Source organism: Sus scrofa, chromosome 6 (assembly GCF_000003025.6).
Source record: "Sus scrofa isolate TJ Tabasco breed Duroc chromosome 6, Sscrofa11.1, whole genome shotgun sequence".
NCBI classification, from domain to species: Eukaryota; Metazoa; Chordata; class Mammalia; order Artiodactyla; family Suidae; genus Sus; species Sus scrofa.
The window spans coordinates 161,126,360-161,653,524 of NC_010448.4; the positions used below are offsets into that span (position 1 = coordinate 161,126,360).

Here is a 527,165-nt window from a genome sequence, read left to right on the forward strand (position 1 = left end):
CTTGTGACATGGGTGCGGCCTTAAAAAGCAAAAAAAAAAAAAAAAAAAAAAAGAGGAATTGCTAGATCATAAATACATCTGTATTTAAAAAATATAAAAAATGTATGTTTTGTACATCTTCATATATAAAGATACGTATTTTTTTTCTTGAGTCATTTGAGAGTGGGAATTGGCATAATGCCTCTAAATACTTTCTGTGTGTATTTCCTAAGAATAAGAAAATGTATGATTATATATCCACAATATAATTACAAAATTTTAGAAATTTTACATTGATACATTAGTATTATCTAACTACAGTCCATATTCAATTTTTGGCAGTTATCTCATCAAAGTCCTTATGGCATTTTCTATGATTCAGAAGCCATTTGAGGGCTACACATGGCATTTTGTTGCTATGTCCATTTAGTTTCCTTTAATCTAGAATGGTTTTCCAAATTTTCTTTGTCTTTTATGATAGTGATATTTTGAACAGTATAAGTCAGTTGTTCTGCAGAATATCCTTCGCCTTTTGTCTGAATTAAATTCAGGTTATGCATTTTAGTCAAATATTGCTTAATGATGATGTCAGTTTGCCCCATTACATTATATTTGTTATATTGTCAGTTACTTTGGTAATTGGCTCATTTTTCCTATGCTGATATTTTTTGGTAAAAATCAGAAGATGGATGTATATTCTCTTATTTCCCTTATGTCTTGCCTAAAAGATAGCATATTGTAGTTGCTCTATTTACAGTTTGTTGTTTTGGCTTTACAGTATATCCTGAAAATCTTTTCATTTCAGTTTATGCAGATCTTCCTCATTCTCCTCTACATCTGCATATTCTATTGTGTGGATCTACTGTAATTTATCCAACCAGTCTCCTTAAGTATGCACATTTAGGTTTTTTCAGTATTCTGTAATTACAAATAATGGAGCAATGAATAGCTTTGTGTATATGTGTTTTCAAATATTGTTGAAGATGTATTTTGAGGGTAAATTTTTAGACATGGGATTACTGGTCAAAATGTAAATATATATACGTATATATAACTAGTTAGATAGTGCATATTCACCTCTGTAGGGAATATACTACTTTTAATTCCCATTGGCAAGTTATGAAAGCACTTATCTTTTTTTTGTCTTTTTTTTTTTTTTTTTTTGGTCTTTCTTTTTGCCATTTTTTGGGCCGTTCCCTGGAGGTTCGCAGGCTAGGGGTCCAATTGGAGCTGTAGCCACCAGTCTCTGCCAGAGCCACAGCAACATGGGATCTGAGCTGCATCTGCAACCTACACCACAGCTCACGGCAACGCCGGATCCTTAACCCACTCAGCAAGGCCAGGGATCGAACCCGCAGCCTCATGGTTCCTAGTCGGATTCGTTCACCACTGAGCCACGACGGGAACTCCTGTCTTTTTTTTTTTTTTTTTTTTTTTTTTTTTGGTCTTTTTAGGCCACGCCCACGGCATATGGAAGTTCCCAGGCTAAGGCTCTAATCGGAGCTATTGCCACTGGCCCATGCCACAGCCACAGCAACGCAGGATCCCAGCCACATCTGTGACCTACACCACAGCTCACGGCAACACTGGATTCTTAACCCAGTGAGCAAGGCCAGGGATTGAACCCGCAACCTCATTGCTCCTAGTCAGATTCGTTTCCTCAACACCACTAGGGGAACTCCTGAAAGCGCTTCTTTCTTCAAAGCCTAACCAGTACAGTGTGTTAAAAAGCTTGAGAGAGATGGCAAGTCTGACAGGTGAGAAATGGTATCGCAGTGTAGTTTTTGGCCTGAAGGACTCATTTTACTGTTTCTTGAAGTACAGGTCAGCCAGTAATTAATTCTCTCAGTTTTTATCTGGGAGTATCGTATGCTCTCCTTCAATTTCGAAGAATATAGAACTTTTGTTTAACAGTCTTTTTTTTCAACTCTGAATATGTCACCTCATGACTTCTGGCCTCCATGATTTCTGCTTAGAAATTAGCCGTTAGCCTTATTTAGGATGTCTTTTACCTAATGAGTTACATCTCTTGCTCCCTTCAACAGTTCACTTATGAAGTGTCTGGGTGTAGAACTCTCGGAGTTTATTCTACTAGGAATCTATTCTGCTGCTTGAATGTGTATATACTAAAGTTTTTAATCAAATTTGGGAAGAGTTTAGGCATTATTTATTCAAATATTCCTTCTGCCCTTTCTCTCTTTGCTACTTGGGCTTAAGTTATGCATACATTGATACGCTTGATGATATCCCACACGTCTCAGAGACTGTTCATTTTTGTTCATTCTTTTTTCTTTCTTTTCTTCACACTGGATAATCTCAATGCATGCATTCTCATATGTATAATTGTATGTATGTATAATGCATAACGCATAAGGGTAGTCTAAGAAGGAGAGGAGAGGAAGAAAGGAGCAGGAAAAAAATAATTGAAGAAATTTTGGCCATGGATTTCCTAAATTTGATGAAAAACACTAATCTACACATCAGAAAAGTTAAACACATGCCAGTTAGGATAAACTCATATGTATTTAGCCATCAGCATCAAGGCAAGACCCTCCACCAGCAAAAAATTGCAACATGTGAAGATTACAACAGTTTTTAGCAATAATGTATTTTTTAGTTAAGGTAGGTACAATGTTGTCATAGACGTAATATTATTGCACACTCAGTCAACTACAGTATAGTGTAAGCATAACTTTTATGTGCAATGGGAAACCAAAAAAATGTGTATGATTCACTTTCTTGCAATATTTGCTTTAATGCGGGTATCTGGAACTGAACCCACAGTATCATTTAGGTGTGCCTGTGCTTAGTCAATCTTTTTTCTCTTGCTACTTTCAAGATTTTCTCTTAGCAGCTATAGTTTTTTGAGCTTCTTGAAAGTCTAAGTCAATATTTTCTTCTTTTAATCAACTTTGGGAAGGTTTCAGTTATAATTTTCCAAATAATTGTCCTGCCCATTTCTCCCTCTCCTATCCTTTTGAGACTACCACTACATGTATGTTGATATGCCTAATATTGTTCCACAAGTCTCTGAGGCTTTGTTAATATTGATTAGTATTTGACTTTGTGTTCTTAAAGTTGTATTATTTCTGGATCTAGCTCAAGTTCACTGATTTTTTTTTTTTTTTGTCTTTTGTCATTTTTAGGCCATACTTGCAGCACATGAAGGTTCCCAGTCTAGGGGTCTAATCGGAGCTATAGCTGCCAGTCTACGCCACAGCTACAGCAATGCCAGATCCAAGCCGAGTCTGCAACCTATACCACAGCTCACAGTAACACCAGATTCTTAACCCACTGAGCGAGGCCAGGGATCAAACCAGCAACCTCATGGTTCCTAATCAGAGTCATTTCCACTGCACCATGACGGGAAATCCAAGTTCACTGATTTTTTTTTGGCACTTAAATATACAGTTGAACAAAATGAATTTTTATTTTGATTGTGAATATATTAAGTGTACAAATTAATAAAAGGATAGTGTTTTCTATGCTTATGTAAAACATTTTTACATTGAATAAGTTTTCTTTATATCCATCAGGCTTATGATTTTCAGCACAATTCTTACATTTCTTATCAAGTTCATAATTAGACATTCTTTGGATTGATTATTTTAAGAAACTCTTTTTGTGGTGGTTGTCATTATAATGGTTTTATTATCATCTGTAATAAAACTTTGTAGTTTTCCATGTTTACTTTGTAACTAAATACCTTAATAAAGTTGCTCAGGTTTTTAAAAATCTTCATTTGATTATGAGATTCTTTAGATATTTGATCATAGTATGTGTAATTAAGAATGTATTTACCTCCTTTCAAAATCAGTATCATGTATTTTGTATGTTTGCCTTTTGTCTCTGTGCATTAGCTGGGCACAGAGGTATCACAAACTTTCATGTTCTTATATCAAAACTTACCAAGGTAGGAGTTCCTGCTGTAGCACAACAGAATCAGCAGCATCTCTACTGTGCCAGGATGTGGGATTGATCACTGGGCTAGCACAGTGGGTTAAAGAATCCTGAATTGCCACAGCTGTGCCTTAGGTTGCAACTGCAACTCAGATCTGATCCATGGCCCAGGAACTCCATATGTTGTGGGGTGGACAAAACAAAACAAAATGAACAAACAAAAACTTGCCAAGATATAAGATATCTATGTAGCATATATTTAAACAGGGAATAACACAACTGCAAAAATTATCTATGAGTATATGTTTTAGTCTGTTAGATACTGTAAGAAAGGCATGTTATGCCAACAATAGTTGTTTTCAGATTTTTTTTTGGAAGTATAGTTGATTTAAAATGTTGTGTAGTTTTAAGGTGTACAGCAAAGTGATTCTGTTATATATGTAACTTTTTCAGATTCTTATAGGTCATTACAAAATATAAGGTAGAGTTCCCAGTGCTACACAGTAATTCCTTGTTGGTTATCTATTTTATATACAGTAGTGTGTATATGTAGATAAGTCTTAATTTATCTCTCTCTCCCCTTTTCCCCTTGGATAACCATAGAAATCAAAGATATAGAAAACAAACTTCTAGGCATAGAAATGGTTCTGTTTCTGTTTTGTATATAAGTTTATTCGTAGCATTTTTTTTAGATTCCACATAAAGTGATATATATGATACTTATCTTTCTCTGTCTGGCTTTCTTCACTTAGTGTGATAATCTCTAAGTCCATCAGTGTTGCTGCAGACAGCATTATTTCATTCTTTTTGATGGCTGAGTAATACTCCATTGTGTGTGTGTCTGTCTGTATCTTATCACATAATATCTTCTTTATCCATTCCTTTATTGCAAAACATTTAGGTTGCTTATATGTCATGGCTATTATAAGTAGAGCTGCTATGAACATTGGGGCAGGGGGCATGTATCTTTTCAAATTATGGTTTTTTTTCCACTTAGACGCTCAGCAGTAGGATTGTAGGAACATATGGTAATTAATTTTTTTTTTTTTTTTTTTTTTTGCTTTTTAGGGCTGCACTTGCAGTATGTGGAAGTTCCCAGGCTAGGAGTCAAGTTGGAGCTGCAGCTGCCAGCCTCTGCCACAGCCATAGCAACACAGGATCTGAGCCTTGTCTGCGACCTACACCACAGCTTATGGCAATACTGGATCCTTAACCCACTGAGTGAGGCCAGGGATCAAACCCACATCCTCATGGATACTAGTCAGATATTTTTCTGCTAAGCCACAGTGGGAACTCCCAAAATTGTCTTTTTGTGAGAATACATTCATCCAGGTCCTTTGGATTGAATTGATTCAATGCCCCCAGAGATGATGTAACTCAGGTTTGACCAGACAAAGCCGCAGAGACTGGTATACCAGCTAATTAGAACCAGTGAGACTTGATGGAGAAAGTAAGAAATCATCAAATTCAGATTGGTAACATATTTTGATGATGAAATCAACAACATTTGCTAATAGTGTAGATGGTATAAAAGAAAGAGAAGGGTCAAGACTGATTAACCTGAGGAGTTCCCACTGTGGTATAGAAGGTTAGGGATCCAACATTGTCTCTGTTGTGGCAGGGATTCATCCCCTGCCCAGTTCTGTGGGATAAGGATCTGGATTGCTGCAGCTGTGGTGTAGGTCACAGCTGCAGCTCAGATGCGATCCCTGGCCTGGGAACTTGTATGTGCCATGGGAGCACGCCCCCCCCCCAAAAAGGCTGAATAACCTAAGCATTTGGGAGATGGTGGAAAAGTTAAGAGTTTAGTTTTGAGAAAAGTAAATTTGAGATACCTATTAGACACAAGAACAGATGTCAAGTAAAGAATTGTAAAGATGAATTTAGAATTCCTTAGGGTAGATTTAGGAGTAGATTTGTTGGATCAAAGGTTATGTGCATTTTTACAGAGTTGCGCTGGAGCCAGCTCCTGCTGGCTTATGAGAGTTGATTGTTAAATTTTAAAAAATTTTGTGAGTCAGTTGTTAGAAATATCCATTAAAAATTAAATTATATATATATGTATATATCTTATCATACAGCACAAGGAACTGTGTGTGATTGGGTCACTTTGTTGTATAATAGAACCTGACGAAATATTGTAACTCAACTATACTTTAATAATAATAAAGTTAAAAAATTAAATTATATGAACTTACAATTAAATACATTACTTTTAAAAAAAGATAATGAGGGCAGTGTCAGAAGAAGTCAGGATTTTCACCGCTACCCAGCAGGAATGAGGCTACTTTCCCCCCACCTCCCCAGGAAGTCACATAGGGAGTAGGAATCAGGCACACCTATCTTTCCCAGGCAGGGAAGTATCAGTTGGAGCACTAGAGCCAGAACTCCCATCCCTGCCCGGCAGTAATGAACAGCCCTTACTCTGAATGTCAACAGAGTCCAAATCAGAAACCTGGACTTCGACCCCTGCCTGGCAATGATGAGAAAATCTGCCCCTCTTCTCCCCTGCCATAGCAATGTCAAAGAAAGCTGGTTAAAACAGAAGGTTTTTGTTTTTGTTTTTGTTTTTCATTTTAGGGCTGCACCCTCGGCATATGGAGGTTCCCAGGCTAGGGGTCTAATCAGAGCTACAGCTGCCGGCCTAGGACACAGCAACAGCAATGCCAGATCCGATCCGCGTCTGCGACCTACACCACAGCTCAAGGCAACACCGGATCCTTAACCCACTGAGCGAGGCCAGGGATTGAACCTGCAACCTCATGGTTCCCACTCAGATTCATTTCTGCTGTGCCACGTTGGGAACTTCCAAAACAGAAGATTTAAATAAGATCCAGAGTCTCATAAAACAAAACTCAAGATATCTAAATTTCTGTCAAAAAGCACACCACCTATCCAGAACCAGGAAAGTCTCAAACTGAATAACAGAAGAAAAAAGAAAGATAATCAGTAGCTGCCAACTTGATGACAGAGGTGTTAGACCTATGTGACAAAGATTTTATGTTTTTTTTGTTGTTGTTGTCTTTTTGTCTTTTTAGGGCCACACCCACAGCATATGGAGGTTCCCAGGCTAGGGGTCTAATCGGAGCTATAGCTGCTGCCTACACCAGAGCCACAGCAAAACCAGATCCAAGCCAAGTCTGTGACCTACACCACAGCTCATGGCAATGCTGGATCCTTAACCCACTTAGCGAGGCCAGGGATCGAACCCACAACTTCATGGTTCCTAGTCGGATTCATTTCCGATGCACCAGGATGGGAACTCCTGACAAAGATTTAAAAATAGCCATCATGAAAACATGTCACTGGACACTTACAATATGCTTGAAACAAATGAAAAAAATAGAAATTTTTGGCAGAGAAATAGAAATGTAAAGATAAACCAAATGGAAATTTTATTTTATTTTTTGAATTTTATTAGAGTATAGTTGACTTACAGTGTTGTGTTAGTTTTGGGTGTACAGCAAAATGAAAAAGTTATACATAGGCATTTATCCATTCCTTTTCAGAGTATTTTCCCTTATAAGTTATTAGAAAATATTGAGTATATTTCCCTGTACTCTGCTGTAGATTCTTGTTACTTATCTATTTTATATAGATTTATCCCTCCTAATTTATCCCTCTCTCGGTTACCTTAAGTTTGGTTTTGAAATCTGGAGTCTGTTTCTATTTGTGAATAAGTTCTTTTGCATCATTTTTATTATATTCCACATATTAGTGATCTTCTATGATATTTCTCTCTCTGACTTATTTCATCTAGTACGGTAATTTCTGAGTGGAAATTTTAGAATTGAAATATATAATAACTCAATGGATGGGTTCAGTGGCACAATAGAAGCATCAGAGGAAAGAATGACTGAACTGCAAGAAAGAACGGTAGAAATTACTCATTCTGAACAATAAGGAGAAAATAGATTAAAAAAATGAACAGAGCCTCAGGAATCTGTGGGACTATAACAAAAGATCTAATATTTATATCATTAGAGAGTCTTTTTTGAAAAGAGAAAGAGGGCATGGCTGAAAAAATGCTTGAAATAATTGCTGAAAACTTATCAAATGTGGCCAAAAGAAACCCCATAAACCTATATATTTAAGTGTCTAAATAAACCTAAAGAAACCCAAACCAATATACATCACAGTCAAACTATTAAAAACTAAAGACACATTAAAAAATCTTTAAAGCAAAGAGTAAGAGAAGCAACACCTTACTTAGAGAAAAACAATTCAAATGACAGTGGATTTGTCATGAAAAGCCACAGAGACCAGAAAGAAGTAGCACCACACTTTTCAAATGCCAAGAGAAAAGAACTCTGAATCCAGAATCCTATATCCAGCAAAAATAACCTTAAGGAATGAGGGGGAAATAAAGACATTTTCAGATGAAGGAAAACCAAAAAATTATTACCAGCAGACCTACCCTAAAAAAATGGTTAAAAGAAGTGCTATAAACAGTTCTCTAAACCATACAAAGAGATGTACTCACAAATACTATAGATAAGTCAAAATAGAATTTTTCCTTTTTTTTTTTTTTTTTTTTTTTTTTGGTCTCACCTGTGGCCCAGGGAAATTCCTGGGCCAGGGGTCAAACCCAAGCCACAGCAGTGACAATGCTGAATCCTTAACTGCTAGGCCATTAAAGGACTTCTTAAAATAGAATTCTAAAAATATTCAAGTAACCCAAAGGAAGGCAGGAAAGGAAAATAGAAAGGTGCAAAAACAGAGACCATAAAGAAGATAAGAAATAAAATGGCAACTTAACAGATCAACAATAATCTTAAATGTAAATGGTCTAAATACCAATTAGTAGACAGAGATTGGCAGAGCGAATTTTAAAACAGGACCCTGCTATATACTTTCTTTTAAAAAAGTATAGGAGGAGTTCCAGGAGTTCCCATTGTGATTCAGTGGGTTAAGAACATACATAGTATCCATGAGAATTCAGGTTCAATCCCTAGCCTCACTCAGTGGGTTAAGGATCCAGCATTGCTGCAAACTGAAGTTTAGGTCACAGATGCAGCTCGGATCCCATGTTGCTCTGGCTGTGGCGTAGGCTGGGAGCTGTAGCTCTCATTCCACCCCTAGCCCAGGATCTTCCATATGGTGCTAGTGCAGCTGTAAAAAGAAAAAAATAAATAAAAGGAACTTCAAAAATAATGATCTAGACAGGTTGACAGTAAAACAATAGAGAGAGACATTACAGAAACAGTAAATAAAAGAGAGTAGTAATTGTTATATTAATATCAGATATAGTACAATTCAGAGCAAGAAAATTGCCAGAATGATAAATACATTATATGATGATCAAACCACCAGTAAGACACAGTAATCCTAAATATGTATGCACCAAACAACAGATCTGCAAAACAGGTGAGGTAAAAACTGATAGAACTGAAAGGACAAATGGACAAATGCACAATTAGAGCTGGAGACCTCAATACCCATCTGTCAACGACTGATAGATTGGAGAGCGGATTTAAATGTAAAAGCTAAAGCTGTTAGAAGTAAAAGAAGAGAGAGAATATCTTCATGATCATGAATTAGGCAGAATTTTTGCAGAGAGGACCTCAAAAACCATAACAGAAAAAAAAAATGACAAAAGGGCTTCATCAAAATTTAAAATTTCTGATTATTGTGTGGATATACCACATTTTGTTTATTCATCAGTTAATGGACATTTGAGTTGTGTCCATGTTTTTGGCTATTATGAATAATGCTACTATGAACATTTGTGTACATATGTTATTGTGAACATGTTTTCATTTTTCTTTGATATATATACACACTAGAAGTAGAATTTCTGGATCATATGGTAACTGTCTTTAACAATTTGGGGAATTGCCACACTGTTTTCTAAAGTGGCTCTAACATTCTTACCAGCAGTGAATGAGGATTTCAATTTCTCCACATCCTTGTCAACATTTATCTTTTAGATTGTAGCAATCCTACTGTACGTGAAGTGATATCTCCCTGTGGGTTTGAGTTGCTAATGATACTGATCACCTTTTCATGTGCTTCTTAACCATTAGTATATCTTCTTTAGAAAAATATCTATTAAAGTACTTAAGACCTGAATAGACATTTCTCCAAGGAAGATATACAGATGGCCAGCAAACACATGAAAAAATGCTCAACATCGCTGATCATAAGAGAAATGCAAATCAAAACTACCATGAGATACCACCTCACACCAGTCAGAATGGCCATCATTAAGAAGTCCACAAATAACAAGTGCTGGAGGGGCTGTGGAGAAAAGGGAACCCTCCTGCACTGCTGGTGGGAATGTAAACTGGTACAGCCACTATGGAGAACAGTTTGGAGATACCTTAGAAATCTATCCATAGAACTTCCATATGACCCCACAATCCCACTCTTGGGCATCTATCCGGACAAAACTCTACCTAAAAGAGACACATGCACCCGCATGTTCATTGCAGCACTATTCACAATTGCCAGGACATGGAAACCACCCAAATGTCCATCGACAGAGGACTGGATTCGGAAGAGGTGGTATATATACACAATGGAATACTACTCAGCCATAAAAAAGAACAAAATAATGCCATTTGCAGCAACGTGGATGGAACTAGAGACTCTCATACTGAGTGAATTGAGTCAGAAAGACAAAGACAAATACCATATGACATCACTTGTAACTGGAATCTAATATCCAGCACAAATGAACATCTCCTCAGAAAAGAAAATCATGGACTTGGAGAAAAGATGTGTGGCTGCCTGATGGGAGAGGGAGGGAGTGGGAGGGATCGGGAGCTTGGGCTTATCAGACACAATTTAGAATAGATTTACAAGGAGATCCTGCTGAGTAGCATTGAGAACTTTGTCTAGATACTCATGTTGCAACAGAACAAAGGGTGGGGGAAAAAATGTAATTGTAATGTATACATGTAAGGATAACTTGATCCCCTTGCTGTACAGTGGGAAAATAAAATAAAAAAAATAAAAAATAAAAAATAAAAAAAGTCATGTGGGGAGTTCCCGTCATGGCGCAGTGGTTAACGAATCTGACTAGGAACCATGAGGTTGCGGGTTCGGTCCCTGCCCTTGCTCAGTGGGTTGACGATCCGGCGTTGCCGTGAGCTGTGGTGTAGGTTGCAGACGCGGCTCGGATCCTGCGTTGCTGTGGCTCTGGCGTAGGCTGGTGGCTACAGCTCCGATTAGACCCCTAGCCTGGGAACCTCCACATGCCGCGGAAGCGGCCCAAAGAAATAGCAAAAAAAAATAATAAATTAAAAAAAAAAAAAAGTCATGTGGGCTAAAAAAAAAAAAAAAAGTATATAAGTTTCCAAGCCTACTTGCTTTGGGGGGAATTTTCTTTTTTCTGTGTAGCCTCCTTAGAAGTAAAAGTTTAAAACATCAGTTAAGTATTAAAAAAAAAAAAAGTATTTAAATCCATTTTTTGTTTTTTCGTTTTTTTGTCTTTTTGCTTTTTTTTTAGGGCACTCATGGCATATGGAGTTTCCCAGGCTAGGGATCCAATCGGAGCTACAGTGGCTGGCCTATACCACAGCCACAGCAACTCCAGATCCAGGCTGTGTCTGCAACCTACACCACAGCTCACGGCAATGCCAGATCCTTTACCCAATGAGGGAGGCCAGGGATCGAACCTGCATGCTCATGGATGCTAGTCAGATTCATTTCTGCCAAGCCACGACGGAAACTCCCCGCCAAGATCACCATTTTTTGATTAGTGGATTTTTACAGTTTTCTTTTCATTGTATAACATATACAGCAAAATTTACCATTTACACTATTTTATAAGTACAATTTAGTAGAATTAATTACATTCACAATGTTGTGTGACTATCACCACTATCCATGTCCAGAATTCTTCCATCATTCCAAACAGTAACTCTGTACCTATTAAACAGTCATTTCCCATTCCCCTGCTCCCCCCAGACCCAAGTAACCGCTATTACACTCTCTATCTCTATGAATTGCCTATTCTAGGTACATCATATAAGTGGATCACCCAATATTCATCTTTTTGTGTCTGGCTGACTTCACTTAGCATACTGTTTTTGAGGTTCAGTCATTTTATAATGTATTGGAGTCTTTCCTATTTAAGGCTAATATTCTATCGTATGTGTATACCACATTTTGTTTATCTATTTATTTGTTGATAGATAGGGGTTATTTCTACCTTCTGGCTATTGCGAAGAATGCTACTGTGAACATGGTACAAGTATCTGTTTGAATTATTTTGGGCACATACCTGGTAATAGAATTGTTAGGTCATATGGTAATCCTTTGTTTAACTTCCTGAGGAACCATGAAAACTGTGCTCTACAGCATCTGCATCATTTTTCATTCCCACCAACAATGCATGAAACTTCTAATTTGTCCATGTCCTCACCAACACTTGTCATTTTCCTTTTTTTTTTAATAGCCATCCTAATGGGTGTGAAGTGGCATCTCATCATGATTTTGGTTTGGATTCCCCTAATGATCAGTGATGTCAAGTGTCATTTGCTGTGCTTATTGGCCATTTGTATGTATTTTTTGGAGAAATGTCTATTTAAGTCTTGTGTGCATTTTTGTTTGTTTGTTTTTGGCTGCTCCCTCAGCGTATGGAAGTTCCCAGGCCAGAGATCAAATCTGAGCTGCAGTTGTGACCTATGCCACAGATGCAGCGACATCAGATCCTTGACCCACTGCACCAGGATGGGGATCAAACCCATGCCGCTGCAGAGATGCTGGATCCTTAACCCGCTGTATCACAGCAGGAACTCCTTGTGCTTTTTTTTGGCCACCACATGTGGAGTTCCTGGGCCAGGGATTAGATCCTAGCCGCAGTTGCTACCTAAGCTGGGCTGTGGCAACTCTAGATCCTTAACCCTCGGAGCCTGGCCAGGGAACCTGCATCCCAGTGCTCCCAAAACACCACTGATTCTGTTGCACCACAGCAGGAACTCCTGCATTTTTAAATTGGATTATTTTTGTTGTTGTTGAGTTGTAGGAGTTCTTTATACATTCTGGATATTAGTCCCTTGTATGATTTGCAAGTATTTTCTCCTATTCTATGGGTTGTGTTTTCATTCTCTTGATAGTGTCCTTTGGTGCAAAAGTTTTTAATTTTGTTGATGTTCAATTTACTTTTTCTTTTGTTGCCTGGGCTTTTGAGCTTGTATCTATAAAAAATAAAATAAAAATAAATAAAAATTTTAAAAAGAAGTTATCGTCATGGCTCAGTGGTTAATGAACCTGAGTAATATGCATGAGGATGCAGGTTCAATCCCTGGCCTCACTGAGGGGGTTAAGGATCCCACGTTGCCACGAGCTGTGGTATAGGTGTCAGATGCCGCTCAGATCTCACGTTGCTGTGGCTATAGCGTAGGTCAGCGGCTACAGCTCTGATTGGACCCCTAGCCTGGACCCATATGCAGTGGGTGTGGCCACAAAAAAAAATACTGTGTTCTGCAAGAAACAGATAGCAATATTATTGAGTTTAAGTAGTTTACAGTCTAGTGAAGAGGTCTGGCATGGATACTGTGGACCCTGTGATTTGAATTTTGGACTTAGACCTGGTTTGAGTGTCAGCCCTGCTACATATTGGATTGTGACTTAGACCAACTTCCCTAACTTCTCTGAAACATAGTACAACATGGAGATGGGTGGCACCAACCCCAAATTATTACCACTGGAATTCAATGAGTAAATGAAGACCACTTGTGAAAAGAAATGAGCCCAGTAATTGGAACATTGAAACTCAATCAATATAACTTCCTATCTTCATAGAACAAGAAGAATGTGACATTATCAAGGAGTTGCCAAAAAAATACAGAAGCACAGAATGAAGAGGGGTTAATTAAATTACAGAAACCTGGAAAGTTATAATTTGAACTAAAAAAATATTAAATGCAAATGTAGTGCTGCAAAGATGAGAGATGTATTTCTATGCAATTCGTGTCCAGTTTGGTTTGACCTCAATGAATATCTAATTCCTTTCAGTTTTATTCAAAAGTGCTACTATTATATTCTTAATAGAGCCCTAGTTTCAGACAAAAGAGAAGGACCTACTAAATTAATTAAATTTACATCCAGTAGGAATAAATACAATTGAGACAAAAAAAATTTTTTTATATGTAGAATAGAGTAATGGTCCAACTTCATTCTTTTGCATGTGGATGATACAGTTTGGCACCATTACTGAAATCATATGTCCATATATGTGAAAATATAGTTCTAGGCTGTTTGGGGGGAGGGGACTTTTTATTCCAGTCCATTGGTTTTTATATCTGTCTTTATGCCAGTACCACACCTTTTTGATTACTGCAGTTTTGCAGTAAGTTTTGAAAGCAGGAAGTGTAAGTCTTCCAACTTTGTTCCTATTCTTCAAAGTTGTTTAGGCTATTTAAAGTCCCCTAACTAGAAACTCTTGAGAGTCTGGTGACTTATCAGCTACTCTATCAGACCTAATAAGTCAATTATTATTCAACTACATCTGCAAATAGTTCTAACAGGTGATATCTTCAGGGGAAAATTAATATTTGCTATTGGATATCTAAAGCTCAGCTAATAATGAAATTTTCTGCTGGTCTATTTTTTTAAAAAGTTCAATCCCAAAGCACTCTACTTATGTATTCCTTTAATTCTATCACTCTTTTGCAGTCCAAATGGCTGGAATCAAAATTTAAATTTTGCTAAAACACTCAAGGACCAGTTAACCCTTCCTTTGTCTCTAAAGACTATGTCTACTCACCTATTCAGGAACTTACTAGCCCTTTAAAACATGTAAAAGCAGCATCGTGACTCAGTTGAACAACAGTAGCTCCAGATCTTGCAGTCATCTCAGAGAAGCAAACTGTTTCCAAGTTTTGCTGTTACTGAGAAATCTAGCTTAGTCTCTTAACTTTAAGTTATATTTTGGAGTTGTTTTCACTTTCCTGACATAATATTTTCAATTAAACAGAAACTGGTAGGTTAAGTGACCACTTGTTTGTTCTGAGTCATTTAAATATAAGAATGTACTGAACTAAGTCTCATTTCTGTCCAAAGGGACTCTCATTTCAGGATTTCAGTAGCTTTAATAAAATCCAAACAAATCTTTTTTTAAAAATTTTTTAAAAATCCCCTGAAATTCCATGTGGATTTTAGAATGAGTGTTTCTGTTTCTGAAAAAAAAAAAAAAGTAGTTGTGATTTTGATAGGGATTGCATTGAATTCATAGATTACTCTGGATAGTACTGTCATCTTAAAAATACTGAGTCTTCCAATCCATGAACATGGGATGTCTTTCCATTTATTTATGTGTTATTCAATTCCTTTTCTTTTTTTCTTTTTTTTTTCTTTTTTTTAGGGCCGAATCCCCGGTATATGGAAGTTCCCTAGGGATCCCATCAGAGCTACAGCTGCCAGCCTATGCCACAGCCACAGCAATACGGATCCAAGCTGTGTCTGCAACCTACACCACAGCTCACGGCAATGCTGGATCCTTAATCCCCTGAGCAGGGGCAGGGATCAAACCCACATCCTCATGGATAGTAATTGGATTTGTTTCTGCTGAGCCACAACAGGAACTCCCAATTCCTTTGCTTTTTAAGTTCCTTTCAGCAATGTTTTGTGGTTTAAGTGTATAAAACTGATTAAATTTATTCCTAAGCATTTTATTATTTTTTGATACTATTATAAATGGAATTATTTTAATTTCCTTTTTGAATTGTTCATTGATAGTGTATTAAAATTAAAACCAATACAAAACTGGTTTTTATGTATTGATTTTGTATCTGCAATTTTGCCATTTTGCTGAATTGATTTATTATCTCTAAAGGTTTTTTTTTGTGTGTGTGTGGTATATAGAACTTTTAGTATTTTCTGCGTATAAGATCATATCATCTGCAGACAGAGATCATTTTACTTCTTCCTTTCCAATTTGTATACCTTTTATTCGTTGTTTTATAGTACATCTTTAAATTAGGTAGGGTTATTCCTCCAACTTTTTCTCTTCAAAATTATTTTGACTCTTCTAGGAAGTTGGCATTTTTGTACAAATTATAGAATCAGCTTGTAAATTTCTAACAAAAAGTATCCTCTAGGCACTTAAATGTAATTCTGTTGAATTCATCAATCAATTTGAGAATATCTTAGTGGTATTGAGTTTTCCAATTCATGAAACTATTATATCTCTACATTTGTTTTTAAATTTTATTAACAATATTTGTGGTTTTAAATGTATAGATTATACACATATTTTATTACATTTATCAAAAACTGATTTATTAGTAAGTAACTTCCTTTCTAATATCTGTGTCTTTTATTTCTTTTTCTTGCCTATTTCACTGACCAGGATAGCAATACAACACTGAAGTGGTGAGAGTGTGCATCCTTGTCTTGTTCCTGATCTGATGGGGGAAAACTTTCAGTCTAATTCTTAAGTGTGAGGTTAGTTGTAATTTTTGCTTAGATATTCTGTTGAGGTTTAAGGAGTCCCGTTTTATTACTTTTTTTTTTTTTTACTTTTTGTAATGAGTGGATATTGAGTTCTATAAATGCTTTTTTTACACCTATTGAAATGGTTATATGAATTTTCTCCTGAATCCTGCTAACACAGTCACTTAAATTGAATGACTCTTGAATGGTAAACCAACCTTGTATTTCTGGTTTAAACTTTACTTCCTCATACTGTATTACATATTGCTGAATTCTGCTTGCTAATATTTTGTTTAAATGTGTTTTATCCATGTTTGTGAGAAATACTCTATAATTTTCTTTTCTTATGATATTCACTTTTGGTATCAGAGCAATGCTGGTGGCATAAAACGAATTGGAAAGTATTTCTACTTCCTCTATTTTCTTATAGAGTTTGTATAGGCTAGCATTGGTTCATCCTTAAAAATTTGATGGGTTCAGGAGTTCCCGTCGTGGCGCAGTGGTTAACGAATCTGACTAGGAACCATGAGGTTGCGGGTTCGGTCCCTGCCCTTGCTCAGTGGGTTAACGATCTGGTGTTGCCGTGAGCTGTGGTGTAGGTTGCAGACGCGGCTCAGATCCTGCGTTGCTGTGCCTCTGGCGTAGCTCCGATTCAACCCCTAGCCTGGGAACCTCCATATGCCGCGGGAGCGGCCCAAGAAATAGCAACAACAACAACAAAAAGACAAAAAAAAAAAAAAAAAAAGACAAAAGACAAAAATTTGATGGGTTCAAACCAGTGAGTACATTTGTGCCAGGAATTTGCTTTGCACAAGTATTTTAAACTAAGAATTCAGTTTCTTTAATAGCTATAAGTTTATTCGGCTCATCAAATTCTTATTTCTTCTTGATTCAATTTTATTAATTTATGTTTTCTTCAAGAAGAAAATGTCCTTTTCACTCAAGTTGTTGAATTATTAAGAAAAATTTGTTCATAACACTTTCTTTTATCCTTTAAAAATCTGTAGTGAATAGGGAGTTCCCGTCACGGCTCAGTGGTTAACGAATCCAACTAGGAACCATGAGGTTGAGAGTTTGATCCCTGGCCTTGTTCAGTAGGTTAAGGATCTGGCGTTGCCGTGAGCTGTGGTGTAGGTCGCAGATACGACTCGGATCTGGCATTGCTGTGGCTCTGGCGTAGGCCGGCAGCTACAGCTCCGATTAGACTCCTAGCTTGGGAACCCCCATATGCCGTGGGTGAGGCCCTGGAAGACCCAAAGGCAAAAAAAAAAAAAAAAAAAAAAACTGTAATGAATAATTTTTGTATTTGCTGTTTCTTGATCAACCTAGCCAAGAGATTTATAAATATTTTTAAACTGTTCAAAGACCCAGTTTTTGGTATCTTCTAAGAAGGATATTGTCCTAAATAATCACAATGTTATTATCTACCCAGGAAATTTAACATTGATACGTTAATCTTGTGTAATATACAGCACACATTAAAATTTCCCTGGATGGGAGTTCCCATTCTGGCTCAGCAGTAATGAACTCAACCAATTTGTATCCATGAGGATGCAAGTTCGATCCTTGGCCTCACTCAGTGGGTTAAAGGTCTGGTATCACCATGAGCTTGGCGTAGGTTGCATACTCAGCTTGGATCTCGCGGTGCTCTGGCTGTGGCTGGCAGCTTCAACTCTGATTCTAGCCTAGGAAATTCCATATGCCACATATGTGGCCCTAAAAAGCCAAATAATAATAATAAAATAAAATTTCTCTAGTTGTCCAAAGCTGTCTTTTATTCAGTCAAGGATCCAAGCTAAGACCATGCATTGTTGCTGCATGTATCATCTCTTTAGTCACTTACAATTTGTAACAGTCCTGTCTACTTTTTTCTTTGATAAACATTGATATTTTAAAAGGATCTAGCCAAATGTCTCATAGAATACCTCACAATTTGTTTTTGTCTGGATGCCTTTTCAAAATTAGACTCAGGTTAAAAGTTCTTGGCAAGAAATTTCATAAGTAATATTGTGTACTTCCCACTGTATCATATCAGGAGGTATTTAATGTCAGTTTATTGCATTATAGCTATGCTAAGTTTGATCACTTGACTGAAGTGGTGTCCATAAGAACTCTCCCCCTTTGTGATTAATAAGTAATCTTAGGGGTGATACTTTGAGGTCATGTAAATATCTTGGTACCCAGCGAATTTTCATACAATGATGTCTACTGTTATACTGGTGGGTACAAAATAGAATTTCTTAGTTCTATAATTCATTCTACTTTCCTTTTTCATTCAACATATATTTACTGTCTACAATGTTCTAGGCACCATGGTAGGAATTAGGGATAGTGAGGTGACCAAAAGAAACACATTTCCTCATTCTTATAGAGGGAAATAAGTAATGAAACAGCCTCTTCTCAGCACTCTAGGAAGGAGCTACCTAAAGAACATTATTTGTTTTGTTACTCTCTATATCAAAGTTTATTTCATTTGTCATTTCTTTCTTTCTTTTTTTTTTTTTTTTTTTTTGCACCTGCAGTAGGCAGAAGTTCCCAGGCCAGTGATCTACCCCACACCACAGCAGTGACTTGAGCCACTGAGGTGACAACTCTGGATCTTTAACCTGCTGTACCACCAGGGAACCCCTTTTGTCATTTCTTACCTTGCATGTGTGTGCTTTCTCCCACTCGATATAGTAAGCTAGTGGTTTTTCTGTATTTTATTGATTTTCTCGAAAGAAACAGAATTTTTTTAAAATTTTTGGTGCCACACCCGTGGTATATGGAAGTGCCCAGGCTAGGGGTTGAATCGGAGCTACAGCTGCCAGCCTACACTACAGCCACACCACCGGGGGATCCAAATCACATCTGTGACCTACATTACAGCTCACGGCAATGCTGGATCACTGACCCACTGAGCAAGGCCAGGGATCAAACCAGCATCCTTATGGATACTAGTTGGATTTGTTTCCACTGCACCATGACGGGAACTCCCTAGAAAGAGAAATTTTAATTTATTTATTATATAGTTTCTCAGTGATCTACCTCAAAAATATTTGCTTTTACATTTATTATGTCTGCCCTATGATATCATTTGATTTATTTTCTTTTTCTAGCTACTTGAGTTCAAAAATTAATTCATGTATTTTCATTCTTTCATTTTTATTGATAGAAATATTAAGAATATGTTCCTCTGACCACTACTTAATTGTATCACTGAGATTTGGACATCTAGACATTTATTGTTATTTTTTGAAAAATTCTGGGATTTTCATTTGTATTTTCATTTTCAGCCAAGAGTTGTTTGCTAGAAAGTTTTAAAATATGTAGTTGGGAGTGGGTTAGAGATCCGGCACTGCTGTGAGCTTTGGTGTAGGATGCAGATGCAGCTCAGATCCCACATTGCTATGGCTATGGTGTAGGCCGGCAGATGAAGCTCCAATTTGACCCCTAGCCTGGGAGCTTCCATATGCTGTGGGTGTGGCCCTAAGAAGTCAAAAAAAAAAAAAACTTGCTGGGTTATTTGGTTCCTATAATCGATAACTTTCATATGTTCATTGTGTATTGAAGTTTTTAGTAGCGCAACATTTCTTTCTTTGTCCCATTTAATGTTTTTCAGCATGAATTCTACCTGTCTGATATTAGGATCATAAACTTTACTATCTTATTGTTTGTCTTTACCTGGTACATCTTTGCCCATCCCTTTAGGCTTTCTGTTTCACTTAATTTTAGGTATATATTTTAAATAAAGCATAAATTAAATTTTGTCCTGAAATCTGAAAATCTTTTTCTTTTAATAGGTGAATCAAGCTCATTTACATTTGTTAATATGGCCTAAGTATTTGATCTCACCTGAAATAATACAAAGTATATTTTCTGGCAACAATGGAAATAGCTCATGGCTCAAAGAGAAAGTCACAGGAAAATCAGAAATATTTTTAATTAACTGAAAATGAAAATAGAACATATCAGAATTTGTTGGATGCAGGGAAATTTGAGAAACAGTTGTTTCTTTTAGAAAATAAAGAAATATCTCTAATCAATACTCTAAACTTCCATTTTAACAAAATAAGAGCAAATTATAAAACTGATGTGACCAACAAGGGGTTAATATCCAAAATATACAAATAGCTCTTAACAATTCCATATCAAAAAAGCCCCAAATAACCCAATCAAAAAATGGGCAGAAAACCAGAGTAGACATTTTTCCAAAGAAGACATACAGATGGCGAGCAGGAACATGAAAAGATGTTCAGCATTTTTATTTATTAGAGAAATGCAAATCAAAACCACAGTGAGGTATCACCTCACATTGGTCAGAATGGCTATCGTCAAAAAGTCTACAGGAGGAGTTCCCGCCATGAGGGGTTATAATACCAATTTTAGATAAATTATTTCATAAAACAGAAGAAGAGGGAGTGCTTCCCAACTCACTTTATAAGATCAGCATTACTGGAGTTCCCATTGTGGCTCAGCAGTAACAAACCCAACTAGTATCCATGAGGATGTGGGTTCAATACCTGACCTTGCTCAGTGGGTTAAAGATCTGGTGTTGCCATGAGCTGTGGCATAAGTCACAGACTCAGCTTAGATCCTCCATTGCTGTGGCTGTTGTATAGGCCGGCAGCTGCAGCTCTGATTAGACTACTAGCCTAGAAACTTCCATATGCCACAGGTGCAGCCCTAAAAAGGAAAAAAAAAAAAAAAAAAAAAAGACAATCAGAGCAAAGGGAAAGCAAGGGTAGGAGAAAATAAGAGAAAGGTGTGTCTTATCTGTTTGGGCTGCTATAACAAAATGCCATAGACTGGGTGATTTATAAACAACAGACGTTTATTTCTCAGAGTTCTGGAGGCTGGCAAGTCCCAGATCAAGGCTCTGGAATATTTAGTGTCTGCTGAAGGCCTGCTTTCTGGTTCATAGGTAGAAGGGACTAGGGAGATCTATAGGAGTCTCTTTTATAAGAGCATTAATCCCATTCATGAGGGGTCCACCCTCATAATCTAAGTAAGCACCATCCACAGGCCCCATCTCCTAAAATCATCACATTGAGCATTAGGTTTCAGCATATGAAGTTTTTCGGGGTGGGGGGAGACACAAATTTTCCATCTATAGCAAGATGTCAAAAGGAAACAAAACTCTAGACCAAAAACACTCCTGATCATACGCAGAAAAATATTTAACAAAATATTAGCACATCAAACCTAGAAATGTGTAAGTATAATACATCAACACCGATTGAGAGTTCTAAGAATGCAAAGTTGATTCAATATTTTAAAATCAATGTAATTCACCTTTAACAGGCTAAAAAATTATAATCACCTCAATAAAAACAAGAAAAAATTTGACAAATTCCACATTAATTTAGGTATTTTTTAAACTGTAAGCAAACTTGAAATAGAAGGAAACGTCCTTAAACTGATCAAAAGGCATCTTTGAAAAATCTAGAGCTAGCATGGTGAAATATTGAGTGTTTTCCCCTTCGAACAGGAATAAGGCAAGAATGTCCTTTTTCACCACTCCTATTCGGCATTGTACTGGAGGTCATAGTGAGGCAAGAAAAAGAAATAAACGGCATACAGATTAGAAAGGAAAAAAAACAAACCTATCTTTGTTTACAGACAACATGGTTATTATCTATGTTGAAAATCAAAAAGTATCTATAAGGAGTTCCCTGATGGCTCAGCAGGTTAAGGATCCAGTGTTGTCACTGCTGTGGCTGGGGTCACTGCCATGGTGCAGGTTTGATCCCTGACCCTGGAAGTTCTGCATGCTATGAGCATGGCCCCCAAAAAAGTATCTATTGAAAAAAAACTAGAATAATTAATGAGTTTAGCAAAATTTCAGAATATAGTTAGTATACAAAAGTCATTGTATTTCTATACACTAGCAATGAACAAATGTAAGTTGAAATCTAAACAGCATGAAAAAATGTGAAATACTTAGGAGTAAGTGTAGTGAAATGCAAGATCTGTATACCAAAAGTAGCAAAATATTAATGAAAGAAATGTTTAAACCTAAATAAGTAGAGGGATATTCATGGTCAAAAGTCTCAAAATTGTTCAAATTTTCCCCAAGTTGAGTTAGAGATTCAACATAACCCCAATAATTTTTTTGAGAATTTGACATGCTAAATCTAAAATTTGAAAGTGTATATAGAAATTAAAGGACTTGGAATATCAAAATTAAGTTTGAAAAAGAATAGAACTCACACTACTTGATTTCAACACATATAAAGCTATAGTAATCAAAACTATAATATTTATATAATGATAGACATGCAGATTAATGGTACAAAATAGAAAGTCAGAATTAGACCTACATATAGATGGTCAAATGATTTTTCCACAAAGATGTCGGATAACAGTGGATATGGTCAGTATTTTCCAAAAAGGATCTTGAAATAATTGGATATACACATGCTAGAAGAAAAACTAACCCTCACCTCACATCATATATAAAGATTTTACTTGAAATAGATCACAGATCTAAATATAAATTCTAAAATTATGAAACTGCTAGGAGAAAAACTTTATTTCCCTGGTTTAGGCAAAGATTTCTTGGATCACGCAAAGCATGAACAAGAAAAAAATGGATAAGTCATACTTAAACTTCTCTTCAAAAAACGTTTAGATGAAAAGACAAGCCACAGACCAAGAGACAATATTTACAAAACACATATCTGATAAGGGACTTGTATCCGGAATATACAAAGGACTCTCAAAACTCAATAATAAGAAAATAACCAAAAAAAAAAAACCTCTCAATAAAAATGGGCAGAATATTTTGACATTTAGTTTAACTTTTCCTTAAGTGTATTACCCTTTGTGGTTTCTAGCTTTATAAAGGGGCTTCTTTCAGACTTCTCACCTCACAATTGCCCTAAGCATTATCTTTTATCCTCTCCTTGAGTCTCTTTAAAACTAAAATTTTAGATAACCAGGTATCGCTGGTTGAATTGTGTCCCCCTAAAAGATGTTGAAGTCCTAACCCCCAGTACTTGTGAATATGATCTTGTTTGGAAATAGAGTCTTAGCAGATGATCAAGTTAAGATGAAATTATTAGGGTGGGCCCTAATTCATTATGACTGGTATTCTTAGAAACAAGGGCAGTCTGGACACAGAGGCAGACACACAGAGGGAAGACAGTGGGAAAACATAGGGAGAACACTATCAACAAGCCAAGTTATGCCAGAGGCTGTAAGAAACTAGAAGAAAGGAATGGAATCAATTTTCCCTTAGCCCTCAGAAGAAACTAACCTGATCTCAGACTTCTAGCCTTTAAAATGTGAGACAAATTTCTTTTGTTTGTGGTACTTTGTTATAACAGCCCCTGAAAAGTACTGCACTAGGGATCAGCGGATGCCCTCCAGAGCACCTGGCATCAGGACTCACTTTCCCTCATTTGGGGGCTCTATACAGTTCCCTTACTTACCAATGCAACTCTGAATTCCAAAATATGTTTTTGAAAATACTTTACCAGCAATATATTTGGAAAGATTTTTAAGGAAATCTAGGCTTCATTTTGTTGGAAATGAAAGTCTACTTGACTCTTCTAGAGTAACCTTCTGAAAATGGAGTTTGGTTTCTTAAAGGTTCTAATTACTTTCCAAATCTAATTTATTATTTATTTTGTTCCTTGCCTAATATCCTGGTATAATCTCTATAAGGCATTTTATTTCTCGCACTAAATTGCTAGTTCTTTGACGGTTGAGATGATTTAACTCACCTTCATATTCAGCATATAGAAAAATACCTCACATATGGGTTTTTAATAACTATGGATAACTGAATGTACTGTATATTAGTCATATGCTTAGGTCCTTGGAGTGATGACTGTAACTCTTAATTCAGAGTTTCTTTTTCTTAATACACAAATGTCTGTGTTACTCAATTTATGTCCACCTAAGAGGGATTTTTTTTTTTTCTTTTTAGGGCCACACCCACAGCATATAGTGGTTCCCAGGCTAGGGGTCGAATCAGAGCTACAGCTGCCAGCCTATGCCACAGCCACAGCAACGTGGGATCTGAACCACGTCTGTGACCTATACCACAGCTCATGGCAACTCCAGATCCTTAACCCAATGAGCAAGGCCAGGGATCGAACCCGGAACCTCATGCTTCCTAGTCAGATTCGTTTCTGCTGCACCATGATGGGAACTCTGGGGTTTTCTTTTCTTTCTGATTAATATAACTAAATCTAAATCTCAGGAAACCTGTTCATTTATAGCTTCCCAAGTTTCCTATATTAAAGTATTAAATGACTTATCAATAAATATTATTCCTATTACAACCCCATAAAGTAAATATAATTTTACCAATGAGGAAATGAGGATCAGAAGGGTTAAGTATCTGTTCCAAGGTGAGATACATAGTAAGGACCAGAGTTAGAACTAAAGTTTATTTGGCCCTTAAGCCATTCGCTCACTATCCTATACTGACAGCTTATTACAGATCCCATTATGTAATGATTAGGGAACTACTAGGTATTTTTCTATTCCCATTTGAATCAGAAGATCATAGTCCCTTATTCTAAAATAATGAAAGCTATCTTTCAAAGTACCTGCTTATGTATGTTTTTATAACATATTTTATGTCCATGGAGTCACTTTCCCTTGTTCACTTGACATGTTTGTTAGATATATACACCTTCAGAGAGTATATGCTGGAAAAAGACAATTATTTTGAAGTGACTTTTTCTTCTCGATAAAGGAAATTTTCCACTCTAGGGTATTTAAATTAAATATCATAAGCCTTTCAATAAGATTTTCAGTAATACGTCTGCTTTTTTGGTGCAGTCTATACCGCATACTACCACATACCTACTTATATGGTACTTCTACTTACTTTCATGTACTTACTTATACTTACTTTGTTTGCTTTCCAGTGGTTGTATGTATGCCATAGGTAAACTTCATGTACCCGAATAGTTAAGTCACTTTGTGTCAAGAATGGATTTTCTGTCACTTTGTATTCCCCGTATGAATAGTTTCCTATTTATTATAGGCTTGATGAGTACCAGGATATTTACATACATTTCATTTATTATTTATAATAACATGACAAATTAGGTATTATGACCCCCGTTTTGCAGATGTGGAATATGGGGCTATTAGTCCAAAGGTTGTAAACCTATTAAATGACTATAATGATGGGCTTTGTGATTGTTGAGCTGATTTGTGGTAATTTCCCTGAAAGATCCTTCCCTCTGGGTATAATGAAGTAAAAAAAAAGACATGGGTTTATATCCTTATGCTATAAATTACCAGCCTCTGACATGGACAAGTTAATTAACATCATTTGAGTTTCCTGATTTGTGAAAATGGGAGAATAAAGCCCAATCCATGAGGGGGTTATGAATATTAAATCAGGTAATATAGATACCTAATTAACATATATTGATTTATTAATTGCTTGATTTTGTTTCTTTCTCCTTTTACTGAAATGTAGGTTGAATTAATATATGTATAAATTAACAAGTACTAAAAAGAAAAGACAAAGTATCTTCTGTTTTCTTTGTGTACACATGATTTAACAGCCTACTAGCCGAAGACAAAATTCAACATAATTTAGTGCTTTTTATATGCTAACATGTCCTAACTATATTAAAATATCTTTAGAGAATCCTCTCAGATCATTTACTATCACACTTCCTAAACAGAGACTCACTTGCTTTTTAGAATGTTCATGGCCTTTTCCTAAATATTTAGGATTTTATTTCCAACAATCTTGGATAAGAAACTGGTAACTTTTTAATTTAATGGAAAAGTTTGATTCAAATATTTTTTCCTATCCCTCCTTTTCCCCAAATTAATGGAAGATTTTCAGATGAGACACTTTTTTCTGTTAGCTGATTTAACATCATTGTTGTTCTTTAACTTGAAACTTATACATGAATTTTATGTTTTGATCTGATTTTTCTTTAGTCTGTTCTATTGCTAAATAAGGAGAAACTTCACAATTTCTATAGAGAGTTCTATTGCTTAAATTCTGTATAGTTAAATTCAAAACGATGCAGAAATGTTAAGTAAATCTTACATTGATCCTAAATATAATCTATTTGTTCATAGAAGACAGAATGTGCTGCTAAAAATTCCTAGATCTTTATCCTGGTAATTCAAGACAGAGTATTTTCCTTAGAAAGCACTGATCTTTACAATTCTTTTATGTTGGTAAGCCATAAAGTTTATTTGCTGATTTTTAGGCATAGTGCATGATCTTTCAATAGGATCTGATGAACTAAAAGGAACTGTCGATTACTTTTTTGAGAAAAAATTTTAGAGTACTAATAAATTAGTGTGTATTGTGTATTTTATACATATTAGTCATATTTTGAAAAACTGTGCATTTAAAATATTTAAAACATAATAAATAAGCCTTTTTAAAGAAATGAAAGCAATCATTTATCTTCAGCTGATTTTATTATGTACAGTTTTCTTTTATATTGCTACATTAATATTTTCCCCATGATACTTGTGATGTCCCTCTGGATACCAAAAATATATGTACATATATTCCTTCTCTTAACTGTCTTTTTATAAAGTTATTTGCTTTTTGGCACACAGTATATTTAAAGAACTATAGGCAATTTATACTAGCTCAGAGCCATTTTGATTGCTCTAAAGCAAATTAGCCAGCATTGAGGCAGTTCGGTGCTCTCTCCCATGTAGCCCTACTCAGGCTGCACATTAAATAGTCCCTCAGTCTAGTGCAGATGTCCAGCTATATTCACTCAGAATATCCTTTCAGAATGGTGCTGAACTTGCTATTTTTGGACAGAATGTGTATATGTTGTATTTAAGTAAAACATATGATACATGTAATTTTAAAATATGACCGTATATAAGTGATGATTTTTTAGCTGTGTTTTAAAAGCATTACCCAAGTTAAATAGTAGAAAACTTCACTGGAAACCATAATATTCTCTGTACCAAGAACATTAATTTATTTATATTTCACATAGTGGTGTAATTTTTTGAAAAATATATTTTTTTGGTCTTGCTTGCACTGCTTTTGAATTATTGGGCAAATATTTTTTACTAGTCTTATTTTATCTTCACTTTTGGATTATTTAGCAAACTGTCCAGCATGTAACTGATATTAAATTAACCCACAGGCAAGGCTACCAAAAACACAAAATAGCCACTCTTCTTATAATTATCAAAATTCTGTTCCTGATATTTCAAATTTGAGTATATTAATTGTGGATGTTAAGTGGTTTTCATATATATTTGCATCATGAGAAGAATTTAAAATAATAACCTAGGTAGAACTAGGACCTGCATCAGTGTTTTCAGTTCTAAGATTTTAACTTACAGCCTTCCCTGGATCATTAGTGAAAATGATCTCACCTATATCTAAAAATTATCAGCTATATTTCTGTAGCAGATCATAATTTAACATCTTCAAAATAGCAGTATGAAGCGAATTGGTAATATTTGTTCAAAATATATATTTATTCAGTACTGTACTTTAGTAAGAAATATCTAAACTTATGTATATATACATAAAAATGCTCATATAGAACCACAGAGTATTATTTGGATTACCTGCATAACTAACTATATGCTTACAGCTAAACATAGAAAACTTTGACCCATGTGTCAAGTGCAAAATTTAATTATAAAATAATAATCACTACAATTAAAGTATATAATTTACCAATAGAGTAATTTAATTTAAAAAAATTTACTTTAGATTTGCTATCATAGTCCTCTCTTCATATTTTCCTACAAATATCAACATTTAAAATTGTTGTTAATTAAAATAATTAGCCTTATTACTACGGCAAATTAAAATATATTAAATTATTTTGCAAAGACCAAAAATTAAATTTAATATTTTCTGGATCTTGATTCTAAGCTGATAATCTTAGCATATGTCAAAATATTAGATGTAGTTTAAGATTTCAATTAATTTATATTGAAAACATAAATACACACTTGCTACAACCTAATGTCCACACTTTTTTCACTTAACTTTATTTTAAATAAAATACAGACAAAGCTTTTTCACTCATAGGCCTATGATAAATTTTAATTAATGGGAAAAATTACTTTTTAGCATCACAAGACATGGTTTTTAAAGTTGAAGTAATGTTTGTGAGTAGAGAAATAGCTGGCTGAGGCAGCAGAAATAAAGGAGAATTAGAAACCTTTTCCTACATGCTATTTTTGTTCATCACCTATAATGTGGAGACAAAAATGTTAAAAAAGTAAAAAAGAAAGAAAGAAAAAAGAAAGGAAGAGAAGGAAGGAAAGATAGGGACAACCAAAAATATGGGTGATAGTATAGGTAAGTTTAAAAAAAACCCACTGTGTTTTAATATTTTAATTATATTTTACTTAATATTGAAAAGGATACTCTGGAATGATCAATTACTTTTATATATCATGATTGCTATATAATGTTGTCTTTTACTATTAAAAATCATACCACAATGCACACTCTTGCTTATTTGAATATTGAGGTAGGGAATATTATACTATTAATCATCATCAAATGCTGCTTCATTTAATAATTTGATCCCATTTATTCTTCTGATATTTGAGGCTTTAAAATTTTCATCTTGAATCATCGCACTATAACTGATTTGCAAATTAATTACTCTAGGCCTTTCAAATGTTAACATTTTTTCACAGCTGTTCTGAACTTGGACAAAAGAAGAAATGCATGTTTCTTTTTAAATGGTGTGTATAAGTCTGGTCTGAAGTTCTTGAATTAGCAGAATGGGCATCAGAATGTTGCTGCATCACTGAAGACAGTTACTTCTTAGTAAAAATATCTAAAGGAGAAAATTTTGGAACAGGAACTATTTGGGCCCAAATGGCTTTTATAATAGTTCTAAAATGTAAATTGTTACATTAGCTATACACAGAATACACAAATTATTGAATAATTATTCCTAAAGAAGAGTGAGTTATTTTTCACTTTAGGAAATCATGTTCCCAAGGCATAAATTTTAAACTCAGGGCGGAGTTCTTTACCAGCAAGTTGTTCAAACTGTGCACTTAGAAACAAGGGAGTGGACTGTACTGTAATATGGTTATGATAATTTGGATGCACTTCTAAAATTAAATTTTAACATTAAAAGATGGAAGTTTTGCTTTATAGGTGAACTTTCACTATTCTTATAACTAATCTGAAAAACTAAGGCATATAACAAAAATAAAATTAGTCATCATGATACTGCTTTACAAGTTCAAGTTAAAATATCAATTTTTTTTTCCTATGTAACTACTCTACTGATGAAATATAAGAGCAGAAGCTTCCATCTCCAAACCTTTCTATGGGGATTTTTGAGCTTGTCACCTATAAATTCCAGAAGCTGTCCCTTATTTTAATGTTAAAAGATACTTATTATTACTTTAATTACACCAATTGAATGCATCTGAGGTCCAGGTAAATTATTTCTTCTTTCATAATATAGGTTAAATGTAGGATTTTGTCTTAATGCTTAAAAGAAAGGACGGGTAGTGTGGATAAGGATTGGTGGTTTTTTTCACTTCCTCCCCAAAAGAGCTGATGTTTTTGGCTGACTGGGTTTTTTTCGGGGGGGTGGGGGGGTAGGGAGGAGGGAAGAGAAAAAGGCTGAATGTAGAATTACAGATTAGGCCTCCACTAAAATTCTTCCTTGACCAATGGGAGACTGGGAGAGAGGAGAGGTGAGGTGGAACACTCAAAGTATAACAATATCTGTGTAGTTTTTGAAAATGTACAAACTCTCCTCCAGTACCCCGTCCCCTTCCTCGTATGTGCTGGTACCTCTGGACGGTCCAGAAGCCATTTTAGAATTCAGGAAGCAAAATATGTGAGTTCCACTGTGCTTTTGCAGGTGCTGTCGTGGCAAGGATAACCTCTGCTCGCTTGTCGGGTGTATGACCATGCCGTTATTTAATGTCTTTGAGGATTCAATTTTAAGAAAATCCCAAACCCACACCCTAACTCCTAAAGCTCGCACAGTGTTCTATAGCAGATGGCAAAACATTTCACTGGAACCTTAATTTACCAAGTCAATATCCAGATTTAGGGCGTTTTTATTCTTTTCAGGCTTCGCTAAAAGATCCATCCTCGATTTTCGGATCTATTCCAGGTTGAAGAAAAAAGGGACCACTTCTAGGTATTTTGCGCGCCCTAACCCCACCCAAAGTCCCGACGGGCCTGCAAATTCCCATTGTTCCAAGCTGAGGGTCTTTCTGAAAGAACGTGCATTTTCAGTACTGGATGTCTAGCAATTTGTGGGTGAAAAAGCAACACCGTAGCACAACTTCCCAGGCAGTCGAAGAGGGTGAGACGCCTGAGAGGCAGTTGCCTCCTCGCAGTTGGACGCGAGGCTCGGAGCCCGGCTGTCCTCAGCTGTCACGGGGGGGGAGGGGGGGCGGGAGAAGGAGAGGGAGTGCCGGCTTTGGCATTGGGCATGGAGTTGCTCCAGCCGCCGCGCCCGGTCCCGCCGCCAGCTCACCTCTGCAGAGAGCTAGGCACTCACCCGCCCCATTTGCCCCTGCTCCCACGTCGCCCTCGGGCCCCAGTCCTCAGGCACAGGTCGCCGGAACCATCCAGTGGGATGGCCGCTGACTCTTCGGGGACCGCTGCCTGAGGGCCAGGGCCGGGAGACCTCAGCGGTCCCGGTAGCCCGCAGCACCCGGGGCGCCGCGGCGGCGGCCGCGAGGCACCGGGGCCGCTCCCCCTCCCCGCCCCCAGCTCCCGCCTCCTGCCTGCGGCGCCGTGCGCCCGCTCGCCCCGGCCGGCTGGCGCAGCAGCGCTCACACTCACTCCGAGGGCGCCTCCAAGGTTACCCGCGGGGTGGGGGCTGGGGCAGGCTCCGCCACTGGCCTCCTCCGCTGCTCTCCTTGCGCCCCAGACCTTCCGCCGCTCCAGGGCGACCAGGATCCAAACCCCAAAGCAGAAGAAGAGACTCCAAAGTCCGGGGAGGGAAGTCGAGCTGGGAGCAGACAAGCGTCCGGGCGCGCACTGAGCCGCGTAGCCTGGGCCGGGGGCAGCGGCCAGGAGCCCGAGGCGCCCCTGGCCCGCTGGGGGGCAGAGACAAGCGGGCGGCCAAACCTGCTGAGGAAACTAACTAAATAAAAAGAGACTGTTATTTAAGGCGCGGAAATTTGAAATATTTGGACAGGAAGAGAAAAGAAAAGAAACCTTAGCGAGGGAGGGGAAAATAAAAAAAAAAAAAAACACAACGCGAGCTAACGGTTTTGAAACTCCCCCACCCCCACCCCGGCCTTTTCTGCGCGCCCTGAGGGAGCTCCGGGCTCGGGCTTCCTCGCCAGGGAGCCGGGAGCTGCGGTTGGAGTCTGGAGAATTTCTAAGGGACCGAAGGGGTGACTTCGCAGCCCCTCCACAGAGGGCTTGGTTGACTATGGGCAGAGCTTTTCTCTGGGTCTTAGGCTGGAAGATCGTCTCCTGCCTCTCATTAGGTCCCTGAGTGAATCTAATTTTTTGGCTTTTTTGTTTTTGTTTTTGTTTGGAATTGTGGTGTAAAATCAAAACAGTCTCGAGAGACCAAGATGCGGACTTTTCCCCCTCCACCACTCACCCCCGGCCCCGCCTTTTGATGAAGGTCGCCTGGGGCACCCAGGAAGGCTGCGAGTACGACCCTTTCTCGCTCCAGCACTGTGCTGGTCTAGTGCTCCCAGAGTATCACTACTACCCCCGGCAAAAGCCGAAAGCACCTTTTTGAGAACAGAGATTTCGAAACCAGTCCGGGCCACGGATTCCACAATGTTTGTTTGATCAACACAATCAGGGACATTTATAATATTACCAATTGAACTGCTTTCCTGGGACAGAATTATTATCTAGTTATTAGTAACCCAGGGTAGTGTGTGTGTGTGTAGGAGCTCATCACACCATTACGACATACATACATATTGGTTATCAGGAAACTACTGATTCACTACCGAAATATGGTAAGGTGCAGTTTGTTTAGTGGCCTGGAGACCAGCACGTGGACCGAAGTCCTGTTGGAGCTCCCCACCCCCATGCCAACCCCGGCCCTGCTTTCTCCCACGTGTAAGTTTACTCCGCTCAGGCAAAGCTTAGGTTTCCCGACGTGGATGCGTAGCGGGGAATAACTGAACCTGAGAGCGCCTCTCTGCTTCGTATCCTCCATTCTTTCTATGGTGTCGTCCCCTGCGCCTCAGGTCACTGTATTCATCAGCATGTGTCTCTCAACCCTGCATCTGAAAACGTTCAGATCCTTCTCCACCTCAGGTCGCTGCAAACTAGACCTCGGTTAAACTCGGCAGCATCGTTTCTTCCATCCTATACATTTCGGTATGTTTGTCTTACAGAATATTGTCGAGGTTTTTGAGAGATTGAATGATGGCTTTTCATACTTCCCAGAGGGGACCACACAACTCATTTCTAAAATACTTAGATTAGCAAAGCTATTTCCTGCAAAGGGCCCGAGAAATGTGGCGATGTTTTAATGCCTAGACAAGTTTAAGGTTGATGAAGCGAGACGGAGCTCCCTCTCCTCTCAGCCAGCTTCCACCACCTGAGAACAAAGCAACTGAAGAAGTACCTCATCTTTAGCGTTAATGAACGCCCTATATTTGAAATATCTAAATATCTAAAGACAATTTTAATGCTTATTCTTGGTGGATACCGAAAAGTTAATTAAACGCGACTTTAAATTAAGAAAAGTCCATCTTTACAGCTGCAACTTGTAAGAAGTGTTATTTTTATTTTTTTAGTAATAGTCTTTTGCTTAGAAAATATCCAGCGTACCCAAGCTGTGTATTTTGTATATTGATTCTAGTTTTTAAATCCAAAATGCACTTTTTCCTTGAAAACCATCTCAATTTCTACTTCCCCCCGAATTTTAACATGCGTTTTACATTTAATTTCATGTTGCTGTCAAAAAATAAATTTAATCAGTAACTTGTAGTTTGAGGTGACAAAAGTTAATTCTTTTTGCATTTGACATAGGGAGGGTGTACTTAAAATGCCAAATGAAAAGGATTTTTTTCCTATATTTTTACACTATTACGGAAAACAAATGATTGAAAACCACTTGCCTGCAGCCACTCCAGTCTTTGTTAGGGAAGGCATCAGAACCTTGTGCTTTGGTAAACCTTGAAGTAGTTTTTTTCTGTTTGTACTGAGAGCAGGGAGCTTATGAAGCAGAAGGAGGAAACTTTTACATAAAACACCTTTGTCCATGTGGGAGATGATGAATAGTGTTTATAAATTTATAAATGGTAACTGCATTGTAATCCTTTGGTGAAATCTTTATAATGACAGAGTGAGTAGTAGATGCTGCAAAATGCTCTTGAAAATTTTTCTATTTCTAATTCATATCGAAAATTTTAATTTTTAGTTAAACAAATTCTTAAGAGTTTATATGCCTTTAAAGTTTTGTGGCAGTCACTCCTATATGTAGGAGTGAGCTATTTATTCAGTGTAAAAGTTTCTATATATATTGTACTTTAAACCTCTAAATTAGTTATGACTCTTACCTGTAATATATATGTATGTTCTTGCTTTTTAATCTCCTAAATGTTGGTATTTGCAGTGTATTTTAGTACTTAAACATTCTGTAATTTTACACTTTTGATATTCAGGGAGGAAAAAAGCCAGTGTTCCACTTAGCATACTTATGGTATAATTTGGGGAAACATATTTAACCAATTGTTTCATTTTGTGGCTTAAAAAAATCAACTAATGGAAAGCACTTTTAAGATGGCATTTTATTTTTAATGCAACTTGTAGAGCTAACATATATTTGTTTTCAGATCACTACTTCTGAAACCTGTTTTTCAACTATTTAACTTTGAGCAAAAGGGAAGATCAAATATTAGGATAAATTCGCACTGAAATAATTTCAGGTTTAATCTCCAAAAAATGTTGTTCTTACTGTTTTAAAGCAGAAATATTAAGCACCAAGTAAAGTCTTTGGGGAGAGGCATAAGGAGAGAAAGAAAAGAATAACTGAATCATCAATAGAATATGCCTAGTTTTTTAATTGGTCTGCTTTTTCTAATGTTAAGACTTAAAATACCATGATATTTTAGTACGGTTCTCCTTAGCAAGAAGCAAATTATATGGGGATTATAAGAGGAGTAGAAATCACAGAAAAACATTGTCCTGTTTTGAAAAAGTGTTTTAATCAGGCAAAAGAAGCATCAGGACACCATTTTTAAAACAAAGTCTCCAAGTTGGGTACTGAGACTGGCGAAGGAAAAAGCAAGGAGAAAAGTCTGGGAAAGATAAAATATGCAGAAGAAAATCAAAGCTATTTGCGATTATATGTTAGAACTCAGGATTTTGCAGGTGAAAAAGATGTTGCTTAAATATATTCATAAACTTTTGGTAAGATTTCCACTTAGCAGTTTCAGAAGGTTTAACTAGCTGCTTAAAATATGACAAAACTGAATTTTAACAAATGATATTAAAATAGGGCAGCCAATCAGTTAGCTGACAAAATAGAAGGCAGTGTGGGAGAGCCCTCCCCACATTCATTGCAGATTCGGAGCTCCCTCCGCCTGGTTTCCCTCCATCAGGCTAACGACCTCGTTTCTGCGGTAGAGCCTGGCCAAGTCGCAGGCGGTGTCCCCCTGATGGTTCCGATGCCCCACTTTGCTGGCGGTATGCTTTACAAGGAACTCCACTACCGGAAGATGGCCTTCTTTGGCAGCCAAGTGCAAGGGCAGGTTCCCTTCATTATCCTCGATGTTCACATCAGCTTGAAACTCCAGCAAAGTCTGTAAAGTGTCCAGGAAACCTGCTCTGGCTGCATCGTGAATGACAGCGAAACCAGTTCGGTCTTTCAAATCGGGATTAGCACCTCTAAGTAGTAGTCTCCTGGCAATCTCTGGATTTCCAAGTTTCATAACCTAGAAAAGAAGAAACAACGGTAGAATCCCTTCAACTGCTCCTACTACAAAAGTATTTTAAAATATTCATCTCTTTTTCTATTTATGTAACTATTTTTGGTGAAGGAGTGCTTGGGGAAGTCCCATATGATGGAATTTGAAAGGCTCAGTTGCAGGAATTGAGTACTAGCAGATAAAAGTAAAAGGAAACTTCTAAAAATTGAACTTCTATGATGGAATATCTTAAACCGTCCCAAAAGTAGGAGAAATTGATTAACAAAATAGAATGAGCCTGACTTGTATTAAATTCACTGACAACTTAATTCTCTGTCTCCATGAAGAGTTGTGTAATATCATAAATTTATTAAAATAAAAGAAATGGAATTTGAGATTTAAATGTCTCCTTCTGTTTGCTAGTTCATACTCCTAAAATGTGCCTGAGGTATTAATTCTGTACAACAAAAAGCGGGTAAAATTTATTTTTTCAATAGGTGAAAGGAAATAAGGAGGTGAGTTTCTTTAAACCCTCAAAGAAATGTTTCCGCACATCAGACTCCATCTAGTCTGTTTTACTAGTGTAAAAGTGATCTCTTAAAAATTCAGACTTGGTATTTTCTTAAATTATTAAACATCACACGTTTTCTCCAAATAAAGATAGCCCCAAGAGTCCAAGTAGTTTTTTTTAAAATAGCTTTTTTCTTTGCAGTTATTTCCTATGGGTTACTAGGTGTATTTAGTGCATAGAATCCTCCACTTGAAATTTTAAAATGCTACTGATTATTAAAGTGTTAAAAAAGTAACAGTGTTCTACATTGCCAACTATACTGATTTATCTAAAACTAAGCTCATGATATGGTTTGTATTAGATAGGAAATGACTGTATGGCAACTGTTCTTGAAAAGAATGGAACAGTCATCCTATTATATTTGTTTCCTAAAGTTCTATCTAGCCTCCTAATTTTCAAGTGAGCAAACGAAGAGAAAATAAGGTATTTAATGTGGATTTTAGGACAGACAGCTTTGTTTTGTAGTTTCAGACCATTTATTAATCAACTGGTGATCCTATCTTATTTCTTTTTGCGATTATCATCAGGGATTTAGGAATAGCTATTTGTAAACTGGCAATATTTTTAAAGTCAGAATGTAGTATTAAAATCTGCTATCCACATACAGATAATTCACAAGACAAAGACGTCTACCGGTGTTTAAATATATTTCACTCTATTTAATGGTCTCTATTAGACTCTCATAATTATAAAATATCTTGAGCAGCATGCAGTTACACAATACATGTAATTTAGTTGTGAAAAATACAGTCTTGTTAATGTGTAAGAAAATTTCAGCATTTTAATATTTTAAATTTACATTTAGGTATATTCATAATAACCTAAATTTATGATAGATTGCATAGTAGAAACTCAAATGTTTTTGAAATTAAATATACATTGGAAAACACATACGAAGCTGACTTATCTCTTTAGAATGTTTGTTTTAAAAAATCACAAATTAAGTAATATAATAACATACATTTAAAAGGAATAATAGTCTATAAGTGCAAACTATATAGATGGCCAAGATGTCAAGCTTCCCTGGTGATAAAACCTTGCTGACCATTAGCCCTTCCTTTGGGGCAGTGGTTAAAAATGATACATAACTTATTTTTCAAGAATATCAATGACATATACTTTTTGGTTATTAAAAATTAACACAATTTAATTTTAACCACAACTACCTCTAAATATTAGTCATTTAAGGACCTGGACTGGGAAAAATGAGAGACAGACACTTTGGATCTTTGTAAAGCACATGTACGATCAAGGCCTTTGATATTATCCTGATTAAGAAACTTACACTAGGAAGGGGGGAAGATCCTTTGTAATTGAGTTAAACATAATTGCAGGAGGAAATCTGCCATATTTCACAGAAAAATAATAGTAATAGTAGAAATTGTTTTGAAAGAAAGTTCTTTCTTGAGTTATGACACAACTTCAGAGTTAGGATTATACATACTGAAAATAAGCCTTGAGACTCCTGTTTGTGTGCGTTTCATTTTATGTACTAGGGCTAAACCACAATAAGTGGGTGTTAGTATCTTGATAAGTATGTTTAATATAAACAGGACTGCAGAGTTGTATTAAAAATGTTTGTCAGAACTTTTTTTTTTCAGTATTAATCTCCCAGTCCTCGTGCTCATCAAAAGCCCTGTAAGATCTTATTCGTAGAGGGTTAAGTGGCTCATTCTTTGTAAGATATATATAATACTTTGAATTTTCAATAGGAAACTTTTCAATATATTTGTGGCATTGCTATCATCACCAAATTACTAGGTGGAAAAATGAATCTGCCTGAAATAACAAGATAAATAATTTAGTATCTATGTATAAGCTTCCTTAATACATTTGAAATTTTTTGCAAGGCCAGTGTATTCTGTTAAAATATACAGGCTGTATGGACTTCGTCTGTTAATAATACATCTCCTGCCACTTAAATTTCTAATATTTGCGATTAAAATAAGGCACTCTAAAAACCCACTTCCCATTGGATTTTCAAAACAGCTTTAAGTGTTGCATTTTGAAGAGCTCATAAGAATATCATCAGAACTCAGATCAACAATTTGAGACTACTTTACCATCTTTCTGTTTCTAAGTCTTTCAACTAAGTTACAAGATCAGTTCAGAGAAGGAAAAAAATTACCAGGTACACTATTTGGCAGCTGGATGTGTTTCATTTGTTGCTTGTAAATCTAATTACTAAAAATTAGAACATACCACGGTATGACCACAGAGACAAAAACACTATAAACTGAGCTCTGATTAGAAAATTCAACTTTCTATTCCTCCTCAATCCTGAATGGGTGGACGGTATTACATTAACTGTGAAATGTACATCCTGTGCCCGTGCCCAGGCCACCCATTCCAAACGAGGAAAGGTCGTTTGTCAAAACTTGAAGCTTTTGAAGAAAAACACCCTCGCCAGTAGTCAAGAAAATTAACATTAAAGTCAATTATTGGAGCAAAGTTCGGAAACCACTAATAGCAGTGTATTTACTTCAAATAATAATCATAATAATGTGTTTACAGAGCTGTCTAAAAAAAAAAAAAACCCAAAAATAAAAAACTCCGCGCTGCTACGAATGCTTTACAATCCCCACCATCACAAAAACATTCCAAAAATTAAGACCAAACCTGGAACCCAGTTGATATCGAGGATATTATTGGATTTGACGAGTTCGTTCAAAGTACGTCATTTTGGGTAGTTGGATCCACTTAAAGATATAAAATATGGCAACCAACTAGTTTTAAAAACAGTGAAATTTTGTACCCCTGAAGGCTTAAAAGCTATTATTCTAGAAACCCGGGTCACGTAGGCAACATTGTTGACCTGTTTTCCCCACCTCTCTGGATACCAACCTGCAGCGCAGTCCTTCCAAATCCATTTTGTGCATTGACGTTTACATTATTTTGCAACAAACTAGTAAGTTGCTCTAGGTCCCCCCTGGCAGCTGCGGACGCCAACTCGTTCCCCCAAGGCTCGGCCATTCTTTAGGGTCCTGACGATCGGGAAAAGATGAATTAGTTGTTTTTCTTTTTCCCCTTTCCTTTGCTCCTAACCAGGCTGCATGATGGCATCGGAGACTGACAGAAGGACTGGGATGGTTAATCTGGAGTAGAGCTTGGTAGTAAATACTAGTAAGATCTGCCTGCCAAAAGCCCGCCCCTCGATTCACACGTGATTATTCAGCAAAACTGAGCCATTGGAGAGGGGCTCCGCTCCTCGCTTTTTAGCTTAACCCCTATGAAGAAGTCTAGTGATTAACAGAGAGATATGCAGACACACATATATTCCTGGTAAATTACTCTGGACGTAAAATGTAGGCTGAGCTGTCACGTACGTACACTGCTAATCTCTGTGAGGAATGTGTGCGGAGATTTAAGGGACTAGATCAGGGAAGAAAATACTGCGGAAGAAGAGACATTTGGGGGAAGAAAAGGCATTCACCCACCCTTGTTCACGGTGGTGACCTGAGCCACGCGAGCCAGAACCGCAGGGCAGGTCCTCGGGGGGACTCGGTCTCCATCCGTCTCGCCGAAAGAGTAGTCGTGCGTCCTCCGCTGCAGGGAGAGCGCCGCGGTGGCTGGCTGCTGACGTGCTCTGGGGGTTAAAGATGATCGCCAAAAGCAAACCAGAGTAGCAGTTCCGTGGCCCTCAAGTTACAGATCGCAACAGCTCCTCAGTGGCCTTGGCTTCTCGGGAAGAGCCTTTATTTGCGTCCGGGCCGAGCTGCGGGCTAACGCCGCGCGGGAGGGCTCCGGAGCCCGCCCGCCCGGCTACCGCAGCCCCGCCGAGCCTCAGAGGCCGTGGGAGCCAGGCTCGGCGCGCGTCTCCGGAGACGGCCGGGCGCGCGGCGGGTCCCCGGCAAGCCGGTCATGCCGGCCCCACAGGGTCCCGGGGCTTCCAGAAGCGAGGACGGGGGAGAGCGATGCGGGAAGCGTCTACGGGTCCGGGTCCGCTGAGGCAGCGCGCTGCAGCATCGCGGTCGCACACGGCAGCCCACCGGGAACTTCCCGCCTACGACCAAGCCAGTTCAGACTTCCTACTGCAGAAGTTCATTCAGCCGCCGCCGCCTCTTTTCCTTCCTTTCCCGGTTTTCTGAGGTCCTCTGGAGATCGCGAGGGTCCCCGGAGGTCCCAGGCCAAGCTTTGAGTATGGGGTGCTGCCACAATTCCAAGGCACAGCCAGTCCCGCTGCCCTCTCGGGGAAAGCCCAACGGCTTCGGCGCCCGGTGCCACTTCGCCAACCTCTCGCGGTCCCCTGGCCTGTGCCCCCAGCCTGTGGCGCCGAAAGGGCAGAGGCCGCCAGCCAGCTGTGCCCGGAGCGGAGCCGGGTAGCACTGCTTCCTCCAGAGCCGCAGCGCTCCCAGTGACAGTTTCTTTTGTAGCTGGTCCCCCTCAAATCACCGGTCCCGGCTCCCTTCACCCCTACAGACACTTGTGCGTCGTGCCCCTTTCTGGTCTTTTCCTTCCCTCCCTCCCTTGCTTCTTTTTTCGCTCAAACAATTGCTGCTTCTGTTGCTGCTGCAGAGACGGTGCCGGTTTCTTCTCCCTTTTTCCGACTTCATCAGCTTTTTTTGAAAAGAAAAAAATTGAGCGCTTTTTGAGTTGAAAAACCCGCCCCCATTTTAACGGCAGTTTTAAGGAGGCTCTGCAGAGTTGCTGGCCGCGGGAGCGGGAACGCAGGGCGCCGCCCACGCCCCGCCCTCCGCGCTGGCGGCGCTCGAGCTCTCGGCCGGGCTCGCCCCGCCCCTTGCCCGGCGCCCTTTTTCTAGCCTGTTAGCAGCTTGCATTCCTCCCTCCGTCTCCTGCGCTGGCTCCCACCCGCCAGCTCGGAGGCCCGGCCCCAGCTCGAGCGGCTTTCGGCCCGGTGGAGCAGGGTTTGACCTCTTCCCACTGGCGGGCGGAATGGAGTCTGCGGAACCCCGGGCTGCCCGGGGCCGGGAGCGGGGGTGGGGCGGAGGTGGGGTGAAAGAGGCTTGTTAATTAAGGCTGTGGAGAGCAAAGCTCGGTGGGTCTGGCTGCTGGAAGGCGGAAAGCTGGCCCGAAGCGAGTGTTTCCCCGGGCTTGGCGGGGCAGGCCGGCCCGCCTCCGCGCTCCCGCGCTAGGCTCTCGAAGTTCGGGCAGCCAGGCCTACGGCTGCCGCCGCTTCTGGGGCGCGAGCCGTGTCAACTCGGCCTCCTTTTCTCAGTCCAGAGCTGCGGCCTCGCACCTGCCAGATCAACGACCAGGGCCACGATGGACAGAGGTAGCTGCAGGGGTTGAGGGAGAAACCCAAATGACAGCAAAAACAGTGCTCTGAAAAAGGAGAAGTCTTTTATAGCCTTCTTCCTCTTATTTTATTTATTTATTTATTTTTTGCGAAAACTGAAGGCACTGTATAGGTAAGAAATCATGACGAACTCTGAAGCCTTCATGTTACAGGGACTTGAAATATTCCCTTTCTTTGGGGAAAGGGAGAAAAGCAACTAACTTTAAAGCAAAATAAAAAATAAGTCCTGGGAAGGGTTTTCTAACAAGACTATTTCTTTACTGTCACAGTTCTTTAATTTCTTAGATGAGACTTGTTTTGGGGGATGTAAATGTAAAGGAATCGTATCTTCCCTGGTCAGTCATCAGGACACCAGTTCTCTGTACTTTTTACTTCCTCTTGTAGCTATTTAAGATTAATCAACTACTGCTTTCTATATTTTTTGCTCTTAAAAATATCCAGCACTGCTGCATGGTGCACCTAGTGGTCAAAATGAAACTAAGCAAAAAAAAAAAAAAAAGACAGGTGGTCTAACTATTACTGGCCTATAGCAGGCATAATATCCTCAAGCAACATCTATACCCAGCTCCTTGAAGTACACGGGGACTATTAGCAACAAAAAACACACCAACAATATCTGGATAATCATCTAGCAACAGATTGTAGAGGGAGAGTTGAAACTGGGAAGAATCTGGCAGTGTTCTCTTTAACCGAATTGGTGAGAAAAAAAAAAGTAAATAACCAGAGCTCTTTTTTTAGGTAACTAAGCTTGAAATGTGAATGAAAAATGAACTATAGCAAAAGAAATTAACTCCTCTTATTTTTACATGTATTTAGATATTTCAAATAGAAGATTTAGGATTCCATATATACCAGTAAATACCACAGATAATACAATTTACATAAATGGTTCTGGGAAATTACTATGTAATCTTTCAGTACAGCTGGGGTGTGTGATGATATAGTAGAACTGTTAGCTGATAAGAGATAACCGGTAATTTATGAAAGCTGCTTTCTAGCATTTATTATGGTTTCTGAAAAATATGAATGTTGCTTTCTAGCATTTATTATGGTTTCTTGCTAAAAGAAGAGATTATAGTAAGTCTTTTTTTTTTTTTTTGTCTTTTGTCTTTATAGGGCCACACCCACGGCATATGGAGGTTCCCAGGCTAGGGGGTCCAATCAGAGCTGTTGCTGCTGGCCTATGCCGGAGCCATAGGAACACCAGATCTGAGCCACGTCTGCAACCTACACCACAGCTCTTGGCAACGCTGGATCCTTAACCCACTGAGCGAGGCCAGGGATCGAACCCTCAACCTCATGGTTCCTAGTCGGGTTTGCTTCTGCTGCACCAGGACAGGAACTCCAGGAAGAATCTTAAATTGTACTCATTATGTAAAGTATAGGTATACATGTGTTATAATTGCCATGAAATAAAATACTTTTGCTGAATAACTGAATAAATAAAGCTTATAGTAATTTAAGATGCATACACGAGCTGGATTAAGATTTTCGGAGATCCTAATCACTGAAAAGATTTTGATGTCCCATGGTCTTACCTCATACATAAATCAAAATAACACAAAACTTAAAAAGTAAGTGTAAAGAAGTCCAACAAAGTTCTGATTTTTCCCATGATGACTACTTAGGTGCTTTTACTGCAGTATTAAATTCCTTAAGGAAGTTTCTGTTCATTTGCTTTCACTCTGGCTTTCCTTGTGTCTTAAAACATATGCTTTGTTTGCTTATTGTGTAACACAACTGGCAGCATAGAGGTTGCATTCTTAGTTCAGAAAGCATAAGTAAGCACTACAAAGGACCTCCAATGTAAATCTTATATTAATTGAGTGATAGTTCATAGATTCAAAGGTATCTCTGCCTTAAATAAGCTTCTATTATGACATAGTGTAGAAGAAACATTCATAATTATCTATTTTATTGATGTTTCATTCTCACAAACGCAGAAATAGAGCCTTTTAGTTCGATATAAAATATTAAGTTATGGAAGTCTTTTTCTTTGCAGCAGTTCATGCTCTTTAAAGGGTTCATAGAAATACTGTAATCAAATTATTTTGTGCTTTTCCTCTCATTAACTCAAATATGCATAGTTTCTGAATGATTAACTTATAGGTATGTGTATATGGTATTTACAATTTCTTTACATAGTTCCAAAGTCTTCTTTTTATTGTATTTATGGATCCAACAGAGGTAGGAAACAGATTAGTACCCTCAGGGGGCCTTCTTATCATTTCATAATTGTGGTTTTGGCATTTTATTTCTGAGACTCAGCAGACTTTTTCGTATGGGTACTCACACCACTTATGAAAGTCTTTTTGTAAAGTAAGAAAAAATATGCCCAGTAAGCATCTCAAAAGGTTAAACATAATAACAATTATCATTTGTATAGTGTTTCCTAGTTATAAAATATAATGCACACATTATTTAATTTTAACAACTCTATGAGGTAAATAAGATATTTCAGATGAAGAAATTGAAGCTTATAGATATTGTGACTTAAAGCCAAGTAGTGGATATAGGATGTGAACTCAGGTCTTGGGTCCCCAAATGTTATGCCTTTTCCATTAAAGAGTCCAGGACACTGAAGTTTTGTGTTTAGAACTCTCCCAGATTTGTCCCTATGTGCTTCTAACATTGGCTGGTTGTGGCCTGTATCTTTTCCCTGTAATAAATTGTAACCATGAGTTAAAAAGAGTCCAGGATCAGGCTAGTCTCCTAAGGAACATTTAATCATTAAACACTAAATCACTAAGTATATTTTTGATTATTTAAGTGTGGGTCTGATGCTGTAGCATCATTAATCTTCTCATAAATTACATTATAATTGAGTAGTAGTGTTAAAAATCTTGATTAACTTAATCAAAGGATCAAGGTTAACACTGCCAGTAGTAAGTCATGTTGATATTTTGTGTCCCTGATGTGATGTGATGAGGACACATCACATTTGTGGTATTCTTCCCCTGAATCCATAAACTCAGTATAATTCTGAGAAAACATGAGGCAAACCCAAACTGAGGGACATTCTATAAAATTCCTGACTACTACTCTTCAAAAGTGAAAACTGAGAAATGGTCACAGATTGGAAGAGGCTAAGGAAACTTGACTACTAAATGTAATATGGTACTCTGGTTTGGACCCTGGAACAGAAAAGGTACATTAATATAGAATCCAAAGAGAAGCTCTAGAGTGTAATTAATAGTATTATGCCAATGTTAGTTTTTTGGTTTTGATAGCAGTACCATGGTTATGTATGATGGTAACATGAGAGGAAGTTGGATAAAAAGTAAATAGGAACATTCTGTACTGTTTGCAAGTATCCTGTAAATCTAAAATTATTTCACATAGAATTTAGCAGGAGTTCCCATTGTGGCACAGTGGAAACAAATCTGACTAGGAACTGTAAGGTTGTGAGTTTGATCCCTGCCCTCGCTCAGTGGGTTAAGGATCCAGCATTGCCAAGAGCTGTGGTGTAGATCGCAGACGTGGCTCAGATCCCACGTTGCTGTGGCTCTGGTGTAGGCTGGCAGCTGTGGCTCTGATTTGACCCCTAGCCTGGCAATCTCCATATGCCATGGGTGTGGCCCTAAAAAGACAAAAGATCAAAAAAAAAAATCAGCAAAATAACTACAAGTAAACTTTATTATATGTGTTTGAAAAAATACAAAATAAAATTTCCTTTTAAAAGAGGAATGGTAAGATCAAAGAATGTGGAGATTTTAGAAAATAGATCTGTATTTTAGAAAATAGACTGAATTCCATGAGTTAAAGTAGAGAACAACTAAAATAATGAATATATTAAAATTATTTTTCTTTGCTAATGCTTATGTACAGAGAATCTCTATACATTTTTATTCTATCAGTTTGTGATACTAAAATGAAATTGTTTCTTTTAAGGAAAGAATTCTGGGGAAATGACTTATTTTTTCCCTCTTAATTCAGTATTTATTTTTCTTTCATTCCTTTCATTGTAGTGGAAAATTACTCTGGATTCTGGGTATCCAACCATGGGGTTAGGTCATAGGGAAGAAGTAGTCTCTTCAGGGACTGTACAGCATGGAGGGTAAAATGCAGGGAGACAACAGGGTAAGTGGAAAGAGCACTAGTCTTGACCTAGCCTTGAATACTAGTGCAGCACGACTTTGGGCACATTTTTAACCCCTCAGAGCAGTTTTTAATTCTGTAAAATGGTTGTAAGAATGAAATAAGATATGCGAAGTACCTGTACATACTAGCATCTGATAAAAATTCCTAAATTCAAAAGCATTTGTTGTTTATTAGGTGCCCAAGTCTTTGTTATGTATAAACTCTGGTGAATATAAAAATACATGGAATGAAATGGTTTATAATCGCAAGGAACTTTCAACCTTTGAGGAGAGATTTAAACATGCATGGATGGAAAAATAGAGAAAAAATTACAGAATTTATCAGAGTATTTAATTGTATTATAAAAATAGTAAAAGCAGTGATTAGAAAGGAGAAGAATCCTTGTTGGCTTAAATTTTACGAAAGATATGGTCTTAAGAAAAGCATTTAGGAACTGGTGTACAAAGTAATAGAAACTAGTATGTTTGGAGAGCTTTCAGGTTTGTGAAAAGTTTTCACAAGTATTATATAACTCATTCACAATCTATGAGATCAGTTTTATAAATCTTATTTTAGAGATAAAGAAATTGAGATTCAGAGAAGTTGTTATTTTTTTTGTCAAAAGGTAGAACTAGAACTCAAGCCTAGTAATTCTGAAATCTGTGCTTGTTTTGTAAAAATATTTTGTTCCCATGCATTATCACAGTTGTTTTCTCATCACCTGAAATAGTCACCTCAGCAACTGAAGTCAGAGAGTTTAAATGATGTGTCCAAGTTCCCCCAGCTAATTAGCTGGGAAAGCAGTACTAGAATTCATCTGGCTGAATGTCTAGGATATTCTCCCCTGACCCCCTTCTTTTAGAGGCACCCATGGCATGTGGAAGTTCCTGGGCCAGGGAACTGAACCTGAACCACAGAAGTGACAATGCTTAAATCCTTACCTCCTAGGCCACCAGGGACCTCCAAGAACCTTTTTTATATTTCCACATTCTTTTGATTCCCAGACGGAGAGAAGGGAGGGAGATGGGGAGCAGCACTGGCTTTTAATGGGCGCTGAGATATACATACACCCAGAGAAGAAAAGACCTCAACTTTGCTAGGCTGCATTAATCCTGGCTATGTGACTAGAGACAATTACTCACCTGCCTGGTGCTGAGAATGACATATATGAATGGGGCAACCGAATTGCCACACTTAAGCTGCTGGTACTATGTTTCACCTCATGTCACATTGGTGCTGTGTTTTGGAATTACTTCCTTAGGGATGCCAATTGACCAAGACCCTTAAATTCATGTGATTATAGAGGGTTCTATTCCTTATCTACCTAATTCTGGTCTAAATACAGATTATCACATGAGAGTGTATTTTCATATAAAGAAAAAAACCCGCATAAACCTATGTCTTTAAACATCATAGTGCTTTTGTGTTCAGGAAATACAAAGACCTAGGCCTTGATTCTCTATGGTGATTTCATTTGTATCTATTTTATCTCTACAGCACAACATCTGCAATCTTCTTCACACTCTGAGGATTTTACGAACTTTCCAAGACAAATACATGCTCTATTACAGTCCAGAAGATGATATTTTCTCAAGTCAAAGTGGACATATTCCATTGTCACTCTTCCTCCAGGCGGGATAATTACAAACCATCACACTTACTTGTACATAGTCTGGCTATTCTTTTTTTTTTATTATTACTCAGTGGATTTTATTACATTTATAGTTGTACAACGATCATCACAACCAAATTTTATAGCATTTCCATCCCAAACCCTCAGTGCATCCTCCCACCCTCCAACCTGTCTCATCTGGAAACCATAAGTTTTTCAAAGTCTTTGAGTCAGTATCTGTTCTATTCTTGACTCAAAGCCTGATTATATTTTTCTCGGGGTCCATGTTCTCACCTTTCTCGGCTTCCCTATCTGCCCCGTGACCACCGTGGGAGTCTGGTTACTTGTTACTCCTTGTTACTGAATGTCTGAGGATGCAAATCATCAGGGGACTTGGGTCGAATGCGCCAGTGTGTTAAGTGGGTTTTGATAGGTTGAGCGTAAAAGACTGTACAAGAAGTTGTATTTAGGTGAAACTTTGTTAGAGAAAATGTACATTTATGAAATGCTGTTTTTAGACGAGTTGTGACAGTGTGCAGAGTTGATTTGTATGTGAGAGAGGCTTGATGTTTGTGTGACTATATAACCACGTAAAGGCGCAGAATCTGATTCCCGCTCCAGCCAGTGGGAGGAGGTACCGAGGCCTTTACTTAATTCAAACCGGAATAACCTGTTGCGGGACTCCGAGCTCCCGCAGTTGCAGGTCAGCGTCCCAGCCCGCAGCGCGCGGATCCCCGCCCGGTAGTCGTGCGCCCAGCGCTTGACAGGAGGGCAGTCACGTGGCAGCCGCAAAGCGGCGCTTTGCGACCTCGATGACAGGCAAAATGTGCGACAGCCTTGGCGCTGGCCAACCAGGGGCGGAGGCGTGGGCCAGGGAGGAAGCGGAGGAGGCGGAGGCGGCCGTGGCGTTCGCCCGCCTGCTGGTTCGCTCGCTTTCCCCGCCCCCGCCGTTCTTGCCGCCGCTCAAGGGAGCCGGGTGCGCGCTGTCGCAGCCCTCATCCTGGCCGGCGACAGTAAGCCTGGACCCACATCCCTCCCAACCTCCCCGTCCCGGCGGCTGCTGCACGGGCTCCGCGGGCCGCAGGCGGGCGGCCCAGGCGCCTGAAGGTTACCGAGTGCATGAACGCCTAGCCTCCCGCGCTGCCCCGCCCGCCGGCCCGCCGGCCAGCCCGCCCGCTCGTCCGTCCGCTAGCCCGCCAGCCCCTCGGAGCCCGGCGGCGGCGGCGGCGGCGGCGACGGCCGCAGGAGGCGCCGTCTCCCTCCCAGGTGCGCGCTTCGTTCCCGGAGCCGCGGAACTCGGCGGCCGCCATGGCGTCCAACATGGACCGGGAGATGATCCTAGCGGATTTTCAGGTGAAATATCAGGCCCAGTTACCGTCCCACCTTCAACCTCGTGGGTTCCCAGTGCCCAAAGGGTGGTCTCTTCCCAGCATTTGTTTGAGCACTGCAGTGGTGTGTGTTGTGGGTTTTTATACGGTGCGTGGCTTGAGGTCTGTGTTTGTGTGTCTGTGTGTGTGTCTGGTGTGAACTATTGGGGAACGTGTAATTCATGTTATATTGGGGGCGTGTAAGATGTGTTATACATGACATGAATGAGATTTGTGGGGTGAGGGGGTGTTACGTTGGCTTATTTTGTGTGTAGATTGTGTGGTTTTTCCTGTATTATATGAGGAATGTGTAGAATTTGAGGGTATTAACTGTGGGGCTTATTATGAGGTGCTTTGGGTGAGGAGTTTTAGGTTGTTTATGAGAGTGTGCAGTATGGAGTGTGGGTGTGGTGTTGTGGGTGTGGTGTATTAAGGGGAAAGTAAAAGATGATGAGATGGTGAGGGTATGGGGCATTGTGGTGGTTTTAGGGAGAAGTAAACATTTGAAACTTTGGAATAAACATTGGAATCTTTTGGGGGGTAGGAGGATGAGGAGGAGACAAATAGACTGTATATCAAACTATCTTTGCAGTGAATTTACAAGTCCAATAAATTACCAGTTTGTATGTGTGGATTCCTTTCCTCTACAGATTTGAATTACTTGGTTGGTGTCCTTTCTCTAAGAATATAGATGATAAGCAAAGATAATTCCTTACCGAACCCAACTCTAGTGACACTGGTATATAAGTATTTTAGGGAGGCCCTTTGGAAGTAGAGCTATGTGCTTCATGAAAGACTTGGATTTAGAACTAATATCCTGTAAACACTACCTTTTCCTTTGGGTGAAGAAAACATTGTAATGAGATATTTTTAACCATTTGTTTTGGCATTAACTTAGAAGCCGCAGTTATGTATAGGCAGACATTTCCCTCCTTCTTTAACACCCTCAACATTGCACATGGTCAGACACTAGCATAGTGGGCGGTATTTTTCCTTACTAATATTTTGTTGGACTTTTCTTTTTTCTCTAATTTTTTAAGTTACTTATTTTTACAACTTACATTCTGATGGCTATTCCCAGAGTTTGCTCTTTTGATTATTCAAGTGATAGCTGATACATCAGGAATATGCATGTATCTGCATTTGACTTTACTTTAATTTCCAAACTCAGACTGAAAGAGGGTTCTTGAAAATAAGCGTTGACAAGATTTTGGTGCTTTGTAGGGTTAGGATTGGCCTCAGGTTTTCTGCCTGATTCTTTCACCTTTTTTTTTTTTTTTTCATTCTCCATTTAAGTTTTTTATCTAATGTGGAATGTGGTTGTGTGAAAAAGGTCTCTATATGTCTAGGAGTAATTTTATCTTTTTATATAAAACTGTTATGCTCTGGTAGGAGTGGTTTTAGATAATGACAAAATGGATAGTTTATCTCTTAAAGCTTTAAGATAACTATCACTTTGCTTTGATTTACCAAACTTTCAACTTTCTCTAATAACTTGTAACTGTTTGCTTTCTTATTATTTGTGACAGTTATTATGCTTAGTTGTATCTTCCAAGGTCAGTAAATTTAGGATTCTTGTACTCAGAGGCAAAGTAAGATTTTCTGACAAGTATTTGGGGTTTTGTTTTGATCATATGAATACATTCTAGTAAGTTTTTTTCTTCAAACCAGTGGCAATATTGTGAACAATTGTTTACAAAATGGAAAAAAGCTTATGGTACCTGCAGCAAATAGTTATTTGCCAACTGATGAGTTAATTTCATTTTGTCAAATAGGCAACATTATTGGTAGAATAAAAGTTATTTCGAAAACTATGCACAAGCGCATTAGCCATTTGTGAATTTAGGAATCTTGTATTGTCTTACAAATGGTAATTCCAGGAGTTCCTGTTGTGACTCAGTGGAAACAAATCTGAGTAGCATCCATGGGGACACAGGTCTGATCCCTGCCCTTGCTCAGTGGGTTAAGGATCTGGCATTGCCGTGAGCTGTAGTGTAGGTTGCAGACACGGCTTGGATCTGGCATTGCTGTGGCTGTGGCATAGGCTGGCGGCTACTGCTCCGATTGGACCCCAAGCCTGGAAACCTCCATATGCTGTGGATGCAGCCCTAAAAAGACAAAAAGACAAAAAAAAAAAAAAAAAAAAAAAGTGATTCCAGATCAGTTTGTTCTTGTGAATTTGGTTTTAAAATGGATTATTCTTCTTTTTTAAAACATTATATAGGAGTTCCCTTTGTGGCTCCAGTGGTAATGAATCTGACTAGTATCCATGAGAATGTGGGTTCAGTCCCTAGCCCTGCTCAGTGGGTTAGGGATCTGGTGTTGCCGTGAGCTGTGATGTAGGTCATAGACAAGGCTCAGATCCAGCGTTGCTGTGCGTGTGGTGTAGGCTGGCACTTCTAGTTCCAACTGGACTCCTAGCCTGGGAACTTCCATATGCTGTGGGTGTGGCCCTAAAAAGACAAAAAGACAAAAAAAAAAAAAAAAAAAAAAAAAGTGATTCCAGATCAGTTTGTTCTTGTGAATTTGGTTTTAAAATGGATTATTCTTCTTTTTTAAAACATTATATAGGAGTTCCCTTTGTGGCTCCAGTGGTAATGAATCTGACTAGTATCCATGAGAATGTGGGTTCAGTCCCTAGCCCTGCTCAGTGGGTTAGGGATCTGGTGTTGCCGTGAGCTGTGATGTAGGTCATAGACAAGGCTCAGATCCAGCGTTGCTGTGGGTGTGGTGTAGGCTGGCACTTCTAGTTCCAACTGGACTCCTAGCCTGGGAACTTCCATATGCTGTGGGTGTGGCCCTAAAAAGAAAAAAAAAATTATGTAAAATATTTATAGAGTTAACTTAAAAAATTAGTATTTGTTTATTTATCAGAAACAAGGTAATTTATAAATATTGTAACTCAAGACTTGGAATGTAGATACCTGGATGATACTGGCTTCTTCTATAGCCAGGCATAATCAGTTTCCTCAGCCAAAGTGAGTATAGTAAAATTACGTTGTACATACTTCGTTATGATTGTGAAAATTACAGTTTTGAGAGCTTGGTGCTTCCTTTGTAGAAAGCGACATGATTTTTAAATGTGATTAGATTTTTTTTTTTTTTTTTTTTTTTTTGCTTTTTAGAGCCGCACCCACAGCATGTGGAGGTTCCCAGGCTAGGGGTCTAATCTGAGCTACAGCTGCTGGCCTACACCACAACCACAGCAACGCCAGATCTGAGCCACATCTGCAACCTATACCACAACTCACAGCAACACTGGATCCTTAACCCACTGAGCAAGGCCCGGGCTCAAACCCGCAATCTCATGCATGGTTCTTAGTCAGATTCGTTTCCGCTGCGTCACAACAGACATTCCTAAATGTGACTAGATTTTTAAAATAAATAAGTTTAATATTTTGATTATTGCTGGGTAATAGGTTCTTATAAATACAATGTCTAACTGTGGAAAAAAAATATATTTTTGGTCTTTTTAGGGCTGCACCCATGGCATATGGAGATTCCCAGGCTAGGGGTAAAATCAGAGCTGCAGCCGCTGGCCTATGCCACAGCAATGCTGGATCTGAACTGCGTCTGTGACCTACACCACAGTGCATGGCAACTCTCGATCCTTAACCCATTGAGCAAGGCCAGGGATCAAATCTGCGTCCTCGTGGTTACTGATCAGATTCGTTTCCACTGAGCCACAATGGGAGCTCCTATGGAAAAGTTTTTGAGAAGGATTTTGTATTCTCTTTAACTATTTCAACTCGATAAAGAAATGATGTTCCCGGTGAGCTAGTGGTTAAGGATCCAGCATTGTCACTGCTGTGGTACAGGTTCCATCCCTGGCTCAGGAACTTTTGCGTGCCTTGGGCGTGGCCAGAAAAAAAAAAAAAGAAAGAAAGAGAGGACTTCTGCTGAAATCATTGGAGGAATAGATAAAAATCATATGAGGTAAATAGAACATAGTTTTATTTTACTGTGTTCATTTTGGGATAGGGAAATTGATTTGACCAGTTATGGAAGAAACCAGCATCATCCGTGTGTTCACTATTCTAAGTCTTGAGCTATAATTTTAAAAATAAATTGCCTGGTTTCTTCTTCTTCTTCTTTTTTTTTTTTTTTTTTTTTTTTTGTCTTTTTAGGGCCTCTCCTGTGGCATATGGAGGTTCCCAGGCGAGGGGTCGAATTGCAGCTGTAGTTTCTGGCCAGTGCCACAGCCACAGCAATGCAGGATCCAAGCCACATCTGTGGCCTACACCACAGCTCATGGCAATACTGGATCCTTAGCCCACTGAGTGAAGCCAGGGATTGAACCTGGATGCTCATGGATCCTAGTCAGGTTTGTTAACCCCTGAACCATGAAGGGAACTCCAGAATTTTCTTGATTTTTAAGGCTGAATCATATTCTGTTTGTATGTATGTACTGCATTTTGTTTATCCATTTATCTGTGGACACTTCCCCCCACATTTTGGCTATTGTTAATTATTACTGCTGCTACGAACATGGGTATACAAATATCTGTTTGAGTCCCTGTTTTTAATTCTTTTGGGTATATACCCATATACCCAGAAGTAGAATTGCTGGATCATATGGTGTTTCTATTTTTAACTTTTTAAAAACATTATTATTATTTTTTCCTTTTTAGAGCCACACTTGCAGCATATGGAAGTTCCCAGGCTAGGGGTTGAATTGGAGATTTAGCTGCCGGCCTACACCACAGCCACAGCACCAGACCCAAGCTGAGTCTGTGACCTACACCACAGCCCACAGCAATTCAGGATCCTTAACCCACTGAGAGAGGCCAGGGATTGAACCCAAGTCCTCATGGTTCCTAGTCAGGTTTATTATCGCTGAGCCACAACAGAGACTCCTAGTTTTAATGTTTTGAGAAACTGCCATATTATGGAATAGTGACTGCACCACCATAATTTTAATGGAGAGAATGACAGGATACTGTTTAATCAATTATTTGTAAATTTCACTCTGAAAAAGTGAGTTGAGAACTTGAAATAGTCCAACAAAAAGCAGCTCTAAAAGGTGGCTGCAGCTCCGATTTGACCCCTAGCCTGGGAACTTCCATGTGGGGCAGGCGAGGCCCTGAAAAGTAATTAAACAAAAGCAAAAAACTTTTTTTTTTTTTTTTTGTCTTTTGTCTTTTTTTGTCTTTTGTTGTTGTTGTTGTTGCTATTTCTTGGGCCGCTCCTGCGGCATATGGAGGTTCCCAGGCTAGGGGTCTAATCGGAGCTGTAGTCTCCGGCCTACGCCAGAGCCACAGCAACGCAGGATCCGAGCCGCGTCTGCAACCTACACCACAGCTCACGGCAACGCCGGATCCTTAACCCACTGAGCAAGGGCAGGGACCGAACCCGCAACCTCATGGTTCCTAGTCGGATTCGTTAACCACTGCGCCACGACGGGAACTCCCAAAAAACTTTTAAATGTAAATAGTGTTAGCATAGTGTGTTACTGGTAAAGGAATGACTAGACTATTAAAGCTACAGTTCCGGGGAGTTCCTGTCATGGCTCAGTGGTTAATGAATCCAACTCGGAACCGTGAGGTTTCGGGTTTGATCCCTGGCCTCGCTCAGTGGGTTAAGTATCTGGCATTGCCATGAGCTGTGGTGTAGGTTGCAGACGCAGCTCGGATCCTGTGTTGCTGTTGCTGTGGCTGCGGTGTAGGCCAGCGGCTGCAGCTCCAATTAGACCCCTAGACTGGGAACCTCCATATGCCGAGGGAGCAGCCCTAGAAAAGGCAAAAAAAAGAAAGACAAAAAAAAAAAGCTACAGTTCTGGCTGACCAGAGGCAAACTGGGAGGTGTGGGGTGGAGGTAGGGGGTGGAGGTGTGTAAAGGAATTTCGTGGGTTTAAAAAATAGGAAAGCATTGATGAATTGTGAGAGTTTTGTTTTTTTTTTTTAAGTTCTTGCTACCTTTCTATAGTAAAGAGATGCATTCATGTGGAAGTTCCAAATCTTTTTCTGTTTTAATTGTATAATTTCTAAACTTTTTTTTTTCTTTTCTTTTTTCTTTTAGGGCCCAAGCTGCGGCATACTGAAGTTTCCAGGCTAGGGGTTGAATTGGGGCTGCATCTGCAACCTAGACCACACACAGCTCATACCAACTTTGGATCCTTAACCCTCTGAGCTAGGCCAGGGATTGAATCCGCATCCTCGTGAATACTAGCCAGGTTCATTACTGGGGAGCCACAGTGGTGGTTCAGAACTCCCTAAACTTTTTTAAGATTGAGATGTAGAGCAAAAATCATTTGATCAAACTTTTGAGACTGTGTTTGATTTGTTTCAGACGTGAAAACAGTTATTCAAACAGAATTGCAGTTGCTATTAAATACTTCCAGTTATTAGATTACCTCTTTCTTTTTTTTCTTTTTTCTTTATTTTTGTCGTTTTGTGTTTTTAGGGCATAACCCACTGAGCCATGCCAGGGAGCGAACCCACATCCTCATGGATGCTAGTCGTTTTCACTCACCGCTGAGCCACAACACGAACTCCCTAGATTACCTCTTTCTTTGGGTTCAGATGAGCAAAACAAAAAAGCCTTCTCCCTCCCCCACCGCTTAAGCTTTCAATTAATGTCATGCTATTTTTTTCCCTCTAGATGTGTTTATTTTACTTATAATTTTTCTTTGAGAACAAAACGGGTGGCGTAGCCATTTAGATTAGTGTCATATGTAGGTCTCATATTTTTTTCTATTTCTTTGTTGCTGATAATATAGAGTCATAGATCATGGCTTTACTCAAGTGAAGAAAAAACAACTCTCAAAGTAGTAATACTTTATTTTAGGTCTTTTCCGAAGCAGAACTTATCTGTTTTGCTAAAAAAGTATTCTTTCTGGATCTAGTTCCAGTGGTCACAGATTAAGAGAACCTTTATTTCTTCTCTACTTTGGCATTGATTTTGATGTTACTTTGTGTCGTACATCTTGGGTAACAATTGTGCCTTTGTTTTCCACTCCTGGTCTTTCTAGCTAGTCATATTTTTGCTGCCTAAGTTGCTTTATACATTTTCATACATTGGACTGTCACTATGGTATTTAATAAACATTCATTTACCTATCAACTCCCCCCGTTTTTTTTTTTTTTGGTCTTTTCAGGGCCACACCCTCAGCATATGGAGGCTCCCAGGCTAGGGGTCAAATTGGAGCTGTAGCTGCTGGCCTGTACCACAGCCACAGCCACAGCCACACCAGATCTGAACCTCGTCTGTAACCTACACCACAGCTCACGGCAGTGCCGGATCCTTAATCCACTGAGGGAGGCCAAGGATCGAACCTCTGTTCTCATGGATGCTAGTCAGTTACATTTTCTGCTGAGCCACAGCGGGAATTCCGTAATCAACTCCTCTTTGAAGCATAAACTCTTTCATGACACTACTGGTAAGTCACTTTTTGGTAGTTTCTGACCTTTCATTACATTACGTTTTTTCTTTCTAAATGAAGCTGCGAATCTCTCTTCTTTTCTTAGTTTGACACAAAGAGATTATCTTCTTCAAAAGAGGCTGTCTGACTGTCAGCAGAAATGATATTGTTCCAAACACATAAGTGTCCTTTGTGATGTTGTGGATCACGGACCAAACTAAGTATTAATGGAACGTTATTTCCTGGGAGGTTACCTTGAGTAGGAGATTTGAGTACCATGGCAGAAAGTAGTCTGGTTACCATCCCTTCCTTCTTTTTCTTCACTCCTTCCCCTTTTGTTAGAGGGACAAATCATATTTTTTTGTGCTTGTATTGTTGGTCGTTGGAAAATAAGGTTTTGGCATGTAGATTAAAGTTTAGGGAGTTCTCGTCGTGGCGCAGTGGTTAACGAATCCGACTAGGAACCATGAGGTTACAGGTTCGGTCCCTGCCCTTGCTCAGTGGGTTAAGGATCCGGCGTTGCCATGAGCTGTGGTGTAGGTTGCAGACGCGGCTCGGATCCCGCATTGCTGTGGCTCTGGCGTAGGCCGGCGGCTACAGCTCCGATTCGACCCCTAACCCCTAGCTTGGGAACCTCCATATGCCAAGGGAGCGGCCCTAGAAATGGCAAAAAGACAAAAAAAAAAAAAATTTAGTATTTACTGGTTAAGATTTTATGGACTTTGATGTCTGATTACTTAGATTTAAATCACAGCTCTGCCACTTACTCATCTCGTGATTTTTTTTTTTTAACTAATCACTTTAATACCTCTTTGCCTCAGTTTCCCCTTATAAAAATCAGTTAATGCATGTAAAGTGGTTAGAACAGGTGTTTGACATATGAAGTGTTTAGTACATTTTAGCTCTTATTTTCATTTTTGACAGTTTTAAGGTACATACTTGTTATCTGCAAGGGGCTTCAAGAGATCATCTCTTTTTAGCTTCTCATTTTCCTTTTTGTGGAAATTGAGACCCAGAAAAAGGAAGTGACTTTAATAAGGTCATGGATTGGTTTGAAACAAAGATTTTATCCAGGTAGACCTAAGAATGTTTGTTTTTTTGCTTAATTTGTCTAGAAGCTTGGGCTTCTAGAGGAAAACAAGAGCCACTGTTTAGAAAGTTCTCCAAATGATAAAACTTAGATATGAAATAAATGAACAATGCCTGGCATATAGCAGACATGCCAGAAGGAAGGAAGGCAGAGAGGGAGGGATAGAAGGAGGGTCTGATCGTTCCTGGACTACCATTCATTCCAGTCCAGCGCTATGCTTCTGAGTTAACAGATGGTCAGAAGCTTGGAATGGAGAAACTTCAGATTTGTGGAGCATGATTGGGTTGTTACTTATTGTTTGCTTGACGGGTTTTATGGATTCTCTAGTTCAGGGGTCAAGAGACTGTAGCCTGTAAACTGGTTGCCTGTTCTTATATGTAAAGATTTGTTGGTACATAGCCACACCCATTTATTTACCTGTTGTGTGCGACTGTTCTCTTGCTGCAGTTACAGAGGTGAGTAATTGAGTCAGAGACTTCATTTAGCCCAGAAGCCTAAAATATTTATTATCTGGGCTTTTAAGGTAAAGTGATGTACATTTCCTCAACTCACCTCCTTAACTGCCATGAAATCAGTACTTTTCTTTCTAGGTTTTAGTAATTGGAAAGTGTTAGAACATTGAATGCCTCACAGGTAGCATATTACATGGCTGCTCCTCTGTAGGAGGCAGTTAGAACATTGCACTTAGGCAGACCAGAGCTCCATTTTTTTGCTTTTTTTATTGTTGTTTTGGCTGTGGTTCTCTGAGCAAGTCATTTATCCTTTCTGGGTTTCAGTTATTCAATCTGTAAAGTGGAAATCTGCATAGAGCCACATCTACTAGAAAACAAGGTTGGACTGGATCAGGTGTTCAAATAGAGTCTGGACAATCACCTGGCAGCAGTGGCATTGAGGACAATTAGTTTTTTGGTTTTTCTGGGGAGAGGGCTTTTTTTTGGTCTTTTTATGGCTACACCTGTGGCATGTAGAGGTTCCCAGGCTAGGGGTCGAATCAGAGCTGAAGCCACTGGCCTATGCCACAGCCACAGCAACTTGGCATCCGTGACCTACACTGAAGCGCCGTGACCTATCCAGCAGCGCCGGATCCTTAACCCACTAAGCAAGGCCAGGGATTGAACCTGCGTCCTCATGGATACCAGTCGTGTTCGGTAACTGCTGAGCGGATGGGAACTCCATTCAGTTTTAATTTAAGTAATTTATCTAGCATAGGGGTCAAAAAACTACATCCTGAGGGCCAAATCACCACCTGTTTTGTCAATAAAGTCTTACTGGAAGTCAGCCATGCATATTCATTTACATATTGTCTCTGGCCACTTTTGCCCTCAGTAGAAGAGTGAGTAGTGGATTGTATGGCTTGCAAAGCCTAATACATTTCCCCTACTCCTTACAGAAAATTTTACTGATCCCTGATCTAGATAAGTGTTTTTCAACTTTGGATGATTTCTCTTCCCCAGAGAACATTAGGCAATGTCTAGAGATATTTCTGGGTGTCACAACTTGGGGGTGCTACTGGCATTTAGTAGGTTGAAACCAGGTATTCTGCTAAATACTGTATAATACAGTAGACATCCCATGAAAGTGAAGAATTAACTACCTCAGAATTTTTTTTTTTTTTTTTTTTTTTTTGTCTTTTTGCTATTTCTTAGGCCGCTCCCACGGCATATGGAGATTCCCAGGCTAGGGGTTGAATCGGAGCTGTAGCTACCGGCCTATAGCCAGAGCCACAGCAACGCGGGATCCGAGCCGCGTCTGCAACCTACACCACAGCTCACGGCAATGCCGGATCCTTAACCCACTGAGCAAGGGCAGGGACCGAACCCACAACCTCATGGTTCCCAGTCGGATTCGTTAACCACTGCACCACAGTGGGAACTCTTTTTTTTTTTTTTTTTTTTGAGAATTTCTTCTTCTTCTTTTTTTTTTTTTTTTGGCCTCACCTGCAGCATGTGGAAGTTCCTGGGGCGGGGAATGGAACCCATGCCACTGCTGTAACTAGAGCCATAACAATGACAACATGGATCCTTAACCTGCTGAGCTATGAGGAAACTCCCTGCCCCAGAATTTCAGTAGTGCTGAGAACCCCTGGTGTAAATCAGTGATTCTCAAACCTTAATTTGCGTAAGAATAACCTGGAGGGCTTGTTAAATCACGGGTTGCTGGAGTTTTGATTCAGTGGATCTTGGGTGGGGCCTGCACATAAGCATTTCTACCAGGTTCCCAGGTTATGCTGATGTTGCTGGATCCTAAGACTACATTTGAGCACAATTAGTCTAGATGACTTCTGGGGTTACATTCATTCCTGTGATTCTTTGATTTTGTGATCTTAAGTACTGTTCCATTTTTTATGACTTAGGGAAATTTGAATATTTCAGTATATATATATATATATATATATATATATATAATGGTCACAATAAAATGTGCTGTTTCATGACTCCATATATTTGAGCCCTTATTTTTCATGTCCCTTTGGAAAACTTAGATTTATCTTTCAAAATCCATTGTTGCCTTTTTATAACATCAATACTGTGTGTGCCTAGTTAGTGTTAATCATTTCTTCTTATGTATCTTGTACATATTTCTCTTCTTTTGAGACTCATGTCAGATTGTCAGGAATCACTTAACATGTTTCTTTCCCCTCCTGTCAGCTCTTTGAACAACTGCCTGGGTCTTTACCATCTGTTCCTGCAGAATCTATTAAGAAGTGCTCAGTGAATATTTTTTGAAGGAATATTATGAATATTGGCTGTTATGGTACAAATAAATAGAGTAGAATTGTAAATTTTTATATATTTTGAAGCATTTACTATTTGTTGACATATGGTTTTGGATAAGAAAATCTGCTTACTGAGAGAATAAAGATGGACTGGTTTATTGAATTGAGGGTTGTAACTCACGGTGTCCCATTTATGGAGAAGTACAAAACACCTCCCCTCTGGTTTAGGTTTTATGGAGGGCTCAATATGGTAACGTGGCAAAATATAGGGCTTGAGGTCATGAACTTTTTAAAATTTGAATGCTGTTACTGAATTGCTATGTGTCAGCCACTCTTCCTGATTATGTGTTCACTCTCAAACTGTTTTTAAGGCACATATTCTAATTTCAAATCAAAATTGCTTACCACGTTAAATTATTAGTCATTGACTTTACGTTTGAGATAATTTCAAGAAGCAAAATTAACAGTATAATTGCACTTGTCTTTATACTTATTTATGGTTATAGAGGAGTAATTTAGATAAAAAGAATGAGATGTCACGTTGTGGTAAAGTAGAAAAGTTTACAGATTATGTGCACCTTAATGGAACTAGAATTAGATTCCAGTCGCCTGTTCTTTTTGTTTTTGTTTTTTTTCCTTCTGCAATTCACCCTAGTTTAATGACTGAGCTATAATGGAATAGTGTTAGTGAGAGGAAAGCTTTGTCTCTTGTGCCCTCCTGGCTCTGTCCACTTTCTTTCTCCCAAGGGAAAAGTAGTGGTTGAACTTTTTTTTTAAAGGCAATTTTAGTCGTATTTTTTGGTATCTAGTTAAAGTGAGATGGAGACACAATGGAACATTCTTATTTTAGGTTTAATGGGGAAGGAATAATAACATTAGCATCTAGCTTTTGATTGGTTTGTATGTGCCAGATACTGTGCTATGTTCTTTTTTTTTAATAGTTATTTCCCTAATACAGTTTTTTTTCCTACTGTGCAGTATGCTGACCCAGTTACATATACATGTACACATTCTATTTTCGCACATTATCATGCTTCATCATAAGTGACTGTGCTATGTTCTTAACATCTAAATTCAGCAGTGACCCTGCCTTGGAATCCAGAGATAAGAGTTCCCCATGGCTTCTAGACATGGTTTCTTATGAGCAGAGGCACTGACTTCTTTTGTTTCTGACTGTCTTTTCAAGGATATTTGTATAGTGAGCAGCCTTGGAAGATAGAGGGGCAAAGGGCAGGCATGCATAGTATCTATTTTAAAATGTTTGGGTTCTCTAGACTCTGGGTTCCTCTTCTGTAACACAGTCCATTGCAGGTGCAGGTACCATTTGGCCTACTTTGTGTCACTTTGTGGGAAATGGTTCTGGGGAACTGTTCAAGAAAATTCTGATATTTTGATTACAGATATTGCTATGAGTCATAAAGTTCGTTGTCTGCAATCCAGAAGTTTAGGTCTTCGGCCAGCATCCATGAAAGTGGCAGGCTAACTTAGTTTGCAAGTAGGGTAAAAATCTCAGATCCTTGGAGTTCCCAACAGGGTTGGTGGCGTTTTGGGAGTGCTGGAACGCAGGTTTGATCCCTGGCCTGGCACAATGGGTTAAGGATCTGGGCGTTGCTGCAGTTGCACCTGCAGCTGCAGCTTAGGTTGCAACTTTGGCTTGGATCGGATCCCTGGCCCAGGAACTCCATATGCCACAGGGCAGCCAAAAAAAGAAAAGTCTCAGATCCTTTTCTGCTCTTAACAGTTCTGGCAACAAGGTTGGCATGTTGACAGACACAAAACTTTTTAGAAGAGGAAGGGTGAGGGCACTAAGGGCTGGTTAAAAATTTGAGAGTGGTCCATGGAAATTGGTAGCGAACATGTTGATAAAACTGTTAAATGGTTCTCTACTTTCTTGCCTGTTAATGAGGAGGAATTAAGGAGATGGTTGCAGCCTTAATACCAGAAGTAGAGTCAAGGTCAGTGCCTAAACTCTCCTCTCTGGTTGCTGCTGATTGTCAGCAACCCTCAAATAACCTCTTTGCTAGAGGGAATTTTTTTTCACCAATCTGTCAGTCAGACTCAGATTCAGACGCCCCACAATATAACAACTAACACTAAGGTGTTCCTTGCTGTGGAGAAGGTTCTTCCTACTTTCAGACTTTTACAGATTGTGTGCACATACACTTGAGTGTGAAAGGAGTCAAATTTGCAACTACTGTGGGCAGAAAACAAAGTTGTTAGAACTTTCACTGCGTTGTCTGAGAGATAAGAGGATAGGGTGCATATTGTCTTGTGGCTCAGCCACTCCTTTGGAGGAAGCTTTATTCCCAACTTTCCTGTGTGAAGCAAAGCCACTGATTCAGTGAGGTCCTCAGTTTATTGATGTTTCCCTAAACCTGGGCCTGGTTCACCAGTGGTTCAGCCAAGCTGAAACTGATTGTGTCTACTCGTCTTTTGTGGCTGTTCAGCCTCTGTACCAGCTATGCACACTGATAATGACTGTAATTGCTGTGTTCAGTGGACAGAATCAAGGCTGTTCTTATAGGTTTGGCCTGTACTCTCCTTCATGAAATCTGTATTTCTACTGACCCTTGGCCTGTTGCCAATGGCATAGCTATTTGGTCTGCCACTTGGAAACTATAGACTGGCAGATTAAAGACAGCTTTCTTTGAAGCTGTGAACTATGGAAACAAATTATAGTTGCTGATCAAACTGTCTGGATCACTCATGTAGATGCCCACAGTACGGGCCTTTTCTCTGAGGAAGCCCTGGAATCAAGCTTCTGATTGGGCTTGTACTGCCCAGAGCCATCATTGATGGTAGGATCCATCATTGTATCAGATTTGACAGCATATCAACTATCATAAAGTGGGTATAAAGTAAAAGACTGTTTTTGATGCAGAAGGTACCACTGCATGCCAGACTTGTGACTCCTGCTAAAAGTTGGCCTGTTTATCATATAATGAGAGAAGCCACATTATATGGGACGTGGCCCCTGTCTGCTTTTGGCAGATTGAATGAATTGGACCTTTGAACTCCTCTGAGGTATCAGTGGTGCCCCACTGCTGTTGACATATTTTTCTAGTTGTGTTGTTCTCAGTCCAGTTAGCTAACTGGCTACACCATTTTGGCCCTTGAAACTAGTTGTGTTATGCTTGCTGGCTTTCTGGACCATTTGCAGTCTGACAGTGGTGCACTTTTTTATCACAAAAGTCACTCAATAGTGAACTGATAGTTATGATATTTGAGGGAACTTTCATGTCCTTTACCATTCACAGGCATCTGGTATTTGGATGAATATTGTACATTAGAACAAATTTCCTCTTTAGTAAGTCAGTTTGGTTACTAAATGCAGCTATCTCCAGAAAGGAATCATCTCATTTTGGTTACTTCCTAGGTAGTGTTCAGGATGGAAGGGGTGGGAGGTTATATAGCTCTATTTTGAAAATTCAGGATTATATTCTAACCATTTCTGGCCATGATGCTTCTTTATTTCTCCTGGCATCAGCTCAAGGCCAGCCTATTGGTATGCCTTCTATGTGGCAGCTTGCCAAAAGATGGCCTAGGGTATTCAAATTGAATTCTGGTTCCCCACATGGATTCTCTTGTTGGGTTGAATTGGTCTAGGATCAAAAGGATAATGACTACCTGGTTGAGTACATTGCTTGCTGAGTCTCCCTACAGTGACTCATGTGGATCATTAGGGACCATAAATAGATTTCTGTACATTTTGTAAATATTCCATTGACCCTCTTGCACCTGACATTCCCAGATAAAAGGCCTGAGTTTAAGTAGGAGATGATGGGAAAAAAGATGAAATTATAGCTGCTGGAATGAGACCTGATTTTATGGCAGTGGAGGGAAAGCAACAATCTTGACACCTGGGGAGGGAGTACCTTAGACCCCAGAAAGTTTGGGGAAAGGAAAGACATTAATGTTCTTTGTTTTTCCTGAACCAAACTTGAAGCCTTCTTTATGAAGGAAAATGCCCTGTTACAGCTCTTCCAAACTGTTGCAGGCACATTAAATTCAATTGATTGCTGGGTCTGCCAGACCTCAGTGGGCTCTGATAGTCATTTGGTTGGTTGTCATTCCTCTTAACCTTACTGAATGGTTTACAGGAAATACCAGGGGTTGTCCCCCCCCCCTTACTTCCCATGCAAAACACCTGTCCATACTTCCTGATGCCTACCCCACCCGTATACCATAGCCTTCGCTCAGAGATTCTGTGGGGCAGATTGCTATTGGCCTGGACAAATGGGACCATTTGGACTGGTTGCCCTCATTCATTTCTTTCAAAAACAAGGACTAGGCTGAATTGTTGGAATTGAACTGGGAACTTTAACGGCCACCACCTGACTGGGAGGCCATGCTGGGACACAAGTTGACAGTGCCTCCCAGAATCCAACAATTGTAAACAACCCACTCTTTCTAGGTGTCTTGTGTCTGGCCTTAGGACTGTCTTCCTTCCTTCCTTCCTTCCTTCCTTCCTTCCTTCCTTCCTTCCTCCCTTCCTCCCTCCCTCCCTCCCTCCCTCCCTCCCTCTCTCTCTTTCTTTCTTTCTTTCTTTCTTTCTTTCTGGTCTTTTTGTCTTTTCTAGGGTCACACCTGTGGCATATGGACGTTCCCAGGCTAGGGGTCTAATCGAGCTGCAGCTGCTGTCCTATGCCACAGCCGCAGCTATGTCAGATCTGAGCCGCATCTGCAACCTACACCACAGCTTACAGTAATGCCGGATCCTTAACCCACTGAGAAAGGCCAGGGATCAAACCCATGTCCTCATGGATGCTAGTCAGGTTCACTAACCGCTGAGCCCTGACGGGAACTCCAGGACTGTATTTCTTATGTGGAAACCAGGCATTAATTTGCTTCCTTCCTAAAAATAGAGACTCTAGCAATTTTTGAGTGTTTAGGCAAACACTACCATGGATCTTTTTCTTTTGGTTGCACCTATGGCATGTGGAAGTTCCCAGGCCAGGGATTGAACCCATGCTACAGCTGTAACCAGATCCACAGCAGTGACAATGCTGGATCCTTAATCCATTGTGCCACGAGGGAACTCCATCTGCCAGAGTAGATCTTTTAGCCTTCAGATGACTGTAGAGATATCTCCAAAATGAGTCTATCTTTGGCTTCCTAGGGAAGCTTCCCAGAATGGTTGCTGACTTGTAATTTATGTGCACCCTATGGACAGTTATCCCTAAGAGGGAAGTCATTCAATTAGAATAGGTGGTGCACAATTTGTTCCTGAGGTTTTAGCTCAAGTGACCAGTAGCACACCTTGGCCCTTCCCGCATTCAGATCAGCTTCAAGTCACTGATCAGAGTTATGGTTGATAAAATTGCCCTAGACTTCTTCCTTATGGGCCAAGGCAGAGCCTGTATAATTAACTAATGCTGTTGTTCCTGGATTAATGCCTTGGGCCAAGTGGAAAGGTTAACACAAAAACTTCAAGAGAAAGAAATCTGACTCTTTCCTGAGGTAGACCCTGATGGCTTGTGGGATTTCTTCCTGTTATTTGGGTGTGGAATCCCGAGGAACATGGATGAAATAAATTCTGAAGGTTGGCCTCATCCTGCTGGCTGTTGATAATTGCCTTAATTAAATGCTGTATGAGACAAATTAAATGGATTTAGTTCTAGCTTCTGTCAGATTAATCAGAGTGGCCTTTGGAGTGGTATGCTCATGAGAAACTTTGTTCAGTGGTGAAGATGGCTAGAAGTGAGGAGTGGATATTGTTGGGAGACAGTTCTCTGTGTGTCTCTTCTATTTCTGCACATTTTAGAAACAGAGACACTGATTGTTACAGATTATATTTTCAAGGGTGTTGGATTGTGACCAGCCTAGATAATGTCTCCTTTCAGACAAAAGGCAAGTTTGCTTACAGCCTGGAAGATAGATACTTTCATCTTCCAAAGCAAAGGGTATGCATGCTTACTGTCTTTTGTAAAATACTAATGTTCCTTAAGCTCGGGGTTCCTCTCCCGTAATGCAGATCCACTGCATGTGCAGGTGTCACCTGGTGTACTCTGTATCACCCTCTGAGAAATGGGACTCAGTAACCAGTATAAGAAAATGCTGATGCTCTTGCTGTGAGTAATAAAGTACTTTGACTTCCATGTCTTGAGTCTTCCTCCAGCATTCATGAAATTGTAATAAGCTGTTAGCTTGCAAGTAAGTAGACTGTAATATTTGACCCTTCACAGTTCTTACTACTATGAAAGGTCAGTAGTCCCTCACTTTACGGATTGATTTTGGAGACAGTAATTATAATAGCTACTAACTATAATAATATTTACTGAGCAGTACTTTCTGCTGGCCTCTGTGATTTATTTTATCTGTATTTATCTGCATTCAGCATGCAGAAGTTCCTGGGCGAGGGATCAAATCTTCACCACAGCAGTGAATGCCAGATCCTTAACGCACTGAGCCACTAAGGAACTCCTATTATTCCCATTTTAAAGATGAAAAAGTGGAGGTATATAGAGTTTAAGTAATTATCTAATGACAGGTAGTCATAACAAGACTGGGTTTGAAACTCAGGTCTGCTCTATTCCAAAGTCAAGTTTGTGGTCTTATATATCCATGTTTCTCAGATAAGTATGCTAGAGAGTGCTCAAAGCTACAGAATAAATATGCACATCTTCTTGTAGCACTAATTGACTAGAAAAACTTAAATGTGTTTCCCATTGTGGCTCAGTGTAGACGAATCTGACCAGCATCCATGAGGATGCAGGTTCGATTCCTGGCCTTGCTCAGTGTGTTAAGGATCCTGTGTTGCCATGAGCTATGGTGTAGGTCACAGACTCAGCTCGGATCCCGTGGTTGCTGTGGTTGTGGTGTAGGCCAGCAGCTGCAGCTCCAATTCAACCCCTCACCTGGGAACCTCCATATGCTGTGGGTGCGGCTCTAAGAAGACAAAAGAAAAAGACAAAAAAAAAAAAGAAAAAAGAAAAGAAATGTGTTTTTAAAAAATTAAAGACAATTGTAAATATAAAATTCATGAATTTTAAATAGAAAATGAAACTTCAAGAAAATTGTTAAGATCTGGCCTTCTTTTCTTTGGGTCGTCTCCTCTACTCCCATGGGAAAATATGTTTTTCTTCCTCTATCGTTATGACCATAGTAGTGGAAAAAATTAAAAATACTTTACAGTATTGCATTTTAAAAAACAAATCAAAGATGCATCAAGTTAGTTTTTGATACTCTCATCCTATTGTAGCTTTGTGAAACACAAAAAGAACAATAGAGTTTTTCTGGTTTCCCTGGATTTACCAAGGCTAATAGGGAGATCAGAAGAAGAAAAAATTGGAATTCATTGACTTCTTATTTCGAAGTTGTATTAGCAATGGTTGCTATTGCGATTACTTAGTACTTCAGCAAGAGCTTATCCTATTACTGGTATTATTTTACTTCATTTTTACATTTATCATCTGTAAAATATTATGTTAGTTTCAATTTATAGTTATGCTCAGTAAATTTGCCTTATTTTTGAGGAGTGCTATCAGTTTGAGTATATTTCTAAGGTCCTAGTAGTGGGACTTGAAACTAAAGTATAGTGGTCCCTTGGTATCCACAGGGGATTGGTTCCAGGAGCCCCTTAAGACACTAAAATCCAAGGATGCTCAAGTCCCTTATATAAAATGGCCTAGTACAGTGAATACAGCGGGCCTTCAGTATCTGGGGGTTTCACATCCATGGATACTATAATGATGCTGTGACAGAAGTAAGAGAATTGATTGCAGCTAAGGTAAGCTGGCCCCAGGCTGATACACATAAACTTTGTTTTACCCGCATTTTTTTTTTTTTTAAAGGGGCATGCCCCCAATATGTGAAATTTCCCAGCCTAAGTCTCAACTTCAGCTATGGGGGATCATTTAACCCACTGAATGGGGTAGGGGTGGAACCCATGCCTTTGTAGCCAGAGCTTCCGCAGTTGGATTCTTAATCCACTGCGCTATAGCAGGAACTCCTGCATTGTATTTTAGAAAAGGAAAACATTGCTTAGTGATTATTATGGGATAATATAATAAATATTTTGCCAGGGCTGACAGGGTATTTGATGAAATTAAATGCTTAGGGTTTTTAAACGTGATAAGGCATTTGGGTTGTGTTAAAAAAATTCTTGGAGTTCCTGCAGCTGCTCGGGTTGCTGCAGAGGTACAGGTTTTATGCCCACCCAAAGCAGTGGGTTAAAGGATCCCAGTTGCTGCAGCTGTGTCATAGGTCAGTTGCAGCTTGGATTCAGTCCCTGGCCCAGGAACTTCCATATGCTGCCTTCTATGGGTGCACCCATTTAAAAAAAAAAAAAAAAAAAGAAAAAGAATTCTTTTTTTTTCCTTTTGTCTTTGGTCTTTTCAGGGCTGCACCTGCAGCATATGGAGGTTCTCAGGCTAGGGGTTGCATTGGAGCTACAGCTGCCAGCCTACACCAGAGCCACAGCAACACCAGATCCGAGCCTCATCTGTGACCTTCACCACAGCTCATGGCAACGCTAGATCCTTAACCCACTGAGCGATGCCAGGAATCGAACCCGCAACCTCATGGTTCCTAGTCGGATTCATTTGCACTGTACCATGACGGGAACTCCGAAAAAGAGTTCTTATCCTTTAGAGATATGTGAGATATATATTGAAATATTTATTGGTGAGATGATATGATGCCTGGAATTTCAGAACTGTCTGGGAAGGCTTTGGGGGTGGGTTGATGGGAAGTGAAGTAAGACTGGCTATGACTTGGTAATTGTTGAAGAGGATATCGTATTCATGGCTGTTCATTGTTACTTCTACTCTGGTATATGCTTGAACTTTTACATAATAGGTAAAAAAGATGTTCTGCCAAATCAAAGTGACTTTGGGGGGATTTCAAGCTTTAGGATAATCATGTTGTAATGGACTGTAAGATTAGAAGAATGGGGATGAGACTATTACAAGGGAGTAATTACGTAGCAATCACAGTTATGTTATGTGATCCTAGCATTAAACCAAAATAGTTGATAAATTTTTGTCTCAACTATTTGTCGGTGTTATAAAACTTAATTAACTAGTTAAAATTTATTTGTTAAAAGCCTTAGCTATAGTTTTGGAATAAAGGTTTCCTAAAAAAAGTCAATTTTCTAAGATAAAAGATAGAAACTTGTAAGGAATTAACTTTGTATGCTGAGTTTGAATAATTGATGACAAGTGTAATTTTGGCAAAGAGGTGCTAACAGCTTTTTTCTTTTTTTTTTAAAAGCAGTACTTAAAATCAGAAACCTAAAGGTACAGAAGATATATTAAGCAAAAAGGGAGGGCCAGTTAGATGACGTGTCATTTTCTGTATACATTGATACAGTCTGTTTTTTCCAATGACTTTTTTTTTTTACTTTTTATTTTACCTTTATTGTCCCAATAGAACACATGTGATAGTAACTCTTAAATATGGCTTGCTTCATTTTTTAAAAAATTATGTAAGTTTCAGGTGTACAGCAGTGTAACCCAGCATCCTCATGCACTACGAAATGATCACCCCTCAGAGTCTCGTTATCATTAATCACCATACACATGACCTCCTTTGCCTCTTTCACCCAACCCCTGCTGCCTTCTCCTGGTAACCACTGATGTGTTCTCTGTATCTATGAGTTTGTTTTTGTTTGTTCATTTGTTTTGTTTTAGATTACACATGAGTGAAATCTTATGGTATTTGTCTTTTTCCTTCTGGGTTTACTTAGCGTAATACCCTTAAGTTCCATCCGTGTGGTTGCAAGTGGAAAGATTTCATTTTATGGCTGAGTAGTATTCTATTGTATTGTTTTACATATGTGTGTGTATAGCTATATCTATATATATCTATATCCATATCTGTACACACACATACTGCATCTTCTTTGTCCATTCATTCATTGATGGAAACTTAGTTTTTTCCGTATCTTGGCTATTGTAAATAATGCTGTAATGGACATGGAGGTGCATGCCTTTTCAAATTAGTGTTTTTGTGTTCTTTGGATAAATACCCAGAAGTGGGATAGCTGGATCATATGGTAGTTCTAGTCTTAATTTTTTGAGGAATCTACTTACTGTTTTCCGTAGTGGCTGCACCAGTTTACAATATTACCAACAGTGTATGAGGGTTCCCTTTTCTACGTGTCCTGTCCAACACTTCTTATTTCTTGTCTCCTTGATAATAGTCATTTTAACTGTTTTGGGATGATACCTCATTCTGGTTTTGATTTGTATTTCCCTAATAGTTGTAGATGTTGAGCATCTTTTCATGTGTGGGTTGGCTTTCTGTATGTCTTCTTAGGAAAAATATTCGGATCCTATGCTCAGTTTTTAACTGGGTTGTTTGAGGGTTTTTTGTTGTCAAATTATATGAGTTCTTTATATATTTTTGGATATTACCCTCTTATCAGATATGATTCTCAAATATCCTCTCCCATCAGTAGGTTGCCTATTCATTTTTTTTTTTCCTTTTTAGGGCCGCATCTGCAGCATATAGAAGTTCCCAGGCTAGGGGTTGAATTGGAGCTGCAACTGCAGGCCTATGCCACAGCCACAGAAACACCAGATCCGAGCCACACCTGCTACTTACGCCACAGCTTGTGGCTGTGCCAGATCCTTTATCCACTGAATGAGGCCAGGGATGATACCTGCATCCTCATGGGTACTAGCCTGGCTTTTAACCTGCTGAGTCCCAACGGGAACTCTTGCCTTTTCATTTTGATGATTGTTTCCTTTGCTGTGCAAATCTTTTTAGCTTGCTATAGTCCCATTTATTTTTGCTCTTGTTTCCCTTGACTTTGGACTCGAATCCACAAAGACATCTCTAAAGACTGATGTCAGTGAGGTTTTCATCTATATTTTATTATAGGAATTTAACAGTTTCAAGTTTTACATTCAAGTCTTTATTTTGAGTTAATTTTTATGCATGGTTTAAGATAGTGGCCTGTTTTCATTGTTTTGCATGTGGCTGTCCTATTTTCCTAACACCATTTATTGAAGAGGCTATCCATTTGACCATGTATGTGTAGGTTTATTTCTGGGCTCTCAGTTCTGTTCCATTGATCTCTGTATCTCTTGTGCCAATACTATACTGTTGAGTTTGTAATATAATTTGGACTTTTTTTTTTTTTTTTTGCTTTTTAGGGCTGCACTTGTGGCATATGGAGGTTCCCAGTCTAGGGATCTAATTGGAGCTACAGCTCCCGTCCTCTACCACAGCAATGAGGAATCCAAGCCATGTCTGCCACCTACACTACAGCTCATGGCAATGCTGGATCCTTAACCCACTGAGCAAGGCCAGGGACCAAACCTGCAACCTCCTGGTTCCTAGTCAGATTCGTTTCTGCTGTGCCACGACGGGAACTCCAGTTTGTGATAGAATTTGGAATTAAAGGACATGGTATCTCTAGCTTTGTTCTTTCTCAAAATTTTGGCTATTCAGGATCTTTTGTGTTCCATACAAATTATTTGTTCTAGTTCTGTGACTTGTGCCATTGGGATTTTGATAGGTATTGCATTGACTGTGTAGATGGCTTTGGATAATAAGGACATTTTAACAATATTCTTCTAACCCATGAGCATGTAATATCTTTTATTTGTGTCCTCTTTATTTTCTGTTGTTGGTATCTTGTGGTTTTCAATGTACATGTCTTTTATTTCCCTTCATTACATTTATTTCTAGACATTTCATTCTTTTTTTTTTTTCTTTCTTTCTTTCTTTTTTTTTTTTTTTGCCTTTTTGCCATTTCTTGGGCCGCTCCCTTGGCATATGGAGGTTCCCAGGCTAGGGGTTGAATCGGAGCTGTAGCTGCTGGCCTACACCGGAGCCACAGCCACTTGGGATCCGAGCCGCATTTGCAACCTACATCACAGCTCACAGCATTGCCGGATCCTTAACCCACTGAGCAAGGCCAGGGATCCAACCCACAACCTCATGGTTCCTAGTCAGATTCGTTATCCACTGAGCCACGATGGAAACTCCAGGACATTTTATTCTTTTTGATGCAATTGTAAATGGGATTGTTCTTAATTTCTCTTTGTGTTAGTTCATCGTTAGTGTATAGAAATGCAACAAATTTATATATATATTAATTTTGTATACCGTCACTACTTAATTCATTTGTTCTAGTAGTCTTTTGGTGGAGTCTTTGTGTTTCCTATCTATAGTATCATGTCATCTGCAAATAATGATAGTTTTACATCTTCCTTTCCAATTTGGATTCCTTTTATTTCTTTTTCTTCTAAATTGCTGTGGTTAGGACTTCTAATACTATGTTAAATAAAAGTGGCAATAGTGGGCATCTTTGTTCTCTTTGTTGAGTACGAGTATTAGTTGTGGGTTTGTCATATGTGGCTCCTAGTATGTTGAGGTACATTACCTCTATATGCATTTTGTTGAGAGTTTTTAATCATACATGGATGTTGAATTTAATCAGATGCTTTCCCTGCATGTGTTGATGTGATCATATGATTTTTCCCCTTTGTTGTATTAATGTGGTGTATATATTGATTAATATGTGGATGTTGAATTGCATCCTTGCATCCCTGGAATAAATCCCAAATGATTATAGTGTATGATTCTTTTTATATATTGCTAAATTTGGTTTGCTAATATTCTGTTAAGGATTTTTGCATCTATGTTCAGTGGTATTGGCTTGTAATTTTTTTGCATATGTGGTGTCCTTGTTTGATTTTGCTATCTGGGTAATGCTGTCCTCATAAAATATGTTTAATATGGCTTTGCTCTAAGAACAGAGAAATACTGCATAAGCTGTTAGTCTTCCCACTTACACATGCATGAAGAGTTATCATAAAGTTAAAAGGTAGATTATGCCAAAATGAAGTATGTCTTATTGTTAAGATTAAAGACTTCGTTGGATCATAAATCCCATCCATAATCCAGGAGTAATTTTTTTTTTTTTTTTTTTTGCTTTTTAGGGCCGCAGGTGTGGTCTATGGAATTTCCCAGGCTAGGGGTGGAGTTGGAGCTACAGCTGCCGGCCTGTGCCACAGCCACAGCCACAGCCACTCGGGTTCTGAGCCATGTTTGCGACCTACACCACAGCTCACAGCAATGCTGGACCCTTAACCCCCTGAGGAAGGCCAGCGATCAAACCTGCATCCTCATGTATACTAGTCAGGTTTGTTTCCACTGAGCCACAACGGGAACTCCAATCCAGGAGTAATTTGGCAAGATAAAAATATTCATATGTCAGGAAACAACCACATCCTTTCCTGGCTTGTCTACTAGAGGATTTTAATTTTTTTTTTTTTAAAGTCTATGCATTGTGTGTGTGTGTATGTGAGAAAGAGAGAGGGAGAGAGAGAGGAAAGGAGGGGGGGAGGGAGAGAGAGAGAGATCGAGGGAGATCGAGATATAATATTGATTATAGCAGAGTCTTGGCATTTCCAGGGGTGGATCCTGAAGGAGGTCTGTGTACTTAACGTAGATATAGAGTCATCCTTTGATGAAAGGGGAGTGGTAACATACGTAGTTGGCCCCAGAACGCAGATCCAAATACAGTCCTCCTGAATATTTAGGAGACCTTCATGAAGATAGCTGCAAGGAATTCTCTGCTGGCCAGGGCACATCTCACAGTTGCAGCTGTTATTTGTTACCCATGGGGAATGTATGAAACTGTAGAGTCATGTATCTAGGTTGTTTTTCTCTTTTATCTCAGCTGGGATGCTTTGAGGTTGTTCAACAAGGCATTTAAATGCCTCTCTTCTGGTTGTGATCAGATCAGTGAGTTAAAAGAGGTGGAAATATCATGGAGCTTTGGTGGTTTAGTAATTGTGTTTGATTAGTGAATAGCTTTTTTAATTCTTACTACACATCACATATTGTGATGGAAAGATAGAATGTGAGGATATGAGGAATACTGAGAAATATGTATTACCTGAAATTGTCTTTATTTGTATTTTTACTCACTTGACAAAATTGAATACCTTTTCTGTGCTGGGCACTATACTAGTTAATTGGGAGATCACTACTTCATAAGGCACCTAAGATAGCTAATAAAAGTTTCCCCATTTGTAACTTACTGATTTACTCTAGACCTATACAGAAGTTATTTTCTGCCATATGAAGGTAACTGTGTTACTGATAACTCTTGTTATCTGAGCCCTAATTTTCCAACTCTTTTCACCACTCTTAGCGCTTGGTTGCTTTCTTCTAGATGTGTTTACTTATTAATGGCACACTTCAAAGATGGAGCTTGGGAGTTACCACAATATTCCAGAAGAGATTTGGAGTACAGTAGAATGCCTCTCCCTCAGTTTTGCACATTATATTACTGTTAATGCAGTCTCCTTAAAATTTTGACTCGTTTGATGATGGTAACTTAAAATGCTATGTGAGTGGGTAAGGTATATTTCCTTCATTCTAAATTTAATCATTTAAATTTCTCAAACTAAATGGAGAACTTTGTTAACTTCCATCCCTCTACCTGCTCCTAATTGTCTATTTAGAAATCTGCTCCACATCCGTTTTTCCTTACATTTCCTTTGGTTTCTGCATCTCCCTTTCTACTGGCTCTTGTTTCTCAACCTATATCCAATTTGAAAACTTGCCAAGTTTCTCTTAGTTTCCAAATGCCCTTTATTGATCCTATGTCCTGTTTTGAATGCTTCCGTATTCTCTCTCCTTTCCTCCTATATTTCTCTTATGTACTAACGTATCTTCAGGGTCTGTCCTTGTTCCTTTTCCATTTCACTCTACCCTGTCATATATGGTCTCTTTGGATAATCATCTTTTCTTTGGTTTTAACTATCTGTTATATATGTGCTATTGACTTCCAAAGCAGCAGCCTCATTCCAAACTACTCTTGAGCCATATATTCAATTGCTTATACAGGATAAAAGGTTATTTGGCATGGTTAACAGAACCTGCTGTGATTTGGCCTAAAATAGCTTGTGCTTTTCCTGATATCTTGTTCTGTAGTGATACTTTTGATGCTTGTAATTTTCGTGAACTTAAAGTCATTCATGTCTCTTTGCCTTTGCCAGTTCTCTCATTGCTTGCCTCTCTGTATTCTGTTTATCTTTGAGACTTCTGCATAGACATTATCTCCTGTGAAGTGTTCCCTGATAGTTACTTACTGTCTCCTCTGTATTTCTCATTCTTATACATACATCTGCCATTGGAGCTATCACATTTCTTTGTAAATATCTGTTAGTCTTTCTTACTAATTTGTGAGTTCCTTACAACCAGGAACTAGATCTTATTCATTTTAATATTCATAGTGCTTAATACATTTTCTGGCACATAATGTATTCTCACTGAGTATTAAATTGAACTGAACTAATTTTGAGCTTGTTGAAATAACATGAAGTATGATAAAAGAAGGGTATGATTGGGGATTTGGATCCTGATTTTGTCATCAGAATATTAGCTGCGTTAGCTTTGTGTCATTTGCATATGTAAATGAACATCAGTCTAATTGTTAACACTTGAGTGTCCTGAGGTTTGGAATTGTGTCATAGTCACCTCTGTATTGAGTGTCTCAATAGTACCTAACACAGTGTCTGCCAAATGTCAGGCTACCAATGTTTAGTGAACTGAAGCAAGTCAAATTGAAATTAGATGAAGGCATTAATGCTGCAATGATAGTATATGACTAGTAATCTTCATCTTTATTTCTGTATTTTATCTTTAAGAGTAAGTCAGAGAAATTTTGTCAATTGCCTTACTGAAATGCAGATTTAGGAAATATGTTATATTCCTGACATGCGAGTCAGATCATCTGTTAAAAAATGGAATCATTTATTCACAATGATTGCAGTTTCCCTTCTAAGATCTGTAGGTCAACATCTCTTTTAAGAATTTGTTCTGGAGTTTCCACTGTGGTGCAGCAGAAATGAATCTGATGAGGAACCATGAGGTTGCGGATTCTATCCCTGGTCTCGCTCGGTTTAAGGATGGGATGGTGTTGCCATGAGCTATGGTGTAGGTCACAGACGCAGCTCTAATCTGGCATTGTTGTGGCTCTGACCTAGGCCGGCAGCTGTAGCTCTTGTTCAACCTCTAGCCTGGGAACTTCATATGCTGTGGATGCGGCCCTAAAAAGCAAAAAAACAAAATAATTTATTCTTAAATTTTGTCATGAATCGATGGCAAAGTAATAGTTGTCTTAATTTTTCTGTTTTTCTCTTCTTTTGAAGTGCTTCTAGGATTCCTCCTATTAAAAAAAAATCCGGAATCCCCGTCATGGCTCAGTGGTTAACAAATCCAACTAGGGGCCATAAGGTTGCATGTTTGATCCCTGGCCTTGCTCAGTGGGTTAAGGATCCGGTGTTTCCGTGAGCTGTGGTGTAGGTCGCAGACACGGCTTGACTCCCATGTTGCTGTGGCTCTGGTGTAGGCCGGCGGCTACGGCTCCGATTAGACCCCTAGTCTGGGAACCTCCATATGCTGTGCGAGAGGCCCTAGAAAAGGAAAAAAGGCAAAAAGGAAAAAAGGCAAAAAAAAAAAAAAAAAAAAAATCCTGTAGTACCTTTGATGGTTCTTGGTGCAAGACATAAATTTACAGACTCAGGAATCTTGATAAACAGAACACCAAGTAGGATTGATATAGAGAAGTTCACAATTAGACACATAATAGTCACACTCCTGAAAATCAAAGATAAAAGCATCCAGAGGAAAAGGCATTCTGTGAAGAGAACAATGACAAGAATGTTAATTAATTTTTCATCAAAACAATAGAATATAGGGGACAATGGAATGTTTTATGTAAGTGCTGAAAAAAATTATCACAGTAGAATTTTATATGTAGCAGAATTATCCTTCCAAAGTGAAAATGAGGACATTTTCAGAAAATAAAACCTGAGAGAATTTGTTGCCAATAGATAGAAATGCTGATGAAAGTTCTTTAGGCTGAAGAGAAACAGTACCAGATGGATGTGTATGGAAGAAAACTGAAAATGGCATATACAGGCATATCTCAGAGATATCGTGAGTTTGTTTCAGACCATCACAATAAAGTGAATGTTGCAATAAAGTAAGTTACAAATTTTTTTTTGTTTGCTGGTGCATATAAAAATTATGTTGATACCAGAGTTCCCATTGTGGCTTAGTGGGTTATGAACCCAATTAGTACCCATTAGGATGTGGGTTCAACCCCTGGCCTTGCTCATTGGGTTCAGAATCTGACTTTGCTGTGGCTGCAGTGTAGGCTGGCAGCTGCAGCTCTCATTTGACCTCTAGCCTGGGAACTTTCATATGCCACAGTTGTGGCCCTAAAAAAAAAAAATTATGTTGCTGCTATGTAGTGTAGTCTATTAAGTGCGAAATAGCATTCTGTCTACATAAGCAATGTACATACCTTAATTTAAAAATACTTTATTGCTGCATGTAGCACAGCAGGTTAAGGATCTGGCATTGCTGCAGCTGTGGCATGGGTTGCAACTGCTGCATGGGTTTGATCCCTGGCCTGGGAACTTCCATATGCCCTGGGTGCAGCCAAAAAAATACTTTATTGCTACAAAATGCTAATCATCAACTGAGCCTTCAGTGAGTTGTAATCTTTTTGCTGGTGGAGGGTTTGAAGTATTACAAGAATTAGCAAAATAAGAAACAGAGATACAAAATGAGCAAATACTGTTGGAAAATGGTACCAATAGATTTGCTTAATGTAGGGTTGCCAGAATCTTCAGGTTTTTTTTTTTTTTTTTTTTTTTTTTTAAACCAGTATTTGTGGGAGTTCCCGTCGTGGCGCAGTGGTTAACGAATCCGACTAGGAGCCATGAGGTTGCGGGTTCGGTCCCTGCCCTTGCTCAGTGAGTTAACAATCCAGTGTTGCCCTGAGCTGTGGTGTAGCTTGCAGATGCGGCTCGGATCCAGCGTTGCTGTGGCTCTGGCATAGGCCGGTGGCTGCAGCTCCGATTCAACCCCTAGCCTGGGAACCTCCATATGCCGCGGGAGCGGCCCAAGAAATAGCAAAAAGACAAAAAAAAAAAAAAAAAAAAAAAAAAAAAAAACACACACACACACACACAAAAACCCCCAGTATCTGTGAAGCACAGTGAAATGAAGTATGCCTCTATATGCCTGTATGTGGGTAAATTTAAAAAATTGTATTTCTCTTTGCATATTTTCTTTCTTTTAGTTTCTTTTCTTTCTTTTTTTTCTTTTTTTTTTTTTTTTTGGTCTTTTTGTCTTTTTAGGGCTGCACCCACAGCATATGAAGGTTCCCAGGCTAGGGGTCCAATTGGAGCTGTAGCCGCTGGCCTGCACCAGAGCCACAGCAATCCATAATCCAAGCTGAGTCTGCGACCTACACCACAGCTCAGTGTAACACCAGATCCTTAACCTACCGAGCAAGGCCAGGGATTGAACCCATGTCCTCATGGGTGCTAGTTGGGTTCACTAACTGCTGAGCCATGATGGGAACTCTTTGCATATTTTCTTTAAAAAACAATTGACTAGGAGTTACCTGGTAGTTCACGGAGTTAAGGATCTGGCATTGTCACTGCAGCAGCCTGGGTTGTTCGTCTGGCGGGTTCAGTCCCTGGCCCTGGGAATTTCCACATGCCACAGACGTTGCTGAAAAAAACAAAAACAATTGACTAATGCAAAGTAACAACATTACATTGCAGAGTTTTATATTTTATGTAGAACTTAAATACAGTTGACCTTAAACAACATGAGTTTGAACTTGTATGGGTTGACTTATATGTGGGTTTTTTTTTTCCAGTAAATTTGTGCCGTAATACTACGCGATCCATGGTTGGTTGAATCTACTATAAAGTTATACATGGATTTTCAACTGCATAGAGGGTTGGCACCCCTGACTGCTATGTTGTTAAAGGGTCAACTGTATGACAACCAGCCCAAAGAAAAGAAGTAATTGAACTCTCTTGTAAGGTTCTTATATTATATGGGATGTGGTAATGTATTAACTCAAAGTAGACTGATAAGTTATGGATGCACATCATAAACTGTAGAATAACCACTAATAAATAGAAAAACTATAATGAAAAAGCTTATTAGAGGAGATGAAATGGAATACTAAAAAGACTTAAAATCAGCCATATTAGTAATTACATTAAATATGAGTAGGCTAAACAGTTATCAAAAGGTAGAGACTGTCAGATTGGATGGAAAAGAAAAGCTGGGTCTATCTTGTTTATAAGAGGTGAATTTGAAATATAAAGAAATACAAAAGTAAACGGATGAAAGTAGCTATATTGTATGGATACTAATAATGCCAAAGCTGGTGTAATTAATATCAGTCCAAGTAAACTTTAAGGTAAGGAACGGTACTAGGAGTAAGGGAAGTTCTGGCCTACTATTTTTCTGCTTTCTGATCCTGGATAAATCATGTGGCCTTTTTTTTTCTTTCTTTTTTTTTTTTTTTGTCTTTTTAGGGCTGCCCCTGTGGCATATGGAATTTCCTAGAGTAAGGATCGAATCAGAGTTGCAGCTGCTGTCCTACGCCATAGCCACAGCAACACCGAACCTGAGCTGCATTTGTGACATGCTGCAGCTTGTGGCAACACCAGATCCTTAACCCACTGAGCAAGGCCAGGGATCAAACCCGCAACTTCATGGTTACTAGTCGGATTCATTTCCGCTGTCCCACACTGAATACTTATAAGCTTTAATTTACAGCAATGCTATAAAAAGCTAAAGAATTTATTTAGCTTTTGTTTGTGTTTATTAAAGAGTCTTGGGAGTTCCTCTTGTGTGGCTCAGTGGCTTAAGGACCTGATACTGTCTCTCTGAGGATGTGAGTTTGATCCCTGACCTGGCTATGTGGGTTTAAGGATCTGGTGTTGCAAATGCTACTTGGATCAGCTGTTGTAGTGGCTGTGGTGTAGACTGCAGCTGCAGCTCCAGTTCAACCCCTAGCTTGGGAACTTCCATATGCTGCAGGTGCAGCTGTAAAAAAAAAAAAAAAAAAAAAAAAAAAAAAATTAGAACTCTCTAGCTTACCTTGCTGCCTGAAATACTGTAAAGCCTGAAAGCAGGAGTTCTTTTACCCACTGTGTTTATATTTCCTCATACTACTGGCACATGATAGACACTCAATTAAATACTTTTTGGTAGTTTTATTATTATTTTTTTATGATTTTTGTTCCTAAAAGTCTTCTGTAAAAATTAGTATGTAATGCAATTCCCGTGAAGATGTATTAAATATTTGCCCCCTCTTGTGGACATAAAGGAGAATGTAAGCTCCTATAATAAGTCTGTTCTCTAGTTTTTTTATTAAAAGGTATACCATAAACAATATATTAAATTTACCAAGATTTTTTTTCTCTTTCTGGAAGGCTACTAGTCCATACAACTTTATCAACTCAGTAAATTTTTTAGTTCACATATACTCCTAAAACACACATAATTCATACTCAGGTAACATTGTGTAATGTCCAAGATAACGTTTGTATATTATTATTAGATTCAATCGAATCTGCATCTTGATGGATACTAATTAGGTTTATAACCTATGAGCCACAATGAGAACTCCTGCAGACTTAATGTATTTGATTTTTATTTATTATTCATTGATGATAATGTTCTAGAAAATTGACTCAAAATAATGGATTCGTAGGAGACTGATTTGTTAACCAGAATATTAATTTATGACAGGATATACACTTTTACATTGACCACAGTACTTATAATCATTATTCTGAACATCCTCTTCTTGGTATTAGGATGCCTGAGAAACCATTTTGGTCACTAGAACATGGATTGGTAATCATGGAAGCAGAACAAAATGCTTGGATTGTTTTGAGTGATGGTTTACCCAGGCTATGGTAAGTGTAGGGAATTATTTCTGTTCCATTTCAACTGTTTGGATATTCATACAGTAATTCCATGAATACCGTTTTTACTACCAGTAATGGACAACTTTTTACTTTCTGGTTCTTCTTTTCCTATATTACTGGTACTTTTCTGTTAGAAGCTTATTTTTATTTTTTATTTTTGTCTTTTTGTCCTTTTAGGGCCACTCCTGTGGCATATGGAGGTTCCCAGGCTAGGGGTCAATCAGAGCTATAGCCACTGGCCCATGCCAGAGCCATAGTAATGCGTAATCCAAGCTGCATCTGTGACCTTCACCACAGCTCACGGCAATGCTGGATCCTTAACCCACTGAGTGAGGCCAGGGATCAAGCCCGCGTCTTCTTGGATGCTAGTTGGGTTTGTTAACTGCTGAACCACGACGGGAACTCCTAGAAACTTTTTAAAGCATATACGAATATGATTAGCTTGGTGATTTATACGATTAGTCTCCTGTTACAGCTTGCTCTTGATAAAATTAGGGAACAACTTAATACTTTCTAATACTGTGCCAAAGTTACTCATCCTTTTTTGATGTTAATACCTTGATGAAATTTGTAGGGTTGTAGTGGAAAGATTTGAGTGCTTTGGGGTTCTGACTCTGGATTCAGATCCTAGTTCTGCCATCAAGTAAATGAGCAACTTGGACATGCTGCTTGATCTTTTTAAGCTTGAATTTTCTCATCAGTGATACTTTATCTTATAAGGATGATGAGAGGGTTATGAATTAATGTGTCTAAACACTTGAAAAGTGCATAAGAAATGTATGTGTATTAAATTCATCCATTTATTCATCAACAAGTATTAATGAGGGATCTACTTATGTTCCAGGCAGTTTACTATGCATAGAGTTACAATACTGACCATGATAGTCGGTGATCTCTGTACTTATGGCATTTACAGTCTAGTGGGGAAAGAGGCACATGAATAGTGCTAGAATAGGTGATGATAGAAGCACACTTAAAAGTGTTTTTAGAAATGTCTTAAAGAAGACAGTGTCAAAATCTTTAAAACTTTTCAAGGCTTCAGTCCCCCAACTTACTAACAGTGCCTTGTTCATGTCTGTGAATTGAATGCACGCACAACTCATATGAAGGAAGTGTTTGTATGAAAAATAGCTAATGGGAATTAAATTCTGGTATGGTTATTCAAGGTTGTTTTTTTTTTAAGAAAAAACTTTTAAGGAAAAATTATTTAAGAAACCAAAACTTGGGTCAATCACTGACATATTTTCTTTCTTTTTCTTTTCTTTTTTCTTTTTTTTTGTCTTTTTGCTTTTATAGGGCGGCTCCTGTGGCATATGGAGGTTCCCAGGCTAGGGGTCTAATCAGAGCTGTAGCCACCGGCCTGCGCCAGATCCAAATCGAGTATGTGACCTATACCACAGCTCACGGCAACGCAGGATCCTTGACCCACTGAGCGAGGCCGGGGATTGAACCCGCAGCCTCATGATTCCTAGTCAGATTCATTAACCACTGAGCCACGATGGGAACTCCTGATATATTTTCTGATATGAAACTTAAAGTGCTTTACTTAGGAATATCTAGCTGGGGGTTAGGCGGTGGACAAGGCTCTCTTCACACTATCCTGGTGGTTCTCAAACTTTAACCTCTGTAAGAATCACCTGGGATGCTTAATAAAATATATATTATAGAGCCCTGCTTCTGGGACATCTACCTCTGTAGTTTGAGATAGCACCTAAAACTTGGTATTTTTAATAAGCATCCCAGGTAAACCATATGTAGGAAGGACAAGGACTATTCCATAAATAACACTTGAGTCCATCATGCTCTCTTTTTTGCTGTCTGCGATAGTGACTTGTTTTGATGTTGCTCAGGTCCTTCTGTCTCTATCTTTCTGAAGTCGGCAGTACAGAATATATTCATAGATACAAGCCCCAAAGTTATCTTCCTAGTGTTGGTCCTCCCTGGCTAATCTATCAAAAATTTCAATCCCGTCCCAATGTTTCACATTCCCCCTTCCCTGCTTTATTTTATTTTATTTTCATTTAATTTTTTTGTCTTTTAAGGGCCGCACCTGCGGCATATGAAGGTTCCCAGGCTAGGGGTCCAGTTGGAGCTGTAACCACCAGCTGAGTTTTCTATGTTTTTATTCACTGTATCCACAGGCAGTTGATGCTTAATAAATATTTGTTGAATAAATGAAGGCATGGGGTGAAATAGGGTTGGGAGACATTCATTATTTTTTTCCCCCAATATCCTTCTTTTTGGGCTGTTTTTGAGGCATATATACCTTTAGTAAATAAGATACATAGACTTTTTTTTTTTTTTTTTTTGTCTTTTTGTCTTTTTCCAGGACCGCACCCGCGCCATTGGAGGTTCCCAGGCTAGGGGTCCATTCAGAGCTGTAGCCACCAGCCTATGCCACAGCCACAGCAACGTCAGATCTGAGCTGCATCTGTGACCTGAACCACAAACCACTGCAACAATGGATCCTTAACCCACTGAGCGAGGCCAGGGATTGAATCCGCAACCTCATGGTTCCTAGTCGGATTTGTTAACCACTGAGCCACAGTGGGAACTCCCAAAATACATAGACTTTTAAGAGCACAATTTGATTGGAGTTCTGGTCGTGGCTCAGCAGTTATCGAACCTGACTAGCATCCAGAAGATGTGGTTTCAATCCCTGGCCTCACTCAGTGGGTTAAGGATCTGGCATTGCCGTGGGCTGTGGTGCAGGTCACAGGTGCGGCTTGGATCTGATGTGGCTGTGGCTGTGGCATAGGCCAGCAGCTGCAGCTCCGATTGGACCCCTGGGAACCTCCATATGCTGCAGGAGCAGCCCTAGAAAGACCAAAGACCAAAAAAAAAAAAGGCACAATTTGATTAATTTCTTTCTTTTTTTTTTTTTTTTTTTTTTTTTTTTGCTTTTTAGGGCCGCATCTGTGGCATATGAAAGTTCCCAGGCCAGGGATCGAATCGGAGCTGCAGGTGCCGGCCTACACCACAGCCACAGCAACGTGGATCTGAGCCACGTCTGCGACCCACACCACAATTCACTGCAACACCGAATTCCTGACCCACTGAGTGAGGCCAGAGATGGACCCCGCGTCCTCATGGATACAAGTCCGTCCTCATGGATACAAGTCCGATTTGTTACCACTGAGCCACAACAGGAATTCCAGCCCTGTTTTTATTTATTTATTTATTATTATTATATATATATATATATATATATATATATATATTTTTTTTTTTTTTTTTTTTTGCCTTTTCTAGGGCTGCTTCCCGTGGCGTATGGAGGTTCCCAGGCTAGGGGTTGAATCGGAGCTGTAGCCACCAGCCTAGCCAGATCCACAGCAATGCGGGATCTGAGCCGAGTCTGCAACCTACACCACAGCTCACGGCAATGCCGGATCCTTAACCCACTGAGCAAGGCCAGAGATTGAACCTGCAACCTCATGGTTCCTAGTTGGATTCGTTAACCACTGCGCCACGATGGGAACTCTCTGTTTTGTTTTTAATACAGCTGTTTGCTCAGTGGAGGCCATATAAAAAAGGAAGACCATTTCATATTAGTCAGTTTGGTAAAAAAACAAAAATAATAAGTAGACCTCAAGGCATTTTAAGCAGGAAGCAAATTGGATGCTGATGAAACCTTCGCATGGGTTAGGGGAGAAAGGGCTTTGTTTTCTGGAAATAAGTGATTATAGGGATAGCTTGAAACTATTAGCGGTTAAGAAGTCAGTAATTTGTGAGAGCTCACTTGGAGGCCATGATAAATTTTGTCTTCAGTTTGTTCAAGGTTTGATCTTTTGCTCCAGAGAAGGCTTATTTTACTTTATTTTTTGGTCTTTGTGATTAAATTAATTGCGAATCTGGGTGATTTTCATATATATGACATCATGGAACTGTCTCTAAAAGTGTCCTGTTTTTATCATTTTTTTTTTCCCCCAGTGGCTGCACCTGTGGCATACGAAAGTTCCCGGGCCAAGGACTGAATCTGAGCCATAACTGTGACCTACACCTCAGCTGTGGCAACGCCAGATCTTTTAACCGACTGTGCTAGGCTGGGGATCAAATCCGCCCCTCTGCAGTGACCCAAGCCACTGCAGTTGGATTCTTAATCCACTGCACCACAGCATAAACTCCTATATTTATCATTCTTGTTTAAAGCTATGTTTAATGCTATTTTGGGATGGGTGTTCTTCCCATTTGGTTGAGTGGGAGATATGTAATGAACATACAGAAATACATGTGTGTGAGTGTGTGTTTGAAGGAAATTCTGTTTGTTTTTAGGGAAAGCCGTATATTGTCTTCACTTTGACATCTTGTTACACTTTGGTTTTTAGTTACTTCTAATAAATGTACATAATCCTGGTACTTGGGTTCTTGCCAAATAGTGCTTATTAAATATTGGTTTGATTTTTTTTAACCTTTTAGTATTTGCAACATTGATGTATCAGAGAGTTAAGGGTCTAGTTTTCACATTTTGAATTTCTCTGAAGATCCTCTACTACATTTTATTTGCATTTCCTTGTTAACTAAAGTTTTTGGGCTAGGAATTTTAATTTTGTGTTATCTCATATAGATAGCTCAGTCTTGCTTAGTATTTGTTTGTCCAGCTACGTACCTACTGTATTAGTTTCCTAATGCTGCTGTAACAAATTACCAGAAACTTAGTGGCTTACAACAATATAAATCTTTTCTCTCATGGTTGTAGATATCAGAGTCCAAAATTATCATGTTAACAGGGCCACACTCCCTCTAGAGGCATTAGGAGAACATTTCCTACCTTACTTCTGCTTCTCATAGCTGTTGGCATTTCTTGGTTTATGGACACAGAGCTCTAATCCTTGCTTTGATATTCACATTAACTTTTTCATCTGTGTGTGTGTGTTTATCTCAAAACTTCCTCTTCATCTCTCTTATAAGAGTCACAATTAGGGCCCATTCAGATGATCCAGGATAAACCCCTCATTTCAAGATCTTTAATTTAATCACATCTTCTGCCATATAAGGTAATATTTATAGGTTCTAGGTCACTTTTTTTCTGTTTGTCACACCTACAGTTGTCAGCATTCCTTTTTTTAGAGCAGCAGGTGCGGCATACAGAAGTTCCCAGGCTAGGGGTCAATTCGAATCAGAGCTGCAGCTGCCGGCCTGCATCACAGCCACAGCAATGTGGGATCCGAGGTGCGTGTGCAACCTACACCACAGCTCATGGCAATGACGGATCCTTAACCCACCAAGCAACGCCAGGGATCGAACCTCATGGATACTAGTCAGATTCATTACCACTGAGCCACCATGGGAACTCCCAAGTCAGCATTTTTTAGCTCCATGATAGAATGTACATCTGAAAGCTTGCATGTGGTGGGCACTCACTGCTTTGTAAAAAGTACCTGCAGGCTGCTCAAAGTCTGGAAGGTCTTGAAATGGCTGTCACCATTTGCTTTTGTCTGTTTTCGTGGCTGAGTTGGTGACTTTGTTAACACTAGAGGCTTTTTTCTCTAAGGCCCTGATGACTTCAGTGGCCGCATCTCATGTCACACACGACAAAGTGGTTAAAGGGAAGGTGCTCTGAGCTCCCCAGACACATGGGCTTTCTCGAGATCATAAGATTTTAGCCAAGTCCCTTAAGAGCTTTGAGTTTTCTCCAAGCTTCTTGTTTGAGCTGTAAGTAGTTGCCCCCCACAACTCAGCCAGCCTGCAGGTGATGTGGGCCATGTGGCAGTCCACTACTCCGTGGTGAGTAGTTGGTTATGATGTGACTGGAATGGTTGAGAATGACTACCTGAGGGACAAAGCTATGCATCCCTGAGGGCAGGTCATTCTTGCTGCTTGTCCTTCAACATATTCTTCGCATTGATACCCAAGATGCAATTAGGCAGACCTTGTGGTGTGTCTGTATAGACTTGACCTTCATGGTGCTGTTGCAGGGGACAAAAGTCAGTACCATGGTAGGCTTGGGAAGTCTGATTCCACCCATCATCCAGACATGATGCAGATGCCCCTGATCTTACAGATGACCTGCAAGGGCTTGTTGATGGAGCAGGCAGGGGGAGTGATGGAGGCCAGTGTGTCTAGCTGTGCCATGCCTGCCACGTTCTTTTCCCTCCTGGTGATCTTCTGAACCAGTGCATTTTGCTGTTGGTAACCAGCATGTTGTCACTGTGCTAGCCCAAGATGGTTGTGAAGGCCAAAGCTTCAGATTTGTAATTGATCTTCTTGATGTAAGGTTTTACCTCCTTGGTCAGCTCCTCAAAGCAATCTTAAAAGATAATTAAAACCATAATTTTAATATAAAATACATTAAAATGAGATAAAAATAGTATAGGGAGAGAGCTTGTTTCAGTATCTTAAACAGAGTAGCCTATTTCAATGTGTTGTGTTAGGAAGCTGTCTCTTTAGCTGGTTGCTAAGGAAACTTTTGACCTCTATTTGGCATTCTTGCTTTAGAAGAAAAACTAACCTTTGAGATTAAATAGAAATATATCTCAGTAATGTTTAAAGCCTTTCCATACCACTTGCCTTTTTTCTTTTTTTAATAGTTGACTTTGATTTTTTGAAAGCTTAGTGCTATATAAAATTTGAAGATTTCCTCTTACACAGTCACTTAGTGGCGAGAAAGGAAAGCAATTACAAGGCAATAAAGCAAGCACACTTTGAAAATTAGAATTTAAAAATTAAAAAGTATAAGCATTCCTGCTGTGGCTCAATGGGATCAACAGTGTCTTTGCAGCTGCAGGGACTTGGGTTTGATCCCTGGCCCAGTGCGGTGGGTTAAGTTTCCAGCATTGCTGCAGCTGTGGTGTAGGTTACAACTCTGCTTGGATTGGATCCCTGGCCCAGGAACTCCATGTGACAGGGGGTGGCCAAAAAAGAAGATTAAAAATTAAAAATTAAAATAAATTTAAATTTTAAATGGAAATATGCATACTTTATACATATATCTTCTTTTTTGAATTTTATGATTTTTTAAACCATTTCTAAAAATTGTTACAGTGCTCTGTTCTAGATGTACAATGAAGTTATGCAATTCTTTTTCACATTCTTTTCCATTATAGGTTAGTACAAGATACTGAATAGGAATTCCTGTTGTGGCTCAGTGGTAACTAACCCGACCAGCATCCATGAGGATAAGGGTTCAATCTCTGGCCTCGCTCAGTGGGTTAAATATCCGGTGTTGCCAAGAACTGTGGTGTAGGTTGCAGATGTGGCTCAGATCCTGCGTGGCTGTGGCCGTGGCATAGGTCGGTAGCTGCAGCTCTGATTGGCCCTTCAGCCTGGGAACTTCCATATGCTGCAGGTGTGGCCCTGGGGGAAAAAAAAAAGATACTGACTGTAGTTTCTTGTGCTACATGGTAAGTTCTTGTTGGTTATCTGTTTTATGTATAGTACTGTAGGTATGTTAATCCTGAACCGCTAATTTATCTTTTCCCTACCCCCTTTGACAACTTTAAGTTTATTTGCAGTCTGTGAGTTTGTTTCTGTTCTGTAAATAAGTTCATTTGCATCATTTTTTTAAAGATTCCACATGTAAGTGATATCACATGGTATTTGTTTTCTGTCTGACTTCACTTAATGTGATAATCTCTAGGTCCATCCATGTTGCTGCAAAGGCCATTATTTCATTATTTTTTAATGGCTGAGTAATACTTCATTGTATGTATATACCACATCGTCTTTATCTGTTTGTCTGTTGATGGACACTTAGGTTGCTGCCATGTCTTGGTTGATGCATATAGCACTGCAGTGAACATTGGGGTGCACATATCTTTTTGAATTATTGTTTTTCTACTAGTCTATGAATGTGGTATCGTGATTCGTCTTTGTTGAACCACTTTTGCAATCCTGTGATAAATCCCACTTGGTCAGGCTGTATATGCTTTTAATATGTAGCTGGTTCCAGATTGCTAGTATTCCCCTGGAAATGTTACAGAAGAATTATGTTATTTCTTCTCGATGATGGGTAGAATTCATCTGGTCCTTGGCTTTTCTTTGCTGAAGGCTTTTGATTGCTGATGCAATCTTTATGCTTGCTGTAAAGCAATTACATTTTCTTTTTCGTCTTGAGTCAATTTTGGTAGTTTGTTTCTAGGAATTTTTCCATTTCATCTAGGATATCTAATTTGTTGTCATATAATTGTTCTAGTTTTATTTTAATATTTTTATTTCTATAAGGCCAGTAGTAACATCCCTGCTTTCACTTCTAACTTTAGTAATTTGAGTCTTCTCTCTTTTTTTCGTGGTCAGTCTAGCTAAAGCTTTGTCAATCTGTTATCTTTTCGAAGAACCAGCTTTTGGTTTTGTTGATTTTATGTATTGTTTTTCTGTTTTCTATTGTATTAGTCTCTAATTTGATTATTTTTTTTCCTATTGCTGGCTTTAGGTTTACTTCTTTTTTTTTCCCTTAAGGTATAAAATTACATTATTGACTTAAGATGTTTGTCTCTTTGAATGAAGATGTTTATAGTGGTAAATTCCTTTTTGGCAATAAAAAGATATTTTATATGATTTCAGTATTTTATTTTATTTTATTTTTGCTTTTTAGGGCCATGGGTGTAGCATATGAAGGTTCTCAGGCTAGGAGCTACAGCTGCTGGCCTCCACCCCAGCCACAGCAATACCAGATCCAAGTCGCGTCTGCGACCTACACCACAGCTCATGGCAGTGCCAGGTCCTTAACACACTGAGAAGGCCAGGGATCTAACCTGCAACCTCAGGGTTCCTATCAGTTTCTGTTGCGCCACGATGGGAACTCCTGATTTCAGTCTTGTAAAATTCACTGAAACTTGTTTTGTGGCATTATGTAATGTACTATTCTAGAGAATGTTCTGCGTGCACCTAGGAAAAATTTGTATTTCTCTTGTTTGGGGGTGGAGTGTTGTGCAAATGTCTGTTATTTTTAGTTGGTTTATAATATTTTTCAAGTTTTTTATTTCATTATTGATCTTCTATCTAGTTCTGTACATTATTAAAGGTAAGTTGTTGACATCTCCAAATGTTTTGTAGAACTGTTTCTCCTTTCAAGTCTGTCAATTTTTTCTTCATAAATTTTAGAGGCTCTGTTATTAGGTGTGTACATTTATCTTTTTTATATCTTTTTGATGGATTGGCCCTTTTATCAACATAAAGTACCCATTTAATTCTCCTATAATTTTTTTAAGCTCAATGTCTGTTTTATCTGATATTGGTACAGCCACCCAACCTCTCATTTGGGTAGTAATTGTGTGCATATTTTTCTCTTCTTTTACTTTCCATTGTTTGTGTCTTTAGATCTGACATGAGTCTCTTGTAGATAGCATTTAGTTGAGTTGCATCTTTTTATGCCATCTGCTAATCTCTGCCTTTTCATTGCTGAGTTTAATCCATTTATGTTCCAAATAATGACTAATAAGGAAACATTTAGTTCTGCCATTTTGCTATTTGTTTTTCATGTGTCATATCCCCCCCACCCCATCAATTCCTTCATTATTGCCATTTGTGTTTGAATGTATTGTATTTTTTTTTTTTTTTTGTCCTTTTGCTATTTCTTGGGCCGCTCCCACGGCATATGGAGGTTCCCAGGCTAGGGGTCGAATTGGAGCTGTAGCTGCCGGCCTATGCCAGAGCCACAGCAACACTGGATCCGAGCCGCATCTGCGACCCACACCACAGCTCACGGCAACGCTGGATCGTTAACCTACTGAGCAAGGGCAGGGACCGAACCCGCAACCTCATGGTTCCTAGTCGGATTCGTTAACCACTGCGCCACGATGGGAGCTGCTGTATTGTATTGTTTTGATTCCTTTTTTAAATTTCTTTTTGTATATTTTACGGGTTTTTTTTTGGGGGGGGGGATCTTTTGTCTTTTTAGGGCCACACCCACAGCATATGGAGGTTCCCAGGCTAGGGGTCTAATCGGAGCTGTTGCTGCTGGCCTACGCCAGAGCCACAGCAATGCCAGATCCAAGCTGTGTCTGCAACCTACACCACAGATCACAGCAACGATGGATCCTGAACCCACTGAGTAAGGCCAGGGATCGAACCCACAACCTCATTGTTCCTAGTTGGATTGTTTCCACTGCGCTACCATGGGAACTCTGGTTTTTTAAAGTGGTTGTCTAAGGATTACAAATAACTCTTTCAGTTTGTAACAGTATATATATATATTGTCTTTTTAGGGCTGTACCTGCGGCATAGGCATATGGCAGTTCTCCATATAGGGGTCAAATTGGAGCTGCAGCTGCTGGCCATAGCAATGAGGGATCTGAGCTGCATCTGCAACCTACACCACAGCTCAGGGCAATGCTAGATCCTTAACCCTCTGAGCGAGGCCAGGGATCGAACCTGCATCCTCATGGGTACTAGGTGGGTTTGTTACCCCTGAACCACAACAGGAACTCCTGTAACAGTCTATTTTGAGTTAGCTTAGCTTCAACAGTATACAACTATGCTGCTATCTCTCTTCTTTTATGTTGTAATCACATCTTGGGACTGTACATTATGTGCCTATTAGCATTAATTTATAATTTTTGTTTTATGCAGTTGTCTGTTAAATCATACAGAAAAAAAGAGAAGTTATAAACCAAAAAGCACAGTCATACTGGCTTTTGTATTTACCTATGTACTTAGCTTTACCAGTGTTCTTTATTTCTTTGTATGACTTCGTGTGACTGCCTCGTGTCCTTTTAATTCCCATAATGGACTCCCTTTTGAATTTCTTGTAGTGTAGGTCTAATAGTGACAGCCTCCTTCAGCTTTTGTTTATCTAGAAATGTTTTATTTCTCCTTCAGTTTTTTTTTTTTTTCCTTTGCTTTTTAGGGCTGTACTTGGGGCATATGGAAGTTCCCAGGCTAGGGGTCAAATTGGAGCTACAGCTGCTGTCCTATACCATAGCCACAGCGACACAGGATCCAAGCTTTGTCTGTGACCTACATCAGAGAGCACAGCAACACTGGATCCTTAACCCACTGAGCAAGCCAGGGATTGAACCTGCATCCCCATGGATCCTAGTTGGGTTTGTTAACTGCTGAGCCAGAAGGGAACTCCTTTTTTTTTTAGTTGTTCAATTTTGAAGGAGTTTTTTTGTTTTTCAATTTTTTTAGTTTGTTTTTTCACTTTAAATATGTCATCTCACTGCCTTTTGACCTTTATAGTTTCTGATGAGAAATTAGCTTTTAATCTTACTGAGGGTTTTTCTCTTGTTATTTTCAAGATTCTTTTTGGCTTTTGATAGCTTGATAACGTATATTTTCATATGGATGTCTTTGCATTTATCCTTCTTGAAACCTTTTGAACTTCTTGAATATGTAGTTTCTTTATCAAATTTGTGAAGTTTTCAACTATTTTTTCTTCCAGTATTTTTTCTGCCCCCTTTTCCTTCTAAGGCTCCCTCTTATGCCTATGTTGGTATACTTGGTGGGGTCCCACATACCTCTTAGGCTCTGTTCATTTTTCTTTGATCTTCTGAGACTGGATATTCTAGTTGACCTATCCTCAAGTTCTCTGATATTTCTTCTGCCTGTGTAATGTTGCACTTGAAATCCTATAGGTAATTTTTCATTTCAGTTAGTGTATTATTCAGTTCTGGAATTTTTCTTTTTTTCTCGAAAATAACCTTTATCTCTTTTTTGCTATTCTGTATTTATTGTCACATCATCCTTCTGGTTTTCATTCTTTTTCCATGGTTTCTTTGAGCTCTGAGCATGTTTAAGATAGTGATTGAAAGTCTTTGTCTAGTAAGTCTTATGTCTGTTCTTTTTCACAGACAGTTTCTGTTAATTTCTTTTTGGAATGGAACATACTTTTTTGTTTCTCACATTCTTTACAATTTTTTTTTGAAAAGTGGGTATTTTATTTTATTTAATTTTTTTGTGTGTGTGTCTTTTCTAGGGCTGCACCTGCGGCATATGGAGGTTCCCAGGCTAGGGGTCTAATTGGAGCTGTAGCCACCGGCCTACGCCAGAGCCACAGCAACGAGGGATCTGACCTGCATCTGCGACGTACACCACATCTCACGGCAATGCCAGATCCTTAACCCACTGAGCAAGGCCAGGGTTCTAACCCGCAACCTCATGGTTCTTAGTCGGATTCGTTAACCACTGAGCCACAACGGGAACTCCAAAAAAGTGGGTATTTTAAATATAATGTGATAACTTTGGAAATCAGATTCTTCCCCATTCCTCATGGTTTGTTTTTGTTGCTTTCTGTGGGTCGTAGTTGTCTGTTTAGTGACTTTTCTAAACTATTTTTGTAATTGTTTTGGTCAATGAGTGGTTTCCATCTTGTCTGGGCTACCATAACAAAATATCAAAGAACAGAAATCTGTTTTTTCACAGTTCAGAAGTCTGGAAGTCTGAGATCAGGGTATAGATGAGAACTCTCTTCCTAACTTGCAAATGGCTGTCTGTTTTCACTTTGTTCTTACAGAGCCCTGAGAAAGAGATGAAAGAGCAAGAACAAGCTCTCTGTGCCTCTTATAAGGGGCTCTAGTTCCATCATGAGGACTTCCCCTTTATGACCTCATCTAAACCGAAGTACCTTATTACAAAGACCCATCTCCATGTATCATCATGTTGGAGCTCAAGCCTTCATCATATGAAATGGGGAGGGTACATAAACATTCAGTATATAACAGTATCTGACGTCTCTTTTTCTTTAAATGTGTTCTGCTGGTATTGTGAGAGAGGTTTCCTGAAACACCTAGAATTTAAAGATATTTTCTTATTTAGAAAGAGAGAAAAAGAAAATCATATCTTAGCCCTTTCGACTGGTTTTATGTTGGGGCACTCTAATCATCAGCTAGGCTGTTTAAAACCCTGTAATAGTCTTCACTTTCTGATTGTGCTGAGTCTAGAGATAAGAATAGTTTTCTCTGAGGAAGTGTCCTGCGTTGGACACGTGCATGCTCTTCTAAATTTCCCCAGTGTTTTTTTTTTTTTGTTGTTGTTGTTGTTGTTGTTGCTATTTCTTGGGCCGCTCCCGCGGCATATGGAGGTTCCCAGGCTAGGGGTTGAATCGGAGCTGTAGCCACCGGCCTATGCCAGAGCCACAGCAACGCGGGATCCGAGCCGCGTCTGCAAACTACACCACAGCTCACGGCAACGCCGGATCGTTAACCCACTGAGCAAGGCCAGGGATCGAACCCGAGACCTCATGGTTCCTAGTCGGATTCGTTAACCACTGCGCCACGACGGGAACTCCCCCAGTGTTTTTTAATGCTTTAATTTCTCAAAGAAACTCACTTTGCAGGTTTTCCTCCAGGTTTTTTGTTTTTTGTTTTTCCCTGCACCCATGGCTTATGGATCAAATCTGGCCAGGGATCAAATTTGAGCTGCAGCTGTGATCTATGCCACAGCCAGGTCACTGTGCTTATTAACCCACTGTTCTGGGCTCAGGATTGAACCTGCACTGCACAGAGACAATGCCAGATCCTTAAACTGCTTTACCACAGTAGGAACTCCCTTCTCCATGAATTTGACATGTCTGTTGTTTGACTCAACTGTTAATATTTTGTCCCAGGTGGCAGTAAATTTTCCTTTGCCTTTAAGTGTTTTCGAAAAGATACCCTCTGATAGTTACTTTTCTGTCTTAAAAGAGATCCAAATTGATGAAACAAAGGAGAGTGCCTTTGGTCAGTCCTTCAGGTAGCCCCATACAGGTCACCACAGACCACACAAATTCTTTGAGAGCAAAGTCTACTCTGCTACCTCAAGAACCCGGGTCCATGGTACAACCATTGGAATGTGGGCTGGTGCATTCTACACTGCTTTGAGCCAAGAGCTGGGCAGGAGAAATAAAAATGCTGTAAAGCTTTCTCACTGCTTTTCAGTCTTTTCTTTTCTCTTTTCTTTTTTAAGTCCCCCTTTTCTGGTTTCATCATTTGTTTAGTTGATGTAAAACTTTGACCATTTTCCAGAGTTTTGGCAAATTTGATTTTGATCGTTTTTACTCACTTTTTTTTGGTATTTCTCTGGAAGGATGGGCTCTGGAACTACCTCTACGTTTCTTTTTTTTTAAAAGGAAAAATGGTGATGTCATTGAAGAGGTGTGTTTTGCTTGTGCTTTCTGATATTTTCTGCTGCTGGACTTGCTCTGCCCTCCCTGCAGCTTTTCTTTCTGTTTCCTCCTGTGTAACTTCTGCCTGATCTTAACTGTAGTTAGTAGCTTTTTTTTGGATGATATTCGTTGCTTGTGGAAGTTCCTGGGCCAGGGATCAAACCCATGCCACCCCAGCAACCTGAGCTGCTGCAGTCACAGTGCTGGATCCTTAACCCACTGTGTGACAGGGACATGTTCTTAGTAGCTTTTATTAATATTAGGAGGCCTTGGATTATCCCTCACTTTCCATTTAGCTTAAAATGAAGATTGCATTTTTAAATGTTGTCTTCCTTGTTTGCCTTTGTTTTCTTTTTTTGTTATCCAGGATTCACACTGTTCCTTGACTGTCCAAAATTTTCACTCTTGGTGTTTGTAGTCAACCCTTGTGCCCACCCGATAACCCCAGTCATCATTAATATGTTTCCTGTTCTTATAACTTTGCCTGTTCAGAATGTCTTATAAATGAAATAATATGGTATATAGCATTTTGTGTCTGGCTTTTGCTTAACATAATTTATTTGGAATTTATCCACTTTTTTTTTGGTCAGCAATTTGTTCATTTTTGTTACGGAGCAGTTTTCTAATATATGAGTGTACAGTTGAAGGATATTTAGGGTGTCTTCTGTTTTCAGTGATTATGAATGAAAGCTGTTATAAACATTCATGCATAATTTTCATATGAACATAAATTTTTCTCTTTCTTTCTTTTTTTTTTTTTTTCCAGGGCTGCACTCATGACATATGGAGGTTCCCAGGCTAGGGGTCGAATCAGAGCTACAGCTGCTGGCCTGTCCCACAGCCACAGCTACATGGGATCCAAGCCATGTCTGCGACCTATACCACAGCTCATGGCAACGCTGGATCCTTAACCCACTGAGTGAGGCCAGGAATCAAACCCGAAACCTCGTGGTGCCCAGTCGGATTCGTTTCCACTGCACCACGACGGGAACTCTAAATTTTTATTTCTTTTGGATAAGTATCCAGGAGTAGGATTACTGTGTCATGACTTTCTAAGAAACTGCTAATCTGTTGGCACTGTTTTGCAAAGTCGCTATATCATTTTGCTTCCTCTCCAGCGGTGTGTGAGAGTTCCACTTCTGCATCCTTACCATCTCTTGATAATGTTAGTATTTTGGGTTTTTGTCACTCTAATGTGTGGAAAAGGTATCTGTCTGTGTTTGTTTTGTATTTCCTTAGTGACTAATGATGTTGAGAATTTTTTCATGTACTTGTTCCTGTATATGTATCTTCTCTGATGAACTTTCATTTTCTGTTTTTAATTTTTGGCTATGCCTGTGGCATTCGGAAGTTCCTGGGCCCAGGATTGAACCTGAGCCACAGCAGTGACAACAATGGATCCTTAACCCACTGAGATACCAGGGAACTCCTGTTGAAGTTTCTTCTAAAATCTTTTGCTACTTATAATTTATCTAAACTGAGTTTTGAGAATTTGAAATTCTTGGATTCTGGTTAGTAGTCCTCTGTGAAATGTTTTGCAGATATTTTCTCCCAGTGTGTGGCTTGCCTTTTCATTCTCTTAACATTGTCTTTCAAAGAGCAGTATCTCTTAATAAAGTCCATTTTATCGAATTTTGAATTGTGCTTTTGCTGTTGCTGTATCTAAATGTCACAAAGATGTCCTATGTTTTCATCTAGAATGGTGTTAGAAATAGAATGAGGAGTTCTGTCACGGCTCAGTGGTAACGAACCTGACTAGTATCCATGAGGATGAGGTTTCAGTGCCTAGCCTCACTCAGTGAGTTAAGGATCTGGCATTGCTGTGGCTGTGGGGAGGCCTGCAGCTACAGCTCCGATTTGACCCCTGGCTTGGGAACTTCCATATGCCTCAGGTGCAGCCCTAATAAGACCAAAAAAAAAAAAAAAAAAAAAAACAAAAACAGAATGAGTCATATACATAATTAACAGTTTTTTAGTATCCATATTAAAAGGTGGAAGAAGTAAAAGAAGCAGGTGAGCTTAGTTTAAATAATGTTTTATTTAAGCCAGTTTTTTTTTTTTTTGTCTTTTTAGGGCTGCACCCGCGGTGTATGGGGGTTTCCAGGCTAGGGGTTGTATCGGAGCTGTGACCCCTAGCCTATGCCACAGCTGCAGCCATACCAGATGGCCGAGCCCTGTCTGTAGCTTACACCACAGCTCTCAGCATCACCGGATCCTTAACCCACGGATTGAGGCCAGGGATCGAACCTGTGTCCTCATGGATATGAGTCAGATTCATTTTCTGCTGAGCCATGACGGGAACTCTAAACCTATATATTTTAAATGATCATTTTAGCATATGTTCAGTAGAAAAATTATTAATGAGATATTATGCATTTTTATTTTTGTACTAAGTCTACACTAGTGTTTATGTCTTTTTCTTTTCTTTTTCTTTCTTTCTTTCTATTTTTTTGCTTTTTAGGGCCGCACCCATGGCATATGGAAGTTCCCAGGCTATGGGTCGAATCTGAGCTACAGGTGCCAGCCTACGCACAGCCACGGTAACTCAGGATCCAAGCAGCATCGGCAGTCTCTACCACAGCTCATGGCAATGCCAAATCCCTGACTCACTGAGCGAGGCCAGGGATTGAACCCACATCCACATGGATGCTAGTTGTGCCACAACGGGAACTCCTGCTGGTGTTTAGTTAATGCAGCATATTTTAACTCAGTTGAGCCTCATTTCAAGGATTCACTAACCGTATGTGTCTAGCAGCTTTGATATCTGACAGCATAGATGCAGAGGCTTTATAGTTTGGGGTTTTATTTTAGATCTGTTTATTTACACAGTTAAGCATTTATTTAAGTATTTTTGTATGTATATATTCTCCACTGTGTTTATTATTATTCTTTTTTGTCTTTTTGCCTTTTCTGGGCCGCTCCTACGGCACATGGAGGTTCCCAGGCAAGTTAAGAAAAAAAATTGTTCTCAGTTCTCCAGTGGCTGTCATCCCTTCCTTTTGTCCACACAACTCCCAACCTGTTTCCTCAGGGCCAGTTAAAAAATGAACCAATTCACTACCATTTTTATAGAAAAGAACCAGTGCCAGGAATGTAGAGAAGAAAGTTGTACGGAGGCAACAGTACTGCCTAGGTTCTACTCAAAGGTAGGCCAGGTGGAGATGCACAGAATTTAAACAATGGCCTGGAGAGGAGATAGGGTAGGCCCACCTGAGGCTTTAGAGGACATCTCTTGGGTCTTTGTCAAAACCAGAGAAAGTGACATCAGGAGAAGCATGGGGAGACCAGGGAGGTAGTCTTTGGAAAGTTTCACAGTTCTCCCATGTTGGGAGGTGGGGAAAGTATAGAGGGTACCAATGGCCTCACTCATTTTGGCAGACAAACTTACTCTACTGTTGGGAAGTCACAAAAATGCCACAGACACTGCAAAAGGCTGTGAAGGGATGCACAGTTTCACAAAGCACAGTAATCACAGACTATAGCAGTGGAAATCATGCTAGTTGATGCAGAAACTACAAAATCCGAAAACAAGGAGAGTGGCATTTCAGGGAGCAACTCTGTTATCAGTCACCCAGACTTGACCCCCGGTCAGAAAATGTGTTTCACAGACCAGCTGACAACCTTGAAAGTAGGACTTATAAAGGACTTAAATCAACCAGCCAAAAGATGGGAATGATAGTAAGCTCTTCCAGGGCTCTCAGGAATCAAGGGCAACACTGGGGACTGGGTGGACTGATGGACAAGAAACAGTACCAAAGAGCTTTTCTGCTTACCAGTCATTTGGAGAGGGGAAGAGGATCCAGGAAGCAGTTGAACAGAGTAAAGATGGGGTTCCGAAAAGGAGTCTGTGGAGGCTGAATCAGAAAAAAGAATGCACACTGCACACCCATGATGCAATGCAACTCTGGACCCCAAATAGGGGAGGTGGCCATAGGGATGGGCATCATTGACTGAGGGTGGTGGGTAGGACAGCCTCACAGTAGCCATCACAGGGCCACAGGGACATATATGGCCTCAAGGTCACAGAGGGCCCCTAGCCTGGTTGGGAAGTCACTTTCTCACAGAGGTGGTCCATTGAGGTCTGGGTGGTAAAAAGCATGGAAGTCCTCATCAACAGCGGCCTTTTTTGGCAAAGTGTTGGCAGACAGAGCAATTGAATTTGTCTTACGTAACTTGGGGTCCATCCTTGAGTGGGCAGGTATTCTTGATAAGAGGCCAGCTTTTGAGTCTTTGAGAATTTCTCTTGCTCTTTGTGAAAGCCTCCCCTGGAAGAATCCCCATGGCCTGGTCCAGGAAAAGCAAGTTCAGCATTGACCCTCCACCAACTGTGACCTAGCTCCCCCCACATTGGTTCTCTGTCTCAGGAAGAAGGTGAGACACTCAGCAGTGGTGGAGTCATTGGTCCCCTTGATCTTGGATGACCTCTGTGAAGAGCTGATGAGGAGTTACCAGGCTTTCCATTGGCCATGGGGGAGGGCCCAGAAGACTTGGTGGTCTGATAAGACATTCATCTTTCTCATCTCCAGTCTCTTCCCGCTCTGGCAGTGGGGGTTGCTGCTGCTGATTCTGCTTCTCTCATTTCAGCACTGCAGTTATGACAATGGCTACAGAAGGATTTTCATCTGTTATTTGGGCTAATTTTTGTATAAAGTACAAAGTATGGATTGAAGTTCATTTTTAAACACATGATTGTCCATCAGAAGCTTTTTCATAAAAGTTGTTCTGGGAAGATACAGAGATCTTAGAGATGTAGAGATCATCCTGGGCTCCAAAGCTCAGCATTTAAACATATTTTATTACTTTATTGTCTTTTATTTCAGTGTAATTTAAACTTACGTTGTAATTAACAATTTTCAAACCACCTGTGTAAAATGCTTAGCAATGTTAGGCATTTTGTTTCTTGGCTTTATTTATATACCTAGTCAAACTTAAATTACACATTATGCTGTTTACTTTTTTAAGGCTAATTAACCTCCCAAAATTATATCTAAAATTCTTATTTACTTTGTTTTCAGGCATGTACTGGCATTGAAAACATTGATGAAGCTATTACACTGCTTGAACAAAATAACTGGGACTTAGTGGTAAGAAGTTTCTTTTTCTTTTTGTCAGCTTTATTGAGATATATTTGACATATAACATTGTGTAAATTTAAGATGTACAAAGTGATGATTTGATATTATACATGTGTATTGCAAATTGATTTCTGCAGTAAGGTTAGTTAATGCATTCATTACCCCATATAGTTTTTTTTTTTTTTGTGAGAGCTTTTAAGATTTACTCTTTCAGCAACATTCAAATATACAGTACAGTATTGTTAACTATAGTTACCATGTACATTGGATCACCAGAACTTTTCATCTTATAACTGGAACTTTGTGCCTTTTGACCACCTTCATTCATTCTCCCCCAACCTGTGGCAACTGCCAGTCTACGCTGTTCTTATGAGTTTTTGGTTTCCTTTCTAGATTCCACATATAAGTGAGATCATGAGGTCATACAGTATTTATCTTTCGTTATCTGACTTATTTCAAGTACTTTTTTTCTTTATTTGACAATTAATGAAATTTGATGAATTTTTTTTTTTTCCTTTTTTTTTCAGGGCAACACCCGAGGCATATGGAGATTCCCAGGCTAGGGGTGCAATTGGAGCCACAGCTGTTGGCCTACGCTACAGCCGCAGCAACATCAGATCCAGGCCACATCGGTGACCTACACCACAGCTGATGGCAATGCCAGATCCTTAACCCAGTGAGCAAGGCTAGGGATTGAACCCACAACCTCATGGTTCCTAGTGGGATTCGTTTCCTTTGCACCATGACGGGTACTCCTTGATGAATTCTTGAATGTCTTTAACATACCTTAGAGGGGGTTCAGCATACCACAGTCCATCTGTAATTCTAATCTGAATGAATAAAATCTATGTATCATATCTTTAATATGAAGTTCATATTTAGTCCAGTATTAACTTACTAAATTATTATGAATTCTTAGGTAATTTAAACTATTTTTATTTTTATTTATTTATTTATTTTTGTCTTTTTGCTTTTTCTTGGGCTGCTCCTGCGGCATATGGAGGTTCCCAGGCTAGGGGTCCAATCGGAGCTGTAGCCACCGGCCTACGCCAGAGCCACAGCAACTAGGATCCGAGACGTGTCTGCAACCTACACCACAGCTCGGGGCAACACTGGATCGTTAACCCACTGAGCAAGGGCAGGGACCGAACCCTCAACCTCATGGTTCCTAGTCGGATTCGTTAACCACTGCGCCACGATGGGAACTCCTAAATTATTTTTAAACTTCTCTTCTTTTACTGTACATTAAGGTTCATCTTCCCCTGTAGTATTGTGGTGGAGATGATTGGAAGGAGAGAAAAGTTAGACTTTGTCTGAATGTCTGAATAACTCTTTTGATGTTTTTCCTTCACTTCTTTCTATAAGAAGATATAGAAATTTACAAATTAATAATCACCTTTAATTCCATCCTCACTGATGACTACTCTGTTCTAAAGCTGTTAAAGAAGTGGCATTCTGGTGTGGCTTTCCTTATGAACTTCAGGCAGTTTATTATAGAAGTGGTTTAGTTTTTTGTGGGGGGGAGTAAAGGTGAGACCCAGCTCACTGACAAAATTGTACTCTATTTACAATTGCAGAGCAAACTGAAAATGAATTATGTAACAACATAGGAGCAGTATTGGTTGTTTCGGGTTGACACAGATGTCTCTCAGTGCCTTTGAAATCCTAAAATAGTCCAAACTAGAATTTCAAAGAAGTATTAATTTTCAAAAGTCTAAACTTGCGATGTGTAATTAAAGAGCTGAGAGTAGAAATGTAGGTATGTCTAAGTCTTAGGTAGCCAACTTTTAAATATCTGTGTGCTTTGTGTGGGTTTATGACTATTAATTTTTTTATTAAAAATATAAAAAGCCATTATTTACAGCTTCTGAAAATAGTAACTCATAATAAAATAAGATGTGGAAATTTACAAAGAACAAATTAATAATCACCTTTAATTCCATCACTTAGAGATAGTTATTATTTAACATTTTGGGGTATCTTATTCCAGGGTGTTTTCTTTTAATTATATGATTAAAGTGATTTTTAAATGATTTTTTAAATGCAAATTAAATTGTTCTATTTTTACTGTTTTATGATTTGGATTTTTCACTCAATAGCCTGTCATGAATGTGTTTCTATCCAAGTAAATGTGACTTGTTCATCATTCTTTTTAATGTTTGGATGGAATTTCATGGTGTGGTTATAGCATAGTAATTTTACCAATCCTATGCTGTTAAACATTTAGAATTTCATGATATTTTTGAATTATACACATTGCTATAGAGGACATTCTTGTAGTTCATCCTTATATACTTAGTCTGTTGTTTTCCTGGGAGATAATGGATAAATTCAATTCATAATTGAATTTCTGGGACAAATTATATACATACTTTTGGGCTTTTGGATGCTTAGAGTCATATTGCCCTCCAGAATGGGCACACTAATTCAAATTTCTACCCACTGTATAAATTTTTTTTTCCCCGTTTTAGGCCCACACCTGCGGCATATGGGAGTTCCCAAGCTAGCAGTTGAATCAGAGCTGTAGCTGCCGGCCTGTGCCATAGCCACAGCCACAGTAATGGATCCAATCTGCATCTGTGACCTACACTGCAGCTCATGGCAATGCCGGATCCTTAACCCACTGAATAAGGCCAGGGATTGAACCCATGTCTTCATGGATGCTAGTCGGGTTTGTAACCTGCTGAGCCACAATGGGAACTCTCCTATATAAATTTTTAAGATTGCCTATTTCATTAAACCAGTGCTACTTTATTTTTTCATGTTCTGGCACTTGTCAAAATTTACAAATATTTGTATGGCCTTATTTCAAATCCACGCTTTACCACTGCGCTATCTTCTTAACAAATTATAGCATAGATGACATATTCCTGATTTCTATGTGGAGGAAGGGTCAGTGACTTATTTGGAGTGGTATCACCAGGTTTCTTGTCTTGAAACTTCTTTTGCAATAGTGAGAATATTGCTTCATTTAGTTTGTATATTTTTAGTATGTCTTGGAGAGGCTGATGCAAATTATTGGTTGAAATAAAAAATCCCACCAAGCCACTCTTGCATGGTACTGATGAGAGGTAATATGCGCTGGGGTAAAGGGACATTATGGACTGAAAGTAATGGACTGTAAGTCTTTGAAGTGAGAATTATCATTTGGATATAAGTTCATTCCTTATCTGCTTCCTATTGATCCATGTTCATTAATTTTGGAGAGTAAACATCTACTCAATTTAGTAATCTGTCTAGAGTATTGTAGAAAGAGAATTTTTCCCAGATAGTGTTAAATAATTGAATGATACAGGTATTCTCCAACTATTTCTGAGTTGTTTGATTTTGGAAAATACTAAAATAGCACTTGGGCTAAAAATACTCATGCTGTATTTCTGCAAAAATACAATCTCATCTTGTGTTGGTCCTAAGCAAAGGCATCAGGCTGTCTTTCACAGTCTTCAGCTTTGGCTTTCTTTTGAAATTTATGCCCTAGTTGGCTTTTCTTGGCAAATAATCCATTTTTTTCCACAGTAAGGATTTACTGTGTTGTGTAACTATCTTGCTTTAAAATTTTTCTTATTTCCCTTGTTTTTCCACAGCACTCACTTTACATTGTTGTTTTTAAAAAACAAAGCAATAAAAAAAATAAAAATCATTATTTATATAAAAAAGAATCTATACATGTATGTATAGCTGGGTTACCATGCTGTACAGTAGAAAATTGACAGAACACTGTAAACCAGCTATAATGAAAAAAAAAATAATAAAAATCATTATATATAAAAAAAAAAATAAAAAAGGAAGCAAATGTTTTGAGTAAGCCATTACTAGTTCAGACTGCATTAGGATCATGGTATTTATATGGTGTTTTTTATATTTTGCTTGTGTGTTGTATTTTTGTGTTCGAAATTATGATTATCATTGCGTTATATTTTATGGGCCTTATGGAACAACTTACGTAAGTTCCATATCCTTATGGAACTTAGGGTGTGTCTGTATCTTACATTTGCTCTGTGTGCTGGTTAGCCTTTTCCAGTGTCTTTGTGAACATTTTGCTAGAGAAGTGTGGAGGAATGTGAGTTAGGCATCACAGTCTGGAATTGTGATGAATTTTAAAAAGACTAATAACAAAAAACTCATTCTGTTGATACTGAATGCTTACAGACTCTCTGGATTTATGCTAGATACAGTGGAAGCTGAAAAAAATGTTAATACTGTATCTCTGAGAAGTATACTGAAAAATTGAGAAGACAAATGGTCTTTTATACCTGTATATAATAATCAGAAATGGGAATAACTTCTTGAAAAAATGATTGCAAATATATTTTTGCCATTTTATAGATTTAGACACACAAATAAAATAGTATTCTATATGAAATTGTAGCCCAGTCCTAGGAACTTCAGTCATTAGTCACGTTCCCTGATCCTGAACATTAATTTTATTGTTTAGCTATCCATAGAGTGGTATTTCCAAGCCCTATGTTTTAAGTGCCCTACAATTGACCCTACTTATTTGGGGGCAATTGCAGTTTGGGTTATATATGCTAAAATTCTGAGGAAAAAAAAAAAAACGTGAGCTTTAATACCGTTGATAAGCATCTTGGGCTACTGTTTTATTTGACATGAATCCTCTAGTATTACTCCATCTACCTCAGACTTTAATTTTTCACACTGTCCTGCACTTTTAGTTAAGAGAAGATTAATGCCAGTATAGGTGATTCTTTCATTGCAGACAAGTATTTTCTATATAAATCCAGAAAGGTGAATACCCAAGGAAGAATTACTGGCAATGATGTAGAATCTTTTACCAAAGCATTGCCTTCTTACATAGATGCGTCTATTTGATCACTTTAAATTATAAATCTGGGCTCCATAATTGACCCCCTGCTCATTTTTTGTTTCTCGGTACAGAAGAATTTGAGTCAGTTGTGAATAGAAATCTATACGACTTGTGTTAATTTTGAGTAATCAGAATGTGAGACAGCTAATCGTAGTGGTGGATCCATTTCCTTCATCTTGAATTAGGAGACTTAGCTTTTTAAACCTCTTGTCATTACTTTATTGAGTATGGCCTAGGCCAAGTTACTCCTCTGTGAACTTAGTATAAGATAAGGGATTTGGGAGTTCCCTGGTGGCCTAGCGGTCAAAGATCTGGTGTTGTCACTGCTGTGGCATGGGTTTGATCCTTGGCCTAGGAACCTTTGCATGCTGTGGGTGTGGCCAAAAAGGGGGGTGTTTGGACTAGTTTATCAAGATCCTTTGTACATGAAATATTTACGAAGACTGTTTATGTTCTAATTTTTGTTGAGATTCTATAAAAAGCAGACAATTATAAATAGTAATATAAGTAAACATTTTAATAGAAATTAAAAATTTGAAACAGTTGTATGCATACTATTTTGTTTAATCCTTTTAACAACTTTATGACACAAATAATGGATGGACAAGATGCTGTGCTAATTGTTTCATGAAAAGTCTTTATATATGAAGCTCCTTCAGTAAGTTAAAATTTCCAATAAGCTATAGAACATGCAAGGGGGGCTTTTTGACATATACTTGATAACTCAGTGCTAAGTAAAATAAAGTACAAGTAAACATTAACTTAGCCATACTACATTTTAAGTACTCTATGCTCTTAGGAAATGATTTTTGAACTTTGTACTTACTTTCTGCTCTAATTTGTGCTGGGGGCTGACATAGCTACTTTGTTGAAGGAAGACTATTCTGAGTGTTTGTATTTATTTTTAACTACATGTCCCGACTTAAGGCAAAAATGAAACAAATAAGCCTACCTAACTTTTGGATCATTACTGAATTTCTAGTCTTTAAAGATAATTTTATATTAATAGGCACCTGGAGTTCCCATTGTGGCTCAGTGGATAACGAATCCGACTAGGAACCATGAGATTGCAGGTTCGATCCCTGGCCTTGCTCAGTGGGTTAAGGATTTGGCGTTGATGTGAGCTGTGATGTAGGTTGCAGACGCAGCTCGGATCCTGTGTTGCTGTGGCTGTGATGTAGGCAGCTCCGATTAGACCCTTAGCCTGGGAACCTCCATATGCCAGGGGAGAGGCCCTAGCAAAGACAAAAAGACAAAAAGACAAAAAGACAAAAAAAAAAAAAAAGAATATGAACTTTCGCTAAGTGAAGTCAGCCATACAATGAGACACCAACATCAAATGCTTTCACTGACATGTGGAATCTGAAAAAAGGACAGACCGAACTTCTTTGCAGAACAAATGCTGGCTCACAGACATTGAAAAACTTATGGTCTCTGGAGGAGACAGTTTGGGGGGTGGGGGGTTGTGCTTGGGCTGTGGGATGGAAATCCTGTGAAATTGGATTGTTAGGATCATTATACAACTACAGATGTGATAAATTTATTTGAGTAATAAAAAAAGATAATTTTGTATTAATAGGCACTTATCATAAGGTCACTAACTCTGAAGGGTCAAACCCAAGGAAGATTATGCTCATCATCTGTCTCCTTTTGAGATTCATTGAGGTGCTTTGAGACATTTCCGTTCCTCCATTTTACACTTTTGAAGAAATGTAGTTTCATAACTATCCTGAAATGCCTTAGAACAGTTTTTTCTACTACCCTACTCAGGATGTGGCTATTGAGTTCCTGGAATATACGCTGCTTTGCTACTTTATACACCTGCAGTTTTATGAATGAACTAGTCTACCCAGTGACGTAATGAATCGCTGTCATCATCAGAAAGCAGCCAGGCATTGAGTGCTGCCCCTCAGTGGCCATTAGACACTGGCTGATATTTGTAGAGATCTTTGCAATGACAAAAGAGATGTTACTCTGAAGGAATAGCTCATTATATCAATTTCTCCTCCTTTGCTGTAGCCTTTGTTTCCCTTGGTGGTTTGTTTGTTTGTTTGTTTGTTTTGCTGTACCCGCAGCATGAGGAAGGGATTGAACCTGTGCCACAGCAGTGACCTGAGCCCTTACAGTGACAATGCCAGGTCGTTAAACTGCTGAGCCACAAGAGAACTCCTTTGTTTTTAAAGGGCTATAAGCCCCTTAAAATTCTACAGAAGTTTTTAATTTCAAGTTTGTAATTTAATAGCCATCCACCTCTATCATCTGTCCTTTTATTGAGGGTCTACTTTATGTTAGGTATTATGTCAAATGATTTACCCTACATTATTTCATTTAATCTTCACAGCAGTCCCAAAAGGTGGCTAGGTAGGTATTACTTTTTTTTTCCCTTTTTTTTTTTTTTTCTTTCTTGGCCTTACCCACGACATATGAAAGTTCCAGGCCAGGGATCAAATCTGAGCTGCAGCTGTGACTTACGCCACAGCTGCAGCAAGTGGGATCCTTAACCCACTCATTGCACTGAGACTGGGATTGAACATGCACCTCTGTAGTTACCTGAGCCACTGCAGTTGGATCCTTAATCCACTGAATCACAGCAGGAACTCTGGTATTTTTTTTTTTTTTTCCTTTTTATGGCCAGCACTTGAGGCATATGGGAGTTCCTGGGCTAGGGGTAGAAATCAGAATCACAGCTGGGGCCTATGCCCCAGCACTGGCAATACTGGATCTGAGCTGCATCTGTGAGCTAAACCGGCAGCTTGTGGCAATGCCAGATTCTTAACCAACTGAGTGAGGTCAGGGATCAAACCCACATCCTCACAGAGAAAACCTCAGCTTCTTAACCTGCTGAGCCACAATGGGAACTCCTAGGTATTACATTTATTTTATATAGGAGAAACTGAGGCTCAGTGATTAAATAAATTGCTCAGGTTCACTCAGCTGACTAGGGGTAAAAAGTGAGAATTTGAACCCAGGTCTCTCTGTAAGAATTTTGATAGCTTTAGAATTGTATTTTAAGGTTATAAGATTTTCCATATCCCATGTATTATTCTTTTCTGAATTCCTGTACTTTTTATCACTCACAACTAATTTCATGTCAAGTGAAAGTACTTTTGCTGTAGTTACATAATGATATTTTAAATATGTTTATGATTTGTTTTCAAGTAGATTTTTAAAAGATTCTAGAGGAAAGGATTTATATTTCTTATTAATTTTGCCTTGGTACATGGTAGTTCCTTAATAAATGCTTATTTGACTGATTTTATTATAGCATACGTATTTTTTTAATGTTTTTATTTTATTTTTATTTTTTGAGGGTCACACCTGTGGTATGTGGAGGTTTCCAGGCTAGGGGTTGAATTGGAGCCAGAGCTACCAGCCTACACCCCAACAACAGCAACACCAGGTTTGAACTGCACCCATGACCTATGCCACAGCTTGCAGCAACACTGGATCCTTAACCGGTGAGTGAGGCCAGGGTCAAACCCATATCCTCATGGAAGTTGGGTTCTTAACCCACTGAGCCACAATGGGAACTCTAGCATATATATATATTCTTAATGATTTTTCTCCCCCATTATAGCTGATTTACAGTGTTCTATCAGTTTTCTACTGTATAGAAACGTGACCCAGTCACACATACATATATATATATATTCTTTTTTCTCACATTATCCTACTCCATCATAAGTGACTAGATACAGTTCCCAATGCTATACAGCAGGATCTCATTGCTTATCCATTCCAAAGGCAAGAGTTTGCATCTATTAACCCAAAATTCCCAGTCCATCCCACTCCCCCCCGTGTTGCTTAGCAACCACAAGTCTTTTCTCCAAGTCCATGAATTTCTTTTCTGTGGAAAGGTTTATTTGTTCCATATATTAGATTCCAGATATAAGTGATATCATATGATATTTGTCTTTTTCTCATTTACTTTACTCAGTATGAGAGTCTCTAGTTCCATCCATGTTGCTGCAAATGGCATTATGTCATTCTTTTTTATGGCTGAATAGTAGTCCATTGTGTATACATACCATATCTTCTTAATCCATTCATCTGTTGATGGACATTTAGGTTGTTTCCATGTCTTGGCTATTGTGAATAGTGCTGCAATGAACATAACGGGTGCATGTGTCTTTTTCAAGGAAAGTTTTTTCTGGATATATGCCCAAGAGTGGGATTGCTGGGTCATATGATAGTTCTATATTTAGTTTCCTGAGGTACTTCCATACTGTCTTCCATATTGGTTGTACCATTTCACACTCCCACCAACAGTGCAGGTGGGTTCCCTTTTCTCCACACTTCCTCCAGCATTCGTTATTTGTGGACTTATTAATAATGATGGCCATTCTGACTGGTGTGAGGTGGTACCTCAGAGTGGTTTTGATTTGCATTTCTCTAATAATCAGTGATATTGAGCATTTTTTCATGTGCTTATTGGCTATCTATATATCTTCTTTGGAGAAGTGTCTATTCAGGTCTTTTGCCCATTTTTCAATTGGGTTGTTGGCTTTTTTCCTGTTTAGTTGTATAAATTATATATTTTAGAGATTAAGCCCTTGTCAGTTGCATTGTTTGAAACTATTTTCTCCCATTCTGTAAGTTGTCTTTTTGTTTTTTTTCATGGTTTCCTTTGCTGTGCAAAAGCTGGTCAGTTTGATTAGGTACCATTGGTTTATTTTTGCTTTTATTTCTGTTGCCTTGGGAGACTGACCTGAGAAAACATTTGTAAGGTTGATATCAGAGAATGTTTTGCCTGTGTTCTCCTCTAGGAGTTTTTTGGTGTCTTGTCTTATATTTAAGTCTTTAAGCCATTTTGAGTTTATTTTTGTGCATGGTGTGAGGGTGTGTTCCAGTTTCATTGATTTACATGTAGCGTCCAGTTTTCCCAGCAGCACCTGCTGAAAAGATTGTCTTTTTCCCATTTTATATTCTTGCCTCCTTTGTTGAAGATTAATTGACCATAGGTGTCTGGGTTTATTTCTGGGTTCTCTGTTCTGTTCCATTGGTCTGTATATCTATTTTGGTACTAGGGCCACACTGTCTTGATGACTGTGGCTTTGTAGTATTGTCTGAAGTCTGGGAGAGTTCGGCCTCCTGCTTGGTTTTTGTTCCTCAGGATTTCTTTGGCAATTCTGGGTCTTTTGTAGTTCCATATAAATTTTTGGATTCTTTATTCTAGTTTCGTGAAAAATGTCATGGGTAATTTGATAGGGATTGCATTGAATCTGTAGACTGCTTGGGGTAGTATGGCCATTTTTGCAATATTAATTTTTCCAACCCAGGAGTGTGGAATATATTTTCATTTCTTTGAATTCTCTTTAATTTCCTTGATAAATGTTTTATAGTTCTCAGCATGTAAGTCTTTCACTTCCTTGGTCAGGTTTATTCCCAGGTATTTGATTTTTTGGGGTGTAATTTTAAAAGGTATTGTATTTTTGTATTCCTTTTCTAATATTTCATTGTTAGTATACAGAAATGTGACTGATTTCTGAATGTTAATCATATCCTGCTATTTTGCTGAATTTGTTGATCAGTTTGAGTAGTTTTTGGGTTGAGTCCTTAGGGTTTTCTATATATAGTATCGTCATCTGCATACAGTGACAGTTTTACCTCTTCTATTCCAATTTGGATATCCTTTATTTCTTTCATTGTCCGATTGCTGTGGCTAGTACTTCCAATACTATGCTAAATAACAGTGGTGCAAGTAGACATCCTTGTCTTGTTCCAGATTTTGGCAGGAAGGATTTCAGCTTTTCTTCCTTGAGCATTATGTTTGCTGTGGGTTTGTCATAAATGGCTTTTGTTATGTTAAGGTATGTTCCCTCTATACCCTCTTTGGTAAGAATTTTTATCATGAATGGATGTTGGACCTTGTCACATGCTTTTTCTGCATCTTTTGAGATGATCATGTGGTTTTTGACTCTTCTCTTGTTCATGTGGTGTACGACATTGTTTGATTTGCATATGTTGAACCATCCTTGTGAACCTGGGGATACATATTTTTAAGTCTGTTTTAAGTTTCCATTATTTGTGCATTTGAAAAGTCCTTGCCTTAATTCTTACTGTTATTTGTCTTCATTATCTGGCAAACATAAGGTTTGAGGAAGAGGGTGACCCAGATACATAGGGAGTAGGATTGGGCTGATTTCATTATCTCACCAATAAAATTTTGATGGTTTCTAATGGTTGTAGCTTTTTGGGAAATATTAGTCCCAAATCCTTTCCTCTGCAGTTTTTTTTCTCAGCATCTCAAAAAAATTTTTTTTCTCTCCTGCTTATTTCTGATTGTACCTACCATTCACTTTCCCGTAAAGAAAACTCATCGTATAACCCAACTTGAGATTTTTCATGAGTTCTGCCTTTCAAGAGAAAGCTTAATTGAAAAAAGACATTGCTACTTAGTGTATAATTAAGTGGGTATGAAAGAATTGTTTTCTACCTTTCAAAGGAAAACTCAAGTTTTTTCAGTTTTCATTTACTAAACTTACAGCCAGTGGTTTACATTGTCAAATCAAATCTGTTTGAGGTCCACATTTTTTCCCACGCTGCAACTTGATCTTCTGCTTATTTTTCATTGGTTTTTGCTTCAAGTATTGTTGCTTTTCCTTCAAATATAAACTATCTAGAATTAGTTTATTGCATGAACCAAACATTTCCTCTTTTATAAAACCTACTGTAGATAAAAGTTCAGAGGCCTTAAGACCTAGTAAGAATGTAGTGTGTTTGTCACCTTGCAGAAAATGATATTCCTGTTGTTAAATGAAATGTGGAAATGTGGCTAATATTTATTATTAGTACTATTTATCTAACCTGTGCTTCAGGGCACAAACTATTTAAATGAAATATATAGTAGGAGTCCCCTCATTGCTGTAAAACTAAGCCAAAGACTTTATGCTAATTCTGAAATTAGTAATAGTATATGCTACTTATGACTTGAACATTTAAAATAAAATAAAAATTTAAATGATTAGATTTTAAAATTCTTCAGTTCAATCAGATGCATTTTGATCCTGATATTTTATAAAGCTTCCTAACCTACAGGTTAGCTTGATTTAAAGAATGGGTTTATTTTCAACAGGTTGCCTTGATACGATATTCAACTTATTTCTATTGCTGGAAGTGGTTTAAACCAAATGTCATTGCAGCAAAATCAGTGGTTTAGTGGTTACACCTTTAAATGTGATGACGGCGTTCTTCCTGCTGGTTTCAGGGATCAGCTGACGTAAACCAGTGTGTACTTGAAAAGAAAAAATAATATGGCAATTAAAATTCCCATTTTTGCAAGTTCCCATCGTGGCACAGCGGAAATGAATCTGACTAGGAACCATGAGGTTTCGGGTTCGATCCCTGGCTTTGTTCAGTGAATTAAGGATCTGGCGTTGCCGTGAGCTGTGGTATAGGTCGCAGATACGACTCAGATTTGGCATTGCTGTGGCTGTGGTATAGACCGGCAGCTGCAATTCTGATTAGACCCCTAGCCTGGGATCCTCCATATGCTGTGGTTGCGGCCCTAAAAAGTCCAAAAAAAAAAAAAAAATCTTATTCTTGGAGTTCCCTGGTGGCTCAGTGGGTTAAGGACCTTGTATTGTCACTGCTGGGGCTCTGGCTACTGCTGTGGCATGGGTTCAGTCCCTGTCCTGGGAGCTTGTGCATGCTGTGTGTGGCCAAAAAAATTTTTTTCCCCATTTTTATTAGCCCTTTATATTTATGCTGACATTTTAAAAATAATTTCTTACTTAATGGTAATATAATTCTGTAAAAGGTTCAGTTGTATTTCTTTCTTTAAATAAAATCGTACTTAAAATGTTCACATACACAAATTTATATTTCTTCCTCTTGTATTCTGAGGTTCTCATTTTATCCCCCCCCCCTTTTTTGTCTCTTTAGAGCCGCACCTGCAGCATATGAAGTTCTCAGGCTAGGGGTCAAATCAGAGCTGCAACTGCAGGCCTAGCCACATCAACTCAGGATCCAAGCAGCAACTGTCACCTACACCACAGTTCACGGCAATGCTGGATACTGAACCCACTGAGTGAGGCCACAGGTTGAACCCGCATCCTTATGTATACTCGTTGGGTTCATTACCTCTAAGCTATGACAGGAACTCCTCATCCCCTTTTATTTGTTTTTCTAATTAAAAAAATTTTTTTTTTGAAGTGAGAATGCTTAAGATCTACTTTCAGCAACTTCATTCTCTTTTGATAATCTCTTTTTGGATTTTGTTTTATTATTTATATTTATTTATTTATTTATTTATTTCTGTCATTTTGCCTTTTCTAGGGCCACTCCCGCAACATATGGAGGTTCCCAGGCTAGGTGTCTAATCGGAGCTGTAGCCGCCAGCCTACACCACAGCCACAGCAATGCGGGATCTGAGCCGCATCTATGACCTACACCACAGCTCATGGCAATGCTGGATCCTTAACCCACTGAGCAAGGCCAGGGATCGAACCCGCAACCTCATGGTTCCTAGTCAGATTCATTAACCACTGAGCCATGATGGGAACTCCTATTTTTGGATTTTGTTGTTTGGTATAGATTTTGTTTAATTTGATGTTTTAGTAATTTTTAAATTATATTTTTGGAGTGCTCATTTAAAACTTCTTTCTTATGGATGGATTTATCTCAAACACAGGCTTGCTCTGTGTCTTAAAAAAATCATGGTCAGCTGCTTTATAGCACAGGGAACTATATCTAGTCACTTGTGATGGAATATGATGGAGAATAATGTGAGAAAAAAATGTATATATGTGTATGACTGGGTCATTTTTGCTGTACAGCAGAAGTTGGCAGAACATTGTAAATTATAATAAAATTTTTTTTTAAAAATCATAGGCAGAGTTCTTGTTGTGGCGCAGTAGAATGAATCTGACTAGGAACCATGAGGTTGTGGGTTCGATCCTTGAGGTCGCTCAGTGGGTTAAGGATCTGGCATTGCCGTGAGCTGTGGTGTAGGTTGCAGACTCGGCTTGGATTCAGCGTTGCTGTGGCTGTGGCGTAGGCCAGCAGCTGTAGCTCCGATTTGACCCCTAGCCTGGGAACCTCCATATGCCACGGGAGCAGCCCTAGAAAAGGCAAAAAGACCAAAAAAAAAAAAAAAAAAAAAACCATAGTCAAGATAAAAATCTCTCTCCATGGTAAACAGTGATTAATATACCTTCATAGGTCTTCAGATACCAAGGTACTCCAACCTTAACTGAGGTCAGTCTATATCTGTTTTAGTTACAGAAAACTGAACAGTGAAGTTCTTCTTTGAATACTTCTGTCACAGAATTTGGGCCATCTTTCTTAATGCTGAAATCCCTCTGCCATTTGACAGTGCCTCTTTATTATGAATGAATTTCCATAACTCTGGAGCACGCATGACTTTAAACAGCCAAATCATCCTGTAACATGCCATATGTATTCCTACCACCAAGCTTTTGTTCTTAGGTCTCCCATAGATGTTTTCCCCCCCTTCCTTTTGACCACCTAGATGTTATCTGTCCTTTCAGGCTCAACTGAGGTCCAGTCCCTTCTGGTCCCTAACAGCCTCTTCTCTCAGTGGGGACACCTGTCTCTGAAGCTTCATATCACACACACACACACACACACACACACAGTTAAAGAGGCTGTGTGGTAATTGCCGAAAGAATTAAAATGACTTCCAGCTATGGTGTGTAAGGAAAGCTTTTATGGATAAGCATAATTTGGTTTCTAGATGTAGCTGGGAGAATGCATTACCCGATACGTTTAATAAATCCATGGCCAGGAGCTATGTAGAACATGTTTTTGAAGATATTTGAGGAGTTCCTGCCGTGGCTCAGCAGTTAACGAATCTGACTAGCATCCATGAGGATGCAGGTTCGATCCCTGGCCTTGCTCAGTGGGTTAAGGATCCTGCATTGCTGTGGCTGTGGTGTGGGCCAGCAGTGGGTGAGACCCTAAAAAGACAAAAGACAAAAAAAAAAAAAAAAAAAAGATATCTGAATAGTCCTTATGTATTAACATGTTATTTATTACCTACATGTTGGCATCTTGACTTTTTTTTTTTTTTTTTTTTGATCTTTTTGCCTTTTCTAGGGCTGCTCCCGCGGCATATGGAGGTTCCCAGGCTAGGGGTCAAATCAGAGCTGTAGCCGCCAGCCTACGCCAGAGCCACAGCAACACTGGATCCGAGCCGAGTCTGCAACCTACGCCACAGCACATGGCAACGCCAGATCCTTAACCCACTGAGCAAGGGCAGGGATCAAACCCGCAACCTCACAGTTCCTAGTTGGGTTTGTTAACCACTGTGCCATGACAGGAACTCCCATTTTGACTTTTTTAACCGGAAAATTTAATGTCAAACTTGAGTTGTAGTCTGTATTTTATAGTCTGGCAAGTCTAATAATAGTACTCTCACAAATTCTTGGCTTGAATTTTGGGGTTTTTGTTTTCTTAGTAATTGATATACTGTGTAGAGAATGAATTTTTTAAAAAGTATAGTGACGTAATGTGTGTTTAGAACATGAGAATATCTAAAAAGGCTAGAAATTTATAGAAGAGTTGCAAAATAGTGCAGGGTTCTTGATAGCCTTCATTAAACTTCTGATGTTAACATCTTTCATAATTATATTACATTTGGTAACTGTTGGTACAATTTGTATAATACTGTTACAATACAATAATACTGTTGTACTGTACTGTTGGTACAATACTGTTAACTAAACAATAGACCTTATTTGGATATCACTAAATATTCTATTAATGTAGGTTTTATTTTATTTTTTTTTGGTTCAAGATCCACTATGCATTTAGGTTTTTAAATTATTATTATTATTATTATTTTTCTGCTGCACCCATGGCATATGGAAGTTCCTGGGCCAGGGTTGAATCTGAGCAGCAGCTGCAACCTATGCTACAACTGTGACAACGCTGGATTCTTAACCCACTGTGGCTGGGCCAGGAGTCAAACTTACAGTGTCTCACAGATGGTGCTGGATCCGTAACCCACTGTGCTACAGCAGGAACTGCCACATTGCATTTAGTTTTCATGTCTTCCCTAGCCTCCTCTAACCTGTGATTTTTTTCCCACAGTTGTTCTTTGTTTTATGACCACGGCACTTTTTGAAGATCATGATATTTCAGGTATTGTGTAGCATACCTGAATTTAAATTTCAATAATGTTTTCTCATGATAGGTTGAGCACATACCTTCTAGGCAAGAATACCACAGATGTAATTTTGCATCTTTCTCAATGTCACAGGAGGTACATGTGGTCAATATGTCGTATTATTCGTGATGTTAACTTTGATACTTGGTTAAAGTGATGTCTCAGATTTCTCTACCTCTGTAATCAGTAAATAGCTTATTGAAAGGTACATTGGGACTATACAAATACCTTCTTTTTCATTAAACCTTTGCCCATTAATTTTTTCTTTATCAATTTATCATTACACCTCTTGAATTTTTTTTTTTTTTAGTAGTGGTCTTAGGTTTTACTGTCTCATCTTTGAGTCATCAGAATCTACATTTAAATAATAGCATACTGCTCTATATGTGGTATGATGGTCCTACAGTGTTATAGTTCCAACTCTTCTAACCCATTTTTGTACTGTTGTTTTCATGTATTTTAATTTTGAGTATTCTGTAAAATATTCTGTGTTGCCATTATTTTTTCATCAGATAGGTGTCATGTAGAGCAATAAAATAGGAGAAAACAATTTTAATTTCATTAATTTCTTTCTGCAAGTTTAAGTTTTTGACTGATATCATATTCCTTCTGCCTGAACTACTTTCTTTAACATTTCTTGTAGAGTAGGTTTATAGGTGATAAAGTCTCAGTTTTTTTTGTTTGAGAAAATTTTTATTTTGTTCTAATTTTTTGAAAGATGCTTTCAATGGGTATGGAATTCTGGATTGACAGTTTTTTTCCATCCATCACTTTAAAGATGTCATGCTGTTATTTCTTAGCTTTTATGGTCTCTGGAGTCTATTGCTATTTTTATTTTCGTTCCTCTGGAACAATGTCTTTTTCCTCCCCTCTAGCTGCCTTCAAGATGTTCTCCTTGTGTTTGTTTTCAGCAGTTTGAATACGGTCCACCTAAGGGTGTGTGTGTGTAGCTTTTGTAACCCTGCTTGGTGTTCTTAGATCTGTGGCTTTGAATGTTCTTTTTTCTTTTTAACGTAACATACAGTTAACCATTTTAAAGTACACAATTCAGTGGTATTGAGTGAATGCACAGTGTGCAACCACCAGTTCTCTTTAGTTGGGTTTGAAAATTCTTGTTACCATTTTTTCCTGCTCTTTTCTTTCTCTCTTCTTCCATGTTTCTTATATAAATGCTTTGATTTTGTTCTGCAGCTCTTGAGTTCTCTGTTCTGTTTTTTTCTCCATCTTCCTACCCCCTACCCCCATGTGTTTCAATGTGAGTGATTTCTATAGACTTGTCTTCAAGTTCACTGATTCTTTCCTTGCGTCAGTTCTACTGTTAAGCTTGTTAAAGACATTCTTTGTCTCAGTTACTGTGTTTTTTATTTCTCGCATAGTCTCTCCCTCTGTTGGAATCACTCATCTGGTCTTACATGTTGTCTGTTTTTTCTGTTAGAGCCTTTAATATTTTAATCATAGTCATTTAAACTTCCATGTCAGCTTTAACATCTGTGTCCTGTTTGTTTCTGATGATTGCTTGTCACTTGCAAATCTGTTTTTCCTGACCTTTTGGTATGCTCTGCAATTTTTAGTGAAAGCTAGACATTTTATGTAGGATAGTAGAGACTAAAGTAAATTTTTTTTTTTTTTTTTGGATGCTTCCTGGGCCAGGGATTGAACCTTTGCCACAGCAGTGACCCCAGCCATTATGGTGACAAAGCTGGATCCTTAACCTGCTGCACCACTAGGGAATTCCTGGAAAATATATATATTTGTCTTTTTAGGACTGCATCTGTGGCATATGGAGGTTCCCAGGCTAGAAGTCCAATCAGAGCTGCAGCTGCTGGCCTATACCACAGCCACAGCAATGCCAGATTCTTAACCCACTGAGTGAGGCCAGGAGTTGAACCCGACTCCTCATGGGTACTAGTCGGGTTGGTTACTGCTGAGCCACAAGGGAAACTCCACTCCCAGTAAATATTTTTTATGTCTGGAAATTGGCATGCCTTTCTTTATGCTAAGATTTTATTGTAGATGTTTGATTTGATCTCATTTTGAGTTGGGTTGTACTTGAGACTTATTTCTTCTATGGCTTTTCTCACTATACCAAAGCCTTCAAATTCCTCTCATGATGCATTGTGTTTAGAGTGTTGACTAGTTTGATAGAGTTTTTTTTTTTTTTTTTTAGTGCTCATTCTACCCTCAGCTTTTGGTTTTCTCTCTGAGCTGTGCTTCACAGAGGGTGTGTATCTCTTACAAGTTGCTTATTACTCTGCTAGCTGTCCTGGATGTTGGGACTGGAGGACATGCTCTGTTTCTGATAATGCATCAGTCTTCTACAGTCTTTCTGATAGTACATTTAGTGCTATACAGCATTAAATCCCTGGGGCTTAGGTTTGTGGCTTTTGCAAAGCTCCTGTCCCTTACAGCTACACTTTCTAAACCCAGCATGTTTTCCGGCTCCTCTTCCTGAGGCAGAAGGTTCTCTTCCCCACCTTTTCTCTTCTTCTAGTCACCACAGATATCATAGGTGCCCTAAGGTGAGAATGTTTGTTGCCCTTCCCCCCTCAGATTAAGGCTTTTATTTTGTGAGGGAGATGCAAGAGTCCTGGAGGACTTTTGTGCCTCTCCTGCACTGTCTGCTGCTCCTTTCTCTTTGTTCTACACGTAAGTACTTTCATAGGACTTTGCCAGGTTTTTTTTTTTTTTCCCTTGAGAACTTTATGGTGTTCAAGGAGTAAAAGCCTGCAGGAACTTGCAGATGCCCTCCCTATAATTGCATTAACTTTCTCACCAGTGTATTGTTAGCCTCTATGAAGTTGTTGATCACGGATCACCCTAGTGTAATTATTATTTAGTAAGCCAGTGCTTACATTGTCTCTCTCTCTGCGTGTACCTGTCTTAGATTTTTGGGCCAGTTGTTTGCCCTGTGACCTTAGCATTCTAGTTGGTTCTAGAAAAGTTGTGTATTTGTGCTTTTGCTCTCCATTATAAGTTTGGAAGCAGTCTGTTTTCTTTAATAATTGGTTGTCATTATCTTGCTTCAATTTCAGTTTGTATTTCTTCTTTACATTTGAACAAAGGTTTAGTAGTTCATTTAAAAATTTCAGATGTATGGTCCTTCCTCTTTTCTTGTTTTGTTAGTAATTTCTAGTTCCATTGTGTTGCATTCAGAGAGTATTATTTATAATAATTCTATTTTGAGACAGTTATGTTTCTTTGGGACCTCACATATGATTGACTTTTGTGTATGTGTCTTTGGCTTTTGAGAGATTTGTTCTCTGTTAACAAATGTAGAATTTAATATATATTTATAAGATCTTCTACCTTATTATCTTTTGTCTATTTGTCATTATTGAGAGTAGTATATTTAATCTCATTATTTAGTATATTTCTGTGTCTTTAAAAGTCTCCTATTTTTTTTCTTCATGAAGGTGATTGCAGTGTATTTCATACATGTGTATGTGGAGTGAAGTGGGGTCACATTTAATGCTTTGGGCTTGAATTGTGTTTTATCTAATGTCTGATGGCTGCCCCTACTCTCTGCGTTTCCATTAGCCTGGTATTTTAATTGTAATTCTTTTTTTGTCTTTTGTCTTTTTGTCTTTTGTTGTTGTTGCTACTTCTTGGGCCGCTCCCGCGGCATATGGAGGTTCCCAGGCTAGGGGTTGAATCGGAGCTGTAGCCACCGGCCTACGCCAGAGCCACAGCAACGCAGGATCCGAGCCGCATCTGCAACCTACACCACAGCTCACGGCAACGCCGGATCGTTAACCCACTGAGCAAGGGCAGGGACCAAACCCGCAACCTCATGGTTCCTAGTCGGATTCATTAACCACTGCGCCACGACGGGAACTCCTTAATTGTAATTCTATTTTTAGTCATTTTGAATTACTTTTTTTTAGGTGTATTTCTTATATATAGTATATAATTGAGTTCATTTCATGAGTTGCACTGAAAATATTTTTTTAAAAGTTAAGACTATTTGTATTCACTAGTTTGATTGATATTTGGTTAGTGCTATACTATTTTGTAATTATACATGCTTTGTTGTATTTGCTGTGCTTTCTGTGAAATATGCTTGCTTTTATAAACAGTTACAATTTTTCTTGTATTTAAGGAGACCTATGTTTTTGTTCTTGAGGTCACTTTTATAGTTAAACTTTTATTTATTTTTTAAATGATTTTTTTCCGTTATAGTTGGTTTACAGTGTTCTGTCAATTTTCTGCTATACAGCAAAGTGACCCAGTCACACATACATACATTCTTTTTCTCACATTATCCTCCATCATCCTCCATCACAAATGACTAAATATGGTTTCCAGCACTATTCAGCAGGATCTCATTGCTTATCTATTCCAAAGGCAAGAGTTTGCATTTATTAACCCCAGACTCCCAGTCCGTCCTCCTCCCTCCCCCTCCCCCTCGGCAACCACAAGTCTGTGCTCCAAGTCCAAGAGTTGCTTTTTTGTGGAAAGGTTTATTTGTGCCTTATATTAGATTCCAGATATAAGTGATATCATATGGTACTTGTCTTTCACTTTCTGACTTGCTTCACTTAGTATGAGAGTTTCTCATTCCATCCATGTTGCTGCCAATGGCATTATTTTGTTCTTTTTTATGGCTGAGTAGTATTCTGTTGTGTATATATGCCACATCTTCTTAATCCATTCATCTGTTGATGGATATTTAGGTTGTTTCCATGTCTTGGCTATTGTAAATACTGTTACAGTGAACATGTGGGTTCATGTTTCTTTTTCAAAGAAAGTTTTTTCTGGATATATGCCCAAGAGTGGGATTGTTGGGTCATATGGTAGTTTTATATTTAGTTTTCTGAGATACTTCCAAAAATACGGAACACTTCGTGAATTTTCATGTCATCCTGTGCAGGGGCAATGCTCATCTTCTCTGTATTGTTGCAGTTTTAGTATATGTTCTGTTCAAGCGAGCGCTATAGTTAAATGTTTAAAAAAAATGCTCCTAGCCTCATATTTCTTTTCGTGATTCTACTACATGATTTATCAATTTTCAAGTATTCTCTAAGCCAGCATTTTGCTTTTTTTTAATTGTCTTTCTGTCTTTTTTAGGGCCGCACCCGAGACATGTGGAAGTTCCCAGGCTAGGGATCTAATTGGAGCTGTAGCTGCCAGCCTACACCACAGCCACACCAACTAATGCTGGATCCAGGCTGCATCTGCGACCTACACCACAGCTCACGGCAACGCCGGGTGCCGTATCCACTGAGCAAGGTCAGGGATCAAACCTGTGTCCTCATGGATACTAGTTAGATTTGTTTCAGCTGGGCCACGATGGGAACTAACTCCCTGTCCTTCATTTCTGAGAGAATTTTCTTTATTTTTCTCCTGGATAACATCAGCTTTCTTTCATTTTTCCCTGCCTTTTTTTTTTTTTTTTTGGTTGGTGTTATTTTTCAGTTTTTGAATTTTCTGATTCAAGGCGACTTTGTAAATCCTTAAATGCTTGTTTAAGTATATTTTGTAATATTGATTTACAGATTTTTTTCTGCTTTGTGGTGTTTTGTAGGAGGAAATTTTCTTTAATAGATACTTGTGAAATTTCATTTCTTGCATGCCTCATATATTTGTTAGTTTGTGTTGTGTGTGCATTTTTATGGTAATAGGTTGACTTACAAGATTTTATTTAATGGCGCCCTCTTCTGTCAGTTTAGCAAAGTTCAGATACTTTAGCCAGTTTTTTTTTTTTTTTTTTGGTTGGTTGGTTTTGATGTGTGTGGGGCTGGTGGGAGAGGTGGTGAGGAGTATGGTTTTGGTTTGGTTTTATGATTCTCTTTTGGCTTTTCCCCCTTTTTTCCACTTGATTGCCATCACTTTCTTTTTGCCTTTTTTTGCTCTTTGCAGAATCTGTGTGTTTCCTAGGCTGCCCTGTAGGTTACATCTCCCCTTTTAAATTGTGCTTTTTTTGGAAGTCCCTTTCTTGTGACCTTTGCTTTGATCTGTTTATATACTTTTTAGTGTTTTCAGACAGACTGTACTGAGGCTCTCAGGCATAAGTTTTAGAGCAATTTTAATCTCCTTCTCTAACTTCCTTCTTCTGTCTTCTCATTTTTCCTGTCTCTCTTTTTGGGTTGGGGTAGGACCAGGGGTATGAGAGATCATGCACTGGGATTTGTTAATTTTTCTCTTTTTATTCATAGTTATTTTGAAGTTTCAACATCCTCTTTGTTTAGCTTTATTTTCTCCCTGTTGTGTATCGTTACAGATGGTGTTAACAGTTTGGGTCCAGTCAAGATATAGAAAAGTCACTAAGTAGGTTAAATGGTGAAGTTCAGTATAGTGAATTATTACCTACCGTAAATGAGTAAGGATACAATCTGAGGAAACTTTGTATTGTACCATAGAGCTGAGGGAGAGTACTCAAGGAAGGACATACTTAGAAGGGGTTCAGACCTTGTTGGAGAAGTTGTTCAGCTCCCTCACTAGAAGAGAAGTTCACTGGCCAAGCCAGAAGTGGTTTATAATGATATCACTTATAACTGGAATCTAATATCCAGCACAAATGAACATCTCCTGAGAAAAGAAAATCATAGACTTGGAGAAAAGACTTGTGGCTGCCTGATGGGAGGGGGAGGGAGTGGGAGGGATCGGGAGCTTGGGCTTATCAGACACAACTTAGAATAGATTTGCAAGGAGATCCTGCTGAATAGCATTGAGAACCTTGTCTAGATACTCATGTTGCAACAGAACAAAGGGTGGGGGAAAAAATGTAATTGTAATGTATACATGTAAGGATAACTTGATCCCCTTGCTGTACAGTGGGAAAATATAAATAAATAAATAAATAAAGAAGTGGTTTATAGCTACTGGGCAAGGAATTGACACTCTGTGGTGTGCAGAGTGGGGAGCATATCAGCAGTCAGTAATGTGGGTTGTTCAGTGGGCTTGCATGGAGTTGGGAACCCTCTAGGCACAGGCAAGCTGTGTACACAGGCTTGTAGAGGGATTCAAGTTACTGCTGGCTGGGCAAGGCCCTTTGAACACTGGGTTCTTTGATGAAAGGGCCATGAAAAGATTATCACTAGGTCAAGACTGCAAGGTTGCAGAAAGGCCACACTCTGGGCCTATGTGCATGACTGGGGCAGAGTTCCATTGGGTAGCCTTACTCACCACCTGCTACCATGCTGTAGCGAGAAACTGCAGGAAAGCCTGTTCCCTCTGCTGTATCCTTCTAGTGCCCTCTACTGAGAAAGTTTAAGATTGTGCTCTTTAAAAGAAAAATATTTAAAGGAATTCTTCCTTTCCTTTTCCCTTTCCTTTTTGCTTTCCTTTCCTAGAACATAATTTAAGTGTGCATTCAAATGTGAGCCAGTAAATTGATAAATGACACAGAAAGAAAAATCACATGATTGATAGGCAGCCATTGTTAAGTTACCTGGAAGTCCTACCAAATTTTATAATCTGTACCTTTTTTCGTATTAAATTCTTTGTTTGCAGGACCATCCCTTGGCACTTAGAACCTTTTCTTCCTCCTAGCCTGTCAAACATTTATACTGCCTTAGGCACCTTTTTTTTATAATCTTTTTCTTAACCTTTTCATTACCAATTATTACCCCGTCCTTTGTAATCTTAATTTCAAATATTCCTTTTTCCCACTTCATCTCATACCCTTTAATAACCTGACGTGGAGAATCCATTAAGCACACTAGGATCTAGAATTCATTGATTCTGCCACCTTTTCTCTATCTTTCAGATTCTGTGTATCTACCTTTTCTGACTAAATTTTTTGCTTTCATCCTTATACTGACATTTGTTGGAGGGCCAACACTTGAAATACAGGTCTTCTGACTCTAGATTCAGATTCCACTATACTAGAGATGGCAAATAGTTTTAACATGTAAGCCAATTCTGTTGATTTTTCTTTTTTCTCACTGTGTTCAAAGGCAATAGATAGTGCCTGCCTGAAGAAGTGTGTTAAGTTTTATGGGGTCATGTCCAGATTTAGTAGGAAAAAGTGACATAATTACCTCTGAGTACCTACTGTGGACATATATTTTTCATTGTAACCACATTTGTTTCAGTGTCTTAAAAATAAGTTGAGTTTACTAGTATTGAAGGTCGAGTAGCAAATTTAGGTTTTGGTTTCAGACAAAGACAAGTGGCATTGGTAACATCTCGACTCCCACCTCTTGCCGTGATGTGTTCTATAAAGCTAATATATAAGCCAAAATGAATTTATCTCCTTCACTTATTGATTGATTAATTTAAATATATTGAATCCTTACTATATGCCAGCACTTTTCTGACCACTGGAAGTAGAGTCGTGAACAAGACCAACAAGATCCATATTCTTATTGGAACTTACAGTCTTGGGTGAGTGGGAGCCAGATTATCTGCAAATAAGTTTATAAACATACAGTATAACTTTAGAAAATAATACTGTGAAGAAAACCAAACAGGACTAAAGAAATAGAGAGGGTTATTTTATACTGTGGATTCAGGTAAGGTTATTTTATGGGGTAGCATTTTAGCTAACACCTGGGAACGAGGAGACAACCATGTAAAGATCTGAGAAGAGACAGAGAGAAGAGCAAACGTAAAGGCCTGGGTGAGAACCAATGATTGTTTGAGAAAGAGATGGAACTCTGATGAGGCCTGAGTATAGTGAACAAAGGAGAGAGAGTGCTAAGAGAAGTCAGACGAGAATTTTGTGTGTGTCAATATTTCAATTTGACAACTCATAATCCAAAAATTATTTTTTCATTAATACATGAAACATTTAAATACATACTTGAGAGAGATATAGACTGTAATATTGGTTTGGATTACAAATTAGTGTTCTTTTGCAATAGACCTCAAATGATGAGCTATATACTACCTATCAATGAAAAACAATACATTATTGTTCTGAAGAAACCGTTACTCAGACCCTTAGTTCTTTTGTACCTGTCTTTCACTTTTTGGATTCCGTTGACCTCAGAGCTCAAAATCCGCAAGAGACTGACTGGTTCTGGTCAGTCAATATAAAAGGACTAAATATTCTTAGTGTTAATGAGGCTCAGTACAATTAGTGTATCTGGACCCAGAAATCCTGTTTAGGGTAACAAAAAACTCAATATACTTAGAGTATAACGGAATCTTACATTTTTGGTCAATAAGTGAAGTGTATTCCTGAATTCCAAGTAAGTTAGAAAGTACAGTGAGGCCCTTGCATTCCTAGTCAGTCAGGAAATGTATTAGAGTCCAGATCTCTTACTTAGTCTGGAAATGTAATGGTCCAGCATTCCTAGTTAGGCAGGAAGTATAGTAGTCCAGCACTTAGTCAGATATTGCTTAGCAGCTGGTAGGAAGGTTTGATGGAAAGGAAACAGAAACACATGGTCAGAGTGAAGTTTTGGAATCATTAATTTATTCAAGTCATGCTTTTGATTGATCTCTTTAAAATTTTATGCCTTGTATCTGGGTTTTTCTTTTTACCTTAATAACTTAATAGAATTTTTTTTTTACTATCTTGCCTTTTATTCTTTCCATGTCTTTCATCTTGTCATATTAATTGATTCGTTAATTCACATTGTTGCTCCCAAATAACTTCATATCTTTTTTTTTTCTTTGTTAGTCAAAGGCCTAAGGGTCTTATTCTTATCTTTCTTCTTACTAAAACCTTACAGGCAGAAAAACAAATGAAAAACATAGCTAGGTTTAGTTTGTTTCTTTTGTGTTTACTTCTATTAAATGTGCTTGTGTGTGTGAAAGTATTTAATAGAAGTAAACCATATATATATATGTATATGTATATACATACACATATTTGGCCTTACCCATGGCATGCGGAAGTACCCGGGCCAGGGATCAAACCCATACCACGGCAGTTACCTGAGCCACAGCAATGACAGCACTGGGTCCTTAACCACCAGGCCACGATATATATACACCTCTTTTTTTTTTTTTGGCCACACCTGCAGCGTATGTAAGTTCCCAGGCTAGGGGTCGAACCTGAGCTACAGCTGCCAGCCTATGCCACAGCTACAGCAGTGACAGATCTGAGCTGTGTCTGCAACCTACACCACAGCTCGTGGCAGTGCCAGATCCTTAACCCATTGAGTGAGGCTAGGGATTGAACCTGCATCCTTATGGGTACTAGTTGGGTTCATTACCACTGAGCCACGATGGGAACTCCATATATTTTAAAAATATAAATATTTGTGTTTAAATACATGAACAGTATTATTGAAAATTTGGAAACTATGTAAAATGTAAAAGGATAAAGTCACTTGCACTCTTACACACAACTTTTGACATTTTGGTATATTTTTCTAGTCTTTTTTTTCCCCCTATGCTTATGTATAAGTTTGCACATTGGTGCATATATTGGTTTTTGTTAAACTCTTTTGGATCACAAATATGTTAAAATATTTTGAAACCTGTGGATGAAAAAAATGCGTAAAATACAGAATTTTACATAAATATTTTTGGGGGAATTCAGAATTCAGTGTGTCAGCACTAGTATCTTACATTTGCTGGCTTGTGTTGTTGCCGAACCTTATTCTTTTAGATCTGTTCTAAAAATAGGTACAGTAGAGCCATTACTGCTCAGATCTTTTGGCCATGGTAATACTGTAGTTGGGATATATCATCTCATATTTTATGTTTACTGTTAGCTGTTTTTGTCAAAGTATGACACCCTTGTACCAAGTGACTAGATCCTGAGACTTCCAGTTTCAGTAATATGTAGTGTCAGTACCAGGGTTACTTTAATAACCCACATTATAACTTTTTATCAGCTAACTAGTACTTCATTGCAGGGTGAACTGTAATTTATTTAATCCTCTATTGACATACATTTAGATTCATCTTAATTTTTCTTTACTATAAATAAAGCACTGGTACAGTAAATACCCTTTTATTTACTTGTCTGACAGTTTTCTTGTGATATATTTCTAGAGGTGAAATTGCTCAAACTTGTTAAGTGTTGCCTGGTTGTACTTGAGAAATATACCAATTTATAAATGAAAAAGTTTATATTTGCTAACACTAGGCATTATTGAATATTTTTATTATAATTTTTATAAGTGAAATGCATGGATCCTAAGTATGCAGTTAGATGAATTTTAACAATTCTATACACGTGTGTAACTAATACCTCCATCAATATATAGAACATTTCCATTATCACGGAAAGAGTCTACAAGGAAAAATTCCATTGTTTATAGACCATTTATATTCTTTGGTGATGTATCCATTCAGATCTTTTATGTATTATATTTGCACTGTTTTTCTTCTTGCTAATTATTAACTGTAGCAGTTTTTCATAAATATATGTATATACACACACATACATGAATACATACATATATACTAAACCTTTGTCATGTGTATGTGTTATGAATATTTTCTTCCAGTATATGGCTTACTATTTCATTTTCTTAATGGTGCCATTTGAAAAACAGGGTTTTAATTTTAATGAAGTTCAGTTTATGAATTTTTTTCTTTTTCACGCTTTTGTGTCCTATCTAGGAAATCCTTGGCCTTACACAAGGTCACAAAGATTTTCTTCTGTGTTTTTCCCTAGAAGTTTTATAGTTTTAGCTTTTATGTTAACATATAAGATTCATTCTGAGGTAATTTCTGTTTATAAAGTGAGTTTAAAGTTCTTTTTATTTTTCTCCTGAATGGATATCCAAGTTTTTTCGGCACCATTTTTGAAAAGATTATCCTCCTTATTAAATTAGCTCTCATCCTTATTGACAATAATTAAATTTATAGAAATGTGGAGTTCCCATCGTGGCGCAGTGGTTAACGAATCCGACTAGGAACCATGAGGTTGCGGGTTCGGTCCCTGCCCTTGCTCAGTGGGTTAACGATCCGGCGTTGCCGTGAGCTGTGGTGTAGGTTGCAGACGCGGCTCGGATCCTGCGTTGCTGTGGCTCTGGCGTAGGCCGGTGGCTACAGCTCTGATTCAACCCCTGGCCTGGGAACCTCCATATGCCGCGGGAGCGGCCCAAGAAATAGCAACAACAACAACAACAAAACAACAACAAAAAAGACAAAAATAAATAAATAAATAAATAAATAAATAAATTTATAGAAATGTTACGTAAATACAGAAGTGTTGAGGAATGGGTTTGTAGTGTTGAAGTATAGGGAATCAGGATCTAGGCATTTTGTTTGGAAGTTGATTAATTTTGATAGACCTTTATTTTCTGAAATTTCCTTCCCTCCCTCCGTCCTTGCCTTCCTTCCTTTTTTATGGCTGTACCTGTGGCCTGTGGAAGTTCCTGGGCCAGGAGTCAAATTGGAGCTGCAGCTGGGGCCTTTGCCACAGCCACAGCAACACTGGATCCGAGCTGCATCTGTGACTTAGAGCACAGCTTGTGGCACTGAATGAGGCCAGGGATTGAACCCTCATCCTCACAGAGACAATGTTAAATCCTTAACCCACTGAGCCACAGGGGGAACTCCTTTTCTTTTTTTAATTGAACCATAGTTAATTTACAATATTATGTTAGTTTCAGGTGTACAGCAAAGTGATTCAGTTATACATATATATTTTCAGGTTCTTTTCCATTATAGGTTATTATAAAATATTGAATCTGGTTCCCTGTGCTATACAGTAGGCCCTTGTTACCTATTTTATATATAGTAGTGTGTTTATGTTAATTCCAAACTCCTGATTTATCTCACTTCCCCTCCCCCCATGATCCCCTTTGAGAACCATAAGTTTTTTTCTGTCTGTGAGTCTGTTTTGTAAATAAATTCATTTATATCATTTTTTAAAAATTCCTTGTATAAGTGATATAATTGTCTTTCTCTCCTTGACTTACTTCACTTAATATGATAAACTCTGGGTTCATCCATGTTGCTACATGTGGCATTATTTCTTTTTTTGTAGCTAATATTCCATATATGTGTATTATTTATAATATTCCATACACACACACACACACACACACACACACACACACAAACAGACACATCTTTATCCATTCATCTGTCAGTGAACATTTAGGTTGTTTCTATGTCTTGGCTATTGTGAATAGTGCTGCAATGAACATTGGGGTACATGTATCTTTTTTTTTTTTTTTTTTTAATCTTTTTTTTAGGGTCGCACCCTCGGCATATGGAGGTTGCCAGGCTAGGAATCAGAGCTGTAGCAGCCGGCCTACACCACAGCCACAGCAACGCAGGATCTGAGCCATGTCTGTGACCTATACCACGGCTCATGGCAATGCCAGATCCTTAACCCACTGAGTAAGGCCAGGGGTCGAACCTACAACCTCATGGCTCCTAGTTGGATTTGTTTCCGCTGTGCCATGGCGGGAAGTCTACATGTATCTTTTTGAATTAAGAGTTTTGTCTGGATATATGCCCAGGTATGGGATTGCTGGATTATATGGTGATGCTATAAAAAACATATATAGAAGATTATATACATTCTATTACCATTTTGTGAAATAGGTAACATAGGTGGTGTTTTCTTCATTTTGCAAATGGATAATATAAAGTTTAGAGAAATACGCCTAAGGTAATCACCAGCTACTTCCCCAGACTTCTCTCTTTGGAGAGAGTTCTGCCTATGTTTTCTTCCAGAAGTGTTAGGATTTTCAGTCTTACATTTAGGCCTTTAGTTCAGTGAGAGTTTATTTTTCTGTATGATGTGGGAAAAAGTTCTAATTTCATTCTTTTATATGTAGCTCTGTAGTTTTCTAAGCACCACTTATTGAAAAGGCTATCTTTTCCCATTGTATGTTTTTACCTCCTTTGTCATAGACTTGACAGTATGTTTCTGGATTTATTTCTGAGCTCTCTATTCTAGTCCATTGTTCTTTGTTCATTTTTGTGCCAGTACCATATTTTGACAACTGTCATATAGCCTGAATTCAGGAGGCATAATATCTCCAGCTTTGTTCTTTTTTTTTTTTTTTTTTTTTTTTTTTTCATGATTGCTTTGACTATTCAGGGCTTTTGGTAGTTCTTTGTAAATATTAGGATGATTTATTCTGGTTGTGTGAAAAATGTCCTAGGTATTTTGATAGGAATTGCATTAAATTTGTAGATTGCTTTGGGTAATACGGACATTTTAACAATATTGATTTGTTTAATCCATGGACATGATTTCTTTGTGTCATCTTCAATTTCCATTTCTTTGTGTCTTCTTCAGTTTCCTTCATCAGTGTTTTATTGTTTTCAGAGTATGGTCTTTCAGCTCTTTGGTGACGTTTATTCCTAAGTATTTTATTCTTTTTGAAGGGATTTTAAATGGGATTGTATTCTTGTTTTTCCTTTTTGATAACTGTATAGATAAGCAAGAGATTTCTGCATAATAAACCTGTATCCTGCAGCTTTAATGAATTCACTTGTTAGTTCTAAACCTTTTTTTTTTTTTTTTGGTGGAGTCTTTAGAGTTTTATATATATATAGTATTGTATCCTCTGCAAATAGTGATACTTTTACTTTTTTCCTTCCAATTTGGATACCTTTTATTTCTTTATCTTATTTGATTGCTGTGGCTAGGATTTCCAGCTTTATTTTTTTGTTGTTCCTAACTACTTAATGATTTTTATTTTTTCCATTATAGCTGGTTTACAGTGTTCTGTCAGTTTTCTACTGTACAGCAAGGTGACTCATTCACACATAGATATATACATTTTTTTTTCTCACGTTATCATGTTCTGTCACAGGTGACTAGATATAGTTCCCAGTGCTATACGGCAGGATCTCATTGCTTATCCATTCCAAAGGCAATAGTTTGCATCTATTAACCCCAAATTCCCAGTCCATCCCACTCCATGCTCTTCTCTCTTGGCAACCACAAGTCTGTTCTCCATGTCCAGCTTTATGTAAGATGAAAGTGGCAAGAGTGGGCATCCTTATCTTGTTCTTGATCTCAGGGAAATGCTTTCAGCTTTTCACTGTTGAGTATAGTGTTAGCTCTGAGTTTGTCATATATGGCCTTTATTTTTTATTTATTTTCTTTTTATGGCCACACTTGCAGCATATGGACACTACAGGCCAGGGGTTGAATTGGAGCTGCAGCTGGGGCCTGTGCCACAGCCATGGCAGCACTGAATCTGAACCACACCTGTGACATACGCCTCAGCTTATGACAACACCAGTTCCTTAACCCACTGAGTGAGGCCACAGATCAAACCTTAATCCTCACAGAGACAACATTGGGTCCTTAACCCACTGAGCCACAATGGGAACTCCATATATGGCCTTTGTTATGTTGCGATATGTTCCCTCTGTACGAACTTTGATGAGAATTTTTTTGATCATAAATGGATGTTGAATTTTATCAAATGCCCTTTCTGCAGTTATTGAGATGATCATGTAATTTTTATCCTCCCTTTTGTTAGTGTGGTGTATCACATTGATTGATTTAGTGATATAGAACCATCGTTGAATCCCTAGAATAAATCCCACTCAATCACAGCATATGACTTTTTATGTATTGAGGAATTTGGTTCAATTTGTTGAGAATTTTTGCACTTATATCCATCAGAGATGTTGGCCTGTAATTTTTCTTTTTGTCTTTTTTTTTAGGGTTATACCTGCAGCATATCAAGTTCCCAGGCTAGAGGTTAAATTGGACCTGTAGTTGTAGGCCTACACCACAGCCACAACAATGCTGGATCTGAGTCATGTCTGTGATCTACACCACAGCTCACAACAACACCGGATCCTTAACCCACTGAGCAGGGCCAGGGATCAAACCCATATACTCATGGATACTAATTGAATTTGTTACCACTGAGCCACAATGGGAACTCCCTGTAATTTTTCTTTTTTTCTTTTTTTTTTGTAGTGTCTTTGTCTGATTTTGGAATTAGGGTGATGGTGGCCTCAGAGAATGAATTTGGGAGTGTTCTCTCTTCTTCAATTTTTTTGAATAGTTTGAGAAGATTAGATATTAGTTCTTTATACGGGAAAGTTTCTTTTTGTCTTTTTTTTGGTGGGGAGGGTGCACCAGCAGCCCATGGAGGTGCCAGGCTAGAGGTTGAATTTGAGTTGTAGCTGTTGGCCTATGCCACAGCCACAGTAATGCTGGATTCGAGTTGTGTCTGAGACCTACACCACAGCTCACGGCAATGCTGGATCCTTAACCCATTGAGCAAGGCCAAGGATAGAACCCATGTCCTCATGGATACTGGCAGGGTTTGTTAACTGCTGAGCCATGATGGGAACTCTTGGGAGAGTTTTTTGATTACTCATTCAATATACTACTAGTGATCAGTTTGTTCAGAATGTCTGTTTCTCCCTGAGTTAGTCTTGGAAAATTGTATGTTTCTAGAAATTTATCCATTTCTTTTATTTTTCTAAATTTATTTTTAAAAATTTTTATTATTATTTTTTTTTGTTTTTTTAGGACCACACCCATGGCATATTGAAGTTCCCAGGCTAGGGGTCTAATTGGAGCTACAGCTGCCAGCCTACACCACAGCCACAGCAATGAGAGATCTGTACCTCATCTGCGACCTACACCACAGCTTGTGGCAATGCCAGACCCTTCACCCATTGAGCAAGGCCAGGGATCTAACTTAGGTCCTCATGGATACCAGTTGGATTCATTTCTACTGTGCCACAATGGGGACTCCCTCCATTTCTTTTAGTTATCCAATTTGTTGGCATATAACTATTTTCTGTAGTCTCTTATGATGTTTTATATCCCTGTGATATTGATTGTAACTTCTCCTCTTTGATTCTTGTTTTATTTGAATCCTCTCTTGCACAGGGGTAAAATTGGAGCTATAGCTGGGGCTTATGCTACAGCCACAGCAACCCTGGATCAGAGTGGCATCTGTGACCTGTGCTGCAGGTTAGGGCAGTGCCAGATCCTGAACCCACTGAGTGAAGTCAGAGATTGAACCCGTATCCTCATGTAGACAGGGTTGGGTCCTTAACCTGCTAAGCTACAATGGGAACTCCTCTCTTTATTTCTGTTCAGCCTAAAACTTAAAAGGTTTTTTTTTTTGTTTTGTTTTGTTTTAATTTTTTTTTTATATTTTCAGAAAACTAGCTCTTGGTTTCATTGATTTTTTTTTTTTTTTGGACTCTTATTTTATTTAATTCTTCTTTGATCCTTATTGTTTCCTTCCGTCTTGACTTTGTTCTTTTTACAGTTTCTTTAAATGGTAAGTTAGGTCGTTTGTTTGAGTTTTTTTTTTTTTTTTTTCTTTTCTTCAGGTGGGCCTGGCTTGCTATAAACTTCTTTTTTAGAACTACTTTTTGTTGCACATCCCATACGTTTTGTAAAGTTTTGCTTTTCATTTGTCTCAAGGTATTTTCTGATTTCTTCATTGACCTGTTGGTTTCTTAGTAGCTTGTCATTTTTCCCCCACATGTTACTGTTCTTCCCCCCACCCCCCGAATCCATGTCTGGCTTCATACCATTGTGGTTGGAAAAAATGCTTGATTTATTTTCTGTCCTCTTAAATTTATTGAGACTTGTTTTGTAGCCTAGCATGTGATCTATCCTGGAAAGCATTTGATGTACATTTCAAAAGAATGTGTATTCTGCTGTCTTTGGATATTAAGTTCAACTGGTCTAATATGTCACTTAAGAGCACTGTTACTGATTTTCTGTCTGGATGATCCATGCAGTGATGTAAGTGAGTGTTAAAGTCCCCTACTACTGTTGTGTTAATTTGTTTTAATATTTGCTTTATATATTTAGGTACCCATTTCATAGGTGTATATATGTTAATGAATGTTATATCCTCTTCTTGTAGCGAGCCTTTTATTATTATTAATCCTTTTATCATTACATTATCCTTCTTTGTCTTTTGTTACAGACTTTCTTTTATAGTCTACTTTGTCTAATGTGAGTATTGCTACCCCAGCTTTCTTATTGTTTCCATTGCATGAAATGTCTTTTACCAAGCTGGGCCACCTGGTCAAAGACATGAAAATCAAATCCCTGGAAGAGCTCTATCTCTTTTTTCTGCCCATCAAGGAATCTTAGGTCATTGATTTTTCCTGGGTGCATCCCTCAAGAATGAGGTTTTGAAGATAATGCCTGTGCAAAAGTATACCTGTTCTGGCCAGTGGGCCAGGTTTAAGACATTTGTTTCCATTGTAGATTACAATGGACATGCTGTTTTGGGTGTCAGGTGCTTAAGATGTAGCCACTGCCATCCACAGGGCCATTATTCTGGCCAAGCTCTTCATCATCCCTGTACTGTGAGGCTGCTAGGAGAACAAGAGTGGCAAGCCCCATACCTGTCCCTTGCAAGGTGACTGGCTGCCGTGACTCTGTGCTGGTGTGCCTCATCCCCGCCCCCAGTGGCACTGATGTTGTCTCAACCACTGTGGCCAAGAAGCTACTGATTATGGTTGAAATTAATGACTGTCACACCTCTGCCAGGGGCTGCACTGCCACCCTGGGCAACTTTGCAATGGCTACTTTTTTTTTTTTTTTTTTTTTTTTTTTTGTCTTTGGTCTTTTTAGGGACTCACCCATGGCATAGGGAGATTCCCAAGCTAGGAGTCAAATCAGAGCTACAGCTGCCAATTTACACCACAACCACAGCAATGCTAGATCTGAGCTGCATCTGCAACCTATACCACAGCTCACGGCAACACTGGATGCTCAACCCACTGAGCGAGGCCAGAGATTGAACCTACAACCTCATCATTCCTAGTTGGATTCCTTTCTGCTGCACCATGACGGGAACTCTGCCATGGCTACTTTTGATGTCATTTCCAAGCTACAGCTATCTCACTCCCAGTCTCTGGAAAAAGATGGTGTTCGCCACATCTCTTTATCAGGAATTCACTATCCCCCCCCGCCCTGCATTTTTGGCTGCCCTCAGTGTATGGAGCTCCTGGGCCAGGGATCATATCTCAGCTGCAGTTGAGACCTAAGCTGTAGCTTCGGCAATGCTGGATCCTTAACCCACTGTACCGGGCAGGGGATTGAACCCATGTCCTAGCACTCCTAGGATGCTGCTGATCCTGTTGCACCACAGCAGGAGCTCCAGGAATTCACTCACCATCTTGTAAAGATCTACACCAGAGTTTCTGTACAGAGAACCTAAGCTCCAGCTGTTGCCACCACATAGTTTTATATGAGAAAAATAAAGTCAGTGAAGTCAGGGGTAAAATGTGTGTGTGTGTGTGTGTGTGTGTGTGTGTGTGTGTGTGTTTAGCTCTGAAGTGAGCCTTTTATAAGTAACATATAGCTGGTTCTTGTTTTTTAATATAATTATTCACCATGTGTCTCTTGATTGGAGCATTTAGTCCATTAACATTTAAAGTGGTTATTGGGGGAGTTCCTGTTGTGGCTCAGTGGGTTATGAACCTGACTAGTATCCATGAGGGTGTGGGTTCAATCCCTGGCCTTGTTCAGTGGGTTAAGGATCCGGCATTGCAGTGAGCTGTGGTGTAGGTTGCAGGTGCAGCTTGGATCCTCCATTGCTCTGGCTGTGGCGTAGGCTGGCAGCTGCAGCTCTGATTCAGCCCCTAGCCTGGGAACTTCCATATGCTGCAGATGTGTAAATCTTTTAGAATGAGTTTAAAGTGAAATGACTATCAGTTTAAAACAAGTAGATACAGTTACAAGTCAACATATATGAACCCCATGGTGACCTCAAATCAAAACCAAGAAGAGGTTCATAAAAACTAATAAAAAAGGAACATAAGCATACCACAGAAAATCATCAAATCACACAGGAAGAAAAAGAAGAAAGGAATAGAGAAGAACTACGAAAACAACCAGAAAACAAGTAACAAAATGGCATGAGTACATACCAAAAACCACTTTATTTTTTATTTTTTTACTTTTTAGGACTGCACCTGCAACGTATGGAAGTTCCCATATTTTTTTCCTTCTAGTGTGTTTTTCATTTCAGTATTATGTTCTTAAGCTCTGATTGTTTGTTTATTTATTTATTTTTATTTTCTAGTTCCTTGTTAAAATTCTGTGTTCACTTATTCTTTTCCCAAATTCAGTTAGCATTCTTATCCCCTATGCACTGAACTCTTTGGTAACTTATTTATCTCTGTTTCATTAAGGTTTTTTTTTTTTCTTCTTATTTTGTTGGAAATAAACTCATATACTCATTTTGTTTTATTTTCCCTGTCTGTATGAAATTAAGGGAGACGGTTTTTTATCCCAGTCCTAAAGGAATGTCCTGGTGTGGGAGTGTCCCTGTGCATTCTGCATGTGCCCAGTAGCTTGGCAGAACTGGATCTGAAGTGTGCATGGGTCTTGTCTCCTCTCAGGGTGTTCTTGCAGGCTACCACTTTGGTGGCAGGCTCTGCTTCCCCTAAGTGCACACACCTCTCCTAGCAGCAGCACCTTTGCTACAGTGGGAAGCAGTGGTAGAACAAAAGGGGACAGAGTGGGGATTCCCCTACCAACTGTGGCAAGCACTGTGATGGTACTATCATGCCAATCAGAACGCTAGGCTACCTCCAAACTGTTGCCTCTGTGTGCACTGGCAGTGGCTGTTTTCCCTCTGTTCAAATGCAGGGCCAGGTCCTAGCTTGCTCCATCCTTTCCACTTGTGAACTCTTCTTAGAAGTGTCAGCCTTTCCTCTAATGGAGAGCTTCACCTGAGCATGCTGGGCTGGAGCAGTTGCCTGGCATGGGCTAGGTTATGCCCTGGGGAAGTAATAGGAAATCAGTCAGAGTCCCAGGGAGTTTTCAGTTTGCTTCCTATTCCTTGTTTTCAGGATTAAGCAAGCACATGTGCACAGTCTTCAAGAGTGGAATCTCTGTTTGTTTTTTATAGCTCTCTGGTAAGTCTTGGTGGTTTTTAAATGAGCTGAAGGGACTCATCTTCCTGGTATTGGCCCTTAGGGGCAGGGCAACCAATATGTGGCTCAAACCTCTCACTCCCTGAGGGAGGATCTATAAGCCTGTGGTAACCCCCTTTTCTTCTGTGTTTCCGGCTAAGGTTGTGGGTCCCAACCTGATAGCATCTCCTCCCTTCCTTCCTGACTCTGTGGTTATTTATAGCCTGGATGTAGAAGAGTATTTTTGCCAGTCTCAAGTTTGTTTTCAGTGAGAGTTGTTCCATGTGTGGATGTATTTTTGATGTGTTTGTTGGGGGGGAGGTATGGTCAACATCTTCCAGCTTCCCCATTTTGAACTCCCTTCCAGTAAGCATTATTATTATTATTATTATTAATTGCTTTTAAGGGCTGCACCTGCCGCACATGGAGGTTCCCAGGCTAGGGGTCAAATCGGAGCTGTAGCTGCCATTTTAGTATGTTTAAAGCAGATTTCTTTGTGGTTTTCTTTTTAAAATTAACTTCATTGATGATAAAACAAACCTGGGAGTTCCCGTCGTGGCGCAGTGGTTAATGAATCCGACTAGGAACCATGAGGTTGCGGGTTCGATCCCTGCCCTTGCTCAGTGGGTTAACGATCCCGCGTTGCTGTGGCTCTGGCGTAGGCCGGTGGCTACAGCTCTGATTGGACCCCTAGCCTGGGAACATCCCATGTGCCGCGGCAGCGGCCCGAGAAATGGCAAAAAGACAAAAACAAACAAAAACAAAAAAACAAACAAACCCATTTTAAGTGTTCAATATGATGAGTTTTGACAGATATGTATACCTGTTAGTACCACCACAGTCATTATCTCTAAATTTCCTTATTGTACCTTCCCTATCATTCCCCACCCACCCTAAGCAACCCTTGATCTGCATTCTTTAGCTAGAAATTAGTTTTTTCTAGAGTTTCATATACACAGAAATACATAGTATTTTCTCTTATGTGTCTGAGTTCATTCATTTCGCATATTTTTGAGATGTACCCATGTAGGTGACTATATCAATATTATGTTCTTTTTTATTGCTGAGTAGTGTTCCGTTGTAGCCAAACAATGTGGTGTGCTCAAAACAGCATTTGCCTGTTGTTGGGCATTTAAGCTGCTTCTAGTTACTGAGTATTGTGATTAAAGCTTCTATGAATATTAGTGTACAAGTCTTTGGGGAATGTTTTCATTTCTTTTAGATAAATATTTACAAGTAAGATTGATAGGTTTTATGTTTACCTTTATATATAAAGGAGTTTTGAAAGTATGCGCTGTATATATGAACCTGTTGTTCAGCATTGTTAAACTGGTATCATCTGATTTAATTTTGCCATTTTAATAGCTATGTGGTGGTATTTTATCATGGTTTAATTTTTTTTTATGGCCAAACCTGCAGCATATGGAAGTCCCTGGGCTAGGGGTTAAATCAGAGCTGCAGCTGCAGGCCTGTGCCACAGCCATGGCAACACCAGATCTAAGCCACATCTATGACCTATGCTGCAGCTTGTGGCAATGCTGGATCCTTAACTCACTGAGTAAGGCCAGAGATCCAGCCCACATCGTCACAGAGACAGCATTGGGTTCTTAACCTGCTGAGCCACAGTGGGAACTCCTCCGATGGTTATTTTAATTGAACAGTATGTTTACTGGTTATTCATATATCTTTTTTTGAGAAGTTTCTGTTCAAATCTTTGCCCATTTTCTTACCGACCTGTAGTCTTACTGAGTTGTTTAAGAATTCTTCATATATTCCGAATATAAATCCCTTCTCAGACATATATCGTATATATATGTCAAATACTTTCTCCCTGTCTGTAGCTTACTTTTTCCATTTCTTAAGGCTGTCTTTCAAAGAGCAAAATTTAAAATTTAAAATTTTGAAATCCTTCTTTCTTTTATCTTTTGCCTATGTCTTCTTGGTGTCCTTATCTCTAAAATGAGGGGCTAATATGAGACTTAAATGATTTAATGTAAGTAAAGCACCTAGAGAATGCATAGCACCTAGAAGAACTATATAATGTTAGCTACCTTTATTGTTACTGTAACTCCTTTACTCAGAAGTTATCATTGAGGTTTTTGGATGCTGCCTGCACATCCCTGTTTCATCTCCCTCCCCTCTCAGGAAACCTCATTTGCATTTTCTCTAGGGGTCATTTGTTTAAAAAGTATAAGAAGACCAAAGCCAAGATTTGCTATGTGCGTAAGGAATGATTTGTATTAGATGCTGTAGTTTTATAATCCAATTTGCTAGTGGCTCATTTATCTTTCATATCTGACGTTGTAAGGATATCCAGAGGAATTTTTGCCATTTCCCTTTCCCTAAAGGTCTAAAGCCCGCCCTGTGTGTCATCATTTTCTCCTTCTGTTAAGGCTGAAGATAAGACTATTTTCACCTTCTATGGCTACCTCTGACCTTGGCTTCCAGTATAAACATACCTCGCATGTCTTCCAGGGGGCTCTGCGAAATGACATTTCAGAGGGTGTTGTTTTTACATAGAACATAGAGGCTAGATTCTGATTGTATTAAGTGAACCAATTAAAAGCATAGATCCTTAACATTTCATCATTAAGGATGAAAGCGTTAATAGTTAGTTATACCAAAATATATTTTCAGACTACTGTGAGCTAGGTCAAGGCATGATGCTGTTCTTAAAATATTTTGCAGTCTGAAGAATATGTAGTACATTTGAGTCAGTCTCAGAAATAAAACTATTGTCTTTTTTTTTTTTTTTTTTTTTTTGGTCTTTTTGTGTTTTCTAGGGTCGCACCTGTGGCATATGGAGATTCCCAGGCTATGGGTCCAATCAGGAGCTGTAGCTGCCGGCCTACATCACAGCCACAGCAACGCTGGATCCGAGCCACGTCTGTGACCTACACCACAGCTCATGGCAATGCCAGATCCTTAACCCAGTGAGCAAGGCCAGGGATCGAACCCACAACCTCATGGTTGCTGGTTGGATTCATTAACCACTGAGCCACAACGGGAACTCCTAAAACTATTGTCTTTATCCTGTTTCTTTGACCAAATATGTAGTTAGTCTCTATTACTATTTTCCTGGTGATAGAATGAGAAATATAATATCTTTCTAGCAAAAAAAAAAAAAAATTAGCAATGGGGTATTAGCGTTTAGCAAATGATGTGTGACTCTTATGTATTCAGTATGATTTCTAGTCTATAACCTAGGTTTTTCTAAATCTTAATCTTTTCTAAAGACAACTGCCTCTATCTGTGTTCTCCTGAGCCCTGGGTCAGGTACCATGCATCCCCGAAGCCTAACATAGTGCTTGGCAGTTAATAGGCATTTGGTGAGTCTGTTGAAACAAAATTTTAATTTTACCCTTTATTTCTTGAGTCTTTAATTCTTTCCCTTTCCAATCAATTCTATTTGAGCTCAAGAAATCACTATTAAAAAAAAAAAGCAAACAAAACCTTATCATAGCCATTCTTCTTTGTCTTCTTCTTCCTCCTCTTCTTCTTTTTTTAATTTAATTTTGCTTTTTAGGGCCTCATGTGTGGCATATGGAAGTTCCTGGGCTAAGGGTTGAGCTAGAGCTGCAACTGCCAGCTCATGCCACAGCCGCAGCGACTCTAGATCCTAAGCCACAGCTGGCGGCAATGCTGGATGCTTAACCCACTGAGAGAAGCCAAGTATTGACCCTGCATCCTCATGGATACTAGTCCCGTTCATTATTTCTGAGCTGCAGTAGGAACTTTCTCATTGATCTTATAGTTTCTATCTATACTTTTCGCGCCATTTAAAGAATCAGTTATATTTACTTTCTTATTTCCCATGTATTTTTTTTTTTTTTGGCTTTTATTATACAGTTCTTACTAAAATGGCTTTCAGATATATTTAGCAGTCTCTTCTCAGGCCTCATTATATTAGACTGTTTTCACATTTTTTATTTTTTGTCTACTCCCTTCTTATAGTACCTTCATTGCCCCCTCCATGACATAGTCCTGGTCTTTTTCTTCTATTTTTATTGCTTTGTTTTTAGCCTTTTCTTCTCTTTTTCGTACACATATGAATTCCCCAAGAGTCTATCTTTGTCTCACTTCTCTTCACCAAAGAAGAAAGAGAGGGAGGGAATTAAAATATTCCTAGGGCTTCTTTTGTTTGCCTTTAAATGGGTGTTTAACTTAACCTAGATCTAATTTTTTAAAATAAGTTTTTTTTTTTTTTTTTTTTTTTTTTTTGTCTTTTAGGGCCATACCCACAGCATGTGGAGGTTCCCAGGCTAGGGGTCCAATTGCACCTGTGGCCACCAGCCCTCACCAGAACCATGGTATCTCGGGATCCAAGCAACGTCTGGGACCTATACCACAGCTCATGGCGATGCCGGATCTCTAACCCACTGAGCGGGGCCAGGTATTGAACCTGCATCCTCTTGGATGCCAGTCGGGTTCACTAACTACTGAGCCACGACGGGAACTCACATTTTTTAAAATAACTTTTTGTCTCAATTTGAATATTACGTGAACTTCTCATAGTGAAATTAATTGTTGAATAGATTTTTCTTTGCATGCTAGAAGGCATGCCATGTTATGTTAGTATATCTCCATTGCCTAGCACAGAGATTGGTACATAGTTGGAAATTATAGTTGTTCCCCAGCATCTATGAGGGGTTGGTTCCAGGACTGCAGGTCTCATAGTGGTTCTGCATCTGCGGATTTAGCTAACTGTGGATTGTGTAATATTGTAGTATGTGTTTATTAGGAAACAAACCCCCACATATTAGTGGACCCATGCAGTTTAAACTTGTGTAGTTCAAGGGTCAACTGTAGTACATATTTGTTAAGTCAACAAATAATATCCTACTGTTACCTCAAAGTTAATATTATTTAAAATCGAATTCATCTGAAATTTTCCTTTCTTCTACATCTACCCATTGTTCAGTGTCCATATCAACTGCCACCCTTTTTCTGAAGCTTGCCTTCATCCTCACAGTTAAAAAGCTCTATTGGAGTTCCCGTCGTGGCTCAGTGGTTGACGAATCCAACTTGGAACCATGAGGTTGCGGGTTCGATCCCTGCCCTTGCTCAGCAGGTTGGGGATCCGGTGTTGCCGTGAGCTGTGGTGTAGGTTGCAGACACCGCTCGGATCCTGTGTTGCTGTGGCTCTGGCGTAGGCAAGTGGCTATTGCTCCGATTCAACCTTTAGCCTGGGAGCCTCCATGTGCTGCGGGAGCGGCCCAAGAAATGGCAAAAAAACAAACAAAAAAAAACCCCCAAAACAAACAAACAAACAAAAACCTCTATCTATCTGCGCTCTCCTGAGCCCTGGATCAAATACCAGGCATCCCCAAAGCTCTCTCCTCATTCTGTATTTGTTTGGCAGATAATACTTTTATTGTACCTTCATTCTGGATTACATCTTACTTATTTATGTACAACGTTTATTGCATACATAAGGTTGAGGTCAGGGACTAACATTCTATCCAAAAACAAATGCATTATTTGAAAGAGGAAAAGTTGAAAGCGGAGGTGTATCATGGTACCTTCTGCAGAGTATTTCCCCTTCCCCATCTTGCCACTTTGAACTTATCCTTCAGCCTAAGTCGAGACATTATGTTATCCAAAAAGATGAAAGATTTCTATGAGCTATCCCCATGTCTTGACTGTGTAGCTTCTCTTTGTACTTCTCTAGCATCATTCATATAACAAAAAATTATTGTGTGCCTTTTTAGTGCTTGCATTGTGGTAGGCAACAAGGATAAAGTGGTGAACAAAATTGATATTTCTTTCATCATGGAGCCTATGGTCTAGTGAGAAAGACAGACACAAAACAAATAATAAAATAAATATCAGCTGCAGAGCTCCAATTATGGCTCAGTGGGTTAAGACCTCGACATAGTATTTGTGAGACTGCAGGTTCGATCCCTGGCCTCACTCAGTGGGTTAATAAGTATCCAGCACTGCTGCAAGCTGCATTATAGGTTGCAGATGAGGCTCAGATCCCACATTGCCGTGGCTGTGGTGTAGGCCTGCAGCTGCAGCTCCCATTCTACCCCTAGTTTGGGAACTTCTATACGCCGCAGCTTTGGCCCTAAAAAGAAAAAAAAAAAAATTCTCAATTGCTATGAAAGGAAGAGTATGAGGTTCTATATGAGAGTAAGGATACAGGGGAGGAAAGGAAGGGTGATCAGAAAAGAATTTTTTTTTTTTTTTGCCTTTTGTCTTTTTCAGGCTGCACTCATGGCATATGTAGGTTCCCAGGCTAGGGGTCTAATCAGAGCTACGGCTGCTGGCCTACACCACAACCACAGCAACACGGATCTGAGCTATGTCTGCAACCTACTCCACAGCTCACAGCAACGCTGGATCCTTAACCCACTGGACGAGGCCAGGGATCAAACCTGCAACCTTGTGGTTCCTAATAGGATTTGTTTCTGCTGTGCCACAACGGAAACTCCCAGATAAGAATTTTTGAAAAAAGTATATCTAACAAAAAGATGAATTATAATGATTAAGATTCATCCAGACAAAGAATGGGGAAAAGGGCATTCCAAGTAGATGTAATATCTTAAAAGGCTCTGAGACGTAAAAGAACTTGATGCCTTTAATGAACAAAAAGTGCATTTTTCCTGAAGACATAGTATTCACTCATTATACAGAGAGGAAACTGAGTCTCAAGGACGTTCAGTGAGTATAGAATATATTCTAAGGCCATCAAAGTAATAAATGGGAGAATCTGGATTTAAACTTTGGATTTTGTAAATACTTAGTGTTCTTTCCATTGTACCTTGCCATTCCCAGTGAAAATTTGAAGAAAATCTTTCCAAATTCTGTATTTTGTTCTTTCCAACATCATAGATCATTCTCTTACCATTTTCTATTTTTTAACAAAGGAGATATTTGTATGTAGAACCATTGCTGTCAATAGAAAGGGGATAATTGACCTGGCACCAGGTAGAGATGCTTCTATTGAATTTGTGGCTTTGAAAACTGATTTTAGCATTTGCTTGTCCCAGAGGATTTATGAGTCTCCAGAGTTGTCAGGGTTCTTTGGTACCTACTGTCTATATTAATATGTAGATTTTGGAGTTCTTATCTTGGCACAGAGGAAACGACTCTGACTAGGAACCATGAGGTTGCAGGTTCAATCCCTGGCCTTGCTCGGTGGGTTAAGAATCTGGCATTGCCGTGAGCTGTGGTGTAGATTGCAGATGCGGCTCAGATCTGGTGTTGCTGTGGCTGTGATGTAGGCTGGCAGCTATGGCTCCTATTGGAACTCTAGCCTGGGAACCTCCATATGCCACAGGTGCAGCCCTAAAAGAAAAGAAAAGAAAAAAAAATCTGTAGATTTCTTTGATTTTTTTTACCAGTGGAGCGTTACAACTTGGAAAATTTGTAGCAAGTGTCTTACACTCTACTTTGTTTCCTTTTGACAGTATAACTTTGTAAACTTGATCTATCTCTAGCAAATATGTAAGTTAATGTTTCACAAAATACACAAGCTCCTTTTTGCAGTTGATTTCCAGGCAGCTGATAAGATATCGAAGTGTTAGCTTTTTTCCTCCTCCCATTTTGATGTGGATGTGGATGGGAAAGAGGAGGGAAGTTGTTCTGATGCAAAGGCAAAGTTGAAAGAGTCACTTTTTTTCCTCCAGAGAATCTTCTTTATTGCCCAGCAATGATCAACCTGTCCATAATCCAGGATGTAACAGCTTGTTTGCTTAGTAGCCTTCAAAAATGTCTATATTATGTCACATTTGTGCTACGTTCTGAGTAATGTGTCTTGTTAGCTTAGAGACAAATTTCAGGTATGTTTTGTGTGAGCAGACTTCCCCAGTGTTACTTCTTTTGTAACCTGATAGAATTGTGGTGTTCTTTTTAATCAAAGAATTTTTGACCTTACGTTTTTTCCTTTTTTTTTTTTTTTTTTTTTTTTTTGTGTGTGTGTGTGTGTGTGTGTCTTTTTGCCATTTCTTGGGCCGCTCCCACAGCACATGGAGGCTCCCAGGCTAGGGGTCCAATTGGAGCTGGAGCCACCGGCCTACACCAGAGCCACAGCAACATGGGATCCTAGCTGTGTCTGCAACCTACACCACAGCTCACGGCAACACCCGATCATTAACCCACTGAGCAAGGGCAGGGATCGAACCCGCAACCTCATGGTTCCTAGTCGGATTCGTTAACCACTGCGCCACTACGGGAACTCCAAGAGAAACATTTAATAGAGAATTTTTTATCACTAAGGAAACACTTAGTATTTTGTTTACGTTTTTATAATATACTTATTTTCCTTTACAGTGTTTTCCACCCTGTCCTACCCCACCTCTGAGCATTTTTCTGTTTCTTTAAAATGATGTTTTCTGTTTTTGTTTGTTTGTTTTCAGGCAGCTATCAATGGTGTGATACCCCAGGAAAATGGCATTCTACAAAGGTATGTTATCAAGTGCTTAATGATAGGATGAGAATTTAGCAAAGCAAACAAAAGATAGTTGTTAATTTTTTTGGTTTCACTTTTTGAAAGTGCATTTGATTTGTGATGTATAAGTTCATTAATACAATTATTCTTCTTTCAGACATTTTTATTAGTTATATTTCCTAAAGTCTCCAACTTATAACTGTATAATATTATTTTAGATTAGGTGATACCATTTTTAAAGGTGATTTTATTTTAAGAAAACTTTTCAAAGTTATCTTCTAATTCATAAGGTGGAAGGAACTGAATCCTTTAAACTGTTAGTAGTGAGAAAATGAGGAGGCATGGTTTAGTAACTCCAGAGCATGGTTATCATTTAACTATACAGGCTTTATCTCCAACCTTACTAATTCTTTTTTCCCCCCTCCCTTTGGTTTCTAAATTAAGTATATGGTAACTTGCAGTGGTTTGAGTAAGACCTTAATAATAAAACTTCCCAGAGCACTGAGCTGTTTTACCTGAAGTATCCAATGTTAACATGTAGAATAGTCTTCGTGGTTTTGTGTAATTGCCAGAAGGTAAAATTGGAAAATTATGCCAAGGAAACTATAGCAGTTACAAAATAATTCCTTAAATTAAAATTTTTAACTCTTCTTAAAATTGAAGACTCTGGTTCTGCATTAATGAGCACACTACAAAGCTATAAAGTCATAGGAGGTAAAACCATTCGCCCTTCCAAGTGTAGTTTAATTACTTGATTACCACCCCCCCCAACTTCAATTCAAACTTTGGCATGAATTTTGGGGGCTGGTGTTTCTAAGTCACTGAAGCATGATCTGCTAAGTGCAGATGAGGCAAACAGAAACAGCAGTCTAGGAATGAGATTGTTCTGGAGAGGAAGAAAACTGCTATTGCAGAAACATTCAGAAATTCACCATGAACTGTAAAATGTGCTGTACTTTATAGGACACTGTGTATATTTACGAAAGAAGAAAAATTCTGTTTGGTCCTGTACCACCCTTAGTGATTACTGTTTTTTTAGGTGAAAGCAGTAACAAACAGACCTGTTCTCCCGCCACTCCTCCCCACCATCCTCCTTTTGAAAAATCAGAGTTCCTTCCATTCAGAGTACATTTTGCTGATTTCCAGAGTCTGTACTAAATTTATGTTTTATTTGTTTTATTGTTGTTTGGTTGGTTGGTTCAGAAGCATTCAGTTCTATTTGAAACCCTTGTCTAGAAAGCAAAACAAATGATTAGAGGAACTTCCTTTAAGATGAATTCTTTTCATGGTTTAGAAAGTTTTAGACTACTAAATGTAGCTCCAGTTTTATTCTTGAGTAAATGTTATTCCATTTTTTGTGCCAGAATTTTTGCTTGCTAAAACCCTTGTGGATTCCGCTGCTAGGTTCTGAGTACATATTGGATATATCTTACAATTAATAGTATTTGCTATGGGTGAACTGTAGAAATTCCCTCTTCCTTGGAAACATTCCCACCTCTCCTGTCACAGGAGATACTTTTTTGCTTAATATATTTATATAGCTAGAGATTCAGTACTGAATTGATTCCTAATAAGGTTACTGTAATAGTTGGAGTTTAACTTTCATCAGAGTGGTTTTTTGTTTTGTTTGCTTGTTAAAGGAATGAATTGTATGTCCACAGAAGAACATAATAATTTTCAACTATTTTCCTTCATAACTATGTTCTTTAGTTTTGAAATCACGGTGGGTTTGACATCGCTGAAGAAATGAAAGAGGGCTCTTTGTACTTTCTCATGTATTTCACACCGAAAGTGGAAGACACGGTGCTTGGAATGTTACATGTAGGCGGTTTGAAGGATATTCATTTTGTGTGTTTGATTTTTGTAGTTAGTTGAATGTAATCTAAAAACAGCTCTTACTTTGTCATTTACACCTTAACAGAGAAAAGAGCTATCAAAGTTTTTTTTTTTTAATATTTTATAATTATTTTTGAAGGGAGAAGAACCCAGACTCTGTTCTTTTTTTTTTTCTTTTGTCTTTTTGCCTTTTCTTGAGCCGCTCCCACGGCATATGGAGGTTCCCAGGCTAGGGGTCGAATCGGAGCTGTGGCCACTGGCCTATACCACAGCAGACTTAAAGTCTGAGAGCAGACTTAAAGCTGTGGCACCCTCTGAAAAGGGTGGCCACAGCTGGTACTCTATGGGGCAGGTCCATGGCACCCACTCTAGGAAGTCTGCTCTAGGACAGGCTTGCCCAGACGGGCCTCCTAATGACCACTGAAGGATGCAGGGTCATTCTTAGTATTGGAGAAAAAAAGGAAAGAGCTTGAGAGGGGTTGAAGTTAGCAGAACTTTGAAGCTCAGCAGAGGAGCACTACCAGCTTGGCCCCAGACGTATAAGAAATCCTGCTCACCTAGTACTTGTACCTCTGACAGGATGCAGGGTCTTGTTTTGAAGTATTGAAAGAAACTAGAAGCTAACTCTAATGTGTGGTTGATGCTGAAACAAAGTCAGTGCCACTGTTATCGTGCCGTCACTGCTGGAGTGATGTTGATAGGAGCGGTGTGCAGACTGTAAGAGGAGAGTTTTGTGTGTGTATACGTGTGTTGCTGTTGTTCATGTTTCTGTTACTGGTCATAAACCCATGGTTGGTATTTACTAGTTTCTTTTTTCACTGTTTATTCTATATTCTTTCTGCAAGTACCTCACATAATCAAGGCTTTTTACTTGGTGGGACATCTCAAACATTCATTCTTGAAGAGTCAGAATCCTCAGTGGACCTTTCTTTAAAATATTGGTTGTAGTTTCCCAATAACTTTAAAAAAAAAATTGAAGTATAATTGATTTACATTGGTGTGTTATTTTCAGGTGTATATTTCACAGTGATTCAGTTATATATACACAAATATTTTATATATATGTATGTATACACACACACACACATCTTTTTTAGATTCTTTCCCCTTAGAGATTATTACAAAATGTTGAGTATAATTCCCTGTGCTTTGTAGTTGGCCTTTTTTTTTTTTTCCTTGCATTTTTGCCATTTCTTGGGCTTCTCCTTTGGCATATGGAGGTTCCCAGGCTAGGGGTCGAATCAGAGCTGTAGCTGCCGGCCCGCACCAGAGCCAAAGCAACGCGGGATCTGAGCCGTGTCTGCAACCTACACCACAGCTCATGGCAACGCCGGATCCTTAATCCACTGAGCAAGGCCAGGGATCGAACCTGCAACCTCATGGTTCCTAGTCGGATTTGTTAACCACTGAGCCATGTTGGGAACTCCTGTAGTTGGTCTTTGTTAATTATCTATTTTATATTTAGTAGTATGTATATGTTAATCCCTTCCTCCTAATATATCCCTCCCCACCCCCCTTTGGTAACCATAAGTTTGCTTTCCATATCTTTGGATCTCTTGCTTTTTCTTTCTTTCTTTCTTTTTTTTTTTTTTTTTTTTTTAGTTTTTTAGGGCCGCATCTGAAACATATGGAAGTTCCCAGACTAGGGATCGAATTGGAGCTGCAGCTTTCAGCCTACTCCACAGCCACAGAAATGCAGGATTCAAGCCATATCTGCAGTCTCCACCACAGCTCATGGCGATGCTAGATCCTTAACCCAGTGAGTGAGGCTAGGGATCAAACCTGCATCCTCATGGATACTAGTTGGATTAGTTTCTGCTGTGCCACAATGGGAGCTCCCTGTGGTTCTGTTTTGTAATTAGTAAGTTCATTTGTATGTGGTGTATATATATTTTAAGATTCCACATTTAAGCAATATCATAGGATATATATCTTTTTCTGTATGGCTTACTTCACTTGGTATGATAATCTCTAGATTCATCCATGTTGTCGCAAATGGCATGATTTCATTCTTTTTCATGGCAAATATTCCATCTCCTCCTCCCCCCTCCCCCCATATCTTTATTCATTCATCTGTTGATGCCATTTAGATTGCTTCCATGTCTTGGCTATTCTAAATAGTGCTGCAGTAAACACTGGGGTATACATATCTTTTTGAATTATAGTTTTCTCCAGATATATGTCCAAGGGTGGGGTTGCAGGATCATATGGTGACTATTTTTAGTTTTTAAAGGAGCCTCAGCCTCCATAGTGTTCTCCATAGTGGCTATACCAGTTTACATTCCCCCCAACAGTGTAGGATGGTTCTCCCATTAACTTAATTTTGGACATGCCCATTGCGTAGCAGCAACCTCATTTTTTTCCTTGGTAATAAGGACCAGCTAGTACCCCCTCCTTTGCTAACTGATTGAATAATGTGAAGAGTACAGAATGACCAAGTGGCATTCTTAAATTCTAATACAATGGAAGTATTGTGAAAACTTTATATCCTATGATCTGTGAACCACCAGAACTCAAAGTTGTAGGAAGCAAAACTTTGGTAAGTTACTAGGCATATTAAGTGCAAGCACAGCCACCAGTTAATTCCCATATCCATTTTTTTCTGACAGCATGAGAAATATCATTGTGTTTTGGTCATTGATATAAAGCATATATCATATCCTTTAAGTTGGAGCCCAGTCTTTGAGGATATTTTCTCTGCATCTACGCCTTGCCTATGTACACCGTTCCACTATTCCATCAAGCTGGCTGCTTCTGGATAACAGTATACATGAATGATACCAGTGCTGTACTTCTTTTGCTGTGAAATGAATTTCTTGGTTAGAACCAGTGTCGTGTGGGAAACCATAGATCAATAAGGCATGAATGGTGATGCTGGCAGAAACACTGCTGTCAGGGAAGTCAATTTCATATCCAGAAAAGTATGTTTTTATGTGAGAACAGAATGCCTCCCTCCTCCGTGATAGAAATGATCTAATACCAGATTCCTGAGAAATGGTGCCATATTAGGGACTCCGTATTGGTCTCTGTTGTTTCAGTTTAGGCACTCAGTAGTCTGCCTAGCCATGTTCAGATTTGGTGAGGGCAAGTTGATGTTGTTGTGCCTATGCCTAACCTCCATCCCTATTGTCATGGCCACCTTGTGCATTAATACACTGAGCAGTCCTGGGGTAGCAAGGGGAGAAAGCTGACTGACATCAACAGGACAATGTCATTTTATCCATATTGAGAGACTTTTTTTTTAAGCAAATAGCTTATAGACAACCTTCACACTGTAACATATTCACATTTTGTGTCCATTCTAAATGTTCCATTTCTCTTCCCCAGACTTCCATGTCAGCCAGTTTTCTTTTTATTCTTTCCATGTCCTGATCAGCTGGCCACCCATTAACTATTGCCCATGATTCAATGTAGATTTGTATCTCAGGCTATTTCTCCTTCTAGATTAAGTTATCAACCTGTGGTACAACCTTAAGTTCTCTCCCACTGGGGATAACTATTTCTTTCACTATCTTTCAGGGATATCTTTGATTGGAGTTGTAATGTTTCAGCAGGCTATTTTTGGTTGGTATCAGCATATTATGCATAACCATTTTTTCCTTTCCTGTCCAAGGTTTTTCTTCTCAGTTAACTTAGCGCTTATGCATTGATGGGTAGTACAAGATTCAACAAGCAGCCTTTTGCCGTGATATGCTTCTTTTCCCTGGCCCCCAGAAACTTCACCAAGGAGAAGACCTCTGCTTTTTTGTGGTCTGTATCTCCTAATCAATAGCATGTATGTATCTTACCAAAGAATTCAAGTACTTGCTACTTTTGCTCTTCAAGACCAATCTATATTGTCATCAGTATGATGTTGTTTTGTGGAATACCTGGGTGAACAAGATCTGTCCAGGTTAGGAGTCCCTATTGTGGCTCAGTGGGTTAAAATCCCGATGTAGTCTCTGTAAGGATGTGGGTTTGATCCCTGGTTTCGCTCAGTGGGTTAAGAATCTGATGTTGCTGCGGGCTACACCTTGGATCTGGCGTTGCCTTGTCTGTGGCATGGGCCTCAACTACATACAGCTCAATTCTACCCCTAGCATGGGAACTTCCATATGCCACAGGTGCGTCCATGAAAAGAAAAAAAAAATCTATCCAGGATAGATTATTATGACAAAGAGCAAGAGAGTTGGCATAATCTTGAGGAAAAGACAGTGAAGGTATATTGTTTACCTTACTGAGAGGAAGTGAAATGTTTGTCATGGTGATTGCAAATTAATACAGGGAAAAAAAAGTGTGTGCAAGATTAGTTCTTTTCTTACATAATAATCCTAATTCCATGGGTCAGGAAGTCAATATGAGATACCTGTTGGGATCTGGGGAAAAAAGTGCAGGGTAGGTTGAACAGGTTCAATGAAGCTGTGATTGGATTTAGGCCAAAACTTCCTTTACCATCATTATCTTCCACTTTTACATCCCCAAGAATATAAAGCATTTAGTAATTCCCTAAAGACCTGGATATTTTCCTTTTATCAGTTTATAAACCCCTAGTAAATGGCTACAGATCTCTTAGGAGAAGGCTTAGAGGAAAATTTACCATATGTGTGGCTCTGTTGCACTTTTTTCTGTGAATCAACTCATATTTGGAAATGGAGTGACTGTGGCTCTCCATTATAGTTACGGAAGTTAGGATTTAGGCTGTCAGATCTAGGTTTCTGCTGTTTAGAGATCAGGTAATATTTTTCAACTGCCTTTTAAGTTTGTTCTTAGAAGTATTATGTTCAATTAAACAGTACTAAAGATCTCTGCATATTAAAGTCTTCTGATTGCCACATTTTGTCTATTCTGTCCAGCAACATCATTGCTCCCCCCTTTTTCTTACTAAACTCTGCAGTTTGACCTTTGCACTTTGGGTCTCATCATGCCTATTAGGGAGTCTTTTTTTCAGTGGTATCATCTCCCTGTGTCATTTCCAACCAACAGAAGACAGCCACTACAGAGTTTTTCAAGAATGTAGATTCCCTTATTCTGACATATTTTTTTTTAATGCTATAGTGCAGAGTTCTTTGGGACCTCATGGATGATATAGTGAGAGAATGTGTATATATTCAGGTTGTACATGATAAATCCACTCTAGCGTTTGTATTTTCCTGAGCATCTGGATTTCTTCTATATTTTGTCAGGGAAGTTTGAGCATTTCATCTCCATTAAATGTAGATTCCTTTGGGACTTAAGTTTCATTCAGTCAACAAGGAAACTTAGAGGTACTTAGAGCTGCTTAAGCAAATATATTATATTTGGCCCTATCCAAACTTTTTTGGTCAAACTCATTTCCGATGCATTTTCACAACTATTCCCTAGGTTTTTGCTGATATAATTTATCAAAATCTTATAATTACTTTTGGATATAAACTCTCTTCTCTCAGTTAAGACTTGTGCTTGTTTTCTTGGAGCTTTCCTACATCTGATTTTAGAGTAGTAGGGAATGGTGGAGGTAGGTTTTGACAATAGGCATCCCCTTTTAAGGCAACTGTCTCAGGTAAGAGTATTAATAGTTTTTAAGCAAGAGGAGGCTAACCTTAAATCATGGGAGGAGAAGCTGTTTTTGCTTACAAAAGAGGCTCAGAGAAACTCCAGGAGGTCAAGATTCTAGCCTTCATCTGAACCTACTCAGGTATCCCCCTTCTACATCTTAGGGTCTCACTCCTTCCAAAACTGGCCCTTAACTTTCATAACAGAGACTTAGAAAGTATGTATATTCAACTTCTACTATAAGTAAGCAAGCTGCAAAATTAAATTTTGAGTCTGATTCTTAGGAGGATGATACCTTGGTTATAAGAATTAAGAATTTGGAGTTCCTGTTGTGGCACAGCAGAAACAAATCCAACTAGGAGCCGTGAAGTTGCAGGTTCGATCCCTGGCCTTGCTCAGTGAGTTAAGGATCCAGCATTGCCGTGAGCTGAGGTGTAGGTTGCAGACGCAGCTTTGCTGCGGCTGTGACGTAGGCTGGCAGCTACAGCTCCAATTAGACCCCTAACCTGGGAACCTCCACATGCCACGGGTATGGCCCTAAGAAGACAAATAAGAAAAAAAATTAAGAAACTATTTTTTAAAGTGCCGCTTAAGGAACTCTGACTTTATTACCATTAATTGAATTGGAAGTTAAAAACCCCAAGTGTGTCATTTTCTTCTGTAAGCTCTCCTTTAGAGTCACCAGCAGCCTGCTCTTAGTCCTTGTTGTCATTATATTACCACCATAATGGTCAGTCAGATAATCACTGGTTACTTGAGGTACTTATTTCAATAGTGATAATTAATCATTCTGCCAGCGCATGTCTTGGATCATAGTAACCCATTTTCCATTGGCAGTACATTGAAGGCTAAGGCCGTAATCAAGCCAATTCCTGAATCCTGTGTTTCCTGGGACACCTCCATTATCAAGAAAATTAAACCACACTAGGGTATTTTAACAGAGGGAATTTAATGTAGACACACAGTTGTGAAAGAATTAAAGAGCAAAAAAGTAAACTGAAGTAACCTAGACACAATAAACTGCTTCAGGAAGTTACCATGCAAAGGTCTAGGGAACAAAGGGATTAACAGCATTTTGAAGCTCAAGAGGAGCTCTTTGGAGCTGAGGATCAGACCTCTGTGGAATGTGTACTGTTTAGCTGCTACTGGTATCTCAGAAACAATGTCAAGAAGTTGGTTATAAGAGTGCTGAGAAAAGCGGGAGACTGAAAGTACAGTGTGATGCTGATGGAAATCTGTGCAAAGAGAAAGAAGGAAGTTTTTTCTCTCTCCTAACTACTAATCTCTGCCTAGTATCCTCTACTTGACAGAGCCTATCAGGAAACCAATATGCCAAAGGAAAAAGAAAAATTTTCAGAACCGTAGCCCTTGCATTACAGAATAAATTACACAAGGGTGCATTTGGAGTTAAGAAAACTGTAAGTCAGTGACCTAACTATTAACTTTAGCTGTTTTCCCTAGGTTCTGAGAAGTGTCAAAATTGAGATATGTGAAGTATCATTGCCCAGATTCTGTTTATGAATTCTTAGAAGCTCACTTTGGATTCCAACAGTGACATTCTTCCTGCTTTAAACATGTTCTGTTTTCTTATATCTTCCTTCTCACATTACAGTCCTTGAATTTAACAAATGGGAGAAAGGATAGGTTTTTGTCTTTGGATCAGTGATTACTAGAGTGAACTCTGGTGAGATCTAAGCAAGTCACTTTCAGACTTTTTGATGATGACCTACAATGAGAAATACTTGGGATCCCAAACACACATATTACACATATATTCCAGAATCAGAAGTTTTATGAAACAATGTTTGGTCCTATCCTTTCAAGTGAAACATACTGATAATTTCTATTCTTTCTATTGTATTCTATTGTATTCTATTCTATTCTATTCTCTCCCCTCCCCTCCCCTCCCTTCCCCTCTCCTTTCCTCTCCTAAATGTAATTCTTACTCTAGTTTTTAAAAAAACTTATCAGAACTAAATCAATTATGTAATCTATAACTTGATAATGATCAAAGCAAATGTATGAATTAAGTGTAAATATTTTCTGTTTCTTAATTGTATAAACAATGCATAACTTGGCATGTTTTTGGTCATTCTTGATGTTTCTATTCAGGCCCCCAACTCATTATTTTTTCCTTAAATTCAGGGTGAGAAGAAATATATTTTAAAACTGAGCTTGTTGTTCTGGTGGTGGAGGAAATTATACAATAATGATATTTAATAGGAGCATTCCTACTGAGGAGGAAAAAAACCAGTGAATATGTGTGTGTGTGTGTGTGTGTGTGTGTGTGTATATATATATATATATATCTCCATATATTCATAAATTATGTCAGAAAAAAAACCAAATTCTTTATAATTTTTCCTCTATTCATTAGCTTGTTATATATATGTGTACCTTTTATGTATAAAATCTTGAGCTCAGCAGATGGACCAGCCATTACTGTTCCATCGTAATTACTGATAGTGGTGGGGAGTTAGAACTAGTCTTAAATAGTATAGCATGCTCTGGGTTGAAATTCAATATGTGATATGAAGGCTAAATGTAATTAGCTCAGAGAAATATTCTTTGGGGATGGGATGGGAAGGAAAATTTTTTCTTAGAAGGAATAGTTTATGTTCCCCCATGAAATGGGAAGAATCAAGTTAAGATAAGAAAGGAAAGGCTGTCTGGCTGTTAACACAGAGAGATGGCGAGAGATCCCTGGGACCCTAGTGGGTTAAGAATCTGGAGTAGTTACTGCTATGGCACAGGATCAATCCCTGGCCCTGGAACTTCCACATGCCTCGGGCATGGCCAAAAAATAAACTGTGATTTCTTTGGAGTTCCCTGTAGATTCAGTGGGTTAAGGATTCGGTGTTGTCACTACTGTGACTCTGGTTTCTAGCTTGGGTAGCTGACAGGAGTAAATGGGAGAATTAGGCTTGGGGAAGCATAAGTGGCTTAAACTGACTATACTCAGTTTGAGGTTTGAGATCTTACTAAGTATGTACGGGCATTGTGTTAAGCTTTGCATACACATTATATGATTTACTCCTTACAAATATAATTAATTTTCCCATTTTTCAAATGAGGTACCTATTAAGTGGACAGAGTCAGAATTTGGTTTTTATTTCTTAAGAAGGGAGAGATTCAAACATGTTTAAATGTTTTTGAGAAGACTCCAGAAGAGTAGGAGATGTTGAAGATCCTGGAAAGGAAAGGGATAACCATGATGTAAAGCTAATGAGAAGATGATTCTAGATTTTGCGTAGGTAGCATGATGTCTTCTCTACATAAGAGAAGGAGAGTGCATATGTGGGTTAATTTGTGGATTTGATGTCAGAAAGGTAAGGGAATTTCTTCTTGGTGGCATCTATTTTCTCTGCCAAGTAGAAAAATGTATTTTAAGATTGAGTGAGAGGGAGAGAGGAGGTTTAAGGATGGTTAAGTTTCAAAATAGTTTTGGTTGAAAGTAGAGTTAATCAATTAATGTCAGTGAGTGGGTTAAGAAGACACTGTTTGTAATTCACAGAGTTTAAAATGATGTTTTTACCAACATTGTAACTACGTAAGGCAAAAATCGAGTTAAATGACGTCCTGATAACTGCTAACAGACATAGAAAGGCAAGGATGGGAGGGAGAGTAATGTTGCTTTCAGTTGTCGGGAGAGATTTTGTGGAAGAATTAGAACTTAAGTTAGTCCTTGATGCACAGGTAGGTAAATTTGATATGGAAAACAACACGAACTGAATATAGAGAGGGTCCTAGTGGTAATCTGTGGTGATTTAGTTGATGATAATACTTCTTTTATGTCAATATTTCAGTGACTATGGAGGTGAGACCATACCAGGACCTGCATTTGACCCAGCAAGTCACCCAGCTCCAGCTCCTTCTCCCTCTTCTTCTTCGGTATTTCCACCTGTAATGCCGTCTAGGCAAATTGTAGAAAGACAACCTCGGATGCTGGACTTCAGGGTTGAGTACAGAGACAGAAATGTTGATGTGGTACTTGAAGACAGCTGTACTGTTGGTAAGGTTTTTCCTACCATATGGCCTTCACAGATAAACAATTTATTAGGTAAACATTATATTATTTTCATTTAAGTTCACTGGTAACAAACAAGAAGAGAAAAAAAGCAAATTGGAAGTGTTATTTTTATGTACAGATTATTGCATTCTAATTTTAAATACCATTTTGAGATTGAGGTAAGTTTAAGAATAATTTTTTCTTGTTCACATATGCAGAATGGGATGTGGTACTATTTTAGGACAGATACAAATCAAACATCTTGTAACTTAAAAAAATACCAAAATTATTAAATATGCTGATAACAGACTTTGTAGCTAAAGCTCTCTCATTTTTCATACTGTGGTTAATGAGAGATCAGAAATAAGACACGTTTCCATCACCACTTCTCCCTACCAGCTGAATAAATGTTTCACTGCTGTCCTCTCAAAGGAAACTCAAAGTGTATGCTTGCCATTTTCAGACAGACTTTACCAAAATTCTATAGAGAAAAACTATGTTGAACGCATTTGATTCAGATTATTTGATACGTGTTTGTTGTAGAACGAAAAGTTGTGTTAGTTTCTATTTCAGTATAGTTTTGCCTTAAATCTATATCCTGGATATTTCTAAAATGTTGCCTTTTTCCTTTTTGGGAGATCTTTTACTAGTTTTATTTAATTTTACTAATTGAGGTACATTACGAGAAAAGCAAGGCTGTTAAAAGAGTGATTGTTTCCAAACAATAATCAGATTGTTATTCCCTTACTTAAAACCATTTAGAAACTTTCTATTGTTTCTAGGATAAAATTCAAATCTTTTAGCATGACCTGTAAGTCTCTGCTTTATCAGACCATGCCGCAACTCTAGTTTTCATCTGTTACCACTCTCTTTTACTCACCTTGTCTAAGTTGTAATGGCCTCTTTCAGTTCTTTGAATAGGTTATTAGCACAGGGCCTTTGTACTTATTCTTTTTTTTGCCTGGATTCCTCTCCTAGTCCAGCTTTTCTCCCCATGCTCCTCCCCATGCCCCCAAATATTCTCCTATATATACCACATACCTTTTTTTTTTTTCTTTGAAGTAAAAAACACATGAATGAGATATGACAGTATAGGCTTATTAACTGTAGATACATTTTTGTTTGGCAAATCTCTAGAACTTTTTCATCTTGTATAACTGAAATTCTGTGTCCATTGACAGCAGCTCCCCATTTTCCACTCCTCTCGGCTCCTTGGCAGCCATCATTCTACTTTCTGCTTCTATGAGTTGAGTACTTTAAATACCTTATGTAAGTGGACTCAAGCAGCACTTGTCCTTCTGGCTTCTCTCAGTATCATATCCTCAAGTTTCATCCATGTCATAGCGTATTATGGTATAGGGTTTCCTTCCTTTTTTACAGCTGAGTAATATTCCATTGTATGTATATACCATATTTTCTTTATCTACTCATCTGTTAATAGACGTTTAGGTTGTTTCCACCTCTTGGCTATTGTGAATAATGCTGCAGTGAACATGGGATTGCAAATATCTTTTGATAAAAGAACTGTTCAGTTCTTTTGGATAAATACTCGGAAGTGGGATAGCTGAATCATATGTTAGTTCTATTTTTAATTTTTTGAGGCACTTCCATACTCTTTTTCATAGTGGCTGCACCATTTATATTTCTGGTAATAGTGCACAAGGGGGCCAAATTTTCCACATCCTTGCCAACGCTTGTTATTTTCTGATTTTTTTTTTGTTTTTTTATAATGGCCATCTGAACATGTATGAAGTGATAACTCATGGTGGTTTTGATTGGCTTTTATGATGATTAGTGATGTTGAGCATCTTTTCTTCTACCTGTATATCTTTGGAGAAAAGTCTATTCCAGTTCTTTGTCCATTTTTAAATTGGCTTATTTATTTTTTTGCTGTTGAATTGCAATATTTCTTTATTTATTTTGAATATAACCCCCTTCACAAATAGGAGGTTTGCAAATCTTTTCTCCCATTCTGTAGGCTGCCTTTTCACTGTGTCAATTGTTTCCTTTGCTGCACAGAAGCTTTTTAGTTTAATGTAGTTCCACTATTCTATTTTTACATTTGTCGGCAGTGCTTCTGGTGTCATGTCCAAGAAATCATTTCCAAGACAAATGCTATGGAGCTTTTTAAAAATGTTTCTTTTTTTTTTTTTTTTTTTTTTTTTTTTTTTTTTTGTCTTTTTGCCTTAGTTTCTAGGGCCGCTCCTGTGGCATATGGAGGTTCCCAGGCTAGGGATCTAATCAGAGCTATAGCTGCCGGCCTATGCCAAGCCACAGCAACATGGAATCCAAGCCGTGTCTGTGACCTACACCACAGCTCACCGCAACACCGGATCCTTAATCCACTTATCAATGCCAGGCATTGAACCCGCAACCTCATGGCTCCTAGTCAGATTCTTTAACCACTGAGCAATGATGGGAACTCCCAAAAATGTTTTCTTCTAGAATTTTTATAGTTTCAGTCTTTAATCCATTTTGAGTTAATTTTGGGGTATGGTATAAGATAAAGAAAGGTCTAGTATCATTTTTTTGAGTATGGATATCCAATTTTTCCTGCACCATTTGTTAAAGAGATTTTTTCCCTCTCATCATGTACATTTGGCACTCTTTTCAAAGATTATTTGAGCTATACCTAACCTATGGGTTTATTTCTGGGCTCTCTGTTTTGTTCCATTGGTATATATTTCCTTTTTGTTTTTTTAAATGTTGGGCTGCCCACCCAACGGCATGTGGAAGTTCCAGGGCCAGAACCTGAGCCCTTGCAGAGACAACTTGCAGTTGTGCTGTAGGCCACAGGGGAAGTCCTATATTTCCATCTTTATGCCAGTATTATACTGTTTTGACTACTTTTAAAATGTTTTGAAGTCATCATGAGACCATAAGCTTCATTCTTCTTTCTCAAAATCGTTTTGGCTATTCAAGGTCCTTTCTGTTTCCATATGAATTTTAGCATTGTTTTTTCTATTTCTACAAGAAATGTTACTGGGATTTTTATAAGGGTCACACTAAATCTGTGTGTCACTTTGGGTAGGATGAACATGTTAACAATATTAAATTTTTCAATCCATGAACACGTGTTGTCTTTCCATTTATTTGTGTCATCTTCAGTTTCTTTCAGCAGGGTTTTATAGTTTCCATTGCACCTCCTTGGTTAAGTTTATTCCTATACATTTTATTCTTCCGATGCTATTATAGATGGGCTTGTTTTCTTACATTTCCTTTTGGATTATTTGTTGCTGGTATATAGAAACATAATTATTTTCATATGTTGATTTTTGTATCCTGAAACTTTGCTGAATTCCTTTATAGTTTTGAAAGGTTGTGTATGTGTTGGTGTGTGTATGTAAAATCTACAGGGTTCTCTATATATAAATCATATTATCTGTAAAGAGAGATAATTTTTTTTCCCACTGTACAACATGGGGATCAAGTTATCCTTACATGTATACATTTTTTCCCCCACCCTTTGTTCTGTTGCAGTATGAGTATCTAGACATAGTTCTCAATGCTACTCAGCAGGATCTCCTTGTAAATCTATTCTAAGTTGTGTCTGATAAGCCCAAGCTCCAATCCCTCCCACTCCCTCCCCCTCCCATCAGGCAGCCACAAGTCTCTTCTCAAGTCCATGATTTTCTTTTCTGAGGAGATGTTCATTTGTGCTGGATATTAGATTCCAGTTATAAGTGATGTCATATGGTATTTGTCTTTGTCTTTCTGACTCATTTCAGTCAGTATGAGAGTCTCTAGTTCCATCCACGTTGCTGCAAATGGCATTATGTTGTTCTTTTTTATGGCTGAGTAGTATTCCATTGTGTATATATACCACCTCTTCCGAATCCAATCCTCTGTTGATGGACATTTGGGTTGTTTCCATGTCCTGGCTATTGTGAATAGTGCTGCAGTGAACATGCGGGTGCATGTGTCTCTTTTAAGTAGAGTTTTGTCCGGATAGATGCCCAAGAGTGGGATTTCAGGGTCATATGGAAGTTCTATGGATAGATTTCTAAGGTATCTCCAAACTGTTCTCCATAGTGGCTGTACCAGTTTATATTCCCACCAAGAGTGCAGGAGGGTTCCCTTTTCTCCACAGCCCCTCCAGCACTTGTTATTTGTGGACTTCTTAATGATGGCCATTCTGACTGGTGTGAGGTGGTATATCGCATGGTAGTTTTGATTTGCATTTCTCTTATGATCAGTGATGTTGAGCATTTTTTTCATGTGTTTGTTAGCCGTCTGTATATCTTCCTCGGAGAACAGTCTATTCGGGTCTTTTGCCCATTTTTCCATTGATTGATTGGCTTTTTTGCTGTTGAGTTGTATAAATTGCTTATATGTTCTAGAGATTAAGTAAGCCCTTGTCTGTTGCATGGTTTGAAACTATTTTCTCCCATTCTGTAAGTTGTCTTTTTGTTTTCTTTTGGGTTTCCTTTGCTGTGCAAAAGCTTTTCAGTTTGATGAGGTCCCATGGGTTTATTTCTGCTCTTATTTCTATTGCTTTGGGAGACTGACCTGAGAAAATATTCATGATGTTGATGTCAGAGAGTGTTTTGCCTATGTTCTCTCCCAGGAGTTTGGTGGTGTCCTGTCTTATCTTTAAGTCTTTCAGCCATTTGGAGTTTATTTTTGTGCATGGTGTGAGGGTGTGTTCTAATTTCATTGCTTTGCATGCAGCTGTCTGGGTTTCCCAGCAATGCTTGCTGAATAGACTTTCTTTTTCCCATTTTATGTTCTTGCCTCCCTTGTCAAAGATTAACTGACCATAGGTGTCAGGGTTTATTTCCGGGTTCTCTATTCTGTTCCATTGGTCTGTCTGTCTGTTTTGATACCAGTACCTCGCTGTTTTGATGACTGTGGCTTTGTAGTATTGCCTGAAGTCTGGGAGAGTTATGCCTCCTGCTTGGTTTTTGTTTCTCAGGATTGCTGTGGCGATTCTGGGTCTCTTGTTGTTCCATATAAATTTTTGGATTCTTTATTCTAGTTCTGTGAAAAATGTCATGGGTAATTTGATAGGGATTGCACAGAATCTGTAGACTGCTTGGGGTAGTATGGCCATTTTACAGTGTTGATTTTCCCAATCCAGGAACATGGAATATCTTTCCATTTCTTTACATCTTCTTTGATTTCTTTGATTAAAGTTTTCTAGTTCTCAGCATATAAGTCTTTTACCTCCTTGGTCAGGTGTATTCCGAGGTATTTGATTTTGTGAGGTGCAATTTTAAAAGGTATTGTGTTTTTGTATTTCTTTTCTAATATTTCATTGCTGATATACAGAAATGCGACTGACTTCTGAATGTTAATCTTATATCCTGCTACCTTGCTGAATTTATGAATCAGTTCAGGTAATTTTTGGGTTGAGTCATTAGGGTTTTCTATGTATAGTATCATGTCGTCTGTGTACAGTGACAGTTTTATCCTTCTCTTCCTATATGGATGCCTTTGATTTCTTTTGTTTGTCTAATTGCTGTGGCTAGGACTTCCAAAACTATGTTGAAGAGCAGTGGTGAGAGTGGGCATCCCTGTCTTGTTCCAGATTTGAGTGAGAAGGCTTTCAGTTTTTCTCCATTGAGTATTATATTTGCTGTGGGTTTATCATAAATGGCTTTATGTTCAGAAATGTTCCCTCTATACCCACTTTGGTGAGGGTCTTGATCATGAATGGATGTTGGACTTTGTCAAATGCTTTTTCTGTGTCTATTGAGATGATCATACGATTTTTGACTTTTCTTTTGTTAATGTGGTGTATGAGGTTGATTGATTTGCGCATGTTGAACCATCCTTGTGAACCTGGGATGAACCCTACCTGGTCATGGTGTATGATCTTTTTGATATGTTGTTGGATTCGGTTGGCTAAGATTTTGTTGAGAATTTTTGCATCTATATTCATCAAAGATATTGGCCGATAGTTTTCTTTTTTGGTGGTATCTTTGTCTGGTTTTGGAATTAGGGTGATGGTGGCATCATAGAATGTCTTTGGGAGTATTCCTTCTTCTTTGACCTTTTGAAAGAGTTTAAGGAGGATGGGCATCAGTTCCTCTCTATATGTTTGATAGAATTCGCCTGTGAAGCCATCTGGTCCTGGACTTTTATTTGTAGGGAGTGTTTTTATGACCTCTTCAATTTCATTTCTAGTGATCGGTCTGTTCAGTTGGTCTGTTTCTTCTTGATTCAGTTTTGGCAGGCTGTAAGATTCTAGAAAATTGTCCATTTCTTCCAGATTGTCAAATTTGTTGGCATATAGTTGTTCCTAGTATTCTCTTGTGGTTTTTTGTATTTCTGCAGTATCCGTTGTGATTTCTCCTTTTTCATTTATAATTTTGGTTATTTGAGTTCTTTCTCTCCTCTTTTTAGTGAGTCTGGCTAGGGGTTTGTCAATTTTGTTCACCTTTTCAAAGAACCAGCTCTTAGTTTTATTAATTTTCTCTATCTTTTTTGAATCTCTATTTTATTGATTTCTTCTTTGATCTTTATAATTTCCTTCTTTCTGCTGACTTTAGGTCTCTTTTGTTCTTCTTTTTCTAATTCGTTTAGGTGGAGGGTTAAGTTGTCAATTTGGGATCTTTCTTCTTTTTTGAGAAAGGCCTGTATCGCTATAAATTTCCCTCTGAGCACTGCTTTTGCAGCATCCCATAGATTTTGAGAGGTTGTGTCTTCATTATCATTTGTTTCAAGGTATTTTTTAATTTCCTTCTTGATTTCCTCATCGACCCATTGGTTTTTTAGTAGCATGTTGTTTAGTCTCCATGTAGTAGATTTTTTTCTCGTTTCTTTTCCCATGGTTAATTTCTAATTTCATGGCGTTGTGGTCAGAGAAGATACTTGAGATAATTTCTATGCTCCTAAATTTGTTGAGGTTAGCTTTGTGTCCCAATATGTGGTCGATTCTTGAGAATGTTCCATGTGCATTTGAGAAGAATGTGTATTCTGAAGAATGTAGTGTCCTGAAGATATCAATTAAGTCTAACTTTTCTATTGTTTCCTTTAGGATCTCTTTTGCTTTATTGGTTTTCTGTCTAGAGGATCTGTCCATTGGTGTGAGTTGGGCATTAAAGTCTCCTACTATGATTGTATTCCCATCAATTTCTCTCTTTATGTCTGTTAATATTTGTTGTATGTATCTGGGTGCTTCTGTATTTGGGGCATATATGTTGACGATAGTAACATCCTCTCCTTGGATGGATCCCTTAATCATTAAGTAGTGTCCTTCTTTGTCTTTCTTTATGTCTTTTGTTTTAAAGTCTTTTTTGTCTGATAGGAGTATTGCAACTCCTCCTTTCCTGTCATGTCTATTGGCATGAAATATTTTTTCCCACCCCTTCACTTTCTTTTTTTTTTCTTTTTTTTTTTTTTTTTTTTTGTCTTTTTGCTATTTATTGGGCCGCTCCCACGGCATATGGAGGTTCCCAGGCTAGGGGTCTAATCGGAGCTGTAGCCACAGGCCTACGCCAGAGCCACAGCAACGCAGGATCCAAGCCGCGTCTGCAACCTACACCACAGCTCACGGCAACGCCGGATCGTAACCCATTGAGCAAGGGCAGGGACCGAACCCGCGACCTCATGGTTCCTAGTCGGATTCGTTAACCACTGCGCCACGACGGGACCTCCCCCTTCACTTTCAATCTATATGTATCCTTTGTCCTAAGGTGAGTTTCTTGTAGGCAGCAGATTGAAGGTTTTTGCCTTTTTATCCAATCAGCCACTCTGTGTCTTTTGATCAGAGCATTCAGTCCATTGACATTTAAGGTGGTAATTGATAGATGATTATTTATTGCCATTTTGAACCTCGTGTTCCAGTTGATTCTGTGGTTCTCCATTCTTCCTTTCTTTTTTTGGTTGGATGGTCTCCGGTTATTATCTGCTTGAATGTTGTTTTTTTTTTTTTTTCATTTTTTGGGAATGCAGTGTTTGGTTTTGGCTTGTGGTTGCCCTGTTTTTTAAGTATGCTAACCCCTTCCTGTAATTGTGTGTTTTAGCCTGATGGTCCTGTAGGTTCAAACACTTCATTACTATATTAAAAATGAGAAGAGAAACAAACAAACACACAAAAACAGGGTCTATTTATTTCCTAACATCCCTTGCCCACATTTTATGATTTTGATGACTCTTTTTTTTTCTTTTTAATTTTATTTTGTTTGAAACATGTTCATGATTAAATCTGTATGCTGGCTTATTTGAGTGACTGCTCTCTCTGATTGTGGTTTCCTCTATCCTAGTTCTTCCTCTTCTTTTTTTTTTTTTTCCCTTTTTCCTCCCTTTCTTTCCTTCCTTTCTTTTTGGTTTAGAGAAGCCCTTTCAGTATTTCTTTTAGCCTTGGTTTTGTATTGCTGTATTCTTTTAGCTTTTGTTTGTTGGAAAAAATTTTTATTTGTCCTCTATTTTAAATGATATTCTTGCTGGATAGAGTATTCTAGGTTGCATATTTTTTCCTTTTAGCACTTTAAATATCTCTTGCCATTCCCTCCTGGCCTGTAGTGTTTCTGTAGAGAAATCAGCTGATAATCTTATTGGGGGTTCCTTTGTAGGTAACATCCTACTTTTCTCTTGCTGCCTTTAGGATCCTCTCTTTATCACTAACTTTTGCCATTTTTATTATAATGTGTCTTGGTGTGGGTCTATTTGGGTTCAACTTGTTTGGGCCCTCTGTGCTTCCTGTATCTTGAGCTCAGTATCCTTTAGATTTGGGAAGTTTCCAGGGATAATTTCTTCAAATATATTTTCCATTCCCTTATCTTTTTCTACTCCTTCTGGAATTCCTATTATGCTTAGATTGGCCCACTTTATATTATCCCATAGGTCTCTTATATTGCTTTCATGTTTTTTGATTTGGTTTTCTGTCTGCTGACCTGATTGGGTGATTTCCATTATTCTATCTTCGATATCACTGATTTGTTCTTCTGCATTATTCATTCTGGGTTTTACTGCCCTTAGTTCTGTTTGTATCTCTGCAAATGAATTTTCTAGTTTTTCTTGGCTCCTCCTTATATTTTCTAGTTCCTTTCCGAGGGTGTCTGCATTACTGTTCATATCTTCTCTTAATTCATTCAGTATTTTCACTATTAAGAGCGATAATTTTACTTTTTTTTTCTGATTTGGTTGCCTTTCATTTCTTTTTGTTGCTTGATTGCTCTGTCTAGGACCTCTGTTGCTATGGTGAACAGAAGTAGTAAGAGTGGGCGTCCTTGCATTGTTCATAGCTTTAGAGGAAAAGTTTAGTTTTCCCACTACATCAGATGTTAGCTGTGGACTTTCCATATATGGCCTTTATCATGTCGAGGTAATTCCTTCTACTCCTAGTTTGTTGAGTGTTTTTATCATGAAATGGTATTTTGTCAAATGTATTTTCTATATCTGTTGAGATGACCAAGTGTTATTTTTCCCTTCATTCTCTTAATATGACTTAATATGGTCTATCACATTGATCGATTTTCATATGTTGAACCATGCTTGTATCCTATGAATAAATTCCTCTTGGTTTTGGTGTATAATCCTTTTAACATGCTGTCAAATTCAGTTTTCTAGGATTTTGTTGAGGACTTTTGCATCTCTGTTCACTAGGTATGAACCTCTTTGGTTTTGTCTCTCCTCTTATAATGTCTTTGGATTTGGCAACAAGGTAATGCTGGCCTCATAAGATGAATTTGGAAGTATTCCTTCCTTTTCAAATTTAGAAAGAGTTTGAGAAAGGTTGATTTTAGTTTTTCTTTGAATGTTTGGTAGAATTTTCCAGTGAAGCCACCTGGTGCTAGACCTGTTTCTTTTCTAGCCGTTTTTTTTTTTTTTTGGTTGAGAGATTTTTGATTACTGATTCAGTCTCGTTACTTAGTTATAAATCTGTTCAGATTTTCTATTTCTTTTTGATTCGGTCTTGGCAAATTTTGTGTTTCTTGAAATTTACCCATTTCTTCTAAGTTATCTCATTTGTTTACATGTTATTGTACATAATAGTCTCTGTGATTATTTTTGAGGCACCAGTTGTAATACATCCTTTGTAATTTCTGATTTTATTTATTTGAGTCTTCTCTTTTTTTCCCCTTGGTTTAGGCTATTAACCAGTTTTGATGTTCTTCTCAAATATTAGCTCTTAGTTTCGTTAATTTTTTCTGTTGTTTTCCTATTCTCTATTTATTTCTTCTCTAATCTTTACTGATCCCTCCTTCTGTTAACTTTGGGCTAAGTTTGTTCCTCTTCTTCCAGTTGCTTAAGGTATAGTTAAGTTGCCATTTGAGATCTTTCTACTTTTTTAAAATCTATTTTTTTTTAATTATAGTTGATTTATAATGTGCCAGTTTATACAATAAAGCAAAGTGACCCAAACATATATACATTCCTTTTCTTATATTGTCTTCCATCATGGTCTAACCCAGGAAATTGGATTTAGTTCCCTCTGCTATACAGTAGGATCTTATTGTTCATCCATTCTAAATGTAATGGTTTACATCTATTAACCCCAAACTCCCAGTCCATCTCACTCCCTCCCTCCTCCCCATTGGCAAACACATGTCTGTTCTTTATGTCTGTATTTCTCTTTTATTCGGTTCATTTGTGCCATATTTTAGATTCCATATACGTGATGTATGATATTTGTCCTTCTCTTTCTGACTTACTTCACTTAGTATTAGAATCTCTAGTTGCATCCATGTTGCTGCAAATTAACTAATTTCATTTTTTTAATGGCTGAGTTTTATTCCATTATGTAAATGTACCACATTGTCTTAATCCAGTCATCTGTCAGTGGACATTTAAGTTGCTTCCTTGTCTTGGCTTTTATGAATAGTGCTGCTGTGAACACAGGGGTGTATATATCTTGCTGAATTGTAGTTTTGTCTGGATATATGCCCAGGAGTGGGATTGCTGGATCATTTGGTACTTCTATATTCAGTTTTCTGGGGAACCTCCATATGGTTCTCCATAGTGGTTGTATCAATTTACATTCCCACCAACAGCGTAGGAGGCTTCCCTTTTGTCCACACCCTCTGCACCATTTGTTATTTGTAGACTTAATGATGGCCATTCTGACTAGTGTGAGGTGGTACCTCATTGTAGTTTTGATTTGCATTTCTCTAATATCAGTGATGTTGAGCATCTTTTCATGTGCCCATGGGCCGTCTTGAAACGTTGTTTTTCAGAGTTAAAAAAAAAAAAAACTGAAGTATAGTTGATTTACAATATTGTATTAGTTTTATGTGTTCACCATAAAGATTTAGTATTTTTGCAAATTGTATTCCGTTATAAGTTATTTTAAGACATTGAGTTTAATTCCCTGTGCTATACAGTAAATCCTTGTTGTTTATTTAATGCATAGTAGTTTTTATCTCATATTTCTAATTTGCCCCCTCACCCCACCCTGCTCCCTCTCCTCTTTCGTAATTATAATTTTATTTTCTATGCCTCTGGTCTGTTTCTCTGGTCTGTTTCTCTTTTGTATGTATATTCATCTGTGTTATTTTTCTAAGATTCCACATATAATTTATATTATATAGTATTTGTCTTTCCTGACTTATTTCACCAAGCATAATATTCTCTAGGTCCATCCATATTTCTGCAAATGGCAACACTTCATACTTTTTTTTATGGCTGAGTAATATTCTATTCTCTGTGTGTATATCACACCTTTTTTTGTCCCCCCCCCCCCTTTTTTTAGGGCCATGCCCAAGGCATATGGAAGTTCCCAGGCTAGGGGTCAAATTGGAGGTGCAGCTGCCAGCCACAGCCACAGCAATGCCAGATCCAAGCCATGTCTGTGACCTACACCATAGCTCTTGGCAATGCTGGATCCATGACCCACTGAGCAAGGCCAGGGTGAACCCACATTTTTATAAATACTAGTTGGGTTCATTTCCATTGTACCACGATGGTAACTCCCTGTCCCTGTGGTGACATTTTTTGACTTAGTCTTTTTAGTCTGATTTAAGTGTGACCACTTTGTTTTCTTTTGGATAGTATTTACATGTATTATCTTTTCCCATTCTTTCACTTTCAGCCTACGCATGTCCATGAATCTAAAGTGTCTTGTAGACAGCATATGGTTGGGATCCTCTTTTGTTCTGATATCCGCACCTCTCTGGGTGCAGCAGTTTCATCTGAGATCTCAATTCCCAGAACACATATTGAACCTGGGCCACTGCAGTGAAATTGACAAAGTCCTGACCACTTACACCACCAGGGAACTCCCTCTCTTTTCCTTTCTTTGTATCTTCCTCTCTGTTTGTTTTTTTTTCTGTAGTGTCATGCTTTGATTCTTTTCACATTTTATTTTGTATATCTTCTATTGGTATTTTTTTTGTAGTTAAAATGGGGTTTACCTAAGCCGTCTTAACAGTTATTTTTTTTAACCTAACTTCAATTATATACAAAAACTGCTCTTTTACTCTCTCCCCCATTTTGTTACTGATGTCATGAAGTGCATGTTTACGTATTATGTATCCATTTATGTATTTTATAGTTATACTTACTTTTTTTTTATAGGCAAGATACAAATTTATTAAGATAAGGACGCTTGTGAGAGGTGCAAGTGGGCAGGCATGGAAGCTCTGCCTAGTTATACTTACTTTTTATACTTTTGTCTTTTAACTCCTATACCAGATTAAGTGATTTAAGCACCACTGTTAAATATTCTGTATTTTATTGCTGTCTATTGTCCTTTTATTGCAGCTCGAAGTACTCTGTTTAGGATTTCTTAAAAGATAGGCCTATTGTTGATGAACTCTGTCACTTTTGTTTACCTGAGAAAGTCTTTATTCCACCTTCATATTTGAAGGAATTTTGCTGGACATCATATTCTTATTTGGCAGTTCTGTTTTTTTCAGCACTCTGAATGTATCATCCTACTCTCTTTTGGCCTGAAAAGTTTCTGTTGAGAAATATTCGCTCATAGTCTTGTTGAGGGCTTCCTCTATAACAGATTCTTTTTTTTTTTTTAACTGCTTTCAAATTTCTCTTTATCCTTTAATTTGACAATTTGATTTTAATGTGGGTTTTTTTTGTTTTTGTTTGCTTTTGTTTTTGTCTTTTTAGGGCTGCACCTGCTGCATTTGGAGGTTGCCAGGCTAGAGGTCTAATCAGAGCTGTTGCTGCCGGCCTACACCAGAGCCACTGCAGTGCCAGATCTGAGCCACATCTGTGACCTACACCACAGCTCATGGCGACACCAGATCCTTAACCTGCTGAGCAAGGCCTGGGATCAAACCTGCAACCTCATGGTTCCTAGTCAGATTCGTTTCTGCTGTGCCACGGTGGGAATTCCTGATTTTAATGTTTTGATGTAGACTTCTTAGGATTAATCATTTTTGGTATCTTTTGTGCTTTGTGAATTTGTTTATCTTTTCTTTCCTAAGTTTAGGAGGTAGTCAACTTTTTTTTTTTTCCAAAATATGCTTTCTCTTTCCTTTCTTTTTTCCTCTGTAGCTCCCATTTGCATATATTGATTCTTTAATGGTGTTCACAATTTTCTATCCTTTCTTCTTTTCTCTCCTTTAGATAATTTCAAATGATGTGTCTTTAGGTTCACAGGTTCTTTCTTCTGGTTGATCAAGTCTGTTGTTGAGTGCCCTTAGTGAAATTTTCATTTCAGTTATTATATTCTTCAGGTCCAGAATTTGGTTCTTTTAAATATAATTTCTATCTCTTTGCTGATATTTAAAATGAATTTGTATTTTTAAAATCACCAAAACCCATATATTGATATTGGAAAAATAGTTTTATTTATCTTTATAGTAGTAATTAGACTTGACTGTATTTATTGCCTTTACTTCTTAGTGTAGTGATTAATAAGTATATTTATTATCATTAAAGAAAGAACTCAGTTCCCTGTTACACATTCTCTTTTAAATCATAAAATTCTCAGACTTTTTATCTTTTTTATGAAAACTAGAATTCAGTCCTATATTAAATAAAAATTAACTAATATTATGTAGTATGTGACTGAGATAGTTAACAGTATTTCTTTCAAATTGATGTGGTTCTTTTTGTTGATGGAATATTAGGTATATGGTGGAAGTTCATGGAATTTTAATCACTTTAACCACTTTCATTGGTTCACTCATTGGAGTAAAACCCCCTGCTCATTTCAGATACAGTGGGTGATCATAAATGCAGGTTTCTGGATTATATATCTTAATGTTAACTTTAATTCTTAGTTTGGAGACTCTGACTATAGGGACATTTTAATGATGTGTTATAGAAATATATGATAGAATTTCTAAGGATTACATTTTGTAAACTCTTGGCTTTTTAAATTCAGTATAAAAGCAGACTTGTGCCCATGTGTGGTAGAGGAGAAGCATTCAAGTCATTCTGTTTGAAAACAAGTACAATTAAAATAGTTACAAATACTTTATAAATAAAGTTTGATTCAAAATTAGTTGTAAACTAGATATTATTACTGTATGATATAAACCTTTTTCCTGCTTCTCTTAGATGTTCCAATTTTCTGTTTGTTCTGGATTATCATTATGCTCTTATTATGAATTACATGCCAGTCATGGAATCACATCATGCACCTTCTTTGTGTTCACTGTTGGTTTGTTGATATACATCACTATGGAAGGCATACTTGGGAATGCTTGACATTATAAAAAGTTTTTTTCTTATTTCATTGCTTCTGATTGATTAACTTCTGTTAGTTTTATCACAGTATAAGTTGAATCCCTCCTTTATTTCGATTCCTTCTGTTATAGTTCAAGAATTAATTTCTTTCATGAATTATTAAAATAATTCCTTTTTCTGTTTCCATTTTTTTTCAGTTTCTTTCTTCCTCTAGCCTATATTTTACAGTTTCCTTTTAGTGATCTTTCTAGAGTATCTCCTCACATCCTTCATTAGTTCCCTATTTTCTATATTCGGTTTGACTTTGCCCTTTCTTGTTTTATCTTTCTAGAAAGCTTATACTTGTCTTTCAATACCATAAGTAAATACCTCCCTTTTGTGATGCCTTTTCTAACCTCCACGGACATGCTTAATTTGATTCATTGCCTATGATCTCATAAAATGTTGTATGTAAAACATCTTACTCTTTGTGTTTCAGTATTCCCACACGAATGTTAATTTCTTTCTTTCTTTCTTTCTTTTTTTTTTTTTTTTTTGCTTTTTAGGGATCACCCTCAGCATATGGAAGTTCCCAGGTTAAGGGTCGAATTGGAGCTGTAGCCACTGGCTTACACCACAGCCACAGCAACATGGGATCCAAGCCGAGTCTGCAACCTACACCACAGCTCACAGCAATGCCAGATCCCTGACCCACTGAGCTAGGCCAGGGATTGAACCTGTATCTTCATGGATTCTAGTCGGATTCATTTCTCTTGCACCATGGAGGGAACTCAGACTAGGTCTTATTCTCTAAACTCTTCCTTCAGCATAATGTTTGGGATAGAGTAGTACTAGTTGAGAAAATGAATGACTTGGAGTTCCCTGGTGCCCTAGCAATTAAGGACTTGACATTGTTGCCGCTGTGGCTCAGTTTTATTGCTATGGCTCAGGTTCAGTCCCTGACCCGGAAACTTCTGCATGCCATGAGTGTGGCCAAAAAAGAAAGAAAGAAAGAAAATGACTGATTGAGTAAATGATCGTATGTATATATTTGTATGTATGTTATTTTATCTACTGTAGGAAACTTAAAATCATTAAATTTTACGTGACCTGCATTAAATAGTTTATAGATATTGAGCATCTTTCTGTTATTAAGGAATTAGATAAGAATTAATTTTTTTAGTGTTTGTGTGTGTGTTTGTGTAAACTCAAAGAGATGCTAAATAAGATAATGCTACTTTCCATGTTATTACCCGGAAGACTCAACAAAATATAAAAGTAAACCTAAAGGCAGTCAAGAACTTTATATCAGAGTGACACCTAGTGGTAATTGTATTGGTTTGTTAACGTTTTTAGTGTGCCATATATTACTGCAGTTTCATTTTATTACAGAATCCTTCTTGATTTTCTTATCTTGAATAAATTTAAAGAATTATTTTAAAGCATTGGTTCTTCTATAAAATACTGTCTAGGAAGTACTCCCATCTTGAGGGTGGAAATTATTATGGATTATTTTGTCTGTAAGTTCTCGCTATTCATTTAACCTAATAACATACAGGTATTTTGTTCAGTAAAGTTTGTTGACTCAGTGGTGTCAGCATACCTACCTTTGCTGGGCCTATTCAGCATAGCTTAGTTATATTTCTGGAATGTAGCAGAAAAAATAGTTCTGTTGTTAGTTCAACCATTTGCCTTTTTTTTTTTTCCTCTTCTGTTTTTTTATTTACTTTCTTAACATTACTTTTAAAAATATTGGCTACCATTTTGGTTTAAGAGAATAACATTGACTTTGGAAAGAGTTAAAACATTTAACAAGTGCATTTTGAGCCGGAAAAAGTAGTTTGGGATATTTTAAACCAGTTTTTGTCTTGAATATATAAATTTGGTTTCTAGACTCGACTCTAGAACTCAGATAAACTAATTTTTAGCACATTCCTCAACTCCTCTATGCCTTATCTACCCTTGATGAATAGTAAGTACTTTGTGTTTTATTGTTGTTATTATTAGTACACATGAAAAGAAGGAAAGAGTAGCTATCTTACTGAGCTCACATAGGTGGTGTTAGCAGTCTATGGTGACATGACAAGAGAACTGATCCTAGCTTGTACTTCAGGGGAGGAAAGGTAGCAAATGTTGTGCATTGGTAGCATGGTTCTTTTGCTACAAACTGATGTCCGTTGCCTCCACACCAACAGTTGTGTACTCCCCAACTTATTTATAAAGTGGTTTTTCCCAGTTTTATGGAGATATAATTGACGTAGAGCACTGTGTAAGTTTAAGGTGTGCACTATAATGACTCGACTTACATATATTGTATAAAATCATTTTAAAATCTAAGTAAGCAGCATCTCAAACTGTGGTCCTAATGTGCATAATTTATTTTTATTTATACATTCATTAGCAGTGTTTTTTAAGTTTAGCTTTACATTGCACTTTCAGTCAAATTTTTTTTTTTAAATGGAGACGTATATAAAAAACAAACTGACTATCTTCGTTTTCTCTAACTCTTAAATCCCTGCTTTTGTGTCTGGTTTAAGGTTGCCATTTTATAAAAAGTCTTTGTTTAAAAGTTTTGTTCATTTGGAGATTCCACTGTCTTTCAGTGGGTTAAGAATACAACTTCACTGGCCTGGGTTGCTGCGGAGGCAGTGGAGCTTGCAGCTGTGGCACAGATTGAGTCCTTGGCCGGGTAACTCCCATGTGCCACGCATGTTGTCATTTCAAAAAAAAAAAAAAGAAGAAGTATTGTTCACTTATTGTCATCCCTCCTGTCACTTCTGATTATCTTATCTTCAGACCTAGGCAGTGATAATCAGAAGCATAGACTTAATGTTTTCCAGTATCTTTATATTCTTGCATTTATCATTTGGTCTTCTTTTCCTCTGATGATTCCCCATCATCTTCCTTTGAAAAATTACAAAATAGCCTTTTTCCTTTTTAAAGGAATAAACACATACGGTAATGACTCAGATATACAAACACAGGCACACCTTAAAGATATTGTGGCCTTGGTTTCAAGGCCACAGTAATAAAGTAATTATCACAGTAAAGCAAGGGCATGATTTTTTTGGTTTCCCAGTGCATAAAAAAGTTGTTTATACTGTAGTCTGTTAAGTCTATAGTAGCATTATGTCTAAAAAAAATGCACATGCCTTAATTTAAAAAAATACTTTATTGCTAAAAAATACTAATCATCATCTGAGCCTTCAGCAAATCATAGTCTTTGCTGACTGAAGATCTTGCCTCAGTGTTCATGGCTGCTAACTGAAGACTGGGGCGCCTGTGGCAGCTTTTAAAATGAGACAACAGTGAGGTTTGCCACATCATTTGACTCTTCCTTACACAAACGAATTCATCTTGGGGAGTTCCTGTCGTGGCGCAGTGGTTAACAAACCACTACAGCTCCGGTTAGACCCCTAGCTTGGGAACCTCCATATGCCGCGGGAGCAGCCCTAGAAAAGGCAAAAGGACAAAAAAAAAAAAAAAAAAAAAACCCAAAAATCCATGAGTTCATCTTTGCAGTGTTGTTTGATGGCATTTTACCCACAGGGAGCTTCTTGCAAAATTGAAATCAGTCCTCTCGAATCTCTTGATAGCATTTAGAATGGTGAATCCTTTCCAGCAGCTTTTGAATTTACTTTGCCCAATCCATCAGAGGAATCACTATCTATGGCATCTGTGGCCTTATCAAGTATATTTCTTAAATAATAAGACCAGAAAGTTGAAATTGCTCCTTGATCTGTGGGCTGCAGAATAGATATTATGTTAGCAGGCATGAAAACAACACAAATCTCTTTGTACCTCTCTTTCAGAGCTCTTGCGTGACCACGTGCAGTGTCAGTGAGAAGTAGTATTTTGGAAGGAATCATTTTTTCTGAGTAGTACATCTCAAGAGTGAGCTTAAAATATTGAGTAAACTATGTTGTTAACAGATGTGCTGGCATCCAAGCTTTGTTGTTCCATTTGTAGAGCACAGGCAGAGTAGATTTAGCATAATTCTTAAGGGTCCTAGGATTTTCAGAATAGTAAATGAACACTGGCTTCAACTTAAAGTTACCAGCTGCATTAGCCTCCAAAGAAGAGAGCCAGCCTGTCCTTTGAAGCTTCGAAGCCAGGTATTGAATTCTCCTCTCTGTAAAAGTACTTACTAGATGGAATCTTCCTACAATATAAGACTGTTTCGTCTATTTGAGAATCTGTTGTTTAGTGTAGCCACCTTCATTAATTATCTTAACTAGGTTTTGTGACTGAGTTGCCTCATTTCTACTATCAGCATTTGCTGTTTCACTTTGCCTTTTTTCCTTTATCTTTTTTATTTTTTTTATTTTTATATTTATGGCCGCACCCATGGCACATGTAAGTTCTTGGGCCAGGTATTGAATCCAAGCTGCAGCAATGCCAGATCCTTTAACCCACTGCACCTGTTGGGGGATTGAACTCACACCTCCACAGTGATCTGAGCCACTGCATTTTATTCTTTACCCACCGTGCCACAGCAAGAGCTCCTCACTTTGTAGTCTTGTATTATGAAAGTGGCTTCTTTCCTTTGAACTTCATGAAGCAGTCTCTGCTAGCTACCTACTCTCCTTCTGCAGTTTCCTGACCTCTCTCAGGCTTCATAGAATTGAAGAGCGTTAGGACCTTCCTCTGAATTAGCCTTTGGCTTAAGGGAATGTTGTGGTTAGTTTCATCTATGCAGACCTCTAAAACTTTCTCCTTGTTACCAGTATAGCTTTCTTACCATTTGTGTGCTCACTGGAGTAGCCTTTTTGATTTTCTTCAAGAACTTTTCCTTTACATTTACAACTTGGATAATGTTTGGTGCAAGAGGCCTAGTAGCTTCTGGCCTGTCTTGGCTTGTGACATACTTTCCTCACTAAACTTAATTATTTCTAGCTTTTGATTTTAAAGTGAGAGATATAAGACTCTTCCATTCACTTGAATACCTAGAGGCCCTTGTAAGGTTACTAATTGGCCTAATTTTCATACTATTGTGTCTTAGAATTAAGGAGGCTTGAGTAAAGGGAGAGATAGGGGTTTAAGCAGATGATAGAGCAGTCAGAATACACACAGTATTTAGCAAGTTCCTTGTCTTGTATAGGTATGGTTTCTGGTGCCCCAAAACAATTAGAATAGTAATATCAGTGATTACTGATCACAGATCACCATAACAACTATAATAATAACAATAATAATGAAAAAGTTCGAAATTTTGTGGGACTTAACCAAAATGTGACACAGAGAAATGAAGTAAGCCAGTGCTTTTGGAAGAATGGTGCTAATAGACTTCTTGCTTGCCGCAAACCTTCAATTTGTAAAAAATACAATACTTTGCAAACTGCAATAAATTGAGGTAGGCCTGTAATAGTAAATAACACTGTTTTTCCCCATGGTCTCATATTTATCAATTACTGCTGAAAATTGGGAAGTAAATCCCAAAATACTTTTGTGTAATCAGTCAAAAGTATTCTTTGAATTCTATTCAAATAGAATAAGTCATTTTATTACAGATGTTTGTTGATTACTTTGGGTTTAATATTATACTAAATTCTTAAGGCTATACATAAACAAGGCATTCCTTATCCCAGAGGCCTCTACGGTCTGTATGTAAATAGAAGGAAGAAGAGGACATATAAATAAAGAACATTCATTTATTCTTGGGCTGTGTATAAACAAGGCATTCACTATCCCAGAGGCCTCTACGGTCTGTATGTAGATAGAAGGAAGAAGAGGACATATAAGTAACATTCATTCACTCACACAACACATACATATACACACATTACTGCTGCCCTCTATCTACTATGCTCTATACAATGCTTACAGCAACACTGTGAGGCAGAAATGATTGTCCCTGTTTCAAAGATGAATAAATTGAGGCTCAGAGAATTCCTAAACCACAAATTCAGTCTTAAATGAATCTAGAGTTCATGTTCTTTCTAATGAAATAATTTCTGTTATGAAAATATACACAGAGTGCTATGAGAATATTGAAAAGGAAGCACTTCAGTTTTAGTTGGTGTTATTGGAGTGTGGGAAGGGAATGAATAGGGTTGTGGGAGTGGTCAGGAGATTGAGAGAAAGACCTGTATTTGAAATGTGAGTTAAAATAGGTCATGTGGACAGAATGGTGGGAAGTTTATTCTAGGCAAAGAAAAGTACAGAGGCAGCAATGATAGTGGTATGTCTCAAGGAATAATGAGGAATATGCAACATTGAGCATAAAGTTGGAGTTGCAATCTTCAGTTAGCTGAAAAGTCCCCTTAACTAGAACCTTTCCTTTTTTTTTTTTTTTTTTTTTAACCATTGACAAATTCTTGCTATAGTTCCCTGTCCTAATCCTGCCTCAGTCCCTGCTTCTTCCCTTTTATGCTCATTGACTTATTATTTCATATACCTTGAGATAGTGAGAACTGCTTTCAGGTATTTGAGAAATTGTAGGTAGATGTATCTCCGTGTAATGAGAGTAAGCCACTTACTGTTTCATGGAGATTAATGATTTAGAGGGATCTGTAAAAACAAGTCTAGCTGACCACAAAGTTAAGAAGTCCTTTCCACATTTTTATCTTGGGGTTATCTAGTGTGTGCTTAAATATTTTTAACAATAGGATGCTGATTAATTTTAAGGCAGTAATTCCATTGGCCAGCAACTCTGACTAAAATTTTATGAGTAAAACACTGTACATCAGCCACATGCAGCACAGAGGTATCAGTTAAAAGTGTTAATTTTTCCTTGAGTTGCCCCCGTAAACTGCATTCCTTTGATCTCACTCCACTTTCAGAGACAGAATACACAGTGTAATATATTTTCTCTCTTGATAGTTCTGTAGCCGTTAAAAGACAGTACTGTTTTCTCCCATTTCTTCAAGCTGGACGTCTTTAGTTCAGCCATTGCACAGTGCTGTGTTGAAATTGAAATGTATACTTTATGAGAATATAATGTACAGCATGGTGGCTATAGTTAGCAATACTGTATAGTGTATTTTAAATTTGTAGAGCTTAAAAGTTCTCATGACAAGGAAAATATTTTAAGAAGATGATTGATGTTAATTTATTGTAATCATTTTGCGATATACACATATGCCAAATCATATGTGTTGTACACCTTGGAGCCAATACAATGTTACGTAATAATTATATCTAAATAAAGCTGGAAAAAGTGCATTTTATAGATGCTAGTTCTTGTTACAGTCATTTTATCTGAGGCACTGCTTTCAGGTATTTTCTACTTCAGAATCATTTTAGGATTCATTTCTTTTTTTTTTTTTTTTTTTTTGTCTTTTTGTCTTTTTGTTGTTGCTGTTATTTCTTGGGCCGCTCCCGCGGCATATGGAGGTTCCCAGGCTAGGGGTTGAATCGGAGCTGTAGCCACCAGCCTACGCCAGAGCCACAGCAACGCGGGATCCGAGCCGCGTCTGCAACCTACACCACAGCTCACGGCAACGCCGGATCGTTAACCCACTGAGCAAGGGCAGGGACTGAACCCGCAACCTCATGGTTCCTAGTCGGATTCGTTAACCACTGCGCCACGACAGGAACTCCAGGATTCATTTCTGATTCATTTTAGGATTCATTTGTGACTCATTTTAGGGTGCCAGTGCTGCATGTACAATGTGATACTCATATTAGTGCACACCTTGGGTTGAGAGAGAGAGCACAGTTGATTCAGAAATGTCGTTTCTGTTAGTGTAACCTAAATTAGCTTTTGGAATGACTTTTTCATGATGTTTCAGAGTCTCACTGTGAGATGGTGATTGGTTCTTCCCCTGTATTTTCTATCCTTTCTATATCTTGTATAGCAGTTGTTTTGTGGTTTCTTAAAAAGTTTATCTTTCTTTTATACTGAGTTCTTTAAAGATGGACATAATTTCATCTTTATATTACGCTTGGTAATAGTAGATTTTAGTTAAATATTAGTTGAGTGCATTTAGTGGATAATGGGATGAGCACTGATCTAATACTTAAACTTTTAGCATTAAGGAGTATCTTCTGTCCTCTTTCCTTTTAGTTTGTGATGTTTTCTTGCTTAGGACTTCTTTCCTACAGCCTCAATTCCTATACAGCTTGAATTTTTTTTATTAAAATATAGTTGGTTTATAATGTTGTGCCAATTTCTGCTGTAAAGCAAAATGACCCAGTCATGTATATATATATATATATATATTCCCTTATAATTAACTTTTTGTTTTTCTCTTGCTGCCTTTAGAATCCTCTTCTTATCTTTAACTTTTGCCATTTTTGTTATAGTATGTCTTGGTTTAGGTCTGTTTAGGTTCAACTTGTTTGGGGCCCTCTGTGCTTCCTGTATCTGGGTATCTGTTTTCTTCTTTAGATTTGAAAAGTTTTTCAGTTATAATTTCTTCAAATGTATTTTCATTCCCCTTTTCTTTTTTCTCTCTTTTGGAATCCCTGTTATGCGTAGATTAGCACGCTTTATATTATCCCATAGATCTTGTATCGCTTTCATGTTTTTTCATTGGACTTTCTGTTTGCTGTGCTAATTGGGTGATTTCCATTATTCTATCTTCCAAGTCACTTATTTGTTCCTCTGCATTATTCATTCTGCTGTTCAATGCCTTTAACTCAACTTTTGTCTCTACAAATGAATGATCTAATTTTTCTTGGCTCCTCCTAATAGTTTCTATTTCCTTTTAAAAGCAATCTGAGAAACTATTAATATCCGTTCTTAATTCCTTCAGTATTTTCATTACATCCTTTTTGAACTTGGTATCTATTAGACTGCAGACATCTGTTTCATTGTTTGCTCCTTCAGGGGAATTCTGCTCCTTTAACTGGAAATAGTTCCTCTGAATTTAGAGAAAATGCTGAATTTAGAGAAAACAATTATCTACTCTAATCTTAGAGGGCCATTTATGTGTGGGAGTATCTCTGGGTGGCTTGTGAGGGTTTACTTTTTTTTGTTGTTTGTGAGGGCTGCTTTTGTTTTGGATGCTTGCTCTTTCCTCAGTGTATACAGGTGGTTAGTGTGAAGGTGTATGGCTTGCCTGTGCTTCCCGGGAGGTGGGGGCAATGGGTGGCTCCTGTAGGTACCACTTGGTAGCTGGCCTTTGACAGTGGCAGTGATTTGCCAGGAGGTAGGGATGGCACCCAAAATGCTTGGCCCTGCTATGCGTGCCTGGGGGTGGGGGTGGGGGTAGAAGCGGGTGGTACTCAGTCGCTAGGTCCTCTGCTTCAGTGACCCATGAGATGACTGTGGCCGCAGGTGGTGCCTGGTCATGGGACCCTTAAGTGGTGGCACGCTGCACCCACTTCAAGAGTCTAAGACGGCTGTGGTGATTTGTACCCACCCCCGAAGCCTGCACAAGAGGCACCCTGCTGCTTGAAAGCCTGTGCTTGCTCAGAGAAAGAAGTTCTTATGATTGCCCTCTCCCCTCGCCCTCTCCCCTCGCCTCTCACACTCCCCAGCAACGGTGCCTTGCTTTTCTGGTGGGCCCAGGCCTCCTCCTGTGCTCCCTTGCCTGTGGCATACTGCTCCCTAGTCCCCTCAGGCTGTTTCCATACAGCTAACCCTAATCTTCTCCCTGGAACTAAACTTAAGAGCGGAAGTCTCAGTACCCAGCCCCTGCCCAAGTGGCTCATGTTTTGGTGTATGGGGCAGTGGTACAGTTGTCTCTGCAGCTCTCTCTCTGCTTTGTCCTCCTCAGAGGAGGCCTCTGTGCTTTATTCTGACACTTTGAAGCTCTCCCCCCATCCGTGTTGATCTCCTTGTCAGTTGCCTCCCAGGGTGGGATTCCTTTCCTCTTTCATAGCTCCCTCTCAGGAGTGCTGCTCCCATCCTGATTTCCTTTTTTTTTTTTAATTATTCAAATAAATTTATCACATCTGTAGTTGTATACTGATCATAACAATCTGATTTCACAGGATTTCCATCCCACAACCCAAGCACACACCCCCATCCCCCAAACTGTCTCCTCCAGAGACCATAAGTATTTCAGTGTCTGTGAGTCAGCATCTGTTCTGCAAAGAAGTTCCGTCTGTCCTTTTTTCAGATTCCACATGTCAGTGAAAGCATTTGATGTTGGTGTCTCATTGTATGGCTGACTTCACTTAGCATGATAGTTTCTAGGTCCATCCATGTTGCTAAAAATGCTGGTATTTCGTTATTTTGATGGCTGAGTAATATTCCATTGTGTATACGTACCACATCTTCTGGATCCACTCCTCTGTCGATGGACATTTCGGTTGTTTCCATGTCTTGACTATTGTAAATAGCGCTGCAATGAACATTGGAGTACATGTGTTTTTGCGAGTCGTGATTTTCTCTGGATAGATGCCCAGGAGTGGGACTTCTGGATCAAATGGTAGTTCTATGTTTAGTTTTCTGAGGCATCTCCATACTGCTTTCCACAGTGGTTGTACCAATTTACAATCCCACCAACAGTGTACTAGGGTTCCTTTTTCTCCACACCCTTTCCAGCACTTACTGTTTGCAGACTTTTGGATGATGGCCATTCTGGCTGGTGTAAGGTGGTACCTCATCGTGGTTTTGATTTGCATTTCTCTAATAATGAGTGACGCTGAACATCTTTTCATGTGTTTCTCGGCCATTCATATGTCTTTGGAGAACTGTCTGTTTAGATCTTCTGTCCATTTTTTGATGGAGTTGTTTGGTTTTTTTGGTATGGAGCTGCAGAAGGTGTTTATAAATTTTGGAGATGAATCCCTTGTCAGTTGATTCATTTGCAAAGATTTTCTCCCACTCTGTGTGTTGTCTTTTTGTGTTGTTCAGGGTTTCCTTTGCTGTGCAGAAACTTTTAAGTGTGATTAGTTCCCATTTGTTTATTTTTGTTTTTACTGTCATTACTCTAAGAGGTGGATCTGAGAAGATGTTGCTGTCGTTTAAGTCAGAGAGTGTTTGGCCTATGTTTTCCTCTAAGAGTTTTATAGTGTCTGGTCTTCTATCTAGGTCTTTAATCCATTTGGAGTTGATTTTTGTGTATGGTGTTAGGGAGTGTTCTAATTTCATTCTTTTCCATGTGGCTGTCCAGTTTTCCCAGCCCCACTTATTGAACAAGCTGTCCTTTCTCCATTGTATATTCTTGCCTCCTTTGTCATAGATTAGTTGGCTTAGGTGCATGGGTTTAATTCTGGGCTTTCTATCCTGTTCCACTGATCTATATCTCTGTCTTTGTGCCAGTACCATGAAGTTTTGATGACTCTTGCTTTGTAGTATAGTCTGAAGTCCAGGAGCCTGATTCCTCCAGCTCCATTTTTCTTTTTCAGGATGTCTTTGGCTATTCTGGGTCTTTTGTGCTTCCAAACAAATTTTAAAATATTTTGTTCAAGTTTTGTGAAAAATGTCCTTGGTAATTTGATAGGGATTGCATTGAATCTGTAGATTGCCTTAGGTAGTATGGTCATTTTCATAATATTAACTCTTCCAATCCACGAGCATGGTATATTTTTCCATCTATTTGTGTCGTCTTTCTTTCATCAGTGTCTTATAGTTTTCAGAGTACAGGTCTTTTGTCTCTTTAGGTAGGTTTACTCCTAGGTATCTTATTCTTTTGAATGTGATGGTAAATGGGATTGCTTCCCTAATTTCTCTTTCTGCTCTTTCATTGTTAGTGTATAGAAATGCCATTGATTTCTGTGTATTGATTTTGTATCCTGCTACGTTGCCAAATTCATGGATGAGCTCTAACAGTTTTCTGGTAGGGTTTTTAGGGTTCTCTAGGTATAGTATCATGTCATCTGCAAATAGTCATAGTTTTACTTCTTCCTTTCCAATTTAGATTCCTTTTATTTCTTTTACTTCTCTGATTGCTGTGGCTAGGACTTCCAGAACTATGTTGAAGAGTAGTGGTGAGAATGGACATCCTTGTCTTGTTCCTGATCTCAGCGGGAATTCTCTCAGCTTTTCACCATTGAGAATAATGTTTGCTGTGGGTTTTTCATATATGGCCTTTATTATGTTGAGGTAGGTTCCCGCTATGCCCACTTTCTGAAGTGTTTTAATCAGAAATGGGTGTTGGATTTTGTCAAAGGCTTTTTCTGCGTCTATCGAGAGGATCATATGGTTTTTATTCTTCAGTTTGTTAATGTGGTATAGTGATTTACTTTTTAAAAAATTTTTTTGTGTTTTTAAAATTATAGTGTTCTCTCAATTTCTACTGTACAGCAAAGTGACCCAGTCATACATATACATACATTCTTTTTCTCAATTTATCATCGATCATGTTCCATCACAGATGATTGAATACAGTTCTCTGTACTGTGGAGCAGGACCTCATTGCTTATTCACTAACCCCATTGCATCTACTAAACCCAAAGTCTCAGTCCAATCCCTCCCCCTCCCCCTTCCCCTTTGGCAACCACAGGTCTGTTCCTCATGTCCATTAGTTTGTTTCTTTTCTGTAGATAGGTTCATTTGTGGCATATATTAGATTCCAGACATAAGTGATTCTATGTGATATTTGTCTTTCTCTTTCTGACTTACTCCACTTAGTATGAGAGTCTTTAGTTGCATCCATGTTGTTACAAATGGCATTATATTGTTCTTTTTTCTGGCTGAATAGTATTCCATTGTGTATATGTACCCCATCTTCTGAATCCATTCACCTGTCTCTCTTATCTCTCTCTCTTTTTTCCTTTTTGTTCTGCCCCACTATGTGGAGGATTTTTTGCCCTTTTTGGAAGTCTGAGATTTTCTGCCAGCATTCAGTAGATGTTCTGTGTGAATCATTCTACATGTAGGTGGTTTTTTTGTCATTGTTGTATTTGTGGGAGAATGTGAGTGCCATGCCCTACTCCTCTGCCATCTTGATCAAAATCTCCTTGATTTTTTGGTTGGTTTAGATTATTCTGGTTGCTTTATAAGGCAAGCTTGTTTGCCCTCTTAGTGGGCTAGAATCTGGAGGAGAGAAGGCAATAGGAAGATACCACTTAAATGTATCACTTTGCTAGTTATTATTCTATCAACCCAACAATGTCTTATAAATACTTAGTGAATTTTGAATGGCTAAAGAAAATATGTTTTGTATACACAGTGGAATACCAATCAGCCTTTAAAAAGAATGAAATAACGCCATTTGCAGCAACATGGGTGCAACTAGAGATTCTCCTGCTAAGTGAAGTAAGTCAGAAAGACAAAGACAAATGACCATATGATATCACTTAAATGTGAATCTAAAATAGAACTCAAATGAACTTTTTTATGAAGCAGAAACAGATTCACAGACATAGAAGACAATCCTGTTGTTACCAAAGAGGAAAGAGAGTTAGGGAAGGATAAATGAGGAGTTTGGGATTAACAGATACAAACTGCTATATATAAAATAGGTAAATAACATGGACCTACTGTATAGCATAGGGAACTATATTCAGCATACTGTAATAAATCACAATGGAAAAGCATATGAAAAATTATACGCACACATATATGTATAACTGAGCCACTTTGCTATACATCAGAAACTAACACTACATGATAGATTATTATACATCAATTAAAAACAAAACAATACTTAGTGCATCTTAGTGCTTTAGGATTGTACTTTTGAGCTTATCCTTTCTTACTCCTTTCCTGTCTTCCCTTCTTTTAGTCATTTATGCTGTTATAGGATAATCGACTGTTCCAAAAACAGATTTGATTTGGAAACTCATTTATAAGCTTGGAGAATACATTCTAGTTTGGAGATGACCAAGGAACTTAAAAATATAAAGATTTAAGTTAACAGGAGTTCCTGTCATGGCTCAGTGGTTAAGAAATCCGACTAGGAACCATGAGGTTGCGGGTTTGATTCCTGGCCTTCCTCAGTGGGTTAAGGATCAGGCGTTGCCGTGAGCCATGGTCTGGGTTGCAGACGCAGCTCGGATCCCGCGTTGCTGTGGCTCTGGCGATTCGACCCCTAGCCTGGGAACCTCCATATGCTGCCAGAGCAGCCCAAGAAAATGGCAAAAGGACAAAAAAAAAAAAAAAAAAGATTTAAGTTAACAGTATGTGGGACTTCCCACTGTGGCATAGTGGTGGGTTAAAAATCTGGCGTTGCTGTAGCTGTCGTGCAGCTGTGGCTTGGATTTGATTCCTGGCCTGTGAACCCCCATATGGCAAGTGTAGTGCTCCTCCCCCACTCCCCGCAACAAAAACTGGGGTATGTAACAACCCAAGAGAAATAGAACAAATTGCCTGGCCTTGTCATAATAACTTAAACCATGATGTAGACTGCTGACATCAGCCTAAATCTCCCCAGATTTCTTAGACATGTAGAAACCTTGAAATTTTGTTGTTATTTTTTCCCCTAATCAGATTAGATCCTTTGCCCCTTAACTATTGTGCTGTGGAAAATCAACCCTCATTCAGATAGTCTCCTTATTACTGTCTCTACCTCTGGTCTTTTTCCATTCTATCTGATTTTTAATAGCAACTTCTGCTTTCCTTGCATTTGTTGGCACGTTTATTTATTCACTCAACGTATATTTTCTTTCTTTTTTTTTTTTTTTTTGTCTTTTTGCCATTTCTTGGGCTGCTCCAGTGGCATATGGAGGTTCCCAGGGTAGGGGTCGAATCGGAGCTGTAGCCGCCGGCCTACGCCAGAGCCACAGCAATGCAAGATCCGAGCTGCGTCTGCAACCTACACCACAGCTTACAGCAACGCCGGATCGTTAACCCACTGAGGAAGGCCAGGGATCGAACCCGCAACCTCATGTTCTTAGTCGGATTCATTAACCACTGCGCCACGACGGGAACTCCACAACATATATTCTGCTGTGATCTAGGTACAGTATTTGATTCTAGATATAAGATACAGAAGAAAACAGGTATGACATTTGTCTTCATAGAACTTAGTAAGGGATATAGATATAACCTATTCATAAAAAATAAATTGCAACCTTTAAGTAATCTCTTAAGAATACAAATAAAATCATGTCGCTCCTCTGACTGAAAAAAATTTCATGTAGATTATCAACAGACTAAAAAAGGAACCCTATACAATCATCTTAGCAGATATAGAAAAAGCATTTTACAAAATTCAATATTCATTTGAAAGAAACTCTTCAAAATTAGGATTAAAAGTAAGATTCGTCAACTTGATAAAGGGCATTTATGAAAATCCTATGCTTAGCATAATACTTAATGATAAAAGATTGAATGCTTTCACTCTAAGAATAAGGACAAGGCAAAGATGTTCACTCCTTCCACTTCTATTCAGTGTTCTACTGGAGGTCCTAGGTAGTGCAATAAGGCAGGTAAGAAAAAGAAATAGTAGTTCCCTGGTGGCTTATTGTGATGAGGATCTGGCCTTATCACTGCTGTGGCTTGGGTCGCTGCTATAGCACAGGTTCAGTGTCTGGAACTTCTGCATGCTCTTGGTGCAGCTAAAAAATAAGGAATGTGGTACCTCCCTAGGGAAAAAAGAAGGAAAGGAAAAAGAGATAAAGTACTGATTGAAAAGGAAGAATTAAGACTGTCTTTATTATGCAGGTTCGATCCCTGGCCTCACTCAGTGTGTTAAGGATCCGGTGTTGCTGTGAGCTGTGGTGTAGGTTACAGACCCAGCTCAAATTTGGCACTGCTGTGGCTGTGCCATAGGCTAGTGGCTACAGCTCTGATTCAACCCCTGGCCTGGGAACCTCCATATGCCGCAGGTGTGGCCCTAAAAAGACCAGAAAAAAAGAGACTGTCTTCATTAAAAGACGACTGTCCTTGTTTTAAAAAAATGAAAAGGAAGAATTAAGACTGTCTTTATTAAAAAAGACATAGTGGTCTATGTAGAAAACCCTAAATAAGCTACAAAATAGTTACTAGAATTAATAATTGAATTTAGCATGGTCACAAGATATGAAATCAGTATAAAAGATCACTTATATTTCTTCTATACTAGCAACAGACAATTGGAAATTTAAAGAAAAAATCCTGTTTGCAATATTATTTTTATTTTTTACAAGAAATTTTTAGGGCCATACCCAGCACATGGACGTTCCCAGGCTAGGGGTCAAATCAGAACTGCAGCTGCTGGCCTACACCACAGCCACAATAATGCAGGATTTGAGCCATGTCTGTGACCTACAGCACAGCTCACAGCTATGCCAGATCCTTAACCCACTGAGAAGGGCCAGGGATCAAACCCACAACCTCATGGATACTAGTCACGTTCATTACTGTTGAGCCACAAAGGTAACACCCTAGAAATATTCTTTATCTTGATTGTAGTGGTGGTTTCACAGGAGTATACATTTATTAGATATCATCTCATCAAAAATTACACTCTTAGGATAAGTTCAAGAGTGCAGTATATAGCACATATAGCTTGGCAGAAGTAATTGTTAAGACAAACTAGTATGAAGCAGCAGTTCTGTGGCAAAGCTATGGATCATGGAGAGTTCACAGCAACATGGAGCTGGGGTCAACATGCTTGGTAGCTAAGCCATTTCTTCTGTGCTCCATCCCTCTTAATCCTTAGGTTCTATCAGTGATTAAACTCCATAGGAATGTTTCTAATATTATTTGCATAAAAAATACCTAGGGAAGGGAATGGGGGGCTGATTAAATGTGTATGTCCCATAGATTTATATTCCAATTCTGTAGTGATGTAGAGCCCACAAATTTGCGTTTTAAGAAAACAGTACACAGTCTTTAAAGCCAGCGTCATGATTAATTGAGCCATTTTCCTTTTGCTGATGATACCGAGTTCCCCTCCATTCCTGGTATTTCACTGTAATATACTATAGTGAACTTCATTGAACCGTAGTAATTATATTTCTTCATGAAGATGCTTAGACATGCAATTCTGCATGAGATGGGATGCACATTATTGAAATTTTAGATATATACTACCAAATTACTCTTTAGAGAAGTCTTATTTTAAATTGCCATCAACCATATACTAATTTATACTCTTTGCAGCAGCTTGTGATGTAAAAAACCCAAAACCCTCAAAAACCTCAACCTATGAGCTAAGACCATAAAACTCTTAGAAGAAAATATTAGAAAAAGCTTCATGACATTGGTTTTGGTAATGATTTACTGTATATGACACCAAAGCACAGGAATAAATTGTATCTGTTCAAGTCCTTTGCCCATCTAAAAAAAAATTTTTATAGAATTGTAGGAGTTCTTTATATATTCTGGAATATTAATCTCTTAGCAGATTTACAAATATTTTCTACCATTCTATAGTATAGGTTGCCTTTTCACTCTGTAATGGTAGAAAATATTTGTAAATCTGATAAGAGATTAATATTCCAGAATATATTAAAAAATTCCTACAATTTGACAACAAAAAACCCAATTAAATTTGTTTCCACTTGGAATACCCATAGTGGCTCAGTGGTTGGCAAACCCAACTGGTGACCATGGGGTTATGGGTTTGATGCCTGGCCTTGCTTGGCAGGTCGGGGATCTGGCATTGTCTTGAGCTGTGGTGTGGGTTGCAGATATGGCTCAGATCCCACGTTGCTGTGCTGTGGTGTAGGCCAGCTGCTGCAGCCTGGGAACCTCCATATGCCGTGGGTGTGGCCCTTGAAGGAGAAAGACAAAAAGAAAAAAAAAAAAAGGTTTTCACTACAAAAAAACCATAATTATGTGATTAACAGAGGTGTTAATTAGCTAATGCACAGCGGTAATCATATTTTAGTATATAAATGTATCAAATCAAATGTATATAAACAATATTATGTGTTCTCAATAAAAAAGTTTTTTTTTAGATGGACAAAGGACTTGAATAGATATTTCTCCAAAGAAGGTATATAGGTGACCAGTAAACACATGGAAAGATGCTGAACATCATGAATCATCAGGGAAGTGCAAATCAAAACCAAAGTGAGATACCATTTCACACCCATTAGAATAACTATTATTAAAAAAAAAACCCAACCAAACAAAATGTAACAGGTATTGGTGAGGCTATGAAGAAATTGGATCCCTCGTACATTGCTGGCAGGAATGTAAAATGGTGCAGCAGCTGGGGAAACATTATGGCAGTTCTTTAAAAATTGAACATAGGATTCATATAATCCATCAATTCTGCTTTTGAGTATATACCCAAAATAATTGAAAGTAGGAACAGAAAAACAGAACAAAAAGTAGAATCAACCTCAGTGACCATTGACTGATGAATCGGAGCTGTAGCCGCTGACTTATACCACAGCCACAGCAACGCAGGATCCAAGCCACACCTATGACCTGCTCATGGCAATGCCAGATCCTCAACCTGCTGATTGAGGACAGGGATCAAACCTGCGTCCTCATGGATGCTAGTTAGATAGTTTCTGCTGAGCCATGACAGGAACCACATAAATCTTGAAAACATAATGTTAAATGAAATAAGCCTGGTGTAAAAGGATAAGTATGTATTTTTCCTCTTATAGGAGGTACCTGTTAATAGTTGAATTTCAGTAAGTGGCATAGTGGTTACCAAGGACTGGGAGGAGGTGGGAATGGGGAGTTATTGTTTAATGGATACAGAATTGTGTTGTGGAGTGATGAAAAGTTCTGTAGATGGATAGTAAAGGTGGTTGCACTGTGTGAATGTACATGATGCTACTAAACTATACACTTAAAAATGGTCAAAGAGATACCTTTTATGGTATGTATATTTTATCACAATGAAAAGGAAAAGGAAAAAAAAAGCTTTGCCAATTTGGAAATAAATGGTATCTTATGTTTTCAATTCTCTTTTCTTTTACTCCTAATTAGTTAATAACCAGGTTTAATGGCTCTTTGGTATGTATTTTTACATGTTTCTATTGTAACTTTGTTTTGAAAAAAATTTATTTTTTAAAACTTTTTAGTGGCTGTACATGTGACACATGGAAGTTCCTGGGCTAGGGGTTAAATCAGAGCTGCAGCTGCAGGTCTACACCACAGCCACCGCAATGCTGGATCTGAGCCATGCCTGTGACCTACACTGCAGCTTGACCCAGAGAGAGGCCAAGGGTCAAACCTGCATTCTCATGGACACTCTTAAACCTTCTGAGCCACAACAGGAACCCCTGTTTTGAAAAAATTTTAAATTTACAGGAACTTTTAATTTGTTAATGAGATTATTCTTTCATCTGTTACCTGTTTTCAAGTACTTCCTCTATTTTAAGTTTTAATTTTTTGTGTGCTTTTGGATATAAGGAAGTTTTTTAGTTTTACACTATTGGACATTTCTTCATAGATTTTCTTTTCTTTTCTTTTCTTTTTTTTGTCTTTTTTACCTTTTCTGGGGCTGTTCCCATGGCATATGGAGTTCCCAAGCTAGGGGTCTAACTAGAGCTGTAGCCACCAGTCTACACCAGAGCCACAGCATTGCAGGATCCAAGCTGCGTCTGCGACCTACACCACAGCTCACAGCAACCCCGGATCCTTAACCCACTGAGCAAGAGCAGGGATCAAACCCACAACCTCATGGTTCCTAGTCGGATTCATTAACCACTGAGTCACGACAGGAACTCCTAGATTTTCTTTTTGCGTTTGGGATTAGGAAGCTCTTTACATCCTGACGTATTGCTCAGTGTTTGTCTTTTTTCAAAGTGCTTAACTTAGTGCTGTACACACATTGGATGTAACATGAACATGATGTTTTAGGACTAGAAGAGCCCTTAGAGGACATTTATAAATGTCTAGCTGCTTTTTTTTTTTTTTTAAACAGGTGTGTAAACTTAAAACTCATGAAAACTGCCCTGCCATGGTAGTTAGTAGCAGACCCTAGAACAGCCAATCAGTCTTTTAACTTTCAGTCCAGTCTTCTCTCCACTAAACTTAAAACAACTTTGTCTTACGGATGGTGAGCACAGAACGTTTTCATTTGGGTAAAGACTCTACAATACAAGAAGCAAAGAGGTAATAGAAAACACAACTGCTAATGAAAATTATTTGATAATCTTTATTGATCATTATGCTTCATAAATGACTGAAACTTTTGCCCCCTGTAAAATTATTTAAATACTTTCTCTATCTGTTAATTATAATCATGAAGTTTCTTTCAGTGTTAATGGGAACATTAATTTTGGGGAAAAAAAATACTTCTGTCTTTTAATCTTACGACAAAATTAAACATCACACTTTAGAGCAGTCTGATAGTGTATTTTCTATGCATTGTTGGGTGTACTCTCAAATCCTATAGGACCCAGTGACACAATGTAAATAACCTTCTAAAAATGAGTAGCATTTTCTCGAATACTTTTGTCTCGGACCCCCTAAATACTCACATATTTAGGATTCTTTTGATAATTATAGGTGTTATGGAGATGACCTCTTTGTTTAAATTTATATGTTTCAGCAGCAAGATATGCAAGGGCTACATCTTTGAATCTCTGAGGTGGGAAAGTGTAGAGGGAAAAGCAATGGGGCATTTCCTTGTAGTCTTTGCCATTAACTTACTACTTGTTCTTGGGTAAGTCATATCCCAGAACGATTTTAAATAGCCACTGAGATGGGTTCTTTCTAGCCCTGAAAGTCTAATATGCTGCTTCTCCTACAGAATCTTAGTCTAATTTTTCTCAAAAGAATACTTTCATAGTTGAAACAAATGTTTATAGGGGTTGATGGCTTATAATGTTTAAAATAAGAGAACGAATGAAGGCAGTAGAAGATTTCTGATGATACAAAAACTGTGCGTTGACCAGGGAAGAAGAAATTCTCTTTGGAGAATTGTGCTTGAGAAAAATCCTCATGATATATTATCACTCCTTTTTTTTCTCCTTTTTTTTTTTTTTTTTTTTTTTTTAAATGGTTGACCTGCAGCATATTGAAAGTTCTCTGACTAGGAGATGACTCTGAGCTGCAGCTGAGACCTATGCCACAGCCACGGCACCACCAGATCCAAGCTGCATTTGTGACCTACACTGAAGCTTATAGCAACACTGGATCCTTATCCCGCTGAGCGAGGCCAGGGCTGGAAAGATGTTGGGTCCTTTTAACCTACTGAGTCACAATGGGAACTCTGCTCATTTTGTTTTTTCTAGATGACAGCTTAAATTTTCTTGTGTTTACTGGTAGACTGAGTCTTATTTTTCTTTGAGAGCAGTTTTTACTTTGGCTCCACCTTGTTTTGACATTTTTAATTAAAAAATGTTAACAGGTGGCATTAATACGAAATGTATTCTTAGCTTTTTCTTTTTTTTTTAGATTAATGTGGCATTTGAGTCCCAGAAAGAACCTTTAATTTGGCTCAGTAATTAATAGTCCCTTAGTGATAGAACTGGGATAATCTTTCAGCCTAGTGATCATTACTTCTGTATAGTCAGTCTCAAGGAATCCCCCAAATTTCTGAATTATACTTTTGAGAATCATTAGTTTAGATCGCCAAAATAATGTTATAAAGAAGTCTCAAAAGGATCAACATGGTATGCATGAAATTTAAGGACAAGTCCAGTTTCCCAAGGTAATAGAAATAAAAGCAAAAATAAACAAATAGAAATAAAAACAAACAAAAAAACAAATAAATAAGCTTTTGCATAACAAAGAAAACCATGAAAAAACCGAAAAGACAATCTACAGAATGGGAGAAAATAGTTGCAAACAATGCAACCAACAAGGCCTTAATCTCCAAAATACACAAACAATTAATTCAACTCAACAACAAAAAAATAAACAACCCAATTGAAAAATGGACAGAAGGACTTAAACAGACATTTTTCCAAAGAAGACATATAAATAGCCAGTAGGCACATGAAAAAGATGCTCAGCATCATTAGTTATTAGAGAAATGCAAATCAAAACTACCATGAGGTACCACCTCACACTGGTCAGAATGGTGTCTACAAATAACAAACACTGTAGAGGGTGTGGACAAAAGGGAACTTTCCTACACTATTGGTGAGAATGTAAATTGGTACAACTACTATGGAAAACTATAAGGAGGTTCCTCAGAAAACTGAGTATAGAACTACCACATGATCCAGCAGTTCCATCCACTTCTGGACATATATCCAGACAAAACTACAATTCAGAAAGATATATGCACCCCTATGTTCACAGCAGCACTATTCACAATAACCAAGACAAGGAAGCAACTTAAATGTCCACTGATGGATGAATGGATTAAGATGATGTGGTACATTTATAAAATGGAATACTACTCAGCCATAAAAAAGAATGAAATAAATTAATTTGCAGCAACATGGATGCAACTAGAGATTCTAATACTAAGTGAAGTAAGTCATAAAAAGGAGGACAGACTTCATATGATATCACTTATATGTGGAATCTAAAATGTGACACAAATGAACCTATCTAATGAAACAGAGGACAGACTTGTAGTTGCCAAGGGAGAGGGAAGAGGGAGCAGGATGGACTAGGAGTTTGGGATTAGTAGTTGCTAACTATTACATATAGAATGGATGAGCAATGAGGTCCTACTGTATAGCACAGGGAACTATATCCAATCTCTTGGGATATACCATGATGGAAGATAATATAAGAAAAGGAATATATGTATATGTTTGACTGAGCCACTTTGCTGTACAGCAGAATTTGGCATAACATTGTAAATCAACTATACTATAGTAAAAAATTTAAAAAATTGAGGACCTGTCAAAATAAACTTTTATACCCACTAGAGGCAAATGGAATTCACTCATTAAGGTAATTTTCACAGTACCTGGCATTCAGTCAAAAACTAGTAGACATGAGAAGTAGCAAAAAATGTAGGGAAATAATGGTGCAAAACTACCTTAATTCGATGAAAACTGTTAACTTACAGATCTAAAAAGCTTTGTAACTTCAAGCAGGAATAATTGAAAGGAAACCATGTCAAGGCACATCATGATAAAATTGCTAGAAATCAGTAGTAGAAAAAAATTTAAAGTAGAGGAGAGGCAACAAAGGCACATTCCTTATATACAGAGACAGATTAAAAAATAATGACTACAGGAGTTCCCGTCATGGCGCAGTGGTTAACGAATCCGACTAGGAACCATAAGGTTGCGGGTTTGATCCCTGCCCTTGCTCAGTGGGTTAAGGATCCAGCGTTGCCGCAAGCTGTGGTGTGGGTCGCAGACGTGGCTCAGATCCCACGTTGCTGTGGCTCTGTCGTAGGCCAGTGGCTACAGCTCCGATTAGACCCCTAGTCTGGGAATCTCCATATGCCACAGGAGCGGCCCAAGAAATGGCAAAAAGACAAAAAAAAATATATATATATATATATATGACTACAGACCTCTTTTCAGAAGCAGTTCAGGCCAGGAGATAATTTAGTGATATTTTTAAGGGCTGAAGGAATAAAATATCAACCTGCAATACTCTATCCAACAAAAATATCTTTCGGAAGTGAAAACTAAATATACTTTTTCACACAAACAGGAGCTATAGGAAATATTAAAGGAAGTTCCTCAGACTGAAAGAAAATAATACTGGATGGGAAATAGATTAACACAAATAAATGAAGAACCCCAGAAATTGTAAAAATTTGAGTATATTGAAATTTTTCCTTTCTAATTTTTAATTCCTTTAAAGGATAATTGACATTTTAAAGTAAAGGTAATAGTGTATTGTGGGGTTTATAAATTATGTAGAAATAAAGGTATGAAAACAATAACACAAAGAACAGGAAGGGGGAAATGGAAGTAAGACAAGCCCTGTGTTCTTTGAAGGTGGACTGTTTTAAATATGCATATTGTAAACCCTAGAGCAGTCACTGAAACAATGAACCACACATAATACTTATTAAGCCAAGGGGTGCAACGAAATGGAATACCTAAATCTATTCAATAAATGCAGATGAAGGTAGAAAAAGATTTTAAAAGAAGTAAACCAGAGAGGACAAATAGGAAACAAATTATAAGGCTATAGACAACTGCAGTAAATAGAAATGATCTCAAATCCTTATTAGAAGGTAGAGGAGTTCCTTGTGGAGCAGTGGGTTGGGAATCTGGTGTTGTCATTGCTTTGGCACAGGTTTGATCCCTAGCCTGGGGACTTTTGCATTGTGCTGGCACAGCATGCACGCGTGCACGCATGCGCACGCACACACACACACACACACACACACACACACACACACACACAGAAGAAGTTCCCATTTTGGCTCAGTGGAAACAAATTCAACAAGTATCCATGAAGACGCAGGTTCCATCTCTGGCCTTGTTCAGTGGGTTAAAGATCAGGCATTGCTGTGATCTGTGAGCTGTGGTGGCAGTCGCAGTTGTGGCTCAGATCTGGTGTGGCTGTGGCTGTGGTGTATGCTGCCACCTGCAGCTCTAATTTGGCTCCTAGCCTGGGAACCTCCATATGCCATGGGTGCAGCCCTAAAAAAGACAAAAAAAAAAAAAAAGAAAGAAAGAAAGGAAAAAGAAGATAGAGATTATGAGACTGGATAACAAAGGAAAACCCCATGCATGAGATTGAAATGTAAATATAGAAAATAGTAATTAAAATATATTAAAACATGTTATTAATGTTAATATTAAATAAATAAGACTTCTAGACAAAGAATATTTTTAAAATTTATTTTAGTAGAAGTTCCTGCTGTGTTGCAGTGGGTTAAGAATCCAACTACAGCAGCTTGGGTTGATATGGAGGCCAGCATAGTAGATTAAAGGATCCGATGTTACCACAGCTGCAGCTTGGATTCAGTTCTTGGCCTGGGATAGTCCATATGCTGTGGATGCGGCCATAAAATTAAATATATGTATATATTATATATATATATATAAAATAGTTTGCATCTGCTAATCCCAAACTCCCAGTCCATCCTTCTCTACCTCCTTCCTCCTTAGCAGCAACAAGTCTGTTTTCTATGTCAGTGTGACTGTTTTTGTTTCTTAGATAAGTTCATTTGTGTCATATTTTAGATTCCATATATAAGTGATATATGGTATTTGGACTAAGAATATTATAAGGGCTAAATGGAGACATTTCATAATGATGGAAATGTTAGCTCATCACAAAGATATAAATATTCTAAATGTGTATGTATATAACAACAAAAGACTGAAAGTAAATAAAGGAAAAAAACCAGTCCACAGCACTGCAATGAGCAAAGGACAAATCCACAATTGTAATTGGAGATAAAAACACTCCTTTGTCATAGTAATGTTCAGAACAAAGGACAGAAAATGTGAACAGCATATCAACCAGTTTGACCTACTGAATTGTATAAAATGCTCCTCATAACCATAGGAAAAGACATACTCTTTTCACATGCATTTGCTACGTTCATTAAGGTAGAAAATATGCTCAACCATAAAGCAAGTCGCAGAAAGTGACTTGAAATGACTTAAAAATCATGGGAAGTATGTTCTCTGACAATAGTGGAAATAAAATAGAAATCAAAAGAGGACCTCCCATGTGGCTCACAACGTAACTACTCAGTGTTGCTTCTACTGTGGCTGTGGCTCCACCCCGGCTCAGGAACTTCCATTTAAAAAAAAAAAAAGAAAATCAAAAGAATATGTAATAAAGTCCTGAAATATTTTGGAATTAAATAGTGTATTTCTAAATAAACCATAGGCCATAAACAAGTGGATGGATAAACAAATAGTTGTGTATCCACACAGTAGAATGAAAGTAATGGATTTTTGTTACATGTAACCATGTGGAAGAATCTTGGATAGTTTATTTTGAGTGAAAGAAGCCAGATTTTAAAAATACATTCTGAGGAGTTCCCTTGTTAGGGATCTGGTGTTGTCACTGCAGCAGCTTGAGTTGCTGCTGTGGCACAAGTTCGATCCCTGGCCTGGAACCTGCACAGGCCTTGGGCATGGCCAAAAATAAATTAAAAAATGCATTCTGAAATTCCATTCATCTAAAATTCTAGCTAACTCAAACTAATTCGTAATCATAGACATCACATCACCGGTTCCCTGGGGGTGCGGTAGGGGTAATGTAGAAGAATTACCAAGGGGCATAAGAAAACTTTTAGGGGGTGATGAATAAATTCATAATCGTAATTATGATGTTGGTTTCATTGTTTGGTATGTTTGTCAAAACTTATCAAATTGTGGACTGTAAATAGGTGCAGTTTATTTTATATCATAATATAGCTATAAAGAAATTTTTTTAAAAGCAAATCAAACGCTTACAGAAGGAAAAATTTATACACACATGCACACACACATAAATTAATAAGGCAGAAAATAATAAATAGAGAAAATGAATAAAACCTAAAGCTATTTTTTGAGATCAGTAAAATTGATAATTCTCTTGCTGTAGAATAAGAACAAGAGAGAAAACACAAATTCATCATATTGAAAATGAAAGGTACCTACAAACATTTAACGGATTCTACAGCAACATTAAGAACAAACTTATGCCGGTAAATTTAATAGTTACATGAAACATTAGAAAGCTAGAAAACTTATTTTAAAAGTGTAAGGTACCACAGCTGACAGAAGAAAAAATTTAAAATCTTAATAGCTCTACATCTAAGATATAATTACAATCAAAACCTTCCCATAAAGAAAATCCAAGCCCAGAGGGCTTCATTGGTAAAGTCTATCTAATATTTAAGGAAGAAATATTAACAATCATTCACAAATAGAGATGAAATATTCCCTAATTCATTCTGTGAAACCAGCATTAACCTTGATACCAAAACCAGACAAAAAGAAACTACTATAGAGTGATCTTTCTTTCTTTCTTTTTTTTTTTTTTTATTTTTTAAAGTCACATGTGTGGCATATGGAAGTTCTCGGGCTAGGGGCTGAATCACCGCTGCAGCTGCTGGCCTACAGCACAGCCACAGCAATGTGGGATCTGAGTCGCACCTGCAGCCTACACCACAGCTGACAGCAACACCAAATCCTCAACTCACTGAGCAAGGCCAGGGATCAAACCCGCATTCTCATGGTTACTAGTTGGAGTGTTTCTGCTGTGCCACAGTGGGAACTCCCCAGACTAATATTTCTTGCAATAATAGAGGCAGAAATCCTCTACAAAATATTTTAAAATTGAATTCATTAAGTATAATAAAATATATACATATATGTATAATGTACTTCATGGTTAGGTGGGCTTTATCCAAATACAAGGCTTGTTTAACAGCTTGTATATAATCCATTATTGTAATTCACCGTATTAGTATAATGAATACAATGGAATGAGAAGTTTCATCTGATCTTTTCAGTAGATGAAGGAAAAAGCATTAGACAGTATTTAACAACAATATTTACAATTTCATGGTTTTTTTTTATTATTAAACTTGCAGCAAAGTAAGAATAGCAGGAAATTTTGTCAACCTGTAAAGCACATTGCTGAAGGACATACAACTAATGTAGTACTTTGAGACTTAATATTTCCTTCCTAAAATCAAGTACAATGCAGGTTCACTTGTATCAATTCAGCACTTTATAGAAGACATGTAGGTAGCCAATAAGCACACAAAAATATACTCAGTGTAATTAGTTATAATTAATCATTGGGGAATACAAATTGAAACCACAGCGAGAAATCACACCTACTGGAATGACTAAAATTAAAAAGAAAAATTCTAATTGTTATGGTTGGGACCAGTTGGAATTTAAGTTGGAATGTAGGATGATACAATCACTTTGAAAAACAGTTTGGCACTTAAAATCTAGCAACTCCGTTCTTAGGTATTTACTCAAGAGAAATCAACACCTATGTTTACACCATGTTCATCTTTATTTGCAATGGGGAAAAAGAGAAACAACCCAGATGTTCACCACTGGTTAATGGATAAACAGATTATGCTCTATCTATGTGTATTAGTTATTGGATGCTGTGTAACAAATTACTCAAAAATTAGTGGTTTTAAAAAACAACATTTTGTTTTCTTACCGTTAATGAAGGTTAGGAATCCAGGCGTGGCTTAGCCTGTCTTGTATGGGCTGAAATATATCATCTCAAGGCTCAAGTAAGGTCCACTTCTATGGTTACTAATGTGGTTATTGGCAGGATTCATTTTCATGTGGGCTGTTAAATTAGGAGCCTCATTTTCTTATTCACTCTTGTTTGGAGGCCGCCTTTAGTTCCTTGCTTTGTTTGCCTCTCCATAGAGCAGTTCATAATAAGGCAGCTGGCTTCATCAAGATGATCAAGTCAGGAGCAAGAAAGGGTGTCCTAGCAAGACAGAAGTCACAGTCTTTTGTAACCTAACTCAGAAGTGAAATCCTGTCACCATTACTGCATTGTCTTCACTAGAAGTAATTTGGTATAGCCCACACTCGAGGGAGAAGATTATAAAATGCATGAATATTATGAGGTTGGCATTGGAAGCCACTTCAGAGGCTTTTTACTGTAGCATTTAATGGACCACTAAGCAATGACTACTAAGCAAATACCAACTGGTTATGGTACATGCAACAACATGGATGATTCTCAAAAACTTTATCACCTAGACATAAAGAGAACAGATAAAAGTAATCTTTAGGGTGAGAAGGAGGATCAGTGGTTGGGGTAAGATCAAGTTTTTGTTTCAAAGGGGTATGAGCAAACTTCTCTGATAAAGGAAATACCCTCTATCTTGATTGTGGTGGTGGTTACAATGGTATATATATGTTTGTTAAAATTCAGGAGTTAATTTTATTACATGTAAATCATAACCCAATTAATTTTTTAAAAGTATGTTGGATTCAATGGACTGTTCTTTTTTTTTTTTAAACTATTTTATTTTATTTTATTATTTATTTTTTGGTCTTTTCTAGGGCTGCACCCGCGGCATATGGAGGTTCCCAGGCTAGGGGTCCAGTTGGAGATATAGCTGCCAGCCTACACCACAGCCACAGCAACATGGGATCTGAGCCACATCTGCAACCTACACCACAGCTCACGGCAACGCCAGATCCTTAACCTACTGAGCGGGGCCAGGGATCGAACCTGAAACCTCATGGTTTCTAGTTGGATTCGTTAACCACTGCACCACAACGGGAACTCCGGTTTTTGTGTTTTTGGTTTTTTTTGTCCTTTTTTCCTCCAGTTTTATTGAGATGTAATTGATATATGACACTGTATTCAGTTTGTTTTACAGTGTAATTACTTGACTTATGTACACAGTGAAATGATTACCACAGTAAGTTTTGTTGATACAGATGCAGAAAAGAAAAAAAAAGGTTTTTTTCCCTTGTGAACTCTTAAGATTTACTCTCTTGACAACTCTCAAATATATCATACAGCAGGGTAAACATGTTATGCATTATATCCCAGTACCTTTTCTTATGATGGGAAGTTTGTACTTTTTGTCCTCCTTCAACCAATTCCCCTTCTCCTCATTCTCTGCTTCTGATTACCGCAAACAAGATCTTTTTCTATGAGCTTTTTTTTTTTTTTTTTTAAAGATTCCTCATTTAAGTGAGATCTACAGTATTTGTCCTCCTCTGGTTGACTTCTTATGCTTAGGATAATGCTCTCAATCAAGGTCCATTCATGTTGTTGCCAATGGTAGGATTTCTTTCTGTGTTATGGCTAAACAACATTCCATTGTATGTATACATACTATAACTTGTTTTATCCTTTCATCCGTCTATGGACATTTGAGTTATTTCCACATTTTAGCTATTGTGAATAATACTGCTAAGAACATGGAGAAACAGATATCTCTTTGACATAATGTTTTCATTTCCTTCAAATATATTCCCAGAAGTGGAATTATTAGATCACATGGTAGTTCTGTATTTAATTTTTTGAGGAACCCCCATACCGTTTTCAGTGGTAGCTATACCAATTTACAGTTCACAAGAGTTCTCTTTTCTCCATTTCCTTGCCATCATTTGTTATCTCTTGTCTTTTTGATGGTCACCATTCCAATAGGCGTCAGGTAATAATACCTCATTATGATTTTTGGTTTGCATTTCCCTAGTGATTAGTAATGTTGAGCATCTTTTCATGTACCTATTGGCCATTTTTATATCTTCTTTGGAAAGTCTAATCAAGTCCTTTGCCCATTTTTAATTGGATTATTTGTTTGGTTTTGGTTTTTTTACAATTATATAAATTCTTTATATATTTGGGATGTTAAACCCTTATCAGATATATGGTTTACAAAGTCAATGGACTATGCTTGATGATATCTGCATATCTTCACAATTTTTGAAATAACAACCAGGGGTACTGTAGTGGCAGTGCCATCTTGTGTTAAGATCTTTGGAACCAGAGAGACCCGGAGATGAAAACTGGCTCTGAAACGTGCTGCATTCTAGCACTTCACTGCCCTGAATTATTTTGAATATCCTTGAACAGCACTACTGTTTACTGAGTCCCTATGCTGGCCAGAGAGTATGCTAGACACTTTGGTGTGTATTACCTTAAATAATGCAACTTAAAATTACCGGCATTTTTTTGAGTCTCTTGAATATATTGGACACATACTAATACAAAGTATTTTCCATTCCATATGTCATTTAGTATAGCAGCCCAATGAAGTGTTAGTACTGTAGTTATCATTCCCACTTTACAGAAGAAGAAATTGAGATCAACAGAGAAAAATTTTTTTAAATATGAGGGATACAGGGTTGCTATCATGATGCTGAATTTGTTTTCTGTTCTTTTCTACCTGTGGAAAAAAAGACTTTTTGTTTTATGTGTTACCCAAGCTTGCTGCAAAAACTAACTGGGTTTTTTGTTTTTGTTTTTTTGTTTTTTTTGTCTTTTCTAGGGCTGCTCCTGCGGCATATGGAGGTTCCCAGGCTAGGGGTCTAATTGGAGCTGTAGCCACCGGCCTACACCAGAGCCACAGCAACTCGGGATCCGAGCCGTGACTGCGACCTAACTACAGCTCATGCCAACACCGGATCCTTAACCCACTGAGCAAGACCAGGGATCAAACCCGCAGCCTCACGGTTTCTAGTCAGATTCGTTACCCACTGAGCCACAACGGAAACTCCTAACTGGGGGTTTTTAAATCTTTTTGTTTTTCCTTTCCTTTAGGTAATGAATGCTAAGGGTATCCAAGAGTTTAAGCAGAAGGTGTCAGATGAAGAAGGTGAAGATGGGTTTCTAAGAGGAAAGCACTGGGCAGATTTCTAAGAGCATAGCCGATTTCCAGATAGGTACAGCTCTAGAAATAGCAACCTTAGCCACACATGAAAAGGCAGTGTTTATGTGTTTTTGGTGTAAGAAGTACGGTTCATCTTTTTATCCTTTCCCTAAACAGAATAATCCTTTGTCAACAGTGATATTTTTTAAGGCCAAAGTTGATAAAAGTCTGTGCTTCTAAAATATAATGTTGCGTCAGAGTCTTTTTATGATGTTTAATCACTATCCAAAGTGCCCAGGTAGGAATTTTCTTTAAGAAAATACATAGAACTTGTATAGCTTAAACTCTACCATTCTTTTCCTTTGTCATCATGAAGTGACTTTTCTTCTCTTAATATGTAGTATAGTCATTTTCTGCAGTGTTTAATCACTTATAAATGGAATTGAATTATGTGTTAATCTAAAATTACAGATTAAACCAGCTATAATGGAAAAAATTAAAATCATTATATATAAAAAATAATAAAATTATAGACTAATAAGCCTAATAAAAACAGATATTTGAAATATATTTTGCCTTCTGGAGTTCCCGTTGTGGCATAGCAAAAATGAATCCACTAGGAACCATGAGATTGCGGATTCAATCCATGGCCTCACTCAGTGGGTTAAAGATCTGGTGTTACCATGAGCTGTGGTGTAGGTCGAAGGCGCGGTTTGGATCTGGCATTGCTGTGGCTGTGGTGTAGGCCGGCAGCTGTAGCTCTGATTTGACCCCTAACCTGGGAACCTCCATATGCCATGGGTGTGGCCTTAAAAAGCAAAAAAAAAAAAAAAAAAGAAAATTTGTACCTTCTGATTTAATGATCTGTTTAATAATAGTCCCAGAAATTAGCTGAGTAATTTATTAGTGTACCTGATTCCTAAAAAGTAATTTGTGGAATTTGGGAAAATTGTGATTCCTGTTTTTCATTAGCATCATTTTCATTTTTGCCTTTTTACCTTTTGTCTTTTGTCTTCACTGAATAGAATATCCTTGCCTTTGAGTTGGCTCTCCTTCACAGCCCAGCTATACTTGATGCTTGGTTTAGGTCTAGCTATATTTTAAGCCTAATCTTTCTCACAAAGCCATTTCTATTTGATACAACATAATTTTTTTTTCTGTTCTGAAATCCTTTTGCATTTCTCTTTAACATAATTTAAATTCTTATAGATTATATACATTGGCTTTATTTTTTTTCCTAGCTACTTTCATGAATGTTATTTCCTTTCATCCTTGAACCCTAGAGGGGTAGGCATTAGTAGTCCCTGTTTTATGGATGCAAAAACTAAGAATAGAAGAGAGTTATTGACTTTTTCAAGATGAAATGTCAATCTAGATCTTCATTGCACAGTTTGCTTTCTTTATACTATAATGTCTCAAGTTTTTAAAGAAATTTTATTGAAATACAGTTGATTTACAGTTATTTTTAAAATCTTATACCTTTACTGACTACGCCTGCCATTTACTGAGCACATATGTAGGTATTTTCAGTTGGTTGATTTAAAATAGATTGTTTTTATTCAAACCCTCAATCACTGATAGCTGTTTCTTTTTAAAAAGTGACTTACTTAATTGTGGGGTCTTTTATCATAGTGTTGAATCCCGAGTTCCTCAAAGGGGCAACATGTTCTGTGATCAAATTTTGAAATTTGAACTATTGAAAATTTTCATTGTACATCAGCTATATTTATAAAAAATATGTAAAAAGGAAAATTTTCGTCTTCATTCATCAGGCAGATGTCATTGACTATGGACCATGTGCATAGTACTAATGTTAACTGTGGATATGAACAAATATTGATTGCATTATTTTTTAGTAATATCTGGTCTCTTCTTATTTGTACAGGAGAAATTAAGCAGATTCTAGAAAACGAACTTCAGATACCTATGTCTAAAATGCTGTTAAAAGGCTGGAAGACTGGAGATGTGGAAGACAGTGTGAGTTTCTTAATTACCTAGAAATAAAAAGAATGTTAAGCTGTGCTATTGACCAAATGATGTATAATGTTAGTTTTTTATTAATGTTACATATAACAGATGTAGATTTGATAATAGTAACCTAGTTTATATAGGGAATCAACAAACAATGTTTTTCAAGCTAAAGCATTTTCATAGTAAAAACTGTTTTAAGTGAGTTGGGAATGTAAGTGAAACCACTCTATGATAGGTTTTTCCTATTTCTATTTTATAGGAGTTAATTTGGCATTCTTTTTTGAAAGCTTTTACTTTTTTCTCAAACCTCACATGATGTCAGTAGGTACCTTGGAATAATAATTTACTGAACCATTACTTACTGGTCTGAAAAAAGTCATAGTATATACATTTATGTCATAAGTATTAATTATGGAACAAAGAAGGTAAAAGCATTTTTTTTTATCTTGGAAAATTTATTGATAAAGATTATTTATTCCTTTATTTGGATAGGGGCAGGTGCATGGAATGTATTACATTTTAAGAATTTGCACAAAGTGTTGCAATTTGAAGGTATTAATTGCTGTTCTCAAGGACCCAATATTAGCCTAAAGTATCTCACACACTTATTCTTTTTCTGACAGAGAGAATGGGAAGGAATGGAAAGAAATGAGTTAACTCTAAAGTTTTAGGTTTCTGAGAAAGAAATAATTATCAAATCTTTTCACACTACTGAGTTGATATTTCTTTCTTTCTTTCTTTCTTTTTTTTTTTTTTGTCTTTTTAGGTCTGCACCCATGGCAGATGGAGGTTCCCAGGCTAAGGGTCGAATTGGAGCTGTAGCCATTGGCCTACGCCACAGCCACAGTAGTGCCAGACCGAGCTACATCTGTGATCTACACCACAACTCACAGCAATGCTGGATCCTTAACCCACTGATCGAGGCCAGGGATCAAACCTGCATCCTCATGGATACTAGTCAGATACATTTTCACTGTGCCATGACGGGAACTCCTTGTATTTCAATATATAGGCATAAACTTAGAATCTTCACTTTAGGTTCAATTCTTCTTTGTCAGTGGCTTCTGGTAGACATTGTGCTTATAAATACTTAGATATGGGTTCATTTGATATATGGAAATGTTCTGAGCATTTTTATAAGTTATTTACAGGAATTTCAGCTTGGCAAGATAATTATAAATTTAGGTACAAATTATGATGTCCCAAATTAATGGTCAGTAAACTATATTTATACGGAGCTGGATAGTTAATATTGTAGGCTTTGTAGGCCATGTAGCCTGTTGCAACTAGTCAGTTCTGCTGTAATAGCTTGAAAACCGCCATTAGACCATATGTGAAAGAGTGAGCATGACTCTGTTCCAGTGCATCAATATTTATGGACATATAAATTTGCAATTTATATACTTTTACATATCATGAACTACTCTTCTTTGGATTTATTTTCAAACATTTAAAAATGTAAAAACCATACTCATCTCACAGACTATACAAAAACTGGCAGTAGGCTGGATCTATTATTGCACAGCCACAGCTGGCTGACCCCTGGTGCTATATGGCTGTTCCAATTGAAACATGCATTAAAAAATGAAAAGACGGAGTTCCCGTCATGGCGCAGTGGTTAACGAATCCGACTAGGAACCATGAGGTTGTGGGTTCGGTCCCTGCCCTTGCTCAGTGGGTTAAGGATCCGGCGTTGCCATGAGCTTTGGTGTAGGTTGCAGACGCGGCTCAGATCCGCGTTGCTGTGGCTCTGGCGTAGACTGGTGGCTACAGCTCCGATTCGACCCCTAGCCTGGGAATCTGGGAATCTCCATATGCCGCGGAAGCAGCCCAAGAAATAGCAAAAAAAAAAAAAAAAAAAAAAAAAAAAAAAAAAAAAAGAAAGAAAGAAAGAAAGAAGAAAAGAGACACTGAGTAAATCAACAACTTTGGCTGAAATAAAACACCATAATGCATTAGTTATGTAGCTATATCATTTATTCATTCGTTTATTGAGAAACCTATAGATATGAATCAGTCTTAACATGGCATTTTTGGCAGTTTGGGAAGAGAAAAACAATCATTTTGAAAATGTTCTTAAAGCTATGTATTCTAATACAGCTGTCTCTCAATATACATAGGAGATTGGTTCTAGGACTACTCTCCATACCAAAAATCCATGGATGCTAAGCCATTTATATAAAATGGCATAGTATTTGCATATGGCCTGTAATCCTCTGTATACTTTAAATCATCTCTAGATTACTTGTAATATCCAGTGCAATGTAAATGCTATGTAAACAGTTGCTGATGTGCAGCAAATTCAAGTTTTGCTTTTTGGAACTTTTCACATTTTTTCCTTTCCAAATCTTTTCCATCCTTGGTTGTGGAGCCTGTGGATATGGAGGGCTGACTACATTTGAACATGGTTTTTGTTACCAGTAATATTTTCAGTTACTTATTTCTGTGTTCTCTGCCTAGGTGGTTACTGCTATTTCTATGCCATTAACTTTCTGATTGCTCCCAAATTTATGTTCCTATGAATTCTACATATGCAAATTGGTAGTTCACATTTATACTTGCATACTTTCTTGGCATTTTTAAAAAATTTTATGGCCGCATCTGTGGCATATGGAAGTTTCTGAGCTAGGGATTGAATCTAAGTCACAGCTGTGACCTCTCATGAAGGGTTCAATGTTTGGGTAAGATTAGCCCTCCCCAGATGTCCCTGTTTCCATCTTCAGGGTTAAAAGGGTTTCTTAGACATCCGCTCTACCTTGTTTTCCAACACTTTCAGCCTTGTCATTATTTGATTCAACCAGGACCAATTTCATGATACCTTTTCCTTCTGTTTATGGCGTTCACTGCAAGGAGTCTCAGATTCTCACACCACCCCTCACTCAAATCTCTGTAGTCTGTGCACAGTCCATATCTGTCTCTATTCTTTTTACTCCACAGTACTTGAAACATTTGTGCTATTCCCTGTGGAACTAATTCATCATTAGCAAAATTCCTTCTGTTGTCAACCTCTTCCTACACATTCCCTTTACCATCTATCCGTGACTGAAATCTGCCTTGCTAAGGACATTGTTTCTCTGTAGGCTTCTCAATGTTAATTGCTTTTCTCTAGCTGCCGTCATACCAAGGGACTAACTGGTAAAAATATGTGTCCTCATTGTCCCTTTTGTGTGTGTGTGTATACGTACATACATACATACATACGTGTATATATAAATCACCAACTTCTTGACACCATCTTTCTTCATATTTCGATGATTTTTGGTTGTTAGTGTGTAATTTCTCTGTCCTAATTCTTAGTAATGTATCCATGTAAATGATTCTTCTAACATGTTGGCCTCTTATTTCCTTGAACTTCTTTTTACAGTGATCTTTTTTTTCCATCCTAGGTGGTCTTATTTCCTTTCTGTGGTATAATGTAATTATAGCAGTTCTTAAAACCCGATTTCAAGCATCTGCTTTCTGCTCATTTCTTCTTCTAGCTCACTTCCTTCAGTATCATAACTACAGCAGTCCTTCAGCCCTATCCAGACCTCCAGTCCATTGTTTCTACCATCTTTTCTTGATTATTACTTCTTTCGTGTCCTCTCTTTCTGCCATTTACAGTAGACTAAATCCCGTGATCAGTCACTGTAACCATTTTCTTGCATGTAGCCTCAATTCTTACTTCATGGTGCTTGCTTGACAAGAATCCTTACCTTGGATACGTCCAGCTCTTCTTATTCTGTGCCTCACAGATAAATGGGACTAGAGACAAACAAAATCTTTAAATTCATGACCATAATCTTCATAGAGCCCCATAAAGTTGCTGGGGATTATAGTCTGTTTACCAGGTTTATCCACATTCTCTTAAATGGCTGCTTTATGCTTATCCTTAGACCTTTAAAACACCTCTCTGCCATTCTCACTCTCAGATGCTAACTTCACTTCCTGTTTTGTTTCACTGATAGAATAAAGGCAGTCACAAGAGGACTTCCACAAGCTCCCAACTTGCTCTGTCTTTACTTGCCTGCATCTTATACACATACTCTGCTTTTTCCCCTGTTACTCTAGATGGCCCATCCAATCTCCTGTCTAAGACCAAAGCTCTGGATTGCATTGGATTGAGTTTTGTAATCCCTCTGGCCTAATCAAGGACTTCACTCTAATTCTTCCCTGTATCATCACTGTTTTCCTCTAGTAGAGCCTTACTGTTAACATTTAAACAATATGTAATTTCTTCCATTTTTCTCTTGATCCCACCTCCCTTCCAGCAATCACTCCGTTTCTCTAGTTCCCTTGATAACAAAACTTCTCCCAAAGAGTTGTCTATACTTGTTGTCTCTAATTCCTTTCCTTCCGTTTCTCTTGAGCCCAATCTAAGCAGGGACCTGCCAGTGCTCTTGTCATATTCTTCACCCTTCCTTTCCTGCTTTATGTTTAGTCAAGAAAACTATCACTTCCTAATCTTCAACTATATAGGTTACTTACTTCGTGTATTCCTACTAAAATGTAAGCGCCATAGATCAGGGGTTTTAGACTATCACTACTGTATCTTCAGTGGTTTTTGTTGTCATTGTTTTTGTCTTTTCAGGGCCACACCCATGACATATAGAAGTTCCCAGACTAGGGTTGAATTGGAGCTACAGCTGCCAGCCATAGCCACAGCCACAGCAATGCAGGATCTGAGCCGTGTCTGCGACCTACAGCACAGCTCATGGCAACGCTGGATTGCCGATCCATTGAGTGAGGCCAGGGATCAACCTAGTCCTCATGGATACTATTTGGATGTGTTACTGCTGAGCCATGACAGGACGTCCCAGTCTTCACTGTTTAGAGTAGTCCTTGCACAGAATTAATAAATATCTATTGAGTAAAAATATTTGTCCTAGGTTATGACGTAAAGATGTAAAATGTATTTCTTAATGTGTATTGCTGTCTGAAAAAAGTTCGAAGTATATTAGCAAGTATTTACCATCAAGTTGGGAGTATAAAAGCTATGTAGGAGTTCTATGGTAAAGAAATTTGGTGCAATTTTATATGGTTATCAAGGTAGTAGGTCAGAGGTAGTCCAAGAGTATTTACCGCAGACCGAGTGCTTTAACAACAACAGCAGCAAAAGGCTAGCTAGAGTCAGAATTAAGCGATCTAGGCAACGCTTGTTAGAGACCTCATCAAAGTCATTTCACCTCTTAGGCTGTAGCTTCTCATCTGTAAAGCCTTTGGATTGAGGTATTGTATATGATCTTTTCTTGGTCTAATGATCTCTGCAAACCTGTAGTGCTAATTTTTGCTATAATGATCCTGGAATGAAGTGGGTATTAGTTGCAAGGATATGCCTCTTCAATGAAGAGATTAATGAGTCTCAACTATATTATATGTTTGTATTTTCATGAGCTAAAGAGTTTGTGTTTTATTTTAACGTGCATAGTTAATACTCATTTGTATGGAAAACAAAGTTATTTGGATTCAACAGTTCTTCTGTATTACTCTAAGAAATTGTCAAAGATGAAAAGGCAAACTATAATATTGACAATTTTCCAAGAACAATAGTAAAAGATTAACACTGTATAGTCAATAGTTATTTTTTTGTTTGTTTTTATTTTTTCTTTTTCAGACGGTCTTAAAATCACTACACTTGCCAAAAAACAACAGTCTTTATGTCCTTACACCAGACTTGCCACCTCCTTCATCATCTAGTCATGCTGGGTAAGATGTTTACTTCTCCTGGGAATCTGAAATGAAAAGTTTGTTAAGTTGCTTTAAGCTGTATATAAGTATCAAAACCAAGTCAAATCAAAATCTTGTTGATGCTTTAACTAACCAACAGCTATTAACTATATAAACTTTCAAACTATTTGGGTAGTTTATTTGTTTGATTTCAGCGATAGAATTTAAAAAAATTTTTTTTAATTTTATTTTTTGTCTTTTTGGGGCCACACCTGTGGCATATGGAAGTTCCCCCTGGCTAGAGGTCAAATCGGAGCTATATTTGCCAGCCTACACCACAGCCACAGCAATGTCAGATCCGAGCTGTGTCTGCGACCTTTATCACAGCTCACGGAAACTCTGGATCCTTAACCCACAAAGTGAGGCCAGAGATCGAACCTACTAGTATCCTCATGCATACTAGTCAGGTTCATTACCGCTGAGCTACAACAGGAACTTTGAAATCTTTTTTATAAAGAAAAGCTTTAGCAAAACTCCATTATATAAAAAATAGTCAAAAATGTTACTTCTGTGTTCGAAGGAGAAGAATTTTGGAGGGAAAAGAATGAGTAACTGTAACTCCAGTTTCTCCCATAGCTTAAAAAACATGTATTTGAGGAAAATTCATTGGGCTCTGCAGCATACAGTTTGAAAACTACTGATATAACGTTTTTATTAATATTTTCTATTGGGAATAGAGATTCTCTTTCCTTTTTTCAGTTTTCATAGTGAAACTCAGTGGAATGATCAAATAATTTTACTGTTTGATTTTATACTATATTATTATTGCTTGGAAACAACCTGATCTAAAGTGAATGGTTAAGCTCATGATAGCGTAATAATTTTTGTGAGTACAGTATCCTTCTAGAAATATGTTTAAGTTGTTTTTTTAGATTTTTCACATTTTTTGCACATTTTCTTCTTTTTTTTAATACAACTTGGTGTCCCTAAGCTTCAAATATTGGCAAATGCTTTCCGAGCCACCTACCAAATATCTTTATTGTTATGTAATGGAAGAGAGAAGTCCTATTTTTTTTTTACTGCACGACCCACAGGACACCTCTGGCCACCAAATGTGTGGTTTTCTCTTGCCCAACACCAGGCAATTCTTCCACACCAGCTGGATATTCTTCAATTTAACTAAATTCTGCAACTACTTACCTGCAGATAGCATTAGATCCCACAAGGTCAGAGCTCAGTGTCATAAAACTGACTACAAGTCATACCCAATTGCAAGTCTATGTTGTCACCTGTGTTTCTGACCAACTGGCTATAAATTGGAAGTTCCCACCACTTCTTTTTGGGTTCAGTAATTTGCGAAAATGGCTCACAGAACTCAGAAAAGTGCTCTACTTACTACTACCGATTTCTTATACAGCGTATTTTAAAGAATATAAGTGAACAACCAGATGAAGAGATGCATAAGGTGAGATCTGGAAGGGTCTGAGCACATGAATGCCTATAATGTTTGGGATGTGCCACCCTCCCAGCACATGAATGCATTCTTGTTACACAACCTGCAAGCTCTCCAAAGCTCTTTAGCTAGGATTTTTTTATGGAGGCTCATCACATGGGCATAATTGGTTAAATCATTGGTGGTTAGTAATTTACTCAACTTTCAGCTCCTCTCCTTCTCAGAGGTCAGAGGGGAGGGGAGCATGGAAGAATCAAAAATTCCACCCCTCTGATCAGGAGGTTGGTTCCCCTGGCAGCAGCTCCTATCCAGAGAAATTTTCCAAAAGTCATCTCTTTAACAAATCTAGGTTTGGTTGAAAGGGGCTCATTATGAATAACAAAAGAGTCCTTTCTTCTTTCAACTTTTATCACTCTTATCACTTAGAAAATTCCAAGGATTTTAGGAGCTTTGGATGGAAAAGAAGACTAAATGTTTATTTCTTATAGATCATAACATTACAGGTGGATAGTAGCAAAAAGAAAGTTAAATTTGACTTTACCAAAGGAGAAATCATTGAACTGAAAAAAGTTTAATGTAACAAAATTGTATCTGACATTGAGGGAGTTCTCAGCCTTGCTCAGTGGCTAACAAATCCAACTAGGAACCATGAGGTTGCGGGTTCGATCCCTGGCCCCGCTTAGTGGGTTAAGGATCCAGCGTTGCTGTGAGCTATGGTGCAGGTTGCAGACACGGCTCAGATCTGGTGTTGCTATGGCTCTGGCCTAGGCCGGCGGTACAGCTCCGATTAGACCCCTAGCCTGGGAATCTCCATATGCCATGGTGCAGCCCTAGAAAAGACAAAAAGAAAAATGTATCTGATAGTCTGTTAATGGTTTGTTTTAGATTGGGAATTTAACTATTTCTTGGGTTGCTCTTTATCTTCTATGTCCAGATCATATATTAATGGTAATTTGTATTTGCACACTATTACAAACAGCCAAACAGAACCTGTAGTCCTTGTGTTCATACCGTTTCTTTCTGTATAGTATAGCAAGTGTAGGTTCTGTATTTAGCCAGGTAGAACATTATCTTGTAGGTTAGTGAACAAATTGTAATCACTGTCATCCAATATGTAACCTACATAATTACAAGTAGATTGGCGACATCTCATTATTTATTTTCCTGTGTTGGAACAAGACAGAAAAATCCAAAGCCAGTTAAAAGACATAAAACAGTGTATCTGGGAGGTGGGAGGAGGGTCATTAGAAGTTCTTGCTAACGAAAAAGTTATATTAAGACACATTTTATTAAAATCTAACTGAAAGGCCAAGCTGTATATCTTTAAGGTGTGTTAATCTAAGATATCTTTCTGTAAGACTAGAGATTTTTTCTTTTTTTTTGTGATATATATCTTAAATTCTGATTTCATGAGAGTCAATTTTTAAAAAACCCATACACAGCCCTAAAAGCTAATGGTAATAATTATTTTTAATTTGTGTTTTCATTTTGTGTTTTATCGAAAAAATAATTTTTGAAATATTAACTGTATAGTGGAATCCAAAAGTAATTTTCTATTTGTATAGCATATCATATTATGACGAATATGGTAGACAGATAAAATTGTCCCATGCTAAACTCCATAATGACTCAAATAGATTTGTTTTTGCAAAATTATTTTGTAATTGGTAGATCCATACAAATCTCACTTGTGATTTGTAACCTAATGTACAACCTAAAAAAGAGAAGATAAAAGGTAATTCTGATTCTTAGTGTTATATTTGAAAATTTGCAAATGAATGGAAGAGCTATGAAGTTGGTAGAGGACAATAGGAAAGTTTATATATATATATATTACCCTACCCCATCCATTTCGTCATCTCAGATTTGGAATTTTTTTTTTTTTTGTCTTTTGTCCTTTTAGGGCCATACCCACAGCATATGGAGATTCCCAGGCTAGGGGTCGAATTGGCGCTGAAGCCACTGGCCTACACCAGAGCTGCAGCAACTCGGGATCCGAGCTGCGTCTGCGACCTACACCACAGCTCATGGCAATGCCGGATCCTCGACCCACTGAGCAAGGCCGGGATCAAACCTGAAACCTCATGATTCCTAGTTGGATTTGTTTCTGCTGCACCATGACGGGAACTCCGATTTGGGATTTTTTTTTTAAAGGTATATTTTATTTCTGCGGTTGGTTTGATATGTAATTGGTTTTATTATTTTATTTCTCTGTCATGAGTCAATGGATGTTGGAAGATAGAGAACTGGATAATAAATTGCCTATTAATTGCAGTGCAGAACTGTGATGAGTTCTTGCTGCTGGATTCCATCATTCCAATTCCAATTCAATGGCAAACAGGTTCTTTCTTTATAGAGTGTCAGTCTTCTCTGAACGGACTAGATGTCATTGGTGTCACAATGTTACAGTGTCACTCCTAAACAAAATTTATTACAACCAAGTCAGGAAAGTAATGTGATTATAATCCATCTCTCCATACAAAAGATACCAAGATCTAGTCAGAAAAATCCTGAATTATAGTCCCATTTTGGATAGAGTGTTAGATTTTTCACTTATAAGATGGGAAGCGTTGATTTTTTAGTTGCCGGGTGGTTGTAAAAATTCAGCAAGCAGGAGTGGTACATTATATGCAAAAGCACAAATTACAAAGCATTGTAATTATAATTATTTATGCTAATAAATACCAATAGTAATCTTTTTCATTCAACTCTCACTTGATTCTTATAAGCAGCTGTATAAGAATACAGGCTGATTTTGATATCTTTGTTTTATAAAAGGGGAAACTGAGGTGTTTAGAAGAGTTCTGTGAATTGTTTAAGGTCAACAGTGAATACTTTTTGATAGTGGAATTTTCGTCTGACTCTCCATCTACTAAAGCTTCTAGATTTTTGTCAGAAATACACAAAGCTTTATTCCAAAGATGGCTTATTTTTTGAAAGCTGTTCTTTAGAATGAGGGTTTTTTTTAAGAGAAAAAATCTTGTAATTTGTCATTATATACTCTTCGAGGGGTACTTGTATACATCATTTCACTTACTGTATTTCTTCTCAAGAATATTAGTGAAATTTTGGTGTGTGGATGAACTTTTAGCTACAGTTCACAATTAATCATTTTGTAAAATTTAGATATAAAATAACATGCTCTTAAATTGTTTACTGACAGTTTTATTCTCAGGGGTTGATGCAAACTATGTCTTAAACCATGTCCTATAAAATTTTTTTGTCTTAACTTGATTTTACTACCACTAGGGGGTGCCTAGTAATTGAATCTTATTTTTTATTTGCAATTTTTTTAAAGCTAGGAGCACCAAAATTATGATGTGTGTCTATAACTGAATTATAGTTAGAATTATTTTAAAGTAAATTGTTATTCAGAAAACGTAATTTCAGAATTTTTGAGAATTTGAGAGCAAACTCTTTAACATATTCTTTATAACAGTTGAAAAGCATTTAAAAGCCTTTTAAAATAAATTAATTTCACTAATTAATTGAAATAATGATTCAGTATCCCTATGACACAAACTTCAGATTATACCGTAAATCATAGTATAATTAGAAACAGTAGAGGGATACTGTTAATTATACCTGTTTCATATTATTTTAGTAAAGATTCAATCCATCAAAGATGTATTGTTTGCCTACTAGATAAAAACAGGTTCTGTCCTCTAGGAGCTTATAACCTATTCATTAAGGTGTTAAACTTTTTCTTAATTTATCTCTTTACAAAAACTTTCCAGCACTCTCTTGTGGTATTCTGCCTGCCGCTCAGGTGGATTCATCTAGTAAGCTCTGCTTTTCTTCAGCTGCTCTAAAGATTGGTGTTCTCCAGAGTTGTTTTCAGCAGTCCTTCTTAATGTACCTTCTTCCTGACGTTTATTCTTAATCCTTCAGTTTCCAAATATGTATATGTATGTAAACAAATCTGTTTATAAACACCTATTTCCTAGTTGCCAGTGGAGCTTTTCACTGGTGTGTGTCCCATGTATAATTCAGTCATATGTCTAGAACTGAGGCAGTCCTGAGAAATCTGTACTGCTGCCTATATTTTTTGTCTCAAAAGTACAATGGTACAAAATATGCAAATTTTTCCAAGTAGGATGATTCTTTAAAAGGTCACTGAACTTGGATATAAGTAAATGATGAGTTTATTGAGATCATTTTTGGTGGAAAGATGAGAATGAGAACCAGATTATCATGTGTTTTAAGGAATAAGTGAGAAATGAGGAATTGGAGTTTCTGTTATTTTCAGAAAATTCAACTGTGAAGAGAAGGAGAAATTAAGGGAGGAGTAGGGTCAAGAGACTGAGAATTATTATAAGTATGAGGAAAGAGCTGGCATATATGAAAATTTCAAAAAGAGAAACCAGAAAGAACTGGTGACCAAAAAGGGTATAGGAGTGTCTTGGCTTGAGCGGCAATAACAAAATAAAATAGACTGGGTGGCCTCAACATTTTACATTTACTTCTCACAGTTCTGAGGCTGAAAACTACCAAGATCAAGGTTTCCATGAGGTTTGGTTTCCAGTGAGAGTTTTCTTCCTGCCTCGCAGAAAGCCACCTTCTCACTCTGTCCTCCAACAGGGAAAATGAGTCAGCGGGGAGAGAGGGAGCGGGAGAGAGCAGAGTGTGGGTTGGGAAGGAGAAGGGATGGGGCACAAGCAAGCTGGAGTGCTCTGGTCTCTTCCTTTTCTTATAAAGACATCAATCCCATCGAACGAGGGCTCCACCTTTATGACCTTATTTAATCTTTAGTCCATCCTAAAGATTGTTTACAAACGCAGTGGTACTGGGGATTAGGGCTTCAACGTAAGAATTCTAGCGGTCAGGGGATGCAGTTCAGTCCACAGCCAGGAGGCAGGGTGGAGTCCAGGGATTAAGTGTTGACTTGAAGCCAGCTGGCGTTTAGAGACAGTAGAAAAGGCAGAGGAATAGAAGATTGGAGCAAATGGAGAGCATTTCTGGGATCTGGATTTCAGAGCTATTAAGTAATAGCTGATGACAAAGTGCAAATTATAGATAATACTGAAGTAGAAGATAAGTAATAGTTGTAAGAATAAGGATATTAATTAATGTATTTGGTAAAATGACTTAAGAGTTATCATTTATGAAGGCAGGCTTTTCGCCCTTCATATATATTATCTGGTTAAATCCTCACAGTAAATCATAAATAGGTGTTATTACTCACATTTTGCAGGTGGGGAAACTGAGTTAGGGGTTAGGTTAGTTCTTTAAAAGTAAACATGAATAAGGGTGCTAGATACTAAAACTTTGACTGTAGAAAAAGTGGTACTTAGAGGGAAATTTATAATATTAAGACCACTGATTGGAAGACAAGATAGAAAACAATGAATTTTATGTTCAACCTAAGAAAATAGAGAAATAGAAATTCCCATTGTGGTTCAGTCATAACAAACACGACCAGTATCCAGAAGGATGCAGGTTTGATCCCAGGCCTCGCTCAGTGGGTTAAGGATTCAGCATTGCCATGAGCTATTGTGTGGATCAAATATGCGGCTCGGATCCCACATTACTTTGGCGTAGGCCAGCAGCTGCAGTTCCAATTCAACCCTAGCCTGGGAACTTCCATATGCTGCAGGTGTGCCCCCCCCCCAAATAAATAAAAATAAAAGAGGCATAACCATAAAGTAAGACTGAAGAATACAGAAGGAAAGGAAATTTTTTTTTTTTTTGTCTTTTGTCTTTTTTTGTTGTTTTTGTTGTTGTTGTTGTTGCTATTTCTTGGGCCGCTCCTGCGGCATATGGAGGTTCCCAGGCTAGGGGTTGAATCAGAGCTGTAGCCACCGGCCTACGCCAGAGGCACAGCAACGCAGGATCCGAGCCGCGTCTGCAACCTACACCACAGCTCACGGCAACGCCGGATCGTTAACCCACTGAGCAAGGGCAGGCACCGAACCCGCAACCTCATGGTTCCTAGTCGGATTCGTTAACCACTGCGCCACGACGGGAACTCCAGGAAAGGAAAATTTAAAAGCAGTAATAAATGATAGAAGTAATCAACAAGTAATACTGCTTGAAAAATCAACCCAAGAAAAGATGAGACTAAGCACAAATAAAAATAGTAGGTATGAAAAAGAGGACTTAACTCTAGATTCAGAAGAGATTTTAAAGTTAATAAAATACTTATTAAATAATACTAAAGGAAAATAAATTGTTTTAAAACAATAAATACAAAGGAATAGTAATAAAATAAGCATCTTTATGGCAATAAAATCTGAAATTTTGTTGAAATGGAGAATTTTGTGTAAACTAAAGTGGTAAAATGAATATAAGAAATGGAATACCTGAAAAAACTGATGACCATTAAAGAAATTGTATTTGTAGTCAGAAATTTCATATGCCACTTCTTACCCCTCCCCCACCCCAGAGGCTTTCCCTAAAGAAATCTTATTAAGTCTTTGTGGAATGGATTACCTCAGTCTTGTACAAGCTCTTTCCAGAGGGACTGCAACTTATTTTATTTGATAATATTCATGAAACCTTGTTACCAAAACTAGAAAAAGATAATACAAGGAAGAATTTTGTGTAAATCTCATTCATAGCCATAAATAATAAAAATGGCACTTCTTCTTGTATTCAAATGGTCTAAGATGTAATAAACCAAAAAGCATAACTTGATTATGTCTCTCCCCTGCTCCAAACCTCTCCATTAGCTTTCTGTCACACTTAGATAAAATTCAAGTTTTTTCCTATGATCTGTAAAGCACTTATATAACCTTGCCCCTGACTTTCTCTCTAACTTCATCTTTTATCATCCTCTCTCTGGCTTGTATCTTGCCGGCCACACAGGCCTTCCTGCTCTTCTTTAAACATTGTAAGTATGCTTCAACTTCAGGGCTTTTGCATCTTGTCATTCCCTTGCTTGGAATGATGTTCCACCAGTTATAACTTTGCTCACTCCTTTATTTTAATCAGGCCTCCCCTCAAATATTACATCTTCAGAGAGGTTTTTCTTGATTTCCCCTGGCTAAAAAAAAAAACCCTCTGTTATAATCTCTCCTTTTATCTTACATTATCATTACAATGCATTATATTAGTAATATAGTAATATATTCATATTCATATTTCTTGTCTATGCCTCTCATCACAGTGTAAAACTAAGAAATCGGGATCTTTTTTGTTATTCATTGTTGTATCCTCAGAAGCTAAAAAATGCCCGAGGGGTAAGTTCCCCTGTGGTGCAGCGGGTTAAGGATTCGGCATTGTACTCGCAGTGGCTCAGGTTGCTGCCGTGGTTTGGGTTTGATCCCTGGCCTGGGAACTTCCACATGCCACAGGTGTGGTTTAAAAAAAAAAAAATTCCTAAAATATAGTAGGTACTCAGAAATATTTGTGGAATGAATATGTGGACTGATAGATTCATAAGGATGTTTGCTTCCTTAGACCAAAGCTAAGGATTAAAGTTCTAACAGTGGGATATCAAGCATCATGCAGAACAAGCATTAGATATTTGGGGAGCTGAAGGTCTTACAAGTGTCCCATAAATGTAATGAACGAGGCCATCTCCACTCCGTAGCCTGAATTTAGTTAGCCTTTTTGTCCGGTGTTCCTTTTGATTTCTCTCATCAAAGTATGAAGTAATAGAAGGTGCTCTGGCTTTATAGTCAGTCACACTGTTTATCCTGTATCTACCCTATACTGGTTTTGTGGCCTCAGGTAACACCTTTCTTCTTTGAGTCTTAGTTTCCCTAGTATTTTTTCATGTATGGCTGCCCCTCTCTCCCCAACAAGATCCTGGGTTGTGAAGAGCAAGAATATTGTTTTTCTCTCTCTATTTTTAAATTTTTTTTATTGTTATCTTTTTTTATGCTGGCTCACAGCAAGTAAAAATTCCCAGGCCAGGGACAGAACCCACGCCACAGCTGTGACCTAAGCCCACTGCAGTGACAATGCCAGATTCTTAACCCACTGTGCTAACAAGGGAACTCCAAGAACATTCTTTTTTTTTTTTGTTTTTTTGTTTTTTTGTTTTTGCGGTTTTAGGGCTGCACTTGTGGTGTATGGAAGTTCTCAGGCTAGGGGTCAAATCGGAGCTACAACTGCCAGCCTACTCCACAGCCACAGTAACGCAGGGTCTGAGCTGCACCTGCCACCTACACCACAGCCCACAGCAACGCCAGATCCTTAATTTGCTGAGCGGGGCCAGGGATCAAACCCACAACCTCATGGTTACTAGTCAGATTCATTTCTGCTGCACCGTGTCAGAAACTCCAAGAATGCTCTTACTGAGCATCTCCCTCAGCTCATGAAGGTGTCATTTATGTCGAGGCCCTTAATAAACAAACATTTGTTGTATTGAATATGACAAGTTTCATGACAAATTGAGGAATTTTTCATCCATGCATATGTAGTCTCTCCACTGGCTGTTTCTCTAATTGTCAAACTCCTCATAAAATATTTTTCAGATAAATAGGAAGTCCATCTCTCATTTTATTCATGCAGAATGTTAGTTATTCACTCATTTGCTAGATACAGATCAAAAACCATTTTACATTTTGTTAGGTCCTTGTTTTAGGTGTTAGGGATACAGTGAGAAAACAACAAGGTACCTGCTTTCAGAGTTTACGGTATAATATATGTAAACATGGGGTAGGATGGGTGGAAGGCAACAAACTACAAATAAGATAAACAAGAAAAGTTATCAGATGAAAATAATGCTTTGCAGAAAACTGAAATAAAGTGACATAATGAGAAGTAATTGGGTGATTACTCTAAGCTGTAAGTGAGGTCAGGTGAGGTCAGGAAAGGCCTCCCAGAAGATATATCATTTTAGCTGAGACATGAATGATTGAGGAGCCCTTAAAGTGAAAGCCAGAATGAATAGTAGTATTCTAGGCAAGGGGACTAGCTAGTGCCAAAGCCCTCAGGCCATGTACAGATACATGGTTGGAGAAAGTTTTAGTATTTTGGGATTTGGTATTACAAGTGATCATCTTGCTAGAAAAGGGCTGAATGGGTATCTTGGTAATAAAAGACAATCTTTTCAGTTTGCTTTGGTCTTAGACTAATAACTGACTTAAAAAAAAAGCCCAGCTCTATTTTAATTATATAGATTATTTTTATGGAAGAATGACAGAAAATAAGGTATCCCTTATGTATAGTTGTCTCTTTTTTATAAGTAGTGATTTCATCTTACTATTGAACTTTGACCTCTTTGTACTGGGGGGATAGTTCATTGAGTTCTCTGAGGATGTTGTTGAGCTCCAGCATATGGTCCTCCTGTGTGGCCTCTGAGTTGTGACGTTACTTTTAACTCTTTTAAATTAGTTGCTGTTTATGCAAGTGGGAGTAAATTCAGGGTGCTGATTGGGATTCCTGTGATAGTTGAGCAAAACATTGGTGTTAAATATGTTAAAATATGTGGCTTTTTTTTTTTTTTTTGTCCTTGGAAAATCATTGGTGGGAAACCAGGTGACAGTAGACTTGAATTAGGCAAAAAGTAGGGAATTATATTTTCCAGTGGATACTGTGAAAGGAAATTGAGGAGTAGTGAGTCAAGGTATCTGAGTCCTAGCCCCCAGTCTCCCACAGAATCACTCTTTGACCTTGATCTGATCATTCCTCTGCTTTAGGCTTCACATGCTCCCAGAAAATAAATAGGATCCATGACTGGAAAACGAAACTGCTTTAGTAGCTAGACTAGCACCAAATGAAGCTTAGACTTGATTCCTAAGTGAGGTCTTTTAATGTTCACTCCAGATCTAAATCCTAGGACCCACATGCTCAGGTGACCTATAAAAAGTTATGACTAGGTCCTCAGAGCCTTGAGGACAGATGCGATAGGCCTGCCTCACCAACCTGGTCACAACAGGAAACAGCTTAGAGGGCTCATGGCAAGCCCTGTCCAGTAGTATTTATCATAGAAGGTAAAACATGGAACAGAGTTTAGTGCTCTAGGGCATAGGAAATGGAAGAGGAAGCTGCTGGTCTTGTCCCTGCCTTCTGTGAAACCTAGTACAAGGTGACCTTGTGAATAATTATAGTAGTCAGTTCTCTTCTCTGGAAGAAGCAAGTTTGAAATGAGGGACAAAGATGCTTCAAGTGTTTTACGGAAACTCTTCCTTTGTGAGGAAAAGCAACATGGGCAGAAATAGTATTCACTCTGTGAGCAGAGGCAGAAACTTGAAGAAAGGCAAATGTAACATTGTTCTCACTATCCTTGAGATCTCTTAACTGTTTTCATTGGTTATACACTTCACCACATCCATTAAGCATGGTATATAATAAGGGAAAAAACTGAAGTATTCCTGTTCTATCTCTGCTTCTTAAAACTATTCAGCAGCTGTGGCAATAGGTGCTCCTGGTTAAGAGGTGACACCTTGTGGGTAGTATGTGTATTGATACTCATACAATTGGAATTTACCTTTTTTTTTTTTTTTTTTTTTTAACATTTCTCTCACCCTATACTGAGGCCATTCTAGATACTCTTTCATCCACATTATCCCAACTAAGAAGTAACATAGAACTATTGTGGGATACACTTAGTATATGGACATCCTAAGGATGCTCTCACATAGCCCTCGTCCTACTTCTGTTTCCTCAGCACCTGCACAGATGTTAATTCTTGTAATGTTTTTCACTCTTATTGTCTATATCCTGCTATTTCAGTTTTTGGTGTTCTCCCTTAATGCAAGAGACTCTGACTTAGAATAAGAAGAAAGCTCTAGGATATCATCTTTAAAATAAGTTAAAGCAATCATCTTATCTAGTCCCATTTTTATGACTAGGGAAACAGAGGTACAGAAAGGGGAAGTTGGAGTTCCCGTCGTGGTGCAGTGGTTAACGAATCCGACTAGGAACCATGAGGTTGCGGGTTTGATCCCTGCCCTTGCTCAGTGGGTTAACGATCCGGCGTTGCCGTGAGCTGTGGTGTAGGTTGCAGACGCGGCTCGGATCCCGCGTTGCTGTGCCTCTGGCATAGGCTGGTGGCTACAGCTCCGATTCGACCCCTAGCCTGGGAACCTCCATATGCCGTGGGAGCGGCCCAAGAAATGCCCAAAAAAAAAAAAAAAAAAAAAAGAGAGAAAGGGGAAGTTAAATAGTCTCACAGGCTTTAGCTTCTTCAGCCAGAATGATCAGGATGGTAATTTTTGCCTCCCAGGGTTTGGGAGAGGGGCAGGGTGATAAGATAGCACCTATGAGCATCAGACCTGACACAGTACAGTTGCTGAGTACTTTCTCTTTCCCAGGTCACAGATTTAGTTAGTGAATAAGCCAAGAATTGGCTCTCATAGAGCTCTTAACTCCCAACCACTCATCAAAGTTCCTTTGAGCATTGCTCAAAAGGTCAGAGTCAATATGGTCCTCAACGTAATGTCTTATTTCAATCTAGTTCACTGTGTAAAGTAAACTAGGAGCAGTGCCTCCTGGCCCATGGTAGATTTTCAATAAATCCTTTAAATGGATGGACTAAGTGATGCAGCTCATTCAGAAAGAGATGATCAACTTCCAAGGGGGGATTCCTTTTGCTATGGATTTTTTATTTTCAAGCTAGAAAAAAGTAGGTTTTAATCTCTGAATAATTTGCTGAAATGTTATTTGAAGTGGTTGTTCTATGAGTATGTCTTCTTCATAGTAGCTTTTTATTGATCAGTATTTGTGTGAGATTTTAGTGCTGTGGCAGAAAGACATTAAATGGCCTTAAATGACAGTTTTCTGAAAACTTTATACATGCAAATAAATGTTCTGAATGGATTGGCTAAGATTTTCTTCCAAAATGCTTTACAAGGCAACTTTTTTTTGGTTGTTTTCACAAAGGATATTCATCTGTGAAAATGTTTCAGTAGTGTTGTAAGCAGTATGTTATTTGATATATCATTCTTGAAGTACCCATTACTGCTCAAGAATAAATTAGTCAATGTTTCATGTGTATTATTGTGATTACGCTTCACCTTAAATTTAATGCTCACAAGCATTATTATTAGATTTTGTGAATTGAAATTAGGACATATTGAATTGGATGTCTTCTAAAAATGAGTTCCTTACATAATATTCCTTACTTAATAGGTGCTACTGAAAAGTGGCTCATTTTAAGAGGACATTTCCCTAAAGTTATGCATTCTGGATGAAAGGAACTTGTCCCCAATTAAAGCATTGATAGAGATCACAGCACATCTAAGTGGATTCATGTACCAAACCCATTTATAGAGTTTACTGCCTGTTGATAGATAGGTCAGTGACTACTGAGATTAGTTTATTAACATCACACTTTGAAAAAGAAGTACTTGTGTTTTCCTTTGGTTGATTTAGTGGACAGTCAAAAAACGTGGTCACTAATTCATGAAACAAAAATCAGTGTACCTGTAAATGTATTTTTTTTCTTTCTTTATGGTTTGTCTAGATGGATAGCAGTATGTTTGACGATTTGCTATGAACTACTTGATGGATCACAGTATATCACTATCACCGCTAATTACCTTATATTAATTTTGATTAATCTTATATACTTTGGTTAGTATATTTTGTTGAATTCAACATATCACTATATTGATAAACAGTAATTATAGACATAAGGACACCTGAACTTTGAAATGCTCTTGAAAAATGTTATTAAGAATTACGTGAAACCAAATGTTTATTGTTTATTAAATATCTAGACATATTTAATTGATAGCAAAGAAAGCAATTAGAAGTAGCTGCAGAGTAAGAGGCCAGCCTTTGTTAAACGGGTTTTAAGATTGTTACAGAACTTGTAGTGATGATAACATGGTGTCTTGGAGGATGTTAACAACTGTAGCAGAGTGTTAATTAAGAATGATGTAATCTGCAGCTCAGAATTATTAGTATCATATGTTAGTTTAGCTGGACAGGAGCAAAAGCTAATTTCAGTTATGATGAGGGCTCAAGTTGTATTTGTAGTGGAAAGATTAACATTTTATTTTTGTCCTGTTCCTGAGACAATTTAAAAATCCTGAATGAAATACAGTCAAATGTAAACATCAAGTCCCTAGCTCATTTACATATGTGCCAGATTTTCAAACTGATTGCTATTTGAACCTAATCTGTCATTGCTGGCTGCATTAGCTACAACAAACATTACATTTACATATTGATTTCTTATTTTGTTTTAGTGTAAATAATCCATAATTATAGTAAATTTGGTCTTTTGTTGACAAGAGCTCATATGACTCTGTAAGTTTAGAATGGAAATTTAAATTACCATGTGTCATGCTTTTTAATTTAAAATCTTCGTATATCTGAAGGGATAAAAAGATCATTGTAGATCATAAAATATTCCCAAAGAGACAAAAGAGAAAATTTTGAAGGGCCTTTTGGAAAGAGATTGTAAAGTGAAAAATTCAGTAGCACTCTCTAAGATTATTATTTATATTTTTATAAGAAAAAGTCATAATAATTTGAAAAAATTAACTTTTTTGCTTCAATATCAGGTCATAATTAAAAAATAAAATTATTGGAAATGAACCTTCTAAACCTGTTATTACACATTGATTTTGTTTAAAACATCCAGTACAAGAAAAGAAATAGCATACACACAGCAGGAGAAGTTTCCATCTCTGTGTTGGTGTTATTATTTTACTCTTCTTAACTGCATATACAGCGTTGATTTGAGAAATTTAATTTCGCTGATTACAACCTGTATGTGTCAGTAGTCATATAGTATTATTAAGTAGCAGTGGCAAAAAATATCCATGGTTTTCATTTACGTTGATTAAAAGCGTGTTATACGGAGTTCCCATTGTGGCTCAGCCATAACGAATCCAACTGGGATCCATGAGGATGCGGTTCTGTCCCTGGCCTCGCTCAGTGGGTTAAGGATACAGCATTGCCGTGAGCTGTGGTGTGGGTCACAGACGCAGCTGGGATGTGGCATTGCTGTGGCTGTGGTATAGGCCAGCAGCTGCAGCTCTGATACAACCCCTAGCCTGGGAACTTCCATATGCCACAGGTGCAGCCCTAAAAAGAACAACAAAAAAAAGTGTGTTGTATTTTTGAGGTTAAAAGCACAGGGCCCATTAATTGCAAAAATAGTAGTTGTCAAATTGAGAACTTTTTATGGTTTACAATTTTTAATGGAGATACAATTTACATACAATAAATACATAATTTTTAAGTTTCCCCCAGTTGTATGAGTTTTGTCAAGTGTTTATTGTTTTTTAAGTGGATTTTAATGAGTGAGATTTTAATTTGGATCTGTATATACAGGTATTTAACAAACAAGTCACTAAGTAGAAGCCTGTGCTGAATTGATGGCAACTCTTTACTCTAGTACCGTGAATACAGAACCTCTGACAGCCCTTATGTTAGTCAGCTGAGGCTGCGATCATAAAATGTGGTAGACAACAGCTTTTTATTTCTCACAGTTCTTGAGGCTAGAAAGTCCCGAGATCAAGATCCTGACAGTTTTGATTCCTGATGAGAGCCCTCTTCCTAACTGCCTTCTCACAGTGTCCTCACTTGACAGAGAGAAAAACACAAGCTCTGTTCTCTCTTCTGTTCCCAACTCCATCATGGGAGCCCCATCATCATGACTTCACACATAATCATCTTCCAAAGGCCCTACCTCCAAATACCATTACAATGGGCTTCGGCTTTCAGCATGTCAGTTTGAGGGGGTACACAAACATCAGTCCATAACAGTCCTGAAGCCCAAGTCTAAATGTGTTGTTTTTCTTAGTCAAGTTGTTTCATCTTGATGGCTTTATACTTTATAACAGTGTTTCCCCTAGAAATGTTACTATTTTAATAGGAATGTTATGATTTAGCCTGGCCAAATAAATCTTCTGTCCACTGAAGATTTAAGAGGGAATTCTTTTTTCTTTTCTTTCTTTTCTTTTTTTTTTTTTTTTTGAAATTTTAAGAGGGAATTGATTCAAGGAATTGCTAAAGAAGAAATCCTTAAATTATTGTTATTATCCTTGATGTAAGATACCCTGCCTTCTACTGTGCTGCCTATGGGCCTGCTATTATTTCTCAAAAAGAAGCCATTCCTGGAGTTCCTGTTGTAGTGCAGTGGTAATGAATGCAACTGGTATTCATGAGGATGCGGGTTTGATCCCTAGCCTTGCTCAGTGGGTTAAGGATCCAGAACTGGCCGTGAGCTGCAGTGTAGGCTGCAGACGTGGCTCAGATCTGGCAGTTCTTGTGGGTGTGGCATAGGCCGGCTGCTGTAGTTCTGATTTGACCCCTAGCCTGGCAACTTCCATATGCTGAGGGTGTGGCCTAAAAAAAAAGATGCCATTCCTCTTCTTAATCAGGAATTATGACAGGTATATAGCTACATGTGATCAAATAATTGTTTCACTGCCATAATGTAACCTTAAGTTAACCTTGAAAAATCACTTTGTCATACATACTGAAATAGCTGTGTGCTTTCTGCATAAGTGGATCACTGAAGTACTCTCTTAATGTGAAATAAACAGTCAAGAAAGAAGGGACTGTTACATATATTTTCTTAATGTTGTTGCTTTTATCAGTACTTGACATAAGGAGGCCAGTAATTTGTGGCTTTTTATATTGACAAGTATAAAAATGTCTGTAGCTTCATATTTATTTATTTGGGCCTATATTAAAATTGGTATGCTATTTTCCCATGTCAACTCCCCACTCCCACTCCCCAAAAACCTAGAAGGGAATATAAAATGGATTAAACTAAGTCAGTGAATTAAAATGAAATTGGTGCTCACTAGAAGGTAGAAATTTTATTTTATTTTATTTTTTTTGTCTTTTGTCCTTTTTTAGGGCCGCACCCGTGATATATGGAGGTTCCCAGACTAGGGGTCTAATCCGAGCTGTTGCCCCGGCCTACACCAGAGCCACAGCAACACCAGATCTAAGCCATGTCTGTGACCTACACCACAGCTCACAGCAACGCTGGATCCTTAATGCACTGAGTGAAGCCAGGGATCAAACCCGCAACCTCATGATTCCTAGTCAGATTGTTTCCGCTGTACCACGATGGGAATCCAGAAGGTAGAAATTTTAGAGATGATTTCCCTGTTCCTAAAACATTCACAGTGAAATTAGAATGGGATCTTCTCAGGCAGAGGTGGACCTTCTGCTAATGAAAGGGCACTGGAAGGCCAAGACTTGTGGACAAAAAAGAAAGAAAATAGAGAAGGGATGCTCAACTGAAACTATTTCTAGAATTGTGTTGGTAGCTTAGATATTATTGCTTAGTTGTAATCCTGAAAATTTTCAGGAGGTGGATCTCTCTCTGTCCATTTGTCTATCTTTTTATAGTTCCCTCTTACATCGTTCCTCCCTTACTCTGCCCCCGCCACTTGAAACTTAAGACACTGGCTAGGAGAATTACGAGATGGTGTATGTAAAAGTGTCTAGCACTTAGCCATGAATTGCTTAAAATTTTTAACGTTGTGTTGTATTGTGTTTATTGCAAATAGCCACCAGTTCAAAACTTGGGGAAAATGTATATCATTTTCATTACATTTTAAACATTAATTTCAGTTTGTATTTGAGGGCAGAGCAATGGTACGTTTTAATGACTGTTGTCTCTTTTTAGAAACAACCATGTCCTTGTTGGTAAATGCAAATATTCAGACTGAAAGGAAATTCATAATAGAGAATGAAAAATTAAAAACCAGTGAGGAGAGAATAGACATTCTATTAAAACCATTTCTTGGAGTACTCTCGTGGTGAGACTGGTTATGGATCTGGTGTTGTCACTGCAGAGGCATGGGTTAGATCGCTAACCCAGGAATTTCCATATGTCGTAGGTATGCCCCCCCCAAAACAACCCCCATTTCTTGCATTTAATTAAAATTCAGCTGCTTTTTAAAAATTTCTACCCCTTTCTCCTCCTAATTGAAGAGAAAGTATGCCATTGAGAGGAAAAAACTGGTTCATATTAGTTCCCACATGCTTACTTCAGTTGGAAGTTACCCTCAGAGCTACTCTAAAGGATAAAGTTGAAGTAGCATGACTGAGTTTACATTTTGAAGGTAAAAGAGAGAATGCTTAAAGGTGGATTAACCATGGATAACTATCCTAGCCAATCCTCAGAAGACACTGAGAGAAAATTACTTCTAGATGTAGAAACCAGGACTGATCATATTCTGCTAAGCAGTTAAGAATCAATTGGTGTAGATAATATTTTAGCAATAAAGTCTTTGCAAATGATGCAAATCACCATAGTAAATTTCTTACAACCTTTGCCCCCCTCCTTGGTCAAATTTAGGTATTCGTCCTCTGTATTTCCATATCACCTTAGCAAAGGTGGTATTAGAGCTCTTAGCAAATGGCCTGTGTGAATTGTAGGTTTGCTTGTCTGGCCCATTTCTCAGTAAACTCGGTGAAGGAGAAATGTGATCTTACTGGATTCCCTTCCCCAGTATCTGGAGGACAAATCATAAGAGTTTGACTTTGTAAGAGTCACTGCTACTTATTTTGTGTGTATCACTAAATTGTTGCTGATGGGAGTTCCCATGATGGCTCAGTTGGTTAAAAACCCAACACAGTGTCCTCCAGGATGTGGGTTTGATCCTTGGCCTTGCTCAGTGCGTTAAGGATCCGGCGTTGCTGAAAGCTGTGGTGTAGGTCACAGATTTGGCTTAGATCCCACATTGCTGTGGCTATGGTGTAGGCTGGCAGCTGCAGCTCCAATTCAGCCCCAGCCCAGGAACCTCCATATGCCGCAGGTGTGGCCCTACAAAGAAAAAAAAGTTGCAAATGATGTTGCTGCAAATGGCATTATTTCATCCTTTTTTGGTGGCTGAGTAGGATTCCATTGTGCATATATACCACATCTTCTTAATCCACCTTTGGGTCAGTGGACATTTATGGATTGCTTCCATGTCTTGGTTATTGTGAATAGTGATGCTATGAACACAGGAGTGCATGTATCTTTTTGGATAATAGTTTTGTCTGGATATATGCTCTGGAATATACATGTCTGGATATATGCTGGATCATATGGTAGTTCTATATTCAGTTTTCTGAGGAACCTCCTTACCATTTTCCATAGTGGTTGTACCAATTTACATTCCAAGTGTAGGAGGGTTCCCTTTTGTCCACGTCCTCTCCACATTCGTTATTGGTAGACTTATTAATGTTGGCCATTTTGACCAGTGTGAGGTGGTACCTCATTGTGGTTTTGATTTGCATTTTTCTAATAGTGATGTTGAACATCTTTTCATGTGCCTACTGGTCATCTATCTGTATGTCTTTTTTGGAGAAATGTCTGTTTAGGTCCTGCTGCCCATTTTTTGATTGGGTTGTTTGTTTATTATTGTTGAGTTATATGAGTTGTTTGTATATTATGTAGATTAAGCCCTTCTTGATTGCATCATTTGCAACTATTTTCTCTGATTTTGTAGTTTGTCTTTTCATATTTTTTTATTTTTATTTTTTATTTTATTTTTGTCTTTTTGCTATTTCTTTGGGCAGCTCCCACGGCATATGGAGGTTCCCAGGCTAGGGGTCGAATCGGAGCTGTAGCCACCAGCCTACACCAGAGCCACAGTAACGCGGGATCCGAGCCGCGTCTGCAACCTACACCACAGCTCACGGCAACGCCGGATCATTAACCCACTGAGCAAGGGCAGGGACCGAACCCGCAACCTCATGGTTCCTAGTCGGATTCGTTAACCACTGCGCCACGACAGGAACTCCTCATGTTTTTTTTAATGGTTTCCTTTGCTGTGCAAAAACTTTTAGGTCCCATTTGTTTATTGTTTTTATTTCTGTTGCCTTAGGAGACTGTCCTAAAAAAAAATGTATGGTTTATGTCAGAAAATGTTCTATGTCCTCTTCTAGGACTTTTACGGTGTCATGTCTTATGTTTAAATCTTTAAGCCATTTTGAGTTTGTTTTTGTGCATGGTGGGTGTGAAGGTGTGTTCCAGTTTCATTTATTTCGGTGCAGTTGTCCAGTTTTCCCAGCACCACTTGGTTAAGAGACTTTTCTTCCCATTTTATATTCTTGCCTCTTTTGTCGAAAATTAATTGACCATGTGTGTCTGGGTTTATTTCTGGGCTCTCTATTCTGTTCCCTTAGTCTGTATGTCTGTTTTTGTACCAATACCACACTGTCTTGATTAGTGTGACTTTGTAATATTGTCTGAAGTCTGAGAGAATTATGCCTTCTGTGTAGTTTTTGTTCCTCAGGATTGCTTTGGCACTTCTGGGTATTTTATGGTTCTGTATCAATTTTTGGATTATTTGTTCTAGTTCTGTGATAAATGTCATGGGTAATCTAATAGAGATTGCATTAAATCTGTAGTTTTCTTTGGGTAGTATGGCCGTTTTATTTATTTATTTATTTTTGTCTTTTGTCTTTTCAGGACCGCACCTACGGCATATGGAGGTTCCCAGGCTAGGGATCCAGTTGGAGCTGTTGCTGCCAGCCTGTGCCAGAGCCACAGCAATGAGTATGGCTGTTTTAACAGTATTAATTCTTCCAAGATCATGGGCTATCCTTCCATTTCTTTGAATCCTCTTTAATTTCCATGATGAATGTTTTATAATTCTCAGCATTTAAGTCTTTCACCTCCTTGTTCAGATTTATTCCTAGGTATTTTATTTTTTGATGTGATTTTAAAATATTTTTTTTATATTCCGTTTCTTTTTTTTTTTTTTTTGGCATTTCTTGGGCCGCTCCCGCAGCATATGGAGGTTCCCAGGCTAGGGGTCGAATCGGAGCTGTAGCCACCAGCCTATGCCAGAGGCACAGCAACGCAGGATCCTAGCCGCGTCTGCAACCTGCATCACAGCTCACAGCAATGCCAGATCGTTAACCCACTGAGGAAGGGCAGGGATCGAACCCACAACCTCATGGTTCCTAGTCGGATTCGTTAACCACTGCGCCACGACGGGAACTCCTATATTCCGTTTCTAATACCAAAATGCAACCAGTCTGAATATTAATCTTGTATCCTGCTACTTTGCTTAATTCATAGGGTTTTTTATATGTAGTATTGTGTCATCTATATAGAGTGACAGTTTTACCTCTTCTCGTCCAATTTGGATACCTTTTATTTATTTTGTTTGTCCGATTGCTGTGGTTAGGACCTCCAATACCATGTTAGATAAAAGAGGTGAGAGAGGGTATACTTGTTTTGTTCCAGATTTTAGCAGGGAGGCTTTCAGCTTTTCTCCATTGAGTATTAATGTTGGCTGTGGGTTTTTTATAATGGCTTTTATTATGTTGAGGTATATTCCCGCTATACCCACTTTTGTAAGAGTGTTTATCATGAATGGATGTTGAATTCTATCAAATGTTTTTTCTGTATCCATTGAGATGATCATGTGGTTTCTGACTTTTGTTAATGTGGTGTATGTATTACATTGATTGGTTTCTATATATTGAACCATCTTTGTGAATTTGGGATGAAACCCACTTGGTTTTTGATGTGTTGTTGGATTCAGTTTGCTAATATTTTGTTGAGGATTTTTGCATCTGTGTTCATCAACGATATTGACCAGTACTTTTCTTTGTGATGTTTCTGTCTGGTTTTTGTATGAGGGTGATGGTGGCCTTATTGAATGTGCTTGGGAATATTCCTCTGCAGTTTTTGAGAAGGGTTTCAGAAGGATGGGTGTTAACTCTTCCCTGTTTGATAGAATTCACTTGTGAAGCCATCTGGTCCTGGACTTTTTTAATAGGGAGTTTTTCTAAATTACATATTCAATTTTGTTTCTAGTAATCTGTTCAATTATGTGTTTCTTCTTGCTTCATTTTTGGTGGGCTGTATGTTTCTAGAAAGTTGTCCATTTCTTCTAGGTTGTCAGATATGTTGGCATATAATTGTTCATAATAGTCCTTTATGGTTTTTCATATTTCTTCAGTGTCTGTTGGGTTTTCTCCTTTTTCATTTCTTGCTTTGTTTATATGGGTTCTCCCTTTTTCTTGGTGAGTGTGGCGAGAGGTTTTTTTTTTTTGTTTACCCTACTTCTATTTTTTTAAATCTCTATTTTATTGATTTCTTCTCTCATCTTTTTGATTTTCTTCCTTCTGCTGACTTTAGAGTTTTGTTTGTTCTTCCTTTTCTAATCTTTTTAGGTGGTAGGTGAGGTTGTTGATTTGAGATTTTTCTTGTATTTTGAGGAAGGCCTGTGTTGCTATGAACTTCCTTAAAGAACTGCTTTTTCAGCCTCCCATAGGTTGTGTTTTCATTATCATTTGTCTCAAGGTATTTTAATTTCCTTGTCAATCCTTTTTTTTTTTTTTTTTTTTTTTTTTAAGTAGCATGTTTTTTAGTCCCCATGTAGTTGAGTTTTTTTCTCATTTCTTTTCTTGTGGTTGATTTCTAGTATCATGCCTTTGTGGTCAGAGAAGATGCTTGAAATAATTTCTGTACTGTTAAGTTTGTGGAGGTTAGTTTTTTGCCCCAGTATGCATTCAGTCTTAGAAAATGTTCCATGTGCATTTGAAAAGAATTATATTCTGGACTAAATAAATAAAAAAATAAATAAGGGGTTCTCCCATCATGGCTCAGCAGAAACAAATCTGACTAGCATCCATGAGGATGCAGGTTCTATCCCTGGCCTTGCTCGGTGGGTTAAGGATCTGGCGTTGCTGTGAGCTGTGGTATAGGTCACAGATGTTGCTCAGATCCAACATTATTGTAGCTGTGTTGTAGACTGGGAGCTGCAGCTCTGATTCGACCCCTAGCCTGGGAGCCTCCATATGCCACAGGTGCAGCCCTAAAAAGACAAAAGACCAAAAATAAATAAATAAATAGATATTAAAAAAAGAATGTATATTCTGGGCTTTTGGAATACAATGTTCTTAAAATGCCAATTAAGTCTAACTCTTCTATTGTGTCATTTAGGATCCCTGTTATCTTATTGATTTTCTGGCTAGAAAATCTATCCATTGGTGTGAGTGGGGTAGTAAATTCTCCTACTGTTATGTATTCCCATCAATTTCTCCTTTTTTATCTATTGGTATTTGTTTTTATGTATTTGGGTGCTCCTACATTAGGGGCATGTATGTTGACAAGTATAATATTCTCTTCTTGATTTGATCCTTTTATCATTAAATACTGCCCTTCTTTATCTTTCTTTTTTTTTTTTTTTTTTTTTTTTTTTGCTTTTTAGGGCTCTGCTCATGGCATATGGAGGTTCCCAGGCTAGGGGTCAAATCAGAGCTGCAGCTGGCAGCCTACACCATAGCCACAGCAACCCCAGATCCGAGCCACTTCTGTGACTTACACCACAGCTTACAGCAACATCTGATCCTTAACCCACTGAGTGAGTCCAGGGATCAAACCTACAATCTTATAGTTCCTAGTTGGATCATTTTCCACTGTACCAAGACAGGAACTCCTCTTTATCTCTCTTTATGGCCTTTTAAAGTCTGTTTTTGTCTGATATGAGGATTGGGACTCCTGCTTTCTTGTCATGTCCATTTGCATGAAATATCTTTTTCCATCTCCTCACTTTAAATTTGTATGTGTCCTTTTCCTTAAGGTGGGTCTCTTGTAGGAAGAGTATTCTATTCTTAAAAAATAGGCCACCTTAAACTTATATGTAATAAAAATTCCCACTTGGCTTTCAAGAATTTAATATTCGTAATTTTGGTCAAGTAAAGATTATTATCATCTCTTAAAATTGTTTAAAATTTTTTGATTTATTTTTTTGGCCACATTTGAAACATGTGGAAGTTCTTGGGGCAGGGATCCAATCTGCGCCACAGTTGTGACCTGTGTCACAGCTGTGGCAATGTTGAATCCTTAACCTGCTGCGCCATGTAGGAACTTCCAGTATCCTTTTTTCTGAAGGAGAAATTGAGAATTTGCACATTAATTAGGTGGCTGAAATAAGAGCCTTGTGTTTGGTAGACATACAACAAATAGTATTGACAAAATATATTATTGTGGAGGTGGGAGACAAAGGTCAAACAAGTAACAAGTAGTGAAACAGGAATTCAAATCTGGCTCTTTGGCTTCTAAGCAGTTTAAAGCCATAAATATTTTTTCTTGCTAATTTACTCTCCCCCAGAGCTCCTATGAAATTGTAGAGCTAGACTAAATTGGTATTCTTCTAATGTAGTCTTCCAGTCAGTGCTGGTCCTGACAAACCTCAGTTTGCATGAGTCTGCCAGTGAAGATAAACATACTAAGGAATTGCATAATGGCAAGCACTAAAGGTATTAGACATATGTGTAGATTCATACATAAAGATAACGAAGGATCTATATAATAATCAAGACTTCCAGAATTCTGAACTCCTCATTAGCCTAGCATTTGAAGCCCTCGTAATGTTAGTCTTGAGTGTTTTTCAAGTTTCCTCTCCCAGCAACCCTTCTTCACATTGCCTTATACTTCTTTCTTGTTGCTTTCTACACTTTTCCCCCTATTCTCCAGTCTCCATCTTTACTGAGACTAGTCCATGTCGAGATCATCCTCCATTATCTGCTTGTCAAATCACTATCCATTCTTCTTCATAGTACTTCAGGTTGCTCTCTCCCTTTTCCACAAACCTCACGTCTGTCTTAACTCCTTAAGTAGTCTGTCTTGTGGTCAATAATTATGTCTTTGATTCCTATGTTATTACAAATAAGAATCAAATAATTATAGAAAGAATAAATGAGTTGGGAACTCCAAGCAGGCAGGAGTCTTATTTATTATTGTATCTGGGAGATGGAATGCTGATGTATAAAGAACATAGAATCAAATATAGTTTAGAAACTGGGTTCCATCATTTTATATAGCAACATAACCCTGGAAATTACTTAGACTTTCTGAACTGCAGTTTTTCAAATAAAATGGCACTTCACAATGAGAATTAGTAGTTCTTTATCTGTAGTTCTCATTGTTGTGGAGCTATTCCTTAACTGTTTATAGGATTGCATTGAGTCACCTTTTAGTATGCTGGTTGCCAAGGGAAACACAGATAAATAATAAGATATTTAGCCTCATAAGGCTTGTAGTCTTAAATATAGGGCTTTCATTCATGAAACAAAGCAAACCATACAAAATACACTATAATTAAGTATTAAATATGGTATATGATATAGGAATTTAGAGAAGAGGCAGTGTGTAATAATTATGATGATAAGTCATGAGGTAGTCTGAAAGCTGTGCAGTATTTGGGAGGAGAGGGATCTGTAGTAGTCCACCCTCATCCATGGAGGTATGCCTCAAGATCCCCAGTGGATGCCTGAACCCACAGAGTGTACCAAACCCTACATATACTATGTTTTTCCCTATACAGGCATACCCTGAAAGTATTATGTGTTCAATTCCAGACCACTGCCATAAAGCAAATACTATAGTACATGAATTTTTTTGGTTTCCTGGTGTGTGTAAAACTTATCTGTGTACTATTCCATAGCTTTTTAAGTGTGTAATAGCATTATGTCTTTTTAAAAAAATGTACATACCGTAATTAGAAAATAATACTGTTGGAAAAATGAAGCCAATAGTCTTGCTCAATTCAGGGTTGCCATAAACCTTCCATTTGTAAACAAACAAACAAACCATAAAAAAACCCAACATAGTAGCTGTGAAGCAAAATAAAGCAAAGTGCAATATAATGAGGTATGCTTGCACCTGTGACTAAGTTTAATTTATAAATTAGATACAGTAAGAGATTAACAACACTAACAATAGAAAAATTGTAATAATGTACTGTAGTTAAAGTTACGTGAATGTGGTCTTTCTCTCAAAATATCTTATTGAGCAAATTTGATGTCTTTTCTGTCTTAAGTACTGATAACTAGAATGTGGCTGTAACTTTTGCAAGATGAGTTTGTGACAGAAAAACTAGCATAGATTTCTTTTTCCTTCTTCACAATTTCGTGAATAGAAGATTCATTCTTGCTGTTTATCTTAGCAACTTCAGCATGCAGGTTTTTTTTAACTTTCCACCTTTTCACTCTTAGTTGTTTTCTTTGTTTGTTTTTAAGAGCCGCTCCTGTGGCATATGGACGTTCCCAGGCTAGGGATCTAATCAGAGCTACAGCTGCCGGCCTACACCACAGCCACAGCAACTCAGGATCCAAGCCACATCTGTGACCTACACCACAGCTCATGGCAACGCCAGATCCTTAACCCACTGAGCAAGGTCGGGGATTGAACCCACAAGCTCATGGTTCCTAGATGGATCTGTTTCTGCTGCACCACAACGGGAACTCCTCACCTTTCCACTCTTAGAGGAAGCACTTTATGGTTCTTCTTTGGCGTATGCAAATTGCCAGCATCACTGCTTTGGGACCTTTAATAACTAAAATAAGGGTTACTTGAACACAAGCACTGCGGTTCCACGATAATTGATCTAATAATAACCAAGATGAGTGCTAACGGGCAGGATATTCTGGACATAGGGATGATTCATGGTCCAGGTGGGATGGAGCAGGAGGGAGGGAGAATTCATTGCTCTACTCAGAACAGCCTGCAATTTAAATCTTATGAATTGTTTATTTCTGAAATTTTCCATTTGATACTTTTGGACCTTGATACATTTGATACATTTTGATACCTTGGTTAACTGCAGGTAACTGAAATTACAGAAATGGAAACTGTGCAGGGGACTGCTGTATGTGCTGTCTGCTCTCTTACTTGACCTTCAATTCTTACACATAATCGTACACGATATCTCTTTGGCTGTCTAATAGGCAACTTAAATTTGATATATACAAAACTTCACTCTCGATTTTTTTTTTTTTTACTCAACCTGCTCTTGCCCCAGTTTTCCTTTTTTTTTTTTTTTTGTCTTTTGAGGGCCGCACCCACAGCATATGGAGGTTCCCAGGCTAGGGGTCTAATTGGAGCCATAGCCGCTGGCCTACACCACAGCCACAGCAACATAGGATTTGAGCCGCGTCTGCGACCTACACCACAGCTCACAGCAACGCCGGATCCTTAACACACTGAGCGAGGCCAGGGATATAACCCGAAACCTCATGGTTCCTAGTCAGATTCGTTTTCACTGCGCCACAACAGGAACTTGTTAAATGCAGTTCCATTTTTACATTTGATCAGGCAACCTTGGGATTGCAGGTTTGTTTGGTTTTTCACATTCTATCAGTAAGTTTTCTGTCTCTCCCTCTAAATTCTGATCCTTCACTGTCGTTGCCACCACTACCTTAGTTAGAATAGCTACCATCACTTCTTGCTGGGACTAGCCCTGCTTCGACTCTTTCTCCACTATAGCCAGAGCAACAGTAATGTCTAGATCTAAATGTAAGTCAGATCTTAACCATTTCCCAATGTAAAACTTTCCAATGAGTTTCCTTTGTAGTTACTATAAATACTAAGTTCTTTATTGTGGCCTTCGAAGACCTACATACATGATCAGGCTCCTGCTGTCTCTTTTTGATACCAGCCTCAACTTAAATGTCACTTCCTCAGAGATGCCTTCCCCAGCAATTATGTTGAAAATAATTCCCTTTACCTGCCTTCTCTGCTACCTTTTATAATTCTGTTTATTTTCTTCATAGCACTTAGCATTCTCTAGTTAACTTACTCATTTACGTGAGTATAGTTTTCTTTACAAAATATAAGTTTCATAAAAGCAGGGACCATGTTTTTCTTGTTCATAACTATATCCCTAGCAACCAGAATAGTGACATAAATATAGGTAAGTGTGGAGTTCCCATTATGGCGCAGTGGTTGACGAATCCGACTAGGAACCATGAGGTTGCGGGTTCGGTCCTTGCCCTTGCTCAGTGGGTTAACGATCCGGCGTTGCCGTGAGCTGTGGTGGAGGTTGCAGACGCGGCTCAGATCCCACATTGCTGTGGCTCTGGCGTAGACCAGTGGCTGCAGCTCCGATTCAACCCTTAGCCTGGGAACCTCTATATGCCGCGGGAGCGACCCAAGAAATAGCAAAAAAAAGACCAAAAAAATAAAATAAAATAAATAAATAAATATAGGTAAGTGCTCAATAAATATGTGTTAACTGAGTGAACGTGCTGTGTTCTTCCACTTAGTATTTCCTCATCTAAAAAGTCCCACCCATTCTTCTTTCCCAAGCAAAAATTTCATCCCTTCCGATTAATAAACTTTAAGATCCCACGTATCCCTTATATTTCATTTTATGTATTTCTTCTCTGAAGCTTTCCCCTTCTCACTGAGGCAAAGTTAAGCATTTTCTTCTCAATTTTCATTGTACTTCTTTCACTTTCTCAGTTGTACCGTATATTATATTATACTATGTCTGTTTTGTGTATGTCTGCCCTTATTAGATTGTGAAGCTTTTTGTGGACAGAAACTGTGTATTATTTGGGTTTGTGTCCTTAGCATCTGGAATAAGGCAAGGCATTCAGTTGATGCTGATATATAAATGAATCAAAATCAAAATCTTATTTCCTATGGTAGTTTAAGGAAGACATCTTGGTTGTGTAAAATACAAAGATGAATAAGACTCTTGCCCCATCTGAAAATTTACAATTTAGTCATTAGTCAATAAATATTTATCTGCATTGTGCCAGGCATTATGCTTAAATGTAAGGATACAAAGACAAAGGTACCTGCTTAAAGAAACTCTGTCTTAGTTGGGTATCATTTCCTTTGATTTCGATCAGTAATACTTCATGCTAATACTGGTGTTTCCTAGGTATTTTCAATCTATAATTAACCTGTGAATTCTGTGGGAGACACTAGGTACACAGATTAATACTGTCATAAACAAATAGATCTGTGGCTTACCTTTTTTTAATTTATGTGCCTAAATTCATTTATCCTTCATAGTTTTTCTTTCTCTCTCTTTCTCTTTCTTTCTTCTTTTTTCTTTTTTTTTGCTTTTTTGAGGCTGCATCCACAGCATATGGACTTTCCCAGGCTAGGGGTCAAATGGGAGCTACAGCTGCCAGCCTATGCCAGATCCTAGCCGTGTCTTCCACCTACACCACAACTCATGGCAATGCCAGATCTTTAAACCACTGAGCAAGGCCATGGGTAGAACCCGCAACCTCATGGTTCCTAGTTGGATTCGTTTCTGCTGTGCCATGATGGAAACTCCTATCCTTTGTAGTTCTGACACATTTTAATATTTTAGAACTTTGGCACAGTTTAATGTTGCTCTGAATTCTCAAATTTCTGAATTCCAGGTGTTTCTGAGTCTCTGAATGAAAGCACAGTTATTTTGAAGGAATTTTAGTAAGGCAATTAAAGTTGTGTAGATTTCAGTATTTTCTGAATTTTTACTGAAACCGTATTTCTATTCTTATATGATATTTAGGAGTATAAGTAATATTTTCAGGAGTTCCTCTTGTGGCTCAGCAGTAACGAACCCAACTAGTATCGGTGAGGATGCGGGTTCAATCCCTGGCCTCGCTCAGTGGGTGAAGGATCTGGTATTGCTGTGAGCTGTGGTGTAGGTTGCAGACGCAGCTCAGATCCTGCATTGAAGTGGCTGTGGTGTAGGCCGGCAGCTGCAGCTCCGATTCCACCCCTAGCCTGGGAACTTCCATATGCTGCAGGTGCAGCCCTAAAAGGACAAATAATAAGAACAATAGTAGTAGTAGTAGTAGTGGTTGTGGTGGTGGTGGTGGTAGTAGTAGTAGTAGTTTCAAATTTCTGTTCTTCAAGAACTGATATTTCACTTGGAATTGAACAAGTCTTTGAGTATACATTTTAATAGCGTATTTGGAATTTAATATAATTGACAAATTTCGTTTTCTTGGAGAAAGTACACATGCAGTTAATAGCACATGAGTTGTAGAAATTCTCATGTATGCAAAGTATTTGTAATTGAAATTTAAAAACACCTTGGTGGAGAAGGAGTTAACAGGTTAGCTCCCCTTGGTTGTTCTCAGCATGTTCTCCTGCCTTTAGGAGCTGAAAAGATGATAACATTGGGCCCGGACATGCCTTTGTGGCGGTTATGGTACTCCTGGGGTTTTTGCAGCTAACTGTAAAGCAAGCTAGAACTTGTTCATCTCAGAGTTCCTTGTTTTTCTTTCAACCCTTTCAGTGCCCTGCAGGAGTCATTAAATCAAAACTTCATGCTGATCATCACCCACCGAGAAGTCCAGCGGGAGTACAACCTGAACTTCTCAGGAAGCAGTACCATTCAAGAGGTGAGTTATGTCTCACAGCTAAGGAATAAAGGTAGCTCATTATAGCTAATGTTGACCCTGTTAAAGAGGGCTTATCTATTCTGGTTGGAAACTCTATTTATGTTTCATTATTGGGTTCTTTATTTTAATTAACTGGAGCATCAATGATTACTGTAGATATATTAAATGACTTGACCTAGAAAGATAGATGTTGTAAATGAAAGCTCTTGATAATTCTTAAAATAGTCAAGTCTTAAAACCTTGCTTAAAACTTATTGTTATATATTTCACATTTTTATAGTAATTATTCAGAATATTAATTTAGAAATTATTGACAGCATGCATTTTCCAGCATGCTTATATTTTATTTGAAAGGTTGCTCTTGAATATATTATTTATAATGTGTATCCTGCCTGTTTCCAAAAGGAATTTGAGGAGGCTTTTCTTAAGCAGCTCAATTCCAGCCTTGGGCAGTATTCCTGACATACTGTTGGGAGACTCAGTCATTTTAGATCACAGTGTCTGAGAATAATCTATTTATAGTATCAATATTTTCTTCATCATGGCCAACCAGGGCCACTGTTTCAAAAAAGAACCTTCCCCAAGAGAGAAGAGGTATCTTGTAAGTGACCCCACCCACCTAAATTATCTCCTTAGGGGAAAAAATGTGTAAGGCTATGATAAAAACTTGTGCCTAGAAACAGTGAAATGATGATTATGTCACATTACCCCTTGTTAGGAAGGCAACAACTTGTCGACTCATGTTTTTTATAAAGAAAATTAATCATGCTTAATCTTGGATTATTTCATAATTTTTTTTCTTGGACTGCATTGCTTAAACTAATTATAATGCCATATTAAAAAGAACAAGTTGTTTTTACCATAATCATTTTTCAGAAGTATATGAATTGTTTCAGCAATGGTTGGACTGTTAGTGGTTTCCTTTTTTCGTGTTTTATCAATAAAGTTCAGCTTCTGAATTTAGCATAAATAACTCATTACTTAAAGTTTATTTTCTTTGTTTACCACTTGAATAGTTTGTTGACTAGTAACTAAGATCTTTAAAATTTTTCTTGGCCTCTAATTCGAATCATAGGTTTTAAGTTATTTGATTTTTTCCAGGATTTTAAATATATTAATTTCCCTTTCCCTATAATGATGTTACATTTTTAATTTAAAATTTTAATTCTTTGAAGAATCATTGTTGTTTTTTTACATTAAATATAATGTTTAACAACGGCCCCATCACAGAGTTATTGTAGGAACCTCATGATTGTGGAATTTAAATTACATATTGAACAAAAGTAAGAAATTTACTTTCAAAATAAATATCCCCAGTTTCATCAAGAAAAGCAAAGATAATAGGTAAATTTCATTCTGTTGTTGATTTATTTTTTTAATTGAAGACTAGTATAATTCATGAAGGTAAACCTAGAATATTTCTCTTTCTGAATGAAATTTTTGAATTTCTTTCCTAATGTAAAGCCAAAATTTTACCTTTTTTTTTTTTTTGGATTTTTGTTTTAACATTTTCCAGTTTCTATAGTTTGAGTGTGTTTCAACTTTCTCCCACAAGAGGGCGGAGAGGACTATTAAACTGATAGTCTAAAAATGCCATTCAGTGTTTTCAAATTAGCTTCTCTTATATTAACAAAAAGGAGCATAATGGCCAAGTTATTGTTTGATTTACAGATAATTGGCATATTGCAAGGAGGAGACTTAATTTCACCCTTTTAAATTAAACAGGGAGATTTAAAAAGACATAAAATATTCATTAATGTTCGGTGATTATAAAGTAGTGGCATATATTTATTTTGCCTTTATTACTGTTTCGATGGGAAAATACTGCAAATATTTCCGAAATCGAGTTGGCCATACTGACAAGTTGAAATGTTTAAGCAACGTTAATGCAATCTGCTCACACCTGATATCCTATTCAGAATGATTCAAAATGACTACATCAATTATTAAAAAAATTTTTTTAAATTCTGTAAGTGTGCCATTGTACGCCACAGTTGGCTGAAACTGTTCTCCGTGGCCTACTATTTAGATTATCAAATATATTCTAAGCTTCAAGGACTTGAAAACAGTAAATCTTTTTTATGCCATTTTCTAAGTGAAAAATATCCTGAAAATATTTTTGCAAAGATAGATATCCTTATGCATTTCTCAACAGCAGTTTTTGGTTTCTTCTTTTTTTCTTTTTTCTTTTTTTCCTTTTTTAAAAGTTGACTTAATATTTTGAGCAAGGGGAGGGAGTGAGATGGACTGGGAGTTTGGGGTTAATAGATACAAACTATTTATTACATTTAGAATGGATAGACAATAAGGTCCTACTGAATAGCACAGGGAACTATAAATAATCTCCTGGGATAAACCATGATGGAAAATAATATATTAAAAAGAATGTAAAATAATATTTTGAAATGCTAGTTGCCAGGAAAAAAATTAATGCAGTTTTTTCTAATATCTGTTGCTTTACTGTGAGCTGACAGGTACACATGGGTTATTTTATTCTGTACAGTTTAGAAAAGGAATGTGGTTTATACTCTCTAGGCCTGGAGTCACACTCCTTAGGCCTAAGCCTAAGACTTTTCTCCTTCAATTTGTGGAATACCTAGAAAGGGATTCAAGAGAACAAGATGCAACCCCTAGTGACTCTTAAGTATGTGCATTTTTTTGTTGTTCTTGCTGCATGATTAAAAGCCAGGTTGCAACACACAAAAAGTAAAATCTTGAAATGATTTTGCAGTGTTATTTCATAAATGCTAGCATTTTTGCTATTAATGTGGAAGCTTAAGGATGCGCATATAACCTACCTTATAAATTAATTTTTGTCACCAGTTTCAGAAATTTCTTTGCAGTGTTTAATAGGTCCAGGAATGAATTCCAACCAATATATGAGGGAAAGGAAAAAAATTTTAAAAACTGATTTTTTTTTTCCAATTAGTAGATTACTTTTGTTGTAGATAGAAAAAAGCACTACTTTTTGGCATTTTTAATTTTTGAAAGGCTTGCACTTTAAAAAAAAAAAAGCCTGTGTAGTATTTCTCCCCCAGAGTGAAAGGTCTATGAAGTGAAATAGGATTGAAAAAGGCACTAAAATTTCAACTTTTAATTAAACAAAATACATTTTAAAAAATACTGACTAAGAAAAATAGAATTAGATGCAGTTTGAATTTTAAATAACTCCTCGGTGACCATATGTTCATGCAAGTTAGTGGTAATAAACTGATAGTTGTACAAGTGTTTGTTCATTCTGGCTCTGTGGTCTCTTGCCTCATGCATGGCTTAGGTCCTTTGGGTGCTCTAGATTTTAATTTAAGCTAGTTAGATATTGAGGTTATTTTTTTTAAGCTCTTTACAAATCCTTCCACTTACATTATCCTCCTACTTGAGGACAAGGCAATGGTAGTTTAAAAAGGTCAGAATGAAGAGTTTCAAGTAGCCATAAGAATAAAAATCCTTTACCTTTTAACATTATGGGAAAATAATTTATAAAAATTATCAAATAATAATAACATTGTAACAATCTTTCTTTCCACATTTTTGAGTCCTAAGTCAGCTAGTTGGCACCTTTAAAATAGTGAATTTCCTTGAAAATTTAAACAAGCTTGCCTTATGTTAATGGATTTTCTACCTTGAGAATTTAGATTTTTAAACAGTTAATTGTACAGATTTTAGCAATTCTGTCTAATAATATTGAAGATCTGTGGTTACAAATGCCCTTGGGATTGGTTAAATTAAGGGGGAAAAAAGATTGATTTGCTTATTGCAAATCCTAAACTCAGGTGTGGAAAAGGATATAAAGTCCCTGAAATCAAGCCAACTTTTCTTGGAAACTAATATTTTGTTGTCCGTCTTACTATTGCAAAAGTTCCTATTAGACAAAATATCCACTTTTCTTTGTAGATGTCATACAAAAAACTTAAGGAATACGCAAATGACCTAGAGTAACAGTGATAAGAAACTGAAGTATTTTTAATACCGAATCAGAGAGCATTACTTATCTATTATAGCAAAAAGCAGGATGAATAGCTGTTGGAATTATTTGAATCCTTTTCTGAGTTTCACTTTACCATAGAATTCTCAGTGTTCTTATTAATGTTGATTTAGTTCTTAGTGGGAATTAAAGGGAAAAACTGACAACCTATAAAGATATATCTTGCATGGAATAGTAAAACACTTCACTACAAATACTAGCGATTGTTGAGTGGGAAGTCAATAGTTTGAATTAGTAACAAGAGGTGAACTAAATAAATCAAATAGGTCCTTAAAAATAATGTTGGCTAAGTAATTGTGAAGTCATGAGGCCAATACTGATTTTGCAAATTTGAAACTCCTGTCGGGTTTTTTGTGTCTATTTTTCTCTTGCTACTTTCTCAACTTCCTTGACTAATGTATATTTCAAACTACTCTCCTTTAAGGCTAGAGGTCATTAGCAGTAATTAAATACGTAATCTTTTACAGATTATACTAATGAGCAATTTTCTAGTAGTAGGTTGATTATAACTTCTTAGCTAACATGTCTTTTCTGCATATGTTTTAAGTATAGTTGGTTGGTTGGTTGGTTGGTTGGTTTTCTAGTATGGAGCGGGTGGGGGCTGCTGGCACAGAACTGTGAAGAGTAGGGAGTTGAGGATGTGCAAATGGAATAAGATAAATTAAATTGTGTGCTTATTTAATTAAAAGTTTAAGTGGTTTATTTTTACTGCAAGATAAATGGCATATATAAGCTCAATTAGAATGAACCCATTTTAATTAATGTGTATCATACTTCGATTTTTTAAAGTCACAAGTGACATTTTAGCAAGAATGAAAGATAATTTCTTAAGCAACTGGGCAGTGAATTCAAGCACTTATTTAGTTTTCAGAAAAGGTGATTATGAGTCTCTTTTAAATATACATGTATATTATCAGTTTCAAGTTGCATTTTATAACTGAACTCTGTAAAAGTTATACCACTTCAAATGAACAAACTAGGGATGATTCTTTTATAAGTATTGGTGTTTCTGTGATGCTTAATAAATTATCCCCTTAGGAAATGAATTTAAGTAATATTTACAATGCAGCTGTTTGAAACTGACACGTTTCTGTCCCTCTAAAAGTATTTTAGAATAATCTCAATTAGAAAATTTTTTTAGCCCAAGTAAGTATTTTTTCAGCTACATTTCAAGAAGGTAGAAACAGTGAAATTTTGTTGAGAGTCAAGGGACAGTGCTTTAGATTTTTGTTACTTAAGATATGTGTATCCTAACAACTTCTTGGCAGACCATATTTTGTAATCTGTGATTTGTGTGTTGGTAGTTTTAAAATGCCTGGGTTAAGAGATATTATGTTCAGTTATCAGAAACTAATAAACATAAGACATTTTTATATGCAAGAAAAGGCAGAGAGTAAATAATTGCACTGGTGACCAATACTGTAATAATCCTGTTTTACAATATGCACTTGACAGGTTGTAATAGTGCTAATTGAAGAGACTAATTCACACTTGCTTCATTCTATTCAAAGGCAAAATCAGCAGCTTGTTTTGCTTTTGACCAGATGGTCCTCATGAACACCTACTGTGCACTTTAAGTGCTTTACTAGAATTACAAAGGCTGGGGGCTGCGTTCGACTCCAAATGATTTGAGAAGAGAGAGAGAGGGAGAAGGAGAGAGAGAGAGAGAGAGAGAGAGGAGAAAAAAAACCCCTCTGTGCTCAATGGATTTGGTGCAAGTAAATTAATTCTAGTGGACCCATTACACACTGAGCCCCCTTTTCAAAGCTCTGAGCCTCCTCGCTTGCTCTGTAGCAATGAGAAAGAGAAAGAGAAAGGCAGATTACTGCAAACAGAAATAAAAAAAAGGGGGTATGAAAGGGAGAAAAGAGGCCTTGAAGCCTTTCATATCATTTGAGTTTTTCAAGTGCGTTATTTTTGGGGAGGGTGGATATATGAAAAGCCAATTGGAGTTTTTTTTGTTTTAAAGTGCGCTATTTAAGCACCCTGAATATAGGCGCAAGAGCAACAGTTGACTGAGTTTACTGTGGTGAAGCTTTGTGTTCCAGGATGAATCAAATTCATTATATTCAACTCTTTGTGTTTTAACATGAATGTAGGGTTAGTTTCACAAGACTGTGTCTGTTTAGGATAATTATAATTTAATATTTTCCTTTCATAAAGTTATCACTGTAGATGTCTAAAATTTTAATCAAAGCAGATTTTGTACATTGACTTTGAAGCACCCTGACAGTTTAAAATTCAAAGGAAAGCTTTTTTAGTTTTCAAAAGAAAAGAAAGGCTCATTCTAATGGCATTGAAGCAGAGATTATTATAACTAATTAGAAGTCACACATCTGTTAGCTTTTGGTTTGTGACTTACTTATGTATTTTTTGAGTAAAATATATACTTTAAAAATATATTGCTGTTATAGAGTGAACCCAAAGAGATAAAATGCACTTAAAAGAGAACCACTTATTTGAGCTACCCATTTTTCCAAATCTCCACATGGTCCCATAAAAATATGTAATGTATTAAAGTTCATTAAATGTGAATTTGAATTTTATAATTAATAACCTTAAGTTTACATGCACTTCCAAACATGTTTTTGCACAGTTCTTGCTAGCATAATTCTGAATATTAATCAAAGGTATTATAAAATAACGAAATACATGCAAACCCAGTTTGTGCAAATTTATAGGTATTCTGTATTCTTAAAGCTATTTGTGTACACTTGCGGTGGGAATACTGACTCTATAAAATGATTGTTATTCTAAGCTACGTGGGTTAAAAAACAAGGGATCACATCTAAGAATACATGTCAGTAATTTTGTATGTTTTTGTATTTGCAAATTTAATTCTCTTATGATATGTTTTTGTTCCGTGGTTTACTCTTGTTTGATGGCACGTATTACTGACACTGTAATTTAAGTTTATTTTAATTATAGCCATTAGGAAATACAACAAAATTATAACAATAATATATTACATAATGATAATTGTGAACATTTTACAAAAAAGGTAATTTCTAAGTTTAGCCATCTCTTTAAATGAATGTCTAGAATTTGTATTTTTGGCATAATGTACCAATATGCTTTATATGTCAATATGTTTCAGTTATGTTCTTAGAAAATAAAATATAGAAATACAAAAAGAACCACAAAAATATTTAAAATTTTCTCAAAGACTTTTAATGAAGCAGGTAACATGCCTTCTTTGATATTTAAATTTAATTTAATTAATTTCCTCTTAATGTGGTCATTACTTTGGGACTTGTTTCATTGAAATATAAGTTGTGGGATGGGGAGGAATATAACAGGAATGCCCAGCCCTTCAACTAACAAAATATCCAATGAAATTTATAAGCAGTGAGGTGTTAATGAATTGATATCCTTGGGGAGAAAAAGATTTCAAGAAAAAATCTGAATGATTAGGAAAAACTTACTGAAGAACATTTTTTGCAGTAGACTCTTTAAAATAAAAGTAAGACTATTAGATTCTCTTTCTAGTAGGTACCATAAAAAGCTGTCCTTAAAGCCAGAACCTCAATTAGCAGAAGTGGATTGATCATGACCATGCAGTCATTTATTTAGGTGGGGCTGATTCTTTGGTTTCACCCACACAGAAGTTGGAGCATTTCTCCTCCTGAAGAAGAGTTTATTTCAGTATTAAAGTATTAACCCCCTAGACTCCTGAGTGTCAGAAACATGGTTCTTTTCTATAGGGTAAAGTTTGGAAAAGAGGGCACTTCCTTTATAGACCTTGGTAAGTACCACATTACTTAAGCTGAAAAATGTTTTTAACATTTAACTATCCTCTAGCCGTAAAATAAGAATTCTAACCTTCCTATTTTCTCCCCTCCCACCATCCCTCACCAAAAACAAACAAAAACAAACAAGGAAGTAAATTGAAGGATGGGTAAACGAATATAAAGTGCTCATAAACATAAGCCAGACTAAGTATATATTAAGATAAGGCCTGTATATAGGAAATTATTTACATGTTTATCTTTATATACCAAGGATTATTTGTCTATAACCTCTTAAACCATCTGTATATGTAATTTTTCTTTTGTCTAATGTGTTTTTTGTATAGCCTAATTATTTAGTCAAGGAGTTATTCTTTTTCAAACATATTTATTTTGGCAAATATACTTAAAAATGTTATTGCTCAATTTAGAGCTGTATTGCTTTATTATTACCCTTAATATATTCCTATTATTATTTTATTAAACATTTTTTTAAAAAGAGAAAGACTTTAAAAGCTCATAGCAAACATTTTGTATAAATAACAAAATGTATGCCTTGCTTTGTGGTCATTGCGTGACCAGACAGTAGAGTACTGGATTGTTTTAAGGTTTTTACAGCTGCAAGGCAAAAGCATCTGCTCATTGCTAAGCCGGCATTGTTTAATTTTGACACTGACTTTTCCATGTGTCTTGTACCAAGGACTGGATTAGATGCCACTAAGATGAAATTTGTTTTAAGTTGCTTCCAAAGTGCAGCTGTCCCCATATAGCTTAACCAAAACAGACAGACATAGGATCAATCAGAATCTTTGTACAGGGTCACCTCAGTAGGCTAGAGAGGCTCAGAGGAAGAATGTTAATGGTATTACTTATCATGAATAACTGCAAAATTAGTTTCCAGGCTGACTTACTATATATAAAAGTAACACACACACACCCGTGCTTTTTTAGGGCAATAGAATAATTTTTAAATATTTAGCTTTTAAACTGGAATATAATGGTCAAATATGAAGGTGCTTATGTGTGCATTAGGCACTATTCTTCTGCAATCAATTGCAGGAAAAATGATCAGTTTATTGGTCACTAAAGTAGTAATTGGCTGAAAATAAAACCCAACCTAAAATCTTGAAAAGTGGACATTTTTATAGAATGATAATTTTTCTTTAATGTTTCAAGTGAATGAAAAATGAAAGAGCACCTCACTTCCCGGGTTTCCTGGGATTGTGTGAATTTCTACCCAGCTGGTCCAAATTGATTGATACAGGGCCAAATATTTGTCTGCCTACATTTCAAAGTCTATAATTTGCTAATGAATTGTGGTAATAATCTTTCATCATACATGAAAGATTTAGCCAAACAATTTGCTAAGTATGTATTTTGATCATAAAATTTTTGGACTTACACCAAGCTTTACATCTATTTTACAGCTAATGCATGGGGGTGGAGGGAGAGCAGGGGGAGAAATAATACTGAACGTGGACATGGTCACTTGATGGAAAGGGATGAAGGAAACAAGAGGGAAGAAGGTACTTTGGAAAAGGAGTAATGCTGGGAAAGTCCTGTGAGTGAAAGTGGAAAACAAATTAGATCTGCACATACAGTGTAAAATAGAATTTTAAAAATGCCAGCAGAGTTCTAGTGTGCAGTATCTAGAGGTATGCTATCCATGTGAATGAACGCAAGGAAGGAACCTTTTACTTTTTTGTCTACAGATATTTCACACATTGATTATAGAACAATTTGCTAGAAATTTATGCTAGAAAAGTCAGATACACGCAAATTAGAAGTAATTGAGGCATAAGGATAAAAGCCAGATGTCTGTTGGGATTGATTTAGAGACTTTAAAAGAACAGTGAAGAAATAAATGTGACTGGACCAATTTCAGAAGAAAGTGAGAGAGGAACCTCCTAGTTAAGTTTTTAACCAGGAATGACTAGAAGTGACTGTTGGCATCTAAGAGAGTATTTTCTTTCTCCAAAACAAAGACTTAACAAAGGATAACGAGGCTGATATTTGTTAGGGGATATTTGGGATTAAATAACCTTCATTTGAGAAAGTACAGACTTTATTTATTTATTTTGGAAGGGCAGTGTAATGTATACACCACAGGAAATCTTAAGACTAAACTGTGGAGTGAGAGGACAAGAAAATGCTCCAAATAAGACTCTATCTTGTACACGTAATTTCTCTTTCATTGTTAGAGATCAAGGCACCATGACTTCCTATTTGACTGTTATAATCTTAATTTCTTTCAAGTTGTCCATGAGAAAAATATTTAATAATACTGGCTGGAGTTCCTCTTGTGGCTCAGCAGTAACAAACCTGACTAGTATCCATGAGGATGCTGGTTCGATCTTTGGCCTTCCTCTGGGTTAAGCATCCACTGTTGCCATGAGCTGTGGTGTAGGTCACAGATGCGACTCAGATCCCGAGTTGCTGTAGCTGTGGCATAGGCTGGTGGCTGCAGCTCTGATTGACCTCTAGAATGGGAACTTCCATATGCTGTAGATGCAGCCCTAAAAAGCAAAATAATGGTAATAATATTGGCAAATTTTTCCTTGCCTTGTAAGCAGAGAATTAAAAAAAAAAGCAAGTAGCTAAAAGAAGAGAGAAAAACTGTATTATAGAAGAAACTGAACCTTCTGTTTTGTAGATTTTAAAGATTAAACAGCACTAGAATTTTTGCATACCTGCTGTACCTCTTGAATATGTCTCGTTTCCAGAGCATTAATCTGTATCCATTTATATAATTCTCTTTTTGTTCTCTGATAGCGATAAGCCTGTCATAAATGTTAGTTCAGTGAATATCTATCCAAGATGGCACTGTTGGAAACTCTTAAAGTATTTAGGAAAGTCAAAGTTCTTTATGTCAAGCCACAGCTTATTTCAGATAAACTGTTATCTTGTTTTACTCCTTTTCTCAGCCTCTTTTCCTCTATCTTGCCTTTTTTCTATCTTATCAATTTAATACTTGTCTATAATTTTTTATAGCTATATTGTTATCACCCTGTGATTGTTACTACAGTAAATATAGAAGAGGTCTAATAATCATTATGAAGGAAAAAATCATCAAAATTATATTTAAGTAAAATCAATTGTGAGGTGATTAGTGAGAGTCCTGATTCTCTTGTTAATAATTTTATAAAAATTCCATTTCCAAAACAAATATTAGAGTTATAGATTATGTATGTTAATAGATTAAGAAAATGTGGGTTGTCATTTATTTCTAGTCTTTTTACCTGCGCCTTTGCCTGAGGAAACTGTGAAATATTGTCTCCTAAAAGGTATATCTGTAGTATCTAATAATAGTAGAATATTGGTATAGTATCAGTTCATTTCTGTTTAATAAGGAGATGTTTCCCTTATCCTTCACATTGTCAACAAGAGAATTATAATGTGTTTTAAAAGGCTGCTATTTTCTTGCAGGTAAAAATTTTTGTTGGTGATAGTAAGTAACAGTAAAACGTCTTAAGAGTTCTTGGTCTCCAATGGTAATTGTCATTTCAAGTTTCTGTATATAATAAATGCGGCAATGTGTGAAGTATGACTCTAGAGTAAATGTGATTGATATATTGATATGCATACATGTCATAAATTTAAATGAATGTTGACTCCTTCAAATTAGTCGTTTTTGTTGTTGATATGCCTATCTGCTATTGCTCAAAAGTTATTCTAAATTTCCAGGAACTAGCTATAGAGACCATGATGCTTTTTTGGGAGGGAGGGGGTTGGCCTCACTTATGGCCTGTCTTTGTCCTATAAAGAGGGGAAATTGATTTGTTGAAATGGTCAAAAATAATTTGAAGACAAATGTTGTGAGCCAGGTGGTATTCAATCTGGGTGGTCAAATTGCGGTTATTCAGGTTAGGTGTCTCTTGTCATGTGTCACAGCATTTACCACACTGATTTGCAATTATCTGCGTACTTATTTATTTCCCCGTTAGACTAAGCACCTTAAGAACAGGAAAAGTAATAAAATTCTTCTCTTTATTTCTAGGACTTATACTGAATTTGTCACAGAGTAGGTGTGCTTAATGAATGACTGAATTAAAAAAGAGGAATCTAATAAATCAATGAGATTATTTGTAGCTAAAGGTATTTGTAAAAGTGAAGTTATCCAAGTATGTCTAAGTATTTCAAGTAATCCAAGTATTAATATCTCTCTGATTTGGCTCTATAAATTCTTATTTATTTGTTAAAAATGAGGCTGAGAGTAGGTAGTTTGCACAAAAGTACAGAATCAAACTCCTACTTTAACAGATTTTTGTCATCCTTAATTGGTAGTATCTGCCAGATAATTTCTTAGTAGTTTTCCTTCTAGGTGAGATTGTAGCTGATTTTTAAAAATGTTTTCTGAATCTGGGATGTGTTGTTACATATTTTTATCAAACTAACCTTACTTCTCAACTGGCAGTTAGTTTGTGATAGTGGAAAGATGATTGCAGTATAGTATAGGGAATCAGAGTTCTAATCTCCCTGCCCCTAACAAGTTACATAATCATCTAGCCCTGAATGTTCTGATAGTTCTTTTTCATTTGTTTGACTTTTTCATAGTGTAGAACTGCAGAGGCTCAGTTTTTGCTAGTGAAAATATAAAATATCTTAGATCCTTAAAATATGCATGAAGTCCCTGTGTCCCACTGAACCTGTTAGGCACTTCTTTTTCTTCTACTTTTTTTTTTTTTTTTTTTTTTTTTGTCTGTCTTTTTAGGGCCACACACGTGGCATTTGGAGGTTCTCAGGCTAGGGGTCCAATCAGAGCTATAGCTGCCAGCCTCTGCCACAGCAACGAGGAATCCAAGCCATGTTTGCAACCCACACCATAGCTCACAGCAAAGCCAGATTCTTAACCCACTGAGCAAGGCTAGGGATCAAACATGCGTCCTCATGGATGGCTAGTCAGATTAGTTTCCGCCTAGCCATGAAGGGAACTCCTTACTTTTTTTAAAAAAAGTTTTATTGAAGTATAGTTGATTTACAATGTTGTGATAATTTCTGCTGTACAACAAAGTGATTCAGTTATACATGTACACACATTTCAGATTCTTTTCCCACATTAGATTATCTTGGAATATTGGGTAGAGTTCTCTGCTATACAGTAGGTCCCCACTGGCCAATCATTCCGTATACCACAGTGTGCATATGCCAGTCCCAACCCCCCCCCCCCCCCCCCCGTCCATCCCTTCCATCCCCCACCTGTCCTCTTTGGTAACCATAACTGTTAGGCACTTCTGTTGAAGCGCTTCTGTCCTTTTATTTGTTTCGTGTTCATTTTCTTTTTTATGGTAGGCTCCTTGAGGGCAGGATTTCAGTCATTTAATCTTCATATTTACAGCACTAAGCCTAGTGCCCTGCACCTTTAAAATGATTATTGAACAAGCAAATATTTACATGAGTCAACATCTAGTGGTTGAAAAGAAATTTGGAAACCTGGATTATAATATCTGATCATTTGCTTTCTACTTACATTAATTTGGGCAATTTATTTAACTACTCTGGGTCTGGGTCATCTCTAAAAAATAAATGATTTCCAAGAATTTTTCTGGTTCTCAAATTTGGTGATTACATGTGAATTTAAAAATTTCCTATGTGCTTCATGTGAACTTTGTGTGTGGGAGAGGGAAGTTGAGGGGCAGAGAAAATGGAATGTAAATATATATATATTTGCCACTGTGGAATGTAAATATCCCTTTAATCATTAAGGTGTTTTTTAAGATATTCAAGGTTGAAATAGAGGCCTCTATTGCCATGCTGCTTAACGTTCTGTAATTGAGATTTTTTTCTGAATAGTTTTATTTTTACCTTAAGGTAGACTTTTACCTTAAATACATATGATATAATAGAACTTTAAAAGTGAATCACACAAACATAAAAAAGTCTTTCTAATATATAATATTTTTAAGAATACTGAGATGGCATAAAAGTAAATGGTGTCAATTTGATGTCATTAGCTTCACTTCTGGGTAAGTGAATTAAAATTCTGTGTGAATATCAAGGCTATGGTGCTGTCATAAGGTTAAACATATAGATCAGTGGAATAGTATTGGAAGTCCAGAAATAAACTCCTTATACTCAAGGTCAGTTGATTTTCAGCATAGTTGCCAAGACAACATAGAAAAACAGTCTTTTCTTTTTTTTCTTCCTTGCCCACCCTGTGGCATATGGAACTCCCAGGCCAGAGATCAGATCTGAGCCACCGTTGTGATTTATACCGTGGCTGCAGCAATGCCAGATCCTTAACCCGCTGTGCCAGGTAGGGGATAGAACCTGCATCCCAGCATTCCAGAGATGCTGCCAATAGTTGTGCCACAGTAGGAACTCCAGAATAGTCTTCAACATATGGTGCTGGAACAACTGGATATCTGTATGCAAAATGTGAAATTCGAGTATTCCTTCACATCATATATAAAAATTGACTCAATTAAATCAAAGACCTCAATGTAAAAGCTAAAACTATAAAACTTATGGAAGAAAATATAGGAATAAATTCTGTGACCTTGGGTTAGGCAATGGTTGCTTTGATAAAAGATTGCAAACAGGGGTTCCTATTGTGGCTCAGTGGTTAACGAATCCAACTAGGAACCATGAGGTTGCAGGTTTGATCCCTGGCCTTGCTCACTGGGTTAAGAATCTGGCATTGCCATGAGCTATGGTGTAGGTCACAGACTCGGCTTGGATCCCATGTTGCTGTGGCTCTGGCATAGGCCAGCAGCTACAGCTCTGATTAGACCCCTAGCCTGGGAACTTCCAGGCTAGGCAAAGGCAAAAAGACAAAAGACAAAAAAAAAAAAAAAAAAAAAAAGAGTGAAAACATAAATAACAAAAGGAAAAGTAGGTGAGTTGGACTTCATCCAAATTAAAAACTCTTCTGGAGTTTCCACTGTGGCACAGCAGGATTGGCAGCATGTCTGCCAGGATGCAGATTTGATCCCTGGCCCGGCACAATCAGTTATGGCATAGGTTGCAGCTGCAGCATAGGTTGCAACTATGGCTTGGATCTGGGCTCTGGTCTGGGAACTCCATATGCTGTGGGGCAGCCAGGAAAAAAATTAAAAACTTTTGTGTCTCAAAGAGCAACATAAATAAAATGAAAAAACAACTCATAGAATAGAAGAAAATATTTCCATATCATGTATCGATAAGAGACTTGTATCTGGAATACGTAAAGAACTCTTTAAAGTTCAGAAAGAAAAATAACCTAATTCTAAAATGAGCAAAAGATTTGAATGACATTTCTCAAGAAAAGATACACAGTGTATAAGCACATGAAAAGTTACTCAATATCTTTAGTCATTAGGGAATTGCAAACCCAGACCAGAATGATATACCACTTCATACCACTAGGATGGCTAAACTAAAAAAGATGACAGTAACAAGTGTTGACAAGGATGTTGAGAAACTGGACCCCTCAGAACATTGCTAGTATGTAAAACAGTTTGACAATTCCTGAAAAAGTTAAACATAGAGTGACTATATGACCCAGCAGTTCCATTCCTAGGTAGATAGTAAGAGGACTGAAAACATGTCTGCACAAAAATGTTTACATGAATATTTATAGCAGTATTATTCTTAATAGCCAAAATATGGTAATAATCCAAATGTCTATCAATTGATGAATGGATGCACAAAAAATGATATATCTGTATATGGAATGTTATTTGATCATAAAAAAGGAATGAAGTACCATTGTATGCTAAAAAAAATAGATGAAAGTTGAGCAAATTATGCTAAATGAAAGAGCCAGACGCAGAAAGACCCCATATTGTATGATTACATTTATATGCAGTTCTCAGAATAGGCAAATGTATAGAGACAAGAGGTAGTTTAGTAGGGTTGAAACTACTCGGTATAGGGAGTTCCTATTGTGGTGCAGCAGAAACGAATCCAGCTAGTATCCATGGCCTCGTACTGTGGGTTGGGGATACAGTGTTGCTGTGAGCTGTGGCGTAGGTCACAGACATGGTTCAGATCCCATATTGCTGTGCTATGGCGTAGGCTGGCAGCTACAGCTACTATTTGACCCCTAGCCTGGGAACTTCCAAATGCCTCGGGTGCAGCCCTAAGGAAAGCAAAAGGAAAAAAAAAAGCTACTCAGTATAACATGTAATGGTGGATACATGGATAAATTTATCCAAACCCATAGAATGTAGCATACCAAGAGAGAACCCTAACGTAAAATATGGACTTTGGGTGAAAATGGCATGTCAATGTCAGTTCATCTGTTGTGTGAAATATACTACTTTGATAGGGTATGTTGATAACGGGGGAGACTATGAATGTATGAGGGCAAGGGCTATATGGAAACTCTGTACCTTCTGCTCAGTTTTGTTGTGAACATAAAACTACTCAGAAAAATAAAGAACTATTAAAATTTTTTTTAGGTAGATTAGTGGTTGTCAGGCTAAGTAGGAAAGGAAAATGGGTCATGGCTGCTAATGGGTATAGGTTTTTTTTTTTTGTTTTCCTTTGTCTTTTTGTTATGTTTTTGATTTTTTTTTTTTACATTTCGTTAACAGTAAACCACCAGGTATGTAACAATTCATTATAAATATTACATATTTTAAAATAGTTGTGTGTTTATTTATATGCAGCAGTTTTTCATAATGAGAAATAAAATGTAATTTAAGTACAACACAGTGGTCTTCATATGAATACCCATAGAGTGTTTAATAAATTAGGAAGGTCAGTTTAAATCCTCATGTTTATTTGTGTACACATTTGTTTTTGTGTGCATCTCTCTCCCTACTTAGGCAGATTTTCAGTGTTCTAAAATAACGTAAAAAATAAACAGTTTTTTTGGCTTTCCAAAAAAAAAAATCTGAATTTTCCATATATAATTTTTTCCATGTTTTTATTATAGTGAAAATAAAAATCATAAAATTTATCATTTCAACCATTTTTGAATATATAATTCAGTGGAGTCAAGTATATTTACATTGTTGGGCAACCATCAACACTATCCATCTCTAGAAATTGTTTCATTTTCCCAAATTGAAATTCTGTATTCATTAAACAATAACTCCCCTTACCTCTCTCCCACACCTACCGTTTTACTTTCTGTTACCATGAATTTTCTACTCCAGACACTTTCATATAAATAGAATTATATAGTTTTTAGGGGTTTTTTTTGTTTTGTTTTGTTTTTTGTCTTTTGTCTTTTTAGGGCCACATGCACGGCATATGGAGGTTTCCACGCTAGGGGTCCAATTGGAGCTATAGCTGCTGGCTCATGCCACAGCCACAGCCATGGGGGATCTGAGCTGCGTCTGCGACCTACACCACAGCTCACTGCAGCGCCAGATCATTAATCCACTGAGTGAGGCCAGTGATTGAACCCGAATCCTCATGGATACTAGTCGGGTTTGTTAACCCCTGAGCCATGACAGGAACTCCAAATTATACAGTATTTACCCTTTTGTGATTGGCTTATTTCACTTAACATAATGTCCTCAAGGTTCAATCGTGTTATAACGTGTCAGAATTTTTTTAAGGTTGAATGATATTCCATTGTATTTTTACACTACATTTTGTTTATCCATTCATCCATTGATGAGACACTTGGGATGCTTAACCTTTCGGCCATAATGAATAATGCTGTTATGAACATGGGTGGATAAATATCTATTCAAACCCCTGCTTTCAATTCTTTTGGATATATACCCACAAGTGAAATTTTTGGATCATATGGAAATTCTATATTAAGTTTTTGAGAAGCTGTCTTACTGTTTTCCACAGTGGCTGCACCATTTTACATTTTAGCAAAAATGTACAAGATTCCAGTTTTTCCATATCCTCACCAACACTTGCTATTTTCTGATTTTAATAATAGCCGTTGTTGGAGTTCCTGTCATGGCTCAGCAGTTACAAACCTGACTAGTATCCACGAGGATGTGGGTTTGATCCCTGGCCTTGTTCAGTGGGTTAAGGATCCAGCATTATCATGAGCTGTGGTATAATATGCAGGTGTGGCTCGGATTCCTGTGTTGCTATGCCTATGGCATAGGCTGGCAGCTACAGCTCTTACTCGACCCCTAGACTGGGAACTTCCATATGGCGCAGCCCTAAAAAGACAAAAAAGAAAGAATAATAATAATAGCCTTTGTAGTAAATGTGAAATAATTGTGATTTTGCTTTGCATTTTTCTGATGACTAGGGGTCTTGAGCAAGCATCATTTTGCGTGCTTATTAGCCACTGTATGTCTTTGAAGAAATGTCCATTTAAATCCTTTGCCCATTTGGGGGAGTTTCCGTCGTGGCTCAGTGGTTAACGAATCTGACTAGGAACCATGAGGTTGCAGGTTCGACCCCTGGCTTTGTTCAGTGGGTTAAGGATCCGCTGTTGCCGTGAGCTGTGGTGTAGGTCGAAGACGCAACTTGGATCCCCGGTTGCTGTGGCTCTGGTGTAGGCCAGTGGCTACAGCTCCGATTGGACCCCTAGCCTGGGAACCTCCATATGCTGAGGGTGCGGCCCTAGAAAAGGCAAAAAGACAATAAATAAATAAATAAATAAATAAATAAATAAATAAATAAATAAATAAATAAATTCTTCGCCCATTTGGAAGAGTTTCTTTCTTTTTTTTCTTTTTCATCTGCACCCATGGCATACAGAAGTTCCTGGGCCAGGGATCGAATCTGAACCACACACCTGTGACCTATGCCACAGCTGCATCAATGCTGGATCCTTAACCTCTGGGTCTGGGATTGAACTGGTGCCTCCACAGAGACAAGCCTGATCACCCCATTGCACCACTCCAAGGGGAGTTTCTTTGTGGAGTGATTAAAATATTTAGGAATTCATTAGTGATGATGGTTGCACAAGTTTGTGAACACATTGAAAATCACTGAATTATACACTTAAAAATAGTAAAAAGTTAACAAACAAAAAAATGGACATGGAGAACTTAGAGCTTATGAGAGTGCTATACCTACAAATTGAAAAATTGTACCAAGAGAGTTAGGGATGATGCCACCAGGATAAAGTATATAAGAACACTAAGTTTCAATTCACAATGTTTGCCAAGAATTTAAAGAATTCTTTTTGAGAGAGTAGCTAGATATCCCCCTTTTCTACTGAAGTTAGGCCAAGAGAAAATGGACTTTTTAATGTTGGGGAGAATTTTTCTTGAGTTTGATATTATTAAGCATTGGCGTTATATGGAATCACATTTAAAGCATTTCTTTTAAATATTTTAAAGGGGACAGATTGTTGGTTTTACTTGATAGCAAGTCTATTGCTTAACTAGAATAATATCCCAAGTCGAGAAATACCAGTTTTTCCATGTGATGGTAACATGGACAGAAGTACTGTGAAAGGGTACTGATGACATCATCATACAGAATTTCTGTGACTAATTTTGCATAGTGCTTCTTCCATCAGTACTATTCTCTTACTTTGATAGAAGCATATCTGAGCATGGAATGAATACTTTGTGTGGAGAATAAAGATATTAATTATGTCTGTTAGAAAAACATATCTCTTTGAGCAACTATCATCTATCATCTATAATCTAGTAGAGGCCCATTAAAAACTGGAGTGGTTTCTATTTCACAATAATTGGAATAAATTTCTATGTAGACTCTTATAGTCAGTGATAAGTTATTGATAACTCCATTGAGGGGAAACAGGAGAAAGCTTCACATTGGGATAGTATTTTATGTCTTTCTACTCCCTTCCCTCTGCCTTAGTACATTTGATTCTTACGGTCTTTGCTAGTGTCAGGCCTGGCACATATGGCTATGCAGGTTGACAGTGGCACCCCTGAAGCTGTGGTCTTGATGAGAATATGAATGTAGGACTTGATGGTCACTTATTATATAAATAGAGGTACTGATACAGATTGTAGGTAAGTAGTCTCTGAAAAATCTCCAGTAAAATCATTGCTTTTTTCCCCATTGTATTGTTTGTAATGGCTTCCCTGATTTCATTTCCTAAGTCTTTAATCTGTTAACAAGGTCTTAACCTTCTCTACCATCCTTTTGTCTCTACACAGACTCTTTCCTCATCTATAAAATTAGCATGGGTTAACATTACTTGCCTGACAGGTATTATTTAATTGTGAGAATGAAAGACAATACAGGTGAATACAACTTTATTGACTCATTTTTATAGGAGTTATTCTTACTTCTTGCCACATACCTCAGATTTTACTAAATGATGTTACTTATTTGTCTCTGAACATGCCCCACCATTTTTAAAAAGTTTCCTTTTTAACTTTTCTCCTTCTGCATGACCTCTCCTCACACTGTTTAAAGACCCCTGTATGTTTTAGAAAGACCATACTTAGCTGATATATCCTCCAGGAAACCTATAATCTTTTGTTCTATTATAAACACAGCTTTTTTTTTTTTCCTTCTTTCTTTTTAGGGCTGCACTCATGGCATATGGAGGTTCCCAGGCTAGGGGTCATATCAGAGCTGTAGCTGCTGGCCTATGCCACAGCCACATCAATACAGGATCCAAGCCACATCTGCAACCTGCACCACAGCTCATGGCAACACTGGACCATTAATCTACTGAGCAAGGGCAGGGATTGAACCTGCGTCCTCGTGGATGCTAATCAGATTTGTTAACCACTGAGCCACAATGGGAACTCCAAATATAAATTCTTCTTACCCCTTGATTTTACCCTCACAGGCCACAAAGTGTTATTGTGCCTCATACACTCTAAGTGTAGTTGTCTATTCCATTGTCCAGCCTATATGTTCTCTGAGGAAAGAAGGGTTATACTGTGTCTTACTCATCTTTATATATTCTTCATAAAACCAAACAGAATGCTTTTAGAATAGTAAAAGAAAAAGTAGCATTTGTTGAAATTAAATATAAAGGAATTTTGTGAACCTGATAAACTGTTGGTAGCTTGAAATCAGGCACAGTGAGTATTTACAAAATGGAAATCGGCAAACTTTTCAAATCACAGCAGTTTGTTTGGAGAGCCAATTTACCAGCACACTACTTACTGATTGTGTGTCTCTAACCCTCGGTAGATTGTGAACTCCTTCACATTCATCTCTGCCTCAGTGCCTGGCCTATGATAGGAAGGCTCTTTGCTGAAGTAATGAATAAATAAATGATTGAATATATCAACTGCCTTATTACTCTATTGCCTGACCCTGGCAGAGACTAAATTTCAGAAATCTAGTGTATTTTTTGAGATCAAGATCTGAAAAGGCCCATTGTCATGGTCTGCTTCATAGTTTGAACCAAAAAAAGTGTTTATTGGAAATCAAAGCTATTAAACATACATGTTTCAATAGCACAGTACGGATGGCATTTCTGTCCATTATCACCTTGTTAAGCTACTCCTAATGTGACTTTGCTGCCTACTAAGTTTTTGGCATCTATTGCTTAACTGACTGACTTACCTTTTAATTTCCAAGTTGGAAGCCAGTAGTGTGAACCATCTCAAATTAGCTGAAAGATTTTCTTTCACATTATATGAGGTAACTAACTGATTAATTCTGTCTAGTCGTGGATGGTATAAATACCAATAAATGAAAATATAATGTCCTAGGGCCTTAAAATATACTTCAAAATTAGTATAAAATATAATATTTTTAATATATAAAAATTTTTACTGTTCCTTGTATTAATTTTCTTGTTGATTTTATCTAAAGTAACATTCAAATAAAATGAAATTTAAAGATAATGTTAACAGTCACCTGCCTTTTAATTTTTCCTGAAACATCCGCCATCATCATGATGCTTATAAGCTTTAAAAAAAAATAATTCAGGCATACTGACCATTCCATGTGCCATGTATTATTACCTAAACTCAAACCATTTTTAATTTATTTTAAATTTTGAAGATAAACCCTGTGATCAAATCTCAACACTAATTATTAAGAGAATAGAAGCACTGCAGCTTACTGTCTAAAGATCTCAGTAAGTTTTATGTTCTATACACCACATTTTATGACTCATAAAAGGGCTGAGAGTACCAGTAGGTATTAAATATATAGCACATTTACTCTTATAATTAACGAGATAAGTAAGCTAATCATTTACCAACATAATTTTTTATTTTTTGAGTTCTGCGCTCACTTTACACAATAGGTTAAATATTTTTTTGGTTAAAATCGAGACAGACAGAAAATGACATTAGACAACATGCATATTTGTTGGTTTTATTGAAAGTGCGAAAAATTTCAAACAGTTCTAATTAGGTGCAAGTGCACTCTATCTCTAGAGGTACATCTTTCAACATCAGCTACTCAGTTGCACATTGAAATTCAGTGCTGTATGGAAATAATGGACTATAGATACTAAAGATGTTTGATTCAAAGATAATAGTGGAATGATGACATTTTAATAAAACCTTACCTATTTTTATGAAGTAGTTAATAGATAGAACCTATTCAGAAAAATGGGGGATTCTTGTTGGGGTTAAAAATTTGTAATGTGTTAGTATTTTTTTTCAAGTGTGTGTATAGGAGAATATTATTGAAACATTTCCAGAGACTAATAAACATTTGAAATTTACAATAAAAACATTAAAAAATAAGTACCTTTTTCCGACAAAGTCAGGGTCATCATAGATTAAGCATGTAACTAAACTTACTTTTTTCAGGCATTTTATAAAAATAATTAGAATTATTAATGTATCTGTGATCTATAATATGTGGTCAATTTGTATGTGTAAAAGCAACCACTCAGGTTACAGAATAGCTTTCTGTAGATTGTATGTAATTAGTTTGCTTAAATTCTGTGCTTAGGTGTTATTCTAACTATAAGAGTTGGAAAATTAGAAGTACTTCAAATTAATATGAGCATTGTGGAGAGAGGTATAAATTCTCTCAAAACTCTGCTCACTTGTGAGAGAATTTTGTGTTGGAGACTCCTGTATTGAGTAATTATTTTGACTAGATGATTCCTGAAGCCTCTTTTGGCTTTAAAGTTCTTAGAATCTGTGTTGGATTTTTGAAGTGTTTTCTTAACAGTGTGATAGAGTATTATACCTTCTGTTTCAAAGGTATCCTTTTGATAAAATGTATCTTATCTAAATAATGTATAGCAGTAAACAAACTAAAATAATTATAATTAAAGTGATAAAACTAGTTATCACTAACACTTGAACATTAGTTTTATAAAACATTAATTAGGTAATCATGTTACCAGTCTGTCATACACTATCAGAGCTTAGCATTTCTTCAACTTGGAAAACATTTTATTTTAATCTTTTGAGATCCCCTAATTCTGTGTCATAATTATTTCACTATGGAATGAAACAAAACTGATTTATTGAGCACTAGATATATCACAGTGAAAATGATCTTCCTTTTCTAAGCTGGATTTTATCTCAAGGCAAAATATTACTTATTTTGAAGCAAAGGTGTAAATTCCAGGCTCTAGAGCTTATTTCTGTTATCAGAAATTGAATATATCATCAGTATATGTGATGTTATTAAACATATTAACTGCCAAGATGTATGGTTCAGACTCTACTTAAATGCATGTACAAAAGCTATTTTTAATATTTGCATTTAAACTATCTGTGACATACAAACAAACACTTATGGAAGGATATAGCAATTACTAATATTTTTATTTATTTTCCTACTGTGCTTTTTATACTTTATCACAGAGTTATGATCTTATTAATCAGTAAAAAATGTGTTTTCAGCAATACTAAATTGAAATACAATGAGAGAAATAAAATATAATTTAATGAGAAATTATTTACTGAGAATTATTACTTTGCCTCCTCTACTTAAACATATAACTCTTACCCTTCTGTCTGGAACATTTTTTGCATGATTGATTTTTTATTCTTTAGGTCTCAGTTTAAGTGTCATCTGCCATCATCCCCCCTAATCTAAGTAGGTCTCTGCTCCTTTGTTAGTTTTCATTATTAAACCTAGTTTATTTCCTTCATAGGATTGATCACAAGTTGTAATTATATATTTGTTTACTTGTCTTTCCTATTAGACTGGACTTCATGGGAGTAAAACCATGTTATCCATTCCCTGGTATAACCCGAGCATGTATTTGTTTTACTGCCTCTAAGAAATATTTCCAGTCAAGCTCACTCTCTTCCTCTTGTGGACTGACACAGCACTTTTTACTAGATCCTCCACTTACTAACTCTCAGAGCTTGGGAATTACTTTGCCTCTCCCAGCCTCAGGTGTCCTCCTCTCTGAGATGAGGACATATCTCAGGAGTTTGTTCTGAAGATTAGCTTTGTTAGTGTATTTAAAGCTCTTGACAATGCTTAAAACATAATAAGCACTCAGTACATGGTTTAATATTATTTTATATATATATAGATTGCCTGGATTGTGTGAAATTGTGTTGTCGTTGTGTCCATTGCCCTCTTTATTCTAAGCTTCAAGAGGATTGGTGTCTCTACTTATTTGTCTATACTGCTGGTTTCTAGTACAGTGTTCTGTTTCAAGTTAAGGTCTAATTCAACATCCATTTGATGCTTGATTCTATCCCTTATATATCTGCGGAGTAATAATACTCTCTTCATGTCTGAGTGTTGTTATGTGCTGAACAAACAGTTTCACCTTTATTTCGCTTTGGCCACCAGAAACTCCAACTGCTCAGGCTACTCTACATTCTTTAGACACACACTCCTGCAATTTCTTGTGCCTTTGCTTGTTTATTCTGTCTTCTGCTGTTACATTCCATGAGCATATCTAGAAAGTCTTTAAGGTCCATGCTCAAAGGTGTCACCTCCATAAAGCTTTCACTAGTCTTTCATAGAGATAGAATGACTCTTTGTTTATGAATTTCTCTTGATACTTAATTATATTAATATCTTAAATATAGGAAATTTGTATAAAGATCTGCCTACATAAAAGACACGTGTGTGTGTGTGTATGTGTACACTCTTATATTCAACGAATATTCCTGGTGCTCCTACCATGTGCTGAGCACCATTCTAGCAGCTTATAGCACAAGGATAAATTGCATGTGGACTTGCTAGTTAAGAAGATAAACTCACACTTATTAAAGATTATTTAGTAGGTGTTGTAACAAGTCTCTTACAAGATTGTAGAGACTGGGATTAGCTTTATCTGCAGGGTTGAAGGCCTTCTTGGGAGGTAATATTTGAGGTGGACTTCTAAAATGATTAAGAATTTTCCAGGGGACAAGAGGAAAAAGCATAGAGGCATGAACATAACTGTGTTTTAAGGAAACATTTTTCTGAATACATAAAAGTTTTCTTTTATCACCAGATCCTGTCAGGGTCTACCCAGCATAGTGCTTAACATGTAGTAAGTTGTTAACGTTTGAATAATAAATGCAGTTATATGAGTCGAGCACAAGCCAGCTTAAACTGTTCTCTGTATCCATCTCTTGCTTCTCCTTTATTCTGAAGTATCTTTACTCCCAGTCAGTAGCTTCCCAGGTAGCGATACAGTGGCTGCTGCATAAGCTCTTAGTTTATTCTGCCAGTTTGGTAGCCTTGATGAAATTTGCCTTTCTCATGGTTACAGCAGAATTCTTGCTGCTGATTTAACTGGCTCAACTTGGGTCACATACTCATCTTTAAACAAAAACTTGGTGGGTAAGAGGATAATAAATTGTTAATTTGTGTCAGTAGATGGGGGGGGCAAATCATTCTAAATGCAATGGGATGGTTTTAGAGTTTTTTAATAGAAAAATTATATAGCTTTTGTTTTTTAAAAATACTATTTTTGCTCAGGGTGTAGAGTGGATTGCAGAAGGTAGAAGTGAAAACACCTAGACTAGTGAAGTGGTTATTGTAATAGTCTTGCTGAGAGACCATGGTAGTCTTGATAGATTAAAAGAATGGATGGTGAGATTAAAAGGAAAATGAAAGATGATTCCTGAAAATTTTACTTGAGTAACTGGTACTGCCATTTATTGAAATAGGGAGTACTGAGTATGAGGATAGTTTAGTTTTGGCTATTACCTTTTTCATTGTCTGTTAAATGTCTGTGTGGAGAAGCAGGTACATCAGTTGAGCAAATCCTTAAGTGTCATTTTTCTCATCTTTGAAGTAGAAATAATGTACATTTAATGGGGATACCGAGGGATGTGGTAATATATAAAGCGTGTGGCATTTCATAGTTAGTTGAGTGAATAAATTAATGAAGTTCATATTTAAAACCTAAGAGTAAATCAACTATGTACTTCAATAAAATTTAAAAAACAGAGAAAAAAAAAAAGAAAAAAACCTAGTAACTGCACCTTTTAAAAAATGGAACTGCCTTACTTTCCCTCTCTAGTTTTGTTACCACATTTAATAGTTACAATGTGTCCTGTGTTGATTTATCGTATTTGGTAGATAAAGAATCTGACATAGGAACATTTATTTTTTTTAAAGCAACTAATTTTATTTTATCAGGATGTCTAGTTTTTGCCCTCTTCATTCTTTTTCACTCATAAAAGTGATGAGTCTTGTGAAAGTGTAGGCTAGAGTTAAAAAGGATTCCCTGTAAGTACCTAGTCAAGAACTAATAAATTTGCCTTCCAATATATGTTTGACATTACCTAACCCATGCGTTAAATAAAAATGACACTGTGGTTTCAATAGTGTACAATTGCCTGGTTACTAGGTCCCTTTACACTTGCTTGTGAGGCTAATGCTATTTGTATTTATGAATTCCTGATGCAGGTTTCAGATTTTGTATTTGGGGATATCTTAAAGATATCCCAGAGAGGCGGGGCCTTTAGATGTTGGTTAAAGCTGCTAAAGCAGGGGAAGGGCCTGATATCAGTGGTTAATTTTGAATGGGTAGCAGCTATCTCAAATCATCTTAAGTTATCTAAAAAATTATTTTACATTTGTAGTTTACATATATGGCCTAGATTTGCTTCCCAATTCATACTCCTTAAAGTTTAGTAACATGAAATAAAATGAAATTATTCCATACATTCAAGTTGATATTGAAAAGTTTAACAACAGTTTTTCTACCGTAGTCTTAGGGTTTTTTTTTTTTTTTAATATTACTCAAAAAGTGCGTGAATAATACTTTCATTATAATTGACTAAGGAGGAGTTCCTCCTGTGATGCAGTGGGTTAAGAATCCAACTGCAGTAGCTCAGGTAGCTATGGAAGTGCAGGTTCATTCCCCAGCCCAGCACAGTAGGTTAAAGGATCCAGCATTGCTGCAGCTGTGGTGTAGGTCACAGCTGTGGCCCAGATTCAATCCCTGGCTTGTGAACATCCATCCACTGCAGGTGCAGTCATAAAAATATAAATAAATAAATAAATAAATAAATAAATAAATAAATAAATAAGGACCTCAAGAGTCTAAAAAATAAGACATGACAGTCCTACTTTGTGAGTTGTATGAATTTCTCTGAGATTGCTACTTAGAAGTGAAATGGCTGGTTTAAGGGTTACATTCATTTTGTTTTGATAGCTCTTGCCAAGTGCCCCCCCCCACCAAAAAAAAAAACTTTACCCTACTTCTTTACTCACCAGCATATTAAGCTGCATGTTACATTGTGTTCTTACCAACAATGGGTCATATCACTATTTTTAGTTGTTTCCTAAATAAAAGGTATAAATGATATTTTGTTTTAATTTGCATTTCCTTAGTTACTAGTTAAATTAAACATTTTTTCTTTCTCTGTTAGTTTATCTTAATGATATTATAGTCGTTTCCAAACCTGGTTACTTTAGTATTTATCGAGCTAAAATGTGATCAGTTTACATGCATATAGTAATTGTTAAACTGTAACAACACTAAAAACACTTTTAATTCATGTTGTTAATTTTACTGTAGACCAACTATGTGTTATAGTCTGTAATTTATTGCCCTTTTCAGTATATAGTTGAAATAAAATGTAGAGAGGCAGAATAGCAGAGTGGTTAAAAGTATGCATCATTGAGCCATACTACCTGGGTCAGAATACGGCTTCCAGAACTTGTTATGTGACCTTGGTTAAGTTACACATCCTGGAGTTCCCGCTGTGGCGCAGTGGTTAACGAATCCGACTAGGTTGCGGGTTCGGTCCCTGCCCTTGCTCAGTGGGTTAAGGATCCAGCATTGCCTGAGCTGTGGTGTAGGTTGCAGATGCGGCTCGGATCCCGCGTTGCTGTGGCTCTGGCGTAGGCCGGGGGCTACAGCTCCGATTGGACCCTAGCCTGGGAACCTCCATATGCCACGGGAGCGGCCCAAAGAAATAGCAAAAAGACAAAAAAAAAAAAAAAAAAAAAAAAAGTTACACGTCCTTTCTGTGCCTCAGATACCTTATCTCCGGATGAATGGGAAAATATGATTTATTCATACAGTGGAATAATATTCATCCTTAAAAAAAGAAGGAAATCCTGCCATTTGCAGCAACATAGATGAATCTAGAAGACATTGTGCTAAGTGAAATAGGCGCAGAAGGACAAATACTCTATGATACTACTTATATGAGAAACCTAGAATAGTCAAATACATGGAAACGAAGGTAGAATGGTGGTTGCCTGATATTGGGGGAAGGAAGAAGGTATTAGTGAAACGGTGTAAAGTTTTAATTATAGAAAATGAATAAATCCTGGAGATCTACTGTAAAGCACATTGTCTATAGTTAACAAGACTGTGTATTTAAAAATTTGCTAAGAGGGTAGATCTTATGTTAAGTGTTCTTATAAAATAATAGCTATAATAATAAATGAAGAGGATGGGAGGAAGCTTTTGGAGGTGATGGATTTATGGCATAGAGTGTGGTGATAGTTTCACAGGTGTAATTCATCAAGCTGTATACATTATATAGGTACAACCTTTTGTATTTTAATCACACCTCAATAAAGTGGTTAAAAAAAAGAAAAATTATGAAAATAGGTGATATCTGTAAATTGCTTAGATTAGTGCCTGGTCATAATAAGCACTATTTTAATGTCTGCTTAAATAAATTAATTAAATTTGTAAACGTAAGTGCGCATTGAGTACATGAATTCCTTTAACCATTAGGATCACAGTATTTTCAATAAAACTTCATGATGCAACAATATGTTATAGCTCTAAATGTCTAAAAACATGTTAATGTCTAAAAACCATATCTTAAATAATATTTTATAAGTATCTTCCAGGGTGATTATGAAATTGAAAAGAATAAATGTTTCTCTTTTTTTCTGGAATGAGGTGTGGAATAAGTGAGAAAGTAGTTTCATTTCCAAGATACTCATATGGTTGATCTTTAGAAACTTAAGACTTTTGTTTAGAGCAGTGGCTACTACTGTGATAGGGTAGGAAAAATGCGCAGTTTTTTTGGGTTTATTTATTTATTTATTTTTTGGTCTTTTTGTCTTTTTAGGGCTGCACCCATGGCATATGGCGGTTCCTAGGCTAGGGGTCCAGTTGGAGCTCTAGCCGTTGGCCTATACCACAGCCATAGCAATATGGGTTCCAAGCCTCATCTGCGAGCTACACCACAGCTCACAGCAATGGTGGATCCTTAACCCACTGAGTGAGGCCAGGGATCTAACCTTCATCCTTATGGATGCTAGTTGGGTTCGCTAACCACCGAGCCACAACGGGAACTCTGCACAGATTTTTAAAGTTGGAAAGAATTGGATTCAAATCCTGGTCTGCCACTTTAATAAAGCCATTTCGGTATACACAAGGTTGATGTGAGCATGAAATATAGTAACATATGCAAAGTGTGTGCATCATTGCCCTGGCATTCAATAAGTAGTTACAGCTGTTATAATTGTTTCTTCTCTACCTTCCTAAAACTTTATTGATATCTTTATCGTAATAATTATCACATTATACCATGAATATTTGTTTCGGGATGTGACCCTCACTGGGCTGTGACTTAGCTGGAGGCAAGCATATTGTCTCTATCTTTTTATCTCTTCTGCAGAGGTTGCAAACTGACAACTACAAGACTGTTTTGTTTGGCTACCAGTTTTGGTTCTAGAGTGTTTTATATTTGACTGGTTGCCAACATTTAAAAGTTTAAAAGATTCACATTTAAAAACAAACAAAACCAGATTCCTGGCTTCTGGTTTTTCTCAGAGAATCAGGAAATCCTAGCAACACTAAACCCCAGATTTCCCATAACAGCAGTCAGCTGTTCTGGGGTAACAGCTCCCCCCTTGGGGAGCCATGCTGTCTAGTTTGCATAGTCCCCAGCATCCAGTATTGCTTCCTCAAAGGTAAGGTCATCACATTTCACTCATTTATGTTTCCTATCAGGCTACTGTAGACACTTGGCATTTGAGAAAGCTACTCTGGTGACAATAAGAGTTTGGAATTTAGGAAATGCTCAACAAATATTTGAATGAGTGAAGAACCATAAGCATACAAGTTTAGAAGGTTTACCTAAATCTGGTAAAATGTCCAAGGTGATAGGGGTCTAGCTATGCCTTTTTTTTTTTTTTTTTTGGTCCTTCTAGGGCTGCACCCACAGCATATGGAGGTTCCCAGGTTAGGGTTCGAATTGGAGCTGTAGCTGCAGGCCTTCAGCACAGCCACAGCCACAGCAATGCAGGATCTGAGCTGAGTCTATGACCTACGCCACAGCTCATGGCAATGCCAGATCTTTAACACACTGAGCAAGGCCAGGGATGGAACCTACATCTTCGTGGATACTAGTCAGATTCGTTTCCGCTGAGCCATGACAAGAACTCCTCTAGCCGTGCTTTAATAACAGCTCTTCCCATCATCTTTTTTCAGTATATTGCATGAGGAAGGAATGGTAGTGCGGGGTGGGGGGAGAATGATGTTCTGAAATAACTGGCTTTCATTGGATGTGATTACCAGGCTGCCACATTTTCAAGAAATAGACATCCTCAAATTTGTTCACTACTGGTGTAATGCAGTGAACATGACAAAAATAAAATATGATCAAATGCACTTGCCATTTATTTTGGAATGCATGACAATATCTATTCACTTGAGCAAAAACACAAACAACACCCAACTGTGTTTGAAGACAGCCTATCTTTGATCAGAACTCTGAAATATCCCTTTGAGTTAGCTATTAGTACAATAAACTTTATTAATTTGTACCTGACATTAATTTGGGATTTATGATTATTATGTCTAGTTGAACTAATGCATGTCCCAGATCTGTGAAGGAAGAGTTAGCCAAGTAAGTGAAAGATGTGGGTAATGTTTCTTTGGCAAGGAATCAGGGCTGGGTAATGATCTACTTTTTTTGAGTTTAAGTTTTTGGGGAAGTTTCATGATACAGTTAAAAAGAGAAAGTGCCTCAGAGTCCATAAATATCCTTTTGAATCCTGCTTTTGCTACTTACTTGAAGAGTTTGAACCCTCAGTTGCATTTTCTGTAAAGAAAGAATAAAAGTGGCATTGAAGTTTTGTTAAACTTTTTTTAGTATGGTTGATTTACAGTGTTCTGTCAGTTACTGCTATACAGCAAAGTGACCCAACTGCATTGAAGTTGGTTCTAAGAATTTGAGAGTGTACACGACAGAAGCTTTGCATTTCATGTTTTCTCTGCCTGGGACACTCTGGGATTTGTACCTTCTCATTTAGGATTCCACCCATCCAAAGTAGAGAATGACTGGGAAGAGTCTAATATCACCCTTCTTGGAACTTTGATCTAATTTTGAAATTATCTTGTTTACATATTCACATTTCTTTTCTGTCTTTCTTACCCCTCTCCCCACCATACACCTACTGTAGAATGAATGTAAGCTCCGTGAAAGCAGAGCTTTCGAATTGGACCTGCACCTCAGCCACAGCAATGAAGGATCCAAGCCATGTCTGAGACCTATATACCACAGCTCATGGCAATGCCAGATCCTTAAGCCACTGAGCGAGGCCAGGGATTGAACTTGCAGTTTCATGGTTCCTAGTCAGATTCGTTTCTGCTGCGCCATGATGGGAACTCCTAAATTTACATTTTTAACTTAAGAATATTTTACTATCTTGAATATTTAATTATTATAATATACTTCATTATTGCTCCTTTTTTCAAGTTAGATATCATTATATGTATTCTATTACTGTTTCTTCAATTTTGGGATACTAATGCATATAGTTCCTATTCATACTTATCAGACTACTTTAACATTAAAAACAGTAAAAGAGGGAGAGAGAGGGAGTGGAATGGACTGGGAGTTTGGGGTTAGTAGATACAAACTTACATTTAGAATGGATAAGCAATGAGGTCCTACCCTATAGCACAGGGAACTATATCCATTCTCTTGGGATAGACCATAATGGAAGATAATATAAGAAAAAGAATGTATATATATATATGTATGACTGTGTCACTTTACTGTATAGCAGAAATTGACACAGCATTGTAAATCAACTATACTTTATAATTTAAAAAATGAAATCTTTGGTATGAAAAATTAATTTAGCACAGTGTCTAAAGGACTTCTTTATGTCTCAAGGACTATAAAGAAATAAGAATGAGATGAAGCATGTTTAAGTATATAGTATGTATATATAGTATATATACATGTGTGTGTGCGTGTGTGTGTGTGCATAGTATAGTAAGTATTAATGGTATTTTTTTGTTGTTGCTCTACATTCTCTGCTTTCTTAATCCTAATCCACTAATAGAGTAGCTGCTAGCCACATATGGCAATTTAATTAAAATAACGTTTGAAATTATTTTTCTTAGTCACACTAGCTAAGTTTTAAGTGCTCAATAGCCACGTGTATCTAGTGGCCACCCTTTGGACAGCACAGATACGGAACAGTCTATCCTCACTGAAAGTTCTGTTAGCAGCTATTAGACCATCATGTACACAATTCCTTGTCCTTTATTTGCCACATTGTATATTAGATTTTTTGTTCGTAATTTGAAAATGAAGTTTACTATGTCCTAAAAATACTACCTGTCTTAACGTCTTGAAATCTCTTTTCCCAAAAATGGTTATTTTATCAACTGTGTATTTAAATCAACATGTTCCTTTTTTCCATTTATCAGGATAGTCAACACCTGACATTTTTAATCATTATTTAAAACTCTAAATCCTGTGACGAATACAGTTGAAGTAATGCCTTTACACATTACTCACTTTTAAGACAACGCAGTGTATGATAATGTCTCCATGTGCCTCTTTTACCATATACAATGAAAAAAATACTTATTAAATGGTGATTTTTTTCCCCCTTTATCTTATTAAGTAAATTATATGGTCCTTTTTTAGGAAGCCTTCATAGTTAGAGATGTAAAACAGCAATTTCTTGGTTCTATAGCATGACATAGTTCAGAGCTGAGATTAGAGAAACCCCGTAGAGTTGTTAATACTTGAGGGCATCCCCAACTAGAAAAGTATGTGAATTTAGGCATGGGAGGAAGGAAGGATCTGCTTTAAATTTAGTGTAGGGTCACTGAATCTTAATGATAGATTAAACAAGGGAGGTAGAATAATGAATAGGGGTATGCAGTGTGTAGCACTAATACCAGAAGTCCATGGTTTGTGGCGGTTTTTTAATGTCCTTTCCCATATGGTTTTGAATAGAGTAGGTTATGGCAGGGATGAGCTAAGGAATAGCTTTGTTAATGAATAAATAGGAGTAATTTTTCTTTAAACAGGAGACTTCAGGCTGTTTATTTAGAATGCCAGCTTATTTAATAAATAATGTGATTAAAATTTTTTTCTAATCATAATAATACATTAAGAGGGGATGCTAAAGTATACCTGTTATTTTCTTTATAAAATGGCTGTATTTATTTACATTTCAGAGCCAGTCCGAACAGTGAAATCCTTGGGGTGTGATTTTAACCGCCTTAATTGAACACTAGTTGTGTGGAGCTTCTGAGCACTGCCATCATCATTCCTTAGTTAAGGTTTATTGTACAATATTAGACTTTCGTTCATTGTGTCAATTCACTCTGGAAGCCTTAATTAAATTGTCATTTGGTACTAGTTTCCACCTCTCCTTCATTCACTAAAAGTTAACTAGGTATGTAATTTTCATGCCTATTCCCTTATTATAACCTTGCTCTTGGCCAAGGCAGTTAACTTTGCTTAAGATAACCTTCCTGCCCTCCCACCCACATCTCTCTTATATAGATTAACGCTAAAATTAAGCTGATTTTGGAAGTAGCAAGTTAGAATCAGAAAATCTGACCAGACATACTTTAGCATATCTCTCAGGGCTGTTCTTTGGAGATTACTTAATATTTCCAAAAGGAAAGGTTAAGTAGGTTGTCTTTGCTGTATTGGTTGAGCAGAGTGAAGAGAAATGTAACTCTCCTGACTCCAAGGCCCCCAGTGCAAACACTGGCCTAGTTGTTCCCAAACTTTCTCCTTGATGTGGGTGACTTGAATAGTTTATTTTCACTTGATGAGCCACACCCCCAGGCCACTTTAGTATTCATGGCAGACCCCAACACTAAGTCTCTTTGTTTTCTTTGTTTTTTGCATTTTTTTGTTAACAAGAAAAGATAAAATTATGAGAGAACTGATTATAGACTGAGATCCCATTGCTGATGGTTCCCACCATTTTTTTCAGCATTTCAAAGAAAGGCAAAAGTCCTGGATAGGCAACAGAAAGCAGCAAAGCAAACATAAACATCATGCCCGAACATCATTGTGGTACTACCAGAGTGGGAAAGCATACATACAGTCTTTATCAAATATAAAGATAGGTCTTTGCCCAAAACAGTAAGATTGCCAGCATCTGAAATATTTTGAAGTTTCTGTAGAAACTATGGTCTTTTTAAGGTGGAAAAAAAAAACGCTTAAGAAGAAAGAAGAAATGAGTTAAGATTTTTAGAAATCTACATTATCTTCTTGACTTAGGCATTAACTAAGTGACTGACATTTGCAAGTATCTTAATTTGTGTGCGTGTAAAATTTAGAATAAAATGCTGTTCTGTGGAAAACAAATTGGCAGAGTAGATTAATGGCATTGCCTTACATCATCTCCTTTATAGATGCAGTTTCATTTTAGAACTTAAAGAGGTTGCAGATAACACAAATATCTGATCAGTTTCACTTGCCAAATTAAAAGCACAAAAGAGGGATTGGGAAGAGTGCCCATCTGCCGAGAGAGGGGGAAACTGGAATAACAAGACAGGGCATAATTGATTTACTTTACCTTGACAAAGTAGAAGCAGCAGGCTCATAGTGTGAATGTCTTCATATATTTTTATTCCAGACAAAACTCTTACATTAGTGCTGGGTAGAGACTCAGTAGACATTGGACAAAGGTTTATACAAAGAAGAGTCTTTGCTAATTCTCACACAATAAAGTTTATTTACTGTTTTGACTGTTCTTCTCCTTTTACCTTGATTCATTTTCCTGAATTTTTTGTCTTGCTGTTCCTTTCCCAGCTGTGTGTGACACCAGGGACTGCCCTCTTACTGTGAAGGCAACATTCAGTCCTTGAAACAATAACTAGTTGCTATTTGATCTTGCAGCAGTCCTTCCTCTACAGCATTTAAAGTACAAAATTGACAGCCTGTAACTGCTCTTCATTGCCTGTTGCAGCACAACAGGTATGAAAAGGCTCACTTACTCTCTTGACAGGTTTCACCCATAGTTGGTTACTCTTACTTGTTACCACTTAATGCCCACCATTCAAAGTAAGTGTAAATGGTCTCAGGGAAAGTTATTACATGTTACAATTATAAAAGTGTCAGGTGGAAAAGAATTTTAAAGATAATTTATTGCAACCCTTTATTTTTAAAGAAGAGGAAATTCAAGCTCAAAGATATGTCATAGTCATGAAGCAATCTAGATTTCAGTGTTGTAGAACTAAATCAAATCCTAATCTCACTGTTTACTAACTGGAGTAACTTTAGGCAAATTACTTGTCTCTGAGACTGTTTCCTCACTTATAAAGTGAAGATATTAATACATATAAGAGATTATCGTGAGGATGTGTTAACATAAAACCTAGTTCCTGATTAATAGAAGATGCTCAATAAATGTTCAGTGGCTTTCTCTTTCTTCTTACCTTATTCAGGGTCACTCAGATGATTAGGGCTCAGCTGAAATGAAAACTGGGTTGTTCTGAATCTAAGTATTTATCTTTACTTTGAATAAAAACCAAAAAAAAATCAGGTTAGTAACAAATTTTTTTTTAATTTCTTACTGCAGAAGGAATAGACACTTAGAAAAGACATACACAAAAAATAAAACTGAGTCATAATCCCATGATACAGAACAAATTTTAATGTTTGTTCTGTATCTTTTGTCTGTGCACTATACATATATATCTGTAACCTACATATATATAACTGAAGCAGAAATGGACATAATTCTTTAACCTGGTTTTTCTTTACTATGTAACAACTTTTAATGTTATTAAATATTCTTCTCTGTCAGGATCAGCAAACTTTTTCTGCAAAGGTCTGGATAATAAATACTTTAGACTTTGAGAACATACGGTTTCTGTTGCATCTGCTCAAGTCTGCCATCATGGTGTTGAAAAACATCCACAGACAGTACATAAACAAGTGAAGGCAGTGATGTTGCAATACAATTTCATTTACAAAAACAGACAGCAGACTAGATTTGGCCTGTAGGCTGTACTTTGTTGACTCTGCCTCTACATCATCATTTTAATGGCTGCTTAGTTCATTTACTTATTTAACTGTCTTATTATTGAATATTAAATTTGTGTCAGTTGTGTGTGTGTGTGTGTGTGTGTGAGATAATAATCAAGGCTGCTGTGAATATCTTTGTTGCTAAATATTTGACTTGCATGTATGATTATGTCCTCAAGATTAACTTGTATGCTGCTTCTGACCTTATATCAAATGGTTTGTCTTCTAAAATTCAGACTTAAAAATCAAAGTATTTCTGGTATGTGAGTACTTCTTGGTTTATGTTACCAATTTTTAAAGCAGTTCATAAAATTGAACTTTATAAAATTCAAGGTTCAAGTTTAAAGTAAAGCTCCTAAAAATGTTCTTGTAATTATTCCAGTTATTTCTAGGGTTAATTTTGGACTTAATTGGTGTTTTCCTTTGTGGAAGGAAGTATACATTAATTTACTTGAATTTCAAAGGAGAAATTTTAAGAGCATTTAATGAGTTATATATTATTCATTATGGTCAATAAAAACCCATTGCTTCTATGGTATCTATTAGGCCATTTGTTGGAAAAGCTTTGCTCTTTCACTGTTTCCATAAAGTATAGAGAAGAACTGTTGCCCTCTAGGATAAGGTCTTAACTGATATGAGGTTTACCTCATACTGTTTTTCCTTTGGTTCTTGTTTCAGGTAGCTTATGAACGAGAACCAACCAACCAAACATACAAACCAAAAAAACCATGAAAACCTGTTTAGTCTTTCATTTCCTTCAAACAGTTCTCTGGTATTCAGGGACATTTCTTCAATTTAATTGATATGTACAGGTGTCTTCCAGGTTTATTTAGTGTGACCAACAGATCATTTATTGTGGATTTGCAATTTTACTGCAATGCCTGAATATATATTATAGCCAGAAAGCAATCACACTTAAGCTTAAGGCAGAAAAACGAAAGATTAGTTTTTCAATGATGAAGATTATTAGTTATCAATTATTTCAGTGCTAAGAAGTCTGTAGTAAAGTAGGACCATCTCTCACTTTCTTAGACTAAAAATGATCACTTTATCTTCCCCCTCAATTAAAGCATTTCTGGAATTTCTGTAACAAATCATTATTAATCATGTTCATTCTCAAAAAGGACTGGCCTTAGGCAAGAATTCAAAGAACTTTAGAGCCAGTAAATTAGAAAGGTATGGTTATCTGGGAGAGCCTCTAATTCACATACCCTAAAAAAGAATTTCTTAAACTTTGGCTTGGTAGTGGAGTTCCTGTTGTGGCGCAGTGGAAACGAATCCGACTAGGAACCATGAAGTTGCGGGTTCGATCCTTGGCCTCACTCAGTGGGTTGAGGATCGAGCTTTGCCATGAGCTGTGGTGTAGGTCGCAGATGTGGCTCAGATCTGGTGTGGCTGTGGTGTAGGCCGGAAGCCATAGTTCTGATTAGACCCCTAGTCTGGGAATCTCTATGTGCTGAGGGTGCAGCCCTAAAAAGCAAAAAGTTAAAATTAAAACAAACTTTGGCTTGGTAAGAATTATATAAAGGGCTTGTTAGAACACATATTGTGAAGTCCCAGAGTTTCCAGTGCACTAGGCCTGGGATGGGTCCCCCAGATTTTCATTTCTAGTAGTTTTCAGGCGATGCTAATACTATTTGTCCAGGCACCACACTTTGAGAGAACCACAGGTGAAGAAAAATAATTGTACCATTTTTTGTTGTTTATGATTTCAACTTCCGTAACTTTACAATTTCTCTAAACCTTCCCCCCCACCAAATCTCTTAAAACTTAGTATCTTTTCTATTCGTGAAATACACTCAACTTTGCTCATTTGTAAACATTTTCTTCACTCTTTAGGAAATCTTTTTTAAAATCCAGTCTTAGGGAGTTCCCGTCGTGGCGCAGTAGAAACGAATTTGATTAGGAACCATGAGGTTGCAGGTTCCATCCTTGGCCTCACTCAGTGGGTTGAGGATCCGGCGTTGCCGTGAGCTGTGGTGTAGGTCATAGACACAGCTCGGATCTGGCGTGGCTGTGGCTGTGGCATAGGCTTGCAGCTGTAGCTCCAATTAGACCCCTAGCCTGGGAACCTCCATATGTCACAGGTGTGGCCCTAAAAAGTTTAAATAAATAAATAAATAAATAAATAAATAAAATCCTGGCTTAACTTTTAACTAAAGAATGAATTAATTTTAATAAATTTATGATCATGAGTTCAGTCACTTTATGATCTAACATTCAAATTTTGTGTCACTTTCACCCACACCAAACTTGTAGCACAGGATTATGACTACAACCATGCTTTAATTATCTTATCCTTGGTAGTTTTTCAGGATGGCTAAAAATCTGTTTCCAACTATCTGCATTCAAACTAGTTTCCTTATTTGATCATCCTTATTATCATCATTCCCAGTAACTCTTAAGATTGCCAACTGTCAGATTTCTTTACAGACAAGTAAGAGGTGAAATAAATTTTTAAAGTGTGGTAAGCAAAACTTAGTTACAGTTGTTGGAATGAAGAATTCAGTTAGAGCCAAAAGATGTTTTAATAGAGCAGAATGCTGCCAGTTTAAAGCCTGACTGAAAGCAACTTTAATTTTAGTTTTCTTCAAAAACAACATCTTCATTGTCTTCTGGAGAGATGGTATTTGAAAAAAAGAAATGTCTCGAGTTACTGTTTTTAGAGGAAAGAATTGCTGAGTCTTTCAAATGGTTAATGAGAAGAAGTAATAGTTAAACACTTGGAGCATTGATTTCTGATTTGAATTCTCCAACACAGGCCAGCCCTGAGGGAAGGAGAAAAAAAAGCTTGCTAATTAACATTTGATTACTGATGCCACCTTCTCATTCCCCTTGCACCATCCGGTTTCAAGTGTTTTTGTTCATGAAGGATTTTTTGGTGCATTTTAACTTGATCTTAGTAAAACAAATCCATGTGCAACTACAACCAGTGTACAATCTGTTAAAGAAAAAGAAGAAAAAGACCTTAGGTATGGGAAGTAAGTGTTCAAAATCTAGTCTGGATAAGAAGTGATTGGTTTCTTAACTATTAAAAGCCTTCTTCAGAACATCAATGATTGCTGAGAAGCTGGAACTAAGCCTAGTCTGTATGTCTTGTTTTGTGTGTTGGTGTGCGTGTGTGTGTGCACACGCACAGCACACACACACACATTTCTTACTGTTATTTTTTAGCTGTTAACCCAGAGCATCATTTGTGTGAATTACCTGGAGTTCAGATTTTGATATATTTAAAATTTGGATAAGTTCAGGTTCTAAAATGACCAAAGGCCATTTTCTTCTAAGACTGATAAGAGAGTGAGATACATATATGTAGTTACAGGGTGTATTTCTGTAAGGGTTGTAATTTGCTATAGTTACTTCAGAAAATCTAGAAACTAGAGTGCCAACAAATTGATAGCTGTTTCAGCCCATGGCAATTAAATATTTTGTTACTAATTTTTGCCATATAAAATATTTGATATGTGAAAAATCATAGACCAGATTTAAAATTTGAAAGATGTTGAAATAAATTAGTAGAATTTGATAACTGTATCACTTAGCTTGTAGTATTTTGGCAAAACTATAGCCTCACTCGAAACATTTGGTTGATGAAATAGTAATCTTGGAAACCAGTATGCCAAGCTTTACTTTTAAATGAGATCTCTTGTGGGATAAGAGGGGCATTATTTTGTTTTTCTTTTTTTAAAAATCTAGACTTTTACTGTAATTAAAAGCAAAAACTAAGATTTTTCTTTATCCAAGAAAAAAATTTCACCTAAAATGCTTATGTCTGTATTTCTTAACTGAAATTATTTGCTATTCTCCTTTTTGATGTGTTGTGAAGATGTGTTATTAATTCTTTACTATTTTTTTCTTTCATTTTCTAGCCTTAATGGTTTTGAACTTTCTCTCTTTACTCGCTTGTCTTAAATATATTTCGCTCATCTTTCCTGCACCTGAGATTAACGCTAGTATTTTCAAGAAATCATAGAATTTTAGCACTTTGACATTCAGTAGTAATCTCATTTTATTCTCTACTAATATTGGGTAAACAAGGTTTCAGAGAGGTTCCACCAAACTTGCACCACAGTAGCAGCTGGGCAGAATCAGGACGCGAAATCCAGTTCTCTGCCTCTCTATGTCGTAGTACCTCAAGCTGACTTTTCTGTTATCAGAATCTGCTTTCACTTTGATAATACCTGAATGAATTTTAAAATTCCCTAAAATGTTTCTCAGTAGTAGGACCAGCATTTAGCTATAAAATGTAGCTAACAAATCTATCTACTAAGTTTTATATTTTTTCAGTTTGAATAGCTACAAACAGCTCCTTTAAAGCTTATCTGAGCCTCAAAATTTAGCCTTTAGCAGAGTAACTTCCTAAGAATTTTTTTCTAGGAAATTCTGATAAAATTTAATTGCAGTATAAAACTGAAAATCTGTGGAACTCAAAACTTTGCAGGAGATGCATATCATATAATTTTATATTGAGCAGGTCATAATAAAATGATTTGTTCTCTAGTGTTTATCACTGAAATTTCTACAGTGAGGAAATGAAGTTTGAAGTGGAGATCATTGCTTACATTAATTATTATGTATAAATAGATGTTTATTAATGAAAAGCAAATAATAAGGAAATAAATCTATCACATTAATTGTGTACTATTTCAAGTTAATCTGATTTAAATTTTTTTTCTTAATCACAAACAACTATCTTATATGAAGCAGTGGGGAAGAAATGAAACCTCTTTTAGAAAATCTGGAAAACAAGCTCTGGAAAATTTATTGTCAATTTAGAACACTTGGTCCAAATACATTATAGTTTGTAACATAATTTCAGTGTTCAACTGGTAATCAAAGCATTTATTAAGTTTCTTCAGAAGTGAAACATTTGCATAGTTTAGCAGCCTAAAATCTCACAGATTTAGAGCTAAATGCCTAACAAGAATTGAAAAGATGATGAAGATTCAGCATGATCTTGAGCCAGTACTGGTCAAAGAACGTGGGTAAGACAAAAAGGCCATTAGAATATGACGTGCCACTTGTCCTTAACTGGAATTTAACACAAATCTCTAAAGATGAAACCATCAGAAGTAGCGCAGTAATGATAGCTGGGCATGCCAGCTGCAGCAACCCAGCTGGCATGTGTGTGTTCTTTCTACCTCTCTCAACTCTCAAATCAGTCAAGCTCTCAACCTTCTCCCCTTCCCTTGAGTCCTCTTCTCTTCCTCCTCTGGTCCTCCATTCCTTCTGTTTTTGAGAAACTGTGTCCTCATTTGATTTATGATGACCTAAATCATGTGCATCATTTTGTACGCAGCTGTATTTTGTCATTCAGCTTTCCTAGAATACTAATTTTTCAGGGGAATCATTTTTAGTTTTGTGTACATTTTAGATTTTTACTTCCCTGCAGGATTGTCACCTAAAAGTTTAATTAAATAAAACCAACAGTAAAAACAATAGAATCTTTAAGTCCTCATTAATAAAATTATCACTTAATTTGTACTGTTGCTATCTTATCATCTGTCTTCCGTATATTGGTGAAATCTACCTATGGTTACAGAATTGATAAACATGGAATTATTTTTGAGAAACTGCTTTGTGTTCACTTAGATTGTTGTAACACAAGGTTCTTTTGGCTTAATTCCAGAAACACTGCAAATTTAGCTTTTCCTTTGGAACAGACATTACCCTAATATGCTTTATGTTGTACTGTCTCAGCCAAGTTCTTTCTGCATTAACCAGTTTATTCTATGACAAGTTGCTTAACAGATGTCATTCTGGGGAGAACAATGAAGCCAAATACTTGTGCAATGGCTAACATTACTCTAACTTTGATCACTTTTGTTCAGCACATCAGTCTGGCGTTGTGCTTTATACCAACATAACACTATAGCCAGAACATGCTTTTCAGGCTTAGAATAGCAAAGGAATGTTATTCAATTCAGCCAGTTACAGATGAGTTAATGAAAGAAGAAAAATACTGTTTATTTCATAATACCATATTGTTGTGTTTGGGAATTAAGGTGGAATTTAAAGAATCCAACTCCAAAGTTATTTGTTTATATACTCCACTCATAGTATTTGTGTATATTCTCCAATGCAGGGGTAGTCTTGCCACCTTTCCAACAGATGTAAATATTTGTCCTGCCTTCCCTCCCACCTTCAGAATAGCTGCTGACACGTGGGGCATGTAGAGAACATAATTGAAACTAACTTTAAGAAAGGAATCTTTTGCTCTGAGGCCTGAAGTTTCCTCATACTCCCTTCTTCTGGCCTCTCCCTTTTATTAATAAATAATAATAATCATGCTTGCAGTTTCTGGAACACCTTTCCTCTTAAAAGCACAAATGTTTAAGCATGACAGAATGGTATTAGCTAGTGGAAGTGGTAAGAGGTTAGCCCGGTTGCATTTGATTAAACTGTTGGGTTGATAATGACTAATGAAAATTTCCAAACTTGATGTGACTGACCATACACAAAAAACTGCATGGTAGACTGGCCATTGCTAAGAATCTCTTGGAAAAAAAAAAAAGGGCTGTTTGTTTGAATTGAGTGGGAATCAAGCCATGCCCCCAAGCTCCTCAGTTCTCATTTACTGAGTCTTTTTTCACAGGTGTACATTAGAGATAAAAATGGATTGAGTTCCCGGTTTTGTTTTGTTTCTTTCTCCAGAGAATATATATCCCTATTTTACTGGAAGGGTAACTTAGATGTGTTTATGTATAATAAACAGTAATGTGATACAAAATGCTATAATTGAACAACATGATACTTCAGGCTTCTGCATTTAAAAAACATGAATGAATGCTGCTTGTGTTCCGTATTGAAGTCTTATTTTAGAAGCTATTATATGCAACATTTGAACATCAGCATCATTTGTTAAAATAGGGTCATCCCAAAACTAACCTGAAGAATTAGCTAAGATGAATGATCTCTTCATTCTTATGATCTGATAATTTCTTTTATTTTTTTTTGTAAATATGGAATGAAACAATTTTTGTAATCTATTTAGAAAAAAAAACTGAAGAAACTTCTTAATTACTGGATAATAGTTTAAACTTCTGACACTTTATTCTGATAAATTATTTACCTCCTCTCCTTTTTAAGGTAAAAGATACAATGTTAATCTTGAGAAAAACAGCATTTTAACTTTTAACAATACTTAAAAACTATCATTACTATATTTTCTTTTTTGGGAAGGGACTAAGTAGTATATTAATGGCTCTCGGTTAATAAATATGCTGTTGAAATAGTTTCTATTTGGGGATGATTTCAAAGAATTAATCTATGTTGCTCTATTAATAAGTTGTCATATTATTAAAACTTACATAAAACAGTGAAAGAAACTTCAGATTCTTCCTTCTACCCCCTTCAACAAAAAAAATACTATCTTTCTCTGTCCTACATAGAAACTTAAAATATATCTTTTATTTGAGTCATTGCACATCTTAAGTCATTTAAAAAATTAAATAGATTATAAGAAGTTATAATTATAGTATGACCTAGGTGAATGGTGTACTTGAAGTTTTTTGACTGAAAAGAAACGTGAAGCCATCCAAAAAATTGGCTGAGGAGGGAGATGTTTCTTGAAGGTTATTTCATCTAACCTTCATTGAGAATCTGTTTTTAAATTTGATTTATATTTTTTTATAAAATTTTTATGATTTGTGTTTTCCTAGTTTCAAATTCTTATTTTGAATCTAGAAGAAAACAGAGCAAACATGTGTATCCCATAAATTGACTGGCAAATATCATAGGTCATGTGGAAACCCTATTTTTATTGTTCTCTTTCTTTTTATAGGTAAAGAGAAATGTTTATGACCTTACAAGTATCCCTGTTCGCCATCAGTTATGGGAGGGCTGGCCAACTTCTGCCACAGATGACTCCGTAAGTGACAGTTGAGTTGTCAGTTTTATATCCTCCTCTCTCTTTTGCCACTTCCAGTCTAATTGACGGTAATATTAAGCAGAATCAAATGTTTTGAATCCATCGAAAGAATTTATAAATCAAATAATGCGAAGACAAGATGAGTTCACTTGCAGAACAGATAACATAAATCAAGTATATCAGCATTCTCTTGGAGTTACAGTATCAGTTATCATGAACTTGATGCTGCTTGATTTGACTTCAGTTTTTGCTTGATGAAAAAAACACAGCTATTCAGATATTACTAATGAAATGTCCCAAACACAAAAATTCTTTTCCTAAGTTACTTCAAAATCAACCTAATTATTTTATTTAATTTTAAAATTGCATTTCCCATAATGGACCCATGCTTTAAAAAGTTAATTTTTGTGGTTAATATTAATAACTCTCTATTCTTAAACATGACCATAATTTTTACTACCATAAAAACTGGAAGACTTAGTCTGTAATTTTTAACTATCATCATATCTACTCATGATCATTTTCCTATTGTAAATTTTGAAACTTTTCCTTTTTCTGCTGTTTCCAGTGATAATTCTTTTCCAAGAGAATCATCTTTTTATCATCTAAGGGGTCCAACTGAAATTACATCTTGGCTGCTCTTATCCATAATCTTGATTGTTCTAACCAGATACTCTGTTTTTTTATTTTTAAGTGAAAAATTAGAGGAGTTCCTTGGTGGCTCAGTGGGTTAAGGATCCAGTGTTGTTACTACTATGGCTCAAGTCACTGCTGTGGTGCAGATTTGATCCCTAGACCAGGAACTTTGCATGTGGCTAAAAAAAAATTAGAATGTTTCAAGTATTTTGAAATAAGTCTTAGTTTTTAAATAAATAGGGTTAAAAGGGTATTGAGACTGGAGTTCCCGTCATGGCGCAGTGGTTAACGAATCCGACTAGGAACCATGAGGTTGCGGGTTCGGTCCCTGCCCTTGCTCAGTGGGTTAACAATCCAGCGTTGCTGTGAGCTGTGGTGTAGGTTGCAGACGCGGCTCAGATCCCGCGTTGCTGTGGCTCTGGCGTAGGCTGGTGGCTACAGCTCCGATTCGACCCCTAGCCTGGGAACCTCCATATGCCACGGGAGCAGCCCAAGAAATGGCAAAAAGACAAAAAAAAAAAAAAAAAGGGTATTGAGACTTTGTAAACATCTTGTAATAATAATTATCCAAATGATGATTATGGCTAAGAGTTTAATTACCTTTTCTTATTTTCTAGTGAGTATTATGTTGTTATCCAGGTAATAATTACAGCTCCTCTCTCAGCACCAACATCATAAACTTTAATACAAAGGAATTCTTTATGGAAAAATTTTAAAACTTTTTTATTTTATGTAGATGCCACTTGAGTCTATTCCACAGTCTAAACACTGTACATTTGGAAAATGCTGTGTGGGTTATGACATTTTAAAAATAATCAGAAAATAACAAAACTTGTTTTCATTTCTTAATTTTATTGCAGTATAGTTGATTTACAATGTGGTATTATTTTCAGGTATACCACAAAGTGAATCAGTTATATATACATATATATCCATTTTTTTTCCCATATGGATTATTACAGAATACTGAGTAGAGTTCCTTGTGATATACAGTAGGTCCTTGTTAATTATCTGTTCTAGCCTTGTTAGCCATCTGTCTTTGGAGAAATGTCTATTTAGATCCTCTGACTATTTTTTGGTTGGGTTACTTGGGTTTTTTTGAGGTAAAGCCTCATGAGATGTCTGTAGCAAATCTTGTTTTTTTAAGTGAAACCCTCCAGAAAAAAATTATTTATTTATAGGAATTTCGATATTTAACTGATTTTAACATTGCCATTTTAGTGTATTGTTAGAATTATTGATTGGTTGTCCATGGCTAAGGGGTAAGGGTGTGGATGTTGTTTCTGGTTTTTCTCCACCTGTTAGACTGAGAAATTTGATAGAAAATGTGCTACATTTATTTACAAAATTAAGAAAATAATGTACATAAATGATATCTTTCTGTTTACTTTAGAAGACATGAAAAAGTCAGAAGTGTTCTTAGCATCATCTAATAATCTGCTACAAGAAATCATGACACTAATAAAAGAAAAAAAGTACAATTGAGCTGATGTATCACTTAGATTCTCTGAGCTTCTGTTACCTCACTAATCAGAAGCATTGTAATGAGGATTAGTGATAATATGTATACAGTACCTGGGTCATAGTAGACAATAGATGAAGAGTCAATATTATAATTAATATTAACATAACCCTGAAAGACATCACAGGCAAGATTTGGCTGGTTTAAGTAAATGAAATGGTACCTAAGATTTGCTTTAAAATAACATCTGGGGTTGAGAGAGTGAGTGGGGATAGAGATAAATCCAAATTAGCTATCTCTGGATTATTGTTGAAACTGGGTGATGTGTATATTTGATTTTTTTACACTATTCTCTCAAGTTTATATATATTTGTAAATTTTTGTAATAAAAAGTTTAAGGCAAAAACAATTGTCTAGTTTAAGGTTAATAGAGTCTATAAATATGAGACTTCATAGGGTTGGAAAAGCCAATTGCTCTCAGACCCCAACTTGTAGAAACCAAACTGACATAGGTTTATCAGAAGCAAGTTCCGGAGTTCCCTGTCAGCCAGGACTCAGCGTTGTCACTGCTGTGGCTCGGGTTCCTGCTATAGCTTACGTTCCATCCTGGCCCAGGAACTTCCACATGCTATAAGTGCAGCCAAAAAAAAAAAAAAAAAAGAAAGAAAGAAAGAAAAAGAAAAACAAGAAGCAAGTTTCAAGAGTGAGTGATAGGCAAAATCAATGATAAATTCTTCTGTAACATAGTACCTTATACATTTTAGATGTTGAATTGTTGACTTGAGTTGACTGTTTTATGAGGCTCATGTCTTTTTATTCACTTTTAATTAGGAGCTCCTGTGGTTCAGAGGGTTAAGAACTCAACATAGTATCTGTGAGGATGCGGGTTCAATCCCTGGCCTTGCTCAGTGGGTTAAAGATCAGCGTTGCTGTAAGCTGTGGCACAGGTTGCAGATGTAGCTCGGATCCCATGTTGCTCTGGCTGTGGTATAGACCTGCAGCTGCAGCTCTGTTTTGACCCCCTAGCCCAGGAACATCCATATGCCACAGGTGTGATTGTAAAAAGAAAAAAAAAATTTTGGCAGCACTCATGGCATGTGGAAGTACCCGGCTAGGAATCAAACACTCGCCACATGAATGACAATTGCAGGTTCCCCACTGCATCACCAGGGAACTCCCAAGGCTTACATTTTAATGATTATTATTTAATTTTTTACCAGAGTTCTAATGCAATTTCATTACTGTCGAAAATATGGAAAGCAGCTAAAACTCACCATATGGAAGTCTTTGATCCTACCTGGTACCACATCTAAGTCATAGCAGACATAAGAGAGAATCTCTATTAAGAAGCTTGATTTTTTTTTGCCTCATTTTTCATATTTGCACTATGAAGTGAACCTGTGAAGTAACGCCTGCCTATACCTCCGTAGAGCAAATGTTGCCAGTTGGCAGAATGTTGCCTTGAGCTGCATGATTTGATACAACAAAGATGTTTAGGGCCAAGCTGCTTTTAATCAGTGCCATAGCAGATCCACTAGCTGTAGTGCTTGAGTTTTGGCAAAAATTGCTTATAATTGTAGTCTTTTAAGGAGATCCTAGCTAAAGAAATGTCATTAAACCTTTCTACCATTAGAACTATTAAAACTCATAAAGCTGGTGCTTGTATATATATTATTGCAGGCAATGGTATTTTTCACTTATTTAAATCACTCAAGTGGAGGCATCTGCTACAAAACAAGATTGTCCTCACAGCTTAGGGCATGAATTGTGTACAGCTGAGAGATGTCAGCTGTGTAAACAGCCTGAAATGTGTTACCAACAAAAATATAATTAATTTCTTTCCAGACAGTGTGCCTAACTTAATTCTTGGGATGGTTTAGCTTTCAGAGAGAGCACCTGAACATTTTCTTCCCAGTGCCAGAGTATAGGATTGGTTATAAGGTCATTAAAAGTGAGGTTAGTTTGTACTTTTCTTGTTCAGTTGCAGAAATTTGTGTGGCTTTTAATATGTAGTAACTTTGGATACCAGTGGCTTCCTTGAATTTATGGAAATATCTTAGATCAAGAAGCTGAGAGACATGGGATGATAGAAATGTTCTAAAATTAGATTTCAGTGATGGTGGCACAACTCTGTAAGTGTACTAAATTAAATTAAAAACACTTTAAGATGAATAAATTTTATGGCATGTAAATTATACCTCAATAAAGCTATTTGTAAAAAGAAGTTAGTGAAGAACTAGGTTAAAATACTTTTTTATTTACAGTTTTATGTTGCATAAGAAATACTTTCAGTAACACAGGAGATGTTTTCTTCAATGTACTTCTCATTAAACTTTGACTTAGCAAAGAAGACAAAGAAACAGACTCCTTGTAACTAGATTCTTATATAATCTTGAGTCTTTTACGAACCTGACAGACTAGTCTTTTGACGTTTTCAACACTACTCAGTGAAGTTAATCTTTAAGACATTGTTGCTCTGGTCTCCCTTCAGAGTTAAAATACATTATTTGCTTGTAGTTATATTTTAATGGGGTATGGGATCCTGTATGGATTGTCAATAACTCTTTCAGTTCCTTTTGCACTTTCACCAAGGAAATAGGTATCTAAAACTTCACCAGTAGGGGAATGTTTTCATGCTGTGACAGTTCAGCTGTGAGAACAAGGAGTTGCAAGTAGGCGAAATTTCATTTTTACACTTTAACAAGGACAGCCTTGGTTTCCAGAGAGTAGAAATAATTTTAACATTGTGAATTATGTCAAGGCACCTTATTATAATGAAGACAATTTGAATGTATGTAGTTTTTAAAACCCAAGATTTTAATAATACTTATACAAAGGAAGAACAATCCCTCAGTTTTAAATACTTTTTTGTTGTTACCACACCCCCCCTTTTTTTTTCTTTTGATATTACTGATGGCCTTCTCGGGTGCATCATTGGCTAAGGAATGTTAATGCAGAATTTGAGAAAGTAGGAATTTTAGGGCCAGAGGTCTTTAAGCATGTATTAGGAGTCAAAGATCTACTTACTAAATATTAAATATTTTCACATTGAAAATAAGACCGTTTATAAACAGAATCATTACACAGCAGTTTTTCTGTAAGATAAAAATAGAACAAAAATCACACATACCTTCTTCCTTTTTTAATGTTTTTTTAAAATTAACAAATAGTTGATTTACGATGTGCCAGTTTCTGCTCTACAGCAGTGACTCAGTCATACACACACACACACACACACACACGTATATAAACACATACATACATACATTCTTCTTTTAAAATACTGTTTTCATCATGGTCTATCCCAGGAGATTTGATATAGGTCTCTGTGTGATACAGTAGGACTTTTCTTTCTTTCTTTTTTTTTTTTTTTAATTAAAAAAAATGTGAATGAAGGACTGTCATCTACTTTGATCATTCTGGTATGGGCCAGTTTCTTTTGTAACTTCTCCCTGATGATTTGTCTTTGGCAGGTGTCAAATTATAAACATATCCCTGATATTAGATCCCTACCCTCTTTTATAGGCGTTGCCATCCCAGTACAGACTCTCCCTGTTACCACATAACTACCACACTGTAGTTACCTACCTACACTTATAGTTACCTACCTGTAAGTAAACTCACAACCTCCACTTTAGTGATTCCATCATCTCTTGCTGCAAGGTTAATATTTCTAAAGTGCAGAATGAATCACATTCAGCCTTGCTTCTTTATCTTCAATGGCAACCCAATATGTGCTGGTTTATGTACAGATTTTTAGGCTGTCTTTCAAAACCCTTCATTCTTTAGTCTGAAATTTCCCTTTCCAGTTTATTTTCCCATATAGGCCCAGAGTAAATGCTCACTAAATATTTCTTGAATGAATGCTTGGATACGATGCCGTATGTATCTCAGCTCTAGCTAAATATTCATTTTGCTGTTCTTCAGATATACTTGGTGCTATGCTCTGTTATTTAATCATTCTGTTCCTTCTACCTAGAATACCGATAGCAATTTCTTTCTTCTTTAAGACCTTTCCTTAAGAGACATTGCCTGTAGCCCTCTTCCCATGCCACCTTCTCCAACCATCTTAGAAATTAGTTTCTATCTGTTTTTCTATGTAAATTACTTTCATTTTTCCTTCCTTCATTCCTCCCACCTGGCTCCATCATTTAACTGAGTAACCACAAATAACTTGATTAACCTCTTGGGGTCTCAGTCTCTGTAACTGTAGAACACAGATAATATTCCTGAAGTTTTGTTAAAACTAAAAGTCAGTAGTAACAAATTTGGTTATGCCTACATTTATTTTGAAGATTGAAATAGGCAGTACTAGATAATGTCTAACATATGGTTGACCTTTGGCTATTACTATTTTTTTCATCCGTCTATTCATTTTACATTTGTGGAACAGCTCTTATAGGACAGTAACCACTCTGACCCTTATAGTTGCAATAATAAGGTCCTATTCCTCAGAATTTGCAAAGTATGCCGCGAGACTGATATATGAACAATGACAATCGAAGTTTGTGTAGATTCAATGGAGTCATAGAAGAGGGAACAACCACTTTTGCTAGCAGATGGGGGTGTGAAAAAATGACTTTCCAGAGAAAGGAACCAAATGTCCTGTAAGTAAAATATATGAAACAAGTTTAAATTACATTTTAATTTATATGCTTGTGTTTTTCTCTTTTTTTAATTCTAAAAATTGGTAATAAGAAGTCTTCATTTTTGTATGCTCTACAGGATCAAATGTAATGTGTTTTTTTAATAGAGGTGTTTTATACATTCACTCATTTGAATTGTTCAGAGCTCCGCTAAGTTGACATCTATGACAATAAACAACTAAATGATGAATTTGTATGATCATAGTGACTTGATACACTGTTTGAGAATCAGTTTTATTTTCTTTCTAATAAAAATAATCAAAACTCAGTATTTCTTTATTGATAGGTAGAATAACAAATTTAGAGGCTAGGAGAGCCACTACACTGAACAAGTTTGTACCAGTGTGTGTTTGTGTGATGTGTGAGAGAGAGAAGCAGGTAGGCAGACCAGTCTAAGTTCATCAAATCCCAGTTTTACTATCATTTGGAATTAAGTTATTTATTGTATGAATTTCAGTTTCCTCACCTGCAAAATGACAATGAGGTTAACACCTTTGAAATTCTGTTATGAAGATTAACTGGACTAACATAATAGTTTGAGGAGTTCCTGTCATGGCTCAGTGGTTAACGAATCCGACTAGGAACCATGAGGTTGCGGGTTCGATCTCTGGCCTTGCTCAGTGGGTTAAGGATCTGGCATTGCCATGGGCTGTGGTGTGGATCGCAGACGCGGCTCAGATCCCGTGTTGCTGTGGCTCTGGTGTAGGCAGGCAGGTATATCTCCGATTGGACCCCTAGCCTGGGAACCTCCATGTGCTACGGGAGCGGACCTAGAAAAGGCAAAAAGACAAATAGTAATAATAATAATAATAGTTTGAAACATATAAATTGCCATTCTTAAAAGGCAAATGGTTGAATATTGGCAATTTCCTATGTTTTATCTAGTATGTAAAGCACGTAATATAAAGCAGGATTTGGCAGTTCAGCCCAAATCCCACTCTCCATTTGTCTTTGTAAATATTTTTAATAGAAGTAAAATTGGCATATAACATTATATAAATTCAGGTGTACAATGTGGTGATTTGATGTTTGTATACACTACCAGGTGATCACCACAGTAATTCTATTTACCGCCCATTACCGTACAATTGATCCCATTCACCCATTTTGCCCAAACATGTTACCTCCAAATAACTACCAGTCTCTTCTTTATAAACGTGAGTTTTGTTTGTTCATTCGTCTTATTGTACAGTATTCATCTTTCTCTGATTATAGGTCCATTCATGTCACAAATGGCAAGGTTTCTTTCTTTTTTTATGGTGGAGCTGTATTACACATGCACACACGCACACACTTCACATCTTCTTTATCCATTTATCCATTGATGGACGTTTAGGTTGTTTCCACGTTTTGGCTATTGTAAATAATGCTGCAATGAATGTAGGTGTGCATAGTCTTTTTTTTCTCTCTCTCTTTGTATGGCCACATCTGTGGCATATGGAAGTTCCCAGGCTAGGGGTCGAATTGGAGTTGCAGCTGCTGGCTTACACCACAGCCACATCAGTGCTGGATCTAAACCACATCTGTGACCTACACTGCAACTTGCAGCAACACCAGATCTTTAACCCACTGAGCAAGGCCAGGGATAAACCCATATCTTCATGGGCACTATGTCAGCTTCTTAACCTGCTGAGCCACAATAGGAACTCCCATATGTCTTTTTTTAATACTGTTTTGTTTTCTTTGGATAAACACCCCCAAGTGGCATAGCTGGATCATATGGTAGATCTATTTTTAATTTTTTAAGGAACTTCCATTGTTTTCTATAATGGCTGTACCAATTTGCATTCCCACAACAGTGTAAGAGGGTTCCCTTTTTTCCACATCCTCACCAGCACTTATTTTTCTTGACTTTCTGATAATCACTGTTTTAACAGGATATGAGCTGGTATTCCTTGTGTTTTTGATTTGCATCCCTGATGATTAGTGATGCTGAACAGCTGGCCATCTGTATGTCTTATTTATTTATTTATTTTATTTTTTTCTTTTTGGGGCTGCATCTGTAGCATATGAAGGTTCCCAGGCTAGGGGTGGTATCAGAGCTGTAGCTGCCGGCCTAGCCCACAACCACAGCAACACTGGATTCGAGTTGTGTCTGCAACTTACGCCACAGCTTAGGGCAATGACAGATCCTTAACCCACTGAGTGAAGCCAGGGATCAAGCCTGCATCCTCATGGACACTAGTCGAGTTTGTTAACTGCTGAGCTGTGACAGGAACTCCCTGTCTTCTTTGGAAAAATGCCTATTTGGGTCCTCTGCCCATATTTTAGTCAGATTTTATTTTTATTTTTTGCTATTGAAGCAAGTTCTTGTATTTTTTGACATTAACTTTTTATGGGATATATGATTTGCGAATACTTCCTCATATTTAGTAATTTGCCTTTTTGTTTTGTAGATGATTTCCTTTGTTGTGCAGAAGTTTTTTAGTTTGATGTAGCCCCACTTGTTTATTTTTGCTTTTGGAGTCAGATCCTAAAATTCTGCACCAAGACCAATGTAAATAATGTTTTTTTGGAGCATAGTCATACCCATTTGCTTATGTATTGTATACAGCTGCTTTTACACTATAACTAATGGCAGGAATGGTGTAACAAAAGCATGTTCTTTTTGGCCCTTTACAGAAAAAGTTTGCCAACCCCTGGTGTAACATCTGGCATTTAGTAGGCATTCAACAAACATTAGCTCCTTTTCCCTTGAGCAAGCACCTTCTTTATACCACATACACATGCAGAATTGGAAGCATTCTTTGAAAAGCTCTAGGGTCATCTTATGCTATTTAAATTATTTTGTTAGCCTATCCTAGGTCAGATAGATTTAGACAATCTTTGGACATTTTCACTGGCTTTTTCTTTATTTGTCAAGGTCATGAATAATGTTGCTTCTGATGGTGGTGAGACTCAGTAGCTTCAGAGGGTTCATTGCCCTTGTCAACATATAGAGTCTTTTACAAATAACACAGGCAAAGACTAAACAGACAGAAAGAACGGCTTTGAAAGCAGTAGAAGAAAGTTTGAGTTTTAAAGAAATGGGAAGTTATGAAGTGGTCTATCCCCTGAACAGTGAGAGTGAGAAGTTCGGGAGGGTGGATGAAACACTCAAGGGACATATTTACTCAGTAAATATGAGGGAGAACACATGGAAGTGAGACAGCCCCTAACAGGAAATTGACAAGCACTAAAATCTGATGTTCTGAATCTTGATTTCACTTTATTAAAATCCCAAACTCATAGATTACTGCTTTTTGCCCATGAAGGGGTAACTGCCATGGGATTTTTCTTCCCTCTATAAACAGCTAGAAGACTGGATAAAATATGCGAAACAACTGTGTTCAAATATCAGACTCTGAAGAAGGAAACAGATGAGTCCTACCCGAGGCAATTTCTGGATCCCAGAGCTGGGAGAGGAAACCAAAACAGAATCTGCATTATTGTGTTTGAAAAGACAGAGAATGGGGTTTAGGGAGGTCAAGGCAGCTGGACTTTGCTGGGCAGAGTATTAGCAGAGAAAAAGCTCCAGAAATCTGCATAGGGTTCTGCTGGTCTTTAGGTGAATACTAGTCTGTGCATGCATAGGGTGAAGTGCCAGGAAATTGGGCAAAGAACTACTGCCAGGAAAAAAAAGCAATTAACTGGGAGCTCTAAGGCGAACGATTCTCAGAGCTCAGATAGAACTGGGAATAGTTTGAGTTCCCAACAGCCATAGTAGAGGCACCTCAGTGAATAATACATGGAGCATTCAGGAGATACCACAGGAGAGTCACACCTTAGTGGAATGAATAAACAAACCCTAGAGTGAAGGCTACTCTAGGACTGTCTTTTTACAAGCTTAAAAACAATTTTCAAAAGGATCACGCTGATTCATAGGTAAATGCCTCTAAGAACAGAGTCTAGCATCCAATTAAAAGTTACTGTACATACAACAAGCAGGAAAATCTAACCCATAACCAGGAGAGAAATCAGTCAAAAGAAATAGACATAGAAGTAATTTAGATAACTAAATTAACACATAGGGACTCTAGCTATTATAAATATTATGAATATGCTCAAGGATTTCAAGGAAAATGTGAACTTAATGAAAAGAGAATAGAATATGTAAAAGAGAGAAAGCAGTATAATATCTGAAATGATAATTTCACTGATGAGCTTAACAGCAGATTAAAACAGAAAAAAAAAACTAGTGAACTTGAAGACATAATAATAAAAACTATACAAATTGAAGCACAGAGAGGGGAAAAAAAAAACAAGAATAAATTAACAAAATGTCAGTGACCTCTGGAACAAAACCAAGCAGTCTAATATATGTGCAATTGGAATCCTAGGAGAGAAAAGATAGGAGGAAAGAGGTCAAGAACAGAAAAACTGAAAAAATAATTTCTGCAATTTTTTTCCATATCTGATGAAAACTAAAAGCCTGGTCCAGGAACCTCAGTGAATGCCATGAAGGCTAAACCAAAAGAATTCCACACCTAGGATTATTACTCAAATTGCTGAAAACAAGTGATAAAAAGAAAAATTTCATAGAAGAGAAAGTAAAAAAAAAAAAAAAAAAAAAAAACGAAAAAAACCACGTTACACAAAGGAGCTAACGTATACATTAGAAATAATGTAAGCAAAAAAAAAAAAAAAAAAAAAAAAAGAAGAAGAAGAAGCCACACAGTGGAATGACATTTTTAAACTATCAAAAGGTTTTTTAAAATGACAACTTGAAATTCTATATCAGGTGAAAATACTCTTTCAAAGCTGAAATCAAAATAAAGACTTTTTCAGACAAACAAAAACTGAGAGAGTTTGGGGCCAGCAAACATGAAGTACAAGAGATATTAAAGGAAGTTCTTTAGGCAAAAGGAAAATGGTATCATATGAATAAACTTGGGGCTCTATACAGAAGAATGAAGAGTGCTAGTAGTGATAAAAATGTTAAATGTAAAAAATATCTTACGTTTTTAATTTCTTCAAAAAAAAAAAAAAAAAGGGCTATTTGTTACTTCCCTGGTGGCTCAGCAAGTTAAGTATCCAGTGTTGTTAGTGCTGTGGCTCAGATTGCACCTCTGGCCTAGGAACTTCTACATGCTGTGGGAGTGAACCAGAAAAGAAAGGAAAAAAGATAGCTGTTTAAAGATAAAATAACAAGTAATCTGAAGTTTTAAACATATATAGAAGTAAAACATATGACAACAGTAGTACAAAAAAGACAGAATGGAATTATGCTGTTGCAAGGTTCTTACACTATACATAAAGTGGTTTAATATGAACTGAAGGTAGTCTATTAAAAATGCAAATTGTAAACCTTAGTGAAACCACTAAACACACACACACACAGTATAGCCAATAAGCCATCAAAAGAGATATAATGGAGTACTAAAAGATAAAAATTCAAAAATCGGGCAGGGAGAAATAAAAAAGGAACAATGAAAAGATGGAATGTGTACAAAACTAATAGCAAAATAAGTTTAAATCCAACCATTTTGATAATTACAGCAAATATAAATGGCCTATACATTAAGGGGCTTAGATTGTCAAAATTAATTTCAAACAGCAAGATTCAACTATATGCTTCCCAGAAGAGACATTCTTTTTTTTTTTTGTCTTTTTGTTGTTGTTGCTATTTCTTGGGCCGCTCCCGCGGCTTATGGAGGTTCCCAGGCTAGGGGTTGAATCAGAGCTGTAGCCACCGGCCTACGCCAGAGCCACAGCAATGCAGGATCCGAGCCGCAACCTACACCACAGCTCACGGCAACGCCGGATCGTTAACCCACTGAGCAAGGGCAGGGACCGAACCCGCAACCTCATGGTTCCTAGTCGGATTCGTTAACCACTGAACCACGACGGGAACTCCGAGAGACATTCTTTAAATACAATGACAATGATAAATTAAACATAAGTGAATGGGAAAAATTTACCAGGCAAACACTAATGTAGAAAGCTGTAATGACTATATTAACATCAGACAAAATACAGAACGAGGAGTATTAGCAGGACTAAAGCAAGACATTTACAATGATTAAAAGGACTAGGGTCAAGAAGACATAGTAGTCTTAAATGTGTACATATCAAATAATAGTTTCAAAATACGTGAACTGACAAATTTTGAGCAAAAAAAACCAAAAAACAAACAAACAAAAAAACAGTGAATTGACATTTTTAAACTACTGAAAGGTTTTTAAAAATCACAACTTGGAAATAAGAAGTAAGAAATCTAACAAAATATATGTAAAATCCTTATACTGAAAACTCCTAATTACTGATGAAAAAAATAAAGTCCTTAGAAATGGAGAGAGATCATGGTCATTGATTAGAACACAGTGTTTTTAATGTGGTAGTTCTTGTCACACTGCAATCCCAATAAAAAATCAATAACCCCCTTTTGGAGTAGAAATTAACAAGTTAATTTTAAAATTTATATGGAAATGTGAGGGACCTAGAATTTCCAAAACAATTTTGAAAAAGAACAAAGTCGGAAAACTTATACTGCCTGATTTCAAAAAATAATACACTATTTAAGACAAGTGGTATTTGTGTAAAGACGGACATATAGATCGAAGGATAGAGCATTCAGATATAGAGCTATATACATGTCAATTAATTTTATGCAAAGGTACCAAAGTAATGCAATGGAGAAAGGATGGTCTTTTTTTTTTTTTAACAAATAGTGGTGGAGTAACTGGATATCATTAAAGACAATTTTAGCCTTTACTTTATGCCTTACACAAAAAAATTATCTCAAAATGGATCACAGACCTAAATACAAAAGCTGCAACTATAAAACCAGTAGATGAAAATACAAGAGAAAAATTTCTGCAACGTTTGGGTAGGAAAAAGTTTCTTAGAACACTAGAAGCCCTCACCATAAAAGAAAAAAAAAAAAAAAACGGATAAATTGAACTTTATTACACTTTGCAACTTTTGTTCTTCACAACAGTCCATTTAGAGAAAAGGGAGAGGAATTCCCTTTGTGGCTCAGCCATTAACGAACCTGACTAGGATCCATGAGGATGTGGATTTGATATCTGGCCTCACTCAGTGGGTTAAGGATCTGGCATTGCCATGAGCTGTGGTGTAGGTCGCAGATGTGGCTCGGATCTGGCGTTGCTGTCACTGTGGCATAGGCTGGCAGCTGCAGCTCCGATTCAACCTCTAGCCTGGGAACTTCTGTATGCCACGAGTGTGGCCCTTTTTAAAAAGCAAAAGAAAGGGAAGGAATGGAACAGAACGGAAAGGAAAGGAAGAAAGAAAGAAAAAGAAAAAAGTGAGAGCAAACCATAGACCAGGGGAAAATATCTGCGAAACATCTACTTGGCATTTTTAGTGAAGGACCTCTATCCAGATTGTATAAAGTAGTCTTACAACTAAGTAATAATACCAGGGAATTGGGGGAAGTAATATAACCTTTTGAAATGTTGATTGTGTTGGTAGAACTTAGTGTGTGTGTGTGTGTGTGTGCGCGCGCGCGCGCACGCATGAGAGAGAGGGAGAGTGTGTGTGTGAGAGAGACAACTCCTTGAATTGTACGCTTCAGATGAGTGCATTTTATTATAGGTAACTGGATCTTAGTGAATTTCACTGGTGAATTTAAGATGAGTATGTTGATCTGAAACCATAACTGATAAATGAGGAGGTGAAATGTAGAACCAGTATTTAACTCTCAATCCGCCCCCTCCCTGTTGCCAATGTTATTTCTCTTGTACCGTGCAATTTCTTATGTGTTTTGTGTTATTCAAAATAGTTCCAATTTTGGCATTCCTGTTGTGTCTCAGTGGAAAACAAATCTGACTAGCATCCGTGAGGATGCAAATTTGATTCCTAGCCTTGCTCAGTGGGTTAAGGATGTGGCATTGCTGTGAGCTATGCTGTGGATTGCATAAGAGGCTGGGATCTGGGGTTGCTGTGGCTGTGGAGTAGGCCAGCTGCTACAGCTCCGATTTTACCCCCAGCCTGGGAACCTCCATATGCAGTGGGTGTGGCCCTAAAAAGACAAGAAAAAAGTCCAATTTTAAAATACCCACTCTAATTTTTTCCAGAATTGCATTCATACTGGTTCGAAGTTTTACAATTGTTCAGTAAAAGAAACAAAAACAATCTTTGCTGTTATTTTCCTTTATTCAGTTGGCAGTAAGGTGACTTTGTTTTTTTTGGGGGGGGGGTTTATTTAATTTTTTAAATTTTTTTTATTTTTTTGTCTTTTTGCCATTTCTTGGGCCGCTCCTGTGGCATATGGGGGTTCCCAGGCTAGGGGTCTAATCGGAGCTGTAGCTGCCAGCCTGCGCCAGAGCCACAGCAACGCAGGGTCCGAGCCGCGTCTGCGACCTACACCACAGGTCACGGCAACGCTGGATCGTCAACCTACTGAGCAAGGGCAGGGACTGAACCCGCAACCTCATGGTTCCTAGTCGGATTCGCTAACCACTGCGCCACGACGGGAACTCCTTGTTTTTTTTAAAACTATATTTATTACAGTTGATTTACAATGTTCTGTCAAATTCTGTTGTACAGCAAAGTGACCCAGTTATACATATATATGCATTCTTTTTTCACATATTCCATCATGCACCATTACACATGATTGGATATAGTTCCCTGTGCTGTACAGCAGGACTGCATAGTTTTGAATATAAGTGAATTTAAAATTTCCACTGTAGTGCTTTGGCTCGTATGCCTGTTTGCTCTTGAATAATAGCCATATTATTAATGCAGCCGGGAAGGAGTAGCAATTCTCCATTCTGGTACCCTTAGCTACTTAACATAGTGGTAAGTGAGTATATTAGGAGGCATGTATATAGTGAATTGTAGTTTACAAACGATAATTTGTACACATCATCTCATTTGAGCCAGTAGTAGATTATAAATAAATAATTTTTGATGGAAATAGTATATAGGAGAAGACAGTTGCTCATTTATTATTGTAAATTTTCCTTAGAGTTACTTCAAACCACCTTTTCCTAATAGCTAGCTAGCTCTTAGGAAGTGTACTTGTTATAACTTACTTGTTTATACTTCTGTCTATGAGACTGTGAACTCCTTGAGGGCAAGAAGCATGTCTTATTCTTTTTTGTGCCTCATGTGCCAATCATGTCCCTGGCACAAAAGAAACACTTGGTAAATGTTTCTTGCATTTATATTAAAGGTAACACTGAAAAGTCTAGTGACTGGCTCCAAGTCACAATATGTAACTGCTAGCCCAGTACTCTGAACATGTCATTGCTTTCTTCAGAAGCACTCCTGCTCTATTTCAAGAAACCAAGCCCTTTTCCTCTCCTGAGAAAGGTGTTATTAGAACTCTTGTACCTGATCCTATTCTGTAACTGAGAATTGGAAGTTTGTTTATAATACATATGGGCAGTGCTTAATCTCTGGCATTTGTTTTCAAGTTAACATGCTGTCTATTACATTTGAACAGCTGTAACATATGTGATAAGATTTCTTAATAAGTCATTTTCTTGAGCACTGGAAATATGAATCTGAAGAGCAGTGTTCCCAGCTTGTTAAGTTATGCTTTAGACCCTTGGGTTGTGATATAATCAATTGCCCATAATTCTCTATTTGCAAAAGATAATAAAGATAAAGATTCTATGACATTTTATAATGTGCACATAAAAGGGATTTTTGCAACTGTTTTGCTAAATTATTATAAATTTTCTAACCTAAAGAAAAGGCTTAAAATGAAAATTTATGCATGATGAGTAGCTTTTTGAACTCAGGGTGATTTAATCAATAGTCAAATCAATTGCTGCCCCCATAACATGTAGAATATATAAGAGTTTTTTGATAAACATCCACAAGAGATTGTTGGTACTGATTGTTCCCACAGCCAAAGAAAGTCTTTTTGTTCTTTTATTGTATGTTTGTTGACAGTTGTGATCAACACAGAATGAACTGCTTTACAGTTTATTACTTTCAGAGTACAAATTTGAATGCTGTGGATTCAGATGTATAAAAGAGATAAAATTACAGACAGCTTTGAGTGGCAGTTACATATCAAACCTCACGGGGGTTTGACAGGCAACGAATATCGTTATTAGACGCTTTTTCCATAATTGCTGACATTTATCCAGTGTTTCACAGTATTTGCTAATGTATTAATGCAGTCAATCTCTGAGAGGCTGCACATGCCTTTTTAGCCCTGGCTTTTATGGGATTCTGAAATTCATAGACCCACAGATACTTATTCCCTGCTGGTTGCCGTAGTGACAGAGCTCAGAGATAAGCCAAGACAGAGCCCTTTTGTGATTGCTTTTCAGGTGACATTCAGCGGCAGCTTGAGTAGAGTGTCCTTTTATAGTTCCTGTAATTCAGAAAATGATAACAGCTTTTTGCTGCTTAGAAGAGAAGTCTGTGGACTGCTCCCAGTGGGATTTCAGTTTGCTGTGCCACTTCATACCAACACCAGCCTGATAAAGTTCTTATTATTGTGGAGATTTCAGAGTGCAAGGGGACTGAATTAATTATGACAGGTTAGAAAATACAGTACTGATACTACAAATAAAACTTTGAAGAACCAATACTTGTTTCACAACCATATGTAACAAATTCATCTGGACATTTTAAGCTACTAGTGATGATATAGTTAGGCGCTTGCTTAGTAGATAAATGCACCTGACTTCTCAATTGCTTGGTGTTCCATCTCAGTGTTTAGAAGTTATCTTTCATTTGTGTGTATCATTTTCTCATATGAAACTTAAGCTTTAACATTTTGTTATTTAGAGGCAGGTAGCTTTATTAGGAAATGTTCTTAGGGTTATGGTAATTTCTTTTTAGTATTCTCAGCAGTGGAATGAAAAAAATAAACGTTTTATAAATAGCAGCCTACATAAAGTACTTCAAATTCAGAAGAAAACATAATGGTAGAGCATGATAGATGGAGGGGGCTACATTTCAAGAAATAACTGGGGAAAATGCAGTCTTACTTGGAGAAAACATAGATGCCTTAAAAAGTCACACGTTTTCCCTACACTCTTGAAGCTAAGACAGTTAATAGTTTTAATTCTGCAAGGAAGGAAAACTCCAGTAACGATGGCTAAATATAGGAAACCTTGAGAGATGGAAACCACTGTCTGTGTTGTTGATGTTATTGAAAAGAAACCCAAAAGAGAACACCAAAAAGAAGCTGGAACACTAACCCAAATTAAATCATGCAAATCTGAAAGCACTTAAATGTCTTACCCATAAAATGTAAGTGTAATTTGCAGTTAAACAGGAAGCAAGTAAGAACCAGCTGAATAGAGAAGTAATTTGATAATCAGAAGTGATGAAAAAGAATAGATGTGTTTACCAATTTCAGAATTGCTGGTGAACCATGCTAGATGAACAAGCATATGGATAGCACATGAATGAGGGCTCAGAAGAGAAATTTGGCCTGAAAAGTCTAATTGGTCATCTTGGATTAGGTGTGCAATTGAGGAGCTGGAGATCTGTTTTGTGTTACTTGTTTCTAACCTTTTAGGCTCATTTCAAGCAGATGTAAACTCTCATAAAATTCAGATATTTGTAATTCAGACAAAAAAAGGGTAACCTTCAGACTAGCGACAAACAAATATGACATTTTCAAATGATATTTAATAGACCTTTATTAACACTGTGTTATCCCATGATGTTCTTTGCATTCCTTACTTCCTAAGGTTTAACCTCATCATCTGTTATGTGCTTTGATGTATTAAGTAAGAAGAGAGAAGAAAGGCTTATAAGAGTTGTATTATTGTAACGTGTTTTTCTGCGCTGGGTTATCCACTTAGAAGTCTCTCTCAAAATTTAGGTATCCACTGAGAAGATCTTTAAGACCATATCATTCCCACAATGTTTTAGAACGGATAAATATCCGTTTGTAGTTGTTACTAAAACAAAACACAATACAAGCAAGCAAATAAATCAGCGTAATGAAACATAACATACACGATAGAGAAAAACAGCATGTAGTCTTTCAAAAAATATAGAGACTCCATGTTAAAAGAAAAAGTTATTGTATTCAGCGAATTGGTTCATTGCACTAACACAACCTATCTCTGATTCAGTAACTCAAAAATTTCATTATAATTTTTGCTTTTGATGTTTATCTATTTTCAGGTAATTAATTGTAAAGTCAAAAATAATTTAATGAAAATTAGCGTCTTGCAGTGTGAATCACAAAAATTGAAGTTTAGTTATTTCAGTGCAAAATATGTCTCAACTAATTATAAAATACTTTTGTGGCTTGCCTCTATGAAGTAAAAGAAGTCTAGGTGAAATTTAACCATTTCTTTCTACCTTTTAATTATTATTTTGGTTGTTATTAATAATAACAATAATAGGAATAATATCTATTTATCCTACTTTCTTATAGGAACTTTGCTAGACTTTTATTTTATTTACTTATATTTTTAAGGGCCACACTCATGGCATATGGAAGTTCCCAGGCTAGGGGTCCAATTGGAGCTATAGCTGCCGGCCTACACCACAGTCATAGCAATGTGGGATCCGAGCCATGTCTGCAACCCACACCGCAGTTCACAGCAATGCCAGATCCCTGACCCACTGAGCAAGGGCAGGAATCGAACCCGCATTTGGATTTGTTTCTGCTGCACCACAACGGGAACTCCTGGACTTTTATGTTTTGTCTTTAATCTTCCCATTAATTGATCCTGAAAGGTAGGTGTTATTATCCTTATATTTGCACATGAAGGAACTCAGGTTTAGAGTGGTTGAGTAACTTGCCCAACAAAACAGATAAGAAGTGGTGGAAAGGGGATCCCATCCTAAGTTTGACTCTAAAGGCTACTTCTTTGCACTATACCATAGGGATTTTTATGGACCTTAAGTCCCAAGTTCTTACTTTTTCTTCCCTAGCACAGTTTTTCAATTTTACCTATTATGAACATTCAGGTATTTCCCTTAATCTGTCTTAGCCCCATAAGATCAGTCCTTTTGCTCATCTTAGACCTGTCTTTCTGGGAATAATGATAACATTAGAGAGCACTTAAAAAATGCTTACTGTATACAAGGCACTAGTCTTAGCAATGTACATTTAATAATATAACTCACTTAATCTTCCTAACTACCCCATAAGGTAAAAGTTATGTTTGCCTCATTTTACCCATGACCAAACTGAGGCATATTCATATGACCTCATAATCAGTGGCAGTGGTAGTTGAACCCAAGTAGGATTCATAGCCTTATCTTATTCCTCTCATAATAACAGAGAAAGATCAATGATAGGACAACTGTGAAAGCCTATCAGTCATCTTTGTTCTTCACCAACTGTAATGTTCACTGTGGAGCAACTCAAGGATGAACATGCCACATTCATTGTGGCCATATTTCCACTTTCATGAAACGTGAAATGGAAACTGGATCTTTTTGTAATTCAGTATGAAGCATAACCTCAGTGTGTACTGTGTCTGCCAGTTCTCTTTATTTTTCTTTTCGTTTCCTTGGTCTAGAGACAGTTGTTACTCATAAGCTTTTAACACCCAAGAAGAAGGTGTCATCATTCTAGTCTTTTTCATCTCTAGAGCTTATTAGCTGGCTGTTTACAAATTGATCATAAAACTCTAGAAATCATATTAAATATTGTCCTCATTTTTAAAATGGAAGGTACTGTGGCTAGTCATTTTTAAACTAAACAGGATTAAAATTAGAGAGACAGGGTTAAAACTTGCAAACTCCTTTACACTGAACATTAGAGTATTGCCACTAGCCCAGATCCACACATTCACATCAGATAACTATGTGTAGGAAAAGAGCACTGGATTTGGGAGTCAGAAGACCTTGTTTCTAGTTCAGGCCGAGTAAGATCATCCCTTAACATGCTCTGCACCCCATCTACTTCTGTGTTCTCAGAACTATGTATTATCAGTAATCTCTTCTTTAGTATTTTTACTATACATTCTTTCTGCACTTAAACATAAAAAGCCTCTTACCTTAAAAGAAACATGCAATAAAAGCAAAGGCAGAAATCTTCTCTGATTTTAGCTGCTACTTTCTCTCTTACTTTTTGCAGCCAAATTTCAAAAAGAGTTGTCTGTAGCTACTATCTTTATTTTTTTCTCTTCCACTAATTCCTCAACTTGTTACCACTCTGGCCTTCAGCCCATTTCTCCACCAGAACAGCTTTTCTTCAGGTACCGATAACTGCTAAACTTCATTGTGCTTGGCCTCATTAAACAAAACCTTTTTATTGAAGTATATTTATTAAGAAAATTGTACATATTATAAATGTACAGCTTGATGAATTCTCATAAAGTAAATATCCCTATGTAACCAGCATCCAGATTAAGAAAGAACATTTCTAGCATCCAAAGACCCTCTCATTTCCCCTTCATTTAGGAGATCAGACCATAGATTAGTTTTGCCTTATTTTAAACATACATAAATGGAAGCTTCTCCTTCTCTACCCAGTCACCAAATATTGGAGTTCTTTACGGCTCAGCCCCATGTACTCATTCTGTCTTTCTTTGTAGGTTCTTCCTAGGCATTCGTATTAGATCTATAGTTTAAACTATCACCCATGTGGTGGTGATTAACAAATTTATATAGTTTTAGCCCAGTCATCCCATGTCAGCTCCAAAACAGTCTTCTCCACTTAGAGGTCCAAAAGGACCTTAAATTCAACATATCCAAAACTGAATTCATGTTCTCCCCTGGCCATACCTGGTTTTCGTTCTGAAGTTCCCTATTCTATGAATGGCATCACCACCCATCCAGCTCCATAAACCAGGTAGAAGCCACTCTTTTTTTTTTTTTTTTTTTTTTTTTTTGTCTTTTGTCTTTTGTTGTTGTTGCTATTTCTTGGGCCGCTCCCGCGGCATATGGAGGTTCCCAGGCTAGGGGTTGAATCGGAGCTGTAGCCACCGGCCTACGCCAGAGCCACAGCAACGCGGGATCCGAGCCGCGTCTGCAACCTACACCACAGCTCACGGCAACACCGGATCGTTAACCCACTGAGCAAGGGCAGGGATCGAACCCGCAACCTCATGGTTCCTAGTCGGATTCGTTAACCACTGCGCCACGACGGGAACTCCAGAAGCCACTCTTGATATCTCTCTCCCTTGGTGACCATATTCAAATAGTCAATCCCTGTCAAGTTTAGCTCTTCTGTATCTTTCATTCATTCACTTCTGCCCATTTCCACTACCACAACCCTGATGTAAGCTACCAACTTTTTGAATCTGGACTATTGCAAGAGCTCCAAACTGGGCTCCCTCTCATGTCCCTTAAATTCACCCTTCATACTATATCAGGATAATCCTTTTTTTAAAAATGTGTGCATTTACTCAAGTAATGTCTCTATTTAAGTCATTCCCAATAAGACCAAGATCCTTAACATTACCCACCAGACACGGTGTAGTCCGATTCCTGCTTACTACTACTTCTTCTTCTTCTTTTTTTTTTTTTTTTTTTTTTTCCCTCCTTTTTAGGGCCACACCTGCAGCATATGGAAGTTCTCAGGCTAGGAGTCAAATTGGAGCTCTGGCTACAGGCCTACACCACAGCCATGGCAACAGCAGATCTGAGTCTCATCTGCGACCTATGCCACAACAGCTTGCAAGCAGTGCCAGATCCTTAACCCACTGAGGGAGGCCAGGGATTGAACCTGCATCTTTTTTTTTTTTTTTTTTTTTTTTGGTCTTTTTGCCTTTTCTAGGGCCACTCCTGTGGCATATTGAGGTTCCCAGGCTAGGGGTCTAATCGGAGCTGTGGCCACCGGCCTGCAACACAGGATCCGAGCTGCGTCTGCAACCTATACCACAGCTCATGGCAGCACTGATCCTTAGCCCACTGAGCAAGGCCAGGAATCAAACCCGCAACCTCATGGCTCCTAGTCGGATTCTTTAACCACTGAGCCACGACGGGAACTCCTTGAGCATAGTATCTTCATGGACACTATGCCGGCCTCTTAAGCTGCTGAGCCACAGTGGGAACTCTCTCCTATATATTTTTTACTCATTCTTCCAATTCAGTCACTTCTTCATGAATCCGTTTTTTCACTATTTACCACAGTTATGATTATATATATATATATATATACATACACACACACACACACACACACACACACACAATCAAGCTGTGGCTTAATGTAGGATCTCAGTTCCAGACCAGGGATTGAACCCAGGCCACAGCAGTGAAAGCACTGAGTCCTAACCATTAGACCACTAGGAAACTCCCAGTTTTGTTTATGTGATTGTTTACCACATAATCTGTGAGTTCCATAAGGGCAGACATCTATTTTTCTTCACAATTGCATATCTAAAGCCTGATGATAGGTGTTCAGTAAATATTGGTTGAATAAATAAAACTTTCTGAGCCTCAGTTCCCAATTCTTAAAGCTCTTTAACATTGTTGTAGGGTTCAAATAAGAAATATATGGGGAAATAAACCTTAAAATAGAGCACACTAAAGAAATGTAAGAAACTGCTATTATTATACCAAAGCAGATAGATTCTTGCTACTAATGATTAAAATTAAATTTTGCTGTGATCCTCGGATTATGCAAACAAATGGCAGAATTAGTGTGGTTTCAGTTCTCAGTCATTTGATTTGTTGACCTGTGTCCCCAGTTGTTCCATCATTCCTGCCATAGTTCAGACTCTCATCATTTTCTCCTGGTTTCCCTATTTCAGGTCTTCCTCTCTTGCTTCCCTTAGTCCACCCCCCCTTCAGTATAATTATCTTTATTAAATGCATTTGCATCATATTACTCCCTTGCTTCAAATCTCTCTGGTTTTCTGGACCTGTTTTCTGCTTACAGGATAATGTCTAAGCTCCTTAATGGGATATATATGGCCCTTTATTTTTATTGTATTTATTTATTTATTTTTTAAGGCCACACCTGCAGCATATGGAAGTTCCCAGGCCAGGGATTGAATCTGAGCTGCAGCTGCAGTGGCAATGCCAGATCCTTTAACCCACTGCAGTGGGCCACCTTCGCAGCAACCCCAGCCCCTGAAGTCAGTTTCTTAACTCGCTGTGCCGCAGTGGAAACTCCTGTGTGACCCTTTGTGATCTGACTTATGCTTTCCCTTTTATTTGTGTCCCTCGCCATTTTCTACCTCACCTAGCTCCAACAGCTAACTAAACTAAACTACTTGTTCATTAGGTGTGTTACCTTCTTTCTGACCATTTTCTCTTTGCTTATATCATATTCCTTCTCTTCGAAGGTGCTTGCACCCCTCTTGGTCTAGTCCTTAGTCGTATTATCCTTTAAGATTCAGCTGGCACTCCTTTGTGACATTTTCTCTTACCGTCCTCAAAGTTAGACATTGCTAGGGAACTTACCACACTGGTAAAATTAATTATTTATACTTCTTATGTTCCAGTACATTTCACTACTTGCTGTGAACCCCTCAAAGGCAGGGATGCTATTCTTTATTCTCTCTCTATCCATAGACATCTACTTGATATTTATTGACAGCATAGAGGAGAAGAAAGACCAGGAAAAATACTGGTTATTATGCCTCAAGGCACCAACCCTGGTGAATGTCTCCTGAGTTAGCAAAGCAAGAGGATTCTTGTATTATCTTCCTTTCCTGACAGACTTCACCTCAACCGGCTATATAGTATAGCATGATGTTTTTTTTCTCCCAGGCCAGGTAAAGGTTTTGATGTTAGGAAATTGGAGAAGATCAGGCTTGGGTAATACTATTTTGGTCTTATCACGTAGCTTTAAATGTCATTTTAGCTATGGAAGAGTTTATATGATGTCATTTAGGAAGCTCTTGGATTAAGTGGTAGTGAAATGTGTATCTTTAACGACAAAGAGGGGAAAAAATGTGGTACATTGAAGCCTATAAACCCAACGTACAGTTTTCCCTCTGTAACTTGCCATCTTTTTGACCTTGGACAAGTCGTATAACTCCTGCATGTTGGTTTACTTTAGCAGACAGATGAGCTGTATTAGAAAATATGCAGAGTTCTCTTCTTGGCTCAGTGGTAACGGATCTGACTAGTATCCATGAGGATGCAGGTTTGATCCCTGACCTCGCTCAGTGGGTTAAGGATCTGGCATTGTCGTGAGCTGTGGTGTAGGTTGCAGACACAGCTTGGATCCTGCATTGCTGATATGGTGTAGGCTGCAGCTGTAGCTCCTACTAGACTCCTAGCCTAGGAGCTACCATATGCCACAGGTGCAGCCCTAACAAAGAAAAAAGAAAGAAAGAAAGAAAAGAAAAAGAATATGTGCCTATGACTATGTATAATAGAATATCTTAAAGATGCTTTACATATATTTACTAATTTTTCTAAGCCTGTGTTTCCTCATCTATCCTATGGGAATATTAGCAGTTTTAGGATTTAAAGAGTTCATGCATATGCATTGCTTGGCTGAATAAAAGTGAGTTTCTTTCATATGAGTGAACAGATAGAGATTCTAAAATCAGAACAGGGAGTTCCCTTCGTGGCTCAGCAGTTAACAAACCCGACTAGGATCCACGAGGTCCACGAGGATGCGGGATCGATCCCAGGCCTTGCTCAGTGGGTTAAGGATCTGGCGTTGCCATGAGCTGTGGTGTAAGTTGCAGATACAGCTTGGATCCCTTGTTGCTGTGACTGTGGTGTAGACCAGCAGCTACAGCTCCCATTTGACCCCTAACCTGGGAACTTCCATTTGCAGCATGTGGCCCTAAAAAGCAAAAAGAAAAAAAAAAAATCAGAACAACTTGAATTAGAATTAAATCTCAACCCCACCAGGAGCACATAGTCTCTCAGGACTTCTCTTTCCTGAAATGAGGGGAATAGAAGTGAAGAGCCACTTCATAGAGCTCTTGCATTAATAGGGAAGTGGGGGGGATGAATTTAAAGTGTCTAAGCATAGTGGATGCTCAGTAAATACTGGAATCTTCTCCCTTTCTTTCTATCATCTTTCCTACCCCAAACTCCAAGGTTTCCCCTAACTCTTAAATTCTCTAATTCTATACAATTCTAATACATAATGTTTTCAGAAAAATGAAATGGACCAACTAAAAGTAGGCAAATTTCAAATAATAATCGACTACTGAATGACAGCTGTACTAGCGTCCTTTAAAAAATAAAGTGTTCCTTAATCCTCACATCATCTTTTGCTTTCATCTTTTTTGTTTGTGATTTTTTTTGGAGTTTTATTTGTTGGCCATTTTTGGCCACCCCGCAGCATATGGAATTCCCGGGCCAGAGAACAGATTGAGCCACAGTTGTGAACTATGCCACAGCTGCAGCAATGCCAGATCCTTTAACCCATTGTGCTGGGCCAGGAATCGAACCTGCGTCCTGGCGCTGCAGAGATGTGGCCAATCCCGTTGTGCCACATTGGGAACGCCTCATTTTGCTGAGAGATCTCTAGAGATTTTGCTTTGTTTTTCAGGAATATTTCTGACATTATTTTTATACATTGATCAAAATAACCTCTGCAAAAAAAAAAAATTAGTTTTTAGTTTTGTTATATTCACGTTAAAGGTTCTTTTTTTTTTTTTAATGGTTGTGCTATTCAGTAAATTTATTTACCTCTAAGTTACAGACTGATTAGTTTTTTGAAAAATAGGACCTATAATTAGCACACAAAAAGATGATTACTGCCTGCTTTGGTAAGTTAACATTTTGGAATAGCTTTCATTTGACAGTAATATTTTTGACATTGGCATGAATAAGTGTTGCAGGTGTGACTCTGCCCGCAGAAAATATGCTTGACTCAGGAAAGGAGCATTATTCTATCATATGTCAAATATTTTAAAAGTATTACTGGATTTGAGAATTTTTCCTTTAAAAAAAAAACAGCAGATTATTCTTGGTGTGTGTCTATTTGTGCATGACTTTATATGTGTCCATACAAGAACACACATAAATGAGTAAGTAAACACATACACATGTATGTAGAGGGACTACTTACTGCTTCTTGTATTTATCTGAATTAGAGTCCTAAAAAATTCAGTAGTAAAGTAATGCTGATATAGTATTATTTTTATATGAGACATTATTAAGAATGTGTTAGAGTATCTTGATGTATAGTATACATTACTGGATAGTTTCTACACCAATCTGAAAACATTTTTATTAGCTACATTATGCATCCTCATAAATTAAAGGCCATCGTATCTTACAAAATAGAGTTTAAATGACATTTGAATGACTCTGATTTTTGTGTAGTCCACAGAGATGGAATATGTTAGAATGGAAAGGTAATTATACAGAAACATTGTATAGGGAAATAAAACTACTGTGCCTTTATCAAAAAAATGAAAATGTATAAGTTCAGATTATGTCCATGTCAAATTTGAGCAGTCTATATTCTACTTATTTTGACTAGCTGTTTCAAGACATCAGTGACTACTGAATGAAATTTAACCTATCTTTTATTTTTCTTGGGGGGGGGGGGTCTTTTTGCCATTTCTTGGGCTGCTCCCGCAGCATATGGAGGTTCCCAGGCTAGGGGTCGAATGGGAGCTGTAGCCGCCAGCCTATGCCAGAGCCACAGCAACGCTGGATCTGAGCCACGTCTGCAACCTACACCACAGTTCATGGCAATGCCGGATCCTTAACCCACTGAGCAAGGCCAGAGATTGAACCTGCAACCTCATGGTTCCTAGTTGGATTCATTAACCACTGAGCCACGACGGGAACTCCTAAATTTAACCTATCTTATGTCCAAATCCTTTTCACTCTAACCCAGAGGTCAGTCAGACAGTACTCTGGTGATAATTTTTAGCATTTCTCATCTCACTTTGGAATAGTTTCCGGTCACACAGCCCTCCCTAAATAGATTATGTGTTTCTCAAAAAAATTACAAGTATTTTTTCTATTTTGTTTTAGCTAAGAAAGTAGGCCCCTACTAAGCCTAATGGGGGCTTGAAATGAGAAGATGTAAGCTGTGTCCTCAAGGACTTTAGGGTCCACTACCTAAATACAGATACAAGCAAAGTTAGAAGGACCCCAAATCAATTCTAAACGTTCGCAATACTGGAGTTGAGCAGAGGGAGAAAAATCGCATGACTGGGATGGGCCAAACAAGGATTAACTGGCAAGGTGAAATTCTTTCTAGTTTCTAGATAGCACCCATTTATGTTGCTATTCCTAACTTTGTATGGTTAATTCAGAATCTGTTTTCCCAGGAGGAAAAGCTGAAACAGGATGCCCAGCAGCATTATGTCCGTGTGCCTAAGACCAAAGCTGTTAGCATAACTGCCTGAGTTTTGCCAAGGAATTAGATGCTGCTGGAAAAATATCCAGAGCTCCTATATTTGCTATCCAAAGAGTTCCACAGTGTTGTGGGGTAAATGGCATCCCACTATTGACTAGATATGTGCCAAGTGGCTGGTTGGTACTCTTTATGCATACAAAGCAGGCTTGAGATATATCCCTGCATATTTGAAGGTTCTGTGGTTATATAGAGCTGAAGTCACCACTGTTTAATATAGTAGCTCTCTAAAATAATGAGGTTTTACCACTAATAGAATCTTTTTTATCATACTTAAAATGAGGAGCTAGCTTGAGGTAAAAGCGCTTTTCTAATAACCAAAGGTTTTGTCTTGATTTTCTGTGGCTATGTTGCGATTATAGAATAAGGCTTATTTTGATAAGATCTTGGATTCTTATAATCAAAATTAATTAATAAATGACTTTAAATATTAGAAAAATGAAGAAAAATATTTTGAGTTTTTTTTCTTTTGAATAAGGTACCCCTTCTGTATTTTGGATTGAGAAACACTCTGTATTTCTAATGTATATGATTCATGTATATGATGTATATGATGGGTTTTGAATTTGTGGAACTGTTAAGGTACTGAAATTATGTTGCCATGCCAAAATTACCGTGGATTCACCAGTGGATGCGATTTCCTGTAAATTAGCAACTGATTTCTTCTGTTGAATTTCTGCTCACCCTCATTATTTTGTCCTTTGCTTTTCATGAGTGTTTAATACTTCTATATTCTTTTTCAAAGAAGTTTCCATGAGCTTTGGGTTGCATCCTACAGCTGGATTGTTGATGTGTCTGTGCATGTGTGTGTGTGAAAAACAACATTGAATTCCTTTTAACTCTGACCAGGTAATGGACACTGGGCATTTGTGAATCAAATCATGCAAGCTGTGGCAAGTACTGATCCATTTACTGCTATTTTGTTCGTGCACATTAGCATTGATTATGATGTGGACATATTTATATCACACACTTTCTCCATCTAAATAACAGCAGCAAATAATGAAGTATTCACAGCCTAGCCATCATCATTTGGTGTTTTCTTAAGTCCAAATTGAAGTAAAAATGGAGTAAAAGACCATTTTATTTATTTTTAAAATCCCCTATCAGAAGAGAGTAATTAACTCAAGATCTACAATTAGCCTCACAGCAGTCCGTATTAACCACCTCCAATCATCCCAGGTCTTTCAGAGGTGGCATAATTCGGAGGTTATTTTGCACTTGAAACAGAGAGACTTATAATAACTAGCTTGAAACACACTTAAGAAAGCGAGGTTTTTCCTTGTTCTTTTTTTCTTTTTGAGTTAATGTCTGCACTCTCTAATGATAATTTTCTGGTTTGCAAGTGGAAAAAAACAAATATTAGGAGAGAATACTTCCTTCCTACCAAGTTACAGAGTCTTGTCTTTCCTTAGGCAAACCTAGAAGTACTTGCTTTGCTTTAGCTGGAAATTTCATTATTGATTTAGTTACATGACACGAAAGAATTAGCAAAATAAAATATTCAAGCTTGGTAGAAAATCATGAAGAAACTTAAAGAGACCTACTCATTATCATTGCCTGATGGTGAAGTATAATTGCTGGCTCTTCCTTGTTTACCTTTTTGGTTTGGTTTTGTTTTAAAGGAAATGTTCAGTTGCAGAGCATTCCTGCATAATTCAGATATAACACAAAGCTCAACCCTGGGAACCTTTGCTGCTGCTCTCTGAATGTTCTTTATGCAACCTGCTTTTGCAGGTTTAAATTACATTCTGTGACACTGTTTTTGTGGTTGAATTAGAAACTTTTTTTTTTTTTTTTTTTTTTTTTAGTTAAACCTGTGATAAGTAATTGTCACAGTTAGCGCCCTGGTACAATGCTAATTTGAAGTGACATGTCCATACTGGCCCTCCGTAACATGAAGAAGCCTAACAGGTGTGAGGGGTGTGGCTTCCCATGGGCTCTGTTGAACTTCTAACCAGAGAAAAATAGCAGAAAAAGTGAAATGAACCTTGAATAAAGCTGTCAGCAGTAATTATCTCAGCAACACTTTGTGGGGAGATAAAATAAGCACTGGTGCTTTTATAACCTGAACACACTGGACCCAGGATAGATTTTTCACCCATTTAACATAAACTGCTGAATACCTTTCAAGAAGTATTTTCATGGAGCCTAATTAAAAAATATCAATAATTATTATCATGAAATATAAATTGCTGGAAGACATACATCAGTTTCCTAGGTTAACACATGGTTTCTTTTGGTGTTTTTTTTTTTTAAATAGTTGTGATAGCAGAGAAAAATCTTTTCATGCTCCTTCTTTTGTTAAGCCATTGTGTGAAATCTCAAGTATTATATAGAAAATTATATTATCTTCTGGGAAAAGATACTTTCACAATTAGAAGTGATAAGTAATAAAAATGCTTGAAAGTTTGGTTTTCAATTACTTTGAGAGATGGTCAGGGTTTTGGATTTGCCCACATAAAACGGAATAATATATATGAAATGTAGGTTATCATATCAACACTGCTGCATATGCTTCCTTGGAGAGGTACAACAGCATTATACTACTTGAGCTGAGAAGGACTCAGGGAAGATCTGATAAATCTTTTTAATCTGTTTTCTAAGCAGGGTCCATTGTCATTTTCTTTGACAGCAGTATTTTTAAAATAGACTCTAATTTACTTACAAAATATTCAAAATGACGTAATGACTATGGCTACCTGACCTGAAAAGTATAGAAAAGTTAGAGTCTAATTTTTGTTTATAAATTTCCAGGCTATAGAAGCTAACTAGCCAAGCAAAAAAGCAGATGAGATTTTGCAACATAAATTTCTCCCTTTATTTCTTTCATTGCCTTTCTAGAATTATGATTTTAGGTAATCTAATGGCATCTAGAGACTTTTACATTTTTTTCGTAATTCAACTTTACCATGTTCTTGCCCCCAATAAATATATCAGAGTATTAACAAGCTAGCCAGCTTGGCTCACATTTAAAGTGGAGGTGATGTCATTTAAAAAAAAAAAAAAAAAAGCTGGGATTCAACATATGTTGGTCCTGATTTTGCTGTGTTATTAGCTTGGAGACGTTGGTTGAAAGTATGAGCCTCATTTTTCTTTTCTGTGGAATAGGACTGTGACAAACTATGCCAAGTGCATTCCCATTAAGGGGATAACAAGGATTAGGTGTAGCAAAATAAAACAGAGCTGACATGATTTGTGATTCATTCACAAACCTGTAGCCTGGAAAACCATTAACTTCATTGGAGTAGAAGCTGTTCACTCTTGGCTGTAACCTTAGCACTCAGCTGAGTTCTTGGCACATAGTGGATGCTCAGAAACAGTTAAGTGAATGAATAATAATATTTTGCACTCTACTTAAAACAAGTTTAGTACTATCTGTTTCCTAAGAATTATAAAGCAAAATCCTTACTGTCAACCGTCTATATATATATATATATATATATATATCTCTCTTTACCTCTGTCTCTCTGTCTGTCTGCATATATACATAATTATGTATATAAACTCAACCCTCACAACAATCTTTTTGAAATTTTTTTTGAAATTTTTATGCAATTCTTAAAGGTTACTTACCATTTATAGTTATTAACAAAATATTGGCAGTATTCCCCATGTTATGCAATGCATTCTTAAACCTATCTTACACTTGATAGTTTATTCCTCCCACTCCCCTACCCTTCTACTGCTCCTCCAACTGGTAACCACCAGTTTGTTATCTATACCTATGAGTCAGCTTCTTTTTTGTTATATTTACTAGTTTGCCTCACAGCAGTCTTTACAGAGAAGGTAAATGAGGCACTGAGAAGATAGGATTTCAAACATTAGCAGTGTAGCTATGGAGTCAAGTTCATATTACTCTGCTTATATACCTCTCCAAGCAAGAATAGTGACACTTGATTACCGAAGAAATTGCCTTACAGTGACAAAATTTCTTTTTCCCAGAAATTTCCTTGTCACAGATACAAATGATTCAGCAGATGTAGGGGTACATTTTGAGAATTAGATTTTTTTTTTTCCCCTTATTCAGTAGGATATTCCCTCTCCCCCTCACTTTCTAGAACAGCAGGTTTCCTGATCTGTTACACCCCTTGAAGCAGTTTCCCGGCCTTTCTTGGAACTACCTCTTCCCCAGTGACAAAAATATCACACAGGGCTCTGCTCTGGGCAGAATTCCGCAAACTTAGGGTGGCAGAGTTTTGTTTCCTAGGTACTTGGCTTTCCAGTCGATTGGGTCCCGTCCCTGAACCAGGCTTGAGCCCCTTCAACCCAGGCCCTGACCTTCCCACGTAAGACCTCTCTCTCTCAAATCCCCACTGCCTCTTCTACCCAACTGCCACCTGTGATTCTGGTCCTCCTCTCAATTAAAATTAACTAGCTGACTGAAAGATGTTTATTTCTGGATGATTTGTCTAAGTGTCACTACATTTGACTTACTACCAAAAGATGTCAAGTGTTAGAAAGTATTTTGAGCTTAGGGAGTTTGTAGAAGGTTTTCAGGAGGAGATTGAGCTGAATTTCAAAGAATTGCTCTTACCTAATTTTCTCAGATGACCCTAATATACGAAGTGGACAGCTGGAAAAGAATGGGAAGAGAAATCCAACCGAGAGTAAATGGCGTGAGCAAAAGCCTACGAGTAGGCAAGTGCAAGGCATATTTTTGAATCGATGAGCAAACAACTGGTGGGGGTAATAGCTGGAACGGTGGGCCATGTTACAGCCTTAAAAATTGGTTCAGGGTGAGAGAAAAGCCCTTGGTAATCACTTAGTCCAGGTTTTTTGTTTTTTATTTTACAGATGATAAAACTGAGAGAAGCAAGTTGATCAAAGTTATACAATTAATAAGAGGCAGATTTAGGATTTTAACCAAGGACCTTTTATCTATGTACAATGCTCTCTCCATGTATTAACCATGACTATTTTTACACACACAGAATCATACCACAGGCTGCATTGATGGGAGAAAGTCATAAAAAGGCGCTATGCAACCATAAGACATAAAAAAACAATACTTACTTTGATCTAATGGTGGTGACAGAAGAGAAGTAGCTTACAGGGTGGTTAAATGTATTAAATCTGAAAGTTCTCAGTAGATTTAACTGGCCTCCTAGAGTCACCGCAACAGATAGGAACACTCCTTTTTTCTACCTTCCGTAGCGGTTTTCCTCTCTCTCAGTCTTAAGTTCATTGCATAGGAATTAAATGGCAGACCTGTAGCAAGTCCCACTTTGGGGCATCATTTATAAGATATACTTTAAAAAATTCTAGTCATAAGCAGGTAGTGAATGTTGGAGATGGACTCTCAGGCACACTGAGGGCCAAAATATATCTAAACAAACATATTCTCCACTGAGTGGCACTTATAAGAATGTCATATAAGCTCTTGAGAAGAGATGAGAAACCCCTAATAAACTTACGTTGTTCACCTAGGAAGAAGACATTTTACTAGATATTGATCAACATCTTCTGAGTATCTTTAGTGTAGAAAAGATTAATATATTTGGTTGCTCTGCTTATGTTTCAAGACGTCTACTTATTAAATTAAATATTAGTTGACGTAAGGTGTGATGAAAGGCTTGACTTACACCAACCAGTAAACCAGTGTACCAGTATACCAATACTGTCGTCCAGGCTTATATTCTTTTTTTAATTTTAATAATTTTATATAATTTTTAAAGGTTACTTTCCACTTACAGTTATTACAAAATATTGGCTCTATTGGATCTAAACTATTTTACACCCAATAGTTTGTACCTCCCACCCCTCCCCCCTCATATTGCCCTTCCCATCCTCCCTGTTGGTAACTACTGCTTTGTTCTCTATATCTGTGAGTAGGCTTAAATTCTTAAATACAGAAATAGTTGCACATTGTATCTGAAAACACCTAAATGAGAGTCCTTTCTTCTGTCAAAGAGCCAGAGATGAAGCTATGTGTGCGTGTGTTTCAAATTGCAAAATTAAGTTCACTGTGCTATGCACCTTTTCATTTATCATCTTTTTAATGTTGTCAACAAAGATAATCATTCCCATTTCTCATATGAGAACATTGAGATCTTATGACATCAAGTGACTAACCTGGGCAATGATGTTATTAATGATTACTGTTTGATATTTAATAATAGCAAAATCAGAGTCCTGGGCCTGGTTATCTGCATCCAAGTGCCTGGCATATAGTAAGAACTTAATAAATGTTTATTGAATGATGAAGTTATAGACTCTGAGTAACTATATGGTTAGTATAACTTATTCAGCAGCTAGCTCTAAATTATAATGTAATTATAGGGAAGAAGGTCAAGGGAAATCTACACATTTCAGATTACTTTTTTCCCCTCACCAGTCGTGTGGTTTAGAAGCAATGTACTTAATGTCCTCTCTTCTCTCTTCTGCCCTCCACCAGAGGGTGCTCATAAGCAATTAAATGATATAAAGCAGTAGAGACAGGAACTGAAAAACCAGTACCATTTTAATTCACAGTATGGATTATTGGCCTTTGTGCAGAATAGTTGACTTTAAAACGGAACTCTTGATTCAGTTGAAATAGCCTCTTTGGTTTAAAGTTGCCTTGAAAATAACAACTTGTCTGCCTTCCTATGCTATTATCTTTATACAGGTAAACCTGACCGTTCTTGCTGAATAGGAAGACCATGCCACGAGGCAGACTCAGGCTGGTCTAACAGGGCTTATATTGCTTGCCTAGCTTAATGCTTTTCTGTAGTATTCTACTACTCTGGGATATTTCAGAACCTCTTCTAATGTACAAGATTCAAGGATACTGTTATTACCTACATACTTAGCTTCTAAAAACACATCAGCTAATTCTGTTACAGTAGGCAACTTTTTATCTCCCTGTCCTGTAATTTGCTTTCAGGGGCTGGGATGCAATAGATTTAAAAAAAAAAACAAAAAAAACTTTTTTATTGAGTACACTTTTGTTGTCAGAGAGAACTCAAGATAATATTGGACTAGGGGAGGAAAGCATGAAGGTAGGCAGTTATAATGTGGAAAAGTAGCGTCAGGTGATTCTCCTTGTTTTCAGAAATCCCAGCAGATTAAAAGAAACATACAAAAAGCAAGTCAAAAGCATTTAATTAGTTTCATATACATCCTAAAATATTTGTAGAAATTTGAGGTAATTGAATCAAGAATTATCAGGGAGTTACCATTGTGGCTCAGCGGAAACAAACCCGACTGGTATCCATGAGGGCATGGGTTTGCTCCCTGGCCTGGCTCAGTGGGTTAAAGATCTGGCATTGCCAGGAGCTGTGGTGTGGGTCAGAAATGCGCCTTGGATCCCGCATTGCTGTGGCTCTGGCATAGGCTGGACTCCTGTATTTCGGATTGGACCTCTAGCCTGGGAACTTCCATGTGCCATAGGTGCAGCCCTAAAAATAAAAAAAAAAAAAGTTTTTTTTAAATTGTTATTATAATTTTAGAACTAACTAACATCTGAAGGATGCAGTTAACATTATTTAGTAGAAAAACTTAGGAGTCTAGAGAACATGTTTATGCTGTCATTAAGCAGATATGTGACTTTGGGCAAATGATTTTACCTCTCTGTATCTCAGTTTCTCTCCCTGTTAAATGGGAGGATTAGACTAGATCTTGTGAAAAGAAACTACCTTTCATTTAGAGTCTGTTGGGGATGGTGGGACTCCTGATAGAAGAAATTTGAGAATAGGGTGCTGATAAATTTCTCTCTCGAGATTCTCAATACTAGCTTGGAGTGGAGCAGAGGATGCTTGACAGGGAGGGTATGGCAGCAGTGCCTAACTCAGTTAAGGCTTCAAGATCTGTGGTCTCCTGTTTGGGATGTCAGCAGCTGATGAATTCTTCCAACTCTATTATCTTTTATGAGTCTAAAATGAAGGGATCTGTAGCAAGCCATCCTTGTTTCTTCCAGCTCTGCTTGCTTGTGTGATAGCATTTGTGTTTTTGTACATAACAAAAGCCTCAGAGTTTGTTAATTTCATTAACCCTTACCAACTGCCAAACCAACTGAGGACCATAACAGCACAAGGCCAGACAAAGAACACAGTTTTTTTTAATAGCTATTTACACAGGAGTTTTATAGATAATTGATCTTGACCTATACATCTCTTATGATATTCCATTGGTTCCAAATTATTACTAGTCACTTCCTTTTTAACACTGTGTTTTTTTTATGAGGTGACTAAACTGCTATTTAACCCTGCTATAAGAATGTGACAGTGGGCTAGTCCAGACAAGTGGAGGTGCAGTTGGTAACTAACATTCTTAATAAGCTTGCTTCAACCTGCCACAAATTAAAAGCTCTGTGACTTTTCTAGCACATAAGTGATTTTTAAAAAGAAAAAAAGCTTGGATTGTGAATAAATAAGCTTTTTTGATTTGCACTCTGGTTGGCAGTAAATGAAACTTCAGCCTCATGATTCAGTTTGGCTTAAAACTACCTTAATAATCTGTCTGGCTGAACAGTGAGCATCTGAAAATTTTGAAGCAGTCATCTCTGGGGCTTCTTACTCATAAAAATGCTTTGTGTTGGTCAGAAATGTGATGTAATTAAAAATTCCATGGCCTTTGGAGTAAAATCTGCTTTGCCTCCAAGCAGGATCCATTAGTCTGTCTTACACTTTGAGTACTTGATTGCACTTAGTAGTTGCTTGATTTTTGATAAGTTATTCTACTTCTCTCTCTCTCTCTCTCTTTTTTTTTTTTTTTTTTTTTTTTGTCTTTTTGCCTTTTCTAGGGCCGCTTCTGCGGCATATGGAGGCTCCCAAGCTAGGGGTCTAATCGGAGCTGTAGCCACCGGCCTGCACCAGAGCCACAGCAACGTGGGATCCGAGCTGCGTCTGCAACCTGCACCACAGCTCACGGCAACAACGGATCCTCAACCCACTGAGCAAGGCCAGGGTTCAAACCCGAAACCTCATGATTCCTAGTCGGATTCGCTAACCACTGAGCCATGATGGGAACCCCAAGTTATTCTACTTCTCTAAGGCTGTTTTTTGATTTATAAAATCATGATTGTCTTTAATTTGTGATATTGTTATGTAGGGTACCTTTTTTTTTTTTCTTTGTTTTTTTAGGGCCGTACCCATGGCATATGGAATTTCCCAGGCCAGGGATCGAATCAGAGCGGTAGCTGCTGGCCTATACCACAGCCACAGCTATACCGGATCCAGGCTGCATCTGTGACCTACGATGTAGCTTGCAGCAATGCCAAATCTTGTGTGAGACCAGGGCTTGAACCCACACCCTCCTAACACTAGTTGGGTTTTTAACCCACTTAGCCACAACAGAAGCTCCTGGGTAGACATATATTATGTTAAGTACTTAATATATAGTGGCTGGCAAATTGATAACATCTGGGAGCAGCTGTTTTAATTAAGCTGAAGATGGTTATTATTATTTATCAGACCATAAGGCAACATATAGTAGAGCCTTAATAGTTATTTGATTAAATTCTTTTTAAATGTCTCTGAGATTTTTTAAACTCAATCTGTTTTATTATAGTTTTTTTATTACTCGATGAATTTTATTACACTTATAGTTGTACAGCAGTCATCACAACCCATTTTACAGTATTTTCATCCCCAACTCCCAGCCCATCCTTCACCCCCAACATGCCTCCTTTGGTAACCATAAGTTTTTAAAGTCTGTGAGTCAGTTTCTGTTCTGCAAAGAAGTTCATTATAACCTTTTAAGATTCTACATATATGTAATAGCATATGATGTTTGTGTCTCACTGTCTAACTAACTTCACTTATCATGATAATTTCTAGGTCCATCCATGTTGCTGCAAATGCCATTATTTCTTTCCTTTTAATGGCTGAGTAGTATTCCTTGGTATATAGGAACCACATCTTCTTTATCCACTCCTCTGTGGATGGACATTTAGGTTGCTTCCACATCTTGGCTACTGTATATAGTGCTGCAGTGAACAGTGGAGTACATGTATCTTTTTAAATCATGGTTTTCTCTGGATTGATGCCCAGGAGAGGGATTGCTGGATCAAATGGTAATTCTATTTTTTGTATTTTAAGGAATCTCCATGCTGTTTTCCATAGTGGTTGCACCAGTTTGACATTCCCACCAATAGCATAAGAGGCTTCCCTTTTCTCCACACCCTCTCCAGCATTTATTGCTGGTAGATTTTTTGATGACTGCCATTCTGGCTGGTATAAGGTGGTACCTCATGGTAGTTTTGATTTGCATTTCTCTAATAATTAGTGATGTTGAACATCATGTGTTTTTTGGCCATCTGTATGTCTTCTTTGGAGAACTGTCTGCTTAGATCTTCTGCCCATTTTTTGACTGGGTTGTTTGTTTTTTTGGTATTGAGCTGCAGAAGGTGTTTATAGATTTTGGAGATTAAGCCCTTGTCAGTAGCTCCATTTGCAAATATTTTCTTCCATTCTGTGGATTGTCTTTTTGTTTTGTTTAGGGTTCCCTTTGCAGTGCAAAAACTTTTAAGTTTATTTATTTTTTTTTATTGTCATTCCTCTGTGAGGTAGATCTGAGAAGATGTTGCTGTGGTTTATGTCAGAGAGTGTTCTGCCTAGGTTTTCCTCTAAGAGTTTTATAGCATCCCATCTTATATTTAGGTCTTTAATCCATTTTGAGTTTATTTTTGTGTGTGGTGTTAGGAAGTGTTCTAATTTCATTCTTTTACATGTGGCTATCCAGTTTTCCCAGCACCACTTATTGAAGAGACTGTTTTTTCTCCATTGTATATTTTTGCCTCCTTTGTCACAGATTAGTTAACTGTAGGTGAATGGGTTTAATTATTTTCTTCTAGTTCTGTGAAAAATGCCATTGGTATAGTTTAATAAGAATTGCATTGAATGTGTAGATGCCTTGGGTAGTATAGTCATTTTGCAATTTTTTTTTCCTCTTTTTAGTGCTGTACCCGCAGCACATAGAAGTTCCCAGGCTAGGGGTCTAATCCAAGCTATAGCTGCTGGCCTACACCACAGCCATAGCAATGCTGGATCTGAGCCACGACTGTAAGCTCATGTCGATGCCAGATCCTTAACCCACTGTGCAAGGCCAGGGATAGAACCCACATCCTCATGAATACTAGTTGGATTCATTTCTGCTGAGCCACAATGGGAACTCTCATTTTGACAGTATCGATTCTTCCAGTCCAGAAGTATGGTATATCTTTGCATCCATTTGTGTCGTCTTTGGTTTCTTTCACCAGCATCTTACAGTTTTCAGAGTACAGGTCTTTTGTCTTTTTAGGTAATGTTATTCCTGGGTATTTTATTCTTTTGATATGATGGTAAATGGGATTGTTTCCCTAACTTCTCTTTCTCATCTTACATTGTTAGCATATAGCAATGTAGTTGATTTCTGTGTATTAATTTTGTATCCTGCAACTTTGCCAAATTCATTGGTGAGCTCTAACATTTTTCTGGTAGTGTCTTTGGGATTTTCTAGGTATAGTATCATGTCATCTGCAAACAGTGGTAATTTTACTTCTTCCTTTCCAATTTGGTTTCCTTTTATTTCTTTTTCTTCTCTGATTGCTATGGCTAAGACTTCCAAAACTATGTTGAATACTACTGGCAAGAGCAGACATCCTTGTCTTGTTCCTGATCTTAGCAGAAATTCTTTCAGCTTTTCACCATTGAGAATGATGTTAGCTGTGGGTTTGTCATTTATGGCCTTTATTATGTTGAAATAGGTTCCCTCTATGCCCACTTTCTGGAGGGTTTTTATCAGATATGAGTGTTGGATTTTGTCAAAAGCCTTTTCTGCATCTACTGAGAGGATCATATGGTTTTTATTCTTCAGTTTGTTCATGTGGTGTATCATACTGTTTGACTTGTGGATATTGAAAAATCCTTGCATCCCTGGGATAAATCCCACTTGATCATGATGTACAATCCTTTTAATGTATTGTTGTACAATCCTTTTAATGTACAATACTTTTAATGTATTGATGTACAGTCCTTTTAACGTATTGTTATAGCATCTGCAACCTACACCACAGCTCATGGCATCACCGGATCCTTAACCCACTGAGCAAGGCCAGAGATCGAACCCGCAACTTCATGGTTCCTAGTCGGATTCGTTAACTACTGAGCCACAACGGGAACTCCTAAAAAAACTTTGATTAATGTTCTTTTTAAAACACAAAGAAATTGTATTTTATAAACTGATTTTTAAACGATAACAGTAAGCTATAGTTTCAGAACTGTTAGGTTGTGTTACTAAGTGTATCACATGTAAGGTGAGGATCCTGCAGGTGACACAACTGAATTTTTCTAGTGAAAACTGGATTAAGATCATGGTCCATTTAGAATTGGAAGGGTTCTAAGAAGTCGTTCATGTGGGTTACTCCCATTTTCTGCATTAAGTCTCCTGATGACTGGCCCACCGTTCCATTATTTGGTTTCCTAAATTCTTGTTCTGTACTTTAGAAATATCTTAGTCTGTCGTTAACAGTGAGGAATAAAGACAGACTTACAAGTGTGTGTTTGTAAAAAGGCTAATACTTGACTACAAAAGCAAAAATACTTGGCGTTCCTGTTGTGGCGCAGTGGAAAATGAATCCATCTGCTATCCATGAGGATGCAGGTTCGACCCCTGGCCTCACTCAGTGGGTCAAGGATCTGGCATTGCTGTGAGCTGTGGTGCTCGTCGCAGATGCAGCTCGGATCCCACACTGATGTGGCTGTAGCTCTGTTTGGACTTCTAGCCTGGGAACTTCCATATGCCATGGGTATGGCCTCAAAAAAGCAAAAAATAAAATAAATAAAATAAATAAATAAATACTTTAAAGAAGTAACTCATAGGTTTTTTTTAAAGCATTATTAAAAATGACCTAATAAACACCCTGAGAGCCAAGCTTTAAATAATAATAATACTTGTCAGAGATAGCCAGTGACCAATTGTGATGGTTTTAGGGCTTGTCTTTTTGCAATTGCTTTGATATTTCTTTTTAATATGTTTATAAGGAAAATATATGAGGGGAAACATTAAGAATATTCTAAAACTTCACAGAAGAATGTGCTTTGAGGGCTTCTCAATTGTTTCAAATAATTGCCATTGTTATTTATGAAAATTGTTTTCATCTGTATGCATTGAATAGTCCAAAAGATCACAACAACCTTTTGGTCTCAGGATCCTTTTGCACTCTTAGAGTGTCATCAGAGACTTCAAAGAGCTTTTATTTATATGAATTATGTCTGTTGATATTTGTCATATTCAAAATTAATATTGAAAAAATTAAATGTTGAAGGTAATAATCCACTGCACGTTAATATAAATAGCATGTTTAAGTGAAAATTAGTTGTATTTTCCAAAAAATAAAATTAGTGAGAAGAGTGACATTTTGCACTTTCACATCTCCTCAACATCTGGCTTAATCCAGAAGACAACTGGACTCTCACATCTTCTGAATTAAACCTGTTCTGAGGGAATTCCCATCGTGGTGTAGTGGAAACGAATCCGACTAGGAACCATGAGGTTGCGGGTTCAATCCCAGCCTTGCTCAGTGGGTTAAGGATTTGGCGTTGCCTTGAGCTGTGGTGTAGGTCACAGATGTGGCTTGGTTCTGGCATTGCTGTGGCTGTGATGTAGGCCAACTGCTGTAGCTCTGATTAGACCCCAAGCCTGGGAACCTCCATATGCAGGGATGCAGTCCTAAAAAGCAAAACAAAACAAAACAAAAACAAAACCAAAAACCTATTCTGATATGTTGTTTTCAGTGGAGTGTATGAAGAAAATCTGGCCTCACACAGATCTGTAGTTTTAAAATGGAAGAGCATTTTAATAGTCTTTTCAGATAATTGTGGATATTCTTCTTTGATATTAAGTCAGAAGTCAGCAAGTGATAGTTTTATAAATGTTAGTTTCAATGTGGATTCTGGAGCTGCATCACTGTATTTTTTTTTTTTTGTACTTTGTTGCAGCAAGATCCATTGATCTATCTATCTTGCACTTTGAGTAGAACCTTTACTCATGCATTAGTTTTGCTGTTTGGAGAGTATTGGTCCTCTGAGTTGTGCATAGTTTCTAATGTTGAAGGATTTCATTATATGATATCAAAAAAAAATCACTCTGATGATATCACACTGACCTCATTAGAAAAGTGTTGAAGCATTGGGGAGCTGTTGAGCCCATGGTGGCTGATAGTTTTCCAAAATTTTAATTTTAAATCTTGAAAACTCACTTTTTGTCATTGACAGTTAATACTGTCATACTTGTTGCCTTGAAATAAAAGGTTTGCTTCATTCATTTTGGAGGAAAATCCTGTTAAATACCTAAATCTGGGAATAATCATAGTTCATCTCCTATTCATTTAAGTAATAATACAATTTTTCAATAATTCCTTGAAAAAAGTGGCTGATTCAGAACACTTCTCAAATGACTGCACACGTGTTTTTCCCTTAACACAGTCATAATTCTCTGCTATGCAGTGTGTTTTATGCAAACTTACCAATTGTTATTTAGAATATTAAAAACCATGTACTTAAGAGTCAAGTTTAATTAATTAATGAAATTAACATTTTTACAGCAAGTACATGGCACTGAAGACTTTAACACAATTTGTTGTCACTACCTTGATTCGTGCTAAGGTACCAACAGTTTTGCCTACTGATGGTGAAAAAGCACAGTGAAAAAGTCAAATATTATCTAAGTATTAGTATTAAAATTATTTTAACTTTATGGACCCCCTAAGGGATTCTCAGGAATCTTGTGTCTATAGACCATACTTTGAGAGTCATTGACAGTTACTATCTTCCTAAGAAAATACTCAATATTTTCTATAAGAGGAAAAGAAAAAAACTTCAAGTAGATTTTAAGACTATTCTCTAACTGATGGAATGTGTACTATGTGGCAAATGTATTCTTTAAGCCATCCTCATAGAAAGTCTGTGAGGAGAGGTAATATTATTGATTTTTTTATAGAAGAAACTAAGGCTTAAGATTTAAAATATTGATTGGCGTAAATCGTAGAACGGCGAATAGCAGAAGTGAATTTGAGCTTTGTCTTTACAAGTCCTTGCTGGAGTTTCTGCTGTGATGCAGTGGGTTAGTGATCCAACTTGTCTCTATGGAGGTGCAGGTTTGATCCCAGGGCCTGGTGCAGTGGGTTAAGGAGCCAGCATTGCTGAGATTACAGCTCTAGCTTGGATTTGATCCCTTGCTGGAGAACTTCCATATGCAACGGGTGGGGGCGTGGGGGAGGGGAAGGCAGGGGCGGTGGCAAAAAAAAAAAAAAAAAATTAATTATTTAAAAAATAAAAGATCTTGGAGTTCCTGTCGTGGCACAGTGGTTAACAAATCCGACTAGGAACCATGAGGTTGCAGGTTCGATCCCTGGCCTCGCTCAATGGGTTAAAGATCCGGCGTTGCTGTGAGCTGTGGTGTAGGTTGCAGACGCCGCTCGGATCCTGTGTTGCTGTGGCTCTGGCATAGGCTGGCGGCTACAGCTCCGATTCCACCCCTAGCCTGGGAACCTCCACATGCCGCAGCAGCGCCCCAAGAAATGGCAAAAAGAAAAAATTTAAAAATTTAAAAAATAAAAGACCTTGCTTTCAAGAGAATGAGAAGATAAGCTACAAACTGGGAGAAAATATCTACAAAAGGTACATTGATAAGAGACTATTATCCAAAATATACAAAGGACTTTTAAAACTCAACAAGAAAACAACGCAATTAAAAAATGGCCCCTGTCCTTAAGAGACATCTCACCAGAGAAGATATATAGATGGCAAATAAGCATGTGGAAAGATGTTCCACCATATATGTCATCAGGAAAATGCAAATTAAACCAACAGTGAGATACTACTACACACCTACTTGAATGGTCAAAATCCAGAACACTAACAATACCAAATGCTGGTGAGAATATGGAGCAGCAGGAACTCTGATTCACTGCAAAATGGAAGACAATTTGGCAGTTCCTACAAAAATAATAAGCATACTCTTACCATATGAACTACCAATTTGCTTCTTAGTTATTTACCTAAGGAAGTTGAAAACTTATGTCCATGTAAAACTCTAAACATAGACGTTTATGGAAGCTTTATTCATAATTGCTGTAACCTGGGAACGACCAAAATAGCCTCAGTAAGTGAATGCATAAGTTACAGTGTGGTACATCCAGACAATAGGATATTATTCCCCATTAAAAACAAATGAGCTCTCAAGGCATGAAAAGACATAGGTGAACTTGAAATGCGTATTACTAATTTTAAAAGTCCATGCTACATCCAACTGTCTCCTGTTAAGTAGAAAGGATTCCTTAGCAATCCGTAAGGATTTTTAAGTGCCTGCATTTTCCTCAGATCACTTTTTTTTTTTTTTTTTTTTGGCTACATCCATAGCATAGGGAAGTTACAGGGCCAGATAACAAATCTGAGCCATAGCTGCGACCTATACCAGAACTGTGGTAGCACAAGCCTGAGATCAGACCTGTACCACCACAGAGACACCAGATCCTTAACCCACTGTACCACAGCAGGAACTCCCCTCAGATCATTTTTTAACACAGCAGATTTACTGATTTTGGTCATTTTTTTCTTCAAGTCTAATTTAAAAATAGGTTTCTCATCCTTATGTTACTGAGTCCAAGCTTATGCTGCTCACTGCCTGGCAGTTCAGTAAATGGAGAGATGAGTTGTTAAGGCAAGGAATAGCAACTTTGTTTGGAAAGCCAGCCCTCTGAAAAGATGGTAGGCTAATGGCCCAAAGAACTATCCTACTATCTTCAGGCTTCTTTTATACTGGAAGAGAAAGGAGTGTAGTTGGTTGTTGCAAACTCCTTGGTGACTGAATCATTTGGTTTTGCACCTGTACATGCAGATAGATCCAGTTACAATGTTTCTATAAACCTCCAACAAGACAAACATTCCTCTCTGTTCTGCAAGTTTTTATCTCTATATGAATGGCAAAGTAGTATACCTTTAAAGGTCAAAGCCTTGAGAATGGGCTATCCTATACAGTTCTGGACACTTTAGCAACATGCCTAACTTGTAACAAAAGCAATAGAATATAAAGATTAAAGTAAAAGAGGAGTTCCCATTTTGGCTCAGCGAAAATGAACCCAACCAGTATACATAAGGATACAGGTTTGATCACTGCCCTCACTCAGTGGTTTAAGAATCTGGTGTGGCAGTGATGTGGTATAGGTTGCAGATGCAGCTCGGATCCCACATTGCTATGGCTCTAGCTCTGATTCAGCCCCTGGCCAGGAACTTCCATAGGCCATGGGTGTGGGCCTAAAAAGATCCCCTTCTCCCCCCCAAAAAATATATATATTAAAGTAAAAGAAGCAGATCCAATATAGGACCATATATTTGTTCTTCCCTATTGCACTTTAAGTCATCAGCTGACAAGAAGAATCAGCCTAAGTTCTTGCCTATTATGGCTATTATGCTTTAAAATGTGGCCTTATTTTTAAAGTATACTGTGAAATCCCTTATTTTTATAAAAAGGAGGGTTTGTTAAACAGTTTAAATATATGCTTTTGTGTTAATGTGGGAGAATATAGACTTGTCAAATTCATTAAAATAATGCTAATAATTTATAAAGTCATGTTAACTTAGAAATACTGCTTTTGTCCACCCTGAAATATTATCTTCATTTTTTATATATAAATATCATAACTACTATTAGAGTCTTGTTTTCCATAGTCCTTCACTCTTAAGTTTTTTGAGAATCAGCATCATTTTGAATCAGTGTTTTCATGCTGGGTCATTTTGTCCCAAGCCACAAATACTCATTCACAGAATAACAAAAAAAGTGTTTATTGAGTATTTGCGTGGGTTAGGCTTTGTTCTTAATGCTTTACACGTTAGCTCAGCCTTATCCGTACCCTTTGAGAAAGGTACTAGTCTACTACTATCTCTCTTTTCTATCATTAGGACAGCTGCATTTGTTTGTTTTCATCTGCCTTATGGGTATATTTTCATCATCTTTCCAAGATATTTTTCAAAATATCTTTTAAAGGCTTATTTACAAGGATTTTCAACACTTTCAATTATGAGATCATACCTCTAAGCATAATCATGAAACTGGTGTCGAATATTCTTGTCTCATTTATTATCCGGTTCTGACAGGTGAGCTCTGTAAGTACTTGAAGCATCATAGACAGGAGAGGGGACGGGTTATTTCAAGCTAATTTGTCTTTCCCAATCAGTCTATTATAGTTCAAAATAAAGTATTGAAGGAGTAACTTGTGCTATGAGAAACTAGAATTTCAGATAAAATCTAATCTTAATTGGTGTTTTAGGTATGTAAGTGTCTTATGGAGTTTCTCTGATTCTGTGTCATTCCTGCAATTTATATTTTTTTTAGGTTCCATAATACTCTTGTGTGATTTCCTTGTATATTAGAGACATTTATTTTAATCTCAGAGACATTTTTTTCTTTTTTCACTCAAGGGTTAACACTCTTCTTAGTGATAAGCTTAGGAGAAAAGTAAACAGGCCCAGCTCTTGCCCTCATAGACTTACAGGGCTAAGCTAGACTTACAGGTACAGGTTTGTTTGTCCTCTCCACTTTGCAGTTGCAGATATTATCTGTTTTCTTATTCATTACATAGTGTTTATTTCCAGCATAATTTCAGGCTTAAATTCTTGGTATTGGCTCAAATGAAGATCATCGTTCTTTATATAGAAAGACTTTATTGAATATTTCTGTTCCTAGAAGTTACCAGTTCACAAATTTTTCTACCCCACTGATGCGTTTAAGTATGCAAGTTCAGGTAGGTGGCGGAAGAGTGTAAATCAGTGTTACTTTCTGGGGGAAAACTGTATATATACCATGAGACCCTTTCCTGTAACACTGGTATACTACTGCTGTTTGAAACATTGTTTTTATTATGCTTTACTATTCTCTTTTGGATTTTCTTATCTTCAGATTTTTACCCTGAATAGTCTTTGATTTGTGATTATACTTTCTTCTGTTGATTCACAGAAGGATGCTTGTACTATATTAATGAGGAGGCTGAAAAAAAATTAATAATACTTTGTTATCACTAATTCATCTTAGATTTAGAGGAGACTTTTTCAGATGTGGTGTAGTACCATATGTTTGTCCAACTCTATCAGGTCAGGATTAAGCCACAGTAATTTCTTATACAAAAAAATTGGCAGATTATAATCTCAGGGTTAGAGATTCTGAGGTATTCCCCCTCTTCCAATCAGTAAACATTTATTATCATTTTAAACAAGGGACTGGGCTAGCTACTGGAAGCGATGGGAGGTGCAAAAGATCTAGTACCTAGCCTACACCCAAGAGATAAGAGGAAATAAAATAACTGTAACACAAATATTAAAAGAAAGGTGGAAATACGCTACTGTGAAAGCACAGAGGAAGGAGCTCTTTTAGCTGTTTCATTGCGTTGCCCCCAACTTCAGCACTCCTTTTAGGATTCAAAATATAGTGAATTGAATAACAAACTTGAAGGACTGACACTAGACTTCAAGACTTACTGTGAATCTACAGTAATGAAAAACATTGTCGTATTGGTAACAACAACAAAAAGAAGACAAATAGATCAACAGTTTAGAGAGCTCATAAACAGAACCCTGTTAATAGAGTCAGCTGGTTTTTGACAAAGGAAAAAAAGCGAAAACATAGATGAACTCAAAATGCATACAGCCTCCCATATCCATGGATTTCAGTCTGTAGCTGAAATCCATAGAGGTTGAGCCCACAGATACAGAGGGCTGGCCGTGTTATGCCATTTTATATAAGGGACTTGAGCAAATGCAGACTTTGGTATCTATCCTAAGATCAGGGCCTGGAACTAACTGCTTCTTGAGTAGGAAGGGATGACTATATTGCTAATTGATAGAGACCAATTTGAAAGGCTACACATTAAATGATTCTAACTATTTGACGTTCTGCAAAAAGCAAAACTGGCGACATAGTGGTGAGGAGTCAGGGGAAGATGAATAGAGCGAGCACAGAGGGGTTTTAGGGCAGTGAAAATACTCTGTATGTTATTATAGTAATGGATAAATGCCATTACACCTTTACCCAAACACATAAAATGTACATCACCAAGAATGAACATTAATGTAAACCATAGACTTGGGTAATTTTGACATGTCACTGTAGGTTCATCCCTCTTAAAAGAACCACACCATTCTGGTGAGTGATGGTGATAATGGGAAAGACTGCATGTGGGAGGGGGCAAGGGGTTTCAGAGAAATCTCTTTATTTCCCTCTCAATTTTAAGTTACTTAAAATTACTCTTTAAAAAAGTCTTAGTACATATATAACAAAATCCTGTGCTCTTCAACAAAGTAACCCATTTCAGCTAGTGAGATGAAGTCTACTTTTTCCCCAGCCTCTCCCAGTCCCTGAGTATCTGGAAGATCATACCCAGATGTGCAACAAGTGTGTAAAATTAAATAATAAAATAGAGGAATTTTGATTTTACCTTATATTGGATTTTTTTAACCCATTTTGAATCTCTGCATCTGCCATGATGGAAAGTCAAAGAATTAAAATCTAACAAAGCCAGAAAAAAAAAAAATCTGGATAAAGCCTTGAATAGATTTTGAATTGAGCCACAGTCCCCTTCATTATATTAGGTTAAAGCAATCTTGTAATTGAAAGATTACCATTATGTAGAGGTTAATTAACTAATATGATACATGTAAATCTAGATATAAATCTTCAACTATAAAATCAAACAATGTTCAGCCCTAATCTTTTTCTTTTTCCAATTTCTTACAAAGTAAATACTACAATGATAATATCGATCATTTATAATTATGAAACCATTTGGTTTCAGATACCTTATCGTAGAGGGTCTTCATACGAACTCTGTCAGGAAGATAGAACAGATTATAATACCTTTATTGGTAAACTAAGGACAGATCGTATAACACCATTTTCTAAGGAAGAAAACTGAAGTACAGAAATTCTAATTGATTATGCCCATTGTTATTGGGCAATTTGAGTGCTGTAGCCAGCCTGGAATCTCAGCCTTAAATAGGTTCCCTGAAAGTGGACACTATGCCTTATCTATAATTAGTCTTGGGCACATGGTAACTCAGAAATTCCTGACCCTTTAATTTCCTCAGTGCAGAGTGAATCAGCTCTAGATGAAGGAGAAAGTGCTGGCCACTCTCCTCTTATCTTCAGGAATTATTAGTAGCTCTGGGGAAGCTCAATGTTGATAACTGTGGAGACAAGCCCCATTACAGAGCCAGCCCATTTTTAGTACCACGTACTTTTTTTTAAATTTTAATTTTATTCGGGTATCGTTGTTAGCACAAGTCCATGTGCCTGATGCGCAGTAAGGTCAAACAAACCAAAATGTTGGGGTTTGGAGCAGAGAAAGGTTTATTGCAGGAGATGGGTGGCTCTTGTCCCCAAAATATCCCAAACTCGCTGAACCCAAAATTGTAAAGCCTTTTAAAAGCCAGATGAGAGAGGAGGGGGTTCCCGAGCTCAAGCTTAATTCTCCAACTGGTTGTTAGTGAAGTCCCAGGGGAGTATCACAAGGGTTCACATTATCAGTCCTTAGGACCCAGTAGGTCTGGGGGCTATGTGCTCATGATCATCAGGTATTTAATTTCTTCCATTTGGTGATGATTTTAGCATCTGCAAAGTAACTCAGGAAATGTACATCAGTTACTATTTATTATCTAGGTACTTCAGAGAGGAGCCTCCCCTTGGAAGGCCCATGGGGTCCTGCTTAGTTACTTAGTTGACTTATAGGGTTGTGTCAATTTTAGGTGTACAGTTTTAGGTGTACAGCATGTACATATATCCATTCCTTTCCATATTCTTTTCCCATTTGGGTCACTACAGAGTATTGAGTAGATTTCCCTGTGTGTAGTACTGTGCATGAGTGCTTTCTTCCAGGTCCTCCTCAAACATGCCCTCTTTTAACTTACACATGATTGGGCTGTATGCAGAGACAGATAGTTGAAGTTAATCGGCCATTTCTCTTCCCCAAGTCCTAATTCTAATGATCATTGGAATGATAATAGCTCTTCGGCCTATTTAAGTATAGTTTCAAAGCCAGCTTTTACTTACCTTATTGCATTTAACCCTTTTGAAAGTCCATTGAGGCAGTTAGGGCAGAGATTTCTCACCTCAATTAATAAAAGAGGAAACTCTAGCTTGAATAGAGAAATGACTTTTCCAAGATCGGGAGGCTAGGCAGTACTTAAATTGAGATTTTTCTGGCTCCTTCAGGTCTCTTTCCATTACACTACACTGCTTTTGATTGTCAGTGACATTTACCATCATTACTATTTCATTACCAGAGGATTTCAGGGTGGGGGAAGAGAACTTTTTCAAATGGAAAATATTGTGAAGGCATCAGGGCTTGAAATTTAGCCTGTGTTTCTTAACCAACTTCACTATGCCTTTATTTATACTGAAATGAAATAAATTTAGCTAATTGTGACATTGTATTGATGGATATGATTGAATAGAAATCAATCAATCAATACAGAATCAATACTTGAACATTTATGTATTTACTTATTCAAGCAGGTCTTCTAGCATTTGTACCTTACAGTGCCAAAATATCTAGATCCAAAAGCAAGCAAACAAAAACTTCTAATCAGGTGAAGGGAGAAATAACAATAATCAAACACATACGATTTTTATCAGTGTAATCTATATGACATACACACCTCACCTGCATATTTATTGAAATACACCTGCGTATTTATGTCATGTTTGCATTTTCCATTCCAGTATTCATCTTTAGATAATTAACCTAATTATAACACATTTGAATTGTAGTTATGACTAACCAACTATTGTAACTAGGTCCCTGTGAATTTACAGATACTTCTGTTTCCTCATATCAGTTTAATTCACACCTCCCCAAAGTTACAATGGATGTTTTCAGTGTGCGAGCGGATATTCTGTTTTGTTTCCAATAATAATAAAGGAAGTTTCACTTTATATTATCATTACATTAAATGTGTGTCATTTTACTAACACCAATGAGAAATACTGTCTCTGATTTGTTTGTTTTGGCTGCACCATGGGGCATGTGGAAGTTCCTGGGCCAGGGGTTGAACCTATGCCACAGTTGCAACGTGTGCCACAGCTGTGGCAGCACTGGTTCCCTAACCCACCGCACCACACAGAAATTTACAAAAATACTATCTTTGGGTTATTTAATATTGTTTTAATTCTTCTGTATAGACAAAAGTAACTGGTACTCATATTTCCCCTAATTTAATTTACATCTCAAAATAGTTGTTTAATATCTGATCCACTGTAAAATTCAATATTACTTTAATTGTTTTAGCTAAATGTGGGTGAGGTTTTCAATAATGGTAATAAAAAGAGTAAACGGAATGTCTGTGTGCCAGGTACTCTTCCTGGAGCTTTACATGTATGTATTACATGTATTCAGATCTATAATGATCTGAAATTGTAGATTAATATCGATGAAAGCATAAATGGCATTGTAACCATGTATAGAAACTTTTTAAAAAATGCCTTAAGCAAACACTTACAGGTATACCCTTCCAAAAAGATTTATAGAGTACTGTGCTGGGAATTGGGAAATGGAGGTGTCACTCTACTAATCAGAAAAGTAACAGACATGCTGGGGTGGGGAGGTATATATAATTAGCTTCATTTTAGGCTTGTTTCAGTTTCCTGGAGCCTCAGTCTATGTCTAATGAAAAATAGCCTTGGCTATAGTAACATCCATATCTGGAAAATTTTCAGATTTTCAAAACCTTCCTTTGAATGTAACATTCTAATCTAGCTCCAGAAATAATAAAAAAAAAAAATCTGAAAAGTAAAAATTTTTGTGAACTATGACCTCATCTTGTTTACAAGTGATGGATTCTACTTTTTGCAGATGTGTCTTGCTGAATCAGGGCTCTCTTATCCCTGCCATCGACTTACAGTGGGAAGAAGATCTTCACCTACACAGACCCGGGAGCTGTCCGAAGAGGTAAGCCTGTTTGCCAGCTTTTCATTGAACGTAAAGCCTGTGCTCCACTCACCTGCCCACTTCCTATTCTTTTTTAGCTGCCACAGCAATGAATAGATCAAGTTAATGTGGCGTGAAGAGTCTCAGTAAATTCTTGAAGGCAGAAACTTTCCTTATGAGATTATTGCTAATGTGCTCCTTCTTGTTCTCTAAGTTTCATGTTTCAAACAAACAGAATTTGGGTGAATTGGTTGAAGTGATTTTCACTTAGAACTGTCAGGTTAACAAAGGGATTTTCTTTGCTGCTGACTATATAGGTAAGTACATATTAGGCTTCATCCTGAAGGTCCTTTAACTCTGAGTTGCAGTACCTTCTGGAGCCAGGCATTCTGCTCCATACTAGGTAACAAAAATGAATAACAGTGTACCAATACCACAGTGCTCAGAGTCAAAGGTGGTAGATTAGCAAACCAATAATAATGGCATAATGTAGTAAACGCAGTGATAGCAGTGCATACAGGGTGCTGTAGAAACAAAAAAAGGCAGAGAAGACTGAACACGTTTATGTGTGTGGTATGCCTGAATGTGTCTTTGTGGGTGGGTCTGAACTGTATTAAAAGAAAATTGTCTTTTCCTTGGCTACAAATAACAGTATGTGTCCAGCTCTGACTTTGGTTATAAGGGCCTGGGTAAGAGAGCCTTGACATTACAGTTTATGTGTTTTACAAGTATTTGTTGAGCTGCTACTCTACTAGGAAAAGTCATTACCATGACTTAAAAAGTGCATGCAACAGAGGTCATAACTAAATAGTACAAAAAACTTTATTTATGCCAGTGTTTTTCAGGCTAGAGCAGTGATCCAAGTATTCAAAAGCTTGAGCTAGTTCGGTAAAAGCTTTTTCCGCTTGCATTCTATACAAAATGTGGTTGCAACTTTTTTATTTCAACTGATATATTTTGTATACTCATTACGGAAGCTGCCGCAGAACCTCTCCAGCCACCCTCTGAAAATGTAATTATATCACTTAAATACGTGAAAGAGAAAGGGGCCTGCATAAGTGAAGTTCTAGTCTGTGATCATCCTGTGAAAATGATAGTCTGCTACTCTGGGTTTTAGAAATCTGCAAAGAAGGGAGGTTTTCCCCCTTCTACAGATACTACTGTACTATTTTCTTGGACCTCTAAAAATCTTAATTTCCTTTAAAAAGCCCACACCATTTTTTTTTTCCAGCACTTTATCTCACTAGTTCCTTGTGAAAGAAAAAATAATTGAGTTTCACTGCTTGGCAGAAATTGCCAGAAATAATTTATTGAAATATTTCCTTCTAATGCTTGAGTATATTTTTAATCACTAAAGTAGGTTGTGCTTCAACTCTTTTAGTGGTTAAATTTACTAACAGTAAAGGGGAGCCAACTAGCTTCACCCAAAATTCTTAATTATTTTATGTTCTGAGAGGTGACAGTTACCTATTTCACTTCATTTTATTTCTTTCTCTTACCCTCCCCATTATATGTGTTTTTTGGACAGTCCCTTCAGTGGGAAGAAGTCAAGGCCATATAGTGATAAATAGTGTTTGTGAAGCTGGCATATACTTTTTAGGTTAATTACAGAAGAAGGTAAAGTAGAGTTAGGGGGTTTTGTAAAACTAAAACAGCCACGGCCTCAGGAATTTCTTTAAAATCTGATTATCAGGGTTGAGTCCATTATTTTTCCTTCCCTGGCTAGCTGTCAATACCACTTCCTCTAGGGGCTGATGAGAAGTGAGGAAGAAACTTTGACTTGGTTTTTATGTTGTCAGAGAATTGTAAAACGGGAAAGGATTTCTTATTTTACTTACACTCTCCCATCCATTCATCTCTCACTCATTTAAACAATTCTTTAATGTCTTCTACATGCCAAATGTTAGGACCATTAGTCTATGTGCTGCAAGAGCTCCCTTTTATCTCCATTGGCTGGGTTCTCACCTCAGGAGGCAACAAGTACCATTGCTGAGGATCTCTGTCTGTTAATATCTACCTTATATTAAACTGGAAGCTGTGACCTTGTAGCTTCCACTCAGTGGCTCTGCTGCTTTCTTCTGGTTTTAACCCTCCTCTTACATGACTTCATGTATTTCAGTACAGTTAACGTTTTGCTGTTGACTGTCTTTAAGCCTTGAGTTAGGAGGGAGATATTTGAAACCAGTAGTTAAATTCAAGTTTTCAGTTTTATATGCATTATAGTTATGTGTTCTCAAGCTGGTAGAATTTTGTTTCTTACATCCTCTTTCTAACTTTGCAAATACATTGTCCTTATGCTAATTGAACATTTTCTTGTTTCTTCCCATCTTCCCCTTGCTTCTGTACTCCCTTTCAAAGATCTTCCTATATTTCTGGATATTTAGCTAGATACCTGTTTTCTCTTTATCCCAGCTGCTTAGATAGGACAGTGTAGGGACCCCCTGGACCCAGGTTCCTTGGAAATTGTCCAATCCTCAGTTGTTAGTGGAGGAGCAGGGTAGGTACCCCAAGAATAACAAAAACAAATTTCAAGTGCAGTTAATGTTAAAACTATTTATTTATAAATTCAGTTAAGGAGATAGCTACTGAATACTTACCATATGCTAGTCAAATGAATGTAAACTGAAAATTTCATATTATATAATCAGTGAGAAAAGTGAGACAACGAGACATAAGACACTAGGGGAGCACATGTGATGGGGAGGTGCTGTAACCTTCAAGAATGTTTTCAGGAAAAGCCCTATCTGCTTTATCTTCCTCTGAGGCCTAACACCTAGTAAAGCGCCTGGCACATAGCAGCCACAGAATAAATATCTGTGAATTAATTTTTTTTTAAAGAAGAAAATAGAGAAGAGGAGCAGGGATTAGACAGGTTGACATCCAAATCAAATTATAAAGAATGAGTCACAGTCAGCCAAATAAAAAAAACAAACAAACATGGAAATAGTGTTGGAAGTAGTGTTCCATTCGGAGGAAACAGTGTGATATATTGTAGTATATGGGGAGAAATTAGTATATTTTGGTGTTGATGCACAGTAAAGTGGGAGGCAAAGATAGGAGATGAGGCAAACGTGAATAGGTCTTATACGTCAAGTTGGGCACTTGAACTGTGGGAAGCCATAGAAGACTTTAAAAGTGGGGAATGATTTTTTTTTTTTTTTTTAATTTTCCCAAGTAGAAAATTTAGAGAAAAGCACTTTGGCTGCTGTACAGAGGCTAGATGTAAGGGAAGCAAGACTGGAGACAGACAAATCAGATAGGAATCTATTGTACTAGTATAGGCAGAAGATAATGAGATCCTGAACTAGAACATCATTAGTGAAAAAGAGAGAAGGACATGGATTCAGAATATATTTTGTAAGGGAAAATCAGTAGGACTGGTGTCTAATAGGATCTGTGGGAGAAGGGAGGGAGGAAACAACAATACCTAGTTTTTGGCTGAAGTGACAGAAAAGATTCATTCAGTAGGCATTCAATAAATTCTCATCATACAGCCACTCTACACCTGACGCTGGCGTTAAGTGCTGGAAACATGGCTCTGAACAGAGCCCGGTCTTTCCATCAAGGAACACTACCTAACCACATGAATACAGATAGTTGCCAAAAGTCTATATTTCAGTCTTTAAAACTTGATGAGACAAGTATGTAGCTTGTCTACCAGTGGTGCCATGCCACATACTCACCAGAGGCAGACTAAATCATAATCCAGTTCCTTCTAAACATCTCCATCCAAATTCCTACTAAAGATTCACTCTGTTAAAACTGAACTTCTGTCTTTCTCAAAACCCATCTGCTCACCCATGTTAATGCTCATCGTCAGCCCAAGACAAGAACTGTTTACTGCAGTCACTGAGGGACCTGCTCTTCTTTGAAACTGTCCCACTTGATCTGATATAAGATCTTTATATCCTTTTCCTTTTTTACTGTTCAAATAAGAATATTTTTATATCAGCATCAAAGTTGTTACCCTAATTTGTTAGTTGAGGTGCTTGCTGTTAGTTTATATTCTGCCCATCAAATTGATCCTACCCCCACTAGCCCCTCTCACATCGGAGGGTTAAGAGGTCTCTCCTGCATTTTTATTCTCTCCATATCTATTGCTGAAGCTTCATGGGAGCTAAGTTTGAAGGAATATTTTTTTTTTTTTTTTAGGATGAGAAGATCTGAACATGTTGTTAGAATGAAGAAAAGGAAAAACTCGTTTTTATAAAATGCCATGCTATGCCATTTCTTTTCCTTTTCACAGCCACCTTTGTGGGTCAATATAAATTACCTTCTGTGGTCGATGCAGTGATGCTCACCCAAAGTCACACAGAAAATAATAAAGTATTCAACACCAGGTCTTTCGATTATAAATTCAGATTTCTTTGTTGTAGTTTTTGTGGTTGTTTTTTTTTTGGTTGTTTTTTTTTTTTTTTTGGTCACATTTTCATTTTTTTTGGTTTAGTTTTTTGGTCACAGTATCATAACTATCTCTTCCTTAATTCTCATCCTACCCAACCTAATATTTCTTGTCCCCATTAAAATTTTCTCAGACGTTGCTTCTCAGATTCTTTCTCTTAATTGCCCTTCTAATCTTTGATAGCTGTTTCTTTTACTGTTTCTCTTTCTCCATCAATTGAAATAAATATATATGTGTGTATATATATTCTGTAAACTTCTATCCTTATCACCATTCTTCCTTTATTTTTTAACTGATATTATTACTTTCTATAACCTCAGCTATTATTTATTTGCTGATCATTTGCAAATCTAAATCTTTTCTGGGCCCATTTCTTAGGCTCCCCAAAGGATTTTTTTCAGTTGCCTACTAGATGTGTTTACCTGGGTGTCCTGTAGTTTCCTCAAATGTGTTCTATCTGGGCACCGACCTCAGTAGTCTTCCTCACCAGACCTGACTTTCCGTACCCACTCAGACAGCCAAACTAGAAATTTTGGTTTCTTACTTGCTTCTTCCATTTTTTTTCATCCTCTAATCTAATTGGTCAACAATTGCAGTCAGTTCTAGTAAAGTATATTTTAAGTCTGTCCCCTTCATTGAATTCCCACTACTACTGCTCAAGTACAGGCTCTCAAGTCCTCTCACTTGAAACTTTGAAGTGAGCATTCCTTCTCATGTCTTCAGGTCTAATCTGCCATATGATAAACCACACACACACGCACGCACGCACGCACGCACACCCATCAGAGTTGTTCCCTTGAACAACCTTCTCCTTACTCTTTTAGTGATTTCCCTATTGACATCAGAGTAAAATCCACATACCTTAGTGTGCCATTTAAGGACTACTACAATATAGTCTCATTAAAATTTTCTTGCCTTAGAGCCAGTCCTCCTTCTTTCATACATGGAACTGATGATTCATGTAGTTTGTTTTTTGAATTTATTTATTGGTTTTTTAGATATCCAGTTTCTTGCTTGTGTTTTTTCATCTGCCTAGAGTAGAACACCCTCTCCACCAGTCTTTCATTATATACACTCCACAACATTGGTATATTTTTTAAAGATATGGGTTAAATATTAGCACTTGCATCAGGCCGTGGAGAGCCTTCTAATGTAACTAATCACTCTCTCCTTTATTATCCAATAGTCTTTGCTTATACTTTTTTTTTTTTTTCGTCTTTTGTCTTTTTGTTGTTGTTGTTGTTGTTGCTATTTCTTGGGCCGCTCCCGCGGCATATGGAGGTTCCCAGGCTAGGGGTTGAATCGGAGCTGTAGCCACCAGCCTACGCCAGAGCCACAGCAACGCGGGATCCGAGCCGCGTCTGCAACCTACACCACAGCTCACGGCAACGCCGGATCGTTAACCCACTGAGCAAGGGCAGGAACCGAACCCGCGACCTCATGGTTCCTAGTCGGATTCGTTAACCACTGCGCCACGACGGGAACTCCTATACTTTTTTTTTGTATCATTTAACACACTGAAAAGACGTATTTGCAACTAAATACATCTTCCTTTAAAACGAGAATTTCCTAAAGACTAGAACCATGTTTTTTCTTTGTATCCCTAGCTTTTAGCCTTGTTCTTTGACATAGTAATTAGTTGGTGAAAGGAATATCTGCTTCATTTATAAGCTTGCCTTATGTGTATGAATTTTAGATTTTGTCTCAAGTAATTTGGTTATCATCTTTTCTAAGAAGTTTGCCCCCCATTCCTCCCACTCCCAGTGTGTTAAGTGCTCTCCCCTGAAATTACCTGTCATAACACTTACTGTTAGGTACTCTGGTTATCTGTGTATATTATGTGGTATTCCTAGAGAGAACACGGGCTATATATCTTTCACCCGGGTCCAGGCAATGTAGCACTAAGTGAGGTTTATAAATGTTTGTTAAATGATAAAGGGAGTAGATGAATGCAATAAACAGCCAAAATAGAATCACTAATTTTTTTATCTTTTTAAAAAAATTTCTGAATAAATACCTTCTGTGGATTCAAAGAATTTTAGGGCAGTCATGACTGAACCAAGAGATTATCTATTCTCATCAGCAAACATTAATGAAAGAAGATTGTTTATCTCATTTTTTAGAAAAAGCTTTTCCTAACCTGTTAGATGGCTGATAAGAAAATATGAAGAGATTGGGAGTTCCTTATACATAATTAAGTAGCTCATTCTTGCAGATACTTCAATAATTCATATTTGAAATATACTTTTTTCAACAAAATCGGCTTTTTAGATACCTCCCTTTGAAGATGTTGTAGGATTTCACTTTCTGGACTCTTAAAAGAGTTGAGAATTCTGTAATTTGTGAGGACAAAATAATGTGTTACATAGACACAAAATTAAAATCACTGTCCTAGTATGAGATAAATTCCTATTGTTATGGAAAGGGGCTATTATTTGACTGAAAACTGGATTAGGAGAAAGAGGATAGATGTGAGGAATAAGGTAAAAGTGGTGAGGAAGAAAAGGTGGTATATAGAATGGTCCCTTTCTTTTTCATCCCTGTGTCCTCCAAACATCCTTAATCTGATGCCTCTTAAAGGGAGGGTGAGTACTCGCAAGACTAGGTGAAGGCTGAGATGATTGCTTAGCTGACGGGTATGAGGTTGATCATTCTGGACCTTTGTTTCTTTGCCCTTGACTGTGGAACCTGGCTAAGTACCCAAAGGAACGTGTAGCATACCTTTTAGATCCTGAGGCTTTACCTGTTTAAGGATGAGCCTCAAAATTCAAGGGAAGTTCATGCTCCAGATATTTGCCTACATGAAACACAGATGGAATTCAAGTCCTAGTAAATGTTATTTTGAAGAGGAGGCTCCCTCATACTGCTTTTGAAGGTTTTTTTTGGGGGGCGGGGGGCGAGTTGTCTTTTTAGGTTTGTACCAGCAGCATATGGAAGTTCCCAGGCTAGGGGTCAAATCAACGCCACAGCCACATCAACATGGAATCTGAACGACATCTGCTACCTACACCGCAGCTCCCAGCCGCGTTGGATCCTTAACCCACTGAGCGAGGCCAGGGATAAAACCCGTGTCCTCATGGATCCTATTCAGGTTCATTACTGCTGAGCCACGATGGGAACTCTGGTTTTGAATTTTTAAGCTGTTGCATTGCTGAAATCAGAGATCTTGGCTCTACAAAGCAAAACACTGAAGTTATCATTAGGCTTTCAAGCAGAACCAAGACTTCTGTGAGAAATAGTGGTATAGTCAGAAGAGCAGATAGATCCTTAGGGCAAGGACCATTCATTTTTATTCATCCAATAAGTATATGTACATTAATTCTCTTTTCAAACCATTGGGAAGACTAACTTTAAGAGGGAAAATGTTGCAATGTGGACGTTAATGCTTGGTTATGCCCATGGAGGAAATGCTAAGCCTGCTGAGTACCTTGGCCTCTTCATTTGGAGCTGTTAGACACCCTGGGTTAGTAGTTTTAAAAATTGTTCCATAGTGTCCTGAAAGCCTTCAGAGGTGCCCCAGCTGTCAAAAGGTCATGAGGAAGAAAAGGCCAGGCTCAGGAGCATTGTTGGCCTCTCCTTGCATCAACCGGAGTGGTCTTATTTTATCTATTTATGCACTGTAATTATACTAATATTTTGCTTGGTGCAGGGGGAAGGAGGTAACTCTGAAAAGAAATTTGAAAACCATTGATAAAAGATCTTTAAAATCCCTTCTAGGTTTAAAATCCATGATTCTGTGACTACCTGAACGCCGACATCCCCCCAGCCAAGTTTTATGAGTCTTTGATTCTGTTTCTTTGAATGCATTTTCATAATTTAGGTATACAGCACCGTATATTAAAAGAAACTTCACGTATTAAATGGTCTTTGTAGACTATTTATTGAACAGAGAACAGGTGGGCATTTAGCCAAATACCCTGCTGGGAACCGCATCTCATCCAGGACATGAATATTTGTCAGGATTCATAATTCAGTTTGAATGTTTGAAATCCCAGTATTGTTGAAATCCCCTTCTAACTTAGATATCAGGGGCTGAGTTCATATTTCGAAGCTGATGTTTTATATTGTAATGCCTTATATCTCAACTGATGTTGCTGAAAACAAAATAAATGGAGCATGTATATTAGTGCCCAGCATGTAGTAAATTCTCAGTAAATGTTTATTGAATTGAAGCATCATTATTATATCTCATATTTAATAGACTTCAGTTTACAAAGAGCTTTCATTTTTCATGTTATCATCCAATAATACTTTGAGGATAGTGTATTTAAGAACCTTTGCAGTAGGAAGTGGCAAATTTGGAAATACTACTGTAACTTCTACCTGACAAGTATAGATTCATATAAGCTTTTTGAAAGACTCATAGCTTATTTGTCTCTTACCTTTGCAAGTGTACCCATTTCCTCATTTATTGAGCACTTAATTGTGCACTGTAGGCTGGGAATAAAACAGACAAAAATCCCAGTCGTCATTGAGTTTGTAAGCATCCTTCATTTTCCCTCAGCCTCCAACCTTTAGTCTGGTGGTATCATAGCAAGTATAGAAATATATGTAAGCTTTAAAATGAAAAATATTAAGCTTTACTCCAGCAAATAGCTTTGTATCTAATGAAAATTTTATAATGCTTCTGTATTATTGTGATTGTATTTTGGAACTTGATTTCCTAAATTCAATATGAAACTAATCAGGACTTTTCTTAAATAGCAAAGCACCGATGTCCATATGGTTAGTGATAGTGATGGAGACGACTTTGAAGATGCTTCTGAATTTGGGGTGGATGATGGGGAAGTATTCGGCATGGCATCATCTGCCCTAAGGAAATCTCCAATGAGTGAGTATTAATAGCTCTTTGGGTCCAGCATTGTAATTCTCTCTCCTAGTGCAGAAACTTACAAAGAACAGTGAACTTAATCTCTTACTGACCTTCAGGTTTAGAAAGATAAAATACTGCAAGGAGATATCATTCATTAAAACCAGAGCTTCTTGAGTTCTAATCTCATGCCCAACCATCCCCAGTGCTTTGGTAAAATTCATTAAAAACTCAGTGGAATGTAACTTTTGTTTCACATGTATAATTACTTACGAGTTTGTCTCTTTAAAGCTAGACATTGATAAACAAATAGGTGTACTTTTTTGACTATACTTGTTTCTACATATCATATTGGAGATGAGTTTTAACGGTAGTTATATTACTTTTGCATTCAGTGGTATGCATCTTTGGAAGGAAAAAAAGTAAATTAAATGTGCCATCTCCCTCACTTGCACCTGAAAAGATACATAGGGTAGACTCTTAAGTGGTGCTATATACAAAATGACCATTGAAATGAGTGTAAATGACTCATTTATTCTATAAAATTAGGGATCGTTTATGAGCAGAAATAGATGTGATATTTATATAAAACTGACAATTTTCCTGATTAATATTGTTTTTAAAATAATTTGAGAACCTTTTTATATAATTTATTCACACATGTCATTTTAAGAAAATTTTGAAATCTTAATTGAAAACTGGCACATATTTTCAGTGCCTAGCAGGATTGTAATCAGTTGGTTTTCAAAACTTTATGAGCTTGAAAATTTTTTTTAAGGCTCTTTTTCTAGGTTTGATGAAATCTAATGTATGTCAAGTTAAAATGTCTCCTCAGATATATCACAGAAGCTAAAATTTAATTTTATTTCCTCTTTATTGATTAAATATATTTCTTATATGTGGGATTAGATGTTATGTGGTTTGTTTTTTGTGTCTATTTGTTTTGGTTTTTTGTTTTTGTTTTTTCTTTTGTTTGTTTTTTAGTGCCAGAAAACGCAGAAAATGAAGGAGATGCCTTATTACAATTTACAGCAGAGTTTTCTTCAAGGTAGGGTTAGGATATTAACTATATAAAATTGATGTTCTTTTAATGCTACTGTGATTTTTTTTGGAGCAATTTTAATCATAGATTGCTTTTAATTTCTCCTTAACATATTCAAAGAATAGGTTTATCAATTTATACAATCTTAATAGTGAATACATAGTATTCAAGTTAAGTAACTACTATTTATATCACTTCAGAGATGTAGTTACTTCTGTGTCTTTATTGAAGCATAATAAATGGATTACTAATTTAATATCTTAACTATATTCCCAAAAGGACTAGGTCATGGGATACTAGTATACTTAGTATATACTATGACAATCTTTTAAAAATAATATTGAATAACAAGATAATTTAAAAATTTTAGGTTTAAGTGAATTTTTTCTTTTAATTTTTGTGTTTGGAATCATTTAACATTTCTTTCAATAGACTAATGCAAAATTTTCTGTGTTTGAAATTTTCCTAAGGTGTTTAAAATATTTGAACATCTAAACCTAAATATTCTTGTAAATGATATTTCTCTTTAGTTCTATTTTCTTATGTAATTTGGAAACTTTGCAGGCTACTGTTTTTTCCCCCTCTCTGTTGAACTTCCGGAATAAATTAACTAAAATGGAAAGTTAAAACTATACTAACTAGGAAAATCTTGTGAAAGTGGGTAGCAGGAATTGCTGCTTATAAATGGCATGGCTTCATACTTATTAAATCTATTTGCTAGATGTACTTGAGAGTCCAGTGTTCTGATATACCAGCATAGGTCAATAAGAATTCTAAAAACTAATGAATCTCATTCCTAAGCCTTTAAAGAAATGTTTTAATGTTTGGTCTATACTTAAGAGACATTAGCCCCAACATTTATTAAAATTCATTGGTTAAACATGTGAAACTTGAAGTAAATTTGAAACATATTTGAATTAACAGATTCAAATTTTTTCATAGATACGGTGACTGCCACCCTGTATTTTTTATTGGCTCATTGGAAGCTGCTTTTCAAGAGGCCTTCTATGTGAAAGCCCGAGATGTAAGTGCAATCGTACTTTTTCTGATTAAAAAGTGCATCCTATAGGTTTACCACCAGGCGTAAGGCAGAGCTTACTGTCTTCTGTTTTTTTCAAATTGAAGACTTGATTTTGTTTACGGTTCATCTGTTAATCTAATTGTCACCAAGATGCCCATTTCAGAGGGGCAGTACTATGATAGGACTCTTGCAGAAGGGCTCATAAAGCTCTGAAACAGGGTTTTTTCGTAGGCGTAAAAAAGGGTAGACATGTTTAGAAGGGACCAAGCTGTGTGTTTGTATTGTTTTGTGTTACATGATTGACAGGTTCTTGCTAAAGGATTTGTCCTTCAATCTTTTCCCCAAATAATTATTCCACCTAATAGTTACATCTCATAACTGTAATACTTTTTTTCCTAAAAGTCATTTTAGACAACAAAAGGATTTTTCTTTAGATGTAAACTGGGTCACCTTGCTGTATAGTAGAAAATTGACAGAACACTGTAAACCAGCTATAACGGAAAAAATAGAAATCATTATAAATGAAAAAAAAAAAGAGCTCTGTGATTTTGAAATCAAGTAGATTGAAGCATATAACGAGAATTAGAAGTTATGTTTTGAACAAGAAGATTCTATGCAATTGCTCTATTTATATGTTAACACAGTGGTTGAGACCTGTTATCTGGCTTCTGCCTATCTATAGCCTCAGCTCTTCCATTCCCTGCCTTACACTTAATAAATGTAGCAATAGTGTACCATTTGTATTTCCCCATAATTTTACTCATTTCATCCTGCCCTGCCGTCAAAAATACCTTTCACCCTGCCCTTTACTTGGTCGACTCCTACTCTTCCACACACACCCCTTTAGTACTTTGCAATAATGCTTTGCTTTTAATTATCCATTCTGTCTCTTGATGGGTTTTCTCATATGCTGCAGATGTAGCCTTAAAAGAATGAGGGAAAAAAAAATCTATTTTTTATATATATTTTTCTATATTAAATGGATTTTATTTTTAAGAAAATATATATTTACTGTAATACAGGCTTATAGTTTCCATAAAAAACAGATATATGTTAAGATACTGAAAAGCAAAAAGAATATATTCTAACACATATTAACTTTATATGTTCTTTCCATATTTCTATTATATATTGCACTGAGTACATTTATGCATGTTTAATATAAAATTGGTCATGTTATAATCCTGTTAAAGCGCTTATTTTCAACTTTTAATACTATCTGATCGTTTACTTAATTATATTTTATAATATTAACTTTTATTAAAACAATTTTAATACAGAAAAATTAAAAGAATAGTAAACACCCATATCTCCTATATGTAGGTTTAATAATTACTAAAATTTTGCCATGTTTGCTTCTTCTGTATACAAGGCATCCCAAAGTTTTAATGGGATTTTTAAGCCTTATAACTTCAGAAGTTTAACTTCTGCACACTTATAAAAGAACAGTATTAGAAATTTAATTGTTTATATTATTTATACTTACTATAGATTTATGATTTTGATGAATAAATTTTTTTTTCTTTTTGCAGTCATACCTGTGGCATATGGAAATTCCTGGGGCTAGGGATCAAATTGGAGATGCAGCTGCAGGCCTACACCACAGCCACAGCAACACCGGATTGAAGCTACATCTGTGACCTGTGCCGCAGCTTGCAGCAATGCTGGATCCTTAACCCACTGAATGAGGCTAGGGATCAAACCCACAACCTCACAGACACTATGTTGGGCACTCCATGAATGAGTTTTTTAATGGTAAATTTTTGTTTCAGTTCCTTTCTTATTGAAAATGGCAAATATTGACCAGAATAGAATTTAAATTTATAATTAAAATTTCACAGAAAAATGTCATGACTCAGTGGTTGGCGAACCCAACTAGTACCCATGAGAACACGGGTTCATTCCCTGGCCTTGCTTAGTGGGTTAAGGATCTGACGTTGCCATGAGCTGTGGTGTAGGTTACAGACGTGGCTCGGATCCCTGGTTGCTGTGGTTATGGCTGGCAGCTGTAGCTCCGATTCGACCCCTAGCCTGGGAACTTCCATATGCTACAGGTGCAGCCCTAAAAAGAGCCAAAAAAAAAAAAAAAAAAAAAAAAAAAATCACAGAAACAAACAAATGTAAAAGAAATATAAAGTTGCAAATGATTTTTTTTTAAGTTTTAGCAATTAAACTTTTGAAATTAAAACTTAAACTGCATAAAACATTTAGGATACCCTTATTATTCATTATTTTTTGCTAAGCCATTTCAGATTGAATCATACACATATTTTACCCCTAAAAACATTTGCATGCACTTTCTAAAAATAATGATAACCTCTATGGTATCATAATACCATTATCACATATAACATAATTGACAATAATTTTCTAATGTATATCATCTGATATCCAGTGCATTTTCATTCTTCACCAGTTATCCTCCAGTGAAAATGTCTTTTTAACTTTTTTGGGGAAACTGTGATCCCTCAAGGATCATGAATTATATTTGCTTGTTAGAATTTTTTTAAGCTTTAATTTTTTTAATTTTTTTTTTTTTTTTTTGAGCAGACACCACCTCTCTTCTCCCCCTGCCCCTTTTTATGACATTTGCTTTGTGAGGAAATCATGATGGATAGTTTATCGATTGTTCCAGATTCTGGATTTGTGTGGTTGTCTCCTTATTATATTATTTAACTTGTTCCTCTATTTCCTGAGAAATGGATATTAGTCCTAAAAGCTTTTTTAGATTCAGGTTAAAATTTTTTTTTTTTTTTTTTTTGGCAAAAATGCTTTGTGAGTAATGCTGAATACGTTGTTGTAACAGGATTTTTAATGGCTGTAGAGTCTTAGTATGGCAATGTTATTATTTAAACATCTCTATTGTTGAATATAAAAATGTCTGAAGGAGTAATTATAGCTTTAAAATAATCTATTTTTCAATCTATTCCTGAATAAGAATGTATTTGGGATTAATCTGTCTCTGCTTTCCAGCAAGCCTGCTAAACAGTTGAAGTAGCTAGAAAATATGAGAGCCTTTTATAACCTAAATATAGCTCCCAAATAAGCATAGACATCTTTTAAATCCTATTTTAAAAGCTACTATAAGATAAACAATGAATACCTTAAACATATAACTTTAAGTGATGATATATTACTTAAATGTATAATATATAATAGATGAAAAAACTTTGTGCTAAGTATCTTTATACAGTAAATTGGCATTTGGATTTTTTTCATACTGATAACTCTTTCTTATTAACTTCTGGGTATTTCTAATGAAACAATTGTTTGCTTTTGGTTTGTGTATTAGTGTTTTAACAACTGAAAATCACTGGTTCATATAATTAAATGTTTTATTTCATATTAGGCTCATACCAAAATCCACTGACCCCATTGGACTCCTAAACTGTCTTTAGTTTTTTTTCCCCTTGTCCAGGGCTTTTTTCTTTCCTAATTTCACTTTTCCAAGTTAAAGATCAACAATGGTTTATGTATCATTTATTTATTTAATTTATTTATGTATTGCTTTTTAGGGCTGCATCCGTGGCATATGGAGGTTCCTAGGCTAGGGGTCGAATCGGAGCTATAGCTGTCAGCCTACACCACAGCCACAGCAACACAGGATCCGAGCTGCGTCTGCCACCTACACCACAGCTCATGACACTGCTGGATCCTTAAACCACTGAGCGAGGCCAGGGATCAAACCCGACACCTCATGGTTCCTATTTGGATTCATTTATGCTGCGCCATGATGGGAACTCCTATGTATCATTAATTACATTGCTCTAAACTTAAATAAAACTTATCATATGATGGATAAGTTATTTAAAACTAAGTCTAAGCAGGGACATTGATTACAGTCATCAACCAAAATATGTACATCTCCTTTTGAAATTAAAGAGGATTGTATAGAAAGTTTAGAAATAGTACTGCTACTTTAACTTTATATAGTGGTCTATGCTTTATGATACATTTTCCTTTCCGTATCTCATTGGAACCCCACAACAAACCAGTGAGATACAGATATATAATGTCACTATTCCCACTGTAGAGATGAGGAAACTCAGAAAAGCCACATGACTTAACCAAAGGCTAATCAAGAGGTAAGCAGTAGAGGCCAAATAAGAGCCCAGTTGTTCCAGCACAGATAAATATGGTTTATACATTACCATCATACTTCCAAAAGCTTTTCAATGCTAACTGCTATGCTGCAGGATTCCACTATCAAACTTCATCTCTCCTTTTCAGAGTTCACATTAGAGAATTAAAACACATCTTTTTCAATATTTTCTTAAACTTCTGAATTAATAATTTTTAAGAAAACAGTTTGCTGATGTTCAGATATTTTAAGGCAAGTATGACTGATACTGTGGCATTCTTACTGAGTTTCTTTCGTCTTAAACATCACATGTTTAATTTAAACTGTGGGAGGCACATTAATTTTACCAGGGCAGCAGATGAGCCTTGAGCACCAGCATTCTTCACTTGAAGTGAGAAATTGAGTTCCAAGAGTAAATAAAAACAAGATTGAAGGTTTAAATCCTCTGCTAGGCTTTTTGAACTTATATACTCATTAAATGTTTATTGGAGTGGTGGGATTACAAAGGATTTGGGGAGCTTCATCAACTGGTATATAGATAATCACTAAGTAAAACACTACATTTGATAAAGTGTTTCTCACGATGCCACATTCAATCCATCTTAATGAAAACTGCTTCAAACTGATTTCATTTGAGAGCACTTGGTGAGAGTACTCATAGTTCTTTCTGCCTTTTTCATGAGGCATTTACAATACTGTTCAAAGCAGAGCTCCAATTTCAGTAAAACAGGTATTCTAAGTTCTTGTGTTTAAGCATATTGTGACAAAGTTTTGACTTCTCACAACGAGTCAATCAGTTTTATGATCTCCTCCCTTGCCCGTAACTGTTGGAAATCTTCGTTGAGTTGAAGACCATAAATATTTATCACATGCCAGCTGAGGACCTAGAATATAGAGGTTTCCTGCCCTTGAGATGCTCACAGTCTAGTGGGGAAGATAAGACAATATAAAGAGATCCATTCAGTATAAAATGCTGTAGAAGCAAAGAAGGGTGGTACTTTATCGACCTTAGAAGCTCAGGGAGATTTCTAGAAGAGGTACCTCTGATCTGACTCTTATAAGATGAATAAAACTTAGGCAAATAAAATTCTAAACAGAAGGAAAGTCTAAAGCAAAGGCCAGAAGATTAAAATCGAGGGAATCACAACCAAAAAATTAAGACAGAGAGCAAAAAATGCAAGACAGTTGGATTTCAAGTCGTGATAGACTGGGAAGATCAACAGGGGCATGGAGGGGTCTGGTATTAGCTGGCATTTAAAAAATATTTGTTGAATGAAGCTTATATGTGGTTTAGATAAGTGAGAGACAGTAGTTAGCTTTCTTAATTCTGGTAGTAGAAGAGTTACTACTGGCCACACCATGATTTCCTTGGACTTTTCTTAAAGAAATTTCTGTTGCTCCATATAGCCTCCCTACCTCTCAGTCCTGCTGTCCCTGAATTCTCTTCACAACAAAAAGTACCTTAGAGAATGATTAGACATTTATAGTAACTAAAAATCAAAAGCAATAAAAATCCCACTGCCAAGGTTTATCTCCCATGTGAAGGATTGTTCCTTTCCCAGCAGCTCTTTGGGAGACTGAGCTTTGCTCTAGGTAATTCTGTTACACCTCCTTAGATCTTCACTTCAGACTTAGTGCTGTTTCCAAACATTCACATAAATTAAGGAAACCAGTGCTTTAGTTCTCGATTTCCCACTTAATAATTCTGTGGTCCCGAACAAGTAATGAGCCTGTTTCTCATCTGGGGGGCAGTGGGAAAATGATGATAATACGTATCGACTTTATGTGGTTGTTTTGAGGATTACGTTGAATCTATTCATAAATGCACCCAGCATCATAGCTAAGTGCTTTTAAACAGTTTTGAACAAAATTGAGAAATGTTTGCAAAATAAAATTGTTTTTCTTATGCAATTCATGACCTAGCTCTGAGAACAGTTCCAGAAAGGAATTTTGAAAACCCCTTTGATCATTTACAGTACTAAAATGAATGTTTTACTTCAACAGTGCTTGTTAATTATCAAGTTTTGTTACATTAATTTTAAAAAGTCAGCCCATTTTAAAGTTGTGCTATTTCTGTTTCCTCAAGTTAAAAGAAATCTAAATATATAACTGGTCAGTGTTTTTGCTTTTGTTTTTATTAAAGTATAGTTGATTTACAGTGTTGTGCCAATTTCTGCTGTACAGCAAAGTGACCCAGTCATACATATATATATGATAACATATATACATTGTTTTTCTTATATTATCATTCATCATGGTCTATCCAAAGAGATTGATCAGGATTTTTTACGCAAAATAAGTTTAACCCAAATCTGAAACCACAACTGTAGTTGGTGAGTTTCTAGCACTCCACCATCTAGAAAATCCCGGCAAACAAACTTATTTGTGCTTTGGAAAATATGCCCAGTCTGTTCATCTTGTCTTTGTTTTCTTTTCAATTTAAATTCCTTAAAGGCAGACAGTGTCTTTTGAGTAATTTTATATGACAGCTAAGCCAGTATCCTGCACGTGTGTGACATAAGAACTATAATGCTTATATAATTTTTTAAATATGTTTTCACTATAAAGTAAAATGTTTGTTAAAAAAAGAAAACATATGCATTTAAAGTAGAAAATGAATTACTTCGTAATCCCAAACCTGAAAATAACCACTATTAAATATTTTATATATTTAATGTTTACGTGATTTTTTTTAAAAGTCTCCAAACATGTATATCAGTAAAAATACTGATATATTTTGCATAAATGCAACCATACCAAGTACCCTATTCTGTATGTAATTAGATATTTCCACTAAACTGGATATTGTTAGTACCATATTTAGAATTTGCCTCTAGTTTTCCAAGTTATCAGATCTCTCTAATTAAAATTATAAAAATTTTTAGTGTCTATATGAAAATGATTTTTAAATGAAAAATTTATTAAATTAGTTTTAAGATATGCTGCTTGTGTAAAACATTCTTCTGAGTGTACTGCTGTTCACCATTTTTTGAGAACTATATAACCATATTTAAAAAGCAATATAGGTAAAATTTATTAAAATATCAAAAGCAAAGCTGAGTTTTTATTAGTAGACTTTATTTATATTTGTATCATTTCTCTCAAAGATTCTTCCCTGTCCTCAGAAAGTATTTGTTACTCACATTACCTATTTTAAAAGGATAAAATGCTAAATTGGATCTCTAAGTATTTCATCTATAAATTCAAGAAATCTTTTCCATGGAGTTCCCTGGTGGCCTAGCGGTTAAAGATCTGGCATTGTCACTGCAGTGGTATGAGTTTCATTCCTGGCCTGGGAACTTCTGCATGCCATGTGTGTGGCCAAGAAAAAAAAGAAATCTGTTCCATGTCTAATCTTAAATATTTTCACTTAAAAATGAAAGGTATGGTAGAACGAAAACTAAGTGAAATTTTTTTTTTTTTTTTTTTTTTTTTGGCTGTGCCTGTGACATGTGGAAGTTCCTGGGCAAGAGATTGAACTGGCGCCACAGCAGCAAACCAAGCCACTGCAGTGACAATGCCAGATCCTTAACCTGCTACACCACACAGAACACCCAAGTGGAATTCTTATATTTGAATTCTGGGTCCCCCTTTACTTGCTCTGTGCAATTAAAATTAGTTTCCTTAATCTCTCTGAGCATCAGTTTAAAATTTTGTATCATAATACATACCTCACAAGGTTAACCAAAAAAAATTAATATAAGTAAAATATCTTCAAAATACATGTGAAACATCCTTAAGATTATTTGCTTAGAGTAGGTGGATATTGAATAAATCAGGCAGATTTGGATTTGAAACTGGACCCTGATACTGACTAGTTATGTAAGCCTCTATTTTATTTTCTCTGAAATGGAAATAAAAATATCTTGGCAATTAACCCAGCTTGGAATAATGAATCCTTACCTTAACAGTAACTGAGTTACTCAGATGCGCATGTTAGAGAAGATGAATATAGGCCTGCATTAATTGGTATATGTGGTACATGTCAGGGAGCAGTAGAAAATAAGGCTAAAATAGAGAAGTAGATTTCGTCATGGAAATCTCTGAGTGCCAGCTAAAGACTTTCGTTATTGTTAGGTAGTGATTAGCTTTTGTAAATTTTTAAAGAAGAGGGTGACACCATCAGAGGAATAAGCAATATGGTGGCAATTTGTAGGATGGATGGGAAGGGAGGAATTGGCAGCAGAGACTGAGCAACAGTACGTTTGTACGCGTGTAGTTGTGGAGTGTCCGACAATGATTAGAAAGTCATAGTGCAGTAATAGTACAATGCGGTTTACAAACTTTCTGGTTACTACCTCTCACAGTCTGTTAGCTTTTGTATACCTTTTATATATGTGTGTCTTCTGGTATCCTGTTTCTCCTTGGAGTGCTTAACAAAACAGAGTAATACCACTTTTGTCATACACCTACTCTAACATGTTCTGACCTTTCTTTCCTCTGTGAAACATTTCAACAGAATATGTTGATTTATATTTGCCTTGTCATTTCCAGTCTTTCATAATTAACTATATTAAGAAAATTAAAGTATTTCTGATGTAAAATAGTTCATAGAACCTTTTTAGAGATATTGGAAGCTTAATTTCTCTAGTATATACACTTATGAAGAATTCTAAAAATCAGTAAAAAGAGGACGACAACCCAGTATGAACAAGCAATATAAGCAACTATTTCACAGGAAAGGAAGTAAAAAGTTTGCTGTAACAGCCAATCACTCGGGCTACCAATTTCCTTATTCATAAAAACTTTAGTCAGATTTCTCTTCCTCAAAGATATTTTATGACCTGAGTATTACAGTTTGAACAGTGAAAACTGATAAAGCTCTGTACCTAGTGAGCATTTGTCAGCTTATTTTATGAAGAGAGTTTGATTTTTCCTTAGGCTTTTTGATTTGTTTGTTTAACCTGTGACTTTCATATGAGAGTTCTCCCTGTGTGAGATTCAAACACATCTGTGTCTTCAAGTGTTCATTGTGCCATCCCAAAATCTGCTTCAGAAAGTGTGAGGAAAAAGACGCCATCCTGGCATCTCCTGATCTTCGAAAGCTGGTTCATTTTAGAACCTCTCTAGTTGATTACGGACTATTGGTCCCTGAACTCAGCTTTGGGAGCCAAAAAAGGCAAAGTGTCACAATTCTTTCCTTAAATCAGTCTACACTCTGGTTCTTCACTCTTCAAAAATTACTAGCTTGGAGTTCTTTCAACATATCAGGCCATTGATATCACAGGGCCTTTCCCAACTTTTTCTCTTTGTTTATCCTCTTTCTCTTTTTATTTATTTTTTTAATTTTTATTTATTTTTTAAATTTTTATTTATTTATTTATTTTTTTGCTTTTTAGGGCCACACCCATGGTACGTGGAAGTTCCCAGGCTAGGGGTTGAATTGGAGCTACAGCTCCCAGCCTACACCACAGCCACATCAACTCAGGATCCCAGCCATGTCTGCAGCCTATAGCACAGCTCACAGCAATGCCGGATCCTTAACCCACTGAGCGAGTTCAGGGCTCGAATCCACATCCTCACGGATACTAGTTGGATTCATTTCTGCTGAGCCACGATAGGAACTCCTTGCTTTTCTTCTTTTTCACTTTTCTTTTCCTGTTACCTAAATTTAAAATTTAACTCGTGTCACCATCATAAAGAAGCAGCCAATCTAGTGTTCATGCCTAGACCCAAGGACCACCTCTGTTATAGCATAGCACTCATATCGCCACTCCCATCTAGACAGAGTTAGACTTTTAGATCTCTATGTCACCCAAGGCACAGAAAAGAGAAGTGGCTTTCGCAAGGTCACACAGCGGGGAGGTGGCAAAGCAGGAATTTTAGTCCAAACAAGGTAGTGTCAAGCTGCTCTGCCTCCATTCTTGCTGTGTTTTGATCTTGAGTCATGGTCGAGTGCTGGACTGGAACTGTGAACATCCATATGCAGGGATAGGATTGTAGAAGTGGGCAGTATGCTGGGCGATGCCTAATTAGAGCCTGCTCTAAAACATTAGAATAGCTGCAAAGGACCTTTCGAGGTACTGGGAAAATTTGAATATGAACTCTACATTAGATGATGTCATTGTAGCAGCGTTAAATGTCTTAGGTGTCTTTAAAGAAATGCTGTTATGTAAGGGAATGTCCTTGTTTCTTAGGAGACAGGTACTAAAGTATTTAGAGTTGGAGGTGTCATGACATCTGCAACTTTAAATGTTTCCAGGAAAGAAGCATAAAAAGAATGATAGAGCAAATATGGCAAAATGTTAATAATTGATATATCTAGATGAAATATAAGTTTATTGTTGTATCAGGGTGTCAGTTGTTTGTATCAATAAACCATCCCCAAACTTGAAAAGAATGATAATGATTCTGATTATTGTAATGATAGTGGTGATAGAAAAGGAGACAGGAAAAGGAAGGGGGAGGAATAAAGTTAGGTCCCAGTTTATGCAAAGGAAATTATTTTTAATTTTAATTCTTATACTGAAACAACGGTGTAATACTATTTCTAGAAATTACTTGTTATATCAACTTCAAAATTATTGAACACATAGATTATGGATGTGCTGATACTTTAAAAAAACAGACAACTTCCGGAGTTCCCGTCATGGCTCAGTGGAAACAAATCCAGCTAACATCCATGAGGACGTGGGTTCAATCCCTGGCCTCCCTCATTGGGTTAAGGATCTGGCATTGCCAAGAGCTGTGGTGTAGGTTGCAGACTTGGCTCGGATCTAGCGTGGCTCTGGCTGTGGTATAGGCCAGCAGCTACAGCTCTGATTCAACCTCTAGTCTGGGAGTGCAGCCCTGAAAAAGAGAAGAAAATAAAATAAATTAAAAAAACAGACAACTTCCTTTTCATTCCATCAGCAAATATTTTCTGAGTGTCTGCTCTGTGTCTGGCTTAAGACATAGCCAGCTCATTTCTTCTATGGTTTCTGAGTGTCTGCTCTGTGTCTGGCTTAAGACATAGCCAGCTCTAATGTTCTATGGTTCTGTGATCCTAAGTGTCTAAATACAATAGCTACTGTAGCTCAAGGCCAAGTCTCATTGGTTGCTGTCAGCTTGGCATTTCCTAAGCATCAGCTTAGTACTTTAGCTCCTGGATTTGAATGTGTAGGTTAGTGAGGCCCTGAAGGCACAGACACAAATAGGCATCCCAAACACTATTGCCGGTCGGAGAAATGAAGGAGCTGCATGTAATCTTTAATACATTTTCATGTCAGTCATTTATCTGGAAATGGCTTTTAGGTCCTTTATTTTGCATGGATAGTTCCAGAATTTTGATCCTAACAGCTACATTTTATTCAGCAACTACTAGGTTATAAGTAGGTATTTTACCTGCTTTATCCACAATCCTTGCAACACGCATCTTGCCCCATAGTCACTGGTAAGTGGCGTAACGGTTTGTTTTAGCATAGAATTTTCTGTTACTTTAAAGCTTGGAGACTTTAACTGTGTTACCAAAACCTAGATCACTAAGAGGGAGTCTGAGGAGAGTATAGCTTGGCTGCTTGCCTTTGTCATCTGCCAGATGTACACCCTCTCTGCCAAATTAGAGAGGACAGATAAAATACAGGTTTCTTTTTTTTTCTTTTTTTTTTTTTTTTTGTCTTTTTGCTATTTCTTGGGCCGCTCCCGCGGCATATGGAGGTTCCCAGGCTAGGGGTCCAATCGGAGCTGTAGCCACCGGCCTACACCAGAGCCACAGCAACCCAGGATCCAAGCCTCGTCTGCAACCTACACCACAGATCACTGCAACGCCAGATCCTTAACCCCACTGAGCAAGGCCAGGGATCGAACCCGCAACCTCATGTTTCCTAGTCGGATTCGTTAACCACTGCGCCACGACGGGAACTCCCAGGTTTCTTTTTAATACCTCAGTCTTACCGCTTACTGCAGTTAAATCTCTGCTTCCCCATCTGCCACCCCTCTCCATCCCTAGCTCTTAGAGAGCAAGGGAACTTTGTTTTATTCATCTTGATATTCTCAATGCCTAACATACAAGCACTCCCTAAACGTTACTGAACGAAATTATTAATGGGGCTAAAGGGAAAAATGGGTTATAGTAATGGAAAACAAAATACTTTTTAAGCTTTTTTTCTGTGTAACTAGATGCCCTTTCTTCAGAAAAGCAGTTTTATGATATGTTGGAGCCACTTCTCACTGTTTTGACCTGTGTATATTTGAACTCAATAAAATAATCAGAGATCCAGGTCTGGGGTTCAGTTATGTGTGCCTATAATTTAATCAGAGGTTTATGTAGCCCAAATTTAGTAGCATTTGCATATTATTGAGTCTTTATATTTTGTTTATTTTTACCGTCATAATAGCAGAAGAAAAATTGTTGAAAGCTTGTTATGTTTACGAGAAAAGATTAAGATTATTCAGTTTTTCCTTTGAAAGCTACTATGGGAGTACCCCCAACCCGAAGATCCTCTTCTGATACTCTTTGTATCATCCCCTTTCTCACAGTTTAGAGCTTAAAGTGAGAATTTTTTTTTTAAAGTGTGTTTTCCTGGCATCTCATGTTTAACAGTGTCAGGGGTTTGTGTCCCTGGAACGAAAACTGTTTCTCCAGAGCCTTTTTTCTCTCAGCTTCCAGTGAAAAGAGGGGCGAGGCGAGCCAGGCGCTTACCACAAAGCAATGCCACCACAAAGGAAAGATTAAGGGTTTAGAGAGAGGTCAATGTGGGTTTTTCTCTAACTAAACACTTTCCTAAAGTTTCCTTGTGGAAAAATAATGAAGTCATCTCAGAGTTTTTAAAGAATTTTTATTTCTTTTTCACCGTCTGCATTCGCTTGTCTTCTCAGCATGGATGTTTAATCTTCCTAGGCTTTGTGAATTGGCCCAAATGAATAAGTGGTGAGCTGTCTCTCTAGGAGCTAGAGGCTTATTCTAAGGGCCTAATCACTGAGTAAACACATCTTTGCCCTCCCTCTCACAACTGCGATATAATAGTCGAGATTCTAGCACAGTAACCTGGATATTGCAGGGACCAATGCTTTGAAATGCAGAATGGTTGATCCTCCAAAACAGACAGTGCCTGATCTTCGCCTGCCTCTTTCTTCTTTTTTAAATTAAATATTGCCAAAGAGATGCTGTTTTATTGCTTGATATTGTGCATTAGTGCCCTGGATTTCCAAGTTTAGTTTCAGTCAACACTGTCGGCTGCACTTATAGGGAACTCTCCATGTTGGGTTTCTTAGTAGCCTCTTCAGCACATGTGTGTTTGGTTTGGAAGAGCATTTAAATTAAATCAGTGAAATAGCAATGTAAATCACTAATCTCTTTCCCAAAGTCTAAGTCTAAATGTTCCATTGCAGTGTTCTTGAGAGAAATAGGCATTTTAAAGATTTAGCCATTGCCATTGTTTGGTTAGAAATATGCTGATTCAAAAGTGGACAGCTCTCTTGTTCCCAGTGTCTCATTAAATGTAGTTGCTGTGATACGATCAAGCAGAATTAGAGGTTGACATCCCTCTGTCTATTCAGCTAGAGAGCTTCTAAGAAGAGGAGCTCTGAATTTGTTAGTGCTGCCAGATTCGTGTCCCTTTCCTTAAAACAGCAGATTTCTAGATTTGTTTACTAGGAGTGATTTGGCATTACTGCTGCCATTTGGTGATTTTTTGGTTTTTGTTTGTTTGTTTAGGCCAGAGGTCTGTGCTTGATATCAGCATTCATGTTTCCCTCATCAAACATACTGAGATCTATGCTAACTTAGGGATGCAAAAGAAACTGAAAGAGACCCAATCCTCACCCTTGGGAGATTTTGTCTAGGGGGAAAACTGGTAATAGAAGAGACAGAGGCCTAAAAAGGGAAGCTCTTAACGCTGCCTGAAGGAATTAGGGAAGGTCTCATAGAATCATTTGCTTTGAGCCTTAAAAGACAGTAGGAACTTTCCAGATGAGTATCTCTCCAACAATGTATCTGATTACAAACTTCCTAGATATCAGCTGCTGGTATCTGCAGATAGCAGCATAGATGAAGAAACCCTAAAGCTTTCTTGTTCACTGCTTCCTACTGGGCCTGACACAAAAAATATTTTAGCACATGCTGAATGAATGAATGAGTTGATACATGAAAGCAGCTACTGTTGGAGTAGCTGAGCTGTTTACACTCCAGGAATTTTATCCTTATTCCCATTACATGCTGTCTTTGAGGCCCCCAGAAGTACTGATGTATAAGCAGTAACCAGCCCGGTGCCTTAATATTCTATAAGCACTCCAAGCTTTGACTATAGTGAGGTTGGGTTCCCTGCTACTTCTATAGTATCGAAGAAAGAACATTAGGCTTGGAGTTAGTTAATCTGAGTTCCAGTCCCAAATGTACTACTTCCTTACTGGTTGTGGGATTGAGGCTAAATCAGCTTTATAAGTTCACTTTCCTCAGAGTTAAGAATATTATTTTACAAATTTATTCAGGAGATTAAAGTAGATAATGGATATGTAACTAACAAATCCATTTTGGAAGCATCTACCTCTGGCTAGCCCCATCCACTACAAAATTACCCTTTGAAATGTTTTAATGATTTAATGTTTTAATGATTACTAATATTACTATTAGACTTAGGATTAATTCTCAGGATAAGCATCTAACTTTTATCAACATGAGGTTTTTTTTCCCTAAAAAGTCCTTCTTTTGTTTAGAATCCCACACAGCAAGTTTTTCTTCATCACATCCTTACTTAATATGAAGGGAAGGGCCCTAATCTTCCTTGAAATTTTCCTTTGCCTGAATCTCACAGATCAGTTTGTATGTTATTGTCTTTAGCATGAAATTTTATCTTTCCTTTTCCTGGTAACTGATTGTTCTTAAACTCAGCTCTTCTTCAAGGTAGCAGCAAGATGTTAGTTAAGGACAGTTAAGGTGCTTTAATTGTTAACATCGTTGTGGTTAAAGTTCACATGTTGCAAGTGATGTTCCTCAATTTTGGTTTTTAGTTTCAGTTATTTTGTTGATTGTCCAGCTATGACAGAGGATACTTTTAACAGAGCAGATGTCATATCTTGAAAGCAAGTTTTATCAGGCAAAAGGAAAAGAATAATTTTCCATGTGAGAAACAACATTGGACATTTTCCGAAATATAAACTGGAAAGAATCATGTGAAGTGAACACTTTTCTATCATCCTTTTAAATGGCATTTAGATGTTACATGCTCTTAAATACAGACTTTGATATAGGAACACATTAAGGGCTTTGAAATTACCAATGGAACTAAAACAAAAGTTTCAGACTTTTTTATTTCAAGTAGAAGAGACTATTCAGTATTCAAATAAAAAATAAGAGAGATTTTGGCATTCAATCTTAATCAGTATTTTTTCTCTGTAGAGTTGATTAGTTCAAAATTAATTTTCACTTTACATATAAAGTATGTATTAAATACGAAGAATGGTAATATTTTGTTTAAAGAAAATGCAATTCTGTTGTAATTTCTGCTTGAGATAGGCTTGCACATGTTAATACAAATCTGACAGCAGTCTGTGAAACAGAATATAATCATCCTAGCCTTTTTAGAGTGTAAGGAAGCAAAATGTATTTGTATTAGTAGATGCTTTAGGAGCTCCAGGTGTCAGGTACTCTTTTAGGGAATAACATTTAATTTTTATCTTTGTTGTTTGTATTGACTGTGCCTTTGCAAAACTCTAGAAATCTTACATTAGTGGATATTTTAAATCATCCATTTTTTCTCTTCTTTTCAGAGAAAGCTTCTTGCTATCTACCTCCACCATGATGAAAGTGTATTAACCAACGTGTTCTGCTCACAAATGCTTTGTGCTGAATCTATTGTCTCTTATCTGAGTCAAAATTTTATAACCTGGGCTTGGGATCTGACAAAGGACGCCAACAGAGCAAGGTAATACTGTTGTTCCTAAGTGGTAAGCAAGGTAATACTGTTGTTCATATTTTTTTAAAAAACATCGTCATTGTATTTGGTTTCTTATCATCATAAACATTTTCATCCTCAGCATTAAATTCTCTATTACTACTCTTAATTAGATAAAAGCTATTTGTTGTAGTTAACATATGCATTTAGTTATAATTGTGAAAATATACCTTAACTTATAAAAGATTTCTTAAATTCAAGAATAACCCAAAAACCAAAACCAGTATACATTGTTCTCATCTTTTTGCAATAGGACGGCTATAGAACATTTCTATGTACTGCATGTTCTACTGTTCTAATATGTTTTTAAACATTAAAATCTGTTTCTAATAATGTTCAGAAAAGACAAGAGAAGTCTAAAATATAATCCTGCTAGTCAGTTTATTTTTTAATAATTCTAGTGATGAAGGCAGGACATTCTGGACCAGTCCAGTGGAGTTGGTAAAAGCTTAACTCTAGCATATGCTAATTGATGTAATCGCTTTATTGCACACATTCTTTTGCACACAGCCAGCAATACATCCATATTCTCAATAGGAAAAAAAAAATCCCTTTCTTAGCTGTCAGGATAAATTTACTTAGTTTGTTAATCATAATATTTGTCAGTGATGAATAATTCTTCATATTTTGCCTATTTAAGTTTCCCATCTGAAATATATTTCATCATGTTTAATTACACATGTGGCCGTAACATCCCATGATGCTACTTTGGGTGTGTTAACACAGTCATAATCACAGCCTGCTGGTTTATGAACAGGGAGATTAAATTAATTCATTTCAAGGCAATCTTATGGTAGTTACCTAATTTAAACGAATGTAGAACAATTAGAAATCATCTGATTTGTCTTTTTATTATTTTATGGCTCACTGAATTTTTACTCATTATTCAGACCTTGTTTTATGTAATCTGAATCTGAAAAGAAAGATGATTCTTCCCTTAAATGGGAAGCAAAAGAATGTTGAAGCAATTTCTTCATCTAATACTTCATTTCTTTAAGTAAATGGTTAGGAAATTTCATAGGATGACTTCGTTCTGCCTTGGAAATGTTCCCTGCTATACATAAATAAAGAACCTTTAGCACCTGTATTTGTTTAAATTAAATCAGGTTATTATTCACACTCAGTTAAAGGTGATGAAAAGCAGTGCCAAAAACAGATAAAAATGCAGCATCGAAGGTCTTTCATGAGGCAAAATACATAGACTGGAGACTTGGCTAAATCTTTTGCCATTCACTGGCAGTAAGGAATCTCCTCCTTTCCTTTTATCCACAACTTGATGGAGAAGGAAACACTATTTCTAAACCATCTGTAGTGGCTAAGTTCAGCAGGCTACCTGCTGTTATTTTGTTCTATCCTCCATTTAATTCCTTAGTTCCTTTTATTTTACAATGACAAAAAATTGCAGTGTAGTTTCTTTTGAAAAGCAGTGTTTGAGGGGTTTTTTTTATAACTGGCAATCAACAGCCATGTAATTGCTTTGTTATGTTTTACTAAAGAAGTCTGTTAAGTAGCACAACTTTGATACACTAGTAATAAGAGTTTGCAGGTTACAGAGACACCTGTGGTGACCAAAGCGACAGAAGCTGCTTATTAGAAAGAGCCAGTACAGCTGTGTCCTGTTAACTCCTTATGACACTTTTTTAAAACACAAAATAAAGGCCTTATTTAAGGCTTTAGAGCTATTTCTCAATGAATTGCAGGACCAACTATGAAGTATGATAGGACATTTCAATCTAAAAAATTTCTAATTTTTTTAAAATGTGGCATCCTATTAGTTACTGTTATGAAAATAAAAAGAAATGATATTAAAAACTAAATAGAAATATCTAGGAATTCAGTTGATAAACATTTATAGGAGTAAGAAACAGGGCATTGGAGAGAAAGAGAACATAATTTCTGGGATTTAAGATACTTGGCATCCTTATTCAAAGTCAGATTCTATCCACATTACAAATTAAAAGGTATTTTAAGTTAAAGTATTACATTTCTCTCTATAAAGTAATAAGTAAAAGTTATGTAGCTACTGTTCATACACAGCTCCTCATTATTATAGTTAAGGCCTATGGTGAAATTTAGACTTTATAAACAAGATTCACTGGAAAGGCATAAAAGAGAGTAGGTTTCTTTTTGATATATGAATTTATAAGAGAATTAATAAGATTGATTTATTGCCTCAAAAAAAAGGTTTAGCTTTAGCTGCAATTTTCTTGCCACTTATATAGTCATCTAAATAAAATTATCTGAGTTTCCATCTCTGTGATGTTTCTTGGCTCTTTATCACATTTATCCGAAGATCTTTGTCATGAAAACTGATGTTATCATCCATTTGATGCTATCAACACTAAGTAGCAAAACCTAAAACTTTCCCTCTCAATTCAGTGGAAGTATGCTGCACTAATGTTCACTGACCAGTGGACTATATATATCTATCAAAAGTTGTTGTGCCGTCATTTGCTAGTACCAGGTAGTTAAAATCAGACTGATTGATATATGAAACTATAGAAGAGATTTCTAGACATCACAGAGTTTTCCTTTCAAGTCTGATTTCTTTGTTAAAAACTTTGAAAATGAATTCCTGGTGGATTTCTTGTCTGACCCCATAGCTGGTTATCCTAGTTTAGGCCAGTCATAAATTTCAAGAGTCCTGAGGCGGTAAGGTCTTAGTCTGGATGCTTCCTTAGTGGTTTTCTGAGACTATGCTCTAATATGATAGCCGAAGACATTGATGCCCAAGATGAGAAGGGACTTGTGAAGAAAATTTATTTTTGCCTAAGAAATTCTCAGCTTAAGCCTACCAAAACATTAGTCTTCATAATTTAGTGTGAATCTCTCCTGTTTGTAGAAGGTAAGTGGAGAATATTGAACTAAGTGAATGCTTTGGTAAAGTTACCAGTTTGAGAATTGCTTTTATAAGGCAAATTTCCTGATTTTGCTAACAAATGAGAATAAAAAAAAAACATTTCTGTAGAATGTCACTGGTATACACCCCTGTGATGTTAATGATTTCAATTTCCTACTTCCACAATTACTCTAGTAACTTTCTAAGGTGAATACTTAGGTTAATCAACTTACGTCTGTATAAGGGATTAGAATAATTTTCTAGATTGATCTTACAACATTCCAAATATAAACTGAGACATCAAACTTTAGCAGCAGTGATTATTTACCTGTTTTCTCCCTCACTAAATCATGGTCTTCTGGAAGGATATTTTTGTTTTTTTGCTGTGCCCATGTCATGTGAAAGTTCCCTAGGCCAGGGATCAAACCCACGCCACAGCAGTAACCAGAACCACAGGAGTGACAACACTGGAACCTTAACCTACTGAACCACCAGGGAACTCCTGGAAAGACTTATTCTTTTTATTTGCCTCATTAAACAAGGCACTTTACAAAATTCTAGGAGAAAGAAACTCAATAAGCATTTAGCAAGTGAATGTATACATCTAATTCCAACTAAGGATGTTGCCTATAATTTCAGTATTGTATATCTAAGTGGAGGTTTCTTAGAAAACGCTATATAGTCTTGTTGGCTGCCATTCTTTCTTAAAGCAGTAGATAGAAAGCCCTTGTTAGTCTTCAGAGGTTTTAGAGGGTATAATTTCCCAAATATCCAATTAAACAATAATCCTGATAGAAACAGTAGGATATACCTGTAAATGAAAGAACTAAAAACAGACAGATAATAGTAAACAGAGATCCTGTGAATCACTCTGGAAGTGACTAAAATACCTTAAGAAATGTATATATTCCTTCATCTTTATTCATTGAGTAAACATTTACTGAATGTTTAATATGAACTAGGAATGGTGCTCTGCACTGAGGATGGAACGTTGAGAAAGACACGGTGCTGATGTTCAAAACACTCACAGTCCAGTAAGGAAAACAGACATCAGAGCCAATAAGTAATGTGAAATATGTTCAGTGTGCTTTGGGAGTATAGAGGAACTTCACACTGAGTTATTTTATCTGAGCAAGCCAGGGAAGGACTTGAAAGAGATGACACACAGAAGGTGATGATAGAATTTCACTCTTTCTACTCAGAAATTTTTATATTAACAACTTTCCTAGTTTATTAGGTTGCAGATATTTGCTATTCTTACAAAAGGATATTGGTATTTTAAACCTCGTAATTAGCTATCTGAGTTGTGGAGGAGATAAAAAAATAGATGGAGTTGGCCAACTAATATAATCCTGTATGATCCGAACCAAATTAAGGATTAAGGCCAAGCACTGGGATGGACAGACCCCAAGATGTTGTTTTGTTAGTGATTCACCCTGGTGTTGGCATGTACTGATAGGCAGACAGTGTTACAGAGATCAAGTACTCTTAGAGATGTGTAACATATAGAAAAACATCTTGGGAGTTCCCATTGTGGCTCAGTGGTTAACGAATCCAACTAGGAACCATGAGGTTGTGGGTTTGATCCCTGGCCTCGCTCAGTGGGTTAAGGATCCAATGCTGCCATGAGCTGTGGTATAGGTTGCCAACATAGCTCGGATCTGGCATTGCTGTGGCTCTGGCATAGGCCAGCAGCAACAGCTCCGATTAGACCCCTAGCCTGGGAACCTCCATATGCTGCGGGTGCAGCCCTAAAAAGACCAAAAAGAAGAAAAAGAAAAAAAAATCTTGGATTTATCTAATACAATAAAATTATTTTTAGCATAGTATATTCTTAGTGAATGAATGCTTGGTCTGTGAAAGAATGATTTCTTAAAATTTAGAACAGGTTTCACCTTTAGGAAGCCTTGCCTCCTTCTGTTCTTGTCTTGCCTCAATCTGGATAAAAATGCACATTCTCTATGCTCCTATAATATCATTATACTAACTAGTACTATTGGCTCTCATTATATTAAATGTTTATTGCCTGTCTTCCTGCTAGGTTATCAGCTTCTCAAGGGAGCTTTGTCTGTAATCTCAATGCATTAAAGTGCCTTTTAAAAAATAAGTGTTATTTTGATAAGTAAACAAGTAATCTCTAATAGGCTTACTGAAACATAATGGATAAGAGAGACTAGCTTGGGTAGTGGAAAGAGCATTGGAAATGCTGTTCTGTCCCTCTCCTTGTGTGATTTCCCCCACATCTATTATTAGGGCTAATAAAGTAAAATCCTTCAAAAGCCTTCTCCTTGCAGAATGAACTAAAAACGACTAAACCAGACTGAGTTTAGTCCTCATCTATTGCTGGCCCTGTAGCACCGGACTATCGTGGCCTATGCTCGTGTGCCATAGGCATCTGCTGTCCATCTGGAAAAAGTAATGAATTCCAACGAAGATGAGTTTAATTCCAAGGTTTCTTCCCCAGACTCTCCAGGTCTCTGTGATACCCCTAAAGCACATTGGGCCTCTCACATTGGACCCTCTCAGATGGTGCTCTGAGCCTTCTGCATTGGTGGCAGCATTGATTAAACATGTCATAGGACCAGAATGCTGCACCAGCTCCTTGGTGAACTATGCCAAGAAGCTAGGCATAGGTCCATTTGGGCACCATCAGAATTAAATATAGATAGAACTATATAAAACACTAGCACAATAAGTGTTATATTTACTTACCTCTATTACATCTATTTGAGACTGGGTGCATGGAAACATTGGCACACGAGTGCCATTGGTGCTAAGCTGCAGGTTCTTGACTGAAGTTGCTTCATCAAGGAAAGCCATATAATGTATATGGCGCCATAAACCACCAATATTAACCAGTAATAAGTGTGTTAATGGATATCACTTGTTTTGAACAGGAAGGCGCCCATGGCAAATGTCTTCATACATCCTGTATAGATATTGCTTTAAATTAGCTAATTCTAGAAAATTTAAACCTTTGACTCGGATAGTGCCAAGTAAGTAATCATCCAGCTATGGGTGCTGAAAAATTAGTTGCTTATATGTGAGTTAAGTTTCTGAGGTGAGAATGTTTCACACATCAGTGTACATGCTACAAAGTGTTAAATCAAACATTGCACACTATTTCTAAGCAATATTCAGAGTAGCTGCAGTAGTTCCCTGGGAATTGCTGACGGTGTCTGAGTTACACAGGTTGCATGTAATGTACATAGCATTGTGTTAAGTTTCCATACACAGTACTAGTGTTCACAGACAGAATTCTGTTGCCTGTCATTATTAGCTTTTGAACTTAATGCCCTTGGGTGCAGTATTTCAGGTCACTGTAGACTTACGTTGCTGTGCTGACAGGGACTTGTTAGCCTTAAAACTCAAGTGATAGTTTTCCATATTACTTAATCTTTGGCAGAGTTAATTGGCTTAAATCTCTTATTATCAATAGGCCGTCTTTGCCTGCACTTTCTATTTCAATAATTAGCCATATTCACAGTGGCTTACTCTGAATTCCAAACTACTAACTGGTTCATGCCTGGCTGAAGCCTAGCTGACCACATTACTCCAACCCTACACTTCCATTTGATCCAGCAAATATAGCCCAGGTGTGGGGTCCACATGGGAGACACAAGGAGTGTTAATTTCCAGCTGCTACCCTAGGAGCAGATATGGATTCTGCAGAAGTAGCTGATAAAACAGATGGACATGTTGTGGTCAGGGTACTAAGGCTTCCAGAGAGCCTTCATGGCAGATTTCCATATAATTTCCCCCAAACTTCTTATTTTCCTTTGTGACACATTTTCCTTCCAATACTTGTAAAGGAAATGTATTGCAATCCTAAACATCCCAGGTCAAGGCTTAATTAATGCTTTAAAATAAAGGTTCCAAAACACCAGGAGAGTTTGTCATTTTCTCCCTGGTTTGTTTTGTGAAGAGGGAGGAGAGAAGGTGAGGAGGAACCCCTCCTGTTCCATGATTACATCCTACCCACTCATTTTCTCCTTTTCTCCTCTGCTTTTGATTTTTAGTGGCGGTCTTAACAGAATGTCAAGATCAATTTGCAGCATGGTTTAACTCAAGGTTTGTGTTCTGCCAGCAGCAATTGTCCCTGCAAACAATGCCGTGTGTTCTTGTAACTTCAGAAGCTTTTAGAAGGATCATGGCAAGGGCAGCATCTAATGACTTTATTAGTGTAGGGTTTCAAAATGGGCTCAGTAATTGTTCATATCTCTTTGTCAACAAGTCATAATTACTGCTCAGCCTTGTCCAAGGGTGCACTTGTGAATAGTTTCCTAATGGTACCGAAAGGAAGGGAAAGAGGGAAAGGATAAAGGTGATGGCCTCTTATAATTGAGAAGAAGCCAGTCTGTATATAGATGATGGCTAAACGGTTTATGATACATCCTTTACTCTTGTAGTAATAGATAATTATCCTTTTAAAAGTGTTCTTTGAGATAATTTTAAATGATCAGTTTACAAGGTTTTTTTGTTTGTTGTTTTTTTTTTACTCTGACTGGATACTTCCCATACTGCTACATAGTACTATAATCATAACGACCTGGTGGTGCATGTATTATCTCTAAATCAAGCATTTGTGTAAAAAATTTTTTCCTTGGAGTTAACCTAATTAGTGCTAGTCAAGAAATATGTATTTAACTTTGATCCAGTTGTCTGTTTTCACAGTCCACACGGAAACTGTGGTTAGAAAAGAACAAAACAAGGTGATACTGTTGACAAGACAGTCCAGAAGAACAACACTGAGTGTTTTATCAAATCCAGTTTTCCTTATGCACTAGGCTTTTCTTGTTACTCTCAGTGTTTGTCCTAAACACTGCACTTTGCGTATTCTAGGGATCTTGATTTTCAGAATCAGAATTAAAAGAATCATGGCCTTTTCAAGACATACAAAGTTTGAGCTTCACACCAAGCCTTTGCCCCTTTGTACTGTGTTGCCACATCCTTACCTGTTCTGTGACTCCCTGCAATTCATGTATATATAGTTCTGTGCAAAAATTCATTCCCAACAGCTAATTGTCCTCGTATTTTAGGATATACAGATTCAAATAAACATGACTGCCAGAGGCACTTGATCCAGTGTTTATACAGAATATAAACTATGAGTTATCTAATGAAACAAATTCTAAAAGTAAAACATTTCCAAAATAAAATATTTTTAAAAGTAATATACCCCATCATATCTTTTGCTTTTCTTTTTTCCTGAAATTGGTAAGATCGCAAGAGATTTGTTTTCTTATCTGTTTTGTCAGTGTTGATAATTTTTGTATTCATGGTGGTTTGTGAAGCATTTTTGCTAATCTGTGCCATTTAAATTGGTAGCATTTTCTCTCTTTCATAAATAGTGGTAGTAAAACACTGAGAGAAATTGTAAAAGAAACGTGTTAGTTCAGTCATATAAGACCACCTATAGAAACTACTTCCTCTGGCATTTTTCCAGTATTTGCCTGTCAGTCTGTATAGATGCTCAAAGAAGTTTGTTTTAGTGCCCAATAATCCTAATGATCGAATTTGCCAAATATACCACCAAAAACTGACTGTTTTGGAGAGTGAAGCAGAGTCCTATTTCTCATGTGTTTAGATAATTTGTTAGGGAATAGACTTGGTATCCTTTCCTTCAGCATATGTTTGATCTTTGTACTTGATTGCATTATAGTAATAGAAGTGAGAGTATTGTAGTATTTGCAAATAAGAGATTTTTTTTTTAAAAGCCACATGTGAATTTACCTGCTGTTGGCTGACTCAGGCTGTAGCCACAGCAACAATTTTTAAAATCCTCCTAAATTGTATCCCCTGTGTCTTTCCTTTCCTCAACATGTGATTATTACCCAAAACATCCTTTTTAACATGCTTCTCTACAGATCTCAACTAAGGAAAGAATGAGGCAAGTTTATATGAACAATAAAGATGTCCTGTCTCAATCTGAGAAATTACGTTTCCAGTCCCAGTATCAAATAAGGTATTGGAGGTTCTCAGCTTCTCCCAAATAAGTTACTTAACTAACAGCCATAGAAACAAAAATTTATTATTTGGCTATTATGAAAGCTTTGTAAGTATTATTTATTTGTTCTTAAAGCAAAACCTATATTCACATTCAAATATGTCAGTTGCCATTCTTAAGACTGATTTTCAATATAACTGTTTCCTCACTGCTTATGCAAACAGTCATACATCAGTCGTAAAATTTAGGGCAATTAAGGGGTGAGACTTAGTCTGGGATTATGACAAAAAGGAGATTATTAGGCAAATTGTATAACATTTCTGGATTTTTTTTTTCTTCTATGAAAGCTGGGGGGTTACTGACGCTATTAGAATTTTTATCTCTAAAATTCTAGGACTTTTGATGACTTTAACACAATAGTTTTCAAAAGAAAAATGAGAGGTAAGCAAGATTTCATTTAAAAAATAAATGTTAGTAAAGTTTATAAGTAAATTATACCATATTTCCCTTGCCAGCTTGTGATCCAGCCAGAGTGACCCTAGTTGGGTGTAGCCAAGGAAGCCATGGTTATTTTCCACCTCTATGACCAGTAAAGGCATCTTCCTCCCCTTGGAACCATCCTTCAAGTTTTTGCCATTTGTGATGGGAGCTTCTGCTGACAGAGTATCAATAGCTAAGATCAAGACTAACACTACTTAGGAGTTCCCGTCATGGCTCAGTGGTTAACAAATCCGACTAGGAACCATGAGGTTGCGGGTTCGGTCCCTGGCCTTGCTCAGTGGGTTAAGGATCCGGCGTTGCCGTGAGCTGTGGTGTAGGTTGCAGATGCGACTCGGATCCCACGTTGCTGTGGCTGGTGTAGGCCGGCGGCTACAGCTCCGATTAGACCCCTAGCCTGGGAACCTCCACATGCCGCAGGCGCAGCCCAAGAAATGGCAAAAAGACCAAAAAAAAAAGACTAACGCTACTGCTTTTTTTTAAAAGGTGCATAACAGTAGCAATCATTAATTAAGCCCCACCTATGTATCAGACACTCTGTGTATGAACTCATTTAATCCTCACTCTGTATACATAATTACCCCTCATTTAACTGCTGTTCTGCAAGGTAAATGGTAAAGGTTCAGTTTCACCTGTGAGGAAACTATTTTTGGCTCAGAGAAATTCTATAACTTACCCAAAGTCACAGAAATGTTGTACCAGATATAAATCCTAAATCTACTTGTGCACTTCTGCTACAAAATACTTCTTCAGGCTGGCTTATTTAACAACAACAAAAAATTTTAAATAACTATGTGCAAAGCCTTAGGGGGGATATAAGACAAGGATCTTTCGCTCAGGGAACAAATAAACATGGAACTTATCAAATCAGAGTGGGGGGTTAGAAGCATTCTTAGTTAACATCCAATTTGAAACTATGCAGGCATTTTCCCCTATAATATGTCTAGTTGATGTTACTGCAATCTCTACCTCCATATTGCTAGGGACAGAGAAATGAAAGCTTCAAAAGGTAGTGTATTTTTGAGCGGCTCTAAAAGCTGGTAAAGGGTTTTTTTTTTTCTACAGAGCTTCTTCCCAGAGAGAGCTTCTGCAACTTTCTACCATTTGGTTCTAGTTTTGGCCTTGGAATTACCTGGAATAAGCCTGATTTCTCTTCTGCATTGCAGTCCTTTATCGATTTAACCACAGCTGTCTTGTCTGCCCTAATTTTCTGGTTTTTCTTACCAAGTATATGTATTTCTTCCATTATTCCTCATGCGATAGGGTGTCTAGACGTAGCCTATTCTAAAGGGACCCAGAATTGAGCATAATGCTTCAGAGGAAATTTCTCTGGTACTATGCTTAATTCTATTCCGTAATTTTACTATTGGCTCCTGTTGAACCGAGGGAGTCAACTAAAATCCCTTAGCAATTTTTCAGATATGGGGTGGCTCAGAATGGGCTGTGTCTGAGCTGTTATTAAATCAGATCTCTGCCATTCTCTGCTAATGCAGTTGATTGAAAGATCTTTGGAAGTTCGGATTCTGCCTATTAACTCTTCCAAATTTTATCACTCATAAATGGTACTTTAACTCCTTATCAACTGTACTCCTATTAACATTCTTGATAATTTTCTCAGACTACAGACATGTTCAGCTTTATTTACCACACTTAGATGTGGTCATCAATAGAAACTGTATCACCCCCATATATTTTGATTTCAAACATCTGCGTCTGACCAACACTTTGTATTCTACTCACTCACTCATGTATTGCTGGTGCTAAAATTTTATAATCTCATCATGCCCTTCAATCTGTTGACTTCACCAATTCACTCCATCCACCCTTTCCTGTGTCCAGTCTTCATTTCCCTCCTTGTCCTATTTAAATTTGAAGGTCTGTCATTATCACTTCCTTGTAATACTTTATAAACTCCCTTGTCTCTGTCTGCCTTCATTGCACTCATTGTTGAACCCAACTAGTTATCTTCTCTATATGCCAGTGCCTTGCAGTTGAACATTACTGGAGACAGTCTCACCACCTGATTTTTTAAAAATAAACTCAAGCTAAGTTTTGTACATAAACAATGAATTCAGCTTTGTAATTCTGGCAGCTAAAGGAGAAAAAGGAAATGTGATAGCATATCCTCATTCATTTATCCATCCACTGTATACTTAGTGAGTTTCTATTATGTGCCAGGTACTAGGCCGTAGAGTTTACAGTTTGCTGTTTAAAATTCTCATTGTCTATATACACAATGGAATATTACCCAGCCATTAAAAGGAAAAAAATAATGGCATTTGCAGCGACATGGATGGACCTAGAAATTATCATGCTAAGTGAAATCAGTCAGACAGTGAGACACCCACATCAAATTCTATCACTTACATGTGGAATCTAAAAAAGGACACAATGGAGTTCCCGTCGTGGTGCAGTGGTTAACGAATCTGACTAGGAACCATGAAGTTGCATGTTCGATCCCTGGCCTTGCTCGGTGGGTTAAGGTTCTGGCATTGCCGTGAGCCGTGGTGTAGGTCGCAGACACGGCTCGGATCCTGTATTGCTGTGGCTCTGGTGTAGGCCGGCGGCTACAGCTCCGATTTGACCCCTAGCCGAGGGAACCTCCATATGCCGAGGGAGTGGCCCTAGAAAAGGAAAAAAAAAGACAAAAATAAAAAAGGACACAATGAACTTCTTTGCAGAACAAATACTGACTCACAGACTTTGAAAAACTTACAGTTTCCAAATGAGACAGGTTGGGTGTGGGGGTGGGCTGGGGGTTTGGGATGGAAATGCTATGAAATCAGTTGTGATGATCATTGTACAACTATAATGTAATAAAATTCATTGAGTAAAAATAAATAAATAAATAAGCTTAAAATTCTCATTGTCTGATAAGAGGAAGCCTAATAGTTCAGCTCAGAATTTCCTGGCCCTAAATTTAAGGGAGAATTTTATTACGTAATATTCTAATTGAGAATCATTAAGAAATGTAAAACAATAACCAATTATTTTCTACTGTTGTTTTATATAAGATAGATTATTTTGAATAGATGTTTCTTATATAAATCCCCTGCAAAAATAGAGGATTTTTGTATTAAGTTTTTTTTCAGTAATGGTAGTTGTATGGGAATATGGTCCTTAAATATTCCTTTTTCATGATTTAACTCGTAACAGGTATAGAGCTTAGAGGAAAAGCCTACATAGTAAACCTATCCATTCAACTCTTTCTATCAAACATCAGCTGTCTCAAATGAGCCTTTGTCAAGTTATAATTGATTCTTGCTTGAAAGATTTGATGAGTGAATAAAGTGCTAATACTGTGTGCTGTTGGTCATTTATCTTTTAAAGACTTTCCTCCTGTGTATAAGATTTCTACTAATGCTCTCTCACTTGTAAAAAATCCATTAGAATAATAGTTCTTTTCAAATACATAAGGAAATTGTGTATAAATGTCAGGGTTTCAGGAGAAGCCAACCAACTCTGAAAATATTTTATATAATAATAACACCAATCAAATTTTATATAATAATAAAAACACAGTCTCCAGATTTTGCAGGTGGAAAAAAATCAGGGAACATAGTGCAAATATATATATATACACATCTTTACTTCAATCTCTACCTTAGAGTAGGGCATGATCTTAAGATGATTCTATAGAATTTACACAGCAGTATAATACAGTGCCAGGCATGCTATTAAGTATGACTTCTTATTGACCGATAAGAGTCTGAGATTTGCTGTTATAACTTATTTTAGGCAACATTTTACCCTATCCATAATTGGGGGGGGGGCAAGGGAAGAGGAATCAAACATCTATTTTGACTCTGAAACACATGGAGAAAAAAGAAATAATATTGATTAATCCACAGACCAATTCCAAAAGCAGGTATCATTACCTTCAACTTATATATGAGAAAACTAAGGCTGAGAAAGATTGTTATCCATAGAAAAAACTAGTAAGTGACAAAAATCAGATTTATTTGACTCTAGAGTCTTTGTTCTTCCCACAGTATTATGCTGCTTGCAATAATTTCTGCTTTCTCTAATATGTTAATATTTGGATGTTGTACATCTCTTCTAAGTCATATTTTCAGTCAGTGGGTGGTAACAGGATGAAATTATGTGAAAAACATCAGTATGCTTAAAATCAGGAGGGAAGCTTAGACTCATGAACCTGTGAACCAATACCTGCTATTTTGAGCAACCAAATGACCTATTAAAGCAGAAGCATACTGAAAGAGGCCCTAGCCTTGATAATTCACACCAACTGTCTTAATTAAACTGTTTCCAGCAAAGTATTTGGAAGAGGAAAAGGACGTTGTGTGGTCAACGTTGTCATGGTGGAGATAAAGGTTACTGAAGCATGAACTGCTTCATACAGCAAATATACTGTTTGGCAGTAGGTGCTAGGAATGCAGAGGTGAATAAGAGATGATTCTCCCAATAGCTGTCCAGGAGCACCATCTTGGAATAGAAAGCTCTCCTTGACTTCTAAGCTCCCATTCCTTTCTCTGATTTTTTTTCCCAGCACTTAATCTGAACCACTAAATCTATACATCCGATTATGTTTCCTATTTGGGGCTGTTGATTTATCAAACCCAAAATATTCTTTGTTATCTTAAGGACACAAACCATGTCTTATCTTTGTATACTTCATAGGCCCTCATAAACACCTATCAGTTAGTAAAAGGCACAGAAGAAAGAGTATCTGACATTTTACATAAATTTGCTCTTTTGTACAGCCCCTGGAAAATGAATCTTCTCTTTGCATTGCTAGAGAAGGAATTTCTCCTTTTGATAAGCTATTTGGTTAGATGTTCTCTATTACCTCTCTCAACTTAAAATAAAATGGAGTACTTAAATGTTTATGTTCTTACTAATGGTGAGAAAAAGACAGCCATTTAATTATCTATTTTTGATTATTGTCCCTCAAAAAAATTAGTACAAATTAGTCCCAGCACTGTCATTAAACTGTAAGTGCCTCAAAGCCTTTCGACATAAGTGATTATAGATGACAACAAGGAGATATTTCTATTTATTTTAAAATTCTCACTACTAATCTGTTGAGACAATTTACAGTTTACTGTTACTGAGTAGTCTTAAACCAGGTAGACAGGTGAAAGATGCTTTTCAGATTAAATCTTCCCAAAATCTCATCCCGTGTTTTCTTAAATTAGCCTTTAGTTTGACTGTGTTCTCTGACATGCATATAGTATTTGTATTTGCACAGAAAATTGGAAAATATGTACCACTAGCCACTAAATGATTCTATACCTTTTTTTAAACCTTTATCTAGTACTCTTTAGTAACTCTTTTTTAGTTTCTTTTTTTAAATTTCTTTTAAAGTATAGTTAATTTACAATGTTGTGTCAGTTACTGATGTACAGCATAGTGACCCAGTCATACATACATATACATTTATTTTTTCCCTCATAGACCATCATGTCATTCCCTGTGCACATTATTGTTTATCCATTCTAAATGTAATATTTTGTATCTAGTAACCCCAAATTCCCACTACATCCCACTCCCTCTCTCTCCCCCTTGGCAACCATATGTCTGTTTTCCATGTCTGTGAGTCTGTTTTGTAGATAGCTGCAATATTTTAGATTCCACGTGTAAGCGATAGTCATATGGTATCTGTCCTTCTCTTTCTGACTTACTTCACCTAGTATGAGAAACTCTAGTTGTATCCATGTTACCACAGATGGCATTATTTTGTTCCTTTTTATGGCTGAGTAGTATTCCATTAAGTATATATACCACATCTTCCTAATTCATTTATCTGTTGATTCTATGCCTTTTTACCCTGTAATTCCTCTTCACCAACAGTCTTTTTTTTCTAAGGAAATATTTCAGGAATTTATCCCGGAGTTCCTGTCGTGGTGCAGTGGTTAACGAATCCGACTAGGAACCATGAGGTTGTGGGTCTGATCCCTGGCCTCACTCAGGATAGTTATGAATATGGCAGCATATACATATACTCAATGGAGTATTATTCAACCATTTAGCATTCTGGCTCATTACTATTGTATAGAAGGCTAAAAATCTGTATCCAATTAGACAATGATTACCACAAAAAGGAAAAATTATATTTGAGCAGAAGACTGCTAAGAAATAAACAGATGAGATTAAGATTTGTTCAAAGTTTGGGGTTGCATGCAATATTTTTTATTTTTGTAAGAGATTTGGTATCCTACTTTCAAATTCATTGCTTATTTAATGATTAGATAATATAGTCACATTAATCAAAACTCAAAAGACATAGAAAGATATATAATGAAGTCTCCTACTTATCCTTGTCTTTAAGTTACCCTTCCCAGAGGCAATGTCATAAGTTCCTTGTTTATCCATCCAGAGATTATTTTGTATTTATAAAGCTAACATACAAACTTTCCTCAGTTTTACACAAATAGTAAACATTAACACCCTGCTTTTCATACTAACATTGTATCTTTTTTTTTTTTTTCTTTTTAGGGCCACACCCATTGCATATGGAGGTTCCCAGGCTAGGGCTCCAATCGGACCTGTAGCTGCTGGCCTACACCACAGCCACAGCAATGCGGGATCCAAGCCATGTCTTCAACCTACACCACAGCTCATGGCAATGCCGGATCCTTAACCCACTGAGCGAGGCCAGGGATGAAACCTGCATCCTCATGGATGCTAGTCGGGTTCGTTAACCACTGTGCCATGACAGGAACTCCTAATGTTGTATCATAAACGATATCTCGTATCAGTTTGTAAAGAACTCTTTCTGTTTTATGGATACTTAATATTCCTTGGAGTTCCATAAGATACTATAATTTATTTAACCAGATCCTATTTGTTGACATTTGGGTTATGTCCAATTTTCTGCTATTACAGTCTTTATAGTAAATAACTATGCATATATGTTTCCAACTGAAAATATGTTTTTAGACTAAATTCCCAATTGTAGGAGTGCTAGGGTAAACGTTTGTGTGCATATTTAATTTTAATGGACACTAGCAAATTGGCCACAGGGAGTTGCTACCAATTTCACTCCTACTAGCGGTGTACAAGTAGTTACTTTTTTCCTTATAGCCTTGCCAGTGCAGGGTATTACCAAAATTTTCTTGTCTTTACTAATCTGACAGATGAAAAATTGTTTCATACTGTAGCTGTAATTTGGAGTTAATTCATTATGACTTGTTTTGAATATCTTTTCACACGTTTATGAGCCTTTACTGTTTCCATTTCTGGAAGCTGTCTTTATGTATTGTTTATTGATCGTTTCCTTATTGTTTTGTAAGAGTTCTTTATATTTTGGGAAATATAGCCCTTTTTCTGTGGTTTGAAATTCAGAATTTTTTTCTCCTCTTCATCATTTATCTTTTGGCCTAGTTATGGTGTTTTTTACCATGTAAAAATAGTCAAAATTATCAATTTTATCTTTTATGCTTAATTCTGCTTCTGCTTTACTACCTTCTTGTCACCTTCCAAATATGCCCAATACTACTTTCCAACTTTAAGGTCTTTGTATTTGCCATGCTCTCTGCCTGGAATTCTCATCCCAGAGATATGTATTCCATTCCCTCCTTTACTTCTTTTGAGTCTTTGATCAAATATCAACTCTTCAGGAAGACTTGCCCTGACTACCCTGTTTAATTTTGCACCCTACCCTTCACTGTTTTGTTTTTCCTCTATCCCTGGAGCTCACGGACTTGAGTCTCACATTATGTTGCAGCTCCCTATACAAATGAAGCAAGTGGGAATTAACTTCTTCAAAGTGATCATCACCTCAGGACACTAGACACTTAGCCCAATGAAGCTACCATTGCCCAAAACACTTGGGGGACAACTTCTTTAAGAACTGCCTTCAGAGAGAGCTTAAAGCCTTTCAAGGAAAGCAGTCCCATTTCCGAAAAGCAGTGTTTCTCCAAGTGTGTTCCATTAACCACTTGCATCAGAATACCTGAGGTGGTGTTGGCACCTTATTAAAAAGGCAGTTTCCTGGGCTTTACCCCAGATCTTTTGGATCAGAATCTCAAGGGGATGGAGGGATGAACTTGCCTTTTGAATAAACTCCATAGGTAATTTCTAGGCCACTAAAGCTTTTGCACAGCAAAGGAAACCATAAACAAAATGAAAAAAACAAACAAACAAACACAGAATAGAAGAAAATATTTACAAATGAAGCAACTGACAAGGAATTAATTTCCAAAATATACAGATAGCTCATGCAGCTCTATATAAAAAAAGAATCAAAAAATGGTCAGAAGATCTAAATAGAAATTTCCCCAAAACAGACAGATGACCAAAAAATACATGAAAAGATGCTCAACATCCCTAATTATTAGAGAAATGCAAATCAAAATTACAATGAAGTATCACCTCACATTGGGCAGAATGGTCATCATCAAAAAGTCTACAAACTGTGAGTTCTTGGTGGTCTGGTTATTAGGATTCTTCCCTTTCACTGCAGCAGCCCATATGTAATCCCTAATCTGGGAACTGGAATCTCACATCAGGCCACTCCACGCTACAGCTCCCCACTCCCAGCCAAAAAAAAGTTTACAAGCAATAAATGCTGGAGAGGGTGTGGAGAAACGGGAACCCTTCTATACTGTTGGTGGGAATGTAAATTGGTATAACCACTGTGGAGGACAGTATGGAGGTTTATTAAAAAACTAAAACTGCCATGTGATCCAGCAACCCCACTCGTGGGCATATATCTGAAGAAAACCATAATTCAAAAAGATACACACACCCCAATGTTCATAACAGCATTATTTACAATAGCCAAGACTTGGAAGCAACCTAAATGTCCATTGACAGAGGTATGGTTAAAAAAGATATGGTACTGGGATTAGTAGATGAAAACTGTTGCTTTTGGAGTGGATGAGCAATGGGATCCTGCTGTACAGCACAGGGACCTATATATCTAATCACTTGGAATGGAACATGGTAGAGGATAATGTGAGCAAAAGAATGTGTGTTTGTATATATATGTGTGTGTGTGTGTATATGTGTATGACTAAGTCACTTTGCTGTACAGCAGAAATTGACAGAACATTGTAAATCGATCATAATAAAAACTTTTTTAAAAAATGGGTATGGTACATATATACAGTAGAATATTACTCGGCCATAAAAAAGAATGAAATAATGCCATTTGCAGTAAATGGATGGACCTAGTGATTATCATACTAAGTGAAGTAAGTCAGAAAGAGAGAGACAAATATCATGTGATATCTTATATGTGAAATCTAAAAGAAAATAGTAATACAGTGACCCAATGAGCCTATTTACAAAACAGGGAAACTCACAGGCATAGAAAACACACTTATGGTTACCAAAGGGGAGACATGAAAGGGCAGGATAAATTAGGAATATGGAATTAACATGTATACACTGCTATATATAAAACTGATAACCAACAAGGACCTACTGTATAACACAGGGAACTGTACTCAGTATTTTGTAATAACCTAGGTGGGAAAAGAATCTAAAAAAGAATGGATAGGTGTATAACTGAGTCACTTTGCTGTATACCTAAAACTAACATAACATTGTAAATCAACTGTATTCCAATAAAATTTTTTTAAAATCCATTACTCAAGGCTATGTGTGCAATACAAAAACTCATAGAGAATTTATATGTACATCTATTCAAAATTTGCTTTTACAATCAAATTTTTTTTTTTTTTTTTTTGTCTTTTTGCCTTTTTCCAGGGCTGCACCCGCAGCATATGGAGGTTCCCAGGCTAGGGATCTAATAAGATCTGTAGCCTCCAGCCTACACCACAGCCTCAGCAACTCGGGATCTGAGCTGCGTCTGCGGCCTACACCACAGCTCATGGCAATGCCGGATCCTTAACCCACTGAGCGAGGCCAGGGATCAAACCCACAATCTCGTTAACCACTGAGCCACTGAGCCACGACGGGAACTCCAACAATCAAATGTTATTCCACCTCAAGTAGGTCTATGACGAGTATGTTGCTTAACTTACTAAAATATTTTATAATAAAAAAAAAAAGCCGTTTCTTCTTGCCACAGAACTGTTGCCATTGCTTTCTTTGGTTTTGAGATTGTAGGAATCCAGTTGCCATGGAAATTATTTATCCCTTCATGACCCCTGACTCTGAAGACCATATGCAGTTAGATTGGCAAGTTGGATGCTGCCTCTAGGTGTACTGTGGCACACTTTTATGTCTTCAGAAGGAAGACAATACCACAATTATGAAAACCATGTTTTTTTTCCTCTTAAAACAACTTGTTTTTCCCCGTGTCTGATTTTGCTCTAATGTTTTGAGGTAGGTTTTTGCTGCTGGTAGTGTGCTGTGAATGGTAACTTTGTGATGAGAATGATCTTGAGAGAATGAAGCAAAGCCTCCTAGCCATGAAAAAATTTAATATTTGTGTTGTGAAGTTCTTATAAATTGTAGTGGAAGGAGTGACAAGAAGGAATTTTTAAATTTGGGGCTATCTGTTGGCCCTACAGGCTCTCAGGGATTGAAACTTGAAATCTCAAAGTAAACATGATTCAGATCTTAGGAAGATTAATCAGATTAATTAAAATTTTAACAAAGTCGCTCTTTGATTAGAATGAATTGTTAGTTAAGGCCACTAGATCAGCTGGCTCTATGTCCCTTTATATTTCTCGGCTGCTTCCAAAATGTTAGAATGATTTGCCAGTACCTAGGAGAAAACTGATCACGTTGTTTTTTATAGTAATTGAATAACTTAATGGATAATGTGACACTGAAGGCTATACCTCCCTTGAATATGTTTTGTGTGGTTTTGAAATTTATGTTATATATAACTTACGCCTAGTAAGATACTTACATTTTCATAATTATTTTCCTTTCTAGCTCACTTTCACAAAAAGAGTTTGGGATGTACACAGTTTCCAGTCAAAATTGTCTTGAAATCAGATTCTTAAAAGCACTAAGCCAACTTGCCTGTCTGCCTCCCTTCTTTTCTTCCTTCCTTCCTGGCTTCTTTCCTTCCTTCCCTTTTTGGGGGCCTCCTGTTTAGGTAGTATTTAATATCTCTTGTGAAGCTAGTGCTGTGATGGGCATCTACTGTGTGATATCCACTTAATCCACTGGTGTGAAAGCAACAAGGACTTATTTTCTCCCTTTTGTAGGAAATGGCATTCCAACTGTTTTTTGACATCTTTAATTTCAGAGGTTGCCAGTGGTCAGATCAGGGTCAAGACTGGCTTCAACTATTTTAGTAAGAAGCAGAAGGAAAAATGAGATCCTAACTTTCAGGTCCCCTGATCTACACATCTCCATGGACGAATTAAAGCTGTGTGTGTGTGAAATCTGGTATGGAGGCTTAGGCTACTTGAGCACCTTTTATCCCTTAATAGTTGTGGAATGTGAAGATCTGAATTTTCATGGGGGCACTGATATTTCATGGCCAACAATGGGTTTTTTAAGGCCTTGTCGTTTCAAATTGTCAAAGGGTCTAGTTAGAGCTACTCTAAATGTGTATATGGACCTACCTCCCAATGAACTTATTGCAGTGGTGCTAACCTGTCTTGACACTCTTGCCCACAGTTCTAGTGACCCTGCATTCAGTAGTCACAGCATAGGTTTTGTGGAGGACTCAACCTAAATTTCTGAGATGAATTTCTATAGACAAGAAATATATTGGCTTTAAAAATTAAGAGGTTTGATTCTGTTTTGAATTTGGTTATCAAATGAATCTGAGCACATGACATTTTAATGCCGTTTATCTTTTCAAATAGATTTACCTTCTAATGCATGTGACGACAGGACTTTGCTCATCAGCTAAGAACATACATTTCAGAGGAGTTGTTACCTGAAATATTATCATAAGGCATAAGAAAACACACGATTTAAGTTGCCTTTCATGAACATAATTAAGAATTAATAAGCCAGTACCAGTGGCTAGTCCCCAGAATTTCCACTGTTTTGCCTTTTGTGACCTGTGTTATTAAAAGTCCATTATTTTTACAGACTTTATTAAATTGGATCTTATTAAAGCATTCTATATTTGCATTTGGTCTTTCATAATTCATTATTATTATGACATTTACTTTTTACCATCAGATCTGAAAACATATCATAAGCTACCCTTTTCTCTTGAAAGAAATGCTAATTTCAAACAGTCCTCTAATAGAAGAGAAAAGCTTTATCAGTTTTTTCATTTATTCCAGACCGTGTTAAGAATACTAATGCTAGACTTCAGTATGCTAATATCTCTGAGCTTTTTTTGGTCAAAAGCTTAGAATTATTATTTTTATCCCATACTAAGTATGAAGCTAGAAGACCTGCTCCTACTGGAGAAAATGTAATTCCAAAGTACAATTCTTGATTCTAAGAACTTGTGAAAATGTTGCTAAATCCTGTTTAGACTGTGGTGATGATGCTGGTCATTGCAACTTTTACCACATGGTATTTGTCCTCTTTAAGAAATTCTTTCCTCTTAAAATTCATTTTGTTTGTTTTTTCTCATAGTTTAGGGTAGTATAGCCTGCATGTTAAGAATGATAAGAATCATCACATGATAAGAATCCTATGTTATTAGCCCCAGTCAGCACCTAGGGTGTACTGCCTGCTTTTCTGTAAAATAATCATTTCCATATCATTCATGATATAGTTGAAAACTTAATATAGAAGGATTTTTACATCATACAGACTGTCTAATTTTAATAAAACAATGAGTTTTTCTTGGGGTGCTGGTAAATTTATTAAACTCTGAAATGAAACTTTGGATTTTGTCTCATTTTAGATTTCTGACAATGTGCAATAGACACTTTGGCAGTGTTGTTGCTCAAACCATTCGGACTCAAAAAACAGATCAGTTTCCACTTTTTCTGATTATTATGGGAAAACGATCATCTAATGAAGTGTTAAATGTGATACAAGGTAAAGTACATGTCGCAAGAGGAGTAGAGTATCTCCTTGAATGTGTGATAATCTTTAATGTTTCTCACTGTTGCTGAAAATAATTCTCTGTACTGGTGAATATCTTTGTGTTTTAAAATATAGAGCATCCTGAAGAATATATTTAAAAAGTATAGGTGCTATGAAAAATAAAATATCCAACAGAAACATCTTAATAAAATTGCAGAGCCCTTGAGACATAGGATAATCATGTTAAATGTTCAGAATTGCTGAATTTTCTAAACTAGCAATTTAGTCGTCAAATATGACATCTATTGATTCCTTGCTATAATGTTGATTGGTTGAAGGAAATCCTTATCTTTAGTAATCAAAAAAAAAAAGAGTGACTAGATATTATGAATTGAATTGTTCACAGTGGCACTTGTTTCTCATTTGTGTGAATCCATGTCTAGAATATAACCCTAAGGCGTGAAGCTGTAGGATGCCTGTCAAATTAATCACAGTGCACTTTCTTTACCCAAAAAAATGAGTAATTTTTTTAACCTTACCAATGTACCTTAAGGATTAGTATAAAATATTACTTTATTCATGGCAAAGAAAGCTTAAATTTTAAACAGTGTATCTACCCTCCATCACAGGGAAAAGGATGTTTCAAGTGCTTCAAGCTAAATCTTGTGTCCAAGATACTTAATTTCTGCCCCTATTTAAGTCAAAAGTTCTATAGCAGATAATGTAACAGAGGAAGAAGTGTAAATTCTAGTGCTTTTAAAACTCAAATAAAACAAAACCTCAGGTATTTTATGTTTTCTCTATAACTAGAGCATTCAGTTTCATAAACAATGTTAAGACCTACAGGGGGAAAATACATAGGGTAGATGAATAATGAAGATAATATCTTATTCCTGTTTTCCCTGTCAGAGGCAATATTACGATAACTAGTGGTTCTCAAAGTGCAGTCCATGGACCCTGGAGGTCCCGGACCTAGGCCCTTTCAGGGGATCTAAGAGGTCAAAAATATTTTCGTAATAGCAATAGACTTCTTTTTTTTTTTTTTTTTTTTTTTTTGGCCTTTTTTACTGTGTTAACATTTACACTGGTGGCACAAAACCGGTGCTTTTTTTTTTTAATGGCACTTTAGCTCAAACCAAGGCCATGATACAAAACTGTACCAATAGTCATATTTTTTACCTCCATGTATGTGCATCTTAAAAATTTTTATTAAATTATAACCCTATTTATAATTCCTGTGACATAGTGGGCACACATTTCTCCAGAATGAACATAGCGAGTCTTACTTCAAGAAAAAGAACTGAAGTTCCCATCATGACCCAGTGGTAACGAACCCAACTAGTATCCATCAGGTTGTGGGTTCGATCCCTGGCCTTGCTCAATGAGTTAAAGGATCTGGCATTGCCATGAGCTATGGTGTAGGACACAGACATGGCTCGGATCTGGTGTTGCTGTGGCTGTGGCATAGGCTGCGGCCACAGCTCCAATTCAAACTCTAGCCTGGGAACTTGCGTATGCCGCGGGCGCGGCCCTAAAAAGACAAAAAGAAAAAAGAAAAGGAATTGACATTTGCTGCCAATAATAAAATTTGAGTTTTTAAGCAAAAAAGTTATATCCTTCACCATTTGAGATTGACAGCTTAAATTCTTCTCTGGTAACATCAATGGTGATGTTAACAAGTGTGATTTTTTAATATCATAAAATTAGCTGTATCAACATTCAGAATAAATGTGTAGCTCAGTGAGCCAGTATTTTCCAAGTGACCAATGTATGATATTATAAAATCATGCATGGGCAAAAGATCCATTCACTGGGCAAGGTAGACCAGTAGATTTTAGTATAACAAAGTACAGTAAGTTCATTAATATGGTTTCAAATTATTCACATACCTGAGAAAATTCCACTTGTCAGTTTGGGTGTATTAAAGAAAATTATCTATTGAAATATTCCTCATATTGCTTCATAAATTTCAACCAAGACAACACATTGTAACTGGTTTAATGTAGATATAAATATGAGAATTCAGTTGTGTCCTGTTAAGCCAGACATTAAAGAAATTTGCAAAGATATTACAATAATGTCATTCTTCTCACTAAACTTTTTCATTTGAACATAGAATTGTTTTTCATAAATTAGCAGATTATAGGTTTATTGTTACTTTTAAAAGAATTGATAAATAAGTTTTAGATATTTTCAGTTTTAATTTCTAACACAGTAAATGCTGATAACTATAACCCACATAAACAAAAATTCTTTGGTGATCTCATTAGTTTTAAGAGTATAAAGAGGTTCTGTTGCAACAGGCTAGAGAAAACAAATTTTCCCTGAACCGCATTAGCTGGTACCTTTCTCCATCTTGGATCAGTAAGGGATTAGGTGTAAAGTGCCTTCAAGTCCGTTGTAGCAGTGAGTCCTTATAGTTAAGGCTAAAGCACAGTTGATAAGTAGTTGCTTAAAGCCTGAAAATTAATGACCAGTGAGTGTGTGGTCACCTGTACAATTATAGTATTTTCCCATTGATGATTCTGGTACCCTCCATAAAGTATTCATGACTCTTAGTCCCTACAGCTTACAAATAAGAAATGAAAACCCAAATATTTGCCTAGCAATGACATCTATGTTGAAGGTACTCTTAAATTTTTTGCCTGCCATTTGGTATATCTATTAGTAATAACTACCAGTGACTCTGTAAGTGTGGACCAGGCACCTTACATTATCTCTAGTCCTTCTAAGAACCTTACAGAGGTAGTAATATCTTCATTTTGCAGATAAGGAAATTGATCCTTAGAGAGCTAGTTACTCCTCCTCCCCTCATTTGTTCGTTTACTAAGTGAATGTTTATTAAGCCTTTGTCATGTACTAGACAATTTCTAGGTACTAGATCAGACAGTTATAAGTAGCAGAACTAGGATTAGAATTCTTGACTACAAAACCAATTCTGCTTTCTCAGTAACGTGATACCACACCAAGATAATATTTTTTCTCTAGCTTATTTATTGAGAGAGTAGTGCTGACATGAACAGATTAGATCATTTCTTTGGCTAAGAACCACAGCTGCTCCCTAGCACCATGTTGCCAGTGGTCATGAGGAAAATTGTGAAAGGGCCACTGGAAGATCAGGTTAGTCATACCACTGTCCTCTGGGAGGATACCCACAAGGATGCTTGCTCTTTGTTGCCTCATTGGTGGCCATTGCATTAAGGGGACAAGGAGACACCTTCTCAGACCCTGGAGACAGACTCTTCTGCCTGTAGGCTAAAAAGAAGATAAAAAATTGCCACATCTTCATGTATTTTCATGAATTTCTCTCTTGTTGATGGATCCACTGCAAATAACAAGTATATATGTGCAATATATGTTTATTATGGACTTGGACAGGGGATAAAATAGCTTTCAGGAAAATCAAACACTTTACCCCCCCCCCCATAAAGATTTATAGCATAGTTATTTGAAAACAGCTGACAGGGAAATACCATTTGGGCAAAAAAAAGAAATCTTTTTTTTTTTTTTTTTTAAGAAATTGAATTACTGTTTTTCTTTTACAAAGAAGTTTTAGTGATTGGAGATAATTCTAGGTAAAGTGTATTGAGGTGGCAAAGACAGGCTCTTGCATCAGACTCATATGGTTTCAAATCCTGGCCCGATCACGTAACCAACTTGACCTTCATTAGTAGGTTACTTGAGCTCTCTAAGGCTCATTTTCCTTCTCTTTAAAAGCAAAATCATAATGACACCTTCAGAGAATTGTTGTACAGATTAAACATGATATCATTTAGCTTAATCATTGGCATCTAAAGAAATGGTAGTTGTTGCTAGTGTTATTAGGTGGATAGATTTTCCTAACTTGAAAGATATTTTGATCCTCTTGACTTAGATATTATTCTTATAGTGCTAAAAATCGTTCTTATTAAGAAACTCTTCCCTCAAACCTAAATATTCTGAACTTTCAACTGGCAGTATGCTGCTTTACTTTCTTATTGAAAATATGAAACTCTTCAGTGAAAACATGAAAGTATTAGAATGCTAGTCTGTAATTTTTTAGACTGTAGTTATTCCTTACTGATTAATTTTACAATGACTTTCCATTTTATACTAACTTTGATAATGTAAATTTTGACAATCTCTATATGTTGCTAGGTAACACAACAGTGGATGAGTTAATGATGAGACTCATGGCTGCAATGGAGATCTTCACAGCCCAACAACAAGAAGATATAAAGGATGAGGTAAGGTGAAAGGTTAAGTAGGCCTTTAATAGGATTTTGATGAGAAATTTGTCAGTGACACTTGCCTGTGTCATGATCGATGAATAAGGTTGATGAAGATGCATTTCCACATGAACCAAGGACTTTTATGTTACTGAATTTGCCTTAGAATCCATTCTCTTCATGAACCCAAGTCCCAACAATTTGTTTAACTTTATGGACATTTTTACTATGCTGGATTGAGAGTGGTGTCAGGAGGTCAGTTTACAGGAAATGAATTCTGAAGTGTGTTTACACAAGAAACTACAGTCCAGGAAATCCTGTATGTCTCGTATGGGTCTTTCACTCGCTCTTAAGGTCCTCTTGCTCTTTCTAAGTATTGAGATTGATTAGCAATGAATATATTTTACATTTGAAACAGGTTTTTGAAGCACTATGAAAATTAGTAAAAGCTCTCCAGAATTCTGAATGTCTTGGTCTCCCAAACACACCCAGATCGTGTAGATAACATGATATAGTAATAACAGCAGTATTGATAATGACAGTAGTAGTCAACACTTACTATTTGTAATGTACTAGGCAGTATGCCAAGTTCTTTACATTTGTCCTCTCATGAGGTCCCCACAACAGCCCCACGAGGTTGCATATGAGTCAGAGTTCTGTCAGGAAACAGATGACACTTTCAAACTGGCTTATTTGAGAAGAATGGTTTTTTTGGGGGGCGTTTTTTGTTTTTTGTTTTTTTTTAATGGAGGTTCCCAGGCTAGGGGTCTAATCGAAGCTACAGCTGCTGACCTACGTCATAGCCACAGCAACGCCAGATCCGAGCCGTGTCTACACCACAGCTCACGGCAACACTGGATCCTTAACCCACTGAGTGAGGCCAGGGACTGAACCCTCAACCTCATAGTTCTTATCCAGCTTCATTTCCACTGCACCACAATGGGAACTCTGCGAGGAATTTAATAAGGGAACTATTTATAAAGATATGGGTAGGGTTTATGGGAGTCAGCAATGGATATAGTACACTCTAGGGCTAAAGAGAGTCATTACCATCCCTAGGCCTAACGTTAGGCCTAGGAGAGGGTGGTATATGGAGAGAACTGCTTCTACGTTTTTAGGAACATAGCCAACCTTGGTGACATGGCTAGGAGGAAACCAAAGAACAGCTTCAGTTTCTTTTACACGCCTCCTCCTATTGACCTAACCCAATTAGAGACAGAAAGGCAGGCAAGAGAACCTCCCTGTGCAAAAACTAGATAGAGCTTGGGTACTGAGGGGCAAATAGAACATGACCCAAAACAAATTGGTGCTGTCATCTCACTTTTGAGATAAGAAAACTGAAGATCGGAAAGGTTAAGTTAATTTATCCAAGGTGACACAGCTAGTAGGATCTATAATAATCTCAGGTAATTATTAGTTCTTTATCAGTAAAGAAATTTCTGAATTAGAAAAATAGCCTTAAGAGAAAATATGAGACTCATATTATCATTTGTTAATTTAAAATGTTAAGTTCATTTATCTATCAAACTATTCTTTTAAATATTCTCTTTGTTTTAATCTTTAAAGAAAGATTTACATAGAACATATAAGGGAGAGTTTGATTTCTGAGCAATGATGTAAAGTCTCCAGGTATAGTGAGTATTTTCAATAGAATGCCCTTTAGCTATTGCAAATGAGAAACATGTAAGCAATTTTAATATAATCTTGTACTATTGCATTTTACTTCATCATCTCTGTCTTCTATTAGACTGTGAGTTTAAGAGCAAGGGTTGTATCATATTCATGTTTGTAACTCTGTCTTCTAACAGTGTACCTAGGACAAAGACATTCAATTAATGTTTGTTAAATGACTAAATAAATGAATACTAGAAATAATTCATATTAAATAAGTGACTTGTAAAATTAATATTTGATTACAATGGTATAAAATGTGATGTATCCATATTAACAATTATGAAAATTCAGAGTGCTATAACTAGTTTAGAGTTTTAATACTCAGTAGGTCACTTTTATTGCCGTAAACTGTAATTTTTCTTAATAGTCCATGTTTGATTTACTCTGAGGGAAAGGTAATGGGGTATATGTTGGAAAAATGTTTATCTGTTACTTTATAAATTGACAGTGACATTTTGAAATAATGAAGTACTGTGCTTAGTTAGGAATTTGTAATAATAGGTGTGTTGCCATTCAAGATTACTTTTATCCTGGAATAGAGGCATTGATTGACAATAATTCACTAAACACATTCTTCAGCCATTTAAATCTTGAGTCTCATTAGTACTAGATTTACAGATTATGCTTTATAATAATGTGAATGCACAATATTTGCATGCATATTCCCAGTTCGTTCTTTCATCTTAATTTGTGTTCTTCATAATTCATTGGTAAAGAAATTGGCTTTAATTCCTCTAATACTGAGCACAAAATTTAATATGAGGGTTATAGGAAAAAAATCTAAGACTCCATATAATTGAAATTTTTTATTGAAATTTAACTGCAAGAGATAACGATTTCTCTTTGTTTTTAGAGTGTCTTCATAAAAGTTATCATTCAGGTCAAACATAGAGTTCCTGAGAAAAGCTTTTCTGAGTTTAAAGACTTCTTTTGGACTATGCATAGATCATGATTTGTTATCTGCTGAATAAGTGATATGAAACACTGTCCTTTATAATTATGAATTTGGCTTTACTTTTTTAAAAATTTCAAATAAGACTTAAGCGTGCAATTAAAATCAAATTTGTGAACAGGTTGGAGGATAGCTTCCTAGGCCTGGATTTATTTAAACTTAACTTTGGTTCAGTTATGTCCATCACTTCAGTGATTCAATTGTATTAATGCCACCAGAGATGCCTGTATAAATAAAACCACTCTGAATCATTCTTCAATGGCCCAGAATGGACTAACCTTTATGTCACTAATTGTTCTGACTCTAACCAGGAGGTATAAATTATGTGAGCCTCTGTTTTGAAAGAAATACTTACATATAGCTTTATTCATAGACATTTCAATTAATGGTATTAGTTTGGTTTTGTAAGTGTATAGTGAGTATATATAAAGTATATAGAACTGGGCTAGGTTCTGGGGACAGAGAGGTGCTTTGCTCCAGTGAGGGGCTATTGGCAAAGAAGGGATGAGGAGGAAAGCAAATACCGCTATGTGACAATGGCCACATTTTAGAATCTATTTTTGATTACACCCTGGTTCCAAACAATAGATGCTTACTAACATGTAAATTATTCAGTTTTTTTAGCCCAAAGTAATCTTGAAATTTCTAATTATTAAGCATTTATTGTACTTAGTTCCTGATCTATTTGTTGTTTCATTCGTCTGTTTGTTCATCCATTCAACACAAATTTATTTCAAATCCTCTATTGTAGGTGCAGAAATTGCCCCCTTTCCAGCCTAACCACTCCGCTTAAGTTGTATCTGAGCTGATAGCTCTGTAATTTTCACAACCTAAATGTTGGAGATTAGGGCAGATTTCAAGGGCACTTTCATAATACTTATTTCTTTGGTAATTCTAAGAATACACGAGTGGAACATGGGCACAGTATGCCAGAGGGGCATTCTAGGCTTATCTTTTAAGGATTCTGATTTGGGGATTTGAAAACTATTGCCATGGCATAGGGAGAGTATTTTTATTGGCTCATGTCGTAAAAGGAAATTATTGGCTTTGTGTTTGCTCCATGAAGTGTATAACTTTTTTGTCCTAAGCTTTGTCTTTATCTTACTGCCTGAACCACCTTTCCCTTTCTTCTGTTTAAAAATCTCATAACTTCATACTCATTCTCTTTCCAAAACTAACATTGGTAAACAAGATACAGATTTTGGTTTCTGTTGATGTTTTCTTTAAAACAGGAATAAATCATCCCAAGGTAGACAATAAAAACAATATCTTTGTGTAAAAGCTAAAGCAGACCAACCTTTAAAAGGATCTTTCACTATTAGACTCCTTTTAAAATACATCTGGACGACTTCTGGAAGCTAGCAAGAATACTGTCAAGAGTTTTATTAGGAGAGTTTTCCCTGATATAGCTGCATATTAATTTATATATGAGATTAAAAACCAAAAAAACTCAGTATTTTTAAACATTAGTGTTGCCACAGCAACACAGGATCCTTAACCCACTGAGTGAGGCCAGGGATTCACTCATAGATACTAGTCGTGTTTGTAATCCACCAAACCACAATGCGAACTCCCAAAAGTCATAGAATATCTAATACCCAGAAGTAACTTTAAGGAGAAAGAGCTGATTGAGTTAACTGTAAGTTACTAGGGCACTAAATGAATAGCTGAGTATACCATAAATGCCTTTCTGTAGATAGTTGCTTTCTGCTCAAAAAAAAGGCTCATTTTTTTTTTGAGATATTACTGACATATAGCATTGTATTAGTTTCAGGTATACAACGTAACGATTTGATATTTGTATATGTTACAAAGTGATCACCACAATAAGTGTAGTTAACATCCATCACCACGCATAGTTACATTTTTTTTCTCGAGATGAGAATTTTTAAGATCTTCTCTTTCAGAAACTTTCAAATATACAAAGCAATATATTTAACTGTAGTTACCATGCTGTACATTACATCCTTATGACTTAATTATTTTGTAAGAGGAGCTTGTACCTTTCAACCACCTTCACCCATTTTACCCACCTCTCAACTAACCACCCCTTCACCCAACTCCAGTCTCTGCCAGCCATCAGTCTGTTCTCTGTATATCTATAAGCTCAATTTTTTTTTTAGATTCCACATGTAAGTAAGATTATATGGTATTTTTCTCTGTCTGACATTTCGCATAGCATAATGCTCTCAAGGTCCACCCATGTTGTCAGAAATGGCAAGATTTTCTTCTTTTCTATGAATGAAAAATGTTCTGTTTTATTTTATATATATACGCACATATACATACACACACACACATATATACATTCACATATATATACACATACAGACAACATTTTCTTCATTCATTGGTGGACACTTAGTTGCTTCCGTGTCTAAACTATTATAAATCGTGCTGCAGTGAACATCGAGGTGCATATATCTTTTCAAGTGTTTTTGTTTCCTTCAGATAAATACCCAAAAATGGAATTTTTGGATCATATGGTGGTTCTATTTTTAATTTTTCTGAGGAAGCTCTCTACTGTTTTCCATAATGGCTGCACCAATTTACATCCCACCAACAATGCAGAAGGTTCCCTTTTCTCCACATTGTCTTCAACACTTGTTACTGTTTGTCATCTTGGTAACAGCCATTCTAACAAGTGTGAGGTGATATCTTGTGGTTTTAATTTGTATTTCCCTGATAATTAGTAATGTTGAGCAAATTTTTCTTGTACATTTTGACCCTCTGTATGCATTCCTAATGTCTATTTAGAACCTCTGCTCATTTTTAATCATTTTGCTTGTTTTTTTCTATGGAGTTATATAAGTTCTTTATATTTTAGATATTAACCCCTTGTCAGATATATGATTTGCAAATATTTTCTTCCATTTGGTAGCTTGCCTTTTCTTTGGTGCAAAAGCATTTTAGTTTGATATGGTCTTACGTGTTCAGTTTTGCTTTTGCTTTGGTATCAGATCTAAAAAAAAATTGTCAAGGCTGATGTCAAGGAGCTTACCATCTCTGTTTTCTTTTAGGAGTTTTAGGCATTCAGGTCTTAATTCAAGTCTTTAATCCAATTTTAACTAATTTTTCTATATGGTTTAAGATAGTGGTCAAATTTTATTCTTTTGCATGTGGTTGTACAATTTTCCCAACAGTATTGATGTAAGAGACTGTTCTTTCCCTTGTATATTCTTGGCTCCTTTGTTGTAAATTAGTTTACCATACATACATGGGTTTATTTCTGGACTCTCTTCTGTTCCATTGATTTGTGTGTCTGATTTTATACCAATACCATACTGTTTTGACTAGTACAGCTTTGAACTACTACAGGAAGCAGGATGCCTCAGCTTTGTTCTTTTTTCTTAAGATTGCTTTGGCTATTCAGAGATTTTTGTGGTTTTGTACACATTTTAGAATTGTTTGTTCTATTTTTGTGGAAAATGTCCTTTGAATTTTGATAGAGACTGCACCAAATCTGTAAAATACTTTGAGTAGAATGAACATTTTAACAATATTGATTCTTCCAAGCCATGAGATGAAATAAATATTTTCATTTATGTGTGTTTTCTTTCATTTCTTTCATTAATGTCTTACAGTTTTCAGTATAAAGATCTTTCACCTCCATGATTAAATTTATTCCTATGTATTTTATTTTTTCAATACAATTACAATTGGGATTATTTTCTTAATTTCTCTTTTTGATAGTTTGTTAATAGTATATAGGAACATAACAGACTTTTATGTATCAATTTTGTATGCTGCAACTTTACTATTCATTTACTAGTACTAACAGTTTTTTGGTGGAGTCTTTAGGGTTTTCTATATATAATATCATGTCATCTGTAAATAGTGACAGTTTTACTTCTTCCTTTCCAGTTTAGATTCCTTTTATTTCTTTCTCTTGCCTGATTGCTCTGGCTAGGACTTCCAATACTATATTGAGTAAAAGTGAAAAGAAAGGAACATCCTTATCTTGTTCCTAATCTTAGAGGAAAAGCTTTTAGCTTTTTACAGTTGAGTATGATGTTAGCTGTGGGCTTGTCCTAAATGGCCTTTATTTTTAAGTACATTCCCTTTATAACAACTTTATTGAGAGTTTTAATCATAAATGGGTGTTGAATTTTGTCATATGCTTTTTATGCAGCTGTTGAGATGATTGTATGTTTTTGATCCTTCATTTTGTTAAGGTAGTGTATATCACGTTGACTAAGTTGCATATTTTAATCCATTCTTGCATCCCTGGAATAAGTCCCACTTGATCATTATATGTGGGATCCTTTTAATATATTGTTGAATACAGTTTGCTAATATTTTGTTAAAGATTTTTGCATCTGTGTTCACCAGGAATATTGGCCTATAATTTTCTTTTCCTGTGATGTACTTGTCCAGTTTTGCTATCAGGGTAATGCTGGCCTTGAAAAATGAGTTTGGAAGTGTTTACTTCTCTTCTACTTCTTGGAAGAGTTTGAGAAGGATTGATATTAATTATTCTTTAAATGTTGGTAGAATTCACTAGCAAAGCCATATGGTCCTACACTTTTGTTTGATGAGAGGTTTTTGATTCATGATTCATCCTCCTTAAATCCTGTTCAGATTTCCTATTTTTTCATGATTCAGTCTTTAACTTGTATGTGTCTAGATATTTATCCATTTCTTGTAGGTAATCTAATATGTTGGTATGTAATTGTTCATAGTAGTCTCTTATGATCCTTTGTATTTTAGTGGTATCAGTTGTAATGTCTCCTTTTTCATTTCTGATTTTATTTGTTTGACTTGTCTCTCTCTTTTTTTCTTGGTGAATCTAGCTATAGGTTCATTTGTCTCAAGGTATTTTATTTTATTTTATTTTATTTTTGTTGTTGTTGTTGTTGTCTTTTTGCCTTTTCTAGGGCCGCTCCCGCGGCATATGGAGGTTCCCAGGCTAGGGGTCTAATCAGAGCTGTAGCCACCTACCTACGCCAGAGCCACAGCAACGTGGGATCCAAGCCACCTCTGCAACCTACACCACAGCTCACTGCAACACTGGATCCTTAACCCACTGGGCAAGGCCAGGGATCGAACTCGCAACCTCATGGTTTCTAGTCGGATTCGTTAACCACTGTGCCGTGATGGGAATTCCATCAAGGTATTTTTTGATTCCCCTTTTTATTTCTTTTTTGACCCATTGGTTCATTAGAAAGTTGATTAATCTTCACGTAGTTGTGAATTTTTCAGTTTCCTTCTTGTAATTGATTTTCAGTTTCATACCATTTTGGTTGCAAAAGATAGTTGATATGATTTGAGTCTTCTTAAACATATTAAGGCTTATTTTGTGGCCTAACATATAATCTGTCCTAGAGCATGTTTTATGTGCACTTGGGAAGAATGTGTACCTTGTTGCCTTTAGGATAAATTGTTCTGTATGTCTGTTAACTCCATCTTTTCTAACATGTTGTTTAAGTCCAAAGTTTCTATACTGTTTTTTTGTTGTTGTTTTTGGTCTGGGTGATTTTATCTATTGTGAAAGTAGGGTGTTAAAGCCCTCACTGTTATTGTATTGGTATCTATTCCTTCCTTTAGTTCTGTTAATACTTATTTTATATATTTAGGTGCTCTTATGTTGACTGCATAAATATCTTAAAAGGGTTCTTCAGTGATTTTTCTCCATAATTAGGCCCAGATCACAAAAGATGATAATTTTTCTCATCTTGTCTTATGTATTTCTTTTATAAATATTTATTGGTCTTTTTCTATTTACCAGATGTAAGGCACCAGTAACATAACTATGAACAAGACAGACAGGGTCCTTTCACTTACAACCCAATAGTTCTAATAAATCTGTGAAGTGATCAGGTTGATGAAGCCCCAGGAGCACCTAGCCAGGGTAAGCTAGACATACTGTGTGGGCAACTTGACATGGAGCACACAGAAGGGCTCTTGCATCCTGCCAGTGCAAGCTGTGAGGCAGATGGAACAGATAAGAAATAAGATAATAATTATAGGCGTTTTTCAAGTTCCTGCTATTTGCCAGGTATAGCTCTGATCTCAAAGGCAGTGTTTTTCAGTGTGGACTACTGGAGTACACAGCTATCTGTCAAAGATTCCAGGCAGTAGGAATCGGTTCTTGGCATATTGTTTTGTGTGTATGTGTGCATGCACATATATACATGAGATAGAAGTGTTCATCACTCTTCATTCTGTTCATCAATGATAAATGTATATTGCCAAAGAAGTTTTTAACTTAATGATTATTTTATTTTGCAAGCTCTGAGGTAGATTTTAAAAGATAAGGTGGAATCACTATTGATGGCAAATTAACTCTACTTCAAATAAAACCATCCAAAAAGTGAAGACAACCCACAGATTGAGAGAAAATCTTTGCAAATCATATATTTGATAAGGGACTTGTATCTAGAATATATAAAAAGACCACTTACAACTCAATAAATAAAAAGACAACTTCCCCATTAAAAAACTTGGCAAAGGATCTGAATAGACATTTTTTTCCAAGGAAGATAAGAAAATGGCCTATAACTACATAAGATGTTCCACATCATTAGTCATCAGGCAAATGCAAATCAAAACCACAGTGAGATACCACTTCTCACCAACTATGGTGGCTAGAATTAAAAAGTCAGATAACAAGTGTTGGTGAGGATACGGAGAAATTTGAATGCTTGTAGACTGCTCGTGGGACTATAAGATAGATGTTAAAACTGCTTTGGAAAATAGTCTGGCAATTCCTCAAATGATTAAACATGGTTACCATATGATCCAGCAGTTTCACTTCTAGTTATTTACCTAAGAAAAGTGAAAAGATATGTCCATAGGAAAATTTGTACATGAGTATGTATAACATTACTCATAGTAGCCAAAAGATAGAAACAACCCAAATATTCATCGAGTATGAATAGGTTAGCAAAACGTGGTATATACATGCAATGGAATTATTATTTAGCCATGAAAAGGAATGAAATTCTGATACCTGCTACAATATCAGATAAATTTTTTAAATATTATGCTAGGAAGTTCCCATTGTGGTGCAGTGGAAATGAATCCGGCTAGTATCCATGAGGATGTAGGTTCAATCCCTGGCCTCACTCAGTGGGTCAAGGATCCGGCATTGGCGTGAGCTGTGGTGTAGGTCGCAGACACAGCTCAGGTCCCGTGTTGCTGTGGCTGTGGTGTAGGCTGGCAGCGTAGCTCTGACTCAACCTCTAGCCTGGCAACTTCCCTATGCCACTGGTGTGGCCCTAAAAAGCAAAATATAAAATATTATGCTAAGTGAATGAGCCAGTCACAAAACACCACGTATCATATGGTTCCATTCATATGAAAGTCCAGAATAGGAAACTATAGAAACATAAAATTGAGTTGTGCTTGCTTAGAATTGGGTCAGGGGTGTGAGCAAGTTTGGAAGGTAGGAGGGTGATAGCTAAAGTGTATATGGTTCCTTTTTGAGGTGATGAAATGTTCAAAATTTGACTGTGGTGATGCTTGCCTATATCTATGACTTGTACTCTTTAAACCATGAATTGACCTGTATACTTTAAATGTGTGAATTATATGGTATATATATTTTGTATCTTAAAGATGGTTGCGTATATCTCTGAATATGGCAACAACATTGACTTGTACACTTTAAACATGTGAATTATATGAATGATTTATGTCTCAATAAAGCTTTTTTTTTAAAAAAAAAAATCTATAGGTTCGGGTAGGAAGAATATGGATATTCAAATGAAAAAGATTGCACCTGAATGTCAATCTGTGCACTGCTTTACTGAGATGAATAGCTAATAATCAATAATATATCCCTGAAATCTTGATATAGTATTGAAGTAAATAATGAATATTGCTAACAAGCAGCTTCAAGTAGACATCTTTCTAGTAGACTATTTAAATAATGGAAAAGGAGTCTAAGGTGTTCCTTCTAAGTCATTGATCTCAGAGTAAGTGTCACCTGGGAACTTGTTAGAAATGCAGTTTCTCAGGCCCCCACCGCAGACCTGCTGAATCATAATTATTAGGGCGGGGCCCAGTTATCTGTTTTGACAAGCCCTTCAGTTGATTCTGCTGCTGCACAATAAAGTTTGTGATCCTCTAAAGGAAAGGTATAAGCATTTTTGTAATGTCATGTGTTAAAAAATTTTATAACACTAATAACAAAGGCCTTGTTCAAATTTTACATTTCAGCAATGTATTCTTGAGAATTCTAAACCTATTTTTTAGGGCTAAAAATACCGTAATTTTTAATTTTGAGGATAAAATTTTAAGATTTCTTAAGAAAAAATGAACTGTGGTGAACGTGGCTTTAGTCATCAAGAGTTTGAGTCTTTCCAGAAACTTGATAATTTTCTTCATCCTTCAGTGAAAGAAATTGATTATATGTAGTAGAGGCTATTTCAAATCCCTAATAAAGACTTCAACAGAACATGAGGAAATACTTTTTAGAGCAAGAGCAACCAAAGAATGAATTAGGAATCCACTTACCATTATCTTCCAAGGTTAAAAAGTGAACCTTTCAACTTTCGAGTATGATAAACTCATTGACTCAAGTCTGACAGAGATTAAAGTAGCCCTGTATGAGAAATGTCCTTATTTAATTTGAGTCCTGATTTGATCCAGATATTCAGATATAACTGAAAGAGCCAACAAGCGTTATGCTCTATTCTCAATAATCTATAATTGGAATTTTTCTAAGTTATTAGAAATAAAGGAAAGAGAGATATGAAAGCTGCCCTATAGCTGAAACTAGGAGTCATCAACCTGGATGTAAATAATTTTGATGAAATAATGCGAACAATATGAATTGTCTTTTAGCTGATAATAAACTGTTGCTAGTGTTAATTAAATATTATGGCTTATTTTTATTATCTAAAAATTAAATCTTAGAAATTTTCCTAAAATTGGTGATTACACATGGGCCAGTATCATATGCTCAGTGTTAAAGGAATTAAAGTCCACTTCTTTGCCAGTGAATTATGAGGTACACAAATGAATATGAAGAATGAACTGGAAACATACCCACAAATATTATGCATTCATACAATTACAGAATATAATCTATAAATCTGGTATTAATGAGATTCAATTGAAGAAGACAAAGTATTGGACAAAATTGATTACCCTTTCATGATAAAAACAAAGCTTTCCTCAACATAATAAAGGCCGTATTTGAGGAACCCACAAAGCAGTTCAGCAAGAAAAATAAATAACAGACATTCAAATTGCAAAGGGGTAAAATTATCTGTATTCACAGATGACATAACCTTATATGTAGAAAAACCTAAAGATTACACACACACAACTGTTAGAGCTAATAAATAGATTTGAGAAAGATGCAGGATATGAAATAAAAATCAGTTGTTTTTCTATATACTGGCAATGAAAAATCATAAAAGAAATTTTAGAAAACAATTCCACTTACAATAACATTAAGAATAATGAAATACTGAGAAGTAAATGTAGCCAAGGAAGCCAAGGCCTTGTACTCTGAAAACTAAAACTATTGCTGAAAGAAATTAAGAAGACCTGACTAAGTAAGTGGAAATACTTCCTCTGTTCTTGGAATTGGAAGACTTAATGGTATTTAGATGATTAAATTTTCCAAAATGATGTACAGATACAACACAGTCTTTGTCAAAATCCCAAAGGTGTTTTTTGCAGAAATAGGAAAACCCACTGTAAAATCCATACAGAATCTCAGGGAAACCCAAATCACTGAAAGAGTCTTGAAAGAGAACAAAGTTGGAGGACTCACATTTCTTGATTTCAAAACCTACTACAACCCTACAGTATCAAAACAGTGTGGCACGAACCTGAAGATGGGTATATGGACCAACGTAATAGAAAAGAAAACCCGGAAATATACCCTCATATGTATGGTCATATGATTTTCAACAAGGGCACCAAGACCATTCAATGCGAAGGAACAATCTCTTCAACAAATGGTGCATGGAAAACTCGATACCCAGATGCAAAAGAATGTCGTTGAACCCTTAGCTAACATCATATATAAAAATGAACTCAAAATTAATTAAAGACTTAAATTTAAGAGCTAAAACTATAAAAGTCTTAGAATAAAATATAGGGGAAAAATCATCATAACCTTGGATTTGGTAATGGCTTCTTGAATTTGACCTGAAAAGCACAGAAAACACTAGAAAAAACAGATAAGTTTGGTCCTCATAAAAATTAAAAAGTTTTGTTTATCAAAGACCACTATCAAGAGTGTGAAAAGACAACCCATGGAATGGAAGAAAATACTTACAAATTATATATGATGAGGGTTTAAAATTCAAAATAGAATATACAAAGAATTCCCACAGCTCAACAACTAAAAGCCGAACAGCACAATTCAAAATGGGCAAAGAGCTTGAATAGATATTTCTTCAAAGAAGATATACAGATGGTCAACAAGCACAGGAAATATGCTCAACATCATTTGTCATTAAGGAAATGCAAATCAAAACCACAATGAGATACCATCTCACCTCCACTGGGATGGCTGTAATCTAAAAGGATGGAAAACAGTACATGTTGAGAAGGAGATGATATTAGAACCCTTGTACTTTGCTGGTTAGAATGTAAAAAGGTACATGGAAAACAGTTTGGCAGTTCCTCTAAAAGTTAAGCAGAATTATCACATTACCCAACAATCCATTTCTAGGAATTGAAAACAGGGATTCATAACGTGTGCAGGAAATGCTCATTGCAGCATTACTTACAATAGCCTAAAGATGGAAACAGTCCAGATGTCCATCAGCAGACGAATGGATAAGCAAAATGTGTATGCAGGAGTTCCCGTCGTGGCGCAGTGGTTAACGAATCCGACTAGGACCCATGAGGTTGTGGATTCAATCCCTGCCCTTGCTCAGTGGGTTGACGATCCGGCGTTGCTGTGAGCTGTGGTGTAGGTTGCAGATGTGGCTCGGACCCTGCGTTGCTGTGGCTCTGGCATAGGCTGGAGGCTACAGCTCCAATTCGACCCCTAGCCTGGGAACCTCCATATGCCGTGGGAGCGGCCCAAGAAATAGCAAAAAGACAAAAAAAAAAAAAAAAAAGTGTATGCATAAAATGGATTATTTATTCAGTCATAATAAAAATTGAAGTGTTGGAGTTCTCTTGTGGCCCAGTGGTACAGGATCCAGCATTGTGACTGCAGGAGCTCACATTGTTGCTGTGGCACAGGATCAAGCCCTGGCCTGAGAACTTCACATGCTGTTGGCACAACAACAACAACAAAAAAAGGTTAAAGTGTTGATACATGCTGCAACATGGATGAAACTTGGAAGCATTGAAATGAAAAATGCCAGACTCAAAAGACCAAATTATGTATGATTCCACTTATACATCTTGAGTAGGCAAATTCCTAAGAACCGAGAAGATTAGAGCCCAGGGACTGGAGGTATGGGGAGAGGTGGATAGGTATTGCTTAATGGATATAGAGAGTTTCTATTTAGGGTGATGAAAAAGTTATGGAATTGTATTGGGGAAATAATTTAAAATAATAAAAAAAATTTTTATAAATTAAAAATAAATGAAATAAAAAAGTTATGGAAATAGTGGTTTGCACAACATTGTGAAGGTACTTTAATGCCACTAAATTGTATAGTTAAAAATGTAAATTGTGTATTATGTGTATCTTACTGTAATCTTAAAAAGAAAACAAAGCAGTATGCATGGATAATAGTACTTTTGAGTGCAGACAATTGAGAGATTGCTGTGGGCTGGCCATCTTGTTGATTCTTGGGCTCAGTACTTGCTGGACACCACTGGGGACTGACATAAAGTGGAAAAGGTTCCAACTCTGCTTTCATGAGCTTTAATCCTGAGCAGTGTATTACTCTGTATTAAATTCCAAATTTCTTCCTCTTAGGGAAGCAAGGATGTCAGTTCAAGTACCTTAAAGAAAAGAACAAGCATGTGTTGAGTGTCTGCTAGTGCCAAGCACCATGGCAGATACGTTGTGTAAATACTGTCCTTAGCTTTCATGATAATCTTATAAGGTAGTTAATGTCACCGTTTTATTGAGGAGGAAAAGTGAGACTTAAAGACATTAAATAATTTTTTGAAAGTCACACAGCTGTGTCAAAACCAGAATACATGCACACCTATGTGCTTTTCACACCTCGTCCCTTGTAAAGCTGAGTTACCTTTACATTAAAGGCTCATGGGATAAATTGAAGCAATGCTTTTACCCAGATTAGGTAGAATCAGAGTGGTGACCTGAAGAGTAGGTCAGACACTCACAGATTCCCAAATATCATATTCACTTGAGTAGAATAAAAAAAGTTTGTCATAACTGTCTACTTGTGAGCATAGAATAATGCTCACTGTTAAAAACTTATATCCACACCCTGTTTATTTACATTTGTTGCTCTTAAAGTGCCCGCTGATAGATCTGTTCATTCATGCTTGACACCTCAGAGTAGAAGTTAATAATTTGTCATATGTGAAACTAATGTAAAGAGATTTGTGACTCAACATTGGCATTACTCAACACACCTGTTCAGAGCCAACTCTTCACATTTTTTCTTCCTTTGCCTGAGGTGGAGACCTCTTCATGGATTACAGTAACACTTTTTGACAAGCTTAGACTGGGTGGAGCTGCCTTGTAATGACAGAGCAGGATTGATGATGTCTCAGTAATGCATTCTTTTTTGATTTGGGTTGTCAACCTTTATTACTGTAAAGGCACTCATTTCTAAACAGCTAGCCCAACCTGTCCACTTTTTGTTTTTAGTAGCAGTAGAGTCTAACAGGGTATGTTTATTTTTCTACTTATGCAATATTAGCTAGCTTTGGGGAAAATATATCTGGTTATTGTATTTTTTTTTATGTACCATTGTTTTTAAAGTAGCTGTCTTAGTGTTCTCCAAATAAGAATTAAAGCCTTCTATCACTTCTAAAATCTTCTTGAGTGGCTGTTGAGACTTTCTTAATGTCATCAACCTGACAGACACCTAAAGAAAATGTTAGCTCAAACCCTCCTAAGACAAATCCTTTAAAAAGATTCAGAAGAAACCGTTCATGTCTTAAATGCTTCCTAAATTCCTGTTTTTGAAGACAGTCACCTCCTTCATGAGTTTTTCTTTCTCACTAGGCGATATATGGCTGTGTTTGTGAGAAGGAATTTGGGAGCTAAAAGTACCTCTGCATTCTACTTTGCCTTGAATTTGCTACCAGATTGAGGCCCTTCCACTGGTTGTTTTTGGAGAGGCTTAAAAAAGAATAAAGTTGTGAGGGACAGTGCTTTTCTTAAGGAACTTACCATCTACAGTTTGAAAGCTAAAGCACATTTTTACGAAAAAATAGTGTGTTGCATGACGTAGAAGATTTCAGAAGGAGTGAACTGTATAGTCAGAAGAGACTTCTCTGAAGAGGTGAAATTTGACCTGGTACCAGAAAGGACAGGACAGTTTATACGGGCAGAGGTAAGAGGAGAGAGCGCATTGCAATGTGGAGAAAACATGAAAAGGAATAGTGTAAAGGAGTTGAAGTCACGTGGGTCCAGTTTAGATAAAGCAGAGGATTTGTATAGGAAGAATAGCAGGAGGCGGAATTAAATTGCCTGCCATTACGGTTTTTAATGTCACTTTTGCCTTTTGAAATTACGTTGCTCTGATTTTTACGCCTCAAATAGGGGATCCTGAGAATTCCTTGGCACCTTTCTTACAGTTACAAATTTACCTTAACTCCAGATACTATCATGCCAGCCAGCAGTAATTATGATATAGTATGGAAATACAGCAATGGCAATACGTACGAAGTACAGAGGTGACCTAAAGAAGACCTCTTGGAAGAGGAAACACTTGAGTCTTAAAATATGATGTGTAGGTGTTCACCAATAAACCACTAACATATATAATATAAATTCTTCAAGATAGGTGTTACTAGACCTATTTTACGGGAGAGGACAGGAGCATTAAATTACTTTCCCAAGTCAGATACTAATTGGAAAAAAAATATCATTTTATACACAGCAATTGGGATTGTACTAACTTTACCAAGATAGATTGTAACCATTTGCGTAGCAGTACTCAAAAGTGTGGTGCAGTGGCTACTAGCATCACACTCACCTGTGGAGCTTGTTTAAAATGCATGTTACTGGGCTTCTGATGTATTGAGTCAGTTTCCAGTTTCCTCTTGTATAAAATAGTAGTAATTACCCGATGTGCATGTTTTGAAAATTAAGTAAGATAATACATATAAAGCATGAGCTAGTGCCTACTATTCAGTAAGCAGTGTATAGATAAATGCTATCTATGTATTGTTGTTACTTTTAGTCTAGTCTGGACTGAAAGGAACTTTATAGATCATTTCATCTTTACGTCATTCTACAGTTGAGAAAATTGAGAGCTATGCAAGTTATTTGCCCAAGATTACTTATAGAGTCAGGCCTTTTGTTTTTGTTTGGTTTTTTTTTCTTTCCCTTTTAGTGTTATTTTTCTCTTTCTTGAAACTAACTATTTCTCTTGTAATGGGACATCCAGAAGGTATGTAGGAGATGGGAGGAAATATTTGCAAATGATTTTGAATTCTAGATTTTTTGGGGTTTGGTGGGGTGTGTTGTTTGTTTGTTCCTGTTTTTGCTTTTTAGGGCCACACATGCAGCATATGGAAGTTGCCAGGCTAGGTGTTGAATCAGAGCTGCAGCTGCCGGCCTATGCCACAGCCACAGCCATGCCAGATCCTAGCCATATCTGTGACCTACACCACAGCTCACTGCAACGCCAGATCCTTAACACACTGAGCAGGGCCAGGGATGAACCTGCATCCTCATGGATACTAGTTGGGTTCGTTACCACTGAGCCACAATAAGAATTCCCCCAGCTTTTTTTTCTTAAATAGCATTTTCGGGAGCTCCCATCATGTAGGTCACAGACATGGCTTGGATCTGGTGTTGATCGGGCTGTGGCGTTAGGCCAGCAGCTACAGCTCTGATTCGACCCCTAGCTTGGGAACTTTCATATATCTAGGGTGTGGCCCTTAAAAAAAAAAAAAAAGGCCAAAAAACCCATAACGTTTTCCTTGTTTTTTTTAATTAAAGTATAATTGACATAGAACATTTATTACTTTTAGGTATATAATACAATGATTCAATATTTGTATTACAAAATGATCACCACAATAAGTCTATTTAACATCCATCACTATAGTTACAGAATTTTTTTCTTGTGATGAGAATTTTAAAGATTTACTCTCTTAACAACTTTCAAATATGCAATATAATATTCCTTGTCATGCTGTGCATTATATCCCTATGACCTGTTTATTTCACAACTGGAAGTTTATACCTTTTGATTCCCCTTACCCATTTGGCCCACTCTCCACCCCCCACCTCTAGATACAGTGCATCATCTATAGGTTGGGGGGTGGTTATTTGTTTGTAGTTTGAGATTTACCTATAAGTGAAATCATACAATATTTTTCTTTCCCTTTCTAACATATTTCATTAGCATAATGCCTTCAGTGTCCGTTCATGTCACAAATGACATTATTTTCTCATTTTTATGGCTAAATAATATTCTTTTATGTATATATACACCATATCTTATTTATCCATTTCATCTATCAGTGAGATCAGGTTTTTTTCCATATCTTGGCTATTGTAAGTAATGCTGAAGTGAACATGGGGATGCATATATCTTTTCAAGTTAGCGTTTTTGTTTTCTCCAGGTAGATACCCAGAAGCGGAATTACTGGATCATATGGTAGTTTTTGTTTTTAATTTTTTAAGGTGCCTCCATACTGTTTTCTATAGTAGCTGCACCAATTTATACATTTTTTTTTTCCTCTTCCTGTTTAGGACCACACCTGCAGCATATGGAAGTTCCCAGGCTAGGGGTCAAATTGGAGCTGCAGCTGCTAGCCTATGCCACAGCCACAGCAACGAGGGATCCAAGCCGCATCTGTGACCTACACAGCAGCTCACAGCAATGCCAGATCCTTAACCCTTTGAGCAAGGCCAGGGATCAAACCCGTATCCTCATGAATACTAGCCAGATTCCTTTCCACTGAGCCATTAGAAAAGTGCTTCTCGAAGTTCTCTTTTTCATAAAGCTCTTATATCATGTGCATGTGTATATATTCGATTATACTACTGAAGTCGTAAAATGTTTACCTAGAGAAAAAGATGGACTAGAATAACTGTATGGAAAGTGAAAGAATACAACCTGTGGAATCTGTTCATAGCCTATATTGCAGGTGTAACTGAGACAAAGAATATACACTTTGTAGTCCTGAACTAGTTTATCCACACAAAGCAATAGAAAGATTCAGCTTTGCAACAACCCAAAGTGTGTGTAAACCTCTCTTAACGTGGGAAGGAAGTGATAGGTTCTGTAAGGCTTTCAAATCCAAATACCAGTTTAAATGCATAGCTGTAGCTATTTAATTACTATTTACTATGAGTAAGAACTCCAGAATTTCATTTTGAAAGTCAGGACCAGACAGCCACGAATAACAATCCTTCATATGCTTCAGAGCCCCTTCATGCTTGCTTTGCAAAATGGCAATCTTCTATTAAGAGAGGAACTAACAACTACCTGCCTGCTCACTCCCTCATTTCACCTCAGAGGAATTACCTATTTCCCATCTGTGTGCCAAGCTAAATCAGGTGACACAGTTTCTGCCCTCAGAGAGCTTGTCGCTTACTCTCTGCAGTGGAACCTCAGTACGTGAGGCAATTAAAGGACAATTAGGTTCAAACCAGGAAAATATAGTTCATACAAGTGCAATCAAGAAAGTTGGTTAAAAAGATGAAGAGATGAGAGTGGGCTGTAGAAACATGAAAAGAAGTATGGTTTGAGTTAGGCCTTGGTTATCTGGAAGAGATTCCTTTCTTGAGAATAGCTCACTGTCTCTATAAGTTAGTGGTTAAGAGCCCAGGATGCCGTATAGCCTGAATTCAAACCCTACCCCTACCATTGAAGAGCTGTATAACCTTGAGAAAAATCTTGGTCTCTTTGTGCCTCAATTTCCTCAATAAGTAGTTAACTTGATAGGATGAAATCAGTTGATATGTGTAAAGTGCTTAGATTAGTACCTGGCATCCAGGATGTACTCATGAAATATTTTCTGTAACAGTAGAATAAACTGAATTTGGAAGAATGAGTGGGAAATAATCATTTGGATCAAGGAGGAAGTACATTGAAAAATGTAAAAATGTGATAAAGCTTGGAGATGTGAAATGGCTTGGAACATGTGGGAAATGAGAAGTAATTTAGTGAGGCCAAAGGGACCTATTGGTAGAGGGAAGGGAAGAGAAAAGCTAAAAATGCACATTAAGGCCACACTGTGCTTCTGTGCTCTGCTGTAGAATTTGAACGTTATGCTGTGGACAATGAGTATTTATCACTTCTTTTAAGCAGGAAGTTGACAAAATTAGATTTGTAATTAAGGAAACGAATTCTGACGGCTATGCTACTTGCTTGTCACTTTGTTCATATCTTTATGATAGTACTTGCTTTGGTATTATAATTTATCTGTTATTTTTTTCTTTTGGAGGCTCACTGCTTTTTCAAAGTGTGGTCCATTGAGCATACATTCGTTAAAAGTATAGACTTTTGCAGTTACTGCTCTGGCACAGTGGGTTAAGGATCCAGTACTATTTCTGAGGTGGCGTGGGTTCAGTCCCCAGCTGAGCATAGTGGGTTAAGGATCTGGTGTTGCCACAGTTGTGGCATAGGTCACAGCTGCAGCTCAGATACAATCCCTGGCCTGGGGAATGTCCATATGCTGCAGGCATGGCAAAAAAGAAAAAGAAAAAATAATAACAATAGTAATAATATTAGACTAAATGGTTAGAATTTTGAGCTTCCATGCTAGACCTACTGAATCATAATCCCTGCGGTTGAGCCACCAATTTTCTAACAAGTGATTCCTATATATCTTAAAATTTGAACCACAATAGAAGATAAAAAAAGAATGCATATATGTTTAACTGAATCACTTTGCTGTACAATAGAAGTTAACACAACATTGAAAATCAACTAGGAGTTCCTGTTGTGGCTCAGTGGTTAATTAATCGGACGAGGAACCATGAGGTTGCGGGTTCGATCCTTGGCCTTGCTCAGTGGGTTAAGGATCCGGTGTTGCCATGAGCTGTGGTGTAGGTTGTAGACGCAGCTCAGATCCCGCGTTGCTGTGGCTCTGACGTAGGCTGGCAGCTACAGCTCCGATTGGACCCCTAGCCTGGGAACCTCCATATGCCGAGAGAGCGGCCCTAGAAATGGCAAAAAGACAAAAAATATATATATATATATGTCAATAAAAATAAGAAATAATTTAAAAATTTTTCAGAATTGGTTTAGTGGAAAGAACAAAGTTTTTTGTTTGGTTTTTTTTTTTTTTTTTTGTCTTTTTTTGCTATTTCTTTGGGCCACTCTCGCGGCATATGGAGGTTCCCAGGCTAGGGGTCGAATCGGAGCTGTAGCCACTGGCCTACGCCAGAGCCACAGCAACGCGGGATCCGAGCCGCGTCTGCAACCTACACCACAGCTCACAGCAACGCCGGATCGTTAACCCACTGAGCAAGGGCAGGCACCGAACCCGCAACCTCATGGTTCCTAGTCGGATTCGTTAACCACTGCGCCACGACGGGAACTCCAGGAAAGAACAAAGATTTTAAAAGCAGGGTTAGAAAACCTGATTCAGTCCCATGCAAGTTAGACACTATAGGCAAATTCGAATCTCAGTTTGCCCACAGTCGTGTGGATAATAACACTTAATCCAATTGTAGTATTGTGGGGATGAAAGAAACCGCATACTGTACAATAACTAACCCATAATGGGCCGTCATATATATTGCCTTCCTTTCCAGTCTTCTAGACCTATCTCCTACAATTGGTAAGAGAAGGAAACCTCATCTTACTTATCTTAGTTTCCATTACCTGACAAAGGTTAAAATATAGTAGCATAAATGTTTTATAAATATGTAGGGGGATGAATGAATGAATGAATGGATTTAATGGGAAGGGACTGGAAACTGGGAGACCTACTAAGAGGCTAATGCTATAGTCTAAGCAAGAGATGACCAGGGTCTGAACTGAGGCTTCATGCTTGAAAATGTACAGGTTTCATTGCTGGTTGCAAGACAAATAGATAGATTCTTTCTGGATTGGTTTAGCTTAACATAAACTCTCTCTCAGAAGCTGGCCCGCTTCCTCTAAAGCAGACACTGAGACGGCAGTTCGGCAGTTCGTTTGAAAACCTGCCACTAAAGAAATTAGCAAACCAGTCTTAAATCCAGCTTTTCAACTCACTCCCACATTCTATCCAGATGAAAAAGAATCTTTTCTAAACATCTCCACCGGAAATTCCAGAGACTTACATTCTAGCAAAGCAAGACAGTCCTAGTTAGGACTTGGAAGTTACTTGCTCCTTGTGAATTCATCTGTTTTCACAGTCCTACAATAGGAGTATGATACAAATATACAGGATACACATATCTTGAAATTTCTCTGTTTAAAACCCTTGATAACTGGAGTTTAAAAAATAATTTAAAAATAGTCTAACATTTAGGCTCTTGTCCTTGATATAGTAGAATCAAATCTATTCTTTCAGGCTTGTAAGCTGAAAGAATATCAAATGTCAGGTTTGCCATAATCCTTATTTCACTGTTTTTGAGCACTAGCAGGTTATTAATGATTTTACAGGCCAAGCAGTTTAACAAATATATGGAACGGATGGGCAGTGGGCCCCTACTGTATAGCATAGGGAACTCTGTGTGATTGGGTCACTTTGCTGTACAACAGAAATTGAAGAAGCATTGTAAATCAAATATACTTTAATAAAAGTAAGAACTGAACTACTTAAATATATATATATATATATTAAAACTTATAATACAGGTGTCTGTGGAGCCAAAACCCTCAATCATTGCTCAATTTTTAAGAATCTACAAGTACCAGGCTCTGCTTGGGATAGGAACTGGAAATACAGAGATAAACAAGGAAAAGTCTCTTCAATCTGATTAGGGTCTGAAAAGAGAAATGAACATGTAATAGATGATGACAACTCTACTGGATAAAACAAGTCTAGAAGTACATATCCATTCTATACATGTCCATTATGTGGAAATTCTGTAACTACTGCCTTCACTGATTCAAAGACAATGTTTTGAAGAAAATTTAAAGAGGGAGAAAGAAACACAATAAGCATGTAGGTTGAAGAAGAGTGGCAGGAAGAGTTCTAGATGAGGTACCACATGGCCTGCACTTTAACAGGTTGAGTGATGCTGAGAAAATTACTTAAACTTTTTAAGTCTCAGTTTCCTCATCTCTAAATGGAGATCAAAATCCCTTCCAGGCCAACCTAATTATTGTGAGTATCACATGTGAAAGTACTTAATAAACTTTGAAATATAAGACTTTAAAGAATTAAAAGTCTTGGATAAAGGTATAGGCAAGGGGATATTCATCAATACTTAATACATTATCCTTTGCAAATACTTAGTTAATGGTAGCTTTGATTAATAAGGAAATGAGAGCTTTTTAAAGAATGGAAGCCACACTGATAAATTAGGCCTAGGGCCAACAAATTCATTCTTACCATAAAATGAATAAGGCCTTCTAAGTCATTCCTGATTCTATTAACAAAATGATCATTCCCTCCAGTCTGGAACTTTAATCCATTTCAGAGCACGAATCCTCAGTTATAGTGTGGGTCACTTAAAAGTAGAGCAAACTTAGGGGTTTGTCCTAGGTCCTCATACAAAAAAATAAAAATAAAAAAAACTTCCTCCCTCTGCAACTTAGAGTACAACTTAAAGGCAGACTAGCCATTTACAGAATAAGCAAAGTAGGTTCACCAAACAAACAGAGAGACAGGAAAATTTTATCTACAGAGAGAGATACTTTTTTGAACTTTTTGGTATTTCAGAAAAATCAAAGTAATCTTAACAAAAATAATAATTTTGTCAGACTTCTGAATACAGTTTAAGTATTGTTTTTCTTCTAAATTACATATGATGCCTCATCTCTGCTTAGGACCTTTAATATTCTTTTCTTGGCCCTGAGACACCTATCAGAGCCCTGGTACATAAACAGTGACTTGGGTGGGGTACAGCAGTCAGCTGCAGAACAAGGGAAGATGTTTCAGAGACCTGGGGCTCATGGTCATATAATTATGCATGAACTTCACCCTCCTTACCCTCCTGTGCCATTCCCAGTTTACCTATTGAAAACTGATTCTCTTAATGAGGGGTAATTTGCGCCAGGTCCTCTCCAGGCAATTCTTAGAAGAAATTCAACTGTTTGGTCTGAGGTTACACATCTGTTTGTTACAAGGAAAAGAATTAATATTTTTAGGATGTTGATGAGGGCCAATGATTATTAGGATAACCTTTCTTAAATGGCCTCTGCAGTCCCATTTATCAGATGCCCACTATGCTAGGTGATATGTGCTCATCATTTCATTTATCCTTCCATGGATTCAACAAGGGGGTATTTTCCCCATTTTAGAGGTAAAATTGATCATTGTCAAAAAAGGAATTTGCCAAGGACACAGAAGTTAAGTGGCAGACCTGAAATTCAAACCAAGTCTAGACGTCTGTGTTTGGAGCTGCACTTTTTCCCTTTACTGTTCTGCCATCAGGATAGAACAAGGTGTAGAATCCAAGCTCTTTGGCTGGAAGATGCATGTCTGGCCACAGTACACCATGGAGTCAGTGCTACCAGGCAGTACTTCTTCTTTTTTTTTTTTTTTTTTTTTTTTCCATCTTTTTAAGGACACACCCACATCATATGGAGGTTCCCAGGCTAGGGGTTGAATCAGAGCCACAGCTGCTGGCCTACACCACAGCCGCAGCAATGCCAGATCTAAGCTGAGTCTGTGACCTACATCGCAGTTCACAGCAACACCAGATCCCAACCCACTGAGTGAAGCCAGGGATCGAGCCTGTGCCCTTATGGATACCAGTCAGATTGTCACTGCTGAGCCACAATGGGAACTCCAGGCAGTACTTCTTTAAATGTCAGTTTAACACGTTTTCAAGCAGTGCCCTCATCATTTATACTTCCAAGTGCAGAAAAATAAAAATATTCCTCTCCCTTTTCGCACCGTAGAGAACTTTGTTGCTACTTTGTTCTTGACTCTCTAATTTGCTACTTGAAGGGTTTTTGTGGTTTTTTTTTTTTTTTATAAAATTGAGATAACGTAAAATTAACCATTTTAAAGGATACAGTTCAGTGGCATTTTGTACATTCACCGTGTTGTGCAACTGTTACCTCTAGTTCCAAAATGTTTTTATCGCCCCCATACCCATTGAGCAGTCACTCCCAACCTCTTCTGCCCCACACCAGCCTCTAGCATCCACCATGCTACTTTCTGTCTGTATGGATTTGCCTACTCTTGATATTTTCATACAAATGCAGTCATACAACATGTGACTTTAGTGTCTGGCTTCTTTCACTTAGGTCCACCCATATTGGACCTAAGCAGCATATATCAGTATTTTGTTCTTTTTATGGCTGAATAATATTCCTTTGTATGGATATATCACATTTTGCTTATCCATTCATCTGTTAATGAGCATTTGGATTATTTCCATCTTTTGGCTGTTGTCAATAATGATGGAATTGGCATTTGTGTACAAGTATCTGTTTGCGTCCCTGTCATCATTTTTGGGGGGTATATGCCTAGAAGAGATCACTGGGTCATGTGGTAATTATGTTTAACTTTTTCAGGAACCGCCAGACTGTTTTCATAGCATCTGTACCATTTACATTCCAACCAGCAAGTTACAAGGATTCTCTACATCCTTGCTAATACTTTTATTTTCTCTCTCTTTTTAAAAATTATAGCTATCCTAAGTGGATATAAGGTGATATTTCCTTGTGGTCTCTTTTTTTTGGGGGGGGGGTTCCCAGGCCAGGGATCAAACCCACAGCACAGAAGCAACCCAAGCAAATGCAGTGGCACCACCAGACTCTTAAGCTGCTGCACCACAGAGAGCTCCTCCTTGTGGTTTTGATTTCCGTTTCCCTAATGACTGGTGACATTGGACATCTTTTCATGTGCTTATTGGCCATTGATATATCTTCTTTGGAGAAATGTCTAATTCTGATATTTTAAAATATGAGTTACTATTTAAATATCTTGTTTTGTAAACAAGACTATCAGAATATCCTGTGGCCTGAGAAATTTTCAAAAATAAGATCATCGATATCTGAACTCTAGTTCTGTCCCAGTTGGACCAGAAGGTGACGCTTTAAAAGCAAGAGCGGTGGGAGGTAGTTCCCGTTGTGGCGCAGCAGAAACAAATCCGACTAGGAACCATGAGGTGGCGGGTTCGATCCCTGGCCTCACTCAGTGGGTTAGGATCTGGCCTTGCCATGAGCTGTGGTGTGGGTCACAGACACAACTCGGATCTGGTGTTGCTGCGGCTGTGGCGTAGGCTGGTGGCTATAACTCTGATTTGAACCCTACCCTGGGAACCTCCAAATGCAAAGGGTGCAGCTGCAAAAAAAAGAAGAAGGTTGCCTGGCATATAGTAAGCATTCACTTAATGTTAACTATCATTATTATCTATCAAGTGCCAACTTGGCAATGTTAACTTATGCTGGAAATTCAGAGATTAATAAAACAGTATTCCTACCCTCCAAGTAAGTGCTCAGTCTAGTGGGAGAGACATATATGTAAATATATCATTATAATAATACAATGTGAATAGAACACAGAAGTGAAGCCATTCAGTCTAGGGTTGAGAGTGGAAAGAGTACCCGTGAGTGCCTAGACCCTTGAGTTGGGCCTGAAAGATGAGTGTAATTTTGCCAAAGGAGAAGTATTCCAGGCCAAGGGTAGAGCACATGCAAAGGCAGAGAGGCACGCAAAGCCTGGTCTGTTCAGGGAGCTGTGAAGAGGCTTGTATGGCTAGAGCATAGGGTATGGAAGAGGGGCAGTGGGTAATGAAGCTGATGAAGTAGCGTCTGTGCTAAGAAACTTAGACTTTATCCTAAAGGTATGGGATTATCATTGAAAGTTAGGAAAGAGGAGCGTTGTGATGTGATTTTCATTTAGAAAGGTAAGTCTGTGCTTTTAACAATGGAAATTTCATAACAGTGGTATATAACTACAACGTCTCCATAAAAATAACCCCCTCAAGATTGTTTGTATCTTTCTTTTAGATGAAGTTTAAAACACTTTTATAGTAGGACCAGTTTAACATCTTTCACTTTCCCACAATATCTGGCTCGGAATACTACTCATAGTAGATGCTGAACAGTCATTGCCTGAAACTAAGCCAATATACCAAGCAGTTCAAAACAAAAAGTTTTATATCTAAGCTTCTAAGACAGCTGCAGCAGTGCTGAATCCTTTTTTTTTTTTTTTTTGTCTTTTATCCTTTCAGGGCCACAACCACTGCACATGGAGGTTCCCAGGCTAGGGGTCTAATTGGAGCTACAGCTGCCGGCCTACACCACAGCAACGCTACTCACAGCAACACCAGATCCTTAACCCACTGAGCAAGGCCAGGGATCAAACCTGCAACCTCATAGTTCCTAGTCGGCTTCATTTCTGCTGTGCCACGACGGGAACGCCTTTCTTTCTTTTTTCTTTTTTCTTTTTTTTTTTTTTAGGACCGCACCTGTAGCATATGGAAATTCCCAGGCTAGGGGTAGAATCAGAGCTACACAGCCACAGCAACACCAGATCCCCCACCCACTGAGTAAGGCCAGGGATCAAACCCACATCCTCATGGATTCTAGTTGGATTCGTTTCTGTTGCACCACGAAGGGAACTCCCATTATTTCTTTTCTTTTCTTTTTTTTTTTTTTTTTTTTTTTCTTTGCTCAAAGCAATGTACTGTATTATTAGTTTTGCTGCTCCTGTTTGGTTTCCTTTTTTTTTTTTTTTTAATACATTATTTTTTTTCTACTGAACAGCATGGTGACGCAGTTACACATACATATATACATTCTTTTTTCTCACGTTATCCCATGCTCCATCATTAAATGACTAGACATAGTTCCCAGTACTACACAGCAGGATCTCATCCATTATTTCTTAAAATAATTTTTCTCCCCCTCTTCCCTGCATCTTATTTCTAGACTGAAATTAAACTTATATTAGATGGCCAAAAGTTATCCCACAGGTAGCCTTTCCAACTTCCTGCCTTCCTTGGGTCTAAAATAAAATTTGGTTCCATTTGGGCCTCTAGATTACCCAGACAGATAATCTGCTTGTCACTTTCCATATTACCTCATCATTGGCAGCATTGATTTTCAATTTCCCCTTCATTTCTGTTACCTAGGAATTTTTCTTTCTTTGTTCTTTCTCACATGCTGATTAGTACTTTTAAAATTTTTTGCTATATTTTATCTACTATCTCTAAGTATTTATGTTGAAGAATTTCATGTCATCTTGGTCCATATCTCCTTAGAGACAGGCCAGGACCATTTCCCTGTTTTTAGGATCCTACTTATTAGAGCAAAGAGCAATGTGTACATTCTAACCTGGGCATTCAGAGGAACAAATAAATACCATATGCACATGGGTGTTTATGTATGCAGTTGATTATTATTTGAAACAGGCCTAACCACTATAGCCTGCTTCAGTTTGGTAATTTGAAGTATTACATTAGTCCTTTGAGAATTAATGGATAACTACTAATTTTAAACACTACCGAGGAGAAACAAGTTACACTTAAATTCCATTTCTGGTTAAATTCCTCATTTAGGAACCAGTTGATAGCTTATAAAATGTTTTCATTCTTTTTAATGGACATTGTTTTTAATGGGTTGTAGGTGAAATCTAATTCAGTGGCCACTGTCTCAGAGATGTACAATGATATTGAGCCACCCTGTGTACCACAGTAGAGGAAAAGCATAGGCTTTCGGGAGAGGAAGACTAGGTTTGAATTATAATCCCAGCACTTCTTAACAAGTCATTAAACTACTCAGAATAGGAAAAAATACACTTGCATAAAAAATTATGAGTCTGAAAAATACTTTCCACAACTTTAGGTATATAACTGTTGAGCACTGGTAATTCCACTCATTCATCTGACAAATGTGTATTGAATGTTTGCCATGTGTAAGATGGTAGCCTAGATACTGTATGAAATACAGCATCCCTTCCTTCTGAGAGCTTACAGCTCAGGTAGGGACAGTGAGACACATATACAGATGAGTGTAGCACAAAGCAGTATGAGAGCAGTGACAGATGAAAGGCTCCAGTGGAGATGATCTCTTAGTTTTGAGCAATCCAGCTTCTCACTTTGCTGTAACAAGGAGTGTTTGCATACCAAGTAGCTCAAGCCATAGCCAAGGCAGCACCTGAAACCTATTCCTGAACCTGATCATCCAGCTTCTAATAACTTTGTCTGATGCATCCTCTAAGATTTAGCAAGGGAAACCTCTATAAGGGCAGTATTTATAGGACACAGGAGAAGTTCCAAGATGCACATCTACCTTTCATGAGAACAAATTTATATATATATATATATATATATATATATGAAGTGTTAACCTCAGCACCTGGAATTTTCTTTAAAATCTAATCATATAGAATAATATGGGGGGGGGATCTAAGAGGTGTTCTCTGAATCCCCAATTTGAAAGTGATTGTGAATAGAACAATTGGAGAGGCAAGAGTAAAATCTATGAGACAGAAGAGAAGAAATGATAGCCATTCACAAGCAACTGCCAAACATACAAGAAGCTGTGACCATGATGAGTTTAGGAAAATTCATCCTGAGCCACATGCCTGAGCCAGTCCTTCTGTCTGTGATAGGGATTGCTGGGGCCAGGGCGGGGGGGCGGGGGGGAGGAGGATGTTGGGAGACTGGGATTCAGATATAAGTTCTGCTACTGACTTAATGGTCTTGCATAAGTCATTATTACCCTCATATGATTCCGGTTTCTTCAGCTGTATAGTGGTTCTGTGGGACATGTCGGCCTTGTATATTTCCAAAAGTAAATGAAATGCTGGTAGGGTTTTGAGTGATACAGCCAATAGAACAGGGTTTTCCAGCAGGAGAGAGTGACATTAATTAAGGAATAAGAGGAAAGCGATATAAAACTTGAACATTGAACTCTTTACAATAAATCAGTAGACTCCTTAAAATAATAATGAAGGTGGTCCAAGCATGATTATCTTACGCCTTCCTCTCTTAAACTGTGGCCTGCCTCTGTGTCCCCACCACTAGTGTGATGCCTAAAGTAGAATTCATGCTTAATGAATATTTCTAAGAAGGAAAGGAGGAAAGAGAAATAGAAGGGAGAGAAGGGGAAAGGGAAGGAAGCAAGTTAGCTGATTTAGGAAGTCCTCTCACAATAGGTGCCATATTTTGTGGCAGGGATCCTTTTATTTAATAGCCTGTCATATCTGTTACAGTCGATTTTATTTTTATTTTTTATTTATTTATTTTTATTTTTATTTATTTATTTTTTTCCGTCTTTTTGCCATTTCTTGGGCTTCCCGCAGCATGTGGAGGTTCCCAGGCTAGGGTCCAGTCGGAACTATAGCCACCAGCCTATGCCAGAGCCACAGCAACGCGGGATCCAAGCCACATCTGCAACCTACGCCACAGCTCATGGCAACACTGGATCCTTAACCCACTGAGCAAGGCCGGGGATTGAACCCGCAACCCCATGGTTCCTAGTCGGATTCGTTAACCACCGAGCCACGACAGGAACTCCTACAGTCGGTTTTAAAAAAGAGTTGTTTACCTAGAATACTTTCATTAGAAACTCTATTTGTGCTCAGAGAGGGCTTCCAGCTATGCTAGCTTTTAGAAGGTCACTTTGTGTACATAGTGTCATAACAGGTCATTTCTGCCTAGCCAGTCAGTTTCATTGACTCAGATAGGGCTGCTTTGTGGATGAGCCACAGCAATTCCAGATCCAAGCCACATCCTCAGCCTTCATTGCAGCCCACAGCAACACTAGATCCTTAACCCACTGACTAGGACCAAGGATCAAACCGGAGTCCTCATGGATGAACTAGTCAGGTTCGTTACCACTGAGCCACAATGGGAACTCCAAAAATTCAATTATTTAATTTAATAAATGATGAAAAAGGGAGACATTGTTTTCTGAAGAAACGCACAGCTTGCTACTAGCAGGGCTAGAACTTGAGCACAGGTCTGCTAATCTCATTACCTCTCCTTGGTGACTGTTTAAGATAGTATATATCAGATATGGGTCAGCCAGTGTCAAATGAACTATTAAGTGGCCACTCTATACAAACTTGTTTATTGAGTAAGAGAAGGAATTTACAGAGTAATCAATTAGGTTAATGCAAATATAAACAGAAATAAACAAAATGTGTCCTTTCAGGCAGATTATATCTGATAATAATAAAACTGTGGTATACAGACCAACGTGAGAAAACCCATTTGGAATTAGTGAAAATATACTTAAAGAAATATGCTTGTATTTCTTGAAAATAAAAATGCTAATAGCTAAGTATGAGTCTCCAAGTAGGAGTTTTTAAAACCTGTTTTCCGTCATGTGTGATATTATATAACATGTAAATTATCCTGACTGCTTTGCAGCCTAAGCGGTCTCTATTTGTTCTAACATATAATTTCCCTTTCATACCCTTTCATCAGAGATGGTATAGCAGTTAGCTTCAGGCCAGCAACATCTAACTCTATCTCATTTTTTATTTGAAAGATTAAGAATCAATGAAATACTACTATTCGTATCAGAGATTGTGGAATTAATGGAATCACTGAAACCGAAAGGAGTATGAGGCTTCAGGGAGAAGGCCAGTCAGAGGGAACACCTAAGATAATGCTAAGCATATACTGAACCTGAGTAAGCATATATCGAATTGGGGAAACAAAAAGAAAGAATTAAGTTAAACCATATGAAATTGCCATTTTTATAGGTCAAAACCAGTAAAAAATTGTTGACTTCATATGATGCGGCCTGATGTACAAAATGATCAAAAAGGGAACCGATACGCTAGTATCAGCAGGTGTGGATATTCTGTAAAATTCAAGTACACGTGTATTGGCTATATGCCAGAATTGAACAGATAAGAAGTTGAATTAACTTTTAATTTCATATGAAATTACAGTTTAGATGTAGGCGGAAGGCGTAATTGCTTCAGACACTAAAAATATTCTAAAAGATCTTCAACATAAATAACTTATGCGTCATGCACACTTCATGAATGCAAATGTTGTGGGAAAATACTTAGTTGGTAGCTGAGCTTCAGCGGTGTCATCTGGCTGAGGTTAAGCAGCGTATTTTTCTTTCAGCCTCTTTCTGTGCTGCCCAGGGAATTACTTCCTAGTCGTTCACGCTCTCCTAGCTCTTAGTCCCCATGCTGATAATCTCCAAGTTCATCTTAGAAAAATCAGGAGAAAAGGTGAAGGGAACTAATCGCTGTGACATGAACTAAAGGTCAGGTGCTTTGCTAGATAGTTTATATGTGATTACATTTAATTCTCCCAAGAGCACTATGAGACAAACATTGTTTACTTTTTACAGTTGAGGAAACTGAGATCCAGAGAGGTTAAATAGCTTGCCCAAGGTCACACAGCTGACAAGTGGTAGAGCTAGGTTTGAACATCATTATTTTCACTTATCTCCTATGCTGTTCACCTTGTTATTTGTTGACTTATTTATACCATACATTTTTAAAGTGCCTTGTTTAATTATAATAAAATTTACATATGAGTAAGATGGGGGATTATCATTGTTTTTTTCTGTAAAAACAGTGATATGGTAAAGCACATTTGAATCATTTTCCTTTCTTTTAAGGATGAACGAGAAGCCAGAGAAAATGTGAAGAGAGAGCAAGATGAGGCCTATCGCCTTTCACTTGAGGCAGACAGAGCAAAGGTAGGTTTGGTCAAGGGACTTCTAGGATAAAGAACTCAATCCTAAATAGTCTTTCATTATTTAAGTGCCAGCTCTTTAATCATTTTGATCCCTGAGAGAGTTGGGTTTGCAGTAGAGAAAGCAAGATTCAATTAACAGAAAGAATATAATTCTACCCCTGGTTCTTAAAGCTTGGTTCATTTTGACAAGCTAAATTTTTCAAAGAATCATGAGAAAGGAAAACAAAAGTGGGCATGGTATTTACTTCTTTTGTTTTTTAATCAGTCTGTGGTAAAATCTATCAGTGTTAAGAAAAGCTCTTCAGGTGATTGTAATGTGCAGTCAGAATTGAGAATCACTGATTTATGTAGTGCTTCCTGAGCACCCACTTCTGTACTGGGAAGTGAAGGACAGGAAAATGAATAAGCCACAGTTTCTGCCCTCAAAAGGAGGGTCACACTGTGGCATAGAGTAGATTAAGTCAAGAGCACGGATAAGCCGGACACTTAGATGAGGATGTCTTAGGAAATGAATGCCTTGGGAAAGCACTGAGCTCTGTGAGAGTTCAGGGAACAGGAGTTTTTCCCAGTTTTTTGGAGAACCACAAAATGGGGAACGTACTAGGAAGGGTTTCATAGAAGAGATGATACATCCAAACTGGATAGAGAAAAGTAGGATGAAGTGATATATGCTAGCAGCAAGGGGCCGGAACGCACGGGCTCATGATGGAGGCTGATGTGAATGGAGTTTGATATTTGGGTACAGGAGAGGTAGCAGAAAAGACCAGAGAAGTTCTAAAGGATCTTGAATGCTACGCTACCCAGAGCTCCCCGGGTGTTTGGATAGGAACCCAGCAGGATCCGAGAACTATGGTTTGTTGTTACTTTTTTTCCATCCTTGTTCAAGAGAAAAATGCTTTGATTACCAAGGTGTACCTATGGGCCATACTGGAAATGAGCTCTTTTTCTTTCTCCCCCCCCCCCCCCCACTTTTTAGGGCCGCAAGTGCGTCACATGGAAGTTTCCAGGCTAGGGATCAAATTGGAGTGACAACTGCTGGCCTACTCCACAACCACAGCAACATGGAATCCGAGCCACATCTGAGACCTGCACCACAGCTCATGGCAACACTGGATCCTTAACCCACTGAGCGAGGCCAGGAATTGAACTCGCATCCTCATGCATATTAGTCAGATTTGTTTCCGCTGCTCCACAACGGGGACTCTTCTTTTTCTTTCTCTTTCTTTTCCCCTCTCTCTCTCTCTCTCTGTTTTTAAAGTAGGCCAGTGTTTATTCAGTGTTAGATCTGTTTCTCTTTTATCAACAGAGGGAAGCTCATGAGAGAGAAATGGCAGAACAGTTTCGTTTGGAGCAGATCCGCAAAGAACAAGAAGAGGAACGTGAGGTAGGACATAATTTCTAGAAAACGTATTCAAAAGCTAGGTCTGTTTCCCACTGCATAGGCTCCTAAGGCTGTTCATGTTTCTTGCAACTTACTTCTTTCCACTTTTCCCAGATTCATTAGAGTGTGAAGACTAACTTTTTTTTTTTTTTTTTTTGTCTTTTTTGTTGTTGTTGTTGTTGTTGTTGTTGTTGCTATTTCTTGGGCCGCTCCCGCGGCATATGGAGGTTCCCAGGCTAGGGGTTGAATCGGAGCTGTAGCCATCGGCCTATGCCAGAGCCACAGCAACACGGGATCCGAGCCGCGTCTGCAACCTACACCACAGCTCATGGCAACGCCGGATCGTTAACCCACTGAGCAAGGGCAGGGACCGAACCCGCAACCTCATGGTTCCTAGTCGGATTCGTTAACCACTGCGCCACGACGGGAACTCCCAAGACTAACTTTTTTTAAAATTATTTTTAAAACTTTATTTTTGGAGTATAGTTGACTTACAATGTTATATTAGTTTCAGCTGTACAGCACAGTGAATCAGTCATACGTATAAATATATCTATTCTTTTTTCCCATATAGGTTATTACAAACTATTAAGTAGATTTTCCTGTGCTATAAGTTCTTGTTAATCATCTATTTTATACAGTAATGTATATATGAGACTAATCTTATTTTAAAAGAATCATTCCTGATGTGTTGTGTTGAACTCTTAGAAAACCTGACCTTGTACTAGATTCATTGTTTTCTATTCTTTTCAGTTCCTCTCCCCTTTTCGTGCCTGGCAAGTACTCCCATCCTTCCTAAATATTGTCTCACCCCAAGAACAAAAAGACTGTATTTTTCTCCCCTTTTCCCAGGCCTCACTTTAGCCATCAAAAGGCACTATGAGTTACTTCTGCAACATCTTGCACATCTTGCATGTATGAGAAATCCATGTAGCTTGGCTGATATCCAGCCCCCTGAGTTCATGTCATGTCTATGACAGTAGAGAGAATTTTTCGTTCACTCATTATGCAGATATTTTTTTGACTACTTAGTACAAATCTATTAGGGAGTGAGGAAACAGATGTGAGTCCTCCCCTCCAGGAGTTCATAGTCTTATAAAAATAGAATCATGTACCATATGTAAAAGTTATTATAGAGGTTTACCTAAAGTGCAGTGGGGAAAAAGAGAAGGAGTGTCAAATGACTTCCTAGGATGGTTCACACAGAAGGACTTTTAGAACTTTTTTCTAGACATGGGGTTAATGATAATGGCAAGATTCACCTATAAAAAGAGAAGCCATCTAACAAGTAGTGGAAAGGCCTAGAGGGCCCTAACTTGGTCTGAGGAAAACGCCATTAGTTATCATTCTTGGTCAGAGGATGCTACCTTGTACCTTATTCAACGGGTTTTCTTTTAATTGAAGTATCGTTGATTTACAGTTTTGCATTAGTTTCAGGTATATGGCAAAGTGATTCAGATGTAGATATATGAAATATATGAATATTTCATTTTTTCATATTCTTTTCCATTGTAGGTTATCACAAGATATCAGATATAGTTCCCTGTGCTACAGAGTAAACCCTTGTTGTTTATCTCTTTTTCTCTTTTATATATCTAGTAGTGCATATCTATTAATCCCATGCCCCTAATTTATCCCTCCCCACTTCTTCCCCCTTAGCATGCATTTGTCTTTCTCTGTCTGACCTACTTCACTTAGTATGATAGTCTCTAGGACCATCCATGTTGCTGCAAACGGCAATATTTCATTCTTTTTTTTTTTTTTTTTTTTTTTGCCTTTTTAGGGTCACGCCCACACCTTATGGAGGTTCCCAGGCTAGGGGTCGAATCAGAGCTGTAGCCACTGGCCTATACCACAACTCACAGCAATACCAGATCATTAACTAACTTAGCGAGGCCAGGAGTTGAACCTGTGTCTCCATGGATACTAGTCAGATTCATTTCTACCAAGCTATGCTGGAAACTCCCAATATTTCATTCTTTCTTATGGTTGAGTAATATTCCTGTGTGTGTGTACGTGCGTTTGTGTGCACACGGCATGGGGGCACAGGTGCATGCACACACCACATCTTCACATCTTTATCCATTCATCTGTTGATGGATACTTAAGTCATTTCCATGTCTTGGCTGTTATAAATAGTGCTGCTGTGAACACTGGGGTGCAAGTATCTTTTCGAAATAGAATTTTCATCTTTTATGTATTTTCATAAAAATTTTTCACTTTTATATATGCCTGGGAGTGAGATTCCAGGATCATACAGTAGTTATATTTTTAGTTTTTTAAGGAAACCCCATACTGTTTTCCATAGTGACTGTACCAATTTGCATCCCCACCAGCAGTGTAGGAGGGCTTCCTTTTCTCTGCACCCTCTCCAGCATCATCAACAAATATTTTTTTTTTTTAATAAGAACTGTGCTAAGCACTGAAAGGGAATCAGATGATAGTAAGACATTTTTCACCTGCAAGAAGAGATTACATCTTTTAGGGAAGATGTATAACATGTCTACAAGTAACAGCCAATCAAGGGAAAACGTACTAAACACCATAACAGAAATAAAAGCAAAATACTTTGAAAGTTCAGGGGCAAAGTGAAAATCTTCTACAGCTTTTGTAATCAGACAGTGTTACAAAAGCAGTGATATTTGAATGAGTTCTTGAGAGATGTGTAAGATTTCACTGTTTGTAAATCAGAGTTTATTCGTGTTCAAACATATCTTATATGTACAAGATGCTGTGCCTGACAAGCTCTTAGTCTTTATACATGCTGGGGACTCTCAGTAGTGGAAGATGGAAAATATTTTGTTGAACATTTCTATGTATCAAGTACTCTGCTAGCTGCTTAACCTATGCTTACTCATTGACCATTAAAACAAGAAACAGGGTTAGGGACTTCTCTTTCCAAGTGAGAAAACTGAAGCTCATTGAGAAGTTGCATATAGAAATGGGAATACCTGAGATTCTTACCTAGGTCTTTAAGACTCCACTCCATTAGAAGAAGGCCTTATATCATCGTATGTGACTATAGGAATCATGAATGCAGAGTTCCACAACAGTTTAGATCTGTGGTTTGTCACTGTACTCTTAGGCTATTTCAAGAACTACAGTTTTAAAAATTAGGGCTTTTCGCTTTCAGGCTCTTTCACAAAATGTGCTCTCTCAGTAGTGTATCTTCAACCATATTCTTGCTAAATGTCAAGTGTTCACAGTTAACTGCATGCTCTGGATCCAGAGCTTGGTAGCGTATGTACTTTCTTCTGATGACTTAATTTATTTACCCAGGGCTAAAATTTTCTCTCTTTCCAAATGTAGATAACCCCCGTCCTGTCATAGAAAACCCCCTAAACATCCTTTAGCGTTATCTCCGTGTGTATGTTCTAGCTGTAAACATGTGCAAGGACGGGGCAAAGGGGAAGAAAGGATAAGCCTTCTTTGCAGCTAGGTATTACTCGCACTTGTCCATTGATGTGCTCTCAAAAACAATTCAGGTAATGCTGTGTCTGTCCTCTCCCCCAGAAAGGCATGTTAAAAGCTCTTATAAATCCCACCATTAAGAAACTGTTTATCTTTAATTTATCTTAATTCAGTCCTATCTAAACTTATTTGTCCCTTTTTTCTTGGAGTACCAGTTAACATATTTCAGCACACTAGAGTATGACAAACAACTCTTTGGGAAAAGCTGGTATTATGTAACCTCTGAAGAAACGGAGACCCAGAGAGATTATACAGCTTGCCTGTGGTCACCAAACTGGTTGGACACATAATCTGGACTAGAAGCCAGGTCACCTGACTTTTCACAGTAACACTGCCTCTCCTTCTAACCAGAAATCCTAACCCATAAAATCGTATTGAGAAACAAGAGTAGTTTTATTATTTTTATTACCTCTAGTATTTCAAAATCCTTTAGAAAAATGAAATGTTGATTAGTCAAATCACCTTGGTTATAGGAAATTCCTTAGAGAGTGGCCTTATTTTGCTGTGTGGTAAGTATTGGAGTAAAATCAGCAAAATCGATCCCTAGCCTGGGAACCTCCATATGCCTTGGGTGCACCCCCACCCCCCCATAAAAATCAGTAAAGTCTAGGAAGGCCTTTTTTTTTTTTTTTTTTTTTTTTTGGTGGCTGTGCCTGTACCATGCAGAAGTTCCCAGGCCAAGGATCAAACCCATGTCACAGTAGTGACAATGCCAGATCCTTAACCACCTAAGCCACCAGGAAACTCTTAGACATTTTGATCTAGTCCTTGGCAATGATAAAGTGAAAGTCTCTAAAACTATTCTGAAGGAAAAACAAAGAAATGACAGCAAAAATTTCTGCTATTTTACTAATTTATATACTTACTTATTCTTTCCAAAATGTGTTTTAGTAACTTATATAAATGTATGCAATCCCACTGGATGAAAAACAAAAGATACAGAAATCAGGACAAGGTCAAATAAAGAAAGATAAAGCTAAAGGCAAGATTAGTATTCTGGAGTTCCTGACGTGGAGCAGCAGAAACGAATCCAACTAGGAACCACGAGGTTGTAGATTCGATCCCTGGCCTCGCTCAGTGGGTTAAGGACCTGGCATTGCCATGAGCTGTGGTGTGGGTCACAGACGCAGCTCAGATCTGGCGTTGTTGTGGCATAGGCCGGCAACAACAGCTCCAGTTGGACCCCTAGCCTAGGAACTTCCACATGCCATGGGTGTGGCCCTAAAAAGACAAAAGACAAAAAATATTACTATGCTGACAACAGATAATCTAGTACAGGCACCAAATGCATGTGACTGAGTTCTGTATATTTGCCACAGAATGTGTTATATGTTTCTCTTGGGCTAAAAAAAGGAAAATATGATGGTTTGCAAGTTTCACTCTGTCTTTAACATCAGATAAAGGCCGATGTTATAGTCCCTCAAAAGGTGCCTAGATTTTTCACGCACAGAGACCTTAGAACAATGTTTCCTGTCATTCCCATTCAAGAGGAAGCTGTCAGAGTTCCCGTCATGGCTCAGTGGAAACAAATCTGACTGGCCTCCATGAGGACACAGGTTTGATCCCTGACCTTGCTCAATGGGTTAAGGATCTGGCATTGCCATGACCTATGGTATAGGTCACAGATGCAGCTGGATCTGGCCTTGCTGTGCCTGTGGTGTAGGCTGGCAGCTGTAGTTCCAACTCGACCCCTAGCCTGGGGACCTCCATGTGCCTCAGGTGCAGCCCTAAAAAGATCAAAAAAAAGAGGAGGCTGTGTAGTTTGGTTATTAATACTATCCCCAGCTATATCCACTAGCTACAGTAGTAAGAGTGAGTCATGTATAATAGCTTCTTACAACTTTATGTGACTCAGAGTCATAAGGCCAAAGCAGAGTTTAGTAAAAGCATCTCTGCAAAGGCAGAAACAATACAGTTTTCTGGTAGTCCAGTTTAAAGGATGGATTTTACAGTAACTAAAATGTATGAACTGCATAGCCTCTAAGAAATCCTACATGAATATTATTTTTGACACCTAAGTTTTGGGTAAGTAGAGAAGGTTTCAACTAAGAATTTTTATTCCCAAGTCTTTTAATCAGTCAATATTCAGCAAATATTTGTTGATCTTCTATGTACAAATCACTAAGTTGACTGCTATGGATACTCTATAGGATATGTGAGACAGCCTCTGCCCTCAAGGAGCTCACTGTTTAATACAGGAGGATAGATGAACACAAAATAAGGATAGGAAAAGATACTATACATTGTAAAAACCATAGGTTTGAATGATTTCTGACTAGGAAGGCAACAGGAAAGACCTCACAGAGGGAGGACGCTTTGGAAGATTGATAAGACAAGATGAGGTAGAAGACGATTTTGGATGGATTGATGAATAGATGGGTGGTTGGATGGGTGGTGAAAAGTGGGGCAGAGGCTGAGTAATGATGAACAAAGGGAGAAAGGCAGAAGGCTTCCTAAGGAACAGTAAATGGACACATTTAGGACACAGTCTTAATAATTAGAGCTGAGGCTAAAAGGCCAAGTTTTGGAGAATCGTGAATGTGAGAAAATGGGCACAAAGCTATATTCCTTTTGCTGCCAGTTCTTTCAAACGGAAAATTTTGAAGTTATGTTTTTGCCTGTCTACCCAGAGTTGGTTCCTTTCACATCTTGGTGCCTCTGCAAGTGAAAAACCTTAAGCAATATTAAAACCAGTAGATGAAAGAACAGAAGAGCATGGAATTGGAAGCATCAGCACATCCATCTCTTCAGTTCTCTGATTTAATTTTCATTACCATCCTACAGAAAGGGTAAGGGAGAAAATGTCATTACCATCTTACAGGTGTAGAAAGTAAGATTGTAGCAGAATTTGAAAGCCTATTTTAAAATTCTTATCTAACACTTGCCTGGTAAAAGCGGAACCAGAAGTCCTACCCAGTATTCTTTTGGGGGTGGGGGGAGCTGCACCCACAGCATATGGAGGTTCCCAGGCTAGGGGTCTAATCAGAGCTACAGCTGCTGGCTTACACCACAGCCACAGCAACACCAGATCCAAGCAGCGTCTGTCACCTACACCTCAGCTCATGGCAATGCCGAATCCTTAAGCCACTGAGCAAGGCCAGGGATCGAACCCGCAACCCCATGGTTCCTAGTTGAATTCGTTTCCACTGCGCCAGGACAGGAACTCCTACCCAGCAGTCTTTCTACCTATTACCCCATACAGGAAGAATGAATAAGTTATTAAAGTAAAACTACTTTTTATAATTTGTGTTTCATCTTATATAACTTGCTTGTCACACAGATAACACCACTACACTAAGCCATAATTATAATCCTCCTTGCCATCAGCATATCACTATTAAGCAATTAATAGGTGCTAAACTCTGTGCTAAGCACTTTAGAGACATTATATTATTGACTCTCTGCAACAACTTAATAAGTTAGGTGCCAATATAAATATATCTTACAATAATTATAGAGACCATATAGCCATAATTTCTTAGGTAGTTCCAATTTGAAGTATTCTGCTGTTGTCCTCATGAGCCATTAAAATAGACCAGAAATTTCAGTTTCCTGGTACCTAAATGACTACCTACAGCATGTTCTTCATATCTCAGTATCATATATCTGAATTTTAGTTGAGGACATATGGTCATTTGCTTTGATTTACTTTATCCAGCAGTGAGGCTTTCTTTATTTGCAGTAATCTATTTATATTTTTAAATGGATGATTGGTGGCCAGAAGCAGAGAATGGCTTTAGGATTGGGTCAGACCAACTGTTCCTATGTCAGGTCCACTATACTTCTTGTTGAATACCATAAGAACTTATTGATCTTAAGTATCATGACTTTAAATACTGTCTATACATTTGGCTCCCAGATTTATATCTCCAGGTCCCCCTGTTCCCTGAACTCTAGACTTGAATATGCACTTGCCAGCCCATCGCCTCCACTTAGACGTCTAATAGCTTCACAAACTGAACTTGTCTTAAACTGATCTTAGCCTTCCACCATGTCTGTCCTTCTACGGTCTTCCCTATCATAATAAGTGGAAAATCTTTGAGTTGTTTGAGCCAAAAGCCTTGGAATCACCCTTGACTTCTCTCTTTCATGTCCGTATTTGATAGGCAAATCCTGTTGATTCTACCTTCAAAATGTATATAGAACTCAAATACTTCTCACTAACTCCACCACTACCACTCTCATCTAAGCAACCATCGTCTGTTACCTGGATTAGTTTAGTAGCCTCCCAACTTGACTCCATGACTCCATTTTGCCTTTCCTGTATATATTTTGATAAATTCTTTTTAAAGTAACTGACATAGGGAGTTCCCGTCATGGCGCAGTGGTTAGCAAATCCGACTAGGAACCATGAGGTTGCGGGTTCCATCCCTGGCCTTGCTCAGTGGGTTAAAGATCCGGCATTGCCGTGAGCTGTGGTGTAGGTCACAGACTTGGCTCGGATCCCGTGTTCCTCTGGCTCTGGTATAGGCTGATGGCTGTAGCTCCGATTAGACTCCTTGCCTGGGAACCACCATATGCTGTGGGAGCAGCCCTAGAAAAGGCAAAAAGACAAAAAAAAAAAAGAAAAGAAAAGAAAAAGGGGCAATACCAGGTAATAGCAGAGATGAAGAGCAACCGGAACTCTCATGTATTAATGAGAATCATTGATGATAGCATATCCACTTTGGGAAATAATTTGGCACTTTCTCATAAGTTAAACATGTATGTAACATATCACCCAGCAGTCACACCTAGGTGTTTATACAAGTGAAGAGGAAGTAACAGTAAAATTTATGTTCACACAAAAATCTATGCACAAATGTTTATAATGGCTTTATTTGTAGTCACCAAAAACGTAGACAACTCAAGTGTCCCCCAGCTGGAGGAGTAATCAAACTCTAGTATATCTATACAGTGGAATAACAGTCAGCAATAAATAGAATGAACCACTGATGTATTCAGCCATATGGATGGTCTCAAATGCATTATATTATGTGCATTTATATGATATTTATAATTAAATTTATTTAGCATTCTGTAGAAGGCAAAACCAGGGACAGAGAACAGAACAGAGGTTGCCTCGGGGAATTTGTAAGTGGGTGGTGTTGATAGAAATATTCATTTTGATTGAGGATCATGTGAGTTATCAAATCTCACAGAACTATATATTTAAAAGAATGCATTTTACTGTATATAGATTATACCTAAATTTTAAAATGGGAACAAAGTCGTTAAGGCACGTATGATCTAATCACTCCTATCCTTTGATTCTTCTCTAACCTTAGCTCCTACCCCTCTCTCCCTGATCATTCTGCTCCAGCCACATTGGCCACCTTGCTGCTCTGGGGCTTGGCGTTTGCTGCGACTTCTACCTGTAATACTTCTCTCAGATCTAAATGAAACTCCCTGTCCCCCTTAGGCCTTTGCTCTTGAGGCCAACAGTATCTGCTTATTGACAGTTACAGTGTTTCAAGTTGTACCCCTCTCTCTACCAATACTGCTTGTACTTTTCTCCATAGCATTCATCACCATGTGACAAACTATATGTATTTTTCTTGTGTGTGAATTTATTTGTTTTTCTCCCACCCTACTAAAATATAGGCTCCATGTAAGAAGAATTCACATCGCTCAAATGTGAATGCTTTCAATATTCATATAGCTTTAGTAAAACAGAAAGCCCAAGATCAGTTCATATTTCCAACTTATGCTGGGTTTTTTTGTTTTGTTACAAACCTAAAATAATGCAAATAAAAAACTGTATTTGTTGAGCAAACTAAATTGAGGTTTAACAATGGTGTTTACTATGACTGCTATTTGAGTGTGGGCGTCCTTCATGTCATTGTTTTACCGCGGTGTTTACTTACATGAGGCCTTTGCTTTTAGCCAGTTTGAAACTGAGCTGCTGATATATTTTTGTCCTTTTTTACCAGTTAAGCTTGGGTATTCCGATCCTAATTCAGATGTACTTAATATCTCTTCATTGTTTTCTGCATTGGATCACTGGTGTGGGATGTCTGAGGTCTGTTTTCATTCTGGGGAAAAGCCCCGGAGACCGGGTGCATTGAGGAGCAGACATTGTCTGCACAATGAATGGAGTAATGAGCTACTGTTGTTTATTTGACTGTGCTATAATTGGTTGAGTTCAGACAATAATGTAGCATCTGTTGTTATACAGTGCAGGGAAATGTCAAAATAGGAAGCAAGCAGACAGGTGGATTAAAGGGAGAACAGGAGGAGAAACCAGGAAATATCACATTGAGTTCTGATTTAAAGTAGGTGCAGAAGGAATAATAATAATGATAACCAGACCAACGATGCTGTCATCTGTTGAGCACAGTATTACAGCATGTGCTTCAGTGCTGGGCACTTCTCACTAATTTGAACGCTGACCATGTGTCAGTACTTGCTAAGTGTTGTATAAACATGACCACATTTTATACAAGAACCTCTGAGGACGATATTGTCAGCCCCATTGCATAAGATAACTGAAGTTCATAAAGACTGTCATGTCCTCAATGGCCAGGTATTGAACCACTGTCATACGCAAAGCCTGTTTCCTAACCTTACCTTACATTTAATTTTAAGATTAAAGTGTTTTAAACTCTAGTGTTAGAAGGCAGTATAGTGGAGTTCCCGTCGTGGCTCAGTGGTTAACGAATCCAACTAGGAACCGTGAGGTTGCTGGTTCGATCCCTGGCCTTGCTCAGTGGGTTAAGGATCCAGCACTGCCATGAGCTGTGGTGTAGGTCGCAGATGTGGCTCGGATCCTGCGTTGCTGTGGCTCTGGCATAGGCCGGTGGCTACAGCTCCGATTCGACCCCTAGCCTGGGAACCTCCATATGCTGCGGGTGCAGCCCTAGAAAAGGCAAAAAAAAAAAAAAAAGATATGTGCCCTTTTTATGTATGTTGTATTTCAATTAAAACTTTAAGACGACGAAATACATGACTTAGAACAAAAGATAGAGCTGTTACTATAGAACACTGATTCAGATTTTCTTTTAATAAGTTTATATATTTATGTAAAAATACACATGAAAAATTAATGGCGAGTGTCTGAGGTGATGTGAAGTTTTAGAAACAGGTGGTAGTGATGTACATGGTGATGTACGTGATGGTGGTGATGTGCACGGTGATGTATGTGATGGTGGTGATGTGCGTGGTGATGTACGTGATGGTGGTGATGTGCACGGTGATTACGTGATGGTGGTGATGTGCGTGGTGATGTACGTGATGGTGATGATGTGCACGGTGATGTATGTGATGGTGGTGATGTGCGTGGTGATGTACGTGATGGTGGTGATGTGCACGGTGATGTACGTGATGGTGGTGATGTGCACGGTGATGTACGTGATGGTGGTGATGTGCACGGTGATGTACGTGATGGTGGTGATGTGCACGGTGATGTATGTGATGGTGGTGATGTGCACGGTGATTACGTGATGGTGGTGATGTGCGTGGTGATGTACGTGATGGTGGTGATGTGCACGGTGATGTATGTGATGGTGGTGATGTGCACGGTGATTACGTGATGGTGGTGATGTGCGTGGTGATGTACGTGATGGTGGTGATGTGCACGGTGATGTATGTGATGGTGGTGATGTGCGTGGTGATGTACGTGATGGTGGTGATGTGCACGGTGATTACGTGATGGTGGTGATGTGCACGGTGATGTACGTGATGGTGGTGATGTGCACGGTGATGTACGTGATGGTGGTGATGTGCACGGTGATGTACGTGATGGTGGTGATGTGCACGGTGATGTATGTGATGGTGGTGATGTGCACGGTGATGTATGTGATGGTGGTGATGTGCACGGTGATGTACGTGATGGTGGTGATGTGCACGGTGATGTACGTGATGGTGGTGATGTACATTGTGAATGTACTTAATGCCACTGAATTGTTCGCTTAAAAATGGTTAGAAGGGAGAAGTTCCCATCATGGTTTAGCAGAAACGAATCTGACTAATATCCATGAGGACGTGGGTTCGATCCCTGGCCTCACTCAGTGGGTTAAGGATCAGATGTTGCCCCGTGGCTGTGGTGTAGGCTGGCAGCTATAGCTCCCATTCGACCCCTAGCCTGGGATCCTCCATATGCTGTGGGTGTGGCCCTGTGAAGATTTGGATTCGATCCCTGGCCTTGCTCAGTGGGTTAAGGATCTGGCATTGCCCAAGCTGCAGTGTAGGTCACAGATTCCGCTCAGATCTCATGTTGCTGTGGCTGTAGCATAGGCTGGCAGCTGCAGCTCCGATTAGACTTCTAGGAACTTGCATACGCATTGGGTTCGCCCCCCCCCAAAAAAAGAAAAAATGATTAGAAAAATTAATGGGTGTAACACTCAAATGATGACAGTGGCTGTCTCTTGGTGGTGAATCTAGAAATTGATCGTAATGTTTTCTTATCACTTAATCTAGTTTTTTCAATAAATATATTACCTTTATAAACAGGAAGAATGCTTTTTAATCTCAAAGATATTGTTTTAAAGAACCACCCGTGTTAGAAATAGTCAAATGATTCTATTAATACTTTAGAAAATGTATGTAACTAATCCACAGAGGTAGTTTCCCCCACAAACAACTCTTGGTTAACCCTTAAGGAACACATACATGGAAAGTTAATCTGGGAGTTCCCTGGTGGTACAGCAAGTTTGGGATCCAGCATTGTCACTGCTGTGGCTCAGGTTGCTGCTGTGGCACAGATTTGATCCCCTGGCCTGGAAACTTCCTCATGGCCAAAAACAAACAAGAAGGAAGGAAGGAAAGACAAGAAGGAAGGAAATTAATCTGAACAGTTGATGATGAAAAGAGTCAGACCTCAGAGAAAGGAAACTCAGGATGTTCAGTTCTTGGTTCCTAGAAATAGAAGCCATCAGTTCCTGTTTTGGCGCAGAGGAAATGAATCCGAGTAGTATCCATAAGGATGTGGGTTCGATCCCTGCCTTGGCTCAGTGGGTTGGGGATCCTGCATTCCTGTTGGCTGTGGTGTAGGCCAGCAGCTGTAGCTCCTATTCCACCCCTAGCCTGGAATTTCCATATGCCGTGGGTGCGGCCCTAAAAAGAAGAAAAAAAAAAAAAGTAGAAGCCATGAGTCTAGAGTCTTTTAGCATTTATTGAGCACCTACTATGTCCTTAAAACCATACTAGGCAATTCCACTGCATTATTTCAGTTGACATGTTAGTTTACTCCTTATCTTAACATATATATTTATTGAGGAGTTCCCATCGTGGCTCAGTGGAAACGAATCTGACTGGTATCCATGAGGACACAGGTTCGATCCATGGCCTCACTCAATGCGTTAAGGATGCAGTGTTGCCGTGAGCTGTGGTGTAGGTCACAAAGGTGGCTCGGATCCCGAGTTGCTGTGGCTGTGACATAGGCCAGCGGCTATAGCTCCAAATCAACCCCTAGAGCCTGGGAACCTCCGCATACCACAGATGCGGCCCTTAAAAAAACAAAAAAATGACAAAAAAAAAAAAGGGGTGTGTGTGTATTGAGCATCTATTTTGGGCTATGCCCTATACTTGGAATAAAAAGTAAAATATTTCCATGTCCTTATGGAGATTGCAGGCGAGTGGTAAAGCCAGACATTTAAAAATAAGTATAGTACAGTAGCGTGAATGCTATAGTAGACATAATTAGAACTCAATTTTGATATACATGGGTTCATCTATTCATTAGGTTGTTAATATATGACAATGTTACTAAAATAGTTTAATATATGAAAATATTTAGCTGAAACTCACTGCTGGCCCAGAACACTAATAAATAAATTCCCACTCATGTTATCCCCCAAGAAAGATAAAAGTTAAGTGGTTTAACTTTCTAGTCTTGTGGTTTTTGAACTACATTTTTGTCTCCATTTCTGGGTATCAGTTTCCCCATATAAAAAATGAGAGTATAGACCTATTTAGCCAATGTGACCCCAAGCAACCATTCATTAACTAAAGCCTATTATGTCTCAGATGCCACACTGCGAACTTTACATATAATGTGTATTTTGTGTATATAAACGCCCAGATTAACTTTTCATGTTTATAATCCCTATGAAGTAAGTGGTATTATCCAGTGCCTCCAGAAGGAAAATGACCTCTATATCGTAGAAAAGACCAGCTTTTTCTATATACTGCAGACATTTTGAATGCTTTTTTGAAAATACTTCTGTATTAGAACCAAAAAAAATTATCCTAAGTAATATAGAAAGTAATTTCTTATCTGTACTGGAGTCTGAGCAAACTTTGTTCTCTGTTGGTTATTTTAAATGTACTTTAATAGGTAATACATTTACATAAGTCAGAAATAAAAAAATATAAAAAAGCATATTCAGAAAATGCGCTGTCACTTTTTCCACCCTGTTTTCCTCCATCGTATGTAGGTTACCATTGTTGTGTGGTTCTTTTTGTGCAAGTTTATTGATTTTTCTCCAGAGAAACAAACTATTTATTGGTTAACTTGATGTATTTTTCTCTTTTTTTTCCTGAGCATTCCTTTATGCTTTTAGTTTATTTTCTTCTCAGCTTACTTTCCATTTGTTTTGTTGGTGTTTTTTTTTTCCTTCTCCTAGTTTCTTTTTTTTCTATTTTTCTTTTAAAAAATTTTTATTAAAGTATAGTTGATTTACAGTGTTGTGCCAATCTCTGTTGTACAGCAAAGTGACCTAGTCACATAGATATAGATATATATATATACACACACACACGCACACACACACTCCTTTTCTTTCTTTCTTTCTTTCTTTCTTTCTTTCTTTCTTTCTTTCTTTCTTTCTTTTTGTCTTTTTGCCTTTTCTAGGGCCTCTCCCACAGCATATGGAGGTTCCCAGGCTAGGGGTCAAATCGGAGCTGTAGCCACCGGCCTACACCACAGCCACAGCAACACAGGATCCGAGCCTCGCCTGCAACCGACACCACAGCTCATGGCAACGCCAGATCCTTAACACACTGAGCAAGGCCAGGGATGGAACCCGCAACCTCATGGTTCCTAGTCAGATTCCTTAACCACTGTGCCACTACGGGAACTCCCACACATTCCTTTTCTTATATTATCTTTCATCATGGTCTATCCCAAGAGATTGGATATAGTCCCCTGTACTATACAATAGGACCTCATTGCTTATCCATTCTAAATGTAATAGTTTGCATCTACTAACCCTAATTTCTCCGTCCATCCCACTGCCCCCTCCCCCTCGGCAACCACAGTTCTGTTCTCTATGTCTGTGAGTCTCTGTCTCATTTGTGATAGGTTCATTTGTGCCATATTTTAGATTCCACATATAAGTGAATATCATAGGATATTTGTCTTTGTCTTTCTGACTTACTTCACTTAGTATAATCTCTAGTTGCATCCATGCTGCTGCCATGTGGCATTATTTCATTCTTTTTTATGACTGAGCTAGTTTGTTAAGTCTGATTCTTAATTAACTTATTTTTATTATTTCTTTTTGAATGATATAAGAATTTTAGGACTATAAATTTCCTCTGAACACAGCTTTAAATGACTCCCATAGATTCCAACATGAAATTTCAATAGTCATTATTTTATAGATATTCTGTAGTTTTCATTTATATTTCTCCTTTGAGAATTGTTTAATGAAAGAGGGAGTTTTTTTGTTTTTTCCCCCCAAAGGGAAGACTGACACCAGACTTTGAAAATTATGTTGAGGGAGTTCCCGTCATGGTGCCGTGGTTGACAAATCCGCCTAGGAACCATGAGCTTGAGGGTTCGATCCCTGCCCTTGCTCAGTGGGTTAAGGACCCGGCGTTGCCGTGAGCTGTGGTGTAGGTTGCAGACGCAGCTCGGATCCCGCGTTGCTGTGGCTCTGGTGTAGACAGGTGGCTACAGCTCCGATTCGACCCCTAGCCTGGGAACCTCCATATGCTGCGGGAGCGGCCCTAGAAAAGACAAAAAAAAAGAAAAGAAAATTGTGTTGAGCTTTTTGGGGAACGTATATTCCAGTCCCTCTCACTCACATTACTTGATTATAACAGTTGTGAATTAATTGGGAGAATTTTTGTTTTTTTATCAGTGATAAATTGGGAACATGGAAATGTGAAAGTAACCAGAAACAGAATATAACTGTACAGCTGAGCATGCTTATACTAGGCGTATTGGTCTGAGGAACCTCCCAAAGTGCTAGGACAAAAAGGTTTTAGTGAATTTCTGCCATGAGCAAGGCCATCTGCGACTTCTAACCTCCTTCCACTGGAGTATGTTGAATGTGAAGCAGTGTAATACTGTAGGTTGGGAACTGGCAAGCCTGCATTCGAGCCCAGCTCTAGCCATGAGGTCTTCCAACTGCTTCCCCACCTGTTTGAGTCTGTGCAATCTCCAGGTCAAGTACCTGGACTTGGCCAAATCTCACAGCAACTTAGCAGCAAGGCTATAACTTAGACCATAGTCTCCTGCCTCCAGTAAACCTGATAACTTAATTTCTTTCCATTCCATGGCATTTCTTTATTGTAACCAAAACAAACAAACAAACAAACAAAATATATATATATATATAAGAAATTTGCCTTTTTTTTTTTTTTTTTTTTTTGTCTTTTGTCTTTTGTTGTTGTTGTTGTTGCTATTTCTTGGGCCGCTCCCGCGGCATATGGAGGTTCCCAGGCTAGGGGTTGAATCGGAGCTGTAGCCACCAGCCTACGCCAGAGCCACAGCAATGCGGGATCCGAGCCGCGTCTGCAACCTACACCACAGCTCACGGCAACACCGGATCGTTAACCCACTGAGCAAGGGCAGGGACCGAACCCGCAACCTCATGGTTCCTAGTCGGATTCGTTAACCACTGCGCCACGACGGGAACTCCTTTTTTTTTTTTTTTTTTTGTAGAAATTTGCCTTTTTTAATCATTTTTAAGTACAATTAGGTGGCATGAATTATATCCACAATGCTACAACCATTACCACTATTTCCAAAATTTTTCATCACCCTCAACAGAATCTTTCCTCCATTTTGATGTTAATATATTATCCAGAATTCTACAAAGTCTTCAGTCATTTCTAGTTGGAAAATGTATGTTTTCTCTGTTGCTTGCTCTTGCTTGTGCTCTCTCTCTCCACCCTTCCTCCGTCTGTATGGAGGAGTGGAGAGAAAAAGAAAGCAAGCAATTGGATGTTTGATACCTCTTTCCTCAATCACAAATACTTGAGCCCTTCAGTAAAAAAATAAATTACCTTTCTTTTCTTTTTTTTTTTTTTTGCCTTTTCTAGGGCCGATCCCGAGGCATATGGAGGTTCCCAGGCTAGGGGTCCAATCGGAGCTGTAGCCACCGGCCTACGCCAGAGCCACAGCAACACGGGATCCGAGCCACGTCTGCAACCTACACCACAGCTCATGGCAACGCCAGATCGTTAACCCACTGAGCAAGGGCAGGGATCGAACCCGCAACCTCATGGTTCCTAGTCGGATTCGTTAACCACTGCGCCACGACGGGAACTCCTACCTTTCTTTTCTATGTAGTTACCTATCAATTTATTTATTTATTTATTTATTTTTTTCCCACTGTACAGCAAGGGGGTCAGGTTATCCTTACATGTATACATTGCAATTACAGTTTTTCCCCCACCGTTTCTTCTGTTGCAACATGAGTATCTAGACATAGTTCTCAGTGCTATTCAGCAGGATCTCCTTGTAAATCTATTCTAGGTTGTGTCTGATAAGCCCAAGCTCCCGATCCCTCCCACTCCCTCCCCCTCCCATCAGGCAACCACAAGTCTCTTCTCCAAGTCCATGATTTTCTTTTCTGAGGAGATGTTCATTTGTGCTGGATATTAGATTCCAGTTATAAGTGATATCATATGGTATTTGCCTTTGTCTTTCTGGCTCATTTCACTCAGGATGAGATTCTCTAGCTCCATCCATGTTGCTGCAAATGGCAGTATGTCATCCTTTTTTATGGCTGAGTAGTATTCCATTGTGTGTATATACCACATCTTCCGAATCCAATCATCTGTCGATGGACATTTGGGTTGTTTCCATGTCCTGGCTCTTGTGAATAGTGCTGCAATGAACATGCGGGTACATGTGTCTCTTTTAAGTAGAGCTTTGTCTGGATAGGTTACCTATCAATTTAATGTGTCATCAGGGTGGGATTTATTTCATTTAGTTGCTTATTGGGCTAATAGTAAGAAAATGAAAACATAAGCTTCTGTTGTTCAAGCATTAGGCTTAGTTAATAAGTAGGCAATAACTTTTTGATGAGTTTGTAGAAAGCAGCAGGTTTTTTCTAGTTTCCCACCCCCCGCAGTAATTTAACACCTCATTTTTGCCCTTTTTAGGCCATCCGGCTTTCCTTGGAGCAGGCCCTGCCTCCAGAGCCAAAGGAAGAAAATGCTGAGCCTGTGAGCAAACTGCGGATCCGGACCCCCAGTGGCGAATTCCTTGAACGGCGTTTCCTGGCCAGCAGTAAGCTCCAGATCGTCTTTGATTTTGTAGCTTCCAAAGGATTTCCATGGGACGAATTCAAGCTACTGAGTACCTTTCCTAGGAGAGATGTAAGTTCCCATGCCTATCTTGGGTAGTGTGTCCAAATGGGAGTAGCCTGTCATTAGAGCTGGACAAAGTAGTCCAAGAAAAGCCCCATGGCACAGCTTATCAAAGGCCACACACTCAGGAGTCCCTCTTTGTTCTGCACCCTATTCTCTCCTCAGCCTTGGGAGAAATATGGTTCTCCAGGCCACAGACATGTGCCTAGTAGCCTAAGTAAGAAATTAGGCACTAGGTCTTTCTTCCTAGCTATTTCCCCTATTCCAGCATTCCTACAGGTGTTCACCAGATCTCACCTCTATATACCTTACAATAGACCTGAGAATTGTGTGCTTAACAACTTAACAATTAGATCAGGGTCAATGATTATAGTTATGCTATAGTTATGCCATTAATGAGTTATGCTAAACCAAGAATATTTTGTGATTTGATAGTTCTTACTAGCCTGGGAAGTCAGGAAGGGGGAACTATCTTCACTGTATGTCTGTGCTTCACCAAAGTTTTCGATAGTTTCTCTTAGTATTTTGGGGAAAAGTAAAGAGATGTAAATCAACAGTTGGGTAGATTCATTGTTGGTTAAATGGATGTGTCCAAAAATTTGGTTAAGAGACTGCTCTCTCCCTAAAGGGAACCAAAAGACTCTGTATTTAATCCTTTATTCCTCACCATACTTTATTTGCAACTTAAATGAAGACACTATCAGATTTATGGATTATGAAAAATAGGATTCAAGAAACCCTTAAAATAGTGAAACAGTAGGCAAAAGTGAGCCTAGACAAATTTTACAGAAATAGGGATAGAAAAAGATGCCTACATTAGGTTTAGAAAATCAATTGCTCAAGTATGGTATGGAGAAATCATGCTTTTAGCAAAGGCTATTGTGGTTAATTTATACATATATAATGTATTGTGACAGCCAACAAAAAGCTAGGTACATTTTTAGAGGTATAATCCCAAGAAGAGGATGGCTTAAATCCTGGGCAACACCACGAAGATAAACTACCCCTGAGTAATCCTTAGACTCCATGCTGAAACTCCAGCCTGAAGAAACAGGAGCTTATCTAGAGCAGGGCTGGTGGGAAGGTGAGGGAACTGGAGATCATATCATTTGGGGAAGTGATTTTTCCTCTAGAGAAGGAAAGGCCATGGGAGATGTAGTTGTCTTCTTGAAAGCTACTTGAGAGCCTGCCATGAAAAAGAGGTATCTGGCATTGTGCGGCTTCAATGATAGAATGGGACCAATTAGTTAAAAGTTACGGGAGGCAAATTTGGCCCAATATATGAAGGCTACTTTCTAAGAAGGAAATATTTTGTGTTGTAAGGTAGTGATTTTTCTTTTTTTTTTTTTTTTTTTTTTTTTCTTTTGGAGATAATGAAGCACTACTGAATTATCCCTTTTCAGTAGTAATGGATATACATGAAGAAGGAGTCACTCCTGGTATTCCTACTTTATGTGAAAGGGGGCTTGGACTAGCTTATCTCTAAGATTCATTTTAAATCTTAATATTCTTTAATTCCATTATGATTTGGTAATGTGAGGTTTGGAAACCTAGACTTCGTCTAACACACCAAATCCAAGAACTTGGTTAAAGCTCATCTTAGTCCCTCACATCAGCAGGGTAAATTTGGATTTGCAGGATAGAGACAGAAACTCGTGGTATGGGTTTAGCTCTACTACTCAGCCACAAATCCCCTCAGCGGGGTGAAGACCGTACCACTCTGTCTGAGCCAAGGAGACTGAAGTGGACCATAGGTGCTAAACATTGTCCCCTCTCTCACTGCCCTCACCTGCTGCTCCACCCTCTTCCTCTTTTTTTCATATGTAAGATGCACAGACAAGCATAAGGGGACACATGCATGCACATGCTCTGTGGACCACATGGCAGGGGAAGAAACTACCTTAAATTCTGACACTGAAGCTGAATTCTAAATGTGTAGAAAAGAGGCACTTATCAAAGGGTAGGATCAGCCTGGTTCTCGTGCTGCTTCCAGCCTGTAATGGACCATGAACATCTCACCTTGGAGAAGCTCAGGAGGTAAGTTAGGACCTAAGGTGAACCTTAACCCAGCACTTAGTTTCAAGTCACTCCCCTTCTGGGCCTCATCTATAAAGTGAAAGTACAGGAAGAAAAGGATTCTAGGGACTTTCCTGGCTTTTAAAATTAATCTTCCTTTCAAATTAAATTTTAAACCTGATTACTGGGGGTGAGGTGGAAGGAACAGTCTCTTAAAAGAAGCTTGGTTTTATGATCAGTATTAATAACCTCTTCCCGTAGGATAAAAATGTGGACTGTAGAAGGTTGCTATTAAAAAGAATCAGGCAGAGTTCCCACTGTGGCTCAGTGGGTTAAGAACCCAACTAGTATCCATGGAGATGCGGGTTTGATCCCTGGCCTCACTCAGTGGGTTGAAGGATCCTGCATTGCCATGAGCTGTGATGTAGCTCGCAGTTGCAGCTTGGATCTGGCATTGCTGTGGCTGTGTCATAGGCTGGCAGCTGCAGCTCCAATTCAGCCCCTAGCCCAGGATCTTCCATATGCTACAGGTGCGGCCCTAAACAGAAGAAAGAAAAAGAAAAAAAGAATCAGGGAAACTGTGAAGTGAAATGCAAAGGGTTCTTAGGCTTGCAACCTACTTGCCTTGAAGTCTTTTGACCAAGCATTCAGCCTTTTCAGTGCAGATGTGTTAAGTGCCAGTGTGGATTGGCCCTAAATTGGAGGGTTAGTCACTTGGCCTTGGAGGAAATTTACTCTTGATTTGGATCTCAATCACTCACCCTTTGTTTTATGCTGCTGAAGAACACTATTCAACCTGGTTAACAGTGTCTTCTTCCAATGTCCCTTTCTCACCTGACCCCATCTCTACCTCCATCCCATCCCAAGGCAAATTTGGGCCAAGTTTGGCCTAGTTGCCCAGAGAAAATGTCTAACCAGAAAGGTTTGTTTCTGCTGGAAAAATCAAGAGCTTCCCAGTATCCATCACAGGTCCATTTTATGGGCCTTGGTCAAACCTGAAAATATTCTAAAACCGTACTCTAATCATTCCTTTACTTATTTGACAACTCTTTGATAACTCGCTACTGCACAAGGATAAGTACAGACCCCTTAGACCCCTTAGAATATTTTAGAATATTTTCAGAAACTGATCACAATCTCGTCCATACCTACGTAAATCTCATTACTTAATCTCATCACCAGGAGATAGGATGTTGCTCACTTTTCACTAAAGACACAAGACACTGTCATGCCTTTGTGTTTTTGAAGATAGTTTGTTCTGTCTTCCTTGAATAGCCACCCTCCCTCCTTTTCCTGACTTGTTTGAACTTGTCTTTTCACGCCCAGTTCGAATGTCATCTCCTCCCAGAAGCCCTCACTTCTCCCAAGCTCTTCACCTATGTACCCACTGCAGTTTATACAGTCGTCTCCAGCTGACCTGTCCCGTTCTGTTATTATTTATAGAGACTGTCCATATCAGGTTCATATCTATCTCCCCTGAGGTTCTCAGCATGGTGCCCCACACATAAGCATTCAAGTTACTGTTGTCAAGTGTTAATAACCTCAGGTCTGATCCTAAATCCCCGATTCCAGAGTGAACTAGAGATAGAGAGGCTGTTCCAAAAGAGAACAGATGCTGTGGGCCCACCCAGATTCCAGACCCAGACCTAAACCCAGAAAGCCCACCCAGGCCTCATTAGACCTCCTAGAGCTAGGGGTGGGATAAGAGTTAATGGCCCTTCATCCTTCTCTGAATGCTCTTTCAAGTTGAATGACTAGTGTTTTTGCAAGGCTATTCTATAACAGCCATCTGTGTCTGTAAGGATTAGGATCTAATTTGTAAAAGTCATCTTAAATTACAGCCAAACTAAAGACTGTTAAAAAGCGCATCTTAAGACCTTGCCTTTTTAATAACAAATAACGTAAGACTTAACTCTAGGAGTCTTATTGTGTCTTCAGCCTTCTTTCCACAAAGCAGAGACTACTTTCTCACCAGCGGACCTGTTAAACTTTCTTCTGCACCCCCCCCCAATCAAAACAATACTTCCTGTTCAGATTTCCCAGCTGTCCAACTCTTTACTAAATGTCTTCTGGGCACACCACGGAGTTGAGCAATGTGGCCAACCAAAACAGCAGCAGATACACGTCTTCCTAGGAGAAGCTGACTGTCAAGATGCTGAGAACACTGAGTTGTTTGTTTTGTTATATTGTTTTCCATTTTGCCAATAACAGTCACCAAGATAAGAAGTAGTATTCACTTCTAGAGCTGCCTCTAAACTTCTCTCAAATCTGTTCTTTTCACTCTTTCCCCCCACATAACTACCCAAGTCTTCATAACCCAGGTTAAACCTACACCATCCTAATTGATTTCCCTGCTCCAGTCTTGCCTACCCCACCTCAAAGATTATTAGCTGTGCAAACCTTAAACAAGGTACACCCCTCTGTAAATCCCAGTTTTCTTCTCTGTAAGCTAGAAGCAATAAATTCTCTTTCTCCCAAGACCATAGCATGTCTCAAATAAGGCAAGGTATATAAAAGTGCTTTGTAAACTGTGAGACACTCTCCAAATATGAGATGATGATCATAGTGATTCTCCAGTAACCGAATTTTCAGGATAAAAAATTTTCAATAGTATTTATTAAGGGCTTACTATATACTATGCACTATTCTAAGTGTCCCTTATGCATTATCTCATTTAATGCTAAAAGTTATTTTCAAAGTCAGTATTCATACTGTACTCACTGAAATGGGGAAACTCAGGTATAAATGAGGTTAAGTAACTTGCCCAATGTCAGTAAATATCAAAACCAGATACAAACTTTAGAGTCTGTGGTTTCAGTCCCTATGCCATCATGTCTCCAGAGTCAAGTAAGGAATGAATTAGTGAGGTGGTTTATTATCTAGAAAAGTATTTTCAATGTATAAATGAAACTCAGTTGTATACATTTGGAAAGATTTCATCATTTCTGATTTCTTCATATTGTCCTGAAAATTTTTATTTCTAAGTCACAGCCAGATATAGGTAAAGTATACACTTAGTTGTATTTCCTACTCTGTTAATCCAGGCACTGTGCTAAGAGCTAAGGAATGAGGCACAGTCCTTTCTTAGAGAATATTGTGGCCTCTCATATAAATAATCTCATAGTGCAGCTCACAGAGTGGTCCTAACAGTAGGCCAGACCAAAAGGGCAAAGAAGTCAGAGCTGGCCTGGGCGACCAAGAAAGGCCTTGTAAAGGAGGTAGCAGGGGAACAAAATTTTGAGATGATAGGATTTCTGGTGGATTGATAAGAGAAGAACATTCTCCAGCAGCTAGGACAGCTTGAGGAAAGATTGGAAGGTGCAAGGCATGACTAGACAGTGGAGCAAAGACCAGACTGGTTGAAATATGGAGTCTGTATCATAACGTTCTGAGAAGAGGCCAAAGGGGATTGTGTGAAACCTAGAACACCAGGTAAGGGAGCTTGTCTTTATTCTCTATAGTTTGTCAAGCAAGGGAATGACATAGTCATCACGGTTACCTTCAGTATAAGAATAGCCACCCTGGAGTTCCCGTCCTGGCTCAGTGGTTAACGAATCCGACTAGGAACCATGAGGTTGCGGGTTCGATCCCTGGCCCCGCTCAGTGGGTTAAGGATCTGGCGTTGCCGTGAGCTGTGGTGTTGGTTGCAGACGCGGCTCAGATCTGGCATTGCTGTGGCTGTGGCATAGACTGGTGGCTACAGCTCCGATTTGACCCCTAGCCTGGGAACCTCCGTATGCCACGGCAACAGCCTAAGAAATGGCAAAAAGGGAAAAAAATAGTCACCCTTACGTTACTCCATAATGTACAGAGTCGCATGACCTGGCACATAGTAGGTGCTCAGTAAATGTCAATCCTCTGATCTCTTTCTACTCTCAATATCTCATTGATCTCAATCAGTCTTGTGGCTTCAAATGTCGTAAATACAGTTACAACTCTGGTGTGTCTCTCCAGCCAAATTCTTGCCTGAACTCCAGGCATTTGTGCATACAACTGTGCCTGTTCAGCATCTCCCATTTATGTCTGATTGGCATCTCAAATTAAACATAGGCAACACTGAACTCCTGATTTCTGCCTTCCTCCAAACCTTTTCCCCTCATAGTCATCCTCATCTCACTAAATGGCAGCTTCACTCTTTTTGTTCAGGCCAGAAACCTTAGAGTCATCCCTAACTCCTCTTTCTCTCATTTTTCTACCCAAGTCATAAGCAAATTCTTTTGGTTTTAGCTTCAAAATATATTGTGAATCTACTTTTCACTGCTTCTACAAGTAAGCCGTGGTCCAAGCACATCCCATCTTGTCTAGATTATTGTAATGGTGTCCACACTGTCCACTCTGTCATCACCTGCCCCCTCTCCCCCTTTCACTCTCTTATTCCAAAAAAAAAAAAACAAACAAACAAAAAGGCATAGTGATTTTTTAAAATGATTTTTATTTTTTCCATTATAGTTGGTTTACAGTGTTCTGTCAATTTTCTACCATACAACAAGGTGACCCAGTCACGCATACATATATGCATTCTTTTTCTCACATTATGCTCTATCATGCTCCATCATAAGTGATTAAATATGGTTCCCAGTGCTATTAGCAGGGTCTCATTGCTTATCCATTCCAAACGCAATAGGTTGCGTCTGTTAACCCAGGTTCCCAGTCCACCCCGCTCCCTCCCTCTCCCCCCCCTTTTTTAAAATATTAAGCAGATTGTGGCACTTCTCTTCTCAAAACCCTGTAATGGCTTCCCATCCCGTTCTGAGTGTTTGACAGGCCCTCCCTGATGTCACTCCCTAGCATCTGTGTCTGCACTCATTCTTTTTTCAGTCACCCTGGCATCCTTGCTGTTTGTGAAAAACCACAAAACAGTTTTCCTGCTTTGGGTCCTTGTACTTTCTTCCTCTTGATACCTTTATTGTTCTTGTTCTTACTTCCTTTACGTCTCTACTCACATATTACCTTCCAATGGAGGCCTTTTCTGACCAACCTGTATAAAAAACCAGTCCTCTTTCCCCCGCTCTGACCCTACCTTCCCTACCTTGCCAGACTGGCAAAACCTATGCCTTTTACTCTGCTTTTTTTTTTTTTTTTTCCTCCCTCCACTGAACTGATCACCATCTGACATAAGAGAGATTTACTTGTTTACTATCTATACCGTACTAGAATAAAAGCTTTTTGAAAGCAGGAACTTTACTTGTTCACTGCTATGCACCTGACATCTAGAATAGTGCCTGATACTTAATCGATGCTCAGTAAATATCTGTTGAATAAATGAATGAAGCAAACAGCCCAATAATCTGTCTACCATTTGTTGAGTTCCCACTGTGTGTTGGATAGCTCTGCTATGTTCTGGATAGAAATCATTTAATTGAATCCTTATAACAACCCTATGAGATTGGTATTATCCTTACTTTATGTTTTGTGTTTTGGGGGGGTTTTTTGGTTTTTTTTTTTTTTTTAGGGCCACACATATGGCATATGGAGGTTCCCAGGCTAGGGGTCTAATTAGAGCTACAGCTGCCGGCCTACGCCACAGCCACAGCAACCCCAGATCCAAGCCACATCTGAAAACTGCACCATATCTCACAGCATCGCCGGATCCTTAACCCACTGAGCAAGGCCAGGGATTGAATCTGCAACCTTATGGTTCCTAGTCAGATTCGTTTCTGCTGAGCCACGATGGGAACTCCTATCCTTACTTTATAATTGAAAAAAAAATAAAATAAAAGCACAACTAGATTTCAAACCAACGTTCAAAATCTATTATACCGAGTAAATATTATCTCCATTTTGCAGTTACAGAAACTGAAACTCTAATTTAAGTGTATTGAATAAGATCACATAGCCAGGAAGTGGCAAAGCTGGAAATTAAATATGAAGGTACTAATTCTTTTTCTGTTATATCTTACTGGCAGTTTGGAAAGGTGAATTGACATGGAGAAAGACTTAAGCCAGAATAGTCAGGGGATGTTAACAGTACTTAAAATGAGACTGAAAATGCAGCCAAGCAGGGGAAGATTAGAAAGATGGTCGTATGTAGTCTGCTAATGCCTGGACTAAGTATTGTGATAAATGGTTCCCAAGGTCAGTCCCCTCTGTACTTGGAGTCAGACAGATCTTTGTTCTAATACTAGTACTTCCATCCATTTGCTAAGTTATACTGAGTACATGATTTCTATTTTCTGTATTTCAGTTCCTTCATCTTTCAAGTGAGGGTACTATCGTGTGTCCTCACAGATACGTGGGATGATAAGATCGAAAGTGATAATGAAAACACTTGGTAAATGGCAGAGGGCCGTGACGTTTGATTTGGTAGTGCTGAGTTTCTTGGATCCATTTCCAGCAAGTCATTGCTTTTGACCTGTCTCTAGCCTTTAAAAAATAAGTTTTTAGATACATTCTTTATTCTTAATACGAGAGTAATCTGCACTTTGTCACTTGGATTATAACAGGCCCTTCCTTGGAAAAAAGTCCACTATTTATTGCATTTGCCCTAGTGCAGGGAAGTGTGTTCTGAGCATTGGCAGTCATGACAGGGGAGCCAGCAGGATGCTGTAATATAAGGAACAAGTTATCAGGTGGACCTTGCATGAGTCACATGACCTCTATAAACTGGTTCCTTCACCTGTAAAAAGGCAGATAATAATACCATCTATGGGATGGTCTCAACAATTAAGTGAAGTGATTTGAGAGTGAGGACTTGACACAGTAGGTATTCAGGACACATGAGGCTTTAAGATGTGTAGACCTTGTGCTGGGAGGGAATACACAGCTCACCAACTGAACATGCCCCTGGGCAGGGTGCTGTGTGTAGAAGGAAACCATACCATCGCACTTTCAGTCAGACTTTCCTTTAAGGAAGTTTATTCTGGAGCTCCCATTGTGGTTCAGTGGAAACAAACCTGACTAGTATCCATGAGGACGCAGGTTCAATCCCCGGCCCCGCTCAGTGGGTTAAGGATCTGGCATTGCCATGAGCTGTGGTGTAGGTCAGAGACACAGCTCGGATCTGGTAATGCTGTGGCTGTGGTGTAGGCTCTGCAGCTGTAGCTCCGATTCAGCCCCTAGCCTGGGAACTTCCATATGCCATGGGTGTGGCCCTAAAAAAGATTTAAAAAAAGAAAAGAAAAGAAAAAGTATATTCTCTTCTCCTCCTTAGCTGGGAGTGCATGGGAGTATAATTAAACACCAGAGAGAGAGGTTTTCAGTAAAATGTGTTGGTAGAGTTTTCTGCTTAGTTTGATTTTATTTATTTACTTATTTTTGTTTTATTTTTATAGGGCTGCACCTGCAGCATATGGAGGTTCCCAGGCTAGGAGTCTAATCAGAGCTGTAGCCGCCAGCCTACACCAGAGCTGTGTCTGCGACCTTCACCACAGCTCATGGCAACGCCAGATCCTTAACCCACTGAGCGAGGCCAGGGATCAAACCCACAACCTCTTGGTTCCTAATCGGATTTGTTAACCACTGAGCCACAACGAGAACTCCATTTCTGCCTTGAATCTGAGCCTTCCAACAGTAAATGGATCGCTGATGTGGAAGTTTTCTTTGAAATTTTTGTGCCTAATTTAGTGATCTCTTGGGTTCCTACGGTCTTTTCCAGCTTTCAGTCAGACAAGGATAATATTATTAATGTGCTACTTTGTGCCAGACACTTTAGAAAGTATTCTCTCAATCTGTGTACAAACCCTAAGGCATAGATGGTCACCCCATTTAACCCGATAACTGAGGTTAAGAAACACTAGGTATTATTCCAGGGTCACATACATAGTAACTGACATAATTGCAGTTTGAACCTCCAGAGCCTATGCTTTTTATCCTAAACAGAAACCTTTTTCTTATAATGTGTCAGAGGGCTCCCCAAGACCACTTCCAGGTTTACACAGGATGAGTTTAATTCCTGCACATGTGACGTGTTGCCAAGCAGGGAGGCTTATTAGGGTCTCAGTGTCCGGGGTGATCATATAGGTACCCTTCGCCTGGTACATACCTAAATTCTAGAATCTTAGAAGGAAAGCAGGTGTTCAGCCTCAACTATGTTGTTTGCACAAGTCATCTAAGGTAGCGAGCTACAACACTTCAGTTCTGGGAATAGTGAGAACCCTCCCAAATGCCAAGTTCCCAGACACCAACCAAAGGCCGACTTTGTAGGCAGGCTTTTCAAGGAATAGCAGCTGGGCCTACTATGTTAACTCTTTTCTGTACAGTTCACCCCCTCTGCTCTTGACCGAGGCATCAGTTCATAAAATCGGTAGGAACATACATACAAGGTAAGAAAAACCTGTAGTATTGATCTCAGGTATTTATGCTTTTTTAGGGATCCTGGACTTAGCCAGCAAAAACGAATTCCATTAACCGTTACGGTCTGTCTTAGGAAGCCAGATGGCTCTTCCTTAGGTTTCTGTATTAACCCTTTTTTTTCACCTGGCCCAAGGTATCGGTTCAGGTAGAGCGTAATTCTAGCTAAGTTGAAGCTGACCAGAACATCTTCCAGGGCTGTGGCAGTGTCATGATATCAGGGTACACACAGGGAGAACAATGCCAGAGGGTGTTCGTGGTACCCCTGGAAACAAAGTTTACAAGTGTCAGAGCACCCCAAGCTGGATGTAAAGTAGTCAGGCCCATGTGGTAGCTCCCACCATTGGGTTCTCAGTCAGCAATTGAGTTCAGCCCTTAGTTTCAAAGGGACTGCCTGAGGCAAATCTCAAACCGGTTTGCTTGTCCATGACACCACTTTAGTCACCTCCTGAGTGCAGACGACATCTGGAGGCGTCTGGAAGTTAAAGAGCTGAGGCCAGCCCTGCGGTCTCATAGACACCACTGTCATGTGTGACTGTAGGCTCAGCAGTCAGTTTGAATTCAAGGCACTTGCAGCAGCTTGGAAAGGCAGCATGAAGAGTCATCCTTCAGGAAGAGGGGGAATTTCCCAGGAACAGTTTTGAAAAGCAAAGCTCTTTAATGCTTCTGCCTCCCCAGGGGCCAGGGTTTTGGTTTTTTGTTTTGTTTGTTTTGTTTTGTTTTGCTTTTTCTCCTTTGTAACAAAATCATTGTGTCTCATTTAGCAGTCATAATTCTACTTTTTTTTTTACTCATCCCCTACTCTCATCCAGAGCTTTCCTTGGGAAGGACTGTGTATGCAAAAGGGACAAAAGGTTTTTATAGAAAACCACTTTATACAACTTAACTAGAAAGACACATCATGTTTAGGAACTGGTTAATACAAAACCCTGAATTATGAAAAAAATTTCAGAATGACTTTTATATTACTCCCACCCCTTTTGTCCTGTTCATTTATCCAGTGAGCAGCCTAGAAAAGATGCCCTTTTTGAGAAAAGCAGCATTTAATTATCTAACTGTCTTTCTAAGATGTGTGCTCCCAGAGAGAGGTGAGAGAAGTGGAATCAAGCTGTTCATTAGTCCATTGTTGCAAACTGCAACTCTTCTGGGAAGTTGAACACAAGTCAACACGAGGGAGACATCCCCCAAAGGAAGTCGAGAGTCCATTCTGTCAGGAGTGAGCAGAGGGGCCACACTCCTCGTGAAAAGCTCTCCCCCAGCTTGTAGGGGTGCAGTCTCTGTATCAAATATAAGCCAATCAACAGCTCAATTTTAGGTGGTCCCATCAAAAGCAAGCCCTTTCCTGTGGGCATTTGTATGTGACCCAGATGGTACAGATAACATCCATGATGTTTTCAGAATTTCAGGGCCTACAGAGAGGTGTCCTAAACCCACAGTGGTCCCAGAGTCAAAGTCCTGGTCGTTGAGCTTGTTCTTGCTTGTGTTTCAGCACAGTGCATTCTGATACCAAAGCCGTTCACAGCAGGCAATATCAGGTTTTAGTTAAGAGTCAGATCAGGACAATTAGGATTTATGGACCTAGAATTCCAGTAGAAGCCAGCCACTTTTTCTTCAGAAGCAACAAAGGCAAGATGCTATAGGGCCAGACAGCTATTTGTTCCAAGTTCAAATGACAAGCAAGGCTTTCTTGAGCCTTTTTGTCCTTGTCCAAATTTACCTAATCAAAAACACGCACAGTATACTGGAAAATCATCAGCCTCTAAAGATCAGACGTCTGATTTTATATAAAAGCTCATTAGCGAACTAAAAACTGCTTTTTAAAATGCCCAACATGGGGAGCTCCTGTAGTGGTGCAGCAGTAATGAACCCGACTAGTATCCACGAGGCTTCACGCAGTGGGTTAAGGATCCGGCGTTGCCGTGAGCTGTGGTGTAGGTCACAGGAGCGGCTCAGATCCTGTGCTGCTGTGGCTGTGGTGTAGTCCAGCAGCTGCAGCTCTGATTCAGCCCCTAGCCTGGGAACCTTCATATGCCACAGATGTGGGAATAAAAAGCAAGCAAGAGAGAAAATGCCTGATAAGTAAATAAATAAAATGCCCATAAACAAATAAATAAAATAAAATACCTGAGGTGTATCTCTATCTGGAGATTGCCTCTCTTTTCTATGTTGTCTTCCTTTTTCCAGAGGGTCCAATAAACGCAAATCATTAGTTCTAGAGACTTGTTCTGTTACTCAAAGAGTTTATTAAATTCAAACCCACTTACCAACAGCAAAAAGCAAGGCAGTTGTGTTCTACTAACACTTGTTAATTGCAGCTTTCCCTAGTTGAGCTGATTCCTTTAGCATTTATGAAATTAGAATAGTGTGATGTTTTGAATCCATTTTTACTGTATACCCAGATGTAGTAGTAGCTACAAAACCATTTTTTAATCCTCCTTTTTTCTCATTGCAAATTTACTTAACCATCTAGCAGTAAATTTAGCATCACAGAGTTATATTAAAGTTGCTTCACTTTGCTATATACCTGAAACTAACACAACATTATAAGTCATCTATACTTCAGTGAACTTTTTTAAAAAATTGCTGGGGGGTAGTTCCCATCGTGGCACAGTGGTTAGGAAATCCAACTAGGAACCATGAGGTTGTGGGTTCGGTCCCTGGCCTCACTCAGTGGCGTTGCCGTGAGCTGTGGTGTAGGTTGCAGACGCGGCTCAGATCCCGTGTTGTTGTGGCTGTGGTGTAGGCCAGCGGCTACAGCTCTGATTGGACCCCTAGCCTGGGAACCTCCATATGCCGCGGGATCGGCCCTAGAAAAGGCAAAAAGACCAAAAAAATTCAAAAATAAATAAACAAATAAATAATTGCTGGGGGAAGATCCCTTCTAGAGTGCAAGGGAAGTTGAGGAGGGAGCCATGCTAGGCTGCTGCAGCAAGAGTGAAACAGCCCAGCTGAAGAAATGGCTGAAGTATTTTTCTCCCTTAATTTTCCTTCTGTTTTATCTAAAATTGGGCTCCAATCCTGGGAACGGATTTAACTTTTTTTTTTTTTCCTCTCACTTAAAGGAGAGAACAGTACAAACTTTTAATATTTTTGGCCCATCCAATCTCTTGCCACCTGAAAGAGAAAACAAACAAAAGCCAAAGGCATTACCTTTCCATCACTTTAGCCAGAACAGCCAAAAGAGGTCAGGGGAACCAATAAGCCAGTGCTCCTGGAATTGGATCTATCATTTAAAAATTCCTCGGAGTTCCCGACGTGGCGCAGTGGTTAACGAATCCGACTAGGAACCATGAGGTTGCGGGTTCGGTCCCTGCCCTTGCTCAGTGGGTTAACGATCCGGCATTGCCGTGAGCTGTGGTGTAGGTTGCAGACGCGGCTCGGATCCCGCGTTGCTGTGGCTCTGGTGTAGGCCAGTGGGTACAGCTCCGATTGGACCCCTAGCCTGGGAATCTCCATATGCCGCGGGAGCAGCCCAAGAAATAGCAAAAAAAAAAAAAAAAAAAAAAAATTCCTTAGGTAACTTTTACCTCTCACCACAGACAGCTGTTTCATACCATGGATAAATGACTCTATATCATTCTCCAAAACAGAACAGTGTTTTCACCATATTTTGATGAGTCTGGTCAGGCTTTTTTTTTTTTTTTTTTTTTTTTTTTTTTTTTTTTTGTTGTTGTTGCTATTTCTTGGGCCACTCCCGCGGCATATGGAGGTTCCCAGGCTAGGGGTCTAATCGGAGCTGTAGCCACCAGCCCACCCCAGAGCCACAGCAACGCGGGATCCGAGCCGCGTCTGCAACCTACACCACAGGTCACGGCAACGCCGGATCATTAACCCACTGAGCAAGGGCAGGGACCGAACCCGCAACCTCATGGTTCCTAGTCGAATTCGTTAACCACTGCGCCATGACGGGAACTCCTGGTGAGGCTTTTGAATTCCCCTTATGACACCAGCTGTGGGAGCAGGGGTCCTAAGACCGCTCCAAGGTTCGATGATTCTCTAGCAGAACTTACGGGACTCAGCATACAGTCATTCTCATGGCCATGATTTATTATAGTAAAAGGATACAAAGCAAAATCAGCGGAGAAAAGGTACATAGATTGAAGTCTGGGAGAAACCAAGCAAAGCTTCCAAGGATCCTCTCCCATTGGAGTCACACAGAATGAACTTAATTCCCTTGGCAATGATTTAAGACAGTGTCTGTGAGGTGTTGCTAAGCAAGGAAGCTTCTTAGGGACTCAGAGCCCAGGGGTTTCATTGGAGGCTGATCCCTCTGCCTGATACATACCAAAGTTCCAGAATCCTAGAAAGAATGCAGATGTTCAGCATAGACTATGTTGTTTGCGCAAACTTCTTAGGCACAATGAACCATACTTATCAGTTTTGGGACTGGCAGGAGCCCTCCTGAGAACCTAATTTCCAGATTCTAGCCAAAGGCCAACCTTGTAAGCAAGCCTTTCAAAAGAAGAGTCAACATCCCTGCTATGTTAACTCTTCTCTGCACATATAATTTTATAAGATAGTCACATCTCAGATTCGCTTCTAGGGGTTACTACTGGATATGTAAGTGGAGATAGCAACATATTCCATGTAAACTTGCCCCAGATCTGTAGACATCTGCTCAGAGCCCTGCAGTTGTTCTTGAAGCTGCAGCCTCTTATCCTCACCACAGAGAGATAATAATTTCTTCAAACTGGCTACTTAAAGTAAAGGGAGAGTTGTTGGTATTTATTTTTCCTTGCTTGTTTTATAAGCAAATATAAATCAACACTGTAAGGATGATTTATTTAACACTACCTCTTCTTTTCAATCACATTTCAGAGGCACCGTAGCCTGAAACGAGAGTATACACAGGCCTGGAGTCAGTGGACATGGCCTTGAATTCTAGATCAACTTTTCACTAAGTGATCTTAGATTGCTTAATCTCCTGGTAAAATGAGAGTGACAGCATCTATTTCAGAGGGTTGTTGTGAGCATTAAATGGAAAAATAAATATAAAATATTTAATATATATCATTTAACACAGAGTTAAGAAACTAATAATGGGAACTGGTATGATGGTAATGGCAGTTATTTCTCTTTCCACCCTTACTCCCTCTATGCTATCCTTATTTTTTTCTTTTATGTTTTGGTTTCAAGAAGACAAGTAATCTTTATATAATATTAATTGTTTGGAAATTGCCAGCTTTCCAGGAAGGATACAGACAGTCTACCTACATGCCCAATAACAAAAGGGTAAAAGGAGTGTTTAGGCAGAACTGTCTGGAGTTTCATATCTGCATTCTGTTTTACCAAAACAGCAGATTTCTTTCATAGTTGGAAACATTCCTGAGTTAGTTTATAGTGTATTTCCTAGGGTGAGAGACAGGCTTGTTTCCTCATGAAAACTTTTATTTCATTTTTGTCAGGGTCCTCCCGGGCTTGCTCTGTGTAAAACGCTTAGGGCAGTAGCTATACTATCTTATTTGCCTCGGTGCCCCCATTTCTGACACAGGGCCTGCCCAGGCCTGCCACAGAGCAGGGGCTCCCTGAATTGGGGGTGAATGGAAGATGAATACGTGGCACTTTCTGTGATGATAATCATAACGTGGCCACGTCTTGGAGTTCCCTGGTGGCCTAGCAGGTTAATGATCTGGCGTTTTCACTGCTGTGGTCTAGATTTGCTCCCAGGCCCAGGAACTTTTCTACATGCTCTGGGTTCAGCAAAAAAAAAAAAATTTTATTTATTTATTTATTTTTTTTTTAATAAAAAGCCAAGTCTGAAAGGGGAGATAAAGCAGAAGATCATCCTAGCAGGCACGGGGCACGTAACACCAAGCAAGGCACAACGTGAAGCGTAAACAAAAAAGTCTGCGTCAGGAGTGCAGAATGTAGTGAGCAGTGTACTTGAAGCTAAGCAATTTCGATTTTATTCTGCAGGCTGTGGGAGCTGTTGGTTTTAGAACTGAGAGGTTACAGTCACTTCTTATGATTTGCTGTAGTTTATGTTGTATGAAGTTGCTACAAACAATAAATTAGCAAATCCTCAATCATTGCCCCTAAAATAAAAGGTTAAATTACTGTGAGCCTCTGGTCACAAATTTTCATCAACCAGTCAATACATAACTTCGTTTATGTGTGTTTCTTTGTAAAGAAGCTATTTAATATATAATGTTGATTAATTGACATTGAACTTGTGGCCAACGGTACTATAACTCATGCCTGAAGGAAGCTTATCTAACACACAGTCTCCATAAGGTACATCCTAGCTTTCTTGTGCTTAGGAACACTAGATAACACTTGAGCACTATGCTCGGGGGCCACTGATTGGAGACTGCACACAGTTTGCTATGACTGGAATTTAAGCGGTGAAGTCAGCCATGGCGGAAAATGAAATAGGAAATGAAAAAATACTGGAGCATTTTCTATACATTAATCCAACAAATATTTGAGCACCTCTTATGCACAGCACATTGGGGATACGGTAGTGAATAGGCTGAACAAAGTTTTTGCCCTCACAAAACTAATTCTAGGAGAAATTTGAGCTACTTAAGGTAGATATTGACCCTTGTATTCAAGGTGAGGAATGTAGGCTTGGAGCTGTCAAACGGCTATCAGACATTGGGTAGCTAGTAATTTGCAGAATGATGGTTCCAGCGAGGTCTTTTTTTGTTTGTTTTTTATGGCCACAGCTGTGGCACATGGAAGCTCCCGGGCTAAGGGTCGAATCACAGCTGTTGCTGCAGGCCTACACCATGCCACAGTAACACCAGATCTGAGCTACATCTGTGACTTATGTCATAGCTTATAGCAATGCTGGATCCTTAGCACACTGAGCGAGGACAGGGATTGAACCCGCATCCTCATGGATGCTATGTTGGGTTCTTAGCCTGTTGAGACACAGTGGGAATTCCCTGTTGATTATTTTTGACAGAAAGGATTAGAGGAGTGAGAGCCTGGGAAAGAGAGACCAGATAGGACTATTGAAGTAGACAAGACGACAAGCTATGGGAGTCAAAACTAAAGCGGGGAGTTCCCGTCGTGGCGCAGTGGTTAACGAATCCGACTAGGAACCATGAGGTTGCAGGTTCCATCCCTGCCCTTGCTCAGTGGGTTGACAATCCAGCGTTGCCGTGAGCTGTGGTGTAGGTTGCAGACACGGCTCGGATTCCGCGTTGCTGTGGCTCTGGGGTGGGCTGGTGGCTACAGCTCCGATTCAACCCCTAGCCTGGGAACCTCCATATGCCGTGGGAGCGGCCCAAGAAATGGCAAAAAGACAAAAAAAAGAAAAAAAAAAAAAAGCAACTAAAGTGGAAGCAGTGGGGATGAAGAGGTGATACAGAATCAGGAAGAAAAAGAATTTGGGATTTGATGATTGTCTAGCTATGTCAGAGTGGAGAGGGTAGGAAGAAGGAGTTGGCAAAGGGGCTTAGAAGTCTCAGCCCGGATGGCTTTAGAAAGGTGGTAGTTGCCGTGTGCAAAAACCAAAGACAGGTGAAGATGCAGGTTTACTTTGAGATTCAAGTCTGAGGTGCCAGGAGAAAGTCTTTCTCAAGAGGATAAAGAGATTTAAACTGTGTGGCTGGTTCTCTTCCAGAAAATGTCCCTGGCAGTGACTAGAGCAGATTTGGAGGAGACAAGGGACAGAGAGATAGTATAGGGTGGTGGTTACAAGATTGAGTGCTGGAGTCCCCTACTGAATATCAAGTCTGTATTTCCTAGTTTTTTGATCTTGGGCACATTAGTTGGCCTCTATGTAGCTCAATTTCTTCATCTGTAAGAAAAGGGTAATGTGATAGTACCTACTTCACAGGGCTGTTGCAAAAATGAAGTGATACTTAGAAAGCACTAGTATGTAGTAAATGCTCAGTATATCTAAACTATTATTATAAAGTTGATGGCAAGGAGAGGAAGGGCTCTTACTAACCCACAAAAGTACTAAGAGAACCAATGGTATGATAGAAAAAAAAAACACATCAGGAGTTCCCGTCGTGGCGCAGTGGTTAATGAATCTGACTAGGAACCATGAGGTTGCGGGTTCGGTCCCTGCCCTTGCTCAGTGGGTTAACGATCCGGCGTTGCCGTGACCTGTGGTGTAGGTTGCAGACGCGGCTCGGATCCCGTGTTGCTGTGGCTCTGGCGTAGGCCGGTGGCTACAGCTCTGATTCGGCCCCTAGCCTGGGAACCTCCATATGCCGCGGGAGCGGCCCAAGAAATAGCAACAACAACAACAACAAAAAGGCAAAAGACAAAAAGACAAAAAAAAAAAAAAAACCACATCATAATATGCCCCTGACCAGATCAAAGGAATACACAAAGAAACATTTAAAATATGCTTGAGGTGATTACAGCCATTTCATGGAAGCTGAGTAGAATTCAGAGCCTTAATAAAACCTGCCTTTGGCCCTTTCTAACTCATTTACAAAGTACGTGGAACAGCAGGAAGTGATGCCAATGAATAAAGCTGTTTATTTTATGCCTATTATATGCCCAATGGAAGATGGATATCATCTCCATATTACAGATGAGGACACAGAAACTTTGAGAGTTTAAATTTCTCAAGGTTGCCCAGTAAACGTCAATACCAGTATTTGATTCGTAAAACCTAGGTCCTTACTCTACACCATGCTAAAATAAAATGGAGTGATTGTCACTCATTATGTGTAGGTATGTTGATGTATTTAAACCTTTCCAAAGTTACTTACTATGCTCCAGAACTTAATTTTATAAGGTGTCTATAAAGCATTTATACCAGTCAAAATTGCTATACCAGAAATCAAATAAACTTTCAAAGGCTGTACATTGCAATCCAATCTGGCTCTATCTGGCCATAAATAAAAAATCATTAGTTCTGTGCTCAGTATTCCAGGTGCTTCTACAGACATGCTTTGCTCACTTAAAGTCTGTATAATAACCCCACTGTAAATACAAATAACTGCAAACGTGTATATGCGCAGATTAACCTTTTCTAGGCACTCCTTGTAATCTTCGAGCCTGTGCTGAAGGTGCTGAGTGCATTAGCACATGCATCAACATGCCAGATCCCCCCGGGCCTCACTGCAGGGCCGGTTCCAGCTGGGCTCCAGCCCCTGCCCCAGCCTCTTCAGCTAGGCCACACCTTACTCTTCACCCAGAACCAGGACCTCAAGCCTTCAGGTTTAGTGTCTATAGCTGAATCCCAAACCTGAAGATTCTTTTGATATTTTCAAATTTATTTCACTTTCCTTCTTCAGGTTGTAAGAGCCTTTGGTGAACAAGCCTTCCTCGTGCGTACATTTTAGATTGTGAGAATGAGAAAAGACCCTTATTTTATATTCATGAGAAAACCAAGATGGAGAGAAAGAAAGTAGCTTGATCAGGGCCTAGAAAAACCAAAGACAAACGAAAGCAGAAATGGCTGACCTAGGTCTACATGGTCACAAAGTGAGGGCAAAATAAGCATTTTTTAAATAAAAAAAGAATTATACACATGAAGTCTGAAGTTATTTGGGATTATGTCTAATTCATCTGAGCGTTCCCTAGTAGGGTGCCTGGCATGGGAAGCAGTTAATAGTGGTTTATTGTATGTGAAAGTACGGGTCGGTAAAGTGGTTTAATTAGATCGTAGGAGACAGTTGTGCATGTTAGAATGCGACAGGGAGGAAAGAGGTGTGGAGTTTATGGCTGAGTTAGGTGTTTACCTTCTTTGTGCCCCCATCGCCCTCTTCTGTATCCGTATCCTAGGCCTTTACTGTTCTGAATTGCAGTGGGCATCCTGCCCTGGACCCTTCGTTCCCTGAGGGCAGAGATAGTACCCTGTTCACTGGTACCTCCCAATGCCTAGCATGGTTTCTGACATTGTAGTAAACATGCAGGAAATATCTGTCTAGTAAATAAATGAGAAGAAATAAAATACTCCCACTAAACATTCATCTACTGTTGGTGGCAGGTTGGTGTTTGCACTTCTCATCTCACCTGGCAGAAACTCATGGATAACTTATGCAACCTATGACTGAGGATAGGTAAGAGAGGGACCACATTATAGTGATATTCGCCCTATTTGTTCCTGCCTTCCTCTTTCTTCCCTCCCTCCGGTACACAACTTACTTGCTTGCTGGCTTCCTCCCTCTCTTCTCTCTCTCTCTCCGTTTCTCCCTCTTTCCCCTCGCATAGTCATGGAAGTAGAACTTCAAAGTCTGAGTCAAAAGCATGGAGTCTCTGGAATTCAAGAGCCAGAAATCACTCATCTGGTTAAACTTTTTAGGTTTGTTTTTTGTTTCTTTTTTTTGGTGGTGTTTTTTTGGTGTGGTTTTTGTTGGTTTGTTTTTTTGTTTGTTTGTTTGTTTTTTTTTTTTTTACTTCTCCCTCTTTTTAAAAAATTTTAGTTTATTTACAATATTGTGTTAGTTTCAAGTATACTGTATATTTCAGCTGTATATATTCTTTTTCAGATTATTTTCCATTATAGAGTACCACAACATATTGACTATAATTCCTTGTTCTGTGCAGTAGGTCCTTGTTGTTTATTTTATATATAGGAGTGTGTATCTGTTCATCACAAATTCCTGATTTATATCTCCCCGCCTTCCTTTCCCCTTTGGTAACCATAATATTGTTTTCTATGTTTGTGAGTTTGTCTCTGTTTTATAAATAAGTTCATTGGTACCTTTTTTTTTTTTTTTTGTCTTTATAGGGCCGCACCCACAGCATATGGAGGTTCCCAAGCTAGGGTTCTAATCGGAGCTCTTGCTGCCAGCCTACACCACAGCCACAGCAACGCCAGATCCAAGCTGCTTCTGTGACCTACACCACAGCTCACGGCAATGCCGGGTCCTTAACCCACTGAGTGAGGCCAGGGATCAAACCTACAACCTCATGGTTCCTAGTCAGGTTCATTTCTGCTGTGCCATGAGGGGAACTCCTTTTTTTAGATTCTACACATAAGTGATATCATGTGATATTTGTCTTTCTCTGCCTGACTTCACTTAGTATGATAATCCCTAGGTCCATTCATGTTGCCGCAAATGGCATTATTTCATTCTTTTCATGGTTGAGTAATATTCCATTGTATGTATGTACCACATCTTCTTTATCCATTTGTCTGTTGATAGACACTTAGGTTTCTTCCATGTCTTGGCTGTCATATATAATGCTGCTCTGTGCATTGGGGTGTGTGTATTTTTTCAAATTAGAGGTTTCATCTTTCCCGGGTATATGACCAGGAGTGAGATGGCTGGATCATGTGGTAACTATTTTTAGCTTTTTAAGAAACCTCCAACAAGAGCCTATAACATGCTGCCTACAAGAAACCCACTTTAGGGCAGAGAACACACATAGATTGAAAGTGAAGGGGTGGGAAAAGATATTTCAGGTGTTTTTTAACGGCTAGTTGTCAGCCTCTCATTTTGACATCTCCAGCAGGACATTCTCAGAAATATGTGATATAGTGGGAGGGGAGTAAATTGGGAGCCAGGAATCCTCGGGCTGAATCCTCTTCCAGCCATTTGTTTGATATCAAGGAAGAAACATACTTCTCTGGGTCCTGTTTTCCTCGTCTGAAATATGAGTTGATTAAAATTTTATGTCTGCTCTGATACTACGTGATCCTATGATTAAATGGTCTGGATATAGATAATACCTGCCTCATTCACAACTGTCCCTTTTTTTTGGCCACACCCAAGGCATGTGGAAGTTCCTGGGCCATGGATCAAACCTAATTCCAACAGCAGTTTCGACCTGGGGCAATGCTGGATCCTTAACCCACCGCACCACAGGGAACTTCCAACTCTCTTCTAAAATCTAAAACAAAACCGTTGGCTTCCTGGCCCCCTGGCTTTATCTAAGATCATCTTCTCACTCCTTTTATATGAGAATGTCTCTGTCCCAGGCAGTTTATGGGGACTTAAGCTTTTATTTACTGTAGCTGGCAGCTCCTATAAGCTGAGGCTTTGACAATATTTCACATTTATTTATCTGAGCCAGAGCTTAGGATCAGGTGGCAGCCAAGTCACTTAAGGTTATTCAAATGCATTGAAAATGTTGCTTAATAATTCAGAACCAGTTTTCTCTGTTTAGAGTATTAAGATTTTTTAAATCCTTCTAATTAGCCAATTCCAACAGCAGTTTAAATAGGGAAAAAATCTGTCCCTTCTGAAAGGGCAACTGATGCAGACTTATTTTCAGTCCCAATATCTCTGCAGCAGGATTGACTGAGGCAAGGGCCCAAGAGAGTCTGAAGCCAGGGGATTGCTGGGTGGCCTGCTCATGTGTCACTGCCAGGTTCTGCTCCTGTAGAAGTGAGGCTTGAGGTAAAAGGTCTGCGGATGTGTCTTCTTTTGACTTTGGGTTGATGGAGGCTCTAGGGACGAACCTCCATTCAGTCATCCAGTATGTCGGTCTTTCAGCAAACATTTACTGAATTCAGTATACGAGGCCCTGCGATAGGAAGACAATAAGACCTCATTATACGCCTTTGGAATTCAGCCTCACTGGAGAGTCAGACTCATAGACAGTTGCAAAATAACCTGAGAGACGGAACAGATAACTCAGTGGAAGACTGTAGCTGATCCTTTGGGTTAGGCCCTCCAGGAATGGGCTGATTTGCCTGGTCAATAAGAGTACTATTTTAGCAAAGGATAAGAATTTCCTTACCTGTGCCTCTTTTCCAGTTAAACGCTGACCTTAAATCTGTCAGTAGACCTGTCTGAGAAGCCTAAAGTAAAGCAAAGGTATTAGTTAGGCAAATGTGGATTGGCTACATACAGGCCAATGGACTGTGACTGTGACAGAGAGACCACAGTGCACATGTATTGCCTCTGTGTCACAAGAGCCATGGCCCAGTGAATGGGAGAAGATGCCACTTGAGAAAGCGATTAATTGAGGCTCTGTCACTTAGGCCTGGTTTCATGGAGAAGCAGCAGTTGAGCTGAACCTTGAAAGATGTGTAAGTTTTCAACAGGTGGAACTGGGAGGAAGGACAGTCCAGTAGAGGAAAGAGCATAAGCAAAGGTTCGGGGAGGAGAAGACGTAAATGGGGAATAGCTGAAGCATAAGGTCGGTGAGGGGATAGTATTTAAAGATCAAAATAATAAAGACTGTTGAGGGCAAGCTGTACCACCACCCTTACAAAAAGTTTAGGCCCAGATTTTATTTATTTGATATATTTTTTCAAAAGAAAATAGAATAAATGTCTCTTTTGCTTCTTATTCCTAAAACATTGTTGATATATTTTTTTCAAAAGAAAATAGAATAAATGTCTCTTTTGCTTCTAACTCCTAAAACATTGTTAATAAAGGCTTACTCTGTATATTTCAGTGTTCCATCATGTACGTTCTCTGATTTGATCATTTATTCAACAAGCTTTTACTGAGAGCATATAAAGTACCACATTCTTTGCTGGATGCTAGGGATACAAAAACAGGAAACAGTCCTATCTTTTTTTTTTCCCCTTCTGGCTGCACCTATGGCGTGTGGAATTTCCTGGGCCAGGGATGGAACCCGAGCCACTGCTACAAACTATATCATAGCTGCAACAATGCCAGGTCCTTAACCCACTGCACCACAGTGGGAACTCCAGTCCTGTCTTTTATTCAGTCTGTCCAGGAGACATTTGTGTGAAGACTAGCTGTGATGATGCTCATAGCAGGCCTGTATGGTGGTGCATCAGATGTCAACATCCTTGCTTAACAAACAAGGAAACTCAGAGGAGAAAAAGTGACTTGTTCAAGTTCACACAGGTGGTCAGAAGTAGTCCATATATGCAGTCACTCAGAGGGCTGTTTTCCCTTCTCTCCCCTGCTCTGAGGCTTGACCCTCTGGACATCAGGGCTGAACTGAAAGGAAATGAGCATGAAGAAAAGTTTGCCCAGACAAAGACAAAAAAGAGAGAGAGAGAGGTCTGGCCAGTAAAATACGTTATCTCCAGCCACCTTCTAGTACCACTTTCTTAACATCTTCTCTCCTAAATGCTTTGGTTTCTCACCGTGGTACTTTTCCTTAAACCCAGGAGTTTGGGAGTTGCCAGTATAAGTTTGGTATAGTACAAGCACCCACTGGACCCACCTTCAAAGAAAACACCTGCTCTGTTCATGAGTCTTGCCTTCCAGTTTCATAAGCTTTGGGCAGATGAAATGTAATATCAAAATAGCTCAGAGAGAGCCTTGGTAACATTTAAGATATTGAATGTGCTGCATCTGGTAACTAGAAAATTTAATGATCTCCTGCTGTTTTGGTAATTGGATAAGTAAATACATCAGAATAAATCACACCAGCAAGTCTTTTGTATGTCGTTAGGGACTCAACTCTTTTAACTCCTGTTCAAAGCTCCAGCTCTTGAGCAGTGTTTGCGTGCAGTTACACACGCACCAGCTCGCATAGCCCTGCTTGAGTATTAAAATGCAATCAGAATGCTCCCTCTCTCCCCAGCCAGTCTGCCTGAAGCATACATCTAGTATGCCATTCCAGATATTTCTGAAGCCAGGGAGAAAAGTTTTTTTTCAGAAGTTTAAACTAAACCTACTAAGGCATTTGAGCCCTTCACAGTCTATCTGCAAACCATCTTTGCAGCCATGTCTTCCGCTATAGGTATGCTACGAGCCTTGCCAGAAACACCACCCATTTACAAATCAGAGAAAATGAGGCCAAAGCAAAAGGGGGCCAACCTGTTGCAGTAAGTAATCATGTAAGAATTTTAAGTAGGAAAGAGACAGGATCAGATATTCTTTAGACTCTCCCGAGTAGCAGGGAAGACCCAGAGAGAAATATCTATTGGAGCTTATTAGGTATTAGATGATGTTGTCATCAGCTTACAGCTGAGAAATGTGTGTCTTCTGGAAGTTAAGTGACTTACTCAAGAGCATTCATACAAAACAAGATTCAAAACCCACCAGAACTTCACTGACTCCCTAATGAGCACTTAATCCATATCTCCCGGTGAAACACTGGGGCAAACAATATTCAAGGCTTCTCAGAAGGTTTTTAAATTTTTAATTATCCAGAAATAGCAGTTCTGGATCTAACCAGTTAACAAATTTCTTTCCTCTCTTTTGTCTCTTAGTGCTCTGTTCCAAACACAATGGTTAGTACTGTGGGCCATTCTTTTATCAGAGGCATCCTAGGAGCCTTTTACACAAGAGGCTGCCTTTCAGGATATTAGCCTCTGAAAGTAAGCCTTTTGCAAATCATGACACACATGGAAAATGTTTATGTGAGGAAAAAAAGAAAAAAAAACGGAGTTCCCATCATGGCTCAGCGGAAACAATCTGACTAGGAACCGTGAGGTTGCGGGTTCGATCCCTGGCCTCACTCAGTGGGTTAAGGATCTGGTGTTGCTGTGAGCTGCGGTGTAGGTTGCAGACGCGGCTCAGATCCTGTGTTGCTGTGGCTGTGGCGTAGGCCAGCAATTGTAGCTCCAATTGGACCCCCAGCCTGGGAACCTCCATATGCTGCCGGTGGGACCCTAAAAATAAAAAAAAAGAAAGAAAGAAAGAAACAAGAAAATGATCATGCACCTCATTGAGGTAATCAGGGTTTCTCAGGGTCAAAGGCAGCCCAGCCCTGAGGACTGTGACTGCTTTGAGGAATGAGACCCATATCTTGGCTTACCTGTATCCTGGCACAGAGACAGCAAGCTTGCAAACTTCCCTTTAGTTACTTGAAATTGTGTCTTCCCAAGACCAAGAGGGATGGGACTAATCTTGGGCTTTCCAGGGTGAGGAGACATGCCTGTTCTCACGCTTCTTATTCTTTTTATGTTCTCTTTATTCATTTATTCTTTTTGCGCATTTTATTTCCATTCTGCAGACGTGGATCTTCTCGTGTTTCTAGACTAACGAGGCTTTCCCCTCCCTGTCCCCCCACCCCTTTTAGTAAAGGTCCCTGTGTTCCCTCTGGGCTTTCCCCACTAACATTGTTCAATAGTACAGTGACCTGAGCCACCATCAGGGATACCAGTGCAAGAAGAGGGTCACCTTTTTTGTTTGGCAGGGTCTCCCTGACAATGTGCCAAGTTCGAGGACATTTTGACGTTGGTAACACTTTAGAACGGTTATCCTCATTGCATAGCTCATTTAAAGGCACCGGCTGGGAATGAGGAATCCAAATTTGGTCCTAGATCTGCTATGAATGCTGAGTAAACCTGGGGTTAGTTCTTTCCACTCATTGAGCTTTTCTTTCCCCATCTGTTACAGAGTTGAGGTCCCTCCAGCTCTGACCATCACTAGGGCTGTGATAATTGAGGCGCTGGATGAGTGAGATGCGCCCAGATGCCTGCGGTAGTAATGTTATGGGGAGATATGTGCTTCAGTTACATGAAGGGGATAGTCCTTCCAAGCAGGAGACTTAGACTAAATAGTCCAGTGTGTGACTACTAAAAGTGCCTAGTGTGGTGATTAAGAAAACAGACTTTGGAGCCAGACCTAATTTTAAATCCTTGCTCTGCCTTGCTCTGTCACTTCCCACCTGTGCAATCTTAGGCAGGTTACATGATCCCTCTGAACTTCCATTCCTCATTTTTTAAGTGGAGGTAATAGTACCTCCCTCATAGGGTTGTGTAGTAATTATAAAGTACTTGGAACACTTAGCACCTAGTAAGCTCCCATAAATGTAACTCTTGTTATCATTATTATAATGTGATTTTTAAAAAAAGAACAGATAGGGCAGCCTACAGGATGCAATTTCTATCCCTTTATCATCTTAGTTTTCTCTCCCTTTGTTCTTTTTTGTCCCCTTTTCCCACTTAAAAAAGTCAAGGAGGGAGTTCCTATTGTGGTGCAACAGAAACTAATCCAACTAGGAACCATGAGGATGCAGGTTCCATCCCTGGCCTCACTCAGTGGGTCAAAGATCTGGCATTGCTGTGAGCTATGGTGTAGGTCTCAGACGTGGCTCAGATCCCACGTTGCTGTGGCTCTGGCATAGGCCGGCGACTGTAGCTCCAGTTTGACCCCTGGCCTGGGAACTTCCATATGCCTTCCATATGTGTGGCCCTAAAAAAAAAAAGTAAAGTCAAGGAGAGGAAATGTCCTATAGGCATCCTGTGCTTTGCAGCCATAGAAGCCCACCCAACCTTACTCTCTAGCACCTCAGTTGTTCCACCACAATTTAATAATGGAAAGCAGAGCATCTGTCACTGTTTCCTGGAAACCCACACCCCAGTGTCACTTCTTTTCTATGATCCAATGAAGCAGATTGCTCCAGAAACTACACCAGGATCTGGGATATAAATAAGCCATGGAGTGGTCCCATAGTGGGACCCTTCAGATTGGAAGTTCTTTTGGGGGTTGCATTACTGCTCGTAGCAAATGTAGAGGAAAAGCTGCTAGGAGCTCAGCTGGTGCTTCTGTGGTTATTGATGATGATGTTGATGATTCATTCCTTACGTTTGCAAAAGACTTTACAGTTACCAAAGCCCTTTCACACCCTGGTCAGCACCTGACCAGCAGATCAGCTCTTTAAGTTCTCCCTTTGATACTTTGTGGGTGTGACTGCCCTCTTTAGGGATTCCCAGCTCATCAAAAGATGTTTAAAGAAAATGGCCAATTAGCTATTAGGACCAAGTTGACGGTAACAAAAGATATGTTCCTGAGGGGAACAACAAAGCCTGTGCCACAACAGGGACATGACCCAAGACAGCTGCAGAAAGTCTGCTTTCTTTATGCCCCAGGGAAAGCTATTTAGTCACATTAACTGTCCCCTGTTAAGAGGTAGGATCAGAGGTTAAGAGGCAGTGAAGGGCAATGCATCTAATACAGGCTAGAAGCTCACAAACCTGGGTGCAAATTCCAGCATTATCTTTCCTATTTCTGTAATCTTGGCCAAGTCCCTTAAGCCGTTTTTGACCTCAGAGAATTCATCTATGAAATGAGAATAATAGGAGTATTTATAGGATTGTTGTGACCATTTACTTAGGTAATATATAGAACAGCTAGTCTAGTGCCTGGCACTTACAAAATGCCAAATAAATGGTAACTTTTTTTGTAGTGATGACACTAATGATTTTTTTTATAAACTCGTGATATTTAGTATGCATGTTTTCTAACAGAGTAACTAACAGAATATGCTACTCGTAGCCTACCAAAAAGTTCAAGGTAAATGCTAATTTTGAACAAAACCAAAGGAAGATATATGCAACTTCACTATAATATGGGAATTTACATATGCAGCCTTTGTGCTACCTCATAGAGTAGAAGAAGCTCAGGATTTGAAGTGAGAAGGCCTGGCTCCACCAATTTCTAGTTGTATGACCATGTGTAGGTAATGTCCCTGTTTGAGCTTTGGTGTTCTCATCTGCAGAAATGAGGACACATTAATCCAGTCTTCTTAAGATAGCTCTTAAGATTTAGATAATATATGTGAAAGTACTTAGAGAGCTTGTTTGCACTGAATAATACTCTGGTTGGATGCACTAGTTTATTTATCCAGTCATCTACTGCAGTGTACCTTGGTTGCTTGCAGGTTTGGGCAGTTATGAATAAAGATACTTATGGAGTTCCTGTCGAGGCGCAGTAGAAACGAATCCGACTAGGAACCATGAGGTTGCGGGTTCGATCCCTGGCCTCGCTCAGTGGGTTAAGGATCCTGCATTGCCGTGAGCTGTGATGTAGGTCACAGATGTGGCTTGGATCTGGCGTTGCTGTGGCTGTGGTGTAGGCCAGCAGCTGTAGTTCCGATTCGACCCCTAGCCTGGAAAACTCCATATGCCTCGGGTGCGGCCCTAAAAGGACAAAAGAAGGTACTTATTAAACATCTGTGTGCAGGGTTTAGTATGAACCTTAGGTTTTCAGCTTCTTGGGATAACTACCAAGGAGTAAATTACTGAATTATATAGTAAGAATATGGTTAATTTGGTAAGAAACTATCAAACTGTCTCCCAAAGTGGCTATGCCATTTTGCATTCCCACTAGTAATATAGACGTGTCTGTTGCTCCACATCCTTGTCAGCATTTGGTGTTGTCAGTGTTCCGGATTTTGGCCATTCTGATAGGTGTGTGGTGGTGCATATATCATTGTTATTGTTTAAATTTGCATTTTCCTGATGGCATACGATGTGGAGGAATATCTTGCCTTCTATAGATCTTTAATAAGAGGATCTATAAAGTTTTTGGCCTGTTTTTTTAATTGGGTTGTTCATTTTCTTGCTTTTGAGTTTTAAGGTTTTTTTTTTTTTGTATATTTTGGATAGTAGCTCTTTATCAGTGTGTCTTTTGCAAATATTTTCCCCCAGTCTGTGGCTTGTCTTCTCATTCTCTTGACAGTGTCTTTTGCAAAGTTTTTAATTTTAATGAAGTTTAGCTTATCAATTATTTCTTTCATGAATTGTGCCTTTGGTATTGTATCCAAAAAGCCATCACCATACCCAAGGTCATCTAGATTTTCTCCTGTGTTATCTTTAGGAATTTTATTGACTCGTGTTTTACATTTAAGTCTACAGACCATTTCAAGTTAATTTTTGTGAAGGCTGTAAGGTCTGTGCATCTAGATTCATATATATATATATATATATATATATATATATATAGTTGTTTTTTTTTTTTTTGCACGCAGATGTTCAGCTCTGGAACCAGTTGTTAGACCCAGCATTTTTTTTCTAGATGTGAAAATGTTAGATCCAGACTTTCCTTTATTCTGTTTCAAAATAAAAACTTACCTTAACAAAATTAAATAAAAATGAAATGGATTGATAATAATACCAATCCTACAAGATTGTGATTTAATGTTTGTGTAATTATCTTGCAAACTATAAAATACTATCCATATATTGCTGCTGCTGTTATTTTAGCATTAGTCTACTCATACCCTCAAGTAGTTCCTGGCCTGGTAGTAGTGTCATATTTATGCTCAGGTGTTTATATATGTGTGTGTGTGTGTATTTGTGTGTGTGTATGTATATGTGTGTGTGTATATATATATATATATATTTTATGAGAAGCAGAATAGTGTTGTAACTAGAAGGAACCCTAAAACAGAAGTGAGCATCTCGGGTAGAGTACTGTAACTATGCCTTATCAAGCGTGTGCCCAGGATGAGACTCTCACATTGATTCACATTTTTCTCAGCAGCAGTGTTACACTTTTTCAGAAAAACAAACAAACAAAAACTGAAGCCCAGGGAAATAATAGAAATACATACACATGAAGGTTCAAACTGCTAAGAAAAGTAACCTAGAAAAGAATAACTTTATTTGGCAGAAAACATGTCCCATTTTTGCTAACATAAACAAGTTTCAACAAAGCCAGTTTGCTAAAATATTAATGAGAAAATATATCCATTCCAGTTTCCTAAGTATAATGAATAAAATGTCAAGAAGGTTGACTTTCCTTTTCTGGCATAGACAAGTCAGGCCATCCCTCTTATCTGAGAATGCCCCTCCTCCCCCAGGGAGTCCCAAAGGATGGGCTTCTCTGTTGATTTAGAAAGTCAATAATTCAGTAAAATCCCAAGTAAATGGCAGAGCATAAGCTCAGATTGCATTTTTGTATTCGTATTTTATAAACACTTCAGGATTTTTTCCTTGACCCTTGACCTTTTGCCATTCTTAAAGTGAAGATATATAAGAAAGCTTGGTTAGAAGTAACCTCAGGGTCATCTCGTGCAACTTCTTCCTCTGCGTGGGCTCTACTCTTAAAAGCACCTCTGGCAAAATAGTCCAATAGTTAAATATGGATCCCAAGGCCAGCTCTCCTGGTTTCACATTCTGACTCTGCCCTTAACAACTTCGAAACCTTGAGCAAAGTTACTTAATCTGTTCCATGGCTCAGTTTCCTTATCTGTAAAATGGGAATAATAATTATACCTATGTCAGAGGGTTATTATGAAAATTAAATTATTTTATACATGCTTGGAATATGCCTGGTACAAATTAAGCGCTCAGTAAATGTCAGCTATTATCATCAAGATCATCTTCTTCCTGTATTTAAATGCTCCTGGGAACAGCAGAGGGTACATTCACCTCTCCCCTTCTTTCCCCTTTATTTTCCCCGAGGCAGCCTGTCAGCATGTAGGCCAGAAACATTCTGGTTATCATGAGCTTTGGAGTCAGACGGACTTAGGTTTTAAACCTTACTCTTTTCTGCAGTATTGGACAAGATAACCCATGGTATCTTCAACTTTAAAGTGGTGATAGGAGTTCCCGTCGTGGAGCAGTGGTTAACAAATCCAACTAGGAACCATGAGGTTGTGGGTTTGATCCCTGGCCTTGCTCAGTGGGTTAAGGATCCGGCGTTGCCATGAGCTGTGGTGTAGGTCTCAGATGAAGCTTGGATCTGGCGTTGCTGTGGCTGTGGTGTAGGCCAGCAGCCTATTAGACCCCTAGCCTTGGAACCTCCATATGCTGCAGGTGCAGCCCTAAAAGACAAAAAGACAAAAATAAAGTAGAATAAAATAAAATGCTGATAATAGGAGTTCCCCTTGTAGTGTACCGGAAACGAATCCAACTAGGAATCATGAGGTCGCGGGTTCGATCCCTGGCCTCATTGAGTGGGTTAAGGATCCGGCGTTGCCGTGAGCTGCGGTATAGGTCGCAAACATGGCTTGGATCCAGCGTTGCTGTGGCTGTAGGGTAGGCCTGTGTCTACAGCTCCAATTCAACCCCTAGCCTGGAAACCTCCATATGCCGCAGGTGTGGCCCTAAAAAAAAAAAAAATGCTGATAATAATACATACTTCATTTGGCTGTTTTGAGGACTACTTAAGGTATTTTATATAAAATACTTAGCATGGTTTCACCTACATGTGGGCACTAAATAGGATTGGCCCTTGAACAACATGGGTTTGAACTATGCAGGTCCGTTTATATGTGGATTTTTTCCAATAATAAATAGTATTAGTAAATAGTAAATACTCTAGTACTGCAGCATTCGCACTCGGTTGAACCTTGGATGTAGATCCCCACATATAGAGGAGCCACAGATATGGCGGAACTGCTTATGTTATATGCAGTTTTCACTGTTTGGAGGGGTGGTGCCCCAGCCCCCGCATTGTTCAAGAGTCCGTTGTGGTTGATCGTTGCTCCGATGATGATGATGAACAAAAAACACATAAAGGACAGCAGGAGAAGGAAGAAAAGTACAGGAGGTAAAAGAAAGAGAAGTAGTAGCCACACCAGCAGCTGCTGCTCTGTTAAAAAAGTTCTTTCTGGGAGTTTCCTGGTGGCTGGGTGGGTCAAGGATCTTGCATTGTCACTGCTGTGGCTCTGATTACTGCTTTGGCATGGATTCGATCCCTGGCCTGGGAACTTCTGGATGCCTCAGGCATGGCCCAAAAAAAGTTCTTTCTGACCAGCTGAGTTCTGCTCCCTTACGGTTGTCACAGCTCTACCCACTGGAGCTGCAGAGAACCCATCTGCTCTGTCTACCTGTCCTACTTGCCAGCCCTTCAGACAGTCAGAAAGAGCTGAACCTGCCCCTGTAGTAGCAGTCCCCTCTCTCAGGAAAACATATCCCATTCCTCCCATGTGTCTTAGAAGCTCCTTCCTAAGAGAAGGTCCCTCCTGGCACGCTCCCCGTCCTTCTGGAATGGGGTGCCGAGCACTGCAGGCTGGCTTCACAACACGGCCACTCTTACTGGGGAGAAGCATGGTGTCCTTCCTCCCCACCCAGGCTCTCTACAGGCTCTTGTTCCAGTCCAGGCAGATGAGAATGCAAACAAAAATCATCCTTGTTCACTTTAAATTTCTTTCTGAAAAGACCTTCAAAGAAAAAAGAATTGCTTATGATACGGGGCACTAGATTGAGCAGCCCCACCGCAACCAGTCTGAGTGAAGCAGCCCGGTGGTGGCACAGCCCCACCAAAGCTGTAGAAGGCCGTCTCCAGATAATGAGGCATCGCCCTACCGGGGAGAAGGGAGCACTTCTGCTGGGCAGCAAGATAGAAATAAGAGAGGCAGCCCAGTGCAGGCCTCGGCTCCAAGAGACTTTGGAGAAAGAGCTCCAGCTTTGGAGTTGGGACCAACCAGGGCCCCTACCCAAGGCAGCGCTCCAGCCAGTAATGGCTGCTCCCAGCGGAGCACTGACCGGTTCAGTGTCTGACAGAGCCTTCACCACCCTCATTCCATTTACCTAGCACAGCAACCCACAAAAGAGAAACTAATTATTCTCCAGATGGGAAAACTGAGGCCCCCAGGTTGTGTTACTTCTTCAAGGTCATAGAGATAGTAAGTAAGTGACAGAGTTTGAATCTAAGTTTGCTTCACGCTTTTTAACTCTTATTCTCTACAGACAGACCCTCACTAAGTAGCAGCCATGGTGAGCTTCAGTTTTATCATCGCCACCTTACCTTGCATGGTTGTTTAGGGGTTAAATAACATATTTCAAGTGCCCAGCATATAGTAGGTGTGCAAGAAACTCTAGTTTTCTCCTTCTCACTGTCCCTGTTCTCCCACTTTAAGTGACTGGGAAAATAGCTTTTCTCAGACACCATTTCCTGTGTGAAAATTGGGTGTGTTTTCTGAACGTCTGCTCTCCCATATAGACACGGCCTTGAGGCTCCAAGCTCCCAGCTTCTTTTGCTTCCTTTGGTATGTTTCTGCCGGTATGCACAGTTCTGGCACTATTAAGATTTTGGTTTCTCCTCCTAGCAAACATCACATTTACAAACCACAAATAACAAAGTAGAAGATGCCGGAAGAGCCCTGGCATGTTAATTAAGAACAATAGCGAAAGCAGCTGGGCAGAAAATGCCAACGAGTCAGAAGCAGAGGCGGCATAGCTGTGTTTGTTGACAGAAGCCAGCGCAGTGTTGAACGTTAATTGGGGAAGTGGGTAAACATTTGCCGGCTGCTTTGCCCCCAGTGCATTGGAAGACAGACAGCAGGCTAGGTCCTCCCCGCCACCTTGCCTGCCCATCTGCCCAGAGCCCAAGAGACACCAGTAGAGCAGCCTTGCTCCAGGTTCCTCATCAGCAGAGAGGCTTCTGGAGGCGGACGTGTCTCCTTAATGACCCTCCTGGGCATACCGGCTTTCCATCTGGAAACAGTCAAAGGTAGTATTCCTCCTTCAGCTCGCCAGCCTGCCTGCCACCCTCAGGTCCCCAGGGCGTCCTTCCCCACTGGCTTGGAGAAGACCGCCGAGCCATCTCATTAGGTGGGACTTGAGTTGAGCAGAGGACGGGATTGCCCATCTCAGGTGCCACAGTCTCTGCCCAGGCACCCAGAGCATGTCTGACAAAGCGGAGTCCCCGGCTTCCGTCTCACACCCTGGGATGCTGGGGTCCGTGTATCTGTGTGTCCGTCCGTCCTTACAGGTGCTCACATACACAGCAGCCGGCACTGAATACTTGCTCCGTGCCAGCAGCGTGCTCATTAATCCTCACATCCGTCCTACAAGGTTGATACTAACTCCAGAGCCACAGCGCTGGTAGCCAACACAGCTGCGATTTAAACCAGAACATTTCTGGTTCCAGAGCCCGTTGTCCTTTCTACTAAACCAGTGTTTCTTAGCATTTAAAATTCTTGTTCCCTTCGGGAAATGTTTGATTTTTTTTCTCTCACTCTCAGATTCAGAAAGCCCCCACATCGCATCCTTGTCCCTGACCTAGGAAGCCATGAACCTGCTGTAGGGTCCCTGGATGATTAACAGATCCCAACCGAGCCAGAAAGATTTGCCTAGCTTTACAGTCCATAGTTCATCGTATAAACTAATCATTTTTTATTTCTGAAATATAAATCCATATTGTGACATTGACTCATTTTGGGGACTAAATATCCCCGCCACTGCCACCAGCAAGGAGACTGTGATGCGCCTCCCTCGGGAGCCTCTCCTTGGCGGAGGAGATGCCTGTCTCGGCGCGTGGCAGGGTGGGCCCTCTGCAGTACTGCGCTTAAGTTTAGCAGGAAGATCAGCCCCAAAGGCTTTGCTCTTTCCCGCCAAGCAGAAAAGGCCCTCCCTGCTGTCAGGAGTTAATCAAGCACAGATCCGCAGGAACGCTCGTCACTCGTTTAACCCACACCCTTTCCCAAGGACCTCCTGCTCTGCTGGCCAGGCGGAGCTGTGCAGGAAGCAGTGGGCCTCCACCTGCCTAGGAAGAGGTTTAGTTTCCTGAACCTGTGCCCTGAGGTCAAATTCTGGTTCTTCCGCTCACTGTGAGACCTGACCTCTCTGAGCCCTGGTTTCCTCGGTTGTAAAATGGGAATAACAGCACCTACCTCACAGGGTTATTTTGATGATCAGATGAGATAAGAGATGTGAAAATGTCTGTGCCCGTGCATAGTAGGCTCGAATGCAAAGTGCAGGATAGGAACCGAATGCCATGAGTCTCTTGAGCATGTGTTTTCTTTCTTTCTAGGTAACCCAGCTGGACCCAAATAAATCATTATTGGAGGTAAAGTTGTTCCCTCAAGAAACCCTTTTCCTTGAAGCAAAAGAGTAAACACAGCCCAGCGGTGGAACCAGCCATTCCTTGACAAGCCAGAGGCCTTGCTTCAAGAGAAGGGCTCCTTGCCAACCCACCTACACGCTCGTCTCACTCAGTTCAGTGTCACACTTCTGCCTCTCGCAAGATTGCTGGAAAAAAGTAATAATAAACATAGCTACTTAAAATTGCCCATCCACGAGTGTATGTCCCCAGCCCTCACTGTAGAGAATGACACCTCTGCCACCCCTCCATCCCCTTCCCGCGGCCCTCGGTCCATGACTAGCGCACTGCTGAAGTGTGAGTGATCACGAAGTAGGACTTTGACCTCTCCAGTGCCCTCTCCCCACAGTGTCTGGGGCAGTTCTGTCTGACCTGTGACACCAGGCTGCTCTGTATTTGATATGTCTCATTGAGCCAGGGCTCATCCACCTCTGCCTTTTTCTTTTCATGACTGGATTTCTATTGTGTCACCTGATTTTAAGAGGCAGGGGATAAAAAGTCAAATGGGACTTCTTGGCATGGAGATTAAATGTTGTGGGAAAAAAAAAAAAAAGCATATCATTTTTGTTGGTACTTCCTGACTCTACTAAGATATAGGCTGTGTTTGAGGACTGCATTGGACATATATGCAAGATATTTATTTACTGCTGCTGCCTTGGGTCCCCAGGCTCCATGTAGGAGGCATTTGCTGTTCCATCCCAGCCTGAGAAACTGTTTAAGCTCTCAATGGGAATGTTGAGATTGTGTGAAGAGGACCAGGACAGGACCAGGACTTCAGTATCTGGCCCGGCTGCAGGAAGCTGCTGTTGGGTTTGCATTTGGGCAGTTAGAACCTCACAGATACCAGCTCCCAGGCTGCTGGCCCATCAGGGCTCACTGAACGCCCTTCTCTCCTGCTCTTTTCTCCCTCTAAACTGCCACGCATTTGGACCTTGTCAGTTGGCAGTTTGAGCACCTTGCCGGTCGCCAAAATCTGATGAGCCACCCACGGACTCTGAGCCGAGCTGTAATAAGGAACCTGCTCCACTGTTTCATTCTTTCAATGTTTTGATATTAGATGGTGGACTCCCATCTCAAATGAAAGGGACCTCGTTCTCTGGCTGAAAATTCTGTCTTCACATATTTAAGAGAGCAAACTTGGGGGCTCAGCTCAGAAGACATGTGTTGCCTGAATTTATATATAATAATCTGGGATGGTTTAGTAAATGTGGGTTCTTGATAATCTGTGGATTTGGGGTTTGGAGCTTAGTTCACGGAAGTACTGTTTATACCTTCGCCGCCGGTGATTTCTTTTCAGTCTTGGAATGTTTCTCCATTTCGGTTTTGTGTCACCGATGGTCTCTGTCCTAGGGGTTGGGATCCTGACTTGACATTTTGTACTCGTCCAAAAGAGTCTAAGTGCTGGGGTTTTTTTAGAGTTCTCGGAAGACTCCAACCACAGTCTGAGATACGCCTGGTCATTCTCCCTCTGCCCAGAAGTGGGCATTGGCCAGGAAAATCCCATCTTGTGTCTTTTCTCTAATCCTCCAACCAAGGACCTCCCAGGAACACCCTCTCAAGAGAAGCGTGTCCCTAGCAGACTAGTGCTACGTCTGCCCAGGTGCAGGCTGTCTCTGGCCCCAGGCGTCTCTCCAGGGAGACTGAAAGGAAAAGAGACCCAAGATGGAGGCTTTCAACCTGAGCACATCCTCTCCAGCTCCACTCTCTCCTTCTAAACTGATGGCTCCCCAGGACCGTCATTTCCAATGCTACAGACGCACGCGGGCACCAGCTCTTCTCTTTCCAAGGAGACCTTGTTCTGTAGCTGCCGTGCAGAAGCCACAGCCTTGAACTCAGGCCATACTCAGGAACAGCAGCAAGGGTGTGGGTGGGGATTGGAGGGATGGGTCTCTGAATTCACCTTCATGTTTACCTGTTCCATCTAATTTGGGTTTGACTTCATCGTATTGTTCCCCCATCCTCTTCACTTCTGTATTCCAGTAATATAAACTTTACTCTGAAACCTATTTCATACAAGTTATTAAACACTACTTGAATGTGTGTGAAGTTTACACACCCTTCTTCAACCCTGCCTTGGAAGGTTCTTCTTGCTCAGTCCCATGAAATCCTAGCCTAAAGGCCCCCTTCCTAGGCAAGGCCTCAGCTAGTTAGCACTGTTCACGCATGCCATTCTGTTCTACTGAGTCCAGAACAGGAGGCAGAGCAATTTCATGCCCTTTCTTACAAACACAACATTAAAAGGACTTATATAAAGTTAGGATCCAAGAAAAGCATGAACTGACTTACTATTACCACAGAAATAGCCATGTCCTTTGTAATTCTTCCTCCTGCCCCTACCCTTCTTTAGGGCTTACCTCCCAGCCTCAAGACACAGGAGCGAGTCAATCAGAATATGTGCTCTGCATTCTCATGCCCACCTGTCTAGAGTGAAGTTCCAGGGCTGCTGTCATCTCTGCCCCATTCCACTTCACTCCTTTGTGTTTCTTGGATTATCACTTGTGCATTTGGAGCATTAGTTTGAAGGTTTATGGAAGTATTGCCAATTTCCCACCGCCTCGGAGAAGGTGCAGTGGGAGAGTTTTCTGGTTTTCAGTGTTGTGCTCTGGCACCACTAGGACTATGGAACACATGGGTGTTCGTCCTTGAATGGTGAGCATCCAACGCCAAATTCTTTTTTGGAATCTTGAATAGGATTCAAGGTTTTATGAATTTTATTGGTGACATTAAAAACACAAAATAAGTTTGCATTGGCATTGAAATTGCTCTTCCCAAAGCTAGATTTGCTGAGTTGAGTGTGCTGGTCAGTGGGATGGGTTCTAAAGAGGTTGCGGAGCTCTGGCAGATTTCCCCAAAAGCCCTGATGCTGTTTGTTTGGATGTAGGAGGGGGTCTTAATTGTCTCCATAAGCAGCATCTCTGATTGACGCACTTCCACCATCCAGCTAGTCCTGGACCCCACAGGCAGATGGGACGTGGAATCCTCAATTCAGTCTAGGAGTAACTCACATGGGCATTGCCCTGTATAGTCTCAGGGACCCTTCCACGTGCATTAACTCATTTGATCCTTTTAAAAATTCTCAGAAGGAGATCTACACACACACATACACACAGGACACACCGCACAACACACTTCCCGTCGTGGTTCAGCAGAGGCGAATCTGACTAGTATCCATGAGGACGCAGGTTCAATCCCTGGCCATGCTCAGTGGGTTAAGGATCCAGTGTTGCCCTGAGCTGTGGTATAGGTCACAGATGTGGCTCGGATCCTGTGTGTAGGCTAGCGGGTACAGCTCCAATTTGACCCCTAGCCTGGGAAACGTCATATGCCTAAAAAGACCAAAAAAAAAAAAAAATTGTGATGTTCCTCGAAGTGAATAACTTCTCTGATCCTCAGTGTCCTGATGACATTCGCACAGCATTTTGCAATTTACCCCATCTTCCGCACCCAGCATCAGAGTCCCTGCAATGAGGGAAGCAGGGCAGACATGGCCATTCACCCCTGCCTCGATCCCCTCAAGGGCTTCCCGTTGCCCTCCAAATGAAATCCAGACTCAGCTTGGATTTAAAACTCCTGTCATCTGCTCCCACCTCCCTCCCCATCTGCATCTCTGGCCACACCATGTCCTCAACACATCGTGAGCTACCTCTGGTTTCATCAGCTCCCTGTCACCCCTGGCCTTGCACACTATTCCCTCTGCCGCTAGTGCTCTTCTGTCACCTTCAGCTCAGACCTCATCTCCCTCAGGATGGCTTCCCCAACCATTGCCCCACAGGTTCAGTGCCTGTGCTCTGGGTCTTCAGCCCCGGGCTGCTTTCTTTTCTTTTCTTTTTTTTTTCTTTTTTTTTTTTTTTTTTTTTTGTCTTCTCTAGGGCCACACCCACAGCATATGAAGGTTCCCAGACTAGGGGTCTAATCAGAGTTGTAGCCGCTGGCTACACCACAGCCACAGCCACAGCCACACCAGATCCTTACCTCACTGAGCGAGGCCAGGGATTGAACCCGCAACCTCATGGTTCCCAGTCAGATTTGTTAACCACTGAGCCACGACGGGAACTCGTGGCTGCTTTCTCATAGCACTAGCACTGGATCACTCTGAACTGTTAACGCTCAGCTCCATGTCCTTCCTCCCTCTATGCCCAGACAGGGAGCTCCCCAAAGGGGCTGAGTCACTTCATATCCTCGCAGCTGCGAAAATGACTAGTGTGTAGGAAGCATGTCATCGATTTGGACTTACTACTTGAATTCAAACAAAGAAATACGGTGGCTGTGTTCTAATAAGGTGGTCGCTTCCATCTCTAACCTCCCGCTCGTCTCGTAATGTTGTGAGGGCAGAGACCAGATCAGTCATCTGTGTGTTCCCTGCGCCAGCCCCGGGTCTGGCACAGAGCAGTCGTGCACCAGGTAGTTCCTGAAGCAGTTAATTAACAGATGCTGGTGAGGAGAGCTAACGAGTAAAGGAACTGGTGTCGAGCACCCAGTAAGCCCTGCAGGGTGGGGAGCTTGAGGCACTGTCCTCCACAACAGCCTCAGAATCACTGCGCAGTCGCTACCGTTAACGTCCTCAGTTAGGAAAACTGAGGCTCAGAGAAGTTATGTCCCAGCCCCAGAGACAGGCAGGTAATCGGGAGAGGAGCCGACCCTCCAGTCTGGATACGAGCCCAGCACGCGTGCCTGTTCTGCCTGCCTGTGAAACGTCAGCAGCCCCCAAGTTTCCCCTCTGCCCTCTGCGCTTCCAGAACTCTCCTTAGATAAGAGACAGTTTGTCCTTGGAGACTCAGTTCAGGGTAGAGTCCATGTCAGTCTGATTTGTTGTTTTCTCCCTCAGCACGGGCCTGGCACCGTGTATGTGCCTGATAAATGGCTGTGATGAGGTCAGGTAGTGATGAGATAATGATAAGATAGTGAATATTTATATCATGTTTACTGAAGGCCAAGCACTAAGTGCTTTACTTGTATTAACCCGTTCACTCCTCACCCCAGTCTCATGGAGGAGGAGCTGTTGCTATCCCCACTTTATTGGTGAGTAAACTGAGGCACAAGGGGTTAGGTCGTTTGCCCAAGGTCATTCAGCTAGTAAACCTAGAAGCCAGATTCAAACGCAGGCAGTTTGGCCACAGAGTTCATTCAGGCAGTGGTCACTCCACTCCACGACTTCTCCTCAAGGAAGCAGCCTCGTGGAGTCCCCAGGCCAAGTCAGGGCCCCTTTCTGACGCCCGTGCTTGTCCCTAGTAGAGCACTTTTATCCTCTTATTGTGATTATTTGCACAGAACTCTCCCCTGTGGACCATGACAGGTCTGTCCCTGCTGGGCCGGGCACAGGGCACAGACAGTAAATGTTATATGAGTGACTGAACTACGGAACTGCCCTCTGAGGTGGGACACACGATCCCTGTCTCATACATGGACAAACCCAGGCGTTGAGAGGTCAAATCATTTGCCCCAAGTTTCAAAGCCACTATACAACGTGCCCTGTCTAACTCCAAGGTAAGGGTTTTTCCCACCATGCATTTTCATCAGATCAGCATTTAATTTAAGTACTTTTATTTAGTGCCATTTTCCTTATGGAGATTGGATCAGTTTTGACTCCTCCATTCCTCACTTAGTCTTTTTGTTAAACATTGGTTCTCAGCCTCTACCCTTGACCCCGAATTCCCAGGCTGGGGCGGGGCCACCAGTTGCAGGGCAGTGTGGTCAAAGTCAGAGGAGTTCCCAGAGCTCTGGGAACCCAGAGGAGGCCCCTAGTCCAACCCCATCCAGGAGCTCTGGCCGGAGTTCGCTCTGTAATAAACGGGCCCACCCAAGCCAACAGTCTGAGATTCCAGAGTGAGAGGATGGAGGCGTCCTGCAGGAGCGGACTGGAGCCTGCCCCTCTGGGCTTGGATCCTCAGGCCCCTGGAAATTATTGCCCTGCTGGAAGAAAAGGCCCCTGGAAATCATTGCCTTGCTTGGAAGCACACACTGGTAACATTTGCATAGGACTTTCCTGAGGAGTTGGCGACAAGGAGAGTCTTACTGAAACTTTTCTCTGCGTTTTGGGGGTCAGGTGGAAGCACATGTGAGGGAGAGCAGGAGTGGAGGTCAGGAGGCTCTCTTTCCGGAGGCAGATGCCGAGGCCTTGGCTGCATGAGCATCCCACGTGGGAATCCTTCTTCCTGGCTGGCTGGGTCTGCAAGGTCCTTTCCTCAGGTCAAAGCATTTCTAGATCCAGCAGGAAACCGTTCCTCATTCTACAGATGAGGAGATGGAGGAGCAGAGCAGCGAAGTGACTTGGCCAAGGCCTCCGTGCTGGCATGCCTTCCACCACACGGAGCATCAGTGGAGAACTGGCTGGCACAGCTACCGCCTACATGCCTCAGTTTCTTCACATAAGAATGGGGTGCATTTTATGGGTCTTTTGCATACTATGGGGGGTCATGAACACAGAAAAAATGGGTTCTCTGGAATAAAAGTGGTACTGCACCAAGGGGGCATGGATCCCAGCCCCCGTATTGGGGGAGCCCCCCCCTAGGAACCGGCAGTATCAGGGTGTGCTCCAAACAGTGGGGGCCCTGAGAAGAGATAGGTAGGGGTGCATCCAGAGGCTGAGGGTGGACCTGGCCTGTGCCGCTCCTTTCTTACTGACACGGTGCCACTTGGTGCTTTGTGGCAAGCATGTTCTGGTTCATGGAGCCCCTGAGAAGGTGGTGGGTGGAGTAAATGAGGTGACCGAGGGAGGGAGAAGATCCCGGGCCACCAAAAGATCTCTGAACCAAGCAGATCCTGATCCTGGAGGGAGTTTTCAGATAATGGTTCAAGTGCGGAGGTACCTCCTATCACCAGCTCCCAGCTCCCCAGTCTTCCTTCGAATGGGGGTAAAAGGGTGCCGAGAAAGGAACAGCTTTCAACTCTGAAGGCAAAGAGAAGAAATCATCCAATTACTGCTAACAAATAATAATCCCCAAAATGTCTGGGTGTTCGCTGCATGTCAGACACTGAGGATTTTACGTGAATCGTGTTATCAAAGCCTCACGATGATCCCATGACAGCATTATTTTTGCTCCCATCTTTCGTAAGAGAAAATGTGACAAACGCAGCACTCTGTTTCCACACTGGCAGCCCTGCTCAGCCAGGCCCTGTGGCCAAAGGTGCTAAGGATGCATGAAGGGTGGTGCCAGAATCTTGCCTGGACGGTTGCCAGTCCTGAGTGGCAAAGCAGGGGTGGGGTGGGGGTGGTTCTAGGTTCACAGAAGGGCTCCAGATACCTTCTTTCACACACACCCCCATCCAACTGGGGGTGGAGAAAGTGGCCTCAACTCCACCTCCTAGTCCGCAGTCAGTCTCTTTCATAGCTGCAAACAACCATTGTCAGCTCTTCCCCAAGCTAGCTGGACGCCCCTGAGAAAGTCACTTCCTCTGTTTCCTCTGATAGGAACTGGAGATGAAGATGCGTGGCTGTGTGCCTTGGCGGGGAGTGGGGCGGGGGGTGGGGACGCAGAGGCACTTAGAGGCCTTGGGGTCAGCCTGTGCCAGTAAAGTCAGTAGGAGTTTTCCAGGTAACTCACTGGCCCGAGACAGGGAACCTGGAGGAGGTGCCTGTGCCTCACCGCCACCCCAAACCTGGAGTCTGATCCACCCACTGGGGCAAAAAGGCCCACTTGTGTGTCAGCTTCCCCACCCGACTATGCCCTCTCCCCGCCAGGAAAGAGAATTCACATGTTGGGCCCCAGGCCAACCTGAATCCGGTCCTGAGCCAGTCCTGCAGCTTGGAACCACCCCATACACAACCCGGGCGGTCCCAGCGCTGAAGGAGGAGTGGCAGCGGGTGGCAGCCCGCAAGTGGAAGTCAGACTAGAACTCGTTATTTGAGGGAGAGGCCCAGGCTGGGGCTGGATTCGGGCTCTCCCCCCAGCTCCATCCCTCTCTCAAGTCTTCACTTTGGTCAGTGACCTGGGCGTGACTGGCTCACAGTCCCTCCGCGAACTTCTGAAGGGGAGCCTTGCCCTGATGCCCTTCCTCTTCACAGTTTCTCCCCCACCCACGCGGTGGCCCAGCCACCACCGACCTTCAGGCAGCCTGATTCTAGGATGGCCGGGAGGCAAGCCCAGAGTGGGTAACTCAGCGCTGCAGAGGCTCCAGATCAGGAGTCTGGGTGGCACATGGGCCAGGAGCTGATTCCCAGAACTGCTGTTTCCAACGCTCTCTAGGGAGATGGAGACCAAGAGCAATAAGATCCAAGGAAGATCACTCTGCCAGGTGCTCCTCGTCACCAAAGTACCAGGAGGACCTGCAGATCACTTGGGCTTTTGCACGGTTTCCTCTGTACAGGATCGCCTCTCCCTCCCCCGCTTCCCCAGCCTGGTCAATTCCAGGTCCTTCCAAACTCAGCTCCAAGAAACTGTGAGGACTAATTTTAAAGAGGTGAAGGGTCAGAAAGGAGGCCGGTTTCAAGATAAATATACTACAATACCTAACTTTCTTAAGCTGTTGTCATAACTAGACATGGGTTGTCATAACCAGTTGTAACGGGTGAAAAGGTTCTATTCGACAACAGCCGCATAAAATGTCAAGGAATGCTTAAGAAACGGAACTATGGGGGGAAATGACAAAATCTACAAAGGGACATAAAAGCTGTGAATAAGTGAAAATCATGTTGTGTCCTTGATGGGAAAATACTGTGCTGTGAAGATACATACTCTCCCTCAAATTAATTTCTAAAGGCAGTTAAGGCAAATTTCCAAAGGGTATTTTAAATTTCACTTCCTTTTTGGAACTAGCTTTAAAAATTCTAGAATATTTATTCAGAAGACTGTCTTTCCAAGGTAGCCAGGAGAATTCTGAGGCGGGGTCAAGGAATCAGAAGGATGACTTGCCCTCCGAAGTATTATAGAACTAGTGAGACTGGTGCCGAAGGAAGTCGCTCCCTAGATGAGAAAGTGTTGTGAGGACCTAAGGTCACCTGAGAATACAGCGTATGGTATGTGGTCAGTGGGGATGGGGCAGATCATTAAGAAGTTCTGTAATAGCTGACTAATCAATTTGGGGAGAAATTAAATCACAAACTTCACATCTTCCACCAAAATTAACTTCAAATAAACTAAAGATATAAATGTAAATGATTTTAAAAGTGCTAATAGAAAATATACATGAATGCCTTTAAAAAGTGGGATTGGTAAATAGAATCCATGAGGAAAAAAATGACAGATTTGACTACACAAAAAATTTTAATATTGGTATCACAATAACAAAACAAGATCAACAAAAACAAAAATGGAGAAATCAGCATATGGTCAAATAACAGGATAGTGCTACCTTTAGTATATAAACAGCTCTTACAAATTAAGGAAAACAGAAGCTCTATGATAGAAAAATAAGAAAGATATATACATAGATTTTAAAAAATGAGTGACCAACACATATAGGCAAAACTAAGGAGTAACTACAAATTACAGTGACAATAAGATACATTTTTCCTGCCCGAACTGGCAAAGATGAAAAAGATCAGCAGGAGGCATTACTGTTGAGTGTGTTCATTGATATACAACTTCTCCTAAGGGCTGACATGGTAGCAGAGGTATCAAAATCTTATATATATATTTTTAAAAAGCCTCTGACCCTGATTAATCAATCTTATTTCCAGGAATTTATCTTATGAAAGTAATTAAGCAAATTCACTGAAGATCTTCATTGTAGCAATTTTTTATTATAGCAAAAACTGAAAACAAACTTAAATACCTGTTAATAGAGAATTGGCTAAATTAGTCAAGGTACATTCATACAATGAAATATTAAGCAATCTTTTTAAAAGGTTATATAGATATATCAATTAATCTGAACAGTGCTTATCATATTTGTAATTTAAAAAGTAACAAAAAGTGCATTTTTGTAAACACAGGCACACAGAAAAATATATTTTCCAGATGTACTTTGCTGAAGTGTCTAAAATGTTTTATGTTTTACTTTATCGCAACAGGCTATAATATTGCTCCCATTTGGGAAACCTGAGGTCTTGCTCCGGGGGTCCCTTTCTTCAGGAAGTTTCTCTTGACCCTTCTTTCCCCACTCCTGCCTCAGCCCTGTTCCCACTGTGAGATCATTCGTGGGTGACTGTGTTCACAGTTGGCCAACGAGTTCTTTAAGAGCCCATCACAGTCGATTGATCATCAGTCCTCAGGGCCAGGCACATGCTAGGTGCTCAATATTAATGAAATGAAGGAATGAATGACCACTATTCATGTTTCCGTGAGTAATCAGAGAGTTGAACGGAATGGGGCCGACTAAACGCCCAGAGCCGAAGAAGAGAAGCAAAATGCCTGGGAGTGGGAGTCGGATCTGGATTCCCATCTTCCTGGAGGCCCAGCCGCACTGTAACCCCGCGCACGTTAGGTCGCCACGCTGAACCTCAGAACCTCGGCGAACTCATCCTGAAACGAGGGACTTCACACCTCCCCCGAGGACTGCGTACCGAGCAAGACGCAATGACCAAGCGTTTAGCAGAGTAGTGGAACACAGTAGGCACTCAAAAATGGAAGTAAGTAGTTGGGCGATGAACAGCACTCTCTGCGCGTTTGTCCGAGCCTCAGATGCGCCCAAACAGAAGGACATGGAGATGGGAAGCTTCGCAACGCCGAGCGGCCGCCTCCCCTGCGCGAGCCCTACAGATGCTGGGGCTTGATCCGAAGGAGCTACCGCTGGGGCTCTGCGCTGGTGATCCTGCCCCGCTCTGCGAGTGGATGCCTTCGCTCCCCCCGCCTTCTGCAGGCTCCCCAGCCCACTCCTCCCGTGGGAGGGGGCGGGGGTGTCCGAGAGCCCAGGAGGAGCCTGGTCCTGCCCACGCGAGGGTAAAGGTTCCGCGACGGGCCTCAGGCCAAACATCAGTCCGCCGCGCCCAGCCCAACCCCGCGCCTGGAACCGGGCAGAATCTGAGCCTTGGGTAGGGACCTCCCAGGTACTCCTGGGTTCGAATTCTGCTCGGTCCGTACTAGTTAATAAGATGTGAGTCTGTTTTCTCACCTGTCAAGTGGGATCATAGGACTGGCCTCACAAAGGCGGAGGGTGGCGTGACTTAAGACACTTTAAGGAAGCGCGAGGCGCAGGGCCCCTCGCAGAATAGCGCTTGTCCTAACCTAGGCCAAATCCGTGGCCTTGACACTGCCAAAGCCATTTTAGTAGGCTAGGGACGGGGACTGCAAAGCCGGCTGCGCTTCTCCCTGCCCATCTTGGGGTGCACGCGGCTGAGAGTCTTAATTAACGTGGAGTTGATAGATCGGAGGAAAATGTTGTCGTTGTGGGTCTGTATGTGTACAAGAGTGTGTATCCACGCGCGTGTTCGTGCGTACAAGAAAGTCTGTAGTTGTGCGGGAAACAGCATGCTTGAGGCGGCCCGTGTAGACTCCTTCTCCCAAAGGCACCGCACCCCTTTTCTCCGCGCCCCCTTGGCGGTAAGGAGTTTCAGCCAAACTGACGGAATCTGGCTCGGCCATGGGAGGAGTAGGGACGAGGGAGGGGGTGATTCCGTCCCGGAGCCACTGGTTTGGGGATAATTACTTTTAATGTCAGAAAGATTTAGTTTAATATCATCTCTATTAGGCTGCCGGGAGGGTAATTAAACGGGACGCGCCGCAGCCGGCAAACAGATGGCGTCTGCTTGCTCCGAGGCCGCGGGCAAACAGCGCAAAAGTCAACGCCTCCCGGGTCCCCCATCAGAGCCCCCGGCCTTGTTCCCACTCAGCGCCTTGGCGCCGCGCCTCCAGCCCCCTCTGCTCCTCAGCCCCCAAGCCCGGCCTCACCCAGGGTCTCCACCAGGGCCGTCCTTTCGTGCCCCACCACTACCTGCACCGGGGAAGGTGAAGGGGAGTGGATTTTTGCAGCGCTGAGCGCTCGCCTGGGGCCCTCATCCTCTGGCACAGCAAAGGCGTCCCCAAATGAGTTTGAGCTAAGAGGCCCTGTGTGAGTGAGTGTGTATGTGTGTGGTTGTGTGAAGACAACCTGCCCTCAGCCACCTCATTTGTCCCCAAGGTCTGGTTTTCTCTGCCCAGGGTCCAGCAACCCGGGGGCCCTGGAGTAGGGTTAAGTCCATGCGCCAGTGAGGGCCCCGGGACGGGAACATATGCTGCAGTCTGGGTGTTCATTCAGTCGCGGAGGTGGGAGTCTGGACATCTGGGTGAGAGGTCACGTGCGGAGTGGAGGTCTCAGAATGAGGACATGCTTGTGAGAATGCTATGAAGCCCATCACACTTCCCGAAGCGGCCCTCTGGAGTGGAAGGGCAGCATCAGACTTGCATATTGTGGGCGGATACTGCATGAAGGTGCGAGGGTGTGTCCCAGGCTGTGTTGAATGAGGTCACGGGTGCAGATTGTGTGTCCAGCTGTGTGAAACTACCCTCTAGGTGTGTTTAGGGGTATAGCCCCTCAAGCTAGGCATGGTTTCCCCACCTCTGGCGGCTCAGTTCGGCCACCCCTTCTAGTCTGCTTCCCTCCGGAAAAGAAGTCCAAATCAGGACCAGCCCGGAGTGGCCTGTGGCGCTGTGAGTGCAGCGACCCCGAGAGTTCCTCCCGCATCTGTCCATGACACATTCGTTCACATGAGCCTGGGGGACTTCACATCAGGACTTTGGGTACATAAAAAGAAAGGTGTGGGGTCCCAGGCCTGTTCGGCTGTGAACACAAGGCAACCTCGTTGGGCTGGGTTCCAGGATGTGCCCTCTCCACAGCCTAAGAAAATGAGGTTCCTTGTATATCAGTGGGAAAACAGGACGCTGGACTCTAGGTTGCCGCAGGATCACTGGGACCACAGTGGGGGAATCTCACAGTGGCCGGGCCTCAAGAGTGAGGAGGGGCGTTTGGGGCAACACCCCACCTCCACCCCGGAAGCTAGGCAGATTTCTATTGTTCATTTCGTTTGGGGTTTAAAAGTGTCTCTGAAAACTTAGTGCAAGGCAGCTCTGGGGGGAGGCGCCTGGGCCCTAGCAGAGCCTGTCCTCTCTTCCCCACCCACTCCCCTGCCAGGGTGCAATTAACGCATAGATTTCTTTGACCTCATAACCTCAAGGTGTTGGAAGGTGGTGTCTGGGTCCTATGCTCCTGCGGGACTATTATTCCAGACTCACTCCCTTACCCGAATTCCATGCGGGCGACCCAACAGGAGCTGACCCCTTTCTCCCAAACATTCTCAGGCTCCGGCGAGTGAAATTTAATCGGAGCGATCAGCCAAGTCTCTATCACCATCGCAGGCTGTTAAGGTCGAGCTCGTCCCGCGCGGGCCGGGTCAACTTTCTGGAAGCACCCTGTGCGGCTCTTCCGCCTACCAGCCAGCTTCCCAACCCCCGTCCCCCGCCCCCAGCCAAGGTGTTCAGGTTGGCTTCCTGGGGGAATCTGCACGAGGTTCCGCGGTGCGCGGTGGAGCCCCGATTCTTTGCGCCTTCCTACCCCAATCCCCAGCCTCTAGCAGCAGAGCCGGCTGGGCTGGCAGCAGCAGACCTGCCAGGTGGAAGGGGCTACATCCCCAGGCCTCCGGCCGAGTCTGCATGCCCAGTACGGCCGCCCCTCAGACGGAGCGGGCTAGAGCCTGGTGGCCCTGGAAGTTCGAAAGAGCAACGCGAAAACGCTTGGTCGGGAGTGGAGGGAGAACGACGGGAAAACTCATTTTTCTCATGAATTAAACGAATTTTCTTTACCCTGAAGGAGAGGGAGAAAGGTGGAGAATAAAAAAGGAGAGAGAAAATTAGAACGAGGAAAAGAAAGAAGGAAAAAGCAAAGAGAATCACAGCTAAAGAAACCCGAGGCGATCCCGCCGGAGGACCACGGCATTAATTCCAGATGTTGCCATTGAAAAGGGAAACAAAATCCGAAACCTGTTACCTCTTCTGCGGACTAAACTGTTCCTCAGGGTCGTGACGTCAGGACGGGAGAGTAATGCAAAAGTTAAAACTCTTCCTGGGGGCCCGCGGCGACCTTGTCTCCGGACCAGAAGGACTGAGACTGGTGCGCGTCCTGCGTCCATGAGGATCTGGGGAAACAGGACAGTTTTTTACTTTCGCTTAAAAAAGAAAATCAAACTCTGAACTTAAAACAACGCGGAAAAGAATCCCACCACCACGGAAAATATATCTAGATGCTGCAGAAGTGGGGAAAGGAAAAGGCAAAATGGGGCAGAAGGACGGAGTTAGGGGGGCGGGGAGAGGAAAGGACAGAGCGCACGGCTCCAGCGGGCGCCGACAGGAAGCGCAATCTCATTTCTCCTTTCCAGATCCTTTTTAAAAACGAAATTCCTCAAACCACACTTACCCTCCGTGATGCCTTGTCGTATCAGGACTTTTTAAATAAAGGAAGACCTGCGTTTTAAAGGCAGCAGGGGGGAAAAAACTGCCTCAACTACCCCACACGCATCGGATTCGGGAGCATGCCGAAACAGCCGGACGGAGGCAGGAAAAATCGTCCTGGCATTTATGCCACGAGTACCCTCCCTTCTCCACCCTTGCGCCCCCGTTCCACCCCCACCCCAACCGCGGTAATTGTCACCTGCCCCCATCCCGCCCCCGGTCGCCGGCGCTACTTGGGAAAGTTGGTCTTGCCAGGCGCCCCCGGCCAGTGGGAGCGGCGCAGCGGAGCCCGCGCCCCAGAAACCGAGGGGTTACACACGTCTACGTAGAGGCGCATCGGACACGGTAATTAAGAGCAATTCACACGCTCTCGGGCACACGGAAACTACTTGTCACGGTATTTTCAACGCTCCTCCTTGCCCACTTTTTTCCACTCCTTCCCTGGCGCGCCCCCTCCCCTCCCCTCCCCTCCCCGAGGCACTCAGAGGAGCTTTTGGAGTTTCGAATCTTTCGGACACTGTAGAATGCGGGGCTCCCCGGGCGCGGGCCCGGCCAATCAGAGCGCCGTCTGCCTCCCCTGGCCAATGGCAGGCGCCACATTGTTGTCCAATTCTGTCTAATGGAGCCCTAAGGAGCAACAATAGAGCAGGCGAGCCGCTCATTGAGAGTCTGGCAGCGCCCGGCAACTGGGGCCCGGTTGTGCGCAGCTTTCGGCGCGCTCCGAGAGGGGACGCCGCGCGGCGAGGGCCGGGTCGAGGGTTCCAGCTAGCAGATCCCTAAACGGTCCCCTGGCTCCGATTTCCGACGGAAGGGTTGGACAGCGCAGCGTTCTGAGGGGGTCCGGAAGTTCGGACATGGTGACTGAAGGAGGGTGACGTGGTCAGATAAGGGGCCAGGGGGCAAGGGGAAGAGGCCGAGAGCGCCAGCGTCGCGAGCGGAGCTGGGAGGCGCGTGCAGCGCCAGCGGAGGAGGATCCCCCAGCCCACGGCAGGTAGTTGAGGGCCGCAGGGAGGGCAGGGGAGGCGGCCTGGCCTTCCGCCCCTGTCGATGAGGCCCCCGGGCCACTCCGGCCGTGGGGACTGCGCAGCTCGAGGGGCCTGAGGGAAGAGGCACCGCGCTTAGGGACGGGGTCCTGGATTCTTGAGCGGAAACCCCAGGATTCGGTCCCGGGCTCTGGCGGGGAACCGGGGACCCAGAGGAGGCCTCGGCGGAAGCTCAGAGTTGGGCCTGCTTGGGCCTTCTGTGCCGTGTCGCAGAGAGGACGCCTGTGTTCTCTCAGACCCAATTCCAGAGGCAAGTCTCATGCCTCGGTGCTGTCTGCTGGGCCGTTCAAGTCCCAGAAACCCAACTCCGGGGCCAGAACTCGGGAATTGCTCCCGAGCGGGGTCCCACGGGGCCCCAGGATGGGGAGGGCGTGTCTGACGGCTCGATCCCTAAACCGGGAGGGGAGGGGAAGGCCGGGAATGCTGGTCAGCGAAAAGGATCTCCCTCCCAAAAAGCCTAACTTTTGCAAGATAATTTTTTCCTCCCCTGACTACTCCAGACTACAAGGCTAAAAACTGTGCCACAGGTTTACTCCATCCCCACCCCCAGCCTATGCCTGCGGGCTTTTCTTCCTGTACACGCCTCTCCCCCCCCGTGTGGGCCCCGGGTCCCAGACCCACATAACACCTGTTTCTTGCTGTTTTTCTCGCCCTTCAAGCTAATCTTTGGGCTGGGTTTGCCTAGCCAAAGAGTTTCTTCTGCTGGATTTTCTCCTTAATCCTCCTTCCCAGGCCTTCTAAACTCAGCTCCACAATCATTTTCTCTCTTACTCTCTGGAGGCCTGTACCTCGGATCCTGGAGCCCCCACATTTCCTCGGGTCTCTGGGCCCCTTGGCCTAAATTTGCCCTGAGTTGTTTGTTTCACTTCACTTCCTAGAGCTTCTTCTTCTTCTTTTTCCTGATTTTTTGTCTCCAAATCTCCTTCTCCCACCAGCAAAAAAAAAAAAAAAAAGAAAAGAAAAAAGAAAAGAAAAAAAAAAATCCCCCAGCCCAACCAGCTGAACTTTATGTCTCAACATCTCCCTCCTCTTCACCTTTCTCCTAAGCCAAATGTTTCCGCTGAGGTTTGTCCTGTTTTGCTCTTGGCATCAATCTAGTTGTTGGGTTAAAATTTTTCATCTAATCCGAGTCCCAACAAACATTTTGCTCTACCTCGGTTAAGCTAAACTTTTGGATAATATATATATATTTTCAAACCCTCGTTGCATTCACCTGAACCAGTGACTTTCAAACTTTGTCTTTTAATTTTTTTCCAGCGGAACCCCTGATTCAAACGAAATCTTACACCCAGTGCATAAATCAGTCGTAAGAAGAAGAGCTCTGGTGGGAGTGGGGTGCGAGAGCTGGGCCTTACAAGGGGGCTCCAACGGCACCTCCTCCCAGCAATTTGGCAACCGCTAGCCAAACTTCCGCTGCCGCTGAAATGCCCCTGTCTAAGCTTGGATTTCTTTAGCTTAGCGCGCCGTGTACTCCTCACCGCAAGTTTCTCCCCTCTTCCCACGGTCTTCCACGCCAGGTCCTGCCATGGAACTGCGCTCCGAGCTGCCCAGCGTCCCCGGCGCGGCGACGGCGGCGGCGACAGCGACCGGGCCGCCCGTGGCTTCGGTGGCGTCGGTGGCGGCGGCGGCAGCGGCCGCCGCTTCGCTACCGGTGAGCGTGGCGGGCGGCTTGCTGCGGGCGCCGCCGCTCTTGTTGCGGGCTGCGGAGAAGTACCCGCGGACGCCCAAGTGCGCGCGCTGCCGCAACCACGGCGTGGTGTCTGCGCTCAAGGGCCACAAGCGCTATTGCCGCTGGAAGGACTGCCTGTGCGCCAAGTGCACGCTCATCGCCGAGCGCCAGCGCGTCATGGCGGCGCAGGTGGCGCTGCGCAGGCAGCAGGCGCAGGAAGAGAACGAGGCGCGCGAGTTACAGCTGCTCTACGGCACGGCTGAGGGCCTGGCGCTGGCCGCCGCCAACGGCATCATCCCGCCCCGACCCGCCTACGAGGTCTTCGGCTCTGTGTGCGCCACCGACGGCGGCGGGCCGGGAGCCGGAGCGCCCGCAGGGACCGGAGGCGGCGCGGCGGGCGCGGGGAGCTCAGGTGAGGAGAGGGGAGCAGGGATGGGGGGGGGGGGGTCCAGAGGCGCGCGGCCCAAGGACTTGTCCCCGTACAGGATGAGTGGAATCCCATTCTCCAAACGCCCCAACTGTCCCAGCCTGATTTGGGACATAAACACACAAACTCGCCTTCCTCCCCTTTCTGAAGCATTTGCACTTTATTCCTTTCACCGCAGGCCCAAATGTAAACGCTTTCCCCTTATCACCTGTACCCAGACCCCGGCAGGTCCCACCTTCCTCGCTGACCTCGCTGAGTCTTCTCCACAGCGCCGAAGCCCACGTGTTTCATCTTTTATTTCATTCTGCGCCTCTCTCTCCACACGCTGCCGTTCCTCGGCTCCTTCCCAACTCTCCAAAGAAATCCGACCCTCTCCGAGCCAACCCCCCACTCGCACCCCCACCCCGAGATTTGTTTTCTCGCGTTCCTAAGGGTCCGCACTCAACCGCTCGCCTCTCTCTACTCTTTTTCTGGCTTCTTTCCCCACTTGTCTCCCTTTTCTCAGCGTTCGCGCTCTCCGGCTTTTCTCGATGCCCTTTCCTCTTCCCCCTCTACTTCCTGTCTGGCCCCACCTAGACCTTTTCTGGGGAGGGTGGAAGTAAGGCCGGGGTCCTGGGGTTGTGGGGAGCTCAGCTCCCAACTCGGGAGGGAAGAACTTCTTAGGTCTTAATTTGGGAAAGGATGGATTAGAAATAGAGGCTTTACTTTTGCCTGTAGAGAGGTTGGGGATCTTTTAGATGCCCAAGGCGCCTTCCCTTACAGGCTGCGCTGCCCAGGATGAGAGGCCACCCAGGGCTGGGTTGGCCCTTGGAATCACCTGGATGGAGTGAGGCCTTCTATACAGTGTGTGGTATGGGTGCAAGTTGTGTTGGCTCCTGTTTGAACCCTGGGCTAGGCACTTCTCCAGGGCAGGGCAGGACTAGGAAGGCTGAAGGTGTTGGGCAACAGATGTAGGAAAAGGGTCAATGGACACTGAGTTCACAGGGTACAGGTGGTTGGGTTTGTGGGTACGGAACAAGAGCCCTTTGGCAGCCGGGGGTGGGGGGGAGAGAGTCAGGGCTGGAGGAGCTCCGGGGAAGAATGATGGAGCAAAAAGAAAGAGGGGCACTGGAGCCGGGTGAATGAGAGTTGTGGGCTCAGAGGGAAAGGAAGCTGGGCTCTGAATGGCTGGGGTGCTGTGGGGTGCGGTCTTTTCCCTGCTAAACGCTCCTTACCTACCCTTTTTCTCCCCTCCCAGAGGCCAAGTTACAGAAGTTTGACTTATTCCCCAAGACGCTGCTTCAGGCAGGCCGCCCAGGCAGCCCGCAGCCGCCGCCGGGAAAGCCCTTATCACCCGACGGCGCGGACTCGGGTCCTGGGACATCGTCCCCAGAGGTGCGGCCGGGCTCTGGCTCAGAAAACGGCGACGGCGAGTCCTTTTCGGGGTCACCCCTGGCCCGGGCCTCCAAGGAGGCGGGCGGCAGCTGCCCGGGCAGCGCTGGCCCCGGAGGTGGCGGCGAGGAGGACAGCCCGGGATCCGCCAGCCCTCTGGGCTCAGAATCCGGTTCGGAGGCCGACAAAGAAGAGGCAGAGGCTATGCCCCCGCCAGGGCTGGGCGGAGGCCCGGGTCCACGGCAGCGGACGCCGCTGGACATCTTGACCCGTGTCTTCCCGGGGCACCGGCGGGGCGTCCTGGAGCTGGTGTTGCAGGGCTGCGGCGGAGACGTGGTGCAGGCCATAGAGCAGGTGCTGAACCACCACCGCGGGGGCCTGGCCGCCAGCCTCGGCCCCGCTGCGCCCCCTGACAAAGCCGCAGTGGGAGCAGTAGCGGCAGCGGACGACTCGTGGCCAGGCCGCGTCGACGCCGCTGCCGCCGGGGGGCCTGGGCTGCCCGCACCGCTGCAGGCGGGCCCCGCCGCACCTCCGCATCACAGACCTTTGCTGGCCGGTGCCATGGCGCCCGGGGCGCTGGGCTCGCTGAGCAGCCGCTCGGCCTTCTCGCCGCTGCAGCCAAACGCCAGTCACTTCGGTGCCGACGCAGGCGCCTACCCGCTGGGCGCGCCCCTCGGCCTCAGCCCCCTGCGCCTGGCCTACTCGGCAGCGGCGGCGCACAGCCGCGGCCTGGCCTTCATGGCACCGTATTCCACCGCCGGCCTGGTGCCCACGCTCGGCTTCCGCCCGCCCATGGACTACGCCTTCAGCGACCTCATGCGCGACCGCTCGGCCGCCGCCGCTGCTGTGCACAAGGAGCCAACCTACGGTGGCGGCCTGTACGGGCCTATGGTCAATGGCGCCCCTGAGAAGCAGTAGGGCGAGGGGCCTGGCAGCCTGGCGGCCCCCAAACAGGGACCCCAGCCTTGTCCCCGCGGGCCGCCAGCCCCTCTTCGCTGTCTGCGCCCTGGGGTCCTCTCGCTCCAAGGTGGTTTTGCGGTTTTGTTTTGGACGGTGGGTGGGGAGATCTGAGCCAAGGGGGGTAGCTTCAGAGGCAGATATTCTCGGAGGGGATGCGCGACCCGATCCTTGTCCCCCAACCCCCCTCATCAAGGCTCCCCAGCCCTTCAAAAGGAATTCTTGAAAATTCAGAGGCTGCAGCCGCTATCTCCTGCCTCTCCTGTTACTGTGCTCAACTCACCTGCCCACGCTCTCAAATGGATGGCAGGATAGTCTGAGAGTCTGTCTTCTATGTCTCCCCCTCCTTTAAAAAATTTTAAATATTCGCTCTAACAAATATAAATTTAGGATGTATAAATCTCTTGGCACTGAGTCGAGTCTTTGGGACACATATATATTGTTATCAATTGTAAAAAAAAAAAAAGGAAACAAGTTCTAAGGTGCACTTTCCTCGTTGCGGTATTTGTCGCTCTCTTTGTTGCTTATGCCGATAAGCATGGGTTTCCTTGGTGCAGTGTGAGTTTTTATATATGTATAAATCTATATATAAACTATACATATATATACAAGCCAGTGTATAATGTTATAAAATGGAATTCTAAGTTATTAATTGTAACCTGTAGGTGACCTCGGTATTAACGTGAAAAATACTGAAAAACAAGCAAAAAACCGGACAAAATGGAAAAAAATTAGACTATGCCCTCATTGTACTTATCAGGTTTTATAGATTAAATATATTGTAAACTCGGGACGAATCCTGCCCACCCGCCCCTCTTGCCTGCGGCGGGTCTCTCCCTAAGGAGCGGTCAAGGTGCGCACTGAAGCAGGAACAGAGTGACATGTGACTGAGCCGGAATTGCCCGCCGGAGGGCCCATCCCCGCCACCCGCGACTCGCCAAACATCCCGGCCAAAGGGCCGGCAGCTGGAAACGCTGCTGCAGAGAATGGCTCACTTTGTGCTTTCCTTTGCATAGACATGAGCTAGAAATAAATGTTATTTTCTAAGAAAACAACGCCGAATCCCGCCCCGCGTCTCGGGCGGCCGGGCTGAAAAGGTCTGCATTTCTCGCTGGGGCCGAGGTGCCAGGGAGAAGCTTGAGGAAGCTTCGGCGGGGGCTAAGACCCTCGGGGAGTGAGGGTCGGGGCGGCGGGGGTGTGGGGGGGGCGAGGACGCTTCCTGCAGCTCCGGGAGAGGCACACACTCTCTACCCCGGAAGGAGCGGCGCCCGGCGCGCACGTGGGACTTGGCGTCCCTCCCACTCCCAGTTCCGGCGTGCGGGCTGCAGCGGGGTCGCCCGGCCAGTGTGCTCTCGGTCCCCCGACCGCGGGCGGAGCCTTCCCCCCAGTTCGGCGAGGCTTTCGACCGGGTTCCCGTGCTTCCCCAGGCGCAGATGTGGGCGGCCGCCGTGCGTCCTCCCTTCTCAGGTTTGGAGCAAACCGCAGCCGAGGCGGCAGGTGGGGAGGGAAGGCTGCGAGTGTCCGCCCACAGAGGCCAGCGGCACGGGGGTTATTTGGTGTGTGTGTCGGGGGGCTGGTAGTGGGGTGCTGCCTTCACCCTAGGCGGTGTAATCCGAGAGGGTCGGTGAGGACGCGCCTTCCAGCCCGACCTCACTCCGCACCCTTTTTACCTTCCCTCCTGAAGCCGAGCAGAGCAAATTAGCGGCTCCGGGGGCCGACCCCCTCCTTCGACCTCCCGGGTCCCCCCCTGCTCCCGGCAGGGGGACTCCCCTTCTCCGAACAAGCGGGTGCCCCCTCCCCTAGGCTGGGCCGGCGACTTCCCAAGGTAAACTTCTGGGGCCGGCTCGAGTTCCGCCAGGCGGTGAAACTTAATAGCAGGACAAGAAAACGGTTTAATAAAGAAGGGCTTTATTAGGGAACTAATTTGATTGAGTTGCCTAATTCCACTTTAATTGGAAAGGGGTTTGGCTGTTTGGTTATAAAGTGCGAGGGTGACAAGGAGCTGGAAGTGGGGGGAGAAGGAGCAAGAGAAGAAAGATGGGGGCAGGAGAGAGACGGGGCGAGACAGGCAATGAAGACAGGAAGGAAAGGAGAGAAGGGGGAGAAAGAAAAGAGGAAAGAGTTGCCTAGGAAGTGAGGAGGGAGGCGGAAGAAAGCGCGCGCGAGGTTCTAGAAGTGTGAACTTGTGCTTCAAGCCTGCGCCCTCTCAAGCCTCCCGCGCCCTCCTCCCACTCCAGGTTTTCAGAGGCCTCGTGTCCTCTCTCAGTTCTCGCTCCAGCCTCTGCCTCCTCAGCCTCTGCCCTCATCTCCAGTCTAGGCGAATTTAAGGTGGGTTTTGGTCTTTTAGTTTCAGGAGGTAAACTGTGTCCTCTAAGTTCTCAGTTCCCGCTGGTGCTCAAGCCAGATCCAAGGAGGCGGCCTGTGGGCCCACGTTCCCCACTCTCAGGAACACCTCAGGATTTCAAGGTCATTATTTTAGTTCATCCTCACAGCACACCAAGGAGAAGTCAATGAGTTGTTTTTTGTCATCTCCAGTTTACGGACGAGGACACTGAGGTCTAGAATGGTTCGGGGACTTGTCCGGCCATCCCCATCCGGGGACCTTAGATCTCTTGTCCTTTCCACTCTCCTCATGGGGAGTGACTTCCTTCTCCTCTCACAGGGCTGGCGGTTCAGGGAAGAACTCCCTCCTGCGTACACATGCGTTCACACGCAGCCCAGAGAGGAGAAGCGCTTGCTCCCAGCACGGAGAGGCTGCAACCTCACCTCCTGGCTTCATGCAACCTCTGTAGCGCTCAGAATGGTTCTCCAGCAGTGCAAGTTAGAGGGGGTGGAGTTCTCAAGTTCCTCTTCTCCCTGGCGGGGCAGTCAGTCCCGGCCCCGTGAAGTCCCACTGCCCACAGTTAGGAAGACTAAGGCTCAGAGACTAAGCACATCCAGGTTCTGGATCCCACACCGGGATCAGCCAGAGCCCAGGCAGGACACTTAAGCTGGGTTACTAGGTTGTCGTGGTGGGAGTGCCACCAGGTGGGTGAGTAGGCATTTTAGGTTCTGGGAGTTTAGGCAGGAGGAGGGAGGGGGCTGGGGCTTGTGTTCCTCTGGGATCCGTGTTGGGGAGGAGTTCCGGATTCCTGCATTTGCCTTTGCATTGTTCTCACCCTTGATGGGGAGGACAACAGTGGGAACAGCACCTCTTTCCTCCTGAGAGGGTGGAGGTGGGGAGATGTGACAACAGTTCCTTTCCTGATAGCTGCTGTCCATATTTATCCCCAAACTCTCCCCTAAGCCTGTTGGAACTGACCCTGGCCTTGGCACCCAGAGGACACAGGCCTGGATCGCCTTGGGGGAGACAGACTCACGGAAAGATTAGTAGTTTTAAACTTATCTCCTCCTCTCCCACATCTCCTTCCAACCACAGCAGCAGCCACACACTACTGAGTGCCTACTGTGTGCCAAGTCCTGAACTAAGCACATTCCCCTGCACAGAATCCTGCTCAGTGGGTGAGAAAGGGCCAAGAGCTGGGATCCAGGCTCTTTTGCTGGCTAGGTTTTTTCATTCACAGATTACTTAAGTCAGCAAATATTTGCTAAGTACTTACTGGATGCCAAATCCAGTGCAAGACAGGTGCCATTCCTGCCCAGTAAAAACTATGTGTTGGGGGTTTTGGAGGGAGGCAACTAAACTGGCAAGTAGATGCAATGATCAGTGCTCCAGGGGTCAGGGAAAGGCAAGTTTGGCAAGGCGCTTCACCTTAGTTTCCTTGCAGTTGAATGGGCCTGACACTAGTAGTGTATGTCACTTTGAGTGCTGTGCGGATTAAGTGAGATATTGTGCAAAACGCTCTTAGCTGGGTGCCTACTCACTAGGCTTCCATTATTATAATTCTCTGATTCTTTGGATATTGTCCCACTTTGCAGAGGAGTAAACAGCTCAGAGAGATTGAGTGACTGGAGCAAGCTCAGCTTATACATCCTCTCAAGTGTCACACATTATGGGAGACAGCCTGCCCGGAGCAAGAGGCCACAGAGAAGGGTCATCTGATTGGAGAATGTGGGTTCTGGAAATGCTTCTCAGAAGGGATGAGGCTGCAGCTGGATTCTGAGGGGGTTGGTGAGGGGCAGCATTGCAATATATGGTAGGAAATTGGTGAGGAAGTGCGGGGTCCCTCCGGAGGGTCCCTCCTTAACTCCAGAATGAGGAGCCTGACTTTCGGAGGATGCCTATGGGAGCCACTGACATCTGTTCCTGGAGAGATTTGCATTTGGATTGGATAGATTGTTAGGGGAAAGGCAGAATCCCTCTGAGGAGGAGCCATGAGAGATGATAGCACTAAAAAATGACCAGTGGAAGTAAGGACTAGGAGAGAAGAGGTTGACTTCAAGAAACTGCTGGAAGCCAGACCCTCCACTGTTGATCCAGTGTGGGAAGTAAGCTGGGAGGAGGGCACACGGCTGATTTTCAGGTATCTGGGCTGGGTGACTCATTGAAGGTAACACAGAGTTGTGGCCTCTGGAACAGAGGCAAGATGGAAAGGTGAAGAAAAAATTTGCATATTCAAAATACAGAGTTCGAAGGGCTTTATAGGGCCTCTAGGTATGGACCCCAAATAGCAGCCACCCGCCCCCACCCCACTCCCCACAGGACACAGGGCTGTTTTAGTGGAGGCCATGGACCAGAGAAGGGTGTTGAGACCCCAGACACTGGAGATCTGACTCTCACCACTTTTCATTCATACAAAGTAGGCTAGCCTCTTAAAATCATTCTCTTGAAATTTTACACCCTATAAGGTCATTGTCCTGGGGCAGGATGCTGGGCAATCAGTCCCTTGAGCTATTGTGACCCACTGGAATTTAAACATCAGGACTCCTCACCTGCACAGCTTCTTTTCAAGGTCTTCTTTCATTTTGCAGACATGGTCAAGTGGCTTCTTCAAGTTTCAGGCTTAAAAACTGCATCTACCACTGCCCACCATAGGTCACACCTTCTGGCTTCCTGCTTCTCTTAAACTGCTGCTGCATAGCAAATGGCCCCAGGTTTAGCGACCAAAACCAGTAACCATTTCATTCTTATAATTTTGTGGGTCAGGAATTTGGACAGAGAGTGGCTGGGTCATTCTTTTGCTCCATATACTGTAGATGGAGGTCTCTTGGTGGTACTCAGCTGTGGATGTGCTGGCTTGGAGACTGACAGGTTCAGTCACATGTCTGGTGCCTTTGTGTGGATGGCTGGAAGCCTGGGCTCAGCAGGACCATTGATTCAATGTAGCCCTTCGTCATGGTGGCCTCAGGGCATCAGGCCTCTTACATGTTGACTCAGGTTCCAAGAGCAGATGTTCCAGTGAACAAAGTGAAAGCTACTGGCCCTTCATGACCTAGTCTTATATAGGTCAAGAAATGTAACAAGACTCTACTATTTGCAAATGACTGACACCCAAGTCACACCTACTTAAAAAGAGGTAGTTGACATCCTTCCTGAAGCCAGTCCTCAGTTACCAAGGCTTCTGGTCCTTAGGAAAACGATGCTTTCAGGACAGCTGAATGTTTGCCCCTTTCAGCCCTACCTTGTCTTTGTTCTAGCATTTTAGGGTATAAGCTTTATAAAACATGCTACTTGCTTCTTCCATTTTCTCTTCCAAGGGACACTGAAGTACTTTGAGCTCTCTGTGAGTCAGGTTTATCTCAGGATGTTCCATGATAGGGATGTAGGGTCTTATTGGAATGAGAGTTCATTGACTCTGGCACTAAGAGACTCAATATTTCTGTGACTTTTCTGATGCACTTTTTATTTTGAAGACCTTTTGTTATGAGAGATTTCGAGCATGTAAGAAAGTAAAGAAAAAAAGTATGATAAATCCTTACGTATTCATCACATAGCTTTAATAATTATTAACATTTTGCCATATTGTTTGGCCTTAATTTTTCTTTGAAGTGTTTAAACATAAAGTACTGAATTGTAGAAAGTCCACTGGGGAGTTCCCGTCGTGGCGCAGTGGTTAACGAATCTGACTAAGAACCATGAGGTTGCGGGTTCGATCCTTGGCCTTGCTCAGTGGGTTAAGGATCCAGCATTGCCGTGAGCTATGGTGTTGGTTGCAGACACGACTTGGATCCTGTGTTGCTGTGGCTCTGGTGGAGGCCGGTGGCTACAGCTCCCATTAGACGCCTGGGAAACAACATACGCCGAGGGAGCGGCCCAAGAAATGGCAAAAAAAAAAAAAAAAAAAAAAAAAAAAAAGAAAGTCCACTGTGAAATACTTCAGTATGCATCTCTAAAACATGAGCCATTTTCTTATAGAACCACAGTATCGTTAATACACTGTCAATAGTGAAGACAATTCTTTTGTATTACCTAATACCCAATACATGGTAAGCTTACCCAATTGCCACCACTGAGGACAGACCTATGTGTTTGTTTGTTTATTTACACATACTTACATATAACACCTAACTGATATAATTGATTTGTTCAGACAGGATTTGATTATCTATAGCAGACCGTGTCAGAGTCCCACTCACATCCCCTGGACCTTTTCGTTCATCTGTTTCCAACTTCCAGTATCAGTTCAGAACTGCAGAAGAGGGTTGTATACCAGAATTGAGGGAATTGAGCCATCTCCCCAGAGTAGGCATTGTTTGTAGAGAAATTTATTTACTTATTTTTTTGTCTTTAGTCTTTTTATGGCAGCACTCGCGGCATAGGCTAGGGATTGAATTGGAGTTGCACCAACTGGCTTATGCCACAGCCACAGCAATGAGGGGATCTGAGCTACATCTGTGACCCACACCACAGCTCACAGCAACCTGGATCCTTAACCCACCAAGTGAGGCCAGGGATCGAACCTGAGTCCTCATGGATACTAGTGGGGTTCATTACCCCTGATCCACAATGGGAACTCCTATTTTTTAATTTAAATTTTGTTTTTATTATTTTGAAATATTTGACTTTTTGCCATTTCTTGGGCAGCTGCTGCGGCATACAGAGATTCCCAGGCTAGGGGGCGAATTGGAGCTGTAGCCGCCGGCCTACACCACAGCCACAGCAACATGGGATCCAAGCCACGTCTGCGACCTACACCACAGCTCACGGCAACGCCGGATCGTTAACCCACTGAGCAAGGGCAGGGACCGAACCTGCAACCTCATGGTTCCTAGTCGGATTCGTTAACCACTGCACCACGACGGGAACTCTGAGGTGGAACATTTCTAAAAGTTGGAACCTACAAATAGATTTGTGTGAAACCAACATCACACTTAGGATTCAGAACATTTCCTCCTGCTGCTCCTTTATAATCAAATCTTCTCCCCAACTTCACCCCTGGCAACTGATCTGTACTCTGTCTTTGCAGTTTCTTCTTCTTTCTCAAAATGTTATATAGATGGAATCATACAGTATGTGGCCACTTTGGATTGGCTTCTTTCACTCAGAATAATGCCTTTAAGTTTCATCCAAATTGTTGCCTCTGTCAGTAGTTCATTCCTATTTACTGCTGCGTGGTACTCAGTTGTATGGATGTCCCACAGTTTGCTAATCCATTCACTCTCGAAAGACATTTGGGTTGTTTTCATTTGTGGTGATTATGAATGGATGAATGGAACTGCTATAAACCATGAACAGCTTTTGTGGGATCATAAGTTTTCATTAGTCCAGGGGAAATCCTTGGGAGTGTCATTGCCAAGTCATACGGTAAGTGTATGTTTACCTTTATAAGGTATCGGCAAGCTGTTTTCCAGGGGGTATACCATTCTGCGTTCTCATCAGCAACATATGAGAGTGCTGCTTCATCACACGTGGTTTGTCCCTGCTCATTTTTTTTAAAAAAGCCCTTTTGGTGGTAGTGCAGTGGTATCTTATTGTGCTTTTGGTTTGTATGTCCCCGATGACTAATGATCATAAGCACCTGTTGATGTATTTATTTTCTAGGGATATATCTTTGCTGAATTGTCTGTTCAAATGTTTTGCCCATTTAAAAAAAAAGTTGTGGAGTTCCCGTCGTGGCGCAGTGGTTAACGAATCCGACTAGGAACCATGAGGTTGCGGGTTCGATCCCTGCCCTTGCTCAGTGGGTTAACGATCCGGCGTTGCCGTGAGCTGTGGTGTAGGTTGCAGACGCGGCTCGGATCCCGCGTTGCTGTGGCTCTGGCGTAGGCCGGTGGCTACAGCTCCGATTCAACCCCTAGCCTGGGAACCTCCATATGCCGCGGGAGCGGCCCAAGAAATAGCAAAAAGACAAAAAAAAAAAAAAAAAAAAAAAAAGAAAGTAAAAAAAAAGTTGTTTTCCTACAGTTGAATATTTTTGAATAACAGCTTTTTGGAGAAGTAGTTGATCAGACTTTTTAAAGTGTACAATTCAGCAGTTTCTAGTATATTCCCATGGTTGTGAAACTACCCCCATAATCAATTTTAGAATATTTTCATCACCCCCCCAAAAGAAATTCTGTACCCATTAGCAGTTACTCTCTATTTGCCCCAAACTCTCCAACTCTACACAGCCACTAATTTACTTTCTGTCCATAAATTTGTCTGCTCTGGAAAATTCTCAGAAATAGAATCATACAGCATGTGGTCTTTGGTGTCTGGCTTCTTTCATTTAGCATAATATTTTCGAGGTTCATCCATGTGCTAGCATGGAGTGGAACTTCATTCCTTGTTACTATTGAATAATATTCCATTAAATGGGAGTTCTCTTCAGCTCAGCAGTTAACAAACCCGACTAGTATCCATGAGGATGAGGGTTCGATCCCTGACCTCACTCAGTGGGTTAAGGATCCGGCGTTACCGTGAGCTATGGTGTAGGTCACAGGCATGGATCCAGCATTGCTGTGGCTGTAGTGTAGGCCAACAGCTACAGCTCTGATTGGGCCCCTAGCCTGGGAACCTTCATATGCTGTGGGTGCCTCCCTAAAAAGACCAAAAAAAAAAAAGAGAGAGAATAATATTCCATTAAATGGATATACCACATTTTGTTTATCCATTCATCTGTTGATGGACATTTAAGTAGTTTCCACCTTGTAGCTATTATGAATAATCCTGCTATGAACATTTGTGTACAAGTTTTTCTGTAAACATGTTTTCACTTCTCTTGGGTATATGCCTAGAAGTAGCTTTGCTGGATCATAACTCATTAACCTTTTCAGGAGCTGCCAAACTGTTTTCTACAGCAGCTGTGCCATTTTACAATTCTTCCAGCAATGCAATAGGGTTCCAGTTTCTCCACATCCTGTCAACATTTGTTATTATCTGTGTTTTTGATTCTAGCCATCCCAGTGGGTCTGAAAGTGGTATCTCATTGTGGTTTTGATTTGCAAAACCCTGATGACTAATGACATTGAGCATCTTCTCATGTGTTTTTTGGCCATTTGTATATCTCCTTTGTAGAAATGGCTATTCGAGTCCTTTACACATTTGAAAAATGGGCTATTTGTCTTTTTGCTGTTAAGTTGTAAAAATTCTGTGTGTATTCCAGTTATAGCCCCTTAGCAACTAAATGATTTACAAGTATTTTCTCCCATTCTAGGGTTATCTTTTTGCTTTCTTAGTGGTGTCTTTTGCAGCACAAGTTTTTAATTTTAGTGAGGAAGAATTTATCCTTTTTTTTCTCTTTTGTATCTTTGATGTTATATTTAAGAAACACTGCCTAAATTGAGATCACGAAGACTTACACTTGTATTTTCTTTAAAGAGTTTTATACTTTTAACTCTTGTATTGAGTCTTTGATCCATTTTGAGTTAATCTCTGTATATGTGTGAGGTAATGGTCCTAATTCATTCTTTTTGTATATGGATATCCAATTGTCCCCAAAATGGATATCCGTTTTTGAAAAGATTGCTCTTTTCCCTATTGATTTGTCTTGGCTCCCTTGTCAAAACCCAATTAACCATAAATGTGAGAACTTAATTTGTACTCTCATTTCCATTCTCTTGATATATGTCTTTTCTTTATGCTAGTACCACAGTATCTTGATTACTCTGAAACTACAGAGTACTTTCTGAACTTGCAAAGTTTGAGTCCTTGATTTTTTTTTTTTTTTTTTTTTTTTTTTTTTTTTTTTAATTTTAAGGCTGCCCCTGTGGCACATGGAAGTTCTCAGGCTAGGGGTCAAATCGGAGCTGCACCTGGCAGCCTTTCCACAGCCACAGCAATGCGGGATCCAAGCCATGTCTGCAACCTATACCACAGCTCACAGCAATGCCAGGTCCTTAACACACTGAGCGAGGACAGGGATCGGACCGGCATCCTCATGCATACCAGTTGGGTTCCTTACCACTGAACCACAAGTGGAACTCCTAGTCCTCTATTTCACTTGTCTTTTTCTAGATCATTTTGGCTATTTTTGTGTCTCTCGAATTTCCATATAAATTTAGGATTGACTTGTCAATTTCTACAAGGAAATAAATTAAGAAACTATGTGAATTGTGTTGGATCTGTAGATTAATTTGAGTATTCCCATCATAACAATATTTCATCTTCTGATCCATGGACATGGAAGGTCTTTCTATTTGAGTCTTTAAAAATTTTTTTCAATAATGTTTGCAGTTTCTAAGGAATAAGTTTTGTCCTTATTTTGTTAAATTTATTCCTAAGTATTTTTTTTTGATATTATGGTAAATGGAATTGCTTACTTAATTTCATTTTTGGATTATTCATTACAAAGGTATAGAAATAAAATTGCTATTTACTTATTTATTTTAATTTTTTTTGGCCACATCCATAACATGTGGCAGTTCTCAGGACAGGGAACCCAAGCCACTGAAGTGACAATGCTGGACGCTTAACCCACTGTGCCACAGGAGAGATCCCTGATTTTTATGTATTGATCTTGTATCCTGCACCCTTGTTAAACTCATTTATTGTTCTAATAGTTTTTTTTTTTTTAAGTCAGTTTCTTAGGGTATTCTCTACAAGATTATGTCATCGATAAACAGATACAGTTTCTCCTCTTCATTTCTAACCTGGATGCTTTTTTATTTCACTTTGTTACCTAATTTCCCTGGCTAGACTCTCCAATAAAATGTTGAATAGAGACACAAGACTGGACATCCTGTTTTGTTCCTGATCCTAAGGTGAAACCATTCAGTCTTTCACCATTAAATATAACGCTAACTGTGCATTTTTTGTAGATGCCCTTAATTAAGTTGAGAAATTTCCCTTCTATTCTTAGTTTATTGGGTGTTTTTATCATGAAGGGGTGTTGAATTTTGTCAAATGCTTTTTTATGCAGCAACTGAGATAATCATATGATTTTATCATTTATTCTATTGCTATGATATTATGTTAATCAATTTTTAGATTTTAAACCAAATTATATTCCTGAGGTACATCCCGCTTGGTCATGATGTATAATCCTTTTCATATGTTGGTGGATTCAGTCCATTTTGTTGAGAAATTTTGCACCTGTATTCATAAGGAATATTGGTCTGTAGTTTTCCTTTGATGTCTCTGTCTGATTTTGGTATCAAAGTAATGTTAGTTTAATAGAATAAATTTGGAAAATATTATACCCGCTCCTGTTTTTTAGAAGAGTTTATGAAGAACTAGTATTTAAGTATCTTCCTTGGTAGAATTCATCAGTGAAACAATATGGGTCTCAATTTGTAATTGATCTATTCAGATTTTCTGTTACTTCTTGTGTCAGTTTTAGCAGTTTGTATCATTCTAGGAATTTGTCCATTTCATTGAAGTTATCTTATTTGTTGATACAGAGTTGTTTATAATATTCCTTTATTATCCTTGTAAAAAATTTCTGTAAGACCAGTAGTGGTGTCCCCTCTTTCACTTCTGATTTTAGTAATTTGAGTCTTTCTTCCTTCAGTCTTCAGTCTTTTTTCTTGATCAGTCTAGCTAAAAGGTTGCCAATTCTGTTAATATTTTTTAAAAAACAACTTATTTTTTATTTTGTGTATTTTTGTATGCTCTATTTCATTACTTTCCACTCTAATCTTCATTAGTTCCTTCTATTTGCCTTGGGATTAATTTGTTCTTTTTATCATTGAATATTGAGCATTTGTTATTACGTATTCTGGATGCAAGTCCTTTGTTGGGTATATAATTTATAAACATTTTCTTTCAGTCTATAGCTTATCTTTTCATTTCTCTTAATATAGTACCTTCCACACTGTAACAGTTTTAAACTTGAAGTCTAATTTATCAATTTTTAAAGAATTATGTTTTCTATATCATATCTATAAACACTTTGCCTAACTCAAAGTCGTAAAGATTTTTTTCCTATCCTTTCTCCTAAAATATTCATAGCTTTACATTTTACCTTTTGACTTATGATCCATTTTGAGTTAATTTTTGTATAGGCATGAAGTTTATGTTGAAATTAATTCATTTGCATACAGATGACCAAATGTTCCAACGCTATTTTTTTGTTGTTGTTGTAGTTTTGTCTTTTTCCCTTTTCTGGGGCCACACCCGCAGCATATGGAGGTTCCCAGGCTAGGGGTCTAATCAGAACTACAGCTGCTGGCCTACGCCAGAACCACAGCCAGATGTGAGCCGCGTCTGTGACTTATACCACAACTCACGGCAGTACCGGATCCTTGACCCACTGAGCAAGGCCAGGAATCGAACCTGAAACCTCATGGTTCCTAGTCGGATTTGTTAACCACTGAGCCACGACGGGAACTCCCCAACACTATTTTGTTAAAAGATTATCTTTTCCCTCTTGAATTGTCTTTGCACCTTTGTGGAAAGAACTATTGGCCACATCTATTTTGTTCCATTGATTTATGTATCTCTTCCTTTGTTAATACCGTACTGTCTCTATCACTGTAGCTTTATAGTAAATGTTAAAATTGGGTGCCATGAATCCTCCAATTTTATTCTTTTTTTTTTCAAATTTCTTTCATTTTTCTAATTCCTTTGGCTCTCCAGACGAACTCTAGTATGTTTGTCTACGTCTGCAAAAATTCCTGCTGCGATTTTGATTGGAATTATGTTGAATCTATAGACTAGGTTCAGTTTCAAGGAAGAACTTAATTTTAACTATATTGAGCATTCCAACCCACGAACATGATATGTCTTTCCTTCCATTTAGATCTTCTTTCATGAGCATTTCCTAGTTTTCAGCACACAGATTCTGAACTTGTGTTAGATTTATACCTTTTTCATTTTAGGGGGAACCATTGTAAGTGCTCTTTTAAACATTTGGTTTCCAGTTGTTCATTGCTATTATATAGATATACATTTTGATCTTTATATGCAGACATTGTATCTTGCAGCTTTGCTAAATTCACTTATTAGTTATTGGAGGTTTTTTTGTATATTCCTTGGGATTTTCTACGTAAATAATCATGACATCTTTGCGTAGGGATAGTTTAACTTCCACCACAATGGTGAATGTTCCACTTAGGCGAGTAGAGATCCTTGTCATATCTTAATCTTAGGGGGAAAGATTTAGTCTTTCACAATTAAATATGATATTAGTTCTGGGAGTGCCGCTTTGGGTTTCAGGGTGGCTTTAAGTTCAGGCTGGGAGATATTGGAGGAGTCAAACAAGAAAACTCACCACTGGATTAGTGGTCCCTCAAGTTCTGGTTTCCTTCCTCAAGCCTCCTGCTGTTACTTACTTTTCAGAGTCCTCAGATAATTGCTCCATGTGTTCTCTCTGAGATGTTTTTTGGTTGCACGCAATGGAAGAGACAGTGTAGAATGTCCACCTTAACTGGAACCAGAACGAAATGACCACCTTTTAATTGCTTACACTCTAACAAGCACTGTATTCTACATGGAAGGTAATGTGGAGCATTCCAAGGTATTCAGTCAGCCCCTAACACATGCAGACCCAGCTACTTGCATTTGTTTCAGAAAAAAATTAGTAAAGGTTTGGAATCACTGGAGCTTACATAGGACGCAGTTCAATACTCTGGCTTCTGTGGAACCACATATTCCTGTGTTTAAACAGCAGATCTGGGAGTTCCAATCATGGCTCAGCAGTTAGCAAACCCAACTAGCATCCACGAGGACATGGGTTCCATCCCTGGCCTTGTTCAGTGGGTTGGGAATCCTGATCTGGCATTGCCGCGAGCTGTGGGGTGTGTCGCAGATATGGCTCCGATTCATCATTGCCGTGGCTGTGGTGTAGGCCGGTGGCTTCAGCTCTGATTGAACCCCTAGCCTGGGAACCTCCATATGCTATGGGTGCAGCCCTCCAAAGATCAAAGACGAAAATTTTAAAAAATAGTAATAAAAAACCCCTCCAGCAGATTTGAAATAAATGATAATAGCATAGTGAGTGTAAAGATAAAGAATCAGAAACTTAAATTTGTCACTGTATACAACTCTTGGAGATTTTATTCATGTTTAAAATTTAAAACAGTAAAACAAAGTGTGAAATTTGAGGTGCAATGTTTTTGGTAAGCATGACATAGTTCAGGTGAAAATCAAAGATATTAACTACAAATCCTTATTTGTTTCTTGTACAATATTCTCTGAACTTTTACGGAGTTCACACTTTTGGAAGTGCTTTTTTTTTTTTTTTTTTTTTTGCTTTCTAGGGCCACACCCACGGCATATGGAGGTTTCTAGGCTAGGGGTCCAATTGGAGCTACAGCTGCCGGCCTACACCACAGCCACAGCAACACTGGATCTAAGCCATGTCTTCAACCTACACCACAGCTCATGGCAACGCCGGATCCTTAACCCACTGAGCGAGGCCAGGGATCCAACCTGCAACCTCATGTTCTCTAGCTGGATTCGTTTCTGCTGCGCCACAATGGGAACTCATGGAGGTGCTTTTTAATGTATGAATTTTTTTCTAAGTTTGGGAAAAAATTATCTTTTCTTTTCCCTATAACCTCATCTACTAAAAATGCTGCTGAATGTAGGTATATATCAGTGAAACAGACTATTCCAGACAAATAAAGCTTGTGTATAATAAGGGCAAAGTTTGAAAGTTAATGTTAACTTTTGAAATACTATACAATCTAAAAGAAAGCATAGACATAAGAGGATTCACTCATAATTTGTTCTTTGCTCCACATGATTTGTTTTCTGAATTATATTTTATATTTGGCGGGAAATTTTATGTTATTATTATTTTCTTTTTTCGGCCTCCCCTATGGCATCCTGAAGTTCCTGGGCCAGGGACCGAACCCACGCCACAGCAGCAACCCAGCCTGCAGTAACAACACCAGACTCGTAATCCACTGCACCACAAGAGAACTCTGAGAATCATATTTTGAAGAATTATTCCAGGAGAAATGACAAAAGATGTCAGAAGAGGTAAAAAGGCAATGTTTGAACACTTCAATCATTTCTCCCAAGAACTGGACACTCATTCTGAAACATGACTCAGTATTTGCTACCTTTCAGCCATTTTATCTCATTTTGCAGAATAAAAATGGAGAGTTTTTCCAAGCATAGTAGAATGGTGAATACGCTAGTGAAAATTTTTGACTCTAGAGACAAATGGAAATCCACTAGAATGCATTCTCCAAAACCGGAAAGTAATATGCTCTGTTACCATTTCCAAAATTTGTTGTGAGATGCGTTTTAAGAATCTCCACCAAAGTATTTATCGGTTGCTTCATGTAAAAGAGATTTTTCAAAACTAAAACATGAAGTCTACCCATCCGCAAACTAGGCCTGGGGTTTTCTCCTGTCCATCAGCTGTTCATAGCAAACCTCCTCAGAAGCCATAGGCGAAGCTGATGGAGAGGCCTCAATACAATAGAGATAGGAGACATGGAATTTCAGTCTATTTTTCCCTTCTGGACCTTCTCAAACCCAGTACCAAATGGAGCGGATAAAATTGGGGTTCCCGTTGTGGCGCAGTGATTAACGAACCTGACTAGGAACCATGAGTTTGCGATCCCTGGCCTTGCTCAGTTGGTTAAGGATCCGGCGTAGCTGTGAACTGTGGTGTTAGGTTGCAGATGCGGCTCGGATCCCACGTTGCTGTGGCTGTGGCGTAGGCCGGCAGCTACAGCTCTGATTAGACCCCTAGCCTGGGAACCTCCATATGCCCCAGGAGTGGCCCTAGAGAAAGGCAAAAAGACAAATAAATAAATAAATAAATAAATAAATAAATAAACTGTATGATAAAATTGCTGGTGGGTCTGATCATACCTAGCTCTTTTTTTTTTTTTTTTTTTTTTGTCTTTTTGCCATTTCTTGGGCCGCTCCCATGGCATGGAGCTCTTGATAAGCATCTCTGGTTCCATAGTCGTCTGATCTTCTAGCTCAGGTGCTCAGTTTATATCCTAGGGCCCAATAATCTGCCAGGAGCTTGTCTTTGAACAGTGAAGACTTCCCTGCTGCAGAAGTACGAATAGCATTCTCCCAGCATCTTAGACATCTACACAGACAGCCTTATTTGGGGGGCTTGTCAAAGACTCCACATGGTCTCGTGGCCAACCCTGAACACCTCTAACATCATTTGGTCTCTGGGTCATGTGGCCCTGAGTCAGGGCAGTGTTTACAGTAACCCGAACTGGCTGTAGAGAGCTCTCAAAGTAGGTAGGCTGCTAAGTCACTCAATAAATGGATTGGAGTGATAAACCTAAGTGCAGGCTGGCCTGTTAAAGCTGCGACTTTTCCTTAGTTGTAGGAGATGGAAAATGCAGTGATAGCCTTTACTTTGGGGTGGTGGGGTGTCCTCCAGTGCCCTATGGCATTAGACTGCTAAAAGCATTGTTGATGGGGCAGGCCCCTTAATCTCTGCAGGGTTAAACCACTCCCTGGTACACATGCTGCTTTCCAGGAGGACTTCTGCTCGTGAGATCTGGTTAACATGGTGTCGTGGGCACAGTGGGTCACTATGACGATCTTCTGTGTCAGAATGATCAGCGTCCCTTGGCCTTGTGCTGAGCAGGAGCATTATCATTGCCCGGAGGCAAGAAGGTCAGTGTGTACTGCTGCTCATCCGTAGGTGAGTGTGAAGTGAGAACTGTGAACGGCCAGTCTTCCTTTTTGTTGGGGATTGCAAAAAGGGGCATTTGCCAAATCAGTAGTTCCCTACCAAGGGCTGACCGGTTCTAGCAGAGACACCGTATCTGGCACAGTGGCTTGTGCTTGGACCTACTACTTGGTTGAGTTTCTGGTAGCTCAGTGTTGTCCACCACGATCTATTTTTTGCAGATATTATGGTAAATTAGAGAGGGATATGGTGAGAATCACCACCCGGCATCCTTTAAATCACTGAGGGTGGAGCTAGTTTCTGCCATTCTACCAATGATGTCACACTGCTTCTGATTTCTTCTCTTGGCCAGGGCAGGGGACACCAGGGGCTCTCACTTGACCTTTACTCACAGGATGGATTTCACTATGAGATGGACTTGAGCCAGAACTCCATGTGTCATCTGGCTTTCATAACATCCCAGCCCAACAAGGGAGCCGTGACAGCAGATTGGGTTTGCTGGTAAGAGTGCCGGTCTAGGCAGCTTCTTCAATAGCCCTCAAGGGATTTGGGTATTCTTTTCTCCAGTATGTAATTAGTCTTATAACTGGTGAGAGGGCTTGTGGGGGAAGGGGGGTAATATGTACTGTATACACTTGCTATGACACTGCCAGGCCCTTCCTCCAGGGGACTTGGCTTCACCTTCAGTCAATGGACTCCGGATCTGAGGACTGGCTCAAGTCTAGAAATTGAGCAAAGGATCATCATTTTCCACTGTGGCAGCTAATTACCAGTCTTCTGCTTCCGTATTCTTGTGTGTTTTGGTTTTCAAGTCTATACGCTAAATGGCTGCCTGTCTGTCTCAGCTCTGGAAACACTGTGGCCCCTTAGCCATCACCACCTATCCCTATGGGTCAGAGTCTCTGGTTATGACTCCAGTTTTTGGCTCATAACACCACCTTGCCTCTGTTGTTTGCGGGCTGCCATCTGGCCTCTGCAAGCTCAGGAGTCTATATTCCTACTGCCTCTAGGTAGCCTAGTTCCACGGCTGCTTCGTTACCGTCAACTTAGCTTGCAGAGGAAAGCTGCCACCGCTGAGTTCATTCTAGTACATCCCTTATTATTCCATAGGGTACATCTACTTAGTAAAGCGAGTGTCTTTGAGCCCCCTTACCCAACTTCGTCAGTTGGTGGATGCCTGGTCTTTCATCCTAAATCCGCTCTCGCGTCCCCACCACCCTGCACCTCTCCTCTCTTCTGTAATACTCTGCCGAGGCAGCTATGGTCTTTCTGCCTCATTTACTGCAGGCTGTGGTCGTCTCCAAGTTTCAAGGAACACATTTCCTAACAATGTGTTAAGATGGGCTTCGAATATCCTTGTTGGGCTATGAGTCTTGAGTGACAGGAGCACCCACTTCAATAGACTATCTCCTGTGCAACCTTGCGGCGTTCTTTCACCATGGTCCAACACCCTCAAGATACACTCATAAATAATCTTCCAGTTCCTCTTGTATCTCTTGTATTAGCTTTTTTTTTAAATTTTTGTTTTAGTTCTTGTAGCTCTGACTGTGAACAATTGGATACCATTCATTTAATGGCTGGTATGACCCCATCAAGCCGTGCTGAAATCAGACCAGTGGGCAGTGGGGTGGGGGTGGGGGAGGAGGACAAGCGTTATCTTGAAAGGCCCATGTCTTGGGTGAGGACTGGTATGGTCCCCTGGCAGTGGGAGGATGCTCTCCTTTATGAGGGGAGGGATGCCTTTGGCAACATCCAGGATTAAGGAGAATATGGGGGTTTGAGCTTCTCAAATCTGAATCCCAAGACTCAGGATCACTTTTGCCCTGTGGACCCTAACTTTAGCCCAGGACTTGCAGGGGCTGTGGATTCAGTCTCTTTGATAACTCAGCCATGTTCACAATCAAATCTTGGGCTGATTTTTGGCACAGTCTTTCCTCCAGCTGCAAGACATAAATGTCTCCTTAAGTTGTGTCATGGCGCCCTTCTGGTTTTCACAGTGTGCTCTGAGTTGAAAGTGGACTTAAATGAGCCTGACTGATTCTCTTTCATCAAGGCTTCTGTGGCAGATAGCAAAAGCCAATCAACCCTGCAGTCCTTAGAATTATCCACTGCCTCCATATCTTTCAAGTGCTGGTGCTATGACATAGTTTTTGAGTCCCTTTCTCCTGATATATCTGCCCAGTCCTTTATAGGTGAGAGTCATGAATTGTGATGCTGCAGAAGCATCCCACTCCTCACCAGAAATGGGATTCTTTTTGCCCTCTGACTGGTCAGTGATTTCATTCTGGAATCTCCTCCCGACATCTGCTTTCTCAGGTCATTTCTGTTGCCAGCTACTCAGTTTGGCTTTCCCCCAAAGTAGATCTTAAGACAAGAATTTGGATGTGAGTAGTTTATTTGGGAGGTGATTCTAGGAGGCCTCGTGAGGGAGTGAAAAAGCAAGAGAGAGACGGAGAGAAGCTAAGAAAAGTTATGTTCATGAGCGGGTGGCCTCTGGCATCACCTGGAACTCAGTCCAGTGGGGACCCTGGGAGGGCCGGGAGGTGGGAGGTCTTATCCACCAAACTCGTAACTCTTCTTAGGTTAGGTTGTTCCTGGGGCATCAACGCCTTAGCATTCTGGCCTCCCCTGAACATAGCTGAGAAGACCCTGATACTAGAGAGAGTCTCAGGCAGAGAGACACGAGAAGCTCTGTGCAGGTGACCTCTAGGCTAGGGCTCCAGACAGCTGGCATCCCCCTTCTAATCCTAGCAGCCTCCTCCCTGGCACCTCCCAAAGCTCCAAGCTGCCCATGCCATTGTGCAGCTCCAAGTGCTACAGGGGCTTCCTGTGGTTTTCAGGATAAGGTAGCTGCAGTTCCCTGAGGGCCAGTGAAATGCCAGATGTTCTAGAAAGATCTTTTCTCACATTAGTACATCTCATCTTTATAAGAACCTCATCATGTTCATTCCACTGAGGAGAAAACAGTCCCAAAGAAGTTTGACGGCCTCTGACTGGCACAGAGAACCTCTTTCATAATCCTGCATAATCCTGCCCATGCCAGCTCCTTCCTCCCGTCAAACCCTCTCCTTTTTTTTTTTTTTTTTTTTTTTTTTCCTTTTTTGGCTGTCCCATGCCTTATGGAGTTCCCAGGTCAGAGATCAGATCCCAGCTGCAGTTGCAGCCTACACGGCAGCTGTGGGAACTCTGGATCCTTAATCCACTGTGCAAGGCCGGGGATCAAAACTTCATCCCAGGGCTCCAGAGGCACCGCTGATCCTGATGTGGCACAACGGGAGCTCCAAGCTCTCTCCTTTGTCTCAGCCACATCAAGCCACTTTCGGGCCCCTAAACAGAGCCATCTTCACACCTTCCTACCTTTCTGTGTGGAGTTTTCTTTGCCTAGAATTCCTTTTCCTTTCAGTATCTCGCCAATGCCTTCCTGTCCTTCAAGACTCAGCTTAGGCAACACCTCCTCCAGGGAGACCTCCTGCCCTGCCAGGCTGACTTAGCCCTTCCTCAGTGCTGCCCAGTCTCTGTGCTCTCCGGTGGACCCCTACCCTCTTGGTGTCCAGTTTGCCTGTTTCTGGCCTTGCATCCCTGCCAGAGCCCGTAGGAATTCTCCGTGGATATTTGTCAGGTGAGCGAAGGATCAGTCTGTTCATTTTTTTGTGTGATGTACTCTTATGCCTTTATTTTCTTGTAATGTTACTACTCTGAAGAAGTATAATTAAGACTTTGATATGAGCCATCAGTTTTGTTAGATTATGGTGATAGCTTTGACTATGAAACTCCCACATTTGTGAAGAATTCTACTTTTTCCTAGCTCAGACAGCATTTTCTTTTTCTTTTTTTTTTTTTTTAATAATATATTTTGTTCATTTGAGTTCTCACTCTTTGTTAGCGTCTGCCATTTCCCCACACTTTCACATGGCTACGTTTTTCTAGGGCCAAGCTGAAGGCCTCTAGGGAGGCAGCAATCTCTGTTCTCTTCCCTGAATTGGAAACTCCCGGAGGGCAGGAAACGAGAGGGGGCCTCTCATCACTGTCGCCCACACCTAAGTGGCGGGCAGAGCTGAAATCATGCGGCTGAATGGATGAGTGGTTGATGAGTGCTTTTCACAGTGTGCTCCGTCCAGAGCTGTGTGCTGTGCCTGTGAACGCGGCAGACAGCCCTCCCTGTCCTCAGATCTGGGTTCCTCCAGCCTGACCCTGACCTCGGGGCTCTTGTGCAAACAGGTTGTCTGAGAGGCGATCCCAGAAGGCACTTCCCTGGAACAGAGAGGAAGGGAGGCGGGCAGGCAGGGAGCCCCCTGAGGTGTGCCCCTGAGGCACAGGGCACCAGAGTGAGTGGCAGGAGGTCGCTGGGAAACTGACAGCACTAACGCCCTGCATGAACCCAGATCGGGACTTGAACCCACAGTTTTTTGTTTTTTTGTTTTTTTTTTTAACCCACAGATTTTATTTATTTTTTATTTTTTGTCTTTTTGCCATTTCTTGGGCCGCTCCCGCGGCATATGGAGGTTCCCAGGCTAGGGGTTGAATCAGAGCTGTAGCCACCAGCCTGCACCAGAGCCACAGCAATGCAGGATCTGAGCCGCATCTGCGACCTACGTCACAGCTCACGGCAACGCTGGATCCTTAACCCACTGAGCAAGGCCAGGGATTGAACCTGCAACCTCATGGCTCCTAGTCGGATTTGTTAACCACTGAGCCACGATGGGAACTCCTTGAACCCATAGTTTTTAAATTAGAATCTCTTACCCGGTATCTGGACTGACGGAGGTTCAGGTCCTTTGTGCTGCCTCGCAGGAGACATTCAGTGAGAGACAAAGTGATAGGCAAGAAACAGATTTATTAAGATAGGATGCTTGCGACAGATGCAAGCAGGCAGGCAAAGAGCTCTGCCCTGAGGATTCGATGGGCCACATTTTTATAATCCAAGGGGAAAGACGCCTCTTCCTCTTACTAACAGCTCCTCCTTGGTATTTGGTAAGAGAGTATTTGACCCTATAAGGTCCCGCCAGGACGGTCATGCTGCTTATTCAGATCAGCAGAAGGGGGTCCTTAAACTCCTGCCCTAGGTCTATACCTGAATGCAGGCCTCCCCCACCCCCTGCCCAGTGTCTGAAGCAAACCCACCAAACAAGCCTGCGTTGTCGTTCTGATGATCTTCTTGAGCAATTATTAACTTACGTGGCCTCCCAAAGTTCCCTAGGTTTTCCTCTCCATCTGTGGTCCCTCACTGGGGCTTGTACAGCAACCTGTGTAACTGTCCTATCAGCTGCTGTGGGAAACCCTGGGACCTCCTGTGAAGAACGCTCGCCTTAGAGCTCCCCTGCCGAGGGTGAGGGAGCTGGGCTGTGTATAAGGCCTCACCCATCCGTGGCTGAGGGCTGGCACGAGGCGGGGAGGTGGGCTCTGGTAGCCAGAGGAGGCCCTCAGGTAAAGCAGTGCAGATGCTGGCCGTGGGATGGCAAGGACAAGCTCTGGGGGTGGGCTGTGGAGAGTGACGATATCTAGTGAGTGACAATATCTACTGAGTGACGGCCACCTAAACTCGTCTTTACTGTAGAGCCAGGCTCCAGGGGAAGATTCTAAGGTCTGGGTAGGTGATGCTTGGGCGGAGAGCCTTGCCTCTTTAAAAGCTGCATACCCTCTGCTTTGCAGCTCCCTCTTACTCTGACAGAAAGTCACTGCTGTTTTAAGGAGGGTGGGTGGGGAGTTGTCTCGAATCCTGGCCAGCTGTCAACGTTGTTAGACCCCTTGGGGAAGGGGCTGGGGAGTGGACAGTGTGCCCAGTATATGTGGGAATGAGAAGACCCTCTGCTCTAGACACTTGCCACCACAGGGAATCTGGGGTGCAGGATGGGGTGGGGTCAGTCTGTTTTGTTTTTTAAAGAAAAGTGGTAATCTTTGTATTTATGTATACTCTCTTGATTTAAAATGTACTGGGTTGAATGGTGTCCTCTCCAAACTCATGTTCATCTGGAATCTGAGACTGTGATCTTATTTGGAAATAGGGTCTTTGCAGATGTAAGGGGGGGGGGGTCCTGTGGTTTAGAGTGCCCCTGATCCAATGACTGCATCCTTATACCAAGAGAAAACAGGGGTGACTCAGATACATGGCGGGGGTGGGGGGGAATGGCCATGTGAAGACAGGCAGAGTGGACTTACGCTGCCGTAGGCTATGCAGTGTCCGGGCGGTCCAGCACCTGCCAGAAGCTGGAAGCAGTGAGGGAGGATTCTTCCCTAGGGCCTTTGGTGGGGGCGGGGCAGGTCATGGCCCTACTCACACCTTGATTTTGAACTTTCAGCCTCCAGAATTGTGTAAGAATAAATCTTGATTGTTTGAAGCCACCCAGTTTGTAGTACTCTGTTTTGGCAGCCCTAGGAAACTACCACAGTGCACAGTGACTATTTGTAAAAGCTCTGTGCTGTCCCCATGATAGGGGGGTAGGACCCAGGTCCCTAAGTCTCCAGCTTAACATTCTCTGCTTTGGGACCTGCTGAGACGGGGCAGGGGGGTTACAGGAGGAGCCGCTGGTGGTGCCTGGGGCAGACAGGGAGGGTCCCCGGGGGAGGTGGGCTGGAGGAATGGGCTCTGGATTGACTGGGGGAAGGTGGACCTGAGGGAGCTGGGAGGGCAGTGTAGACCAGCCATAACGGTGAATCGGTTGGGGGCAGGGGTGGGGTGACAGAAAGAAGTGTGCGGTCAGGCTGAGGCTTGGGGTTTGGTTGACAGAAGGCGTGGTGCTGGCGAGAGCCAAGGCTCGGAGGAGTGGGAGTCACCCCGGGTTTAATGTTTTGAGTTGGAGGTTCCTGTGGGACACACAAGGGGAGCTGGATGTGCTTAGAAGAGGTCTCTGGGCTGGAGACAGAGATTTCAGGACCTGCCTGCGGGGACCGAGGAGCCTTCCAATCATGAGCTGGGCCAGAGCGGGGACAGCCCGGGGTGTGGAACAGTCTTGGCGGGAGGTCAGTGCTGCCCCAGGCTGTCCAGGGGTTGCTTTAGCAACTAGAAAGGGGGATGTCTTTCATCGGCTGGTTTGAAAAACTCCCAAAGCTTCTTCTAAGAGGGTCAGAAGAGACAGGAGGTACAGGGGTGGGGATGGAAGCCCGGGGAGAGGAGCGTGTGGGCTGCAGGGGAAGAAGCATAGACCGTGGGAGGTGGGAGGAGGACCCGCTGGTGCGCAGGCAGGTTTAAGTGCTGGCGAGGAGGTGCCCAGAGAGGGAGGAGCTGACGCAAGGAGGGGAGCGTGGGTTGCAGGGTGGTCTTGGGCAGGAGGAAGGCCAGACGGAAGGACAGGGGCGGGGAGGGTGGAGAATGCTGGCAACCAGTGAAGGGCAAAGCTGTGGGATGGGAGGTATCATCTGTTTTGGGGCCACATCTGACTGTGAGGCAGGGTCTGGATCACCTGCCCAGAGTGAGGGCCAGGGTGGTGCTCAAGGAGAGAGCACCATTTGGCCACCAGTGGGCGCAGTTGCACCCACACAGCTTTGTCTATTCCGCCAACAACAGTAACTTGTGGGCAGAGGTCCTGGCACCCTCCAACCCTGCGCTTCAAGAAGCGCGTGTGCGCCACTGGACGGGGGTCTTCCTAGGAAAGCGGGCTTTGGAGGGCCTTCGGGGAGGCCCTGGTCAGCCCCTGCTGCGCGCACTGGAGACCAAATGGTGCCTCCCCCTGGGGGCCTCCCACGCCCCGAGGCGGGGCCGCAGATTCCACTGTGGGCTCCTTGAAGCGTCTGCTGTGTCTGAGGCACTGGAACAGCCCTCATCTCTTTTACTCTTTGAAATAACTCCGTGAGAGTAGTATTAGTGCTCTTTTAGAAATAAGAGCCGAACTCCTTGCTTGGAGCATCCTGTGCACCAGGCTGGCCGCTTGAATTTGTCACCTCATTCCATACTTCTGCCGCCCTGTAGATGAAGAAGGATCGTGTTATCTCCGTTTTGCAGATGAAAAGGGTGGGGCGGGGGAGGGAGTTTAAGTACCAAAGCCCGCCTAGGGCTCAGCTTTTGGAGGCTGGCACTGTCTGGCTCTAAATCCATGTGCTAAGTCATTGAATCCCCCTGAGCCTCACTTTCCCCTTCTATAATATGTAGGTAGTATTTTCAGCAGCATTGCTCAAGCCTGGAATCCAAGGCCCCCTCTCCATGTTGTGAGATTATTTTTCAATAATCACTTGTATTAATTACAGAAGAATTTCCATTAGTGTTTACCAGGTGCAAAACAGCTGTTACAACTCCAAAATTGTGATATAAAAATTATCTTCCATACAGCAAAAAACCTGAGAGGAAAAAAATCCCTTCATGTTATAATTCATAGTAGTTTTTTAGTAGAGCATTACAATTAAGATATTAAATTATAAATTCACATGGTATATTTAAAAATTAAATTATAGAGTAATACAAATACTTAAAAAAAAATCTTTTTAGGGCTGCACCCAAGGCATAGGGAGGTTCCCAGGCTAAAGGTCAAATTGGAGCTGTAGCCACTGGCCTACACCACAGCTGCCGCAACACAGGCTCCTAGCCGCATCTGCGACCTACATCATAGCTCATGGCAGTGCTGGATTCTTAACCCACTGAGCGAGGCCAGGGATCGAACCTGCATCCTCATAAATGCTAGTCAGATTGGTTTCCACTGAATCACAACAGGAACTCTAATACAAATACTTTTAAGTTGTGATGTGCCAATAAAGTTCAAAATTTTATCACTGATTGGGACTCAGAACTCAGAATAGGCCAACAGTTTAGATGATTCTGTGATCTGCGTAAAGGTTAGAAGGAGCAAGGAGGAGGAAGATGTCTGTAAATAAATTATTTCACAGAAAAAACTTAAATTTTTTTTTTTCTCTCTCTCTCTCTCAGCTGAGCGCTTGGCATGTGGAAGTTCCCAAGCCAGAGATGGAACCTGAGCGGCAGCAGTGACGCTATAAAATCCTCAACTGTTAGGCCACCAGGGAACTCTGAAAAAACTGAAAAAAAAAAAAGAAAAAAAGATAATTAATTTTAAATGGATAAGTTAATGTTCTAACCTGTTGGCACAATGTACAAAAACACAATAATGATAGTTTGTGTTTATAGAGTGTTTACTACCTTCTCTTCTAGCACTTTACACGTTATTTCATTTAACCTACATGACAACCCTGTGAGGTAGACAAGGAAAAAGAGGCAGACAAGTTAACCCAGCCAGAAAACAGCTTAGTGCCAATTCCTTTACATCTGACCATGTCCTTTCTCTTCCTCAGTGTCCTCATCTGTGAAATGGGTTCTCAAGCCTGTCGCGTGAGCAAGCAGCATCTTGAAGGATCACTGTTACAGTCAGGGCTTTGTTCCCCTGTGGCTCTGGGGCTTCCAGCCTTGCCCTCACCCAGTGGCTATCTCCCCTCCCTTCGTTTTACTGTATTCGCTTTCATCCTCTCTTTCGGTCGTAATTTTCTAGATCTCTCCAGGGCTTTCTCCCAGTCTCTTCCCCTTCCCACCCCAACCCAAGACCCTGGGTTTTCTCCGCCTGTCCTCTGCTGCCCCCGTGTGGCCCAAAGTGGAAAGGCCGCTCCTCGCGGACCGCGCTCCCGGGGCCTCCGCGCTCCCGGGGCCTCCGCGCTCCCGGGGCCTCCGCGCTCCCGGGGCCTCCGCGCTCCCGGGGCCTCCGCGCTCCCGGGGCCTCCGCGCTCCCGGGGCCTCCGCTGAGGCTGAGCACAGGGAGATGCAGAAGCGGTGCCGCGCTGGAGGCTCACCGTCCGCCTCCTTCCGACTAGGTGGGGGTTTGGCACCCAGCTCTGGACTTGGTTCGCCCCTGGCTCTATCTGACCTCTGGGTGCGCGGGAGGGACAGAGGCCTACCTCTAACCTCGGGTCTGTGTGGACACCCCACCCCCGACCCCGAGTGGCTGTGGTCGCCGCCGCCGCGCGCCTCCTTCCTGAGCCTCAACCCGGAGGAGCGCTGCGCCCCCGGTGCTTGAGCCTCCCCGCTGTCTCTAGAATTAGGTGAAATTGGAACCCAGGACCGATGATGGTCTTTGCCTAGCTTCCTTCACCCTTGGACGACTCTCCCCGCCACCGAAGGTCACAGTGGTGACAGTGTGTAGGCAGACGGATGTATTCGCCTTCACAGCACGTGGCCCATGAGCGGCAGCGCACGGACCCAGACCCCTGGCGTCTCTGAATACTTTTCTTGCACCATCCAGCCCTTTCCCAGACCTTAGGTATTCCCGTCAGAAGCCTGATGAACAACAGCCTCTTCTTAGATGGTTTTACGTGGCTTCACACTATTCCACTCACGTGCTTAAATATATTTTAAAATTGTACGAGCAATGTATTAAATATACTTTAAAATTGCAGGAGCAATGTGCGGTCGTTGCAGAAAGATTAGAAAGCCCAGCAAAGACTTCCGAATAAAAATGACAGGTTGTACAAGAACGCTCTTTCCTGAAATTCCATGAAAATGACAGCAAAGAGATTTGATTAATATATTTAAAACCGCAAGGACAAAGAGAGCAGGAGAGGAGACGCCAGCAGCAGCAGCATTTGGGAAGCAGGGAGCGGAGAGCACATCTGAATCAAAAGACTTCAGAAAGCTGCCTCTCACACCCCAGTGTCTGTACAAGCAACTGGATTTACATTGGGAAAGCCCAAAGGCTCAGGCCCTTGGAAGTAGGTGGGCTGGAAACAAAGAGCAGGTAGACACCCTGATTCGCGCTCCGCCCCCGCCTCCCCGGTGCTGCCAGATGACCTTCTCCCCAAGTGGGCAGAAAACTAGAGGTATATTCTTTGGAGAGGGTAAAACAGAGTCTCTGAGCGGGGGGCAGGGGGGACTCGAGGGTGGGAAAACAGGAGATTAAGTGAATGTTCACATCTGAGTGTTGAGTCCCCAGCGCAACACCCCGTTCCCTGCCCCGCCTTGGCTCCTGGCACCTGGCAGCTAGGCAAACACCTGTAGGCAGGAAGTTGGAATTTGATCCTGGGAAGAGGGCCAGCGCCTAAGGAAATGGCCCAGGCAGACCCCGGCTGCCTCCAGCCCAGGATGCCCGCTGTCCACAAGCCCCACCCATGTGCACACAGCTCTCAATCAGCTTTCTCATTTTTTCTTTTAACTATTTATTTTTATTTTTGCCTAATTTCAGACTTAGAGAAAAATTGCAAGAATTCCTGTCTACTCTTTGCCACAATTCCCCTAATATGTACATATTATTTTCTACTGAACATGATGTTCCTTTATCTCTGAATAATTCAGTGAGTTTTTCTCAAAACCAAGGTCGTTCTTTTGTTCTAACATTGATATTAACATTGATTCAGGGCTATCATCATAGCTACAGACCTTCTTCAGATTTTTCCAATTATACCAGTAATGTTCTTTAGTGCAGAAAACTCCAGACCATGTGCTGCATTTAGTTACCATGTCTCTTTGGATTTCTATCCATTTATATCTATATCTTTTCAGTGTGTTCCAGATTTATCCTCTGGGAGCTCCTTCAGGCTGGTTCTTGTGTCCATCATTCTGTCATTCCTTTTTTTTTTTTTTAGCTTTTTAGGGCTGCACTTGCAGCATATGGAGGTTCCCAGGCTAGGGGTCCAGTCAGAACTACAGCTGCCGGTCTACACCAGAGCCACAGCAATGCAGGATCCGAGCTGCGTCTGCAACTATACCACAGCTCAGGGCAACGCTGGATCCTTAACCCACTGAGTGAGGCCAGGGATTGAACCTGCAACCTCTTGGTTCCTAGTCAGATTTGTTTCCTCTGCGCCACAACGGAAGTTCCCATTCTGTCGTTCTTTGAGCATGTCTGTCACAAAGATGTTGTGGCCTCATCTACTATTTTCTCTGCCCTAGTTCAGGAATCAGACATTTCTTCAAGAAGCCTTCATTCTTTTAGTAATGCTTCAAAGAAAGACAACAAGGGATCACCAGAAAGCAAAGGAAGTTGTCTAGTAAAAAAAAAAAAAAAAAAGACAACAAACCAATCAAACAAACACAAACAGATAAAAGCTACTTGGCAGAAACAGAGACTATGTAGGAAGATTAAAAAAAATTTTAACGCACTATCATGAATATTTTCAGAGTCAAGAGAAGCTACTGTATCCATTACAGAAGAATAAAATACCATAAAAAGAAGGATTAGTGAGGAAACAATATTAGATGTTAAATATTTGAGAGCATAAATAAAACATGCAATTGAGGGGTTCTGAGGAGCTGCCCTAAAAGGGGAAGCACAAAGACAGAGATGGGGAGTTCCCTGGTGGCGGAGTGGGTTGGGGATCTGGCGTTGGCATTGTTGTGGCTCAGGTTCCATTGTGGGAGCTTCCACATGCCATGGGCGGGGTCCCCTCAGAAAAAGGCAGAGGTGGAAAATATAAGAGCAAAAATAAAACGGAGGTCCTAATTCTGAAAGCTAGTTCTAGAAAAAGAGAAGAGAGAAAACGGAGGTGAGGTCCCCGGTAGGAGGGGCTGGGTGATGGCAGACTTGGGTAAACCCAGCCTTTTGCAGAACGAGGGATAGAGCTGCCGTTTTCAGCAGCTTTATGTTGACAAAAAGCATGCACAACCTAAAAGTTGACAGTGAAGTTTTATTTGGGGCAAACTGAGGATTTTTGCCTGGGAGTCAGCATTTCAGAGAGCTCTGAAATACCGCTCCAAAGAGGAAGGGGAAGGTCAGTCTGTGTGCGATCGTGGAGAAGGGGGAGGTACACGCAGCCGAGCACACATTTCACAGAAAGCTGCTGCCAGTCTCGTGGAGGTTACTGCTCTCAGGGGGAGCAGACACCGCCGTGAGGGGTTTCAGTGCTTTTCGATACGAGGAGATGTAAGAACTGGGCTCACAGAAGCTACTCCTGAAAACATCTATCTGAAGACCTGTTCGGCCAGTTTTCCCAGAGCACAGAGGGCCTCACTCCTGATCTGCCCCCGGAGCTCCTTTGAAGGGGGTTTTGAGGGTCAGCAGCTGCAGTGGCTCCTGAGTCGATCCTTGGAGAGGCAGATGGCCAGTGCCAAGCTCCAATTCACATGTATTTGAAAGCTGTTGGTTAGGGGTGTGCTGGGAAGAATTTTAACAACCGGCTCCCCCTAAAAGTGTGCATATGTATGCATCCATAAGTTTGTTATCAATTTTAGTGATATGCGTAACACAAACTTTACAATAGTAAGATATGCAATACCCTTATTGGAAATTCTGTCTAGCCAATTGAGTCTTACAGAATACTTTCACTCCTTTTTGCCAAATTCTTATATCTATGTCTAATTGATGGTTGTGATTCAACCATAATTTCAACCTGCTCTTTTCCCACATAATTTTTTTTTTTTTCCGATTTTTAGGCCCGCACCCATGGCATAAGGAAGTTCCCAAGCTAGGGGTCGAATCAGAGCTACAGTTGCCAGCCTACACTGCAGCCACAGCAATGCGGGATCCCTGACCCACTGAGTTCATTACTACATGTTTCGGAATTTTACCTGTTTGTCAGTGATGTAAATGACTTTTTTTTTTTTTTCTGCATTAGATAATAGTTTTCAAATGCTGGAGAAATATTTCCTCAAGATTTTGTGCGATTTATGATGTAACAGCCTCAGATCCAGCATGTTAGCAATCTTCATTATTAACATTTTCTCCATCACTTTCTTTTGGCTGCATCAGAGGTCAGGAAAGCCTATCTGCAAATTTAGGGCAAGAGAATAAATATTTTATGTCTTTGTTGCATATTCTCCGTTTGTTATATTTTTTCCAGCATTTTAGTGTAAAAATCATTCTCAGGTTACCATAAAATAGCATCTTGGCTGTGGTTTGCTGATTCTTGATCTAAAAAATCAGCAAAACAATAACTCAAGCCTGATGTTGTGGTGTTTGCTGATTTCTGTGGTGTAAATATTCTCACCATGGTGATTTCAAGCTACCAGTGTGACCTCCCTGGAGACAGAGATGGGGAGAAAAGTACAGCAGCTCACACTTATGTGCTATTTGTGCCACACAGATACAGTAGATTAAAATAACCTCAAGAACATAGGGAATATAGTAAAAGGTAGTACAATAAGGAGGAAGTAATACGTTTTGAGTATGTATCACCTTTGTTTTTCTAATCAACTTAATTTCAAAAATGTAGAATTTAGGTTTTTTTTTTTTTTCTTTTTAGGGCTACACTCACGGCTTATGGAAGTTCCCAGGCTAGGGGTTGAATCGAAGCTACAGCTGCCGGCCTACACACAGCCACAGCAACTCGAGATCTGAGCTGTGTCTGCGACCCACACCACAGCTCACAGCATCGCTGGATCCTCAGTCCACTGAGTGAGGCCAGGGATCGAACCTGCAACCTCATGGATCCTAGGTGGGTTTGTTAACTGCTGAGTCTTGAAGGGAACTCTTAGAATTTAGTTTTTAACAATGGTGGTGGTTTAACAACCAGGAAGCGGTTGAGGGGACTGGCAGAGGTCTGCTGGGTCTGAGGGTGGGTATCGTCTCTAATTAAGGCCAGAACTCAAGTCTATGGATACGGCCAGGCTCAGGCTGTGACCTTCATCACTGCTGGGTCTTTGTGGGGCTCTGTCTAGGGTTAATTTGGGGCCTATATATGTGACCTAGAAAATTAGAGCATTTCTCCTGGTGAAGTGGACTGACCCTTGCATGACTGGAACCTCGAACCCAGGCTTCTCTGTTGACAAGCCTGGGAATGAATTCACGGACCCCAGGCTAAGCAGAGGCTTTGCGTTGCTGTGGATTTTTCCTTACCTTCTGGGTGAGTCCTCTCCTCCTGTCATCTCCATATTTCCCACTAGAGGGCAGCAGAGACTTGACTAAAAAGGAAAACGTCAGCGGCTCTTCAGGGAACTGTGGCTGAAGCCTGGGTCAGGCTTGACCCGCGATCTGAGGGTGGCAGAAGGATTCCCCCCCTCTACGTTATGACCACATGGCACAGCTCAGGAGGCTCAGCTCCTAGGTTAAGGGAGTCAGACTCTGGATTTATGACTGACCCCGACCCTTACCTAACCATGTCTCATCCCTGGCCCTCTCTGTCTGGCTAAATCACGTTCCTGGAGGTTGGGGGTGGGGTGGATTGCATTTGTACTCCCAGTGCCCGTCATAGAGCCCAGACTGTGTGGGCGCTGAGGAAATGTTTGTCGAATCGGTACTTGGAGGGTGGAGCTGTGCAGCATGTGGGAAAGATCTGGGCTTTAGAATCAGACACTTAAGACTTAAAGTCCAGCTCTAGCTGTGTGACCTTACCCAACTTACTCAGCCTCTCTGAG

At 39.0% G+C, this 527,165-nt stretch overlaps 3 protein-coding genes and 1 pseudogene across 6 annotated transcripts; 2 read left to right on the forward strand and 2 right to left on the reverse strand.

The window, feature by feature from the left end:
* Positions 33,931-40,322, reverse strand: CDKN2C (cyclin dependent kinase inhibitor 2C). 2 transcript variants are annotated; one of them, XM_003127980.4, is made up of 3 exons: positions 39,076-40,322; positions 38,483-38,622; positions 33,931-35,094 (listed from the first exon to the last, which is right to left on the reverse strand). In XM_003127980.4, exons 2-3 carry the CDS (start codon positions 38,609-38,611, stop codon positions 34,717-34,719), a joined length of 507 nt encoding a protein of 168 aa, XP_003128028.1. In that variant the 5' UTR covers positions 38,612-38,622; positions 39,076-40,322; the 3' UTR covers positions 33,931-34,716. The 2 variants fall into 2 exon arrangements, with proteins under 2 accessions (XP_003128028.1, XP_013844353.1); XM_013988899.2 differs by lacking the exon at positions 39,076-40,322 and having other exon boundaries at positions 38,483-39,012.
* FAF1 (Fas associated factor 1) lies at positions 47,556-477,372 on the forward strand. 2 transcript variants are annotated; one of them, XM_021097816.1, is made up of 19 exons: positions 47,556-47,940; positions 98,885-98,953; positions 143,958-144,004; positions 155,143-155,348; positions 202,572-202,663; positions 208,251-208,342; positions 238,613-238,718; positions 282,615-282,701; positions 334,376-334,471; positions 343,557-343,683; positions 344,647-344,710; positions 345,647-345,728; positions 361,492-361,646; positions 383,673-383,809; positions 387,935-388,023; positions 420,325-420,405; positions 421,711-421,788; positions 439,516-439,731; positions 475,260-477,372. In XM_021097816.1, exons 1-19 carry the CDS (start codon positions 47,896-47,898, stop codon positions 475,341-475,343), a joined length of 1,953 nt encoding a protein of 650 aa, XP_020953475.1. In that variant the 5' UTR covers positions 47,556-47,895; the 3' UTR covers positions 475,344-477,372. The 2 variants fall into 2 exon arrangements, with proteins under 2 accessions (XP_020953475.1, XP_020953476.1); XM_021097817.1 differs by lacking the exon at positions 47,556-47,940 and adding an exon at positions 78,994-79,837 and having other exon boundaries at positions 475,260-477,368.
* LOC100518790 lies at positions 97,928-98,444 on the reverse strand (annotated as a pseudogene).
* On the forward strand, positions 490,287-496,232 carry DMRTA2 (DMRT like family A2). 2 transcript variants are annotated; one of them, XM_003127981.4, is made up of 3 exons: positions 490,287-490,616; positions 492,186-492,749; positions 494,002-496,232. In XM_003127981.4, exons 2-3 carry the CDS (start codon positions 492,194-492,196, stop codon positions 495,051-495,053), a joined length of 1,608 nt encoding a protein of 535 aa, XP_003128029.1. In that variant the 5' UTR covers positions 490,287-490,616; positions 492,186-492,193; the 3' UTR covers positions 495,054-496,232. The 2 variants fall into 2 exon arrangements, with proteins under 2 accessions (XP_003128029.1, XP_005656223.1); XM_005656166.3 differs by having other exon boundaries at positions 490,530-490,616; positions 491,926-492,749.

What these genes read in the sequence shown, in the direction of transcription:
- CDKN2C (XM_003127980.4), bottom strand. Translation starts at nt 38,611, where the DNA reads ATGGCCGAGCCTTGGGGGAACGAGTTGGCGTCCGCAGCTGCCAGGGGG. An exon ending in TTGGAAGGACTGCGCTGCAG is followed by an intron (nt 35,095 to 38,482) that starts GTTGGTATCCAG and finishes CTTCTTTTCTAG; the next exon opens with GTTATGAAACTTGGAAATCC.
- FAF1 (XM_021097816.1), top strand. Translation starts at nt 47,896, where the DNA reads ATGGCGTCCAACATGGACCGGGAGATGATCCTAGCGGATTTTCAG. An exon ending in AAAATAACTGGGACTTAGTG is followed by an intron (nt 98,954 to 143,957) that starts GTAAGAAGTTTC and finishes GTTTGTTTTCAG; the next exon opens with GCAGCTATCAATGGTGTGAT. An exon ending in TGAAGACAGCTGTACTGTTG is followed by an intron (nt 155,349 to 202,571) that starts GTAAGGTTTTTC and finishes TTATTTGTACAG; the next exon opens with GAGAAATTAAGCAGATTCTA.
- DMRTA2 (XM_003127981.4), top strand. Translation starts at nt 492,194, where the DNA reads ATGGAACTGCGCTCCGAGCTGCCCAGCGTCCCCGGCGCGGCGACGGCG. An exon ending in GGCGGGCGCGGGGAGCTCAG is followed by an intron (nt 492,750 to 494,001) that starts GTGAGGAGAGGG and finishes CTCCCCTCCCAG; the next exon opens with AGGCCAAGTTACAGAAGTTT.